Source organism: Oncorhynchus clarkii, chromosome 15 (assembly GCF_045791955.1).
Source record: "Oncorhynchus clarkii lewisi isolate Uvic-CL-2024 chromosome 15, UVic_Ocla_1.0, whole genome shotgun sequence".
NCBI lineage: Eukaryota > Metazoa > Chordata > Actinopteri > Salmoniformes > Salmonidae > Oncorhynchus > Oncorhynchus clarkii.
Window position 1 is genome coordinate 20,300,730 of NC_092161.1, and position 513,812 is coordinate 20,814,541.

Below are 513,812 nucleotides of genomic sequence, written 5' to 3' on the forward strand. Positions count from 1 at the left end.
GGTGAGAGCAGCGGTCGAGTCCAGGGAGCCATCGGTCCCACAGCTGAGGGTGAGAGCAGCGGTCGAGTTCAGGGAGCCATCGGTCCCACAGCTGAGGGTGAGAGCATCGGTCGAGTCCAGGGAGCCATCGGTCCCACAGCTGAGGGTGAGAGCAGCGGTCGAGTTCAGGGAGCCATCGGTCCCACAGCTGAGGGTGAGAGCAGCGGTCGAGTCCAGGGAGCCATCGGTCCCACAGCTGAGGGTGAGAGCAGCGGTCGAGTCCAGGGAGCCATCGGTCCCACAGCTGAGGGTGAGAGCAGCGGTCGAGTCCAGGGAGCCATCGGTCCCACAGCTGAGGGTGAGAGCAGCGGTCGAGTCCAGGGAGCCATCGGTCCCACAGCTGAGGGTGAGAGCAGCGGTTGAGTCCAGGGAGCCATCGGTCCCACAGCTGAGGGTGAGAGCAGCGGTCGAGTCCAGGGAGCCATCGGTCCCACAGCTGAGGGTGAGAGCAGCGGTCGAGTCCAGGGAGCCATCGGTCCCACAGCTGAGGGTGAGAGCAGCGGTCGAGTCCAGGGAGCCATCGGTCCTACAGCTGAGGGTGAGAGCAGCGGTCCAGTCCAGGGAGCCATCGGTCCTACAGCTGAGGGGAAGAGCAGCGGTCGAGTCCAGGGAGCCATCGGTCCCACAGCTGAGGGTGAGAGCAGCGGTCGAGTCCAGGGATAAAAGGTTCGTACCTTTCTAGTCTTAGGTAGGTTAATTCCCGGGCTCTCTATAGTCTCAGAGCCTCTGCGGAAGTTGATCAAGAAGGACACAACATTCTACTTCGGACCGGAACAGAAGACGGTGTTTCAGACATTAAAAGAGAAACCTAGGAGCTGTGCTTGTGCAAGAACAACACAGAGCAATGGTTCCAGTCTGTTATGTGAGCAGGAGTCTGACAGAGTGGGAACGCAGATATTCACAGATTGAGCGTGAGGCCCTTGCATTGGTTTGGACTTGTGAAAAGCTACACCCGTATGTATACGGCAGGGAATTTGATTCAGTGACTGATCACAAGGCGTTAAAAGCTATTTACAGTCTTCACTCAAAGCCATGCACTCGCATAGAACAGTGGGTGCTGAGGCTCCAACCTTATGACTTTTGTGTTGTCCACATACCAGGGAAAAGCAACATCGCTGACCCTCGTCTACTCGGAGTGACTGCAGTGAAAGAATCACACACACATGGAGCAGAGGAGTATGTGAGATTTATAGCTGTGAACGCAACTCCAAGTGCAATGACCACAATGGAAGTGGAAGTGGAGGAAGCATTGGCTACAGATGAAGCACTAAGAGGGGCGAGAAATGCTATTCAGACTGGGTGTTAGGAGACATGCCACGCAAATGCACCTATAGCAAATGAACTGTGTGTAATTGGACAGTTAGTCCTAAGGGGAAAAAACATTGTTTTGCCCCATGTAGCCTTAGCTCACGAGGGACATTAGGGCATTGTAAGTACAAAACTTCTCAGGAGTAAAGTAGCGTGGCTGGGCAGGGACAAGGCCGCAGAGAGACATGTCAAGTCATGTCATGGTTGCCAGATTGTAGCACGACCAGACGTGCCAGAACCCGTGAGACCCACAGCGCTACCTGACGGGCCGTGCCAGGACGTCGCCACTGACCTATTGGGTCCACTACCAACAGGACACAGGTTTCTGTACAGCTAAGAATAAGTGTTGTGTATGTCAGGTTGACTGAAGTTTATATCGAATTGCAACGGGTGGGTCTAATCCTGGACGCTGATTGGTTAAAACCAACAATATATCATCCAAACACAGGCTTCTCAGCATTATCACTGAAGTAAAGGGGGGGGGGGGGGGGGTTGTTGTGTATTGATGTGACGTACTGATATGACGTCACCATGTCCGTATACAATGCAGAGTTCTTGTTACACCGACAGTCTTGAAGTAAAGACATGTTGAAGTTTACCTCTGAGTCCGGTTGATTCAATTCAGAGAAATAACCTAATTTAGCACGTTGCAAGTGTTGGATTAGACACAGTGCACTTTCACCACCCTGTGCCGTTCATTAGGAAAAACGAGAATGTATGTAGCAACCTTAGAATAACTGCTCAAACTCCCAGTTTTACTTCTATACGCGTTTGTTTAATGTCGAACGAACAAATAATCTGTAAGGCATTTATAAAACTGTACTGTTTGTGTTTCCATCACAGGTGTTGTGATTTTTTTATAGTATGACTTTAGAAATAAAACTGTGGGCAGGATTGTTTTGCCATATTAGATCCATTCCTTTTGATCTCCCCAAGTACCTAGAGCAGGAATGGGAAACAACCTTTTGTAGGCCCGCGGACCAATAAAAAATACCAAATACCATACACTACCCTTCAAAGGTTTGGGGTCACTTAGAAATGTCCTTGTTTTTGAAAGAAAATCCCATATTTTGTCCATTGAATAACATCAAATTGATCAGAAATACAGTGTAGACATTGTTAATGTTGTAAATGACTTGTAGCTGGAAACGGACAATTTTTTATGGAATATCTACATAGGCGTACAGAGGCCCATTATCAGAAACCATCACTCCTGTGTTCCAATGGTACGTTGTGTTAGCTAATCCAAATTTATAATTTTAAAAAGCTAATTGATCATTAGAAAACCCTTTTGTAATTAAAGTTAGTACAGCTGAAAAATGTTGTCCTGATTAAAGAAGCAATAAAACTGACCTTCTTCAGACTAGTTGAGTATCTGGAGCATCAGCATTTGTGGGTTCGATTACAGGCCCAAATTGTCTAGAAACAAAGAACTTTCTTCTGAATTCGTCAGTCTATTCTTGTTATGAGAAAAGAAGGCAATTCCATGCGAGAAATTGCCAAGAAACTGAAGATCTCGTACAAAGCTGCGGACAACTCTTTGCAGAACAGTGCAAACTTGCTCTAACCAGAATAGAAAGAGGAGTGGGAGGCCCGAATTATCTTTGAAAGACAGGGACCTGAAAAAGGGACGTTTCTTTTTTTGCTGAGTTCATTTAATGAAACTGCCAGTTGAGGATTTGTGGGGCATCTTGTGACGGCCCTGAATTATTTTGAGCCGTCTCAGTGCTTCTCCTTCCAATAGGGTGCTTGCCCTTTAATTCCCAATTAAATAGCCAGCATCAGCTGCGCAAAAGTGGCGTTTTGTGATGGAGACGTGACTGAGGATGTGTTCCCGAAGCTTCTCTATTCCGGTTGTTTTGTTGCTGTTAAACGTGTGTTTTGTAGCCTGAGAGTTTACCCAGGATCGGATCCACTCTTTGCGTCCGTGGACTACTCCTCTCTATTCTTCGTGGCCTTTCTCCGCTGGAGATCTGTTGGCGGATTGGATTGTCTGACTGACCGACTGACTACCACCTTTTTTGTATACGGTATTTCATTTGTTTTGATATGATGTATACGGTGATGATTTATGTAGTTAGATGTAGTTGAGGAATTAGTAAGAGCAGATACGCTTTAAAGTTCTGTGGTAAAATGGTTATATTGATTGTATGATTTAATGCTGGGTTTACGCTACACGGAATGAACGGACCAACATTGCGTGACCAAAGTCACTTGAGTTCACTGAACTCCTTTACCGGGCGGGACTCTTTTTAGGCCCGAGGTACAGGACATTTCTGGAGGAACCAGAACTCATTGTGTTATATTATTATGTGTGTGTAATCCATTGATGTTGCTAATACAACCCACGCAAAAGAATAGTTGTTTTTGAAGTTCTTTCAATGTTTTAAGGGTTTATGAAAAGTTGATTTCCCTTCTGACGTTTACATAAGTCCTTTGTATGGTGTAGACTTGACGGACCAGATGGGACTCATTCCCTCCCAAACTAAAAGGAGAGACCAATGTTTTCTCTGGTAGGCACAACCTACCTGGCACCCCTATAAAAAAAATAACCTCAAGTCAAAACCGTTACTCTCAAATGGCACCCCAGATGGGACAGCACAACATTGAGAACTAACCAAAGCAAATCTTTTGTGTGGAATTAAAACAATGGATTCACCCCAAGATAATGTGCTCATCCATGTCATACCTGTCAATGGGAATATACAGGGCCATTCTGACCATCAAGCTGACAATACAAATCATAATGTGAATGGAGATACTGGAGTTGATTTGGGCCAGAGCCCTGGGAATCTGAATGCTCGGTCTGAACCACAGGCCACAGGAGGTCTAACCAGTTACTCACTTATTGACATGGATCTGTGTGGAAGTACTGAGCTAGCCCTCCCTCTGACACCCAACCTTCTTCCATTATCTGGTTTATCTCCAGAGGTGGGAGTCTTACAACTTCAAGGTGACATCCTTGATATTCGTCGGACTCAACAACATCTCCAAACTCTTATCCACTATAAATTCAAATGTCTGAGGGAAGAGCAACAACAGAGTGCCATGGAATTCAGAAACTCACTGAGCACTCTAACCCACACGCTGACAGAGCTCAGTGAGAGTGGAAGACGGGAAATTACTGGTGCCATGGACAGGCAGTTTGACTACCAACGAAACCAACTCACTGCCACTCTCCAATGGCGCCTGCAACATCATCACACTGAGGTCCTCAAGGACGTTAATTCTGTTTTTTCTCCCATGGTTAACACTGTAGACCACTTGCAAACAGAGCTCTCTAATTGTGTTAAAATGTTGGATGACGTGTCTGTGGACATGGCCTCCATTAGGCACAACTCCTTACACAGAGTTTCTCTAGTGTCCACTTCTGTTCAGACCACTGAGGGCCAAGCTGGCACCTCTGAAGAGCCAAGACAAGGCCATGCTACAGCCACCCCTTGCAGGATGCAATCCACCATGCATCCTGGTGTTCATTTTCATTGTCCGATAACGCCCTCCCCCTCTACTTCCTCAATCCCTCCTAGCTCGTTTGTTCATGGTGAATTGAGTAGACGTCATGTGGGGGCGATGCCCATTAAATTGCAATTTCCCACCTTTGGGAAAAAAGATGACAGTCCGGATCCGCTAATGTACCTAGAAAGATGTCGTGACTTTCTTGCCCTCAATCCCCTGGCTGACGAAGAACTCCTTGCCACATTGAGGAATGTGTTGCATGGGACAGCTCGAGACTGGTGGGATGTGGCACGTCTCACCACTACCTCCTGGGCTGACTTTGAGGCCAAGTTTTCCTCTGCATTTCTGTCTGAGGACTACACAGATGAGCTGGCAGACAGAGTCAGGAATCGAGTGCAAAGAGAGAAAGAGAGTATCCGTGACTTTGCATACGGTTACCACTCCCTGTGCAGAAGGTGGAAACCTGGCATTGAGGAGGAAGAGGTCATTAAATTGATTTTGAAGAACATCAACCCACTACTAGCCAGTCAACTCCGAGAACGAGTCACCACTGTCGATGGACTGGTTCGCTTGGGACAGCAGTTTGAGAGGGACAGAGAATGCCAACAGCAATATGACCAAAGAAAGAAACAGACACCCAAACAGTTACCCAAGACAGACCATCAACAACAGCCAGAGTCTCAAGCCATGACCCCTCTCATGTTCTGTTGGAGATGTAGCCAAAAGGGACATTCTTCAGCTACATGTCCAAGACCGTATCAAGAAAACCCTTCCAGAAACCACAAATCACAACAGGCCAACACACCTAACTCTCTTCGCAGGAATGACCATCCTTCTCTGGGTGCTTTAACCAGAGCTGAAATCCCAAGAGTCACTGCCTACGCCCCCCCATCGACATCCCCTTCCTTTCAGTTCATACCGCACCAACTGGTGTTACCCCTGTCCATAGGCCCATGGACAGGAAGAGCCATCCTGGACACCGGGTCATCCTACACACTGCTCAATGAGAAACTGTGGAAGGAGGTTAAAGGTCCGCAATACAACTTGAAGCCGTGGACAGAAGGTCCACTCTATCTGGCGGATGGTGAGGCTAAACGACCCCTTGGATGGAGTGAGGTAGAGTTCCGCCTGTGTAACCGCTCCTATATGATTCCTTCGGTGATCCTACAAACCAAGAACCTTGCTTTTCCTGTCGTGTTGGGAATTGATTTCATGTACTTCAGTGGTGTCCAGATTGATATCGCACACAATTGCTACTGGTTTCCATACAATCCGAGCAAGAAGCATTTCTTCCAATCAGAAGCTACGAAGTTACATGATTGGGGTTCAAATGTGGCAGTCTTCTCTGCCGTTGCTCCGTTACCACTAACCCTTGATAATCCTTCTGACGATCTCCTTTTACAGGCTGTAAGAAGAGCTCAGCTGGAACATCCAGAGGAGTTAAGGCTGTTGGAACAGCTGCAGAATAATGCTGATGTATGTACTTCAAGGCTAGGACGCACCGGGCTCCTGAAGCACAAAATATTCCTTACACAGGAAATGCCGATCAAGCAAAAGCCATATCGTTTGTCCCCAGCGAAGCTAATCATCCAAAAGGGACTCATTAATGATATGTTAACACAAGATATAATAGAACGTTCCTCCTCTCCTTGGGCTGCTCCTGTTGTCCTCATCCCAAAAAAAGACTGGTGGTCTTAGATTTTGTGTGGACTATAGGAAGACCAACAATGTTTCCCAGACTGATGCCTATCCTCTTCCTACCATCCACGAGATCCTGGAGTCATTGTCTGGCGCTGTTGTGTTCACTACCCTTGACCTCAATAGTGGTTATTGGCAAGTTGAGATGGACCAGGAAAGCAAGGACAAGACTGCTTTTGTCTGTGCTGAGGGCTTGTTTTCCTTTAAGGTGATGCCTTTTGGATTAAAGAATGCACCTGCCACTTTCCAAAGACTGATGGAGATTGCGTTAGGTGAGCTCAAAGGGAAGATCTGTTTTGTCTACCTGGACGATATAATTATCTACTCCCAGAACAGAGAACAACACTTTCAAGATCTTCAAGCAGTGTTGGACAAGCTAAGAGAAGCTGGTCTGACCGTGAATATGAAGAAGAGCAACTTCTGCCAAACTTCCCTGAAGTTCCTTGGCCATATTGTGTCTTTCGACGGAATTCATGTGGATCCTGAAAAGACCAAGGCGGTACAAGATTTTCCTGTGCCAACCACACTCAAGGCCCTTCAACGGTTCCTTGGGATGGCTGGATGGTACCATCGGTTTGTGTCGAACTTCTCCCAGGTGGCAGAACCCCTCAACGCGTTGAAGCGAAAAGGAGTGAAATTCCTATGGACGGCAGAGTGCCAGACATCCTTTGAAACCCTGAAACGACACCTCGTCACACCTCCCATTTTAGGTCATCCCAACTTTGATTCCCCTTTTGTTGTTTACACTGATGCAAGTGATGTTGGACTTGGTGCTGTCCTAGTCCAACAGACTGGACTTGGCACTGAAGAAGTGCTAGCGTTCGCCAGTCGGACATTGAATGGAGCAGAACGGAACTACTCCACAACCGAGCAAGAGTGCCTTGCAGTTGTCTGGGCTTTGGAAAAGTGGAGGTACTACCTGGAGGGAAGACACTTCACTGTGGTCACTGACCATTCCTCCCTTGTGTGGGTGTTCAAGACCAACAAACCAAGCACCAGACTCATAAGATGGGCTCTACGGTTGCAAGAGTTCACCTTTGCAGTAGAATACCGGAAAGGAAAATACAACACTGTTCCAGATGCCTTATCCAGAGCTCCTGCTTGTGGCAACGGTGGCCCGCATCTTACATGTGCTACTGTCCTGTCAAGCAGTCGAGACTCGCCCAAAGCAGACTTTCCCATCTCTGATGAGACCATATGGAAAGCCCAACAGGATGATCCAGAAGTACAGGCTTTGTACCAGACTATCCTGGAAGATGGAGAAAAGATGGTCAATCCTACCACAAAGCTGACCATCCTGGAAGACAAAGTCTACCGTGTTGTACAACTACCACACAGAACCCTCTACCAATTGTACATACCTGAAACTCTACGCCTACAACTGCTTCAACATTTCCATGAAGACCCATTAGCTGGTCATTTGGGCAGGTTCAAAACCTACAAGCGGTTGCAAGCGTTACTGTACTGGCCACATCTGAGCATGGATGTGAAGTCACACATCCGAAACTGTCAGGTTTGTCAAATGTACAAACCAGAAGGTAGAAAGCCTGCTGGCAAGTTGCAGCAAACGGTGGTTACCCGACCTTGGGAAATGCTAGGAGTGGATTTGATGGGTCCATTTCCTAGAAGCTCCAATCAGAATGTGTACATGCTTGTGTTTGTTGATTATTATTCAAAGTGGGTGGAACTCTTTTCCCTGCGTCAGGCCACAGCAAGGACCGTCTCTAACATCCTTACGAAAGAGATCCTGACTCGCTGGGGAGTGCCTGATTACATCCTGTCTGATCGAGGTTCCCAATTTGTCTCTGATCTCTTTGAGGAGACCTGCCAAAGATGGAACCTGAGACAGAAGTTGACCACGGCCTATCACCCACAGACCAATCTCACTGAGAGAGTAAATCGAACCTTGAAGACAATGATTGCTTCCTATGTAGGAACCCAGCACAAACACTGGGACAAGCACCTTCACGAGTTTCGATTTGCCCTGAATTCTGCTGTGCAAGAGTCCACTGGAGTCACACCTGCAGAGCTGAACCTAAGTCGTCCCCTCCGAGGACCCTTGGATATGGTGCTACAGCCCCAGCAGATTACTCCAGACGCTGCTTGCTATGACCAGGTAGTCCATCTCCATGACTTGAGAGCTCTTGTCTCAAAGAACATGACCCAGGCTCGACTCAAGCAGAAGAGAAATTATGATAAGAACAGACGAGACATGCAGTTTCAGCTTCGTGATCGGGTGTGGCTTCGCTCTCATCCTTACTCGAAAGCTGAACAATTCTTCTCTGCCAAGCTCGCTCCTAAATGGCAAGGACCATATAGGATTGTGGAGCAGATGGGCCCTTTGAACTACCGAGTGGTGAAAGAGGACACAGGTGAAGATATGCGCGTTGTCCATGTCTCACGCCTTAAGGCCTGTTACCCCTCGGCTGAGGAATTGGAGGCGATTGAGCGCCGCAAGATCTTGGATATCTTTGAAGAGGAAAGTGAGGAGACTTTTCTCGGATTCCCAGACCCAGAAGTCTCACACCTTAAGGCCTGTGACCCCTCAGCTGAGGAGCGTGAGCTCCAAAAAGTAATGAGAATTTTTGTAGAGGAAAGTGATGAGGAGACCTTTCTCGGTTTCCCCGAACAAGATGTGCCTTCCAGGGCAATGGTCGGCTTTTTCCAGGGGAGGGGGTGTGTGACGGCCCTGAATTATTTTGAGCCGTCTCAGTGCTTCTCCTTCCAATAGGGTGCTTGCCCTTTAATTCCCAATTAAATAGCCAGCATCAGCTGCGCAAAAGTGGCGTTTTGTGATGGAGACGTGACTGAGGATGTGTTCCCGAAGCTTCTCTATTCCGGTTGTTTTGTTGCTGTTAAACGTGTGTTTTGTAGCCTGAGAGTTTACCCAGGATCGGATCCACTCTTTGCGTCCGTGGACTACTCCTCTCTATTCTTCGTGGCCTTTCTCCGCTGGAGATCTGTTGGCGGATTGGATTGTCTGACTGACCGACTGACTACCACCTTTTTTGTATACGGTATTTCATTTGTTTTGATATGATGTATACGGTGATGATTTATGTAGTTAGATGTAGTTGAGGAATTAGTAAGAGCAGATACGCTTTAAAGTTCTGTGGTAAAATGGTTATATTGATTGTATGATTTAATGCTGGGTTTACGCTACACGGAATGAACGGACCAACATTGCGTGACCAAAGTCACTTGAGTTCACTGAACTCCTTTACCGGGCGGGACTCTTTTTAGGCCCGAGGTACAGGACATTTCTGGAGGAACCAGAACTCATTGTGTTATATTATTATGTGTGTGTAATCCATTGATGTTGCTAATACAACCCACGCAAAAGAATAGTTGTTTTTGAAGTTCTTTCAATGTTTTAAGGGTTTATGAAAAGTTGATTTCCCTTCTGACGTTTACATAAGTCCTTTGTATGGTGTAGACTTGACGGACCAGATGGGACTCATTCCCTCCCAAACTAAAAGGAGAGACCAATGTTTTCTCTGGTAGGCACAACCTACCTGGCACCCCTATAAAAAAAATAACCTCAAGTCAAAACCGTTACAATCTGTTTCTCAAACTAGACACTAATATATTTGTCCTCTTGCTCAGTTGTACACAGTTAGAGACAGTTTGCACTGTTCTGTGAAGGGAGTAGTACATAGCGTTGTACAAGATCTTCAGTTCCTTGTCAATTTCTCACATGGAATAGCCTTCATTTCTCATAACAAGAATAGACTGACGAGTTCAGAAGAAAGTTCTGTTTGTAGACATTTTGAGCCTGTAATCGAACCCACATATGCTGATGCTCCAGATACTCAACGTAGGACAGTTTTATTGCTTCTTTAAATCAGGACAACAGTTTTCAGCTGTGCTAACGTAATTGCAAAAGGGTTTTCTAATGATCAATTAGCCTTTTAAAATGATAAACTTGGATTAGCTAACACAACGCGCCATTGGAACACATGAGTGATGGTTGCTGATAATAGGCCTCTGTACGCCTATGTAGATATTCCGTTAAAAATCGTCTGTTTCCAGCTACAATAGTAATTTACAACATTAACAATGACTACACTGTATTTCTGATCAATTTGGTGTTATTTTAATTTTAAAATTCTTTCAAAAACAAGGACATTTCTAAGTGACCCCGAACTTTTGAACGGTAGTGAATATATCATTTTTTTTGCGGGGGGTTGGGGTTGTTTCTGGACAAGCCTTTGTCTCCGACAATGAAATTCATGTATTCTATGGAGGAAAGAACAGCTAGAAGTGTATTGTGAATCCTATAATTAGAAACCATCTCCAACTGGCAAATAGAGTGGAATATAATGAGTAGTAGATCTCTCGTGGACACATATTATTCCAACCCACCAGGTTTCCATTTCTCCTTGGTAACGTTAATTATCACGCCCCCCCCCTTCTGAGAGCTGGCGTGAGTGAATGTGTGGAGCAGTGATGGCACATCCCTGACTGAGTGGCAACATCAGCCTTTTGACAGGTTCTGAGGTAGAGGAGCCAACTGGAAGTAGAATACTGAACCCCTTATCTCTGGTAAGGGAAAATATATATCATATACTATATGAATTATTTAATGTATCAAAACACCTTCGTGTGTATTCTGCTAATTTGTATAAAGCACATTTTGAGAAATAAGAAAATCAAACTCTAGTGAAACAATATGCTGATTTAATGATTACAATCAAAAAACAGAATCAACATTCACTAGACTAGCAAATTAATGCTGGCCAACTATAGTGGCCATAATAATAACATTTTAAGAAATACAATATACAAACTTTTCGAGGGGCAGGGAGGTCAGGTAGAAAAGAGATTACAGGCTTTAAATGAGGCTAGATATTTCACCACATTTGGTTTCTCAGAAAAAGGGGAAGTCGGGGGGAGCAAGACGGGTGTACCCTAAGCTAGGATCGATTGTTACTCTTAATGTCGAAGTCTTCGTCTGTCCTTCTGGAAATGAAAAAAGAAATGTAGAAAAGAAAAAGACAGATGTTTCTCGAGGGAGGAAAACAGGCAGTTAGCCACTTCAAGTAGAGGGATTTCCCAGTGTCCAGTGCTGTGGTTGGGGACGGTGTTCGAGGGCCTGGGGGGCCAGGGAAAAGGAGGGTTACATCAGGGAGCAGGATGTCCTGCCCTGGGGGGCTCCCCCCTCCATCTTCTCCGCCTCCAGGATGGTCCTCTTGAACACCTCCACCGCTGTCTGACTCACACAGAAAACAGGAAGTCAGAGGGAGGAAATGTCATATCACAACAGGGTTGTGCAGACGGGTTTTTTTCTGCTCTGTGCTTGCAAATGCTACAATCTAGTGTAAACCAAATTGATAGATTCATTGTTATTGCTAGGATATAAAGAAAGTAGGAAATCCAAACATTCTAGATGACGAGAGGAATATTTGATACAAACACTATTTTGATATCATCAACACAGTAGCATTGATCAATGGATCCAACATGCCTCTTGTGGTACAATAGGGAAATAGCAACAATTCTGTTGAATGATGCATTGATGCGTCCAGGCCATGTTGGCAACAAATGTTCCTTCCTTTAGATTATTCTTCCAATTTAAATTCAAACTAGACTGTAATTGCCTTGGAACATTCTGTGCCAAGATGGCACCCATTACAATACTAGATGTCAAAACAGAGTTGGCAAACTATATATCTATCTGGGAGTGGCTGGTGTCATCATCATCATCACCTGGTTCTCTTTAGCGGAGGACTCCATGAATGCTGCGTTCCATGAGTCAGCCAGCGCTTTTCCTTCTTCACAACTGATTACACTGAGGAGAGGGAAAAACATCACATTGACTACATTTAGCTTGTAACAGCAGCACAGCCTATAACCACAGTTCCTGGTTGTACTGAGGGGAACCCAATATCACAGTGAACACCATTTGCTTGTAACACAACAGTCTATAACCACATGTGGGAGCATTAGCTATAGGCACTAATGGAGAAACTGATCTGTGGTCACTCTCCCTATACTGTCCCAGGCATTCACTACACCATCTCTCCTCCATGTCTTTTTACACTAGCCTGATCCAAGATCAGTTTGTCCTGTATAGTCAACTCCTATGGTCGCAGCCCAAACAGACCTGGGACCAGGTTAGATAGTATTGCGATGCTAAGATACCACCCCCCCCCGGCGGATTTTAACTGCATCGCATGAGTCTTTTTCAGCCGAGCCAAAATCTATAGGCTTTATAGCCTAGTGGCGTATCTGCTGACTGGTGTAACTGTACTACAGCACTCTGCATCCCTAACATTCACTCCTGGGATTTAATAGCCTGGAGTTATTGATTCATCCTAAGGTTCAGCCGGTTCCTCACTTCGCCCTGGCGCAAACCTTTCCCAGCCCTTGTTTAATGAGATCTGTCGGCGCACACACACACACACACACACACACACACACAAGATAATGCAGTTAGAAGATAAAGGGCGATATACTGTATGTACTGTTAAGCAGTAAACAATACAAACAATACAATGTATGTTACATTGTATATATCTAGTCTCTAGTCTATTTCAGGGTGGAATGATAGTTTGGGAGGTATGTGTTACTACGGAGAAGTCATTAGGAGAGACAGAGAAAGAGATACATTGAAAGAAAAAGAGTGAGAGAGAGAGAGAGAGAGAGAGAGAGAGAGAGAGAAAGGGAAAGAGAGAGAAAGAGAGAGAGGAAGTGATCAGTAATGCCTTGATTACTTTAGTTGGCTAATAGAATTCTAGCCGGCCCCAGGGCTACTATGCTCCTGTGTGTCTGTGTTTGTACTCACTCCACACTGAGAAGCATATGAATCCCTTCAACACTCCTTACAGCGTGCACATCATCATAATGGGGCCAGAGTGTGTGCATGCGTGGGTTGATGTGTGCATGTGTATGTGTGTGTGTGGAAGGGATGTCAGAGTAGCTGTCACTACTTCCCACTATGAGATGGCTGTGCTACATTTCCTGTTTATTCTGGGAATGATAGAGAAGGCAGGAGGAAGGATGGATGAAAAAAAAAGGAGGGAGGAGGAACGAGGGAGGGCTATGAGTGAGTGACCCATTTTCAGAAGTGTGTTGAGCAAGCAGAGTGCACTGTTCAGGCCTGGTAAGAAATGACACACACAGGGGAAGTGGATCATGTCAGTTAGCAAGCTAACAATGTGCATGATATCTTAACAAGCTGAAAAAAAAAAATTCTGGATTTTTTTAAATGTTTTAATTAAAATCGGACTTTCTCAAATCATCCAGTTCAGAAATTAGCTTGCTATACAAGGTCGGAAAGAGCACATTCTAAGGTTTCTAAAGTAAACAAACTAAAAAAATAAGGACACGGTCTCTGTTTAAAAATACCACTTTTTGAAGAATAACAGAGGTTCCACACATTCCTCGGATACTCAAATTGTTTGGGAAAAATATGTATATTTTATTCTGTTATATTCCATTACATTCTTAGTATAACATATTTACATTTGTTTTTTTTTAAAATGTAACCTTTATTTAACTAGGCAAGTCAGTTAAAGAACAAATTCTTATTTTCAATGACGGCCTTTCCAGGACAACGCTGGGCCAATTGTGCACTGCCCTATGGGACTCCCACAGCCGGTTGTGATACAGCCTGGAACCGAACCAGAGTCTGTAGTGATATATTTGTGTTGAATGTGATCAGGGCAGGGGAATGTAAGTTTGTCTAGTCTGTTTAACCCCCTAGAGTCTATGTCCACACCCATGCGGACATCTAATTAACATAATCATAAAAAATCCCCAACAAAATCTGTCTGTTTATAAGCTATATATATATATTTTTTGCATGGGCTGTGTCTGCATCTGCGCTGGAAGGTGGCTGAGCTACAGCGGTGTTTGCCAGACTATGAGACATCCTGAGAACCAGTCTTCTCACAAAAACATCTGTAGCGTCCAAACGGTTTGGCCTAGAAACTATGACCAATCTATGGAAAGATGAGACTCTAACGAACACGTACAGTACATGTCGGTTGTTGCTCTAGGACATCCAAGAGGTCTCACAAGAGGTCTGAAGATGGTGGAAGTACATATGGATGTAGTTTAGTGCCTAACATTTTTTTTGTATGGATAAAAAAACCATAATATTTTCCTGATCTTTTTGATCTCTCTCAGATTTAGGACAGACACTTAAAAACAAACTTCCTTTTGATTTCTTTTTGACCATCGGTTTTTCCATGTATAAATCTATTATCCAATGTTTTTCTATGGGCTAATAGCAGTAAGGCCAAATTCAATGTTTCATCAAATATTTGTATACATTTTTGGGGGGTAACACTTTACTTGACGCCCAGTGTAATAACACATAATGACAGTCATTACCATGTCATAATGGCATAACAGCTTATATAACTTGTGTTATGACATAATATGGTCATAACACTGTCATATTATTTACTACATATATTGACTGGAACGAATTGCAAAAAAATCACTGAAGCTGGAGACTCATATCTCCCTTACTAACGTCAAGCACCAGCTGTCAGAGCAGCTCACAGATCACTGCACCTATACATAGCTCATCTGTAAATAGCCCATCCAACTACCTCATCCCCATACCGTTATTTATTTTTGCTCCTTTGCACCCCAGTATCTCTACTTGCACATTCATCTAATGCACATCTATCACTCCAGTGTTTAATTGCTACATTGTAATTATTTCGCCACTATGGCCTATTTATTGCCTAACCTCCCTTATCTTACCTCATTTGCACACACAGTATATAGACTTTTTTTCAATTGTGTTATTGACTGTATGTTTGTTTACTCCATGTGTAACTCTGTGTTGTTGTTTGTGTTGCACTGCTTTGCTTTATCTTGGCCAGGTCGCAGTTGTAAATGAGAACTTGTTCTCAACTAGCCTACCTGGTTAAATAAAGGTGAAATAATAAATAAATAAATAAATATTGCATTATTTTATGGCTGGTTATGACACCTACATAACAGTGTCAAAACCCACATTTATTCAAATTAGTTTTTTTTCCCCCCTGCCAAGAAGTTTCCTTTCATTGGAACGTTTGTTTCTTAAATCCATTGTTGTTGTACTGAATTATTTACAGTCATGTGTCACTTTATTTGGACAACAAAAATACACTTCATGTCATTGTCAAGTATTATGACCATCGTGATCATATAAGCCACTTAGGCCTGTCACATAAATGCCCTTACGTCAGTCATCAGTCACAAAGAGGGTGTCTTGTACTGCTCCTGAAATCTGCTGCTGCATTCATCCCAGTCATCAGACACAGAGCATTGGGGTATGTAGGTGCATGTCTGACACCAATGACATCAATCATTTACAATTATAATTTAATACCTCTTCCCCCTGTTTCCTCTCTGTACCCCACTGATGTGACATTTGAAAACCCCTTGGTTAACATAGAGATTCTGGGAACATCAGAAGGTGGGGGGAAATTAACTATATTCTGGTTATCCGACCAATTGAACATATGCGGTGGTACTTAATGAATATGATGTCAGTTCGGTTGTCATCTGGGAAATTCTCAATCAATGATAGGAAGACAAACTCTACAGTGGAAAGTCTGCACATTGTAGTTATCGGAGTAACATGGAATTGTTGTTTAATTTAAATGTTTGAACATAAAATTATTGGTGAAGAGATTAAATGTAATTTTAGCTTCCAAATGAGAGATTTGGGTTTTCATAAGGTTAGGGCTCTGCTTAATCAGTGGCCCGCCCCTGTGAAGGGACATGGGTTATAAAACTTTTCAAATACGCCCTCCTCTCCCTTCCTATATAAAGCCTTGACGAAAATGTAACCTCCTGTTCCAAGTACGTGAGGTCTGCAGCCTCTGCGTTAAAAGGACTAACATGTCAACTACAGAACTAAGCCAACCTCAGCGTGAGCTTTGGTTGCGAATGGTATGAACTTTGAACTCTTATTCACTACAGAACTGATATCTCCTAGCCGTTGAGTTAGCCAGAGCAGCTGCAAACGCGGGCTAGGAAAGAACAGACAGAGTATCCAGCTACCACACAACAACGTTACTACAACGTATCCAATTGACCACCAGAGACATTCTCCAAAGGACAAAGGACTCGGTTTGGCAACACGGCCTTCCATCTACCACCAACCTACCGAAGCGCAGCTCAGAATAAATATTTATTGCATTTTCCTTTTCCAAATGGGAGGTAATTTAGAATGCATAAGATACTGTATTTACGATAGCACAGCTTCTCCCTTTGTCCCTCAGTCTTCCTGCTCTTTCACTCAAACCCAGCCCCTTTTCTTTTGTGTAACCAGCTGTCATATCTGTTTCGCCCACTAGGGACGTTTTCCTTTATGACGTAATTTATAATCAAGGTATGATTAATTCTGTGTGATTAGTTAGGTATTTAGTAAATAAATAATTAAACCCAATTTTGTATTGCTGATTCTACTTGTTAGCCAGGGTTCGTGAAGATAACCAAGAATTTACAACTTTCAGATGAGACTGAATTAAGGTGATGATGAATATTGACTGCTATTGATGTAAAATATTACTAGGTCTTTAAGAGTTTATTCGGAAGATAACAGCTCTATAAATATTATTTCGTGGTGCCCCGACTCTCTAGTTAATTACATTTACATGATTAGCTCAATCAGGTAATATTAATTACGGAGAAAGGATTTTATAGAATAGCATGTCATATCACTTAATCCGGCATAGCCAAAGACACGACACTATGATGTAATGAAATGTTTTGCCTTGTGTGGTAGGTTTTGACACCCTAATGTAGGTGTCATAACCAGCCATAAAATAACTACTGTGGTATGTTTGGTCGATTTTTACACTCCTATGTAGGTGTCATAACCAGCTATACAATATATGTGTCATGACAGTATTATGATTGTATTATAACAGGTTCTGACAAGTTATGTCTGCTGTTATGACATGGTTATGACCGTGTCACAACGTGTTATGATGCTAAACGGGTCCTAAAATTCAAAATCAAATAGTTGAATTATCCTTGATATGGAACCCCCCTATTGATTTCATTTGCTTGGCGTAGCCATGTAGCCTATAGGCCGCACAGACCAGTAACATAATTGTATATTCAATGGATACATTTTTTTTTAAAGACGCCCAACCAAATCTGCACACCCCTCCTCCCACCCGTCACCAGTGCTGGCTGCACAACAGGATGCAAGGCATGCAGTATGCCGGTAAAAATGTGGTCATATAAACATTGCCCGATTTATTATTTTTTATACCGTAAATTCTGTCCGAAATAGGTATAACTAACGTCACGCTGACCCAAACACACAGCAGACCGACCTGATCCTGCAGTCTTTAAAACAGAGTCAGAGCCAAAGACAGCTGAGAGCAGACCGGTCCAGTTTCCCAGGCTAGCGTCAAGGTCTAAAACAGGCCAGTAGTCTAGTCTAAAAGAGACAGGACAGCCAGGGAAATGGCATATACATTTCCCCTCCCTGCCAAATATGGCAAGATGTGGGGATTTTATGACAAGGCCTATAAAACTCCAGCAGATCAAGTCCTAAAGGTTTATTCCAGCCCCCCACCCTCTGCTGAAGCAATATACTTTCTCTCCATTTGGTCCTGTCTGTGAACTAAATGTCTTTGAACAGGTCTCCACGGACTCATACAAACATAACGACAGACAGTAAGAACATTAAATCCCAGTTAAATCTCATTTAAAGCTGAAAATGGAATAAACTGTCTGGTTCCTCTGGGAAGACTATCGGTGTGTGTGTGTTTGTGTGTGTGGCATACAGTACCGTTCCATGTGTAGATCTTTCTTGTTTCCGACCAACATGATGGGTACTCTGCAGAAGACAAAAGTCCTGTTAGTCATATTAATCAGGTATTAATCAGATTGAAATGTTTACAGACAGGAGAATAAGGTACTTACTGTACTTTACCAACCATATCCAATAATTTTTCGTGGATAACTTTTATTACTTCAAAACTGCAGCAGAAAACAAAAAAAGGTAATTCAAACCTTTATTTAACAGCCAAAGTAACAAGTGAAAACATTCAACAAAGTCCTAGTGTACTGTAGACAAGACGAGTATCAACACAACAATCAATTCTCTGAAGAAATCTTCCAAAGGTAAAAACTTAGAAGACTTGAAGACTCTCTCTCGTGCTTAAATGCATCCTTTATGGGAGAAAAGGTTGACGTTGACAAATTTAGTGTGGTCCGACGTAGACAATAATCCATGTCAAATGGCTGCATTCTCCTATCCCGGCCGCTCCGTGTGTGTGTGTGTTGAGTACATTAACGAACGTTGCCTAACAAAGATGGTTGCGGTTGACCCATTGCTTGAATCTGTATGATAGGCTACTAAGCATATCAAATCTTTCCCGAGAAGAACCATCAATCTGTGCCATAGGTTGTAATGTAGAGGCCCACTGTATATAATACAGACAGGCCTGATGCATGGTTTGAGACGCAATTTAAATAATGAATGTTGAGCCCCGGGCTGGTCAGTAGAAATGCATAAAGCAATGGAGACATTAAGTCAACTTGACAGCATTAACTGGCCAGTGGAAAGTAGAGAGACGTGATGGGATGTGGTTAGGAACAGCTTTCTCCAGGGAAAGTCTCCCTAGGCCCGCTCCCATGGCAACTACCATAGGACCCAGGGGGATTTAGGATTAAACACACTCTCTAGCCTAGACTACAGTATGATGGTCTTACACAGGACAATGAGTTTGACACAGTATGAATCCTGTTGTCATTTAAGATGTCTGATGTCTGGAGGCATTACAGGAGAGAAAGTGCAGCTTTGATGCACTTCAGTATTTAAAAGAGGAATAACGGGACATTTCGAAACATCTCGGATTCGTTCAGGGATAGCGAGGTCAAGCTAGCGTGAGAGCTAAGTTACAGGGTTATAACAGCCCCCCCACTCACTGTAGCGCTAGATAGAACTTTGTGGAATAACGCACATCTACAAAAAATATAAACATTCTGTCACAGCTAAAATACAACAGTCGGGCAGTCCAATCGATTGTGAGATATAGCATATACATTTTGTGATAAATGTGGGTCACGGGTTCACAACTGTACCTTCTCTGGGATCTCTGCCAAGCAAAGAATTTTGGAATATATAAATTGCGCAATAGGCTATAAGGCTTTTACAAGGTGGGAGTTCATCCTGGTTCAAGTCCCGTGCACGAAACACATCTAACGAGCTGGAGAAATGTACAGTGCATTCGGAAACTATTCAGACCCCTTCCCCTTTTCCACATTTTGTTACCTTACAGCCTTATTCTAAAATATATTTATATATATTTTCCAACGACCTTAAGCACACAGCTAAGGCAACGCAGGAGTCGCTTCGGGACAAGTCTCTGAATGTCCTTGAGTGGCCCAGCCAGAGCCCGGACTTGAACGAACATCTCTGGAGGGACCTGAAAATAGCTGCGCAGCGACGTTCACCACCCAACCTGACAGAGCTTCATAGGATCTGCAGAAACTCCCCAAATACAGATGTTCCAAGCTTGTAGCATCATACCCAAGAAGACGCAAGGCTGTTGTCGCTGACAAAGGTGCTTCAACAAAGTACTGAGTAAAGGGCCTGAATACTTATGTTAATGTGGTATTTCCGTTTGTATTTTTAATACATTTGCAAAAATGTCTAGAAACCTGTTTTGCTTTGTCATTATGGGGTATTGTGTGTAGAATGACAAGGGAAAAAAACAATGTAATCAATTTTAGAATATGTCTGTAACGTAACAAAATGTGGAAAAAGTAAAGGGGTCTGAATACTTTCTGAATGTATATTACGGCCGTTGTTGAATGAGTGAGACCAAAGCGCAGCGTGGAAAGTGTTCATCGTACTTTATTAAATGAGCACCAAAAAAACAACAAAATATAAATGAAACGTAAAGCTCTGTAGTGCTAAACAGCAACTATACAAAGACAAGATCGCACAAACTCAGGTGGAAAACAGGCTGCATAAGTATGGTTCTCAATCAGAGACAACGATAGACAGCTGCCTCTGATTGGGAACCCTACCCGGCCAACAAAGAAATAGAAAACTAGAATGCCCACCCAAAATCACACCCTGACCTAACCAATAGAGAAATAAAAAGGCTCTCTAAGGTCAGGGCGTGACAATGTACTGTATACCGAAGCAAAGTTTCACCCACATTTCAGATAAGAATATCCGCCTACCTTTGTCATGTCAACCATCCATCCAATTAAAATAATTCCAGGTGTCTGCCTTTTGTCTTTAGAAACTTTCACATGGTCTGTTCCATGGTATGGGGTAATCCAATGAGCAACTCTGTAGCTGTTGATTGCAGTGATCATAATTCATCACGTATGCTATATATAATCAATACATTACTTTTCAAGGAGTAGGGTATTTGATGCAAACATCGGCTGTAAGAACACTTTTCCATTTGATCAAATTCTGCCTACATTATAACATTCTCTTGCAAGTCCCCTGTATAATTGAGTAAATGATTGTCATTCTTCTGCAGATTTGAACATGTAAATGTTAGTTAATAATACTTTGACAGTGAGCATATATCACATTTCAATAGACGCACGCATCAGTGTCTAGGCTGTCTATTATATCTGCAGCCAAAAGGATTTCACAACGATATGTTTGCTGTCAGCTGGCTACTGTAGGAAAGTTACAATCTAACTACACATTTGCATACATTTGCCTTATAACCCATATATGTCATCCTATGAAATTCACATTACGTTGCACACTCCCTAGTCTTTCCCTCTCATTTTAGTAGATACTGTATATTTTGCCATAATGATCTGATTACACCATGCAACGAGGGATGTAGCCTACAGTCAGAGAGGGAAGATGGACAATGTTGATTGGCAGATGAAATTATGTCCAATGAGGTTGCAATGTAAAAGTGGGAGGCGGGATTAGGTTGGCTCCTTTCCTCCTAGCTTGGTTGAGATCTCAGAAACGGTCATATTGTGAACCCGCGACCCAAATTGATCACATATAATGGGCATGTCACATCTCACAATCGATTGGACTTCCCGAATGTAGTGCTTTTGCTGTGACAGAACGTTGAGATTATTTGTAGATTTGAGTTATTCCACAAAGTTCTATGTAGAACTACAGTTAGTGGTGGGGGGCGGGCTGTATAACCCTGTGAAGTAGCTCACGCTCTAGCAGCTCTCGCTCTACCTCACCCTCCCTAAGTGAGAAAGGTACACACTTTGACAAGACAGTCCAGGAGTTAGGAACATAGACACATTTTCACAATGTGCCGTTATTCCCCTTTAAATCTGTCCAAATCCGTTCAGATTTCTACTGCTGCGCCCAGGAGAACTTTTCCACTTTTTCATTCTCATATTAACAGAGAGAGAGAGAGGGAAAGAGAGAGAGGGAGAGAAAAGGAACAAGGGAGTAATTGAGTGATGGATGGAGTGAGGCGAGAGAGTTGGATGGAGAGAAATGCCCGGTGCGAGGAAGAGAGAATAAATGGTGTGGTTAAGAGAGAGGAGAGAGATAGATGGAGTCATTTTATTTAAATCTCCAGCTGATATGGAGGCAAGTTAGCACACACACGCCTGCATGCGCAAACCCACAGCTAGAAATGACCATCTCTGATTCACATCCACGCTACATCTATTTTAGCTACGCAGGAATGAATACCTGTTCTGTACTACAACATACAGGAGCCCTGTTCTATAGAATAGCATACAGACAGACATATAATGCACAGATCAATAATAGTGTCAATGGTTGATTCATGCCTTTTACTAGAGAGATAAACACTAGATCGATTCAGAGAAAACTTGAGCGGCTCGCTCTCTCAGGGATGAATCCACATGGGTTGATTTTGCAGTAACAATGCTTTAGCAGCAGTGTAAAGGAAGGAGAGGGCGAGCGGAGTTACCTACCTTTTATTGGAAGTGACAGAATACACCAAAATGTATCCGTTGATGTCTATGGAGTAGGTCTGTGGGAAAATGGAGTATTCATCCTGCCGAGAGTGGAACATCACAAATATAAAGTAGATGTAAAAAATACAAGACAGTGTAATAATTCCATGGAAGCGTTCAGAAATAAACAAATTCATGGGACCAGCGCTGTTGCGAACTACTAGCGCCGCTGCTAACTACTAGCGCCGCTGCTAACTACTAGCGCCGCTGCTAACTACTAGCGCCGCTGCTAACTACTTGCGCCGCTGCTAACTAGCAATCCCGTTGTCTTAACCTTGTAGTCTTCAACCTAGGTAAAAAACATTTGGAAATCTAATCTACACCTGGTATTAAAAATAACTTTTCTGCCAATTACATTAGAGCTCACATAATATAGTGGCCCACTGGCAGTCTGACCACAACATTCTGATATGCGAGTGAACCCTCTACTGGTAAGAAGGACTCACCTGTCCGGCTGTGTCCACCAACTGCAGGAGGTACTCCTGACCATTCACTGTGATCATCTTTGTAAATGCTGAGGAAAGAGAAAGGTAGATAACTAAAGTACTGCACTTGGGAGTTCCCAAATCATCCTACCCATCTACAGTCCTGTCAATAGACTGTGAAAAACATAGCCTAGAGCACAGTAGCTCATTCATTATCATGATCTTACACACATTTACATTACAACTCGGTTGGGATATAGAATGACTCTTTGGTACTCATGCCAGACAACTACAGGGTGGAGAACAAGTATTTGTTACACTGCCGATTTTGCAGGTTTTCCTACTTACAAAGCATGTAGAGGTCTGTAATATTTTATCATATAGGTACACTTCAACTGTGAGAGACGGAATCTAAAACAAAAATCCAGAAAATCACATTGTATGATTTAAGTAATTAATTTGCATTTTATTGCAAGACATAAGTATTTGATACATCATAAAAGCAGAACTTAATATTTGTTTGCAATTACATAGATCATACGTTTCCTGTAGTTCTTGACCAGGTTTGCACACACTGCAGCAGGGATTTTGGCCCACTCCTCCATACAGACCTTCTCCAGATCCTTCAGGTTTCGGGGCTGTCGCTGGGCAATACAGACTTTCAGCTCCCTCCAAAGATTTTCTATTGGGTTCAGGTCTGGAGACTGGCTAGGCCACTCCAGGACCTTGAGATGCTTCTTACGGAGCCACTCCTTAGTTGCCCTGGCTGTGTGTTTCGGGTCGTTGTCATACAGGAAGACCCAGCCACCACCCATCTTCAATGCTCTTACTGAGGGAAGGAGGTTGTTGGCCAAGATCTCGCGATACATGGCCCCATCCATCCTCCCCTCAATACGGTGCAGTCATCCTGTCCCCTTTGCAGAAAAGCATCCCCAAAGAATGATGTTTCCACCTCCATGCTTCACGGCTGGGATGGTGTTCTTGGGGTTGTACTCATCCTTCTTCTTCCTCCAAACATGGCGAGTGGAGTGTAGACCAAAAAGCTCTATTTTTGCCACATCAGACCACATGACCTTCTCCCATTCCTCCTCTGGATCATCCAGATGGTCATGGGCAAACTTCAGACGGGCCTGGACATGCACTGGCTTGAGCAGGATTTTAATCCATGACGGCGTAGTGTGCTACTAATGGTTGTCTTTGAGACTGTGGTCCCAGCTCTCTTCAGGTCATTGACCAGGTCCTGCCGTGTAGTTCTGGGCTGATCCCTCACCTTCCCCTCATGATCATTGATGCCCCACAGGGTGAGATCTTGCATGGAGCCCCAGACCGAGGGTGACCCCACATAGCCTGGTTCCTCTCTAGGTTTCTTCCTAGGTTTTGGCCTTTCTAAGGAGTTTTTCCTAGCCACCGTGCTTCTACACCTGCATTGCTTGCTGTTTGGGGTTTTAGGCTGGGTTTCTGTGCAGCACTTTGAGATATCAGCTGATGTACGAAGGGCTATATAAATCAATTTGATTTTATTTTGATTTGATTGACCGTCATCTTGAACTTCTTCCATTTTCTAATAATTGCGCCAACAGTTGCTGCCTTCTCACCAAGCTGCTTGCCTATTGTCCTGTATCCCATCCCAGCCTTGTGCAGGTCTACAATTTTATCCCTGATGTCCTTACACAGCTCTCTGGTCTTGGCCATTGTGGAGAGGTTGGAGTCCGTTTGATTGAGTGTGTGGACAGGTGTCTTTTATACAGGTAACGAGTGCAGTTAATACAGGTAATGAGTGGAGAATAGGAGGGCTTCTTAAAGAAAAACTCACAGGTCTGTGAGAGCCAGAACTCTTGCTTGTTTGTAGGTGACCAAATACTTATTTTAACCATAATTTGCAAATAAATTTATTAAAAATCCTACAATGTGATTTTCTGGATTTTGTTTCTCATTTTGTCTTTCATAGTTGAAGTGTACCTATGATGAAAATTACAGGCCTCTCTCATCTTTTTAAGTGGGAGAACTTGCACAATTGGTGGCTGACTAAATACTTTTTTGCCCCACTGTATTAGGACATCACTCATTTTTGAGACTTGAGCTAGAATTAGGAGACAATTAGCAACAAAGAACACCTCCTTCATCACAATTAAGGAGGCCATTTCTCTACGTCGCTTTGAGTGAGAACACCACAAGTCAGTTAGTGAAGCAGAGAGAGACAAGTGGGGCAACATTTCATGTGGCGCTGAGATGTCAGAACACAGGAAAGTGATGTATGTAATCAACTAGAATAGGCAGGACTGGGACTGAGACAGATTCTGATTGGGCTGTTACTTTGGGTGACAGTGGAGCTGTGCGTGTGTTTGTGTGGCAGGTGGGCTGGGGCCTCAAATTAACTGAGGGGGTCTTGCTGCAGTTGCTTATTTAAGCACCACACACACACACACACACACACACACAAACAAAAGGAAAGCCAGCCAAATCCACATCGCTACTGTAGTATAGTAGAATCATGTTTGTAGCACAATTTATTATGGTAATCGTTCTACGTTCTTGGGCTTAGAGAATGCAGCAGAGGCAGATCAAGCTTTTCATTCAGAAAAAAATAAGCCCTGGCAGGCTAAAAATAACTGAACGTTCCCTTCACCGGGGGCTGCATGGATGGAAGCTTCCCGAGCCATAGGCACTGTAGATACAGTAGGCAGGTACACACACACACATACACAAATGTAACCTAGGACTTTGTGAAGCTACAGTACCATACAATCAATTGTGTTCTCCGTGCTAACAAAGGGAGCAATGCCATACCAAAAACGTGTATCATGATTAGGGCTGTGGCGGTCACGAAATTTCGTCAGCCGGTGATTGTCAAGCAAATAACTGTCGGTCTCACTGTGATTGACTGTTAATTAAAATAAACACATTTAGCATCTCCAGGCTTCCACACATAGCCTACAAGCCATTTTAAAGTCTAATAAATCCTACACCTTCACAATAAATCCATTTCTTATTTTAGACAGGTCTAAAGAAGGATGATATGAAGAAAATGTAGTCTATTTCAGAAGAACAGAATAGCATACTCTGAGTTATCCTTATGTTAGTGTACGGGTGTTTAACTGGCGGCAGAGAAGTCAACATTTATGTTCTGGAGAAGGTATAAAAGATCGGTGAAGAATCCAGCTACGAACCGGTCCGTTTGGTACAATTTTGTGAAACTCATGGGAGACAATACGGCCACATTACCATAACGTTGTTTATATACAGTGGGGCAAAAAAAAGTATTTAGTCAGCCACCAATTGTGCAAGTTCTTTTTGCCCACCGTTCTTGTGATCATTTTGACCCCACAGGGTGAGATCTTGCGTGGAGCTCCAGATCGAGGGAGATTTTCAGTGGTCTTGTATGTCTTCCATTTCCTAATAATTGCTCCCACAGTCGATTTCTTCAAACCAAGCTGCTTACCTATTGCAGATTCAGTCTTCCCAGCCTGGTGCAGGTCTACAATTTTGTTTCTGGTGTCCTTTGACAGCTCTTTGGTCTTGGCCATAGTGGAGTTTGGAGTGTGACTGTTTGAGGTTGTGGACAGGTGTCTTTTATACTGATAACAAGTTCAAACAGGTGCCATTAATACAGGTAACGAGTGGAGGACAGAGGAGCCTCTTCAAGAAGAAGTTACAGGTCTGTGAGAGCCAGAAATCTTGCTTGTTTGTAGGTGACCAAATAATTATTTTCCACCATAATTTGCAAATTAATTCATTAAAAATCCTACAATGTGATTTTCTGGATTTTATTCTCTCATTTTGTCTGTCATAGTTGAAGTGTACCTATGATGAAAATTACAGGCCTCTCATCTTTTTAAGTGGGAGAACTTGCACAATTGGTGGCTGACTAAATACTTTTTTGCCCCACTGTAATAGCCCCAGATATGAGGTTTACATCTAATTGTTCTATAGGATGAATGAGTGAGGATGATACTGTTTGTAAAAATGTGTAATGGGATTTTGAACTGTTTAATGAAGGGAACTCCAATTCCCCTTTGAGTTTAACTAAATCAGAGGACCGCCCAGGAGCACAGTTAGGACCTGGTATAGCTTTTTCTGCAATTCCGAATAAAACCCACACTTTGAGAAGTTCTCAACAGACCATGTTGCTCTCAATTACGAGAGGACAAAGGTTTGAGACCAGACTGCTGAATCTTTTAACCATCCCACGTGGTTAAACTCTTAGACTATCGATACCGACAGAATAAGAACAAGTCTTTGATATGAATTACTAGTCTGCAGCTAGGAATTCGGTATCATTGAACGGGAAGACCGACAACCGCCGAAACATCTATTCTATAACGACATGAATGAATGTCACTCTGAACTATCTATTCTAACCACGTAAGAGAGAGAGAGAGAGAGAGAGAGAGAGAGAGAGAGAGAGAGAGGACGGACACTCTCCAACAGAAACTAACTTTTCAACAGAGATCCCAACGACACACAGAGCGTAAATATATATATTGTTTGCAATTGTTCCCGAATGAGTGAGCATTCATGTGCAAATGATTAGCATTTCAATTGTTAGAATTCTGTAGTGACTCCCACTCACTCCCCTTTTGTACACCAACCTGCCATGCCGGTTTAGCCCACTAGGGCACATTCCCCTATCATTTCTTGTAACCATATTTACTTTGTTTGTTTGTGTGTGCACTTCTGTGATTGTTTAGTTAGTTAATAAATACATTATTTAAGGCAATTGATGTATGGATGACTCATAGTGAAGACTGGGTTTGTGCAGATAACCAACAATTTACGACGTTTGGAATGAGACTAACGTGAGGTAAAATAAATAATTAATTCATTAAGAAGACTAATTGATCAGATATTAAAATATCTGAAAAGTTGTATTAGGAAAATTATGACTTTGTAATCTGAATATTTTCCTTGGTGCCCCGACTTCCTCATTAATTACATTTGCCTGATTAGTTCATCACGAAATGCTAAATTACAGAGAATCTTTGATAAAACTAAAAGTCTTCATTTAATGATGGTAAAGACACGACATCAGCCAACAAGATGAGTAGGCCTCACAAACAGCAAAAGCACTAGCCTATGTCAATCTACTATCACCCATAGTACAAAAGTCGACCTATTCTATTCTGTGTGATAAATAAATATTCCAAACCATCTGAGAAAGTTGTGGGATGAGATAGATCCCAAATTAATACAACAACTAGCATAAAAAAATATTTTTTAAGCAATGTGGCTGATGCAACAGATCAGAACCTTTAGCTTAAAATGTTGATAAACTGTTAGGCTATTTCTTCACATTAGTCAGGTGAAGAAGCCGGATGTGGAGGTTCTGGGCTGGCATGGTTACACATGGTCTGCGGTTGTGAGGCCGGTTGGATGTACTACCAAATTCTCTAAAACAATTCTCTGGCAACAGCTCTGGTGGACATTTCTGCAGTCAGCATGCCAATTACACGCTCCCTCAAAACTTGAAACATCTCGGCATTTTGTTGTGTGACAAAACTGCACATTTTAGAGTGGCCTTTTATTGTCCACAGCATAAGGTGCACCTGTGTAAGGATCATACTATTTAAAATCAGCTTCTTGATATACCACACCTATCAGGTGGATGGATTATCTTGGCAATTGAAAAATGCTCACTAACAGGGATGTAAACAAAATTTGTGAAGAAAATTAGAGAGACATTCTTGTGCTTATGGAGAATTTCTGGAATCTTTGATTTCAGCACATGAAACATGGGACCAACACTTTACATGCTTTATACAGTATTTCTATTTTTATAAATAAAAAAAGGACTCTAAGTTTGTAAGTGCTAAAGTGTTCTATCAACTGTAAAATGTGAGCGCAACAGAGCAAGTTACAACTAAAGTATCTGATCATCAATAGATTAGAGACAAAGACAGTTGTTTAACACAGTGCCAAATATCATCAGGTGGGTCCTGATGAAGCCTATGACATGTTGTAGATGTAGAAATTATGATTTTTTTTTTTACCTTTATTTACCTTGGCCAGTCAGTTATGAATAAATTCTTTACTATGGCGGCCTACCCCGGCCAAACACTAAAGACGCTGGGCCAATGGTGCGCCGCTCTATGGGACTCCTAATCATGAGTGGTTGTGACACAGCCTGGAATCGAACCAGAGTCTGTAGTGACGCCTCTAGTACGGAGATGCAGTGCCTTAGACCGCTGCACCACTCGGGAGCCCAAGCTTCTTACGATAGCCTACTTCCAAAATCAATAGGTACAGTCACAAAGGCAGATTAAATTATATTTTTTAAACAAATAAATTCTGGAGCGAATTCAGAGAGGCAGTTTTTTTAGCGGAGCTGGAGGAAAGGGCGTTGAGTGCCGGAGCGCTACGTGAGCAATGAGAGGCTGTGTAAGGGCTATTTGATCAAAAATTTGAGTGATGGAGTCCGGCATCAGATGACTTGGCCTTCACAATCCCACAACAAACAAATTGAGATGCTTTGGGATGAGTTGGACAACTGCTCAGCATATGTGGGAACTCCTTCAAGGTTGGACAACTGCTCAGCATATGTGGGAACTCCTTCAAGACCGTTGGAAAACATTCCTCATGGTTGAGAGAATGCCAAGAGTGTGCAAAGCTGTCATCAAGGCAAAGGGTGGCTACTTTGAAGAATCTCAAATATAAAATATACTTTGATTTGTTTAACACTTTTTTGGTTATTACATGATTCCATGTGTTATTTCATAGTTTTGATGTCTTCACTATTCTACAATGTAGAAAATAGTAAATATAAAGAAAAACCCTTGAATGAGCAGGTGTGTCCAAACTCTTGACTGGTACTGTATGGGTGTGTGTGTGTAGTGTGAGCTTCACCATGAATGAGGAGTGTAGATAAATGCACCTGGCTGTGGTCCAGCAGAACTCAGAGACCTGGGTGGGTGGCTAGCCCTACCAACACAGGCCAGCAGCAGGGGAGAGGGAATGAGATCACACACACAAACACACACACACACACACACATACTTACTGTTTTCTATAGTTGGGTCATATGAGTCGACAAACTGGCCTTCCACAAACTGTATAGTCAAGGAAGATTTCCCTGTAAAGGAGATAGACACTTGTGAGCTTCAGTGTGTTTAATTAAGAATCCTTGCTGATCGATCACAATGAATTGTTCTTTGATTCACAAGTGGTATCATTCATCAGCTTCTTAGGAAAAAGCCAAATACTCTGCCTGCCTTGAGTGAACAGAGTGGGTTTGTTCATATTTTGCTAAATGTCAAACACTGCCTTGTCTAGAGCTGTAGAAAACACAATGCATGCCATTTCCAAATCACATTATGCTCCCTTCCAAAATGGGCAATATTCAAGAGACGGAGCATAGCTCAAATGCTGTTAAAATTGGTATGTGGTAAACGACTATTTCTGGCCTTTTACAAACAATTCCATGATATCGACGTACGTCAGAATAGCAGCTTACTAATATTAACGCATTTGAGCAATTATCTAGGGTGGAAAAAAGCTAGCCCAGTGGCCTTTATTCAATCAAATGTAACTCTTCAAATACATATCAAGAAGACTAGGCTAGTCAATATAAGGATTTCTTGCTGCATTCGTAAGTCAGTGTTTAACATCTAGAAGTAGCTTAACACAGGCAGGATATTACAATGGTATACTATCATTAGCCTAGATATCCCCACGGGGCACTATTACTACAGATGCCTTTTTTTAATTATCTAAACACTCCTATACAGTACTCCAGCAGCCTGTTGCTATAACAACCGAGAGTGGAGCGTGGCCATCCACGTTTGGAGACGTGAAGTCTCTCGCTAGCGGGGTAAAACCCGGAGGACGAGAGAGCAGCTCGCTCCCATTTTCAATGCTCCAATAGTCTCTCATCAATTCTGAATGCTCACCTCCCAGTCCAAACGAACTATCTTGTCTTCCTGGGTGGCGAAACTCCAGGGACACACACCGCGGAACATTTTTAGATCGATATAAATACCTGAATAAAAAGGCTACACGTGGAGTATGTTGGGGTCTTTCAGACAGTTAGTTACACAATGTGTAGGAAATGCATATCATTCAAACCCGGTTTTAGATTAGGTTTGAGGAATATACATTGGAAATGAAAATGCATGTACAATGCACATCATTCCAAACCAGTTTCAACCCTGTTTTCAGTTTGCTTTGTTGAGGATGCATTGGAAGTGCAAGCCAATTGTAAATCATTCTAACTCCAATTCATACCAGGTTACAGTTTGAGTACACTAGCTTCGGCGGTATTCCGTCTACTTTTGAAGTACCGACAGTATGATTTCCAATACCACCCCCCCCAAAAGAAAGAAAATATATTTTAAACAAATGTGTTCACAAAAAAGCATGTGGCGCAAACATGAAGATCCACTGTTGAGCAAGCAGCATAAGAGGTGAGTGATCAAGTTCCGCTTGAAATGTAAAAATAACTTGAAATAGTTATTACTGAAAACCATATATTAGTCTTAGTTTAATGTCGCATGTAGTGAAATGTCAAGTACAGTGAAATGCTTTTCTTGAAAGTAATACTGTGTAATACTAAAAATAACATAAGGTAGAACAAAAACATGAGAAATAAAAATAAGAACATGACAAACAAAGTAAGTAATCATACTACACTGAACAAATATATAAAACGCAACATGCAGCAATTTCACAACCGTTCCCAACTTTGACATCAGCAAACTGCTCGCCCACATGACACCATACACGCTGCTCTGTCTGCCATCTGCCCAGTACAGTTGAAACCAGGATTCATCTGTGAAAAGCATGTTTTTACCTTGCTTCAAAGTAGCCGAGCCAAAATCAGATGATATCCGTGGAGGCAATTATTTTAAATCAACTTCTTTCATTGTCCAGTAGCCAAAGGCACAATCCTAGTCATATTAGCAAAAGGTAAAAATCTGTCGTTCTTCCCCTGAACAAGGCAGTTAACCCACTGTTCCTAGGCCGTCATTGAAAATACGAATTTGTTCTTTAACTGACTTGCCTAGTTAAATAAAGGTCAAATAAATAAAAAATAAAAAAACATGCTAGTTTTTGCATATTAGATCTCCCCTCTTTCAACATTTCTAAGGGATATTTTCATCTCGGTCACATGAAACTGCTCACATGTGCACTGCGTTTTTGACAACTGTGTTTTCCCACTACTTGCATTATTGAACGAACATTTGCACGTAGCTTACTGCATTGTGCATTGCTGCGCTTATAATGCTGAAGAAATAATACTTTATCAACATTTGAAGTTAAAAGGTTCTGATCTGTTGCATCAGACTCATTGTTTTTATTTTGTTATAATTATGTAGCCCGAGCCTACTAGTTGTATGAATTTGGGATCTAGCGTCCCACACTGTCCCAAGGTCTGTTCGGAATCGGCTATTTCTTGTCGATAAGCGGACCAATAGAATGGGCAAACTTTTCTTCTACAGGGGATAGTAAATAGTAGGCTAGTCATTTGGCTGTTCGCTACTCATCTTGTTGCCTGAGAAAAGTACATGTGGACAGTTGTTCTAACATATTCAAAGTGCGCATCAGAATTCGGTAAGAAGGACCGCACATCGTTGCATCCTGGACTTGCATGTTCTGTTTATATGAATTACCATAATCCAAATGGGTGATTCTCGTGAAACCAGTTTTAAAATGTCTGTAGCAAATTGAGTTACAAAACCATGATGCATCTGCAAAAATAAACCATCATTCCGAGGACTAAGATGTCTAGTTTTTCAAGAAAGTGTCTTATTTTAAATACATTTTCACGTGAATTTGGTACATTTTCACCCCAAATTCTCATTACCGAAATGTGTCCGGATTAAATTCTCGGGTCATTTTATTTAAACAAATTTTTTTATTTGAATAAAACACAAAATATTTTGGTGTAGTTTGTCCATAAATCATACAAATTGTATACTAGTTGAAGTTTACATGAAACTAGAATATTTATTACATGCAAGCAGTGTCTGTGGACATACTGAGCACAGTGTCTGTGGCCATACTGAGCACAGTGTCTGTGGACATACTGAGCACAGTGTCTGTGGACATACTGAGCACAGTGTCTGTGGAAATACTGAGAAGTGTCTGTGGACATACCGAGCCGAGCACAGTGTCTGTGGTCATACCGAGCCGAGCACAGTATCTGTGGACATACCGAGCCGAGCACAGTGTCTGTGGACATACCGAGCCGAGCACAGTGTCTGTGGACATACCGAGCCGAGCACAGTGTCTGTGGACATACCGAGCCGAGCACAGTGTCTGTGGACATACCGAGCACAGTGTCTGTGGACATACTGTAAACCTTTTTTCAAGTTCCTCTAAAAACTCCAATCTGTTTTTAAATAATGGAGGGCCACATTAGAATGTATTTTCGCCATCGCGGGACAGAATTATATTACAAGATTATACATCATGTGTATGACTGTGTTGACAGAGATATCGACTGTAAATCACATCCAGATATGCTACATTTTTTACTTTTTTAACATTCACAGAAATAAACCACATCCATGATCTCCTTTTGGTAGGTATTTTCATTATCAAACATGCAATGAACTACACAGAGGGAAAAGTACTGTGCATTCAGCACCACGGACAGAACTCTTGTTAGCGGGTATACACAAAAACACAAGAAAGAGATTGAGCTCAACATTACATTTAAAACACTTAATAAGTGTGAGAAGTGAAGTCCCTAATGGGCATTGACTGGAGCAGTGAAGTCAGGTATAGTTTCTGAAGTCGCTATGCGCAGGATTGCTGAGTCAGTAAGAGATGATCTATGCCTTGACTTATTATATTTCATCACTGAAAATGTCTGATCACATAAATAGGTTGACCCAAACATCTTCTGAGCATGACTCCTAATCTTTGAAAAGTGTTGTTCATCGAGAGATGCATAGAACTTCAGTGACATTGTTTTGAATAGTTCTCCAATCACTGCATCAGACTGAAGATCGATAAGCTCAAGTTGCAGGTCAGTGGGAGTATTATCCACATTGAAGGTGAAAGGAGAGGAAACCAACAGCATGTCATTTTCCAACACTTTGAAATCCTCAAAACGACCAGAACTCACTGTTCAAAGCACGCAGCAGCGATGTATACTTCTCCCGCTGGTCATCTGATAGGAAACAGACTAGTAGTGTCGGAAGGTGGGTGAGATTGTTGGCTTCTACTTGGCGGGTCAGGAGGAGTAATATTCCCTTGTAGTTTGGAATTCAGGTCATTCATGAGGGCCATAATGTTCACGGTGATGGTAAAATCAGCCAACTATTCTTTATCTTGCAGTTGAGGGAAATCCACATATTTTCCTTTCATTTGCAAAAACTCAGCAATCTCCGACTTCAGGTCCCACACCCTTTTAAGCACCTTCCCCAAACTCAGCCATGTCACATTTATGTGGTAGGGGAGATCTACATGACCCGACTCTGTCTCTTCCAACAGTGAGACAAACTGCCTGTGGGTTTAAAGATTTTGCTCTTATGAATTTCACCACTTTAGTGACTGTATCCACAACATGGCTCATTTTCAGAAAACATTTACAGAGCACCTCCTGACGAACAATGTAATGCAGGAAAATGACTTCAGTTCAGCCATTTGAACTTGTATCCTTTTCAAACGGCCAACATGTTTTCCTGTCAAGTTAGGGAACCCATCAGTGGTCACACTGGATAACTTTTCAAAACTCAGTCCACAGCTTTGCCCCACACTTATTAACCTCCTCCAATAAATCTTTCCCTGTGGTTGTGCTCTTCATTGAAGCAAGCTCTTCTGTAATTTCAAAGTCTGGGGTTATGCCTCGTAAGAATATCAACAACTGCACCATGTCACGTGCATCACTGCTCTCATCCAGGGCCAAGGAGAAATAGGTGAAATCCTTTAAATCAAATCAAATTTATTTCTCACATACACATGGTTAGCAGATGTTAATGTGAGTGTAGCGAAATGCTTGTGCTTCTAGTTCCGACAATGAAGTTTTACATTGTCTTTCAACTGTTGTTCCCTATTCTCTGTGATGTCCTCAACACGGCGTGTCACTGTTCATCTTGACAGGGAAACATTTTCAAACAGCTCTTCTTGTTGGGGCAAAGTATCAATGCAGAGTCAATGAAACATTCTTTAATGAATTCACCCTCAGCGAATGGCTTGCTATGTTTAGCAATTTTGTGGGACAGTACATAGCTAGCTCTCGCATTTCAGTCGTTTGCTGAACGCAGTTTTGTGAAAAGTCCTTGCTGCTTTTGCAACTGAGAAAGCAACTCTATCGATGCACTTGCCCTCTGCTCAGAATACATATTCCTATATTTCTCTGCATGCTTCGTCTGGAAGTGTAGTGACAAGTTGTAGTCTTTCTAGACAGCGATGCTCTCTTTGATACCTCAATAAATAAATATTTTGACTCTCGCTGGAACATGTGTGCCAGCCTGTCAGTCACTGTCTGTCCTCGTGCAGTTGTTATTTATATGTGCCTTCAAAATAAATGTCCCCCATGCGGTGGGAGCTAAATCATTACACAAAGGTGAGTATTCATTGGGTTATTCATTTGAATAACAAATACGTTTTTCAAAACTTTACTATCAAAAATTCTTTATGTGATCTGAGTATGATTCCACCGGCTGTATTGAATCAGGTCGCGGGCCGGATACGGCCCCCAGGCTGGCCTCTGCCCTGGCCTGATCTAGAGGAGTAGTCCTTAGATGAGCGCAAATTCAGAATGAAGTTCTTATTTTCAAACACCCCCTTTCCCCCACTTGGCCTTTTCATTACCGAAATGGCTAAAGAGATTAAATTAGGAAAGAGTCAGATTAAAATGTTATAATATTTGTAGAATTTCATTTGAAATATTTAGATTTTTAGTGATAAACTCTGGCATTGTCATTTGAGGAGCAATGTTCAAAAATATTTGTTTATAACTTGTTTGGACTTTGTAAACTGCAGAGAATTTGGTGAAAATGTTGGTAAAAATGCATATTATCTGATCAAAAACATAATAATAAAAATAATGAAATAGATAAGTACAGATCCTAATCTCAGTGATTAAAGAGGAAATTTAATTATTATATATATATATATATATATATATTTTTTTTAGTTTTGTGAGAATGACCTAAATGGAATTTATGTAATTCTGAGCACCGTGGGTGGACACCCTAATCAGGTTACGCACCTAATGCATATGGGTCCCGTAAATCTCTAAAATGTCCGGTAAATTAAAATGCTGCTGGTGAAATGTCCGATGCCACATTTTGCTAATGGAAACCCAGGGCGGTAGTCATTGTGTCATGAAGCCTTAGAGTTATTGGGAACAGGAATGACGGTGGTAATTGTAAAACGTGGGGATTACAGACGGGGACAAGGAGAGGTTGAAAATAACAGTGAATATTCCTGCCAGCTGTTCTACGCATGCTTTGAGAATGTGCCCTGGAATACCATCAGGCCTCTCAGCCTTGCAAGTGTTGCAAGTGTTGCCCTGATTAACTCAGTCCTTTGGTGACGCCCCTCACACGATGTTGTTATTGTTGAAGCGTGCATAAAACGCATTGACTTCGCCTGGGAGAGGGGCATCGTTTGACGCATCATGGCGGTAATGGAATGTAGCCCCTGCCACATGAGGCGGGCATCGGAGCATGTGCAATATGATTCCACCTTATTCCTATATTGTCCTTTTGCTCGTTTGATGACTCTGCGGAGGTCACAGAGGGACTTGTTCCCGTACTCAGCCGTAGCCTCAGAGTTGTCTGCGATAGTTTAGGATTGTCCTTTAGTTTAGCGCCAACCTCTGTGTTAATCCAGGGCTTTTGATTGGGGAAGGAGCAAACCTTCACTGTGGGGACAACGTTGCTGATGCATTTCCTAATGAAGCCAGTAACGGAGGTGGTCAGCTCATTGATGTTATCGGTGGAGTCTCAAAACATTTTCCAATTAGCGCTAGCTAAGCAGTCCTGTAGCATAATCTCTGATTCTGGTGGCCATTCTCAACGGAGCGAGTCACGGGTATTTCCTGTTTGAGCTTCTGCTTGTAAACAGGAAGCAGGAGTACGGAGTCATGATCTGATTTTCCAAATGGCGGATGAGGGAGGGCCTTGCATAATTGCGTGTGGGTAAAATAATAGTGGTCTAGGACTTTATTGCCACAAGTGGCGAAGGAGACATGTTGATGGAAGTTGGGCATCACTTGTCTTAATGACGCCGGCAACCAGAAAAGCAGTCTGTGGATGTATGTTTTCCTGCTTGTTTATAGTCTTGTACAGTTTGTTAAGTGCCAGCCTATTATTTTTCTTATCCTGAGTTGGAATGTATACAACAATCAAGAATACAGCTAAAATGCCCTAGGGAGGTAGAAGGGTCAGCATTTGACCATCAGGTATCCCAACACGGGTAAACAATGGTCCAACACTTCCACCGTGCTCAAATCAGCACATCAGTTGTTGCTGATGAAGATGCAAACCACCCCCCCTCCTCTCAATTTTCCTGACTCCACAGCTATAATGTTAGGTGGCTAGCTTGCAATATCCAACTTATTAGTTACAGCAAAGACAATCAATCCCATTCTGGATCAAGTGCGAGTAGCCTTTTGAGATAGTTGTATAACTTGTCTGGTGGGTTGTCTGTCCTTGCATTTAGTTTAGGCTATGTTCGCTTGAGCTTGTTAGCATTAGGATGGCATCTGCTATGGGAATTCACTAGTACTTTGTTAACATTTGGAAAGAAATAGCACCCCTTGTATACACTGCTGGTAATACAGTATACCCCGGTATGGTACAGGAACGGAATGAAGCTATGGAAATTTGGATATACCACCCAACCCTAGTTTACACATTGAGAATGTATTGACCTGATCCAATGGGTGGAGAAACAGGAAGGAGTAGTGTATTCCATGGCACTGTGCAAACTGGTTTCCTCCTCAATGCATTGGCTTTAATGAGGCACGAGCCAAAGCGCATGACCACAGGACATTTTTAAAGATTTAGCACGACTCCACTACAAAGACGGGAGACATGCCAATTTACAGCTTTGCTATCTAGGAGTCCTCTGTTTCGCACAGCAGGAGCCCTTTGGTCCCTTAGTATACAGTACAAAAAAATATGTATATTATAGTACGTAGCCTGACAAAACACACACACATTTGTTTTTATTAATAGCTTGAGTACAATATCTTACTAGGACTCTAGGATGGCAAAAAAACGTTTTATGAGGACATGAAGACAGAGAAATGGGGACATCTTCAATTGTTTTACAGCCTATCTGTTGAATGTATTTGAACACTGGAATTGACTAGTAGCAGGCTGTAGGCTACATTTAATCCATGTCCTGTCGTAGTCTATTGTCTTGATTTTCTTGTGAATGAACCAAATTTATGGAAAGGCCTTGGCCAATAGTACCAATGTTGTTTGTTTTCTCCCCAATTCCGTGGTTTCCAATTGGTAGTTAGTCTTGTCTCATCGCTGCAACTCCCCTACGGACTCGGAAGAGGCGAAGGTTGAGAGCCGTGCGTCCTCTGAAACACAACCCAACCAAGCCGCACTGCTTCTTGACACAATACCCATTTAACCCGGAAGCGAGCCGCACCAATGTGTCGGAGGAAACACCGTACACCTGGCGACCGTGTCAGCGTGCACTGCGCCCGGCCTGCCACAGGAGTTGCTAGTGCCAGCCCTGCCGGCCAAACCCTCCCCTAACCCGGACGACGCTGGGCCAATTGTGCGCCGCCCCCATGGGTCTCCCGATTGCGGCCAGCTGCGACAGAGCCTGGACTCGAACCCAGAATCTCTAGTGGCAACGCTCTTAGACCCCTGAGCCACTCGGCAGGCACTGGTACCAACATTGTTAATTGTCTTTGTGAACCAAACTGCGAGGTTTGTTTAAAAAAGGCGGTGACATCTAGGTCCAATCCCTGACAGTAATACCCAAATTATGTGTAGCCTCAAAATCTCTTGCATGGAAAATTTCCACAGCATATCCACTGCTCTTTGTGGACACAGGTCTGAAGACAGCTTGGAGACAATCATGTTAGGGGCTCAACTTCTGACATTGACTGCAATACCAAGGTGGCGTGTCTAAGCCTAGGCTAAATTCCACTCACATTGGGATTCAACTAACGTCGGGTGGTGGTGTGGAAAGCCAGGATGTCCAGTATGACTGCATGGAGGAGAAAACAACAGCTTTCACGTTCCACAGTCCCAGCTCCCAAGAGTCCAATCGAGGCTAAGTCAAGTGTGATGTGATGCGATGTTCGCACGCTTGCCCCCAGCAACCTTTGCACTAACTGTGTGTGTGTCATCCCAGTCCATACACAATGGCTCATGACATACAAATAAGCCTGTCCATGTACGATATCAGTGTGTCCATAGTAATATCAGCCATATTAATTTTGGTTGAAATGACATTGAGACAACCGATAAGATTCAATTCTGTGACATCATAGGTTAGCCTAATTCTGAATCTACAGGTTTGGCTAAATCAGCACGCTTCAGATCGGTCGAACCGATCGGTTGAACGCATACTCCCTTAAACAAGAAGAGAGCGGCAATAGTACTGTTTGTCCATTTTGAGACGCCATAGGCACATCTTCAAAATAGTCCGAAAATAACTAAAGAAATCTGTCATTAATTTTGCTACTAAAGACTACATTTAAAACGGATTAGTTGCATCTAAAATAATCATGTCTTCAACTGCACAGTCACAAGGCCATAATTTTCTTGTTTAGACACAGGCCTTTGAACAAGTCTCCTGGTAATTCCTACCTGCAGCACTGGCTTTAGAAGTGCCTAGGCTCTAAGTGGATGATCTTTCAATGTTAGTGTCCATTCACATCGCACAAAATAAGTCAATGAATTAGATCAGCATGCAATTATTGGTTTAAAACTTACAGGGCTGTCACTTCACTAGCATATGGAATGTAATTTGAGGTAAATGGATAAATCCTCCCTTAAAAAGCTGCCACATGGACATTAATGCTTCTACTTTCGTGAGTCGTGACGTATTAATTTACGTCCCAGCATCAGGACCGCTGTCCTCAACTGCTGTGGCATCAACTGTGTAACCACTCAATGTTTAACAAACATTGACTTAACAAAATAAATTACTGTGTGCATAACACAATTAACTATTGACTGCCATTTAAGTTATTCAATTACTATTGATGAGGATAATGCATCACGTGCCACTGACTGCATATTTTATTCAACGAAACGTGAAAATGTAGCTACCAGGGGTACATGCTGCTGTAGCTAGTAGTGCTTCACAACATCTCTAGAGTCGTGAGTTTCCAGTCGAGTGACATTCAACTGACTGGCTGATTTAACAATCAATGACCTGGCAGCAGTAGCTATGTGCATGCCGTTTAGGCTACATATTTGCTAGTAGTATGTGTAGTCATCGTCAATGAACTTGCCTACACAGAAAGCGCACAAAATACCTCCCTATCACCGAAAACGACTAAATTGCGCCCACTTACCCACGGATCTGTATCCCAGGACGGCGATTTTTCGGGATTTCGGTTGAGGCATCTTTTAACGACACTACATCAATATCGACATACAGAAGCCTACACAACCGATCAAAAACTGGAACAAATGTCAAATGCTATGTCGAACACGATAAGGAGCAGAAATTACGCGTGGAATTAAAACAATTTAAACGGGGGGAAAGTAGTCGAGCATCTGTATCCTTCGCGCCACTCCCCAAAGCAATACTATCTGAATTATTAATGACTGCCCGCGGTTGGTTGGTTGTGCATAGGCAGAAAGGAGGGTCTCTGTCCTCTTCTTCGGCTGCGGTTGGATAAGGTATATTCACTGTTTTCACAAGCACGAAATTCATTGGCTGTCATATATGACGACTGGATCATTTACTATCAATTTCGTTGTGATGGCACTCTGACAGCAATTTTTCTCATCTAAAAATGATTCATGCTGAATAGAATGAAGGAATGTGAAGAATTGTAACTCGCGCATGGTGTACAATGAGTGTCACACACGTATATACAACTAGAGAGGTTTGCCTGTGTAAAGTTGAACATGTGCAGATAGTTATGTGGGTACACATTCATATTGGCCAATTATTTGTAGAAATATATGGGTACCATATTTGACATTCATTTGCATTCAAAACGAGGTGAGAGGGTCTGACAAAACAGCTCCAATCAGAAAGTCAGCAGCAGACAAGAGCCATTGGGTTCATAAAGGCTTGGGCGCTGGTCTCTGCTGCCATCTTGTGGTGACTTGCGGTGTCTCCACTTAACATCAGCAGCATTCTCCTTACCTCACTGTAACACAGAATCCTATGCCATGTTACATTTAGAGGCTAAAGCCACCGGGGGCCTTGTATTGCCCATCGTCACACTATCAAATAACAAATGCATCGTCATATAGTAGTTCATGTAGACAGACCTATAACATGATACACCTCTGCCCCTCTCTATGTCAACTCCTGTAGAATAATTATCAAGGTAACTCACAAGTTCATATATGCTAAAAGGCACACTGGAACTAATGAAGTTAACCATTCAAATGTTGCACACTCAGTATATGGATAGTGTCCACAATTGTCCAGTGTAGATGAAGGGGAGGAGACAGGAAAAAATGAATTTTAAACCTTGAGACAACTGAGACATTGTGTATGTGTGCCATTTGAACGGGGTATGGTAGTAGGTGCCAGGTTTGAGTGTGTCATGAACTGCAACGTTGCTGTGTTTTGTCACGCTCAACAGTTTCCTGTGTGTATCAAGAATGGTCCACCACCCAAAGGACATCCAGCCAACTTGACACAACTGTGGGAACCATTGGAGTCAACATGGGTCAGCATCCATGTGGAACACTTTCGACACCTTGTAGAGTCCATGTCCCGACGAATTGAGACTGTTCTGAGAGAAAAAGGGGTGCAACTCAATATTAGGACAGATTCCTAATGTTTTGTACACGTAGTGTATTTCTGCCATTGAACAAAGGGTATGCTCTTCACTACTACTGGTATTCCTGAAATTAATTCAATGCAACTTTATCATGATCATTAAATGTTTTTTTTTCAAAAAGTTGTGGCTAAAATTCAAATCAGACCAACTGTTAACATACAGTATCTCATGGCATGCCTTCCTTAAAAAACTCAACCTTGAAGTACAAGGTATTTTATAACAATATTGGATTATTCCTTACCCTGAAAGTAGTCTATGAGCCAGGAGAAACTGTATTCCACAGCTCAGATTTCTATTGGGCGGCAGGGTAGCCTAGTGGTTAGAGGACTAGTAACCGAAAGGTTGCAAGTTCAAATCCCCGAGCTATAAATCTGTCATTCTGCCCCTGAACAGGCAGTTAACCCACAGTTCCTAGACCAGTTAACCCACAGTTCCTAGACCAGTTAACCCACGGTTCCTAGACCAGTTAACCCACGGTTCCTAGACCAGTTAACCCACGGTTCCTAGACCAGTTAACCCACGGTTCCTAGACCAGTTAACCCACGGTTCCTAGACCAGTTAACCCACGGTTCCTAGACCAGTTAACCCACGGTTCCTAGACCAGTTAACCCACAGTTCCTAGACCAGTTAACCCACGGTTCCTAGACCAGTTAACCCACGGTTCCTAGACCAGTTAACCCACGGTTCCTAGACCAGTTAACCCACGGTTCCTAGACCAGTTAACCCACGGTTCCTAGACCAGTTAACCCACGGTTCCTAGACCAGTTAACCCACGGTTCCTAGACCAGTTAACCCACGGTTCCTAGACCAGTTAACCCACGGTTCCTAGACCAGTTAACCCACGGTTCCTAGACCAGTTAACCCACGGTTCCTAGACCAGTTAACCCACGGTTCCTAGACCAGTTAACCCACGGTTCCTAGACCAGTTAACCCACGGTTCCTAGACCAGTTAACCCACGGTTCCTAGACCAGTTAACCCACGGTTCCTAGACCAGTTAACCCACGGTTCCTAGACCAGTTAACCCACGGTTCCTAGACCAGTTAACCCACGGTTCCTAGACCAGTTAACCCACGGTTCCTAGACCAGTTAACCCACGGTTCCTAGACCAGTTAACCCACGGTTCCTAGACCGTCATTGAAAATAAGAAAATAATCTGCACAACACGCAAAAAACACACGTATATCAGTAGATATGTATGTATTTGTAAGTTTGGGTTGTTTTTTTCCATACAAGATAAATAAAAGGCTTACAATACATCTGGTCAACATTATGCAGAGTTCGAGAAAAGAAAAAAAATATGACCCCCCCCCCCCCCCCCAAAAAAAAATCATGATTGTCACTCAATGTGCTTCACAAAAAACTCTCAATGAATAAATAGTCTGTCCAACTTCATAATATTTACAATATTAACAATAATGACCACAATGAATGAAGCTTTGGATCTGCTGACGTGATGAAAAGCTTGAGTGTGGATGGTACCGGAGTGCGTTTTTCTTCTCCTCCTCCAGCCAATGCGACCGAAGCAATGGCAGCATACACATTTAAGATTTTGCTTTCTTTCATAATGCATAACTTTACAACTATACATGTCAAACAGCTTCATCATATTAACAAACACTGTTAAAAAAAAATGATCAATGGAAATTAAAAACAAGGATAAAAAACAACATATCATCAACATTACACTTATATCGCATTCCCCACAAAAATGGAAATGACATTGATCATCCGATGAGGATTAAAAAGGCAATAAACAGGATTCACTGGCAAGAGGAGAGCTTTTTTGTTGAAAAAATAAACTTAAAAAAATACTAGGTTTGGGGTGGGGGGGTGGGAGGGGGTGACATAGGGGCAGTAGAATACATCAGTGTGAACTCCTGTTCAGTGATCAGGTGCTGTTCTGAGGGACAGGGGAGGACGAGGGTAAATACTAACACAGTCTAGTAGAAAGAGGAGAGAGGGGTGGGGGGGGGGGGTGTCAGGGATGAGACAGAGTAAAGTTAATCAAGTTCAGGGACATTTTATCGTAGAATGGGGGCGGGGGGGCAGTGCAAAAGCGTCCGGTTCCAAACCACCTTCTTTCCTCCCCTCGGCCTAAATCCGTAGAGGTGCGATGGGATGACCCTGTTCAGCAGTTCAGTTCTATCCTCCAGTAACCAACATTCACTCAAGTTGAAGAGACTCAGTCCAGGTAAGCTGTGAGGGCTGTGGTGCGGGGGTTAGGGGGGGGTATCTTTCAGCCCAGCTAACCAGAATTCAAGTACTCCAGTGCCACCTCATAGCAGAACTTGTATTGATCCTGTGGATGAATGGGAAGAAGAGTACATCATTATTGACGATGACTGGACTAGACATGGCTGCATTGACTTTGCCTTTAATTCATTATAATGGCTAAGTTATTCACAGTGCTATTTTCTCCTTATTGTAAACGTCAACAGACATTTCAATCACTTAATAATTCTGGACTCAAGTTGAATAGACTTTGGCAACCCGACTTGTCCCAGAAGTACCCAACTGTAGGCTTCGTAGTGAGGACCAGTAAACCACTCTAAGGGTTAGCAGTGCCCCCCCCCCCACCGATCCATGTAATGTCATTCCTTATGATCTAAAAGAGAAAACTGATCCTAGATCAGGACCGGTTCTTACCAGTAAGTCGACCATGTTGGGTTTGTTGTTCCTCAGTGTTTTGACTGCGTGGAACACGTCAACCGAACGCTGATGACGCAGCATCTCGCACACGATGCTGATCGCACAGAACGTCCCGCTGCGTCCTCCACCATTCCTGAGAGAGAGAGAGAGAAAGAAAGAAAGAAAGGAGAAAGAATGGGATAGATAATAGACCAAGACATAATATGATATATATAATATATATATAATATAATGATTATACATATATACATCTACCTATAACACACAAAAAAAACTGTCAGAATTGCTAAGCGTTAGCACCCCTGACTTAAAATTATCTTAACTTTTTATACAAGTTAAAAAACGTTCTACCTGCAGGCTTGATACTTCCAACTAATTGTAAGCTTCATGAATGAATAACATTATCAGTGATGTATGGTGGTTGATTCATGACATGTTCTGCCCCTGAGCAAGGCACTTAACCCACTGTTCTCCCCCCGCGCCAAAGACGTGGATGTCGATTATGCCAGCCCCCCTACACCTCTCGGATTCAGAGGGGTTGGGTTAAATGCCGAAGACACATTTCAGTTGAAGGCATTTAGTTGTACAACTGACTCGGTATCCCCCCTTTCCATTTCCTTTCATAGAGCTTGACTAAACTTATCAGCGTCTCTTCCTGTGCTTGCTGTTCTTGATTTTGCCCTCTAGATGGCGCCACACTACTGTCAATCCACCATTGCACACTATTGGCTACCCACTGACACTAAAGTGTGGAACATAGGATATTGCTGGCACTCTAAGTAGTTCGTAAACTCCTCATGAAAAGCTGCTCTTTCTCAGAACCGTTTCCAGATGTGCAACTTCACTGTCTTTACAGCACTGTCTTGAAAGCCAAAGAGCTTTTAAGAGTTGCAAGAGGAGAGCGTCACAAAGTGAGCAGTTTGAGTTCAGTGGATGTATACTCTCTCAACTCCCTCAGCAGTTTGAGTTCAGTGGATGTATACTCTCTCAACTCCCTCAGCAGTTTGAGTTCAGTGGATGCATACTCTCTCAACTCCCTCAGCAGTTTGAGTTCAGTGGATGTATACTCTCTCAACTCCCTCAGCAGTTGACCTCTGTCAATCTCCACATGCCTTACGCATGTTTCAAGAATGTTCCGGTGAAACGGGCTATGTCCAAAATGGCATACTATTGCCCCTATAGAGCCCTGGTCAAAAGGAGTGCACTATATAGGGAAAAGGGTGTAGCTCAAGATACGTTGAGACGGTTGCAATGGCTGTCATAGCCCAGATTGTTTGGACATAAGGATGCAGGGAGGGAGCTCTGTGATTGAGACTAAACTAGCAGTCTAAACATTTACTGGAGGGTGGGGGGGGGGGGGGGGGGGGGGTGGGGGGGGCAGTGTTGTCTTTCTGACGTTTGTTTAGCGGCAGACCCTGCTGGCTTCGTTCAGTGTGTGTATTGTGCTGATTGTCTCTGGTTTAAAGTGTGTGTGTGCTGCTCTGGTCGGGGGCGATTGGAATCTCTTCGGAGACTCTAATGAGAGTCATGTATCTGGGTGATTATTTTGGACTCTCTGGCTTACAGACCAGGCCAGTAACCCTGTTAAACAGCACCAGCCACAGATTACATCAACAATGACCCTGTCGTCCACACATACACTCCTCCGTTCCCATCATCCCTCCCTCCCCCCGTTTTCCGATTTGATTTCCCACCCAACTAGGGCCTCAGGAAACGAGGGAGACTCTCACGGCTTCCCTCTCTCCTCTCCTCCCCTCCATTCCATCTATCCGAGTAAAGTGGGGCTGCTGGAGATAAGGAAGGGCAGATTGAGCTGAGACAGAGACCCACCCAGAGGCCTCTCCCACCGGAGCATTACGATCTAGATCTGGGCAGCATCGGGAACTACAAGCTCATTTGATTTGATTATCTCCCTCTGGTAAATTCAGCAGCCTCTCTCCTCTATTTCTCCTATTTAGTAAGTGGAGATCACCTGGGTCGGATTGCACATTCAAATTCATACTGTGATATCACACTGATTTATCCAGTTAAATAGTATACTTGGGCCAGACTAATGTGTCAAATAATTGAGATACAGAGATTGCGATTGTCAACCGTTTTTTTTAAATTATTTTGAATTAATGATATAGTCTTGAAGAATATGTCCAGCCCCATTCCTGAGATTTATAGCAAACCAAGTGGCAGGGCTGCTATTTCGTTGTTTTTCGAATTACGAAGTGGAACTTTAAATGGCTTTGTGCTTGAATGGTTCATTTTGATGACAGCCAGTGTTTGTACGAGCATTGAGCGCTTTCTGGTGGGCCTTCAAAATGTCAGTTTCCAGAAGGCTGTCAGAAGGCAGGATGGTGTGCTGTGAGGACTGCATCCCCATGGAAAGTGTATGTGATCACCATCAGAGGAGGACAGTGACATTTCTCACTGTCCCATCGGAGTGGTCCAGTGTCACTGTGACCCCGGTGGCATTTTGGGCGGCTATGTTGGATCGAATTAGAGGGGTGGTTTTGGGGGGTTACATCAAATACCTAAGAACCCCCTACTCTTTCCACCCATTTGGGAAGTCCAGAGCTAGTAAAGGTTTACTGTGCAGTACTAGGTGTAGGTTGAGACATGACTGCTAGGTACTTACAGACAGTGTACGACGGTGCGTCCCTCCCCTCCGTCATATTCCTCCTGCCACTTGTCCACCTGGCGGATGAGCTTGAGGAAGGAGCGCTTGGACACAGGTGTGTCCCGGTACATAGGCCAGCCCAGGAACTGGAACTGTTGCACCATGCGATACCCGTCCTGTGGCTGGAGAGAGAGAAATGGACGTGTTAGCATTACCGTGTGTGTGTCTATGTCTGCTATAGTAGCTGTAGGAGCAAGAGTGTGTGTGTGTCTATGTCTGCTATAGTAGCTGTAGGAACAGGGGTGTGTGTGTGTGTGTGTGTGTGTGTGTGTGTGTGCTATAGTAGCTGTAGGAACAGGAGTGTGTGTGTGTGTGTATGTCTGCTATAGTAGCTGTAGGAACAGGAGTGTGTGTGTGTGTGTGTGTGTGTGTATGTCTGCTATAGTAGCTGTAGGAACAGGAGTGTGTGTGTGTGTGTATGTTTGCTATAGTAGCTGTAGGAACAGGAGTGTGTGTGTGTGTGTGTGTGTGTATGTCTGCTATAGTAGCTGTAGGAACAGGAGTGTGTGTGTGTGTGTATGTTTGCTATAGTAGCTGCAGGAACAGGAGTGTGTGTGTGTGTCTATGTCTGCTATAGTAGCTGTAGGAACAGGAGTGTGTGTGTCTGCTATAGTCGCTGTAGGAACAGGAGTGTGTGTGTGTGTGTGTGTTATAGTAGCTGTAGGAACAGGAGTTTGTGTGTGTGTGTGTGTGTCTGCTATAGTAGCTGTAGGAACAGGAGTGTGTCTGTATGTCTGCTATAGTAGCTGTAGGAACAGGAGTGTGTGTGTGTGTGTCTCTATGTCTGCTATAGTAGCTGTAGGAACAGGAGTGTGTGTGTGTGTGTGTGTGTCTATGTCTGCTATAGTAGCTGTAGGAACAGGAGTGTGTGTGTGTGTGTGTGTCTCTATGTCTGCTATAGTAGCTGTAGGAACAGGAGCGTGTGTGTGTCTGCTATAGTAGCTGTAGGAACAGGAGTGTGTGTGTCTATGTCTGCTATAGTAGCTGTAGGAACAGGAGCGTGTGTGTCTCTATGTCTGCTATAGTAGCTGTAGGAACAGGAGTGTGTGTCGATGTCTGCTATAGTAGCTGTATGAACAGGAGTGTGTGTGTGGTGTTCTGTCTCGTACCCGTGCAGCGTTGTAGATGCGGAATATCCTGCTGATGATGTCCTCCTCCAGGTCAGCTGACACAAACTCCACCTGGATGGGCCCGTGGCGGTGCACGCCGTTCTCCGGCCAGTACTGGGGACACAGCTGCACACACACACACACACACACACACACACACACACACACACACACATCAAATGAGACATTGAATGAGAGCCTATTGATTGCATTGGCATTCACATTCACCCTCTTTTGATAACTGCAATTCTCTCATTGTCTTTCAAGGTCATGCCTTCAAACACACAAAAACATCTACAATTTAACAGTTCAGGAGAGTGAAACACCGCCTGACTATCCTGTTCTATTGAGCTGCCTCCTCAACAGCAGATGAAAGAAAACACAATGACATCAACTAGGCATTCCAACATACATACACATCTATATAGGAATGCCTAGTTAATGTCATTGTGTGTGTATATATATATATCATATATTATATATATATATATCATATATTATATATATATATATATATATATATATATATATATATATATATATATATATAATATATGATATATATATATATATATAATATATATAAATATATAATATATATAAATATATATAATATATATAAATATATATAATATATATAAATATATATAATATATATAAATATATATATATATAAATATATATATATATATATATATATATATATATATATATATATATATATATATATATATATATATATATATATATATATATATTGCTATAGCTGTGGTACTTGTTGCCGGGCTACAGTCAGAATAGGGAATGAGAGGATAGTGTAGCCACCCAGCTGGGTGGTGTTGCTAGGAAATGCTGCCACCTGCTATTCTTTGAACATTTTGACAGACAGGGCCCCAAGGCCATTTGAGGCAGACTCCTTCCCCTCCTCTTTCAAACCTACTGGTAGCGATCTGTCTATGATCATGTACTAATGACTAGTCTATAACGGAGACTGGAATGTCTGATAGTATGATAAAGGATTGCATGGCGTCACATGGTTTGGAGTGACTTGATTGGCCTCTCGTGTGTGTGTGTGTGTGTGTGTATGTTAGTCTTACCTGTGCTGGGTCTACGTCGTTGAGCATCACTATAGAGGTGCAGTGGTAGTCCAGCACCAGCCTCCAGAAGTCTTTGACCGTGTTGGGCAAGGGGTGCTGGGTAACGATGAACGCAGATGGCTGCTTGTAGCTCTGTGGAGGAGGAAAACGACGAGGAAGAGAAAGTCAGCAACCCCAAAATGAACAGAAAGACAGTATTTACATCACTAAGATCAAGGACATGTCATCAGGCCTTTAGTCATAATGCAGGGAATTCTCACAATCAAGTTCAGGTTACTATGTGAGGTTGTATGTATCTGAGGTCTGCGGGTTTTTGAGGAATCATGTACAGGGAACGTATTTATTTCCAGATATTCATGACCGTTCTGAAGGAATTTGACTATCAACACTAAGACCACATACTATATCCTTATTGTATATACCAAATATGCATGAGTATAATTGGTGGCACATTATTTCCATAAAGCCAATCCAAACTGAGTCATACTGCTGCGTTCGACAAAAAACACATTGCAATTATGAATGTCCATTTCCATGACGATGGGACAAATCCATCCAAAGCCATCTGTTTTTTAAATCATTTTCGATGAGGATGTAATTGTTGGTGGAAGCACAGAAAAAGCACTAGCCATTCATCAACATGATACACTGTCCCCCTACTGTTTAGGTTTGGCTGGGAAATGGCTGGCTAAGTAACATGGGGTGATTATTATAGAGATGGATGGGCTATTTACACACCAGCTATTTAACCACAGGACGCCCCAGGACTGCTGAGTCGCCCGCTGTCCCTTGCGAGCTCTCTCTGTTTCCTTCTTCCCCTTTCCTTCTCCCTCTACACTATTCCCCAACTCCGTCCCCGTTTCTCCCTCTATGTCTGTCTCTCCCACTCCCTCCCTCTCTCCTTTCTCCATAATAAAGAAGTTGTAACAGACAGCCAATATGCCACTAATCTACCACTAATAAAGTTTGCTCTTCATTCAAAGCGCCAAATCTGCCCTTTATGTAGATGGGTGATTGAACAGTGACCTATCCACATCATCATATCTCAGCACAATGATTAAAAAAGAACAGTTCCACTATTGACTCAGCACTTTTCCAGCAGTACATTTACATCCAATGACTTGCACACGGACTGACACTGCAAGTCATTTAAAAAGGTTACGAGTGAGCGTGCCTAAGTCTGAGTGTGTGTGAGAATGAGTGTGTGTGTGTGTGTGAGACGTACGTCCATGAGAGCGGCGTTGATGTAGTTGGAACTCTCTCCGTCGATGGTGATGAGGAAGGGCAGACAGCGGTCTGGAGGGAGGACGTCCATGCAGCGGTTCTTCTCGTGGTTCCTGGGGAGCAGGGCGATGCTGCAGTCCTCCACACGCAACGTAGGAGTCACCATGTTCAGGGTCTGGAGGGAGGAAGGGATATGAGCCTGGTAGACACCTTCAATTGTGCCTTGGAGTGAAGAGCATTTATGTACACCAATATACGTATGCATGTGTGATGAACAACGCATGCTCACACACACACACACACACACACACAGTACCCTGAACTCCTCTTTGATCTGGCTGGAGTTAGTCTGGGGGTCCAGGCGGTTCATGTCATAGTAGACCGATCGTAGCTGGTTGGCTGGGATGGTGGTGTCCCCGCACAGACACGCCTCCAAGATGGCGTCGTGGATGAACACGTACTGCTCCTGTAGGACGGAGCAGGCCATAGGATATCGTGAGGGACAGAAAGCCATGCAACGCCTAGACACACACCAGGAAGAGCTCACACTGAGAACAAAGCAACAATACTTACCTCCACATTGAGGTAACACAGAAACATGACCAAACCAAAGTGATGATTGACTCAAGTCAAGTCATGGTTCCAAAAGCCATTTTTGGTGAGATATCAAATCAAATCCTAATCCAATCCTCGGTTTTCCAATTGGTCTTGAGAAATACAGAATCCTGGATGGTAGACATTGGGGCTGGGTATTCTCTCATGTTGTTTAAACCCTTCTATGTTTGCTAAGACTGTGGCTGAGCCAACGGGTACCCTATGGACTTCCTTTCTCCGGGTAAGTAGTTCACTATATAAGGGAATAGGGTGCTATAACAGCCTGTCACCTCCACAGTGACCATTCCCATTGACCTTTCCTCTGTCAATACTACTACTCTCTCCCTTTCCTCTGTCAATACTACCACTCTCTCTCTTTCCTCTGTCAATACTACTACTCTCTCTCACTCTTTCCTCTGTCAATACTACCACTCTCTCTCTTTCCTCTGTCAATACTACCACTCTCTCTTTCCTCTGTCAATACTACTACCCTCTCTCTCTTTCCTCTGTCAATACTACCACTCTCTCTCTTTCCTCTGTCAATACTACTACTCGCTCTCACTCTTTCCTCTGTCAATACTACCACTCTCTCTTTCCTCTGTCAATACTACCACTCTCTCTCTTTCCTCTGTCAATACTACTACTCTCTCTCACTCTTTCCTGTCAATACTACCACTCTCTCTCTTTCCTCTGTCAATACTACCACTCTCTCTCTTTCCTCTGTCAATACTACTACTCTCTATTTCCTCTGTCAATACTACCACTCTCTCTCTTTCCTCTGTCAATACTACTACTCTCCCTCACTCTTTCCTCTGTCAATACTACAACTCTTTCTCACTCTTTCCTCTGTCAATACTACCACTCTCTCTTTCCTCTGTCAATACTACCACTCTCTCTCTTTCCTCTGCCAATACTACTACTCTCTCTCTTTCCTCTGTCAATACTACTACTCTCTCTCACTCTTTCCTGTCAATACTACTACTCTCTCTCTTTCCTCTGTCAATACTACTACTCTCTCTCTCTCTCTCTTTCCTCTGTCAATACTACTACTCTCTCTCTTTCCTCTGTCAATACTACTACTCTCTCTCACTCTTTCCTGTCAATACTACCACTCTCTCTCTTTCCTCTGTCAATACTACCACTCTCTCTTTCCTCTGCCAATACTACCACTCTCTCTCTTTCCTCTGTCAATACTACCACTCTCTCCCTCTTTCAATACTACCACTCTCTCCCTCTTTCAATACTACCACTCTTTCCTCTGTCAATACTACCACTCTCTCTCTCTCTTTCCTCTGTCAATACTACTACTCTCTCTTTCCTCTGTCAATACTACCACTCTCTCTCTCTCTTTCCTCTGTCAATACTACTACTCTCCCTATCTCTCTTTCCTCTGTCAATACTACTACTCTCTCTCTCTCTCTTTCCTCTGTCAATACTACCACTCTCTCTCTTTCCTCTGTCAATACTACCACTCTCTCTTTCCTCTGCCAATACTACCACTCTCTCTCTTTCCTCTCAATACTACCACTCTCTCTTTCCTCTCAATACTACCACTCTCACTCTTTCCTCTGTCAATACTACCACTCTCTCTCTTTCCTCTGTCAATACTACCACTCTCTCTCTTTCCTCTGTCAATACTACTACCCTCTCTCTCTTTCATCTGTCAATACTACCACTCTCTCTCTTTCCTCTGTCAATACTACTACTCTCTCCCACTCTTTCCTCTGTCAATACTACCACTCTCTCTCTTTCCTCTGTCAATACTACCACTCTCTCTCTTTCCTCTGTCAATACTACTACTCTCTCTTTCCTCTGTCAATACTACCACTCTCTCTCTTTCCTCTGTCAATACTACTACTCTCCCTCACTCTTTCCTCTGTCAATACTACAACTCTCTCTCACTCTTTCCTCTGTCAATACTACCACTCTCTCTCTTTCCTCTGTCAATGCTACCACTCTCTCTCTTTCCTCTGCCAATACTACTACTCTCTCTCACTCTTTCCTGTCAATACTACCACTCTCTCTCTTTCCTCTGTCAATACTACCACTCTCTCTTTCCTCTGCCAATACTACCACTCTCTCTCTTTCCTCTGTCAATACTACCACTCTCTCCCTCTTTCAATACTACCACTCTTTCCTCTGTCAATACTACCACTCTCTCTCTCTCTTTCCTCTGTCAATACTACTACTCTCTCTCTCTCTTTCCTCTGTCAATACTACTACTCTCTCTTTCCTCTGTCAATACTACCACTCTCTCTCTCTCTCTCTTTCCTCTGTCAATACTACTACTCTCTCTCTCTCTCTTCTTTACTACTCCTCTGTCAATACTACTACTCTCTCTCTTTCCTCTGTCAATACTACTACTCTCTCTCTCTTTCCTCTCAATACTACTACTTCTCTCTCTCTGTCAATACTACTACTCTCTCTCTCTTTCCTCTGTCAATACTACTACTCTCTCTCTTTCCTCTGTCAATACTACTACTCTCTCTCTCTCTGTCAATACTACCACTCTCTCTTTCCTCTGTCAATACTACTACTCTCTCTCTCTCTTTCCTCTGTCAATACTACTACTCTCTCTCTTTCCTCTGTCAATACTACTACTCTCCCTCTCTCTTTCCTCTGTCAATACTACCACTCTCTCTTTCCTCTCAATACTACCACTCTCTCTTTCCTCTCAATACTACCACTCTCTCTCTTTCCTCTGTCAATACTACTACTCTCTCTCTCTCTCTCTCTTTCCTCTGTCAATACTACTACTCTCTCTCTTTCCTCTGTCAATACTACTACTCTCTCTCTCTCTCTCTTTCCTCTGTCAATACTACTACTCTCTCTCTTTCCTCTGTCAATACTACTACTCTCTCTCTCTTTCCTCTGTCAATACTACTACTCTCTCTCTTTCCTCTGTCAATACTACTACCACTCTCTCTCTTTCCTCTGTCAATACTACCACTCTCTCTTTCCTCTGTCAATACTACCACTCTCTCTCTCTCTTTCCTCTGTCAATACTACTACTCTCTCTCTCTCTTTCCTCTGTCAATACTACTACTCTCTCTTTCCTCTGTCAATACTACCACTCTCTCTCTCTCTCTTTCCTCTGTCAATACTACTACTCTCTCTTTCCTCTGTCAATACTACTACTCTCCCTCTCTCTTTCCTCTGTCAATACTACTACTCTCCCTCTCTCTTTCCTCTGTCAATACTACCACTCTCTCTTTCCTCTGTCAATACTACCACTCTCTCTTTCCTCTGTCAATACTACCACTCTCTCTCTCTCTTTCCTCTGTCAATACTACTACTCTCTCTCTCTCTTTCCTCTGTCAATACTACTACTCTCTCTTTCCTCTGTCAATACTACCACTCTCTCTCTCTCTTTCCTCTGTCAATACTACTACTCTCTCTCTTTCCTCTGTCAATACTACTACTCTCCCTCTCTCTTTCCTCTGTCAATACTACCACTCTCTCTTTCCTCTCAATACTACCACTCTCTCTTTCCTCTCAATACTACCACTCTCTCTCTTTCCTCTGTCAATACTACTACTCTCTCTCTCTTTCCTCTGTCAATACTACTACTCTCTCTCTTTCCTCTGTCAATACTACTACTCTCTCTCTCTTTCCTCTGTCAATACTACTACTCTCTCTCTTTCCTCTGTCAATACTACTACCACTCTCTCTCTTTCCTCTGTCAATACTACCACTCTCTCTTTCCTCTGCCAATACTACCACTCTCTCTTTCCTCTGTCAATACTACCACTCTCTCCCTCTTTCAATACTACCACTCTCTCCCTCTTTCAATACTACCACTCTTTCCTCTGTCAATACTACCACTCTCTCTTTCCTCTCAATACTACCACTCTCTCTCTTTCCTCTGTCAATACTACTACTCTCTCTCTCTCTCTCTTTCCTCTGTCAATACTACTACTCTCTCTCTTTCCTCTGTCAATACTACTACCCTCTCTCTCTTTCCTCTGTCAATACTACTACTCTCTCTCACTCTTTCCTGTCAATACTACCACTCTCTCTCTTTCCTCTGTCAATACTACCACTCTCTCTTTCCTCTGCCAATACTACCACTCTCTCTATCCTCTGTCAATACTACCACTCTCTCCCTCTTTCAATACTACCACTCTCTCCCTCTTTCAACACTACCACTCTTTCCTCTGTCAATACTACCACTCTCTCTCTCTCTTTCCTCTGTCAATACTACTACTCTCTCTCTCTCTTTCCTCTGTCAATACTACTACTCTCTCTTTCCTCTGTCAATACTACCACTCTCTCTCTCTCTCTCTTTCCTCTGTCAATACTACTACTCTCTCTCTCTCTTTCCTCTGTCAATACTACCACTCTCTCTCTTTCCTCTGTCAATACTACTACTCTCTCTCACTCTTTCCTGTCAATACTACCACTCTCTCTCTTTCCTCTGTCAATACTACCACTCTCTCTCTTTCCTCTGTCAATACTACTACTCTCCCTCACTCTTTCCTCTGTCAATACTACACCTCTCTATCACTCTTTCCTCTGTCAATACTACCACTCTCTCTCTTTCCTCTGTCAATACTACTCTCTCTCTTTCCTCAGCCAATACTACTACTCTCTCTCTCTCTTTCCTCTGTCAATACTACTACTCTCTCTCTCTCTTTCCTCTGTCAATACTACCACTCTCTCTCTTTCCTCCGTCAATACTACTACTCTCTCTCACTCTTTCCTGTCAATACTACCACTCTCTCTCTTTCCTCTGTCAATACTACCACTCTCTCTCTTTCCTCTGTCAATACTACTACTCTCCCTCACTCTTTCCTCTGTCAATACTACACCTCTCTATCACTCTTTCCTCTGTCAATACTACCACTCTCTCTCTTTCCTCTGTCAATACTACTCTCTCTCTTTCCTCAGCCAATACTACTACTCTCTCTATCTCTTTCCTCTGTCAATACTACCACTCTCTCTCTTTCCTCTGTCAATACTACTACCCTCTCTCTCTTTCCTCTGGCAATACTACTACTCTCTCTCACTCTTTCCTGTCAATACTACCACTCTCTCTCTTTCCTCTGTCAATACTACCACTCTCTCTCTTTCCTCTGTCAATACTACCACTCTCTCTTTCCTCTGCCAATACTACCACTCTCTCTCTTTCCTCTGTCAATACTACCACTCTCTCCCTCTTTCAATACTACCACTCTCTCCCTCTTTCAAAACTACCACTCTCTCTCTCTCTTTCCTCTGTCAATACTACTACTCTCTATCTCTCTCTCTTTCCTCTGTCAATACTACTACTCTCTCTTTCCTCTGTCAATACTACCACTCTCTCTCTCTCTCTCTCCTCTGTCAATACTACTACTCTCTCTCTCTCACTCTTTCCTGTCAATACTACCACTCTCTCTCTTTCCTCTGTCAATACTACCACTCTCTCTTTCCTCTGCCAATACTACCACTCTCTCTATCCTCTGTCAATACTACCACTCTCTCCCTCTTTCAATACTACCACTCTCTCCCTCTTTCAACACTACCACTCTTTCCTCTGTCAATACTACCACTCTCTCTCTCTCTTTCCTCTGTCAATACTACTACTCTCTCTCTCTCTTTCCTCTGTCAATACTACTACTCTCTCTTTCCTCTGTCAATACTACCACTCTCTCTCTCTCTCTCTTTCCTCTGTCAATACTACTACTCTCTCTCTCTCTTTCCTCTGTCAATACTACCACTCTCTCTCTTTCCTCTGTCAATACTACTACTCTCTCTCACTCTTTCCTGTCAATACTACCACTCTCTCTCTTTCCTCTGTCAATACTACCACTCTCTCTCTTTCCTCTGTCAATACTACTACTCTCCCTCACTCTTTCCTCTGTCAATACTACACCTCTCTATCACTCTTTCCTCTGTCAATACTACCACTCTCTCTCTTTCCTCTGTCAATACTACTCTCTCTCTTTCCTCAGCCAATACTACTACTCTCTCTATCTCTTTCCTCTGTCAATACTACCACTCTCTCTCTTTCCTCTGTCAATACTACTACCCTCTCTCTCTTTCCTCTGGCAATACTACTACTCTCTCTCACTCTTTCCTGTCAATACTACCACTCTCTCTCTTTCCTCTGTCAATACTACCACTCTCTCTCTTTCCTCTGTCAATACTACCACTCTCTCTTTCCTCTGCCAATACTACCACTCTCTCTCTTTCCTCTGTCAATACTACCACTCTCTCCCTCTTTCAATACTACCACTCTCTCCCTCTTTCAAAACTACCACTCTCTCTCTCTCTTTCCTCTGTCAATACTACTACTCTCTCTCTCTCTCTTTCCTCTGTCAATACTACTACTCTCTCTTTCCTCTGTCAATACTACCACTCTCTCTCTCTCTCTCTCTCTCCTCTGTCAATACTACTACTCTCTCTCTCTCTCTTTCCTCTGTCAATACTACTACTCTCTCTCTTTCCTCTGTCAATACTACTACTTTCCCTCTCTCTCTTTCCTCTGTCAATACTACTGCTCTCTCTCTCTTTCCTCTGTCAATACTACCACTCTCTCTTTCCTCTCAATACTACCACTCTCTCTTTCCTCTCAATACTACCACTCTCTCTCTTTCCTCTGTCAATACTACTACTCTCTCTCTCTCTCTCTTTCCTCTGTCAATACTACTACTCTCTCTCTTTCTTCTGTCAATACTACTACTCTCTCTCTCCTCTGTCAATACTACTACTCTCTCTTTCCTCTGTCAATACTACTACTCTCTCTTTCCTCTGTCAATACCACCACTCTCTCTCTCCCTTTCCTCTGTCAATACTACCACTCTCTCTCTCCCTTTCCTCTGTCAATACTACCTCTCTCTTTCCTCTGTCAATACTACCACTCTCTCTTTCCTCTGTCAATACTACTACTCTCTCTTTCCTCTGTCAATACTACCACTCTCTCTCTCCCTTTCCTCTGTCAATACTACTCTCTCTCTTTCCTCTGTCAATACTACTACTCTCTCTCTCTCTCTCTTTCCTCTGTCAATACTACTACCCTCTCTCTCTTTCCTCTGTCAATACTACTACTCTCTCTCTTTCCTCTGTCAATACTACTACTCTCTCTCACTCTTTCCTGTCAATACTACCACTCTCTCTCTTTCCTCTGTCAATACTACCACTCTCTCTTTCCTCTGCCAATACTACCACTCTCTCTTTCCTCTGTCAATACTACCACTCTCTCCCTCTTTCAATACTACCACTCTCTCCCTCTTTCAACACTACCACTCTTTCCTCTGTCAATACTACCACTCTCTCTCTCTCTTTCCTCTGTCAATACTACTACTCTCTCTCTCTCTTTCCTCTGTCAATACTACTACTCTCTCTTTCCTCTGTCAATACTACCACTCTCTCTCTCTCTCTCTTTCCTCTGTCAATACTACCACTCTCTCTCTTTCCTCTGTCAATACTACTACTCTCTCTCACTCTTTCCTGTCAATACTACCACTCTCTCTCTTTCCTCTGTCAATACTACCACTCTCTCTCTTTCCTCTGTCAATACTACTACTCTCCCTCACTCTTTCCTCTGTCAATACTACACCTCTCTCTCACTCTTTCCTCTGTCAATACTACCACTCTCTCTCTTTCCTCTGTCAATACTACTCTCTCTCTTTCCTCAGCCAATACTACTACTCTCTCTATCTCTTTCCTCTGTCAATACTACCACTCTCTCTCTTTCCTCTGGCAATACTACTACTCTCTCTATCTCTTTCCTCTGTCAATACTACCACTCTCTCTCTTTCCTCTGTCAATACTACCACGCTCTCTTTCCTCTGCCAATACTACCACTCTCTCTCTTTCCTCTGTCAATACTACCACTCTCTCCCTCTTTCAATACTACCACTCACTCCCTCTTTCAATACTACCACTCTCTCTCTCTCTTTCCTCTGTCAATACTACTACTCTCTCTCTCTCTCTTTCCTCTGTCAATACTACTACTCTCTCTTTCCTCTGTCAATACTACCACTCTCTCTCTCTCTCTCTCTCTCCTCTGTCAATACTACTACTCTCTCTCTCTCTTTCCTCTGTCAATACTACTACTCTCTCTCTTTCCTCTGTCAATACTACTACTTTCCCTCTCTCTCTTTCCTCTGTCAATACTACTGCTCTCTCTCTCTTTCCTCTGTCAATACTACCACTCTCTCTTTCCTCTCAATACTACCACTCTCTCTTTCCTCTCAATACTACCACTCTCTCTCTTTCCTCTGTCAATACTACTACTCTCTCTCTCTCTCTCTTTCCTCTGTCAATACTACTACTCTCTCTCTTTCTTCTGTCAATACTACTACTCTCTCTCTCCTCTGTCAATACTACTACTCTCTCTTTCCTCTGTCAATACTACTACTCTCTCTTTCCTCTGTCAATACCACCACTCACTCTCTCCCTTTCCTCTGTCAATACTACCACTCTCTCTCTCCCTTTCCTCTGTCAATACTACCTCTCTCTTTCCTCTGTCAATACTACCACTCTCTCTTTCCTCTGTCAATACTACTACTCTCTCTTTCCTCTGTCAATACTACCACTCTCTCTCTCCCTTTCCTCTGTCAATACTACCACTCTCTCTCTCCCTTTCCTCTGTCAATACTACCTCTCTCTTTCCTCTGTCAATACTACTACTCTCTCTCTCCCTTTCCTCTGTCAATACTACCACTCTCTCTCTTTCCTCTGTCAATACTACCACTCTCTCTCTCTCTCTTTCCTCTGTCAATACTACCACTCTCTCTCTCTCTTTCCTCTGTCAATACTACCACTCTCTCTCTCTCTTTCCTCTGTCAATACTACCACTCTCTCTCTTTCCTCTGTCAATACTACCACTCTCTCTCTCTCTTTCCTCTGTCAATACTACCACCCTCTCTCTTTCCTCTGTCAAGACTACCACTCTCCTTTTCCTCTGTCAATACTAAAACTCTCTCTTTCCTCTGTCAATACTACCACTCTCCCTCTTTCAATACTGCCACTCTCTCCCTCTTTCCTGTCAATACTACCACTCTCTCTTTCCTCTGTCAATACTACTACTCTCCCTCTCTCTCTTTCCTCTGTCAATACTACCACTCTCCCTCTCTTCTGTCAATACTACCACTCCCTCTCTCTTTCCTCTGCCAATACTACTACTCTCCCTCTCTCTCTTTTCTCTGTCAATATTACTACTCTCTCTCTCTTTCCTCTGTCAATAATACTACTCTCTCTCTCTCTCTCTCTCTCTCCTCTGTCAATACTACTACTCTCTCTTTCCTCTGTCAATACTACCATTCTCTCTCTTTCCTGTCAATACTACTACCACTCTCTCTCTTTCCTCTGTCAATACTACTACCACTCTCTCTTTCCTCTGTCAATACTACTACTCTCTCTCTTTCCTCTGTCAATACTACCACTCTCGCTCTCCTTCCTCTGTCAATACTACCACTCTCTCTCTCCTCTGTCAATACTACTAGTCTCTCTCTCTTTCCTCTGTCAATACTACTACCCTCTCTCTCTCTTTCCTCTGTCAATACTACTACTCTCTCTTTCCTCTGTCAATACTACTACTCTCTCTTTCCTCTGTCAATACTACAACTCTCTCTCTCTTTCGTCTGTCAATACTACTACTCTCTCTTTCCTCTGTCAAGACTACTACCCTCTCTCTCTTTCCTCTGCCAATACTACCACTCTCTCTCTTTCCTCTGACAATACTACCTCTCTCTCTCTTTCCTCTGCCAATACTACCTCTCTCTCTCTTTCCTCTGCCAATACTACCACTCCCTCTCTCTTCTCCCCCTATTCCTCTCCTTCTCTCAGGAAAAAGGCCCCGGGCTTGACGTAAATCATTTATGAAGTGACATTTCAGAAACGTCTCGACTTGTCACTTCTGACAAAATCCTTGGGAGCTGAGGGTCAGTGGTTTTCAGGTTAGGCTACTGTGATGTCAGACTCCTGTCCTTGGATATGGAGTTGGAGGTGAAATGGATTTGCAGCCTACCCGGTTGTCATCAGAATATTACGAAATATCACGACAAGACACGAACTGGCTTTTTTTGTGCAACGGGAAAATGTCATTTATAAGTAAACTTTGAATAGTTTTTGAGCTATGAATTTGTCAGTTCACATCAATTAAAAGTATATGTCATGGGAATCAAACAAAGTAAAGCTTGCATACAGCACGACATTAGACACTTGTTTATTGTGCATTAATATAGTATGGTCAGGGAGTTAGGAGTTGGAACTTTAGCATGTTTATGCAATCTAACTCATCAGCTATTAACTATCTTTAAAAGCAAACACTAGTCTGTTGCATTTTTACTCAGAGCTGAATAATATTTGCACAGGGCTAATGAGTTGGCTCATGTTCATTGTCAAGTATCATTGTGTCACATTGTCTGTTTGGCCAGATGTTTGGGATTGGTTGTGCCAGTGGAATTTTAGATACAAAAGAAGAGTCAAGAAATTGTAGACACTACAAGTCTGTCACATTGTGTTGGAGAATACACACCCTGTCCTGTATGGTCCATGGTTTCATGTGTATCATGTATTGACAGAATGAAATGTGCCTGTTTGGGGAATGTGTGTGTGAGTGTGGATGTGTTTAACTACACTTGTGGGTTTTAGGGTTAAGGTTAGAATTAGTGTTAGGGTTCGTTTTGGGGTTAGGTGCTAGGTGTAGGTGCTTGGGTTAGGTTTTCGGGTTAAGGTTAGGTTTAGGAAAAATAGGATTTTGAATAAGATTGAACTGTGTGTCCACACAAGGTTAGTTATACAAGACTGTGTATGCGCGAGTGCGTGTGGTGTGTTTGGGATTGTGTACAGTGGAAGCGAGTAGAGACACTTGGAGCAGGGTCGTGTAGTGGTGTGTGTGTGTCTGTTTGTGTATGTGTACGTCTCTGTGTGCATGTTTCTCTCTCTCTCTCTCTCTCTCTCTCTCTGTATTTGGGTTCGAGCAGGGACAGGGTCATTCTTACCTCTGTCTGGACCATATTAACCCTTCGTGAGCGTAACTCTCTCACACAGTTGTAGATGTCGACCACACCCTCTCTCTCAGCCATGTCCAGCATGATGTCAATCACAATGAAACAGCCGGTCCTGCCCGCCCCCGCACTGATGACGCAAGCACACACACACGCACATACAGCGTGAGAACCAGAGCACAACACACACTCTAAATAGAAAAGCACCGGTTGACAAATTATCTGGGACTATTTGGATTGGAAACATCAGTACAGATTGTACATGACAGTCTAAACAGTTGGAGGTGTGGCTGACAATAGCAGATCCACTTTATTTAGTGTGGCTGATCTTGGGAGTGAGATGACTTTTCTAATATCCATTAGGAACTTCTTTCTGAGTCATACCGGATGAAGAGAGTCAGAGAGAGAGAGAGAAAATAGAGCGAGAGGGAGGCGAGAGAAAGAGATGGAAAGAGAGATGAGAGATGGAAAGAGAGAAAGGTAGAGATGTATACAGACAGCCAGAAGCCACAGAGAGTGTGTCTGACCTGCAGTGGACTACCATGGGCCCGGCGTTGGCAGGGGTCTTGGACTTGACCCTGCGTACGAAGCCAAGCAGGCCGGTGGCGTGGTAGGGCACCCCGTGGTCCGGCCAGCCCGTGAAGTGGAACTGACGGATCTCCCGGATCTCATGGGCTCCCCTCTAGAGAGAGAAGACCGAAAGATACACAGTTGATTACTTCATTTGGATTCACAAGTACCAAGGACACAAACATTAGAGGTCATACAGATGCCTGGACTTCTGACACACGCACATGTATATGCACGCACCCACACACGCACACCCAAACAGACCCAGAGCTTTTAACTTTGAGCAGCAGCTCCCTCTCCTCTCCTCTCCTCTCCCTCTCTCTCTCCCACTGTACCTCCCTATAAGCACTTTAAAGTTAGCTGTTTTCATGATCAAAGTTGTGTTTTGATCTTGGGGGGAGGGACTAAAGTAGATAAAGCAGGGATGACAAAGCCCATCTCTGGGGGGATGGAAGAGGAGAAAAACAGCTGGAGGAGAGTGGTGATTCACACACACAGCAAGCAGGCTGGATACAGACGGCAGGGCGGACACCCGTCTGAGCCTTGAGCGAGCGAGCACGCACGCACGCACACGCACGCACGCACACACGCACACACGCACGCACACACACACACACACACACACACACACACACACGCACGCACGCACACACACGCACGCACACACGCACACACGCACACACACACACACACACGCACACACACACACACATACGGCAGGGGAAATATTCACAGCTTAAAAGCCCATGGGGATAGAAGAAGTGGAAAAGTGGAGAGGCCTGGTAACAGCTCTGAGTACAATAGGATGAGAAACAAAATGGCTACGATACAGACAGACAGGCATTCTGAAAGACAGATGGACCTATTATAAAGGAAGTATCTAAGAACCTTCAGTAAAGTAGTGGTGAGTACATGAAGCTCTGTCCATTTATTTGCCTCATGCAGCATCACATCTCCTTCACATAGAGTTGATCAGACTGTTGATTGTGGCCTGTGGAATGTTGTCCCACTCCTCTTTAATGGCTGTACGAAGTTTCTGGATGTTGTCGGGAACTAGAAAACGCTGTCGAACACGTCGATCCAGAGCATCCCACACATGCTCAATGGGTGACATGTCTGGTGAGTGTGCAGGCCATGGAAGAACTGGGACATTTTCAGCTTCCAATTGTGTACAGATCCTTGTGACATGGGGCCCGTGCATTATCATGCTGAAACATGAGGTGATGGCGGCTGATGAATGGCAGGACAATGGGCATCAGGATCTTGTCAAGGTACCTCTGTGCATTCAAATTTCCACCGATTAAATGCAATTGTGTTCGTTGTCGATTGCTTATTCCTGCCCATAGCATAAACCCACCACCACGGGGCACTTTGTTCACAACATTGACATCAACAAATCGCTCGCCCACACGACACCATGCATCTGCCCAATACAACTGAAGCCGGGATAAATCTGGGAAGCGCACATTTCTCCAGTCTGCTAGTGGCCATCAAAGGTGAGAAATTGACCACTGAAGTCGGTTACGACGCCAAACTGCAGTCGGGTCAAGACCCTGGTGAGGACGAGGTGCACGCATATGAGCTTCCCTGAGACGGTTTCTGACAGTATATGCAGCAATTCTTTGGTTGTGCAAACCCACAGTTTCATTAGTGACAGTCCGGTTGGCTGGTCTCAGATGATCCCGCAGGTGAAGAAGTCGAATGTGGAGGTCCTGGGCTGGCGTGGTTATATGTGGTCTGCGGTTGAGAGGCCGTTTGGACATACTGCCAAATTCTCAAAAACAATATTTAGGGTAGAGAAATTAACATTAAATTATCTGGCAACAGCTCTGGTGAACATTCCTGCAGTCAGCATGCCAATTGCACGCTCCCTCACAACTTGAGACATCTGTGGCATTGTTTTGTGTGACAACACTCAGAGTGGTATTTTATTGTCCCCAGCACAAGATGCACCTGTTTAATGATCATGCTGTTTAATCATCTTCTTGATATGCCACATCTGTCAGGTGGATGGATTATCTTGGCAAATGCTCAGTAACAGGGATGCAAACAAATTTGTGCAGAAAATGCTAGAGAAATTAGCTTTTTATGCATATAGAACATTTCTGGGATCTTTTATTTCAGCTCATGAAACATGGGACCAACACTTTACATGTTGCCTTTATATATAATACATACAATGGAAAACAATACACTACAATTAATAACTTCCAATATCATGATCACTTAGAGTGTCCGTACCTTTTCCACGGCGAAGGTCCTGATGACGTACTCTGACAGCAGCTGGGTCTCGATGAGGGTCACCTTCATGTCCCTGTAGATCTCAGTGTCATCAGGCCAGTACTTACAGCACTTCACCTGAGGGGACAGAGGGGACACAGCGTGTAATGGGATGACCTGACCGCAGTTTAGTTGCTTGAAATATATTTTCTGTTCGTTCAAGGTGAAAACCTGACAGACATTTTTGCCTAGTTTGGAACTTAATGTACTTACTTCTGTGTGGTGAGTTTGGGAGCTTTGGGACGAGAATGTGTGCATGTTACTGAAGGTAGTCTATTGTGTAAGGTGTTGTTGGACAACAGTTAATTTGTGAGTCAACTCAAAAAGTTTTTTCCCATTAAAGTTCTGTAAATATTATTCTGCTCTCAGTGAATTGTGATGAAAAAGCATTGTTGCCACGAGGAGTAATGTTGACATTACAGGTTCACCTCAATCACAGAACACACAGACAGACCACTCCTTTAACATCACAACCACTACAGTCCAGTTTGACCACTATCACACACTTTATGATCACTTTAAACTGGGCATCAACCATCCAACAGTGTGACGTATGACTCTCAATGGACAAGACGAAAGGTCTGAGAAGGTCATGTCAGCTTGTGAAATTGTTGTGTCTGAAATGGCACCCTATTCCCTGTATAGCGCACTACTTTGGCAAACTATTTCCTGTATATAGCACTACTTTGGCACCCTATTTCCTGTATATAGCACTACTTTGGCACACTATTTCCTGTATATAGCACTACTTTGGCACACTATTTCCTGTATATAGCACTACTTTGGCACACTATTTCCTGTATATAGCACTACTTTGGCACACTATTTCCTGTATATAGCACTACTTTGGCACACTATTTCCTGTATATAGCACTACTTTGGAACCCTAGAGTGCCATTTGAGACGCAGCCAGTGAGTGACATCTTGGTGCTGTCCCATATAGCGACAGGCAGGTGGCCCTCCTCTTTGTTAGAGCAGATGCTCAATGTCCCAGCTCTAATTACCCATACTGCACCACTGGGCTCTTTCCTCATTAAGAGGTTGTGAACCCTGGGGTCACCAGAAGTCGCACAGCGCAGGTTCTATGATGATACCACTTCACTTATCTGGCCCCTCCCCCACAGTAAGAGGTGTAAGAGCATATAGGCCTATTTCGTACACAGTGGAAATTACTTCCCTAATTTGGCAACTGAACAATCAATGAAATTCAACAAAAGTTTGAGCCTCTTCTTCACAGTCTCTGTTTTAGTTTTTTCAGTCTTGGATTTTCTGACGGTATCCTCTCTCTCCCGCTCTCTCTCTGCTCCCTCCCTCCGTCCTCTTCTCTGTCACTCACACCAGCCTTATCTTCCCTCCGGGTCATCCTTATCTTCCTCTCCATTTCTCCATCTGTCTGTCCTCTTTTCCCTCCCTACCGTCCTCCTCTTCCTCCACCCTTCCTCTCCCCTCCCCTGCTGTCTCCTTTGTGATAGTGTAATTAGGGAGGGGGGGCAATCTAATTGGTGATATAATTGTGTTTTAATGGCCAAGTACATTATTCTCCCGCAGCTCCGCCTTAGTCACGCTAGCTGTCAGCACTGGAAGCAATTATAGTTGCTTCTCTGGAGAGGACCGGAAAACATTGTTTAACTGCGATAGGAATCTCTGTTTTCTTAAATGATATTCCTATCTGTCTTCTGTGACAGTGTTGATCATGGAGAGACCAATATAGAATAATAATATGAGTGTTTCCAAGAGGCAGGGTTTCCCTGGTGGCTTCCTTGGTATAAAAAAAGACACAGCTATACCTTATCAAAGTATTTAGTATTCAACTGGTCATAATGAACAAATCGTCAATTAGTAGCAGCGGTCTGACTGTAACAGAAATAACTGGAAATGATTTGATATTGAGATAAAAACAGTTGCATTGGAATTGGACCTTTCAGCAAGAATATAAAGAGATGTTAGAGAGACCCTACTTCCATTCACACACACATTAGTGAGTTACTCTTGCATGTAAACAGTATGATGGAAGTACCATTGTGACAAACCATTTCGTGGTTTGATTTGATTATCTGTCGAGCATTTTTTATTTGTATTGAACCTATATTTAACTAGGCCAGTCAATTAAGAACAAATTATAATTTACAATGACGGCCTACCTCGGCCAAACCCTATCCCGGGAGACGCTGGGTCAATTGTGCGCCGCCCTATGGGACTCCCAATCACAGCCGGTTGTGGTAAAGCCTGGAATCGAACCAGGGTCTGTAGTGACGCCTCTAGCACTGAGATGCACTGCCTTAGACCGCTGCGCCACCCGGGAGCATGATCCATTTTAATACATGGTTTATGATGGTGAACTGTAGTTTTGTATTTCATGTCTTTACAGTACTGAACCGCTCAATTACATGTAATTGGTACATTCAGATCTTGGAAGCCATATTCTAAAGTAGGTTGCATGAATATGCTTCCTTATGCCCTAATCTCCTACTAGGCCCTGTTTCCTGATATAGCCTTTAAGAGGAATCTCAATGTCGTTGGAGAAGATTTTAAGATGATCCCATAAGGTTTCTATTGAAGGACACATAACTAGTAGCCTAAAGAATTTCAGATCGCTGTGTCCCATGTGCTTTCCTTCTTGTGGGAAGCCCAGACAAGAGCTTATTAAATGTTTTGGGCGACCCGACCAAACTCATACAGCAATTTGAGTTATTGATCTTTCATTGTCATTGAAAGCAAGTTTAAGAAGCTGTAAATATGTTCTACGTGCACTATTTCTATGCTTCATGTTCTTAAGTTTAGTTTTTTCCTCTTTTACTTTCGGTTTTGTACACCAGCTTCAAACAGCTGAAAATACTATATTTTTGGTTGTGAAAAATATATTTCACAGCGGTTTAGATGGCACAATAATTCTCTACATAATGACTGCTTGTTTTGTCACAAACTGAAATTAGGCGAACTATTAGAATTTTACCAAGCAGGAAATGGTAAAGCGATTCCTGCATTGTGGATCTTTAAAGAATGCCAATCTAGGACAGCTATCTGGAACAACTAGTTCTCTTATACCTACCACCACAGAGACTAATACGGCTTTGTCAAACTAGTGCCACTTCCATTCTCTCTGGTGTTGTGTGCCACACTGGTTAAGCATGTAAGGACAGCAGGCGACGGTTCTGAGAGGATCTTGGATGGAGTACATGATCCGTGATAGGAAGAGAGGTTTAACAATACAAAGCACTCCTACTGGTCACAGAGTGTAGTGTAGCCTTAAAACATAAATACACTCACACAAAATAAAACATTGGGAGGATGATTTGGGCTAATACGATTAGCTATCCATTGGAATCTTACTAGGTACCTCATCACCATCTGACAGGATAAATAAAGTGTACAGGGTCACTGTGGAGCTGACTGGAGTTTCAGCCCTGATCATCAGTGAAAGGAAGTTAGGTATCCAGTGACACGATCATAAACTGTATGGAGCTCAAGTCAAGACGCTCCAGATCCTCCAGCCTCTCAGATCCCCCTGATACTTCAGCTAGCTTATCCCTGAAGAGCATCCTATAGATGAAGTCTTGGCAGAAATATCCTATTAATCCCAACTGTGTCTGACAGCTACGATGAAGATGATCAGCCAGCGATATGCTTTGGGTGGCTGCCTGCGCCACTCACTAACACATTATCTGGGGTAGTGTTATTCTCCACGTCTAGTTGTGCCTTGTGCTCCCTCCACCTGCGGTCCAGAAGGGATGTAGAAACAGGAGCGAAGCTATATCGAAAACAAACAAAACTGCTTGGCATGAACGCGAAAAGCGACAGAAGCCTGGGAGAAGGGATTTTCCAAAGTTCATCAGTGGTGAAGCGGCCTAGCAGACAATGGCTGTGGAGTGAGTGGTTTTTATTATTATGGTGGAAAAGAATGCCGCTGTGCCTTCCTGCCTGCCGACCCTGGCCTGCCTGCAGCCCACTGAAAGGGCCTGGAGATTGGAGACTCAACAGGGGGCAAGATGGGACAGCCAGGGCTGAGTGGTTAAAACAATAGCACCAGGTGGTGGGAGGATTCACCCGCTTGGCTAGCGCTTTGTGGCCGTGCATCACTCGGTTCCCTTTTGTTGATTTGATATGGTGCCAGCGGGAGTTGGGGCCCTTCCTTAAATGAGCCACTGACAGGTTAGGCATGCCTTCTCTGTCGTTGTGTGTATGAGTGTGTGCGTGAGAGTGTGTATGATTGTGTGTGTGTGTGCGCGTGCGTGCGTATTGTTATGGGTTTGACCGTTTCAGAGAGCTTATTCGACTAACCGGTCAGATCACTCTCTGATCACGCCTCTCAAGGCTTTAACCAATGGTTGATTGGCTTGAACAAGGTCTGTACCCACACGGGACATTACACCCCAGTAGATTGACATTGTCTAGCGTTGCTTTCCAGAAAACACTCAAATGTTGGGCCCCTGGTTTCTGTATGCCAGGCCTGGAAAATGTCCACCTTTTAGTTTACTTTATTTATTGGTTGAATCAATAAAATGTACCAGAACTGAGTTTGTCTTTAGTGTGTGTAATGTGTGACTGTGTGTGTGTTTGTTTGTGTGTGTCTGTGGTCTCGTGGTACTCACCCTGCCCACCTCCACCAGGTTGGTCACCATGACGATGGTTGCAGTGTTCTCATGCCACACCATCCTCCAGAAATCATAGACTGTCTCTTGCATGGGCCCTGAGGAGAGACAGAGGGACAGAGAGAGAGAGCGAGCGAGGGAGAGAGAGAGGGAAAGAAGAGAAAGGGTGTGAGTGTGTGTATGCGAAGCTCTTTGTGACCATACGGACATGTTATGAATCACGTTATGAATGACACCAACATGTGATTTTCCAATATAAAAAGTGTGTGTATTGTCCAAATATTGTCAGGATTGTCAGATCCTCTACTTATACCAGGTTATTCTCATACTAATTCAATGCTCATCACATCCTTGTTAGCGTTTTTTCACATTTGTCGATTACTTGCTTGTTTTCTGAGCAATGAAAAGTGCACAGGTTCAGCTGGTTAACACCTTGTTTTTCCCAGTTGAACTTTATCAACACAGGACACTGGGGCTGTGTGCCTGTACATTCTGATCACTGTTGACAGGGCAATCAGCTAATGCTTGGATCTAAGTCAACACACACGCGGTGAATGACAAGAAGCTTAACGCCAGGAAGGGGGACAGAAATCTGTGCACACACTCTCAATTAACTCCTACACACTTTAATGTGGGCCGTGTTTAAGATTGCACCGAGCAATAAAGGATCCCTGGAAGGAATTAAGAATTACTAATTTAATTAATTCAAATTAGCATTGTTTTTTAATCAACTGGCAAATGCAAAAAAAATACTTTGGACGAGCTAATTAGCTCATGCAAATCCGTGTGTGTGTGTCCTCGAGAGCTGTGGCGTGTGTACCGCCAGCCACAGCAAATTGCTTCCAACAGCTAAAACATACACATGCGTGAGCACACACACACGTGCGCATACACACACGAAGCTCCCTGCAGATGTTCCATATTCATGCTCACACAAACAGCCGCATTACCAAAAACACTGGTGTCGCATTTTAAAATGCTTGAGAATTCGCCGGATGACAATTCCAGGTGCCTTTACCTCTAGTGCGAGCGAGCCGGTTTTCACATGCTCTCCTGGTATTCATAACCATCTCTCCAAGGAACAAGAGCCTATTCACTCCCTGATCTCCCTTGGCCCCCTTCACTCCTCCTAACAGCAACCCTCACCATTCTAGACGTATTATTTTCTTTCTAAATTAAAGGCAGATTCAGTTCAATCAGAACAGTGTATGTCCTACAGTTACTCATCCACCCAGGGATAGGAAGGTTTTTTTCTCTGGAGGAAGTGATGGTGTTATGTAGATGATATGAAAAAAGGACTGCACTCGGGATGAATGGAGGTTTGATCTCCCAACTATTTCCTTCTAAGAGCTCTATACAAGTACCTCCCCCCTTCCCTTCCTCCCTCCTTTCCCCTCCTTATGAACACACTTCGTGAACCTGTGAGACGTTTGCCAACTAAACCAGTCATCTGTGTTGACACAGTGTTAACAGTGGGTATGTACAACTGTGTAGAGAAAGAAAGTCTCGGCGGAGGAGAGGCGCGAAGCGCGGCTGGTGTCGTCGTCTGGGAGAAGAAAATGTGACACGACGCATCATCGTTGAGCAGCTGCGGTAAATGGCCTAGTGCGGCAGAGGGTAAAGCCAAGTCATGCAACTCCAATTAGTTGTGGAGAAGAGATTCTCCCATGGCGCACTGGGGAAATAGGACAAGGAAGTAGGAGAAAAAAGCTAAACAAAATCTTCACAGACGGCTGGAGTGGACAGGCTGTCAGAGGAGAGGCTCTGTCGTCGCAATGCTTTTCACCCTGGCACCCCGCCAGCCACAGATACAGACACACAAATTGCTGGGATTCTTCAGGAGGGAAGGAGACTAGGATATTTCTTTGCACTTTTTTTCCCCTAGAAAGAGAAACATGCCAGCCAGCCAGCGATTGTGTGAGGTCCGAGTTAATAAAGAAAGGTTGTATGTATTTTAATAAATGATATTGTATTAAAAAGGCTATACAGACCTTTAGCTTCTGGGGGTGCTCTTGAGAGAAAAGGGGTGAATGGACAAAATGCACCTCCCCACACCCATGAGTAAAAACATACACTGAGTGTACAAAACATTAGGAACCCCTTCTTAATATTGAGTTGCACCCCCTTTTGCCCTCAAAAAATTCTCAATTTGTAAGGGCAGGGACTCTGTGTCGAAAGTGTCAATGTGTCGAAAGCGTTCCACAGGGATACTGGCCCATGTTGACTCCAGTGCTTCTCACAGTTGTGTTAAGTTGGCTGGATGTCCTTTGGGTGGTGGACCATTCATGATAGACACGGGAAACTGTTGAGCGTGAAAAACCCAGCAGCATTGCAGTTCTCGACACATTCCAACCGGTGTGCCTGACACCTACCACCATACCACGTTCAAAGACACGTCAATGTTTTGTCTTACACATTCACATTCTCAATGGCACTCCTACACAATCCATGTCTCTATTGTTTCAAGGCTTAAAAATACTTCTTTAACATCTCCTCTGCTTCATCTAGACTGATTGAAGTGGATATAACAAGTGACATAAATAAGGGATCATATATTTCACCTGGTCAGTCTATGTCATGGAACGAGCCGGTGTTCTTAATGTTTTGTACACTCAGTGTATATTGTTTGGGATCCCATGCTGAATGTCCGTGACTGACAAGCGCCCGATTGGCCTGAAGCACATCTGCCTTTGATCTGTGCAAGATCTCTGCTTATTACGATTTTCCTCTCTCTCCACCCAAAAAAAAAATTCTCTTTGAAAGCTGCCCTCTAATTGCAAACGCCGGCATAACATTGAAAAAAACTAAACATGGAGAGTCCGCTGCCAACTCTGTCTGAGACTGGTGTGCTCTATTATTTTCTCTCCTATTCAACGTATAGTATGACTGTGTATAGTAAATATTGTATAGTCTCATCATAAAATAGGATGGAGGTCAACCCTCTCCTAGTCTCATTCACCAGCCGGCACTCTCTCTGTTGGAAGCAATTCACCTGGGGGTTAAGACACACTATCGGGGACTAGGTATGTGTGTCCACTTGACTGTTAGCGCAGCCTGCGTTTCACTCAGTGTCATTCGTCACAGAACAGGTGTAGTTCTTCTGAGGAGACAGAGAACGGCAAGGCGGACGGCCTGGGAGGCCAGCACTCCAATAAACAGGTCATTATGCAACTTCCAGACCCACAGGACACCAGACTATCTACTAGGTCATTATGCAGCTCCTAGACCACCAGACTGTCTACTAGGTCATTATGCAGCTCCCAGACCCACCAGACTGTCTACTAGGTCATTATGCAGCTCCTAGACCACCAGACTGTTTACTGGGTCGTTATGCAGCTCCCAGACCCATTAGACCACCAGACTGTTTACTGGGTCGTTATGCAGCTCCCAGACCCAGTAGACCACCAGACTGTCTACTAGGTCATTATGCAGCTCCCAGACCCATTAGACCACCAGACTGTCTACTAGGTCATTATGCAGCTCCCAGACCCATTAGACCACCAGACTGTCTACTAGGTCATTATGCAGCTCCCAGACCCAGTAGACCACCAGACTGTCTACTAGGTCATTATGCAGCTCCCAGACCCACTAGACCACCAGACTGTCTACTAGGTCATTATGCAGCTCCCAGACCCACTAGACTGTCTACTAGGTCATTATGCAGCTCCCAGACCCAGTAGACCACCAGACTGTCTACTAGGTCATTATGCAGCTCCCAGACCCACTAGACCACCAGACTGTCTACTAGGTCATTATGCAGCTCCCAGACCCACTAGACTGTCTACTAGGTCATTATGCAGCTCCCAGACCCAGTAGACCACCAGACTGTCTACTAGGTCATTATGCAGCTCCCAGACCCAGTAGACCACCAGACTGTCTACTAGGTCATTATGCCGCTCCCAGACCCAGTAGACCACCAGACTGTCTACTAGATCATTATGCAGCTCCCAGACCCACCAGACTGTCTACTAGGTCATTATGCAGCTCCCAGACCCAGTAGACCACCAGACTGTCTACTAGGTCATTATGCAGCTCCCAGACCCAGTAGACCACCAGACTGTCTACTAGGTCATTATGCAGCTCCCAGACCCAGTAGACCACCAGACTGTCTACTAGGTCATTATGCAGCTCCCAGACCCAGTAGACCACCAGACTGTCTACTAGGTCATTATGCAGCTCCCAGACCCACTAGATGACCACACTGTCTACTTGGTCTTACTGTGCTGGATTGGCTGTCTCTACTCGGAGTGAGCGTGGAATGGAATTACCTTCGCGCGGCTGGCCGAGAAAACATTGCCTCCAAGAATTCAACAACAATTAACGATCAATCAGAGCTCACCTCCAGCGGGATTGTGGGAAAAGCGTATGCCTGCCAGATTAATGCAGTAATACAACACACACGTTTAGACATTCATGTGCATGTACACACACCACGCCAGTACACATGAACTTATCCATTTATTTATTACTGCAATCCTCACCCCTCCCCTTTTGCTCACACAACTGATTAATTGTTCTAAGACGCTACTTCAGCACAACAAGGCTTGGACAGGCTGAAGGGAATAAAGGAGGGGGGAGAGGTTGGTTAGAGAGGGAGAGAGAGGGGAGTCCCACAGCTTTTTACAGATCTCTTGTATATCTGTGTTGACAGCTCTGGTGAGGCTGTCATACTGAACAGCAGACTAAAGACTTGCAGATCCAACAACAATACTGAGATATTCAGACAAGATCAAGTTTGTCGTGTGTTTCTGTTCTTACCTTGGGTAGCAATGTAGTGATTTGGCCTGTGGTAGCCCTGAAATCCGAAAGAGAAACAAATTAAAATTTTCAGCACACAGATGTCAGTATTGAATAAACTGAAGAATACAGTACAATGGGCATATTTGTTTACTTGAGTCAAGAAGTGAAACATGCTGCGGTGAAAACACATTTCAAAACATATTTTTTGTCTTAAATTACTAATTAATTCAAACCAAGTAGAAAGAAAATGTTTATTTGGATTCCATTTGAAAATACGTGCAAAAGCTTGTCTTCTAAAATAATGACAACAACATGACAGCAACCACTCTAACATCCCGGGGATGTCAGCAGCATTTCTCTTTCTCAAAGAATTCCTGCGGTCGGTTCACTTAAAGTGCACTGACAGCATATTTTCGATGGATAATACAGTCTGTGAACACGCACACGGCTGAGTTATTCTTCTGCTGTGTGGCTCTTATCTTCGGAATAGGCTCAATCTCAGAGGGATTACTCTAATCCCCTCAAATTTCATTTGGCGAGCATCTTGTATCCTAGCGAGGCCTACTGTACACGGTGGGAAGCTAAATGTTGGAATAAAGAGCCGTTCTCACCCACCACAAAGTCTGACCTATTGTCTTCATCTGGTCCAGCTCTTATCCACGCCATCTGGTCCAGCTCTTATCCACGCCATATTCCCTTTACCTCAACTATAATTAACATGGAATATAATTGGACTGAATCAAACAGGGACACCTCATCCCTCTTCTCTGATATTCTGGGCTCTCCGTCTCTCTGGGCTCTGATAGGCTGGGCTCCCTGAGACTTGTTTATCCTCTTGCTCTACATACTATCGAGGAGTTCCCACTGTGGGAGCACACGTGGCGATGAATATCAACTATGGCTATAGAGTTAGTTAGCGAGAGGCTATTAGGAGAAGGGTTCATTGGCTGGTCACGTATTCTATGTGATCATCATGTTGGAAGAAAGGTTTAGACTTCTGTTCTGACCTTCTGAAATTCCACTTAATTGGGACCTGTTAGGTCTGTGCCTGGGAGACGAGCAGCACTCACACAGATGCTGCCGAGTTCACTGACTGAATGCACCACACACACAGCCAACTGCTATGGTCGTTGTCATGCCAATGACCAAAGGAGTTGGTGAGACAGCACTACAGAAACAGGCTAGAGAAACACTGGGAGGGAACAGAAACCCAGACAGACAGTCTGCAGGGAGAGGAGAGGGCAGGTGCAGCGGAGGGAGGTAGTGTACAGATGTCTTCATGTCCGTGTCACCACGAGTCCTCTGGGGTCAAGCTGTAATTAGCTACATAGGTGACCTTGCAGAGCAGTAAGACGCGGAATGCTAATTCAACACATACGACTGGACACACGAGTGTGCTGCCAAACACGCGCGCACACACACAAACACAGTCAAATTGTATTCATGGAATGTTTTAATGAGTACTGTAAGGTTGATGCTTATGATTCTCTGTGAGAGGAACATTGCATTATCATAGGAGGCTTCTTGCAACAAGATAACAATTCCTCGTTTTGAAACGCAAAACATCTACAAAGTCAATGGGCAAATTCTCACCTCTCATATAATATCCTCCAGAATCACCTTGTTGCTATCAAGAACAATGCGAACAGTGAAACAAAGCCAGATGAAACCATATCCACTTAGACTGCTGTCTAACGCGTACCAACTCCGGTCTTGACAACGAGAGCGGACGCTTTCAGAATTATCTCTTTATCAATCTGTGAGCACCTGAACACAATGTCTCCGACATGAAGACGCCATGTGGGCGTGTGGAAATTATTTACAGGCCCTTTCATTTCGAGAGATAGCGACTTGTTCCACCTACGCTGCAAATTTACCCTAATTTACACTGGCCTTTGAAGACGAGAGAGCTAAGTGTGCTAATGTGGCTAATGACATGTGAAAGCAAAGCTTGGCGTGGAGGTAGAGGGGGAGATGAGGAGTGAGGCGAGGAGGAGACAAGGGAGGTAAGTATACGCAGGGGGAGGTTGGTTGGCATTGGTGGCACCATGCCAGCTGGTTGATGGGAGAGGAAAATAACATTGACTGTCAACAGCAATAGCCAGGGGGGTAAACAAGGAGTGGGCTTCTAGTGTTAAACGGTCACCCGGGAAACAAACTAATGGCCCTACAGTATGTACTGGCTGTGGACAGACTGTATCCAGAACATAGAGATGGACAGTGTTCTAGTTCTAATTCCATAGTCCGGACTGGATATACAGGACACATGGTGGTCAAAGGCAGCTCTGTTTACGCCACAGCATAGATGGACATTTGGCTCACATTTGTGATGAATGTGTGTGTGTGCGTGCATGTGAGAGACAGTTGTGGAAATCTCCAGAGTGTGTCACTGACTATCTCTTCTTTCTTCTCTCGTTATCTCTGCTGTGTCTCTCAGGTTCAACAAAAAAGATGACTCCATTTTGTTTTACTTCTACATAAATCTATGTTGTACAATCAGCATCCACACAACAGCCTCTTGCATGGCCACCGGATGGTTCACAATCACAGTTGGTACAGAAGCTTATCGTTTTTTGGACACAATGACAGATTCATTGAAGTATCACAAAGGCTTTTTCTCAATTTCACACACCCGGCGTGATAGCGGCAGGGGGACTGCTGACCTGTGGCACAAGCAGGGCTTGTGGTGTGTGTGTGTGTGTGTTTACCGGGACCCTGCTGTTTGTCAGTCCATGACCCAAAGTGTGGGCTCTGTTTACATCTGAGGCTCAAAACAAATCTTTCAAAACTTTCTGACGGGCCATCTGGATCAATGCCCCATCTCTCTCGCTCTCAAAAATATGAAACGCAACATGCAACAATTTCAAAGATTTTACCGAGTTACAGGTCATATAAGGAAATCTGTCAAATTAAATAATCTCTAATCTCTGGACTTCACATGACTAGGAATACAGATATGCATCTGTTGGTTACAGATACCTTAAAAAAGATAGGGTGTGGATCAGAAAACCAGTCAGTATAAGGTGTGACCACCATTTGCTTCATGCAGCGCGACACAACTCACATAGAGTTGATCAGGCTGTTGATTGTGACCTGTGGAATGTTGTCCCACTCTTCTTCAATGGCTGTGCAAAGTTGCTGGATATTGTCAGGAACTGGAACACGCTGTCTTACATGTTGATCCAGAGCATCCCAAACATGCTCAATGGGTGACATGTCTGTTGAGTATGCAGGCCATGGAAAAACTGGGACATTCTCACCCTCCAGGAATTGTGTACAGATCCATGCAACATCCTGAAACATGAGGTGATGGTGGCAGATGAATGGCACGACAATGCAATTGTGCTTGCTGTGTGTAGCTTATGCCTGCCCATGCCATAACCCCACCGCCACCATGGGGCACTCTGTTCACAACATTGACATCAGCAAACCGCTCGCCCACACAACATCACACACGGTCTGTCATCTGCCCGGTACAGTTGAACCAGCATTCATCCGTGAAGAACGCACTTCTCCAGTGTGCCAGTGGCCAACAAAGGTGAGCTTTTGCCCACTGAAGTCGGTTACGACGTCGAACTGCAGTCAAGTCAAGACCTGGTGAGGAAAACGAGCACGCAGATGAGCTTACCTGAGACAGTTTGTGCAGAAATTATATGGCTGTGCAAACCCACAGTTTCATCAGCTGTCCATGTGGCTAGTCTAAAATGATTCCGCAGGTGAAGAAGCCGGATATGGAGGTCCTGGGCTGGAATGGTTACACGTGGACCAGGATGTCTTGCTATCAGGCAGACTAAATAACTTTTTTGCCCGCTTTGAGGACAATACAGTGCCACTGACACGGCCCGCAACCAAAACATGCGGACTCTCCTTCACTGCAGCCGAGGTGAGTAAAACATTTAAACGTGTTAACCCTCGCAAGGCTGCAGGCCCAGACGGCATCCCCAGCCGCGCCCTCAGAGCATGCGCAGATCAGCTGGCTGGTGTGTTTACGGACATATTCAATCAATCCCTATCCCAGTCTGCTGTTCCCACATGCTTCAAGAGGGCCACCATTGTTCCTGTTCCCAAGAAAGCTAAGGTAGCTGAGTTAAATGACTACCGCCCCGTAGCGCTCACTTCCGTCATCATGAAGTGGTTTGAGAGACTAGTCAAGGACCATATCACCTCCACCCTACCTGACACCCTAGACCCACTCCAATTTGCTTACCGCCCAAATAGGTCCACAGACGATGCAATCTCAACCACACTGCACACTGCCCTAACCCATCTGGACAAGAGGAATACCTATGTGAGAATGCTGTTCATCGACTACAGCTTAGCATTTAACACCATAGTACTCTCCAAACTCGTCATCAAGCTCGAGACCCTGGGTCTCGACCCCGTCCTGTGCAAATGGGTACTGGATTTCTTGACGGGCCGCCCCCAGGTGATGAGGGTAGGTAACAACATCTCCACCCCACTGATCCTCAACACTGGGGCCCCACAAGGGTGAGTTCTGAGCCCTCTCCTGTACTCCCTGTTCACCCACGACTGCGTGGCCATGCACGCCTCCAACTCAATCATCACGTTTGCGGACGACACTACAGTGGTAGGCTTGATTACCAACAACGAGACGGCCTTACAGGGAGGAGGTGAGGGCCCTCGGAGTGTGGTGTCAGGAAAATAACCTCACACTCAACATCAACAAAACAAAGGAGATGATTGTGGACTTCAGGAAACAGCAGAGGGAGCACCCCCCTATCCACATCGACGGGACAGTAGTGGAGAGGGTAGTAAGTTTTAAGTTCCTCGGCGTACACATCACAGACAAACTGAATTGGTCTACCCACACAGACAGCGTGGTGAAGAAGGCGCAGCAGCGTCTCTTCAACCTCATGAGGCTGAAGAAATTCGGCTTGTCACCAAAAGCACTCACAAACTTCTACAGATGCACAATCGAGAGCATCCTGTCGGGCTGTATTACCGCCTGGTACGGCAACTGCTCCGCCCACAACCGTAAGGCTCTCCAGAGGGTAGTGAGGTCTGCACAACGCATCACTGGGGGCAAACTACCTGCCCTCCAGGACACCTACACCACCTGATGTCACAGGAAGGCCATAAAGATCATCAAGGACAACAACCACCCGAGCCACTGCCTGTTCACCCCGCTATCATCCAGAAGGCGAGGTCAGTACAGGTGAATCAAAGCAGGGGCCGAGAGACTGAAAAACAGCTTCTATCTCAAGGCCATCAGACTGTTAAACAGCTACCACTAACATTGAGTGGCTGCTGCCAACATACTGACTCAACTCCAGCCACTTTAATAATGGAAATGTATGTAAAAATATATCACTAGCCACTTTAAACAATGCTACTTAATATACTGTTTACATACCCTACATTACTCATCTCATATGTATATGTATATACTGTACTCTATATAATCTACTGCATATTTATGTAATACATGTATCACTAGCCACTTTAAACTATGCCACTTTGTTTACATACCTTACATAACTCATCTCATATGTATATACTGTACTGTATACCATCTACTCCATCTTGCCTATGCCGTTCTGTACCATCACTCATTCATATATATTTGTGTACATATTCTTTATCCCTTTACACTTGTGTGTATAAGGTAGTAGTTTTATAATTGTTAGGTTAGATTACTCGTTGGTTATTACTGCATTGTCGGAACTAGAAGCACAAGCATTTCGCTACACTCACATTAACATCTGCTAACCATGTGTATGTGACAAATACATTTTATTTGATTTGATTTATTATTAGTATTGGATAGACAAAAAACTGAAGTTTCTAAAACTGTTTGAATGATATCTGTGAGTATAACAGAACTCATATGGCAGGCGAAAACCTGAGAAAGATCCAACCAGGAAGTGGGAAATCTAAGGTTTGTAGTTTTTCAACTCAGCCCCCATTGAAGATACAGGGTGATGTTAGTTATTTTTCACTTCCCAAGGCTTCCACTAGATGTCAACAGTATTTAGAACCTGTTTTGAGGATTCTACTCTAAAGGAGGGGCTCATAAGGGCTCTTTGAGTGAGTGGTATGGCAGAGTGCCACAGCCTCGGTCTGGCGCGCTCACGTGAAAGGTAGCTTCGTTCCACTTAATTTGTACAGACAATTGAATTGTCCGGTTGGAACATTAATGAAGTTTTATGTTAAAAACATCCTAAAGATTGATTCCATACTTACGTTGGCATGTTTCTACGGGCTGTAACAGAACTTTTTGAACTTTTTGTCCGAAGTTCGGCGCGACCTGAATGCGCTTTTGGATTTGTTTACCAAACACCATAACAAAAGAAGATATTTGGACATAACTGATGGACATTATCGAACAAATCAAAACATTTATGGTGGAACTGGGATTCCTGGGAGTGCATTCTGATGAAGATCAAAGGTAAGTGAATATTTAAAATGCTATTTCTGAGCAATGTTGACTACCCAATATGGCAGGTATCTTTTTGGCTGCTTTGTTGTCTAAAGGCTGTACTCAGATTATTGCATGGTTTGCTTTCTCCGTAAAGTTTTTTAAATCTGACACAGCGGTTGCATTAAGGAGATGTTTATCTAAAGTTCCATGTATTATCAATGTTTATTATGAGTATTTCTGTAAATTGATGTGGCAATATCACCGCATGTTTTAGAACTACTGAACGTAACGCGCCAATGTAAACAGATTTTTTAATATAAATATGAACTTTATCAAACAAAACATACATGTATTGTGTAACAAAGTCCTATGAGTGTCATCTGATGAAGATCATCAAAGGTTAGTGATGAATTTTATCTCTATTTCTGCTTTTTGTGACTTTTTGTTTTTCTGTGGCTTGGTGGTGACCTAACAATTGTTTGTAGTGCTCTCGCTGTAAATCATTTTTGTGGCTGGATTAATGAGAATTTTAGCTTTAAAATGGTGTGAAATATTTGTATGCTTGAGGAATTTTAATTATGAGATTTTTGTTGTTTTGAATTTGGCGCCCTGCACTTTCACTGGCTGTTGCGGGGAGTCCTAGACAGGTTCAAAAACAAATGATAGTCCCACTAAGCACTAACCAGATGGGATGGGATGGCATATAGCTGCAGAAAGCTGTGGTAGCCATGCTGGTTAAGTGTGCTTTGAATTCTGAATAAATCACAGAAAGTGTCACCAGTAAAGCACTATCACACCACCTCCATGCTTCACGGTGGGAAACACACATGCGGAGATCATCCTTTCACCTGCTCTGCGTCTCACAAAGACACAGCAGTTGGAACCATAAAGCTCAAATTTGGACTCATCAGACCAAAGGACAGATTTCCAGTGGTCTAATGTCCATTGCTCGTGTTTCTTTGCCCAAGCAAGTCTCTTCTTACTATTGGTGTCCTTTAGTAATGGTTTCTTTGCAACAATTCAACCATGAAATGTGTGATTCACACAGTCACCTCTGAACAGTTGATGTTGAGATGTGTCTATTACTTGAACTCTGTGAAGCATTTATTTGCATTTATCTGCAATTTCTGAGGCTGGTAACTCTAATGAACTTATCCTCTGCTGTAGAGGTAACTCTAGGTCTTCCTTTCCTGTGGCGGTCCTCATGAGAGCCAGTTTCATCACAGCGCTTGATGGTTTTTGTGCACTTGAAGAAACTTTCAAAGTTCTCTTTGCTTACTTGAGCTGTTCTTGCCATAATACCGACTTGGTCTTTTACCAAATAGGGCTGTCTTCTGTATACCACACCTACCTTGTCACAACACAACTGATTTGCTCAAACACATTAAAGCACACAACTTAACAAGGCACACCTTGAATTGAATAGCATTCCAGGTGAAGATGGTTGAGAGAATGCCATGAGTGTTCAATGCTGTAATCAAGGCAAAGGGTGGCTACTTTGAAGAATCTTGTTTTGTTTCAAACTTTTTTGGTTACTACATGATTCCATATGTGTTATTTCATAGTTTTGATGTCTTCACTATTATTCTGCAATGAAGAAAACAGTAAAAATAAAGATAAATCCCGGAATGAGTAGGTGTGTCTAAACTTCTGAATGGTGTGCGGGAAGAGGAGGAGAGTGGGTAGGAGGATTGTGGGTTTAAGCAGGAGCCTGATCATCATCTCATTCCATCTGAGAGCTATGCGTGTGCACAGACACACGCTGGCTGACCTTTATGTCTAAGCCCAGGCTGGTGTTGTACTTACATCCACGTAATTTGCATTAATGTAATCGGAGCTCTGCTCTCCCTCGATAGCCTGCAGCCGGACGCGGGAGTGATCATCTGGATAAAGACAGGACAGAGAGAAAGAAAAACAAGAGAGAGGACGAGAAAACAAGGCCCCATTAGTAATATTGATGAGACAGAGAGGAAAACACTGGTTGGCTATCCCTGTGGAGGAGAGTGTCCACCGAGTTTAAGGTCATCAACTCCTGCACATACTGCAAAACTACCTAGCCACTGTGCTGATGTCTAACATATGCCCTCTAGAACAAAGTCTTTCCTGGGTTAATAAGTTGATTTAGTCCCTATTCATTTGGATACCAGTCAACAATTATTTGTAAGATAACTATGCTGTTCAGTTGTTCAGTTACAGTTTTCAGTTATTGTTTCACCTTAGTTGTTGGGATTCAAAGTGATGGATCTGGGCACAGTAAGAGCCCGTATCACCAGTTAGGTGCAGATAAGTTTGGGCAGTCAACTACTGTGATGTGTGACTCTACTTAATCAAATTCATCACATGACAGAGCTCGGTTGGGAAACAAGTGTCTCTCCATTAGTCATAACAATTCATTATGACTGATAGGAGAACAATCTTCTCTGATCTCCTTCTTTCTCTCCCATTGCACAGAGGAGATGCTAACGTACTCTGAATGATTTATTCACTAATTATTATAACCGACAGAAAACTGTCAGTCCCCCCTAATGTGCCCGCCAGCTCATTGGTTGTCGCGCCATGTACAGCACTGCGATTGGTCAGTTGCTCATTTGCAGGGACAGGAAGTGTCAGGAATCTTATTGACATGGAAATAACTGGGGCGGTCACCTCATTACTGATGGGGTTGTGTGTGTGTGTGTGTGTGTGTGTGTGTGTGTGTGTGTGTGTGTGTGTGTGTGTGTGTGTGTGTGTGTATCGGAGTAGGCCGATGTGGAAAAAATAAATGTGTGAAATGGTTCTGTAGAGAAAGATGGAACCCTAGGCCATGTCAAGGCTCATTTTCATAATTGCCAAGTCAATTAGGACCGCCTGTGTTGTATCCACATGCACATTCAACGTGGTTTGGAATGAGGATCACAGCTTCAAGACACATTTTTCATATGATCCTATCTTTATGTTGCTTTACAATAACAGACAATATATCAATGACATTTTTCACAATAATGTTCACAAATCCATATCTAACCATTAGGGGATTGAATGACAACAACAAATACTGGTGACATATCATTTGTACCCACATGCAATGATGTTTCCGTATCGGTTCTTCATCCTGTTCTCGTCTTTCTTGGCAGAGTCCCATGGTGCAGACTGACCTTCAAAGAAGCTCTGTGGAGAAAAAAAGAGAGAGAGAGAGAGATTGTAAATACAACCTATATTTATGTTTATTTATTTTCCCTTTCATACTTCAACTATTTGCACATCATTACAATACTGTATATAGACATATGACATTTGAAATGTCTATTTAAAAAAACACTTTTGTGAGTGTTTACTGTTCATTTCAATTGTTGTCCTTTTGTTTATTATCTACTTCACTTGCTTTGGCAATGTAAACATGTGTGTTCCCATGCCAATAAAGCCCATTAAATTGGGAGAGAGAAAGAAAGAGAGGACATGAAAGGTCCAAAGGGTTAGGAGGTCAGCTCTTTAAATGACAACCCAGCGGCAGATCCTGTCGGGTCAAAAGAGGAGACACATTATTAAAAATAGAGATATATATCTATCCACATCATTATTAGACATGAAAGGAGGCAGGAATATAGCCTTCTGGGAACCTTTTCAGAAAAGGTGCCCATTACGCTGGTGCTGTAAGCCAATCAGAATCGTCCTCACCGAGGTATAACACCAGTCCAGCACAAACTGTACCAACATACTCCTCTAAAGGACTAGTTCCCCCCAAAAATAACATGAGATTAAATAGAATAAAAACAACCACATACAGACACAGGGCTGATAAAACCCTACTCTGCCCGAGCAGAGCACCTCATGAAAAATGTATCGTATTAGTTTTTTGCCATTCTGATCTCGCACCGGGACATGCAATTAGGACTAATTATTAAAATAAACATCAGCACTGGAGTGGTGCTGGTGAGGCAGCTGCCTGCTGCCTCTTCCCCCGTAAGTTAATGTCTCCTCCAGCTCCCTCTTCCCCTGTAAGTTAATGTTTCCTCCAGCTCCCTCTTCCCCTGTAAGTTAATGTCTCCTCCAGCTCCATCTTCCCCTGTAAGTTAATGTCTCCTCCAGCTCCCTCTTCCCCTGTAAGTTAATGTCTCCTCCAGCTCCCTCTTCCCCTGCAAGTTAATGTCTCATCCAGCTCCCTCTTCCCCTGTAAGTTAATGTCTCCTCCAGCTCCCTCTTCCCCTGTAAGTTAATGTCTCCTCCAGCCCTCTCTTCCCCTGTAAGTTAATGTCTCCTCCAGCTGCCTGCTGCCTCTTCCCCTATAAGTTAATGCCTCCTCCAGCTGCCTCTTCCACCTGTAAGTTCATGTCTCCTCCAGCTGCCTCTTCCCCTGTAAGTTCATGTCTCCTCCAGCTGCCTCTTCCCCCTGTAAGTTAATGTTTCTTCCAGCTGCCTACTGCCTCTTCCCCTGTAAGTTAATGTCTCCTCCAGCTCCCTCTTCCCCTGTAAGTTAATGTCTCCTCCAGCTGCCTGCTGCCTCTTCCCCTGTAAGTTAATGTCTCCTCCAGCTGCCTCTTCCCCTGTAAGTTAATGTCTCCTCCAGCTGCCTCTTCCTCCTGTACGTTAATGTCTCCTCCAGCTGCCTGCTGCCTCTTCCCCTGTAAGTTAATGTCTCCTCCAGCTGCCTGCTGCCTCTCCAACGAGTTTCAAGAATGTATAAATAGATCATAATGATGCATTGTCATTTTAGCTGTATCCATCCAACGTTCCTTCCGATACCTCTCTCTCAGCCCCATCAGACAACTGATCTGATTAGCTCTGATTGCCTGCAGTGGAGCCTCTTTTGGCCAAGAAAGCCGCTTGCTCCCCCCATATCTCTCCCTCTCACGCTTGTTCCCCTCAATGATAAAATGACACAGAACTCGTTCAGAGGACAAGAAGCCTTGATCAGTGCTCCAAGGGGATAATGGCAAGCAGCCTGGTCCCCATGGCGAGGAGCCCCACTCTCACGGATGTCGTCGTCGTCCCCCTCCCTGCCCGCCCACACCACCGAGTGCCAGACGTAATGAGAGAAATGGCACTTCCACTCGATATCAAATAACAAAATTTACATTTGTGGTATTTTATGTGACTGCCTAAGGTGGGAAAATATGCCATTTCTTAACAGTCATCAATGACAGAAATCAGTCTTTGGCAAGGCTTACATGGCTGCTTCAGTAAATGAGGAATGAGGGAGAAATCAGAGAGGAGGAATCAAGTTTTTATTTTCCTGAAGACGTCTTTGAACAAGGGAATCAGGTATACACGCTGTGACGTCACCTTGAAACGAGCGTAAAAGACTAGCATTATCACATGACCTTTTACCGGCCACATTGGGTATGGGGAGAAACTTGCCGTCGCAGGCCTTGTAAACCGCCACTACAAGTGAGACTTTGAAGGGCAGGCCGTATTTGAATGCAGATTGCTTTTTCTCTCTTTGAATGTCTCAGAACTGGATGCAGTAAAGAGACATTAAACACAGTTTAACACATATTGACGACATTGAGGCACTTAGTCTTCCTCTGTTTTCTCTCCATTTCTCCTCTCTAGATTTTGAGTTTCAAAGTGGCGCTGTTTTGTTATTCATCGCTGCCATGTATCTTTCAAGACAGCTGTCTTTTCATGTGCAGGAAGTGACACAGAGCAGCCATGGCGAGCGAGGCAACCCGGGGAGGAGAGGAGTGATAGAATGACTGACGAGCACCTTTCTTTACGCTCAGCTTCCTCTCTCTCTCTCCCCCCGGGGAGGAGAGGAGTGATAGAATGACTGACGAGCACCTTTCTTTACGCTCATCTCTCTCCCTCTCGCTCTCTCTCCCTCCCGCTCTTTCTCAACTGTGTTATAATGAGATCCGTGGTCCAACACTGGCCCGCGGTGGGGGGAGGGGTGGGAGAAGAACGTTGCCGCAAACTACTTTAGACACGTGTCAAACTTCAGGGGTGAGCGGTGTCAGAGGAAAAAAAAGAGCTTCAAGAATAAATCATTTCACATTGTCAAAATAGTTTGGGGAGAGTTAGAGAACACAAAAAAATTATTAAGTGACGTGAAATGCACCAATGCTGGCAGGTGTTCAACTATTCATATTTTTTCATGTTCAGGTGTAATATTGGATCTCTAGTTTAGAGAAATAATAGATTTTGCAACAATGTCTACTGTGTTTGTAAGACTTCTATGCTAATGTAGAGATCAAGGGAAAACCCAAAACTGGGTTTCAAGAAATGTTAAGAGTCTATAACATGCTTTTCTGAGCCTGATAATCACCCAAACATTGGCTGCTAATGAAAAAAGGTCTAGTTAAATATAAAAGGTATAATATTGAATTATTAACATCCATAGCAGCCTTGCTGCAAGATGTGGGGGAATTACAAGTCAAATAGTTAGGAGGCAGCCCCAGGCTTCATCTAACCCCATTGGCAGTATCATACTAATTCTCCATTGGCCAGGTTTTCCCACCACCTGCCAGTAAGCCTTAACGTGATTGGTGGAAAACAAGTAATGAATTCAAAGCCCTGCATACTTTTCCATCTCAAACTTTTTCAAAGCATCACACAGGTGATTTTCAATGAAGTAGACCAACTGAGATGAGATCTATGGTCCACTCTCACGGGCCCGAATCCAAACAAAAGTGCTCTCTTATCCCAAATCTTATCCTAAACAAGCGAGTGAACAAACAGTGTGGAAGCCATTGTTCCCGCGGCTCAAAGGAGCTTCTGAATGGCTGTTGATGTTCAGTCTCTTACTCAGGTGCGACACCAACCCCTTTTGATTCTAAAACCCCCTTGTGATTTCACCCTCAACGCTACTGACTACAGGGCCACAGAGACTCTGAAAACACTCCTCAGAGGCACCAAACGTGGTAGGGTCTTAGACAAAGCTTCAGCAGCAAAACAGATCCACTGTGTTTTTACCCCACACAACGCTTCTCAAGTGTTTACCAGTAGGCAGCAAAATCTGGCATAAATACAAAGGCACATTTCGGCAATTAACATAATGCTTGGAAGATGCTGCCCGTATGAAGCCAATCTGAGGAGAGAAACAGTGTGTTATGATGACATGAAAGGTAAACCGAGTTGGATGTTGAACAGTGTGTTACAGAGTAAGATGGTGTAGTGGTTAGGGAGGTGCATATGAGGGAGGAAAAGTAAGGGCCATTCATGAATAACGATCACAGCAAAATCTGCATATTTATGGCTGATTTAGGTACAAAGTAGGTTGATCTCAGGAACTCAATTGGTTTCAACTAAATATGATCTGCAAGTCTTAATATTTTGGTTGTTGAATGCAACATACCATACCAAGAGGGCAAGCTGGAGCAGTTACAGCCTTTCATGAGTAAACATTTCAAATGGCTTCTGACTGCATTATCATCAAAACAAATCAAATGTGTTTTTTGCCTTTGAAGAAGAGGCAGGCCTGAACTGGAGCAGGCCCATTTACTGTGTGTCTGGGATGAATGCGGAGTGTGTTTTGTCTACAAACACTTCCATTAGGATGGGACCTCTGGCACGTGCTGTTGTGTCGACGGAACGACACTCATTTTACTGCTCTTGTTTTTCTAGTATTTTATGATTTGTAGGCCCACTTAAATGCATGTTTTTGGACACAGACAATCAAATCAAATGTTATTTGTCACATGCGCCGAATACAACAGGTGTGGACCTTACCGTGAAATGCTTACTTACATGCCCTTAACCAACAATGCAGTTTTCAGAAAAACAAGAGTTAAGAAAATATTGACTAAATAAACTAAAGAAAAAAATGAAAGAGCAACAGTAAAATACAAGTAGCGAAGCTATATACAGGGGGTTCCGGTATCGAGTCAATGTGAGGGGGTACAGGTTAGTCGAGATAATTGAGGTAATATGTACATGTAGGTAGGAGTAAAGTGACTATACATTGATAATAGATCATAAACAGTATTTAAAAATGAGGGGATGGGGGGGGGTCAATGCAAATAGTCCGGGTAGCCATCAGAACAGCAGGTATAAAAGAAAGAATTATGATCAATATCATAGGAACCAACTCTACAAGATAGGAGCTATAGGTTGTATGCTGGCTGCATCTAGAATTCTACGACAAAGCAACGATATAAAAACAGATTTCACAATCAAACCAAAAAGGGGACACGCTTACCTGGTTTATCTTTCCCATAGACAAAGTTATGGAATAACAAGAAGCATGGAATCAGGGGAGAGATTAGAATTGATCAGTTTAGTTTGGTGCTCGGCTCGTCATGTCTAGACCATTTACACCTAAGACAGTGGTAGCAGGAAAAGAAAAGAGAACGACGTCTCTAACTTTTAGAGGCGTTGCAAATAGAAAGATAGAAAATGTTTTTTTTAAAACAGTGAAGTGAAGCACTATCAGATGGAGGGGTGGAAGGGGGCATAAATTATTCCACACTATTTTTTCCCCGACTGGCAATACTGTATTATTGCACTAGTAGCCTAAGCCTTCCATCCATATCCATAATGAATTGAGCCCTGAGGGTAGCACCAAACCACAGGGCCCGGGTATTGGAGCTTGAATTATTGATTTGATTCCTGTGTCGTTTATTGTGTAAGTAGTGGGTATAGCAAAGTAAAGGATAAGATGGGAGGGGGGTTGGTGGATAGTTCATTACAGGTAAATACCCTCCGTTGAAAAAGGTAGAAACTCCCTTGTGATGGGTTGGAAGGTGAGCGAGGTAGCTTGTGTATACTGTATGTACACACACAAACAAATATGTGCATTCAAGCACACTCCCACACACAAACGTAACACCACAATCACACACTATGTGCTGAGTGGTGAGGGAATAAGACACTGCTGTGACATTCGTTAGGTCTGTCATCAGCTTCTGGAGAGCAGCGCTGTTCTCATCTAGTTCGTTCACGATACAGACTCTAGGCATCGCTGGCAGCTCGCAATGGTCTCAGCCATTAACACAAAGTCACAGTCTCAGAAATCCCCCTTACGTGTGTGTGTTTATTGAATGTGCGTGTGTGTGTGTTTATTGAGTGTGTATGTGTGTGCGTGGTGTAGGATTTTCAAGATTTAGAAGGCACATTTTCAAACCATGGCGGTTTAGTGTTGCTAGACTAAATGGATGGTGTCCACGAGGCAGTAAGATCTAAGCAGTGTGGCGTGTAGTCAACAAACTGCAGGAGCCCAAACACTAAGCCAGAGAAATTCAGTGGTGACACAAACATTGGAACGGGAGGAGTGCGTGGACACAGAACTAGTGCATTTTGTGCACTAATTGCTCATGACAAGTTCATTCACAAAGACCAAAAGTGCAACTCTATGCAGAAACATCTAACAAACAAGGAATCTAAACACTAAAGAAAAGAGAAGGAAAGCAACAAACCAAGAAAGAAGGCAGGCATTAAAAGCAACAAACCAGGAAAGAAGGCAAGCATTAAAAGCAACAAACCAGGAAAGAAGGCAAGTATTAAAAGCAACAAACCAGGAAAGAAGGCAAGCATTAAAAGCAACAAACCAGGAAAGAAGGCAAGCATTAAAAGCAACAAACCAGGAAAGAAGGCAAGCATTAAAAGCAACAAAGAAACACAAAAAGGAAGGAAAACCAAAATAAAATAAAGACAAACAGGGACCTGTGTGCTTGGTTTGTTTCAGAGTGAGGGAGCCTACAAAGACAGGCAGACAGACAGACAGACAGACAGACAGACAGACAGACAGACAGACAGACAGGTGACGTGGAATATGTGTATACTGGACATGGTGGTTTGTGGGGACACTGTGGTATGTGGGGACACTGTGTGCCATGTGAGAGAGGACAGAGGGGACACTACACTAGTCAGACAGGCAGGTAGTTGGGGCTCTCACCTCATACTCCTCCTTAAAGCCGTAGCCCTCGGCACACTTCATCTGGGTGATGTGCTGGAGCAGGTCGGCCACGCGGATGGCCGGGTGGAGCTGACCGGTCTGGTAGGGAGGAACATCCGCCACCTCCCTCTTCTTCTTATAGGAGTGGCTGTGGGACTGGACCAGACTACTGGTGTCACTGGTCATGGTGTGGTTCTCATCTGGAAACACAGAGGAAGGACAAGGACACACAAACACACACACTGGTCAGAACTGGAGTGCTGCACAACCCCACAGACAGAGGAAAGGAAACACTGTTGACATTATAATGGATGAATACAAGGTCACAATATAAAGTTATTCAATGACAAAACATGAAATGAAAAGGAGTTACTTATAAACTATGTCATGCTAGACTAGTTATTTCAGTGCTGTAAAACGTGGTGAAGACAACATAATGGATATTGTATTATAACACTGTTTCAATAGATGGTGCCCAGTATCTCTATTTACATCTATTTTCTATGAGGGGAAAGAGCTGGCTTTATTTCTATTGACGCTAGAATAGCCCTCAGTTCTGATAACGCTAGCTTGTGGCTATTCTCAATAAAATCCTTTCTATCCTCTGAATTTGACCAATGGCAAAATAAGGTTGCACAAATGATGGAATGGTGGCGGTGAATGGATGACGTGGGTGCACGATCAAATGAAGTGGCTACCTTGGTCGGTAACTACGTCTAACGGGAAAATCGTAACACAAAATGTCAGAGGCGTGAGACCCCCCATTCAACAAAGGGGGGGGGGGGGGGGTGTATGTCACAGTCCACATATGCATGAGGCAACACTGTCCACGGGTGGAGTCAGACCGCCATGCTAGCTAATAGCTTCACAGGAGGAAGGGGGGCGTGAGATGCGCTAACACAAGTGCATGCGTGGCAACAAGATGGGAGAGCAGCCCCCAAGGCAAGCCCCTTTTCAATAGCATGAGGCACACACACATCTCCTCACCCCAGAGAAAACAGGGCAGACTGGCAACTTACCATTAATGGGCACTTTATTAGAGGACATAACAGGTTAAATGTGAAGAAGAAAAGAAGAGAAAGGAAACAGGGTATAAGCAACAATATAAAGTTTAGGCATGAGCACCTGCACAGTTTTAATTTTCTCTAGCTGTTTCTAGGCACCAACATTTTTTTGCCATTCCGGGAGTCCTGATCAAAGCAACTATTCAGTTCAATTGGACACCTCTCAGAAAGCTAGATTTGGGACACTTTAGTTGGGGTTGTGTTAATTTGGTTGGAATCACCTAGAATTGGCCATTTCAATGTAATCAATGCTGATAATTACATGATAAAGAACCAAAACATTTTGTTCACTTAATAACATTTTCATTTGACATTTGCCAAATCAGTTTAACTAACTTGACCTATATTGTCAAAGCCAGAATAACTTTATGAACTTTTAGTCCATAATGTTGCTTGATCTGGCCAAAAGTAGGCTACATGAAAAGTGCAATACTCTTAATATAGTGTGGGTTTGTTAGTGTGGGTTTTTAGTGAATTTATATAAATTTATGAAAATTCTCAGCAACAAAAGAGTGATCAAATTAAGATCCTACATCTGTGGTAAATCATCTCCTGATCACGTTTGAAAACAAGTGAAACCACTAGCTTGCCCTTTTCCTAGGTACTGTAAACGGTGAATGTGAACTATTGGGACTTGCCTGGGGAAACATCTAGAATATCACCCATGCCATGCTTGCTTGAGACACTGTTGTGCTTTTTAGCTCTGTCTACTACCCTTAAGTGTGTAAAGCTGGTTAAAAGAAAATACATTTTAGTGTATGTTAATATTTTAAATGTCTACAGGTGGTGTGCGTATGTTATCTAATGTACCTGGCTGCACAACAAACAATCTACCAAGACAAAGTTATTGAAACTGCAAGTTTCTCTAAATGAAAGGGTTGGAACTGACAATTATTGTTCTGAAGGAGTTGACAAGGGTCGGCTAGGCAATAATTACATTGGCAAAAGTGGATAATTCCTTAGCTTTTCCCGAGAGCTTTCCAATGTTTGCCACTTCTCTATATGGTCATTGCTATGGCGATGGGAACTTCTTTCTGCTATGGCAATGGGAACTACTTTCTGCTATGGGGATGGGAACTACTATCTGCTATGGGGATGGGAACTACTTTCTGCTCTGGCGATGGGAACTACTTTCTGCTCTGGCGATGGGAACTACTTTCTGCTCTGGCGATGGGAACTACTTTCTGCTCTGGCGATGGGAACTACTTTCTGCTATGGGGATGGGAACTGCTTTCTGCTATGGGGATGGGAACTACTTTCTGCTATGGCGATGGGAACTACTTTTTGCTATGGCGATGGGAACTACTTTTTGCTATGGGGATGGGAACTACTTTCTGCTACGGCGATGGGAACTACTTTCTGCTACGGGGATGGGAACTACTTTCTGCTATGGCGATGGGAACTACTTTCTGCTATGGCGATGGGAACTACTTCTGCTATGGGGATGGCAACTTCTTTCTGCTATGGCGATGGGAACTACTTTCTGCTCTGGCGATTGGAACTACTTTCTTCTCTGGCGATTGGAACTACTTTCTGCTCTGGCGATTGGAACTACTTTCTGCTCTGGCGATTGGAACTACTTTCTGATCTGGCGATTGGAACTACTTTCTGCTCTGGCGATTGGAACTACTTTCTGCTATGGAGATGGGAACTACTTTCTGCTATGGCGATGGGAACAACTTTCTGCTATGGCGTTGGGAACTACTTTCTGCTCTGGCGATGGGAACTACTTTCTGTTATGGCGATGGGAACTTCTTTCTGCTATGGCGATGGAAACTTCTTTCTGCTATGGCGATGGGAACTACTTTCTGCAATGGGGATGGGAACTTCTTTCTGCTATGGCGATGGGAACTTCTTTCTGCTATGGCGATGGGAACTTCTTTCTGTTATGGCGATGGTAACTTATTTCTGCTATGGCGATGGGAACTTCTTTCTGCTATGGCGTTGGGAACAACTTTCTGCTATGGCGATGGGAACTTCTTTCTGCTATGGCGATGGGAACTTCTTTCTGCTATGGCGATGGGAACTTCTTTCTGCTATGGCGATGGGAACTTCTTTCTGCTATGGCGATGGGAACTTCTTTCTGCTATGGCGATGGGAACTTCTTTCTGCTATGGCGATGGGAACTTCTTTCTGCTATGGCGATGGGAACTTCTTTCTGCTATGGCGATGGGAACTTCTTTCTGCTATGGCGATGGGAACTTCTTTCTGCTATGGCGATGGGAACTTCTTTCTGCTATGGCGATGGGAACTTCTTTCTGCTATGGCGATGGGAACTACTTTCTGCTATGGCGATGGGAACTACTTTCTGCTCTGGCGATGGGAACTACTTTCTACTATGGCGTTGGGAACAACTTTCTGCTATGGCGTTGGGAACAACTTTCTGCTATGGCGATGGGAACTACTTTCTGCTATGGCGATGGGAACTTCTTTCTGCTATGGCGATGGGAACTTCTTTCTGCTATGGCGATGGGAACTTCTTTCTGCTATGGCGATGGGAACTTCTTTCTGCTATGGCGATGGGAACTTCTTTCTGCTATGGCGATGGGAACTTCTTTCTGCTATGGCGATGGGAACTTCTTTCTGCTATGGCGATGGGAACTTCTTTCTGCTATGGCGATGGGAACTTCTTTCTGCTATGGCGATGGGAACTTCTTTCTGCTATGGCGATGGGAACTACTTTCTGCTATGGAGATGGGAACAACTTTCTGCTATGACGTTGGGAACAACTTTCTGCTATGGCGATGGGAACTACTTTCTGCTATGGCGATGGGAACTACTTTCTGCTATGGCGATGGGAACTACTTTCTGCTATGGCGATGGGAACTTCTTTCTGCTATGGCGATGGGAACTTCTTTCTGCTATGGCGATGGGAACTACTTTCTGCTATGGCGATGGGAACTACTTTCTGCTATGGCGATGGGAACTTCTTTCTGCTATGGCGATGGGAACTTCTTTCTGCTATGGCGATGGGAACTACTTTCTGCTATGGCGATGGGAACTTCTTTCTGCTATGGCGATGGGAACTTCTTTCTGCTATGGCGATGGGAACTTATTTCTGCTATGGCGATGGGAACTACTTTCTGCTATGGCGATGGGAACTTCTTTCTGCTATGGCGATGGGAACTTCTTTCTGCTATGGCGATGGGAACTACTTTCTGCTATGGAGATGGGAACAACTTTCTGCTATGGCGATGGGAACTTCTTTCTGCTATGGCGATGGGAACTTCTTTCTGCTATGGCGATGGGAACTTCTTTCTGCTATGGCGATGGGAACAACTTTCTGCTATGGCGATGGGAACTACTTTCTGCTATGGCGATGGGAACTTCTTTCTGCTATGGCGATGGGAACTACTTTCTGCTATGGGAACTTCATTCTGCCATGGCGTTGGGAACAACTTTCTGCTATGGCGTTGGGAACAACTTTCTGCTATGGCGATGGGAACTTCTATCTGCTATGGCGATGCAAACTTCTTTCTGCTATGGCGATGGGAAATTCTGTCTGCTATGGCGATGGGAACTACTTTCTGCTATGGCGATGGGAACTACTTTCTACTATGGCGATGGGAACTTCTTTCTGCTATGGCGATGGGAACTTCTTTCTGCTATGGCGATGGGAACTTCTTTCTGCTATGGCGATGGGAACTACTTTCTGCTATGGCGATGGGAACTACTTTCTGCTATGGCGATGGGAACTACTTTGTCTGATTGTATGCATGTTTTCAGTTTGTTTGCTGTGCCACTCCCCCTCATCCAGTCCACATTGTCTGTCCATGCATATGAGAGGTCATAGACATACGTGACGTCACACGCACGACACGGAATGCGGATGGGATGGAGTGAATTAGCCAACCTCAGCTTGATTAGAAAGAAACAAAACCTTCTGGTCTGACATAAAGAAGAAAAGCAGGCAGGTATGAATGTGTGAAAGCCATTATCAGGAAGAAAAAAAACAGTCCAAATTACTCTGACTCTCTCTCTCTCTCTCTTCTCTCCCCCTCCCCTTCCCTCAAATGCACAGCACCTGGTCTATTTTAGAGTAGGCTGTCTCTTAGTTGGTCTGTAAGCATAAGAAATGTATTGTAGGAAAAAAATAAAGAATGTTTTCTCACCCAAGATAGCGGTTGGCACAAAGGGATCTGCCCACACCCCAAAACCAGTGCAGAGTAGGGGGTTAACAAAGAAGAGAGAATATAGCAGTGAATAGGGTGACGTGCTCTCCCCTCAGGTGAGACAGCAACATTATAGCAGAGCAGTAAATTGTTATTACAGTCAACAAGAGAGGCAAAGAACCCCCCCCCCCCACCCCCCATGGAAGAACAGCATAAATAGCTCATAAGTAACAATATGAGAGATTATAACTAAGTCAGTTTAATATCATGTCCAACAAAATCCATTGAATTTCATTATTACTTCAAATCGATCTACCAATATGGCTAAATATGGTTCTCCCAAGTAGGGGCCGGAAATAGAATGCTGAAGTGCAAACGCTATAGAGCAATTAAAACTGCAGGCAAAAAGAGAACAGGCATCATTACAGTGTTTTGCAGGCCACCGTTAAATCAAGCAGAACGTTTACCAAACAAAGGCGCCTGGATCGGCATTGGCCATTCATTAAAAGGTCAAACTCGGAGATCAAGGGTCATAAGAGGTCAAAGAAGGTGCTATTAGTGTTAAAAGGAGTTTGAAGAGGTAGTTTACCTGGGTAGTAGGAGGTGGGTACAGACGTGCTGAGTGTGTTAGTCTTCATGGTGAATGACGAGGGCGAGGAAACGGCTTTTAGCAAGAAAGAGAGCAGTCAAACAGAATGGTCAATATAACCTTTAGTGAAGGAAGAAGTAATAGTACACAGTTGAAGTCGGAAGCTTACATACACCTTAGCCAAATACATTTAAACTCTGTTTTTCACAATTCCTGACATTTAATCCTAGTAAAAATTCCCTGTCTTAGGTCAGTTAAGATCACCACTTTATTGTAAGAATGTGAAATGTCAGAATAATAATAGAGAGAATGATTTATTTCAGCTTTTATTTATTTCATCATATTCCCAGTGGGTCAGAAGTTACCATACAATCAATTAGTATTTGGTAGCATTGCCTTTAAATTGCTTCACTTGGGTCAAACGTTTCGGGTAGCCTTCCACAAGCTTCCCACAATAAGTTGGGGGAATTTTGGCCCATTCCTCCTGACAGAGCTGGTGTAACTGAGTCAGGTTTTCGCACACGCTTTTTCAGTTCTACCCACAAATGTTCAATAGGATTGAGGTCAGGGCTTTGTGATGGCCACACCAATACCTTGACTTTGTTGTCCTTATACCATCTTCCCAACTTTGGAAGTATGCTTGGGGTCATTGTTCATCTGGAAGACCCATTTGCAACCAAACTTTAACCTCCTGACTGATGTCTTGAGATGTTGCTTCAATATATCCACATAATTTTCCTTTCTCATGATGCCATCTATTTTGTGAAGTGCACCAGTCACTCCTGCAGCAAAGCACCCCCACAACATGATGCTGCCAGCCCGTGCTTCACGGTTAGGATGGTGATCTTCGGCTTGCAAGCCTTCCCCTTTTTCCTCCAAACATAATGATGGTCATTATGGCCAAACAGTTATATTTTTGTTTCATCAGACCAGAGGACATTTCTCCAAAAAGTACGATCTTTGTCCCCATGTGCAGTTGCAAACCGTAGTCTGGCTTTTTTTGGCGGTTTTGGAGCAGTGGCTTCTTCCTTGCTGAGCGGCCTTTCAGGTTATGTCAATATAGGACTCATTTAACTGTGGATATAGACACTTTTGTACTTGTTTCCTCCAGCATCGTCACAAGGTCCTTTGCTGTTGTTCTGGGATTGATTTGCACTTTTCGCACCAAAGTACATTCATCTCTAAGAGACAGAACGCGTCTCCATCCTAAGCGGTATGACGGCCCCATGGTCCCATGGTGTTTATACTTGCGCACTATTGTTTGTACAGATGAACGTGGTACCTTCAGGCATTTGGAAATTGCTCCCAAGGATGAACCAGACATGTGGAGGTCTACAATTTTTTTCTGAATTCTTGGCTGATTTCTTTTGATTTTCCAATGATGTCAAGCAAAGAGGCACTGAGTTTGAAGGTAAGCCTTGAAATACATCCACAGGTACACCTCCAATTGACATTAATGATGTCAAATAGCCTATCAGAAGCTTCTAAAGCCATGACAGTTTTCTGGAATTTTCCAAGCTGTTTAAAGGCACAGTCAACTTAGTGTTGGTAAACTTCTGACCCACTGGAATTGTGATACAGTGAATTATAAGTGAAATAATCTGTCTGTAAACAATTGTTGGAAAAATTACTTGTGTCATACACAAAGTAGATGTCCTAACCGACTTGCCAAAACTATAGTTTGTTAACAAGACATTTGTGGAGTGGTTGAAAAACAAGTTTTAATGACTCCAACCTAAGTGTATGTAAACTTCTGACTTGAAAATCTGAAGGAATCAAACAATGCAGCCTGTTCCCTGACAGAGTAAATTTAACAAGTGGACTAATGTCAAAAACCTGAGACGTCTGCTAAATTACTAAAATGTAAATGTAAAATGTACAGTTCTGGTTAACCTGTTGAGTGTAGGGGGCAGTATTTTGATGTTTGGATGAAAAATATACCTAAATTAACCTGCCTATTTCTCAGGCTCAGAAGCTAGAATAAGCATATAATTGTCAGATTAGGATAGAAAACACTAAAGTTTCCAAAACTGTCAAAATATTGTCTGTGATTATAACAGAACAGGTATTGCAGGCGAAAACCTGAAGAAAATCCAACTAGGAAGTGCCTCTTATTTTGAAATCTCCCTGTTTCATTGCATGCCTTCCCTCAATTTAAAGGGATATCAAACAGTTTCCTTTCCCTATGGCTTCCACATGGTGTGAACAGTCTTTAGACATAGTTTCAGCCTTTTATTCTGAAAAATGAGCGAGAACGAGTTTTGCATGCGCAACAGCTTAGAGCAGACATTTTCTCTCTCTCTCCTATTGAAAAAGCTACGGTCCAGTTGAAATATTATCGATTATTTATTGTGAAAACAACCTGAGGATTGATTATAAAAAACGTTTGACATGTTTCTACAAACTTTACGGATACTATTTGGAATTTTCTTCTGCCCCGTCGTGACGCCCGAGCCTGTCGATTTCAAAACAAAACGTGCCAACCAAATGGAGGTTTTTAGATATAAAAATAATCTTTATCGAACAAAACAAACATTTATTGTGTAACTGGGAGTCTCATGAGTGCAAACATCCGAAATCATCAAAGGTAAGCGATTCATTTTATTGCTTTTCTGACATTCGTGACCAATCTACTTTGCTGCTAGCTGTTTGTAATGTTTTGTCTGCTGAGAGAGATGTCCTTACATAAACCCTTGGTTTGCTTTAGCTGTACAGCTTTTCTGAAATCTGACACACCAGGTGGATTAACAAGCTAAGCTGTGTTTTGCTATATTGCACTTGTGATTTCATGAAAATTAAATATTTTTAATAATTACATTTTAATTTGGCGCTCTGCAATTCAGCGGATGTTGATGAAAATGATCCCACTAACGGGATGGGTGCGCCAAGATGTTAAGTTTATGGATACAAACACGCTAATGTTTTTTTAGTGACAGTATTTTGGTTTGTGTAAGACAACGCGCTGTGTTCATACAACATATTTCAGCCGAATCAATAACGTTCAGCCGGTTCGTTGATAAAGCCGGCGGAGTATGCTGAGCTTTGGTCGCCGTGTTTGTCGGTCGCCATTCGACAGCTGCCTTGATAAGTTGGGGACAGTGACCTAGCTGTCAGTCAAGGATATTGTGATAGACAGCAGGATAAGGTCACGGATGAATGGCCCTGTCGTTCAATGAGAGCATGTTTACTTATTAATATCCAACAATTCCTGGGCCCATCCACTCTGCCCGGCGACACGCCAGACGGCCCTTTCAGGCAGAAATGGCGTTTCACTCCTGCAATATTAAAAGCACGCGAAACGATCAAAGACATGTTTGCAGTCACATTCTTGCTCCAGTCCCCTTTTTCTTTGACAGACAGAGGAGAGGAACACATGGCGGTGAGGGGAGAGAAACATAGCTAGTGACCCTGGCACCTCCTAGCCTTCAGAGTTTAAAGAAAGACAGAAAACTCTGTCTTCACAGTTTGTGACTTACTTAGTCTACAGTCTCCAGAAACAGAGATACAAGGTCTAAGAAATATCATCATAATAAGGGGTGCCTTAATGTCTTAAGGGATGGGAGGGATGGGGCATGTGGATGCGGAGGGGGGTAAAAGGGGAATATCATACGGTGATGAGACCTGCTGACCCAGCATGCAAAGCTGTAGGTGCTGACTTGGTCTGGGCCTGGGGATCACTGTTGGTGGGGGGGATTAGGGGATTGTATCCCAGCCAGGGCCAGCTGTCCCTGGGGTAAGAAGCAAGGCCAGCTGGGGTGGATCTACTGAGCCCATTGGGGTTAGTGCTGTTTGGGGTACACAGGGGACAGGACCTGTAGGACCTAGAGCCAGTGTCCATGTGTCAACACAGGATCTCCATAGAGGCAATAGGAGGGAAATAAAAGGCTAGAAAGAGATGGATCATTAGGTAAGCAGGGTTTAGGAAGGCTCAGGATCAGAAACAAAGATTAAGAGCATTTGGACAGCTTTGGAAATTTACCGCATTAAGATCTGAGACCGACAATCCTTATTTAAACGCTGTATCTGCAAATTGAGGTTGAGCTCAGTAGTGTGAAAAGCCCTCTAGACTCCCCAGCCACCCACCAACCAACCCACAATGCCTTGGTGTTGGACACTCACTTCTCCCGTTGAGTGTGTGGCTGTGGGTGTCCATGAAGGAGATGGCCTCATCACAGTTGGTGCCCTGCTCCGTGTAGCTCTTGTCCATGGAGTTCACCATCACGGTCATCTCCTGCCGCGTGCTGCTCATAGTCTCCTTGCGCTTCTTGGCCAGTTTCCTGGTTTCATACCAAACACAATAAAAAGAAGAGACGAGAAGGTCAGGTTACTGGAGATGACCACAAAGGGAAAACACCGGAAGGTTATGGGCGACACAGTTTGCGATACACTCAGTACATACAGTAATCAGCCTCATATTGAAAAGTTCCACTTCTCACATCATTAATTTATTTATTTAGCATTTTTTAACCTTTATTTAACTAGGCAAGTCAGTTAAGAACAAATTCTTATTTCCAATGACGGCCTAGGAACAGTGGGTTAACTTCCTTGTCCGGGGGCAGAACAACATATTTTTACCTTGTCAGCTCAGAGTCGATCTTGCAACCTTTCAGTTACTAGTCCAACGCTCTAACCACTAGGCTACCTGCCGCCCATACCTTCATATCCATTTACAACTAACATTTGTTTTACTTGAAATACTTTAATGGATTTGATTGAGCCTGCTATTTAAACCCAGGTCTGCTCTGGTCTTTCTTAACTTTAGGCTAGCCATCCAGAAAAACTCATGAAACCGAGATAGACCGCAGAGATAAAATTTTGTCTGCATACAAACAGTATGACACCTGCATAATGCCAAGTCAAGAAAACTCATTTTCTCATTCAAGACAGAGGCCACACTGCATACTTGGCTGTCATAATCCATCTTGTCCACAACATGGACACAGACTCCCACGTAAACACAGGCCGAGATCTCAGTCCCGGGCGTTGATGTGGTGAACTGAGAGAGATTCTAGGAGACAAGGACACCCTTAAATACCTGCTGGCCCGCTCCTTCACTCCCTGCTAATGCCATCTCCTGGGGCTCCATGTCAGCAGCAAGGGCAACACACACACACACACACACACACACACGAGAGAGAGGGAATATGCTGATGAACCACCAGAAAATTTCCCAGGCACGGCTTTTGCCTGCAGCGAACAGACGATTCCAGGGTGGCGCCCCAGAGAGTTGCCCGACTGTCTGCTGTATGCCTGGATGGGATACTTAAAGCCTGGCCAGTTCAGCTTCAGTCCTCCATTGCAGAGGGAGACTGTAGAGTAGACATTAATTGCGGTTGTCAGAAAGGGGGGACTGTTGTGTTTTCTTGCGGGGGCGACACAGGGGCCAAGGGAGGTTCAAGCATTGAGGGTTGTCATCCTACAAAACAGTGCTGTGGTGCGGATTCAGAATGCTGCGAGATAAAGATAATTGAGAGTGGAGCTGGTTCATAGAAATACAATATGGCGCGCAAATACTCACATTCAGACTCATACATACATGCTGTCCCTCTCTCCCCTTACCTTCGTTGGCCTCTATTTTTGACATTTGTCAGAGAAAATGACAATTTTCGTGGTATTGCTTTGTGCACTGACTTTACTGAACTCGGGAGAAAACGAACATTGTCGCTGAGTGAGTACATCTGACAATGTGCTCTCCCATCCATTAGACATTTTGTCTGCAGGAACTCACTCTTTTTCCACTCGGTCCACTCGTCCAAGTGCCAATGTATTTGTGGCATGATGTGAACAGTACGAATGTGTCACTACCAAAGTCTAATGGTTTTAAATGACTGTTTTGTATTGTCTGGAAACTCACTTGTAGAATTCGCTTGCAGTAGGTCTCTTAAAAAAGAGAAGCGGTACAAGGTTATTAAACAGAGGCGCCTAGTTATTCTTCTTTTGTTGATATCAGGTAACGTGCAACCTAACCCTGGCCCTGATATGCAATGTCTCCAAACCCACTCTGATTTTAAATCAAGATCTGGTTTTGGTATTTTTCATTTAAATGTACTGTTGTCAAATATTGATGGGGTTAGGATTTGGGCTAAATCAACTGATGCAATTGTATTTTCTGAAACCTGGCTCAGCAAGTCTGTTTTTGATAAGGATATTTGTATAAGTGTTTACAATGAAAGGTAGGGCTGTGGCTATATATGTAAAAATGAAATTCCCTGTAAGTGTGGCAAAGTCTGAAACTATTTGTAAACAGTTGGAATTTCTTGCTTTGAATATTGAGGTTTCAAAGGGTTTCTCTCTAAAACTGTGATTGGCTGTTATAGACCCCCCTCTGCTCTCGGTGATACATTTTCTTCTTTGATGCACCTTATGTCTAAATTTCTTTACAGTGAAATGATCTTGATTGGTGATCTCAACTCGTGTTGGTTAAAGCCAGTGTCTGATGATTTAAAAATGTTTTGTAATTCTATGAATCTTATCCAGTTGATTAGCTCACCCATCCGCCCAAATCTTAAATGCCCAGATATATCTACCCTGATTGATTTGATATTGACAAATGTTCCACACAGATATTCTGCGGTTGGTGTTTTTTGTAATGATTTAAGTGACCACTGTGCTGTTAGAAATACTAAAAGGTTCCTAAGACAAACCCACCTTTGATTCGTAAGAGAAATTTAAAGTGTTTTAATGAGCAGGCTTTCTTTCATGATTTGTTTTATTTTGACTGGAGAAAGATTGAGCTTATCCCTGATGTGGAAACTACCTGGAAATTCTTTCATGATGGTTTTTTCCACATAATAAACAAACATGCCCCATTCCAACAAACATGCCCCATTCCGCGGGTTCAGGGTTCTTCTGAGCTGTCTTGTACTATTCATGACCGTAATCTAGCCTGGGCTAAAGCAAGGAAATCATGTTCTGATGCTGATTGGCTTATTTTTAGGCATTTACGAAACAAGTGTCCTTTTCTTCTCAGGAAGGCCAAGTCTGAATATTTTATGTCTGTTACCACTGATAACCTGAAAGACCCTAGAAAGTTTTGGAAGGCTATTAAGTCTGTCTGGTAACAGTAAAGTTAATGAATTACCGTCATGTGTTTTGAAGGACTGTTGCTGTATATGACAAAACTGAAATGCTGAATTGTTTCAATGAGCACTTTGTATCATCTGGTAGGCTGTTTGATTCAGTGCCCCCCGTCTCTGTTCAACCCTGTGTGGATGAACCAGTGAGAGCTGGTCAAACTTTTAGCTTTTTGCCATTCTCAGTGCAGGTGGTACATAAAGCCCTGAAATCCTTAGATCAGAGGAAGCCTGCAGGTTCTGATCTTTTGGATCCCTGCTATTTAAATCTGGCAGCTGATTTCATAGCTGAACCACTTACATATCTGTTCAATCTAACCCTGGAATGTAATGAAATTCCAAAAATCTGGAAATCAGCATTTGTCCTACCACTTTTAAAAAATCCAACTCTTTTAAATAATTATAGGCCAATCTCAAAGCTGTCACCCCTGGTGAAAATACTTGAAACCCTTGTGAGTGAACAGCTAAAATAGTTTTTATTTACTAACTCTATTTTATCAATCAGGCTTCAGGAAGAAGCATAGCACAATTACAGCAGCTATGAAGGTTTTAAATGATATCACTGAAGCCCTTGGCAAAAAACAGCACCGTCTCACCTTTTATTGATCTCTCTAAGGCTTTTGATACAGTTAATCATGCTGTACAAAGGCAGAGCTTGTCGAGTGTAGGTCTTTCAGAGAATGCAGTTGCATGGTTTGCTAACTATCTGTCTGATAGAACTCAGTGCACTCGATTTGATGGGCTTATGTCTGTTAAATTGTCTGTCTTTAACGGTGTGCCCCAAGGCTCTGTACTTGGTCCTCTCTTATTCACTATTTATATAAATGATTTAGACAACAATGTCCAAAATGCGCAACTTCATTTTTATGCTGATGATACTATTATTTACTGTTGTGCCTCGTCTCTTACAAAAGCTTTCCAGAACTTGCAAACTGCTTTTTATACTGTTCAACATACCTTGTGTCAATTGAAGCTTATCCTCAATACTGACAAAACTAAACTAATGGTGTTTTCTAAAGCAATAAATAGACCTCTGAACCTTTCACCTATTACTACCTGTCAGGGCAAGGAGATTGAGGTTCTAACCTCATATAAATATGTTGGAATTTTAATTGATGACAGCCTCTCTTTTAAATTTCATATTCAACAACTTGCAAAAAAAAACAGAAGCTGAAATTGGGATTTTATTTTAGGAATAAGGCCTGTTTTTCTTTTGAAGCCAGAAGGAGGCTAGTATCAGCTACATTTATGCCTTTACTAGACTATGGGGATATTTTATATATGAATGCTTCCGCTCAGTGTTTGAGATCAATTGACACCCTTTCCCATGGCACTTTGAGATTTATTTTAAACTGCAAAACCCTTACTGCACTTTGTATACCAGGGTTGGCTGGCCTTCTCTAGTCACTCGTAGGCTCAGGCACTGGTATACTTGTATTTACAAAGCCATTTTGGGTTTACTACCTTTTTATTTGGGCATTTTTATTGTTCCGAAATGTGGTCTCTTCGTTCGCTGGACTTTATCCTGATAACTGTTCCAAATGTCCGAACTGAATTTGGTAAAAGGGCTTTTATGTACTCTGCGCCATCATCTTGGAACACCTTACAAAATACTTTTAAACTGGAAGAACTTGTCCCGATTGGTATTTTTAAATCACTGATGAATGATCTTGAGACTGATTCCATGACCTGTCAATGTTTTTAATTTGCTGTTTTTTTATTTTTATTTAATTTTTAAATTTGACCCCATTTTCGTGGTATCCAAATGTTAGTAATTACTATCTTGTCTCATCGCTACAACTCCCGTACGGGCTCGGGAGAGACGAAAGTCGAAAGCCATGCGTCCTCCGAAACACAACCCAACAAAGCCGCACTGCTTTTTAACACAGTTCGCCTCCAACCCGGAAGGCAGCCGCACCAATGTGTCGGAGGAAACACCGTGCACCTGGCTACCTTGGTTAGGGCGCACTGCGCCCAGCCCGCCACAGGAGTCGCTGGTGCGCGATGAGACAAGGATATCCCTACCGGCCAAACCCTTCCTAACCCAGACGACGCTAGGCCAATTGTGCGAACCCAGAGTCTCTGGTGGCACAGCCACAGCAGCGATGCAGTGCCCTAGTCCACTGCGAGGCCTGCTGTTTTTGATTTTGTTATACTCTTGTGAATTCTATGGTTTTTACGAGATTACTTAGTTTTTCATGTTGTTTGTCTGTAATTTTTTTAATGACTTGGTGCTGCCTATCTTGGCCAGGACGCTCTTGAAAAAGAGATATTTTAAATCTCAATGAGCCCTTCCTGGTTAAATAAAGGTAAAAAAAAAAAAAATTAAATGGCATCAGCCACTCTAGTATTACATGCATCTCTATGGGGTGATGACTCACTGTTGAGAATCGCAAACTGGCCGATGAGGCAGATGACCAATAAGAACTGCTTTTCCAGCGACCTTTCCCTTTCCTCTTGAGCTGAAAGCTTCCATTGACTTCATAGAAGTCCTAAGTAAAAACATTGGGTTTACAAATGGGATCCATTTGCTACTTTGCTCTTTTTCCTCTACAAGCTTAATCAGGCAAAAACGTAGCGTTTCAGAGCTGTCTCGCTCCCTCACTAATGCTCCTTTTCCGCAGCGCTCCAGCTGTATGGGTCGACAAAGAGTGTGTGTGTGAACGATGCTTTGCGAGCGCCCAGCTGGCAGTAACAGAGAGACCTTGGTGAAGCCTTCACTAGGGGCTATCCACTCCCAACAGCGCCCATCAGTCTCCCTCTGTGTTGTGATCACTGGGCTTTATGGGGGGCTGCGAGGGTGCAGCGTATGTCCCGTTTGCTATGCCAGGGTGATCAGTGGGGGTGCCAAGCATTTTGCCAGCCTTGAGATGGCGCTGTGATACCGGGATCTGCGAGGCTGGCATTGGCCCCTGCGGTCTTTGGCGAGAGCTATCTTTCCACCAAAACACAGAAACAATACCAACTTTTCCTGACTATTCCTCACTAACAACTCCTGAGTGAAAATGCCCCAGCCTCCTCACCAACTATCAGCAGCAGATAACACAAATCTAAGGGGACGCTGCCCAGGGAACCTGTTACTGAGAATGAGAATTTCTCATTTGCAGGTGGGTAGTAATTGCTTCGGAATCCCATCAGCCTCTGTAGTTCCAGTAGCCTAGGTCCATTAGAATGCAGCCAGAGGTATTAGAATGCCATCTGACTCCCCCTCTCTCCCCTTGAGGGTTTTGGAGGGGGGACAGAGGGGGCCAGGAGATGGCCTTCTCTAATGGAGACACCGCATGCCACCCCCCCCCCCCCCCCCCCCCCCCCCCAGAGGCGTTAAGTGGTCTAAAACGAGGTCCGACCTGATATTTCAGTCAGAGCATTAAACATAAATAAATGAAAGTCATCTCTCTCTCGGCCGCCCATCTCTTTAGACGCTCAAGGTCAGTCGATCCAGCTTTTATACGAATGGAAAAAAGAGAAAAGCTCTCTATTTTGCTCTCACTATTTCGCCGGAGGGCCTTTACCAATGCACACGGCACATGAGTACTGCAAATGTTCTTTCTCCAACTTTCAGGCTGCGCTAAACTTCTGAGAAGTATCAACAAGCAGCTCTATTTTGAATTGTCAAATGTACTTTAATGCTCTCCCTTGGTATCTAAACGTCTAAAAACTCTTTGCCCCACAAGTACTGTATCCGCCTTGGATACACACCACCTTCCCTATATAGCACCTAGCGCTCTCCATGCTTCAGGCTGAACTCTACAGCATTTCCTGTCCAGTTGGATTTCATCAGCCTGCCATACAGTACTGCTGACTGGACTAGAGAGAGGCTGAGACAGGATGACACAGGCATTCTCTACAGGTGAAGACAGTCTACATGACTAGCACTGTACGTGGACGAGGCTTTCAGCTCAATGCCTCCGAGTGTGAGCGTTGCTGACCTTGTCATTACCCATATACTGTAAGAGCTGACGATATGATGTGACACAAACACAATCTCAAGAGACAGGTATTCTAAATAAGGCTATTTCTATAATGAGTTTGTACAAATCTCCCCAGGCCCTAGTGCTCATGCCTTCTCTTTGAGAGCCAATTCAACAGAGATCAGATTTATAAACTCCGCTAGCGAGAAGTCCCTGCATCCACTTCATTGTTGTAATTTCAAGAGATTTATTAGAAAAATTAAACCGACATAGATAAATCCCACAATATCCAATTGGATGCAAATACTCGGTGGACAAGCCAATATTGGAACTGGTTGGAGTCCTAAACGAGCTGGTATTTTAAGTGAATGCAAATTTATATCCGCAATTAATACAAATCTGATTTACTACAAGGACATTTCTGATGGTAATAACACTGAAGAGTGCAATATCCCTCGCTTTAACCGCAGGAGCCTAAATCTTAGACGTTGTGGCACTTTGCAAATACCAGCTTTGGAATTTACTGCCCCTTGTCATCATCTAAATCAGTATTTGTCTCAATTGCGAGGCGAGCCTCCGAGGCAGAGATTTGTCACTGAGTGGTCGCTCTTCTCTCTCCCTCTCTGCACTTAAGGAACTAATTAAAGTGTCTGGGAAGAGCCTTTTGAAATTAGAGGGAGCCGGTAATCAGAGAGTCTAGTGAGCTCATTTAGCGTATTCATGTTGCCGAGCGGGAGACAACTCATACCCTGTTGCTTTTAAATTGGAGGCAAAACTCCAGCACACAAACACTTCATGATTCACCAGCTAGATACAAGATAAAAAAGGTCTCAGAAAAAGACAAAAAAAACATCACAAAAGAGAGAAAACAATGGGAAATGGTCAGGCCATTTAATTTGTGAAGGGACAGACAATGTCGGCTTATTATATGGGCCCATCTTCTTTGTCGTGGTAGGGAGGATTCCTTTGTGTTTGGTGAGGCGGAATGTGATTTTCTCAAGGCGGTTAATAGCTTGAGTGCTCAGCCTCCACTTAATGGTGTTCTACCTGCCTGGGGGGATGGGCGGGGGGACCGTGGAAGGGTATAATTGTCTCTCCCTTCATCTTACATATGGTAAACACCGCCGCTCAGAGCTAAGGCGGAGTGTGACCCCTAGAACTTGCCGGAGAGAAGAGCTAGTCGTTAATGGACAGCTAAGAGCTAATGAAGCTCTCCCGCCGACGCCACTGAATCAATCTGCTTGGATTCAATTTCGCAGCCAGCTCGCTGGCGGTGCCTGACTCCCTGCTGTTACCAAACATCTATTTGAAGGAAGCTAATAGTTTTAACTGTTCCTCCAAATTTGTTTGCCATGAAAAGTGCAGTTAGCGTGTTTTCACTTAATTCATTTGTCTCTTTTTTCTCATTCTCTTGCTTGGTTTTTAATAAAGAGAGTTAATTTGAGGGTGTCAAAGTTAATGATGTGGAAAAGAGCAATCCAGATATGAATGCTTGGGAGATGTTTCATTCAGTGGGGTGGGTTACTTCTCGTTGTGTGGGCTGTTCCATAGGAAGTGCTGCAATGTAAGCCTCAATACAACAAACTACAAATGATTTGACATTGGCTCAATATTAAAGGCTGGTAGGAATCACCGAACTACTATCTACCGGACAGCATACTTTGTAGCTTTAATTGCATCTCCTGACAGAGTATAAAACCAATACAAAGTAGTAGGAGATATATTGCATGCATGCATCTTTTCTTCCATTCTGTTGCTTTCCATGGTGTCAGCAGATTTGCTCAAGGCCTATTTAGAGGAGAAACTGTGCTATGGCAAACAAAACAGTGGGACAAACCTCATAACCTGCATACTGGAGAGTCCTCGTTGAGACAAGCATTCACAGCCCAAGGTTTCCCCATCAAATAGTTCCTGCATCTGCATGGAGTCAGGGGACTACAGTGTTACCGCGCCAACAACAGCAGCAGTGACAGACTGGACAAGAATAACAAAGTGCTTTCTTCACCTTGAGATAGACAAGTTCACTGTGAAATGAAATGAACCGTTGCGTTTTAGAGAGACATGCATAGTCGTAAGGGCAATTCCATGGTAACGGAATTACGCTGAGATTTTTCACTTTAAAATGTATACCATTTCAAAGTTGAACAAACCAGACTACTACTAACAATTTCCAAAAACATATTTACAGGAAGAACTGTGCATATACAAAGTTTGGTAAAATAATAAAGCTATAAAGCTATAAAATTATGTTACCAAAACACATTTTTTTATGTACTGTGTCAATTGTTCAAAGTAGTAATTGTGTATAGAGTTATATGGTTTGTTAAACTTTTAAATGAACGGTTTATGTTTGGCATACATTGTAAAGTAAAACATATGAGACAGGGTAATTCCGTTACTTTGGAATTGTCCATAACTAGGCCTACTTCAAAGATGGAGAGGCATACCGCTGCTTGTCGACATTGTTGATCCTTCACTCACCACTCCAAGAGACTCAACGTACACGAGGCATTGAGAATACATTCAAAATAAAAAAAAGACTGTCTACCGGTATTATTTTTCAAAAGAGTTTAAAACTTGCAATGCAAAATGACATTTCCTTTCACTGACACTTGTCTCTATGTTCAAATCCAATTCTTGCTTGGGGACTTCGGCAAAGAGGCTTCCATCTCCCTTTTCATTTGAGATGCTCAGAGCCTTTCTGAAAGTATCTGTGTTTCATGTACCCACCTGGGAGAGGGGGTAATTGAAACCCTTCCCCAAACAGCGGCGGGGATTTGACAAAGCGCGGTGGCACAGCCCATTTCCCTGCAAATGTCAGGACTCGATCTGTCTCGGGGAGCGGCGGTGGAGAGCGAGCACAAAGGAAATGGAAAATAAAATGTGAAAGTGCTCCTCAGTCTCTCCAATCAGGGAAAAATGTCACGGAGGTAGAAGGACTGAGGGAGGTAGAGGGACTGGTGTTGGATCGATGGGTCTTCTTTGGCCAGAGGAGCACAGTGAAGAGACAGGGTTGGAGGTCTGGAAATGCTTTGAGAGGTTCAGGTGAGCATAGGAGGGGGGCATTATGATTTTTTGTCCAAAATTACAAGTAAACAGAGCTTTTATTGAATGGTCTCACTTCAGAATACCAAAAAGTTGCACCAAGTAAATTCCACAGGACTTTTTTGTTCTGCTAAGCGCTCGCAGGCAGAACCTTTCAGTCTCGACCCCAAAAAAATTATCTGGTGGAAAATGTTCAACAAAAAATGAAAAAAAAAGAGTGCATGAAAGAAAGAATGGTAGCCATCTTGGCTCAGCGAGGCACTGCTGGGGTGAGGGATAACAAACGACAGATTGTCTCCACTTTGTGACAGTGTGGCGGCTGTCATCAATCCCGCAGAGGAAGCGGTGGCGTGCTGCGCTGCTGAAGGGGCCGGGGGATGAGTGACACCGGGGGAGGGAAACGCAGAGCTTCACATGAGAGATTCCCTTTGATGGGCACGTTTGTTGGCAAAGTAGGCTGGCACACACACAGGCGGGTAGAGACCCTGCTGGGGTACAGTAAGGAAGTGGCAAAGGCGGCATCGCAAAAAGGCCTTGCCTCGCTAAATGCTAATATTTTCGGCTGCTAGTGCACAGGCTACAAAAAAAATTATGCATTGGGGACATTGGTGGAAGAGTTGCATCATTTTGTTGTACAAAATATACTGAACAAATAAATAAACACAACAATTTATACGATTTTACTGAGTTACAGTTCATAAGGAAAATCTGTCAATTTAAATAAATTCAGTAGGCTCTAATCTATGGATTTCACATGACTGGGAATACAGATAAGCATCAATTGGTCACAGATACCTTTAAAAAAGGTAGGGGCGTGGATGTGGAATATTGTCCCATTCCTCTTTAATGGCTGTGCGATGTTGCTGGATATTGGCGGGAACTAGAACACGCTGTCGAACATGTTAGTCCAGAGCATCCCAAACATGCTCGATTGGTGAAGTATGCAGGCTATGGAAGCATTGGGAAATTTTCAGCTTCCAGGAATGGTGTACAGATCTTTGCGACATGTGGCATTATCATGTTGAAGCATGAGGTGATGGCGGCAAATTAATGGGCCTCAGGATCTTGTCATGGTATCTCTGTGCATTCAAATTGCCATTGATAAAATGCAATTGTGTTCATTGTCTGTAGATCATGCCTGCCCATACCATTAACCCCAACACAACCATGGGGCACTCTGTTCACAAGGTTCACATCAGCAAACCGCTTGCCCACACAACGCCATAAACATGGTCTGCGTTTGTGAGGCCGGTTGGACGTACTGCCAAATTCTCTAAAACGACAAAAAAAATGTACATGAATTTATCTGGCAATGGCTCTGGTGGACATTCCTGCAGTCAGCACCCCAAATGCATGCTCCCTCAAACCTTGAGACATCTGTGACAAAACTGCACATTTTTGAGTGGCCTTTTATTGTCTCCAGCACAAGGTGCATCTGTGTAATGATCATGCTGTTTAATCAGCTTCTTGATATGCCACACCTGTCAGGTGGATGGATTATCTTGGCAAAGGAGCAATGCTCAATAACAGGGATGTAAACAAATGTGTGCACAACATGAGAGAAATACGCTTTCTGTGTATATATAACATATCTGGGATCTTTAATTTCACCTCATGAAACATGGACCAAAAATGTACATGTTACGTTCATATTTTTGTTCAGTATAAACAACCTGATTCAACAGAATTAATTCAGACAGGACAAATGTAAAGTGAGGAACAGTGAGAGATACAGTCCGAGCTATGGTTGTTTACCCACTCCTTCCCTCCATCCCACCCCCCCTCTCTCCCTTCCCTTCCCTCGCAAACAGAGCAGAAACGGGAAGGACAACTTTGGAAACACGAGAGCTCACTACCATCCCTGCTGTACCATCCCTGCTGTGCCCCCCCCAGCGCATCATCCATCCATGGCCCCCATGAATACCTAATGCCACGCCTGGTCACAACACTACCCAAGGACTCCTCCGATCGCTAACGCTACACTAGATCATTTTTTTTATTCCTTTCTATTCCGGTTCTTTGCATAAGCACAGGCATTTAGAGTTGTTTAAAGTTTAACCTGAAAAATAGCAAATGGAATCAGACAGCGAGAGAACGCAAATAGAAAAAAAGAGGACAGGCTTTTAAAGAGAGAGAAGAAAAAGTTTATCTTTGCGCACAAACATATAAATAAAAGCACAAAAGCTCTTGTGGTGTTGGCCCCTCTGATGGGGTGGGGGACTGATGGCCCCTAGGCCTCAGGAGAGCGAGAGAGGAAGAGGAGGAAGGTACCCTACCCTGGAGTGAGGCACTCTGTCCACGGCAGCAGGCAAAGACAGCACTGCATAAAACCCATTCTAGTTGTCTTTCTGCAGAGATAAATCTTGATGTTTGGAAGTGGGAGCTCTGGGACTCCAGCGGTGGGGCCCGCGGCGATGGTTGCGGACAGACACAGAGATAGAGGCCTGTTGGAGCCTGTGACGTGATGTCTCTTCATTAGTAGAGATTGTCATAAAACCACGGACGGAGCTGTGTGTGACCTGCCAGGCTAACGTCCACTAAATGCTCTTACACTATATATACACAAAAGTATGTGGACACACCTTCAAATCAGATATTTCAGCCACTCCCGTTGCTGACAGGTGTATAAAATCGAGCACACAGCCATGCAATCTCCATAGACAAACATTGGCAGTACAATGGCCTTACTGAACAGCTCAGTGACTTTCAACATGGCACCGTCATAGGATGCCACCTTTCCAACAAGTCAGTTCGTCAAATTTCTGCCCTGCTAGAGCTGCCCCGGTCAACTGTAAGTGCTGTGATTGTGAAGTGGAAACGTCTAGGAGCAACAACGAACTGGTAGGCCACACAAGCTCACAGAACGGGACCACCGAGTGCTGAAGCACGTAAAAAACGTCTGTCCTCGGATGCAACACTCACTACTCAATTACTGGCTTTGAGCTTCTTCTCAGTAGCATCGTTTTTAAATCTAATATAGTATTGGTGTCATTATGTACCAAGTTTCAAATCACATCTCTTTTGATTAATTATAAATGTTTCAATTAGCTTGTGGAAGTATTTATTTCTGTTTTATGAGTAAAAAGTAAGAGATGTTTAATTTTACATTAGTGAGACAACCCACTCTGTTTATCATATATGCTTAGTCACACTCTTACTTCTACCCCCTCCTTTTTCGAACATTCTGTTAAAAATCGCGCAACTTTTCAGCGTCCTGCTACTCATGCCAGGAATATAGTATATGCATATGATTAGTATGTGTGGATAGAAAACACTCTGAAGTTTCTAAAACAGGTTAAATCACGGCTGTGACTATAACAGATCGTGTGTTTCATTGAAAAACGCAAGAAAAACTGCTCTCTGAAAGCTAAAAATAATTTCCATAAGTCACTTTCATGGGTTGTTAAAAGAGGACAAAATTTAATATCGACCTGCATGCAATTCATACAAATTCCACACGATGTCGCCATTGTCATCATTTTCAATTGAATTTTTTGTTGGAAAATCCAAGTATCTGGCATCCGTTTCTTCCAGTCTCCACCAGGACGCTGTAAATGTGGACAATGGCAGCCATTGATTTGCAGACGAGGAGCTATTGAATATACATCGCCCTGTAATCATTTTGATAGATTATAAACGTTTACTAATACCTAAAGTTGGATTACAAAAGGATTTCGAAGTGTTTTGTGAAAGTTTATCGTCGACTTTTTTAATTTAAAAAAATGATGCAGCGTTAAAAAACAATGTTTTTTTCTGAATGACACAGCTTCCATAGAAAGCTATTTTGGGTATATATGGACCGATTTAAACGAAAAAAAGACCCAATAGTGATGTTTATGGGGCATATAGGAGTGCCAAGAAAGAAGCTCGTCAAAGGTAATGAATGTTTTATATTTTATTTCTGCGTTTTGTGCTGCGTCGGATAAGCAGAGTCTTTGTTTACGTCGCATTCAGGCATTTTGAGGTGGTGCATGCTATCAGATAATACCTTCTCATGCTTTCGCCGAAAAGCATTTTAAAAATCTGACTTGTTGGCTAGGTTCACAACGAGTGTAGCTTAATTCAATACCCTGCTTGTGAATTTTGATCAAGGTTTGAGTTTTAACGAGTACATTTAGCATTTAGCGTAGCGCATTTGCATTTCCAGGTGCCTACTTGAGACATATGCGTCTCAAGTAGAATCAAGAAGTTAACTATACATTCATGTACCTACTACCTCAATTAGGCCAATTGGGCTCCATTTCATAAGTGTCAAAGGCTTTTATTGACAATTACATGAAGTTGATGCAAAGAGTCAATATTTGCAGTGTTGATCCTTCTTTTTCAAGACCTCTGCAATCCGCCCTGGCATGCTGTCAATTAAATTCTGGGCCACATCCTGACTGATGGCAGCCCATTCTTGCATAATCAATGCTTGGAGTTTGTCAAACTTTGAGTTTTTGTTTGTCCACCCGCCTCTTGAGGATTGACCACAAGTTCTCAATGGGATTAAGGACTGGGGAATTTCCTTGCCATGGACCCAAAATATTGATGTTTTGTTCCCCGAGCCACTTAGTTATCACTTTTGCCATATGGCAAGGTGCTCCATCATGCTGGAAAAGGCATTGTTCGTCACCAAACTGTTCCTGGATGGTTGGGAGAAGTTGCTCTTGGAGGATGTGTTGGTACCATTCTTTATTCATGGCTGTGTTCTTAGGCAAATTTGTGAGTGAGCCTCACACATGAATGGTCTCAGGATGCTTTACTGTTGGCATGACACAGGACTGATGGTAGCGCTCACCTTGTCTTCTCCGGACAAGCTTTTTTCCAGATGCCCCAAACAATCGGAAAGGGGATTCATCAGAGAAAACAACTTTTCCCCAGGCCTCAGCAGTCCAATCCCTGTACCTTTAGCAGAATATCAGTCTGTCCCTGATGTTTTTCCTGGAGAGAAGTGGCTTCTTTGCTGCCCTTTTTGACACCAGGCCATCCTCCAAAAGTCTTCGCCTCACTGCGTGCAGATGCACTCACACCTGCCTCCTGCCATTCCTGAGCAAGAACTGTACTGGTGGTGCCCCAGCAATATCCTTGCCTGTGAAGCCCTTCTTGTGCAAAGCAATGATGACGGCACGCGTTTCCTTGCAGGTAACGATGGATGACAGAGGAAGAACAATGATTCCAAGCACCACCCACCTTTTGAAGCTTCCAGTCTGTTATTTGAACTCAATCAGCATGACAGAGTGATCTCCAGCCTTGTCCTCGTCAACACTCACACCTGTGTTAACGAGAGAATCACTGACTTGATGTCAGCTGGTCCTTTTGTGGCAGGGCTGAAATGCAGTGGAAATGTTTTTATGGGATTCAGTTCATTTGCATGGCAAAGAGGGACTTTGCAATTAATTGCAATTCATCTGATCACTCTTCATAACATTCTGGAGTATATGCAAATTGCCATCATACAAACTGAGGCAGCAGACTTTGTGAAAATTGATATTTGTGTCATACTCAAAACTTTTGGCCACGACTGTATGTAGCCTGTCTTTTTTGCTGTTGTTTTATTTCCTTACTTACCTATTATTCACCTAATACCTTTTTTTGTACTATTGGTTAGAGCCTGTAAGTAAGCATTTCACTGTAAGATCTACACCTGCTGTATTCAGCTCACGTGGCAAATAAACTTTGATTTGATTTAATATGTAGCTGTCTGTAAAATAGAAACATACATATCTGTTGGTCATCCTTCAAAGCAGACTTGATGGAACCAACCATGCTTTATGGGATGTGTGCAAGCAGCTTGAAATATTCATGACCAACATCGGATGATTCTACTTGAAGGAAAGGCAAAGAGTCTTCTGAGTCCCTGGTCAAACGTCATTACGTTTAATGCTACTTTTAGCATTACTTAAAAAAAAACTTGTGGCACAGGAGTGTACACGAATATGGTTGTTGATTCAGTTCTATTGAGCTGCCTGGTATTAACATTGTTGTTTAGAGCCCTGGGGTGTCAACAGCTAATACCCACACCAGCCTGTCTGTTTATACAATGAACTCCACTAACTGCCTCGTGTCTACAGTATGTAGGATTTGTTTAGAATTGCTTGTCACGGTTTGACTCAATCTTCAAATGGTTTAATATCGAACCAAAGTGTAAAAAAAGCCATCTCTAATCTGTACATGTTTTGTCACATTGGTGCAGGGAAACAATGTGGCCGTCAATGAATTAGTCTTCACCGAGGTACAGTAGCTAGGTTACCCTCGTCTCGGTCCTCATCTGTGTGCGTGTGTGCCACTCCTCCTAGCATCACCTGCAACACTGTCAATAAAATCTCATAGTGAAATATCTTAAAGATGCACTCTCAAACGCTTGTATAATTTCAGCCAGTAGTTTCGAAAATGATGCTCATGAGCCAAAAGTGGACCCCGCTATTTGTGTACTATTATTCGGCATCCAATTGTGTACTATGTCATCCATTTCATGTGATATGTTAGGAATTCAACTCGTGCAATATGTTACAAAGTTGGATCCAGGAGTAAATCCTTAGTATTTCCCCTCTCGCTCCAGCACCGTCCCTCCCCTAACGCACCAACAGACTTTTGGTTATTTAGTCATATATAAAGACATTAAAATTGCCTCAGTCAAAGCCTTTAGCCTTTAGAGGTCAAAGAAGGCTACACTACATACCAGAGGTGTGGACTCGAGTCACATTACAAGGACTCGAATCAGACTCGAGTCACAAATATGATGACTTGCAACTCGACTTTAACTTTAATGACTAGGCCTGACTTGATACCCTCCCCAAGCCCAAATATTAAAAGTGATGCTATTAAATAGTGAGCAGCGCATCAACTCTTCATTTAACGGATTACAGTTTGAATCGGACAGCAGCCAATCAAATTGTGCCAGCTGAGAAAAAGTTGTGCGTGGCAGTGCAGAGGAACGTCGGCAGGGTGAATTCAGATGGAGCCCTTGGAAAGATGATACCTCAAATTATTTATTTTGGATATAAAGATGACGCTGTATCAACAAAAAACGGATTGTAACTTGCAAAACATGCAGGAAGAAAATTACAGACGAAGGTGCAAGAATTTCCAACTTTGTTCGACATTTGAAGCTGCGCAAAGAACGGTAAGTCGTGGATAATATAGCCGACAGAGATATATTTTATTACTTTACTCGTGTATCATGTAGGCTAACGTAACGTTAAATCAATGAGCCTCCACACAGTCAGTCAGTGCAGGAACGTGATCATTCCACCCTAGATTGAGCTACAACTGGGTAGGCAGTTGGTAGCCTAAATCCTGCTTGATGTTACTGCTGTTCCTAAAACCATTGACAAACAGTATATCACAAAAGTGAGTTCACCCCTCACATTTTTGTAAATATGAGTATATCTTTTCATGTGACAACACTGAAGAAATGACACTTTGCTACAATGCAAAGTAGTGAGTGTACAGCTTGTATAACAGTGTAAATTTGCTGTCCCCTCAAAATAACTCAACACACAGCCATTAATGTCTAAACAGCTGGCAACAAAAGTGAGTACACCCCTAAGTGAAAATGTCCAAATTGGGCCCAATTAGCCATTTTCCCTCCCCGGTGTCATGTGACTCGTTAGTGTTACAAGGTCTCAGGTGTGAATGAGGAGCAGGTGTGTTAAATTTAGTGTCATCGCTCTCACACTCCCTCATACTGACTGGTCACTGGAAGTTCAACATGGCACCTCATGGCAAAGAACTCTCTGAGGATCTGAAAAAAATAATTGTTGCTCTACATAAAGATGGCCTGGGCTATAAGAATATTGCCAAGACCCGGAAACTGAGCTGCAGCACGGTGGCCAAGACCATACAGCGGTTTAACTGGACAGGTTCCACTCAGAACAGGCCTCGCCATGGTCGACCAAAGAAGTTGAGTGCACGTGCTCAGCGTCATATCCAGAGGTTGTCTTTGGGAAATAGACGTATGAGTGCTGCCAGCATTGCTGCAGAGGTTGAAGGGGTGGGGGGGTCAGCCTGTCAGTGCTCAGACCATATGGCGTACACTGCATCAAATTGGTCTGCATGGCTGTCGTCCCAGAAGAAAGCCTCTTCTAAATATGATGCACAAGAAAGCCCGCAAACAGTTTGCTGAAGGCGAGCAGACTAAGGACATGGATTACTGGAACCATGTCCTGTGGTCTGATGAGACCAAGATAAACTTATTTGGTTCAGATGGTGTCAAGCGTGTGTGGCGGCAACCAGGTGAGGAGTACAAAGACAAGTGTGTCTTGCCTACAGTCAAGCATGGTGGTGGGAGTGTCATGGTCTGGGGCTGCATGAGTGCTGCCGGCACTGGGGAGCTACAGTTCATTGAGGGAACCATGAATGCCAACATGTACTGTGACAGAGCATGATCATTGAAAGTCAATATATTGAAAGTCAATATATATAAAAAAATATTTAAAAAAATAAAGAGTTCTTAACAGGGCGTGTTTTTTTTTTACCCTCGCAGGTGTCGTCTCCTTCAGACATGAGCTCGTCGTCAGAGCAGATGTTGAGCACGTTAAGCATGATCCCATCCCTTCGGAGACTGGGCCGCAGGGCAGTATTCCAACATGATAACGACCCCAAACACACCTCCAAGACGACCACTGGACTGGCCAAGCATGTCTCCAGACCTAAACCCTATTGAGCATCTGTGGGGCATCCTCAAACGGAAGGTTTGTGTGGAGTGTAAGGTCTCTAACATCCACCAGCTCCGTGATGTCGTCAGGAACGTCGAGAGCTACTGAGCTCACTACTGAGTTCCAAACAGCCTCTGGAAGAAACATCAGCACAAGAACTGTTCGTCTGTAGTTTCATGAAATGGGTTTCCATGGCCGAGGAGCCTCACACAAGCCTAAGATTACCATACGCAATGCCAAGCGTCGGCTGGAGTGGTGTAAAGCTCACCGCCATTGGACTCTGGAGCAGTGGAAATGCGTTCTCTGGAGTGATGAATCATGCTTCAAAATCTGGCAATAAAATTGACAAATCTGGGTTTGGCGGATGCCATGAGGACGCTACCTGCCAACTATAAAGTTTGGTGGAGGAGGAATAATGGTCTGGGTCTGTTTTTTTCAACATCTTATTACAAAATCAGGGGATTAATATGGAGTTGATAATCCCTTTGCTGCAATAACAGCCTTCACTCTTCTGGGAAGGCTTTCCACTAGATGTTGGAACATTGATGTGGAGACTTGCTTCCATTCAACCACAAAAGCATTAGTGAGGTCAGGCACTTATATGGGGCGATTAGGCCTGGCTCGCAGTCAACGTTCCAATTCATCCCAAAGGTGTTCAATGGGGTTCAGGTCATGGCTCTGTACAGGCAAGTCAAGTTCTTTTCACATCAACAGTAGCTAAGATGGGGAGAAGTCTGTCCATAATAAAGGAGAGAGGGAGAGGGGAGAGAGAGGAGAAAAAAAACACTAAATTGAAAGAACTTCTCACCCTGCGGTGGTCTAACACACAACGTTAATTGGAAACATAGTCGCTGAATAAAAGTCTGTGTTCATGGTGGGAGCAGTAATTTCTTATTTGTACTTGGATCTGCACTTTGACCCCAACGTACAATGGCGGCATCAGACAAGAGGCTGATCCAGTAACACTCTTGACCCTGTTGCAGACAAAAATAAAATATATTTTGGGCCAAATAAGCCAAATAAATCTAGTCTGAATTGACACTGGAGGCAGAGGTGAAATAAACCGGGTGCGCTTAGAAATGGTATGATCTCCCACAACACTGTTTACCGGTGTCTAAACGCAGAGGGTCACCCGTGTTTGCAGCGCATCCTTTATACCCAAGAGAAAGAGCACCCGTGTGACATCGGGCTTTCAGCACACCTTTCATTAGACCCGGAGCCGCCATATAAAAGAATGCTCCAAACGACTCCCGACCCCTGACACAGTGGCATAGATACACTGGGTGTTGTTGGTTGGGTGTAATAACTGGCTGCTGAAACCATCAAACTGGAAACAGTCTACATTCACCCAGTTCATTAAGACTGCTGGAAAACAGTCACTTTTACAGGAAATCAACTGGAATATGTTTGATCGTGTCCCCGTTTTACATCTAACCGTGTAACTGGAGTTGCCCTTTGTTGTGTCAGTCAGTGGATCATATAATGGTTCTATTGAGAACCTCTAGGGACTCCTGAACACAGTACAGTACTTAGATCCTATGATATAATCACGTTACTCACTCTAATGGGCTCCTTACGAGGTTTGGCAACACCACTTACTACGCAGTTCGTGAGACACCTGCACTTTAGGGGTTATGTATGCTAATCGAATGAGAAGCGGATGAGTGCCATTAATGCTAATGCATCTCAGGGTGGCGCGCTAGGTGTGTGTGTCTGTGTTACTGTGTGTGATTGCGTTCACGTCAGACACACCTTTATAGGGCTGTGGCATGTAAGTTCAGCTACCTCTCGTGTAACAAGGATCTGATAGGATGGCTGATTCCATTTAGCATGGCTGGTTGGGCGCTAACAGCTAAAGTTAGGCTAACGGCCTGTAAATTCCCCACAATGCGCTCTAGTGCGTTCCCTTTTAATTACGCCAACAAGTTTGTTTGATGCTCGGGAAAGCTTACCAAGTGAACACTTCAATAGTAGCATTTCAGGGGAAAGTGTGGCATCTAATATCCAGCCTTGTAGCCAGAGTCATGTTCATTAGTGGACACAGCAGCAAAACATTGAATAACGGAACACAACATTGAACGTTTGTCTAGGTAGATCATCCCTGTTCCAATCAGTTTTTTCCATTTGGTGTCTAATGAATACAACCCTCGTTTATCTCGTTGCAGTGACACAGGAAGGGGGTCAGAGAAAACTGGAGTGTCGACTCAGGTGGCCTGGGAATGACCTGTCACCTTAATGACAAAGGGCGTTAAAGGACAACCCTGTCGAGTCCCACAACAGACGAGCAAAATGGTCTCATCTTCCCTCTTTTACCGCCTCCTTCTCCAACTTCCCTGCTCTCCTTCGGAATGACAGTGCCTATCAGCCAGACAAATGTGCATCCCCTTGTTGCAATTCATTTGATTATTTTTCTGTGTGAGCCCTTCCTTGTAGGATTTAATTAAGGCTTTTTCATGCGCCGGGCTGGGCCCCACTCGGCTGCTGAAAGGCCACAGTTAAATGTGCCTGTCTCCATGGGTTCTCTCTCTTTCTTTGTGTGTGTGTGTACACATGAAAGAAAGAGGGGGAAAAATGATCGTCGGGGAGAGAAGATGGAGAGGAAGCGTCCCGCTCAGCTCATCACTCATCCCAAGCAGTTATTCCGCTCTTGTTTTATCAAGATGTCTTATGCTGCCTTTTACCATCCTCACAGAAAAAGGCATCCAGGGAAACGATAGAGGCATCTTGGCGGTTCTGCATCTTTCACACAGACAGTTTGCGTCCCAAATGGCACCCTATCCACTATTTAGCACACTGCATTTGACCAAAAGTAGTGCACTATATAGGGGATAGGGTGCCATTTGGGATGCATCCCCAGTCTATCTGCATAAGGAGGGAACAAGCCCAGTACCAGCTTCAGCATTTGGTAGAGGGCTGTATGAGACAGAAGTGCTCTTTACATTATAGCCCTGACTCAATATAATACAACACTTCTACTGTAAAGCAGCGAGTCCATTTGAACACAGGATCATACACTGTACCATTTACTACCTGATCTCTTCCACTTCAATGTATCCCAATGGAGCAATGGTATCATTAGTAAATCAAATGTAAAAATCTGGACAGACCTCTCCCCGGAGACCTCTCTTCCTCTCTCCCTTGCCTCCACCTGTTCTGCTCTCTCTACTGTAGTGTGCGTCGGATCAAAGGCAAACTGCATTCAATATTTCATTAGAGCGACGGGTGCGCGTGACGGCTCAATCTGAGGCGAGTGGCAAGCGACGCGCTGTTAAACATGAGCTCACGGCTCGGCGGCCCTGACGTGAACTGAGAGGCATAATCTTGCACCGTTTACCATATTACTCCTACTTAAACGGCCAAGAAGTGAGAGAGGGGGAGAAGGAGAAGGAAGGGAAGAGCATGAAGGACAGAAGACTAGGGAAGCAGAAAGGGGGAGAGGAAGAGGAAGGTAGAGAGACAAAAGGAGGCAGGGGAAGAGCATGAAGGAGAGAGAATATGAGGGAGAGAAAGAGAAAAGGAGAGAGGGGAGCGAGAGAAAGGAGAGAAAGGAGAGAGGGGAGTGAGAGAAAGGAGAGAAAGGAGAGAGGAGAGCGAGAGAAAGGAGAGAAAGAAGAGGGGAGAGAGAAAGGAGAGAAGAGAGAGAAAGGAGAGAAAGGAGAGAAGAGAGAGAAAGGAGAGAAAGGAGAGGGGAGAGAGAAAGGAGAGAAAGGAGAGAGAGAAAGGAGAGAAAGGAGAGGGGAGAGAGAAAGGAGAGAAGAGAGAAAGGAGAGGAGAGAAGAGAGAGAAAGGAGAGGGGAGAGAGAAAGGAGAGAAAGGAGAGGGTGAGAGAGAAAGGAGAGAAAGGAGAGGGGAGAGAGAAAGGAGAGAAAGGAGAGGGGAGAGAGAAAGGAGAGAAAAGAGTGAGAAAGGAGAGAAGAGAGTGAAAAAGGAGAGAGAGAGAGAGAGAGTGTGAAAAAGGAGAGAGAGAGAGAGAGAGAGAAAGGAGAGAAGAGTGAAAAACGAGAGAGAGAGAGAGAGAGAGCGAGAGAGAGGGAGAGAGAGAGAGAGAAAGAGGGGAGAGAGAAAGGAGAGAAAGAGAGAGAGAGAGAAAGGAGAGAGAGAGAGAGAAAGAGAAAGAGGGGAGAGAGAAAGGAGAGAAAGGAGAGAGAGAAAGGAGAGGGGAGAGAAAGGAGAGGGGAGAGAAAGGAGAGGGGAGAGAGAAAGGAGAGAAAAGAGAGGGAAAGGAGAGAAAGGAGAGGGTGAGAGAGAAAGGAGAGAAAGGAGAGGGGAGAGAGAAAGGAGAGAAAGGAGAGGGGAGAGAGAATGGAAAGAAAGGAGACGGGAGAGAGAAAGGAGAGAAAATAGTGAGAAAGGAGAGAGAGAGTGAAAAAGGAGAGAGAGTGAAAAAGGAGAGAGAGAAAGGAGAGAAGAGTGAAAAAAGAGAGAGAGAAAGGAGAGAAGTGTGAAAAAAGAGAGAGAGAGAAAGAGGGGAGAGAGAGCGATGGGAGAGAGCGAGAGAGCGATGGGAGAGAGCGAGAGAGCGACGGGAGAGAGCGAGAGAGCGACGGGAGAGAGCAAGAGAACGATGGGAGAGAGCAAGAGAACGATGGGAGAGAGCGAGAGAGCGATGGGAGAGAGCGAGCGAGCGATGGGAGAGAAAGGAGAGGGGAGAGAAAGGAGAGGGGAGAGAAAGGAGAGGGGAGAGAGAAAGGAGAGAAAAGAGAGGGAAAGGAGAGAAAGGAGAGGGTGAGAGAGAAAGGAGAGAAAGGAGAGGGGAGAGAGAAAGGAGAGAAAGGAGAGGGGAGAGAGAATGGAAAGAAAGGAGAGGGGAGAGAGAAAGGAGAGAAAATAGTGAGAAAGGAGAGAGAGAGTGAAAAAGGAGAGAGAGAAAGGAGAGAAGAGTGAAAAAAGAGAGAGAGAAAGGAGAGAAGTGTGAAAAACGAGAGAGAGAAAGAGGGGAGAGAGAGCGATGGGAGAGAGCGAGAGAGCGATGGGAGAGAGCGAGAGAGCGATGGGAGAGAGCGAGAGAGCGACGGGAGAGAGCGAGAGAGCGACGGGAGAGAGCGAGAGAGCGACGGGAGAGAGCGAGAGAGCGACGGGAGAGAGCGAGAGAGCGACGGGAGAGAGCAAGAGAACGATGGGAGAGAGCAAGAGAACGATGGGAGAGAGCGAGAGAGCGATGGGAGAGAGCGAGCGAGCGATGGGAGAGAGCGAGAGAGAGAGAGAGAGAAAGAAAGAAAGGGGGGAGAGAGAAAGAAAGGAGAGAGGTGAGAGAGAAAATAGAGAGGGGAGAGAAAGAGAATGAAGAGAAAGAGAGAAATGGAGAGAGAGCGAGAGAAAGAGAGAAAGGGGAGAGAGATAAAGGGGAGAGAGATAAAGGGGAGAGAGATAAAGGGGAGAGAGATAAAGGGGAGAGAGATAAAAGGGAGAGTGAGAAAGGAGAGAGAGAGAAAGGAGAGAGAGAGAAAGGAGAGAGAGAGAAAGGAGAGAGAGAGAAAGGAGAGAGAGAGGAGAGAGGGGATGGAGAGAGAGAGGAGAGAGGAGAGAGAGAGAGGAGACAGGGGAGGGAGCGAGAGAGAGAAAGGAGAGAGAGAGGAGAGAGGGGAGGGAGCGAGAGAGCGAACGGAGAGAGAAATAGAGAGGGGAGAGAAAGAGAATGAAGAGAAAGAGAGAGAGCGAGAGAAGAGAAAGGAGAGAGAGGGGAGAGAGAGAAAGGCGAGAGGGGAGAGGGGAGAGAGAGAAAGGAGTGGCAGGAGAGAGAGAAAGGAGAGGGGAGAAAGAGAGAAAGAGAGAAAGGAGAGGAAAGAGAGAGAAAGGAGAGGGGAGAGAATGGAGAGAGTGGAGAGAGTGAGAAGAGAATGAAGAGATAAATAGAGAGGGGAGAGAGAGAGAGAGAGAGAGAGAGAGAGAGAGAGAGAGAGGGAGAGAGAGAGAGAGAGAGAGAGAGAGAGAGAGAGAGAGGGGGAGAGAGGAGAGAGAGGGGAGAGAGAAAGGAGAGAGGGGAGAGAGAGAAATGAGAGGGAAGAGAGAGAAAGGAGAGAGGGGAGAGAGAGAAAGGAGAGAGGGAAGAGAGAGAAAGGAGAGAGGGAAGAGAGAGAAAGGAGAGAGAGAAAGAAAGGAGAGAGGGGAGAGATAAAGGAGAAAGAGAGAAAGAGGAGAGAGAGAAAGGATAGAGAGAGAAAGGAGAGAGGAGAGAGAGAGAAAGGAGAGGGGAGAGAGCGAGAAAGAATGAAGAGAAATAGAGGGGAGAGAAAGAAAATTAAGAGAGAGAAATAGAGAGAGAGAAAGAGGTCTAGATGGAGAAAGAGAAAAGCTGGACCGCATCTCCCACTTAAAAAATCCCTCTCTTCTTCCCATGGAACACTAAACTGGGTATACCAATCCAAAAGCATGTTTTGGAAGTCACTGAGAAGATTTAGACAAGGAGCTCTCAATACAGAGAGGAAGGGGTATATAGCTAGAATATAAATAGATAAAATGTCTTCATATCTGGGATTTATCTGTTCTTCTGTTCTTCCCCCTATGGACATTCAGCAGAGTCTTATTCAAATCCTAGCCAGAGGGGTCTTCTCCTCTGTGGCGCTTCTCTGAGCTGCTCACGCCCCTACTGAAAACAAGTTGGCACACACGGAAGCCAGCTCACATTCCTGCATGAATGCCATTGTCTCTGTCCCAAAAAGAACAATTTATTTCTGAATATATGTACAGATGTTCTGATTGACTGCGTATTTAACAAGTACCTGCAATTAATAATGAAATAACTGCCTTTTTTTTAAATCACAGCAAATCAACTTGGAAATCGCAAACCAATGACACATTTAACCCAAGAAATCTCAGAAGATATTCTTACTCTAGGACTCTGATATACAGTACGAGTCAAGTTTGGACACACCTAGACATCTTTGTTTGTACTATTTTCTACATTGTAGAATAATAGTGAAGACTTCAAAACTATGAAACAACACATATGGAATCATGTAGTAACCAAAAAAGTGTTAAACATATCAGAATCTATTTTATATTTGAGATTCTTCAAAGTAGCCACCCTTTGCCTTGATGGCAGCTTTGTAAACTCTTGGCATTCTCTCAACCAGTTTCACCTGGAATGTTTTTCCAACAGTCTTGAAGGAGTATCCACATATGCTGAGCACTTGTTGGCTGCTTTTCCTTCACTCTGCAGTCCAACTCATTCCAAACCATCTCGAGTCGGTTGAGGTCAGGGGATTGTGGAAGCCAGGTCATCTGATGCAGCACTCCATCACTCTCCTTCTTGGTCAAATAGCCCTTACACAGCCTTGAGGTGTATTGGGTCATTGTTCTGTTGAAAAACAAATGATAGTCCCACTAAACGCAAACCAGATGGGATGGCGTATCGCTGCAGAATGCTGTGGTAGCCATGCTGGTTAAGTGTGCCTTGAAGGGTAAACAAAATCACTGACAGTGTCACTAACAAAGCACACTCACACCCTCACACCTCCTCCTCCATGCTTCACGGTGGGAACCACACATGCGAAGATCATCCGTTCACATACTCTGCATCTCAAAGACACAGCGGTTGAAACAAAAAATCTCAAATATGGACTCATCAGACCAAAGGACAGATTTCCACTAGTCTAATGTCCATTGCTTGTGTTTCTTGGACCAGGCAAGTCTTCTTCTTACCGGTGTCCTTTAGTAGTGGTTTCTTTGCAGCAATTCAACCATGAAGGCCTGATTCACACCTCTGAACAGTTGATGTTGAGATGAGTCTGTTACTTGAACTCTGAAGCATTTATTAGGGCTGCAATTTCTGAGGCTGAAAACTCTAATGAACTTATCCTCTGCTGCAGAGATAACTCTGGGTCTTCCATTCCTGTGGTGGTCCTCATGAGAGTCAGTTTCATTATAGCGCTTGATGGTTTCTGCGACGGCACTTGAAGAAACTTTCAAAGTTCTTGACATTTTCCCGCATTGACTGACCATGTCGTAAAGTAATGATGGACTGTCGTTTCGCTTTGCTTATTTGAGCTGTTCTTGACATAATATGGACTTGGTCTTTTACCAAATAGGGCTATCTTATGTATAGCCCCCACCTTGTCACAAGAAAATTGATTGGCCCAAACGCATTAAGGAAAGAAACTTTTAACAAGGCACACCTGTTAATTGAATTTAATTCCAGTTGACTACTCATGAAGCTGGTTGAGAGAATGCCAAGCGTGTGAAACACTTTCATCAAGGTAAAGGGTGACTTTGAAGAATCTCAAATACAAAATATGTTTAACAATTTTTTGGTTACTACATGATTCCATGTGTGTTATTTCATAGTTTTGATGTCTTCACTATTCTACAATGTAGAAAATAGTCAAAATAAAGAAAAACCCTGGAATGAGTAGGTGTGTCCAAACTTTTGACTGGTACTGTATATTAGTACATGTTAAATAATCCATAGCTCTAATACACGACGCTGGCTACAATACTTCTTTGCTCATTTGCTATACACAGAGTACATAGAATCAAACTCGGAGCTATCGTCACCATCACAGTAGACTTTTAGCACTATTGTACCGGGACACTGATGAGAATTTCACATACTGTCAACAGAGCCATGCACAAACCACTGATCTAAAACATGGAGGAAAATGAACAAAACATTTAAAAGATGTGCTGAAATGAGAACGGACAGAGAGAATCATGGGAGTTGGCGGGTTTAGGTGGATCCTGGGACAGGGTTAGGCCGAGAGGCATCAGACACAAAACCGACCCCCTCTCGTTGTCTCATGCTCGCACAGCTATTCTGAAATGGGTCGGCTGGGTTAGTTGGTCATTCCAATGGAGCAATGCTACTTGGGTTACAGAGAAGACAGTTTCCCTCTTAGTCAATAAAGCACAATATACTCTAGAAAGCACAATGCAAGGGGAAAACTGAGATGTCTATTTTTTTCGATGTGTATTTAGAAATATAGTATCTATGTCTATGGGTTTTCTAACTGGTTTAGAATAGTAGCGACTGATCCAGGTCCCTTTTCAAACTAAAGCATTGGTTGGAGTGTCGTCACAATTTAAAAACAGAGTATTTTGTCTCATTTGAGCGTCAGTTTTTCCAATTGATTTAGATTAATTATCTTCTATCTGTTATCCACTCTTGTAAACATGTTTGCAATAGCACTTTGCAATTGGACTTCAAATTGGACCTTGAGGTGTAGAATAGACTTTAGCTGCTAAGCGTTAGCTGCTAAGCCAGTGTTAGACAGCTCAAGCCTTGGCTGTCAGTTTGAAAGGAGAGGAAGGAAGGTCACCAAGAGGTTTCATGCATGGTAGATCAAGGCGGTGGTCGCAGATAGAGAAAGCATGGCACTAAGCGTTTTCAGTCACAAAGTGGGTTACTTACAGGTAATAAGTGTAGGAGTGATAGGTTCTTCTGCCGAGTGGGGTGGTGGTAGGATAAAAGCAGTGGTGGGGAGCGGAGGGGAAATGGAATGGAAGGAAAGGAAAGAAAAAGTAAAAATATTAATGTACTGGAGAAAAATATATAGAAATGAAACAAAAAAACACGATATGGCGGCATACAGTGACGATTTACGGTACGACTGAGGATAGGTGGTTGCTAGGTGGTTGCTGGGGACGACAACTCATGCGTGGGGTGTAGAGGGGATAGGTGGGACCTGCTGATTGGCAGGCTAGGTCAGGTGTGCAGGTTCTGCAGGAGAGAATTGTGGGTAGCGTAGTGTCTTAGTGAAGGTGATGGGCTGTCATTGAGAGGAGAGGATAGTGTTATTAAAGAGTGAGAGAGTGCAGGAAGAGGACAGAGGAAGCTCAATGGAGCCGTGTTAGAGAGCAAGTTAAGCTGTAACTCTGGCTGGAATAAAATGTTTTTACAACAGCAGTGACTAATTATTTTCACAATTGTATGACTACTATTTTTTACACATATACTGCTTGACAATCCCGGAAATTGCACTCATCCAAAACATTGGGAAGTAATGATCGCGTGTGTATGCAATAACACACAATATTGACACTTATTAGAAACAAGCCTCAACTTTTTCTTACACATACACTATGTGACCCTCAGTGGTGTAAAATACTTAAGAAAAAATACTTTAAAGTACTACTTAAGTAGTTTTTTTGGTATCTGTTCCTTTACTTATTCTCCATTACATTGCTAAATAAAATTAAATGTACTTTCTACTCAATACATTTTCCCTGACACCAAAAAGTCCTCGTTACATTTTGAATGCTTAGCAGGGCAGGAAAATGGTCCAATTCACACACTAATCTGGCGGACTCACTAAACACAAATGCTTTTTATTTTTGATACTTAACTATATTCTAGCAATTACAGTTACTTTTGATATTTAAGTATATTTAAAACCAAATACTTTTACACTTTTACTCAAGTAGTATTTTACTGGGTGACTTTCACTTTTACTTGAGTCCTTTTCTATTAAGGTTTCTTTACTTTTACTCAATTATGATAATTGGGTACTTTTCCCACCACTGGTGACTCTAAAAGACAACAAAAAATTGCTCATGTGGTTTGGTCCCTGATTCACGATTAGAATCGTTGAAATAAAAAAGATTTCAGGCTAGTAAAACATTCCTGAGGTCATCATGAATTCAGTAAATAGTCATTGGATTGAAATACAGAACAATAGCTATACTGACAACCACACAGTATGTATCCACGATCTATCCTCTAGATATTGAGTGCAGGGTGGAGATAGTCTAGCATCACTGGTATTTACCAGCACATACCCCCAGAGAAATCTGCTTAAATTCCCCATCGTGCTATGTGTGTGTTTCAGTGGAGGCTGCTGAGGGGAGGACGGCTCATAATAATGGCTGGAATGGCGCAAATGGAATGGCATCAAACACATGGACGCCATGGAAACCATGTGTTTGATGTATTTGATACCATTCCACTTATTCCGCTCCAGCCAATACCACAAGCCTGTCCTCCCCAATTAAGGTGCCACCAACCTCCTGTGGTGTGTGTGTGTGTGTGTGTGTGTGTGTGTGTGGAGGCAGTTTGGCTATTTGCTCGGCGCTAGTTCCTGGGGATGCTGTGTAGCATAGATACTCCCTCTCTCCCTTTGGCATTGGACAAGGGCTAATGTAAACTAGCCTGCAGCAACACAGCCGCAGGCATCTCTGGCTCTTTGAAAAAAAATAATAATAATGAAGCGCTTTCATAAATGATTCCCTTTTATCTTTGCTAGTTTTTCCCGCCACAAGACAAGCTCCAAATATTTTCCTATTCCCATTGCCGGGGTCATTAATACAGTGACATTTGTTTGACTGGAGGGCGGTATCGGCGTGGAGGGGGGAAGGGGGGAATATTAATATTTCAATGCACACCATATACCAGTGCCATAAACAGTTTAATGGCGCTTATCAGTGTCATCAAATCAATTATTTAGCCTTGACGTTGACGATGCAGAGGATTTTGAAGGTGAAAGGACAATCAGAGGGAATTAATTTGATTTGGGCTATCATGTAATTACACTAAGCACACAACTCCTCCAAAGCCACAGCTTAAAGGGATACTTCAGGATTTTGGCAATGATTTTGGCCTTTTATCTACTTCCCCAGAGTCAGATGAACTTGTGTTATGCTAGCTGTTTCCATAGATTTCCAGTCATTGCACTAACGCTAGTTAGCAATTGAGCTAACACTTCAAACTGTACGTAGATACATAAAAATGGTATCCACAAGTTAATCTGACTGGGGAAGTAGATAAAGGGCCTCACTGAGCTATCCCTTTAATGCTAGATCCCAGGGGCCAGCTATGAGGGAATGGAAACCTTCAAACGGTCATTCTATACAGTCAATGTATTTATTGAGTGGACCTTGGTAGTCTCTTACCTTTTCTTCATGACCAGCACCACACCGAGGAAGATGATGACGAAGAGCAAGACACCGGCGATGACTCCAGCGATCTTTACCGTGTGATCTGTCTGCTTCTCCGGCTCCACCGCGTCAGGCTTCCTGGTCGCAGTTCCTGGTGGTCAAAGAGTATGGGCAACAACGGTCACCAGGTGGCCATTTTGGATCCATGTCATCATTATCATCATGGTTGTCATATCATTTACCATACACTTTATTCTCATCAAGAACATAAGACCACACCCGTTGCCAGTGGAGCGTTGCTATGTTAGACTACAGGGAAAGGCTTGAAACGAGAACAATTTGAATTCATACATTGTTGTTATACTTCATTATGACAACACTGTCTTCAAGTCTACTGGGTGGTCCAACTCTGGTCCAACTCTGGTCTAACTATGCGGTTAGGTGTTGGAATACTCCAGCAACAACCCTTTTTCCAGAAAATGTGTTCACTACTGACGCTTTACTGTATTAGACTTCATAACATGCTGAGCTGGGCTCTTTCCATGTTAAATGTATTGTCATGTAACGTAGAAAGTGTTTTTAGAGTGACGACAGTGACATTTACACAGCTCTCCTATTGCAGGGCCTGTATGTGGCTGCATCTTCTCTCAGGCTTCCACAGCTGCTCTACACATCAACCGTGCACTCCCTATCTGTCCTCCAGCCTCCCTCCTGGGATGACTTGCTTATGCACTACCTTATTTCCCTCCATCCCTCCATCCTCCCCGCCCTTCCATTCCTAAATGAAGCAGTCATTTGCCCTGCACCTGAGAGTGCCTGATGAACTCATTAACTGTGCCTTTTTACACACCTATTGTCTTTGGGCGACACAATATGCACGTTGCCTCTCTTGCATTTGGATATTCAAATCGGAGTCGTCTACTGTGGTAAGGTGAGTGGTGGTGCACAGACAAGAAAAGGGAGAGGGGGACTACTTCCTAGGAAGAAATTTATTCCCAAAGTAGGAAGTGACGGGTGATCACACCGATGGCCAGGGCATTTAATATCTGCTCCAATCCGATAACCAGGCCTCTCGCAGCAGAGCCACTGTGTAACACTAGTACTGGGGCCTTCTCCTCCTCTAAAAGAGGGAGCGAGAGGAGGAGAGGAACCACAGAGAGACAGAAAGAGAGAGAAGAGAGAGGGACAGAGCTAGAGAGAGGAGAGTGAGGGGAGAGAAAGAGATGGAGGGAGACAGAAAGATAGAAGGAGCCTCCTGCTCTCCTGTTTACTGTATAATGTGATGGAACGTCAACCCGAGGCCCGATGAAATATCCATTTCCCCGCGCTAAATGAGTTCGGGATGAAAAATAGTCGGGACACGCCGTTCCAATTCGCCCCGGCCCCCGAATCTATTCCTCCCTGCCAGCGCCACTTTTTCAATCAAAGGGTGACAACATCCATCACTCGCAGCTCGTGCGGCTATCGTTGTTACCGCAGTGACGGATAGGGAGGCCGGCAAGCGGGGGGCTCATTCCGCAGTGGGAATTTGTGTTTTACTCCAAAGGGTGAGTCTGGGTGAAGTGAGGGGAGAGAGGAGAGGGCGGTTCCTGGAGGACAGAGGGCCTAGGAGAGAGAGGAGAGGGCGGGCCTGGAGGACAGAGGGCCTAGGAGAGAGGAGGTGACCATTCAGCGGTCTGTGAGAGTTTGTGTAACATACAGATCACTCTCTTGAGAAGGGGGTGTCAAACTCATTCCACGGAGGGCCGAGTGTCTGCAGGTTTTTGTTTTGCCTTTCAATTAAGACCAGCAGGGGAGGGGAGTTCCTTACTGATCAGTGACCTTAATTCCTCAATCAAGTACAAGGGAGGAGCGACAACCCAGACACTCCGCCCTTCGTGGTATGAGTTTGACACGTGCTCTGGAGGCCTAAGGTTAGCCGCCCTCGAGGTTCTACACCTAGGTGGACTTGACCATCACCTTGAATGAGATGTTGAGTCCAGAGGGGGACAGACAGTCATGAGCATTCACATACCAGGCAGCCAGTCTCTTAGAATGCAAATGTATGCTACCAATTCATCCGTTATTCCATATACTGTGAATACCACTAGATAACACCGAAGATGCCTTTTTAGCTGGATAACCAGAGATCTACTGAAGGATTTAGGTGGTGAGGGAAAAACCTTTAAGGAAAGCAATAAGGTGGACTTCTGACTCTGTTATACACTGACAAAACATAAGGAACACCTTCCTAATATGGAGCTGCACCCCGCCTTTGCCCTCAAAACAGTCTCAATTTGTCAGGGCATGGACTCTACAAGGTGTGGAAAGCGTTTCACAGGGTTGCTGGCCCATGTTGACTCCAATGTTTCCCACAGTTTTGTCTTGTGGCTGGATGTCCTTTGGGTGGTGGACCATTCTTCATTTTTGTTTTTTTATTCATTTATTTTAATTTAACTAGGTAAGTCAGTTAAGAACAAATTCTTATTTACAATACACACAGGAAACTGTTGAGCATGAAAAACCGAGCAGCGTATCAGCTCTTGATACACTCAAACCGGTGTGCCTGGCACCTACTACCATACCCTGTTCAAAGGCAATTCAATATTGTGTCTTGCCCATTCACCCTCTGGAATGCCACACATACACAATCCATGTCTCAATTGTCTCAAGGCTTAAAAATCCTTATTTAACCTGTCTCCTCCTCTTCATCTACACTGATTGAAGTGGATTTAACAAGTCACATCAATAAGGGATCATAGCTTTCACCTGGACTCATCTGGTCAGTCTGTCATGAAAAGAGTAGGTGTTCCTAATGTTTTGTACACTCACTTTAAGGTAGACCTTGTGTGTGCAAAAGTATAGAAAACAGTCGTTTACATGAGAACATAGTTTTTAAATAAGTAAAGACAGAACAGTCAAGGCCATCTTGCCATCTCCAGTTTGTGTTCGGGAAACGTAAAAACATCTCCAGCTGTGTTGGACTTTTCAACTATTAACTTTCACTCCAAACTTTTCTACTTCTTTTCTAAATTCTCTCCTTGACATCTGTTTATGGGTCATTAGAAAACTGAATGCCTAGAGAGGCAGAAAACACTGGTTCTTTTTAAGTTTAAAACTTTAAACGGCAGATATCTCCAGCTTTGAAGAAAGGAGCAGGGCTGTGGGGCTTTCAGCGTGACTGTTTCATGTCAAACTCAAACTAAGCGAGGTGCTTTGGGGGATAGTGTGGTCTCGGTAGCTCTGTGTAGGAGGGAACGTCAACATCAGTGCCTGAAACATCGCAACAGCTGGTTAACAACACACAGCGGCCTCCACTGCTTTCAGCTCAACAAGTCCCCAGGACACTGTAAATAAAACAAATTATAGTCAACGACCCCCGCCAGGTCACTGCTATCTAGAGACAAAACCGATGTTGTTGATTTTGCTGTCCATCCAGCCTGTACTGAAATGAGCTGTATCTGACTCATGCTTTAATAAGTCATTATAAATACCATAGGGTTGTCACGATAACAGTATCGTCCTAGTGTTGGAAACGACCAGCCTTATATTGCCACCCAGAGCTATAGCACACAATATTTTACACACAGTAGGTTTTTAAAGTTCAGTCTGCTTTGTGTTGATACCCAGGAAAACCAGGTATTATAGTTTTGCGATTCTGGCACCATGACAACCCTAATACATGTTAACTGCAGTTGTTGGTGTCGTAACTTTGGTGGAAACTGAAAATTGTAAGTGTCAAACGGTGTTGCATATTAACAATAACAATTTGTCTTTTCCATCAGTACTTTTGACATTGTGTCCTCCGAATATTCCCATTTCTGCCCCTCAAAAGTCCTGTTCATTCCCTGTGACGCTTCACAAGCCAAAAACATCCCATGGTTAAATATTTTACAGGAAACCATTTTGCATTTCACAGTGTCTGACTGTGTGACTGGGGAGAATCGTATGTCTTCTTGTATAAACAGAAGGCGGAAAGTTTTCATCTTTCCTTTGATGCTGCAGCTGCCTGGTAAATATTGAAATGTAATTTTCTGACAGCAGGTTAAACAGGACGGCTTTGTCGTGCCAGTGTGCAGCTTCTCTGCTTATTGCTCGCTTCCCGAGGCCCATATTGATATTTTTTCCCCCTCGCTCAACTCGTACATCACCCTTGAATGAAAATGTAATTCTATGTTTTTGCAACACAACCAGGTGTTCCAGGTACTCCTTGTAACACTCTCTGTAGGATATGAATACGATGAATACTGACGAAGGGCGGGTGTGAATATTAAGTCAACTCTATGGTGGAAATCAAGATATCTGGTAACCTAGTTAACCACTGACGGTCTCCCAAACAACATGTCACTGCACATCCTGTTTTTTAACACTTAAACAGACACGCGCTACACAATGTAACACAAACATATATAGCGGCTATAAAGAGTTATAAAGCACAAACAAAAGACACTATAAATCGAACACAAAAAGTAATGGATGCTCACACACACACACACACACACACACACACACACACACACACACACACACACACACACACACACACACACACACACACACACACACACACACACACACACACACACACACACACACACACACACACACACACACACACACACACACACACACACACACACACACACACACACACACGAGAGGAGAGAGCTGGGCAGTAGTAGAGGCGGTCTGACCTGTTAGTTGGTTGTCGCCAGCCGCGGGGGCGATGCGTATGTAGGGAGTGGTGAGCTGAGTCACGATTATGGCAGCTAAGGCAAAAGAAGAAGTTGTTCCAGGCCAACATGCAGGAAGAGAGAGAAGAAGAAGAGGACAGGGCTGAAGCCAAGAGACTCAGAGAGAGAGAGCGACCTCTCACAGGGAGGAACAGAAAATGACATACTGTATCGTTCACAAACTTGGCATTTGTTATGTAACGGTTATGTTTCTATACATTAGTAATCATCGCAGAAGCTTGGTTGATGACTTGTTTGTGTTGTGTGCTTGTGAACACCTTGAGGGAACTAACACAGGCATTTCATACAAACCTGAGGGAGCTATGAGCCGCTAATCGCCTCAATATTTAGTTCACTGTCATGCTTATGGCCATCTGTACGGGCAGTTAGTCCCGCACCAAAAAAAACCTTGGGGTATCTGATTGGCTGCCACCACTATGACTGGCAGGTACCCCAAGAGTCAGAGAACCTATTAGCTGATGCTCCTCTTAAAGTGACAATGCTCAGGTCCAATAAAAACAAATTAAAAATTAAGCGCCATAAACGATAGCAAAGAAAAAAAAGTTTCAAAACAGTCCTTTCTATGATGTGAAAAAGGGGGATTCAAACTTAAACTTGTTTAGCGTCCACGGCTAAAAAGTGTTGGAAACAACACAGGAGATAGCGCTCATTAGCATATAGCATTATAGCCCAGTCTTGGCACCGTGAGAGAGAGAGATGGCATGGAGTAAGGCAAATAGATTATCTACCATCTGTACACAATTACATTGCAGAGCAGTGGCGCACCAACGCCTGGCTAGTGGTAGAGAATGGATGGTGCGGCTTGCTAAGTAGCACCACTGAAATCTAATATGCTAATGTTTCAGGGTGGGGGGGGTGGTCAGAAAATAGGGGGGCAATGAGAACTCTGACCATCTGCCGCCAATATACACTACCGGTCAAAAGTTTGTAGAATAGTGAAGACATCAAAACTATGAAATATCACATATGGAATCATGTAGTAACCAAAAAAAGTGTTAAACAAATCTAAATATATTTACTATTTGAGATTCTTCAAAGTAGCTATCCTTTGCCTTGATGACAGCTTTGCACACTCTTGGCATTCTCTCAACCAGCTTCATGAGGTAGTCACCTGAAATGTGACAGGTGTGTCTTGTTAAACATTTATTTGTGGAATTGATTTCCTTCTTAATGCATTTGAGCCAATCAGTTGTGTTGTAAATAGGTAGGGGGGTATACAGGCTATTTGAAGAATCTGAAATATAACATTTATTTTTTATTTGTTTAACACTTTTTTTGGTTACTACATGATTCCATTTGTGTTATTTCATAGTTTTGAGGTCTTCACTATTATTCTACAATGTAGAAAATAGTCAAAATAAAGAAAAACCCTTGAAAGAGTAGGTGTTCTAAAACTTTTGACAGGTAGTGTAAATGTTTCCCCTTTCCTACGATTGGTACACATCTCCCATGATGGGGAGGCGGTTTGTGAAAGTTTGGGCACATGCCTTTTGGCTAGCAAAGCTCAGTCCTGTGGGGTATGTATACTACCACGGATGAAACCCTGTCTTTGTCTAATGATAAGGAGGAGTGGGGTATGTATACTACCACGGATGAAACCCTGTCTTTGTCTAATGATAAGGAGGAGTGGGGTATGTATACTACCACGGATGAAACCCTGTCTTTGTCTAATGATAAGGAGGAGTGGGAGTGCGGTGTGTATACTACCACGGATGAAACCCTGTCTTTGTCTAATGATAAGGAGGAGTGGGGTATGTATGCTACCATGGATGAAACCCTGTCTTTGTCTAATGCAGTTGTATTGACCCTCTGGGAAGAATAAACTTTTGTTTGAGCTTTCATAATGTCCGTTGAGTTTGTACTCTGAGAATTAGAACCTAACAACACTTTACACAAGTACACTATCAAATTGAGTGAGAGGAAGCAAGGTGAGTGACCAAACATTAGTCTCTGAAAAGCATGAGTAGCCGATAAGAAGAAAAGCTGCGAACAGCATTACAGTCCTGTGGTCGCACCAAAATAAACCTTGGCAACGTTCAGGTGTGTGTGTGTGATAGAGGGGAAACACATTTCAATCAACGGTGGGTAGATTACTTTCATGCAATGGGGCCAGTCCTACCTTTAGTGGCCACTCGTACACAATCGATTTTGGTCTCCTGCGAGGGGAGAAAAAAAAGAAAGAAAGAGAGGGACAAAAATGGGAAAAGGCATCAGTTCTCAGCCACAACAAATTGCAACATATGTAGCTGTCAGGGCTGTGTAGGGCCTGCTGCCTCAGTCAGGCTGTGCTCGTTCCAATCTGCTGAGACAGACTGGGGTGTAAAACAAAGGGGAGGGAGAGAGAGGGAGAGAGAGGCTGTGGATCAGCACCTCCGCTTGGCATCTAGCAGCCAGCTGTCAGAGACAAGTCTGCAACTACACCATGCCTGTGTGTTCTCTACAGTTTATAGCCAGAGTCAAGCACGACCTTCAGGCTCCATACACACGTGTTCACATACAAGTGGGCACATACAGTATGTACACAGAGATATTCACAGGAACTTATGCACATACAGTATACATTAGACGTGGGTGTGCACACCTCAAATGTCCATAGTGGAGCTAGCTATACTGTAAATCACCCTGTGATGGTGGACAGAGTACGTCTGTGACTGGGAACCTAATAACTGTTGAACCACGCTCACCCACCCCGGTTTTGCTTTCGCTCGTCTTACAAACGTGGAAGCAACAAACACAGAAAAGCAACGACGCATGAATATTCAAGCGGTTGAGGAAAGTGACTTGGGGCTTATGCTTAAATCCCCCCGTGTTTTATGACAGCAAAATGCTCTTGTGTGGCTTGTTGCATTATTGAGGAGACGACAAATTAAACTGTGGAGTGTGCTGAATAATTAAAACAACCAGGAGGATGGTGTGAGTGTGGGACTCAGGTGGGGAGTGGAGAAAGCTCTGGAGCAACAAGGGGACGAAAAGAAGAGACTTGTCTACTAGGGCTGCTTGATGACATTGGAGCCAGATCCTGCCATATGGCAAATGACACCAGCACTTAATGAGATACTAGCATGTAAATGGAATAGCTGGCTGTAATTTAGTTAGAATGATTCGGATCACTTAGAATCTAGGATTAGAACACCTGGCTTAAACTAACAAAATGTGAACATCTCCATTTTCAGTTAGGTCTTACAGCTAAATTCAGTATTAAATGCCATTTTCCCTCCAATATGCCAGTCTGCCTCATGGAGGCTGGTGTCCTTTCTCTGATCTGAACTGAGGCCAAAAGGCTGAGGGGAAGGGAAATGTTGTTGTTTTCAGTCTCTCTCCCTCCCTCCCCTCCTCTCTCTCTACTCAGAAGAGAGACCCAGGACCTACTGATCTACTCTCTAGCCTCCCCAGCAATTTGTGGGGAAACTGTCTCCTGTTTAAAATGTCAGCAGAGGCTTCTACTGTAATGTGTGTGTATTATCAGAGACTCACATACACACACAGAGGATTCAACTGTAATGTGTGTGTATTATCAGAGACTCACATACACACAAAGGATTCAACTGTAATGTGTGTGTATTATCAGAGACTCACAGTCACGCCCTGACCGTAGAGAGCTTTTTGTGCCTCTATTTTTGGTTTGGTCAGGGTGTGATTTGGGTGGGCATCCTATGTTATTTTTCTATGTGTTTGTATTTCTTTGTTTTGGCCGAGTATGGTTCTCAATCAGGGACAGCTGTCGATCGTTGTCTCTGATTGAGAACCATACTTATGGAGCTTTTCCCCACAGGGTTTTTGTGGGTAGTTGTTTTCTGTTTTGTGTCTTTCTGAATCAGACAGAACTGTTTCGGTGTTCGTTCATTCTCTTTGTTATGTTTGTTAATCAGTGTTCAGCTCAATAAATAAAGATGAACTCGTACGACGCTGCACCTTGGTCCTCCACTCCTTCCAACAGCCGTTACAGAACTACCCCCCCACCAAAGGACCAAGCAGCGTGGTGAAAGGGACTCCTGGACAGGTGAGCACTGCTATTTGGACTATGAGACAACCTGGGAGGAGGTAGAGAGGTGGTCGGTCAACTCAGGGAGAGTGCCGGAGCCCGCCTGGGATTCTCTGGAACAGTGCGAGGAGGGATACCGGAGAATAGAGTTGGCAACACGAACACGGCTGGCAAGGAAGCCCGAGAGGCAGCCCCAAAAAATGTTTTGGGGGGGGCACACGGGGAGTGTGGCAGAGTCAGGTTGGAGACCTGAGCCCACTCCCCGTGCTTACCGTGGCGATCATGGGATTGGTCAGGCCCCGTGCTATGGGGTGATGCGCACTCTGTCTCGGCCGAGTATTCACAGGCCGGTGTGCTCGGTGCCAGCGTCCTACATTTGCCGGGTGGAAGCTGGCATCCAGCCAGAACGGGTGGGGCCAACTCTGCGCTCGAGACCGCCAGTGCGCCTCCACGGCCCAGTGTGTCCGGTGCCTCAGCCAAGGAGGAGGCCGCCTGTATGTCTCCCCAGCCTGGTGAGTCCTGTGCCTGTTCCCAGAACCAGGTCTCCTGTGTGTCTCCCCAGCCTGGTGAGTCCAGTCTGGTGGCGCCCTCCGTCCCGGTGGCGCCCTCCAGTCCGGGGCTCTCTACGAGGGCCTTCAGTCCGGGGTCGGCGGTGAGGGTCCCCGTTCTAGAGGCGTTACCTAAGTGGGCCGAGCCAGAGGTGGAGCGGGGTCCACGTCCCTCACCAGAGCCGCCACCGCGGAGTAATGCCCACCCAGACCCTCCCCTGGGGAGTCTGCACCTTTTTGGGGGGGGTACTATCACGCCCTGACCGTAGAGATCTTTTATGTCTCTATTTTTGGGTTGGTCAGGGTGTGATTTGGGTGGGCATTCTATGTGTTTGTATTTCTTTGTTTTGGCCGGGTATGGTTCTCAATCAGGGACAGCTGTCGATCGTTGTCTCTGATTGAGAACCATACTTAGGTAGCTTTTCCCCACAGGGTTTTTGTGGGTAGTTGTTTTCGGTTTTGTGTCTTTCTGCATCAGACAGAACTGTTTCGGTTTTCGTTCATTCTCTTTGTTATGTTTGTTAATCAGTGTTCAGTTCAATAAATAAAGATGAACTCGTACGACGCTGCACCTTGGTCCTCCACTCCTTCCAACAGAAGATTCAACTGTAATGTGTGTGTTTTATCAGAGACTCACATACACACACAGAAGATTCAACTGTAATGTGTGTGTATTATCAGAGACTCACATACACACACAGAGGATTCAACTGTAATGTGTGTGTATTATCAGAGACTCACATACACACACAGAAGATTCAACTGTAATGTGTGTGTATTATCAGACACTCACATACACACACAGAGGATTCAACTGTAATGTGTGCGTATTATCAGAGACACACACAGAGCTGTACCGCTAGCTGCTGCCCCACAGCACCCTATTAGCAATTGTAGGAGTCAGACGGCGTAACATCACACTCCTCTCCCAGACCTCCATTAGGGGGTTAGTGTGTATCCCTGCTCCCCCCACCAGAAGGTGAGACCAGAGCACCGAGACGAGACAAGCCTGGTCTCACCCACCCAACCCCCCCTGGATAGTCTTTCTCCAATTAGAGGCAGTGAATTATCTAATGGCCCGAGTTTGAGAGCAGAAGAAAGGAGGAAAGTGGAGGAGAGGAGGAAAGCGGAGGAGAGGAAGAGAGCAGAGGAAGAGAGCGGAGGAGAGGAAGAGAGCAGAGGAGAGAAAGAGAGCAGAGGAGAAGAAGAGAGCAGAGGAGAGGAAGAGAGCGGAGGAGAGGAAGAGAGCAGAGGAGAGAAAGAGAGCAGAGGAGAGGAGGAAAGCGGAGGAGAGGAGGAAAGCGGAGGAGAGGAGGAAAGCGGAGGAGAGGAAGAGAGCAGAGGAAGAGAGCGGAGGAGAGGAGGAAAGCGGAGGAGAGGAGGAAAGCGGAGGAGAGGAGGAAAGCGGAGGAGAGGAAGAGAGCAGAGGAAGAGAGCGGAGGAGAGGAAGAGAGCAGAGGAGAGGAGGAAAGCGGAGGAGAGGAGGAAAGCGGAGGAGAGGAGGAAAGCGGAGGAGAGGAAGAGAGCAGAGGAAGAGAGCGGAGGAGAGGAAGAGAGCAGAGGAGAGGAAGAGAGCAGAGGAGAGGAGGAAAAAGGATGGGCTTTTCATTAGGACTAATTTATTAGCATTTAAAAGGGGATATGGTGGATAGTTACATTTTTTCCAATTAGGCCAAAGTGTCCAATGCATTTGTGAATGGCCGTACTTGAATTTTTTACTATCTGAGCAGCAGGTCATTGATAAAAGGGTTGTCTGGCCTCTGGCTGTGCTTGCCTGTACTACCACACAGACAGTGCACTATAGCGGTTAGGAGGGGGGGGTATAATCGGGTTGGTTGGAATACTGGGTTATTGACCATTATGATGCAGGATTGGTTGTCAAATAGGCCTTGAAGGAGAGTCTTGTTGTGCCTGTTCATTGATCTTCATTTTCCGCACTCGTACAGTTTGCTCTGCTGTCTGTTTTAGACCGGTGTTTTCACAGTGGCTGTGAATGGGGAAGTGATGGAACTTTAGTGGTGGGTTGAACTGTATGTAGTTTTTTTTTGGCAATGTTGTCTCCTACAGTAGTAGGTGACAGCAGATGAGAGTGGTCATGTTAACCCTGGCTGTGAGGGCGTGGGACAAAATGTAGATGACCAAGAAAGAACGCACTTAAAAATAGCAATCCATCAGACGGTTCCATAATGTCACATTGATGTGAACATCCTATTTCTACTTGGTGCTTTTAAATAAGAGGCCATTTTCTTTTCAAAATGAAGACTATTTAGGTTAAGGGGTTCAATATCAGATATTAACAATAAGTACAAATTAATTCAAAATGGGCTTTTGTAAAGCTGTTAAAAGCATCAGTTTCACATCCAACCTTGTTGTGGGGCGTGAACGAGCTATGACTGACATGTCAAGCCAACCAATCGATAAGCAGCCTCTGGGACATATCCCAGCAGCCAATCCCCACCCCAACATCTCCCCAAGCACTCACCCCATTGGCTGTGCTGACAGCCTGGTAGTAGATGCTGTAGCTCTTGTGGGGGAGGAGGGGGGCGTTCCAGTAGCCGTTGTAGGTGCGGTTGTCTCCGATGCAGAAGGGTACGGGGGTTTTGATGTCGCCCATGGGCAGCTCGGCCGTGAAGTAATACTGTGAGTTGAGCACGGTGGCGTTCTGGAAGTGGATGGGCACCGGGTAGCAGCGCAGAATCTCTGCCACCCTTCGTGCCCGCCGGGGGCGCTCTTCCTCCACAACCACCTGGTACTTACTGCCGGGGAAAGGGAGAAAAAGATCAATCAATTAAATGTACGTATTTAGCCCTTTTAACAACAACATTGAAGTGCATCCCAGTAATCCACCCCCCCCCAACAACATCAAAATAACACTTGGAATCTATGTAAAATAAGGACTACATTTCACAGGTAACATAACGTAGCAGGTGAAAAAGTATTGCCTGAAAATTATCCCTGACATACTGGTCTTGATGAGAAGAATAATACTGTTGGGGGAGGTTCTCTTCTGCACTGTTCAACCAATCCAGTAAATGTGGAGGAGCAGTTAAGATGGAGTGTCACCAGAGAGGAAGATAACTGGGCCCAAAACCTCTTCTCCAGCAGGTTGAGTTTTTATGTTTATTTCGCTCACCAAGCAAGGAGTTTTTGTATGGAGGTCAATGAGTGTCGAATTTGGTTCATATATTTTTTTGTATGGCTTATTTGCTATGTGTGGCTTATTTGTTCGAATAGAAGTTTCGTAATGATTTGGTTGTTACGAGTGTACTGATACAAGCAGAACACACAACATCCTGGCAACTTTGAGAAATAAAACCTGTCGGAGTTGTGCCTGGTCGTCACTAGTTACCACAGCCACAAAGTCATAATCCCCAACTATTTCTACAATTACTCTTCTTAAAATGTGATTTTAAACCTAACCACACTGCTAACCTTATGCCTAACCCTAAATTATGATCAAAAAGCAAAATGTTTGCTTTCATAAATTTTTACGATATAGCCCATTAGCTCATGACTTTGTGGCTGTGGTAACTAGCGTATCTGCCCTCATTGGCTCGAATGGTCCCACCTGATCTTGCCTCTTCCCAATTGCCTTCCATTTTTGAAGCCATTTTTCATTGTTAGAGCGGAGTATCTGGTCTATATAATGGATAGTATGTGGTGTTGCCTTGTTAACGTCCAAGAGTGGAAGTCGCAGGACAGGCTCACTTCCCATTTCCCTTGAAGAACAGAAGATTTGATTGTTGTGGACTCGGCAGAGGTCAATTTACAGGTAAATGCCAAGATAAAGAAAACGCCAACATAAAGAGTCTTAATAGGGCATTGGGCCACCATGAGCCAGAACAGCTTCAATGCACCTTGGCACCTTGGATTCTACCATTCTTCCACAAAACATTCCCTAATGTGGTGTTTTGTTGATGGTGGTTGAAAACGCCGTCTCAGGCACCGCTCCAGAATCCAGGCACCGCTCCAGAAGTGTTCAATTGGGTTGAGATCTGGTGACTGAGATGGCCACGGCATATGGTTTACATCATTTTCATGCTCATCAAACCATTCAGTGACCACTCCTGCCCTGTCATCCTATGACATAGCCACGGTAGCCAAAATAATGGCCAAAATAATAGTGTGCCTAGAATTTTTATAAAGGATCGTAAGGGCTTAATTAACTCAGCAACCACAAGACACGACACCTGTTTGGAAGCACATGCAATCTACTTTGTAACCCTCATTACTCAAGTGTATTCCATTACTTTGGCAGTTACCTGAATGTTAACTCCACAGTTTCATTTGTGTCTTTATTTGGTTACTGGCCCATCATTATATACTGTATGTCAAGGCCACATCTTTTCAAACCTGAAAGGATCAAAGAAATCTCTGCCTGCTAGGTTTCGATTTTCCTTGGTTGTATCTTTAATCCATTATTGTGTATTAATGAAATTGCCAAACTGAACCAGATTGAGAAAAATACAGAACACGTTAATTAACGATGACAGAATCCCATTTCCACTAGTTCAAAGGGCATAGTTTACATGAGCTGCAGTTTGTGTTTCTCCACTGAAAACACTTTCACGAGCAACCTCAAGTCCTGCAGTCTACCCTTTTATTAGAAAACATATGCAAATGTTAAAAGTAAAACGACAAAGCATGACTCCTCAGTGACTTTCAACGTGGCACTGCCATAGCATGCCACATTTCCAACAAGTTAGTTTGCCAAATTTCTGCCCTGCTTGTGCTGCCCCAGTCAACTGTAAGTGCTGTTATTGTGAAGTGGAACATCTAGGAGCAACAACGGCTCAGCCACAAAGTGGTAGGCCACACAAGCTCACAGAACAGAACCGCTGTTGTATGTAGAACCGCTGTTGCGCGTAGCACATACATAATCGTCTGTCCACGGTTGCAACACTCACTACTGAGTTCTGAACAGTCTCTGGAAGCAACGTCAGCACAAGAACTGTTTGTCGATAGCTTCATGAAATGGGATCACCATGAGCAATGCCACGTGTCAGCTTGAGTGGTGTAACTGTGTGTGCCAACTGGACTCTGGAGCAGTGGAAACGCATTCTCTGGAGTGATGAATCATGCCATCTGGCAGTCCGATGAACAAATCTGGGTTTGGCGGATACCAGGACAACGCCACCTGCCTGAATGCATACGGCCAACTGTAAAGTTTGGTGGAGGAGGAATAATGGTCTGGGGCTGTTTTTCATGGTTCGGGCTAGGCCCCTTAGTTCCAGTGAAGGGAAATCTTAACACTACAGCATTCAATGACATTCTAGACAATTCTGTGCTTCAACATTCTGGCAACAGTTTGGGGAAGGCCTTTTCCTGTTTCAGTATGACAAATCAAATGAAAGTTTATTTGTCAGGTGCGCCGAATACAACAGGTACAGTGAAATGCTTACTTACACAAGCTCTAACCAATAGTGCAAAAAATGTATTAGGTGAACAATAGGTAGGTAAAGAAATAAAACAGTTAAAAGACAGGCTATATACAGTAGCGAGGCTATAAAAGTAGCGAGGCTACATACAGACACCGGTTAGTCAGGCTGATTCGTGCCCCCCGTACGCAAAGCAAGTTCTATACAGAAATAGTTTGTGGAGATTGGTGTGGAAGAATTTGACTGGCCTGCACAGAGCCATGACCTCAACCCCATCGAACACCTTTGGGATGAATTGAAACGCCGACTGCGAGCCAGGCCTAATCGCCCAACATCAGTGCCCGACCTCACTAATGCTCTTGTAGCTGAATGGAAGCAAGTCCCTGCAGCAATGTTCCAACATCTAGTGGAAAGCCTTCCCAGAAGAGTGGAGACTGTTATAGCATCAAAGGGGGGGGGGCAAACTCCATATTAATGCCCATGATTTTGGAATGAGATGTTCGACATGCAGGTGTCCATGTACTTTTGATCATGTAGTGTTTAGCCTTGCAATGAGCGCTTTTGTATTCTATACAATACATGCTCCATAGGTTTCCATAATATACTGTAATGAATAGAAGCAAAAATCTGTTAGCATTGGGATGAGAGAGACTCTCGCACTTGGGGTTGGCGGAGGTGGTGACACGCTTTAGTATTGGCAAGGGGGTCTCTCCCTCTTCCTCTCTCTCTGACTTAGCGAACACAGCCCAGCTTTAATTAACTCAGTAAAGCCTGCAGCCTAGCAACCCAGAGAAATAGACCGCCATCTCATTTACAGTGCGCTATAGCGATAGCAGTCGGGCGGGCAATATCCCATCTATGTGGAGGGATTTAAATGGCATAAAATAAAAGGGGGAACTGTGCAAGCGTTCCCAGCTTGCTCTCTGCCAGGATATTTGACGACTGAACCCCTGACACTGGCTGGGGATGAGCGCGCGGCTGTAAGTGTGTACCAAATAATAATGATATGAAAAAGGTTCCTACTAGCGCACCAGCCCCCTATTCCGTGTCAGGCCTGGAATTAAGTTTATTATAAGAAGAGAGATCAACATCCATGATCCAACCCTGAACCAGGCTTTCTGGTGAGAAATTAGAGCAGGGTAGAAAGCCGTGGGAAGCGGCAGAGGCAATAGGCAATATTAATAGGAACTGGATAAGGATTGGGTGGGAGACAAAGTACTTTTTCAGTATGCGGGTGAAGGATCAAGTAAGCCCAAGTCCAAAGCCTTTTTCCAGTGCAATAGATTGGGATATTGGCAGGGAGGGAGGGAAGGAACAAATGAACATGGAGGTGAAATGACAAGTAGGCCCAGGCAGGCAGGGAGGGAGCCAGGTGGGTCTCTATTAGTCCAATGTGTGTGAGTTAGTCCACGAACACAGTGGAGCGCAATACAGCAGAACAGAAGCAGCTAAATAAGAGGGAACGATTCAGCCTCTCTTTTCTCCCTCCTAAAGAGCAGCACCAAGACAAATGAGCTCGAAAGTACCCTGGCCTCCACTATTTGTCCTTTAAATAATTCAAACACCTAAAAGGTCAAAACACTCTTCTCACTCACTTCTCCTTTATCAAAGTCTGGTTGTAGACAGAGTAGAGAGGGAGAGAGGAGTTTGCATTGCATTGAGGCAAATGGACCAAGAGTCACTGGTAATGAGGTTAAGGTGTGTGAGCAGATATACAATCAGTACTCTGATAATTCAAGAGCAGATACTACCTTCCATAATAAGTTAACAGAAAACAAGTATGAACATTGAATATGAGTATGAACACGGAATATGAGTTTGAACATTGAATATGAACATTGAATATGAGTATGAACACTGAATACAGTGGGGCAAAAAGTACTTAGTCAGCCACCAATTGTGCAAGTTCTCCCACTTAAAAAGATGAGGCCTGTAATTTTCATCATAGGTACACTTCAACTATGAAAGACAAAATGAGAGAAAGAAAATCCAGAAAATCACATTGTAGGATTTTGAATGAATTTATTTGCAAATGATGGTGGAAAATAAGTATTTGGTCAATAACAAAAGTTTCTCAATACTTTGTTATATACCCTTTGTTGGCAATGACAGAGGCCAAATGTTTTTCTGTAAGTCTTCACAAGGTTTTCACACACTGTTGCTGGTATTTTGGCCCATTCCTCCATGCAGATCTCCTCTAGAGCAGTGATGTTTCTTTCGGGGCTGTTGCTGGGCAACACAGACTTTCAACTCCCTCCAAAGATTTTCTATGGGGTTGAAATCTGGAGACTGGCTAGGCCACTCCAGGACCTTGAAATGCTTCTTACGAAGCCACTCCTTCGTTGCCCGGGCGGTGTGTTTGGGATCATTGTCATGCTGAAAGACCCAGCCACGTTTCATCTTCAATGCCCTTGCTGATGGAAGGAGGTTTTCACTCAAAATCGCACGATACATGGCTCCTTTCATTCTTTCCTTTACACGGAACAGTCGTCCTGGTCCCTTTGCAGAAAAACAGCCCCAAAGCATGATGTTTCCACCCCCATGCTTCACAGTAGGTATGGTGTTCTTTGGATGCAACTCAGCATTCTTTGTCCTCCAAACACGACGAGTTGAGTTTTTACCAAAAAGTTATATTTTGGTTTCATCTGACAATATGACATTCTCCCAATCTTTTTCTGGATCATCCAAATGCTCTCTAGCAAACTTCAGACGGGCCTGGACATGTACTGGCTTAAGCAGGGGGACACGTCTGGCACTGCAGGATTTGAGTCCCTGGCGGCGTAGTGTGTTACTGATGGTAGGCTTTGTTACTTTGGTCCCAGCTCTCTGTAGGTCATTCACTAGGTCCCCCCATGTGGTTCTGGGATTTTTGCTCACCGTTCTTGTGATCATTTTGACCCCAAAGGGTGAGATCTTGCGTGGAGAGTGGGAGATTATCAGTGGTCTTGTATGTCTTCCATTTCCTAATAATTGCTCCCACAGTTGATTTCTTCAAACCAAGCTGCTTACCTATTGCAGATTCAGTCTTCCCAGCCTGGTGCAGGTCTACAATTTTGTTTCTGGTGTCCTTTGACAGCTCTTTGGTCTTGGCCATAGTGGAGTTTGGAGTGTGACTGTTTGAAGTTGTGGACAGGTGTCTTTTATACTGATAACAAGTTTAAACAGGTGCCATTAATACAGGTAACGAGTGGAGGACAGAGGAGCATCTTAAAGAAGAAGCTACAGGTCTGTGAGAGCCAGAAATCTTGCTTGTTTGTAGGTAACCAAATACTTATTTTCCACCATAATTTGCAAATAAATTCATTAAAAATCCTACAATGTGATTTTCTGGATTTTTTTTCTCATTTCGTCTGTCATAGTTGAAGTGTACCTATGATGAAAATTACAGGCCTCTATCATCTTGTTAAGTGGGAGAACGTGCACAATTGGTGGCTGACTAAATACTTTTTGCCCCACTGTATGAGTTTGAACATTGAATATGAACACTGAATATGAGTATGAACACTGAATATGAGTTGAGTTTGAACATTGAATATGAGTTTGAACACTGAATATGAGTTTGAACACTGAATATGAGTTTGAACACTGAATATGAGTTTGAACATTGAATATGAGTTTGAACATTGAATATGAGTATGAACATTGAATATGAACATTGAATATGAGCATGAACACGGAATATGAGTATGAACATTGAATATGAGTTTGAACATTGAATATGAACATTGAATATGAGTTTGAACATTGAATATGAGTTTGAACATTGAATATGAGTTTGAACATTGAATATGAGTTTGAACATTGAATATGAGTATGAACATTGAATATGAGTATGAACATTGAGTATGCACATTGAATATGAGTATGAACATTGAGTATGAACATTGAATATGAGTATGCACATTGAATATGAGTATGAACATTGAATATGAGTTTGAACATTGAATATGAGTTTGAACATTGAATATGAGTTTGAACATTGAATATGAGTTTGAACATTGAATATGAGTATGAACATTGAATATGAGTATGAACATTGAGTATGAACATTGAATATGAGTTTGAACATTGAAAATGAGTTTGAACATTGAATATGAATATGAACATTGAATATGAGTATGCACATTGAATATGAGTATGAACATTGAATATGAGTTTGTACATTGAATATGAGTATGAACATTGAGTATGAACATTGAATATGAACATTGAATATGAGTATGAACATTGAAAATGAACATTGAATATGAGTATGAACATTGAATATGAGTATGAACATTGAATATGACTATGAACATTGAATATGAGTTTGAACATTGAGTACGAACATTGAATATGAGTTTGAACATTGAAAATGAGTTTGAACATTGAATATGAATATTGAATATGAACATTGAAAATGAGTTTGAACATTGAAAATGAACATTGAATATGAGTATGCACATTGAATATGAGTATGAACATTGAATATGAGTATGAACATTGAATATGAGTTTGAACATTGAATACGAGTATGAACATTGAGTATGAACATTGAATATGAACATTGAATATGAGTATGAACATTGAATATGAACATTGAATATGAGTTTGAACATTGAGTATGAACATTGAATATGAGTATGCACATTGAATATGAGTATGAACATTGAATATGAGTTTGAACATTGAATATGAGTTTGAACATTGAATATGAGTATGAACATTGAATATGAGTATGAACATTGAATATGAGTATGAACATTGAGTATGAACATTGAATATGAGTTTGAACATTGAAAATGAGTTTGAACATTGAATATGAATATGAACATTGAATATGAGTATGCACATTGAATATGAGTATGAACATTGAATATGAGTTTGTACATTGAATATGAGTATGAACATTGAGTATGAACATTGAATATGAACATTGAATATGAGTATGAACATTGAGTATGAACATTGAATATGACTATGAACATTGAATAGGAGTTTGAATATTGCTGATTTGATCCCTGTCCTCTTTGTGACACTCCAACATTAGAACTATAATTGCTGTAATTAGCTCAAAATAATCCTTTAGTTAATTGAGATGGTAATGCAACCCAAAAAGGTTCATGTGAAAAAATATATAATTTAATCAAATGTTATGGCTAATCAGGATATCTGAAGCCATCAGCCCACAAATCATAATTAAAAGCAAATCAACAATCATAACTCATCTCATTTTGTCAATCCTTATAACTAACCATGATGTTTTATAATATAACATAATGGAATATTTGTGCAGCTTGTACCGGGTGGCTCTAGCGTACAGCACAGCATCTGCTGTTTTCGTCACTTTTAAATGGAGCATAACGTCAAGCTGACCTAACTTCAAGGCTGTTTATCGCGAGTGTTACTCATGCACAGTCAAGTGGAACTGAAAGGGGAGTGAGGTGCAAAGACAACGTACAACAAATTCAGCTGATCTCTGACCTTTCCAGGAAGTAACCATCTGCTTTCACCCGAGCAGAATCTCTAGAAGAAAATACTTGCAAACAAGAGCCGAGTCCTGACTCCACTTGCCACAATCATAATTCCCGACGGCCCACACCTGTGTAAAGACCCGAAACAACGTTTGTCTTGGAAATAACACAGTTTGTTGGGTTGAGTGCTCTCCAAACTGGAGGCTGCATTATAAATAGTTGGGCCTATTCAATAATTACATTTCCCCCTGGCTTAGTCCACATCCATTGGAGAGTAGATCGGTCATAAACTGCTTGAGAATATTGGGGCAGGTCCCCGTGAATATGCTAGTCGCCTCTGCTCTTTGAACTGTATAGCTCATTACAGACAAGAAGAGCTTCCCCAGCATCAATAAGTTCCCTTCTGACTTTCTCCGGAGCCCCCCGAACCCTCTTGGCGCAGCGCTATTTAACGATAAAATCGTTGTAATAAAATATGAATTACGATGAAGAGGCAGGCGAGAAATAAGAGGGCTAATTACGAACCCTGCACAGAACCAAAGGCAGGGCAGAGATGAAGGGAGGGAGGGAGGGAAAAGAAGCGGAGTGAAGAGAGTGGAGGATGAGTATGATGAAGTGGAAGAAGAGAGAAAAGAGGAGGGCAACTAGGTGGGAGAGAGGGAGAAGAGGAGGAGCTGAGGAAAACATTAAGTCACAGATTTAGGGCCTCCTTAAAGGCCAGCTATTACTTTAAGAGGTTGTCACCGAAGTGATTTATCCCTCCCTCCCTCCACCAGGTATACCAGGTGACTGTGCCTCTGGGACAGATGCCTCCCATTGTTCTTACCTATTATAGTTCTAACCAAGAGATCCTCCTGTGAAGGTACAGTACATTAAAGTCTGGCTAAACCAGAGTGAACTCAATGCGGTGAGTGTTGCATTCAGTCTGGTTAAACCAGGCTAAAAGTATTGGAACTAATTGAGCCCTCCAGGAGAAAATCCAGACTAAGAAATAGCAACTGAAATGTTGAAATTTTGTATTATTATGCCAATGAGGGAAATAATGCCTATATGTCTGAATAGAACAAGCAGCATAAACCGATAAACAGCAGTTGCAGTAAAAGCCTATTTATGATAATGCTATGATGAAGCACTATTCTTTTTACCGCCAGACAACAGGTCAAAAGTTGATATTTTCTCTGCAAATTACCGGGGTGAAAAATGTGTCTGCTTTCTGGGCACAGCCAGTGTAGAGAGAAAAACATAAGCTCGGGGGCTGGAACCGGAGAAGAACGATGCATCTTCAATAAATAATACAAAACCCAGCACAAATGGCTGCTCCAAGGCTACCTGCAACGTCTAGATATCATTTTGAGAAAAACAACTCCCACTTAATTAAATATTTCTCTCTCCCGGTGCCCCCAGGGCACTAGTAAATGTCCTGAGAATTGGAAGAAAATCAAGAGAAATGTGCATCAATACAGGACAAAATGGCTGCCACTCATCTATCCCTTCTTCCCAGCTAAAATATCACTTTATTGGACAACCATCAGGATTATCATAGTGAAAAATACATATTGGTGTGCTGTATACTTAAAAGCAATGCGTTGGCAGATTATGAGTATAATCATTTATTTTTCCTTCAGGAGAGTTGGAAAGTGCTGATGGCAAAACTGTCTCCATGATCTCACTGCGGGCTTAATATCGGCAACAATCTCCTCTGGCCTTAGCTTTACCGCGAGCAATGGAACTGCTGAGACACCAACTGAAAACTAAGCAAAAAAGTTTGTACAGATCACATCGTGGCCAGACTACTGTTGTTATTTCTTTGACTTTTGTAGTTCTAGTACTATTTAGTGTTCAATTAACTATCCTTCATTCAATCAACAACAATCAATGAGGATACTTAGAGAGAGAAAGAAGTGGGGCTATTAACTGGCCACTTTGTAGCTACCCAGGGAAAAGAGAGAAACCTTTGAGAGGAATTCAAATGAGGTTGGGCTGGGAGACAATCTTTAGTGGCTGACACTGGTCTAGGAGAGGCAGGGAGGTTTGGAGGAGAGGTTGGGAGGATTGTCTCCCCCAAGGTGGTGTAAATCACCCCCTCTACATGGCCCTAGAGACCCAACAGTCATATATTGCAGTCAGCCAGGAGCATACACCTATGGAGAACTAGTTCTACTTAGCCAGGAACCGATTGGAGCAGAACACAGCAGAGAGAGAGCTAAGAGACTGTAAACATGGTCATAGTCATTATAAAAGCAGGGAGCGAAGTGGGACTGTGTGCTTTGAGAGAGACAAAAGGTGAGAAAACATTCCACAGCCAACGACTCAGACCACCCACCTGGTGAGTGAGTGACAGAGAGAGAGAGGAGGCAGCGAGAGAGAGAGGGAAAAAAGGGAGGTAGACTGACAGGGAGAGAAGGTAGAGAGAGAGAGAGAGAGAGAGAGGCAACAAAGCTAAACACTGTTTCAGTCGTGCAACCTCAGCTGACACCAATTAGGGCTCCTTGTGCCGCGCTGCCAGCGCCGTTTCAGTGTGGCGCCCCATGTGACGCTAGACCAATTACACACAGCCTCCACGTTGGCATGGACTCAATGGTGACCCGGGACTTTGAGAGGAGGGGATGAACAGAATAAAAAACAGAATGAGGAGAGAAGTGAGGGAGGAGGCTAGTGAGGTCTAATTAACTTTGCATAATGTTTTCCCTTGCTAGTCTCAACTCAGCGATACTACCCCTATTGATCCTCCCAAACTATCCTTTCAGTTATCTCAAACTCTTCCCTCAGGCGGTGGTCCAGTACTGCCCCCTCCACTCTGTGACTGATTTAGGGATAAAGGGACTGCATGGCCCCATCTCCTGAGGCCAGCATCGACAGCACACCTCCCCCTGTAGCCTCCACCTGTCTCCCTGCTCCCTTATTTATCACCTCCCCCATAAAATAGGAGCAGGTCTACACAAATGAGGCCAAGCTGCACAGATTAAATGTCACTTAAATCTCAGGGAAACTTGCTGAGGAGGCTCCCACTGTGGATGGAGCCTGGACCCGGGAGGTATGACAGAGTTATAGGAAAGGGCAGGAAGAGAGGGTTGGAGATGAGCAGATAAGGGGATATAGGCATATACGTTCCCTATCTAGTGATAACCTGTGGCCCCCTGATGCAAACACATTCAGCTCAGCAAGAACAGGAGCACTTAGGAGGGAGGATAGGGGAAGGGGAGACTGGGAGACTGAGCAACCAACTCCCCCTGAAACAACAGTCTTGTTTTCAAAGGCCGAGGCCCTTGAGTTCTCACCGGGGCCCAGCCCTCGTGTATCACTCTCCAGGGTCACACCACACCAGTCATTATGCCTGATAGGCTGACACAGAGATTTCTGTGGGGACACAAGGGTGTGGAGGCCCCTGCCTGCCATTGTCACAATGTAACCTCATCACAACGTTTCCGCGTAGACAGGAATCACCAGGAGAGCAGGAAACGTTTTTTTGTCACAACACCGCGCCACACAAAACGCTAGGAGGACAACAATAACCTCTTCCTCTGGGAATGAATATAAAAAAGGGGTTACCCTCATGAGAGAGGACAGGTACTAATGTGATACCTCCCGTGGGGGGATGGATAAAACAGGACAGGTACTAATGTGATACCTCCCGTGGGGGGATGGATAAAACAGGACAGGTACTAATGTGATACCTCCCGTGGGGGGATAGATAAAACAGGACAGGTACTAATGTGATACCTCCCGTGGGGGGATGGATAAAACAGGACAGGTACTAATGTGATACCTCCCGTGGGGGGATGGATAAAACAGGACAGGTACTAATGTGATACCTCCCGTGGGGGGATGGATAAAACAGGACAGGTACTAATGTGATACCTCCCGTGGGGGGATGGATAAAACAGGACAGGTACTAATGTGATACCTCCCGTGGGGGGATGGATAAAAAAGGACAGGTACTAATGTGATACCTCCCGTGGGGGGATGGATAAAACAGGACAGGTACTAATGTGATACCTCCCGTGGGGGGATAGATAAAACAGGACAGGTACTAATGTGATACCTCCCGTGGGGGGATAGATAAAACGGGACAGGTACTAATGTGATACCTCCCGTGGGGGGATAGATAAAACAGGACAGGTACTAATGTGATACCTCCCGTGGGGGGATAGATAAAACAGGACAGGTACTAATGTGATACCTCCCGTGGGGGGATGGATAAAACAGGACAGGTACTAATGTGATACCTCCCGTGGGGGGATGGATAAAACAGGACAGGTACTAATGTGATACCTCCCGTGGGGGGATGGATAAAACAGGACAGGTACTAATGTGATACCTCCCGTGGGGGGATGGATAAAACAGGACAGGTACTAATGTGATACCTCCCGTGGGGGGATGGATAAAACAGGACAAGTGGTAATGTGATACCTCCCCTGGGGGGATGGATAAAACAGGACAAGTGGTAATGTGATACCTCCCCTGGGGGGATGGATAAAACAGGACAAGTGGTAATGTGATATCTCTCCTGGGGTAGTGGATAAAACAGGACAAGTGGTAATGTGATATCTCCCCTGGGGTAGTGGATAAAACAGGACAAGTGGTAATGTGATACCTCCCCTGGGGGGATGGATAAAACAGGACAAGTGGTAATGTGATATCTCCCCTGCGGGGATGGATAAAACAGGACAAGTGGTAATGTGATACCTCCCCTGCGGGGATGGATAAAACAGGACAAGTGGTAATGTGTTACCTCACCTGGGGGGATGGATAAAACAGGACAAGTGGTAATGTGTTACCTCCCCTGGGGTAGTGGATAAAACAGGACAAGTGGTAATGTGTTACCTCCCCTGGGGGGGTGGATAAAACAGGACAAGTGGTAATGTGATATCTCCCCTGCGGGGATGGATAAAACAGGACAAGTGGTAATGTGATATCTCCCCTGGGGGGATGGATAAAACAGGACAAGTGGTAATGTGATACCTCCCCTGGGCTAGTGGATAAAACAGGACAAGTGGTAATGTGATACCTCCCCTGGGCTAGTGGATAAAACAGGACAAGTGGTAATGTGTTACCTCCCCTGGGGTAGTGGATAAAACAGAACAAGTGGAAATGTGTTACCTCCCCTGCGGGGATGGATAAAACAGGACAAGTGGTAATGTGATACCTCCCCTGGGGTAGTGGATAAAACAGGACAAGTGGAAATGTGTTACCTCCCCTGCGGGGATGGATAAAACAGGACAAGTGGAAATGTGATACCTCCCCTGGGGTAGTGGATAAAACAGGACAAGTGGTAATGTGTTACCTCCCCTGGGGTAGTGGATAAAACAGGACAAGTGGTAATGTGATACCTCCCCTGGGGTAGTGGATAAAACAGGAAAAGTGGTATGTGATACCTCCCCTGGGGGGATGGATAAAACAGGACAAGTGGTAATGTGATACCTCCCCTGGGGGGATGGATAAAACAGGACAAGTGGTAAGTGTTACCTCCCCTGGGGTAGTGGATAAAACAGGACAAGTGGTAATGTGATACCTCCCCTGGGGGGATGGATAAAACAGGACAAGTGGTAATGTGATACCTCCCCTGGGCTAGTGGATAAAACAGGACAAGTGGTAAGTGTTACCTCCCCTGGGGTAGTGGATAAAACAGGACAAGTGGTAATGTGATACCTCCCCTGGGGTAGTGGATAAAACAGGACAAGTGGTAATGTGATACCTCCCCTGGGGGGATGGATAAAACAGGACAAGTGGTAAGTGTTACCTCCCCTGGGGTAGTGGATAAAACAGGACAAGTGGTAATGTGATACCTCCCCTGGGGGGATGGATAAAACAGGACAAGTGGTCATGTGATACCTCCCCTGGGCTAGTGGATAAAACAGGACAAGTGGTAAGTGTTACCTCCCCTGGGGTAGTGGATAAAACAGGACAAGTGGTAATGTGATACCTCCCCTGGGGTAGTGGATAAAACAGGACAAGTGGTAATGTGATACCTCCCCTGGGGGGATGGATAAAACAGGACAAGTGGTAATGTGATACCTCCCCTGGGGTAGTGGGTAAAACAGGACAAGTGGAAATGTGTTACCTCCCCTGGGAGGATGGATAAAACAGGACAAGTGGAAATGTGTTACCTCCCCTGGGGGGATGGATAAAACAGGACAAGTGGTAATGTGATACCTCCCCTGGGGTAGTGGATAAAACAGGACAAGTGGAAATGTGATAGAGCAGATCACAAAATTAGAGAAACAAGGGATCTTGTCCCCTCCCTCTCTCTTAAATTCAAAAGGCTTTATTGGCATGGAAAGTGTAACCACATACATTGCCAAAGCAAGCATATAGGAACATATTAAATCAATGATGACAGAAAGGGACTCTCTTTCCCTCTCCCTCCACGTCCCTCTCCCTCCACGTCCCTCTCCCTCCACATCTCTCTCACCCCCCCTTCTCTCAATTTAAGGGGCTTTATTGGCATGGGAAACATATATTTACATTGCCACAGCAAGTTGAATAGATCATAAAAAATGTACAGTAAACATTACACTCAAAAGTTCCAAAAGCATAGAGACATTTCAAATGTCATATTATGTCTATATACAGTGTTGTAATGATGTGCAAATAGTTAGGGAAAATAAATTAACATAAATATACGTTGTATTTACAATGGTGTTTTTTTTCCATTTGGTTTCCCTTTTCACAAGTCACAAATCTTGCTGCTGTGATTGCACACTGTGGTATTTACCCCATTGTTATAGGAGTTTATCCAAATTGTATTTGTTTTCAAATTCTTTGTGGGTCTGTGTAATCTGAGGGAAATATGTGTCTCTAATATTGGGAAGGAGGTTAGGAAGTGTAGCTCAGTTTCCACCTCATTTTGTGGGCCATGTGCACATAGCCCGTCTTCTCTTGAGAGCCAGGTCTGCCTTCGGTGGCCTCTCTCAATAGCAAGGCTATGCTCATAGTCTGTACATAGTCAAAGACTTCCTTCATTTTGGGTTAGTCACAGTGGTCAGGTATTCTGCCACTGTGTACTCTCTGTTTAGGGCCAAATAGCATTATAGTTTGCTCAGTTTGTGTGTAAATTATTTCCAATGTGTCAAGTCAAATTTGTATGTTTCCTCATGATTTGGTTGGGTCCAATTGTGTTGTTATCCTGGGGCTCTGTGGGGTGTGTTTGTGAACAGAGCCCCAGGACCAGCTTTCTTAGGGGGCTCTTCGCAAGGTTAATTTCTCTGTAGGTGATGGCTTTATTATCGATGGTTTGGGAATTGCTTCCTTTTAGGGGCTTGTAGAACTCAATGTCTCTTTTCTGGATTTTGATCATTAACGAGTATCGGCCTAATTCTGCTCTGCATGCATTATTTGGTGTTTTACGTTGTACACAGAGGATATTTTGGCAGAATTCTGAATGCAGTCTCAATTTGGTGTTTGTCCCATTTTGTGAATTCTTGGTTGTCCCATTTTGTTATCTTAGCCAGGTCCTAAATTAGTATGTCGAATTTTGTGTTCCTTTTGAAGGCTACTTGCCTTGTCTCTCAGATCGTTCACAGCTTTGTAGAAGTTATCTGTGGCGCTGATGTTTAGGCCGAACTATGTATAGTTTTGTTGTGTGCTCTAGGGCAACAGTGTCTAGATGGAATTTGTATTTGTGGTCCTGGCAACTGGACCTTTTTAAGAACATCATTATTTTGGGCTTAATGAGATTTACTGTCAGGGCCCAGGTCTGACAATCTGTGCAGAAGATCTAGGTGCTGCTGTAGGTGCTCCTTGGTTGGGGACAGAAGCACCAGATCATCAGCAAACAGTAGACATTTGACTTCAGATTCTAGTAGGGTGAGGCCAGGTGCTGCAGACTGTTCTAGTGCCCTTGCCAATTCGTTGATATATACGTTGAAGAGGGTGGGGCTTAAGCTGCATCCCTGTCTCACCCCCCCGGCCCTGTGGAAAGAAATGTGTATTTTTTCAATTTTAACCTCACACTTGTTGTTTGTGTACATGGATTTTATAATGTCCTATGATTTTCCCCCAACACCACTTTCCATCAATTTGTATAGCAGACCCTCATGCCAAATTGAGACAAGTTTTTCTGAAATCAACAAAGCACAAGAAGACTTTGCCTTTGTTCTGTTTTTTTGTTTGTCAATTAGGGTATGCAGGGTGAATATGTGGTCTGTCGTACAGTAATTTGGTCAAAAAACTATTTACAGTGCCTTGCGAAAGTATTCGGTCCCCTTGAACTTTGCGACCTTTTGCCACATTTCAGGCTTCAAACATAAAGATATAAAACTGTATTTTTTTGTGAAGAATCAACAACAAGTGGGACACAATCATGAAGTGGAACGACATTTATTGGATATTTCAAACTTTTTTAACAAATCAAAAACTGAAAAATTGGGCGTGCAAAATTATTCAGCCCCCTTAAGTTAATACTTTGTAGCGCCACCTTTTGCTGCGATTACAGCTGTAAGTCGCTTGGGGTATGTCTCTATCAGTTTTGCACATCGAGAGACTGAACATTTTTCCCATTCCTCCTTGCAAAACAGCTCGAGCTCAGTGAGGTTGGATGGAGAGCATTTGTGAACAGCAGTTTTCAGTTCTTTCCACAGATTCTCGATTGGATTCAGGTCTGGACTTTGACTTGGCCATTCTAACACCTGGATATGTTTATTTTTGAACCATTCCATTGTAGATTTTGCTTTATGTTTTGGATCATTGTCTTGTTGGAAGACAAATCTCCGTCCCAGTCTCAGGTCTTTTGCAGACTCCATCAGGTTTTCTTCCAGAATGGTCCTGTATTTGGCTCCATCCATCTTCCCATCAATTTTAACCATCTTCCCTGTCCCTGCTGAAGAAAAGCAGGCCCAAACCATGATGCTGCCACCACCATGTTTGACAGTGGGGATGGTGTGTTCAGCTGTGTTGCTTTTACGCCAAACATAACGTTTTGCATTGTTGCCAAAAAGTTCAATTTTGGTTTCATCTGACCAGAGCACCTTCTTCCACATGTTTGGTGTGTCTCCCAGGTGGCTTGTGGCAAACTTTAAACAACACTTTTTATGGATATCTTTAAGAAATGGCTTTCTTCTTGCCACTCTTCCATGAAGGCCAGATTTGTGCAATATACGATTGATTGTTGTCCTATGGACAGAGTCTCCCACCTCAGCTGTAGATCTCTGCAGTTCATCCAGAGTGATAATGGGCCTCTTGGCTGCATCTCTGATCAGTCTTCTCCTTGTATGAGCTGAAAGTTTAGAGGGACGGCCAGGTCTTGGTAGATTTGCAGTGGTCTGATACTCCTTCCATTTCAATATTATCGCTTGCACAGTGCTCCTTGGGATGTTTAAAGCTTGGGAAATATTTTTGTATCCAAATCCGGCTTTAAACTTCTTCACAACAGTATCTCGGACCTGCCTGGTGTGTTCCTTGTTCTTCATGATGCTCTCTGCGCTTTTAACGGACCTCTGAGACTATCACAGTGCAGGTGCATTTATACGGAGACTTGATTACACACAGGTGGATTGTATTTATCATCATTAGTCATTTAGGTCAACATTGGATCATTCAGAGATCCTCACTGAACTTCTGGAGAGAGTTTGCTGCACTGAAAGTAAAGGGGCTGAATAATTTTGCACGCCCAATTTTTCAGTTTTTGATTTGTTAAAAAAGTTTGAAATATCCAATAAATGTCGTTCCACTTCATGATTGTGTCCCACTTGTTGTTGATTCTTCACAAAAAAATACAGTTTTATATCTTTATGTTTGAAGCCTGAAATGTGGCAAAAGGTCGCAAAGTTCAAGGGGGCCGAATACTTTCGCAAGGCACTGTAACATTTACTCAGTACATTGTTTTCGCTGAGGAACTATACGAGTCTGCTGGCCCCACAGGCTTTTTTGAGTTGGAGGGTTTATATTTTGTCCTGTAGTTATTTCAATGTAATTGGAGAATGCAGTGGGTTATGGTAGTCTTTAATAGTTGATTCTAAGATTTGTATTTGATCATGTACATGTTTTTGCTGCTTGTTCTTTGTTATAGAGCCAAAAAGATTAGAGAAGTGGTTTATCCATACATCTCCGTTTTGGATAGGTAACTCTTCATGTTGTTGTTTGTTTAGAGTTTTCCTATTCCTCAGAAGTGGTTTGATTCTATGGATTCTTCAATTACATTGAGCTGATTCCTGACGTGCTGTTCCTTCTTTTTCCGTAGTGTATTTCTGTATTGTTTTAGTGATTTACCATAGGCTCAGGTTTTCTTGGTCTCTATGTTTTTGGTTGGATAGGTTCCTCAATTTCTTTCTTAGGTTTTTGGATTCTTCATCAAACCATTTGTCATTGTTGTTAATTTTCTTAGGTTGTCTGCTTGACATTTTTTGATTTGATAGGGAAGCTGAGAGGTCAAATACTGTTTAGGTTTTTGACTGCCAAGTTTACACTATCACTATTACAGTGAAACCTTTTGTCCAGGAAATTGTCTAGAACGGCTTGAATTTGTTGTTGCCTAAATGTTTTTTGGTAGATTTCCACACTATTTTCCTTCCAGCTACAGCATTTCTTAATATTATTCAGTTTCTTTGGCTTTGATGCCTCATGATTGAGCATAGCTCTGTTCAAGTAGAGTGCAATTTTGCTGTGATCTGATAGAACGTTCACAGTCAGTACACTGACACCCCTAAGAGACTCTGGGTTGAGGTCAGTGATAAAGTAGTACAGTACTACTGCCAAGAGATGAGCTATAGGTTTACCTACCATAGGAGTGTCCTCGAAGTCTACCATTGACTATGTACATAGCCAGCATACAACAGAGATGCAAGAGTTGTGACCCGTTTTTGTTGGTTATGTTGCGTAGTTGTGTCTAGGGGGGCATATGGGGGAGGGAATGCTGTCCTGTTTGACCCCCTGTGTGCTGGGGGTGTCGGGTTCTTATCCAATTCTGGCATTTAGTTTGCGACAGACTAGCACATGTCCCTGAGCCTGTAAATTGTTGATCTCCCCCTCTGGGATGGAGAAGCTGTCATCGTTAAAGTATGGGGATTCTATTGGGGGAATATAGGTAGCACACAAGGACATTTCTCTCTGTTGAGATCATTTCCTTATTCATTTCTAGCCAGATGTAAAATGTTCCTGTTTTGACTAGGTCTGCTCTATACCAAATTAGCATACCCCGAGTCTCTTCTCTGTTTCATACCTGGTAGTTTGGTGGATGGGACTACCAGTTCTCTCTAAACTAGAGGGCAACCAGTGGGTCCGTCTCCTTTATATAATGTTTCTTCTTGGATGACAATGTCTGTATGCTCTTTAGGCCAAAGGCAGATGACTCCAGTCCTTGTATATTCCAGAATAAGATAGTAAAAGCTTTGTGTTCCATAGTGTTTAGTGTTGTTTTTGTGTGGTTTAGGCCCAGAATGTCAAAGTAGGTGTGAGCAGAGCATGTTGAGCATCTGATAAATACATCTTAGGTCACAGGATGGTGCTTGGGCAGGTGTAATAGTAGGGGTTGGGCCTGTTACTCTGCTAAAGGCCTGGGCATATGTCCTGCTGTCATGTTGAGGTCCTTGCCGCAGGGGCATGGGGTGGGCAGAAGAGGCATAGGTCTGACATGGTGGGGCCTATATAGGGTGTGGCCAGGGTTTGCTTGGGGTGGTCTTAGCTGGTTGGGGTGTGGTTGGTGATGGTGTGGTCTGGGTGTAGGTCCTCTTGGTGTGGATTCTCTAGGTGCAGGTCCTTTGGGAGGGGTTTAGCCACCAGCATTTAGCCACTTTGTGTTAGGGAAAAAGCTTATCCTCTTGAATGTATTTGCCATTTGAGTCAATGAGGAGCACAATCTTTGACTTTTGTGTGTCCTCAGTGGATGTGTGGGGGGGGGGATTGTCAGGAGGGCTATCGAGGGAGCTGACAGGAAGGATGTTATGAGGGGGTGGGGTCTGTTGGGTTGGTGGGTCCTGTGTTGTGTGTCCCATTGTGGTGTTGAGGTTGTGGTGCGGGTCTGAGGTGGGCTCTTCTCTCTCCCTCCCCCTCTCTCTCACTCCCCCTCTCTCAGGAGTGTTTCTGGCTGTCCTCAGAGAAACAGATGACAGAGAGAAAGTGGTTTGACTCCGTAGCTGGGGCGATGCTGGGTTTAGGAGGCGTTACAAATCTTTTTCCACAGCGCTGGGTAAACGCTTGTCTTGGCACAGGGGGTGAGGAGGTTTGTGTGTGTGTCTATATGCGTGTGTGTGCGCTCGTCTGAGCAAGTGTGAGTGCAGGGTGGTGTGTGTCCTAGCCCTGGTGCGGCAGATTCGACACATTAGCGCGAGAGCGAACCTGACTGACAGTAATCCATTTAAAGGAGTAACTTGCCCCTGGTTAGGCTGCCATTGTAGCACCCCACATATGTAACGCTGCCAGACAGACCGCCCTTCAAACACCAGCCTGTCAATGATCCAGTCCCTCACACGGCATTATGCCCCAAATGCGACATGACAGACAGAGGTATTTTTGTGTGCGTCCCGACTCTTTGCTTTTACTAAACATTTACAGTCAGTTTGAAGGGTTGCAGTCTTAACGAACTGTATCACGGAAAAACATCTGGTATTTCACATAAAAATCTGTCTGGCTCAATCCCATCGCCAGGGAGGACTCTCATTATGGCAAATAAGTATGCATGTTCTTACATAGTATGTGGTGTATTCGTTTTGATCTCTTTGAGCTTGACAGGGTAACCAACATGTTATGAACAACATCAATTCCAATGCTACCGAGTCCATGTTAAAACAAAGTGACAAAAATATCTCCAAAAGAAGAGCGGTGTCATATGATAATGAATTGCTCAAAAGCTCACATGGTTTCTCTTAATTCACTCCACTTTGTAGCAACAGAGGATTACCTCTTCAGCCACAGTCTGTGCTATGACAGTCTGTTCTATGACAGTCTGTGCTATGACAGTCTGTGCTATGACAGTCTGTGCTATGACAGTCTGTGTGGTATGAATCTTTCTCTCCGTCTGACTCTTTCTGACTAACTCTCTCTTTCTCTCCGTCTGACTCTTTCTGACTAACTCTTTCTCTTCGTCTGATTCTTTCTGACTAACTCTCTCTTTCTCTCCGTCTGACTCTTTCTGACTAACTCTCTCTTTCTCTCCATCTGACTCTTTCTGACTAACTCTCTCTCCGTCTGACTCTTTCTGACTAACTCTCTCTCCGTCTGACTCTTTCTGACTAACTCTCTCTCCGTCTGACTCTTTCTGACTAACTCTCTCTCCGTCTGACTCTTTCTGACTAACTCTCTCCGTCTGACTCTTTCTGACTAACTCTTTCTCTTTCTCTCCGTCTGACTCTTTCTGACTAACTCTCTTTCTCTCCGTCTGACTCTTTCTGACTAACTCTCTTTCTCTCCGTCTGACTCTTTCTGACTAACTCTCTCTCCGTCTGACTCTTTCTGACTAACTCTTTCTCTTTCTCTCCGTCTGACTCTTTCTGACTAACTCTCTCTCCGTCTGACTCTTTCTGACTAACTCTCTCTCCGTCTGACTCTTTCTGACTAACTCTCTCTCCGTCTGACTCTTTCTGACTAATTCTTTCTCTTCGTCTGACTCTTTCTGACTAACTCTCTCTACTGTGTAGTTCTCCACTGTCATTCTGTCATAATATGCTGGAGGGAGTAAAAGAGGAGACTCCTTCAAATCCTGTTTTTCATCAACATCCTCCTTTTTTATCTCCTGCCCTCTATTTTCTCCTTGACTTTCAACTTAGTTTCTTGTCTCCTCAGCCCACCCGCATCTTCTTTTGAAGGGATATGGAGCTCCTGACTAAGTGTGTTTGTCACCTTTCTTCTCAACAGACTGCTACATATGTAACAAGTGAGTAGCTGGCAAGCATGCACGCACACTTTGATTCAGAGTGCTGAGATCACCTTCCTACAAATCATGGTGGTAGCTGGAAACACAAAAGTTACACTTTGAAGGAGACCCTTCTTAATGTCATGGACCTTTGAAAAACACACGTTAATGAGCATAATCGCCTATTGAATGAAAATGCACACTGCGTTGTCAAGCCAGAACACTGCTGTGACCAAGGCCTAGGAATCTCAAAGAAACGTCAAAGGCATAGAAATTGGGAATCATATTTAATCATGATTATTGCTATAGGCAGTAGTACTACATATTAGGTTACTTAATTGACAGTTGATAATGCTCTTCAATATACAATATCAGAATTTTTCAAATATGTCACGAAATGACAAATAATTCCAAATTAATCATATATCGCTCCAATTTACAGCCTTTGGTTTTCTTAATTTTCCTGGTGAGACATTGTGCTGGGATTATAAGGAGTTATACAAACCAGCGAACATTTTAGCTGGCAAATCCCCTCTTTAATCTTTTAGTGAATCCTTACCAGTCAACAAAAGACAGCCTCAATGCGCTAATTAGCGAATCCTGTGATTTCATTAAGACCCGTTAACTGTAATTAAGATGGCAACGACGGGCCCATGTGACAGTCGTTGAAAGGTCATCAGGGAGAAAAAAAAGTGTACCTGATTTGGATTGGAGGATTGGAGCAGGGCTGACAGTTTTCTTCACATTTTTGGTGTTAATCTTAACGTACAGTAGTGGTATTTTTATTTATTTATTTGGGGGGGGGGGGGGGGGGTGATACCTGTCACTGGTGACACTATTGTTAAATTGTTAAATTAAAAGGATTATGTTTGACGGAGAGTGAATTCCAGTGCCCTACTTTTTATGGATACCTTGCGGGTGTTTGGCTCAGTCTACCTTATCTAAATAATAACAATATGCCACTTATGACACACTTTTATACAAAGCAACTTCCAGTACACTCAGGGCATTCCTTTACAGAATGTGATCGGCAGGTGAAAAAGGCTAATATCACTACCGTCCATCTGTGTAACTTAGGCTCTATTCATGTGAGGTGGAGAGAGAGGCCTCTCTGTGTTTCTCTCAGTGTCTTTTGTCACTTTGCTCAAACGGCCATTAAAGTGGCTTCAGACAGGAGTGGATAGTAAATACTTCATGATGGGCCACCAGGTGCTAAAGCACACGCTCATTTATTTATACCGGCTGGTTTCTTCATACTAAAATACTTTTATCCTTCCTTTTGATAACAGAGACAGGTTGTCCTCTGTGTGTGTGTGTGTGTGTGTGGGCCCGTAGATAAACTGGTTATCTCCTCAGTCTGAAACATTAAAACATGTAATCACTCTAGCTGCTGGCCAGCCCCTGTGTGTGTGTGTCCGTCGTCTCTGTGTGGGTCTATGAATGATTAAAAGAGCACAGAACTTGTGATAATGTTGCCTTAATGCAGTGCAAGGACTTCATGACTAAAGAGCAAACTACAGTAACGACAGTAGTAGGATATCCTGTCTGTGTGTGAAGGACAACCTCAGCCCAACCGGCTAGCATATCTGCAGTCCGCACACGCACACACACACACACACACACACACACACACACACACACACACACACACACACACACAAATGACAGACATAGGTTTTGTGGAGAACTCATCGGCAGCACTAGCAGTAGTGGCCAATGAAGGAAGGATAACATAGCTGGGGTGTGGGAATCTGCCAGCACTGTTATTGATTTCTCTCTCAACCAAGAGAAAAATAAAGGCCCAAACCACCGTTTATGCTCCCAGGCAAGCGTATTGCATATTTCTGTTTATTTTCAGCGGTGTGCAAATCATAGGAGAGACACCCTTGACCACAATCTTTGCTTCCAGAAGAAGGAAGAATTGAGAAGTAGAGAGAGAAAGAGGAGGAGATTGAGATTGCTCATCTTTGGAGTCTGAGAGAACAGCTTTATTCTTATCTTTAAAAAGGGGAAAAAAGTGCTGCTTGCTCAGATCAAATGCCCACATTAATACATGCTGATAATGTTAAAAAACGAAATATGTTGTTGTGGATAATACCACCAGCCTCCCAAGCCAATTACAATCAATTAGAGGGCCGTTTGTGAGGCCCGTTTGTGAGGGCCGTTTGTGAGGGCCGTTTGTGAGGGCCGTTTGCGCGGTGAAAGAAATTGTGGGAGCGAGAGGAGGAGAGGACGACAGTGGCTGGAGTGAGGGCAGGGTGTTTATCACTGTGTGTGTGTGACGTGAGTGTGTGTGTAGGGCTGTTTGATGTGTGAATGGGTCTACCTGACAGGGGCTCCTCTGCTCTGGGCAGGCTTCAGCAGGACAGTGACCGTGCTGTCTGTCTGGTTCAGGGGAGTCTCCTGGTCATAGCCTGGCATCAACGGAGCTGGAGGGGGGGACACATGAGCACAGGAGACGGTGATTTGACTGACAAATAAAGACAGACTGAGACCCGGAGACAGGAGACAGAGACAGACAGAGAACAGCAAGTACACACAAACGCAGACAAACGCTACACCCAGGAACAATGAACACAGCTATATATTACTGGGGATCTCCTGGAAGATTTAGGGCTCTACAGTAGGTTGTCCAGGATTATTGGTTACTTGGTCCTCGTCAAAGTTTCTCATACCTGAGATCTTGGTGGTGAACTGGGTGATGACGGGAGGTCCAAAGCCCTTGACGGTGCTGGCCCGGATGGTGAAGGAGTATGTGGAGCCGGGGTAGAGACCCACAAACATGTGGGACGTCTCGTTGCTGAACTTAAACACCTTGCCGCTCTGGTTGGTCAGGTCAAACTCCGTGTCGAAGGAGCTCAAGGCCTTGTAGGAGATCTGTGGATTGACACACAACCTAGATTAGATGATTGGATATGACAAGTTTATATCAAAGTTTCAAATCTAGCGTCAGGCTTGCTACAGTCATAGCTATGGTTAGTTTTGGTGTATGGTAAAGATAATGGCATACATCTATAAAACTACAATGTACTACAATACTGAAAGAGTTAGTACACAAAGTTAGAGTTTGCACCCAGAGCCCTTGATAGTGAAACTAGGCCTGAACTTTCCATAGAAGGTTCCTTCAAGTCAACGTTGAAAAGGGAGGAACTTGTGGGCAAAAAAAACAGCAGACAGAAATGCTCAGCTCCCATGTAATTTCTGTGATGGATTGAATGAGCGAGAGTTTGGGCAGGGGGGGGGCACTTGTTTTATTCTAAACCCCCCACCCCATCGAGCAGGAGATTGGAGGCCCCGGGAATTTCTTTCTGAAAGGGAGTGCAGCGGAGCGACGAATACACCCCTCGTCCCTCCCCTCATTCATATAACTTTATCAGTTCTCCCTCTCTCTCAGTAAGCTTCATTTAAATAAATCATTCGGTCTCCCCTAATGGAAAGCTCCATTATTATTCTGTTCTGATTCCCAATTAAGAAGCACAATGGGGAGTGTTGGAGTGCGGTGGCGGCCATTTGTATCCATCAGGTGTGAAATGCTGCTGCTCAGGGCTCTGGTGGGACATTAGTCTTCATCAGGCAGGGCGGGAGGGAGGCAGGGAGAGAGGAACGCATCTGGATCATTTCAAAAGGCTAGATAGCTAGCATTGAGCAATATTATCACACACAAGACTGATTGGTGGGGTGAGGGATTTTCAGTTGGGAAAGGAGGATTCGATAGGGTTCAGTTAGGAGCAGGGGAAGTCGCCATGGTGACTGTGGTCATGTTTTGGTCAGTGACACACACACTTTGGCAAACTTGAAGAATGCAATGAACAGACATAGAAACAATTTCCTAGGGAACAACTCCTACGTAGTACTAAATACAGAGCTATTGAAGTACTTAATGACTTATGACAATTAATCAACACACAAAAGTTTTCTTGTATCACCCGTCATAGTAGAACAGCCCTGAATTCGTCTCAACGCAAAGGCCCAGCTGTACATCTTCAAAGCAAAGCCCCAAAGAACGAGCCCATACTACAACTGCCGAACTGAGACAAAGCACAGTAAAGATGTGCCAACCCTGAACAAAATGCTGTTCTGGAGTGAGAGATGCATGGCTCACAGTCAAATACTGAAGAGCATATGAGGCAAGCTGAATGTCAACCAATGATAATGGGGTTGACTTTATCAGAGTCTAATGAGGCAGAAAAAAACCTTTTGATTTGTCCAACTTGATCACAATAGCAGCTCAGAGTTACAGGGGGTGGAGGTGACAGAATATTATTTCATTATGTGCATACCTGACAGCTTAATTGGAGAATTTCAGCATAAATTGGGTTCTGGTACAATGGCTCTTTTGAACTCACTAAAAAGCCTCTAACATCGCATTGTGTGGAGAGTGGAAGTGCATGTCAAACGCAAGGCAAACGCTGCGATGGAAGAAACATGTAGTACTACAGTAGCCTATTCACATGAACAGTGCTTTACAATTATGTTTTATGTATTAATGTGGATTATAGGAAACCACACTGCTATAAGACTCAAACCGGTATTAAGTTGTGAAAGTTATTTTAAGGTTGTGAAGGTTCTTTTGAGGTTGCGTAAATGTTGAAGAGGGCCAGATGTTTCCGTCTTGACGCCACAGTGTTGTTGAAGGGTATTTTAAAGGCAGCAATCTTTATAAATACTGGATGATGTCAGACAGATTAAGTGCAGCATGTTTTACCCTGTCTAAGGTATGCCCCACGCTCCTGTCAAATTAAAGTCCTATGACAACCAGGCTCAAGTACTGTATGCCTCCGGTTTCAATTCCAGCAGATTGATGATTAACTTTTTCAACTGCCTATTTTAACAGTGTTCGCTACAATAATACATGCTTGGTCCCTTCAATCTTTGAAGATCACACTGTATATTCTCTGACTCACGATTGATTTACGAGAACATATCACAAGAGCAAGAGCTACTTCAATAATTTTCAATAAAAGAGGCATCTACAGTCGTGGCCAAAAGTTTTGAGAATGACACAAATATTAATTTTCACAATGTCTGCTGCCTCAGTTTGTATGATGGCAATTTGCATATACTCCAGAATGTTATGAAGAGTGATCAGATGAATTGCAATTAATTGCAAAGTCCCTCTTTGCCAGGCAAATGAACTGAATCTCCCAAAAAACATTTCCACTACATTTCAGCCCTGCCACAAAAGGACCAGCTGACATCATGTCAGTGATTCTCTCGTTAACACAGGTGTGAGTGTTGACCAGGACAAGGCTGGAGATCACTCTGTCATGCTGATTGAGTTTGAATAACAGACTGGAAGATTCAAAAGGGGGGTGGTGCTTGGAATCATTGTTCTTCCTCTGTCATCCATGGTTACCTGCAAGGAAACACGTGCCGTCATTATTGCTTTGCACAAAAAGGGCTTCACAGGCCAGGATATTGCTGCCAGTAAGATTGCACCTAAATCAACCATTTATCGGATCATCAGGAACTTCAAGCAGAGCGGTGCAATTGTTGTGAAGAAGGCTTCAAAGCGCCCAAGAAATTCCAGCAAGCGCCAGGACCATCTCCTAAAGTTGATTCAGCTGCGGGATCGTGGCACCACCAGTACAGAGCTTGCTCAGGAAGGTGTGAGTGCATCTACACGCACAGTGAGGCGAAGACTTTTGGAGGATGGCCTGATGTCAAGAAGGGCAGCAAAGAAGCTGCCATCAGTCCTATGTCATTCTGCAAAAGGTACAGGGATTGGACTGCTGAGGACTGGGGAAAAGTCGTTTTCTCTGATGAATCCCCTTTCCGATTGCTTGGGGCATCCGGAAAAAAGCTTGTCCGGAGAAGACACCATCAGCGCTACCATCAGTCCTGTGTCATGCCAACAGTAAAGCATCCTGAGACCATTCATGTGTGGGGTTTCTTCTCAGCCAAGGGAGTGGGCTCACTCACAATTTTGCCTAAGAACACAGCCATGAATAAAGAATGGTACCAACACCTCCTCCGAGAGCAACTTCTCCCAAACAACCAATATCAACACTGCAAATATTGACTCTGTATCAACTTCATGTAATTGTCAATAAAATACTTTGACACTTATGAAATGCTAGTAATTATACTTCAGTATTTCATTATAATATCTGACAAAAATATCTAAAGACACTGAATCGGCAGACTTTGTGAAAATTTATATTTGTGTCATTCCCAAAACTTTTGGCTACGACTGTAGTTCTAACGCTGACGTTGTACTGTTGAGGGCACCAATCCACATGTGCATACTCACAAACTCAGGGAAACAATTACACTTTTGACTTATGCCCAAAACTTGGTATACGGGGGTCTGATTGAACAAGGTCCCAAGTTGTAACTTTAATTTCCTCCCTGGTTGTTGGGGAACTCGTTTAATTCCTTGTCAGTTGTATTAGGAGCTCCACTCTGGGGCACAGGGCTGGGCTGGTGTTGGGAGTGCTGTCGGAGGGGTTTCAGTGGGTAATAGATTGTGTTAACAAGCCTCAGTGCATGCAGGCCTTAAGGTTATTAGGTTGGATTTATTAGATAATTAAGGGCCCGGAGTGAATGAAAGATGGAAGCCGCCCAGCTCCTGCCAGGCACAAGATGGATGTGTGTTAGAGAGAGAGAGCGGGAGACCGAGAAAGACCGAGAGCGAGAGATATCGAGAGGAAAAAGACAAAGACATATAGAGAGAGACACAGAGACAGATGGACAGAGGGAGAGAAAGAGACAGAAAAGAGAGAGCAGAAACCAACCAGAAAACAATTAGCCAACAACAAATTCCATCCCTCTTAGACAACTTCCTGGACAAAATGTTTCACTGCAAAAGTGAAGGGGTAAACTTGGCAGAAGAAAGCCTAAAAAGTACATTTGACCTCTCAGCTTCCATCAACTCTAAACATTTCAAACAGACAGTCTTAGAACATTAACAACAATGACAAATGGTTTGATGAAGAATGTAAAAACCTAAGAAAGGAATTGAGGAACCGATCCAACCAAAAACACAGCGACAAACCTGAGCCTACAACTTCATTATAAAGCCCCACAGTGGTGGTATAATACCCATAAAACATAGCAGTCAAACAGGGAAAAGGTTCCAATTGTTTTTCCACCCTTCAATTATCCCATAAGGATAAGAGCTGCGCTTCGTGTAGGATTACCTTGCATTTCCTTTTGATAACCATGTAAATCTCTCTCGGACAAGCTGATTTTTATCAATATATTTGGCTCTATTTACTCTCAGATTCGAAAATGCTGATTAGCACCAAAGTGGACATCAAGAAAATCTACAAATCCCTGCAAGCTTCTGCATGTCATCTCTGGCTGACACCTTTGCTAACAGGTATGGTCTTTTTATAACTTGCACAATACAGTTCACAGAATTGTCCATTTAAATATAATTTGCCAATTTATTTATTACATTATTTAGCTAACATTAGATAGTTAATCCAGAGATTCTTACTTTTGCCTCGATTCGGCAGTCTCATCCACATCATCATGGCATTTGTAGTTCTTTATAATAGCCACATTAGCAGCTTATTTGCATTTAAATGCAGGCGAATATATTGATAAACGTCACGCGGCTATCAATGCGTCACGCAAGGGTAAGCCTACACGAAACACAGTCCTACACGAAACACAGTCCTACACGAAACACAGTCCTTATTTGATGTGTTTCTAAAATCCCCTATGGGAAAAACAAATTGTGGAAAAAAAATTGGAACCATTCCCTTGTTTGACACTAGTTTTATGGGTATTATGACTCATACTGTGGTACTCTATGTTGAAACACTCAAACAGTGCAAAAATACACAATGAACAGCACGTCAGAAATCAGCTCAATGTAATTGAAGAATCTATTGAATTGAACCAGTTCTGGGAAAATTGGAACACGCTAAAAACAACAAGAAGAGCTATCTATCCAAAATGGAGATGGATAAACCACTTCTCCAATATTTTTGGCCCTATAACAAAGAACAAACAGCAAAAACATATACATGATCAATTACACATTTTAGAGTCAGCTATTAAAAAGACTACCAGAACCCACTGGACTCTCCAATTTCATTGAAAGAACTACAGGAAAAAATACAAACCACAGGCCTGTGGTGTTGACGGTATCCTATATTAAATGATCAAACATACAAACCACACATTTTAATTGGCTTTACCTAAACATCATCCTCAGCTCAGGCATCTTCCCCAATACTTGGAACCAAGGACTGATCACCCCAATCCACAAAAGTGGAGACCAAATTTGACCCCAATAACTACTGTAGGATATGAGTCAACAGCAACCTTGGGAAAATCCTCTGCATAATCATTAATAGCAGACTCCTACATTTCCTCAGTAAAAACAATGTCCTGAGCAAATGTCAAGCAACACAATTAGAAACAACCAAATCATGAGAAAACAAAAAGATAATTACTTGGCACATTGAGAGAAAAAAACCAAGAAAAGCAGAGCAAACTAGAATGCTATTTGGCTCTAAATAGAGGGAGTGCACCGTAGCAGAATATCTGACCACAGTGACTGACCCAAATTTAAGAAAATCCTTGACTATGTTCAGAGTCAGTGAGCATTGCCTTGCTATTGAAAGAGGCTGCCCAGGAAGCGAGAGAGAGAGAGAGAGAGAGAGAGAGAGGGGGAAGAAAGCGAGAGAGAGAGGGGGGAGGAAGCGAGAGAGGGGAGAGAGAGAGAGAGAGGGGGGAGGAAGCGAGAGAGGGGAGAGAGAGAGAGGGGGGAGGAAGCGAGAGAGGGGGAGGGAGCGACAGAGAGGGGGGGGAAGCGACAGAGAGGGGGGAGGAAGCGACAGAGAGAGGGGGGGGAGCGACAGAGAGGGGGGGGGGAGCGACAGAGAGAGGGGGGGAGGAAGCGACAGAGAGAGGGGGGGAGGAAGCGACAGAGAGAGGGGGGAGGAAGCGAGAGAGAGGGGGGGGGGGGGGGCGAGAGAGAAGGAGAGCTGGGCCTGGGTGGGCAAATGGGCTAGGGAGTTTCTCAGATCTTACCTCATACTGCTTAATGATACCGTAGGTCTGGACAGGCTCGCGCCATCGCAGGGCGATCTTCTCTTCGTACGTGCTCCCCTGGATGGACTCGAGTGGCACAGCGCCAGGCACTATGGAGGAGAGGGACGAGGGGGAAATAAATTCAGAGCAAATTAAATATCGACCATTTTCGATATTGAGCCACTTCAACATCCTAACACCATCATAAATCGACATTGTGATTCCCATAGATTGGGCGGTTGGTTGGCGGCAAACTTTCTCCAGACCAAGCTTGAATGATTTGGTGAAAAGGATCAACTGAGGTCTCATGGGGGCGCAGGGCGGTCATGGTTCTGCCGTTGTCTCTTTCAACTACTTCAATAAGGCACATTAGATGGAACCTCCTAAAAGCTGTTGTGAGAGCACAGCATGGTTTGTTTTATTTTATTGACTTTACAGCATGGCTGTAGGTACACTACAGTAAACTGATACAGAGGCTTTACAGCATGGCTGTAGGTACACTACAGTAAACTGATACAGAGGCTTTACAGCATGGCTGTAGGTACACTACAGTAAACTGATACAGAGGCTTTACAGCATGGCTGTAGGTACACTACAGTAAACTGATACAGAGGCTTTACAGCATGGCTGTAGGTACACTACAGTAAACTGATACAGAGGCTTTACAGCATGGCTGTAGGTACACTACAGTAAACTGATACAGAGGCTTTACAGCATGGCTGTAGGCACACTACAGTAAACTGATACAGAGCTCTGGGTCCTCGCATTGTATATTGAATCGGAAGCAAAACAAACTAGCATTAGGGTCAAGGACAGCTAGAAAATGTAGACTCACTGGCAAAAAAGTTAAATGAAAGGAAAGCAAACCATTCCATTTTCTTCCTCATAACAGGGTCAAAGGTTTCTAGTTTCTACATTTCTTTTTGAAAAGCAGTGCAACTTAAATGCACCTCCTATACTCATTTGGAAAAGTTAAACTTGTTATCATGCAGATAATTCCATTAGAGGTCCTTTGAACGTTTGATATCAATTTGAATAACCTCCAAAGGGCTATTGAGGAGCAGAGTGAGATTGTAATCTTCAAATGGCCTTGAGTGCCAAAGGAGGAAAAAAACAAATGAAGCATCACAGAAGTAGATGTACGTATCAAAAGAAGGTAATGTAAGTGTTTTCAAATAACTATCTTTCCCTTATTGAAACACAAGCCCTCATGCTTTTGTGCTCTCTTAGACCCCAATGATGACCTTGAAAGGCTGAATGTTGGAAGTGTTGGCAGAGTTGGGATCAACTCTATTTCAATTGTTAGAAGCTTTCTCTATTTTTCCCTTTCCCGTTCCCTCCCCCATCTCCTTCCCTCTCTCTCTCCCCCAGACCTCTGCCCCATCCTCTCTCGCACGCTCTCTCTATCTCCCCACCCCCCACTCGCTCGCTCGCTCTCCCCCCCCACCTGCTCGCTCTCCCCACCCACCACGCTCCCCCCACCCACCATGCTACCCCCCCACCCACCATGCTCCCCCCCACCCACTCTCTTTCCCCCCCACCCATCTCCCTCTTTTGGAGCACCCACCATCCTCATCGGTCAGCACGCCTACATTCGTGCTCTGCTTGATGCCCTCTGGGTTCCTCAGCACCAGCTTGACACTGACATTGGTGTAGGGTGACAGGTTCCGGATGGTGTGCTGCGGAGCCACACTCAGCGTGTCGTAGCACACCTCCTCCCGGGTCTCCTCCTTGCCGCCGGCCCGGTAGCGGTACTGAACAGTCAGGTTGTAGCTGTGGCAGCGGGTCACGTTGTAGCCGAAGGGCTCCCAGCGCACTGTGATCTGCTTGGACTTGATGTCCACCACCTCCAGTCTTCGGGGACCGTGCATGGGGTCTTTAAAGAAGGGGACAGGAGGGGAAAAGTTAGTCAATCATAAAGATAACATCAACACTAATTTATTGCAGCCTGTGTCAAACATGGAGATTATTAAACGTATTTAAAAGATTTTTACCATTATTTTAATATAGCTTTTTGTTATCTAAAAGCTAGGAATGTTGGCAAGCATCAAAAACAACATCCCAATCCTCCTACCTACTCATCCTTTACCTGCTGTGGCACTGTGTAACCACCTAGTCTCCCCGCTCTGACTGGGAATGGTAATGGTCCCACCACTGATCCTTGGGGTACCCCACTCTGACAGGAAATAGGACATGTTCCCAACACTTCTGTCCAGACAGCCACCCCAGGCCCTCTAGAACCCATCAGGTCTAATAAGAGAGCCATGGTTCCTGCTCTATCTGATCTCTACTCTCTCCCATGTTAAGTGAAGGCAGCCACACACAGCACTGTAATAGGATACATTTCCATCCTGGGTTCAATTGGCAGTCCATCTCTGTGGAATTTAGCGCTCTAACACTTAAGAGTTACATGAGCCATGCTGCTCTCGGACCACGGGAGCCACCAGATAGGCAATTTGGCAAGCCCGGGTGGACTCTGATAAGGAGACCAAGTTCCAATTGAAGCTGGATGGAAACCATGAGTGGGCAAAACCCATTCAATTGTACTTGTATAATCCTCTCCATGTCCACCGACTCTGTGACAAAGATTAGGTCAGAGACAAAACCTGTGTGGTTTAATGCCATGGCAACAAAGACAGAAAAGGAGATGCCAAGTGGTTTAACATTGTTCATTTCTCTTTCTGCTGACATTGAGAGGACATCTTGAAAAAACATGCAGCTCATGGACAGGACTCTATTTTGTCCTGGGTTTATATGAATATCCAAGTATCTAAGTATCTAAGTATAGAGTCCATTTTTTAAATTTGTATTTCTATTCGGAGCACGAGGGAGCCGAGATTAAAATAAAGGGGCTGGGAGCACCTTTTAATCAGCAGTCTTGTAATAAAGTTCTCAGGGAAGGCGTTTTACAGGCAGAAATCAGATTCTGACAAGCCAGTCACTCGCACTCCTTAGATTTATGGCATTAATCACTAAAATCAGAACCTTCCGCACTTCCAGAAAGGTCTCTGAAGTCATCAACTTTTAACTTCAGCTGAATTGAGAAGTGCAGCCAACTACATGCATCACAGAGATGATCAGACAAAAGAGATGGATGAAAGGATATCTAACAGCACTCTTACTCTATTTTTACACTTCCTTTTGCAGTTTTGCGCAACATCCCAAAGGAGTAAGACCTTTCTGATTACGACAGACTAATCCACTAATCTCCTATCGTCTGTTATGTAGATTTTGATCAATCAAATATTGTCCAAGGCTTAGATTCCACCATAGTAATCCCACATTTGGCTGGATATTTTCATTTATCTTCAATCATGTCCCGTTTCCACTAAACAAAAGTAGGATATAGGGAGGATGAGGAGTATTTTCCAAGAATACAGACATAAGCTAGCAGATAACCTCTCTATTCAATTTCCTAAACACAGGATCAGAGCGCTGTGTTGTGGAAATGTGTGAAGGTGATATACCGTGAGAGGAAAGCAAGGTCACACTCACTGTTATGGGGAGAAAGAAGACTATGGCTGACCTCCCACCTAGAGCCACTCCAAATGAGGAATGTCAAGAGAAGAAGGGGAGAAACGCTATACCACCGGCTTAGTAGTGCAAGCGTGTGTGAGGAGGACACGTGTGCAAGTCAGAATCAAACCCTGCGTTCATCTTTCGTGTTGTTCAACATTAGCTTGTGGGCCAAAGCGTGCTCATTACAACGCAATACTAAGTGTAAGATTAAAGCACAAATCAATGCTTCATTGAAATACCTCTTAATATCACTGAGTACCCTGCAAGGCTCAACCCTTTGTTCTACGAAATCAAAGATGTAGATTTCAAGAGGACAGGGATGTCTTTGTATTCGAGAGCAGCATTGTGGGAGAAAAAAGGAGAAGGGGGGGCGAAAATTGCCACACAAAAGACACATCCTCTCTTCTTTCCTCGACTGTTGATGCGATTGAGAGAGCTTGAGAGCTTCTGTGGGCTGAACTAAAAGCTTCTTTGGCGCGTGGCTGCATCTATCACACAACAAACTCCCGGTGCTGAAAAAAATGGGGGACAGTTGCGGTGCAGGTGTGGGACTTGAAAATGCCAACAGTGTATTTTCTGTTCCCTCTAGTCTTTGATGCATATCCAAAGGGCCTGTGAGTGGTCTCGGAAGAGCAGGCTAGCATGTCTCTGGTGATGACAGTCGGGTTACATTGGTCTGTGGCTCTTTGGTTTAGGTACTGTTGAGTACAGGCAGCCAGCCTGATAATGCAAGGACAGAGATGGACACTGTTGGCCATTCATAACTCCCCTCAGTTGATCAGGAAGACAATTGTCCTCCAATATACTCAAAATATATATTAATAGGAAGTGCTGGTGGAATTGTGCCAGATATCTCCATTTCACCTCATAAGCACAATAGTTTCAATGCACTATTCAGTTGACATCACATGAACATAGCTGATGACAAAGCACCATCTATCATCTGTGATTCCATGGTCTACTCACCTACACAGCATTCACTCACCTAACCCCACTTGGCTCTTAAAAGCTAGGATTGAGGATAGGTACCTCTCGCTAAACCACAGTTTTCAAGTCTCCAGTGCACTTTCCCATTGTACTCGTACGACTGTGCAATCCAGAGCCCATTGTGTGTAACATTGTCACCGTTCTACACGGTAATCACTGGCTTAACTGACAGGGAGCTCAGCTGGATAGTAGGCCTGAGGAGTCTTCCACTGCACATCTAGTCTTCTTCACTTTTCAGGAGCTGCAGCTTAAGTGTCCGCCGATGCTGCGAGACATTCAAAGTAATCCAGAGGAGGGGAGAGCACAATGGCAATCGCAGAAGAGTGCTTACTGTTTCCTTTATGTGTTGATTGCGAATAGAAAAACATAACTTTGAATACTTGAAAGCATAATTGGAGCACTTCGGCATAATTCCACTGAAAATGTCCCAATGGAAAGCCGGAGAGCAAAAACATTTTTGGGGTCAAAAGTTCCTTTTCAAAAGGATAATAATAATGAATAATGATGAATTAGATAAGGGTAAAAACCCTGGTGACAGAGGTGTAGGATGAAACCTACATCAGAACAACAATTCCAATCAGGAAACAGAAGAGGAGACAAAAATGTTTCTCTCTCTCCACAGCCCATGAAATGTTACCGCTGTGAATGAGGCATGAGTATGTGAGAGGCAGAGGGAAAGAAAAGGGGCGAGAGAGAGAGAGAACTACACTACATGACCAAAAGTATGTGGACACCTACTCATCGAACATCTCATTCCAAAATCATGAGTTGGTCCCCCCTCATTAACACAGAGTTGGTCCCCCCTTTGCTGCTATAACACCCACCACTCTTCTGGGAAGGCTTTCCACTAGATGTTGGAACATTGATGCGGGGACTTGCTTCCATTCAGCCACAAGAGCATTAGTGAGATCGGGCACCGACGTTAGGCGATTAGGCCTGTAGCTCACAGTCGGCATTCCAATTCATCCCAAAGGTTTCCGATGGGGTAGAGGTCAGGGCTCTGTGCAGGCCAGTCAAGTTATTCCACACCGATCTCGACAAACCATTTCTGTATGGACCTCGTTTTGTGCACGGGGCATTGTCATGCTGAAACAGGAAAGGGGCTTCCCCAACCTGTTGCCACAAAATTTGAAGCACAGAATTCTCTAGAATGCCATTGTATGCTGTAGCATTAATATACTCAGCAAAAAAAAGAAAGGTCCCTTTTCAGGACCCTGTCTTCAAAGATAATTAGTAAAAATCCAAATAACTTAACAGACCTTCATTGTAAAGGGTTTAAACACTGTTTCCCATGCTTGTTCAATGAACCATAAACAATTAATGAACAAGCACCTGTGGAACGGTCGTTAAGACACTAACAGCTCAATTGCCTACCTTCTGTAAGGTCACAGTTATGAAAAAACTTAAGAAACTAAAAGAGGCCTTTCTACTGCCCAGGGTCCCTGCTCATGTGCGTGAATGTGCCTTAGGCATGCTGCAAGGAGGCATGAGGACTGCAGATGTGGCCAGGGCAATAAATTGCAATGTCCGTACTGTGAGACGCTACAGGGAGATGGGACGGACAGCTAATCGTCCTTGCAGTGGCAGACCACGTGTAACAACACCTGCACAGGAACGGTACAGCCGAACATCACACCTGCGGGACAGGTACAGGATGGCAACAACAACTGCCCGAGGTACTCCAGGAACGCACAATCCCTCCATCAGTGCTTAGAATGTCCGCTGAGAGAGGCTGGACTGAGGGCTTGTAGGCCTGTTGTAAGGCAGGTCCTCACCAGACATCACAGGCAACAACGTTGCCTATGGGCACAAACCCATCGTCGCTGGACCACAGGACTGGCAAAAAGTGCTCTTCACTGACGAGTCGCAGTTTTGTCTCACCAGGGTTGATGGTTGGATTCGCGTTTATCGTCGAAGGGCTTCGCATTTATCGTCGAAGGAATGAGCGTTACACCGAGGCCTGTACACTGGAGCGGGATCAATTTGGAGGTGGAGGGTCCGTCATGGTCTGGGGCGGTGTGTCACAGCATCTTCGGACTAAGCTTGTTGTCTTTGCAGGCAATCTCAACGCTGTGCGTTACAGGGAAGACATCCTCCTCCCTCATGTGGTACCCTTCCTGCAGGCTCATTCTGACATGACCATCCAGCATGGCAATGCCACCAGCCATACTGCTCATTCTGTGCGGGATTTCCTGCAAGACAGTAATGCCAGTGTTCTGCCATGGCCATCGAAGAGCCCGGATCTCAATCCCATTGAGGACGTCTGGGACCTGTTGGATCGGAGGGTGAAGGCTAGGGCCATTCCCCCCAGAAATGTCAGGGAACTTGCAGATTTCTTGGTAGAAGAGTGGGGTAACATATCGCAGCAAGAACTGGCACATCTGGTGCAGTATATGAGGAGGAGATGCACGGCAGTACTTAATGCAGCTGGTGGCCACACCAGATACTGACTGTTACTTTTTGTTCAGGGACACATTATTCAATTTCTGTTAGTCACATGTCTGTGGAACTTGTTCAGTTTATGTCTCAGTTGTTGAATCTTATGTTCATACAAATAATTACACATGTCCCTTCACTGGAACTAAGGGGTCTAGCCCAAACCATTATTCCTCCTCCACCAAACTTTACAGTTAGCACTGCATTGGGGCAGGTAGTGTTCTCCTGGCATCCGCCAAACCCAGATTCGTTCGTCGGACTGCCAGATGATGAAGTGTGAATCATCACTCCAGAGAACACGTTTCCACTGCTCCACAGTCCAATAGTGGCCAGCTTTATACCACTCCAGCCGACGCTTGGCATTGCGCATGGTGATCTTAGGCTTGTGTGCGGCTGCTCGGCCATCGAAACCCAGCTCCCGAACAAACAGTTCTTGTGCTGACGTTGCTTCCAGAGGCAGTTTGGAACTCGGTAGTGAGTGTTGCAACTGAGGACAGGCGATTTTTTACGTGCAACGCACAACAGCAGTCCTATTCTGTGAGCTTGTGTGGCCTACCACTTCACTGCTGAGCAATTGTTGCTCCTAGACGTTTCCACTTCACAATAACAGCACTTACAGTTGACCGGGGCAGCTCTGGCAGGGCAGAAATTTGACAAACTGACTTGTTGGAAAGTTAGCATCCTATGACGGTGCCATGTTGAAAGTCACTGAGCTATTCAGTATGGGCCATTCTCCTGGCAATGTTTGTCTATGGTGATTGCATGGCTGTGTGCTCAATTTTATAAACCAGTCATCAACGGGTGTGGCTGAAATAGCTGAATCCACTCATTTGAAGGGGTGTCCACATACTTTTGTATATATAGTGTACCTTCAACAGGAGTTAGGGAAGTCTGGGGCCTTTTATAAAGAAAACACAGCCATCTAATCTGTGAGCAACCTTTTCAAAACCCTGGGGAGTGCTCAAAAACTGACAGCAGATCAAAGGGGGGAGTGATGGGGAGTGTTTAGAGGAGCAGTGCAATTACTGGATGGCTATCAACAGGAGCCCATTCACAGCTGATGTACAAATACTGTACAGTTCAGTCATGGCCAAAAGTTTTGAGAATGACACAAATATTAATTTTCACAAAGTCTGCTGCCTCCGTTTGTATGATGGCAATTTGCATATACTCCAGAATGTTATGAAGAGTGATCAGATGAATTGCAAAGTCCCTCTTTGCCATGCAAATGAACTGAATCCCACTCAAAAAAATTCCACTACATTTCAGCCCTGCCACAAAAGGACCAGCTGACGACATGTCAGTGATTCTCTCAACACAGGTGTGAGTGTTGACGAGGACAAGGCTGGAGATCACTCTGTCATGCTGACTGAGTTTGAATAACAGACTGGAAGCTTCAAAAGGAGGGTGGCGCTTGGATTCATTGTTCTTCTTCTGTCAACCATGGTTACCTGCAAGGAAACACGTGCAGTCATCATTGCTTTGCACAAAAAGGACTTCACAGGCAAGAATATTGCTGCCAGTAAGATTGCACCTAAATCAACCATTTATCGGATCATCAAGAACTTCAAAGAGAGTGGTTCAATTGTTGTGAAGAAGGCTTCAGGGCGCCAAGAAAGTCCAGCAAGTGCCAGGAACGTCTCCTAAAGTTGATTCAGCTGTGGGATGGGGGCACCACCAGTACAGAGCTTGCTCAGGAATGGCAGCAGGCAGGTGTGAGTGCATCTGCACGCACAGTGAGGCGAAGACTTTTGGAGGATGGCCTGGTGTCAAGAAGGGCAGCAAAGAAGCCACTTCTCTCCAGGAAAAACATCAGGGACAGACTGATATTCTGCAAAAGGTACAGGGATTGGACTGCTGAAGACTGGGGTAAAGTCATTTTCTCTGATGAATCCCCTTTCCGATTGTTTGGGGCATCCGGAAAAAAGCTTGTCCGGAGAAGACAAGGTGAGCGCTACCATCAGTCCTGTGTCATGCCAACAGTAAAGCATCCTGAGACCATTCATGTGTGGGGTTTCTTCTCAGCCAAGGGAATGGGCTCACTCACAATTTTGCCTAAGAACACAGCCATGAATAAAGAATGGTACCAACACATCCTCCAAGAGCAACTTCTTCCAACCATACAGGAACAGTTTGGTGACGAACAATGCCTTTTCCAGCATGATGGAGCACCTTGCCATAAGACAAAAGTGATAACTAGGTGGCTCGGGGAACAAAACATTGATATTTTGGGTCCATGGCCAGGAAACTCCCCAGACCTGAATCCCATTGAGAACTTGTGGTCAATCCTCAAGAGGCAAGTAGACAAACAAAAACCCACACATTCTGACAAACTCCAAGCATTGATTATACAAGAATGGGCTGCCATCAGTCAGGATGTGGCCCAGAAGTTAATTGACAGCAAGCCAGGGCGGATTGCAGAGGTCTGGAAAAAGAAGGGTCAACACTGCAAATATTGACTATTTGCATCAACTTCATGTAATTCTCAATAAAAGCCTTTGACACTTATGAAATGCTTGTAATTATACTTCAGTGTTCCATAGTAACATCTGACAAAAATATCTAAAGACACTGCGGCAGCAGACTTTGTGAAAATGTATATTTGTCTCATTCTCAAAACGACTGTATATGCTATACCATAACCGTACCACTGAATCCTACTCAAAGAGCAAGGAGGGAGAATGAGAGAGAGAGAGAGAGAGAGAGAGAGAGAGAGTGTGTGTAGGTAAAAAGAGAGCGAATTTGAGAGAAAAGAGAGCAGAAGAAGTATTGAAAGAGCCAAGAGGAAGAAAGAGTGAGAAAAAGAGCGTGATAGAAAGACAGATAAATATAGAGTTTGCCAAGAAAGAGAAAGAGAGATAGATAGGCGAGCAAGGGAGTTGTGACAGTAAACAGCCCACAGGGCCTCTTACCCCTTTCCACCCATCAATCAATAACTCCAGCATTCCAGATACCTGGGAATTCATTCCCAGTCAAAGGGAGCGGTGTTGTGTACACTTCACTTATGTCCTGACCACAGCAGTAATTCCGTCCCTTTCCAATTCCCCGAGCATCGAACAGACAGCGGTAAAACAATAATTAATGAATGCCCTATAGGATGACTCCTGACCCCAGCATGGAGGAGGAAGAGAAAGAGAGCGTCTCTATTAAAACCCAGAAAAGAGGGGGTCTATAATTGGCCATTTAGAGTGAGGTCAACATCTCAACCACACAGAGGAGACACTGGCGGCTGCACACAGTAGCTCCTATCAGGCAGTGTACAAAGCAGTAGGGTCTGCATGGCCTAACTTAACTTGGATATGCTATCAGCAGAAAATGACTTCAAAACTAAGCATGTCACACCTTGCTATGACAAATATGAGGACAGAGATGACTGAATTAATATATACACCTCTATCTATTCTATTGGGACAACCCACACACACACACGCACCATCTCAGTCAGAAGGAGCGCCTGCCACTGTGTGGGTGACAGCCCAAATCAGCTGACCTTCTGTTTACGATCCCTCTTTCCCTCCCTCCACCATATCATCTCCTCTTCAGAGTGTCCCTCTTCCCCCCCAAGGAGCCATTTGCCCTTCAGACTTCACAAGCACCTTCCTTTGCACAATGCACCCACCCGTCTGTCTGGCTGGATATCTGGAATACATTTTGAACACATTGATTTTCCCTCTTCCCACTACCTTGTAATTGATAGTGAGACAGTCAAAAGACTTAACAATCTTATCGATTAACCCGCGTTGCAGAAAAAAAACTCCCACCAGACAAATCACGGTTTATTTACGCAGGTAATCAGCTGCTGGAAGTAATGTGTGTGTGTGTGTGTGTGTGTGTGTGTGTGTGTGTAGAGGAGAAAGCAAAGAGATTATCAGGTCTAGGAGTGTATTGTGAGTTGCTGATAAAGCCGAGAGACAGTATAAAGTAGGGCTCATGCTGCTATGCGGTTGTTGGTGGGTAAACAAATAGCCCAGTGACCAGACTGCAGGCAGGGAGATAAGGGCTAAAACTCCATGGCCACCAATGAAATACGGAGACTGAGATCAAAGTCAAACAAACACGCACACAAACATGCGGACTCGCACCTGTTGTCACAAACTTTCATGAAGGAAGACACACATTGAAACGGACCAATACATGAAAGCATGTACTGGTCCACACAGGCAACCCCACACACCATCTGACCACTAGCGATAACTCTCTCTCGCTGTCGCTGTGTATATTGAACTACAGGCTCTTTTCTTCTTCAAGTCGCCTTCCATCGCAGTGAGAATGGTCCGGCTCAGTGTTATCAAGGCCAGACTTCAAATGATTAAAGTGAGGAACACGTGGCAGGGCCCACTGTAAATCCTCCAGATATGGCGTATGATAAAACCTGTGCTCGCTCAGGGAAACAGAAACTGATCAAAAGAAGTGAGAAATACATCCTTCCTGTGAAAAAAAAGCTGGCGCAATTTCCACAAAACAAATGCTATCTTCGGTCCTTCAAAGATGCACCCCGTTAAAAGGAAACAAAACTCAGAAACGAGTCAAAAAAAATCTCACGTCACCTCCTTGTCAAACGACTTCCACACATATCGCTCTCAGACAACAGGCCTAGGTCCTCCTTCCCTCCCTACCACCCCTCCCTCCTCTCTCCCCCCTACCATCTCCTGCTCTCCGCTGTCTCCTCCCCCCTCTATTTGTGGGGAGAACTATTGAGGTTGGGCTCGGTTGGTGAATACGTTTCTGGTTCGCTGAAAGTGTGGAGGAATTGCCGGCTGACCAGGCAGAAAAATCTAATTAGCCGGGTAGTGACATGCGTTCGCTACATTGGAAATTCACACCAGCCGTGCTGGAGGAGCGTGAGGAGAGGGGGGGGGGTCAGTTTCTCTGGTAGAGGGGAAATGTCATGACTGAGAGAGTGAGATCGAGAGAAATTAGGGTGAAATAGGGGAGGGGGAGAAGAGAGGGTCAGTGCGAGAATGGCTTGACATCTGTTGGGACATGAGTCTCCCTCTGGGGTAATTGAGACTGCTGGCAATGGCCGTGGAAAACGGGGATTCGAGTCTGCCTTAAACACGCAGACACACACTGCATCACACATGCAGGTTTACAGTAAGACAGGAGGTTATGGGAGAAAAACAAGTGGCAAGGAAGGGTGGTGGGAGAGTATTGAAGTGCAAACCGCTCTCAATGGATATTAAGTTACAAAGTTGTGTGCACATTTTTTCTTGAACACACCAACTTTTCCCTCAAAAATTCAATAACTGTATGCTTGAGTATGGCGGAAAGTGTGCCTGTGTGTGAGCGCATGCACATGTCTGTGTGTCTGAATAGGATTGGAGGTTTAAAGAACATCCATCCATCTCTTTCCCAGAGGGTACCAAGGTCCTCTTAACCATCCTCTCCAATCACCAGAGAACCAATCCATGCTCTCCTGCTCACGTAATAGCCAAATAGCTTGGAGAGCCCGAACACGACGAGCCTTCTTTGACACACCTGTCATAGAATTATACAAAATGGCGGGTCAGGGGCCAAGGTTGCTCGTCGGAGGAGAAGATGGATGAAGCCTATTACCCCGGCCTTAAACCTCCAGGTAGGGACATCTCTGAATGGCAGAGGGAGGGATGGATGGGGAGAGGAATGATGCTGCCAGAGGATTGATATTCATCGCATTTCAGGGTCGACAGGGGTGGGATTTTCGGCCTTACCCCCCACTTGTACCAGTATAATCAAATCATTTCAAAAGGTGCAATATGCAGAAATCACTCCACCATTTCCTGGTTGCTAAAATTCAAGTAGTTCGCCTAATTTCAGTTTATATGACAAAACAGAGCAAGTATAGTGTGGAGAATAATTGTCCCATATAAACCGCTGTGAAATATATTTACCATAACCAACAAAATAGTATTTTCAGCTGTTTGAAGCTGGTGTACAAATCCGAAAGCATTACAATTATTCAATTTTATAACAACAGTAAGGAATGTATAAAGTGTGTAAGCCAGAGAAAAACGTCTGTAGCGCAGCTGTAGCATAGCACAGAGTTAGCATGATGTAGCTAGCATAGTGTAGTGTAGCGTGGTGCATCGTTCTACCTAAGCTCCCTTCTGCTGTGGGCAGTGTTACGGAGCAGCAGCAGGCCTCTTGTGATGCACTAAGTGCTCTGGGAGGGAGAATAAAGGTATTAGTCCCGGATGAGAGGAAACAAATTGGCCGTGTCTGTGGCAGCCACGCTCCTACCCCGACACAGGGGTGTGTGTGGCTTAGTGTGTGTGAGCGAGCAAGAAAGGCAGCCAGTTCATCCTGCATGCAGACTCCAAAGCCTTGCATTAAATGACAGCCTCAATTCTCAGGCTCATCCTGGATTTTGCGTTAGAAGAACAATAGATAGAACGATAGAGTTGGTCCCACCTCCACTCTTCTGGGATGGCTTTCCACTAGATGTTGGAACATTGTTGCAGGGACTTACTTCCATTCAGCCACAAGAGCATTAGTGAGGTCGGGCACTGATGATGGGCGATTAGGTCTGGCTCGCAGTCGGCGTTCTAATTCATCACAAAGGTGTTCGATGGGATTGAGGTCGGGGCTCTGTGCAGGCCAGTCAAATTTTTACACACCAATCTCGACAAACTATATCTGTATTGAACTCGCTTAGTGCACGGGGGCATTGTCATGGTGAAACAGGAAAGGGCAAACTGTTGCTACAATGTTGAAAGCACAGAATCGTCTAGAATGTCATTGTATGCCACTTCACAGTTGGCAATATGCATTGGGGCAGGTAGCGTTCTCCTGGCATCCGCCAAACCCAGATTCGTCCGTCGGACTGCCAGATGGTGAAGCATGATTCATCACGCCAGAAAATGCGTTTCCACTGCTCCAGAGTCCAATGGCAGCGACCTTTACACCATTCCAGCCGACACTTGACATTGCGCATGGTGATCTTAGCCTTGTGTGCGGCTGCTCGGCCATCGAAACCCAGCTCCCGACAAACAGTTATTGTGCTGACGTCGCTTCCAGAGGCAGTTTGGAACTTGGCATTGAGTGTTACATTCAAGAACAGGATTTTTATTTTTTAGGAGCAACTCGGCGGCCCTATTCTGTGAGCTTGTGTGGCCTACCACTTTGCGGCTGAGCAGTTGTTGCTTCCACTTCACAATAACAGCACTTACAGTTGACTGGGCAGCTCTAGCAGGGCAGAAATTTGATGAACTGACTGACTTGTTGGAAAGGTGGCATCCTATAACGGTGCCACGTTGAAAGTCATTGAGCTCTTCAGTAAGGCCATTCTACTGCCAATGCTTGTCTACGGAGATTACATAGCTGTGTGCTCGATGTTATACACCTGTCAGCAATGGGTGTGGCTGAAATAGCTGAATCCACTCATTTGAAGGGGTGTCCACATACTTTTGTATATATAGTGTAGATCGATAGATAACTTGTAAACTTGTCTGGTTCTCCCCTTAGGAGGTCTTCATAGCTGTTCTGGTCCAGCACAGGGAGAGACAACACTGTTTGACTGACAGCCGTCCTCTTTTTCACACCCGGCGAGATGTGTGATACGCTGTCAGACCCCTGCACAGCCTAGCAGCACAGATTCTCACGGGTGCGTTCGAGCGTTCCGGAGACTAAACTCCGGCGCAGGCGAGCGGAGAGGGAGATGGCGAGATGTCACTGATTCTTCCCAGGGATACCAGAGACACAGAGGAACAGCTGTTGTCACTGAGACCAGTTGTCTGTGTGTGGTTGCGTGTGAGTGTGTACGGACTGCTTTAAAAAAAATAAAGGAGTTTAGTATCGACGACAACAACAGGAAGAGTGTTGTTCCGCTTGGAAGTGCGTTTCATGTTGGTGTACCTCCGTCCTGATCTCACTGTCACTCATCTCTACTACTGTGCTATTCACTTCAGAGTAGCTCGGCACACACACACACACACACATTTATTGTTTTTTGAAAACCCTTGTAAAAAGAGCGAGAGACAGAATGATTTCAACAGTATCAACACAGCCATCTGGGTAATGGCATCCGGCTTTCATCCTTATCAAAGCCCCGCTTCAGATCAGGTGGAAGCAGCCAATAATGACGGCTTTTTGACAACCGACAATCAAAACTCAATTACTCTCCGTGAGTGCTCTCCTGTATACCACTATCCATCCCCTCTTCTCCTCTCCCCCTGATCTTCCCCTATTCATAACGGTAGGAGGACACAGAGGCACATCTGCTACTAAAACCACCAATCCCATTTTGTACATACACCCCATGGTTTAGAGGTTCTATAACCGATATTGGTGGTTGTATTGAGGAGTGTGTGTGTGTGTGTGTGTGTGTGTGTGTGTGTGTGTGTGTGTGTGTGTGTGTGTGTGTGTGTGTGTGTGTGTGTGTGTGTGCATGGCTCCTCATCCATTGTAGTGAATGGCTTTATAGCGTCACCCTTGATGAAGTCAGAGTCACCATTACATTGGTGGTAAGCGCGAGAGCCTGGACGTGACACCTGCAGCTCATTAAAAGATGCAGACTGGGAGCCGAGGGAGGGGAAGTTTACAAATTACCAGATGAATATGTTGTGGAACACATCCTCTTCTTCCATCATTCCACTAGGGTCTGTCAGTGTAAGTCCATTTATTATTCATGTTATTACATGACATATTAACAACACCTCAATTAAGGAGACATCTCTCACCATCACACCGTGTCATCGCTAAAACAAGTTAAGACTTAGAAGGATTCAGCGCGTGTTATTGTTGAAATAAATGGCTTGTCCGAGTCTGTCAAATAAGGCAAAGCACACACCAGCTTCCAGACGTTTTCTGTCTTTCTGAATTAAGTGCCGCGACCACAGTGATGTGACGATGGTCTGACCACACACATGTAGAGACTGACGGGATGGAAGGATGGATGAATAGATGGCGGGAGGAGAAGTGTCAGCTCCATTCATCCTCTCTCCCTGACACGGCTCTGCAGAGCGAGACGAGACATGTTTCAAATCTGTTCTCATCAGGAAGAGGCCATGTTTCCTCTAAAGGTCAGACCCCTGGACTGGCAGAGCTGTGTGTGTGCGTGCCTTCATGTGCAACAACCTCTCCCTGAACGTCAGCAAGACAAAGGAGCTGATCGTGGACTACAGGAAACGGAGGCCCCCATCCACATGGATGGGGATGTAGGTCGAGAGTTTAAAGTTCCTCGGTGTCCACATCACTAAGGAATTATCATGGTCCACACACGTGAAGAGGGCATGACTACACCTCTTCCCCCTCAGGAGGCTGAAAAGATTTGGCATGGGTCCGCAGATCCACAAAAAGATCTACAGCTGCACCATTGAGGGCATCTTGACTGGCTGTATAGCCGCTTGGTATAGCAACTGCTTGGCATCCGACCACAAGGTGCTTCAGAAAGTAGTGTATACGGTCCAGTAAATCACTGGGGCCGGGCTACCTGCCATACAGGACCATTAAACCAGGCGGTGTCAGAGTTAGGCCCTTAAAATTGTCAAATAAAATTGTTGTACTTTTTAACTGCATTGTTGGGAACGGGTTCACTTGTTGTATTCGGCGCATTTGACAAATAACATTTGATTTGATATGATGCTGTTACTGTTTATTATCTATTCCGTTGCTTAGTCACTTTATCCCTACCTATTTGTGCAGTTGAAGTCGGATGTTTACATACATTTAGGTTGGAGTCATTAACACTCATTCTTCAACCACTCCACAAATTTCTTGTTAACAAACTATAGTTTTGGCAAGTCGGTTAGGACATCTACTTTGTGCATGACACAATTAATTTTTCCAACAACTGTTTACAGACAGATTATTTAACCTATAATTCACTGAATCACAATTCCAGTGGGTCAGAAGTTTACATACACTAAGTTGACTGTGCCTTTAACTTCTTTGGGACTGGGGGGCAGTATTGAGTAGCTTAGATGAATAAGGTGCCCAGAGTAAACTGCCTGCTACTCAGGCCCAGTTGCTAATATATGCATATTATTAGTAGTATTGGATAGAAAACTCTGAAGTTTCTAAAACTGTTTGAATGATGTCTGTGAGTATAACAGTACTCAATATGGCAGGCAAAAACCTGAGAAAAAATCCAACCAGAAAGTGGGAAATCTGAGGTTTGTAGTTTTTCAAGTCATTGCCTATAAAATATACAGTGTGTCTATGGGGTCATATTGCACTTCCTAAGGCTTCCACTAGATGTCAACAGTATATAGAAAGTTGTTTGAAGGAGGGGGGAATGAGAGCTGATTGAGTCAGGGGTCTGGCAGAGTGCCATGAGCTGACCACACGCGCTCACGTGAGAGGTAGACAAAGAAATTCTCCGGTTTAAACATTATTGAAGATTTATAATAAAAACATCCTAAAGATTGATTCTATACTTTGTTTGACATGTTTCTACACTTTGTTTGACATGTTACTACAAACTGTAATATTACTTTTCCTCTGAACTTTCGCCTGGACTTGCCCGCGCCTCGTGAGTTTGGATTGTGTACTAAACGCGCGAACAAAAAGGAGGTATTTGGACATAAATGATGAACAAAACAAACATTTATTGTGGAACTGGAATTCCTGGGAGTGCATTCTGATGAAGAGCATCAAAGGTAAGTGAATATTTATAATGCTTTTTCTGACTTCTGTTGACTCCACAACATGGCGGGTATCTGTTTGGGTTGTTTGTTGTCTGAGCGCTGTAGTCAGATTATTGCATGGTGTGCTTTTTCCGTAAAGTTTTTAAAAAATCTGACACAGCGGTTGCATTAAGGAGAAGTGGATCTAAAATTTCATTCATAACAGTTGTATCTTTTATCAATATTTATTATGAGTATTTCTGTAAATTGATGTGGCTCTCTGCAAAATCACTGGATGTTTTGGAACTACTGAACATAACACGCCAATGTAAACTGAGATTTTTGGATATAAACATGAAGTTTATCGAACAAAACATACATCTATTGTGTAACATGAAGTCCTACGAGTGTCATCTGATAAAGATCATCAAAGGTTAGTGATTAATTTTATCTCTATTTCTGCTTTTTTTCTTTGGCTGGAAAAATGGCTGTGTTTTTCTGTGACTAGGTACTGACCTAACATAATCGTTTGGTGTGCTTTTGTCGTAAAGCCTTTTTGAAATCGGACACTGTAGCTGGATTTACAACAAGTTTATCTTTAAAATGGTATAAAATACTTGTATATGTTTGAGGAATTTAAATTATGGGATTTCTGTTGTTTTGAATTTGGCACCCTGCAATTTCACTGGCTGTTGGTGAGGTGGGACGCTACCGTCCCACATATCCCAGAGAGGTTAAACAGCTGGGAAAATTCCAGAAAATGATGTCATGACTTTATAAGGCTAATTGACATCATTTGAGTCAATTGTAGGTGTACCTGTGGATGAATGTCAAGGCCTACCTTCAAACTCCGTGCCTCTTTGCTTGACATCATGGGAAAATCAAAAGAAATCAGCCAAGACCTCAGAAAGAATTGTAGACCTCCACAAGTCTGGTTCATCCTTGAGAGCAATTTCCAAATGCCTGAAGGTACCACGTTCATCTGTACAAACAATAGTTTGCAAGTATAAACACCATGGGACCACACAGCCACCATACCGCTCAGGAAGGAGACGCATTCTGTCTCCTAGAGACTAACGTACTTTGGTGAGAAAGGTGCGAATCAGTCCCAGAACAACAGCAAAAGGACCTTGTGAAGATGCTGGAGGAAAAGGGTATAAAAGTATCTATATCCATAGTAAAACGAGTCCTATATCGACATAAGCTGAAAGGCCGCTCAGCAAGGAAGAAGCCTCTGCTCATAAACCGCCATAAAACAGCCAGACTACGGTTTGCAACTGCACAAAGATTGTACTTTTGGAGAAATGTCCTCTGGTCTGATGAAACAAAAATATAACTGTTTGGCCATAATGTTCATCATTATGTTTGGAGGAAAAAGGGGGAGGCTTGCAAGCCGAAGAACACCATCCCAACCGTGAAGCATGGGGTGGCAGCATCATATTGTGGGGGTGCTTTGCTGCAGGAGGGACTGGTGCACTTCACAAAATAAATGGCATCATGAGAAAATAAAATTCTGTGGATATATTGAAGCAACATCTCAAGACATCAGTCAGGAGGTTAAAGCTTGGTCACAAATGGGTCTTCCAAATGGACAGTGACCCCAAGCATACTTCCAAAGTTGTGGCAAAATGGCTAAAGGACAACAAAGTCAAGGTATTGGAGTGGCCATCACAAAGCCTTCAATCCTATAGAAAATGTGTGGGCAGAACTGAAAAAGAGTGTGCGAGCAAGGAGGCCTACAAACCTGACTCAGTTACACCAGCTCTGTCAGGAGGGATGGGCCAAATGGGAAACATTTGACCAAGTTAAACTATTTAAAGGCAATGCTACCAAATACTAATTGATTGTATGTAAACTTCTGACCCACTGGGAATGTGATGAAAGAAATAAAAGCTGAAATAATTCTCTCTACTATTACTCTGACATTTCCTAAGACCTAAGACAGGGAACCTTTACTAGGATTAAATGTCAGGTATTGTGAAAAACTGAGTTTAAATGTATTTGGGTAAGGTGTATGTAAACTTCCGACTTCAACGGGACATATCTACCTCAATTACCTCGTACCTCTGCACATCGACTCATTACTGGTACCCCGTTTATATCGCAAAGTTATCGGTACTCATTGTGTATTTATTACTCGTGTTATTATTTTTCTATGATAAAAAAATTCTCTGCATTTTTGGAAAGGGCCACGACCACACACACCCCTCATTCCTACCAATCCTCCAGTTTTCTAAATGGGCTGTTTGTGATGTAATGGATGGCGTGGCCAAGGACCACCATCAGGGTTACAGCTCTATTGTTAAACACAACTACTGTGTGGAGTCACACACAACTTGGTGTGTCTTCCTGCTGGCCAGTGATTAATGGTGGTGCCAAGTAATGGGGAAATGGCTGTGTGTTAGGGGGAAGTAGGGGGCCTGCAGGGAAGGAGAAGTGGGCAGTAGGGATTGTGAGGGGGGCAGTAGAGAAGGAGAGGTGGACAGTGGGGAAGGAGAAGGGGGCAGTAGAGGGCCTGCAGGGAAGTTGAGGTGGGCAGGGTCCCTGAGAAGAGGTCTTATCTGGTCCCTCTGTGGCTGGGAGCCAGAGAGCTCCTCAAAGACCTTAGCCCTGCTCTGGAGTCCCCTCGGGGAATCTTCACTTTTACACACACACACACACACACACACACACACACACACACAGTCTCACGCGTGCACACAAGAATACAAATATTTAACTCTTTCCCAAGCCCATATAAAATGTCTCTCTTTCTCCCACACACTACGCAAACAAACACATTGAACAGACACCAAAGCCAAAGGAAAGAGTCCTACTGATTTAAAATCATTCAACAGGGTTTCTAGGATTTTTTATTTAACAAAGGCTTCTTTTGAAAAACAAGGTTTCTCTGAAGTGCAAGAAAAAACATCACTGAGTGAGAAATGTCCCATTCAAATACAGGAAACGTCAGAGTATCCATTTGAAGTACTGTGTGGAAACAATATTCTATCATCTAATTTTTAAGGGTGGCAATAGAAAGAGTCAATAAAGACCTCCCCATTATGTTAGAACCCAACTGGACTCATACACTTACTTACCATTCACTCTAGAGGTTAGAGTTTAAACCTTTTAGGGTAAGTAGTGTGAAATAACAGTCTATTTTCTAATGATCGCAGAGGAGGCTAAACACACCCTAAATTGAGAGAAGTGAGGAGCGTTCTCCACACCAATTACCTCGCTCTACTCTCGCAGTGGTTTGCCTGGGGCGATTAGGCTGTTTGCGGTGTACATGTGCGTGTTGGGGTAATGGCCTCCTTCACCGATAAAAGGCAGGTTTGGTTCATTTACCGCTCCCGACAACGATCAGACAGCCTACAGGGAAGAGGTCAGTGACCTGGCACAGTGGTGCCAACAACCTCTCCCTCAACGTCAGCAAGACAAAGGAGTTGATCGTGGACTACAGGAAACGGAGGGTCGAGCACGCCCCCATTCACATTTATGAGGCTGTAGTGGAACCGGTCGAGAGCTTCGAGTTCCTCTATGTCCACAACACTAAGGTACTATCATGGTCCACACACATCAACACAGTCGTGAAGAGGCCACGACAATGCCTCTTCCCCCTCAGGAGGCTGGGAAAAGTCAGCACGGGCCCTCATTCTCAAAAAGTTCTACAGTTGCACCATTGAGAGCATCTTGGTATGGCAACTGTTTGGCACCTGTTTGGCAACTGTTTGGCAAGGCGCTACAGAGGGTTGTGCGTACTGCCCAGTACATCACTGGGGCCTCTATACCTGCCATCCAGGACCTCTATACCAGGTGGTGTCAGAGAAAGGCCCTAAAAATTGTCAATGACTCCAGCCACCCAAGTCAGACTGTTCTCTCTCTTATCGCACTCCAAACGGTACCGATGCTCCAAGAGTGTGCAAAGCTGTCATCAAGGCAAAGGGTGGCTACTTAGAAGAATCTCAAATATAAACTATATTTTGATTTGTTATGGTGTGTCCAAACCTTTGAATGGTACTGTATATACATTTATACCTCAACTTGCTACTGGTACCACATGTATACAGCCAAGTTATCGTTACTCATCGTGTATTTATTCCTCGTGTTATTATTTTTTATTGTTTTCTACTATTTCTTTTTTTTTCTGCATTGTTGGGAAGGGTAAGCATTTCACTCTTAGTCTATACCTGTTGTTTACGAAGCATGCATTAAATACAATTCGATTTGAATTCATACTTACAGTCTGGAAATTCTCTTGTCAAGGTGTCAGTTAATATTGCCCCAGTCAACGGCCGGCCTTAGTATTAAAGAAGACGATGGAAACATTAACAGGGAATAGGGTCCAAATAGGGTTAGTGTGTAGATTCACCTGCTATGCTGCTAGAGTGCTATATGTGCGGTATACCAAAGGTTAAGTCATTACAGAGGCCCTTTAATTGAAGATGAGAGTTGAACAATATGGCTGTTCCCCCATCCTCCTCAGAGCTTTTCTATCTTTCCCTTGATTCCATTTGGATATAACTCGATAAACCAGGCAGAACGGATGAAACCAGCTTGGCTTGCGCCCTCCCAAAGATGACCTGGGGTGGATGAATAATGCTCCACAGAGCATTGGGGTGGGTTTTAGCGTCACTGAGAGGTGAATAACGAGGTTAAACAGTGACAAACCATCTACAGCGATGTAGGCGGAACTGAAATGAGAGCGGCGGAGAAATGCCTGTGGGTCTGTTCCATTTTCTTTCTCTCCCCCCATTTTCCTTACTGTCTCTACTTAGACCTATCTGAGGCTTGCTTTGTCAAGACCGATAACAGCGTGACGTTCCTTGGGCGAAAGTTCAGAACAAGAGTTGGTCAGCTTTCATTTGGGCGCTGAGTCTAACAGCCGCTGTCACACACATACGAGAGGAAGAGGGAGAGACAAGGGGAGAAAGAGTAGGAAATTGCATTGCCTGTTCAATAGGCCAATAAGAGAACAGAAAGAGAGAGAGAGAGAAATAAAGTGAGACAGAATAACCATAGAAATTACGTTTCAAGCAGAAAATGACGGAGGTCCCGCTCAGAACCCAAACTCTGATTGTGTTCAGGGCGGATAAAAGAAAACTGCTGTGAAAAGAACAATAAAACCATATTTTCTTGTTCCATGAATGAAATGCATAGCTTAAAAAACCCATCTACTGTAGAGCCGTGTGGACCATTGCCGTTGGAAAAACTGGTTTCTCATTTTGCCACAGTAAAATGAGACACCGGTCCACTTCCTGGTTCAGGTGAGTTATGGTGGAACACATACTGACAGATACAGGTGGATTGTCATCCCCCCAGGGGTATGATAGAACAGGAGATGGTGTATTATAATTTTTGGTTTCTTGTAACAGTCTCTGCCTACAGAATCTGGTGAGAATGCTCATATTTCCACACTGCTGCAACAGATACCATCAGTCCCCTATGGAGTCACACCGCTAACCATTAAAGTCCATGTCACACTAGTCACTGATTCCATTTGATATGAGAAAAGCAATCTTGGGAAGCCATTAACACATTCCCGATTGATTGGAGACAGTCTGTAAGGAGTAAGGACCTGGTTGGTGTACGTCCACGCGTCAGCTTTTTCCCCTCAATCCAATACGTTTTTTTCTCCTAGGTGGGCTAGAGCAGACTAATAAACAGTGGGAGGAAGCGCTAATAGCTAAGATGTAAACAGTTAGCTGACTTGTGGATATTGTGTCTGCCAAGGGGACACAATGAGTGGTGCAGCTGCCAATGTTATCAGTGGCCGGATTACTGTGTTTGCAGCAGAGTGGGGATGGGAGATCGGTTGGTACAGTAATAGAGATGTCACATTGCTTTATAATCCAATAATGGAGGGAGGCTCGCACTAACAACAATCTGTTTGGTCTGGGCTTATCTTGCAGAAGAATAAATAAAAAGGTGGTGGTACATGGGTGTGTGTGTGTGTGTGTGTGTGTGTGTGTGTGTGTGTGTGTGTGTGTGTGTGTGTGTTCCAGTGGATGTGTGTGGGATTCTTCCTTCACCATCAGCAAATAAACCTGGGGGCTGAAAAAAATACAGTGTGCCTAAGGATCAATGTGTGTTGTGTGTTGTTTTGTTGTCTTCTCATCTGAACAGGGCCGGGGAACGGCTGCAGACCAGCAGAATGCAATCTATACATCTTCCTCAACGAAGGGAAGCTACTTCCAGCAGTCTGATCCAATAGCCTGGGCCCCACTGTAATCTCAGGCTCCATACACAGGTATTAAATGAAATGGGGAGAGGCATAGGGGGGCCTGAGGTAGCAAGGGGACCCGTGTGTGCATTGCTGCATATATATGCATGTGTGTGTGTGTGTTCTATAGGGTTGTGCGGTGAGTAGCAATTTGTCATGTGTCAGCCTGGTTGTGCTATCTGTCAGTGCTGGACTGGTCCCTCAGGTGGTGATTGGGGTCAGTGTAGCGTGGTGGGGAGGGATGTGCACTCTGCGACACACACACACACACACACACACACAAAGACACACTTCTCACTCTGTGCTCTGTCTCCGTCCCTTCAGCTGGCAGCTGTTCCGGTCCCGTAAAGAAGAAAAATAAATTCATTGAGAGGAGACAATCTGTTTTTTCTCAGTGGGGGTAATGGGGGGAGGAGGGAAAAAAACATGATGCGTGAAACCTCACCGAACCCCTCGGAGGAAAATGTGACGGAGAGTGACAGGCAGGCCCCGGTTTGCCTTTATCTTCTTCTCTTCCTGGTGCTTTCTTTCTCTGTTTGTCCTCTCCCCTCCCTTCATCCACCCCCTTCCTGTTCAAAGTAGCAATTGGGTAACAGTGCATGTGAAGGAGAGTGTAATTGCGCAATGTTGACAGTGTACGGAATGGCTGCTCTTCTCTGGTGGATCACCAGGCCTGACATGTAGCTTCTGATGAGCGTTTGGCACTTTTCCCCCTTTTTGTCTACTCTCCAAAGTGTGTGTGTGACAGGACAGTTGTGGGTGTCTGTCTTCAGGCTCTGATACATACATATGTAACAGTATAGCTTCCGTCCCTCTCTTCGCCCCTACCTGGGCTTGAACCAGGGACCCTCTGCACACATCTACAACTGCCTTCCACGAAGCATCGTTACCCATCGCTCCACAAAAGCCGCAGCCCTTGCAAAGCAAGTGGAACAACTGCCACTGGCCGACACACAATATCCTACAATATCCCATAATGTCAAAGTGGGAGGTCTTTGTGTCTCCCATCTACCATCTATTGGTTTATGGGTAAACAAAGAAGCAGAGATTGAATATCCCTTTGAACATGGTGAAGTTATTAATTACACTTTGGATGGTGTATCAATACACCCAGTCACTACAAAGATACAGGCGTCCTTCCTAACTCTGTTGCCGGAGAGGAAGGAAACCGCTCAGGTGTTTCACTATGAGGCCAATGGTGACATTTAAACAGTTACAGAGTTTAATGGCTGTAATAGGACAAAACTGAGGATAGATCAACAACATTGTAGTTACTCCACAATACTAGTGAAAAGAAGTAAGCCTGTAGAGAATAAAAATATTCCGAAAACATGCATCATGTTTGCAACAATGCACTAAAGCAATAATGCAAAAAATGTGGCAAAGAAATTCACATTTTGTCCAATACAAATCCAATACATCACTGAATACCGCTCTCCATATTTTTCTCCATATTTTCAAGCATAGTGGTCGCTGCATCATGTTATGGATATGGTTGTAATTGTTAAGGACTGTCGAGTTTTTCAGGATAAAAAATAAACAGAATGGAGCTATGCACTGGCAAAATCCTAGAGAAACCTGATTCAGTCTGCTTTCCACCATACACTGGGAGATTAATTCCTCTTTCAGCAGGACAAAAACCTAAAACACAAGCCAAATCTACACTGGAGTTGCTTACCAAGAAGACAGTGAATGTACCCGAGTGGCCGAGTTACAGTTTTAACTGATATCTTCTCGAAAATCTATGGCAAGACTGGAAAATGGTTGTCTAATGGTTGTCTAGTAATGATCAACAACCAATTTGACAGAGCTTGAAGAATTTTGAAAATAATAAAAGGGGCAAATATTGTACAATCCAGGTGTGCAAAGCTTTTACAGACTTACCCAGAAAGACTCACAGCTGTAATCGCTGCCAAAGTGCTAAAATCATGTTTTCACTTTGTCATTATGGGGTATTCCAAATCCAATGTTATTGGTAACATACACTTGGTTAGCAGATGTTAATGCGAGTGTAGTGAAAAGCTTGTGCTTCTGGTTCGGACAGTGCAGTAATATCTAACAAGTAATCAAAAAATTCCCCAACAACTACCTAATACACACAAATCTAAAAAGGGGTGAATGAGAATATGTATGTATGGGTGAGCGATGGCCAAGCGTGTTAACCCTCGCTGTGATACAGCCGGACAGGATGCTCTCGATTGTGGATCTATAGAAGTTAGTCAGGGTTTTCGGTGACAAGCCAATTTTCTTCAGCTTCCTGAGGTTGAAGAGGTGCTGTTGCGCCTTCTTCACCACGCTGTCTGTGTGCGTGGACCATTTCAGTTTGTTGGTGATATGTACACTGAAGAACTTAACTTTCCACCTTCTCCACTGCTGTCCCATCAATGTGGATAGGGGGATGCTCCTTCTGTGGTTCCTGAAGTCCACGATCATCTCCTTTGTTTTGTTAACGTTGAGTGAGAGGATGTTTTCCTGACATCACACTTCAAGTGCCTTCACCTCCTCCCTGTAGGATGACTCGTCGTTGTTGGTAATCAAGCTCACTACTGTTGTGTCGTCTGCAAACTTGATGATTGAGTTGGAGGTGTGCAATGGCCACTCAGTCATGGGTGAACAGGGAGTACAGGAGGGGGCTGAGCACACTCTCTTGTGCGGCCCCTGCGTTGAGGTTCAACGAGGTGGAAATGTCCAAGACCCAATTGCACAGGGTGTGGTTGAGGCCCAGGGCCTCCAGCTTGATGAGCTTGGAGGGTACTATGGTATTGAATGCTGGGCTGTAGTCAATGAACAGCATTCTTACATAGGTATTCCTCTTGTCCAGATGGGATAGTGCAGCATGCAGTGTAATGGCGATTGCCTGTTAGGGCGGTATGCAAACTGCAGTGGGTCTAGGGTGGCCAGTAAGTGGAGGTGATATGATCCTTGACTAGTCTCTCAAAGCACTTCATGATGACAGAAGTGAGTGCTACAGGGCAGTAGTCATTTAGTTCAGTCTTTGCATTCTTGGGTACAGGAACAATGGTGGCCATCTTGAAGCATGTGGGGACAGCAGACTGGGATAGGGAGCGATTGAATATGTCCGGAAACACACCAGTCAGCTGGTCTGCGCATGCTCCGAGGAAGCGGCTAGGGATGCTGTCTGGGCCAGCAGCCTTGCGAGGGTTAACACGTTTAAATGTTTTACTCACGTCGGCAATGGAAGAGGGTGCAGTTCTTGTTAGCGGGCCGCGACGATGGCACTGTATTATCCTCAAAGCAGGCAAAGAAGGTGTTTAGTTTGTCTGGAAGCGTGACGGTGTCGGTGACGTGGCCGGTTCTCTTTTTGTAGTCTGTGATTTCCTGTAGACCCTGCCACATACGTCTCACTTCTGAGACGTTGAATTGCGACTCCACTTTGTCCCTGTACTGGTATTTTGCTTGTTTGATTGCCTTGCGGAGGGAATAACTACACTGTTTATATTCAGCCATATTCCCAGAACTCTTTCCATGGTTAAATGCCGTGGTTCTCGCTTTCAGTTTTGCGCGAATTCCACCATCCATCCACGTTGTCTGGTTAGGATAGGTTTTAGACACAGTGGGTACAACATCTCCAATGCACTTCCTTATAAATTCACTCACTGAGTCAGCGTATAGATCGATGTTGTTATCAGAGGCTAACCGGAACATATCCCAGTCCGCGTGATCAAAACAATCTTGAAGCGTGGATTCCGATTGGTCAGAGCAACGTTGAATGGTTCTAGTCACTGGCACATCCTGTTTGAGTTTCTGCCTATAAGACGGTAGGAGCACGATGGCGTCGTAGCAGTGGAGTAGCAGCGGTCTAGTGTATTACCCCCGTGCGTAGTGCAATCAATATGATGATAGAATTTAAGTAGCCTTGTTCTCAAATTTGCTTTGTTAAAATCCCCAGCAACAATAAATACAGTCTCAGGATATATGGTTTCCCGTTTACATAGAGTCCAGTTAAGTTCCTTTAGGGACATATTGGTTTCTGCTTGAGGGGTAATGTACACAGCTATGACAATAACTGAAGAGAATTCTCTTGGAAGGTAATATGGACGGCATTTGATCGTGAGGAATTCTAGGTCGGGTGAGCAGAAGGACTTGAGTTCCTGTATGTTGTTATGATTACACCATGAGTCATTAATCATGAAGAATACAACCCCGTCATTCCACTTCCCAGAGGTGTTTATCTCTGAACGTGAAATGCATGGAGAAGCCCGGTGGCTGAACCGATTCCGACAAACATATCCCGAGAGCCACGTTTCCGTTAATGTAACATTCTCTGGATATACAATCTCTGATGTCTCTCTGGAAGGCAACTCTTGCTCGAATTTAGTCTACGTTGTTGTCAAGAGACTGGACATTGACAAGTCGTATGCAAGGGAGCGGTGGGCGATGTGCACGTCTACAGAGCCTGACCAGGAGGCCGCTCCGTCTGCCCCTTCTGCGGTGCCGTTGTCTTGGGTCGGCTACTGGGATTAGATCCATTTTCCTGTGTGGTGGTCTAAACAGAGGATCCGCTTCGAGAAAGTTGTATTCCTGGTCGTAATGTTGGTAAGTTGACGTCGCTCTTATATCCAATAGTTCTTCTTGGCTGTATGTAATAAGACTTAAGATTTCCTGGGGTAACAACATAAGAAATAATACATTTAAAAAAACAAAATACTGCATAGTTTCCTAAGGACCCGAAGCGAGGCAACCATCTCTGTCGGTGCCATCTTTTGTTGTTGTTGTTGTTGTTGTTGTTGTGTGTGTGTGTAGATGGGTGAGAAAAATAGCATTAATCCATTTTGAATTCCGTCTAACAAAATGTGGAATAAGTCAAGGGGTATGAATACTTTATAAAGGCACTGTACGCACACGCTCACACATTTCCTAGTGTCCTCTTCTCAGCATCCTCACTGTAAACAGGTCTTAAAACTAGTACAGTGCACACATGCACGTGGGCACACACACAACTTCAACACCCAAAACGCATCTCAAAAACACACTCACCTATACTTTTAAACCTATTTTTTTTGGAGCACTTCAGGTAAAGGCGCTTCCTTGGTACTGTAGATATCCATAGTGGAGGAACTGATAAGAGTGTGAGCTCTCGCGCAGTGGGGATTTAAAAGATGGAGGCGCGCGATACCTCCCCTCTGTATTTCTTTACTTTGATCATTTTTCTCCCAGGGAACAGATGTCATTGGTGAAGGTGACTTTCAAGAGCGTGTTTCTACCCCAGTCAGGGAGGCAGGCAGGGAAGAAGGCAGGGAGGCATATAAGAGATTTACTATTTCATTTCCAGCGGGATCATCATATTTAATTTGCCTACTGGGAGGAATGAAGTTCGGAGGAGAGAGAGGAGAGGAGGAAGAAAGGAGGAGAGGAGTGTGGTGCCTGAGGGGAGAGAGAGAGCGCCTTGTTGGGAGAGCTCAGAGGACGTCCTGGCTTTCAACTCTCCTCTCTCCCCCCACCAGTCATCACAACAGTGCCACCCTAAACCCCATACACGCACACAGGAGGGCCTGTACACACACACAAATAAACCATACACACATTTGCACCTGCACACAGATAAACACACACACACACACACACACTTAATAGCAGATACATAACATACGTATTATCCATTACAGTAGTTTCATGGGCCACAATGCAAGACCCTATATTGGAACGACGGTGGCATCTTGGCAAAAGGCAACGGCAGACAGACGAGTCCGAGCCAAAACCCTTCCCCAACAAGCCCGGTAGACTTTAAATGTGGCCCTGAGACATGCTTAAGTGTCGTCTCGTCTGACAAAAATAAAATAACAACAAAAAAAAACGACAGGAGAACATGCATTAAAAGCTGGCCAGCGCTCTTCTTTGAAATGTGTTTTTCATGTCCGTGGGGCTTTCTAATACCCACTCATAAATGTACGCAATTGTATCTCCTCTCCCTCGGCTGGCTCTCTCACCATTTATTTATTTGGCATCACTCTTTCCAGTTCCTCCACCATTTCCTCTCTCTCTCCACTTGTGTCCTCTTCCCTTTTGCACATCAGATTTTCACGCTCTGGTCCCCTGAAACCATCTCACCCCCCCTTCCTCCCTCCCTCAGTTTGCTTCACTGTCCCCTCTCTGCTTCCTTCTGGGAAATAAAGTACATTTAAAACCATAGCCAAACTTCCCATTGGTCCTTCGTAGACCTCTACTCACACAGCATGGCCCAGTATTTTAAGACCTGCTGAAACTACATGAATCATTGTGTTACGGGTGTTGTACATTCCCACTGCTTCAAAGGCACCGCTTCATTTTACAATGGGTTTTGTGTGTGTGTTCTCATTAGTTGCATCCTGCCCGGTGCAGACCCAGTTTGTGGTAGTAAATGGGAGTGTCAGTACTTGCCTGGTGCTAGGCAGCCAAGCTGTTTAGCAGTCAGAGGGCTAGGGCACACAGAAGAGTCCAATTGACTAGGATTAGGTGGAACAATGAGACGACAGCCTCTCTCCACGCAAACACACACACACACACACACACACACACACACACACACACACACACACACACACACACACACACACACACACACACACACACACACACACACACACACACACACACACACACACACACACACACACAGTAGGGTTGTGAAATGAGACTGAAAATTGCACCTTTGAAGCGGTCAGAAAATAGATGAAAAGAGCCATTAAGCCAGTGTATTATCTGAGCCAGTGACGTACTAAAAGACACCCCACACTGAGCCTCAATTTGTGTATGAGGGCCATTCGCATATCTATAATTCAACATGTTTCTGTGATAATAAAAAAAAGACATAAGGCACGTGATAAATAATTAATGGTATTAAATAAATCAACAAAAAAAGAAAACTGGAAAAAAAAAAGAAACATACTGGAAAAGTGTCATTGTCTGATTAAAAAGATCCAATTTGCATGGTTGATGTTCTCTAGTTTGTCAGATTACACAGAGTAGTGTTTCAAGAATGCCTAACAATCTTGTGGATTAAATGCAGAGACAGACTCGCAGCAAGTTAGAAAATATTTTAAATATTCTAAATTAATCTCCTTTGGTTATTTTCTGTTTATCACATCGAAAACTTGTCCAAACACTAATACACACACACACAACTTCCGAAGTTCTTTCACTAATATCTGTTTTGTGTCCCTGAAATATCACACAATAAACTAATCTCCTTCCAAGTTCTACACTATGGTAAACACCACTCTCCCCACCCCCTCAAAACCTCCCCCATAACATTCCTCCAACCCAAACAGAATTTTCGCAAAGGCTGACAGGGGGCTCAACGCAAAGAAGAAAACCTTGCTAATTCAAATAGCCATTATTGGCCATTACACTGCCTTCAGAAAGTATTCATATCCTTAGACCTATTCCACATTTTGCTGTGTTACAGACGGAATTCAAAATGTATACATTTGAAAAAATCTCCATCTACACACAATACCCCATAATGACAAAGTGAAATCATGTTTATTTTTTTGTACATTTATTGAAAATTAAATAGAGAAATATCTAATTTACATAAGTATTCACACCCCTGAGTCAATACATTGTCGAAGCACCTTTGGCAGAGATTACAAACGTGAGTCTTTCTGGGTAAGTCTCTACGAGCTTTCCACACCTGGATTGTACAACATTTGCCCATTATGTTTTTCAAAATTCTTGCGTACAGTGTTTTATAAAGTATTCATAACCCTTGATTTATTCCACATTGTTGTCACAACCGGAATTTAAAATGAATTAATATTTTTTTCCCCTCACCCATCTACACACAATACCCCATAATGACAAATTGAAAACATGATTTTAGCACTTTGGTAGCGATTACGGCTGTGAGTCTTTCTGGGTAAGTCTGTAAAAGCTTTGTACACTTAAATTGTACAATATTTACCTATTATTTTCAAAATGTCGAATTGGTTGATCATTGCTAGATAACCATCTAAGTCTTGCCATTGATTTTCAAGTAGATTTAAGTCAAAACTAACTTGGACACTCAGGAACATTCACTGTCTTCTTGGTAAGCAAATGAGTGTAGATTTGGCCTTGTGTTTTAGGTTATTGTCCTGCTGAAAGGTGAATTCATCTCCCAGTGTCTGGTGGAAAGCAGACTGAACCAGGTTTTCCTCTGGGAATTTGCCCATGCTTAGTGCCATTCTGTTTATTTTTTATCCTGAAAAACTCCCCAATCCTTAACAATTGCAAGCATACCCATAATGTGATGCAGCCACCACCATGATTGAAAATATGAAGAGTGGTACTCAGTGATGTATTGTTGGATTTACCCCAAACATAACGCCTTTTTATTCAGGAAATAAAGTTAATTTCTTTGCCACATTTGTTGCAGTTTTAGTTTAGTGGTTTATTGCAAACGGTATGCATGTTTTGGAATATGTTTATTCTGTACAGACTTTCTTTTCACTCTGTCATTTAGGTTAGTATTGTGGAGTAACTACAAATATTTTTGATCCACCCTCAGTTTCTCCTATCACAGCCATTAAACTCTGTACATTTTTTAAAGTCACCATTGGCCTCATCCTTGAGCGGTTTCCTTACTCTCCGGCAACAGAGTTAGGAAGGATGCTTGTATATTTGTAGAGACTGGGTGTATTGATATATCATCCAAAGTGTAATTAATAACTTCATCCTGCTCAAACAAAGGGATTTTTTTTTACCCATCTACCAATGGGTGCCCTTCTTTGCGAGGCATTGGAAAACCTCCCTGGTCTTTGTGGTTGAATCTGTGTTTGAAATTCACTGCTCGAAGGAGGGACCTTACAGATAATTGCATGTGTGGGGTACAGAGATGAGGTAGTGTTAAACACTATTTATTGCTTACAGAGTGACTCCGTGCAACATATTATGTGACTGTTAAGCAAATCTTTACTCCTGAACTTATTTAGGGCTGCCTCATAAAGGGGTTGAATACTTAAGCTGAAATATCTTGAATTTTTTTCATTTTTCATTAATTTATAAAAATGTCCAAAAATATAAATTCCACATCAACTTTATGGGGTATTGTGTGTAGGCCAGTGACGATCTCAATTTAATAAATGTTTAATTCAGGCTGTAAAACACCAAAATGTGGGAAAAGTAAAGGGGTGTGAATACTTTCTGAAGGCACTGTATGTTGAAGCATCAGGGGAAGCTGATGGAAAACATTGGGTTCTACTGAGGAGCTAGTAGTTACCTGTCATTGGTGACAAAGGATATGGTACTTAGCCTGGAGCACTACAAAGGCCTGTCAGGGTCATCACTCACACTGACTATAACAATAAATAGGAAGCCATCTTGAGGGCTATTTTCCTTAGTGGTGATGTAAACCCCAAGCATCCACCTGTTTTTGACCTTGGATTGTCGGTAAAAAGCGTGTGGAAACAGTATGTGTGTGGGTGTGTTTGCATATGTGTCAGTGCCTTTTGGATCAAAGGTCCGTGTGGTATAGATGGCAGGTGCACAAATGGCAGGTGATGGCCAAGAGAGTGATCTAAAATCAGGGGTTCCCAACCTTTTCTGTACCGGGGACCACCAAATCAAAGTCAAAAGCTCTTGAGGAACAGCATTTTGTTGTTGAAATTGATCTTGGTGGTCAAATTTGATAAATGTTTTCAGTGAATGTAAGAGATTAAAAGTCTATTATTATTAACAATTTGCATTCTGAATAGTAAAGTAATAATATAATACTCCCAGCTGTTATTATATTTGGAGAAATAAATCAATAAAAACATCTAAATAATCAACCACAGGTTGAAAACCACTGATCTAAATCTAAGCTGTAATCAACATGTCAAATGAGACCTGTTCGAGGAATCCTCTCCAGCATTTTACAACCAAAATAACCTTGAGGTTGTTCATTGGGTTTTACAGCATGTACAGTGCCTTCAGAAAGTATTACAACTCCTTGACTGTTTAAAAATGCATTTAAATTGATTAAATTTAGTTTCTTTTGTCACTGGCCTACACACAATACCCCAAAACATCAACGTGGAATTATGGTTTTAGACCTTTTTACAAATTAATAAAAAATGACAAGCTGAAATGCCTTGAGTAATTCACCCCTTTGTTACAGCAAGCCTAAAATTCAGGAATAAAAATTAGCTTAACAAGTCACATTCTAAGGTACATGGCCTTCATTTAGCAAATCTGACAATAACTCTATCCTCTTGATTCCTGCATACAATCAAAAACTCAAACAGGAAGTCCCAGTGATGCGCGCAATATGAAAGTGATCCAATGAAGCGGATGCTAAGCAACAGGACTGTTTCACTAGCAAAGACTGGAATATGTTCTGGGATTCATCTGATAACATTGAGGAGTTTACCACATCAGTCACCGGCTTCATTAATAAGTGCATTGAAGACATCGATGTGACCGTACGTACATATCCTAACCAGAAGCCATGGATTACAGGCAACAACTGCACTGAGATCAAGGCTTGGGCTGCCGCTTCAAGGTGCAGGACACTAATCCGGACGCTTATAAGAAATCCCACTACGCCCTACGACAAACCATCAAACAGGTAACCCGCCATTAGAGGACTAAGGTCGAATCCTGCTACACTGGCTTTAACTTCTTCATGACAGGGGGTAGTATTTTCACGTCCGGATGAAATGCATGCCCAAATTCAACTGCCTGCTACTCATCCCCAGACGATAAGATATACATATTATGCAGGAGGACCATTTGTGATGTTTATGGGACATATTGGAGTGCCAACAGAAGAAGCTCGTCAAAGGTAAGGCATGATTTATATTTTTATTTCTGCGTTTTGTGTCGCGCCTGCAGGGTTGAAATATGTTTTCTCTTTTTTGTTTACGGAGGTGCTATCCTCAGATAATAGCATCGTTTGCTTTCGTCGAAAAGCCTTTTTGAAATCTGAGATGTTGGCTGGATTCACAACACGTGTAGCTTTAATTTGGTATCTTACATGTGTGATTTCATGAAAGTTAGATTTTTATAGTAATTTATTTGAATTTAGCGTTCTGCATTTTCTCTGGCTTTTGGCCAGGTGGGACGCATATCACAGAGAAGTTAAAAAATAAAATAATTATTAGCAAAGATTGGCCTATGTTTGCATCTTTACAGAAAATGTGTTGTGATTGGAGCTCTGGATTTGCTATGCTGCATTCTTTAAAGAGAAATAGCAGGGATGTGTTGTAGATTAAATATGACGATGTTTGCTTTCCCGTAACTTGTAGCCTACACCTGAATATATTGCAAATGTATGCTCAGTTCTGTCACCTTCATGTGAAGAAGCACAATGATTTGTTGCGCCTGAACAGATAAAATATTTTGGGTGCTGGACATTGATCACGAGTAGGATTTAACCCATTTTCGATCAGACATGAGGATGAATATTACACATCATGTAAGGATATCTTTTGATATTATGCATTTTTTGAGAAATACGTATACATAAATGATCAGGTAATGACTGATACATGATACATTTCTGAAAGTATGTGGATTCGTTCATTCCTAAGTATAGGCTGGACACATGACATTTTTAACAATACTTTTTTTTCTGATAAAAACTAGAGCCCAGTTTCATAATGTTATTATTATATTAATATTATATTATATTAATAATATTAATATTATGTCCCAGCTGCTTGCTGTAGTTTTGAAGTAATCATGAAAAAGCAGGCCTTATTTTAGGGTATTTTTCACCCTGCCTGCTCCTATTAGTTCTATTGAGCAACGTGGCACCAACTCGCCTTCCGAATGTTCTATTCCCAGTTCATTGTTCTACGTCACAATGCCTGCTTTCCTATTGTTGGCAATGAGACCTGCCCACGTTGTTTGTAGTTCTAATGTAAACAAAAAACGGCTCATGGAACTCTGATGTCGTCCCATCGTTTACTATAGGGTAACACAGGTATGTCTGTCTATTTTGCCAAATATCTCGCAATGTGTATATTTAGATTTTTTTTCGAATTGGACAGCATTTTAAACATTATAATCTCCTCTTTCTAATTATGTAAGGCAGGGCAGTGTACTCCGTTGTCATCAAACGCTAGCCCAGAAATACCTTTTGGCGAAATGGAATTCTAAGCGTCACTCAAGTCAAAACAGGCTCTGCAAACATTCGACTCCATTCATTTGCTATGGGCTCACGCTAGTTTACCAGCTTAGCCAATGTTATTTTACCATTTTCAGCCTTGGGTGAATTTTGACACGTTCTATTGTCCAGCCTACAAAGTATAAAGGATTAGATATGTCAGCATGTTGACACATAACCTTTCCGGAGTTAAAATATTCTATAAATATGTAAGCGGGAGCACTCACATCAGAAGCGTATCTTGAAGGGATCTCACCCCGATATCTCCCTGGACTCATACAGTAGCAGGGAGATTTCTGAAGTCCGGACTGGATGCATGTAGAAACTGTCCCATTATTGAGAATATCCTAGCTCAATATATGAAATTAAGGACATGCGTATCTGGAGCACATCAACTCCTTATTTCCAATAAAATGTCATAAATATGTCCCCTGATATTGACCCTTTTCACCCAGTGCATCTTCTCCTTAAAAATAACTGTCCAATGAAAATGTCACTTTTAAAAGTTTATATTCTGTTAACTCGTCGCCACATGTTGTTGACTCATATTATACTCGCATTTTCTGACCAATGCATCAATTGAAGAAAAAAAATGAAAAAAAACAACTACTCAAACTTGTATCTAAAACAGCCAGTTGAAATAATGCTTGCCATTTCCTTACAGGATGATGTCATGCTGCTGAGGAGGATGAGCTGGCCAATCAGCGGTCTACTTGCATGACTATCTTTAGCAACCGGTATAAGCCTGTTGGGGTACGCCCACACCATTCCAACACAGAAAGGCTACTTTTTAACATAATTAAAACATTTTGGAAGGAAAACTATTTCACTTACATTGTAATTAATTATAGGTGATATTTCATAGAAATATAGCAACACTGGACAGTTACTTTAAAAGTGCTCCACTTATCTTCCCTCACTCACCTCACATACCTCCGTCACCCTCACTTCCCCCACGCACTTCCCTCGTTCCATCCCAAGTTCTCCTCCTTTGTCCCCACATCTAGCTTATCTTCTCCCCGTTCTACATCCTATTGAAGTTTAACTCCCTTCCTCGCTCTCCTTCTCCCCCATTTGAGATTTAATCACTCCTAACTGTCCATAAAGATGAAATTACTAAAGCACAGTAGATCGTTAAGGTCAAATTCATGTTAGGATGGTTCGGCTTTTCCTGTCTGTCTTGTAGCTCTGAGCACTAAGAGATCTCCTCTTTGCTAACGACTAACTGGACAAAACACAAGCTGCCTTTCTGAGATGGATTCACTTCCGAGGAGGTTGTTGACAAACAACCCCTCCCAAACGAACCCCCTCGTGCCTGTCTTTTCTAATCTTCTATCACTGAGGTGGGGGCTGTGTTCCTAAAAGAGACAAGTTGAATAAATAATGAAATGCTGATTTACCTAAATACAATTGAGCAATTCCATTCTCATGAAGACTTGCGGCTAGCCTCTCTAGCCCATAGGCTGTAGAGAGTGGAGTGTCAAATTAAATACAATTTTATTGGTCACATACACATATTTAGCAGATGTTATTGCAGGTGTAGTAAAAATATGCTTGTGTTCCTAGCTCCAACAGTGCAGTAATATCTAACAATTCACAACAATACACACAAATCTAAAAGTAAAATAACAGAATTAAGATATATTAAGACGTGCAATGTGGAGTGGTATTGACTAAAATACAGTAGAATAGAGTACAGTATATGCATATGAAATTAGTAAAGCAGTATGTAAACAAACATTAAAGAGAATAGTGTTCCATTATTAAAGTGAACAGTGATTCCATGTCTATGTATATAGGGAAGTTGCCGTACCAGGCGGTGATATAGCCCGACAGGAAGCTCTCAATTGTGCATCTGTAAAATTTTGTGAGGGTCTTAGGGGCCAATGCAAGTTTCTTCAGCCTCCTGAGGTTGAAGAGGCGCTGTTGCACCTTCTTCACCACTCTGTGTGTGTGGGTGGACCATTTCAGATCATCAGTGATGTGTACGCTGAGGAACTTGAAGCTTTCCACCTTCTCCACTGTGGTCCCGTCAATGTGGGTAGGGGCATGCTCCCTCTGCACAGCGCACTAATGAATTTAGCATTAGCCACCTAATGAGCTAGCAGCTAATGTAGCAGTACCTCCAGTTAAAAGCAGTTAGCTGTGAGACTCCTCAGAAAACACCAGAGGTGTGTATCTACCTTAGATCCTAATGATTAATTAGAGTGGTGTTTGACTGGAATTTAATAACAAAATATAGTAGTGCTGCGTGATTAACCAATTTAATTGACCGATGTCAGTTCAATTACTTGAATTCCATTTACAGTACCAGTGAAAAGTTTGGACACACCTACTCACTCAAGGGTTTTTCTTCATTTCTATTATTTTCTACATTGTAGAATAATAGTGAAGACATCAAAACTATGAAATAACACATGGAATCATGTAGTTACCAAAAAAGTGTCTAAATATATTTTATATTTGAGATTCTTCAAAGTAGCCACCCTTTGCCTTGATGACAGCTTTGCACTGTCATCCTCTCAGCCAGCTTCATGAGGTGGTCACCTGGAATACATTTCAATTAACAGGTGTGCCTTGTTAAAAGTTCATTTGTGGAATGTCTTTCCTTCTTAATGCATTTGAGCCAATCAGTTGTGTTGTGACAAGGTAGGGGTGGTATACAGAAGATAGCCCTATTTGGTAAAAGACCAAGTCCATATTATGGCAAGAACAGCTCAAATAAGCAAGGAGAAACGACAGTCCATCATTACTTTCAGACATGGTCAGTCAATCCGGAAAATGTCAAGAACTTTGATAGTTTCTTCCATTGCAGTCGCAAAAACCATCAAGCGCTATGGTGAAACTGGCTCTCATGAGAACCGCCACAGGAAAGGAAGACCCAGAGTTACCTCTGCTGCAGCCCAAATAAATGCTTCACAGAGTTCAAGTAAGACATCTCAACATTAACTGTTCAGAGGAGACTGCATGAAATCAGGCCTTCGTGGTTGAATTGCTGCAAAGAAACCACTACTAAAGGACACTAAGAAGAAGAAAAAACTTGCTTGGGCCAAGAAACACGAGCAATGGACATTAGAGCGGTGGAAATCTGTCCTTTGGTCTGATGAGTCCAAATTTGAGATTTTTGGGTCCAACTGCAGTGTCTTTGTGAGATGCAGAGTAGGTGAACGGATGATCTCTGCATGTGTGGTTCCCACCGTGAAGCATGGAGGTGGTGGTGGTGTGGGGGTGCTTTGCTGGTGATACTGTCAATGATTTATTTAGAATTCAAGGCACACTTAACCAGCATGACTACCACAGCATTCCGAGGGGATACGCCATCCCATCTGGGTTGCGCTTAGTGGGACTATAATTTGTTTTTCAACAGGACAATGACCCAACACACCTCCAGGCTGTGTAAGGGCTATTTGACCAAGAAGGAGAGTGATGGAGTGATGCATCAGATGACGTGGCCTCCACAATCACCTGACCGCAACACCATTTGAGATGGTTTGTGATGCGTTGGACCGCAAAGTGAAAGAAAAACACCCCATATATTCCGCATATATTGTAACTGGTTCAAGACTGTTGGAAAAGCATTCCAGGTGAAGCTGGTTGAGAGAATTGTCCCAGAGTTGACCGGGTTAGGGGAGGGTTTGGCTGGGGTAGGCCGTCATTGTACAATAAGAATTTGTTATTAATCAACTTGCTTAGTTAAATAAAGGTTAAATAAAATAAAAGAATGCCAAGAGTGTGCAAATATGTCATCAAGGCAAAGGGTGGCTACTTTGAAGAATCTAAAATATATGTTGATTTGTTTAACACTTTTTTGGTTACTACATGATTCCATATGTGTTATTTCATAGTTTTGATATCTTTACTACTAATCTACAACGTAGGAAATAGTAAAAATAAAGAAAAATCTTTGAATGAGTAGGTGTGTAACTTTGACTGGTACTGTTGTTCGGGGGGGGGGGGGGGACATGCGAGCCCAACAGGCTGTTTCACTAGAGAGAAATAAAATAATTCACTAGAAAAATCAAGTCAAGAACTATGTACTATTGGTTGTATATTTCTGTTTTTTTGTAATTGTCGTGTTCATAATAAAAAAAAAGATTTAAAAATAATAATAAAAAACGATGGAACGCTGGGCCGAAGGGAGTAGTAGTTTTCATTGAGCAAATATTCAACATAGTCCAGTATGGAAATATGGTAATTAACTACAATGACCATTATCCATTGCACCTGTTCTTTTCCAGCTTGGATACACTTTTATGCATTCTACGTTAGGTTAGATAAACACAGACCACATACACTGCCGCATGAGAGAGGAATGCAGAAAACACAATGACAAGAAAGAGGGATAGAGAGTTCATGAAAGTATGCCTCATCTACTTTGAAGAACAGGTAAAATGATTGTCAGACAGCTCTGAAGCATACTTAGGCAGGCTAGCCTAGCTTAATAGGATGACTAAAGACAGTACAGTATGGGTAGAACATAGATAATGTTAGATGGCTGTCTGTGCTGTTTGATACTGCCTGAGCAGAGATGAGATGCTGACTTTAAGGAATAAAAAATTATAAAGTCATAAAACTAAGTAATATACACAACTGAAATATTTGATCATTTATTGAAATGTCCTATTTCTATGTGTAGACCTGACAGAAACAACTGAATTGGTAATTGAATTTTCAATATGTTTGGCTTTGGCATTTCCATTAAAAAGCCCTAATAATTTGAATGTCATTATTTAATATATTTAAAAAACGAAATATCGAAACCAAAATCCGTGATAATTTTTTATAGTCGAACCGAAACAACCTCAAAAAGCACTAATCGCTCAGCTCTACTAAATAGGACTACCATTTGTCCCTTTTGGGTAGGACACTATCTGAAACTCTGATTTTTTTTGTATGAAAATCTATAATTAATAGTGAGTGATATGCCTAATGGGTATTGGTCAGGGGGTGTGGAGTGAGAAGAATCAAATCATAATTCCTCTAATGAAATGTGTCATTGATTAAAATTTGATTTGATTGAAATTGAACGGCTTTGTGAGAGCGACTTTGGCTCAATTAAAAACTGTTGAACTGCTCTGAAAATAGTGGTTATATGGGCAAGGGAACATTCCTCCTCGGAAACCTTTAGCAGCTCAGAGACAGTCAGGGAAATCAGATATAAAAACGTTTCATCCTCCACAGAGAGGAAGCGCTTTTAAGACAAGACATGTAGTAGGGCCATCCATCACCCTTGTGTCATTCCTGGGTCAGTCAGCCTCCCCTCTGCAACCACCTCCATCACAAAAGAGAGGAAACAATATATCCTCTTCCAAATCCAAAAAGAGCTGTGGATGGTCCGTTCTCCCGCCTGACACTGAAAACGTGATATCTTGTCAAACTGTCACCAAACCACAGAGAGATAATACGACTTCAATCACGTATACTACCGAGCCTCACATACCAAGCCCTGATCATATCCAGCACCACACTTATGTTCATGGTAGTCCAGAAGTATAATAGACAATCTAATGTATGCTTGCATATCATGCTGATAGATGTTGTACATCCCTTTGGGATGGAATGTTAAAAACCTTCTGACTTAAGCCAGAAGGTATGCTTTACTGTGAAGGAGGCACTGGCCACCCAGACCTCCTGCTACAGGGAAAGTGAAGACAGGAGATTCCGCTCTTCTCCTGCAGTCAGACGCTCTCACATTCCTCACATCCCATCAGCCCCTGTGGTCACCTAGACAGACCCAGACCCAGGGGGAAATTAAGCTGTGTGTGTGGGTGGAGAGTGAACGGCCAGACACTGCAAGCCCCTAAGGGCTGAAACTGAGATCCATCCATGAAAATGTAACTCAGACATTCCCATGGTTCACGTAGAGTATTGACGTCTGCCCCATGAAACAGGTAGTTTAGAATGTTGAGTATGAGTGCATGGTTTTTGTCAGTAAGTTTACTGAATTTGTAGAATGTGAGAATCTAAAGTATTCTTCAGATGTGTAATTGCATAACAAGTTAAGTATATAGTGCCCGGGCTATTCATTTCATGACGGTGTCACTTTATCAAAGGGCCTCACTGCAACTGACTGTACATTGCGTGTAGCTAAAGTGGTGTATGTATTGCCCCACTTGCCACTCCCACTGAAGTAAATGTCAATGAACAGCCGTAAGTAAGCACCACCGTATAGCGACAGGGTCCAACTGTATAATGTATGACTGTGCTGAAAATAGTGTCATTACACAAAGTACTGTATAACTGCTACTATGTAACTGTACACCATAATGTATTACTCTAATTGTGTGTGTGTGTGTGTGTGTGTCTGTGTGTGTGCGCGCGCGTCTTTGCATTGGACTCACCAGCACACTTGGTCTTGGCCCTCAGGGGGGGTCCGGGGGCCCCAGTTCCTCCGTCCAGGGGCCGGGTGAGCAGCACGCTGATCTCGTACTCCGTGTCGGGGTCCAGGTGGCCGATTTTGTGTGTGGTCTTGTCCACAGGCTGGTTGTCGATGAGGCTGCCTGCCACCGTGCGGTACTCAACCTCCCGCTCCACGATGGGCCCGTCACCGTTGATGGAGTTGGCGTTGAGCTGGATCCACAGGTAGGTTGCACCCACGGCGGTAAGCTGGGGCGGAGCGATGGGCACCGGGGGCTCTGGGGGTCAAAGAGGAAGAGATTAGGGTTAGATGAGGAGTCTTAAATGGTCATTTCAAATTGGTAGATAAATACTGTTTATCTACCAAGGTTAAAGTAACTGTCCAGTGAAAATCTCACTTTTAAAAGTTTATATTCTGTTAACTCATACCCAAATGATGTTGTTGACTGATCCTATACTCGTATGTGACCAAAGCATAAATATATATTTTTTTTTTTTTAAAACCCCACCTCGAACTTGTATCTCAAACAGACCGTTTCAAAAATGCTTGCTACTTCCTTATAGAGGATGTTGACATGGAAAAAAAACTATTTCACTCATATTGCCATTAATTACAGGTAATATTTAACAGAAAATTGGTAAAAACAGGCCAGTTATTTTAATACTTTATAATATATTAATTATTTTATCCCCAGAGACACTATATATACTGTATTTACTCTCTAGGGGCTTTCAATCATATGGTTCCAGGAACTGATAATACATTGCAAAATGTGTTCTGTTTCTTGATGATTCACCTTGACTCTGCTATACAAGGGAGATGGCAAATAGCACCCTGCGCTAAACCTGCAGTGAGCGTAGCTAAACACACTAAAACTATGCAAATACCACCGGTTTACTCTGCAAAAAGAACAGAATAGAGCGCAACATTCTCAATTACATACAACTTGAGTCTGTAGAGAAATAGAAAACATGTTAGCATGATATCGGAAGCTTAAATCTTAAGTAAGAGCAATTAAGTGATTGTAGTGGCGGTGCCTCACACAAAGCCGGGAGTAACGGGCTGAAGCGGAGAGCACGATGAAACGGAGAGAGATCAAAAGCGAGGTAATGAGTTAAACCAATTAATTTCCTGACCTTCGCCGATAGAACAGCCAACCTGAATCCCATTACTCATCACTCCCACCGGTCCTGCTCCATTTCTCCCGTGACCCATTTCAATAATCTCCCTCTCCTCTCCTCCACCCATCTCTCTTTTCTCTTTGTCTCCCCGAAGAGACCTCTGAGAAGGATTCATTTTGCCAAAGCCAGTCTATCGTGTTCAATCGTCAACGATAAGACAATGAGACAATTCCTGTCCATTGTGAGGGTGAATGTTTTTTCACCGTTTCTTTGGTCTGTTGTTCTATGACTAATGGTCAGGGTTTTTTTCTTTGTCTGGTCTAGGGAGTGACAGGCTCGACTTCCATGGACGTGTGACGCTGTCCTACAGCTATGACTAGTAACTACATGTCAGCATCAGCATGTTCGGTCTAAACACAGCCCAGTGTTGGCCTTTGAAGTTTGATATGGCCCCTCTCCTCTCCCTCTTTTCTTGCGTGATGAGTGTCTCACACGAATGGGACTGTCAATCCTTGTGTCACACACATACACAGCGAGTGACTTGCCCTGTAATTAGTCTTTGCCCTGATGATAGCCTGTCCGACAGGCCAGTCAGGTGTCCTGGTGACTGTATGACTAAGTCTGAAAACTCCGGTGCATTTATTAGCCCTAACGTAACTAAATAGATAAGACTTGGATATCAGTCTGAGTGACTCATGTCCCTGTGAGGATTTTATCTTAGAAAAGTCCAGTTGAGTTCTCCAGGTTCTTTCCAATAACGCAGTTTTTTTTTTATAGAAGGTGCATATGAGGACATTCCCTAAATATAGTATATTCAATTACAGATGTAGGATCTTAATTTGACCTATATTGTCACAGCAAAATAATCCTGCAGCAACAGGATTTGAACATTGAGTCCATAATGTTGCTTGATAGCTGGCTAAAGGTAGGCTACATGAAAAGTGCAATACTGTTAATTTAACCGTGTGTGAGTGTGGGTTTTCCGTGAATTTATGTAAATCGCAAAGCTCATCTGCATTTCCTGTGGCGTAGGACAATTCTCAGCAACAAAAGAGTGATCAAATTAAGATCCTACATCTGTATTTAACAGTCATCTTATTCCCATACAGTATTGAGCCATCAAGACTTGTAAAAAAATAGGACCTCAGAGTATTTCGTCGCCACTGGAGGTGTGTGTAGTTCACACAGACACACGATGTCCAGGGCCGCTGATATCGATTGGAACCAGGGAGAACCCCAATTACCAGTGAAGTAATGGCTCATCTGTCTTCCTGGCTGGGGCAGGTGCAAGCCTGGCCTCATAACGTGTCACCTTTCTATGTCTGTCTCTGTCTGCCCAGGGGCCGTATGTCTCACAGTAGCAGCGCTGATCTAGGACCATTTGTGACTTTTAGATTACAATGAATGAGATGGACAGGTAGGACCTGATCCTAGATCAGCACTCACTTTGTGAATTACAGCTCTAGACCACTGTCTGTAATGTGTCCACTGGGGGGTGAAGCCTGACTCAATTGTGATTTACACGCATCAGGATATTGTACATCCTGGAGTCCATGAAAGTCTCACACACACACACACCCACCCACCCACCCACGGGTCGTCTTTTCAGTTCGCTGCAGCTAGCGACTGGAACGAGCTGCAACAAACACTCAAACTGAACAGTTTTATCTCAATCTATTCAAAGACTCAATCACGGACACTCTTACTGACAGTTGTGGCTGCTTCGCATGATGTATTGTTGTCTCTACCTTCTTGCCCTTTGTGCTGTTGTCTATGCCAAATAATGTTTGTCCCATGTTGTGTTGCTACCATGTTGTTATCATGTTGTGTTGTCATGTGTTGCTGCCTACCTTTTGCCTTTTTGGTAGGCCGTCATTGTAAATAAGAATTTGTTCTTAACTGGCTTGCCTAGTTAAATAAATAAATAAAAATGTTAAAATCACACACACACGTCATGGCTGCCCACCTGTTGACCTTCCCTGCATTTCACACCTCTTCCTCTGTCTTGTTCACACCATTCTATACACATCAGACCTGGGTTTACACTGAGTGTTAATGTCAGCTGGGTTTGCACGTTTAGGTACTATTCTATTGGTCGCATTGCACCTGACAAGCTTATACTCAATTCTATTAATTCCATTTCTATGATAGAGATAGTCTTTCTTTGGAAATGTTAGAGCCAGCCGTCCTGATCATAGTCGAGCCAGCCGTCCTGATCATAGTCGAGCCAGCCGTCCTGATCATAGTCGAGCCAGCCGTCCTGATCATAGTCGAGCCAGCCGTCGTGCTCATAGTCGAGCCAGCCGTCGTGCTCATAGTCGAGCCAGCCGTCCTGATCATAGTCGAGCCAGCCGTCCTGATCATAGTTGAGCCAGCCGCCCTGATCCCTGGGTTACTGACTGATCTATTCTCAGACAGCAAACAGGTGTAGACACTCACACACCCAATTAGTAAACGTTTATTGTCTCCAGAAGCAGCGAGAGAGAGACAAAGGAAAAAGTGAGAGAGCGAAAGAGAGAATGAGAGACAGCGAGAAATAGAGGGCGAGAGAGAGAGCGATGCTGCCTCAGATTTACTTTGAGATGGTGACAGTTCAATCTGGCTGTGGGGCGGATTTAGACAGCATGGCTTGTAAGGTGTTCTAGCGGGTGCTCGGGTGGCGAGACGAGTCAACATCTCCGGTCAGTCGATACCACATTTGTCATTTTGTTTGGGTTGGGGGGGTGAAAGAAAAAGAAATAAGGCATCAGCTCCTTCAGCATCGGGAGGGCCCGGCAATCGATCCGCCACGGCCACTGACGCGTAGCAGAATGGGAAAACAAAAGGTTGGAGCCACATCGCACTGATGGGTACCTTGTAATACCCTGTGATGTGTCAGGCCTCACTCCCTGTCCACTCTGTGTGGGTATCGACCATCAGTAATAACTAAACAGCATCAAAGTGCTGGGGCTGGAGTGGGTGACATTACAGGCGTCAACAATCTGTATGGTAAAGAGTGCTTGTTTTCTTTCAAACACAGAGCACTTGATAAGAGTCTGCCGAAAGTGCCAGAGGGGCATGGTTTGCATTTTTGGGACTATCCTGCTGGTTCCAGGAAAATGTAATCAATTCCACCTGGAGTATAAACAAAACAAAAAGGAGTCCAAAGAGCTTCATATGTACAGTTGAACTACAAGTCCCACTTTACAGTTGAACTAAAAGTCCCACTTTTACAACAACCCAGAGATCATAGAAGACTGCCCTTGTTCAAAGAGTCAGCTTGCAGCAGCCAGCGACCATGTGGCTCGGAGACTATAAGCTAAATGCTGCTGTGCCTCTAGCTAGCACCTGCTGCCAGCCCCCCCCCCCCCCCCCCCCAGTGGCCACAAGGCCCTACCCTAAACAGGATATCTATATATCTATATATCTATATATATATATATATATATATATATATATATATATATATATATATATATATATATATATATATATAGAGTGTTACTGGCAGCTCGGTCACCGTGCAACCTAACCCCTTAGCCCGCATGGTTCCCCAGATGACTTTGAACTGGTCCCTGTCCAATGGGATGTGTATGCTCATGTAAACTCCCCTTCTGGGTCCCATTATGGTGAAGTGATTATGGTTCAATATTTGGAAAGGGGTTAGAAACAGGGTCAGAGAGATGTTGGATGTTCTGTGAGTTGTTGTTGCTAGTGTGCCAGTGCTAGCCATCCACAATTCAGAGGGAGTGAATGAGTAGGGAGGAGGACAGGGTAAACTAAGCCTGTTGCTAGCCTAGGTAAGGACTTGAAGACACTATTACTGTGTGATTCACATGCAGTAGTTATAAAATAACCCCAGGCAGTGATGGTGAAACTGGATGGTGCAATTTGGAGGTCAGGTCTGTTCAGAAAGACAGCTTTTGTTAATTCTAGGGGTGCAGTGAATGCCTAAGCTACTGATCCATACCGAAGCCTAATATATTGACATATATTGATTGACCTTCATGTCTTAAAGTAATGATGGACTATCGTTTCGCTTTGCTTATTTGAGCTGTTCTTGCCATAATATGGACTTGGTCTTTTACCAAATAGTGCTATCTTCTGTATACCACCACTACCTTGTCACAACACAAATGATTGGTTCAAATGCATTACGGAAAGAAATTCCACAAATTAACAAGTCACACCTGTTAATTGAAATGCATGCTGGTTGAGAGAATGCCAAGAGTGTGCAAAGCTGTCATCAAGGCAACGGGTGGCTACTTTGAGGAATCTCAAATCAAATATATTTAGATTTGTTTAACACTTTTTTGGTTACTACATGATTCCATGTGTTATTTCATAGTTTATGTCTTCATTATTATTCTACAATGTAGAAAATAGTAAAAATAAAGAAAAACACTTGAATGAGTAGGTGTGTCCAAAGTTTTGGCTGGTGCTGTATGTAAATACAGTTTAAATTCCGCTGCATATATGTACATTTATTATACATGAGTTTCCTGTATGTGATTAGGGTATGGTTAAGGAACTGTTCTGAGCTGGATGCTAAGCCAATCCCTCCCTTGTGATCTGGCCACACTCTGCCCAAGCGGTCCACCTGAAGAGGCTGCAGTCAACCCCATGAACTACAACCAAAGTCTCAACCCCATGAACTACAACCAAAGTCTCAACCCCATGAACTACAACCAAAGTCTCAACCCCATGAACTACAACCAAAGTGACATTCACTGCAAACTAAACTAAAATAATCAATGTATCAACATCCAAAACCAAAGGTGCAGATCTAAACCAGTATCTAAAGGGTTTACATATACCTGTGCAGTAGGTATGATACCAGGTGGATAATATAACCTGTTAGATCATATACTGGCTAACTGGCAGTAGGTATGATACCAGGTGGATAATATAGCCTGCCAGATCATATACTGGCTAACTGGCAGTAGGTATGATACCAGGTGGATAATATAACCTGTTAGATCATATACTGGCTAACTGGCAGTAGGTATGATACCAGGTGGATAATATAGCCTGCCAGATCATATACTGGCTAACTGGCAGTAGGTATGATAACAGGTGGATAATATAGCCTGTCAGATCATATACTGGCTAACTGGCAGTAGGTATGATAACAGGTGGATCATATAACCTGTCAGATCATATACTGGCTAACTGGTAGTAGGTATGATACCAGGTGGATCATATAGCCTGTCAGATCATATACTGGCTAACTGGCAGTAGGTATGATACCAGGTGGATCATATAACCTGTCAGATCATATACTGGCCTCTAACTGGCAGTAGGTATGATACCAGGTGGATCATATAGCCTGTCAGATCATATACTGGCTAACTGGCAGTAGGTATGATACCAGGTGGATCATATAACCTGTCAGATCATATACTGGCTAACTGGCAGTAGGTATGATACCAGGTGGATAATATAGCCTGTCAGATCATATACTGGCTAACTGGCAGTAGGTATGATACCAGGTGGATCATATAGCCTGTCAGATCATATACTGGCTAACTGGCAGTAGGTATGATACCAGGTGGATCATATAACCTGTCAGATCATATACTGGCTAACTGGCAGTAGGTATGATACCAGGTGGATCATATAACCTGTCAGATCATATACTGGCTAACTGGCAGTAGGTATGATACCAGGTGGATCATATAGCCTGTCAGATCATATACTGGCTAACTGGCAGTAGGTATGATACCAGGTGGATCATATAGCCTGTTAGATCATACACTGGCCTCTAACTGGCAGTAGGTATGATAACAGGTGGATCATATAACCTGTCAGATCATATACTGGCTAACTGGCAGTAGGTATGATAACAGGTGGATCATATAGCCCGTCAGATCATATACTGGCTAACTGGCAGTAGGTATGATAACAGGTGGATCATATAACCTGTCAGATCAAATACTGGCTAACTGGCAGTAGGTATGATAACAGGTGGATCATATAACCTGTCAGATCATATACTGGCTAACTGGCAGTAGGTATGATAACAGGTGGATCATATAACCTGTCAGATCATATACTGGCTAACTGGCAGTAGGTATGATAACAGGTGGATCATATAACCTGTCAGATCATATACTGGCTAACTGGCAGTAGTTATGATAACAGGTGGATCATATAACCTGTCAGATCATATACTGGCTAACAGGCAGTAGGTATGATAACAGGTGGATCATATAACCTGTCAGATCATATACTGGCTAACTGGCAGTAGGTATGATAACAGGTGGATCATATAACCTGTCAGATCATATACTGGCTAACTGGCAGTAGGTATGATACCATGTGGATAATATAACCTGTTAGATCATATACTGGCTAACTGGCAGTAGGTATGATACCAGGTGGATAATATAGCCTGCCAGATCATATACTGGCTAACTGGCAGTAGGTATGATACCAGGTGGATAATATAACCTGTTAGATCATATACTGGCTAACTGGCAGTAGGTATGATACCTGGTGGATAACATAGCCTGTCAGATCATATACTGGCTAACTGGCAGTAGGTATGATACCAGGTGGATCATATAGCCTGTCAGATCATATACTGGCTAACTGGCAGTAGGTATGATACCAGGTGGATCATATAACCTGTCAGATCATATACTGGCTAACTGGCAGTAGGTATGATAACAGGTGGATCATATAGCCCGTCAGATCATATACTGGCTAACTGGCAGTAGGTATGATAACAGGTGGATCATATAACCTGTCAGATCAAATACTGGCTAACTGGCAGTAGGTATGATAACAGGTGGATCATATAACCTGTCAGATCATATACTGGCTAACTGGCAGTAGGTATGATACCAGGTGGATAATATAGCCTGCCAGATCATATACTGGCTAACTGGCAGTAGGTATGATACCAGGTGGATCATATAGCCTGTCAGATCATATACTGGCTAACTGGCAGTAGGTATGATACCAGGTGGATCATTTAACCTGTCAGATCATATACTGGCTAACTGGCAGTAGGTATGATACCAGGTGGATCATATAACCTGTCAGATCATATACTGGCTAACTGGCAGTAGGTATGATACCAGGTGGATCATATAGCCTGTCAGATCATATACTGGCTAACTGGCAGTAGGTATGATACCAGGTGGATCATATAGCCTGTTAGATCATACACTGGCCTCTAACTGGCAGTAGGTATGATAACAGGTGGATCATATAACCTGTCAGATCATATACTGGCTAACTGGCAGTAGGTATGATAACAGGTGGATCATATAGCCCGTCAGATCATATACTGGCTAACTGGCAGTAGGTATGATAACAGGTGGATCATATAACCTGTCAGATCAAATACTGGCTAACTGGCAGTAGGTATGATAACAGGTGGATCATATAACCTGTCAGATCATATACTGGCTAACTGGCAGTAGGTATGATAACAGGTGGATCATATAACCTGTCAGATCATATACTGGCTAACTGGCAGTAGGTATGATAACAGGTGGATCATATAACCTGTCAGATCATATACTGGCTAACTGGCAGTAGTTATGATAACAGGTGGATCATATAACCTGTCAGATCATATACTGGCTAACAGGCAGTAGGTATGATAACAGGTGGATCATATAACCTGTCAGATCATATACTGGCTAACTGGCAGTAGGTATGATAACAGGTGGATCATATAACCTGTCAGATCATATACTGGCTAACTGGCAGTAGGTATGATACCATGTGGATAATATAACCTGTTAGATCATATACTGGCTAACTGGCAGTAGGTATGATACCAGGTGGATAATATAGCCTGCCAGATCATATACTGGCTAACTGGCAGTAGGTATGATACCAGGTGGATAATATAACCTGTTAGATCATATACTGGCTAACTGGCAGTAGGTATGATACCTGGTGGATAACATAGCCTGTCAGATCATATACTGGCTAACTGGCAGTAGGTATGATACCAGGTGGATCATATAGCCTGTCAGATCATATACTGGCTAACTGGCAGTAGGTATGATACCAGGTGGATCATATAACCTGTCAGATCATATACTGGCTAACTGGCAGTAGGTATGATAACAGGTGGATCATATAGCCCGTCAGATCATATACTGGCTAACTGGCAGTAGGTATGATAACAGGTGGATCATATAACCTGTCAGATCAAATACTGGCTAACTGGCAGTAGGTATGATAACAGGTGGATCATATAACCTGTCAGATCATATACTGGCTAACTGGCAGTAGGTATGATACCAGGTGGATAATATAGCCTGCCAGATCATATACTGGCTAACTGGCAGTAGGTATGATACCAGGTGGATCATATAGCCTGTCAGATCATATACTGGCTAACTGGCAGTAGGTATGATACCAGGTGGATCATATAACCTGTCAGATCATATACTGGCTAACTGGCAGTAGGTATGATACCAGGTGGATCATATAACCTGTCAGATCATATACTGGCTAACTGGCAGTAGGTATGATACCAGGTGGATCATATAGCCTGTCAGATCATATACTGGCTAACTGGCAGTAGGTATGATACCAGGTGGATCATATAGCCTGTTAGATCATACACTGGCCTCTAACTGGCAGTAGGTATGATAACAGGTGGATCATATAACCTGTCAGATCATATACTGGCTAACTGGCAGTAGGTATGATAACAGGTGGATCATATAGCCCGTCAGATCATATACTGGCTAACTGGCAGTAGGTATGATAACAGGTGGATCATATAACCTGTCAGATCAAATACTGGCTAACTGGCAGTAGGTATGATAACAGGTGGATCATATAACCTGTCAGATCATATACTGGCTAACTGGCAGTAGGTATGATAACAGGTGGATCATATAACCTGTCAGATCATATACTGGCTAACTGGCAGTAGGTATGATAACAGGTGGATCATATAACCTGTCAGATCATATACTGGCTAACTGGCAGTAGTTATGATAACAGGTGGATCATATAACCTGTCAGATCATATACTGGCTAACAGGCAGTAGGTATGATAACAGGTGGATCATATAACCTGTCAGATCATATACTGGCTAACTGGCAGTAGGTATGATAACAGGTGGATCATATAACCTGTCAGATCATATACTGGCTAACTGGCAGTAGGTATGATACCATGTGGATAATATAACCTGTTAGATCATATACTGGCTAACTGGCAGTAGGTATGATACCAGGTGGATAATATAGCCTGCCAGATCATATACTGGCTAACTGGCAGTAGGTATGATACCAGGTGGATAATATAACCTGTTAGATCATATACTGGCTAACTGGCAGTAGGTATGATACCTGGTGGATAACATAGCCTGTCAGATCATATACTGGCTAACTGGCAGTAGGTATGATACCAGGTGGATCATATAGCCTGTCAGATCATATACTGGCTAACTGGCAGTAGGTATGATACCAGGTGGATCATATAACCTGTCAGATCATATACTGGCTAACTGGCAGTAGGTATGATAACAGGTGGATCATATAGCCCGTCAGATCATATACTGGCTAACTGGCAGTAGGTATGATAACAGGTGGATCATATAACCTGTCAGATCATATACTGGCTAACTGGCAGTAGGTATGATACCAGGTGGATAATATAACCTGTTAGATCATATACTGGCTAACTGGCAGTAGGTATGATACCAGGTGGATAATATAGCCTGCCAGATCATATACTGGCTAACTGGCAGTAGGTATGATACCAGGTGGATAATATAACCTGTTAGATCATATACTGGCTAACTGGCAGTAGGTATGATACCAGGTGGATAATATAGCCTGCCAGATCATATACTGGCTAACTGGCAGTAGGTATGATAACAGGTGGATAATATAGCCTGTCAGATCATATACTGGCTAACTGGCAGTAGGTATGATAACAGGTGGATCATATAACCTGTCAGATCATATACTGGCTAACTGGCAGTAGGTATGATACCAGGTGGATCATATAGCCTGTCAGATCATATACTGGCTAACTGGCAGTAGGTATGATACCAGGTGGATCATATAACCTGTCAGATCATATACTGGCCTCTAACTGGCAGTAGGTATGATACCAGGTGGATCATATAGCCTGTCAGATCATATACTGGCTAACTGGCAGTAGGTATGATACCTGGTGGATAACATTGCCTGTCAGATCATATACTGGCTAACTGGCAGTAGGTATGATACCAGGTGGATCATATAGCCTGTCAGATCATATACTGGCTAACTGGCAGTAGGTATGATACCAGGTGGATCATATAACCTGTCAGATCATATACTGGCTAACTGGCAGTAGGTATGATACCAGGTGGATAATATAGCCTGTCAGATCATATACTGGCTAACTGGCAGTAGGTATGATACCAGGTGGATCATATAGCCTGTCAGATCATATACTGGCTAACTGGCAGTAGGTATGATACCAGGTGGATCATATAACCTGTCAGATCATATACTGGCTAACTGGCAGTAGGTATGATACCAGGTGGATCATATAACCTGTCAGATCATATAATGGCTAACTGGCAGTAGGTATGATACCAGGTGGATCATATAGCCTGTCAGATCATATACTTGCTAACTGGCAGTAGGTATGATACCAGGTGGATCATATAGCCTGTCGGATCATATACTGGCCTCTAACTGGCAGTAGGTATGATACCAGGTGGATCATATAACCTGTCAGATCATATACTGGCTAACTGGCAGTAGGTATGATACCAGGTGGATCATATAACCTGTCAGATCATATACTGGCTAACTGGCAGTAGGTATGATAACAGGTGGATCATATAACCTGTCAGATCATATACTGGCTAACTGGCAGTAGGTATGATAACAGGTGGATCATATAACCTGTCAGATCATATACTGGCTAACTGGCAGTAGGTATGATAACAGGTGGATCATATAACCTGTCAGATCATATACTGGCTAACTGGCAGTAGGTATGATAACAGGTGGATCATATAACCTGTAGGATCATATACTGGCTAACTGGCAGTAGGTATGATACCAGGTGGATCATATAGCCTGTCAGATCATATACTGGCTAACTGGCAGTAGGTATGATACCAGGTGGATAATATAGCCTGTCAGATCATATACTGGCTAACTGGCAGTAGGTATGATACCAGGTGGATCATATAACCTGTTAGATCATACACTGGCCTCTAACTGGCAGTAGGTATGATACCAGGTGGATCATATAGCCTGTCAGATCATATACTGGCTAACTGGCAGTAGGTATAATACCAGATGGATAATATAGCCTGTCAGATCATATACTGGCCTCTAACTTGCAGTAGGTATGATACCAGGTGGATCACATAGCCTGTCAGATCATATACTGGCTAACTGGCAGTAGGTATAATACCAGGTGGATAATATAGCCTGTCAGATCATATACTGGCTAACTGGCAGTAGGTATGATACCAGGTGGATAATATAGCCTGTCAGATCATATACTGGCTAACTGGCAGTAGGTATGATACCTGATGGATAATATAGCCTGTCAGATCATATACTGGCTAACTGGCAGTAGGTATGATACCTGGTGGATAACATAGCCTGTCAGATCATATACTGGCTAACTGGCAGTAGGTATGATACCAGGTGGATAATATAGCCTGTCAGATCATATACTGGCTAACTGGCAGTAGGTATGATACCAGGTGGATCATATAGCCTGTCGGATCATATACTGGCTCATTCATCCCCCTTCTCTCCCCTGTAACTACTCCCCAGGTCATTGCTGTAAATAAGAATGTGTTCTCAGTCAACTTACCTGGTAAAATAAAATTAATACAATGGCCTCTAACTGGCAGTAGTGGTAGAGTAATGGTTCCCCCTGGGACCTGGAAGGCCCCAGTACAATGTTAATGATTTACAACCCCAGCCCTCCACAGTCCCAAGGTCAGCCTTGTTAACCCGCAGGCTCAGTCCTGTAAGCCCAGAGCAGGGTTGAAGACTGTTCCTGGGTCCTCGGCTAGATCAGGGCCCGTATTCAAGAAGCGTCTCAGAGTAGGAGGGCTGATCTAGGATCAGGCCCTCCTCTCCGTATAATCTTATTCATTATGATCTAAAAAACTGATCCGAGATCAGCACTCTTACTCTGAGACTGTGTGAATACGGGCCCATGGCGGTAAGGTCACTAACTCCAACTCTGAGATAGAGCAGAGCTGGGTAGCGCTCCCCTGACACAGCCTACACAAGTCTTCGCTAGACAAAACACCAGTAATTGGATGAAAAAAAACGGGTGAGGAAAAAGGACCCTGGAGCGAGTCGGCGATGGCAAATGCATAAAAATGTACAATTTCACTGATCTAATATTTCATTTAGGAGAGGGGGACAAACTGCTGGGTTGAAAAATGTTGACGACTCAATTTAAACTAATAAAGGGAATAAGAGGGAATTGGTTGTAGCTGTTCTAATACATCCCAATTAGGTAAGAAGGATGGGCGTCTTTGGTAATGGCGTTTAAATGATGATGCATAATTTGACATGGTGAAAGAGGCAGCCATCATGCATCGTTCCTCCACACAACCTAGTGGAGGGAGATTTACTATGGCACACTCCAACACGCCAGGCCTCATCTGCATTGACAGGTCTGATATATAACCATTTTACAGTAGTACACGTATATGCACACACACACACACACACACACACACACACACAGCTGTGAGCTATACACTTCTCCTCTGAGACCGTCAGGGAGTCTGCTGCCGTGGCAACGTGCTGATGGACAAACACAGAGGCTATTTGAGAGTGATTGACAGGTCTCCATCTAGCCAGTCAGGATTAGAGGAAATCATCACAGAGAGAGAGAGAAATTTCATTTAACTCTTTGGCTATCATCTTAAATTGGGGTGAATTTTGAAGAAACATAACCAGTCTTTTGCGAGGTACAAACAGAACGTGACTTACGTTTGACCGTCAGGTCGGCGTAACTGGACACGCCCACGCCCTTGTCTGAGTGGACGATGCAGCGGTAGCGGCCCGAGTCTCCCTTGGTGGTGTTCTCCACGTCGAACGTGGCGATGTAGCGGCGGGAGTTCACCGGCCTGGTCTCTCTCATCGGGGCCTGTCTCCCTCCGATACCCTGGTAGGAAAATATACAGCAAACAAACCGGTACATCACTAGTGTTGTGACACCCCCACATCTAAACTGGTTCCCCTCTGTGACAAATATTGTGTCTCTCTGCAATGCCCTGGTTGGGAAATATACAGTGACACATGTGTAAATACACATTAGGAATGATGTGTCAAAAACATCACCCATCCAAAATGGTTCCCCTCATTTGACGGATGACAAAATGTGTCTTCTGCAGTGACTCTTGTCAAACTTTGTTTAGGAACTCAACACTGCCAGCATGGTGTCGACTAGAGTACAATAGATTGTACTGTAGATTGTAGTGATTTCAAATCTCCACACACGGCATACTGTAAACACTAGTGCTGAGGCCGAGTGAAGAGCGCCTGCGGGCAACGGGGTCTAACACCACTGCTGCCATTCTCCCTGTGCTAACCAGCAGGTTTCCATACAGCTGGTGTGTTTATGTATGGGAGAAGTGTACGAAGCTGCCTGGCAGGCAACGCTAGTCTAGTCCTACTGGGTTAAGGGGAACGCATCGTTGCAGACGGTCAGAGAGATCAAACTGAACTGTTAACGGTCAAAGAATTCAGATGGGAGAGGAACACCGACAAAACAGAGCACTGGGTCTTCATGTGAAGAGGAGATATCCTCCTATTGTTTTCATGTGACGCATGAAACTGGAAGGGGGGGGTCAAACACAGCTTAGGGCAATGCCACAAGTGGTGTGTGTGTGTGTGTGTGTGTGTGTGTGTGTGTGTGTGTGTGTGTGTGTGTGTTCATGTTCGTCTCCTGGTCTGTTTGGAGAGAGAGGGACAGAGGATCCTGTCAGCGAGAGCTGATCTGTTTGTTCTTCTCTCTGCACACACACAGCCCCGGATCCCCCACAGCTGTCACCACACACACACGGACAGCACCCACACACACGCCAGATTGGGGCCATTTGTTTTCAGGAATATTTCTTCATTAATGTCACCCGGGGGATTTCACTTAATGCTAGTGTTTCATCTCCTCCGTTAACGAGGATTAAAAGGCATTCGGTAAGAGGAACGACTAACTCACACACCGTCAACCTCTGTACAACACACTGATATGCAGATGACAGGGAGTCCGGTAACGGCAGTTCCATGTAGCCTTCATGTGACTGCAACATGGTGACACTTAGGATCTAAAAGGACCACAACTGGACTGTTTAACACTTGAACCTCCATGATGGTCATTCTGACCGTTTTCATCTCAATTTAAACCTTGAACCAACTTGAGCCTGACTTTTCCTAAATACTGTAAGTGTATTTTAGCAGTACTTTGAGATAATTATCACAAGACAAACACGTTCTGAGCATTTCATCCTCAAAGTTCCATGACAGTCAAAATGACCATATGCATATTTAACAGTAGACTAGCCGGGCCTCAACGATTACCAATAACCACCAGTCTTAATAAATCATTTTAAGCCTGGCCTCGTTGGACACCCCTTTGTGCCCAAGTCATTTGGTTGTGTTTATGATTGTAAGATTAGAATACAAAATGTAAATATTTGAACAAAACATTTATTCGTTTATTTTACTGTAGGCTTATAGCCCTGTGTAAAAACTAAAAACCACTAAAACACAGAATTTCAAGAGTAAAATACATTTTATTTGTGGAGTGCCTTTGTTACAAACTATGAAACAAAAACCATGTGTGTTGGAATGCAGTAAAAGCGTATTTTTATAAAGACAAAACAAATCAAAATGATCCAAACCAACAAGACGTGCCGTGCCGGTCAATGAAGAAAATATCAGTAGCCTAAACATCATTATAAACTGGGTGGTTCAAGCCCTGAATTCTGATTGGCTGAAAGCCATGGTATATCAGACCGTATACCATGCGTATGACAAAACATTTAATTTTCCAGTTTTCCAGTATTTACGTAACCAGTTTACAATAGCAATAAGGATTGTGATATATGGCCAATATACCAAGGCTAAGGGCTGTGTCCAGGCAGCGTTGCGTCGTGCCTAAGAACAGCCCTTAGCTGTGGTATATTGGCCATATACCACACCTCCTCAGGCCTTATTGCTTAAGTATAAGTGTCAAGCATTCTTGTGAATAGTGAAAATCAGCTCAAAATACACAATGGCATTATGATGAATATAAGTGTCGATATGACACCGGTCAAAAATAGTCTATTGTCAGTTATTGGACACATTTGTGGCCTCGCTCGTGCTTACAATATGGTGTGCGACTTCAAGCAGCGGTTGGATCCAATTTAGCAGGTATAGCTTGTCCTAACAGTCACCAAAAATATTTGACACCTTCACTTGCTTTCAACACGATGCACAAATAAGTCACTTGTAGCTGAAACTGGAGTTCTAGGTTTTGTTGCAAGTGCATCTGCCCCCCTGGCAGTTTCTCCTTGCCGGGAGCTGTGCACAATTTGGCTCGAGTGGAACCTTTGCTGCGGCCTTGGCACTCATGTTTCTCACGTAACCGGAGTGCCAGACTCATTATGAAGTTTGTCCTGCTCATGGTGTTGTTCATACACGACTTGAACAACATGTGTATGTTGATAGCAGCCAAGTCAAGCATGTTGTAGAACACAGCAACAGGCCAGCGGAGAGTTCCTCCTTTCACAGAGTACAGCCGTGCCGTCCACGCCGACCTATGGAATAGAACAGGTTAGGATTATATTTCCATAGGAAAAACAAACGTGTGATACAGAACAGCATTGCAGAAGTTTATATACGGCGATGCATAGTATGTAATGTTGACATACCTATGTCCGGTTGTAGTGCGTAATAGTCGCCGGTTCTCTCTTTGTTGTGTCCCCGTTGATGCAGCATGGTCACATTTCTCCCCTTGCCAATCTAAGGTTCCACAAGCCTCATCACTACATTATCCGAGCATCGCTCACCTGCTGCCCGATATGGATCCCTTCCCAGATATGGAAGGTCGATCAGCATGAACCAGAATAATAATCAGCGATGTCATGATCCATTTTCCGCTGTCATCTGAGTCGCTTTCACTCCAATCTTGTAGCAACGCAATGCAGCATGTGCATCCATTCGTCTTGCTCTTGCCATTGTAAATTATGCACGCTCACACTACTCCAAGTAGGCCTAGAGTAGACTAATAAGACTGCTTGGATTCACTGGACTGATATAGGCATTCACCGTTTTGAGATTATAATAAGAATAGATGAATACAATAGAAAGGTCCGTCCTGTTCTTCATTCACAATTGGTGATCACATATACTGAACAAAAAAATAAAAACGCAACATGCAACAATTTCATCAAGTTTGCAGACGACACCTCTCCCTTGACGTCAACAAAACAAAGGAGCTGATCGTGGACTTCAGAAAACAGCAGAGGGAGCACGCCCCTATCCACATCGACGGGACAGTAGTGGAGATGGTGGAAAGCTTAAAGTTCCTCGGCGTACACATCACTGACGATCTGAAATGGTACACCGATACAGACAGTGTGGTGAAGAAGGTGCAACAGCGCCTCTTCAACCTCGGGATGCTGAAGAAATTTGGCTTGGCCCCAAGACCCTCAGAAGCTTTTACAGGTGCACAATTGAGAGCATCCTGTCGGGGTGTATCACCGCCTGGTACAGCAACTGCACCGCCCGCAATCACAGGGCACTCCAGAGGGTGGTGCGGTCTGCCCAACGCATGCCTGCCCTCCCGGACACCTACGGCACCAGATGTCACAGGAAGGCCAAAAACATCAAAGATATCAACCACCGAGCCACGGCCTGTTCATCCCGCTATCATCCAGAAGGCGATGTCAGTACAGGTGCATCAAAGCTGGGACAGAGAGACTGAAAAACAGTTTTTATCTCAAGGCCTTCAGACTGTTAAATAGCCATCACTAGCCGGCTACCACCCGGTTACTCAACCTTGCACCTTAGAGGCTGCTGCCCTATATACATAGACATGGAATCATTGGCCACTAGTAATGGAAGACTAGTCACTTTAATAATGTTTACATACTGCTTTACTCATTTCATATGTATATACTATATTCTATTGCACTTTTCAGAGTGGCCTTTTACTGTCCCCTGCACAAAGTACACAGGTGTAATGAAAATGCTGTTTAATCAGCTTCTTGATTTGCCACACCCGTCAGGTGGATGGATTATCTTGACAAAGGCTAAAATGCTCACTAACATGGATGTAAAATGTGTGCACAACATTTCTGGGATATTTTATTTCAGCTCATGAAACATGGGACCACTTTACATGTTGCATTCATATTTGAGTTCAGTGTAATTATACATTGTTCACTTCCCCTCGCTCATCAACTCACCCATTCTCCCCATCATACTATACTTCATTTATTTAATCTGTTATACGTGTGAAATTAATGTTGATATAGTTTAGGTTCAGTTTCGAGGCAATTATCAGAGTGACCATCAACTGGGAATGGTACCTAACTAATCGGGAGAAGGAGCGGAGCAGGCCCTACTGTCGGGAGGAGGGGTAATGGGGAAAACCATTCAAAAAACAGCTCTTTCCATGACAGACTGACCAGGTGATTCCAGGTGAAAGCTATTGATGTCACTGTAGATGAAGGGGAGGAGACAGGGGGACAATGATTAAGCCTTGAGACATTTTTATTTTATTTAACTAGGAAAGTCAGTTAAGAACAATGACGGCCTAACCCGGCCAAACCCGGACGACGCTGGGCCAATTGTGCGCCACCCTATGGGACTCCCAATCACAGGCGGATATGATACAGCCTGGGTTGCATCTCAATATCAGGAAGGTGTTCCTAATGTTTGGTAGACTCAGTGTATAGACTTTAGGAAAAGTCAAGGACAGGGGGACATTTCTTTAAAATTGCAGCGTTTTTTGTCAATATGCCTTCTAGTGTTAATTTATACAATCACAAAGAAATCCATTCATATTTTGTTTAGGAAGATCATAAAATACATGATTAAATACAATTTATTTCAAAAGAACAGAATAGCCTGTTTTGAGTTTTATTTATCTGTGCTTAGTAGCCAAGGCTATCTATGGCTGGGCCATGCAGTCACATCACAGGCCCTGCTCTACCACAGTCAACACACTTATTTTACAGTAAGAATATAACAGAAGAAAATAAAGGATATTTTCCACAAATGGCTATTGCTGATTGTCACCAGTAGCCAGTAGGAAAGTGCACAGAGCCACTTCTAGGAAAAAGTTTGAAACAATAATTAATTAGAAACCTTGGAATCTGCTCTTTCTGGTAGGGTATAGCTCATTGACGTCACCAGCTTTCGCCTAAAATGATTTTACTTTTGGTAACGTTAGCTCAATTGGCTAGCTATTTGTTATAAAAACCAAGTTGGATAGCGGAGTTAACATTTTTTCCAATTTAACAGAAGATGTACATACGGAATTTCTTCTTGAGAAAGAGGGCGAGAGATGCAGCTCAGCAAACACAGAGACAGTTGTATTTGCAGGAAAAAGTTAATGGATTTTGTGTGTGTTTACACCACAATTATTTAACATCTAACTACATAGATGGGTTGGCTGACGTGCACACTTCCATGGGGCAGAAGTCAGCCTGTTGTGATTTTGGATGGCCAAATTGCCAGCAAGAATGACACTGCCATGGGGAATCGGAAGTGGCTTGTTTCAGCATGTGTTGTTTTGAGGTGTTTTGACTGATTTAATGTCAATGCAAATAGGGCTAGAATTTGCTTGCTAGCTAGCTAGCTAACCAACCAACAAATAACGATGGATAGCGGAGTTATACATTTGTTGTGCAAATGTGTTTATTTTCAATAAACATTGGAGACGAAATATAGCTTACATGTTGTCAACAATTGTCCTACCGCATCTGTTTTGCCCCATGGTTGCACGCATGTCGATTTTGTTGCTAAAGCGACAGAGAGAACGCAGGTATTGGGGTTAGTGAAGGGTAAGACAGTTGAATGTTAAATCAGGTTTACGATTGAGTGAACTGCTAATATCATTAAGGAACAGAAATTCTCCCAGACTTGACATTTAGCTCAATTCAGGTAAACATTATTTGCCTGTTGTTCATTGTGTGCGCGCGCGTTCATTGCTTTTGTGTGCCTTTGTCTGTTCATTTCATATTGCTACGGTACTGATATTATAGCATCTCTGTAATAATATAGGAGATCCAGGAAAGCAGAAATTCAGACAGTAAGGGAGAGATGGGAGCAAGAGAGGAGCAGACAGGACAGTGAGAGAACACAGGAGAACAGAGAGAGGGGAGGCCCACACAAGAAAAACATGGCATATTCCTGCTAAACATGACCTCTTTAAAAAAGGAAAGACGCCACTTCTGACATGTCCTGTGTGTATAAACTATTAGACCCTAATATGTTCCCATCACTGAAGGCAATCAAATCATACAGGCGGCGCTGACCATCCCAGTTAGCAGCTGTGAGAGATCTTTCCACTCGTGCATTAAGATGTCTACACACCTGGCTTAGGAGCCCAATGACCCAAGATAGAATGCATCATGACAATTGACAAAGATATACATACTAACACTCTGGGGAAAGAGAAGTCGGACAGGTTTGCACCTACAGTTTTATTTTGTTTCATTTCTAATCGTTATGGATGGACTAACATCCTAGTACTGTGTAATAAAACTCGCAAACACTGTGAATATTTAGTTAGAGAAAGGATTGTATGCTGGTCTGTACATGTGTGTAAGATTGTGAAGTGTTGTTCCTACAGGGGTGTTGGAGCGGGTGTATTTGTTTTGGTGTAATTAATTAGGTAGACAGATGGTCCTGTAGCTAATTGACCTTGGAATCTGTGATTTATTACCACAAATATTATGAAATCATGATTTTCAAGCGTGTTTGATGTCAGCGTTAGTACATATTTTCTGTAAAAGTTGTCCCCCCCACTCTAGAGTTATAATACAAGCCGACTACTGCGAGTTTACGCAGTTCCAACATAATCCAAAAGGATGGTAGCCTAAAATCCCAATCCTGCTATATTGCACCTAACTACAACATTATTTCATGTAAAACATTAATTTGTGGTTTAGGCTGCCACCATTAGGATTATTTTGGATCTGCACAGTACGTGCAGTATAACTAGCTCACATTAGTTAGCAGTAATGTGACCGACATCAACATGAGGATGTTTTTTTATATATTGCCAAACAATATAGGACATAGTTTATGAAAACATTGCAACAAAATTATACAAATACTTTTCAACAATTTGTCTTAATGGAAAATTACAATACAGTTGCACAGTAATTTGTACTTGCCACCCCCCCAATCAAAATGTCTGGCCTGCCTGGAGCTCTGTAGGATATGGAAAAAGTGCCATTTGGTAAGCTCCATTCCTTTGTCAATGCACCCTGTGCTGGACTTCAGTCTCTTCATGCTCTATTACATAATATTGTCACCCATCAGACCATTGTCAATTTAATCTAGTCTTTAGGCCACATCTATTATTATCATTATGTGTGTGAAATTAGTTTCAATATAGTTTAGGTGTAGTTTGTATGGGTCAGCTGGGCAGGCAACTGTTGTCTAATAGTCAGAAAATACACTGTAGTCTTATTTTAATATTAACACTCTATGCAATGTTAAGGTCAAAATGGACTCACCTGTAACCAGAGGTTATGGCTGTCTTGTGGTCGACCGTTAACGGTGCACTGGAACGTGGCAGTCTGCCTGGCGTTGACCTCCACACCTTTGATATGGAGAAAGTGGGGGGTGCTCACTAAAAGAGAGGAAGAGAGAGAGAGAGATGTATACAATAACCAAAACCATATTAAGCATGCTAAATACAGTACTTGCATGTATTGTAGTCTCATCCACTTTCAGTTGAATTTCCTTTGAGTCTAACGGGTTCATTCTTATTGAGATTAATGGGAAATTGTGGAGGTTGTTTTTCTCCCGAATTCCCCATTTCTCAATTTTTCCAGTAAACTGAGCACGTATACGGAATCTGCCTCAACTCATACTAATACGGCCAATTATCTTTCAATCCTACCAAAAACAAATCACATTTATTCTCCATTGGCGTTGGCCTAACCTTGGTCTGATCTCTTGAGCCACTCGGGGGAGAAATCTGCCGAGATCCAATCACAAAATGGATCCTTACACTTTTTCTTTTTACCTTCTTCCCAGGAGGAGTGTCGGGGACAGCGTTTTCAATTAGGATATTACAGAGGTGAAAGGTCAGGAGGCAAGCTGTGGTGAAAATATTTTAGCCGGGGAAAGTATAAACCTTTCGACTCTCTAGAGTTCAAGGATATTGGAAGAAAGTTTTCACCAACGCAGCAATAACAGGGATAAAGCAAAAAGGGGAGGAGGGGAGGAAAAGGGTTTAGGGGTCAGGTTGCAAATCAAAACAGAGCCATAAACTATTTTTTCTGGCCCCTGTTCAGTGTTCAGAGCTCCCTGCATTTTGACCACTATCAAAAACACACTTCTATGTAAACTTGTTGATATGGTGTGTGCATAGGGTGGGTTGTCTCCTTACTCCTTAATAGTTTGCCGGTTGAACTAACAACAAATCTGACTTGGCTGGGGAATCTGGGTCAATCTAAATACATAATGGTAGGTGGGATCACTACCTCACTAACGCACGGATGAAAGTCCATGCTAATGAAATTATGGAAATTCGTTTTTAATTAGTTCCCCCTTGTCTCTGTGTTCGAGGCACGCGGGCCGTGGTGGGCGACGACCTTGATTCTGATATCTGAGACGGGGTACACTAGAGTGCGCGCCGTGTAACTCTGCGGTAGGCAATTAAAACAACTCTTGTGAAGTAACGCGGTGGCCCTGATATCTCCCAGCTCAGCACTCCCCCAGTCTTTGGAGTTGAGGGCTAATGGTATTGCCTTGCTTCACCTGGAAAATAAATGTGGACCGAGGCCAAACTTTGAAGAGCCTAAGTCCCCCTCTTTGTTGACACTTAATCTGTCGAGAGCCGTTGGAAAGTCACACACACACGAGTCTAGGCTAGTGACGTTGTTAGTAAAACGACTAAACAGAAGTGAAATGTGACGACGAAAAATGTGAGTGGTTCATGCGTGTTTATACCTTTAGTCAACATAATGTGTGTGCTGTACTACGCACTTGCAATCATCACACATTCTTTGTGGAGTGGTGTTCCTCCATGCCTGGCTACATGGCGAAGCAGATTTGTCCGTTCTATCCGAGGCAATTAGCCTAGCTTCCTCATGGAATTTCACAAATCTGGGGGAGGATTGTGGAACCGGAGTCTTTCCTGGAGAGGAGGGCAAGGACACAAGAAGCTCGCCACCATCTAGTCCTTTTGCCTTTGATTCAAAGGACATATTTAATATGAAGGCTTGTGTAGTATATTGTAGCTTAGTTCGTGTCACAGGACTGTAAATATGTTGCCCAGGAATATACTGTATATTGAGTTCGCTATGTAGCACAGACATGGGTCGGTAGGTGACAGCAATAACATGTGAGAAGAGGGAGATGTGGGGGCCTGAAGAGTGACAACCCAGTGGTAGTGGGTGACTTATGAGCACATTCACTGTGTGTGTGTGTGGGGGGGGGGGGAGACTTACTGCACTGATGGCCTTGCAGTGTGACATCCTTGATGGCCAGTAGACCTCTTTGTCCTGTGCTCACCGCCTCAAAGACAATCTGCAGAGGGGAGGAAAGGAGAGAAAGAGAAGTGGGTAAAGAGGTTGGCAGTTGGCACAAACATAAACAGAATGTGTTCCAATGCTCTGTGTCTGCGCCCCTCCTCTATTTCTATGGGAACAAGCACTGTTCATGACAAACTGTTCACACCACTCTTGTTGGTGGAGAGTAAATTTAACAGGTTTAAAGCTCGTTGCCGTTTTAAAGCACATTTTCTTGCAATTCTACACATGTAGTAGACCTGTCGAATGTGTAATCATGGGATATTTTAGTGACTCAAACATGACAACAAAATCTATGGTCTTAAAAACGTTATAAATAGCTCTAAGGTATGCAATAACTGACATGACAAGAGGAAAACTACCCAATTTTGAAATTGTATGTGCACTTGTCTTGAACACTCACTGATTTAAAACCAGCAAAATGGCGTAAGCATCGGTTGGAGGGAGTTTTCACCATTGCTAATAAATCCATGTCAGGGAATGTGCAAGCGCACTTCAGGAGAAGAGTAGAGAATGGGAATGCAGGCATAGACAACGCTCCTGTGCTCCCATTCCTTGTACGTCTAGTTAGAGGAGGGAGAAGCTGGCAGCTGCTACAGTTTAAGGGGCCCGGGCCCACGCGTTCAGGCTTCAAACATGGGGCATGAGGCAGGGAGGCGGACGGGGGAAAAGGATTGGGTTACATGGACCCTTTCCATTTCAAACAATGGGGCCTGGGTCTATGATGACTGGGTTCATTTATATCCCTGAATCATCATGGCTTCCAGAGAGCATGCTTTAGCTAAGAGGCATATGATATGGGTTGGATTCCCAGCCCACTTCCCCTTCTTCATCAGTGCTGTTACAGTCTGTGAGTGGAATTGAGCCGAGAAAACTGTTTTAGGGTACACATCTCGTAAAGATCGACCTAATCATTTAAATGTTTAAAACAATGATGTTTTCTTGTACAGAGTCTCATCCTCCAATTCCCAAGGGGAGGAGGGAGGGGAATGATAGAGAGTCTGTCTGGACTCTGGAGTCATGGTTTCTATGACAGGGTGTCTGTATCATGTGTTCTTTTTTTAACGGCTGCACCTGCGAGGGACGCTCTGTTGCATTACCACAGTGACAAATAGAGCAGCACGAATCATGTTCTCACACTTCTGACCTCGCGGTCCACTTCAGAGGAGTGGCCCCACGGAGACCACATTCCATGGCCCTTATCGCTCAGGAAACAACTGGTTAAAGACGGAGGGGCTGCCTTCCTGTTCATGCAGAGGTTCTGGCAACACGCCCAACCCACTTGGATTACAGAGCTTTTCTATAGGTCCGAAAACGGGCCAATGGGACCTCGCTTTCTGGAGATCCTCCTTCATTCCCAGTTCCCAGTTATTTCATTCCATAAAGTCGTTCCCTGTGCACTAGTCCCCTTGTCCTTGTTCACTCACCTTCATGGATTTGGGACAACTGGGCAGCTGTAAACAATGCTGAGCCACCATATTGTTTTCAACTATCCAGTACCAAAAATTCTGATCAGTGATGGGAGCAAGGGATGAAGGGAAGGGAACAACGTTCTGGTATGAAACACACGCCCTCTGTAATGGTTGTGAGTGAACCCTGAATATCTCACTTGACTCGGTAACTGATGACAGAAACGGTCCGTTGGCGGTCGAGGGCAAGAGGACAGATACGATCAAGGACGAAAAGTGCAGCGTTCAAAGTTTCTGAACAACAAAAACAAACACTTAAGATAATAGAACTATGTGGGGCCCAGATATCAGGTTTGTAGACGCAAAAATAGCAAACCAAAACAAATGTCCGGGGAGACTACAATATCCACATGTCCGGGGAGACTACAATACCCAAGGACACAAATCAACTTTGAGGAGATAGCAACACTGCGCTACGCATTACTTCCTACAAGAAAACACTGCTACAATTCTAGCCATGATTCTGTTCAAACTCCTTCAATACAGCAGATCCTATGAATGGAAGGCTTCATACCAAATGGCACCCTTTTCCCTATATAGGACCTTTTTCAAAAGTAGTGCACTATATAGGGAATAGGGTGCCATTTGGGACACAACCCTAGGCCTCATAGATGTGCGCATGCGTACCTCATACCAAGCTGACATATGGAGCCCAGAATTATTTGTATTTATTTTTTTATTTAAACTTTATGTAATTAGGCAAGTAGGTTGAGAACAAATTATTATTTACAATGACGGCCTAGGAACAGTGGGTTAACTGCCTTGTTCAGGGGCAGAACGACAGATTTTTACCTTGTCAGCTTAGAGATTTGATCATGCAACCTTTCGGTTACTAGTCCAACGCTCTAACCACTAGGCTACCTGCCACCCCAATTATTAATGGATCTACTGTCTATTCTCGTGGCTCCCCTCATCATGCCTACCACATCATCTGCTGTAGGATGTATTGTTGTGGGACCATACCTACTACAATGGAACCTATTTAAATATGGCCTTTGTTTGTTACAAGGGAATGCCAACCGCACCAGTCCCAATGCCCAGTGAACAAATAGAAAATGAGTCATTAGCCATGAAATAACATTGTTGAGCTGAGGCCAAACGAGATGCCTTAAATAAAATCATTCAGATGGGTTTTAATAGATTTGTGTCCCTTTCCTCCCCTCTCTCTTGCTTTTGAGCGACGGCAGAAGCCTTGGCCGCTAATTACGACTTTAACGAGGGCCTAATTTGCAAAAAGGAAATAAAAACGCGAACGCCAGCGTGCATAATGTCACGACGTGCCGCCTGGGGTGATTAAAACCAAGGTTGTTAATGTTTGTCGCCGTGGTGATGCTAAGCAACCTGCTCGACCCCGGCGGACCCCCCAACCCCCTCTCCTCCATGTGTTTTTAGGTTTATCTTCTTTAGCTGCACCTGGTGAATGAGCTCAATTAGCCATGATAACGTTCATGTGGCTTGTGGGGGCTAGAGAAGTAGGTTTGCTTTTAATGCATAAGCGAATGGGAGTAGTGCTCCTCCGACGTGTGTGTGTGTGTGTGTGTATTGCTTTACTTCATGGCGTCCTTAGTGCCACTTCAGGTTCACCACATCTTTTACAAAAAGTATTGTCAGTAAGTTGTTGAAACTTCCTAAGAACAAAAGGCTGACCTCTCATGCATACATAATAGCAGACGGGGAAGAAATGACCCTTCCTCCCTCTCACACTGTTCATTAAATACTGATGCGATGTCACCCCAATGTTCCTTTACAGATCACCTGGTAATTGTGATTGTGTCTAAAAATGGAATTGGAATAACAGAGCAGGTGGAGATGAACAACGCAAAATGGCAGGATCAAGATCAGAGTGTGCCGGGCTGGGGAAGACAATAACCATATTTGAAATGCACGGCGTGATTAATTAAAAGTTTCTCAAAATGCGGCCCAACCATTGCAATGTAATTAGACCTGTGCTGATAGACTTGCATTGTAAACTGAGGGGAGCGAAAACCATACGCTGTAATTACAAAATAAGAGACAAAGTAATTTCTGAATACCAGGTGGTTTTCATTTTGACAAACACTTAAAGATACTGTGCAATTACAGAAACACCATAATTACTTGCTACATTGCTAATTGGGTATAGAGCTTTGAAGATGCCGCCTTTCCATTGTTAATCTGAAAGAGTAATAGGAAGTCACAGAGAGATGCTCCTTCTGCACGGTGCCTCTGTCAAACAACAGATGGCGGTGATTTCTCTTGGGAAACGTGGAGATGTATTTATCACTCTTTACTGTCGGTCTCGCTAGGGAAAACCTCACAGGCACGTGTGTGAAAAAAACATGTCTAACAGCCAACACTGTATGTTAGTGGGAGAAGGAGGGCTCGATGGCGTGACCCACCAACTTTCCACACACACACACACACACCATCAGCCTTCAATCTGAGGGTCATCCGTGGAGCAGATGACATACTGACGGGCTTACATGCTGGGTCACTCAGTACACACTGACCCTGTGAGCGAGTGTGTGTGTGTTTGACCTCATGTGGGAGTAAACCAAACATTTGGCGTGAGCGGTAATTGCCTCGGCTGGAAATTCACAGCGCTGCTGCCTAACGGCACGATGCTACACACAAAATGAGTTTAATTTTCAGAGAGGAGAAATATTGGGGAGGTGATGATAGAAAGTGGTTTGACCTCCAGAGACCTTGGAGAATGTGTTTATTGTACTGCCATGGACCCGCACTGAGAAAACATGGACTCTGTCAGAGTTCAATATTATTCCCTGCTAATGGGCAGTGTTTAAATATGGCTCTGGGGCTGGGAAAATGTCCCGATCTGATGGGTTCTTATCTCCACCAATATTACCACTTCATCGGTCAACGTACAACCCACAGAGGATAATAACACAATGTCTAACGTTTCCTAACTGCCCACAGTACAACAGGACTTTGACAAAACCTTACATTTGATGAACAGTAGGACCCTCACTGACAACCCTACCCCTTGTTCTATGTGCCACTTTTATAGACACAGCCCATCACCATCTTCTTTATCCCATCTCACCTGGTAGAAGTTGGGCCAGAAGGTGCTGACAGCCAGTTCCACCTGGCGCCAGGTGGGGTAGGCGGGCCCTGAGGCGTTCCACACAGGGATGCCCAGCGGACTGTTGTTCTCCTTGACATAGACGTTAAGCTGGCCCGGGTTGGCACCCTCGCGCTGTCCCGCTACGTAGTACTGGAAGATGAGGCAGTGGGTGTCGTTCTCCTTGAGCTGGGGCATGAGCAACTGGGCCTTCTGGCCCGAGAAACGTCCGCTGGTGTTGACCATCATGAAGGCAGAGTCTGGGGGGGGGGGGGGGGGGGGGGGGGGGGGGGGGGGGGGGGGGGGTAGCGAGAGAAGAGCAGGGTTAGTCATGAGATGTCACGCTGTGGCCCTCTACTGAAATTACTACAAAGAATATCTGCAAATGGCATGAATAAACTTGACTGGATTTCACACTTATTTAAAGCGGGAATCAGCAGTTGAAACAACAACGCTTTCTCCCATGCTCTTGTTTCGGGTAAAAAGCTTAAGGATGGGGCTGGAGAAATGTAACCACTCAAAATTCAAGGACCAACTATCCATGATATCAAAATGACAGTTTTAATCATGTTTTGAGGCGATAGTGTTTTGTTTACATTTACTTTGTTTACAAACTCGCTATTCGAATGGCCACTCCTGGCTAACGTCTCTGTCCCGAAGCAAGAACCAATTAGCCTGGAGCTAGCCTTGCTAGGCCCATCTGCTAGGCACATCTCCCGGCTAGCCAAAGAGGTCCATCAGCCACTTGGGCTACAATACCTATTTTGCCAACTGGCCTGGACCCCCGCCGACCCATCACGACTGGACCACCGACGTGATTCGCCCGATGGGGTTTTCTCAACTGGCTCCGCCGTCACGTCGTCCCCTGAATGCCCATCCGCTAGCCTGCTATCCGCGGCCCGCTAGCTTTCCAGAGCACATCGGACTGTTAGCTTAAGAGGCCCACCAGACAAATTATTTGGCAACTGTACCTATTTTGCCATTTGGCCTGGTTTACCACACGGAGCCCTGCTGATCTGTGTGCCAACGTAATAGCACGAGGGGGCCACAACAGACTTTCTTCCGTCGCAACATCCCTCCAAAGCCCTTCTGAAGCCACTCACTGGACTCCTATGATCACTCAGCTATGCATGCCTCTCGCTAACGTCAATATGCCTTGTCCATTGGCGTTTTGGTTAGTAATTATTGCCTTATTTCACTGTAGAGCATCTAGCCCTGCTCAATACTCCTTATTTAACACTTTAGTTCCACCTACCAAACATGCAGTGACATCACCTGGTTTAAATGATATTTCTAGAGACAATATATCTTTCATCGTCACTCTATGCGCAGGTTTACCTCCACTGTATTCAGATCCTACCATACCTTTGTCTGTACATTATGCCATGAATCTATTCTACCGTGCCCAGAAACCTGCTCCTTTTACTCTCTGTTCCGAACGCACTAGACGACCAGTTATTTTAGCCTTTAGCCATACTCTTATCCTACTCCTCCTCTGTTCCTCTGGTGATGTAGAGGTTAATCCAGGCCCTGCAGACCCCAGCATCACTCCCATTGCCCAGGCGCTCTCATTTGTTGACTTCTGTAACCATAAGAGCCTTGGTTTCATGCATGTTAATATTAGAAGCCTCCTCCCTACGTTTGTTTTATTCACTTCCCTAGCACACTCTGCCAACCTGGATGCCCTAGCCGTGTCTGAATCCTGGCTCAGGAAGACCACCAAAAACCCTGAAATTTCCATCCCTACCTATAACATTTTCTGACAAGATAGAACTGCCAAAGAGGGTGGTGTTGCAATCTACTGCACAGATTGCCTGCAGAGCTACAGTGGGGCAAAAAAGTATTTAGTCAGCCACCAATTGTGCAAGTTCTCCTACTTAAAAAGATGAGAGAGGCCTGTAATTTTCATCATAGGTACACTTCAACTATGACAGACCTAATTAGAAGAAAAAAATCCAGAAAATCACATTGTAGGATTTTTAATTAAATGTATTTGCAAATTATGGTGAAAAATAAGTATTTGGTCAATAACCAAAGTTTATCTCAATACTTTGTTATATACCCTTTGTTGGCAATGACAGAGGTCAAACGTTTTCTGTAAGTCTTCTCAAGGTTTTCACACACTGTTGCTGGTATTTTGGCCCATTCCTCCATGCAGATCTCCTCTAGAGCAGTGATGTTTCGGGGCTGTTGCTGGGCAACACAGACTTTCAACTCCCTCCAAAGATTTTCTATAGGGTTGAGATCTGGAGACTGGCTAGGCCACTCCAGGACCTTGAAATGCTTCTTACGAAGCCACTCCTTCGTTGCCCGGGCGGTGTGTTTTGGATCATTGTCATGCTGAAAGACCCAGCCACGTTTCATCTTCAATGCCCTTGCTGATGGAAGGAGGTTTTCACTCAAAATCTCCCGATACATGGCCCCATTCATTCTTTCCTTTACACGGACCAGTCGTCCTGGTCCCTTTGCAGAAAAACAGCCCCAAAGCATGATGTTTCCACCCCCATGCAACTCAGCATTCTTTGTCCTCCAAACACGACGGGTTGAGTTTTTACCAAAAAGTTATATTTTGGTTTCATCTGACCATATGACATTCTCCCAATCTTCTTCTGGATAATCCAAATGGTCTCCAGCGAAAACGTCAGACGGGCCTGGACATGTACTGGTTTAAGCAGGGGCACATGTCTGGCACTGCAGGATTTGAGTCCCTGGCGGCGTAGTGTGTTACTGATGGTAGGCTTTGTTACTTTGGTCCCAGCTCTCTGCAGGTCATTCACTAGGTCCCCCCGTGTGGTTCTGGGTGAGATCTTGCGTGGAGCCCCAGATCGAGGGAGATTATCAGTGGTCTTGTATGTCTTCCATTTCCTAATAATTGCTCCCACAGTTGATTTCTTCAAACCAAGCTGCTTACCTATTGCAGATTCAGTCTTCCCAGCCTGGTGCAGGTCTACAATTTTGTTTCTGGTGTCCTTTGACAGCTCTTTGGTCTTGGCCATAGCGGAGTTTGGAGTGTGACTGTTTGTGGTTGTGGACAGGTGTCTTTTATACTGATAACAAGTTCAAACAGGTGCCATTAATACAGGTAACGAGTGGAGGACAGAGGAGCCTCTTAAAGAAGAAGTTACAGGTCTGTGAGAGCCAGAAATCTTGCTTGTTTGTAGGTGACCAAATACTTATTTTCCACCATCATTTGCAAATAAATTCATTAAAAATCCTACAATGTGATTTTCTGGATATATTTTTTTTCTGTCATAGTTGAAGTGTACCTATGATGAAAATTACAGGCCTCTCTCATCTTTTTAAGTGGGAGAACTTGCACAATTGGTGGCTGACTAAATACTTTTTTGCCCCACTGTATCTCTGTAGGTCTGTACCCAAACAGGTCTGTACCCAAACAATTTGAGCTTCTACTTTTAAAAATCTACCTTTCCAGAAACAATTCTCTCACCATTGCCGCTCTCACCCTCTGCCCCCAGCTGTGCCCTGGACACCATATGTGAACTGATTGCCCCCCATCTATCTTCAGAGCTCGTGCTGCTAGATGACCTAAACTGGGAGATGCTTAACACACCAGCCATCCTACAATATAAGCTTGATGCCCTCAATCTCACACAAATGATCAATGAACCCACCATGTACAACCCCAAATCTGTAAACATGGGCACCCTCATAGATATCATCGTAACCAACTTGCCCTCCAAATATATCTCTGCTGTTTTCAACCAAGGTCTCAGCGATCACTGCCTCATTGCCTGCATCCATAATGGGTCTGCGGTCAAACGACAACCCCCCATCACTGTCAAAACGCTCCCTAAAAAAACACTTCAGCAAGCAGGCCTTTCTAATCGACCTGGCCCGGGTATCCTGGAAGGATATTGACATCCAGTCAGTAGATGATGCCTGGTCATTTTTTTTTAAAGTGCCTTCCTCACCATCTTAAAAAAGCATGCCCCTTTCAAAAAATGTAGAACCAGAAACATATATAGCCCTTGTTTCTCTCCAGACCTGACTGCCCTTGACCAGCACAAAAACATCCTGTGGCGTTCTGCATTAGCATCGAATAGCCCAAATGTTATGCAACTTTTCAGGGAAGTTAGGAACCAATATACACAGGCATTTAGGAAAGCTAAGGTTAGCTTTTTTAAGCAGAAATTTGCATCCTGTAACACAAACTCAAAAAGGTTCTGGGACACTGTAAAGTCCATGGAGAATAAGAGCACCTCCTCCCAGCTGCCCACTGCACTGAGGCTAGGAAACACTCACCACCGAAAAATCCACTATAATTGAGAATTTCAACAAGCGTTTTTCTACGGCTGGCCATGCTTTCCACCTGGCTACCCCTACCCACAGCCCTGCACTCCGCACAGCAACTTGCCCAAGCCTCCCCTTTTCCCCTTCACCCAAATCCAGATAGCTGATGTTCTGAAAGAGCAGCAAAATCTGGACCCCTACAAATCAACCGGGCTAGACAATCTAATCTGGACCCTCTCTTTATAAAATGATCTGCCGAAATTGTTGCAACCCCTATTACTAGCCTGTTCAACCTCTTTCGTATAGTCTGAGATTCCCAAAAATTGGAAAGCTGCCGCAGTCATCCCCCTCTTCAAAAGGGGGAGACACTCTAGACCCTAACTGCTACAGACCTATATCTATCCTACCCTGCCTTTCTAAGGTCTTCGAAAGCCAAACAGATTACCGACCATTTCAAATCCCACCGTACCTTCTCCGATATGCAATCTGGTTTCCGAGCTGGTCATGGATGCACCTTAGCGACGCTCAAGGTCCTAAACTATATCATAACCGCCATCGATAAGAGAAATTACTGTGCAGCCGTATTCATTGACCTGGCCAAGGCTTTTGACTCGGTCAATCACCACATTCTTATCTGCAGACTCAATAGCCTTGGTTTGTCAAATGACTGCCTCGCCTGGTTCACCAACTACTTCTCTGATAAAGTTCAGTGTGTCAAATCGAAGGGCCTGTTGTCCGGACCTCTGGCAGTCTCTATGGAGGTGACACAGGGTTCAATTTCCGGGCCGACTCTTCTCTGTATATATCAATGATGTCGCAGACAACACCATTCTGTATACTTCTGGCCCTTCTTTGGACACCGTGTTAACCAACCTCCAGACGAGCTTCAATGCCATACAACCCTTCTTCCGTGGCCTCCAACTGCTCTTAAATGCAAGTAAAACGAAATGCATGCTCTTCAACCGATCACTGCCCGCCTGTCCAGCATCACTACTCTGGACAGTTCTGACTTAGAATATGTGGACAACTACAAATACCTAGATGTCTGGCTAGACTGTAAACTCTCCTTCCAGACTCACATTAAGCATCTCCAATCCAAAATTAAATCTAGAATCGGCTTCCTATTTCGCAACAATGCATCCTTTACTCATGCTGTCAAACATACCCTCGTAAAACTGACCACCCTACCGATCCTTGACTTCGGCGATGTCATTTATAAAATAGCCTCCAATACGCTACTCAACAAATTGGATGCAGTCTATCACAATGCCACCCGTTTTGTCACCAAAGCCCCATATACTACCCACCACTGCGACCTGTATGGTCTCGATGGCTGGCCCTCGCTTCATACTCGTCGCCAAACACACTGGCTCCAGGTCATCTACAAGTCTCTGCTAGGTAAAGCCCTGCCTTATCTCAGCTCACTGGTCACCATGGCAGCACCCACCCGTAGCAAGCGCTCCAGCAGCTATATCTCACTGGTCATCCCCAAAGCCAATTCCTCATTGGCCGCCTTTCCTTCCAGTGCTCTGCTGCCAATGACTGAAATGAACTGCAAAAATCACTGAAGCTGGAGACTCATATCTCCCTCACTAGCTTTAAGCACCAGCTGTCAGAGCAGCTCACAGATCACTGCACCTGTACATAGCCCATCTGTAAACAGCCCATCCAACTACCTCATCCCCATACTGTATATTTTTATCTTGCTCCTTTGCACCCCAGTATCTCTACTTGCACATTCATCTTCTGCACATCTACCGTTCCAATGTTAAATTGCTATATTGTAATTACTTCGCCAACATGGCCTATTTATTGCCTTACCTCCCTTATCTTACCTTATTTGCACTCACTGTATATAGACTTTTCTCTACTGTATTATTGACTGTATGTTTGTTTATCCATGTGTAACTGTTGTTGTATGTGTTGAAGTGCTGTGCTTTATCTTGGCCAGGTCGCAGTTGTAAATGAGAACTTGTTCTCAACTAGCCTACCTGGTTAAATAAAGGTGAAATAAAATAAAGGAAGCTTATATTTTGGGTTCTGATGGGGTACGACAGTTGAACAAAGCTCATGAGGAAGTTATATTCTTCAAGAATCAAAATGGGTACATTTAATTTAATCATTAATTTATAAGTCCAAAAATGAATGCTGCAACTTCAGGTTGCCCCTTTAAGATAAGAGCGTCACATGTTTTCAATGAGCATGAGTTACACTCACACGTTCAATTATGACAGTTTATGTTCAAAATATTAATTAGACAGGGCAAGTCATTAGGTGAGGACATCCAATACCCAGTTTCTGAATGGGCATGTCATGAACAAACACATATTTGACAGCCAGTGGTAGGTACAGAACAATAGGTGCTGCTTTCAACGTGGCATAATCAGCAGGCTACGTGTTTGTAGAAGATAACTTGACCTGCTGGATTCAGAAACAGGAAACAGAGAACACGGCACATACTGTATTTTTATAACCGTATCCAAGTCTACCACTTAAGTTGATGACAAAGGACGGCTTGGCATTATGACAAGACTAAATCATGGCTAATAAGTGAATACAGTTTCAATCCAAGAGCACAAAGGTGTGAACTGTTAACTACAGACATTCTTTATTACAAGACCACAACACAAAAGGAAACAGGCGTGAAGAGATGATGTCTGCCTCAATCAGTAGAACAGTTAATAAATAACCCTGATGTGACATTAAGAGAACCTCGCCCATCCTGGCAACCCATCCTGACTATTGACTCTGGGTCCTCTGTGGACAGAGCCTTGAAAGGGCCCGGCGCACTCTCAGCTCATTTAAAAAGAGCCTTTTCAACACTTTTTTTTTAATGGGCAAAAAGTGGAGCGTGGAGTTTGTTTTACTGCAAAAAGCCCTTGGCCGTTGTTCTGGCTCCTGTACGAGGTGTTCATTATCTACACAGACTGGTATTCTGGAGCCGAGGCGCAAGTTTATATTTCACTCTAAAGTACTGTACTGCATGTATGCCTGTAGCGTTTTTCTAAAATAAGAGTGACATAAACAAACTAATATTTACATAGGGGCATACATAGTGTGGAATGTACGGCCTGCCAACAATGAATTAGAATTCTCAAATAAGTTCTCCTTACTAAGTGCAGTATGCCCAAACAGCACTGTGGAAAATCTAAAAAAGTCTCAAGTGTCACTAATGTATACAGCTCCATTTCTAGCTTTTTCAGAAACCTGCTTTTCCCTACTGAGGGCTCAGTCTCTAATGTCCCCGTCATGCACTAAAAGCCTAGATGATGGGGATAGTGAAGGATGGAGGGGGGGGACCCTGAGTGGCGAAGAGAACAGGGAAGAGGTCACTTCGTCCCTGGCCTTCAATCCCCACTTCCATTAAAACCTGGAGAATGCGCTGTGCCATGGCAACGTTGAAGTGCTCAGCCCATGGGGCTGCAGCGTCTCATCGGCAACCCTCTCATTAGTACATCTGTGCTCAGGCGTTGGCCTTCCGGGCCTAGAGTGGAGAGCGGGAGGAGGAGTGGGAGGAATCGATACAGTCTGGAGGTAGTCTAGGGTACACAGGGGACAAATCCAGTAGGGACCGATGGGCGCCCTTGACACACACCGCTTTTTGGGTTGAGGGCCGTTATTGAAAAAGCTCTCCAATTTTCTCATTTTAATTACCAAGGCAGTAGCTTAGACAGTGAAAGGATTGGCGAAACGAGAAGAGTTTGCATTGAATGGATCTCTGACGTTATTCAAGGCCAGTCGTGTTTTCTCGATGATTGGTGTACTACGTTGGGACAAACCCTCATTTAGGTGTATTTAGTTCACTGTAAACAGAGCTGTGGTTTTAAACATGAAACCTCTCCATACTGTTTGCAATACTCTGAAGGATCCGAGGCATTCAACCTAAAAAGGTAAAATTATTTTCAACAAGAGTCATCTACTCAGGTGGTGAACAAGAGAGATGTTCAAGAGCTCTATACATGCAACCAGAGTTAGTGCTAACAAGCAGATGTGCTGCTGTCCACAAGTTGTACTGCAGTTGTAGCTCCAACTTGTAGTACAGGAGGAATAATCAGTCATCCAAGGTGAGTCAGTCCCTAGCGACAGTGTCATCAGCACTGTAGGTTGGCACATGCACAGACTCACTTCCTCTATATAATTAGACAGAAAACTACAATCCAATGAGTTAACCTCTCTGTCCCGGTAGTATTAATAAGACAGAGGATCCCCTCCAGTGACATGTCCAGTCTTGTGCATTAAAGTGTGCCTTTTCCCACTTAATTCAGATTAAAACGTAGAGCACCCACCCTACCCTCTCATTTCCCAGGCAACTCCATTGTTGATCGCCTCTGGCCTGCGGCACCGAGGGGGGTGAATTGATCACTCGTAATAATAATGGCATTGTGTTAAGGAGCCCAAACAGTCTCCGGGATTGTGTTTTAGGTTGATAGGAACTTTAGTCTGGTGCGGTAATCCTTTTTAGAATTGGTGGTTCCCCCACTCTGTTTAACCTGTTTGGGATAGGGGGCAGCATTTTCACAAAAAGCGTACCCAGAGTAAACTTCCTGCTACTCAGGCCCAGAAGCTATATATGCATATTATTAGTAGTATTGGATAGAAAACTCTGAAGTTTCTAAAACTGTTTGATTGATGTCTGAGTATAACAGAACTCATATGGCAGGCGAAAACCTGAGAGAAATCCAACCAGGAAGTGGGAAATCTGAGGTTTGTAGTTTTTCCAACTCATTGCCTATCAAATATAGTGTCTAAGGGGTCATATTGCACTTCCTAATGCTTCCTCTAGATGTCAACAGTCTTTAGAACGTTGTTTGAGGCTTCTACTGTGAAGTGGGTATGAATGAGAGCTGATTCAACCAGAGGTCTGCCATAGTGGCATGAGCTGATCACGCGCGCATGTGAGAGTGACCTGCGTTCCATTGCAATTCTAAAGACAAAAGCAATTCTCCGGTTGGAACATTTTTGAAGATTTATGTTAAAAACGTCCTAAAGATTGATTCTATACACCGTTTGACATGTTTCTACGAACTGTAATATAATTTTTTTAACTTTTCGTCTGAACTTTCACCTGGACTGGCCCGCGCCTCGTGAGTTTGGATTTGTTTACCAAACGCGCTAACAAAAGGAGATATTTGGACACAAATGGACTTTATCGAACAAAAACAAACATTTACTGTGGAACTGGGATTCCTGGGAGTGCATTCTGATGAAGATCATCAAAGTTAATATTTCTAACGCTATTTCTGACTTTTACTGACTCCACAACATGGCGGGTATCTGCATGGCATGTTTTTGTGTCTGAGCGCCGTACTCAGATTATTGCATGGTTTGCTTTTCCGTAAAGCTTTTTTGAAATCTGACACAGTGGTTGCATTAACCTCTTGAAACTAGGGGGCACTATTTTTATTTTTGCAAAAATAACGTTCCCAAAATAAACCGCCAATTTCTCAGGACCAGATGCTAGACTATGCATATAATTGACAGCTTAGGATAGAAAACTCTAAAGTGTCAAAATATTGTCTGTGAGTACAACTGAACTGATATTGTAGGCGAAACCCTGAGGAAAATCCAATCAGGAAGTGCCTCTTATTTTGAAACCGTTGTCTTCCTATGCACCCCTATTGGCCATTGAAAGGGATATCAACCAGATTAATTTTTCTATGTATTCCCTAAGGTGTCTACAGCATTTTGACGTAGTTTCACACCTTTATGTTGAAGAATGAGCGTAAACAACTACATTGCGTAAGTGGCCAGCTGAGGGCTCTCAGAGTGATTCTTGCGTAAAAGACAGGTAGTCATTTTTCCTCTCGCTCCTACTGAAAAGCCAATTGCCCTGGTTGATATATTATTGAATAGATATTTGAAAAACACCTTGTGAATGTATGAAAGTTACATATTTCTAAAAAATATTTTTGAATTTTGCGAATTCCGCTAGCGGAACCCCTAGCCGTAAGAAGTTTTAAGAGTTTTTAAAACAACTGGGCTCATAGTTGGTATCAACAGCTGTTTATTCATTTCATGGGTACAAGTCCTCAGTGCTCACCAAAATACCATTGTAAAACAGTTCAGCTGACGGTTCCTCCTCCCGAGGTGGCAACTATCTTCCATGTTGCTTTTACTTGACACAGAAAAGTGTGATATCTTCTGATGACAGATACACCCAGAACACAACCAAATCTGTTCCCAACCTCATGTTATACTATCGACCTCCAAAGCTCAGATGACCCCTCTATGTCCCTACATAGATACCAGTACATCTGGCGATGATCACGACCAAGCTCCAGACAGAGCACAGGTTCCCACAGCCACCAAGTCCCCGGCATCAGCCATTTCTCTCAATTAATTTCATATTCCAAAATTTGAGAGAAATAATCTCTTTGTGCATATTTTTCTGGCATCTTTATTTCAGCTCATGAAACATGGGACCAACACTTTACATGCTGCGTTAATATTTTTGTTCAGTATATTAACAGTCTAGGAGACAGTGTTGCAGAGCACTATTTTCTTGGGCAGCCTTATCAGAAAAATGCTGCTTCCACAGGGGAGTGTGTCTTTCATGACTCATTAGTTAACTTCTAACTCCATCCTTCACATGATATCTAAACTAGGCCTTTTAATAAACGAGTCCTCTCTAATGTGCCTCAGAGCATAGTGTTCAGCTGCACGTTGGGATTGAGACAACAGGTGTATATGCCTGTCACTAGAATAACTCATTTTGCCGTGATCAGAAGAACACTTACCTTTCTTTCCAACTCGCTATGTACATTTGAGAGAGAGGGACACCTTTTATAAGTGGAGGCCTACTATCTACTTGCATTGAAACGACTACTAGAAACACCAGAATACTTTCAAGGGACTCTTCGCCTCTTATTTTCAGAGCTGTCATATTCCAGGAGGAAAAGATACAGACGAGACAAGGAGGCACTGTTACGCCATTTTAATTTCAGACAGTTTGTGTGTGTGTGTGTGTGTGTGTGTGTGTGTGTGTGTGTGTGTGTGTGTGTGTGTGTGTGTGTGTGTGTGTGTGTGTGTGTGTGTGTGTGTCATTAAAAATCCTACAATGTGATTTTCTGGATTTTTTTTCTCATTTTGTCTGTCATAGTTGATGTGTACCTATGATGAAAATTACAGGCCTCTCATCTTTTTAAGTGGAAGAACTTGCACAATTGGTGGCTGATTAAATACTTTTTTGCCCCATTGTAAGTCTATTGTCCAGCTACCTGCTAATAGCCATAATGGCGCTGTACAACGTGACCGTGTGTGTTTGAAATAATATTTTCCAGTAAGCAACAATTTGTTTACCTTCATTAGACAACGTTGTTCCTGTAATTCTGTGATATTTATTCCCATAGTAATTCGATATGGATCCATAACTAATTAAACATTGGCATTTTGAAAGAGTATTTTTATTATTATTTTATTTAGGAAAGCATAAAGATGCCATTACTAGTTACATTATTTTAGTTTAAACATGCAGACTGGCACTAAGAACAACAGGAACGTTTCCCTAGTCAGCGCCATTATTAGTGCAATGCCCCTTAAAGTGTTGCTCTGTGCTACCCAATGTGGCGGGGTGGGAGTCCACCCCTCCTCCCTTCCCCATGGGCTAGGTCCTTCTTCTGTGTGCAGCTCTGCGGTCTATCCTGTGCCCTCTGCCCTCATGCCGTGAACCTCGTGCACTTTCAGTGAATACAGCTGGAGAACTGCAAGGCTATCCCATTGTGTGCCACTCAGGAGCCATGAACAATTTGACCAATATATATTGTCCTGCTAATAACAGGGTTAATAATATATCTGTGAGAATATGCAACGGGCTTTTATATAATTCTAAAATAATAATAATCGCTTTGTTTAAAAAATTATATTTTGAAGATGATTTTGTTTTCAAATAACGTAAAATGAGCAAGAAAAAGGACATTATTGAACATGGTGTCTCACCCCATCATTCATTTTAAAATAAAGCAAGGTTATTTACAATTATTTATTTCTGGTTTTAGGGAGAGACACCAAAAACCTACAGTCATCTCATGGGTCTCCCAGTCGAGGCCGGCACGGGTATTGAACTAGCATCTGTAGCAACACAGCTTGTACTGCTATGCAGTGTCTTAGACCGTTGCACCACTCAAGCGCTGTACAATGCGACTGGTCGGGAGTGGCCTACAGTACTACAGGAAGAGCAAAATAATGAAAAACTTAGCGTAACAGTTTTAGTAAGTAATACTGACGTTGTACACAATTATCAGTTACTATTTAGGTTTATGTCGCCCACACATTGTCAGATAGAGACACAGTAGCACCCAAAAGCATAATCAGTGCTGTAATTCCCCCTTGCGCTGGTCTGGAGCAATGAAGTGGTGACGCAGGGTACCATACTAAACCACAAATTACCTCTAAGTCCCGCAGCACAATCGCAAAACTTTTAGTGGAGCAACCACTGTAGTTATGATAGCAGGTGTCAGCCTCCTCTAGTGCAAGGTGGTCTGGACCTGAATCCAGTTGCTAAGCTCTCCGATACACTTGAGAGCCTTTAGTGGAGCCAAACATGTAAGAAATGTGAAAAAACCTTGGCTTTCTGAAAAGGCAATTACGCCTGCATTCTAACTAATGGACTTGGCTTGGGAAGAACATTACACACCTGGCATGTTCTGTTCCTGTCCCCCCATTAGACTAACAAAACATTTTTTTTACCCTTGAAAATAAAGGAGGCAATCTGTTGTCGATTTGTCTGCTACAAGTATTCTGTCACCAAATCAGCACCTCTGCTGGCATCATTTGTGGTGTTGCACTCGAGGATGACACTCGCTAACCGACGCAGCTGAGTTTACCCTTGGCGCTGAAGGGCTGCCGGAGAGACGGGTCTTATTTATCATGAGATACACCGCAGCAGGTAGAGACCTTGGGCTCTTGGCTTCTGAGTGTTCGCCATGGGTGAAATCACCAGCATGGTAAGAGAGGGAGGAATCTCTTGTAGGTGCACTACTTGAACACCTGTCCATTACATTATATCGGTATCCTCGCCATGTCACCTGACAGAAAAATTAGCATACTATTTACACTAAGGTCGAGAGGATCAAACTGAACCAGTTAAGTTGGGAACCTAAGAGCCAAAAGCCAAGACCACACGTTTCAGTTTCTTCTGAGTTTTGAAAACATGACATAAATAGAAAAAAGCATTAACTAATGCAGGAATTCACACAGCGAGTCTCACTTTGAATTTAAATACACCTCACACAGCTGTGAGACACATGACCCTTGCAACTCATACCAGTGGTGAAAAACCCCATTAGCTAGCCTAGATTTTCTCTATCTCCATAGCTTAGCAGTTATTTAACGTATCCCTCTCCACCTTTTACTTAATGTGACCACGCAATGAAGGCTCTGCTTACACTGCGTAATTTACTAACTATATTAGAGGCACATTAGGGTCAGAAAGTTAATGGATTGAGAGAAACAGAGTGGAAGGAGAGAGAGAAGAAAAAGGAGAGAGAGGAGAAAGAGAGGAGAGACCGGAGAGGAGAGAAAAAATTAAAAAATGAATAAAATACAAAAAAAATGAATAAAAACGTTTGCCATTTCCAGCTCCCATTATGAGCGGATATCGACCTTGTCAGTTGATGATGTTCATGTACTCTATTTTTCCTCATTGAGCTTTTGACATGGGAGAGAGAAGAATGACTCATGCATTTTAAAATGGTCAAACACAGATTGCCCGAATCCAATTTTTCATAGGCCCACAAATGATCATGCATCAATCATTTTCTGGTGGGATGACATGCAACAAAAGGAGAGAACAACTTTTTCCATCCCTCCCTCTCCCTCCCTCCCTCTCTGCCTCCTCTCTTTGAGGGATGAATTCTCAACAATGAATTTCTCTGCTGAATTGATTTTGGGCTAAGTGCAATAGGTCCTTCTCGGTGGAAAGAAGGCATAGGAACAAGTGGAATAGTGGCCTTCATTTCAGGTTAAATGGAACAAGCACTGTTCCAGCGCATGTTTAAAAGAGGCATTATGCACCAAAAAAAGAGTGGAGAGAGAGCGCTGTTGGCCATCAAGCCGCATTCACCCGAGCACTTAAATATTTCAGCACAATTTAAGAGATGAAACGTGAGAGAGAGTGAATCAGTGCGGGGGGGGGGGGGGGGGGTCTAAGGCAGCGGGGGAGAGGTGCGAGGAGACAATATTGTCAGTGCAATTGTCTTGTTGGTTCCACTCCAGCAGAATTGTTAAGGCATGTAAACAGCTCCTCGCGAGCCAGCAAGACTGGTAATGAGATTTTTCTACATGGGAGGAGACATCATTTCTCACTTAGAGCATGGATCAATGCCCTTCGACTGGGAAAAGGATTAGAAAATGTGTATTTTAATCATTATCGTTTGGCCGTGCGCTGTTATTGGAGGCGCCATGCAATTGCATAAAAAAGTGGGGCGGGGACTGGGAGTAGAGTTTATTCTAATAAAGAGAGGGATCTTGGGACTTGGAGACAGAATGTGACAGCTAAACAACCATCTCCCAACTTTAGGAGCTGAGGGAGAGCAAACTTTCTACGCCGTTTTTCTTTTTTCCATCCACATTTTAAAGTATGATCCAGAGTACGCTGGAAAATACATCTAGATGAGCACCTAGAAAATACATTTCACTGAAAGGATTAAAAACATCATTTCGAATCAACTCTAGCGTCACTACTTGACTTGCCGAAACAAATCTGAGCATACCAGCCACCCTTCAGCCAGATGTCTAGGTATGAAAGGCCCACGTCCTACAAGGCAGACTGATTCAAGGTCTACATTATCTATTATAACGCACAACTTTAATCTCTACACTTCACTGACTTTTAGAAGTACACAAATCAATAACAATTCATGTTTTCAAATGATACTCTGCCATGGCAAACAAACGCTGCTATAACCTTGCATGCACTCATGCACGCCTGCGCGCACACACACGCCTGCACACACACACACACACACACACACACACACACACACACACGGTTCATTCCCCATGGGATTCCGTTGATGAGCATATTTGTTTAGAATCAGATAAGTTGTTCTCTTTTGCTGTGCAGACTAATGAATGATTGAGGCTGAGGCTAAGCAGCAGAAGCAGGTGCTGCTCTTGTAACAAGGATGTGCTGTCTCTCCACTTATTGATTAACCTTCACATGCAAAGTACTTTGTAAATTGAAGTTGGGCTTATTGGAAATGGGATATGTATAAGACCCGGTGATGAATAGCCAGAGAGTGTGGCGGAGGGGGGGGGGGGGGGTTGAAATGTCTCCTCAAATGGTTCGTATTGAAATGGCTCCTCATTTCAATACGAACCCCAGTGTAAATACTTTCAAGGAACGCGGACATTTCCCATTGAAAGGCCCTCATGAGGAAAAGTTGACTTGAACTTCACGATCCTAATGACCTTTACCAGGAGGTCACCGGAAATAGGGAGCAACAATGATGCATGTAGAAACTTAGTATGGAATCATCCCGTTCATGAGCTATTCATGCTGAACGAAGGATAGACAACACTGTCCAACCCTTCTTGAATGTAATAACCGTTCCAGCACAATGTGCATTTTAAAAATGCAATTAGGAACACGGCAATAACATTATTTGCTTTGCTCTTAAATGGGTTCAATGAAATTGTAAAAAATTAAAATAATAATAATTACTTTAGCAGGAAATGTATAACAAGGGCCTTTCTACAATTGTTAAGGTAATTGGAGACACACTCAACAGCAATACATAATGAGCATGCGAAACTACCTGCTTAAGTTCATGAAGTAACCAACACAGTGAAAAGGAGACCCAGCAGCTCCAAGCCAGATGATTAGGCAGCATCCTCCCTTCTCTCACTCCCTCTTAAGAGAGAGGCCCTGTGGAACTCTGGGAAGGTTGGCTCCCCAGACTGGCAGGTGTCCATGACTTCAGGGCCGCACCTGTGGCGTTGGCTAGGTAAGGAGCCTGCCACTGGCACCACCAAACATCCAACCTCACAGGTGCCAACCTCTCCCTTAATGTGCCAGGTTTACAGCCGCTATCCTTTACAGCCAGGGTTAGACTATTTGTGACATAGAAAGTCATCCACCTGCTTTTTTCCCGTAACTAAACACTTTGTAAACTTTTCTTTCGGTTCTTCCTGAAACACCATTTACATAACGAGCATGGGTAGCTCCTTTGGACTACATTAGCAGTTTTAATAGGGAAGAGGACCTTGAGATGGCTAGTGAGTGACTCCGCTGCCTATGTGAGCCTACAACCCCATCTAATGAACACAATCACACAGTGACTAGGGATAGCGAAGCCTTTTGAAAAGAGGCTTTGGTCGACAGAAGGAAGTATGATCGAGAGCGCTGCATTGATCGTACACAATCGCTCCCAGATGTTGTCTCACAGATTTCCTTCATGTGTCTGCTGGAAAGGAAAAGGAAGTTGGTTTCAATGGGGCCCTGATAACACAAGACTATGGTAAAAGGGGGATTTAAACAATAATCATGTAAAATGCCAGTGGCACAAGGACATTGTCTCAGTGCAGTCGTGGATCCTTCTAGGTGCAACTACTTATACTCTCTGAAACCTAACTTGCATAACAATCAAAGAAGATTCAGTGTCTCACAGCAGAAGACACTAATCAATGTGGTACAGACTGTGTTGCATGAACAATTGATTATTTGGCTCATTTATGGGTCTGGAGCCTCTGAGCATTAGAGCAAACATATTTCAGATGATATTTTTGTGAAATTGATCTTAAACTGATATGTATTACCTATCCTGTTGCCTAGTCACTTTATCCCTACCTACAGTGCGTTCGGAAAGTATTCAGACCCCTTGACATTTTCCACATTTTGTTACAGCCTTATTCTAAAATGGTTTAAATTAGGTTTTTTCTTCATCAACCTACACACATTTTCATCTATTTTAGAATAAGGCTGTAACGTAACTAAATGTGGGAAAAAAGTTAAGGGGTCTGAATACTTTCCGAATACACTGTAAATGTACATATCTACCTCAATTACCTTGTACCCCTGCACATGAACTCGGTACTGGTATCCCGTGTATATCAAAGTTAGTTACTCATTATGTATTCATTCCTTGTGTTATTATTTTTCTATTATTTTCTCTGCATTGTTGGGAAGGGCCTATAAGTAAGCATTTCCCTGTTAGTCTACACCTGTGTAGTACAGGGAGGATGTTTGTTATTCCCCAAACACTTGGAGCTTGATAGAAAATAGGCCTAAACCTTGAGGATGTGTAATGGAGTAATGGCATTATCATATTTCATTGTATCCCACAAACTGGAGGAGCCAAAACTAATCCATTCACTTAGACGACGGTATCGTTTCTAATTACGCAGTCAAAGTATGGAAGACTGTCCATAACTTGCCTTCTCCATATTTCATAATCACCAGCCCGACCGGCCCAAATGTCTCCATTTCCTGCTGGAAGGCTTTACCTTTTTACCATGTCTAAATGGCTTCATCTATTCCACTAAATACTGCATCCCCGGTATCAACTCATTTAGCTCACAGGGAGTCTAGAGTGAGTGCTAATCAAAAGAGCAGAGGTTGGAGGTATTATATTTTTTCAATGAGCTTTTTTCAGTAAACGACGGAGGGACCGGCCGCCCAGTGCGGCATGCTGGATGTAATTTGTTGGAATTACTGCGACCCTCATTATGGCCAAACGCTGTCAGGTCCTGAACTTGTAGATCATTACTGTGGTTCGATTTCATCCGGAGAGAACCACTCTTCACACCTCCTGTTCTCCCTCCACCTAGCCCTCCCAAACCCTCCTCCGTCCACCTCGAGCACTCAACTCCGTCCGCTAATATGATTCACTCAGAGGTCGCTCAGAGCGGGGCGAACAAACAACGTTTTCCAAATGGGCGATGTGGAGGCCGTGGTGGCGAGCTCTCTCGCCACTACAGGATTTGTGCCTCTAATCCCTTCCACATTTTAACGAGGAGGAGTTTCAGCAGGTGCTGTTGCACCTTGAGGTTAGCCAGTCTTAGCTGAGAACCCACTCCCAGAGAGTCTGTGCTGAGCACCTTGAGGTTAGCCAGAGTCTTAGCTGAGAACCCACTCCCAGAGAGTCTGTGCTGAGCACCTTGAGGTTAGTCAGAGTCTTAGCTGAGAACCCACTCCCAGAGAGTCTGTGCTGAGCACCTTGAGGTTAGCCAGAGTCTTAGCTGAGAACCCACTCCCAGAGAGTCTGTGCTGAGCACCTTGAGGTTAGCCAGAGTCTTAGCTGAGAACCCACTCCCAGAGAGTCTGTGCTGAGCACCTTGAGGTTAGCCAGAGTCTTAGCTGAGAACCCACTCCCAGAGAGTCTGTGCTGAGCACCTTGAGGTTAGCCAGAGTCTTAGCTGAGAACCCACTCCCAGAGAGTCTGTGCTGAGCACCTTGAGGTTAGCCAGAGTCTTCGCTGAGAACCCACTCCCAGAGAGTCTGTGCTGAGCACCTTGAGGTTAGCCAGAGTCTTAGCTGAGAACCCACTCCCAGAGAGTCTGTGCTGAGCACCTTGAGGTTAGCCAGAGTCTTCGCTGAGAACCCACTCCCAGAGAGTCTGTGCTGAGCACCTTGAGGTTAGCCAGAGTCTTCGCTGAGAACCCACTCCCAGAGAGTCTGTGCTGAGCACCTTGAGGTTAGCCAGAGTCTTAGCTGAGAACCCACTCCCAGAGAGTCTGTGCTGAGCACCTTGAGGTTAGCCAGAGTCTTCGCTGAGAACCCACTCCCAGAGAGTCTGTGCTGAGCACCTTGAGGTTAGCCAGAGTCTTAGCTGAGAACCCAGTCCCAGAGAGTCTGTGCTGAGCACCTTGAGGTTAGCCAGAGTCTTAGCTGAGAACCCAGTCCCAGAGAGTCTGTGCTGAGCATGCACTTTCGAGCCACAATGTCAAATCAACCCCGACGGAGAACAAAGAAGAAAAAAAAAGAAAAAAAGTCCAAAAGTGGAGACTTGACAGAAAAGCCTAAATCCTCAACAAGATCCCACTGATTGCTGTGTATTATCAAAACATAGCAAGACTTTTCTGAATCCCCATCTCAAGTCTGTATGTTGGCTATGGTCTCTAAGGATTCAGCCTTTGACACAAAAGTAATTAGTCACCACAAACAACACCCAACGTGCCTACAACTTAAGTTGCAGCAAAAACAACGTGGCACCTGCACTGCCAAGTCAGTGACCAAGTCAAGGTGACAAATGACACACATTAGCTCCATTGACCAGTAGTTGTTAATCAGAGTCCATTGTGTACAGGTCGTTTCTTCTCAAGTTGGTCAAGGCTGGTCTTTTAAATGGTGTGCGTCTCTTTACCCAGGTCTCCAGTAACCCTGGTGGTTGCTTGTCTCACACACACACATTAGAAACTAATAAAGTCTCACACCACGTCAACAGCTTTCGTGGATTGTGTGAACGCTCCCCCTCCAATGTTTCTGCCATGTTTACCATCTGTTTCCTTAGAAACCAACAGATACTGTAGTTCTAGTCAAAATAACAAGGGGGGCATAGGGGTTTGGAAGACTGACACAGAAAAGTCAATTGTGTTCTGATCAGATATGCATTTGCGTCGTAAGTGCTCTATTGCCTGGCCTCGATGTTCACCCCTTCCCTCCTCTGCCATGGTACAGAGGGGATATTTGCAGATATGTGGGAGGTCTTTGTGATAGCAAAGAGCCTGTATCTTTGTGATCTATAAGAGGTATGCAGCCTTCGCTTGAGGGAACAACAATATCAAGTCAAACCAGTCGACTATTTACGGCTTATTTCCGAAGAGAAGAAACGAGAAGAGGAGTAAGTGTCTTTCCTTTAGCACCTCAGTTTTCTTGTCTTGAGGCTGTGTGTTTGAAACTTGCAGCTGCTGGTGTGAATTATATAGGTTGTCAACGTTTGATTGTGTTATACATAGGTAGAATCAATAATTCTACATCACATTGATCTCACGGGTCTTAATTTTATGATTCAGATTATCAGTAGGTGAATAATGCATGAAGGTTGTGCCCTTTTTATTGATAGGGCTTCATGTAGAATCCCACTGATTATGGAAATTATTATAAAGTGACTTTGTCCAACATGGCACCCAAAGCTATTTCCTTTCCTCCTTCATGGTGTGAAAGGTGGTCTTTCTCACCTCTTGCTGCTCTCAGGTAGCACAGAGCTAAAGCACACACTGGGCTCAGTACCACATTCCCAAACTCGTGTTTCCTGTACGACCGGTCCTCGTCTCTCGTATCCTATCCAACTACTATGACAGGGTAAGTGGATCACTCCTGCGGTCGTCTTCCTGAGCTTCAGAGAAGCTTGATTTGACACATTCCTCCTCTAGCCTCTCCAACAAACATACATGCACACACACAGGCGCACACACCTGATCCTGATGCCTAAGCATCCAGGTGGGAGGGATGGGGTGGTGGGGGTGTTTTAGAGTTGAAGATAAATGGAAGCCCTGTTTCTTTCATCATTTGGGAATTCTTTGATTTGTTCAATTTAGCCAGGAAATAATGAGCTGTTTTTCCACGGCTGCGGGACAGTCACAGAACGGTCCCTCCTTTTGACAAATGAAAAGAGCTGAAGTACTCCCCCCTCCCTCAGTACTCGCTTTCAAGTGCCCGTCTTCGATCAGTCATTGCCTTATTAAATTGCTAAACTGAAGATAATGGCTGATAATTGTATCCCGGTACCTGGGACTCTCCATCTGTGATTCCCGGAGGCCATACGGAGTGCAGGAGACGTCTGAGGCTGCGTCTCATTACCGTAGTGCTGCGATGAAAGGGACTACTTTCCCTGAGTACACTTATTACCATTAAAACAAAATCACTTCACTCACTCGAGCTCTCCTCCTCAGAACCCCGTCAGGTAGACTTTCCTGGTTGAAGAGAAGTGACGAAAGGAAGTAGACCCCAGGAAATGGGGTCATTTTTAATTTTCGCAGTCATATTGGTGACTTTTCTCAGCAGGTTATGAGAATTAGGTTATGCTTAGGAAGGTTAGGGTAGCTGAAATGCTCTCCTAACCTGCTACGAAAAGTGTTTTCAGGGAGTCTCTTCATATTGCACTACAGTCTACCAGTGCCAGTACTCATAGACACAAGCTGATGCAGACGTGCATACTAACACAGTCTCAAACCACACACTCTCCTATTAAAGGAGTCAAGGCTGTGATGTGCAGAAGGCTCCGGGGAGGGGGTAAAAAGTAGAGTGATTTACTGGGACTTTTTTCAATTTGTAAAACACTAACCTCGGGCTGCGGCTGTAGCTAGTTCCTTCTCTGTTGCTAGACACTGTTGCTGACTGTGACTGTGGGGAGCACGGGTTTATGGGACGTGACCCTGCAACAAATCATGTTCCAAAGCAGAGGCAATGGCGGGCGGCACACCCCTGTGCCACCGAGAAGCGCCTCGCTCCTTTACCCCCATCACCGGCCCGTCCAATTTAAGGAGGCGCCATCTCAAGCAGAGAAGTCCACTTGGAAATTACACCGTCCCGAAAATGAGACTCGCTCCACGAGCTACTGGGCTGGTGTGGCTCTGGTTATGAAGCCAAGGTGACAGAGATAGCGGAGAAATAAGCCATAAATTGATACAGGGCATAAATTGATATTTTAATTAATACAGAGAGGAGATAGTCCAGCATCACCTGATTCAGAGAATTTCATTCTCCTCCAGTCCTCGTTATTTCAGGCCATAATTCTCTTTGCGGCATGGCCAGCCATCGAAATTGAACAGCCCCACTGCTAGCAAGCTCCATTTAACCAGCCGACAGTGGCTCGACTGGACTCACAAACTGGAAAATCAGACAAATATAATGCTGCTCACAATCCCCAATAACAAGACAGGGTACATGGAGGGTCAATCCCCAATAACAAGACAGGGTACATGGAGGGACAATCCCCAATACCAAGACAGGGTACATGGAGGGACAATCCCCAATACCAAGACAGGGTACATGGAGGGACAATCCCCAATAACAAGACAGGGTACATGGAGGGACAATCCCCAATAACAAGACAGGGTACATGGAGGGACAATCCCCAATAACAAGACAGGGTACATGGAGGGACAAGCTGAAGTAGACTGGAGAGTTCATTAATTACCAGGTCTTGTTTCAGACTGAACATTTTTTTTTTTCCCCAGGTGACAGAATTTTAAAATATAAAACATTTTAAGACAAAAAAAATAATAATTGCTCTTCCACATAAGAATGACATTTTTGGAAAGTGGGACAGAAATACAACACGGGTCAGAAATCTTTATTACGATAGATTCCATTACAATTGTGCCTTAACATCCTACGAAGTGGATCTTCACAATGTTTAAAAGGTGACACTGCCTGTCAATCTCAGACGGCAGCAGAATGAGAGATAGCAGGTCTGGATCAGTAGGGTAAACAGACATGGGAGAAAGGTGTGCGGTAAGGGAAAGGATGGCCTCGTCCTCTCTGCCAGCCAGACCACAGACTCATTACCATGCTTGTGGAGTTAGGATGGGAGTCAGGGTTGCGCTGCCTCTGTTCTAGTCGGTCAATGATAGAGAACATTCTATTGGAATTTCCCTTTTGAAAAATACTGAACCCTAAAAGGAAGAACACCTCTTCCTTTCCCTGGTGTGACAGAAATGAATCACCATATTCACATACCAATCTCACTACTGGCCAAAATAAAATAATTAATCAGGCGATTGCATGGCAAGGGTTACAGAACGTGAACATCTACCCCTAGCCCACTGGCGCTCATGCTTCTATTGCACTCCGTGCCCACTCCCCTTTTCCCTGACACAGCCCAACCTCAAGGTCCAGATCAAATCAAGACAGACCCCCCCCAATCCCACATTACAGGACCTATGCTGACAGAGAGAGGTTTCCTGTCGGGGTGAGGGGCTGGGACTAGCAGCTGATGGGACATTGGCTGCTCAGTGCAATTGTGTAGAAGAGGGCTCTGTAGTTTATTCGTGAGGGTTGGGGTGGTGGTGTGTGTGTATGTGTGTGTGTGTGTGTGTGTGTGTGTGTGTGTGTGTGTAGGATTTGTCTAAAGCGTTGACATAGAGGTCTAGTCTGAGAGCCTGTCGTACAACACAAACTCAAAAAGCCTTTGGAAAGTACAGAAAAAAAGTGGAAGGCCAATGTGAGTGTGAGAGAGAGAGACTTCCTGACTTTGACAAAAATGTGTCTGCCACAGCGGCACAGTTTGCAACTGGCAGCCAAGAGAGAAAGAGTGTCATAATGAACTTGTACACGATATGCAGTGATGCGCGACAAGGGGAGGGCAGGGAGGGGGGAGAGATGGTCCCGGTTGGGTCCTCGTAGGCATTATCTGTGTTTGTTTGCGTGGAATTAGTGGGCTAGGTTTTAATTACAGCCATGTGTGCACTGATAGGTGGCTTTGTAATCACAGTCGGTCCCCATGGCAGCAGTGTGAAATAAGCTAGACACACACCCCCACCCCCCAGTGACTGACTGACTGGCGGAGGGGTCGTGTTCAAAGGCCTGACATGATTGGCTGCTCTCACTCATGTGGCCAACACCGATAAGCCTCTAACACGGAAATTAACCCGCCGGTTCAGAAGCATCCAGTGTAGCGATGCTCCATTTTTTTATAAATGATACTCGGTTGTTCAGCTGCCAAACGAGATGCCTGGTTCCAGAAACTGACAGATGCTCATCAAAGAAACCTCAGACGGATGGTCTGGCAGCGCGTCTTCAAAGGAAACATTCAAAACCTGGCCGTCCTCAGTCTGTTCAAAAACACAGATCGGCGCTTCTGCAAACGAGCTCACCGATTCCTTAATTGAGTCAATCAATCTCTTCTCCCTTCAATTAAACAACAATCCAATTGAGTTGAGTGAATGGATGAGCCACATTGTTGACCAGTCCTAAGACCTGTCTTCAGATGAATTTTGGGATGAAGGCCATGATGACCCATGAGATGATCTGAGCCTTGTTGGCTGGATATCGAATCATGCCTCGGTAGGTAAGGCAGCCTGTGGTGATGACATCAACAAAAGGGGGCCTTGCTCTGGATCCAGCTTTGCCATGCAGGGAGGCACAATGGAGGCACTGGAGCATGTGCCCATCATGCACCGCAGCCCGGCTCCAACCAATCACCTCAATGAGCCGAGGGTAGCAATCAGAACCAGGCCATAGGGATGAACAAGGGCAATCCGTAACCTTGCTATGCTAACCTCCACATAACAATTAAGCACAAAGCTTTTAAACAAACATGTCTTTATATACATGTGTAAACAATGACATTGGTTAGGTAACAGTTCCTCTCCCAATGGTATTAGATTGTGCTATACCAGTTTAAGCCATCAAGCTAGCCTACCCTATTTAAACCATGCTGAAACTAAAGTTTGAGCTAAAACTATGAAGGAACTTGCTTAAGTCAAGTCACATACTCTACTTCCACTGTGGCTTCTTGCAACAGCACCCGCTGTATGAAGTACTCAGCCTCAGGTACAAATTGATGAGACAGATGGGGAAACAAATAGAATCCGTCGCCTCTGCGTTGGATCAAAATAACAAGGTCATTAGGATTCAACTGGTTATACTAGGCCTGACCAGAACAAAACAGGGGGGGGGGGGGGGGGGGGGGCAGTATGTTTTCCTGCCATTTTCCTCCCCTACCCCCCAAATTAGAGTGATAAAGGGGACATAAGCATGACAGCTGCCTGAAATTTGTTTCGAGCCGTCGGCATGGCGATCAGTGTTAATCACAGAGAGGGGAAGATAAACCGATAAACAACCCAGTGTGTGTGTGTGTGTGTGTGTGTGTGTGTGTGTGTGTGTGTACACGGAGCGTGAGCAGGCAGCTCTATCTGAACGCCAGGCAAGGACTGTGCTGTGTGCCTTGACCCGTCTGTAATGTAATAAAGTTGTCTTTATTCACTCGCTGGTCCCAATTACTCCCCCTCGCCCCCGCCATGGGGATCATGTCACCTCCCCAGGGGATGCGCCGGTCCCCCTCTACCCCCTCTCCTCCCACTGCTCTGCATAATGCAGCACTGAAACCTTGCCAAGGGACACGATACCCGTCGTCTCTGCAAACATTGTCTGAGCAATTAGCCGCTGATCCCGGTGCGTCAGGGGGTTAGCGAGACTGCTGGGAATTCATTTGGGCTGGCAGGGAGGGCAGTAACTGGTAACAAGCCTTTTAGAACAGTCAGACAGATCACTGTGATAGAGTTCAGAGGTCAGGCTAACCGTGACACACAGCAGCAGGTAGTGAAGTCATGCTGTAGCCCACAGTTGTGGATCGTTTAACCGTCTGAACAAACTTCAGACAAACCTGAAAATCAGGAGTGACGTGTACAGTACCATGATTGGATTGGATATCCAAGGCCTTTAAATGCAGCAATGCACTGGTTTAATTTCAGCCCTGTAGCAAAAGGCTAGGCGCAATATGTTGCATCTACCCTGGTGAGTAGCTGTCCAATGAATGATCCCACAGACAGATTGCAGCTCCAAAACATTGGCGGTCAGCACTGACATGAAGGAGGCTGGAGTCCAGCGTTTCCTTCCAAAGACAGACTTTGTTTATTAGCCACCATTTGATTCAAATCCTAACATCCAGGGTGGTGGATACAAACAAGGGCTCTAGTTTCAGTTTCAGAGCAAAGAGGCGGCGGACGCTTCAGACTGTCTTACAGAGTCTGGGCCTTGCATATACAGTACAGAAGAGAGATTGCGCAAGCAACAGAATCAGCCATTCTCAGAGGTAGGCAGCCATATTATTTCAGTCACCGCTTTTGAAGGTGTACTGCTGTGTCTGATATACGCTTACAATACTGCATGGAAGGAATGTGGTTGTGAGGTCGCTTTGACGCGTAACAACTTGAATTGTCGGTCACATGAAAGCAAGTCTCTGTGCATAGATGAACTGGGAGCAGCTGTGTCTGCCCTGATAACAAACAAGCCATATTTAAAATATTAATAACAGGAGCACTACGCAGACTCCGGTCGCCCCCCTCGAATAATAACGATTCATAAATCATGTCTACTGGCCAGGCAGTGTGCATTTAAAACTGTCTCACTGTCGCCTTTCACCCTCTACTGTAATTAAGGGACAGTTCTGGTTGGAGCCGATCAATCTGTGGTGCGAGCCAGGATACTCTGCCGTGGTCGCCTTGGCAGCTCCCATTTCTGCAGCAAGTGTGACTGATAAGGGTCGTATCCCGCAGGCCTCGGATGGTGGAACACAAAGCAGATCATTGTGTATATAGCAGTAAACACATTTTCATAGCTTTTCTCTGTCCCTCTTTACATGTGTTGATGCCAGTGTGATGCAGAGTTGAGTGCAGCGAATGCTATTTATATGGGTTAACATTGAAGGTCGAACCATCACAGTGGTGAAAGGAAAAGGACTCATCTGAATATGTTAAACTAAATCCATATAAGGCCATGTGTGGTATTAAAATAGAGTTAACCGAGATTACCGTGGAAAATCATTATTAAAAGAGACTGTGTCTGTTTTAGCACTAAGTGAAAATACTCAAGCCACATCAGAAAAGTACAGTACTTGTTTCTGATGTGACTATAAGCCTAAGAGCATCAACCAAAAAATAATAACACAAAAAGCCTGGAAAGAATGGCAACTATTCTTTTCCACATTTAATTTGAGGTAGTGTGTTTATTGACAGTCCGCCCACAGTCAGAGCCAGTAATACCCTGCCAAAGCCCAGGCCTCTTTTCTGCTGAAAGGAGTGGTTCTTTTCACTGTCGCAGCGCAGGAAAAAGGTATTAAACACAGATTATTGTTTTTCATGGGCTTAGCCGGGGAAACATGCTCCCTGCAATTAAATTGTCGTAGTAGCAAAATTCGGGAGTTGTGTAGCGAGGGTAAAAAACAAAAACAAAAAAACAATAGCTTCTTAGCTCTGTCACTGCCAACCAATCACAGAGCGAGTCTCGACAGACTCAGATTGGATATTTGCTGACCTGGACAGTTCATATCAGGTCATGAACATGGAGAGCAGAGAGGCAGGATTGGGTCTAGAATGAGAAACATTAAAACATTTATCAATCGAAACCTTGCCCAGGTCAATATACATCTGGATTTGATTTATATATTATAAAGTCCTGTTGGAGCTGGCTGTAATAATAACAACAGTTCAAATAGGCCTACATACCATACGGCCTAGGTAAAAGCAGTACATTTCAAAACACAAAAGGGGAGTTGTTTAGAAATACACTGAACGAAACTAAAATGCAACATGCAACAATTTCAAAGAATTTACTGAGTTACAGTTCATAAAGGAAATCAGTCAGTTGGAATAAATTCATTTGACTGGGAATACAGATATGCACCTGTTGGTCACAGATACCTTAAAAAAAAGCTAGGGGAGTGGATCAGAACCAGAATAGGGGAGTGGATCAGAAGCAGAATAGGGGAGTGGATCAGAAGCAGAATAGGGGAGTGGATCAGAACCAGAATAGGGGAGTGGATCAGAAGCAGAATAGGGGAGTGGATCAGAACCAGAATAGGGGAGTGGATCAGAACCAGAATAGGGGAGTGGATCAGAACCAGGCATTGGGTGTTTCTCAATATGCATACTACCATGCTCCAAACTCATGCTCCAAGTGCATTCTCCGAGGACGTTCTCTTGAGTACGTTCTTGTGAGTACAAGAGTGTGGAGAACGCATAAAACATTATATTTGAGAAGCACTCACACTCCCCCTACTGTATTACCTCACGCTGAATCTCCCATTCCCATTCACTCCCTTCCAGCCAGAACAATGGTAACAATAGAGACTAAACAAGACATACACAAAGCAAACATTTTACTTCATAATTATCAGCTAGATATATGGGATGACAATTATTCATGGTTAGCTAGCTAGCCAGCCAGTTAAGACTATTGACTTACTCATTCACTGATCCTTCCTTCTTCTAGCCAGGACAATTGCAATAGACGAAACAAGATATACACAAAGCAAATGTTAATGTTAATCATAATAATGTAGCTAACCAGATAGTATAATAGGCAACAATGGTCTAAAATCAATGTTATCCAAGGTAGATGTCAATTCTTTGTGGGTAGCTAACTAACAATTATTTCTGGCCAAGTTAAGCTAACCAGTTAATAAATACATGCTGTGTTAATTAAGGTATCAAACTAAAATATTGTAGTCAGGCAACATATGAGATGTGAATAGGCAACACTTAATTCTGAAGTCGGAGTATATTTTCTCTCGCTTCAGTCTTTGACTAAGAAAATGTGAGTCATTTTTTACGTAGTTGCATCATGTTCCTTTGAATACTTTCCGTTGAAGCTTGCGTCGATGCGTGCTTCAAAATAAATTATGCATACAAACTGAGTACGCATTCAAGTGCCCTCCCTGCGCCATTTCACATACTTTGAGTCGGACTCATACGCCGACCCTGCCGTGCTCCAATTTGCGTGCTCGGAGCACGGTAGTATCCAGTTTGTGAAACACCCAGTATCAGGTGTGACCACATTTGCCTCATGCAGCACGACATATCTCCTTCATATTGAGTTGATCAGGCTGCTGATTGTGGCCAGTGGAATGTTGTCCCACTCCTCATCAATGGCTGTGCAAAGTTCCTGGATATTGGCAGGAACTGGAACACGCGGTTGTACGCGTTGATTCAGAGCATCCCAAACATGTTCAATGTCTGGTGAGTATGCAGGCCATGAAAGAACTGAGACATTTTCAGCTTCCAGGAATTGTGTACAGATACTTGGGACATGGGGTCTTGCATTATCATGTTGAAACATGAGGTGACGGTGGCGGACGAATAGCACGGCAATGGGCCTCAGGATCTCATTACGGTAACTCTGTGCATTCAAATTGCCATTGATAAAATGCAATTGTATTTGTTGTCCATAGCTTATGCCTGCCCATACCTTAACCCCACCGCCACAATGGGGCACTGTTCGCAATGTTGACATCAGCAAACGCTCGCCCACACAACACCATCTGCCCGGTACAGTTGAAAACAGGATTCATCCGTGAAGAGCACACTTCTCCAGCATGCCAGTGTCCATCGAAGGTGAGCATTTGCCCACTGAAGTCAATTACGATGCCGAACTGCAGTCAGGTCAAGACCATGGTGAGGATGACGAGCATGCAGATGAGCTTTCCTGAAACGTTTTTTTTTTACCGTTTGTGCAAACCCCCAGTTTCAGCAACTGTCCGGGTGGCTGGTCTCAGAAGATCCCACGGGTGAAGAAGCCGGATGTGGAGGTCCCAGTCTGGCGTGGTTACACGTGGTCTGCGGTTGTGAGGCCAGTTGAACGTACTGCCAAATTATTTTTAAAAAAATGGCAGGCGGCTTATGGTAGAGAAATTAACTTTAAATTCTCAGGCAACAGCTCTGGTGGACATTCCTGCATTTCCACATGTCAACTGCACAATCCCTCAAAACTTGAGACATCTGTGGCTTGAGCTGCACCTGTGTTATGATCAGCTTCTTGACCTGCAACACCTGTCAGGTGGACAGATTATCTAGGCAAAGGAGAAATTCTCACTCACAGGCATGTGGGCACAACATTTATGAGAAAGAAGCCTTTTGTGTGTAGTGACAAATTCTGTCATCTTTCACCTTACATGTTGCGTTTATATTGTTGTTCAGTATATAGAGTAGGGAGCATTACCATGACTCTTTCAGAGTTCCTGTACAAGGACCCACTGACACCGTCTGTGGATAGACCAGCTGTGTATGATGACAAAATTACATGATGAAATTTACCAGTTAGAATGCTCCACTGGAGTGTGTAAATCTAGTCTATGTACCCTAGGTCAACCGCTAAAAAAGTAGTATGACACTTTTACTATTTTAAAACACAATATTATTGACATTCATCTCAGAACCAAAAAGTTAACAATACTTGAGCTGTGCGAGGAAATAGTTTAAATTCACACAGTACTGAGGCAATTACCTTATTTGTGCAAACTAGGAACGTTATCTGGGTTTCGAAAGAGGGGAGGGAGAGAGCAAGAGTAGAGCGAAAGAAAGGAAAAAAAACATCACATCAACATCACATGCTCCCCGCTCCCACACCCTGAAGGAAGAAGTAGCTCAGTACAGTAAACCCAGATCTGATAGGCCAGCTAGGTCAGCAGTTACATGGGTCATTCACTTTTAACCTCCTTTCCACGGTGGCGCTCGCATTACACAAAGCTGGAATAACACGCTAGTCACAGCAGTAAGATAGGATTCTTTCATTAGAGCAGAACAGCACGGTCATCTGACTTAGCCCTACTGCACTCTCACAGGTTATTAACGTTTCCACAGAACAGACAACTTCACTGGGGGTTTGGATACACCGGGAGTCTGTTTACTGACAGTGAGATCTCTCTGCGTTCGACTGTTGATGGATGAGGCGAGTTGTGGCGTGCAATAATCCCATTTCAGAATGAGTTCCCTCCGTCACGCTGCAAAGCGATACTTATCGGTGTAATGCATGATGGGACTGTTACGGAAGGGATGTGTGAACGTCTGTGTTTTGCCGACTCATGGTTTGCCTCTCACCCAGACAGAGACCCTATTATTCACCAGCTTATGTTTCCCTAGATATGGGGGGCTGTACCTGAATATGGGGCCATCTTTTACACGTCATCTAAAAAGGCACGCCGGCAAATGTAGAGGTGGTTTGTCCATTAGTGAAGCCCCTTTCCTCCCCTTTGGTCTTAAATGTATTTATTTTTTAATAGGGCTGGTAGTCTTTGTGGACACCAAGGAACATTTGTTTCGATTTTACAGACATGATTACAACGTGACCATCAGAAGGTTAAATGAGGAGAAAACTTAACGGTATCTCGCCACTTCTGTTCTCCATCTGAAACAAACAGTAACGTTCTGCCGAAGATGAATTGCCAACAGTGACGTAATGGGTTCTGAATTGCGTTATCTACACGGGAGACAAAGTCGGACACTTTCCAGGGCTACTTGACCACATTACAACCTTGTATTGAAGAGCTCTGAGTCAATTCCATCTCCATCCTTTTGGTAATGGAGGAAGTCCGAAGTCGAGCATTTGGAATTACCACGCCATTAGCGCTGGTTGGATCTCAGAGAGATGCAGCTAAGTGGGACTGTTCAAAGGTTGGACTGGTGGCTTTACACCTGTTATGGCAGTAGATGGGGAATGATTTCAAGCCTCAGAAAGACAGCAATTCTGGTAACCAGATACAGCCAACAGACTGGGAGACCGTGAGGTCCAGTCAGCGAGTTCTGAGACTGACTGACGGCCAGCCTCATCCAAGGAACCGTGCTGTGTTGATGGGTTTGAGCTCTTATTGGGCACTCTTCAAACACCTAAAAGCCATAGGTCAGGATGATTGAGATACTAACATGGCATGTATAACCTCTGTTCTATTGTGTCCAGTATGTGTGTCCCTCTGACATGTGATAAGACACCCTAGGGTGTAGCTACACCCACTTACATCCCTCCCCCTACACCTCAGCAGGTGGCTATGGTGGGCCATCAGGGTCAGAGGTCATTCAGACCTAGGTTTCATGTCAGGCCAGTGGCCATTGTGTCCTCTTGCCCTCAAGTGCCTTTCCCCAGACCTCGCCGTGCTTGGCCCACTTCCTCAAACAGGGGTCATAAGACTTCTTATGGCTCTTAATTAGCACTCTAACTCCCAGAGCAGAGAACACAGCCACCCTCCTGTCCTCTCCTGGATGGAAGGCAGACACGATAGAAATAGAATTGCTTCTATGAGCAACACATAACGCAATGTGGCCTGGTGGAAACATTTGGATATAGAACTTAGCTGTAAGACGAGAGAGGGAATATATAGTCCTACTATTACGACAGGCCACTCCTTAATCATACACGGATATGTAATACTGACTGGCACAGGCTCAACTGATGTAACCTGTTATACATAGAGAGCGATATAAATATCAACAGTTGTCAGTTGCGCTCAAATTAGCTTTGAGCATTTACTATACCAAAAAACATTCACACGTTCGCATGACATCGCCCTAACTGGCCGCTGACAGCGCAGCGTGAGGGGTGAGTAATTTTTTTTTTTTAAGGTAGAAGCTTGATTTATTGCTCTCCGCAGCACCTATATACTCCGGTGTATGAATCACGGCAAAGGATATTGAGAGAAGGCAATAACGGGGGGGAAGGGGGGGGGGGGGGGGGGGCAGCTGCAATCAGAGAGAAGCAGCTTCACATCCCAATAGGGATGCTCCTTAGAGAAAACAATATGATGCTAATGCGGCGGCCTCTGGACCGCCACAACCAGAGTTCTGTCGCGGGCATCAATTAAAAAAGGTGTATGTGTATGTCACAGCCCTCTGTCGAGCCACGCTTTAAACTTCCGCCGCCTCCCCATTGTAGCCACATAAATCACCCTTCCAATGGCAAAGTAAACACCTTCCCGTCTTCCCTGGCTATGTCAGGTCATTTCTCAGACAGAGAGGGCATTGGACGATGGACGTGGAGTAGGTGGGAAAGCAATGAAATTAGCAAATGTCCAGGTAATTCATTCTAGCCTGGCTGTCAGTTGGCAAGCTGGATGAGAGCAGAGACAGTGAGAGCGAAGAGAAGCGGCTTTCATGTGAATTGGGCCTCTGATTTATCAGATTAAAGAGGGAAAACAGGGGTCCATTTGTCCAAAGGCGTCACCTTTGTTATCGAGTGACTGAATGGCCTCCTCTTCATCCTCAGTCAATTATCAAAGGGTGCTAGTCGATTCCCTTTGTGGCAATTACTCTTCCGTTTGAAATTGAGGAAGCGATCAATGCTGTGAGCTCATTGTACAGCAAATGAAAGAGGCATTGAACATTTCTTAAATGTTTTTCAATGTCATTGTGGAGAATCAATTTATGTGAAATAATTGAAGAGCATCTGACAAGCGGTCCTTGTTTTTTTAAACAGAAATGGCAACTAAAACATGATATGAAAGAGCATTTTAATTATATTTTATCTATGAAATAGGCTCTGACAATAGCCCTACAAAATCAAACATTAAATTGTTGGCGTTTCAAGCCACAGCTACCAAGGGACAAACTGCACAACAAAAACTGTGTTCATGAAATTCATCAGATTAAAAAGAAAGCAGTTTGTTAACCCCGTATATTAAAAATATATATAAATAATTAGCCCGGACATCATTAATCTCTAGTTAGCTAAATCTTCCTCTGGCAACTATTGGGCTAGATTTTAATCAATAACCAGCACTAACCGGCCTACAGAGGCATTGTAAACACATCATTCCTCCATGAATACCGTAGATGAATCCACACTGGCTGTGCCGTCGGAGACTATAGACCGTTTCATCCTGTGCTCATTCTATCCACAGAAACCTCTGCTCACACAGAAGAGCCACTGTCTTGTAGACCTCATTAGAAAGGTCAAAGCGGGTGCCATCACTAAGCTATTTCTCAACGTTGGCACAACATTTCACTGCGACTATTGCTGCCCCATCGGAGTGAGGTGATGAGTTGCAGGCCTAACAAAGGGAGAGTAATGACGTGGAATACAGCCCAATGCTGAGCAGAGCGTAAATCTGCCACGTTTCCTTTAAGAGAGTAAACATTCAAAAGGAACCACCTTATCTGTAGAAGAGATCACGGTCATACCCAGTGGGGGGATTTTCTCTTTGGGAGACGTTCCCTTGATAATACAATAAGAGAAAATGCTTAGTGCTGAGTGAGTGGGTCATTGGGTTGAATGGGTTATCTGTTTTTCAGGGGCTTTCTGTTTGGGTGGGGAGGGGGAGAGGTGAGAAAGAGGAAGAAGACTGACCCGTGGGCATCCAGGGGTTGGGCGACGGCCTCTCCATGGTGTTAGCCTGCTCCCATTCAAAGTCATCGTCCTTACCCTGGCTGTAGCCGCATGCCGTGTAGGGCACCTCAAAGTCACAGTCACCTGAGGAATACAACAAAATAGGATTTAGAACCAGTGCTGGAGTAACACAACACATTCAATAAGGCATACTGTGTAGTTCCTGTAAGAGTGGGACAGAGGGAGAGAAATAGAAAAAAAATGACACTGGCTGAAAGAGAGAAAATATAAGGAAGCAAATTACAGAATAGAACTCCTGTAGCTTTGTCTGCAGTAATACATACACTATACATCTAAACATATGTGGACACCCCTTCAAATTAGCGGATTCGACTATTTCAGACGTTGGCATTAGAATGGTCTTACTGGAAGGGCTCAGTGACTTTCAACGTGGCACCGTCATAGGATGCCACCTTTCCAACAAGTCAGTTCATCAAATTTCTGCCTTGCTCGAGCTTCCCCGGTCAAATGTAAGTGCTGTTATTGTGAAGTGGAAATGTCTAGGAGCAACAACGGCTCAGCCGTGAAGTGGTAGGCCACAGAAGCTCACAGAATTGGACTGCCGAGTGCTGAAGTGCGGAGCGTGTAAAAATAGTCCTCGGTTTCAACACTCACTACAGAGATCCAAAATGCCTTTGGAAGCAACGTCAGCACAATAACTTAAAATTGGGAGCTTCATGAAATGGGTTTTCATGGTCGTGCAGCCACACACAAGCCTAAGATCGCCAAGCGTCAGCTGTAGTGGTGTAAAGCGCCCTGCCATAGAACTCTCGAGCAGTGGAAACGCGTTCTCTAGAGTGATGAATCCCGCTTCACCATCTGGCAGTCTGATGGACTAATCTGGGTTTGGCGGATGCCAGGAGAACGCTACCTGCCCGAATGCATAGTACCAAGTTTGGTGGAGGAGGAATACTTGTCTGGGGCTGTTTTTCATGGTTCGGCCTAGGCCCCCCTTAGTTCCAGTGAAGGGACATTTTAACACTACAGCATACAATGACATTCTAGAAGATTCTGTGCTTCCAACAGTTTGGGCAAGGACCTTTCCTGTTTCAGCATGACAATGCCCCTGCATAGAGCCCTGACCTCAACCCCATCAAACAACTTTGAGATGAATTGGAACGCCGACTGCGAGCCAGGCCTAATCGCCCAACATCAGTGCCCAACCTCACTATTGCTCTTGTAGCTGAATGAAAGCAAGTCCCCGCAGCAATGTTCCAACATCTAGTGCTCTATCGCAGTGTTAGCTGTGCCACTAGAGATTCTGGGTTAGAGTCCAGGCTCTGTCGCAGCCGGCCACGCAATTCCTGCACAATTGGCCCAGCGTCGTCCAGGTTAAAGGAGGGTTTGGCCAGCAGGGATGTCCTTGTCCCATCACGCACTAGCGACTCCTGTGGTGGGCCGGGTACAGTGCACGCTGACACGGTCGCCAGTTGTACGGTGTTTCCTCCCACACATTGGTGCGGCTGGCTTCCGGGTTAAGAGAGCATTGTGTCAAGAAGCAGTGCGGCTTGCCAGGGTTGTGTTTCGGAGGACGCACGGCTCTCGACCTTCGCCTCTCCCGAGTCCAGGAGTTGCAGCGATGGGACAAGACTAACTATCAATTTGGATATCACGAAAATGAGGAGAAAAAAAGGGTAATAAAATTACATTACTATTACATTTTTTTTTTTTTTTTTTATCTAGCGGAAAGCCTTCCAAGAAGAGTGGAGGCTGTTATAGCAGCAAAGGGTGGACCAACTCCATATTAAATGGCCAAGATTTTGGAATGAGATGTTCGACGAGCAGGTGTCCACATACTCTTGGTTATCTAGTGTTGTACAGTAGCATAGGCTTTCCAATGTCATCACAGCCACTACAGGTCATGCTACCATCGGAACTCTACCACTATGAGGCTGTCAAAAAGCTCACCACAGCCACACAAACACCTTACTGTAACAGGCAATCCCGACATTATGACAACCACAGACAGAGGAACACCACCACTTCAGCTTCTACCACAACTTGACAACCGTCCTGAGAACACTTTCAGATTTTCCTGTCACAACTGCTTCTAACTGACATCTGTATACCTGCCAGTGGCCATGGAGAGAAGCTGGCTTTGACTGGATTCAACTTCCACTTACATGAATATAACAGGTCAGTAGAATATAAATACGCTGCCATGTGCAATGTCCTCTGTGCATAAACAAGTTCTGAGGTGATTGAACAAAGGCCTGCCTTTGTAATACATTTTTAAAAAGTACGGCTGAGAGCGTCGCTCACACATTGTTCAGAACCCAGTGTGACATTCGGTGAATTGAGAGGATTTGCAATTTCTTTTTTTTTTCTTATTTTTTAAAAATCAACCATATATCGTGGAAGGAGGACATAAAACAAGGCAAAAAGCTCAGTATTGCCTTATTCACAGAGGACGTGAGTAAATCCCCGCCTTTCCATGTGCTTACCCTTAAGCAGTGTTTCTTTGGATGCACGGGTGTGATTCAATTCCTTGAAAAGACGGCGGATAAATATATTTTAGCGACACCATGGGCTTTGACGTCTTGTCAAGGTTTAGATGTAATGACTCTGAGATGCATGTAATTTAAGCGCTTGTTGTGTACTGTGCGGGGGGAAAAACTGATCGCCTACCAGCCAGCAACAACACCGACCAAAAACATTTTTCTGAGCTGCTTTGCTCTGATTTTGACAGAAGCGTGTATTTTCTCTGCATTCTGATGCCATTTCATTTCTACATGAACAACTAGTCATTTGGGCTTTCAGAGACAGGATGAAGTGATAAGCTTGTCGTCTTTGGTGCTGAGAGAAACGTATTGTCATGTCTACTGTACACAACATATCCTAGAGCAGAGATTCAAAGGGTAACATCAGAAACTATCAAAAAGATTTCCAACAGGATCATAAGCTTCGATTTAAACACGGTCAACAATTCGGTGCCTTGTAGCACACTGCAACTAGACTACTAGGTCAATGACCAAGCAGGCAATGCTAATCAGTTAGTGTACCATGTCACACCTACATGTTGGTAATATGAAATGACACTGAGAACATTCAACTGATACATTACAGGGACCATGGCACACAAAACACAGATCGGTAGTCAGGAAGAGAGACGTTTAGGCCTATTCTGCTGTTTACACTGCTGCATCTGCAGCGCACACACACAAAAAAACACACACACAGCTCCATATCAAAGGGAGAGAAAAGAAATAGCCAGTGAATGTGAGGTTGTGTTCTCTATTGAAATAACTGGAAGCAGCGTGGTGCTAGTGGAGTCAGCGAGCGGGGAGAGTGACTTGCAGGCGATAGCTCTTTCATTCATCGCCACTGGTGGCTCGCCACTGTGTTCTTACCCCACGATGGTAGAATCAATTTACTTGGACCCGCGTCGAGCCATTAAATCCACACGCACAGAATGCAGAGAGAGATGGAAACATTCAGCAACAAAGATATTTAGCCCATTCTATTCACCCCTCTGAATAAAAGCTGCTCTTCCCTTCCCCGTGGGGAAACTGGATAGTGCTATTTTAAAAATGACTCAGCGGTGAGGAGCAACAGTTTTTAAAATCTGGCTCCCCCCGTTATCGGCAGACGCAGACGGCGGGTCGCAGGGCTTTTTCCCCGGAACACGCTGTTTCGGGGGTTAAGATTACAGCGCTGTGATTATATTTTGACGAGGGGGAGGTAAACACACATTTACTATTTGGCGGTGTGGGCAGTTCGCCGGTTTAATTATGACCCGCTGATATGAGGCGGACAGAGAGACTACAAACTGAAAGGCAATGTTCTCGTAGCTGCTTAAGTTTGATATCCTACCTGTGGCAGGGTAGTCTCTGATTGATCTATGAGAATTTTAAGGGTCATTTTGCGCTACTGTGTTTTTAAACCTTTTCTATTCAATGCTGTCTGCTATTGATACTGGTCATGTAATGTAATTCAATAGGGCCATGCGCTCTGGTCACTCTTCTGGCAACAACTCAGGTCTGCTCTAATGTAAGAGGGATGGTACTGCATGTGTCCAAGGCCCTGCTTTGAATGGGCTGGACAAAGACCAGACATCCCTGGTGGATTGTTCTTGGGTTCCTGCAATTTGCTTTGACACCATGACCTTAAAATTATGTCAAGAGGCATACCATGTTTTATTTGAAGGCGACCAATGAATTGTGTCACACGCACCAAACACAACAGGTGTAGTAGACCTTACCGCGAAATGCTTACTTTCAAGCCCTTAACCAACAATGCAGTTCAAGAAAATATTTGCTAAATGAACTAAAGTTTTAAAAAAATTATAAAAACAATAAGATTATATAACAATGACGAGGCTAAATACTGGGGTTATCGGTACCGAGTCAATGTGCGGGGGTACAGGACAGTTGAGGTAATTTGTACCTGTAGGTAGGGGTAAAGTGAGTATGCATAGATAATAAACAGCGAGGAGCAGCAGTGTAAAAACAAAGGGAAGGGGTCAATAGTCCAGGTGGCCATTTGATTAGTTGTTCAGAAGTCTTATGGCTTGGGGGTAGAAGCTGTTAAGGAGCCTTTTGGTCCTAGACTTGCCGCTCCGGTACCACTTGCCATGCGGTAGCAGACAGAACAGTCTATGACTTGGGTGACTGGAATCTGACAATTTTTGTGGTCTCCCTCTGACACCGCCTAGAATATAGGTCCTGGATGGCATGAACCTTGGCCCCAATGATGTATTGGGCCATACGCACTACCCTTTGTAGCACTTTACGGTTGGATGCTGAGCAGTTACCATACCAGGCGGTGATGCAACCGGTCAGGATGCTCTCGATGGTGCAGCTGTTGAACTATTTGAGGATCTGGGGACACATGCCAAGTCTCCTGAGGAGGAAAAGGAGTTGTCGTGCCCTCTTCACGACTGTCTTCGTGTGTTTTCACAATGATAGTTTGTTGGTGATGTGGAAATCAAGGAACTTGAACCTCTCGACCTGCTCCACTACAGCCTCGTCGATGTAATGGGGGTGTGTTAAGCCCTCCTTTTCCTGTAGTCCACAATCATCTCCTTTGTCCTGCTCACATTGAGGGAGAGGTGACCTAACACCACACTGCCAGGTCACTGACCTCCCACCACACTGCCAGGTCACTGACCTCCCAATAGGCTGTCTCGTTGGTGATCAGGCCTTCCACTGTTGTCGTCAGCAAACTTAATGATGGTGTTGGAGTCGTGCTTGGCCACACAGTCGTAGGTGAACAGGGAGTACAGGAGGGGACTAAGCGTGCACCCGAGGGGCCCCTGTCTTGAGGATCAGTGTGGCAGATGTGTTGTTGCCCACCCTTACCACATGGGGCGTCCCATCAGGAAGTCCAGGACCAGTTGCAGAGGGAGGTGTTTATTCCCAGACTGTTGTTCTTGGCATTGTACTGCGAATAGCAATTTAACTCAACTTCACTCCATCACCTCCCATTTTGTTTGGTGTAGCAAGACAAAGATGACAAGACAACAATAGATCTTTAGAACACAGCGTCTTCAGAAAGTATTCACACACCTTGACTTTTTCCACATTTTGTTACGTTACAAGGTGGAATTCAAGTCAAAACTGTAACTAGGCCATTCAGGAACATTCAATGTTTAGGTAAGCTCCTCGTGTATATTTGGCCTTGTGTTTTAGTTTATTGTCCTGCTGAATGGTGAATGTGTCTCCCAGTGTCTGTTGGAAAGCAGACTGAACCAGGTCTTTCTCTACAGAGCTAAACAAAATCCTAGAGAAAGACCTGGTTCAGTCTGCTTTCCAACAGACACTGGGAGACACATTCACCATTCAGCAGGACAATAAACTAAAACACAAGGCCAAATATACACGAGGAGCTTACCTAAACATTGAATGTTCCTGAATGGCCTAGTTACAGTTTTGACTTGAATTCCACCTTGTAACGTAACAAAATGTGGAAAAAGTGAAGGTGTGTGAATACTTTCTGAAGACGCTGTGTTCTAAAGATCTATTGTTGTCTGGCGCACAATTGGCCCAGCGTCGTCTGGGTTAGGGGAAGGTTTGGCTGGAGGGGTATTTACTTGGGTCATCCCACTCTAGTGACTCCTTGTGGCGGGTCGGGCGCCTGCAGGCCGACTTCGGTCGTCCGTTGAACAGTGTTTCCTCCGACATATTGGTGCAGCTGGCTTCCGGATTAAGTGGGCGGGTGTTAATTAAGAAGCGCGGTTTGGCGGGTCATGTTTCGGAGGACGCATGACTCGACAATCGCCTCTCCCGAGCCAGTTGGGGAGTTTCAGAGTTGAGACAAGATCGTAATTTGATTGAATTTGGGGAGAAAAGGGGAGTCAAATAAATAAAAATAATAATAAAAATGTTAAATAACAATCTTAATTTGCAAAATGTCTCTCGTTCACATTCGCTAGCTCCTACCTACAGGTATATATGTATAACTTTATGAGCTGTGTTGCCAGTCTTTGCAAGTTGTTTATTTTCATTTGCACTTGATGGCATATTCAGCTAGCAGCCTCCATTCGCTATTACTTGTGCAAATTATATTAGCACTCTGGGCTTTTTAGCATTTTTTTGTGGCACCCTTTGTGTACTAAACCGGTAATACCATAAATCCCAGGATGAGAGAAGGACGGTATGACTATATGAACATCTGGATTCCGCCCAACCCTACTCTCCAGAGCCAGTCTGGCAAACAGTAAATGTAAACAGTGTGGACAGCCAGTTGAATTGATCCCTCTGCAAATGAGTGAGCAATACTTTAGCGAGACGTTGGGGTGTACATGAAAGGGTCTGACGGGGCCTCAAAGGACCCAATCTCCCTCCATCCTCCCCGATCAATAACGCTTCTTCCCGGTCATCTTCTCTGCCTTTCAAGAAAAAAAATAAAACAAGCAAACAGACCAAAGCTACACTAAAGCCGGTACAAGATTTATGTGGTAAATATTTCAGATTTCTATGTGAGAGGCGCTCCACTGGCCTTTATAGTCTGATATGTTGTGCATTTTTAAAACTCCATCAGTCTTTTCATGGCTTTGAGCCACCGGCCACAATCAATAATCCTCCTCCTCATGATGGAACCCATTCCTCCCCAAAGTTTTTCCTTAAAAGGGCTTTTATTGTTGGACCCGGTACCAATACAGTAGTTATTCTTGAACAGAGGATATGTGGTTCACTTTGTTATTTTTTATCATTCTGGAAAGTTTGTGCATTTGTGTCTGACTAAAACTGCCACTTTTGTTGCCTGATAAATATATGACACACCAACAGTATTCAGAAAAACTTCCTAAACAAGCAAACTATAAATGTGATGTCCATCACCACAAAAAAAAGGATAAGGAGTCATACCCATAAGCCTACCTGCTTGTGTCCTGATACATTCAACAATGCAAGCCCTGAGCGGATGTGGTTCGTACCCATCCTCTATCCTAGCAGCGCCTGTTCCACCAGTAACAGCTTCCTATATAACAGGTAATTCCACACAGAGATGGTAGAAATAATACCATCCTCCTACCCCATCCCAGCTGGGCAATTACATGGCCTCCAACACCCGGTCCTCTCTGGTGAGGGAAACCCCCGAGTGTGCATTTGGGCTCGGCGGTCCCTTGTGGCCTGTTCCTGGCTTTATGAGCATCTTGTCTTCCCCTCAGCCCCCAGAGGACACCAAGCACAAAAGCAATCTCAGGTAATTTAAAACCTGATGCCTGCTATCTCTCCACTCGCTCTCCCCGGCTGTGCCACCGATACAGCCTGAGCCCTGAGAATCCCGCTGCTAAACCCGTTTGGGACAAATGGGCCCATTGCGGCCTTATTTTTTTTGTTGCTTTTGTTTATCTGAGGGAGCTAGCCAGGTGTCGAGGACCCTTCTTAGCTCTGTCAGAATGGGCTGTCTGAAGAGAATGCCGCGTAGTTTGGGAGGCCTTTAGAAAGGCTTTTAAAATGCGGTCAATTTACATGTCATCATCAGTTGCAGAATAATTCTCTCTCGCTTTCTCCCAGTGTCATCTCTCCTTCTAGAGTAAAACCAATAAGGAGGTAGGGAGATTTCTCTGATTAACGTCTTCCATTGGGGAGGAGAGATGCTGGTCAGGCCGTGTATTGCTCCAGACCCAGATAGCAGCCTGGTCCCAGAAATAAAAAAAAGAGAGAGTCGGGGGGAATTAGATGCATCAATATCTGCATCGATGCGTTTATGACTCCTGAGCAACCGCGATAAACTGTCTCTTGCGCGTCGCCGCAGCAACTCAGCCTAACAAAGTTATAACTCTCTGGGAAGACTAGACAAAAACAAGACAAGAGCTGTACTTCTCACCACACGTTTTCCCTTAACACCTAGCAATTATGTGCTCTGGTGTGTGGAATCAGTGTGTTACAAACAGTATACGGGCCCCTGGGGCACTGAATTGCAATGGGCCCTGTGGTACGGCCAGGTTGTGAGCTAAAGTCTAAAATATTTGCAGCGGCTCTGTTCAAAGGGAGGAAATCACAGATCAACAACAGGGGCATGTCACATGCTGCAATCTACAGTACCTTCATCAGCAGAGAGAGCTCAAACAGCCAGACCGGTAGGCCCTCACAGTTTCGGGCCTCAACTCAAGTACAACAGACCGCCTCCAGGTCAGAGAGATTAGGATAATCCCAAAATAATTTGGGAGAACAACAAGGGAGCGGGATCCCAGGGGGATAAAGGAATGGCTCCGAGTCAACCTCATTCCACTGGCCATACAGGCAGGGGTGTAAAGTACTTTAAGTAAAAATACTTTAAAGTACTACTTAGTAAAGTACAGATACAAAAATACTATTTTTATTTGACAACGTCTACATTTACTTCACTACATTCCTAAAGAAAATGTACATTTACCCTGTCACCCATTTACCCTGTCACCTAGCAAGACATTTACTTTTACTCAAGTATGACAATTGGATACTTTTTCCACCACTGCATACAGGACACTACAAGGTCAAATCTGTCGTTCTGCCCTTGAGCAAGGAAGTTAACCCACTGTTCCCCGGACGCCGAAGACGTGGATGTCGATTAAGGCAGCCCCCCGCACCTCTGATTCAGAAGGGTTGGGTTAAACACGGAAGACACATTTCAGTTGAAGGCGTTCAGTTGTACAATTGACAACTATCCCCGTTTCCCTTTCCTATCATGTCCATATCAGTAGATGAAGACCATTCTCTTCCTTACAGTTTGAGGGGGAAAGTTTGTCAGTTGCATCAACCCCTCTTTAAATGTGTTTAATTAGAGAACATTGTAACAGGTGTGTATTTCTGAAGTTATGGCACTCTCAGTCACTTCCAATGTCATCAACTGACAGGCTATTTTGAAAAGGTGTCATTTTCTGTAAACCTTGGGAGACTACCTCTCAGACCATAGAATCGTTGAAACGTTGACGGGAGCGTTTGGCTTTTCATGACTTCATTATTTCTCTATCAATAAGGGTGAGAATCTAAAATGCATTAGGCTGAGAGGTGACCTGCGGTTTAAACGCAGGCCCATTGACCCGAACAGCAGAAGTAATTAATCATATTATGCTCATATCGAGCTTCTCGCAAACTCTGGCAGCCCATCACCAACCATTCACTTTATGCACCAGGAGGCCACTCGCTCGATACTACTACCCCCCCCTTCTACCCCACCTCCCAGCTGGGAGATACACTTGATCAGCCGAGCGGACATCCTACTAATGGAAACGTAGCAGCGGTGTACACGACCCAGCAGAGATGGGACAGAGTCCGAGGAACGGGGAGAAGAAGAATCCCATTTCTCCACAGGTGGATAGGAGACATTGCAAATAGCAGTCTGGTTTTAGCAGCCTCAGCACGCCGTCAATGGCTTTACCCTCTTCCAATGCCTTTTTTGGCCATCCCCAGCCAACGTCCATCCATCCACAGGGAGGGAGAAAACCAATTTAGCAGGCTCCATCTTACCATCATTTCAGCAGTCCCCAGTGATTACCTGGGTCCTCTCGGATCAAAGTGGCCATATAATTCATTAGCTGGGTTCAAAGGGGCTAAATCACTTGTCGTTACTTTCCTCCAAGGCCATGGGGCAAAACCCAGAAATGTGGAAATCTAGATGGGCCATGTACCCCGGGAGGGCCAAAAGAGTACGGCTTAAATACAATGAACCAATCAACGTAGGACTAGCAATAGAAGAAGCTAAGTGTTTGACATATAGACTGTACCATTTGCTGCAACACGCGTAAAAGCGGTCATTGAAACAGATTCAAGGGGGTGAAACCAGGCATCCCTGTTGTTACAGAGCAACTTCCTCTTCGTCTCAACGAAGCGATTAAACACAGCGGCCGTGTGATAGCAGAAGGATGAAGGAAGACGTGAATAGCGTAGCGCCAGGTAAGGGGGGTGTGAAATCAGATGGAACGGCCTCCTGAGCGGGCCGCTAAGGAGACGTGAGGGATGGCAGGCAGTCTCCGTCCTCTCACTGCCGCCAAATGATGATGGATGAGACGTCCGAGCGACGGGGAGATTCACCACTACAAGATACGCCGCTTCCTCGTTCACCGTCTTCCAAGCTCCGTCATAAACTAACTCACTTCCACGCCATAATTATACTACATCCGTCTGTCTTTACGGCCACAACAGCGCTCAATTAGGACGAGTCTAAACTCGTAAGCTTCACTGAGACAACGATGATTGCAGACAGTGAGACGAGGGAGGTGGTATTGAGAGTATGTACTGTAGCACTGTGACAGAGTAACTAATTTTGTCACATAACACAGCTGTGCACTGCTGACCAAGCGTACTGACAGTGAATGATTGAGCTATGCAGTGAAACATATTCTAAGCATGTTGTAAATTGGGGGAGCGTGGCGTGCAGCTGTGATCAGGCTTTGCACGGACAAGGGACAATATATCCAAGGTCCCGTTGCACTAAACGTTTATATGACATAAATTAATTGAGACTGATCATTCATGCAAGCATGTAGACAATCACCATGATCCTGCTTTTACATTTCGCACTGTGCTGCAAAACTGTGCGTTCAACATCTGTTTAAGGAATCGACCCTACACCTCCTGCCAATAGATGCGACACACCCAGTAACTTTTTTGTGAGCTGACAAAAATAAGGGATGCCAGTCAGTTGCTTCCCTTACATTGGGGGTAATTAGAGCTTGTGATTTAAATGTGGCTTGTGATTTTACTACTGTGGTGGTACAGCAGAGAGAGGGGAGGGTGGCTAGTAGCCTACATTTATAGCCTGGCCTGTGGAACCTCAGAGAGTGAATGAAAACCATCTGGAGCCTCCGTTTGAGCCATAAAAACCATGCCAAGAGCCAAATGTGATCTTTTGCACTCACTGCACTATTCCATGCGAGTGGGTGAACGAGAACAAGAGTGATCGACATAGATATTTTGACAATGCAGTTTGTCTGTGTAGGTGATGAACAGCTGAAGGAGGTTCAGGGAAGCTAGACCTTACATCTGTTTAACTGAATAAGGGAGAAAGCGTGATACTTTTCAAAGTTCCAGTGTGACTCAGGACCTACACCCTCTGTATTTCAGGGTACTAGACAGAGAAGTCCAAGTCTTTACTAGTTATGTTGGAGAGTCAGAATGTTTGGTCTCCGCATAGCAACTCGTAGGTCAAACGGGGACCACTTGGATGCAGCCCAGTTAGATAGGGCTCACACGCCTTACTTGGTGCGTGTTGGCGAGGCCCTGCGTAGCTCTGCAGATAGAAATACACAGACAGGGCAGGCTCCATAGAGCTGTTTTTATGCTCGGCTACTGGCATAAAAAGAGAGCGTAGGAAACAAGAGAAAAATATACAATTCTATCAAACACAGACTTGTGATGTGAAAGTATCTCTTGAAAGGGTGGGTGGGTCTGACTCACATGGAAAAGGAGACTAATTATCACATTTTTTTATTTTTATGAAAACAATAAATCCTGTTCCTAGCCATGGCTCATTCATCCCAGACTTCCTGCAGATAAAAAAAAAGTTTCTCTCAGCTCCCCCCTCACATTCTGCCAAACCAACGCAAGTGGTGCCAGTTCAACGACCTCTGGAAATTGACAGATTCCTCAGCACAAGAGTGCAGTGTGCTGAACTTGAGTTCTCTACTTGCTGAACCCCTCGGTATTTGTACGGAGACTCGAAAGGGAGAGAAGCACAAATCCCACATGGTTCTCTTTATTCCACGTCACCCGATAGAAAAGGAATGCACAGCAAACAACATCTCTGCATTCCTGACAGATGCACTGTACAGAGCAATCATTAAAAAACGCTCAGACGCATATTTTCAAGATGACAAGGGGATTTGATCATTCTGTGCAAATGAAAGCCAAAAGAGGAAATTAGATATGCGTTTAGTCTCTATTTGGGCCCAAACATGTTTCCCAATTATACTGTCCGGTGGCAAGTAGCCTAGCGGTTAAGAGTGTTGGGGAAGTAACTGAAAGGTTGGTCAAATCTGCCGTTCTGCCCTTGAACAACTGCAAGAACAACATGTATGTCGATTAAGGCGTTGGGTTAAAATGCACTAGACACATTTCAGTTGAATGCATTCCCATTTCCCTTTGCATTGTTTTCTGTGAGTTGCTATGGTTTCAGGACTCTCTCTCCAAAGGGTTGAACGACTTTGTAATAGTATGTCAAATAAGATATTTTCAGGAAAATATTTTTTACTTTAAAAAGTATCCTAAACAAAAAACATTTGTTGCAAAGTTGAACAAAACCATACAACTCTAAGCACAAGGACAAGTTTTACAATTTCCACTGAACATTTTACAAGAAGAACTGAGGGAGATTTTATCATAAATCTTTAACCAAACATTGGATCTGCACAGTTTTTCCAGTAAATGTACTTTTTGGGGGGTGCAAATTGATAAATGTAGTCATTGAGCATAGAGTTGTAAGGTTAGTGTGGTCAATGTTTTTTCTTTTAGCATACATTTTAAAAGGGAAAAGTCTGAGTCTCGGTGTAATTCTATTACTGTGGAATTGCACTTCACCAAACCGTGGGGGTCAAAGCAATTAGGTTCCTGTAGCAACTCCATTCACTTGGAGCATTAAAGTTATTTTTCTATTAAAGAACATTTCTTAAGATACGATCTCATTCTGACCATTCCTTAACCCATAGCCTTCAAATAAAATAACTCTGGCTTTTTCAAAGAAAGACCTATAATTTACATTCTAAGCATATTCAAAAGGGACATATGTAGGCTACAAAAATCTATAAGAAATACAACCATTCATGTCAACGCTACAGGGTAGAGTTTTGAATTGGATACATATTGGCACAATACAGGTTTCATTATTGATTTGATTCAGCTGCTACAAAGCAAAATATATTTCCACAAATTAATCATTCTAGTGGAGCGCACAGAGTCAACTTGCCTTTTGTCCACGATTTTACTAAAAAAGGTACTGTAGGCTGCGTTTATAGACCCAGCTGAGGCCTCTAATAAAAACCCAACAACAAAAGGGGAAAACAGCAAATCAGCAGCCGACCCACAACTACAAAACCGCAGGCTGAACAAGACCTTGGGAGATGCATCCACTGCACAGTTGTGTTCCAGATGCTTTGTCTGTTGCACTTATCCGAGGTCCAGGGGCCCTTTCTCACTCTCGCTCCCTCTCGTTGTTTCTCGGCCACAAACGGGGCACAAAAAAAATCAACACGTACCACCAACGCTGCCCTGCTTCCCCATAGCTCTGACAGCGAGAGACATGATGGATGTTTATTTTTGTCTCAACTGATTCACTACGCCACCACGGCTCAATATCGCAGAGGCTTGAAAGATGATTTATTCCTAGACCCGTTACCATTCGATTAGCCTGCGGGCGGCCAGACAGGGTCACACCGTTCTGAATGAAAGGAGAGCCTCTCCGTGTGATGTAGATGGAGGGGTGGGGGGGGGGTTGGGACAGCACCTCACTGACTCCACTCTTCAGCTTCCTGTTTTACAGAAAACTCAGCAGCAGACCCTCGCCAGCTCCGGCAGGCCAAACAAGGTTTTTTTAGTCAACAACCTAGTATAAAGCAAACCAGAGAGAGAGCGAGGGCCTCTCACTGAAGCCACATTAAGACATGGCTCCATCTGCCTCGCCGCAGGTTCCAGAGGCCTAATTTGTCCAAACCTGGGAGGTTATCGTGCCAACAATTACTCCCAGGAATATGCCTCTCCAGAAGGGAAGAATTGTGTTTGATCTCCCAATCAGGGACGTAAACAACATTAAAAAGGGCTTTGTTGTTGGGTTTGGAGAGACAACATTTTATGTAAGAGACTGAGAATACTTCAAGGTTGAGTACATATGGAGACCTGCTGTTGAGCCAGATAGTAGTAAATGGCCCAAAGTACTGTCATAACATCCTGCAAATGGAAAAAACCTGGGTTCAGTTTGACACAGCACATTTTCTCATTGAACACTGAAAAAAGTCCAAAGACAGGAATGTACTCAACATTTTCTTAGGAGGCCTCTGAGATTTCACTGGGGGTCTTTCACACAGTCAGATTTAGAAAGTAAAAATAAAAATAAAATGACAAAAAAAAATCAGTCAATACTAAGACGAGCCCAGGGAACCCTCCATGTAGTGAGACCAATAGTATAAGAGAGGCATGATATGAATGGCTAGAGGCATTTTGGCCATACCACACACACACACTAACCTCCATTTTCTACCAATGTTTTCACAAGGCAACCTTCAAAGGCCTAATTCCTATTCACCAAGTCAAAAATAGAAGGGAGAAGATCAAGAGATACTTTTAGTTGGATGCATGGACAGCTGTTGTCAGAGAGAGTCGGAGGTGAAATATTTCTGGGGTTCTAGTCAGATCGGAGCGCCACGGCCAAAACAGCTCCTCTTGGTCAGGGTCCATGAGGCTTGGCTGGGCCTGTCCTCTGTGTGTAGAGATCTGCACGCAGTCCTGGCCCTGTAGCTGCCTTCCAAACATGGACTCCATTAAAGCACTGGCAGATCGCCTGGGTGTGGTCAGGCTTTTTCTCTCCCTCCCTTCCCCTCTCCATTCACATGAATGAGCAGGAAAGCAATGCACACAAAAAGGAAAAAGCCACCCATACATTCAGTACATAAACAGTTTCTGGGGTTTAGCGACATCAGCTGTAGCACTAAATAGTGGAAATCCCTCATATCCGTCATAATCCTAGCTGTGTGTTGAATTGGCAATATCTGTCACCTAGGCAGCCCGCTCTGCAGCTTGAGGAATCTGTCAAACCTGAGCTCGAGTCATCGGTGGCATTAATTAATTGCCATGTAGGAAGTTTGGAAGAAAAACAGTGGTATGGGGATTCATACGCTGCACATCCACATAGCACAGATGACATAATGCAAACAGAACAGCGCATCTGCTCGCCAATTTACACCTCAAGACTCATTTAGCGTGTAAAGCTGTTGCTAGGAGTGCTGTGTTCTGCTCTAAGCCAATTTAAATAGGAATTGCTTGTTATCTGGGAGATGGCTAACTCCTTCAGAGTCAACCCATTTTCCTCTGATGAGACTGAGTGATGTGCTAACAAACCGTATTTTATTCTTAAAAGACAACGGTGAGTAGCAGTCTAGTTTTACCCACTTCTGCATGTTAATAGATTCTCCCTGCGCTCAATCAGAGAGCTAAAGCTCAGGGCAACATCTTGCCTATCCAGGGGGATTATATAGACGGATTTATGAAGGGAAAAGCAGCTTTCGGTAGAAATATCATTATGGCTTCGAGAGTCGTCTTGTAAATTGATAGATTGGTGAAGTTAAATGTCAGTCAGGCCGAGTCAGTCGTAGCGTTTTTTATCCCGATGAAAATACCAACACAACTCATTCTAGTGAGTAATCCTTTTTAGGAGAGTCATGTTGGTCTTACATATAGTATATTTTACACAGATTGGTTTAATGTACACCGCATCGTTTTCATACTGGTCTCATACACAGATTCATCTTCATTAAACCATTACAAAGCGCCAAATAGAATACGCGAGGCTTTGCCAGTGTTTATTATTATCATCATCGCACCTGTTATTAATGGGACTTGTATAATACTGAATTTAGGTTTATGATATGAATAAAGTAATAGGAGCAATTTTGTAGCTTTGAAAGATGGTTTCATCAAATCAAATGTTATTAGTCATATGCATCGAAAACAACAGTGAAATGCTTACTTACGAGCCCCTAACCAACAATGCAGTTTTTTTTTAAATACAGATGAGAATAAGAAATAAGAAACAAGTAATTAAAGAGCAGCAGTAAAATAACAATAGCGAGACTATATACGGTGGGCTACCAGTACAGAGTCAATGTGCGGGGGCACCGGTTAGTTGAGGTAATATGTACATGTAGGTAGAGTTAGGCCTCTCGGACCTAGACTTGGCGCTCCAGTACCGCTTGCTGTGCGGTAGCAGAGAGAACAGTCGATGACTAGGGTGGCTGGAGTCTGACAATTTTTAGGGCCTTTCTCTGACACCACCTGGTATCGAGGTCCTAGATGGCAGGAAGCTCGGACCAAGTGATGTACTGGGCCGTTCGACTTTCGACTTTTGGTCGGAGGCCGACCAGTTGCCATACCAGGCAGTGATGCAACCAGTCAGGATGCTCTCGATGGTGCAGCTGTAGAACCTTTTGAGGATCTGAGGACCCATGCCAAATCTTTTCAGTCTCCTGAGGGGGAATAGGTTTTGTCGTGCCCTCTTCATGACTGTCTTAGTGTGCTTGGACCATGTTAGTTTGTTTGTGATGTGGACACCAAGGAACTTGAAGCTCTCAACCTGCTCCACTGCAGCCCCGTCGATGAAAATGGGGGTCTGCTCGGTCCTGTTTTTTATGTAGTCCACAATCTTAGTCTTTATGGGGAATAACTCATGTATTCTGTAGGGTTGCAGTTTAACACTTGTGTGGGGGTCAGGGTTACAAGTAGGGTTGCACAGCAGGGAGTAGGTCACGCACAGTTTATGTCTGCTATCCGAGCCATGAGGGAAGGACGCCAGAACATTCCGGAGTCACTCTACAAGGCACACACACACAGTAACTATAAACATTTACACAAAACTTAACACGGGCTAATGTTGCATTGTGACCATGTATTTGGGATACAGCTGTAAGGTCAGTAGGTTGAGTAACTTGAAGAACGATCAGTCTTGACTCTGCTGTGCTGCTTCACAACTTAAAGAGTAGGCCTGTTTTCTACATCAAGATATGCATTAACATAACATTCTTCTCTTTGTTCATAACCAGAGACTGTGAATAACCATTTTAATACCCATCTAATAATCTAACATTAGCATAAGCTATGCAATCATTTATATGTGCAGAGGGCCAGAGGCCCATTAAAACAGTCTCCCACTGTCTCAGAGCAGTCTCTTCAATCAGCCTTTCTTTGTTCTTCCAATCTCTCTGAAGTCACTCCAGCTGTTACACACACACACACACACACACACACACACACACACACACACACACACACACACACACACACACACACACACACACACACACACACACACACACACACACACACACACACACACACACACACACACACACACACACACACACACACACACACACACACACACACACACACACACACGGTGCCCTAACCCCAGGCAAGAGTCCTAAAGCCAGTCTACAGTTGGTCTGACGTACACTGTCCAACCCCAACAGACACCCCAGTCCCCCTTCCTGAATGTCCCGGCTCCAATTGTACCCTACCTCCCAGTGACGGCCTGGGGATTCCTGAGGGTTATCCAGCCCTGTGGGAGTTCGACCCTACAAATGCTGGCCCCATAAATCGTGCCGGGTGGGGGCCCCTGGCGGGAGGCTGCCTTTGGGCTTTTGGCAATGGCATGCCTGGGTGATTACTGGAAGGGCTGGGGGGAGAAGCTGCACAGCAGGCTGTCTGTCTGGGTGGGAAGCATCACGTTCCCTCCATTTCCCCGGTCCCCTGGCCAAACTAATGACAGCTTCTGCCATATTGTCTCTTAACACTCGTCAATTAACAGCTAGCTCATAAACCAAAGTCAAGATGTGTGTGTGTGTGTGGGGGGGGGGGGGGTTCGATCCAGCAACCTTCCGGTTACTGGCCCAACACTAACCACTGGGCTACCTGCCGATGATGATGAGGGACAACACTATTTTAATTTTTTTATTTAACCTTTATTTAACCAGGTAGGCTAGTTGAGAACAAGTTATCATTTACAACTGTGACCTGGCCAAGATAAATCAAAGCAGTGCGACAAACAACAGAGTTACATATGGAATAAACAAACATACAGTCAATAACACAATAAAGAAAAAGTATATATACAGTGTGTGCAAATGAGGTAAGATAAGGGAGGTAAGGCAATAAATAGGCCATAGTGATGAAATAATTACAATATAGCAATTAAACACTGGAGTGATATGTGCAAAAGATGAATGTGCAAGTATAGATACTGGGGTGCAAAGGAGCAGAAAAATAAATAACAGTATGGGGATGAGGTAGTTAGATGGGCTATTTACAGATGGGCTATGTACAGGTGCAGTGATCTGTGAGCTGCCCTGACAGCTGGTGCTTAAAGTTAGTGAGGGAGATATGAGTCTCTAGCTTCAGTGATTTTCGCAATTCGTTCCAGTCATTGGCAGCAGAGAACTGGAAGGAAAGGCGGCCAAATGAGGAACAGGCTTTGGGGGTGACCAGTGAAATATACCTGCTGAAGCGCGTGTTACGGGTGGGTGCTGCTATGATGACCAGTGAGCTGAGATAAGGTGGGGCTTTACCTAGAAAATACTTATAGATGACCTGGAGCCAGTGGGTTTGGCGACGAATATGAAGCGAGGGCCAGCCAACGAGAGCATACAGGTCGCAGTGGTGGGTAGTATATGGGGCTTTGCTGACAAAACGGATGGCACTGTGATAAACTGCATCATATTTGCTGAGTAGAGTTGGAGGCTATTTTATAAATGACATTGCCGAAGTCAAGGATCGGCAGGATAGTCCATTTTACAAGGGTATGTTTGGCAGCATGATTGAAGCATGCTTTGTTGTGAAATAGGAAGCCAATTCTAGATTTCATTTTACAGTCTAACCAGACACCTAGGTATTTGTAGTTGTCCACATATTCTAAGTCAGAACATTTCAGAGTAGTGATGCTGGACAGGCGGGCAGGTGCGGGCAGCGATCGGTTGAAGAGCATGCATTTTGTTTTACTTGCATTTAAGAACAGTTGGAGGCCACGGAAGGAGAGTTGTATGGCATTGAAGCTTGTCTAGAGGTTGGTTAGCACAGTGTCCAAAGAAAGGCCAGAAGTATACAGAATGGTGTCGTCTGCATAGAGGTGGATCAGAGATTCACCAGCAGCAAGAGCGACATCATTGATGTGTACAGAGAAGAGAGTCTGCCCGAGAATTGAACCCCGTGGCACCCCCATAGAGACTGCCAGAGGTCCGGACAACAGGCCCTCCGATTTGACAAACTGAACTCTATCAGAGAAGCAGTTGGTGAACCAGGCGAGGCAGTCATTTGAGAAACCAATAAGAATGTGGTGATTGACCTTGGCCAGGTTGATAAATACAGCTACACAGTATTGTCTCTTATTGATGGCGGTTATGATACAGTGCCTTGCGAAAGTATTTGGCCCCCTTGAGGTTTGCGACCTTTTGCCACATTTCAGGCTTCAAACATAAAGATATAAAACTGTATTTTTTTGTGAAGAATCAACAACAAGTGGGACACAATCATGAAGTGAAACGACATTTATTGGATATTTCAAACTTTTTTAACAAATCAAAAACTGAAAAATCAAGCGTGCAAAATTATTCAGCCCCTTTACTTTCAGTGCAGCAAACTCTCTCCAGAAGTTCAGTGAGGATCTCTGAATGATCCAATGTTGACCTAAATGACTAATGATGATAAATACAATCCACCTGTGTGTAATCAAGTCTCCGTAGAAATGCACCTGCACTGTGATAGTCTCAGAGGTCCGTTAAAAGCGCAGAGAGCATCATGAAGAACAAGGAACACACCAGGCAGGTCCGAGATACTGTTGTGAAGAAGTTTAAAGCCGGATTTGGATACAAAAAGATTTCCCAAGCTTTAAACATCCCAAGGAGCACTGTGCAAGCGATAATATTGAAATGGAAGGAGTATCAGACCACTGCAAATCTACCAAGACCTGGCCGTCCCTCTAAACTTTCAGCTCATACAAGGAGAAGACTGATCAGAGATGCAGCCAAGAGGCCCATGATCACGCTGGATGAACTGCAGAGATCTACAGCTGAGGTGAGAGACTCTGTCCATAGGACAACAATCAGTCGTGTATTGCACAAATCTGGCCTTTATGGAAGAGTGGCAAGAAGAAAGCCATTTCTTAAAGATATCCATAAAAAGTGTCGTTTAAAGTTTGCCACAAGCCACCTGGGAGACACACCAAACATGTGGAAGAAGGTGCTCTGGTCAGATGAAACCAAAATTGAACTTTTTGGCAACAATGCAAAACGTTATGTTTGGCGTAAAAGCAACACAGCTGAATACACCATCCCCACTGTCAAACATGGTGGTGGCAGCATCATGGTTTGGGCCTGCTTTTCTTCAGCAGGGACAGGGAAGATGGTTAAAATTGATGGGAAGATGGATGGAGCCAAATACAGGACCATTCTGGAAGAAAACCTGATGGAGTCTGCAAAAGACCTGAGACTGGGACGGAGATTTGTCTTCCAACAAGACAATGATCCAAAACATAAAGCAAAATCTACAATGGAATGGTTCAAAAATAAACATATCCATGTGTTAGAATGGCCAAGTCAAAGTCCAGACCTGAATCCAATCGAGAATCTGTGGAAAGAACTGAAAACTGCTGTTCACAAATGCTCTCCATCCAACCTCACTGAGCTCGAGCTGTTTTGCAAGGAGGAATGGGAAAAAATGTCAGTCTCTCGATTTGCAAAACTGATAGAGACATACCCCAAGCGACTTACAGCTGTAATCGCAGCAAAAGGTGGCGCTACAAAGTATTAACTTAAGGGGGCTGAATAATTTTGCACGCCCAATTTTTCAGTTTTTGATTTGTTAAAAAAGTTTGAAATATCCAATAAATGTCGTTCCACTTCATGATTGTGTCCCACTTGTTGTTGATTCTTCACAAAAAAATACAGTTTTATATCTTTATGTTTGAAGCCTGAAATGTGGCAAAAGGTCGCAAAGTTCAAGGGGGCCGAATACTTTCGCAAGGCACTGTATCATTAAGGACCTTGAGCGTGGCTGAGGTCCACCCATGACCAGCTCGGGAAACCAGATTGCATAGCGGAGAAGGTACGGTGGGATTCGAAATGTTCGGTGATCTGTTTGTTAACTTGGCTTTCGAAGACCTTAGAAAGGCAGGGTAGGATAGATATTGGTCTGTAGCAGTTGGGGTCTAGAGTGTCTCCCCCTTTGAAGAGGGGGATGACCGCGGCAGCTTTCCAATCTTTGGGGATCTCAGACGATACGAAAGAGGTTGAACAGACTAATAATAGGGGTTGCAACAATTTCAGCTGATAATTTTACAAAGAGGGTACAGATTGTCTAGCCTAGATTTTTTTCTAGATTTTGCAGCTCTTTCAGAACATCAGCTATCTGGATTTGGGTGAAGGAGAAATGGGGGAGGCTTGGGCAAGTTGCTGTGGGGGGTGCAGGGGTGGTGACCAGGGTAGGGGTGGCCAAGTGGAAAGTAAGGCCAGCCGTAGAAAAATGCCATTGAAATTCTCAATTATTGTAGATTTATCGGTGGGTGACAATGTTTCCTAGCCTCAGAGCAGTGGGCAGCTGGGAGGAGGTGCTCTTATTCTCCATGGACTTTACAGTGTCCCAGAACATTTTGGAGTTTGTGCTTCAGGATGCAAATTTCTGTTTGAAAAAGCTAGCCTTTGCTTTCCTAACCAAGGAAGACTGTAACACAAAACCCTAAAGATAACATTACGGACTCGCTAAAACTTTGATGAAATTGCTGAATCAAATGATAAAGCTGTCTTCGTGTCACGATAGACCTGCAGCTTAACCAGTGAAAGAAACCGCAGTCACCAGATATACAAGGATTCAAGCCCTGTACATTCAACTGTGTCAATAACATGAAAAGGTAGAAAATCTAAATAGGAGGGTATTTTCTGTCTCGTAAAGAAGCCTACCAGTCAGACTCTCTTTTAAATGTAAATGGACAAAAGGTTCTTTGTTGCGTTACCATGCACTTTATTCTCCTCTTGTTCCCTCAGATGCGCTGAAGATGCTGCATTGTTTTCATTTAAGGCATCTAGGAGGTAGGATCTGTAAAGATGCTTAGCAATAAATAAAAAATGTAAAGTGTTGGGCCACACAAAGGAGCCACTGTTCCGTTGAGTCATCCAGGCCTACATCACCATGGCTTTCTGAGATTAAAGGAGACACGCACAAAGAGAGAGAACATCTCTGTGTAGATTTCCATAAAGATCTTCAAATAGTCTGTCTGGAAGAGAAAACAAGGTCTCATCATAAGCATGGTGCATCAAGGCCTTCCAATTCAGTTGTTTTCTCTGGTTTCCGTGGTTTCAGATTGATGAAGTGTTTACACACCCATTGGACCAGGGGAGGGATACGAAGTGTGTTTCTGTTTCGTGTCTCCCACAGTTGGTTAAGCACTGATAGACTGGGGCTATGCAGCTAGAGGAACATCCAGATCTCTACCCACACTCCCACAAATGTCTCAACCCAACCACACCCGCCCTCCTCCTCTGGATCTGGGCCGGCTGCTACAAGTGTCAGGAGTCAAAGATTTCTCCCTTGGATTTCACACAAACTGACACATACACTTACTGATAACTATTACACAACTAGGGCTGCAAAATACCAGAAATGTTCCCAACATTTTTTCATAAACCCCAGTTGGAGGATTGGTGGATTCTCTCCCCCTGGTGAATTTCCTCCCCCTGAAAAAAACCTGGGAACTTTGTAAAAGTTTCTGGAATTTGAAACCCTTCAGAGAACTCTTCACACACTAGTATACACATGCTATTGTGCTCTAGAGTCTCCCTATTCACACAGACATCATTAAGGCATCCCAGAGTCAACTGAACACCACAGGGGCCTCTCACTGTGCATATAACCAGATGGGGCCCTGCTGCAGCGTAACACTAGCTTCCTTGAACCGCTTTCCTCAGATTGCCTCCCCAAACATGCATGCTAGTCATTAGGTCATTTCTGGTCTTTATTCCTGATGTTCCCTTAGGGACTGAAACCTCCCTTCCTTCTGCATCCCTCCTTTCCATGCCTGCTTTCTGTTTCCTGGTGATACTGGGCTGGGGAAGAGCGGGAATGAAGGGAGAGAGGAAAGGGAGGAGCGGAAATCTGTGGGCTTGACAAAAAGGGGCCACGTCAGGAGTGTTTATCTACCAAACTAGACAGGGAGGGAGCCAGCAAAAGTCCAACGCTTATTAACACAAAATAAAACAGTTTCATAGTAAAATACTGATGAGTCAAGCTGGGTTGGGGCTAAGGATTTGTACAATATCGGTCTATAATTTATGATGCATTAACAACCTCAATAAAAAACGAATATTGAATTACAAAACAATTTTTTTTTAAACACTGATGGTCACTAAATCATACGCTACTGCTGGGAAGCAAAAGGTCAATAAAACCTACAGACAAATTATGAAGATGTGATATCAACTGTAAATCATTGTAAACAGGACAAAGAGCCAATGCTATTACTTGAAGAATCCAAAAGACAGTAGACCTGGGTAGCCTATGAAGCGGAAATAATAAATTGAAGATATTCACAGCGGGGAGTACGGGGGACACTTAAAAACATCTGACAAGGAAGCGAGCCAGGAGATGAATATGTACGAGGCATGTTTCCTGATTAAACGAGGCTCCGGCAGAAGTCATCGACTCAGGATTAAATGTACCCTAATCCCGATGATCTTTAAGGAAAAGCATCAATTTGACTTGAAGATTTGTGTTTTCATTTGCGGGCCCATCTGTGGCGCCAGCCTGTTTAGAGTCACAGGAGGTCGCTCTGTAAAAAAAAGCCATTTATCTGCAACCATTAAACTATAAATCTGGGTATTTACTTCAAATCTTCATTATTACGATATTCCCTTTACAAGACAATCTCTTCGTCGCAGGTCGTCTAGACCCTGGAGGCACAACAAGCAACGGAAGGAAAACAGTGTTTCCTGAAGCAAACCAAAACAGGCATACACAGATATGTACACAGCACAGACTCACTCCACAACAGGGTCATTACGTGCTAGCTCAACCTCGATATCTTCTCTCCCTTGCCCATTTATTCCCTCTCTTGATTTGTTGACACTCCAAGTGTAATGCTACACAGTGACCAATTACAGTGGACCGCTCAAATCACTATTAGCTCATTTCTACGGCATGAGATCACCCACCTCATGTCGGAAAGCATTTTTTCCAGCGGAGGAGCGGCTCATGAGCCCAAGAGGGTGCTTACCACCTCCACTAACTCATCTCCATAAGCATAGCACCAGTGAGATATAATTGCATTATTTCTGGAGGAGCAGGCATCAACAACAAGAGGCCCTTTTTGTAATTAGCCGAGGTCATGTAGGCGCGGCGCTAGCCGAGTGTCGACCAGCGCTGACAGCTGATTGACTTTGACACGGCAATGGCCCCATGACACGCGTGCCCACCGGCAGTGAGCGAGTCCTGGGGGAGTTGGCTGCAAGGCGAGAGAGAGAGAGCGAGCGAGCGAGACACAGAGAGAGCAGGAGGGAGGGAGAGCTGCAGGAGGCGGAGAGAGTGGATTGGAAGTGACAGTGAACGAGGGGGCAGAAGTGACAGTGAACGAGGGGGCAGAAGTGACGGACAGCCACATGCTCTTACAGTCACTTTCAGAAGGAGATGGACAGACAGTCAGACGTTTGCCAAGCCTTCAGACTTTTCCCTGGCATTTAGCTGGTGTCTGTCAGAAAGCCTCACTGACAATGAGTGGAGGTAAGAGTGAGGAGGGAAGACAGAAAAGTCAAATTCACTTAGTGGAAATGCCTCAGTCCCTGACCTACAGCCCCATGCTATGAGAAAGGAGGAGGCTCTGCATTGAAAGCAGCAGACACACATCAGTATTGACTGACAGGGCCAGTCTCCAGAGCCATAGTATGCCTCAGCCCTTCATCTCAGCCCTCCTCTCTTCCCCCAATGTGACAGTCCGTCAGCTGGTCACTCCTGTCCCCCCCTCTCGTTCCTCTTCCCCTCCTGCCCCCCCTCTCTCTTTCTCCCTCATGTCCTCTCGCTCTCTCTCCCCTGCACAAAGCCACACTCTGTACCCCAGTCACACAATCAGTCAGGAAGTCAAGACGAGTGAGACTTGGCTGCCACTCTCAGTTTCTCTTCAGGCCAGTGGATGCATTCACTATTTTTTCAGCACAAAAAGGCGTTATCAGTAGGGAGTGAAATGGTAGTAGGGGAGGGTGAGTTATTCAAACCATTTCATGCAGAGCTTTTTATAGTCCCGTCTGTGTATTGTGACACACATAGGACTGCCCACATACCCAACTCTCTCCGCCCTTTTTTTTCTCCACAGCTTTCACCAGACTCGTGTCCCTGCCAGCCGACACAGCTGAGAGGTAGAGTATGCAGGCAGGGGGTTCATGTTTCACTGTGTAATGAATGTGGACTGAAAACTAGTCTGATCCAAGTTGGAACAGCCCTCCCCCACCCACTCCTCTCTCCTAGCCCACGGCCCAGCCACCCTCCACATTGATTTCTAGAAATGGAACATTGATTGTGTAGGAGGTTCAGGAAATAGGGACAGAACTCCACCCAGCCCAACTCACACAGGAAGATACTCTATCCCCCCGATCCGAGTCTCAACACAGCTTGCTGTGTGTGTGTGTGTGTATATGTGTCACAATCTATCCACAACCCTACCTGTAGTCTGAGCTCTCAAAATGAGCCACTTCAACAGCGGCCCAGTCTGTGCACTACAGTATAAGTGAGGGGGTGGGGGGTTGCATCTGTCTCTGTGTGTCTCTGTGTATCTCTGTGTGTGTGTGTGTGTGTGTGTGTGTGTGTGTGTGTGTGTGTGTGTGTATGTTACTGGTGACCCCCAGATTGCCAGGCCCCTGGGACAACCCATCCAAGTCCACTAAACCTGGGCCCAGGTCAGCTGACAGTGTGAGTCTTCCTGGAGGGATAGGAGTCCTCAACCCCCACTCTCTCCTAGCTCCCCTCCACCACACAGACTAGGCTCCTATTTACCAAGGAATGATCACAGCTTTAGAAATAAAGAGAAGAAAGTCTCAGATACGCCTGATGAAGACTTCAATCAAATACACACAGGGAAGACATGCTATGATATGGAGCAACCCCCCCCCAACACACACACACCATTTCCAACCAACCCCCTTCCTACATCTCTCTGATCCCTTTTGCTTTCAAGGGCAAGAGAGAAAAGACAAGACAAAGTTCACTTGGCAGTTTCTTTTTCCCCTCCTTTGGTATGAGTTGAAGGGGAGAAACATGATCACCATAAATACACACTAATTGGTGGCTAATTTTGTTAGTTCTTGCCTGGCTGATTCACTGCCTCCGGGCAACTATGAATAATGTATTACAGTGGCATGCAACTGAATGTGGCAACTGGGGAGAGAGAGCTAGCTAGCTACCAGGAACTGGATTCATTCTGCTCTCATGCCAACCCAGTCATTTCTGACTGGTATTAGAATAATATGCAAATGACCTATTTTGCCTAAACTCCATGTCCTTTCTCTTCTTCCTCCCCTTTTCTCCATTTTCCTTTGGGTTTGGCAGGCGCTACCCTGCTCTAGTTGGCAATGATGAGACGGGACAGGGAGATGGGAGGGATGAAAGGAGTAAAGGAGGACAGGAGGCCTCAGAAGGCCGGTTGACATTTCACTGATACTTGTGTGAAGGAGATTAGGGAGGGAGTGCTCAGTGGAGCTGGTGGCTGGATGGTGGCTGGCTGGCTCAGACAGACTGTGATCTCCCTCACAGGAGGGATTCACAGTGTGTTCTGTGCCATTGAGGAGACCCTCAGTGTAGAGTACGGAGATTCAGAGTATACGCCCTGCCATGGGCCACAATTTAGACTCTACAGCACCCAAAGACTAATTCATACTAAAGAACTTAGTAAGAGTTGAGAATGTCTTATGCTGCTTTTTAAATAATGACAGTGATTTCAGAAATTATTCAGACCCCTTGACTTTTTCCACATTTTGTGACATTACAGACTTATTCTAAAATGGATTAAATTGTTGCGCGCGCGCGCCCCCCCCCCCCCCCCAAATCTACACACAATACACCATAATGACAAAGCAATAACAGGTTTACATTTTTTGATAAAACAAAATTAAACTGAAATACCACATTTATATAAGTATTCAGACCCTTTACTCAGTACTTTGTTGAAGCACTTTTGGCAGCGATTACAGCCTATATTCTTCTTAGGCATGATGCTACAAGCTTGGCACATCTGTATTTGGGGAGTTTCCCCCATTCTTCTCTGCAGATCCTCTCAAGCTTTGTCAAGTTGGATGGGGAGTATCGCTGCACAGCTTTTTTCAGGTCTCTCCAGATATGTTCGATCGGGTTCAAGTCTAGGCTTGAGCTGGGCCACTCAAGGACATTGAGAGACTTGGTCGCAAATCCACTCCTGCGTGGTCTTGGCAGTGTGCTTAGGGTAGTTGTCCTGTTGGAAGGTGAACCCTCACCCCAGTCTGAGGTCCTGAGCAGGTTTTCATCAAGGATCTCTCAAAACGTTGCTCCGTTAATCTTTCCCTCGATCCTGACTAATCTCCCAGTCGCTGTAAAACATCCCCATAGCATGATGCAGCCACCACTAAGCTTCACTGTAGGGATGGTGCCAGAGAATCTTGTTTCTCATGGTCTGAGAGACCTTTAGGTGCCTTTTCGCCAAGGGGGCGATCATGTGCCTTTTACTGAAGAGTGGCTTCCATCTGGCCACTACCATAAAGGCCTAATTGGTGGAGTGCTGCAGAGATGGGAGAACCTTCCAAAGGACAACCATCTCCACAGAGAAACTCTGGAGCTCTGTCAGAGTGACCATCAGTTTCTTGGTCACCTCCCTGACCAAGGCTCTTATCCCCCCCGATTGCTCAGTTTGGCCGGGCGGCCGGCTCTAGAGACTTGGTGGTTCCAAACTTCTTCCATTTAAGGATGGAGGCCACGGACAATTCCTTCGACATCATGGCTTGGTTTTTGCTCTTACATGCACTGTCAACTGTGGGACCTAATATAGACAGGTGTGTGCCATTTTTTAAAAAATGTTTAACTTACACTTCTAAACACGATATCCCATAATGACAAAGTGGAAACATGTTTTTAGAAATCTTTGCACATTTATTGAAAATGAAATACAGAAATCTCTCATTTACATAAGTATTCACACCCCTGAGCCAATACTTTGTAGAAGCTCCTTTGGCAGTGATTACATCTGAGTTTTTTTTACTCTTCAAACTCTGTAAATTGGTTGTTGATCATTGCTAGATGATGATTTCTCAGGTTTTGCCATATATTATCAAGCATATTTAAAACTAACTTGGCTACTCAGGAACAGTCCCTGTCTTCTTGGTAAGCAATTCCAGTGTAGATTTGGCTTAAAAGATGAATTCATCCCCCAGTGTCAGTTGGAAAGCAGACTGAACCAGGTTTCCTCTAGGATTTCTTTTGCCAGTGCTTAGCGCCATTGTTTCTTTTTTATCCTGAAAAACTCCCCAGTCCTTAACGATTACAAGCATACCCATAACATGATGCATAACCATAACTTATGTGACTTGTTAAGCACATTTTTACTTCTGATCATATTTAGGCATGCCATACCAAATGGGATGAATACATTGACTCAAGACATTTCTGCTTTTCATTTTTAATTAATTTGTAAAATGTCAAAAATACATAATTCCACTGACATTATTGGGTATTGTGTGTAGGCCAGTGACAAGCACTCAATTTAATCCAATTTTCAATTCAGGCTGTAACAACAAAATGTGGAAAAAGTCAAATGGTGTGAATACTTTCTGATGGCACTGTATTTCCACACAGAGGTTGAAATAATAGTGAAATAGTGGAAATTATAATGCACTTTTAATGTAAAAGACTGTTTGGTGGGATAGAGTTTTGGCCTGCCTGGTGACATCACTAGATGTTAAATTAGTTAATAGACCAATAAGAGAGTTCCAAATCTCTCTGCCAATAACAACTCATTATTCCGTTTTCCCCTCCCCACTCAGACAGTCCTAGCAAAATTCTTGCTTGAAAAAATTTTCTTCGCTGAGAAGCTATTCGTTTCATTTTTACAATTTATATTTAAAACAATCTCAGTAAGGTACCTAATTGTTACCCAGAAATGATTTGATATAGAGACAAAAACAGCTACATTGGACCTTTAATATCTTATTCCGTCTGGCTGTGCCATATGCTCCTATATTTATGTATGCCATGTTTGTCCTAAGCCGTTTATTAGAGCAGAAAATGGGTGGTTTTGAATTTGGGCAGTTAAGTGGTGCTCGCTGCGGTTTGGTACCAACACGGCCGTCATGATGAAAACTGGCCGCAGACCGGTCCTACCTCCCTTCATGTACCCTGTCAGGAGGACCTGGGCGGATGAGGAAGGGCGGGAGAGAAAGAGCAATGGATGAGGAGGCCGTTAAAAGGCGGGAGAATGCAGTTAAATGGCAGTGAGCACCGCCCCGGTCAAGGTGTTTCTGCCGCCGTGTGGCGCTTGTCTCTCTTGATCGGTCAGTGTGGGCCGAGACGTGGCACCTTCGGGAAGACACCAGCGGCGTGGTTGTTGGTCCTCCTCAACCCCGCATTAGGCAACAGACCCCTGGGCCATGCGGTCTGTCCTCACCCATCAGCTCCGCTCCTCCACACACACTCACTCACTCTTCTGCTGCGCTTATCGCACAGTATCGCTGAAAGAACAGGAGAAGGAGGGAGAGAGGAAGGGTGGATTGGTGGCCTTATGCCTGCCCTGCCCTGGCTGTTGCCTGGAGACAGAACCATCACAGAGAAACAGAATCCCTCCATCTGACAGGCCCCAGCCTGGTTTGGGGTGTTTTGGGTCATCAGAGTCCCATATCGTTTTTTCCTTAACTGGGGCCTTTTTGTGTTTGACGATTTAGAAGCACCACTGGTGCTGACACAGAAAGGTGTTGAGAAGATGCCAGGGTAGATGTTACATCTGTTTATTAGACGGATTTGTTTAAATCGCCTGTCTTGACAAAGAAAAATTGTTGGCAGAATGTGTAGGATGAATCAATTAGTGTGTGTGCGCGTCTGTTTTAACCATATATATACACATATACACACACACACAAGTTTTGGTCACTTAGAAATGTCCTTGTTTTTTTAAAGAAAGCAACTTTTTTGTACATTAAAATACCATCAAATTGATCAGAAACAGTGTAGACACAGTTAATGTTGTAAATGCCTATTGTAGCTGGAAACGGCTGACTTTTACTGGAATATCTACATCGGAGGAGAATCAGCAACCATCACTCCTGTGTTCCAATGGCACCTTGTGTTAGCTAATCCAAGTTGATCATTTTAAAAAGGTTAATTGATCATTAGAAAACCCTTTGTGTTTGTGCAATTATGTTAGCACAGCTGAAAACAGTTGTGCTGATTAAAGAAGCAATAAAACTGGCCTTCTTTAGACTAGTTGAGTATCTGGAGCATCAGCATTTGTGGGTTCGATTACAGGCTCAAAATAGCCAGAAACAAAGACCTTTCTTCTGAAATTCGTCAAGTCTATTCTTGTTCTGAGAAATGAAGGCTTTTCCATGTGAGAAATTACCAAGAAACTGAAGAACTCGTACTACGCTGTGTACTACTCCCTTCACAGAACAGTGCAAACTGGCTCTAACCAGAATAGAAAGAGGAGTGGGAGGCCCTGGTGCACAACTGAGCAAGAGGACAAGTACATTAGTGTCTAGTTTGAGAAACAGACGCCGCACAAGTCCTCAAATGGCAGATTCCTTAAATAGTACCCTCAAAACACCAGTCTCAACATCAACAGGGAAGAGGCAACCCGGGATGCCACATCTCAGACTGGCCAATAAAAATAAAAGATTAAGATGGGCAAAAGAACAGACACTGGACAGAGATATGGCTTTTTCTTTGCAGTCATCTTGGCACTTCTCCACTATAAAAAAAGATTTTGGAAACTATAGAAATGCATGTATTAATGTCTACATTCATTTTTGTCAAGTATATTATATTAGACACTTTAATGCAGGTAATAAAAATAAGTATATACATTTTTAAAGAGTACTAATGTAACTGTCCCCACTACAACAAATAAATGCAATTCGGTCCTTGAAACCGTTTATTGAAATAGTGTAGAATTCCATATGGCGGACTGCTCCTTCTAGGGAGTACCAAAATGGTGGCACATGGCTTCAAAGCCTCTCATTAGCCATTACATAGCATCAGCAATGCAGGGTTGATATACACACAGTTGAAGTCGGAAGTTTGCATACACCGTCACCAAATACATTTAAACTCAGTTTTTCACAATTCCTGACATTTAATCCTAGTAAATATTCCCCGTCTTAGGTCAGTTAGGATCACCACTTAATTTTAACAATGTGAAATGTCAGAATAATAATAGAATGATTAATTTGAGCTTGTATTTATTTCACCACATTCCCAGTGGGTCAGAAGATTACATACAATATATTAGTATTTGGTAGCATTGCCTTTAAATTGTTTAACCTGGGTCAAAAGCTTTGGGTAGCCTTCCACAAGCTTCCCACAATAAGTTGGGTGAATTTTGTCCCATTCCTCCTGACAGAGCTGGTGTAACTGAGTCAGGTTTGTAGGCCACCTTGCTCGCACACGCTTTTTCAGTTCTGCACAAAACTGATCTATAGGACTGAGGTCAGGGCTTTGTGATGGCCACTCCAATACCTTGACTTTGTTGTCCTTAAGCCATTTTGCCACAACTTTGGAAGTATGCTTGGGGTCATTGTCCATTTGGAAGACCCATTTGTGACCAAGCTTTAACTTCCTGACTGATGTCTTGAGATGTTGCTTCAATATATCCACATAATATTCCTACCTCATGATGCCATCTATTTTGTGAAGTGCACCAGGCCCTCCTGCAGCAAAGCACCCCCACAACATGATGTTGCCACCCCCGTGCTTCACGGTTGGGATGGTGTTCTTTGGCTTGCAAGCCTCCCTCTTTTTCCTCCAAACATAACGATGGTCATTATGGCCAAACAGTTATATTTTTGTTTCATCAGACCAGAGGACATTTCTCCAAAAAGTACAATCTTTGTCCCCATGTGCAGTTGCAAACCATAGTCTGGCTGTTTTATGGTGGTTTTGGAGCAGTGGCTTCTTCCTTGCTGAGCTGCATTTCAGGTTATGTCGATATAGGACTCATTTTACTGTGGATCTAGATACTTTTGTACCTGTTTCATCCAGCATCTTCACAAGGTCCTTTGCTGTTGTTCTGGGATTGATTTGCACTTTTTTGCACCAAAGTACGTTCATCTCTAGGAGACAGAATACGTCTCCTTCCTGAGCGGTATGGCTGCTGCGTGGTCCCATGGTGTTTATACTTGCATACTATTGTTTGTACAGATGAATGTGGTACCTTCAGGCATTGTAGAGCAATTTCCAAAGATGAACCAGACTTGTGGATGTCTACAATTTATTTTCTGAGGTCTTGGCTGACTTCTTTTGATTTCCCCATGATGTCAAGCAAAGAGACACTGAGTTTGAAGGTAGGCCTTGAAATACATCCACATGTACACCTCCAATTGACTCAAATGATGTCAATTAGCCTATCAAAAGCTTCTAAAGCCATGACATCATTTTCTTGAATTTTCCAAGCCGTTTAAAGGCACAGTCAACTTAGTGTATGTAAACTTCTGACCGACTGGAATTGTGATAGATTATTTCACTTATAACTCACTATCTGTAAACAATTGTTGGAAAAATTACTTGTGTCATGCACACAGTAGATGTTCTAAACAACTTGCCAAAACTATAGTTTGTTAACAAGAAATTTTGTGGAGTGGTTGAAAAACGAGTTTTAATGATTCCAACCATTATAGTGTATGTAATCTTCTGACTTCAACTGTATCATTGGTTAACTCTTCACAACTGCAAATTTTAAAAAATCACAACATTCTAAAAGTAAACCCAAGAGCTCAGACAAATTGGCAAAATAAAGCAAAACACTAACATAAAGTGTATTAATAGGGCGTTGGGCCACCACGAGCCAGGACAGCTTCAATGCACCTTGGCATTGATTCTACAAGTGTCTGGAGCTCTATTGGAGGGATGTGACACCATTCAACATAAATTACAGGACTGGGGAGGTAGAATTAGAGTTAGAGTGTAATGTCAGCTCTTTCCTGTAAGAGGATCAGGCCATGTGGCGGGCTATTGTTGCGGGGCTCCTCTGAGCCTGTCTTAAAGGGAGATAAGGAGGCGAGGGGCCTCCCATGTGTTTTTCACTTTAATCTCTCCAAACTAAAGGTGGACCACCCCTTTAAGAATATTTATGATAAACTTTAAATCTGGACCGGGCTTCTTAAGAATATCGAGATTAAGAGAGTTTCTGAAAATTGCCCCCCCCCCCCCCATCTCTGTTGATAGGAGATAATACTTGGGCGAAGCAGACTAAAATCTAGAGGGTTTAATCCTGACCTGCTTTGTGAATGGGCTTTATGCTACACACCCAGAAGGATCAAAGGAAAATAGCTTCTCATGAATAGCGAACAATATTAAAAATATATTTTAAATACACACCCATTCCCCGGGGGGGGGGATTCTTAATCTTGACGCTTCCAAAGATTTGGGAAGACATGATGGCATGGAAATGTTAGTAACGAGAAAGATACAAAAAAAATGTTTTATATTACAGCTGGCCAGTCAACCTAGAGACGGATGTGATTGTTTTTTTTTCCCATACCTCACACACACCTCTCATTGGAGAACGGTGGGTGGATTAAAAAGCACTATTCAGTTTATAGGGAGCAGTCTGCTGGGACCATCTGACTCATTGGCCTACTTTGTCATAAACGCCTGGGGAACCTCCTCCCACGGGGAGATGTTCCCACCCCCTCTCTGCACGTACCAAGCACTAGGTCCCTGCAGCTTCAAGTACACTAGCGGCCTGGCGAGGGTTAATCAATACAACAAACAGATGAAGCCGAAGCTCCATAATTGACTCCATTGCGTTCATTCATTATTTAAAGCCTTTTGTGAAAGAAAATAAACTCAATTAAAACAACTGAGCCTTGGACAGCGTTAAGCCCCTTTTGGTTTAATGGTCTGCAGCAAATCTTGCCGTGGGATGGAGGGAGACTGTGGTTTTAAAAGGGATTTCATGAATACGTTCATACAAGATGGAATAGTCATGCTCTCTCCCTCTTGAAATAGTGTTGTTTCTCTAAATGTTTCCTCTGCACATTCTTCACTGGTCAAACTGCCCTCTTCGCCATTCAGCCATCTTGGGGGAGGGGGGGGGGGGGCGGGTAGAAAGAGAATAAGAGAGAATGGGGAGAAGAACTTGAGTGAGAAAGACAAAACAAGAGACAGGAAGAGACTCTCTCTCTCCTGGCTCCTCTAAAGTCTTGAACTGCAGCAGCAGCACAGCACTAAATCATCATAAATCCCGGATTTTACCAGCTGAGGACTGTGGCAGGTCCTAATCGATATGAAATAAGATTCAGTGGGACTTGGGTGTCATGTTTTAGTGCCTCACTAGATTGTCAGTAAATCTCCCCACAGCCTTTCCTTGAAAGCTTTTTTCCCCTTCTGTCTCTCGCTCTCTTCTTCTCAAGTTCAGCAGTGCTTCACCGAATTAAGGTCACAAAGCAGAAAAATGTACAGTCACATAAAACAAGAGGTTTCAATATTTCTGTTGTAAGGAGGTATTGCACATATAAAACATCAAACTCCCAGCAGGCATTGCACAGTGGTGACTGACAGTAGCGACGGACACCAATAAAACATTAAAAGTTGAACTAGTCTTACAGTCTAAATTCTAGTGCGCCTCTATGAATAGTCAATGTTGTCATTCTATCAAATGGAATAGCAGATATAAAACAATAGGGAAATGTTTACGTCTGGGAGTGGAATCAGAACACCAAATGTGATTGTTAACCCCTCTGCTCTCCCACCCGGTGAGCTCATGGGCTGATGTGATCTCCGTTGCGGTTTGCCCTGACTTTGTTTCCTTTGGCCCGGCTTCCTGTGTCTCTCCCTGCCCTGGCCATGCCCTCAACCAGATCACACTGATCTCACCAGGGAACGCAGGATGGGCCAATCAGCGGGTGCACCTGTCCTCTCTCCCTGCTACTTCCTGTGTGGCTGAAAACTATGACAAGAGCAGCCAGAGATGTCACAGACACTGTCTCACACGAACACACACATATCCCCCTTCCCGCAGGAGGAAAGTATTTTAGTCTAGCCACGCAGAAGCAGCGACTGCTGTAAAATGGGTCTAACAAGCTGTGCTTCAATAGTCATGTACATATTCACAACACTCAACAGGGGAATGTTGGCTGACTGAATGTGTCACATGCGTGGCGCGTCAATACATATCCACTGTGACGCCAGAGGATGGATCTGAATGCCCCCGCTCTAAAGATCAAAAGGTGTGTGTGTGTATGTAGGGCATCTGACCCTGCCAGGCACACACCAGGTGGGAAAGCATTACGTGAATGTGCACACACACACACACACACACAGTCCAGAAAAGGTCATGGCTGACACCTCTGACTCCCCTGATGAAGACCGGGGTGCGGTGTGGAGTCTACAATCTCCCGCTTTGTTTGGAGGGGGAGAAAGCAGTGATATTCCCCTGCTGTAGCAGCTAGGAGAAGGTCATCACTAGCCTCCAGCAGGCAGAGGGAATGGGGGGAGGGAAACAGACGCACTAAAGACCTCTACCCTGGCAGCACCGCAGCCCAAAGGTCTCCTCCCCCGTGGATCCACTGAGAACACGCCTGGTCGTGAATATCGTTGGAACGGGGTTGGCCGGGGGTAAACAATGTTGTCGGACGACAGAGGCCCGTGTTGTGACAACCTATGGGTCTTACGGGAAATAAGGAAAGAGGGGGAAAGGAAAGAGACAGAGAGGAGTAAAAAGGTTGGTACTCTTTGTGCCAGGGAAGAAAGGTTAAAGATATATAGAAGGAAAGAGCGCGGGAGGAGTGGTTGTGAAGTCAGAGTCGCTGGGGGGGCACCTGTATGACCGCACTTGCTCAAGCAGATAGGTAGAACAGAACAGCATCAGTTTCCGGCCTCAATAGTCCTCATAATCTTCTAGTGTTGCAGCACTTCATACTGCGACAGGAATAACAGACCTGTCCATTATTATATTCCCACAAACGGAAGGGCAAAATTAACTCTCAAAACACTGCTCTTCTCGTCAGAGCCCTTTCTTTCTTCTGTGTGCAGCGGGCAGCATAAGTGCCATACTGTCATTCTCTCGATGCCACGCGTCCCCTTGGCAATTTATGTGTCAGGAAGACATGGTGGCCTGCAAAAATGTCTTCCACTGTGACTCAGAGATGGAGAGGGCGGGGCTGGGGGCGCGGGCAACAGCGGGCACAGGCCCCGTGAAAAAGCGGGTCCTGTGCCTTAGGCAGCCTCTCGTCGACCTGCCCCTGCCATCCCACACAGAGCTCCATAAAGGGGGACAATTAGAGATGACGGGGTGTGGGGACTCAGGAAGTGGCAGTGCCATTGTCTGCTGCCACTCTATGTGGCATGGTGACAGCCTCTCCCAGGGTACCCGCCGGCCCCCTGGCAGCAATTAGTCGTGGCACAGTTTCATTAAGGCGTCAGCGTATTCTCCCCGAAGACTCGCGCATCTGTTTTAAAAGCTACAGTCAGTGTAGTATATAATAGGAAAGCTCTGTGGTTGGGAGATCTGAGTGGGAGAAGGAGTGTTCAGCTGCCTGCATCTAGACAGACATGGAGGAAAAGTTAAGGAAACTAACCAAAGTGATTGCATTTTCTGAGACGCAGACAGCATATCAGTGGCTTTTCAAGAGGTTATTTCAGGATACACAGATTCAGGGACGACATGATTACCAATTGCTCACCATCTACTTGTATGCCCAACAAGCTTATAAAATCATATATAATGTCTGTCTACCACCATAAACATTTATTATATAATCCTTCAAATTCTCTGAAGTGGTATTTCAAGAATTATTTTCCCTCATACTCAACATTCCACAAAGTGTCAGGAGAGTGGGAAGATTACTACATTTACACTGGAAAAGTGAGACATCAAGAAACATCCATAGTCCTAATGCCACTGGGATCACATCAAGCCTAAGGTCTGTAGGAAAACACGCCCAGCTCCCTGTGAGAAGGGGGAGGGGTTCTAAGGTCTGTAGGAAAACACGCCCATCTCCCTGTGAGAAGCGGGAGGGATTCTAAGGTCTGTAGGAAAACACGCCCATCTCCCTGTGAGAAGGGGGAGGGGTTCTAAGGTCTCATGACATTCGGGTGAAAGAGAGAGCAGGCCGCCTGGGCTTTTTCCCCCCACCACCCGGGAGCTTAAGAGCAGGATTTAGATGGAGGGGAAATGAAAGGCAAAAGGAGAAGAAAGAGGATTTTGATTCCTCCTCTCCTTTACTAGAGCGGGAAGAAAGAGCCAGGTGTCTAGGTCTTTGCACCTTGCTAAGAGCTTTAAAGCTGAAATACTGGATGTAACTTTTTGAGCAACCCGACCAAACGCACAGAAAAGTGACTTGAAAACAAGTCTAAGAAGCAGTAGTTATGTTCTATGTGCGCTATTTCTACTCTACGTTTTGCAGCATTTTGCTTTCAGTTTTGTACACCAGCTTCAAACAGCTGAAAATACAATACTTTTGGTTATGGAAAATATATTTCCCAGTGGTTCAGATGGTACAATGATTCTCTACACTCGTTTGGTTGTTTTGTCACAAACTGAAATTAGCCGAACTATTCGAATTTTAGCAAACAGGGCCCAGTTTCCCGATGTAAGACTAAATTCTTACAAGTGTTTTAACAATGCGTCTTTCCTACAACGACCAAAGATGTAACACGTGTTTCCCAAAACATTACGCAGAAACAACAGTTGCCAAGTGTATCGTTGGAGCATGTGTCGATACTGACAGGATCGAAAGAGAGTGAGTGCTGCTCTCAAATCAGCTTTCTCAACAGCTTTCCTTAACACTAGAAATATTTTACAATACTGAACGGATCAGCTCCTAGAGATTAATAGCACCTACGGCTGCACATGTTGAGGGGCTTATTCTAATGCTTACCCAATAAAAATGCACTAAATCACAGATTTGCGCACGTTAGGCTACACATGAAATATATTGAGACAAATTACAGACAGTAGCCTACAAGTAGCAAAACAAAACTCGATTGAACATGACTCATTCCAATATGATTGAAAGAGGCCTATGGCCGACTGTTTATATTGTAATGCAGTCATCTCGGGTTTCATTTGAAGCATATTTTTATACATTGGCAATTTTGTATTTGTCGTCAACTTTGTTTTCAAGTTGGGCCTCCTGAGTGGCGCAGCGATCTAAGGCACTGCATTGCATTGGTACGGCTGGCTTCCGGGTTAAGCGAGCAGTGTGTCCAGAAGCAGTGCGGTTTGGCAGGGTCGTGTTTTGGAGGACGCACAGCTCTCGACCTTCGCCTCTCCCGAGTCCGTACGGGAGTTGCAGCGATGAGACAAGACTAACTACCAATTGAATATCACAAAAAAAGGGGTACATTTTTTTTTACAATTAGTTATCGGCGGTCACAGAGACAGAATACCACACACACACACACATACAATTCCACTGGAGGTAGCGGGCCTGCAGGTGGATGGAGGGGCACACAGGGTTATGGGGGAGTAAATGGTCCCAGGGAGATGTGGGGGGGTGGGGGTTGAGCTGGGTGGAATGTGTTGTACTGCTGTATCCTGGTGCGAGAGGGGTGGGGGTGAGAATGAGGATTGAGGGGGCGGGGGGGTTAGAGCAGAAGGTGGTTGAAATGTTTGTCACATTCCACCAGAGGCCCCTGAATAATTTATGGGGCAGATTGTGTTTGAGTGTGCAGTGCATCGATATGTGCCTGCGTGTGTTTATTTTAAGTGTTAATATGTACTGGTTTGTCTGTTGGCGCATTTCCATTCAGGATTTACCTCAGTGTCTTACCCAAAAAAATCAAAAGTTTCTGGGGCGGCAGGTAGCCTAGTGGTTAGAGCGTTGGGTCAGTAACCGAAAGGTTCTGGGGCGGCAGGTAGCCTAGTGGTTAGAGCGTTGGGTCAGTAACCGAAAGGTTCAAATCAAATCAAAATAAAATAAAATTGTATTTGTCACATACACATGGTTAGCAGATGTTAATTAGTTTTGTCCCATGGAATAAATGTTGTGGATCTTAATGTTTTTCCTCATAATCCTGGACTATCGGACCACCATTTTATTACGTTTGCAATTGCAACAAATAATCTGCTCAGACCCCAACCAAGGAACATCAAAAGTCGTGCTATAAATTCACAGACAACACAAAGATTCCTTGATGTCCTTCCAGATTCCCTCTGTCTACCCAAGGACGCCAGAGGACAAAAATCAGTTAACCACCTAACTGAGGAACTCAATTTAACCTTGCGCAATACCCTAGATGCAGTTGCACCCCTAAAAACTAAAAACATTTATCATAAGAAACTAGCTCCCTGGAACACAGAAAATACCCGAGCTCTGAAGCAAGCTTCCAGAAAATTGGAACGAAAATGGCGCCACACCAAACTGGAAGTCTTCCGACTAGCTTGGAAAGACAGTACCGTGCAGTACCGAAGAGCCCTTACTGCTGCTCGATCATCCTATTTTTCTAACTTAATTGAGGAAAATATATTTTGGGCAACAATCCGAAATTCCTTTTTGATACTGTCGCAAAGCTAACTGCTAAAAAGCAGCATTCCCCATTTTAGAGAGGATGGCTTTCACTTTAGCAGTGATAAATTCATGAACTTCTTTGAGGAAAAGATCATGATTATTAGAAAGCAAATTACGGACTCCTCTTTAAATCTGCGTATTCCTTCAAAGCTCAGTTGTCCTGAGTCTGCACAACTCTGCCAAGACCTAGGATCAAGAGAGACACTCAAGTGTTTTAGTACTATATCTCTTGACACAATGATGAAAATAATCATGGCCTCTAAACCTTCAAGCTGCATACTGGACCCTATTCCAACTAAACTACTGAAAGAGCTGCTTCCTGTGCTTGGCCCTCCTATGTTGAACATAATAAACGGCTCTCTATCCACCGGATGTGTACCAAACTCACTAAAAGTGGCAGTAATAAAGCCTCTCTTGAAAAAGCCAAACCTTGACCCAGAAAATATAAAAAACTAATCGGCCTATATCGAATCTTCCATTCCTCTCAAAATTTTTAGAAAAGGCTGTTGCGCAGCAACTCACTGCCTTCCTGAAGACAAACAATGTATACGAAATGCTTCAGTCTGGTTTTAGACCCCATCATAGCACTGAGACTGCACTTGTGAACGTGGTAAATTACCTTTTAATGGCATCAGACCGAGGCTCTGCATCTGTCCTCGAGCTCCTAGACCTTAGTGCTGCTTTTGATACCATCGATCACCACATTCTTTTGGAGAGATTGGAAACCCAAATTGGTCTACACGGACAAGTTCTGGCCTGGTTTAGATCTTATCTGTCGGAAAGATATCAGTTTGTCTCTGTGAATGGTTTGTCCTCTGACAAATCAACTGTAAATTTCGGTGTTCCTCAAGGTTCCGTTTTAGGACCACTATTGTTTTCACTATATATTTTACCTCTTGGGGATATAATTCGAAAACATAATGTTAACTTTCACTGCTATGCGGATGACACACAGCTGTACATTTCAATGAAACATGGTGAAGCCCCAAAATTGCCCTCGCTAGAAGCATGTGTTTCAGACATAAGGAAGTGGATGGCTGCAAACTTTCTACTTTTAAACTCGGACAAAACAGAGATGCTTGTTCTAGGTCCCAAGAAACAAAGAGATCTTCTGTTGAATCTGACAATTAATCTTAATGGTTGTACAGTCGTCTCAAATAAAACTGAAGGACCTCTGCGTTACTCTGGACCCTGATCTCTCTTTTAAAGAACATATCAAGACCATTTCAAGGACAGCTTTTTTCCATCTACGTAACATTGCAAAAATCAGAAACTTTGTCCAAAAATGATGCAGAAAAATTTATCCATGCTTTTGTCACTTCTAGGTTAGACTACTGCAATGCTCTACTTTCCGGCTACCCGGATAAAGCACTAAATAAACTTCAGTTAGTGCTAAATACGGTTGCTAGAATCCTGACTAGAACCAAATAATTTTATCATATTAGTCCAGTGCTAGCCTCCCTACACTAGCTTCCTGTCAAAACAAGGGCTGATTTCAAGGTTTTACTGCTAACCTACAAAGCATTACATGGGCTTGCTCCTACCTATCTCTCTGATTTGGTCCTGCCGTACATACCTACACGTACCCTACGATCACAAGACGCAGGCCTCCTAATTGTCCCTAGAATTTCTAAGCAAACAGCTGGAGGCAGGGCTTTCTCCTATAGAGCTCCATTTTTATGGAACGGTCTGCCTACCCATGTCAGAGACGCAAACTCGGTCTCAACCTTTAAACCAGTTATGCATTAGGGGGCGCTATTAAAATTTTGTGATGAAAAACTTTCCCGTTTTAAACAAGATATTTTGTCACGAAAAGATGGTTGACTATGCATATAATTGACAGCTTTGGAAAGAAAACACCCTGACGTTTCCAAATCTGCAAAGATAGTATCTGTGAGTGCCACAGAACTGATGCTACAGGCGAAACCAAGATGAAATTTCAAACAGGAAATGCCCCAGATTTTGAATGCGCTTTGTTCCAATGTCTCCTTATATGGCTGTGAATGCGAAAGGAATGGGCCTACACTTTCTGTCGTTTCCCCAAGGTGTCTGCAGCATTGTGACGTATTTGTAGGCATATCATTGGAAGATTGACCATAAGAGACTACATTTACCAGGTGTCCGCTTGGTGTCCCCCGTCGAAATTATTGCGTAATCTCCAGCTGCATGCATTTTCCCATGTGGTTTAGAGGAGAAACCAAACTTCCACGAATGATATATCATCGAATAGATATGTGAAAAACACCTTGAGGATTGATTCTAAACAACGTTTGCCATGTTTCTGTCGATATTATGGAGTTAATTTGGAAAAAAGTTCAACGTTATAATGACTGAATTTTCGGGGGTTTTTCTTAGCCAAACGTGATGAACAAAACGGAGCGGTTTCTCCTACACAAATAATATTTTGGGAAAAACTGAACATTTGCTATCTAACTGAGAGTCTCCTCACTGAAAACATCTGAAGTTCTTCAAAGGGAAATTATTTTTATTTGAATGCTTTTCTTGTTTTTGTGAAAATGTTGCCTGCTGAATGCTAGGCTTAATGCTATGCTAGCTATCAATACTCTTACACAAATGCTTGTTTAGCTATGGTTGAAAAGCATATTTTGAAAATCTGAGATGACAGTGTTGTTAACTAAAGGCTAAGCTTGAGAGCCAATATATTTATTTCATTTGCGATTTTCATGAATAGTTAACGTTGCGTTATGCTAATGAGCTTGAGGCTATCCTGAAGATCCCGGATACGCGATTGCTCGACGCTAGAGGTTAAGTCCTTACTGAAGACTCATCTCTTCAGTGGGTCATATGATTGAGTGTAGTCTGGCCCAGGAGTGGGAAGGTGAACGGAAAGGCTCTGGAGCAACAAACCGCCCTTGCTGTCTCTGCCTGGCCGGTTCCCCTCTTTCCACTGGGATTCTCTGCCTCTAACCCTATTACATAGTCACTGGCTTACTGGGGCTCTCTCATACCGTCCCTGGAAGGGGTGCGTCACCTGAGTGGGTTGATTCACTGATGTGGTCATCCTGTTTGGGTTGGCGCCCCCCTTGGGTTGTGCCGTGGCGGAGATCTTTGTGGGCTATACTCAGCCTTGTCTCTGGATGGTAAGTTGGTGGTTGAAGATATCCCTCTAGTGGTGTGGGGGCTGTGCTTTGGCAAAGTGGGTGGGGTTACATCCTTCCTGTTTGGCCCTGTCCGGGGGTGTCCTCGGATGGGGCCACAGTGTCTCCTGACCCCTCCTGTCTCAGCCTCCAGTATTTATAATGCAGTAGTTTATGTGTCGGGGGGCTAGGGTCAGTTTGTTATATCTGGAGTACTTCTCCTGTCCTATTCGGTGTCCTGTGTGAATTTAAGTGTGCTCTCTCGAATTCTCTCTCTCTTTCTTTCTCTCTCTCGGAAGACCTGAGCCCTAGGACCATGCCCCAGGACTACCTGACATGATGACTCCTTGCTGTCCCCAGTCCACCTGGCCGTGCTGCTGCTCCAGTTTCAACTGTTCTGCCTTATTATTATTCGACCATGCTGGTCATTTATGAACATTTGAACATCTTGGCCATGTTCTGTTATAATCTCCACCCGGCACAGCCAGAAGAGGACTGGCCACCCCACATAGCCTGGTTCCTCTCTAGGTTTCTTCCTAGGTTTTGGCCTTTCTAGGGAGTTTTTCCTAGCCACCGTGCTTCTACACCTGCATTGCTTGCTGTTTGGGGTTGTAGGCTGGGTTTCTGTACAGCACTTTGAGATATCAGCTGATGTACGAAGGGCTATATAAATAAATTTGATTTGATTTGATGTTAATGCGAGTGTAGCGAAATGCTTGTGCTTCTAGTTCCGACAATGCAGTAATAACCAACGAGTAATCTAACCTAACAATTCCACAACTACTACCTTATACACACAAGTGTAAAGGAATAAAGAATATGTACATAAAGATATATGAATGAGTGATGGTACAGAACGGCATAGGCAAGATGCAGTAGATGGTATCGAGTACAGTATATACATATGAGATGAGTAATGTAGGGTATGTAAACATTATATTAAGTGGTATTGTTTAAAGTGGCTAGTGATACATTTTTTACAGCAATATCCATTATTAAAGTGGCTGGAGTTGAGTCAGTATGTTGGCAGCAGCCACTCAATGTTAGTGGTGGCTGTTTAACAGTCTGATGGCTTTGAGATAGAAGCTGTTTTTCAGTCTCTCGGTCCCAGCTTTGATGCACCTGTACTGACCTCGCCTTCTGGATGATAGCGGGATGAACAGGCAGTGGCTCGGGTGGTTGTTGTCCTTGATGATCTTTATGGCCTTCCTGTGACATTGGGTGGTGTATGTGTCCTGGAGGGCAGGTAGTTTGCCCCCAGTGATGCGTTGTGCAGACCTCACTACCCTCTGGAGAGCCTTGCGGTTGTGGGCGAAGCAGTTGCCGTACCAGGCGGTGATACAGCCTGACAGGAAGCTCTCGATTATGCATCTGTAGAAGTTTGTGAGTGCTTTTGGTGACAAGCCAAATTTCTTCAGCCTCCTGAGGTTGAAGAGGCACTGCTGCGCCTTCTTCACAACACGGTCTGTGTGGGTGGACCAATTCAGTTTGTCCGTGATGTGTAAGCCGAGGAACTTTAAAAAACGTACTACCCTCTCCACTACTGTCCCGTCGATGTGGATAGGGGGGTGCTCCCTCTGCTGTTTCCTGAAGTCCACAATCATCTCCTTTGTTTTGTTGACGTTGAGTGTGAGGTTATTTTCCTGACACCACACTCCGAGGGCCCTCACCTCCTCCCTGTAGGCCGTCTCGTCGTTGTTGGCAATCAAGCCTACCACTGTAGTGTTATCCGCAAACTTGATTGAGTTGGAGGCGTGCATGGCCACGCAGTCGTGGGTGAACAGGGAGTACAGGAGAAGGCTCAGAACGCACCCTTGTGGGGCCCCAGTTTTGAGGATCAGCGGGGTGGAGATGTTGTTACCTACCCTCACCACCTGGGGGAGGCCCGTCAGGAAGTCCAGTACCCAGTTGCACAGGGCGGGGTCGAGACCCAGGGTCTCGAGCTTGATGACGAGTTTGGAGGGTACTATGGTGTTAAATGCTGAGCTGTAGTCGATGAACAGCATTCTCCCATAGGTATTGCTCTTGTCCAGATGGGTTAGGGCAGTGTGCAGTGTGGTTGCGATTGCGTCGTCTGTGGACCTACTTGGGCTGTAAGCAAATTGGAGTGGGTCTAGGGTGTCAGGTAGGGTGGATGTGATATTGTCCTTGACTAGTCTCTCAAAGCACTTCGTGATGACGGAAGTGAGTGCTACGGGGCGGTAGTCGTTTAGCTCAGTTAACTTAGCTTTCTTGGGAACAGGAACAATGGTGGCCCTCTTGAAAGATGTGGGAACAGCCGACTGGGATAAGGATTGATTGAATATGTCCGTAAACACACCAGCCAGCTGGTCTGCGCATGCTCTGAGGATGCGGCTGGGGATGCCGTTTGGGCCTGCAGCTTTGAGAGGGTTAGCACGTTTAAATGTTTTACTCACATCGGCTGCAGTGAAGGAGAGTCCGTAGGTTTTGGTAGCAGGCCATGTCAGTGGCACTATATTGTCCTCAAAGAGAGCAAAAAAGTTATTTAGTCTGTCTGGGAGCAATACATCCTGGTCCGTGACGGGGCTGGTTTTCTTTTTGTAATCCGTGATTGACTGTAGACCCTGCCCCATACCTCTTGTGTCTGAGCCGTTGAATTGCAACTCTACTTTGTCTCTATACTGACGCTTAGCTTGTTTGATTGCCTTGCGGAGGGAATAGCTACACTGTTTGTATTCGGTCATGTTTCCGGTCACCTTGCCCTGGTTAAAAGCAGTGGTTCAAGCCACGGTTTCTGGTTTGGGAATGTTTTAATCGTTGCTGTTGTTGTGGGCATAACATCGCCGATGCACTTTCTAATGAACTCGCTCACCGAATCAGCGTATTCGTCAACGTTGTTGGACGCAATGCGGAACATATCCCAATCCACGTGATCGAAGCAGTCTTGAAGCGTGGAATCAGATTGGTCGGACCAGAGTTGAACAGACCTGGGTGCGGGAGCTTCTTGTTTTAGTCTCTGTCTGTAGGCTGGAAGCAACAAAATGGAGTCGTGGTCAGCTTTTCTGAAAGGAGGGCGGGGGAGGGCCTTATATGCGTCACTGAAGTTAGAATAACAATGATCCAGGGTTTTACCAGCCCTGGTTACGCAATTGATATGCTGATAGAATTTAGGGAGTCTTGTTTTCAGATTAGCCTTGTTAAAATCCCCAGCTACAATGAATGCAGCCTCAGGATATGTGGTTTCCAGTTTACATAGAGTCAAATAAAGTTTGTTCAGGGCCATCGATGTGTCTGCTTGGGGGGGAATATATACGGCTGTGATTATAATCAAAGATAATTCCCTTGGTAGATAATGCGGTCGACATTAGTTTGTGAGGAATTCCAAGTAAGGTGAACAGAAGGACTTGAGTTCCTGTATGTTGTTATGATCACACCACGTCTCGCTAATCATAAGGCATACCCCCCCGCCCCTCTTCTTACGAGAAAGATGCTTGTTTCTGTCGGCGCGATGCATGAAGAAACCAGCTGGCTGCACAGACTCCGAGTGAGCCATGTTTCGGTGAAGCAAAGAACGTTACAGTCTCTGATGTCTCTCTGGAATGCTACCCTTGCTCGGATTTCATCAAACTTGTTGTCAAGAGACTGGATATTGGCGAGTAGTATGCTAGGGAGTGGTACGCGATGTGCCCGTCTCCGGAGCCTGACCAGAAGACCACTTCGTTTGCCCCTTTTACGGCGTCGTTGTTTTGGGTCGCCTGCTAGGATCCGATCGTCCGGTCGTCCCATTGTCCTGGGTGGAAGGCAAAACACAGAATCCGCATCGGGAAAGTCATATTCCTGGTCGTAATGATGGTGAGTTGACATTGCTCTTATATTCAGTAGTTCCTCCCGACTGTATGTAACAAAACCTAAGATTACCTGGGGTACCAATGTAAGAAATAACAGGTAAAAAAAAAAAATACTGCATAGTTCCTTAGGAACGCGAAGCGAGGCGGCCATCTCTGTCGGCGCCTGAAGTCTTCGGTTGCTAGATTGAATCTGGCGTTCTACCCCTGAACAAGGCGTTAACCAACTGTTCCTAGGCCGTCATTGTAAAGAAGAATTTGTTCTTAACTGACATGCCTGGTTAAATAAAATAAAAATACGCAGGCTGGCACCCGTTTCTCGCCGGGCCATGGCTCCAGCGAACCATCTCTCACTTGGGGCCAAAGCCAGGCCACAGGTACTTTCAGATGGCATTTACATAACAATGGCCAACTGTGAACTTTAACGCCTTCTCACAAAGCAACTTTTGATTATGCAGAGGTTGTTGATTCTGCTCTTCACAAGTGGGCCAGTGGCTGTCATGAAATTTTGCCAGCCGGTAAATGTCATGCAAATAACTGCTGGTCTCACGGTAATTGACTTAATTAACATGCACGTTTATTATCTCCAGGCTTCCACGCATAGCCTAAAAGCCACTGATACCTTTGAAACATCTACATTTTAAAATGTCTAATAAATCCATTAACTTTAGCCTACATCCTCACAATAAATCCATAATTTATTTTAGGCAGGTCTAAAGAAACTTTATGATATTAAAAAAACGTTGACTATTTCAGAAGAACAGAAAAGCATATTCAGAGTCATCCTTGTGTTAGAATGCATGTGTTGCCACCCGTTGCACTACTCATAAAGCAAATTTAGAACTTGTGTTATTCAAAACATAAAATACCGTTAAAAAAAAAGGAAAAATAGCGTGATATGATATTTTGGCCATGTCGCCCAGCATTAGCTACTCACAAGTTATTTGGCTACTTCAGTTGTGATGCAAACCTTTTCAAAACATATAGGCCTATGGGCTTGGCTACAGTACATGATGTATGCGACTATGATTTGAAAAAGCTGCATGCACCGTTTCTTGCCTTAGACTGCACACGCTGGGCATCGTTCACCAGTGATAATATTCTCACTCAGACTATTCTCAATGTAATCTTGTTTTTACATATACTAAATAATGTGTGTGAAATTTGGATTTAGAATGGGCCCTTATTATGCACCTGTGGGGCAGGGGGAAAAGACATCCGTTTGCACTTGAATAGCGAATGGAGGGCGCTTTTCCCACGGTTCATTGTCATGCCAGCCAGGTAGGCTACTCCGGTTGTAAAGGAAAGCAATGTCTTTAATATTAAGAAATCAATATAGTACTCCTAGCCTATTGAAAGCTGATAGGATCCTCTTTTTAATAGAGGCCATGAAAACACTGTTCTCTCACGCAATTGCATTGCCTATAGAAATGTTGCGCAACATGGGCTTATAGGAACACTTTTCATTCAATGCATCAACCAGCTATGAGCAGCTGGCTCTCGTCTCCGTAACAGCACTATTCACAAGTCCTCACTGTCAGACATAGCTATGGAAGCAATGTCCCTAGTATAACATACGGGTTGTATACACTAGTGTAACACTGGTGTTCCAGTTGAAAAGTAGCATATGTGTGCAATGCTTGGCGGAGCTCGGGAGCTTATACAGTATGAGGCGATTCCTGCTGTTTGATGTTGCCTCTCCTCTGGTGACTAAAGAGGGCTATAATGGCTGCCGGGGCAGGGGGACGAAAACTCAGTCTCTGGACTATTAGGCATGAAAGACCCCCCTATTCAGGCCCGGCACACTAAAACCCTCCGCGGGGGCCAGTGTGTGTGTGTGTGTGTGTGTGTGTGTGTGTGTGTGTGGAGGGGCTTCATACTTGAAGGCAACTTAAGAAATCTGACAACAAGCTCTCCGTTCGCACTAATCCATCTCCCTGGGTGAAGGGAATTATAGGTAAACACATGCCTTCATTATTTGCCTTGCTGCATCTCAACACTCGGCAGCACTCACTTCCACACACAATATTCCCCCATGCTAAAGGATTACGCCCAATCACCTCTGGATTGCTGCGCACTTAGCTCCGTAAAATGGTTAGAGAGGAGTTGTGGGGAAGAGAGGAGAGAGAGAGGGCTTATTAGGTCGCAGTGGTTTTAGTGAGTTAGCAAAAGCTAGCAACAACAAATCCTCAGTCGGTCCCCCTCATGCCCCCCCGTCTGGAAAGGCTGGGTTGGGAGCTGTCTTGGTTTAGATGGGCATCGGGTGAGGATGAGAGAGTTCACTGCCTGCTGGGTTCTCTTTGGGGGCTGCGGTGTCAACACTTCAGGCAAGGGGATGGTGGGGTGGGTGGGGTCAATGACCCAGTTTATGCACTTTATTACCAAGCCAGTGAAACATACCTACCCCTGGAGTAGAGACAAGACATTGTCTCTGATACAGAATGTTGTTAATGCAGAACTCTGCTGGCTCTAAACTCTAAACAGATTCAGCTGTTGACACGCCAGGTTGCAAATCAGACCACTAGACCAACGCAACCCCCCCCCCCCCCCCCCCGATGACAAATACACTGAAAGGTGTGAAAGCACAGTACCACATCTCTACCAAGACATCCATGAGAGGGGCTCCATGCTGGAGAGCTCACCCCAGATGAGTTGACGTGTCACATACTTGGCAGGGCTGGGTGTGAGGGGGTTAAGAACTGGAGGAGCAATAGTAGTTCTGAGATGGAACCCACCCCCCTACCAGCTCTGTCCCTGTTAATGCAGTGCCTCTGGAAAGGCCCGGGGCTCCATGGTTCTGTCTCCTGCCACCAGCCCTGCCTGCCTATCTCTGCCTCCTACCCTATTCCCCTCGCTGACTGTCTATTGGCCTGCCTGCCTCCCCATCTGCCAATCTCAATTGCAAAGCAGTCCATATAACCATCTAAGACCCCTCTGTCTCCCTGTCTGCGTACAAGGCTGTGCTACCCCGCCAGCCAGCCAGCCTCCAATCTCCCAGTTTGGCAGTAAAGAGTCAACCTACAATATGAACAGTTGTCGGTCTTAGTGAATCATCAGAGAGCATCCATCTCCTCTGATATTACTGCATAAAAAGGCCAGAGAAAAACTTTCACAAGCTGTGTTTTTTCTGTCTGGGTATAGATGATTTGTTTTTCTGTTTAGTGTGAGGATTAGGGGGATTAGAAAGCAAAACTTGAGGAAGATTAAGAAAACAAAACAAGACTTTGGTATATCAGCCAAGCAATGCCACACAGTGTGTTTTTAGACCGATCTGAAAACCAAGCAGCAAGGATTTGGCCAAATTGGATTCAATTGGATTTTGGCCATTTGAGATTTGCCTCGTTTATCTTGTTTTGGGGGGGCTTATTTCGTGCTTCCGAGCTTTCTCAGTGAACCTCGTGGAGCTACCTTTCTCAGTGAACCTCGTGGAGCTACCAGCGAGGTAATGCACTGGTGGCGGAGCTGGGTTGGTTATCATGGAGGCATAAACTTCTATTGGGGAAATCTGCTGGAAGAACAATGCTTTGTTGGGACTAGGTTGCCATCAATTTGTTGGGTCTAAGAAGGGAACATCCAGAATCTTAAAATGTAAAACCCTTCCACAGGGTACTTTGTGTATCCCACTAGAAGTTCTCCTATCCATCATTCTTTGTTTTCCTTGAGGGTGTACAGCTGGAACCCATATGGATATTTGGAAAAGCATTTTCATGCTAAAGTCTGCAGCTAGAGCACTGCTCCAATCCTGATTAGTAAGTGAAGTGTCTAAAAACACTAAAGCAAAAGTAAAGATCCCTTTTCAGGAAGATTGCCCATAGAGTGTCCATCAATCAATAAGAAGTTACAGCCTACCTTCCCATTTGCAACAGAAAATACATGCCATCTCTTCAAGAAACCTGGTCTGCTTTGGTTGTGCTCTTTGCCCAACTTCATAACTAGTTTAGCCCCTATAAGGCTCACACTGCTCTAATTTTAAGCGTTCTGTTAACCTCACTTAACATTGCACAACCCACTGGGGGCTTGTCGGACTCGGATGTTTCTTGAAAAATGTGCCCCTCACTTTCTCCCCCATCTAAACGGATGACATACATATAGAACCTCATCAATCAGCCTGGATGAAATATGGGGAGGTAAAGAAGGTGCTGCCGTCACCCCGGGGTAACCACTTCATTATTTCCAGAAATACTTACAGCTACAAGTGGAGGACAGGAGCAGGGCAGACACTGACCCAAAAACTCACCACACTCATAAACAGGCTCAGAAATGACTCCAACGACAACACCAAATCTCCACTGCATGTAAATAAATACACGCAGGGAGATGGGCCCCAAACCCACAGTCACAAGATCGATGTCACTTTAGTGACTTCATTTCATACTCCATTTCCTTAAAGTTAATGTTAGATATGTATTGAGTCTAACTCCACATTTTACGTATTACCCACTTATGAATATTTACAGTTGCAATATAGGTTAAGTACCTTTCCCGGGGATAAAGAGAGCAGTTCTGTCCCCTTCGGGCAGCGTGCTGCTGTTCACATATCCAATTCCCTAACCACTTCTCCCCATTAATGCCTGTGGTGTTTAATGGCTTTCTGTTTCATCTCCCTCACTTTAACTCACACAGATATTATAATAAAGCACAGCAGCACTCGTGGACAAGCTCCAAGGACAGCTGTTATGATAATTATGATAAAGATGGAATTATAATACCCCAATAAAATATTTACATTCCACTCCTTTGAAAACACATTTCAAGATTTTAGAGAATTTCCAGAGGCCTTCCTACACTGTGTGGAATCCACTCAACTTGGAGTGAGGAAAGTACATACCGCTGAGAAATCTAAAGTGATATGTGCATATTTCAGCGTGTTCCAGTAAAATGTTAAATCTGCATCTTAAACACAATGCTAATTCATCACAATCCTTCAGTGAGGCTACAGTTGAAAAGTTGTTGTTGGAGCCCCCCCTCCTTTGGGAGATTATAATTTAGATGACCCCATAATTCCTCTGACCTGTGGAGAGAGGTCTGTCTGATTGCCGGGTATATTCTTAAGCCGTATCATTTTCCCTTGGCTTATTGTTTTGTGCTGGCCTGGATTTAATATTGGCCTGTTTTAATATCTGTCCACCATGTGTTGAGACAGGGCTGGCGGCTATAGGATTAGGACGGTTTGTGTGCGACTGAAAGACAACATTATTTAATACAGCGAGCCGGTGACCCTCATATCGATTAATCCCTCTAAGATTGTACTTGCACATTCAGCAAGCTCTTACCTCAATGTTCCCCTTGTGGCGTCTGTTCGCAGAACGCCTCTCCCCTATCGTGCTAGGCTTTTTAAGCCTCCTCTAAATCTGATTTGTAGAAGTTCTCCGACCACTTGAAGACATGCGGGCCCCTCCAGTGGCTTGGTGCGACTTTAAGATCAACCGTAAAACGCATCACAACTAGTAGCAGAGCTTTGACTGCTTTTCATAGGAGACGTTTCTTCTTTAAATCCTTTCATTATCTATATTTGGGGAAGATTTTGCTGCTGTCGCAGGGTTGGTGGAAAAAATAATTAGGGTGACGGCTAAGACCGAGAACAGAGAGCGTCTAGTCCTGGATTCTAATAAACTGTGTTTAACAACGCCTCGTGTTAATATAGTCGGAGGTCTGGCACAGCTGCATGCTCAATAAAAAAAAGGTTGTTCGCCGGGGGGGGGGGGGGGGGGGGTTGGTTTACACGCATTAAAGCTGGTTATTTAAATTGCTAAAACCTCAAGTAAAGACCTAACAGTCTAACGCGACATCAACAAGCTTCTACTACAAGAGCTGTTTTTGCCTGCTTTTGGTTTCACAGCTTTTTTTTCTCCCCCTGTTGGTGTTTCCAGTGGGCCCCTGAGAGCTGACAGTGTCAATGTGACCACATGCTGATGGGACCATTAATACCATTAAAAATGTTCCTCCTTGAGCCAGTCTCACCCTGCTCAGGGCCGTGGCACTCAGCCCAACACAGCGTAAACCTAAATTGGCTTAAGACGAAGGCCTTGAGACCAGGCTGTGAGCTATTAAAGTCATATGATTTGGGTTTGACACTAGGACAGAGGTCAAACACTTTTTGCTGCTCTGTGGCAAAAAGGAATGGAGATTTTCAAACTTAATATGGAGCAGCATTTTTATTTATTTTTCAAAAAAATGTCTGAGAGAAAAAAGCTGGGAGATCTAGGGTAAACCATAAAGGCCACACACAGCTTGGCTATTTAGTTCCATCTTGTAATTTTCCATCAGTCTCACTCTAATCGGTGTCTCTTTACCATTGACAAGATGGCTGATTAAGTCTTTCAGACATGGAGAGAACCCAGGACAAATGGGATGATGAATGTGACAAACTTCTGCTAATGGGGTGGAATTCAGTTTGAAAAGCAACGCTAAGCTGCAAATTTCAGCAGTCAACATCCAAACAGTTCATCACGCTGCAGAGCTAAAGACCAGCCGGTACGCAATGCTGCCCCTTTTAACGTCCCCAATTAAAATGACTAACAAAGATTTATTTGTATTTTTTAAAATTCCCTTCTGCTTGCTTTGCAATAAATACCCACAGAGTAAGTGAAAAGTAAGGAAAATAATTAAAACATAAAAAAGAAAAAAAAAGTATAAGTTGTCACTACATGGTCCTTGCGTTCTGAGCAAATATTTATACCTTCCCCATTTAGCAGAGACAGAAATAAATGATGGGGATTAGTGCTGGGCATCAGGGTTTGGCAACTATTAAAAATATCAATACAGGGGAATAAAAATGACTTATCCAAGAAACAAATTTTCTGGGGAGGGTTCAGGGGGCTCCAATGATTCCACAGTAGTATAGAAACTGATGATGATGCCCTAGACTGCGAATCATTCCCTGATGTTGTCGTTTTCACTGCAGCTCTATGAAAGGCCACGCTAAAGCCGACGTGGGCCTCCTTTCCTTCAGAAAACTCCTGGCCCGGGAAGGTCGGAAAGGGAGGTTGTTTCTCAAACTTCCTTTAGGAGCAACAATGACTTTTGGTCACAAATTAGAGCAGGGGGAGGGGGAACACAGAGGAGAAGAACATGACTGAGAAGAACACCGTGGCCCCAAACTGTTAATGACCCATAATGACGACTCCACAGAGTGCCACAGATGCAGGATGACAGTAATGGAGAGATTTGCCTGTGGTCATATTCTCATATATGCAAGGCATGGACACAGAGAAGAAGAGCTGCGACAGTGTACTAACCTGCCACCCTTCCTGTAACCTGGTTCCAGAAAAATAACATGCAAGGAAGCAGGAAAAAAACTAAACACAAAAACACACACTCCTGAGGACAGCCTATACCCAGCCTACAGTACGTAACAACATCCTAGTAATAGTAGAAGTCCTATGCTGTTGGCATGGAAGTGGGGCAGGGGTGGTCCTTGGTGAATTAATTAGTTGTTTTCCTGAGTGCTTAGACTGACACAGTCACCTAGAAAGGCCTCTAGCGAGATTCGGTAAACACCTTTATCCATCGGAATAATGAATATGTAATCATAAGAGAGCTTCTTTTAGTCTCAGCGGTTTGTTAAACCTGACAGTGGTGTACAGCGCAAGATGCTGACTGGACCACCTGGTCACCCTATTGCCCTCACTGTATGGCGGTGCTGGCTGATTCAGGAGTTATCCAGCCTTTCCCTGTGTCCCCCTCTCTCTGACTCCAGAAGAGCTGAGTTTAATTAGAGGGGGCCCTGTTTGCTCAACATCTCTTCTAACGGGTAATTATACTGTCTGTACCTGTGCACTTTAAACCACAACACTGGCTGGTCCAGGCCTTCCTGGGCAATGTCCTGCAAATAGACTCCTCTAGCCAGGTAGTGTTCATTAGGCACAAAAATTGAAGAAAACAGAATTAAATGAGAAAGCTCTAGCTGAACTTAACCAAAACAGGCATGTTTTTATTGTTCTGCAGTGTGCCCTAATGAACACAACCCACAGGGCTCGACATTAAGGCTTGTCTGGGGAAAATATATATATATATGTATGTATGTATGTATGTATGTATGTATGTATGCATGTGTATGTGTGTATGTATGTATGTATGTATGTATGTATTAGTAAAAAGTATAGTAAGAAGTAAAAAGAAAAGAAAATGACACAAATCACAATATCAAAGCAGGGCAGTGCATAGCTGACTGAGTAAATTGTCTATATTCCTATTTGATATAGCATATTTCAGGGTTCCCCCAACTGGCTGCTCACGGGTAGTTTTATTTGGCCCCCCAAGTTTTCTGAGCAAAATTAAATTAAATTGTTATTTAACATTTTCATTTTTGGACATAAAAAGAGACTAAAAACACCAGGAAATCAGCTTCAAGTCATTTTAATTTGGGAAATCAGTTCTCAAGTATCCTCACGCATAATAGAGACACGTGATCATATACAAATGTAAGCAAGGATTGAAATTATTATGTTTTTGCCAAATATTAAATCCGTTTGGGCTTCTTGCGGTCAATTTGAAGTCTACAAATGATTTGTAATTATGTTCCGGCCCCCTGACCATCCACTCAAGCAAACAATTATTTTAAATAAATTAAAAAATGGCCCGTGGCTGAATCTAGTTGATGATACCTGGCCTATTACTAATATATATATATATATATATATATATATATATATATATATATATATATATATATATATATATATATATATATATATATATATATATATATATATATATATATATATATATATATATATATAAAAAACACACACACAGCAAAATAACAATGTAGACAGAGCTAAGAGTCTAAGAAAATATCTGGTCAGAATAGTATTATTTTTTTTTGTTCTCTCCCTCAAATGATCTGGGCCTATAGCCAAAGGCTACTTTCATAGCAGGCACTCCGGTGACTTATTGTTATAGAAGCCTAAATGTTAGTTTCTCTACATTTCATATGAATATGACTTGGCCGATTAAGCCACTTTCAAGTTAATACATGCTAGAGTTCTCCTGATGTACTATTTCACGATCAAAAGTTTAAGGTGTTTTTGAATAACCCAAAACATGGGAGGCTTAAGGTAAAAATAAGAGCGATAGAAAAAACAATAGCAAAATATAAAAATCTATTGCGAAATTTGAAAAAAACCTTAGTTGAGCAAAGCATTAAGTGAATTGATACATGCATGCAAGCGAGGCAAAAAATTGTATAATATTCCATCCTTGCAAACCAAATAACCAAAAAGCCTAATCCTACTGATTGAAATATCAAAAAAGCATTAAAAGACAAATTAAAGTTGAGTATTTTCCAAACTACTCAAAAAAATAAGTGTTTAAAAAAGTCCACAAGTTGAAGCTTTTAAAATGGGAATAATATTGAAATTCAGAGTCTATGCTATTCTCAATCACATATTTATTTTGAATGACAAGAAGTGAAATTGAGCAACCTATACCAAGATGGAAAAATCAAAATGTCAAATATATATATATTTTTTTAATTTAGGAGACATGAGGAAATCTTAGGAAAAGATGCATAGTTCGCATAGGCCCATTTCCATATTAATCTAGCAATGTGCAACCTACAGTTGAAGTGGGAAGTTTACATACACCTTAGCCAAACACATTTAAACTAAGTTTCTCATAATTCCAGACATTTAATCCTAGTAATTCCCTGTCTTAGGTCAGTTAGGATCACCACTTTATTGTAAGAATGTGAAATGTCAGAATAATAGTAGAGAGATTTTTTTTATTTATCCATTATTTGATTTCAGCTTTTATTTATTTCATCACATTCCCAGTGGGTCAGAAGTTGACATGCACTCAATGAGTATTTGGTAGCATTGCCTTTAAATTGTTTAACTTGGGTCAAACGTTTCTGGTAGCCTTCCACAAGCTTCCCACAATAAGTTGGGTGAATTTTGGCCCATTCCTCATGACAGAGCTGGTGTAACTGAGTCAGGTTTGTAGGCCACCTTGCTCGCACACGCTTTTTCAGTTCTGCACACATATTTTCTATAGGATTGAAGTCAGGGCTTTGGGATGGCCACTCCAATACCTTGACTTTGTTGTACTTAAGCCATTATGCCACAACTTTGGAAATATGCTTGGGGTCATTGTCCATTTGGAAGACCCATTTGCGACCAAGCTTTAACTTCCTGACTGATGTCTTGAGATGTTGCTTCAATATATCCACATCATGATGCCATCTATTTTGAGAAGTGCACCAGTCCCTCGTGCAGCAAAGCACCCCCACAACATGATGCTGCCACCCAGGTACTTCACGGTTGGGATGGTGTTCTTTGGCTTGCAAGCCTCCCCCATTTTTCCTCCAAACATAACGATGGTCATCATGGCCAAACAGTTATATTTTTGTTTCATCAGACCAGAAGACATGTCTACAAAAGTATTATCTTTGTCCCCATGTGCAGTTGCAAACTGTAGTCTGGCTTTTTTATGATGGTTTTGGAGCAGTGGCTTCTTCCTTGCTGAGCAGCCTTTCAGGTTATGTTGATATAGGACTCGTTTTACTGTGGATCTAGATACTTTTGTACCTCTTTCCTCCAGCATCTTCACAAGGTCCTTTGCTGTTGTTCTGGGATTGATTTGCACTTTTTGTACGTTCATCTCTAGGAGACAGAATGCGTCTCCTTCCTGAGCGATATGACGGCTGCGTGGTCCCATGGTGTTTATACTTGCGTACTATTGTTTTTACAGAGGAACGTGGTACCTTCAGGCATTTGGAAATTGATCTCAAGGATGAACCAGACTTGTGGAGGTCTACAATTTATTTTCGGAGGTCTTGGCTGATTTCTGTTGATTTTCCCATGATGTCAAGCAAAGAGGCACTGAATTTGAAGGTAGGCCTTGAAATACATCCACAGGTACACCTCCAATTGACTCAAATGATGTCAATTAGCCTATCAGAAGCTTCTAAAGCCATTACATAATTTTCTGGAATTTTCCAAGCTGTTTAAAGGCACAGTCAACTTAGTGTATGTAAACTTCTGACCCACTGGAATTGTGATAGTGAGTTACAAGTGAAATAATCTGTAAACAATTGTTGGAAGAATTACTTGTGTCATGCACAAAGTAGATGTTCTAACTGACTTGCCAAAAGTATAGTTTGTTAACAAGACATTTGTGGAGTGGTTGAAAAACAAGTTTTAAATGACTCCAACCTAAGTGTATGTAAACTTCCAACTTCAACTGTACCTACAACACATAGTAGCCTAGGCCTAATAAGAGAGGAGGATGAGACAAACTTGCCAATCAGTTTACAATTATCCAGTTTTGAGGAGAGCAGAGTGGCTCTGCAGCCCATGATGATTTACTACCCATCACAAGACATGAGGCACGTTGACTGTCACTCTCTCCTTCTGCGTGCTTCAGCACACACAGACAGTGTAGTAGCCTAGGCCTGTCTTTTGTGCCAGAGCTCCACCAGAGTGGAATAGGCCATTCAACATTTTTTGGCTCAGCTAAACATATTTTGTCATATCATGATTCCTCTCATCCCTCCCATAGCATGTGAGCGAAATTACAGTCTACGGGCAAGCACAGAAAATCAGTCACCCTTTTGGAATATGGTTTTACAAACCTTTTTTATTGTTTGGACAAGTGACATCAGCTTTCGGAAAGTTTAAAAAAAAAATAATAATAATAAAATCAGAAGGACTGATTAAAAAAGTTAATATCAAGCCCTGACCGAGCTACCAGGATTATCAGCACAGCTAGTTCCGAGTGGGTGGTGGACTGGGGAGAAAAAAAACAGAGCACGCAGAGTCGGAGAATGCTAGAAATGTTTGCCGTGCATAGCCACAACAAATACAGCGAGGCAGACTGGAATTCATCACTAGGCCTTCAGCAAGTATCAGAAAGATGCTAAAAAAAAAGCACAAAAGCCGAGTAGCTTGAAGGCAAAATGGTTTGGGGTGGTGGGGGGGCAATTTCATGGAAGACTTTCTTTGTGTCAAGCTAGCTAGGTGTGTATGACTGAAACGCAATAGTGGACATTAATAATCCCAGTTAATTATTGACGGTGTGTTCATTATTAGGGCAACTCTTCCATCTTGGGATGAGGGTGGAGATTTTAATTTAATTCTCCACTGGTGCAGATATCCCAGCAAAGCTCCATCAGTCTGGGTTGTATGTGGCGACATGAAGAACCAGTAACTCTACAGTTTCTATAGCAAGCTATTTGACTGGTTATACTTTGTGTGCTGGGAGTCAGTCTTAAAAGACAAGGCAAATCATTTGAAAGTGGATTGTTGAAAGAGGCACAGCAACAGTCCACAGAAAGGCTGTGTGGCCGAGTCCAAGCAAGAAGAACAATGTGCATTATGCAGCATGTACCAAAGGTCTGCAGCTCGACAAAAATATATTTATAGCAGTGAATGGACGGAAGAAACAGCGCAGGGGTATCCATCCATCTGGGAGCGCCAGGGGATATCCTGGGTAAATTGGTCACACAAGACACAATGTCCATTACAGAAAACTTACTCCAGCCAGGCCCTGTGCAGTGTCCAAACACACAAAGCTCAGCCAAGGGCACAAACTATCATATTAATCTAACAATTTAACCCTACTTCCAGCAAAGCAAGAGAATAACCATTCAGGCTTCACTTCAAGAAACATATTTTGATGATATAGTGTTTGTCTTGACAGCTTGAACTGACTGCCAAACTGAACATTGAACCATCTGTGTCTACTGTGTATCACTCAGTGCATGTCTGTGGGCTTCTACAAAAGTGACGTGTGGTATGTCTAAGTTTTCATGGATAACTAACTGACGCAAGCAGGGAATGGAACCGCCTTAAACCAATAACAGTGCTAGGATCAGGAATAAATGTGGGGAATGTGATTGCAATTACTGAACGTTTTGGGAGAACAACAACTATTACGTACATTTAAAAAAAAAAAATAAGTCTCACTTAATTTGCATTTGTAATTCCACCGCTGGTTTTGTACTCCCTGATTGGCAAGTAAACAAAATGGTTATTTACATTCCATTATAAAATCATTCTTTGTTTAACAAATATTTGACTGTTTGTGCTTTTTAATATGGATGGCGGTGGAAAAAGTTATTTGATGAGGTTGCGGACCAAATCCTGAATCTCAAGAGAGCCATTCTGTGGCGGTATGTACAATGCTGCCACCACCAGGCATTACACGTAAAGGCATTGAGAGGCTGTGATAGTGTTATGCGTCCCAGATCTAATCAAGAAACTAGTAGGAAGGCTACTTACATGCATAACATCAGAAAAAGCTCTGATTACTGATGTAGTTCACTAGCATGGACGCACTGTCTAATAGTGGATTTATCCATTTTTATTACATGGAATTCAAAATATTGTGCCGGGCAAACGGAAGCCTTTACAAAAATAGATATTTGGCTGGCTCAATCAATTAGATACAAATGTGAGTGAGAAAACTTACTCCAATTGCCCATAAGGGGATATATAAAGTTGTGTTGTATTTAAATTAGATTTGAATAAATACGCCTGTTAGTTTGCCTACCACATTAGGGCAAAAAACAAAAATACCTTTCATTACATTGAACAAAACAACTATCATCCTCCGATGCATAACTAAAAACAACATACCAATGGCATTAAGCCTAATTATTACATATACTGTAAGAAAAGCATGGCCAACTGTAGCTTGACTGAGGAAAAACAGATGTGTTTGCTTGCCTGCTGTATGCATAGTTGCATGCCTACTATGAAGCGCAGATGAGCCACAGTTCAAACGTGCGAAATGCAGCTCTCTACCATTCAAAACACAGGCATTCTAGATCATGTCAAAGCACCTGTATAACAATCCATGTGTAGATGTAGCGCTCCACACACATTTGCCCAGCCCTTCACTTTGGAATGTTGCCAATATGCAATGACACTTCTGACACTACATTAATATAGATATTATATGCTAAATTAATTAGTCTATTTCAATAAGCAGGAATAGGAAGTTAGATTATTAGACGTCCCTTGCTTAAAATAGATTAGCATCTATAAAAAGTAACTGCTTGCTTTGATAAGCTTAGGCTTTCAAAGGATCTCAAAACTTTTCAGACAAGTCTGTGTCAGTCTGACAGTCACCCTTAGTGTAGATTAGTAAATGTTCCATTCAATAAACATATGGTATACCAACTTGAAACGGACGTGAAATCAATAGCATCAGCATTGGACAAAATGAATAACCAAGTAGCGCACAGAACATTTCCCTCTCCAAAACAATCTGCCAAGGGGTACCTAACAGCTATTCAACAACTATTGTGGTTATGAATCATGTAAATAATTAACATTTTGCCAGAGTACAGCCATAATCCAAAATGGAAGAACAATTCGACATTATGCTACAGTGTATTTGGTGAAATAGCGTACCACAGCGCTGACTACATTATAAAAGTTTCCAATGCGCTGGGATGGGGCACGTCGGTCTGTTTACACTAGAGCTATTTACTGATCAAAGGGACATCAAACCACCCTATTCGAACTAGCCATACACGAATTTCTCTGTCGAACAATAAATGCGTAGGAAGTAACATTATAACGTTACAGGCTTTTCGTCAGAAAACTTGGATGTTGTACTGCTAGAGGCACTGGACTGCCTTCAAGACAACGAACTTCGGAATGCGTTCTTCGACGGAAAGCGCGACAGACCCGTTATCATAGGCTACTTCAAATTCCTGGGCTTTTTGCAATACAAACAAACAAACAAAATACACTACACAAGAAATTATGAGTCTTACCTTTGAATACTTCTCCTCGAACTGTAAGCAATACGCTGCCCGCAGCAATTAGACAAGTTAAAAGTCTATCCATTGCGGTAGAGTATCGCGAACGTTACCCCCAGCTCCGGGGTAAGATCAATTCTACTCTTCCGCTGTAATAGAGGAAAATATTCCGTTTTACAGTTAACGTGCCCGGTACCTACTGGGAGTGTTCCCCTGTCTGTCTTTTCCTACTGGGTTACTTGTGTATCTTTCAAGAGCCTCCACTCGAATAGTGACTTCGCTTGCTGCCAGGAGGTAACTGACGTCACTAAGCTCGGAGAAAAGCTCGAGACAGTGCGCGCTCCAATAGAGGCGTCATTATGAGCTCCATTTCAGTATCCAGATGGAGTGATTGGTTCTTTCATACTTTCCCTCAATTTGCTAGAATTCTTGCTGGAAATACTTACCCACCGATAGATTCTATTTTAGCCTAGCCTACACGTTTTTAAACTGTGGAGTCAAAGTTTCACTTTCAGATACTTAAACCTGGTTTCAAGCACAACTGTGGTTGATAAGTTGTAACGAGGGAGTGGCGCCCCATTTCACACCAATGAAGATTCCTTAGGATCCTAATAGGAGAATCCTTGCATCTTGTATATCTTATTGCTTCGAATTTATTTGAGTATCATATGATATACAACTACGTCATAATTAGCATGACTTTAAGTCTAATTTTGATTAGGTTTGTAAGGGGTAGTTTGATAATGTTGTTATGTTAAACAAGCTAGCTAACTTAGTGAAGAATTGTTCCGACCAAAAAGCACATTAATTAAACGTAGTCCTATTTCTGACATCATAGGTAGGAAATAGGAAGCTTCGATGAGCACGTGAACGCAGCAATGGGAAGGCAAGACAGAACTGCATTTTTTGGCTCTATGCAAATAAACAAACTAAACTAAAATATCTCTGAACACCCTATTATTATGTTATAATTCTAGGCTATGGCACATTTTACCTCCTTTGTCCAATTGTATGACATCAAATGGGAGTCATGCCACTTTCAAGACAACTCGGAAACAGACATTTCCGACTTGGAAACTCTTTGTAGAAAGATAAGTTCTGAGTGGTCTGCCTTGAACGTGGCATCAGTCACTGCTATGTTGACAGTGGCTCCGTTGTAGAGCAATGTTAACCATGACGCCACACATGGTCAAATCAGCACTATAATAAATGGAGAATATCAACAACAAAAAAATACACAAAAATATATTAGAAAAAATGAATGGAGAAAAGCAAGACCCCCCCCATCTCCAGCACCACTTATTATTTCAAACCATGCACCGCTTGACTGACTGAAGTTGAGCCTTATTTTCCAATTGGAGAGAAGGTCTGCTCCTCCCTTCTTTGGTTCAAGCTGCACATCATTTGTCCCAGAATTATGCAAGATTTACGAAGCAGAATGAAATGTGTCAAAACCGACAGATTTTAATGAGGAGTCACTATCTGTGAGAATTTTACATTTGGATCTATAGCTTTTCAAATGATTGAGGGTAAAGGCCTTTTAGACTGTCTCTTGATGGCAGAATGTTAGCCTTCTTGTTAGTTGTGTGTTTCATCACATTCATCAGAAAATGACAGAGCATACAATATGTCACACAATTAAGAAATTGGATTGCTAATCAAGTGTGTGTGATTTATACTGAACTGAGAATTTATTTGCAAACTTCGCTGTGTAGGATGGCCTATAATATGTCAAACAAAGACCTAAGAATGGTCCAGCCGGCATTTAAAGATGCCCATCTGGCCTAAAAAGTTACATCCTACACGATGTTGGGGAGTAGTGAACTGCATGTAGTTAAACTAGTATTTTAAGTACATTTTGTAGTAGCTTGGTGGTGGTTGAACTAAATTTAAATCTTGGTAGTGTTTTCAGTAGTTAATTACCTTTTTGACATGTAGCAGTGTAGTTAACTAGTGGAACTACACAGCTTTTTTTAGTTAAAATAAAATATGGGTAAAGTAGGCAATCATTTCCTGGCATCAGACATGCCTAATTCTCACTTGAAACATATTTGTTGTGTTTAATAGGATAAATTACACATTCTGTTAACAGTGATCTGTTTTTGCAATTTCTAGTCTGTAACACTTCAGATTTACATATGATAATTCTTTACTTAGTTTGAATGTAGTGAACAAATTTTTCAAAGTAACTTTAGTTAATTAAAGTATATATATTTTTAAATGTGCCCCAAAAAAAACAATTTACCATGATTTCTGTGTTAATATGGAATGATAAATAATCTCCCTTTTGTATACTAGTGGTGCGGCGCTAAGATGAAAATGTTTACTTGATAGTGCACTTTGTGATAGAAGCACCACATTTGGCACAGAGGTACAGTGGGGCAAAAAAGTATTTAGTCAGCCACCAATTGTGCAAGTTCTCCCACTTAAAAAGATGAGAGAGGCCTGTAATTTTCATCATAGGTACACTTCGACTATGACAGACAAAATGAGAAAAAAAATATATCCAGAAAATCACATTGTAGGATTTGTAATGAATTTATTTGCAAATTATGGTGGAAAATAAGTATTTGGTCACCTACAAACAAGCAAGATTTCTGGCTCTCACATACCTGTAACTTATTCTTTAACATGCTCCTCTGTCCTCCACTCGTTACCTGTATTAATGGCACCTGTTTGAACTTGTTATCAGTATAAAAGAAACCTGTCCACAACCTCAAACAGTCACACTCCAAACTCCACTATGGCCAAGACCAAAGAGCTGTCAAAGGACACCAGACACAAAATTGTAGACCTGCACCAGGCTGGGAAGACTGAATCTGCAATAGGTAAGCAGCTTGGTTCGAAGAAATCAATTGTGGGAGCAATTATTAGGAAATGGAAGACATACAAGACCACTGATAACCTCCCTCGATCTGGGGCTCCACGCAAGATCTCACCCCGTGGGGTCAAAATTATCACAAGAACGGTGAGCAAAAATCCCAGAACCACACGGGGGGAATTAGTGAATGACCTGCAGAGAGCTGGGACCAAAGTAACAAAGCCTACCATCAGTAACACACTACGCCGCCAGGGACTCAAATCCTGCAGTGCCAGACGTGTCCCCCTGCTTAAGCCAGTACATGTCCAGGCCCATCTGAAGTTTGCTAGAGTGCATTTGGATGATCCAGAAGAAGATTGGGAGAATGTCATATGGTCAGATGAAACCAAAATATAACTTTTTGGCAAAAACTCAACTCGTTGTGTTTGGAGGACAAAGAATGCTGAGTTGCATCCAAAGAACACCATACCTACTGTGAAGAATGGGGGTGGAAACATCATGCTTTGGGGCTGTTTTTCTACAAAGGGACCAGGACGACTGATCCGTGTAAAGGAAAGAATGAAAGGAGCCATGTATCGTGAGATTTTGAGTGAAAACCTCCTTCCATCGGCAAGGGTATTGAAGATGAAACGTGGCTGGGTCTTTCAGCATGACAATGATCCCAAACACACTGCCCGGGCAACGAAGGAGTGGCTTCGTAAGAAGCATTTCAAGGTCCTGGAGTGGCCTAGCCAGTCTCCAAATCTCAACCCCATAGGAAATCTTTGGAGGGAGTTGAAAGTCTGTGTTGCCCAGCAACAGCCCCAAAACATCACTGCTCTAGAGGAGATCTGCATGGAGGAATGGGCAAAAATACCAGTAACAGTGTGTGAAAACCTTGTGAAGACTTACAGAAAACTTTTGACCTCTGTCATTGCCAACAAAGGGTATATAACAAAGTATTGAGATAAACTTTTGTTATTGGTAGCTACTGTAACAAAATAAAGTAGAAAAAATATACATACAAATTTAGCTTCCAGTCAATTTCTCTATGCCATATTGAGAATTATTGTTAAGATGCAATTGGAACTGAGTTTATAGCCAATAGTGTTTCGAAGTTAGAGCTAAATGTCTCATGGCATCGTCCATATCGGTTATAATTTTTGGTCTTACCAGTATGTCACGTTAGCTCAATCACCAATTTCTCAGCCTCTGATTATCACAGAAATACAATACTTTGAATAAATAACAGAAAAATGTCAGAACTTATTGCCACTCAACTCCATTATATTGTGGAGTTGAGAGTTCTCAGCGAGGCCATGTGCAGGTAATGCCTGCAAAATGCATGTGCCATAGGCCTTTTCAGACTACCAGTGCTTAATTTGAGCCGGATCCTGCCGGCACCTATATGCCTGGATCCAGTACTTCTCACGGCATGATTTATTAATTGTTTCACTGTTCGCACTTTGGACATTCTAATAAGAGCGATCAGCATTAAATCAAGTTGCCTCCTCGTTATTTCTCATGCTCCCCAGAAAGACCATCATGTAAAAGCACAGTGATCCTGTTGTGTGATCATCCTATCCTGCCATACTGATTTCAGGCCTGCTCTCTTATTTGTACATAGAGGTTATGGGGAGGGCCGGTGGGGTAAGTAACTGATCTTGACACAGGTCTTGGTTGTGGTGGTCAGCTACTGAAGAGGTCCCTACGTAATCAAATCAAATCACATTTTATTTGTCACATGCGCCAAATACAAAAGGTACCTTACAGTGAACTGCTTACTTACAAGCCCTTAACCAACAATGCAGTTTTAAGAAAATACCTAAAAATAGTCTGGGTAGCCATTTGATTAGATCAGGAGTCTTATGGCTTGGGGGTAGAAGCTGTTTAGAAGCCTCTTGGACCTAGACTTGGCGCTCCGGTACTGCTTCCCGTGCGGTAGCAGAGAGAACAGTCTATGACTAAGGTGGCTGGAGTCTTTGACAATTTTTTGGGCCTTCCCCTGACACCGCCTGGTATAGAGATCCTGGATGGCAGGAAGCTTGGCCCCGGTGATGTACTGGGCCGTACGCACTACCCTCTGTAGTGACTTCCGGTCAGAGGCCGAGCAGTTGCCATACCAGACAGTGATGCAACTCTCAGGAGTTAAATGGACTTGACATGGGGATAGTCATTGTGGGAGGTTTTGAAAACTAAGGTAGGGCACTTTTTTTCCTTTACCTACTTGTTCGGTACTGTGAAGGTAATCTGAATATGTGCTTCATATTATCACATAGGCAGGAAGCCTATATATTGTCATATGTGTGTTCTGCTGTTGCCTACATTGATTTTTAAAAAAAAAGTTATATTCCGATATTGTGATATTTGTTCTACTGCTACATTGATGTCTTGAAAGTAATAAAGTTATCTAATCGCCAATCATCCAAGTAACATTATGCAAGTAATAAAGTTATCTAATCGCCAATCATCCAAGTAACATTATGCAAGTAATAAAGTTATCTACTTTTCTAAACAATTCAAAAGTAAGCCGCAACACAGGAGCCATGTGACCAAATAGTTATAAGAGCAGGCTACTAGGAAGTGTGATGTAAAAATAGATACTCAACTGTGCCAGTGAATTGTTCTAATAGCTTTGCCAGGAGATTCCTTGAGACCACTGTTGCCCTTTTATTTAGCTCTACAAGCAAAGGGCAGTCAGATTTACGTGTCCCATAAAATCACAGCACCTAGACACATAATATGGAAAATAAGCATGGGCTTGGCTCAAGCACGTCCTAGGATTGAAAAAATGCATGTTCTACAGAATTCCCAAAGTGCTCCATTCAGCTCAGGCTGCTTGCTCCCTGGACCCACTGCATGTGGTGGTGGTTTTGGGTATTGCATCTTACTCCTTCAGAAGGACCCCAACCCTATACAGTACATCTATATCTGTCATTCACAGAGTTGTAGAGTAATGCAAAATGAACAGATTTTCTTGTGTAGCTACTAACTCCACTGATTTGGAGAGATACCGTTTCTTTGTTCATGACATACTATGTGAACTCATAAGGCCAGGGACTGTGTGCTAAAGAAGGAGCAGAGACAGATTAAACTGACACCATCTCAAACAAGGACCCAAGAAAAGACAACTCTGACTTTGTTTTATGGAGGCCCACATTTTTATGAGAGCTGTTGACTCAGGCTGATGTGTAGTTAGACATCATACAGAGATAGGCTCTCAGTCATAAAAACACTACTGTGAATGGCAGCTTGTTGACATTCTGCTGGGGAATTGATGCACTATTCAGGCTGAATGAGTCAGGAATTGTTCATGCAACAGAGTCCTGGGGCCCCCCGGGTGCACATTTTGTTTTGTGCCCTACCACTACACAGCTGATTCAAATGACCAACTCATCATCAAGCAGGACAAAGTCAAAGTCAAAGGTCAAAGTCATTCCACGAAGGGCCAAGTGTCGGTGGGTTTTCGCTTCACCCTTGTACTTGATTGATGAATTAAGGTCACTAATTATACCGAACAAATATATAAACGCAACAATTTCAACAATTTTACTGTTACTGTTCATATAAGGACATCAGTCAATTTAATTAAATTCACTAGGCCCTTATCTATGGATTTCACATGACTGGGCAGGGGGGCAGCCACCTAGGCCCAACCACTGGGGAGCCAGGCCCAGCCAATCAGAATTAGTTTTTTCCCACAAAAGGGCTTTATTGCAGACAGACATACTCCTCAGTTGCATCAGCAGTCCGGGTGGCTTGTCTCAGACGATCCCACAGGTAAGAAGCCGGATGTGGAGGTCCTGGGCTGGTCTGCAGTTGTGAGGCCGGTTGGACGTACTGCCAAATTCTCTAGAACAACATTGGAGGTGGCTTATGGTAGAGAAATGAACATTACAGTTCTGGTGGACATTCCTGCCAATTGCACGCTCCCTCAAAACTTGAGACATCTGTGGCATTGTGTTGTGTGACAGAACTGCACATTTTAGAGTGGACTGTTAATGTCCCCAGCACAAGGTGCACCTGTGTAATGATCATGCTGTTTAATAAGCTTCTTGATAGGCCAAAACCTGTCAGGTGGATGTATTATCTTGGCAAAGGAGAAATGCTCAGTAACAGGGACGTAAACAAATTTGTGCACAAAATTTGAGAGAAATAAGCTTTTTGTACGTATGGAACATTTCTGGGATCTTTTATTTCAGCTCATGAAACATGGGACCAACACTTTACATGTTGTGTTTATATTTTTGTTCAGTATAGTAAGGAACTCCTCTCACCTGATTGTTTAGGTCTTAATTGAAAGGAAAAAACAAAAACCTGCAGACACATTTCAGTGGAATGAGTTTGACACCCCTGCTGTAGAGCAACTGAAGAACCCTGTTTGAGTCCCTTCTGAATGCATCCTTAGATCTGGAAAAAACAGGGTTTCCACCCCGTTGCTTTCCCCTATTTTACAGTGTCAGATCAGAGATCAGAGATTTCTTCATTGAAAGAAGGAACGGTGCATTTGAAAGGGATTAGAACAGGGCCACGGTCTCATCCTGTACATTTTTAACTGCTCAGTGATGCAGTTTTGTCCTTGAGTTCGTTTTCGGGCCAGGCAGGCAGGAAGGAAGGCAGAGACTGATTAGCAGACCTGCTCTACCTCACCTTATCTCAGCTTAAACCCTAGTCATCCCAGTCGCCTGCTTCACAATTGTTCAGGGGCATAAAGCCGTGACATTTTCATATGTAATTACGTACTCTGCATGAGGAAATCAATACTAAAATGTCCTCCTGATAAAAGTGAGGGATAATGAGATTGAGCTCAGGACATACACAACATGAAATTGTTAATGACAATGACGAGCAAAAAGGTGAGGCAATTTTCAGACAATTTCATCACTATGGATTCCTACACTGCTATCTGTAAAATGTATGGATACAGTGGATAACTAACTGTCAAGGTACAATATCTGAATGTCAAGGTGACAAAACAGTGCTTCCTTATCATGTAAAACCACAGTGAGACAAACTATGTTGTTCATGGTGATAATCTCAGGACCTATACAGTGCTGTTAGCCTTCCAGATTCTTTGAGGTCTTGTTCAGCAGGTGGGAGATTTTTTTTCCAACTGAGTGAAAAGGGGAGTTATCACCCGATCTTGCCCAATAAGAACACAGATTTAAAATAATTTTGCAAAACATTTTGTTCCTGTATGCGATACTGAACACGACCCTGGATCGTCTTCATTAGGGCATGCAACATAAAATGTTTTTAAACATGGTAGGTAGTCCCTCCCTCCTGTTTCAGTCCGTTTTCTCCCATTTGGTGCATAATGAACCCAATGTTAGTGCTGATGTTGGTGCTGTCACCTGACTGTACTGTGAAATCCTCAGCCCCTGCCACTGACATTTTCTTGCTCTCTTTTGTATCCCACCATCATCTGACTATCTAACACATAGGATTCACAGCCCATCTTGTGCAACCAAACCCAAATAAGTGATGAATTTCCTGCTAAGTGAATTGCTCACAGTGGCATAGTTTTTCCCAGACATGTTATACATTGTTATACATTGACCAAAGAAAATGTCAGGGTGTCCAGCCAGCTGAATGTGAGTTCCAGAAAAAACTGATACAATTCCTGAAAGAGATATCATCCCACTAGGATTAGTGTCTGTTTTGCTTATACTCTTTCCATGCAAGTTAGTGTGTACATTTTTTTAACCTTATTTTACCAGGTAAGTTGACTGAGAACACATTCTCATTTACAGCAACAACCTGAGGAATAGTTACAGGAGAGATGAAAGAGACAATTGTAAGCTGGGGATGATTAGGTGGCCGTGATGGTACAGTATAAAGACCAGACTGGGAATTTAGCCAGGACACCAGGGTTAACACCCCTACTCTTACAATAAGTGCCATGGGATCTTTAGTGACCACAGAGAGTCAGATCACTCGTTTAACATCCCATCCAAAAGGGACACACCCTACACAAAGCAATGTTTCCAAACACTGCCCTGGGGAATTGGGATATTTTTTTTTAGACCAGAGGGAAGGGTGCCTCCTACTGGCCCTCAAGCACCACTTCCAGCAGCATCTGGTCTCCCATCCAGAGACTGACCAGGACCAACCCTGCTCAGCTTGCCAGCAGTGGGATGCAGATATATGCAGACAAGACAAAATAAATAAATTTGACTCTCGTCATAGCAGAAAGATTACAACATGTCTTGATGATTGAAAACTTCTGAAAGGAGATACTGTACATGGACATGATTAAGTTGTTATAGACACATCGACATGTGTTTGTGTGAACTGATAATGGCTCCAATATTTCAGGGGATGGACAAGGGTGCTGATTTGTTAGGGCAACGTTTGAAATGTTCTAGGTTCTCCATGGCAACCTAATTGAGGAAATTTTGGAGGGTGGCAGCGTAGCCTAGTGGTTAGAGCGTTGGACTATTAACCAAAAGGTTGCAAGTTCAAATTCCTGAGCTGACAAGGTACAAATCTGTTTTTCTGCCCCTGAACAGGCAGTTAACCCACTATTCCTGGCAGTCATTGAAAATAAGATTTTTTTCTTATCTGACTTTCCTAGTTAAATAAAGGTCAAATAAAATGTTGTCCATTTGAAACTACCACAGGGGTGCGTAGTTCTCACATTTTGTGTCACTTAGTCTGCTGTGATGGGATTAATTTATATGCAAGACACATAGCCAGCTAAAGTAAAGGATGAGAGGGATACCCTTTAATGAGATATCTTGACAAGAAAATATGTTTCCAATGATTTGGAATTGTCTCCAGCAAATTAAAAACTTGCTGAGATGCCGTATCAAGGAAAACGTGGATAAATAAATGAAGGTATACATCACAAAATTCAATTAACACTGAGTGTTGAAGCGTTTATGTTCTGCCATTTTGATTCCCCAAACCAGACATTAAACCAACTCAAGCATGCAGTCTCTCTACTGCATAGTAACGTTAGACTAATAGTCCTAAATGGAATAACAAATGGGTGCTGGCATGGCATTAGAACTGGACACAAAGCATGGAATGAGCCGGAAGAAAGAGAGAGTGAAAGAAGGACGAGAGGAGAGGTTACCTCAACACTAAACAGGTCTGCTCCTTCAGGACAATGGAACACAGGGTGACCAAGATAAAGTGGTTTAATCAGCGGCCTTAGAGAACAGGAGAAAGGAAACAAGGAAGAGAGATGGACGAAAGATAGCGGGCCAGGAGCATCTTTCTCTCTTCACCCAGGGAGAGAACACAGATAACTGCCCCCCTGCTCCCCCCTCTCTCACCCCTCAACCCCACCCCTCTTCCTGGAAACAACATGAGCCACATCCCAGGGGAAAAGCTAGGACACAGATGCAGGCTACCGAGGAGGGAGCAGGACAAAGCGTGCTGCCCTACAAGAAGGACTTTGAGTGTGCTGCAATCACCCGGGCTGGGATGGGACTGTCCATTTAACCTTGCGAAAAGCCCCTAGATAAGAGCCGGAACACAATGGAACCCATTCATTATTCGCTCAGAGGCTGGATGACACAAGGCCTGAGGAGGAGGAGAGGAGGAGACAGAGAGGAATGTGCATTTGTCCGAGCTTGTACCACACACTGTCTAATTCACTCTTTGCTTTTCTTTAGAGAGCAGAGAGGGTGTCGGAAAGGTGTTTGGAGGTTGTGAGAGTTTTCATCCAACACATCCCATGGCATGAAGATCATCCAGTGCAGTACACTAGCGGATGTGTTTGGACTTGTCTCCAATGTTTGATACTGTAGCTGTATGTGTAACAGTGGCAACAAGGGTGGTGAAGGCCACAGATTGTCCAGACAGATATTATTGACTAAAGACAGAGGGGATTATGGGAAAAAATTGTTTTAGGAGGAAAGTTTCATGGACTAATATCTAACACAGATGAAGTTGTCTTTCCAGCAAGAAAACAACACAGACACAATACCTGCTAACACACAAACACACGCACGCGCACGCACACACATGCACTTCATTCTGCTGCTGGACCATTCATCCATGGTTACCAGTGAAAGGTATTTCTGTCATTTGGCGGCCAAACCCTACGTGTGGGTGCCTATATTTGTTTTCAATGTTGTGTGTGTGAGCATTTGTCTGAGAGGGATAGCGAGAGAGTCTGCCAGGTCTAGTCTGCTGTAAAAGTATGTGTTTTTAGTACCAGAAAAACCACACAGGTCGAGCCCATTCCAACAGGAGACCCCACTCCTGTAGGTCTTGGCAAAACACAGTGCTCATCAATCACTCATTACCTCAACCTGAAGACTTCCCTGTTTTTGGCAGAAGCGTGTGTATATGGTAATTGAGAGGTTTGGGTCTCGTTTGCAGAGGACGCAACAGGCTCTGGGTTGGCCAAGTCTGTTTTACTAGTCAAATGGAACACTGGAACTCAGCGTTTGAGTGAAGGTGGTTAGCATTAAAACTTAGACAAACTTTTCTTTCTATCTGTGTGCAATTGAGATTAATGGCCACTGCTCGATGAAGATTAGCTTTTAATGTTTGATAAGTGTTGTAGAGGTGTCATTCGGGTTGACAGAAAATCCTTACTCGTGTCCAAATCTAAATTGCATTCAAAACAAACAACCGCACAAGACGAGCCATGTCAGCAGAGGTCACTGTAACTCAATGTACCACCCTGGAGCAATCATAGTGGCTCACCTCAATGCCCAAGCCCCATAGTCGTTTTGAATAGTAAATCTCAGGGAACGGACTTTTACAAGCTTGCCTATGACATTCTTTATATGTATCAGAATGTTAATGTGTATATCACACAAGTTACAATTTACTGCAAGTGACAAATACACTGTGTGATGTCTATATGGATTGTCTGAGATGTAGTCACGAATAGTACAGGTTGAATGTCTATGATGTTGATACAAAGTTTCTAAAACACACATTCACTTTTACATAAACCAGTTTGTGTTGTGTGAGATTTCTGAGTTCACAGAAATATTTGAGGCAAAGTGTTTTGGGAATAAATATCTAGTGTTTATTTACACCTCAGTTTATATAAGAACAGGTAGATAAAATAGTAATTTGCCGCTCAAACCACACTAAAAGACAATCCTACGCAATAAGACTACATTTTAAAATAGCTTCCTTTACAGTCAGGCAGCAAATAACACATAATTGGGTTGGTTTTGTAAATGCTACATTCAGATGCAATGAGGTGCTACATTAAACAACGTAAATGCTACTCCAATCCAGATGTCAATCCAATAGCCATGATAAGACTGTAGTTCCATTGACTGTGCGCAGTATAGCATGTGATCCTTCAAGCTGGCTGGGGTTGGAGCCTGGCAACAGCATTTTGCTTGTAGCTCTTAAACGACGTGGTCGGTAACTACAGCAGCAAACACGGCTGGGCTCTAGGCTGACCTTTTTGTTGATGTAATGGAAGCATCCCAATCTTAATCCTGGAAGGATAGTTTAGATAGCTAAACGAGAAGCTGGGGGAGTAGAGTTCAACCGGGATCAACAAGTTGTATGCAGCAGGTCAGAGAAACGACCAGGCTCGCTCCCCCAACAGCAAGACAAAACAAATGAGGGAGAAATCCAATGCTTGTTAAGAACAAACAGCCCCTGGCTTTGTTAGGTGTTCTCACTCGGGACCTGAAACATGGCCTCTTCCCGTCTCGGGACTCCTCTGGTAGAGAGTGTGAAGAATCTGACGTCTGAGCTCCGCTACACGTTAAGCTATTTCCTCTAACCCGGCCTCCCAACAGTCCAAGTCTATTTCAATACAATGTGTTTAGCCCCACTGAGCCTTTCACTCACTTGTAAGTTGCTTTAAGGAGTTTATAAGGATAACATGTCCCAATTTATGCAAATAGAGTTGCTAGGAAGAACTCTACATAAGCACCCTTAGAATCAGGACCACAGTCATTTAATTAGTAGCCTAATCATTTTAGCATAATCACAGTTGCAGAGTCTTTTGCATCGTCTCGTTATCTACAGAAAGTTAAAATATAGTAATCTAAGCTTTTTCTCCTCATTTTCTCATGCATGTTGAGGACCACTCCAAAATCTTATCCTACTCATGAGCAACAAAAATGGAAGTACATTAGTTCTCTTATGGAGACCAAAAGGAGACCAGGAGTTTTCCCTCTTTCTGTGGAACAGTCTCAATAAAATTCGAGATAATTAAACAGGGTGGTGAGGTCTCCTTCCAGCACTTCTTTTATTTGCTCCTGCAAGGGGTTTTGCATGATGTGGAGCCCCTTATCCAAGGGGTGGCAGGCCAGCTTCTCCAGCCTGCTGAGCTGGTGCATCCCCTGGGGCACGTTCTGGATGTCGCTGAAGTCCACGTTGAGAAGCTCCAGGCTGCGTCAGGCAGCAGATCATCTTAGGAAGCGAGTGGATCTCGTTCCCCTCCACGATGAGGATCTTGAGCTCCACCAGCGCCGCGATGCTATCGGCGATGCACTCCAGCCTGTTGCAGGCCAGGTGGAGGAACACCAGACTCTTCATGGTGTAGGTGCAGCCGGGGATGTGAACAATTTTGTTGTGGCTGAGGTTGAGTTTGCGCAAGCAAGTCAGGCTGGTGAAGGAAGCGGGGAGGCCAGATATCTTGTTGTTGGTCAGGCTAAGGACCTCCAGCCTAGTGCAGTTTCCCAGCTCCTCTGGGACTTCAGTCAGCTGGTTGCTGTAGCAGAACAGGACACGGAGGTGCCTGAGTTGGCCGATCTCCGGGGGTAGGCTGGTCAGCTGGTTCCTTGAAAATAAAAGAGAGCCGCACACTCCAGGAGCTCAGATGCAAAAATGTAATTACCAACGTTTCGACAGCCGAGCTGTCTTCATCAGGGTATAATTACAAACACTGCGGGATTACTTGTTTATATAGTGTCAAAAGACACAGGTGTCTGTAATCATGGCCAAGAGTGGCCTAATATCATTGGTTAATTCTCAAATATTAAAATGGCAAAGAACAGCATACAACCAAAAAATGGATAGCATATGATCATAGATTCATTTTAGACTACACAAGCTTACAAACAATTACAATGGCAACGTAACAATAATCACAAGAATGGCTTCAGATCAAAGTCTACGTTGAGACCGAAGGGAGCAAGGGTCTTTAAGTTAAAGATCCAGGCAGCCTCTCGTTTTAACAATAAATGATCAAGGTCACCCCCTGTCCTAGGGGGGGTGACATGTTCGATGCCAATATAACGCAGAGACGAAATCGAGTGGCCTGCCTCCAAAAAGTGGGCCGCAACTGGATAAGTAAAGTTTTTGCACCTAATGGTGCTACGATGCTCTGAGATACGTACTTTTAATTCACGCTTTGTTTTACCCACATCATTTTTACCTCAAGGACAAGTTATAAGATAAATAACTGCCTTAGTGGAGCACATAACACCTTTGATTGGGATTGATTTCCCTATTTTGTGGGTGTTTGAAGGATCTGGTCAGCTGGTTCCCCCACAGGTTGAGGACCACCAGGTTGCTGAGGATGCCAAGGGCGGGGGGCAGAGCCCGTAGACAGTTCAACGACAGATTGAGCTCCTCAAGCTTCGTCACATCCCACAGTTCCTCTGGGGGTTCCTTGAGGCTGAGGCGGGCCAGGCTCAGCCTGCTGTAGCCCCACTGTTTGTATGTGTGGTTTGGGATCCGCTCCACTGACGTCAAGCTGTCCTCACGCCCAGCACTCTTCCTCACCTGTCTCTTCATCTCCTCCTCCTTGGACTGCTTGGCTCCCATTGATGCTTCTTCAGCAGGATTCCCAATGTCGAGTCAACAAGATGTCCAAGAGCATTACCCGGAAGCCTTAGCTACAGAACCACCTAGACCAGTAGGTTTGGCAGCTAAGCAGCTTTGGGCAGAGCTGACAGTCAGCATAGACTGTGGACATTCTCACTTTTGGATAATAAATGTCGCTGGATATCCACTTTGTAAGTGCTGGCCAAGTGTCGTGGTGTGTGTTTGTCCAGGGGACAGCTCTGAGGATCTGTGCTAACAAGAGGAGAAGGAGCAGGTGGCTGAAACCAACCGCTAGCCCACCCTGACTGGGCAGCACCACCACAGCCACACTTACTAAGTTTCATCCTCCTGCTGAGGGGGTGGGCCCCCCGCTGAGGGGGTGTCCAGTACCCCAACAGGGTTGGAGACGGTAGGGGACTTTCTTTGTAGACATTCATTTTCTTTTAAAGATTTTGGGAATGTAGCAATAGTAGACTAATAAAATAAAATACCAAAAATACCAATACCAATTTCCTTTGGCTCCCGAGTGGCACAGTGGTCAAAGGCACAGAGGCGTTACTACAGTCCCTGGTTCAAATCCAGGCTGTATCACATCTGGCCGTGTTTGGGAGTCCCGTAGGGCAGCGCACAATTGACCCAGCGTTGTCCGGGTTTGGCCAGGGGTTGGTCGTCATTGTAAATAAGAATTTGTTCTTAACTGACTTGTCTAGTTAAATAAAGGTTAAATAAATATTAACACACTTGTTTGGCACCAATAATTACATTTCCATTGGCTTTTTCAATGCTAATTTCATTTGCACATTTGTGATGGGTCTGTAGAATTGAACATAGGCAGTCTTGGATCTAACACATGTTGGAGTCACATATGAGTCACATTCTAATCCACTGGATAGTTGGGGTTAGTTTATCCTTCAACCCTAAGCACACATAGAACTAGGAGTAGGACATTATCAAAGTCAAAAGTCACCCTCTTTGCAGGAGGTATGGAGAGACATGCACTGAGTTACAAATGGGGCTCTGGTATTTGGCTCAGAACCAAGAGCATTAGTCTAAATCTCAGAGTGTGTCCTGCTGTCATTGAAGTTATTAATTATCTCAAATGCCATTGGAGACCTGTAAGACACTTGAAACCGCATTACTGTACTATTCAGCGTTCTACAGGCCTACACAATGCATGTTTAAATCAAACTTATTTTCATGAGCTAACTGTGTGTGTCAAAGCTCAAAGGACCCCGGGTACCGGCGTTAGTGGAATTCCTCGGGAAATGCAACTCACTTGACAATTTGACCCACAAACTGAGTGCCTCATTCATTCAGCCTTAAATATACTCCCTTAGCCCCCCACTCCCACCTCCTCCCCCTCAAACCAAAACAGAGAAGTAAAATAAACATATTTGACTTGAAGACTTTTTAACGCTACAGTTGAACAAGGCAGTTCACTGTCTGAATATCTGAACCAATAAAGCAGGGTGTCAAGGCTAAGGTGACTACAGTTGAAGTTGGAAGTTTACATACACTTAGGATGGAGTCAGTAAAACTTGTTTTTCAACCACTCCACAAATTTCTCGTTAACAAACTATAGTTTTGGCAAGTCGGTTAGGACATCTACTTTGTGCATGACACAAGTAATTCTTCCAATAATTGTTTACAGACAGATTATTTCACTTATAATTCACTGCATCACAATTCCAGTGGGTCAGAACTTTACATACACTAAGTTGACTGTGCCTTTAAACAGCTTGGAAAATTCCAGAAAATTATGTCAGGGCTTTAGAAGCTTCTGATAGGCTAATTGACATCATTTGAGTCAATTTGAGGTGTACCTGTGGATGTATTTCAAGGCCTACCTTCAAACTCAGTGCCTCTGCTTGACATCATGGGAAAATCAATAGAAATCAGCCAAGACCTCAGAAAAGAAATTGTAGACCTCCACAAGTCTGGTTCATCCTTGGAAGCAATTTCCGAACGCCTGAAGGTACCACACAAGTATAAATACGATGGGACCACGCAGCCATCATACCGCTCAGGAAGGAGATGAATTCTGTCTCCTAGAGATGAAGTACTTTGGTGAGAAAAGTGCAAATCAATCCCCGAACAACGGCAAAGGACCTTGTGAAGATGCTGGAGAAAAGAGGTACAAAAGTGTCTAGATCCACAGTAAAACGAGTCCTATATCGACATAACCTGAAAGGCTGCTCAGCAAGGAAGAAGCCACTGCTCCAAAACCGCCATAAAAAAGCCAGACTACGGTTTGCAACTGCACATGGGGACAAAGATCGTACTTTTTTGAGAAATGTCTTCTGGTCTGATGAAACAAAAATGAAACTGTTTCGCCATAATGACCATGTTTGGAGAGAAAAGGGGGAGGCTTGCAAGCCGAAGAACACCATCCCAACCGTGAAGCACCTGGGTGGCAGCATCATGTTGTGGGGGTGCTTTGCTACAGGAGGGACTGGTGCACTTCACAAAATAGATGACATCATGAGGAAAGAAAATTATGTGGATATATTGAAGCAACATCTCAAGACATCAGTCAGGAAGTTAAAGCTTGGTCGCAAATGGGTCTTCCAAATGGACAATGAACCCAAGCATACTTTCAAAGTTGTCGCAAAATGTCTTAATGACAACAAAGTCAAGGTATTGGAGTGGCCATCACAAAGCCCTGACCTCAAATTTATAGAACATTTGTGGGCAGAACAGAAAAAGCGTGTGCGAGCAAGGAGACCTACATACCTGACTCAGTTACACCAACTCTATCAGGAGGAATGGGCCAAAATTCACCCAACTTATTGTGGGAAGTTTGTGGAAGGCTACCCGAAACGTTTGACCCAAGTGAAGAAATGTAAAGGCAATGCTACCAAATACTAATTGAGTGTATGTAAACTTCTGACCCACTGGGAATGTGATGAAATAAATAATATATGAAATAAATCATTCTGTGTCACGACTTCCGCCGAAGTCGGTCCCTCTCCTTGTTTGGGAAGAGTTCGGCGGTCGATGTCACCGACCTTCTAGCCATCGCCGATCCACTTTTCATTTTCCATTTGTTTTGTCTTTGTTTTATACACCTGGTTTCAATTCCCCAATTACTTGTTCATTATGTAACCCTCTGTTTTCCCCATGGTTTTTGTGCATGATTGTTTTATGTATGTTCGGTCCGTTATTGTGGGCTCGGTGTTACGACATGTTATTGGAATATTTGAGTAAAGTTACTTGTGTTACTCATCTCTGCTGTCCTGCACCTGACTCCTCTGCACCAGCTACACCCAGACCACTACATTATCTCTACTATTATTCTGACATTTCACATTCTTAAACTAAAGTGGTGATCCTAACTGACCTAAAACAGGAACTTTTTACCAGGATTAAATGTCAGGAATTGTGAAAAACTGAGTTTAAATGTATTTGGCTAAGGTGTATGTAAACTTCTGACAACTGTGTATATGGACTACACACATTAATATATATATATATAGGTCATGTTCATCAATTAATATCTAATCCAGTGAGCACAGTTTTGAGAAACATAAAATTATCAAAATAATCGCATCTCTACTGTTGTTATTCCTGCATGAGAAGACAGTGGATGCCTGTTCCAGATTTAATTTCACCATCCTCACTTTTTCAATAATTTATCAATCATGAGATCAACATAAAAAGATTGCACTGCGCTGTAAACGCAACATTACTGGTGCATTGTATATCCAAAGATCTGTCTTTCTGGTTTATGCCATATACTGAAAGCACTAGCAGTCTGCAGGTAGGGTGCTGGTATTGATGCAGAATGACAGAGAGAGACAGGAATCTTATCACTCAGGCCTTTTGGCTATCATTGAGCATGGTGCCACTGATAAGCCCAGGATGCCCCCTCTCCGAGGGAAAAAAAAGCAGGAAGGATTATTCCTGGCCCTGGGGAATCCCAGAATCCTGTAATCAGAGCCAGATCATTGTTTTCCCTAGGGGAAGATTTTGGAAGAAGCAGCACCCAATTCCCTGGCTACTGTCTCTGATCGTATGGACTGAAATAAACGTACTGTCTCTGATTGGATGGACTGAAATAAACTAAGAGTCAGCAGACGAGAGATGGGTCTCTTTGAAAGTATTGTTCATGCATGGTTTGTGTTGGTGTCGTACCTGCCGGGATCAGATTAGCTATCACCACCGGCGGCTGATCACAAACCGCCTCGTTCCGCCGTGTTTATCCCGGGAAATAGATTCAAGACAGGGAAGAGTGTCTGGTAGCTGATTATGTGCTACCAGCTAGTTATTCTGGTGTTGTCGGAAATTATGAATGCCAATTATCCACGTGCAGTGTCTTGACTGAGGACCTCATTTGCATAGCTTTCCTTGCCAAGTTTTGGGGAAAGTTTGATAGGGGTTTGTGTTTGTGTTTGTTGGGATTTGGAGATTGGTCACGCATTCACAAGCAGGCAGAGTTGGCTACTGATACGTTTTATGTTTGAACCCTATGGCTTGCCTTCTCGTGAAACACAGACCTGATGAGGAACACAAATGAGTCTGAAGAAGACATCAGGACATCATATATTATAGCAATCTGTCAGTCGAGGACACAGTCGATGACTTGGCATGCAACCATTGGTTGATGCATGCAACGTCTGAGCAGGGGAACTTGACCAGTGTCAAGGCCAAATGGTAAGAAGATTAGTCATGCAAGCAAACTGTTGAGGTTGCCCTAGTCGACCACTCAACACAAGTCTATAGCAAGGAAATTCAATGAAGCATGACGAAGATGAAATATTTCCATTAAATATTTCCATTTATGGTAATTGTGTACCTTTCTTTTTCTCTCTCCAATCAGTTTATTTTGGCTTTAGTAGAAAATTGTCAGGTTACACTGTGAGTAAATGTTTCGTGGGGGATTTAACCATAAATAACTATGAAATAACTAGCCGTACTACACCACCTTTTTTATAGATGAGGTGAAGTCCTCGGGACTAATCTAAAATACACAGGTTCTTTACATCAGGGGGTGGAGTATGAGCATGATCAGGCCAGAAATATTCAAAAATATATGTTTTATTCATAATCTCAATTACTCAATGAAAGCTTCTCATGGACACCATCTTCAGCGCCTAACGCTCTGTACAATCAATTCTGACGCTGCTGGACACAAGCACAACAGGTTAAATCATCCTCTGTTTCAATATTACGTAGACATTCAATTAATGTATTAAGTTTTCATCGATATTCTTATTTCTGGCCAACGAAGGCGCACCATGAGAAAAGGGGAACAGGTACCAGTGGCTACGGGCAACCTTGCCATAAACATGCCTGTATCACCTTATCAGAAGCACGTAATCAATGACGTCCAAATTGTCACTTCATCGAACAACCACCTGAGGTTGAAGAGGCACTGTTGCACCTTCTTCATCACACTGTCTGTGTGGCTGGACCATTTCAGGTTGTCAGTGATGTGCACGTCAAGGAACTTGAAGCTTTTCAACCTCTCCACTGCAGCCACGTCGATGAGGATGGGGGCGTGCTCAGGCCTGCCACTCTTGTGTCATCTGCAAACTTGATAATGGTGTTGGAGTCGGGCTTGGCCATGCAGTCATGGTTTGACAGGGATTGCAGGAGAGGGCTAAGCACACACCTTGGTGGGGCCCCTGTTTTCAGGATCAGCATGGCGGAGATGTTGTTGCCCGACCTGGGGTCGGGCTGTCAGGAAGTCTAGAAGTCCAGTTCCACAGGGCGGGGTTCAGAACCAGGGCCCCGAGCTTAGTGATGAGCTTGAATGTCACTATGATATTGAAGGCTGAGCTGTGGTCGATGAACAGCATTCTTACATAGGTATTCCTCTAGTCCAGATGGGATAGGGTAGTGTGCAGTGCGATGGCGATTGTGTCATCCGTGGATCTGTTGGGGAGGTATGCAAATTGTAGTGGGTAAGGAGGAGGTGATGTGATCCTTAACTAGACTCTCGAAGCACTTCATGATGACAGAAGTGAGTGCTACAGGGCGATAATTCAATTACTTTTGTTTTCTTGGATACAGGAAGAATGGTGGACATTTTGAAGCAAGGGGGGACAACAGACTGGTATAAGGAGAGATTGAATATGTCCGTAAACACTCTAGTCAGCTGGTCTGCACATGCTCTGAGGACCATCAAAAGCTGGGACCGAGAGACTGAAAAACAGAAACAGAATCTCCAGGCCATCAGACTTAAATAGTCATCACTAACCGGCTTCTGCCCAGTACCCTACCCTGAACTTAGTCACTGTTACTAGCTGGTACCCCAACCTGCACCTTAGAGACTGCTGCCTTATTTACAAAGTCATTGAACACTTAAATAATGTTTAAATACTGTTTTACTCAATTCATATGTGTATATACTGTATTCCAGTCATGGCTCATCCTATATAACTACTGCTGTACACACCTTTCCTAGTCATATACTGTCCACACTGTCTATACACACCGTTTTATACAAACATATATAATATAAAGTTGTTTTCCGAAGAGGGGGTGTGGGGCAGGCCTAAAATACAAATAAATACTTTCAAACCCAATAGACAAGCCTAATGAAACTACAACGAACTCTTATCGACTATGGATTTTTTTTTAAATACATAACAACTCAAAATATGACTGAGACATACAATACTCAACAGTGTAGTCCAGAACTGGCACACCTTACTATACCTAACAATACAAAACAATACACTAAAATGAAGAAATATCAGAATAAGCAATGTCAGAGTCTGGAATATGTATATATATTTATGGTGTATTCTTTTGTATTGTTAGGTATACTGCTCTGTTGGAGCTAGAAACATAAGCATAACATTGGACAAATATGTGTACGTGACCAAGAAGGCTACACTGCACACGTACTAGGGCGTGTGGGGCCTGATCTAGAATAATTTGGCTGCTCTAAATTATTTTGAAGATCAGGTTGATCATAGCCTCGAGTAATTAACCTATTTTCGACACAATTGGCTGGAAAGCCCCAATGCTTTGGGAAGCTTCGTTTCCCCATCACTACTTTGGTTTAGGCCACGGTCACCACACCCATTCTCCCCAGGCTCGCCAGCCTGCACAGTAAGGGGATCCCCTGAATGGATCAAACAGACAAGTATCTATACCTTAGGCCACAGTTGTGCCAATTCCTCTTAGTTCCTGTAATGGTTCAGAGTCTCCCGGTGCACTGATTCTATTAGCTATGAAATATTTTCAATTTCCCACATTCTCCCGCGACTTAAACCATATTTTCCATTTTTATTCATCCCTATATTCAGCAGGGGACTATTTAATATCTGAAGTGTAATTTCTTAATCTAGCTCTGCAGCCATAACAAGAGGCAAATAGAATAAAAATAATGTGCAGATAGAGTGGTATGATGAATAGAAAGGAGGATATCAGCCCCACAGGCTATGACACAACATAAAGATGCCATTTGTAATGTTCCCTGAGAGGTGGTGGGGGAAAGTGACGTATGACCACAGTATACGGTTAATGCAGTTACAAAGTACCCAAATCGGGTTTGGCCTGTTGAAACAGCATCTGAGGATAAAAAACAATTGTTCTTCTGACAGGCGCTCGCCATGATGATGAAGTACTGCTGTGCAGCCTAACTAGGCCCCACCTGGGGAGACACACACATTACAAACACAGTCGAGCATGGAGCCTCACCGGAGAGGGAAGGTAGATAGATATGCTGTGTTTTACCTCTGTTCATTATATTAATCTGTTACTCTGTCTGTCTGTCGGACTTCACATGACTTCAACCATCTTAATGACATCACCTGACAGACACTAGTATCCTCAGATGAGTCAATGAGCCAGCTCCCGGAGTTCCACTTCAGCGTCTGATTGATGTGATTGAGGTACCTGGGCTCTTTCTGCATACACACATGTCCTGCCCTGGTGCCATTAGCAGTGGAGGACCAGCTGGAAAAAGCGGCCACTACCCATGGGCACCCAAATTGGTAGAGCGGCCGTTCGGTGCCAGTGCCAGGCAGGACTTGCAGAGCGGGATAATGGTGCCAACGGTGAGGATCTGCAAATGGGCTTCAGCTGCTGCTTCCATGGCTAATGAAGAGCAGCCTCCAAGCCTCAGCCTGACTCATTATGACTCTCTGATTCTCCCCAGACAGAGAAAGACGTAGAGTAGGGACAGATGTGATTACACTTCCTTGAAAAGACGAGAGAGAGAGAGAGAAAGAAATGGAGAAAAAGGAGGAAAGAGGTAGAGACAGCACTTGACACAGGTCAAGTTTGAGTATTTCTACAGTCTAGGAATGTTGTTAGATGACTCTGAAGTACTACTGATGATGACAGTGAATGTGTACGACTAATCCCAAATCACCACAAGATGGCGCAGCAGATCAGAGTGCAGATTGCTCTTGTCCAGTATGGTGTACTGCTCCACCTTTTCCCTCAAACCAAGACATTTATCCTCTAACCAAGAAATTAGGTTTCACCATGCCCTAGCCCTGTCCAACCCAGTCCTAATCTGCAAAGGAAGGCATAGTGACACCTCAGCGGTTGTGACCACTGTGTGGCTCCTTGAGAGTATCATGGCACAAGGTGAGACCCAGATGCAGACACAGGAGGCAGATGATTGGAGTCTTACAATGTTTAATCATCCAAAGTGGTCGGCAAGAGAATGGTCGTGGACAGGCAAAAGGTCAAAACATATATTGCATTGGTCACAATAAATACATAACAATAAATACATTGCAAGTCACAGGGGATATTATGTCGGTAACCCATTGGTGCAGAACTACGCTACTACATTGCTATACTAATATCAGAATAATACTGTGTCTTTGGGACTGTGCTTTCATGCCTCTATCCATCTCCTCTGTATGACAAATAAGGCGTATCCAGACCAGACACTGACCTTCTGGGCCCTGTTTATAAACTCGCTGTCCCATTCTCTTGCAGATAATTAAGCCATGAAGTCATAACATAGATCCCTCTTCTGAACGGAGCAATGATAGTGTACCTGATTTAACCCCTTGTCACCTTATCAATAGAACCATGTCTGTCTGTCTGTCTGTCTGTCTGTCTGTCTGTCTGTCTGTCTGTCTGTCTGTCTGTCTGTCTGTCTGTCTGTCTGTCTGTCTGTCTGTCTGTCTATACCTATGGTGGTTATGTTCAATGTCCCTTATATTTATACAAACACCCACCAACCTCTTTCCTCAGTCCGGCCTAATATGTTCCTCCCTGATAGAAGCTGCTGTAGATACAGATACAGACTAAACATCCTGGTTAAAACATGCATCACTCAGTGTCGATTTTAGCATGTAAATCTTGGTGGGGCAAACTAAATTGTTAAGATGCATGCCAGCAAAGCCACTACACAACACAACACAACACTAAACAATACATTAGTTGCACTATAACGGTGACAATCGGTGCACACAAACGTTTAGGGCCTACATAAAGCTGTCCCAACAGTAGAGCTTTCTTTTCAGCACCATGGAGTGAATCCTTACCTCCGCTATACCTGGCTATCAGCGGACCGTTGTCTGGCAGCGAAACAGTTCATTCAGCCTCATTTAGCTGATATAGCTGACTTGCTTAAACAAATGTGGTTTCTACTGACAATTGAGATGTACAAACTATGGCATAAGAGAAAGACAAATGGATGAGGCAATCCGTAATTTCGATTGAGACTTTAATGAGCTCGCAAGGATGGACGCACAGTAGTCAATATAACTATTTGTTCAGCACTTTTAAAATGTACAGCAACACAATTCAGAACATGAGTCATTCTTACAGTATTCTCCCTGTACACCAAGTCAGAACCGTAGGATAAGTAAAAGGGGCATATAATTTTTATTGAACTAGGCAAGTCAGTTAAGAACAAATTCTTATTTACAATGACGGCCTACCCTGGCCAAACCCGGACAACGCTGTGCCAATTGTGCGCCGCCCTATGTGACTCCCAATCATGGCCGGATATGATACAGCCTGGAATTGAACCAGGGACTGTAGTGACACCTCTTGTACTGATATGCAGTGCCTTCGACCCCTGCATCACTCAGAAGCAGATAAAGAAAGCTCTTACAATATTCAATGATTACATTTCTCTAAAACAGGCTATAGGCTACATGTGCACCTCCAAGTCAGAACGGTAGGCTAAGTTATGAGGGGAAAGGGACCAAATTATTAGGGTGACGCACATGGGCTACTAACAGCTTACTTCACAACACACACTTAATATTATTTTACTAGCTATAGTATACATTTTTTCCTTGCATATTATATAATTTATGCAGCAGCATACAAGACATTTTAGGACTCACCTTGTTGTGCTTGAATGGGAAGTTGGTGCGGCAGTCCTTCTTGTGAGCAAATTTTTTAATCAAACTTTGTCATCCAGTCTGGAATTCTCTAGATTTATGGTGCTTTCAAGACAACTCTGAAAAAAACAAGGTCGAATCATGACGTCAGGGATCTTCAGGTCGGAGCTCTAGAAGATGCCGAGTTCGTGACTTGGAATTCCGAGTTGGATGACCATGTAAAATGTTTTTTCCCAGTCGGAGCTCGTTTTTTTCGAGGTTCACAGTTGTCTTGAACTCACTGAAGTCTGAGATTTCCCAGTTCCGAGTTTCTAGTTGTTTTGAAAGCGGCAGAAGTCATGTTACATTGACAGCATGGCCAATGTATTCAACTTTTTCTGGTCCATGGTGTTGTATGTGAATGTTCATCCTTTTAAGCTTGGAAACCCAGACTTGGATCACACACACACTCGTGTGTGATTGCTTTGCAACGCTTGTAGTTAGCCACTGACTCCTTCCAAACCACTCATTATTGAATTTGTGATTTCCAACTTGTTGTGTAATGTTTATGTCCAATGGTCGATGAACACCGATACATTTTATCTATAATTTCAAATAAAATGACAAAGATTGAAAAGGATTGGCCTGTAGATTTTCGAATTGATTCATGACGATGACTGCTTGTCTAGCTTGCTAGCTAAGATTTTGAAAGTATGATGTTGACATGATCAGTCCAATCAAAGGTATGGTAGATATAAGGTGATTTGACATCATTTTATCTGTGGCCAATGACCTTTAGCCTTCTTGGATGGGCACTTCTAATGTAAATCTATATTAGCATCCAAGGGGCTTGAATTTTCAAGCTCTCCCTATAGATTTTGCTGTGACGTAGTGTCCCCATGAGTGACAGAACACTGAGCCAATCACGGCGCAACCAGAGAACATTACCAACCCCTACGCTCCGTATTTTCCACTGGATGCCCCACCACCACAGAAAGCACTGAGCTAGGCTGAAACACCTGCATTTTGGAGCAGCCTTACTCAAGAAAGCAAAAAAGAGACCTTGTTTGTATGCGGCTTTATTAACTCAAAGATATATATTTTTTATTACTAGCAAACTGATTTGTGACACATATTAATGCCAAAATAACAGGCAAAACAGGCAACAAAAAATGTATATATACAATATGAAATAACACATATAGAATTGTAGTAACCAAAAAAGTGTTAAACAAAATGTATTTTATATTCTTCAATGTAGCCACCCTTTGCCTTGTTGACAGCTTTGCACACTCTTGGCATTCTCTCAACCAGCTTCACCTGGAATGCTTTTCCAAAAGTCTTGAAGGAGTTCCCACATATGCTGAGCACTTGTTGACTGTTTTTCCTTCACTTTGCGGTCCAACTCATCCCAAACCATCTCAATTGGGTTTAGGTCGGGTGATTGTGGAGGCCAGGTCATGTGATGCAGCACCATCACTCTCATTCTTGGTCAAATAGCACTTACACAGCGTGGAGGTGTGTTTTGGATTATTGTCCTGTTGAAAATAAATGATAGTCCCACTAAGCGCAAACCAGATGGGATGGCGTATCGCTGCAGAATGCTGTAGTAGTCATGCTGGTTAAGTGTGTTTTCAATTCTAAATAAATCATTGACAGTGTCACAAGCAAAGCACCCCCACACCATCGCACCTCCTCCTCCATGATTCCACTCATGCAGAGATCATCCGTTCACCTACTCTGCGTCTCACAAAAACCAACTGAAACCAAAAACCTTAAATTTGGACTCATTAGTGTTATTTCATACTATATATATATATATATATATATATATATATATATATATATGTTGCCTGTTTTGCATGCTATTTTGGCATTAATACATGTCACATCTCAGTTTGCAAACAATAATTTAAAAAACAATTTTATTTAATAAAGCCGCATATGAACCGTATCTCTTTTTTGCTTTCTTGAGTAAGGCAGCTCCAAAATGTAGGTATTTCAGCCTAGCTCAGTGCTTTCTGTGGTGGTGGGGCAGCCAATGGAAAATATGGCAAAGGGTGGCTACTTCTCAAAACATAAAATATATATTTTTTAATACTTTTTTGGTTACTACATGATTCCATATGTGTTATTTCCTAGTTTTGATGTCTTCACTATTATTCTGCAATGTAGAAAATAGTAAAAATAAACAAAAACCCTTGTATGAGTAGCTGTGCCCAAACTTTTGACTGTTGGTTCAATGTAATTTAAATGAAATTACATGCAAACAATGTTGATTCAACCAGTGTGTGCCCGGTGGGATCACCTTCCTGTACCCATATCTCTATTAGTGTTGACTGCTACTGTCCTGATCTATACACACCTAACCCATTATCATTTCCAGGAATCGGTGTTAGCATAGGAATAGCATGCTAGCAGAAACCCATAGAGTTTCCAGTCATTGTGCAAATGCTAGTTAGCATTGGCTCGCGAAACTACTTCTAACTTCCTTCATACTGGACACAGAGTCATAAAAATGCTATTCACGAGTTCATCTGACTCTGGGGAAGTAGATACAGGGCCATTGTCAAAATAGGTCATGTTTGTGCTTTACAGGCTCATTAGACGGGGATGGTGACAGCAATCATTTCTCTACTCACTGTCCATAAACAGAGAGAAAAGAGGACATTGTCACATATGTGATTATCTGTATGATGAAAAATCATGTCTGTTATGTCTCTGTCATCCGGTGTTATCATGCACAATGGCATGGCATTGGCATTTATCAATAAGTCACTGAAGTCATTCATTCTACAAAAAGGGTGAGGTGTGAGGACATTGTCACATAAAACATTGCAGAGATACTTTCTATAAAATCCTGCCCCCCTTTTGCCCTCAGAACAGCCTCAATTCACTAGGGCATGGACTCCAATACTTCCCACCATTGTGTTAAGTTGGCTGGATGTTATTTGGGTGGTGGGCCCAGCAGCATTGCAGTTCTTGACACACTAAAACCGGTGTGCCTGGCACCTACTACCATACCCTATTCAAAGGCACTTAAATTTTTTGTCATCCTAATGTTATGTGCACTCAGTCTAGGTTCCTATGTCAACAACAGCATGTTTCAACTGCCCCAGATACTTTATTGTATGAATAGATACGAAGCATAAACGTAGTTGTGGAACAATTTTAGTAGTGGAGATAAGAGGTGAGTTCTGCCCCCACACAATATGAAATGCTTCAAGCTGAAGAAAAGCCCTATAGAAACACAAATCATCATCATAAAATCTGTAGCTCTTAGTGATACGTCATGTAGACCCTAACACTCCTGTCTATTCACCCTGCTGTTCTCTCGTATTACTGCAGTAGTGTTGGCCCTATTATCATTCCCATATATATTCATTGTGTCCACATGAGGGCAGTAATACACACACCCTGACCCAAAAATGAGGCCCTCTAGGAATTATATCATAATTGGTAAAGTAGCTAAATGGATCAAACTTTCATTTCGCTAACAGTTTTTAATATCCAGAATTATAAATTGCTTAGTTTTGTTTCTCTTTGTTGATAACATTATGCAATTAATCTGGAAGACATGTTTGATACAAACAGAAGCCTTTATTACATATACTTTGTACAGTTGATTGTGGTTATTGAATGCCCTAAATAATGGTGACTCACTGATGCTTTCCATTCCAGTTTCATTATCATGCTTCAATATTTACATGGGCTATAGTTCATGGTTGCAGAATTCTACCACCTGGTACTGTATACTAAAGGCCTGCTTCTATGTAGTTGACCCAGTGTTTCCTTCGGCTTGTATAGAGGTTAAAAGGGCTACTCTTTTAAAGTTGTGCAATTTGGTCACACCCCTCTGCTCCTCACCAAATGGTGCGGTCCAGCCAGCGACTTTGTAGCGGGACAGAATGAAAAAGTTGAGACAGAAGTTAGCTGAATGAATGAGAGGAGAGATAAAAAGACAAAAAGACAACAGCTTTAGTCTATAATTTCCTGTAAACATTAGAAAATATATTCCTAACGTATTATTGGAGATATTTATTAGAACCCAACCCAAATGTGTTGAGAAAGATGAAGCTCTTCTTCTGTGCAATTGTGCTGCTATGGGCATCCTCCGCGGACTGCCAGCAAAGAGGTGAGCTGGAAATAATCATTTTCCAATTGACTGCATTTTGACTGAATGTTCATTCAGCACGAGGTCTCAGTGCATCCGAGGCAAAGCATTTTGTAATTATTTATGCAATGTAATGAATATGCACTTTAATTAATGCAAAGCATAAGTGGAGGATTAGAAATAGTAACGTTATACTTTGTTTTATTGATGGCTATAATACACTTGGAGTAGGCCTAATTACTCTTTTACTGTTATTTACATTTACCAGAATAAATCGTATGTATTGCATAAATGGAGTGAAAAGTAATAGGCCTAACCATGGGGTGTTGGTGTTGAAATTGGACACTTGTGGCATAATAATTCAGCCATTAAGTTTGTAATTTACAAACAGGAGTTTTCTAAGTAATTAGAAAGTCGGCTACCCATTTTAATATACAACATGTTGCATCACCAGTAAACTAATATCACTGGCCAATCTACGTGATAGTTACTTTGTTAAACCGTTAACATTATTAGTTTTCTCACCTACTCTCCTTTCATTCCTAACGGTCTTTGCTCAAGAGGTTCACATGCCAGAAATTCCAGGCCATTGTCATTGAAATGTATGACAATGGCTGACGCCTCTTTCTCCAAAGCATAGTCATGCTAACATGCTCGGGTCGCCCTCAAGCCCGAATTCAATGCCTCTAATTGCAATAATAATCATGTCATCAGTAGAAAATGTTTGAGGTGCAGTTTTGTGGGTTCAAATAGACCAGCTTTCATTACATGCCCTCTTGGTTTGTCTTTTTTGTGTGTATATTTTTGTGTTACTTGAAATGAAAATCAGATTTTGATGCACTGTTAAACTTTTCGCCATTCTAGTAAACACATATAAGAAACACACTTTTAATTGATATGCATGAATACTTGAGAACTTGAGTAATTGCTTGCCTGTAGAAGAATTCTGGGCAATTCCATGGTAAAGGAATTATGATGACTTTAAAATGTATACCAAACCAAAACCATTGACTTCAAAGTTTAACAAACCATATAACTCTATGCACAAACATTTGACAAAAACCTATTTACAGGAGAAACTGTGCAGATACAAAGTTCAGTAACAGAATAAAACTGAGGGACGTTTTACCATTATTCTTGGTGATGGTGGAAAATGTATACATATCGGGATATCATTTGTTATGATATATCGTTTCGTATCATTTTGACAGTATCATAATATTATTTTTACGCTAGTTTGCTGTGCATGCACCAAAACTGCAGTATTTTCCTTCATAGCTTGTTCTCCATCTTATTTTTAAATAGGGACCCAATTTGTTTTCAGCCCTTTTATTTCCATGACTGGTAAACACTTGTTTGCTCATGGTTCTCTCTTGTCCCTCTGCAGCAGACATATGGTGAGCAATATGTTTGGAACATTGAATCGCAATAAAATCACAGTATGGAATCGCAATACATATAGAATCATAAGAATCGTGAGAATCGCAATACATATTGTATTCTCGCCTAAGTATCGTGAAAATATCGTATCGTGGGGTCTATTCTCAGCCCTAATTATTCTGTTACCAAACTTTGCATCTGCACAGATTTTCCAGTAAATGTTTTCTTTGTATTATTTACTGTGTAAATTGTTCAATGTTGTAATTGGGCATAGAGTTGTATGGTTTGTTACACTTTGAAATCAGTGGTTTTTATTTGGCCTACATTTTAAAGTGAAAAACTTTGAGTAATTCCAGTAACTGTGGCATTTCCTTTCTCCAAAGCCATTGGAGAAGCTTGTACCTACTTGTTGGCCTTACCATGTTGGGGATCTCCAAATGCAACAAATATATCTATTATATTTATTTAACACGTCAAACAAATTCAAAGCAAAGGTGTCAATCCCATTTGCTCCCAGCATGAAGAGTGAAATCTCATTAGAGCTCATAACATTAGGTGGTGTAACACTCTGGTACAATAATATGCAAGGGTTCCCAAATGGAATCCAAACCAGCTTTACCATACCAATAGGATTTCTCACCTGAGATTTTTATGTGACAATGTGAAAGACAGAGACCCAGTGAAGAGGTCAACAGAATGGGTCATATTCATTAATACACCAAATAGAAGAAAATGGACTGAAACAGGGATGGACTACCTGAACTTGTCCAATAAGAAACACTTTTTTTTTGCTACAGTGTGATCTAATGAATGATACCTTGAGTTGAGCTGTGCTACATAACACTGTTCTCTCTGGGAAATGATCAACCGTTTTGGTAGCTGAAAACGGTGTCAGGGGGTCCATTTAGCATAATTATTACCCTGCACCCGAGAGAAAGAATTGATTTACACTCATTTTGACTGTAGCTAAAGCCTCATTTTAAGACAGTGACTTTTACACCTCCAAAGTGAACTCATCATTATATAGAGCCAGGTGTGTCTGGATCCAGCTATAGTATCTGTGTCTGGACCACAGTAGGGCGTGGTGGATGGGTTGGCACTATAGTAATGACAGAGCTCTCTCTTTAGGATGCCCTCTGGCTATAGGTCTACCATCACACTGAAGGGGGGAAGTTGGAGGAGGACAGTTGTAAAAATGATAACTAGAGGATTTGTAGTGCACCCGGGAATTAGTACTGTAAGCATGCATACGATTAAAAGTTACCAAGAGTGGCGTACTGAAGTTTTTTAGGCACATTTAAGAACATGCCGACTTAAATTCTGAGACATGTTATTTGTGTGGACACATTCAGGCGTGTAGTTTGTTCATGCCCCTCTATTTCCATTTTGTAACAGTACTTGGGTTATTTTCTTTCCTGAAATACCATTTTGTAACAGTACTTGGGTTATTTTCTTTCCTGAAATACCATTTTGTAACAGTACTTGGGTTATTTTTTCCTGAAATATCATTTTGTAACAGTACTTGGGTTATTTTTTTCCTGAAATTGCATTTTGTAACAGTACTTGGGTTATTTTTTTCCTGAAATAGCATTTTGTAACAGTACTTGGGTTATTTTTTTCCTGAAATAGCATTTTGTAACAGTACTTGGGTTATTTTTTTCCTGAAATAGCATTTTGTAACAGTACTTGGGTTATTTTTTTCCTGAAATAGCATTTTGTAACAGTACTTGGGTTATTTTTTTCCTGAAATAGCATTTTGTAGCAGTACTTGGGTTATTTTTTTCCTGAAATACCATTTTGTAACAGTACTTGGGTTATTTTTTTCCTGAAATACCACCGAAATGCCACTTGATTTGATATCAATTACTTGCTATCTATCTTTGTACAAATAAGATTCAAGCTACAACCAGCAGCTATATATCTTATATTACAAAGCTGCTCCGTATCTCTACATTTATTATTACACCTCTACTCTCCAATACAGAGATTAGTCATCTGAGTCACACTGCGACTGCATATCTTATCAGTCAACCGCATTGTTGAAACTCCATTGTTCTGATTGTGTCACCTTCTTTAGTTGCTATCAGTCCACCCTCCCATCTGATTACGTTTAGTAGGGGCCTATTAGGATTCAAGGTGGTTTGAGGAAGCACTGCAAATAATGAGAGATGCTGAAGATAGAGAGTTTTTGTGATTATCTTCTCACCTTTGAGTGGCTCTGAGTAGCTGGAATGGAGTGAGTGACTTGTTGGTTCCACTCAGTTGCCTACCTCCTGGTTTAGTGTCAGAGGTACTGGGTGTTATAACATTAGTACATACACTTTGATAATGGTTCATAAGACAATACGCTTACATTGTGTCCTCAGCTGAGTGTGTGTGTGTGCGTGTGTGTGTCGTAGCTCATAAAAAGGTTAGATATTAGTGTGGAAAAAGCCACGGGGGGTTGGAAATCAACATCACCAACCTCTCCTGATCTAGAAAGGAATCACGTTCATGACCTGTGGTTAATTATTAAAGGGAAAGTTTGACTTATAAACTTTTAACAAAGTCACAAGCAGATTTGGTAATGCAGACAGGCATTTTAACCCTACTGGGGTGGAAGGCAATGTAGTAAGGTGTTTTCAAATGGTTATTGAAGTACTTAGTATGATTGTGTGCCATCCTCCAACCTTTTTCTCCAAACTTTCGAGCATTGATTCTAACTGAAGGGCTTTTGAAGGCTATTTTGAAGGGCTTTTGAAGGCTAGCATAAGCTGAATCCCATTGACTGTCGGGGGGAGGGTTACTCGAAATAGTACAAACAAGAACATTCCAACCAAACTCTCTGCAGATGAACCAAAAACCCTCTAACAGACACTTTTACTAATATATGTGCCACACAGAGAATGCATCGATCAGTTAAACTACTTTTACTGTTCAATCAATTCACAATCACTCTCATCCTATTTACACAACATTCTCTGCATAACCCGAGTCCGCTAAGCGCTGAGTAATGGTACCTGAACTGCTAAACGGTAGTTGGCTAATAGGCTTGGGCTGTATCCAGATTTTTATATCGTCATACTGTCCTTCTCTCATCCCGGGATTTACGTCATTACTGGCATAGCACACAAGGGGGCGCTAGAAACACAATAAAAGCTAATTTTTGCCTCTATTACCAGAATGCTAACAAAATTAGCACAAACTAATAGCAAAATCACATAGATTATGTTGGCTAAATGCTAAAACGACCATAAACTAATTGTAAAGATAGGCAAATTCATCTAATTAAATTATACAAGCCTAACTAGTAGCTACCGAATGTCATTTTTGGTGAGTGTGGACATTTAGAAGAGAAAGTGAACGAGAGAAATTGTACATAATATGAACAAAGTTGTGATGCATGCTTTTCTAAAGGAAGAGCAGCATGTGTACATGGAGCAGAGGGGAGAAGAACGGAGTATAAATCATTTCTTGTAGGAATGACAGGGGAAAAAACTAATCCAGAGCTCTTTGACTTTCAAACACAGCAGAAAGCCGTTATAAGATATCTGATGGCAAACATTTAGTAATGAATTGCATACGTGTAACTTCATCACCTCATGTGAACAATGGACTCACCAGCTCCCTCTTTCTCCCGTTGTGCTATATACAAACAAAAGCATGACTGGCTCAACTGTTCTGGGGAACTACGGTAAGCTTCATAATGTAAGATAATGTGACAAGTGAAATGGAGAACGTAATCTGCTTTGTCTTCTAACATATTGCACAAGTTGACAGCAGGTATTAACTTAAAAAGTAGCTATAAATATTCACATTTGTTGAAAAACTTCAAAGAACTCGTTTTGACTGTATTGAAAAACCATCCTGTCTTTTTCCAAAAACCCTGGTATACAGTATATATATTTCTTATTGTATTATTATTTTTTTAACCTTTATTTAACTAGGCAAGTCAGTTAAGAACAAATTCTATTTACAATGACTGCCTACTCTGGCCAAACCCGGGCGACGCTGGGCCAATTGTGCGCCGCCCTATCAGACTCCTAATCACGGCTGCTTGTGGTACAGTCTGGAATTGAACCAGTGTCTGTCGTGACTCCTCTAGTGTTGAGATGCAGTGCCTTAGACCGCTGCGCCATTCAGGAGCCTCCAAATATACCACCAAAGTATATTGGCTAACATCTTCAGCCATGTCCAGCATTTTTACCTTATTGACCCAGATGGTATCTATCAGTGATTGAGCTGTTGAAACGTTAGTCTTTTGTGTTCAGTGACAGTGGCATTCCAAAGATGTTTGCAGTTTAGCAGAATTAGCCCCCTGGTAATCCTGGGTAAAGCTATAGAGACAGATAGAGGACTCTAGTGCCAAAAAGTCAATTTTAGCATGAGCAGCGCCATTGAGGACTTTCATGTTGAAATAGTCAACTAGGTGGGACTTCCTAATTCCATCCAGGTCACCAGGAGGGATCAGCCAATGAATTATACTTGTGAGGAAACATTCCATAACTGCAGGTAATATCGGCAACCTTGGTTTTATAACTGATCAAACAACACACTCTAGGTGGCTGTGTGCACCGTCATAGAAGTAGTAGAAGACTACTTCAGGGTGGACATGGCCTCAATGGCACAGCCCATGCTCTCACTGACGCCATAATGGGACAGTTACAAAGTCTATGTGTAAGGCTGATATGATGACCTCTGACTTTTGGGGAGCTGCCCAGGTCCAGGCCAGTCAATCACAGGACTTTGTTGTCCAAACATTGGCCAGGCCTCACTGACTGACTGATGTCCTTTTCACTCTACTGAGCCGAGCCTAGCTGTATCACGCTGGCCTGGTTATGCACCCACCATAGTTGCTGGAACTGGTGCTGGAAAGGACGATGTATGATGTATATACTGTATAAATTGAATGGTTATTTGGCTGATGCTTTTATCCAAAGCAACACAGTCAGTAATGTGGGGATCAAACCTCACACCTCTGATGTTGAGAGCACATTGGTCAAACCAACAGACCAATCAGATCCAATGTATGCCCAATTTTAGTTTACATCACATGATATCAAGCAGTAGAGTCCAAAACTGTAATTTAACAAGCAAAGCTGTCTCATATGTTATGTCAGATAAGCTGATTAAGAGGCTAATATTTTTTGTAAATGTATTTATAAAGCCAATCAAATGTATTTATAAAGCCCTTTTTACATCAGCCAATGTCACAAAGTGCTATACAGAAACCCAGCCTAAAACCGCAAACAGCAAGCAATGCAGATGTACAAGCACGGTAGCTAGGAAAAACTCCCTAGAAAGGCAGGAACCTAGGAAGAAACCTAGAGTGGAACCAGGCTCTGAGGGGTGACCAGTCCTCTCCTGGCTGTGCCGGGTTGAGATTATATCAGAACATGGCCAAGATGTTCAAATTTTCATAGATGACCAGCAGGGTCAAATAATAATAATCACAGTGGTTGTAGAGGGTGCAACATGTCAGCACCTCAGGAGTAAATGTCAGTTGGATTTTCATAGTCAAGCATTCAGAGTGAGAGACAGCAGGTGCGGTAGAGAGAGAGAGTCGAAAAAACAGAAGGTCTGGGACATGTAGCACGTCCGGTGTACAGGTCAAGGTTCCATAGCCGCAGGCAGAACAGTTGAAACTGGAGCAGCAGCATGACCAGGTGGACTGGGGACAGCAAGTAGTCATCAAGCCAGGAAGTCCTGAGGCAAATTCCCAGGGCTCAGGTCCTCCGGGAGGGGAGGGAGAGAGAGAGAATTAGAGGGAGCATACTTAAATTCCCACTAGACACCAGATAAGACAGGAGAAATACTCCAGATATAACAGACTGACCCTAACCCCCCGACACATAAACTATTGCAGCATAAATACTGGAGGCTGAGACAGGAGAGGTCGGAAGACACTGTGACCCCGTCCGACGATACCCCTGGACAGGGCCAACCAGGCAGGATATAATAAGACACCCAGTACGTGATCAACAGTTCAAAAGAGGATTAAAGCCCATAATTATAGAAAAATAAACACAAGTAGGACAAGGACGCTAGCTTGGCTTTGATTTCATTTTCCACAATATGGCAACGTTCATTATGGAGCCAAGATTACGCAGACAGATGACTAAAGCATCCCCAATACAAAGGAGCCCCAGCTAATAGACTTAACAATCCTGAAATTACCACAAATTACCACATCTATGTGTGACAGCATTGCCTGACTATGTGTCAGTCAGCTTAGTAGCACTGATTAGCAGGGACAGGCAGTGTGCCGTTACATCACGACTAGGTGGTGATTTATTGATGAAATGCCAGGACCTGACTGACTGTCCCTGTCCACAACCAGTTGCTGTGTGTCAATAACATACCACCCATGTGGTGTGTTGATTCAGCTGACCAGGGCTGTCACTGTGTCACTTGCCTTCACACAGCTATCGGCACCTGGTTTGATCAAAGCTTGTCAAAGCTAGGTACTGTTAAATAGCCCTCTTGGGATTGGGTCTACCCTGAGCCAAAATAATAAATATTGTGTTTCACTTTCACAGGATCAAATCCATTGAGATTTAAGATTTGGCTTTGAGGATGACTAAAATCAATAGACATAATTGATTTCCAAACTATGAAAACATTGTGAGTTTGGTAGTCAGAGAACATGGTTGAGGTTTCTTTCTATCCCAGGATAGTTTCTAAGATTAAATCAAGTTATTTTTTTAAGGCAAGCTGTGGTAAAAGCATTATAACAACCTAATGAATAGTAGTCATGAACTGGATAATTGCTTGCCAATCCGTTCTCCCTGGGTGTCCCCTTTCCAGCCCACAGAGCACAGGGGTCAAGCCTCTCTGTCAATGAAAAATCAGCAGCCACCGAGCGACCAACAGATAGACAAACAGACAAACAGACAGTCTGTCAGTCAATTATACCGGTTTCACACTATCTTGCAGAGCCGAACCGTACGGTACCGGCTCATATGCTGAAAATGGATTGATCCCAATGGTCACTACTGATAAGTGGGTCTGACTCCAAGACATGCTACCACTGGTCTGGTCAGATGTCTCATTGCTGCTATGTCATTAGGCTAACGACTTCATCCCCCAGCTTCCTTATCTCTTGAGCCTCTGAAGTGCTCATCAGTGTTCTCGTCAGTGTTCTCAGGAATGCTTTGGGGCCATTCAATTCAATAGGATTAAGTCATAGGCCAAGCTAACAAGGTTCTCCTCGGAATCTTACATATCTTTTAGATCAGGTATGGCGACTTTGATGGGGGTGGGGGCCACAAAAAAATCTAAACTCATCATGAGGGTCTGCTGTGGCTCGCGGGTCTGCGTACCCACACCCATAACCACACATGCGGTCAGCGCCATCTCTATCTTATTGGTGGCCCTAAGTTGAAATTTTGTTTGATGTGACACTTGATTTGACTTCTTTGAGGATCTGCTCAGAAACATCTAGTTTATTAACTATTAATAAACAGTGTAAGCATAATTTGTTAATATATTTATTAGCATTAGTAAACACATGTATAAACCATTTATAAATCATGACCAGCAGGCCTTTAATTTTTATACCAAAGGTTAACAAATTATAAAATGACAAGCATCTTATAAGCACACCGTCAAAAACATTTCTTTTTTCATTTTTATTCAGTGTAGAATTTCATCTGTTAGCATAAGCCTCCTGAAGTCTCTGTTAGGAGACAGAGATGGAGAGATGCTTTGGGACAAAGGCCTTGAAGCCCAGAGGGCATTGGGGTAATTATAACAGCAGCCCACAGCTGCCCACACCACCCATCAATAGACTCCAGTCTTTGTCAATTTCCTCGACCTGACCATTCTACCTTTCAATGGTCCATGTAAACATGTGGGTGGAGAGTGGGGGGATGGGGGGATAGGGGTGTGTTTGGAAGGGGGGGGTGCTCCTCAAAGACATGCCTTGCAGATACACAGAGGAGAAATCATGAGGATGGGTGTAGATTGGGGGTGGGAAATAGGGAGGGGTTGGAAGGGAGAGATACAACTGCTCTTTTTGGGGGGGGGGTAATGTGAAGGTGTGTGTGTGTGCTTATCTAAGTGGCTCTGGATAAGACTGTCTACTAAATTAAATTAAATAATGTGTAAGTATGAAGGAGTGCTTTCTAGTGTGTGCATGCTTATGTGAATAGACAGACCATGTACTCTGTCATACCCTATCTCTGTGTGCAGATAGATGCATGTCATGGTCTGAAACCCCATCTCTATCTCTTCCAGGTCTCTTCCCTGCCATCCTCAACCTGGCCAGTAATGCAGAGATCACCACCAACGCCACCTGTGGAGAGTCTGAGCCAGAGATGTACTGTAAGCTGGTGGAACACGTACCAGGACGACGCATCCGCAACTCCCAGTGTCGAACCTGTAATGCCCAGAGTCAAAACCCCAAAGGTATGGGAGTCGAGAGCCTCTAAGTATGCATAGGGGAGGGCTGGGGAGGAGAGTCTGGGGTTTTACTGTTATGCCTGCTGGCAAGTGCTCCAGACAGTTTGACTTTCCACAGTCTCACTGTCGTTGAGTCATCTGTCTGAAGTACAGTGCTCCAGATGTGGATTCGTGGTATTTATGTTCTTGCTATTCTCTTGATATTATGCAGAGCAACATCCAATCACCAATGCTATTGACGGCACCAATGGGTGGTGGCAGAGCCCAAGCATAAAAAATGGCCGCCAGTTCCACTTGGTGACCATCACTCTGGATTTACGACAGGTAGGAATTCTGAGGACTGCTATGTTGCTGCTTTTACACTGCACCTCTTTCTTTAGCTACATGGTGAGAACACACACACTCTAAATTGTGCCTTCCTGTATTATACTTAGGCTAGAATATGTATTCCATTCTACTGAGCCATTTACTTTATGTTCGTATCCTAATCTTGTATTATTTCTTATTGTTGTTGCGTTGTCGAGAAGGAACCTGCAAGTAAGAATGTCGTTGGACGGTGTTTACCATGTGTATCCTATACATACGACTAATAAAACGTGGGTGCTGCTGATAAACAAATGTTGGGGGGAGGGGGCTATGTCTGGATGGCCTCTTTTTTTTAATGCCTCTTTTTTCTCACATTCTCTCTCTCTCTCTCTCTCTCTCTCTCTCTCTCTCTCTCTCTCCCAAAGGGGGAGGGGGGGGGGGGACTGAGCTGAGCCAGCTACTTAAAAAAATCCTGTTTCAACAGGCACTCGAAACAAGACCCTCTTTCATCGAGCCACCACACACACACCATAGTAGTCGGCTGTGATGGTGCTGTCTTTTAACCAACCTGTTTCAGAGGTGCATACTATATAATGCTAAGATGTGGACCCTCCCCACTTCCTCTTGGGAATTCCAGCAACTTATATTGACCTTGGGAATGCACATGTGGAACTAATTTGGATGTAGACATCCCAGTAATTGCTTTCATGTGAAAATACAATCTTCAAAGTGTGCGTGTGTGTAGCCATTCACCGACCTTTCAACGCTCTGTCTGCCTAGATTACACGTCATGCTCCATCTAGATTTAGCCTCAATTTTGATACGAGGGCTGGGAATTGCCAGGGACCTGACGATATAATATTATCACATATTGCTCACCATATGTTCCCTGCGGAGGGACAAAAGAGAGCCATGAGGAAATGAGTTTTGATCAGTTATGTGAATATAAGTGCTGGCGTAAATATAAGTGCTGAAATGGTCTCCCTATTTAAATAGAAGATGGAGAACACGATATGAAGGGAAAAGACTGGAGTTTTGGTGCAGGTACAGCCGGGTAGCGCAAGAAATAATACAGAAATCTCGTCAAAAATAGTATCCCGATATGTAACTGTATCGATTTTTTCCCCCACCACTATAGGCTACCTCAACAGGCTTAACATTTGAGATGTGATGTTTATCTACTGCTTAGCAATGGAGGAGAAGAAAATGGAATACACAGGTTCCCGTCCACCCATCAATATTTGTTTAACATTTTTGCCAGTGGTGATGAGAATACAGCTCGGAGCCAGTCACTTTAATCTAGCGTGTTAGATTCAAAATGAGCGTTTGGGACTACTCCGCAGTAAACGTACACTTATCTCCGCATTTCATTTGCAACCGCAGAAGATTCCATTTCCTTCCCCTCGAGAGTTATCGGGGGAAAATTGTGAAGACACATGCAGAAACAGGGAAAATCAAAGGCTGAGAGAAGTTGGGATTACAGGTCGATATTTCATTAACATTCCCAGTGTGATTCCTGACGTGTGATAACTTTGATATGGTAATGTAATTATACAGTATGTTCTATCGTTGCTACCAAAGAGAGTTGTCAAGACACTGAGATATGGTAGTAGTGAGTGATGGAAATGTATCTGGTGCTGAATACACAGTATAGGCCAAATAATTCAAGATGTTACATTATCATACAACAATAATTGAATATTATCACACTAGATCAAACAAACATTTGTATTAAGTTAATAAAAGCAAAACCAAGCGTGTCATGACAATAAACCGACATTATAAATAGCAGACGTCAAAAAGAGCATAATATCCCAACTCGTAAACCAACTGAAAATGACTCAGACTTCTCAAAACCTGAGCAAAGATAAACATCTACATGGAAAATATTAGCTTGTCAATGGGAGCTTTGTTTGACTGATTCATTATATCTCTAAAAACCTCAAGATTTAGCCTAGCTAGCCCTCTCCTCTGAGGAGCTGAGATAATTTGTCTCCAACTAACTGCTATATCGCAATACCGAAGTATTCACGTGAGAGAACACTAATTCTCATAACTGATGCCCTAAGAAATAATAGCATTATATCTAGGCTATATCTTCCTTTATTAAATTCTCTGTTCGAAAGAGGGTTTAAATTAAGTTTACAGTGCCACGATATAAATGTATTCTTATATAAGCTATAGTATGTTGCACATATGTTCTATGTTAAGTGAAATGTCTGTATTTTCACTTATTTGATGATGTGTTTTTGGTTCGGTAACAGTGGCATCCATCTTGATTAAAACCCTCAGTGTGGTGCCTGGCAGACAGTACTTGTATTGACCAGTATCCACAGGAGTCCAAACCTGACAGGAAACAGTGTCAAAGTGTCAGGATTTAGATTGGCTAATCTGCCTGTGGATGCCATTCCAGCACATCACATACTAGCACATGCACGCACGCACGCACGCACACACGCACACACACACACACACACACACACACACACACACACACACACACACACACACACACACACACTCACACTCACACAACCAAGCTCTTTATCCAATTAACAGGCCCCAGTCAAACAAACAGAGGGGAAACCATTTGGAGCTCTCATCCTGTGGGCCCCCCAGGAGAGAGAGGGAGAGGGGCAAATGCAGACGCTGCTGTCCAAACAGCCCCCGTTCCCACTGCCCAGCTGTGTTGGCCCACATTGTCACTTTACGGCGACAATGCCGCCACCGTCCACCACAATAGCCATCGTAATGACCCTCTGACAAAATATAACCTGCAAGGTCCGTCGCTATGTCAACATGTTAACTTACTTTTTATAGATACACTTCATGTAAACAATGTGGGAAGGTAGTATGTTGATGGGTTGTGATTGGTGAGAAGGGACCATCCATAACACTTGATGGGATAAGTTAATTCAGTTCAAATTCACATTCAAATGTGAATTGAACAAATCCTGAATTGGGGGGATCATTGAAGCCAATGGCCAATTTCCAATTATTTTCCAATATGGAATTGACCCCAACCCCAACCTCAAAAGAATGCCTCTCTATGATATGATTCAAAACTTACAATAAGTGTTTCTGGTGAAAGAGCCTTGGCTGTGGCTGGTTTCCTACACTGGCTCATACTGGCTGATATCCACACTGTCCTGTCCGGTGTGTGGCTGGGCCTCTCTGAGTGCATGTCCTGTCGTGTACGGGGCTCTCCGGCCCCCATCGCCCTTCCCCCATCTCCCATCTCCCACCAACACAAAAGACTTACTCATCTCCACCCTCTAGGCCTGTGGCCAAACGCCAGCCTCTTTTATGTGGTCGGAACCCACAGCCATGACTTCCACTGCTATTGTCTGGATTCCTACTTTACTGCCACCACAGCATATCTTAAATGTTAAAACTGCTGGAAGTTGGTCTTGACCAGGCCTGAGAATATACAGCTTTTCAGTATTCTGCTGGTTTCTATTCAGTGTCAGAGACACAAAAAAGAGGGGAGCCAAAGGACATCCTGTTTCTGTCTGAATATTTATTAAATACTCATGTAATCTACCTGACAATTTTACATATTCAAAATCAACTTTGTCTAACTTTGTGTCTAACATATTGTCACACACAGACAGTTTGGTCTGTATTGTAACAAGCCAGAGATTAGGTCTTTATAGCATGTTGGCGATTAGTAGCAAGAAGGACATAGCTCTGCTCAGTGTCAGTGGTGGCCATATTTCTTTACTTTTGGTTTAGGCTTCTCCCTCCAGTGAGGGGACTTAGCTCCGCTTTCTGAGCCCCACAGCCCCGGCCCCGCCAAGGGCGAAGCTCAACTGGTGATCTGGGCCCCTTTGACGGCTTAGGGGCTGATGGGTAATCCTCCTGTCTATCCCTGCAGCCTGGTTCTGCTCGTTCCCACTGGCTGGGTCCCCATGACTGTCTTCTCCCCCCTTGTTATCTTTCCATCCTCTCTCCCGTCGGCCAAACTGGCACAGAGGCTAGTCCGGCTACCGGTTGGGAAGCACATTTCTATTACTTAATGTTTCTCCAATTGGAAAAGTGTTAGTAAGTGTATGTGTTTTCGTTTTGTCTCGGTAGGTCACAGTTTACCCTTTGATTACCCCACGATTCATTCTTCTAACACACTGGTCAGACTGTTTCACTTATCCTTTGAGACAATCCCCACCAACCCCCCCCCCCACCTGATCCAAAATGGCAGCTAATTACAAAAATAATCCTCTGCTGCTTCCCGCGGCTACTTGCAGCCAGGTCTTGCTAGCTCACATCAAAGTCCGCCAGCCAGTCACAGTGACTAGGCAGATTAGCCGAGGCACGCCATTACACAGGGCTTTGGGTCCTACTGGGCGGAATGGGATTTAGTGGTAATGACTGGGTGGCTAAAGAGACACAGTGGGAACAACTTTGCGCTTAGCATCTAGTAATGACTAACACTGTATTCTAGCAGTCACAGTAACTAGCCACATCAAAACATATTGCTGAAATGTGGCACTCAGATCACAATTTCAGTAAACTATCTACTACTGAAATCTGTTTCTTTGTTCTTATTATTATAATTTTTTTACCCCTTTTTTCTCCCCAATTTCGTGGTATCCAATTGGTAGTTACAGTCTTATCCCATCGCTGCAACTCCCGTACGGACTCGGGAGAGGCGAAGGTCGAGCCATGTGTCCTCCGAAACACGACCCTACCAAGCCGCACTGATTCTTGACACTCTGCTCGCTTAACCTGGAAGCCAGACGCACCGATGTCACGGAGGAAACAAAGTACAACTGGTGACCGTGTCAGCGTGCATGCGCCCGGCCCGGCACAGGAGTCGCTCGAGTTTTACATTTGAAATAACTGAGATCTGGTGATGTTAACTAACTTGTATCCTCTAAACGGAGTGTTCTAGTAATTGGTTAGTTAAGTTGAGGCACAAAGGCAGCTAGTCCACAATAGTTCAGGTCTGCATCCATTTAGTGGAGTCCACACGGATCAGGATTAGGTCACGATTCAATAACTAACCCAGTCCATTCACAGCATCTGTTTGCCTTGAGAACACTAAGCTCCTTTGAGGGAGGTCGCTGACACACACGCGCACACGCACACACACACACACAGTCACACACACACACACACACACACACACACACACACACACACACACACACACACACACACACACACACACACACACACACAGTCACGCACACACACACACACACACAGTCACACGCACGCACATGCAAAGTATTGTACAGCTAACCTTGTGGGGACACACAATTCAGTCCCATTCAAAATCCTATTTTCCCTAACCCATACTTTTTTCCCAACCCTAACCTTAACACTAACCTTAACCCAAAAACCTAACCCTAAAACATAGCTCCTAACCCTAAACCTAATTCTAACCCTAACACTAATTCTAACCTTAACCCTAAACCCCCCAAAAATAGCATTTGACCTTGTGGGGACCAACAAAATGTCCCCAGTTGGCAAATTTTTGTTTGTCTACTATTCTTGTGGGGACTTCTGGTCCACACACACACACACACACACACACACACACACACACACACACACACACACACACACACACACACACACGACACACACACACACACACACACACACACACACACACACTCTGGACTAGACTGGGCCAGTGACCAAAGAACCAAAGAAAGCTCTGGTGACCAAGCTTCCTTGATGAGAATAAAGATGCTTCCTGTCAAAAGGATTCTACAGATTGAAGTCTCAGAGAGAGAAAGCTGCTGCTGGGACAGGAATGTTAACCTCACTGATCACATTACCTTTTTTCCTGTTCCATCCATCTATCTAGTCATCTCAAGGACATGGGAAGATATCAGAATCTGGCAACCCAAACATTCCCATATTGACTAAAGGCCTGCACAGACTGTACAATTTCATCCAGCTTATGCCACAATTTTGCCATCATGGGCAAATTGTCTGGTCGTAAATGATTGTCGATCAGTGTGACAGCTTCTAGGTCAGCCGATTAAGTACCACCAAGTGCGGTCGTAGGCTTCGACCAGAGTTCTGTCTGTGTCTGAACTTTAGAGCCTTTATCGTGTAGTTTGGCTGGTGTTACGAGCAGATCCCGGTGACCAACCAATAGGCACTGAGTATGCACACACAAAAATAGGATTATTGTGAATAGTCAGATTAATATAGTAGTTTGATTTAAACATTTACATGCTTTGCAAGGCGAACGATTTCCCTAATAATCTTGTTTACATGACACATCTGAAATCAGGCTTCCTGATGGGATTTTAATAAATGCAAAAAAATCATTAAAACTAAAATCTTATTTTGGGACAAGTTTGTATGTGAAGACTATTTCTAGGATGAATACTTTTTCCAAACTCACTTCAGTCACGTATGAGCATAGAGGGAGGCTTCCTGGCAAATGTGCAGATCAAATACACCTCTGCAGTTGGCTAACGTAGCCATGCAAGCCAATAGCAGAATGTGACGACAAAACAAGCAAATCGTACAATCTGGCCAGGTTGATATCCAGAGTTGTATTTGGTTACATCGCACAGTGTGACATACAATAAATGTAAAAGACTGAATCCGACATTCAGTGTGGGAAGGCCTTAAGGCATTTAGCTAAAGATGTTTTATAGCCATTGGAGGCCCATACAGGTGAATCATTCACGGCTGTAGAGAGGATTTCCCATGGTTTCTATACAGACTAAGGCATTTAGCCAAAGATGTTTGAACCGAATGTCTTGTCTAGCTTTCAGATTCCCATACGGGCAAATCATTCTGTAACTTAAGGTTCAGACATAACCTGAGGGAAGTCAACCGGCTCTCTGTTTCATATGATCCATCTCAGCCCTGAGGCGGGATTGACATTTAGATGCACTGGAACGACTCGGTGTGGCTTGGCAACGATACCCGCTAACGCTCGCGTTCCCTCGCCGTTGAGGAAGTTATGAATCAGCTGTGAATCAGCTGGGACACGCCAGTAGGTGTGCCTCCTGTCCGGAAGGTAGACTTACAGCCTCGTGCCGCTGCCTGGAACCTTTAGGGAGGATTTAACGGAGGGGGGGGGGGGGGGGGGGTTCCACTCAGCCCCTGGGGAAACGCACCATTGACAAGCCAATTTGAGAAGCCGATAACGGCTAGCTCAGGTTCTATGTGCGTTTATGTGAAGCAGGCTAGACTGTTATTAGTCTCACTGAGAGGGTCATAGAGAGGTGAAAGAGAGGGAATTGCAATGGCAGTCTAGTAGTGCCCTGTGATTGTGTAAGGCCCATAGTGGAGTGTTGAGGAGACAGTGAGAGAGTGGAGGCAAGGTCTAACAGTGGGGTTCAGGGGAGCTGTAACCCCACCCCACAATTTAGCTTGGTAGCCTATCGTATGACTGTGTATGGGGTCATAGGGGTCATACGGTGCACTGTTAGGGCCAGATGCACTAAGACTGGAATTCAATCAAACATGCAATTAACATTGTGACATCACATGAAAGAGGGTTACAGAGAGCTTGCGGTAACTGAGTGGTTAAATGTGTCAGTACACTGTTATTATGTCAAAACAGATCTGTTGCATATGTGCTCCTTGTCAATCAAATACTTAATTGTGCTCTTGTGAATGAAAAGCCTTGAATTTAAGGTGCACAGCCTGAGCTTCCAGTCATGCACAACAAAATGGAGATCCAGACATAAAATATTATGGGTGGGAGAATAACTCTGTGTGTCTGTGTGTGCATGAGTGCATGAGTGTGTGTGTGTGTGTCCTTTGTACTCTCACTGTTAAATATGAATATTAAAATCTGTCTGTCTGTGTGTGTCTACAGATTTTCCAGGTGGCCTACATCATAATCAAGGCAGCCAACTCCCCTCGTCCCGGTAACTGGGTGCTGGAGCGTTCAATGGACGGTGTGGAGTACACACCGTGGCAGTACTACGCCATCAGCGACACAGAATGTCTGACCCGCTACAACATCACACCCCGCTTCGGACCCCCCACCTACAAACGAGACGACGAGGTCATCTGTACCTCTTACTACTCACGTCTCGTACCCCTGGAGCACGGAGAGGTAGTTATCTATTTATTTAAACTTTACATTACAGGCTGGGAGTTTGAGACCACTGCTTTATTAGGTCTGGTTCAAGGCAGAGAATTAGATGAGAATGGGCTCTGTGTGCCCCCCTCTAGCACATGTAGTCCAGACAGTGGGATGACTCAACCGTCCTTCCGATAATGAAAGCCTGCTTTCCCAGAGTTCTAGACGCCAGCCTGCTGGGCTAATGTAACTCTAGCCGAGGCAGAGCCGTAATGAACGTCTGTGGTTAGGATACTCTGTGGTTACTCACAGCTCCTGAGAGTGCATCTCAGTAGTTTAACAAGGTTAGGGAGACAAGGAGATGAAGCCACTTCAGACTATTGAGACGCACCCCAAAGCCCACAGTGAGATCCTTGATCGTGTCTTATATTGTTTAGCCCTGTGTTATGTCATTTGCCGGTGGTCTGACAGGCAAGTGATATCGGAGAAAAAATTACGGTAATGATGTATTTCAGTCAATATGTATGCGTGTTGTTAATTTTTGCCACTAGTCTTTCCATTTTTTTCTGTCCTATTCAGATCCACACGTCTTTGATCAACGGGCGGCCCAGTGCTGACCAACTGACCCCAGAGCTGCTAGACTTCACCTCAGCCCGCTACATCCGGCTGCGCCTGCAGAGGATCCGCACGCTCAACGCCGACCTCATGACCCTCAGCTACCGTGACCCTAAGGAAGTGGACCCCATCGTCACCAGACGGGTATGGCTAAAGCACTAGCACTAGCTCTCACTAACTGTTCTGTTTTCTGTTTAAATGCTATGTTAAACCAAATTGGTCGTTCATTCAAAATATGTGGTTTGTGCGTTTTGAAAAACAATTAAAAAAAATGTATATTGCATTTTTATGGTTTTAACAAACATTAAATTACGAGATATTTGCATCAGAATGTCTGAAGTATAAGTTTAGACATCAGTTGTCATCTCTCCAGGCAGATTTGAGTGTTCTAACGTAATTGGTTTTGTATTTTGTTTCTGTCTTGTCATTCTAACTTGATTGGCATTGTGTTTCCTTCTGCAGTACTACTATTCCATCAAGGACATCTCAGTGGGCGGGATGTGCATCTGTTACGGCCACGCCCAGAGCTGCCCCTGGGACCCCGTTGCCAAGGTAACTCCAGGCCGTCTTCAGTTTTGCCCGTTCAGACTCACACGGTGGCTGTCATTCAGCTTTTGTTTAGTGTAAAACTTGTTTACTGCCTTTCACATATTGTGTGAGATGTTAAACATGTCACATTTTGACTCAATTAAGCTCCTCTTATCGGGATCAACATCGGTTCATTGCTAATTTGTTGTAACTATTCTAAAGAGTACTTTTATATCAATTTGATGCAAAGTATGGTAGTAATACTTCTTTAAGAGAAATATATTTGTCAAACAAATTGTTTTTATAAGTGAATTTAGTATTCTCAGCTCCCCCTATAGTCCCTGAAGGAATGGTACAGCCCAACACTTGCTCAGTTGAATTGGTTGCTTTCCTCATTAAGGGGGAATGTCACCTTAACAAGAGGATGAGAAAGCAAGCACTAATCCTGTGACCCTTCAACTTGCCACTTGGAAATGCACTCATATATTTCACACCAACGTACAGATGTAGGATCTTAATTTGACCTGCAATGCAGGACATGCAGGAAATGTAAAACTTGAAGTATATTTGAAGTTTTAAAAGGCTTTCAAATTTCAGCTTGATTTTATTAACCCCTACAAAAATGTAAATTAATCATAATCCACATAATAATTCACATTTCCTGTTGCTGTTGGATTATTTTCCTGCTGTAGCAAACTGGCTCAAATTAAGATCCTACATCTGTAACACACAAACATCATGACATGATAACCATACAACACACAAGTGTCACTTCACACCTTGTATAGAACCAGCTATTTGTTTGACAATGAAAAATGTGAAAATAATGTGTGTGTGTGTGTGTCCCACTCCCAGCTGGCAAAAGGACTAGAGCATAAGCATTCAATCGGTCACTTCCTGTGGCTCCTCCTCACCCCTCTCTCTCTTTTGTCCTCTCAGAAGTTGCAGTGTGTGTGTGAGCACAATACGTGTGGGGAGAGCTGTAATGAGTGTTGCCCCGGCTACCACCAGGAACCGTGGCAACCGGGAACCCTCTCCAACGGCAACACATGCGAGAGTAAGCTGCACTTGGTCTTTTTGGGCCTAAGGGGAAATAAGTTTAAACCTTATCTTAAGTAGAAGACCATACTGTGCATGTTGCCCTTGGTTTGTCACTTGGTAAATAAAGACATGGGAATTACATGCTGGATTTAGACTTGATTTAAAGTGTGCCAGATAAAATAACTTTCGCGCTTTTCAATTAAATCCACTTGCATGTCTCACTTATTCATTGACCCACATGAAAGAGGTTTTTGTTTTCCATCCCTATGATGAATTCCATGAGACACTTTTGAAGTAATTCAAACATTTGAATATCAATAGATGTGAAGCAGAGTTAGCTACTGTATGGGGTTTTACAAGCTTTTTATGTTAATGTCCTATTTTATATCATCATATCTGAGCTGTTTCAGCACCTTAATGAAATTGCACATAAGTTGTATTTACTCAAGAGTACAGAATAAAATCAAAACCTGTTTGAACATGCATACACTGAGTGTACATAACATTAGGAACACCTGCTCTTTCCATGCCACAGACTGACCAGGTGAATCCAGGTGAAAGCTATGATTCCTTATTGATGTCACTTGTTCAATCCACTTCAATCAGTGTAGATGAAGGGGTGAGACAGGTTAAATAAGGATGTTTAAGCCTTGAGACAGTTGAGACATGGATTGTGTATGTGTGGCATTCAGAGGGTGAATGGGAAAGACAAAAAAATGTATGTGTCTTTGAGCAGAGTATGGTGCCAGGTTTGAGTATGTCAAGAACTGCAACACTGCTGTTTTTCACAACCCAACAGTTTCCTGTGTGTATCAAGAATGGTCCACCACCCAAAGGACATTTTATTTTTTACATTTAACTAGGCAAGTCAGTTAAGAACAAATTCTTATTTACAAAGACGGCCCCTTGTTCAGCTCGGGGATTTGATCCTGTAATCGTTTGATTGCTAGCCCAATGCTCTAACCACTAGGCTACCTGCCACCCCATCTAGCTGACTGTGGGACGCATTGGAGTCAACATGGGCCAGCATCCCTGTGGAATGCTTTCGACACCTTGTAGTCCATGCCCCAACGAATTGAGTCTGTCCTGAGGGCTAAAGGGGGTCAACTCAATATTAGGAAGGTGTTCCTAATGTATTGTACACTCAGTGTATATTCTTAATATAAACTAACCTTTCACTACTCTTACATTGAAGGTAGACTCAGCGATATGACATTGGTGCACAAAGTAAACAGCATAGTGGGTCAATTTCCGCAACAACGAGGAGCGGTGAAGCGCGAAGCTAAACTTGTCAGCTGTTTTGGTCCCGTACCTACCAGGCTCTAACAGTGTGAAGCGAACCCATGCACATGTGCAGAGACAGGGTGTGAGAGCGAAGTCTGCATCTCCCTTATCGCAATATCTGAGTCTACCTATGAGATACATTAGTTGTTATCTGACCTATTTAATATTCTCCTCCACTAGAATGTAACTGCCACAACAAGGCCGAGGACTGCTATTACAACCAAACTATGGACGACCACAAGATGAGCATGAACTCGCATGGACACTTCCATGGCGGGGGTGTGTGTATCGATTGTACCCAGAACACGGCCGGTGTCAACTGTGAGACCTGTGCAGATGGCTTCTACAGACCCCACGAGGTACTGTCTCCTCACTGTCCCATAATCCGATGCCCTCTTTGTGTCCCTATGGTCCCTGTAATCCAATCCATCAAAATGGTGCCCATTTCCTGAGGACCGCCCTGGTCTTCCTTTGTGTCCCTATGGTACCTGTTACCTGAGGACCCCCCTGGTCTTCCTTTGTGTCCCTATGGTCCCCGTTACCTGAGGACCCCCCTGGTCTTCCTTTGTGTCCCTATGTTCCCCGTTACCTGAGGACCCCCCTGGTCTTCCTTTGTGTCCCTATGGTCCCTGTTACCTGAGGACCCCCCTGGTCTTCCTTTGTGTCCCTATGATCCTCGTTACCTGAAGACCCCCCTGGTCTTCCTTTGTGTCCCTATGGTCCCCGTTTACTGAGGACCCCCCTGGTCTTCCTTTGTGTCCCTATGGTCCCCGTTTCCTGAGGACCCCCTTGGTCTTCCTTTGTGTCCCTATGGTCCTCGTTACCTGAGGACCCCCCTGGTCTTCCCTTTGTGTCCCTATGGTCCCCGTTTCCTGAGGACCCCCATGGTCTTCCTTTGTGTCCCTATGGTCCCCGTTTACTGAGGACCCCCCTGGTCTTCCTTTGTGTCCCCATGGTCCCCGTTTCCTGAGGACCCCCCTGGTCTTCCTTTGTGTCCCCATGGTCCCCGTTTCCTGAGGACCCCCCTGGTCTTTCTTTGTGTCCCCATGGTCCCCGTTTCCTGAGGACCCCCCTGGTCTTCCTTTGTGTCCCTATGGTCCTCGTTACCTGAGGACCCCCCTGGTCTTCCTTTGTGTCCCTATGGTCCTCGTTACCTGAGGACCCCCCTGGTCTTCCTTTGTGTCCCTATGGTCCTCGTTACCTGAGGACCCCCCTGGTCTTCCTTTGTGTCCCTATGGTCCCCGTTACTTTTAATTTCAGTGTGTACCTTGTGTGGAATGTGAATGGTCATTGTGTATTTGTTTCCTCCTGGGTGTGCGTGTATATATGTGTGTGTGTGTCTGTGTGTGTAGGTGTCGCCCTACAGTGAGAACCCATGTGTGGAGTGTGGCTGTGACATGAGGGGGTCTTTGACTCCTGCCTGCATCAGAGATGACAACCACGCCAAGCTGGAGAAAGGTACAAACACGGAACTGTACTGATTTGATTGTACTGTGACTGTGCCAACTGGACTATGCTAACTGTGTTGTATTGACTGTGCTAACTGGACTATGCTAACTGTGTTGTATTGACTGTGCTAACAGGACTATGCTAACTGTGTTGTATTGACTGTGCTAACTGGACTATGCTAACTGTGCTGTATTGACTGTGCTAACTGGACTATGCTAACTGTGTTGTATTGACTGTGCTAACTGGACTATGCTAACTGTGTTGTATTGACTGTGCTAACTGGACTATGCTAACTTTGTTGTATTGACTGTGCTAACTAGACTATGCCAACTGTGCTGTATTGACTGTGCTAACTGGACTATGCTAACTGTGTTGTATTGACTGTGCCAACTGGACTATGCTAACTGTGCTGTATTGACGGTGCTAACTAGACTATGCTAACTGTGTTGTATTGACTGTGCCAACTGGACTATGCTAACTGTGCTGTATTGACTGTGCTAACTGGACTATGCTAACTGTGTTGTATTGACTGTGCCAACTGGACTATGCTAACTGTGTTGTATTGACTGTGCTAACTGGACTATTCTAACTGTGTTGTATTGACTGTGCCAACTGGACTATGCTAACTGTGTTGTATTGACTGTGCTAACTGGACTATGCTAACTGTGCTGTATTGACTGTGCTAACTAGACTATGCCAACTGTGCTGTATTGACTGTGCTAACTAGACTATGCTAACTGTGCTGTATTGACTGTGCTAACTAGACTACACTAACTGTGCCGTATTGACTGTGCTAATTGGTCAATGCTAACTGTGCTGTATTGACTGTGCTGTGCAGGTCTGAACCCAGGGCAGTGTCTGTGTAAAGAGGGCTTTGTGGGTGAGCGCTGTGAGCGCTGTGCCTTTGGCTACAGGGACTTCCCCCTGTGTTCACGCTGTGAGTGCAGTCTGGAAGGCAGCCTCAACATCGACCCCTGCACAGAGTGCATCTGCAAGGTAACACTGGGGTAATATAGGGTAACACTTGCATGATGAGTAACCTTGCCTGAAGACCTGAAGACTTGCGTTAGCTCCCTGAGCTAATGCCTAGGTTTTAGCTCAACAGGCTAAGACAGTCTTGTGCTCATTGTCCCTGAATGTTCCTACCAAACTAATCCCCTTAAACTGATCTTCTCCACTGTGTGTGTGACTTAGGAGAACGTGATGGGGGCCAACTGTGACCTGTGTAAGCAGGGTTTCTACAACCTGGAGGACCGTAACCCTGAGGGATGCACAGAGTGTTTCTGCTTCGGTGTGTCTGACGTGTGTGAGAGTTCACCCTGGTCTTTGTTTCAGGTAACACACCGCAACTCCCACATCCAAATACACTCTCGTCCACACATCAATTTAATTACTTAGTTGTTCCTTTGGACAAGAATATCCACAATATGCAGCAAACAACTCCAATGGTTCCACATCGTTTTGTTGGGAGCCGTTAAACTCTTTGATACTGTAGAACTCAATAACACATAACCGGTAAATTGGATCAGCCTGTGATGTTCTCATGACAAATTCCTCCTGGCCCATAGACTGTTGACTCCAATGGATGGCTCCTTCCTACCCAAAGCGTCTCCATCTACACGGCACCCCTCACTGATGACGACAACAACCTCATTGTCCCCAGCATCACCATGATCCAGTCGTATCGTTTTGTGTCTACCTGGGCCGCTCCGGAGGGCTTCCTGGGGAACAGGGTAAGCGTTTTCCTTCCTGGGGAACAGGGTAAGCGTTTTGCTTCCTGGGGAACAGGGTAAGCGTTTTGCTTCCTGGGGAACAGGGTTAGCGTTTTGCTTCCTGGGGAACAGGGTAAGCGTTTTGCTTCCTGGGGAACAGGGTAAGCGTTTTGCTTCCTGGTGAACAGGGTTAGCGTTTTGCTTCCTGGGGAACAGGGTAAGCGTTTTGCTTCCTGGGGAACAGGGTTAGCGTTTTGCTTCCTGGGGAACAGGGTAAGCGTTTTGCTTCCTGGGGAACAGGGTTAGCGTTTTGCTTCCTGGGGAACAGGGTTAGCGTTTTGCTTCCTGGGGAACAGGGTAAGCGTTGTGCTTCCTGGGGAACAGGGTAAGCGTTTTGCTTCCTGGGGAACAGGGTAAGCGTTTTGCTTCCTGGGAAACAGGGTAAGCGTTTTGCTTCCTGGGGAACAGGGTAAGCATTTTGCTGACATACAGTATATTGCACCTATGCTACCAATGCTAAACTCTCACCTATGGAGTTCCTGTATTCCTTCTGAACTCAAAGTTGTCCGTCACAATGAGATGTTTAGCTAGCTAATGACCTGCATGTATTAGCTTGGGACAAATTGATTTCACAATCCCCACAGGAGGGAGGAAATAGGCCTCTGTTCTCCCTATAGATTAATCTCTCTCTGTCTCTCTTGCTACTGTATTTCTCTCTTTTTCACTCTCCTCTCTCTCTTCTCTTACTCCCCCTACCTCTCTCTTTTTCACTCTCCTCTCTCTCTTCTCTTACTCCCCCTACCTCTCTCTTTTTCACTCTCCTCTCTCTCTTCTCTTACTCCCCCTACCAATATCTTTTTCACTCTCCTCTCTCTCTTCTCTTACTCCCCCTACCTCTCTCTTTTTCACTCTCCTCTCTCTCTTCTCTTACTCCCCCTACCTCTCTCTTTTTCCACTAGTCATTTGTAGTCATCCTTCTTTCCTCCCACTGTGTGTTAATACAGGGTGCCCTGTAATTATAGTCAAGTAGGGCCGGGCACTTTATTAATTGCCAAATTAATGAGGTTCCATTCATTAGAACCCTGTCATGTGTGTTCTACTGTACCCATTAGCCCCTCCAGTGATTAGAATTAATAAATTAAAATTAGACATTATTTCTGGAATGGCCTTAATATCTGGAGGGAGGGAGAGAAAGATCGAGGCAGCAATTATCCCCGTGGGCCTGATTTTACTTCAATATTTAGTGTAACAAATTTCGACGATTGCATATTTGCTGTAGGTAATGTTTTCTTGAGTCTAACACTTTATTTTTACAATTTTCCCCTTTTCGTTTTTTCCCATTGCTTTGTGAAGCTGACATCATATGGAGGGCTTTTAAACTACACTGTGGCCTATGATGTTTCTGTGGACAATGTGGACAATTCTCTGCCATCACAGTTTGATTTGATTATTGAGGTAAGTTAATATTGTGCTAACTGGATATGTATTCAACCTGGCTATGATATTAGCTGTGGAATGCACGATTGTGAACCTAGTTTACAGTAAAATAAACTTCTAGACCATTATAGATTTGATTATTATTATTATTATTATTTACCATTATGGAATCACCCGAATCACCCCTAAATCTAGAACCATTCCTAAGGATTGAGTATACCAACCCCCGTTAATATAAATCAACATTTGTTGCTAAATGCCTTGTCTGGATGTGTCCCCAGGGGAACGGGAGAACCCTGCGTCAGACGCCCCCCAAGCAGCTCTTCCTGACTCCCCTGCGGGAGCAGCTTGTTTCCGTGGAGCTCCTACCGCAGGGCTTCGTAGACCTACACACAGGCCAGAGGGTTGACAGGGACGAGCTGATGACCGTATTGGCGGACTTGGCCGGACTGAGGATCAGAGGCCACCTCAATGCCAGCGCAGAGGGGGCACTCAGGTTGAGCACCGTATCTCTGGACATGGCAGACATCAGGGCTGCTAACCCAGTCCAGGCCCGGGACGTGGAGCAGTGTGAGTGCCCCTGGGGCTACTTGGGCACATCCTGTGAGGTAAACACCCATGTCATGTGACGGTGGCCGGGTTGATACTGTTTCCTACTGTATGTGTCTAGTCTAGTTAATGACTTGAGCTGTGTCAGCATCCATTGTAAAAGCAAAGCGCATTATGCATTATGCATAGCTAGAGTTAGAAGAGCAACAGTGTTGTGGGTTCAATTCTCAGATAATCCATATATTTTCAATACATGTGTTTACTATAGATCACTTCAGATAAACACAATTTCTAAATCATGTTATACACTGAGTGTACAAAACATTAGGAACACCTTCCTAATATTGAGTTTCACTCCCCCATTTTGCCCTTAGAACAGCCACATGGACTTTACAAGGTGTCAAATGTGTTCCACAGGGATGCTGGCCCATGTTGACTCCAATGCTTCCAACAGTAAAATTGGCTGTATGTCCTTTGGGTGGTGGACCATTCTTGATACAAATCGGTGTGCCTGGCACCTATTACCATACCCCTTTCAAACGCACTAAATATATTTTGTCTTGCCCATTCACCCTCTGAATGGCACACATTCCCAATCCATGTCTCAATTGTCTCAGGCCTTAAATCCTTCTTTAACCTGTCTCCTCTCCTGATTGAAGTGGATTTAATAAGTGACATCAATAAGGGATCATAGCTTTCACCTGGATTCACCTGGTCAGTCTATGTCGTGGAAAGTTGTGCCACATAGTCTGAATACCCGTTCTTATTTTATGTGACTTTGGGTAAAAGTGACCGCAAAATGATGATGTTTCTCTCTGTGTTTGTAGTTCTGTTCATCTGGATTCTATCGCGTCGGCGGGATCCTGTTCGGAGGTAACTGTCTCCAGTGTGAGTGTAACGACCACGCTACAGAATGTGACATCAACGGAGTCTGTCTGGTGAGTCTCACCTATCTGTCCCACGTCATGTTTAGACAGCAGGGGGCCAGAGACGTAGACATATGAGAAGTAGACATACCATAAATATATTCCATACATCTGTCAATGGAGTCTGTCCGGCGAGTCACCTTTCTGTCTAACGTCATGTTTAGACAGGGGCCAGAGACGTAGGAATATGACCCATAGATATCAGTGGAGGCTGCTGAGGGGAGGACGGCTCATAATAATGGCTGGAACGGAGCAAATGGAAACCATGTGTGTGATGTGTTTGATACCATTCCACCTTGTCCGCTCCAGCCATTAAGACGAGCACGTTCTCCCCAATTAAGGTAACACCAACCTCCTGTGATAGGTATACCATACATCTATGGCTTGTTTGTGGGATCTAAGTGTGATCGCATCTACTTCCACCACCATCTTTGTAAAATAAGGACATGGTCACTTCCAGCCGTTTATCTGACCCTAACATCTGCACTAGCTAACCTCTAAACTAGTTAGAGCTTCACTTCACAGCTAGAGGCTAAACCAATGAACAAACCCTCAGTATGAAGCTTCCTGGATTGAGCTGTGTTTGTTGACAGCCATATAATGGGTCACTGTTCTGGCTGGGTCTAAAATGGCTTCCTTATTTCCTATATAGCGTACGACTTTTGGCTAGAGCCGACCATCCTATTCCCTATACAGTGCATGGCTTTATAGGGAACAGTGTGCGCAGTTTGGGCTCAAATGAATTCGGGTTTGGGTTTCAAATGAATTCCTCCCTCTATTGGATGACAAGTTAATCCTGAGTAATGCTGTGTTAGGTGTTTAAATGGCGTGTGACAAAGCAATGATTATCCAATGGCTACTGCCAGGCATTCATTCTGTCAATATACAATGTGAATCAAAAGGCATGCTAAACCTAGCAGCTACTACGTTCAATTGAATAAGTGAAGATGATTCACTTTGATTCGGTTAGGTTTAGCAGGTTGGTGCACTTAAAGGGATAGTTCACATTTCAAAGTTTTATCTTACTTACCTAGGGTGGTCATCCAAACAGTTTTTTTAAGTTGGGAAAAAAAGCGAACTATCCCTTTAACATGGCAGTGGAGGTTTTATCCCAAGAGATTGTGGTTGCTATGGAGTGTATGGCAGTGTAAGGGCATGTGTGTCAGAGCAGGAAGAAGTTTAATTGGGACACTGTTGCCTTAAATCATTCCCCAGGACTGTACTCACAATACCACTGGGCCCCACTGTAACCAATGCCTTCCCGGTTACTATGGCGACACCTCAGAGGGCACCCCAGAGGACTGCCAGAGATGTGCCTGCCCGCTGATAGTGGCGACGAACAAGTGAGTGACTGTGCCAACTCTGTGCCAATGTACCATTCATTCAGATTCTAGAAACCCTCTCCATGGCGATAGATAGGTCACATGTGCGTGGGCGCTGGGTGGTGGAGAGTTTGGCCGTTACACACTGAGTGCACAAAACATTAGGAACATCTTTCTAATATTGAGTTGCAGCCCATTTTGCCCTCAGAACAGACTCAATTTGTTAGACTCTACTAGGTGTCGAAAGCGTTCCACAGGGATGCTGACCCATGTTACCTCCAATGATTCCCACAGTTGTGTCAAGTTGGCTGGATGTCCTTTGGGTGGTGGACCATTCTTTATTTTTCATTTTATTTAACCTTTATTTAACCAGGAAGGGCTCATTGAGATTTAAAATATATTTTTCAAGAGCGTCCTGGCCAAGATAGGCAGCACCAAGTCATTACAAAAATGACAGACAAACAACATGAAAAACTAAGTAATCTAGTAAAAACCATAGAATTCACAAGAGTATAACAAAATCAAAAACAGCAAATTAAAAACATTGACAGGTCAGGGAATCAGTCTCAAGATCATTCGTCAGTGATTTAAAAATACCAATCGGGACAAGTTTTTCCAGTTTAAATGTCACGACTTCCACCAAAGTTGGCTCCTCTCCTTGTTCGGGTGGCGTTCGGCGATCGACGTCACCTGCTTTCTAGCCATCACCTCTCCATTTTTCATATGTCCATTTGTCTTGTCTTGTTTTCATACACACCTGGTTCTCATTTCCCCAATCAATCTACTTGTATTTAACCCTCTGTTTCGTGTGTAATTGTTTTCATGTCAAGCGGTGTTCTTTAGCTCTTTCCGTTATTGCTCCGTTTTTTGGAGTGCGTTTGTTTTGTTGTGCTCCCGGTTTGGAACTATAATAAAGTGCACTTTATTTATCATACTCTGCTCTCCTGCACCTGACTTCGCCTTTAAACACACCTTGACATTAAAAGTATGTTATACAAACTGTTGAGCATGAAAAACCCAGAAGTGTTGCAGTTCTTAACAAATGGCACAAATACACAATCCATGTCTCAATTGTCTCAAAGTGTATTTAACAGGTGACATCAATAAGGGATCAAAGCTTTCACCTGGATTCACCTGGTCAGTCCATGGCATGGAAAGAGCAGGTGTTCCTAATGTTATGTGCACTCAGTCTAGGTTCTTATGTCAACAACAGAATGTTTCAACTGCCCCAGATACTTTATTGTGTGAATAGATACGAAGCATAAACGTAGTTGTGGAACAATTTTAGTAGTGGAGATAAGAGGTGAGTTCTGCCCCCATACAATATGAAATGCTTCAAGTTGAAGAAAAGCCCTATAGAAACACAAATCATCATCATAAAATCTGTAGCTCTTAGTGATACGTCACGTAGACCCTAACACTCCTGTCTATTCACCCTGCTGGTCTCTTCTTCAGTTTCAGCCCCACCTGTCTCCTGGAGGGCCCTGGACAGGTGACATGTGACCAGTGCCAGCAGGGCTACACTGGGACTAAGTGTGAGAGGTCTGTAGACCAAATGTTCTTAAACCTAATCTTGTCTGTTTGACCCTGTCTTCACTTCTTAGACCTATACTATATAATCAGACATGTTTCACTTGTTGCTAAGTACATATTAGTAATTACACTCAAAAATATGTATTATAAGTGAAACTCAGTTACAGTATACACCAATTCTAGTCTCAACCATTTCATGAATCGTATGATTAAGTTGATTATATTATGTGTTAATCTTCGAACTTTGACTTCTCCAGGTGCGCTAATGGTTACCATGGCGACCCGACTGTGGCAGGCAAGGAGTGTGTGCTGTGTGAGTGTAACGGAAACGTGGACCCTTGGGACCCGGGCCACTGTGACACCAGCAGCGGTGTGTGTCTGAAGTGTCACAGCCACACCAGCGGAGACGACTGTGAGAGATGTGAGGACGGATACTATGGTGACGCCATCACTGCCAAGAACTGCCAGGGTAAGAGAGCTGTGATGATGATGTTTTTTGTCCTTATAGAGGATTCTTCCACAGATCCCCTCACAGATACAAATTTACTACAAGAAACATCCTTCACCTAGATGTGCAGTGCATCTATAATATGTACCAAATCAGGTCACAGATTACACAGTGAAAATAGACAGGAAATAGACACTTTTGCTTGTTTCTGAGTAGCATTTAGTCAGTCAGTGGAATGCTGAGTGAAGGACATGGCCAACCATTCACAGATTAAGTCTCAACTTTGACCTAGTTCTGCGTCGTCACGTGTCTGACCTGTTCCTAACAATAAGGTCTGTTATGGGTCAGGGACCGTATTCACAAAGTGTCTCGGAATAGAGGTGTGCTGATCTGGGATCAGGTCCTCCCTGACCATGTAATCTCATTCATTATGATCTAAAATGCTAAACGGATCCTAGATCAGCAATCCTATTCTGAGACGCTTCGTGAATACAGACTCAGCCATGTTACCTTAGGCACTGGGAGGCTAAAGTTTAGGCTCAATCCCTGCTGGGATACGAACAATGATGTGTATAAACCCTAGATTGCTAATGCTATGTATTTGCCAACGAGAGGCTTTGAAGCCACTGATCGTCCATTTTGGTACTCCCCAGTAGGAGCAGTCCTCCATAGGAATGAATGGAATTCTACAGCATTTCAATTAAATGGGACAAAGGACAAAATTGCATATATTTTTTATTGTAGTGGGGACAGTAACAGTAGTTTCAAATAATATACCTTTAGGAAAATGTTAATGTTTAGTTGACATAATCTAATTTAAAAGTATGCATTAAGGTGTCTGTAATATAATAAACGTGTCAAAAACAAATGTAGACAACAAATACATTTCTATAGCTTCCAAAATATTTTTTTACAATATTTTTTACGGAGAGTTAAACAGCGCCCCCTGTCAGTCTAGTGTTACATAAATAATTGGTTAAGATATGGTATGGGACCTGCCCTCTCAAGGCAGCTCATGAACAGTTTATGAAGTCTTATAAGAATTATGGTAATTATGCATCATTCCCAGACCTGGTTTTGTGACAATGTCAGCATACCACAACAATGAAAATCTGTAGATGTTATTAGAATAGGAAGTTAATGTTCATAGTGAGATATGTGATGCTGGTAATGGATTCAGTCAACACCTAGAATGGCGTTCATTTCACCATCAAACATGGTCAAATATATTGTGATAGATGTGCAATTTTACTTCAAATGTGTGTATTTCCTTCTTATGAAAGGCAACTGTAGAAGAGCTCTTTATAATGGATAGAGTGACATCTAGGGGAATATCGTAATACTGCAAGTCAGCCTCCTTGCAGTAACCTTTCTACAATCTTTTCCATGTCTGTGTAATGTCTATACTACATGAAAAAAAACTGTATTTTATCATCAAAATGGCACTTTGAGAATTGTTTGATTATTTTAGGATATATCTCTCCACTTACCGATATTATTTTCAACATTAAATTGGAGCAAGTGTCCTGGTGTTATAAACATGTACGTTAACAACTGTTTTACTCCTATTTCTCCCCTGTGTGTAGCTTGCAGTTGCCATGGAAATGGGTCATACTCGGCCATGTGTGACCTGCTCACTGGACAGTGTACCTGCAAACCCAACGTAGTGGGAGAGAAGTGTGACCAGTGTCAGGTATGTAGACTGTATATCTTCATCTGTTTCATAATATATTCACAACTTCAAACTCACATACCATAGGGCCAAGAGTTTTTCTTACCAGAAAAAAACTATTGTCCAGGCCCTTCCTTCCACCCTCCATTTTCTGTGTAATTCCACCCTATTCCCATACCTCTCCTTGTAATTAGTATCTGGAATTTGGAAAGGCATGCTAAGTTTCCAGCCCAGTCCATTGGAACGCTTAGTTCTCAGAGGGTGTCCAAGGTCTCCTGCTTCTTTCCTCCCTGCGCCCTGCTTCCCACACCCGCCTTCCAATAAAGACCAGCTGGTCAAAATGCAGTCCAATGTTTTGGATATATTCATTAGCACGATCAGATTGTCTGTCTGCTCACACCCTGGCAAAGAGAGATAGGGAAGAGAGAGGTAGCGAGGGAATATGGGAAGGAGGGAGGGAGAGAGGGAGAGAGAGAGAGAGAGACAAACAGAGGGATAATATTTTGTTGCTTATTTAGAGCAGAGTTGGTTTGTTTGGTTGGGGAGGGGTCTTTGGCTGGGCAAGGACTGTTCAAATGGAACCAAAATGACTGTTCTAATGGAACCAAAAGGACTGTTCTAATGGAACCAAAAGGACTGTTCAAAATGACTGTTCAAATGGAACCAAAAGGACTGTTCTAATGGAACCAAAAGGACTGTTCTAATGGAACCAAAAGGACTGTTCAAATGGAACCAAAAGGACTGTTCTAATGGAACCAAAATGACTGTTCTAATGGAACCAAAATGACTGTTCAAATGGAACCAAAGGGACTGTTCTAATGGAACCAAAAGGACTGTTCAAATGGAACCAAAAGGACTGTTCTAATGGAACCAAAAGGACTGTTCTAATGGAACCAAAAGGACTGTTCAAAAGGACTGTTCAAATGGAACCAAAAGGACTGTTCAAATGGAACCAAAAGGACTGTTCTAATGGAACCAAAAGGACTGTTTAAATGGAACCAAAATGACTGTTCTAATGGAACCAAAAGGACTGTTCAAAAGGACTGTTCAAATGGAACCAAAAGGACTGTTCAAATGGAACCAAAAGGACTGTTCAAATGGAACCAAAAGGACTGTTCTAATGGAACCAAAAGGACTGTTCTAATGGAACCAAAAGGATTGTTCTAATGGAACCAAAAGGACTGTTCAAATGGAACCAAAAGGACTGTTCTAATGGAACCAAAAGGACTGTTCTAATGGAACCAAAAGGACTGTTCTAATGGAACCAAAAGGACTGTTCTAATGGAACCAAAAGGACTGTTCAAATGGAACCAAAAGGACTGTTCAAATGGAACCAAAAGGACTGTTCTAATGGAACCAAGAGGACTGTTCTAATGGAACCAAAAGGACTGTTCTAATGGAACCAAAAGGACTGTTCAAAATGACTGTTCAAATGGAACCAAAAGGACTGTTCTAATGGAACCAAAAGGACTGTTCTAATGGAACCAAAAGGACTGTTCAAATGGAACCAAAAGGACTGTTCTAATGGAACCAAAATGACTGTTCTAATGGAACCAAAATGACTGTTCAAATGGAACCAAAGGGACTGTTCTAATGGAACCAAAAGGACTGTTCAAATGGAACCAAAAGGACTGTTCTAATGGAACCAAAAGGACTGTTCTAATGGAACCAAAAGGACTGTTCAAAAGGACTGTTCAAATGGAACCAAAAGGACTGTTCAAATGGAACCAAAAGGACTGTTCTAATGGAACCAAAAGGACTGTTTAAATGGAACCAAAATGACTGTTCTAATGGAACCAAAAGGACTGTTCAAAAGGACTGTTCAAATGGAACCAAAAGGACTGTTCAAATGGAACCAAAAGGACTGTTCAAATGGAACCAAAAGGACTGTTCTAATGGAACCAAAAGGACTGTTCTAATGGAACCAAAAGGATTGTTCTAATGGAACCAAAAGGACTGTTCAAATGGAACCAAAAGGACTGTTCTAATGGAACCAAAAGGACTGTTCTAATGGAACCAAAAGGACTGTTCTAATGGAACCAAAAGGACTGTTCTAATGGAACCAAAAGGACTGTTCAAATGGAACCAAAAGGACTGTTCAAATGGAACCAAAAGGACTGTTCTAATGGAACCAAGAGGACTGTTCTAATGGAACCAAAAGGACTGTTCTAATGGAACCAAAATGATTGTTCAAAAGGACTGTTCAAATGGAACCAAAAGGACTGTTCTAATGGAACCAAGAGGACTGTTCTAATGGAACCAAAAGGACTGTTCAAAAGGACTGTTCAAATGGAACCAAAAGGACTGTTCTAATGGAACCAAAAGGACTGTTCAAAAGGACTGTTCAAATGGAACCAAAAGGACTGTTCTAATGGAACCAAAAGGACTGTTCTAATGGAACCAAAAGGACTGTTCAAATGGAACCAAAAGGACTGTTCTAATGGAACCATGAGGACTGTTCTAATGGAACCAAAAGGACTGTTCAAAAGGACTGTTCAAATGGAACCAAAAGGACTGTTCAAATGGAACCAAAAGGACTGTTCAAAAGGACTGTTCAAATGGAACCAAAAGGACTGTTCAAATGGAACCAAAAGGACTGTTCTAATGGAACCAAAATGACTGTTCAAATGGAACCAAAAGGACTGTTCTAATGGAACCATGAGGACTGTTCTAATGGAACCAAAAGGACTGTTCAAAAGGACTGTTCAAATGGAACCAAAAGGACTGTTCAAATGGAACCAAAAGGACTGTTCAAAAGGACTGTTCAAATGGAACCAAAAGGACTGTTCAAATGGAACCAAAAGGACTGTTCTAATGGAACCAAAATGACTGTTCTAATGGAACCAAAAGGACTGTTCAAAAGGACTGTTCTAATGGAACCAAAAGGACTGTTCAAATGGAACCAAAAGGACTGTTCTAATGGAACCAAAATGACTGTTCTAATGGAACCAAAAGGACTGTTCTAATGGAACCAAAAGGACTGTTCAAAAGGACTGTTCAAATGGAACCAAAAGGACTGTTCTAATGGAACCAAAAGGACTGTTCTAATGGAACCAAAAGGACTGTTCTAATGGAACCAAAAGGACTGTTCAAAAGGACTGTTCAAATGGAACCAAAAGGACTGTTCTAATGGAACCAAAAGGACTGTTCAAATGGAACCAAAAGGACTGTTCTAATGGAACCAAAATGACTGTTCTAACGGAACCAAAATGACTGTTCTAATGGAACCAAAAGGACTGTTCAAATGGAACCAAAGGGACTGTTCTAATGGAACCAAAAGGACTGTTCAAATGGAACCAAAATGACTGTTCTAATGGAACCAAAAGGACTGTTCAAATGGAACCAAAAGGACTGTTCTAATGGAACCAAAAGGACTGTTCTAATGGAACCAAAAGGACTGTTCTAATGGAACCAAAAGGACTGTTCTAATGGAACCAAAATGACTATTCAAATGGAGCCAAAATGACTGTTCAAATGGAACCAAAAGGACTGTTCTAATGGAACCAAAAGGACTGTTCTAATGGAACCAAAAGGACTGTTCAAATGGAACCAAAATGACTGTTCAAAAGGAACCAAAAGGACTGTTCAAATGGAACCAAAAGGACTGTTCAAATGGAACCAAAAGGACTGTTCAAATGGAACCAAAAGGACTGTTCAAATGGAACCAAAAGGACTGTTCAAATGGAACCAAAAGGACTGTTCTAATGGAACCAAAAGGACTGTTCTAATGGAACCAAAACGACTGTTCAAATGGAGCCAAAATGACTGTTCAAATAAAACCCAAAAGCTCATGAATTTAGATCATATTTATCTAGGGAGAACAGCGAGCAATCTTGGGCTTCTCTCTCTTTCAGTATGTTTTATTCATGTTTAACCCAATTGGGGATGTAGATATAGAGAGATGGGGGGGGGGAAGTTGGGGCAGCCTCTCTAATCCCAGAATCAGATGCTATGGCTGGTGTAAATTTTGACCCATGTCCTGGCCTGGCTGTCTGGTTCCTGGTTCTCCGTTGGGTCCAATGTGGACTGAGAGTTGACAGTTTTGGCAGAGAGGACTGATAGAGACAGATGAAGCCCTCCGCCAGTAATATTAGAGGAGATGGGATATACTTCCTGCCTGTTCATGTTAGATGGTAACTGTGAGGTGATTGGTGACAGTGAGACCCTCTGCTGATAGTGATGATGTCATTGGACATGGAGAAGTATTACTTCTAGTGTCTCTTGGCATCCTGCTACATGCTCTCTACCAAGGATACAGATAGAGTAATACGCATATTTTTACAGATGTAGGATCTTAATTTGAGCCAGTTTGTTACAGCAGGAAAATAATCCTGCAGCAACAGGAAATGTGAATTATTATGTGGAATATAAATCATGGATGTTTTTGTAGGGGTTGTTACATTTTTTGTCAGGGAAAATCAAGTCTGAAGATCCTACATCTGTATGTCTGGATATATTTGAGGGAAAATCAAGAAGATTCAGATGGTTAGCTGATGGAAGTTAGTAACAATTGGTATTTTCTTCTGTGTGTTTTCCAGATGGGCTTCCACAGTCTTCTCAGTGGACAGGGGTGCAGAGACTGTAACTGTAGCCAATCAGGATCTGTGTCCACAGCATGTGAGGAGGAGGGGCGGTGCCAATGCATCCCAGGGGTGGCGGGGGACAAATGTGACCGCTGTTACCATGGTTACTTCAACTACCAGGACAGAGGGTGTACACGTAAGGCCACAAACTTTACCCAAACTTTAACTAACATTCATTTGAGTTTCACTCTGATCTGATCTTCATTCTCTCTATCCCCCATATCTATCTATCTATCTATCTATCTATCTATCTATCTATCTATCTATCTATCTATCTATCTATCTATCTCTCTGTCTGTCTGTCTGTCTGTCTGTCTGTCTGTCTGTCTGTCTGTCTGTCTGTCTGTCTGTCTGTCTGTCTGTCTGTCTGTCTGTCTGTCTGTCTGTCTGTCTGTCTGTCTGTCTGTCTGTCTGTGTATCTTTCTCTCTCTTTCTCTATCTCTCTTTCTCTTTCTTTCTCTTTCTCTCTCTTTCTCTCTTTCTCTTTCTCTCTTTCTCTCTCTGTATCTCTTTCTCTCTTTCTATCTCTCTCTCTTTCTCTCTCTCTTTCTCTCTCTCTTTCTCTGTCTCTCTTTCTCTCTTTCTCTCTCTTTCTCTCTATGTATCTCTTTCTCTCTTTCTCTCTTTCATCTCTCTCTCGCTCACTCTCTCTGTACCTTTCTCTCTCTCGCTCTCTCTCTCTGTATCTTTCTCTCTCTCTGTATATTTCTCTCTCTCTCTCGCTCTCTCTCTCTGTTATTTTTCTCTCTTCTCCATCAGAGTGTGAGTGTGCCCACACCCACGGAAACTGTAATGCGACGACAGGCAAGTGTATCTGCCCTCCCCACACCATAGGAGAGAAGTGTGAGTTGTGTGAGGAAGGTCACTGGGGTCACGACACTGTGGCAGGTTGTAAGGTAAAACACCTCTATAAACACAACTGTATAAGCTTTATAAGCCTTTATAATGCCTACAAATGCCTATGTATGTTCTTTTAAGGCCGACATAGATGCTTCATAAATTATTAATAAGCACATTCATATCATAATAGGTGTTCATAAAATATAATCTTTGCCCCCCTTAGTCATGTGATTGCAGTGAGGCGGGCAGTTCTGCCACCCAGTGTGACCTCACCAATGGGCAGTGCCTGTGCCGCCCGGATTTTGCCAGGCAGAAATGTGACCAGTGCACCATGGGCTACAGGGGCTACCCAGAATGCACGGCGTGCAACTGCAACATCAACGGCACCAGAGAGGAGTTCTGTGATAAGGAACTGGGCCTGTGCAGCTGTGAGGCCCCAGGGAACTGTGTGTGCAAGGTACTGCAACCTCTGGTAAAACTGGTTTTACAAACAAGCCGTGAACCCACATGGGGGAATATCATATCCGTTATGGTCTGCAATAGTGTTTTGTTTTATTGTGTCCGTTCGAATGTATGTTGTCTGTTTTAATTCATTGTTCTTTGGTTGCCAGGACAATGTGGGCGGAGGAGGCTGTGATGAGTGTAAGAAGGGATCCTTCGGCCTATCTGGTCCTAACCCGGACGGCTGCAGCCCCTGTTTCTGTTTCGGAGTCTCCTCAGACTGCGAGGAGCTCGGTGGGATGGTCCGTGTACCGGTGAGTAAAGTCTATCAAAACTCAACTTTGGGTCTGTCCAGTGAGGTAAACGTTATAGAAGGTTCAGATAGAAATGAATAATGTAGAACAGATATTCTGGTCTGTCGGATAGAAAAGTGAATCTTGTCAGCTCTATTCATTATTTTTCTATATGCAACGTTCTGAACATTTCTGGTCCCTGAACACAGCCCAGGATTCCTGTTTTAGTCCCGCCCATCTGCTTCCTCTACAGATGGGTGGCTATGCTAACAGGATAGAGAAACCGTCCGTCATTGTCTGAAGGGGTTGAGCAGCCTTCACTCCTCCACCTCTATATGAAATTACGGCACATTTTTCAAACAAAATACTTGTTCTTTCTTTTCTCCGTTTGGGATGGTAATACCTTTGTTTGGTAAATCCTCTTATATTTTTCAAATAACAAACATTAATATAACAACTTGGCTCAAAATCGTCTTCTCTGGCTTGTTTATAACCTTGTAGCCAATTAACCAACGGCATAAGTCAAATCTAAAGATTCATGCTTGGAGCCTGGTGTTTTTCCTGATAATGTGTCATGACCAGGAAGTTATCATCTACGAGTTATTTGGAAGTTCTAAGCTATTTGGTCAGGTCATCCAGGCGATGTCTCGGTCCCTGCTCACAGTAACTAGTCAGCTGTATTCTGTCTCTACTCTTCTCATCTGTGTCTGGATGAAGAAAAGTGTCTGTATCCTCATTATTCTTGAGTGAACTGAATGCTCCTAATTAGCTTCATTTTAATTGGGCACAATGAAGAGGAAATGAAATGCCCAGACAGATGCCTAAACAGGATGCCCATCTGTTGTGGGCCGGCTGCTTAGTGATGCCACGTACGGTGCCTGCTGCTCGCAGCCTGGTGTGCCCGCTGGGTGCCCGGCTCAAGGACGCACGTGCTCTGTGTACCATTTAGCGTGGGCACACAGAGGTGGCAGCCCCCCCCCCCCCCCCCCCCCCTCCCGGGCCACCCAGGCAGAGGAATCTGAAAGGACCCCAGATGTAGCTAGCCGGGTCTATTTATTTCCTGGTACTAATTAGTGATAAGAGATGGCACAGCTGAGCTGGCGGTAGACCTACTTGTGGGGGTGTGAGGAAAGAGAGTGGTTCTTCACTGATTGGGAAAAGTTAGCAATAAACTGAATGACACGATAGTGAGATCTCTTGATATGAAGAACTGTAGGAGAAGCAAATATGTGCGCCTGCATCTTTGTGTGTGTGTGTGTGTGTGTGTGTGTGTGTGTGTGTGTGTGTGTGTGTGTGTGTGTGTGTGTGTGTGTGTGTGTGTGTGTGTGTGTGTGGGCATGTGTGGGCATGTCTATGCACATGCTCATGCATTTGTGTATATTTACCATACAGATCACACTGGGGTCTGACCCAGAGCTGCTGCATGTGGTCAGTCAGCGTGACCCCCAGGGCAGTGTGGAAGGGGTCTACTACCAGGCCTCAGACATGCTGCTGGACACCAGGGAGAAAGAAAACATCACACTGCCTGGACCCTACTACTGGAGGCTTCCCAAACACTACCAGGGAAATAAGGTGTGTATCTCAGACCTCTGTTACTTGTGTCTGTGAGAGAGCGATGCTGAATCATAAACATACACATCTTATTCTCTGGTTAGTTGTTGTCGTATGGAGGGAAGCTGTCCTACATGGTGGCGTTCTATGCTCTGGACGGGGCCGGCCTGGCCAACTACGAGCCTCAGGTCCTGATGAGGGGGGGTCATCTGGGAAAGAAGGTCATCTACATCGATATGCCTGCCCCTGACAACAGGGTCAAAACACGTCAGGACGTCCCACTGACGGAGGTAAGGAGGACACCAGAAACAATACCTAAAGCTGGACTAGTTGGACTACCATGGGTTCAAACCCATTATGTCCTGCATGCTACAAGACTGTGTTATCCGGCTGAGCTAAAGCCTACAAATCCTACTAATGAATTAATATAATTAAATCTGCTTTGATTTCTCTTGATCAGCACAAGTGGAAGTATTTCAACTCTGTGTCAGAGAAAGCTGTGAGTCACTCCGATTTCTTGGCGGTCCTGAGCAACATCGAGTACATCACCATCAAGGCCTCGTATGGTACAGGGTTGCAGCAGAGCAGGTTAGTACACACACACACACGCACACACACATACACGCGCACACACACTTATTTTTGTGTCGACGCTATAAAGCGACTATGATATCAATATTGTGTTTGTCTTTCACTAGAATCTCCAATATCACCATGGATACGGCCCTAGAGGCAGAGGAGGGGTCAGAGGGTTTGGAGGTGGCATGTCTGATAGAGACCTGCGAGTGTCCAGCTGGCTACGCTGGACTGTCCTGCCAGGTCAGACAGATTTTCACACCAAAAACAACACCATTTATTATGTACTACTACTTACTACTGTGTTTTGAGTCTATTATTTAACTTTGTCTCAGTCATCGGTGTGCGTTTGTGGTGTGTGTAGGAGTGTGCCCCCGGCTACTACCGCCAACCAGTGACTGATCTGAACCTGCGGGGGAAGAGACCCCTGATCCAGCCCTGTGTGCCCTGCCAGTGTAACAACCACAGCCAGGCCTGTGACCTGGACACAGGAGAATGTCTGGGCTGCCAGCACAACACAGCAGGCGAGCACTGTAACGTGTGCGGCTCTGGGTACTATGGGAACGTGAAAGGCTCCGTCAGTGACTGCTCTCTGTGTGCCTGCCCCCTCAAAGAGAACAGGTACCTGTCTCACTCTCCCCCTGTCAGTCGCATGTTCTGATGAGTGACGTGTTGAATTTGGAGTTGAAACGATAATATCTCATTCCACACATAGTATGTCTTTTGAAGAGATAGTCCAACTACTGATTTCACACTAGCACATATTCAATCTCATAAGACATTTTATTTTCTTAGAATGCTGAAGCTGCTTGGCAATATTCTAGTTCAAGGGGGATTTAGTGAATGGGTATCCTCTGGTAATACAGACCTTTTCCCAGCAGGGGGCAGTGAGGAGATATAGTTGTGTGTATAGCACTGTTTGACAGTTTGTGTGTGTTGTGGTTTAGCTTCAGTCCTACCTGTGCAATGGAGGGAGTGATGGGAGACTTCCGCTGTAACGCCTGCAAGCCTGGTTATGAGGGACGCTACTGTGAGAGGTAAGAGAGAGTACTACACAGCTACTGTGAGAGGTAAGAGAGAGTACTACACAGCTACTGTGGAGGTAAGAGAGAGTACTACACAGCTACTGTGAGAGGTAAGAAAGAGTACTACACAGCTACTGTGAGAGGTAAGAGAGAGTACTACACAGCTACTGTGAGAGGTAAGAGAGAGTACTACACAGCTACTGTGGAGGTAAGAGAGAGTACTACACAGCTACTGTGGAGGTAAGAGAGAGTACTACACAGCTACTGTGGAGGTAAGAGAGAGTACTACACAGCTACTGTGTAGGTAAGAGAGAGTACTACACAGCTACTGTGGAGGTAAGAGAGAGTACTACACAGCTACTGTGGAGGTAAGAGAGAGTACTATCCAGCTACTGTGGAGGTGCGAGAGAGTACTACACAGCTACTGTGGGGGTAAGAGAGAGTACTATTCAGCTACTGTGGAGGTAAGAGAGAGTACTACACAGCTACTGTGGAGGTAAGAGAGAGTACTATTCAGCTACTGTGGAGGTAAGAGAGAGTACTATTCAGCTACTGTGGAGGTAAGAGATACTACTATTCAGCTACTGTGGAGGTAAGAGAGAGTACTACACAGCTACTGTGGTGGTAAGAGAGAGTACTACACAGCTACTGTGGAGGTAAGAGAGAGTACTACACAGCTACTGTGGGGGTAAGAGAGAGTACTACACAACAAGTGTGGAGGTAAGAGAGAGTACTATTCAGCTACTGTGGAGGTAAGAGAGAGTACTACACAGCTACTGAGAGAGTACTACACAGCTACTGTGGATGTAAGAGAGAGTACTATTCAGCTACTGTGGGGGTAAGAGAGAGTACTACACAGCTACTGTGGAGGTAAGAGAGAGTACTACACAGCTACTGTGGATGTAAGAGAGAGTACTATTCAGCTACTGTGGAGGTAAGAGAGAGTACTATCCAGCTACTGTGGAAGTAAGAGAGAGTACTATCCAGCTACTGTGGAGGTAAGAGAGAGTACTATCCAGCTACTGTGGAGGTAAGAGAGAGTCCTATCCAGCTACTGTGGAGGTAAGAGAGAGTACTACACAGCTACTGTGGAGGTAAGAGAGAGTACTACACAGCTACTGTGGAGGTAAGAGAGAGTACTACACAGCTACTGTGGAGGTAAGAGAGTACTAGTCAGCTACTGTGGAGGTAAGAGAGAGTACTATTCAGCTACTGTGGAGGTAAGAGAGAGTACTACACAGCTACTGTGGAGGTAAGAGAGAGTACTACACAGCTACTGTGGAGGTAAGAGAGAGTACTATTCAGCTACTGTGGAGGTAAGAGAGAGTACTACACAGCTACTGTGGAGGTAAGAGAGAGTACTACACAGCTACTGTGGAGGTAAGAGAGAGTACTATTCAGCTACTGTGGAGGTAAGAGAGAGTACTACACAGCTACTGTGGAGGTAAGAGAGAGTACTACACAGCTACTGTGGAGGTAAGAGAGAGTACTACACAGCTACTGTGTGACTTGTTGGATCAAAGTCAGTGTCTCTGTCACTAGAAGCCATCGCTACACCTCAGACTGAGACAAACGTTATATTTTCATTTTCTATTACATTATTTCTCCCTCTCACTGTTTCTTTGCCATCCCCCCGCCTCTCTCTCCCCCCTCCCTTTCTCAGGTGTTCAGTGGGTTACTATGGGAACCCGTCTGGTCCAGGAGGGAAGTGTGAGGCGTGTCAGTGTAGTACTGCAGGTTCTCTCCATCTGGTGTGTGACTCTCTGAAGGGCCAGTGTGAATGTAAGGCCGGTGTCAGGGGGCATTTGTGTGACCAGTGCGAGGCGAGACACGTCCTGGACGGGGACCAGTGTGTCTGTGAGTACCAACCCACCCTCACACACACACACATACAGTGCCTTGCGAAAGTATTCGGCCCCCTTGAACTTTGCGACCTTTTGCCACATTTCAGGCTTCAAACATAAAGATATAAAACTGTATTTTTTTGTGAAGAATCAACAACAAGTGGGAAACAATCATGAAGTGGACATTTATTGGATATTTCAAACTTTTTTAACAAATCAAAAACTGAAAAATTGGGCGTGCAAAATTATTCAGCCCCTTTACTTTCAGTGCAGCAAACTCTCTCCAGAAGTTCAGTGAGGATCTCTGAATGATCCAAGGTTGACCTAAATGACTAATGATGATAAATACAATCCACCTGTGTGTAATCAAGTCTCCGTATAAATGCACTTGCACTGTGATAGTCTCAGAGGTCCGTTAAAAGCGCAGATAGCATCATGAAGAACAAGGAACACACCAGGCAGGTCCGAGATACTATTGTGACAAAGTTTAAAGCCGGATTTGGATACAAAAAGATTTCCCAAGCTTTAAACATCCCAAGGAGCACTGTGCAAGCGATAATATTGAAATGGAAGGAGTATCAGACCACTGCAAATCTACCAAGACCTGGCCGTCCCTCTAAACTTTCAGCTCATACAAGGAGAAGACTGATCAGAGATGCAGCCAAGAGGCACACCATGATCACTCTGGATGAACTGCAGAGATCTACAGCTGAGGTGGGAGACTCTGTCCATAGGACAACAATCAGTCGTATATTGCACAAATCTGGCCTTTATGGAAGAGTGGCAAGAAGAAAGCCATTTCTTAAAGATATCCATAAAAAGTGTCGTTTAAAGTTTGCCACAAGCCACCTGGGAGACACACCAAACATGTGGAAGAAGGTGCTCTGGTCAGATGAAACCAAAATTGAACTTTTTGGCAACAATGCAAAACGTTATGTTTGGCGTAAAAGCAACACAGCTCATCACCCTGAACACACCATCCCCACTGTCAAACATGGTGGTGGCAGCATCATGGTTTGGGCCTGCTTGTCTTCAGCAGGGACAGGGAAGATGGTTAAAATTGATGGGAAGATGGATGGAGCCAAATACAGGACCATTCTGGAAGAAAACCTGATGGAGTCTGCAAAAGACCTGAGACTGGGACGAAGATTTGTCTTCCAACAAGACAATGATCCAAAACATAAAGCAAAATCTACAATGGAATGGTTCAAAAGTAAACATATCCAGGTGTTAGAATGGCCAAGTCAAAGTCCAGACCTGAATCCAATCGAGAATCTGTGGAAAGAACTGAAAACTGCTGTTCACAAATGCTCTCCATCCAACCTCACTGAGCTCGAGCTGTTTTGCAAGGAGGAATGGGAAAAAAATTCAGTCTCTCGATGTGCAAAACTGATAGAGACATACCCCAAGCGACTTACAGCTGTAATTGCAGCAAAAGGTGGCGCTACAAAGTATTAACTTAAGGGGGCTGAATAATTTTGCACGCCCAATTTTTCAGTTTTTGATTTGTTAAAAAAGTTTGAAATATCCAATAAATGTCGTTCCACTTCATGATTGTGTCCCACTTGTTGTTGATTCTTCACAAAAAAATACAGTTTTATATCTTTATGTTTGAAGCCTGAAATGTGGCAAAAGGTCGCAAAGTTCAAGGGGGCCGAATACTTTCGCAAGGCACTGTACATACACACACACATACATACACATACACACACACACACACACACACACACACACACACACACACACACACACACACACACACACACGTTAAATACTTTATTTGAATCCACTAATCAAATTTACAAAAAAAGGATGCCTGTATGCATGGTACTCAAGGGTACATAAAGCACCTCCTTCTCCAAACAGCTAGGCGGCCCATGACAGCTGAAACAGAGCAGAGCTTAGCCAATTGCTTTGCCCTAGTTTTTATCAGGCCCGCAATCTGGAGGCCACCCACTGCAAGCCTGTGTACGTGGCCGAGACCACAAACAACAACATCTGGTGTATTTAACACACAGGAAAACACATCAACATCAAACCACATCCTCTTACACAAGAATGTTTATGTTTGTGTGCTGTTGTTGAGACGACTTGTCTCACCTTGCTGGCTATCAGGTCAACAAGGCGGTCATGTCTAGCAATGTACACATCCTCATATGAACAGCAGCCATTCACAACATGGGCAATGGACTCCATTACATTTGACTTATGTAGAATACAAAATGGGTTCATGGTTTGAAGCGTACCAGAGTGCTAGATTATATTTTGTTGGTAGAACTTGCAGCCTCACCTTAACAGTAAAGATGAGAATGTCCTCTCCAACGGAAGCATTCTGATACATGGAATGGGAGACAGAGTGGTCAGCACAGTCCAGTGTTGCAGTAGCTGCATCCGTCTGAAACCAAGGAGTGTCGTCCTGGATGTAGGATGAGATGTTCCATCATGGGTGACAGAAGCCTCCACAACAACACCACAATCTGCCACAACTGTATCAGAGGCAGTCACTGGCTCTGTTTCCATATCAGTCCATGTCCACCTGAGCTCCACTCCAGTCGGGTTGCACAGGTCATTGAGGTCCGGCCAGGCTGACCAGACACCAACGCAGCCCGAGTGTCCAGTTTTCCACTGGCCTTCCTACTGAAGCCCAGGAAGTTGTCCTCCGTGTCCCTGGTATGTGGAACCTTCCGCCTCTTTAGGTCCCGAAGGAGGGAAGCTCTTGCTAACTCCTTAACTGTCACATCGTCACAGTTGAGCATGTTCAACAGGTGAGTTAGTCTGGTAGCAGTGTAAATCCACTCAATATTCATGACACCTAAACCCTCCTCTCTTTGACTCAGGAAGACAACGTCACATGTGGCGTGTGTGTTGAAGCATAGCCACTTTGTCATCACTTGAACAGTTCTGTTATTCATTTTCCTCAGAACCTTCTGTGGAAGAGGCACTTTCGCAAGCAAATCTTTACCAGGGCCACCTGTCTCACAGCTTCTAGCTCCTCCACTTGTTCCCCCCCACTCGCCAGCAACATTAAACTCATGTCCAAAATAACTACTGTTGAAGTCGGAAGTTTACATACACCTTAGCCAAATACATTTAAACTCAGTTTCTTACAATTCCTGACATTTAATCCTAGAAAAAATCCCTGTCTTAGGTCAGTTAGGATCACCACTTTATATTAAGAATGTGAAATGTCAAAATAATAGTAGAGAGAATGATTTATTTCAGCTTTTATTTCTTTCATCACATTCCTAGTGGGTCAGAAGTTTACATACACTCAATTAGTATTTGGTAGCATTGCCTTTAAACTTTGTAACTTGGGTCAAATGTTTTGGGTAGCCTTCCACAAGCTTCCCACAATAAGTTGGGTGAATTTTGGCCCATTCCTCCTGACAGAGCTGGTGTAACTGAGTCGGGTTTGTGTAGGCCTCCTTGCTCGCACACTCTTTTTCAGTTCTGCCCACAAATTGTCTATAGGATTGCGGTCAGGGCTTTGTGATGGCCACTCCAATACCTTGACTTTTTTTTCTTAAGCCATTTTGCCACAATTTTGGAAGTATGCTTGGGGTCATTGTCCATTTGGAAGACCCATTTGCGACCAAGCTTTAACTTCCTGGCTGATGTCTTGAGATGTTGCTTCAATATATCCACATAATTTTCTTTCCTCGTGATACATCTATTTTGTGAAGTGCACCAGTCCCTCCTGCAGCAAAGCACCCCCACAACATGATGCTGCCACCCCCGTGCTTCACGGTTGTGATGGTGTTCTTCGGCTTGCAAGCCTCCCGTTTCCTCCAAACATAACAATGGTCATTATGGCCAAACAGTTCTATTTTTGTTTCATCAGACCAGAGGATATTTTTCCAAAAAGTACGATCTTTGTCTCCATGTGCAGTTTTTAATGGTGGTTTTGGAGAAGTGGCTTCTTCCTTGCTGAGCGGCCTTTCAGCTTATGTCGATATAGGACTCGTTTTACTATGGATCTAGACACTTTTGTACCTGTTTCCTCCAGCATCTTCATAGGGTCCTTTACTGTTGTTCTGGGATTGATTTGCACTTTTTGCATCAAAGTACGTTCATCTCTAGGAGACAGAATCCGTTTCCTTCCTGAGCGGTATGACGGCTGCATGGTCCCATGGTGTTTATACTTGCGTACTGTTGTTTGTAGGGATGAACGTCGTACCTTCAGGCGTTTGGAAATTGCTCCCAAGGATGAACCAGACTTGCGGAGGTCTACAATTTATTTTCTGAGGTCTTGGCTGATTTCTTTAGATTTTCCCATGATGTCAAGCAAAGAGACACTGAGTTTGAAGGTAGGCCTTGAAATACATTCACAGGTACACCTCCAATTGACTCAAATGATGTCAATTAGCCTATCAGAAGCTTCTAAAGCCATGACATAATTTTCTTGAATTTTCCAAGCTGTTTAAAGGCACAGTCAACTTAGTATATGTAAACTTCTGACCCACTGGAATTGTGATGCAGTGAATTATAAGTGAAATAATCTGTCTGTAAACAATTGTTGGAAAAATTATTTGTGTCATGCACAAAGTAGATGTCCTAACCAATTTACCACAACTATAGTTTGTTAACAAGAAATTTGTGGAGTGGTTGAAAAACGAGTTTTAATGACTCCAACCTAAGTGTATGTAAACTTCCCACTTCAACTGTATATGTTTCGTGACAAGAGTAGACTTTGATTGGTGTATTCATTAGTGTAAATGTTGGGGGCATATCAGTTTTAGACTTGTACCAGCGGTTACCTCTGCTGCGTCTTTCATACACACACACACACACACACACACACACACACACACACACACACACACACACACACACACACACACACACACACACACACACACAACTGCAGTAATGTCCTAATTGAAATCTGATATCCTGAACTCCTTCCTCTCCCTCCCTCCCTCTCCCCTCAGCATGTGATGATGAGTGTACGGGAGTCCTCCTGGATGACCTGGATGCATTAGAGAGCTCCTTCCTGTCTGTCAACCTGACCGGGGTCATCCTGTCCCCCTACAGCACACTGGTCAGCCTGGAGAACGACACACAAGAGGTCAAGGTAAAAGAGGGCTCATGTTATACCTCTCTGTCTAGGAGGTCAGGAAGTCACCTTTTGAACCCCCTGTCTTAAGTTCAGAAGTACTCAATACACATTCAATGTCTCTCCTAGAATCTGATGTCTTGGGAAAGTAGCCCAGCATATCACCTGAACAGGGTGGAGGAGGACTTGACAAATCTCACCCAGGACATAGACGGACTGCTACGGCAGGCTACAGGGCTGTCTGCTGATGGAGAGGAAGTGGCTCAGTCCACAGAGAACAGCGTTACCCAGGGGGCCAAGTTTCTGGAGTACATCATCACCATTCACACTGCCATACAAGGTACAGCAAATAGCAACCGCACAACATGCATTGCTATGTTTTTATATTCCATCTTAGGTTTCCATAGGAAATGTGTAACTTCAAAGTATGCCCATTTAGTGAACAATTTAATCTTTTGTGATATTGAACAATATTTGTGATATCTCCTGGTTGAGTAAAAGTTAAATATTTTTGTTCATAAGACAAATGGTTATCATCAAAGCCCCTCCCTCTCTGTGATTGACTCAGTCCTGGCGGAGGAAGCTGCCGGTCTGAACAGGACAGAAAACGTGGAGAAGGACGAGGCTAACAGCACACGTCTATGGGAGCAGGTGGCGGCTATGTTGGAAACCATCAAATTAGTCAACCTATCCCAGGCCAACGCCAGCGTCTCTACAGAACTCAGGTCAGTTAATGTTAGTAATACTGTTTCTAGTCATACTGGGGTGATTGACTCTAGGCCTACTGTGTAACACTGTTATGAGCTGTAATGGTGTTTAGTAAAGCTGTATTAAAGTTGAGTTACTACACTATAGTACATTAATACTATGGTGTATTAATGTACTCACCGTGGACTGGAAGAAACCTTTTCCTTTAACAAGTCCAATGAGAAGTATATACTGCTTTCACTGGAACAGGCTCAGATCCCTGTAATTTGCTTGAAGAAAAGACTCCATCTCAAACGCTCCCGACTCCACTTTGTCCATGACTGTTGGCTGTCATGGACAAAGTGGAGTCGGGAGCGTTTTAAATGAGTTTTGATGGCCGAGCAGCCGCACACAAACCTAAGATCACCATGCGCAATGCCAAGCGTCGGCTGGAGTGGTGTCAAGCTTGCCGCCATTGCACTCTGGAGGAGTGGAAACGCGTTCTCTGGAGTGATGAATCACGCTTCACCAAATCAAATCAAAAAATCAAATCAAACGTTATTTGCCACATGCACCGAATACAAGAAGTGTATTCGTGAAATGCTTACTTACAAGCCCTAAACCAAGAGCGCAGTTCAAGAAGAAGAAAATATTTACCAAGTAGACTAAAATAAAAAGTAATAATGAAAAGTAACACAATAAGAATAACAATAATGAGGCTATATACAGGGGGCACCTGATGTCATCATACGACATCCCTTCTTACATGTGTCTCTTAAGGTCAATCTTCAATGAGTTTAAGTTTTATTTTTGTAATAAAACGTTGCTTCCAGAGCCCGTTTGGAACTCGGTAGAGAACAGATGATTTTTACGCGCTACACACTTCAGCACTCGGCGGTCCTGTTCTGTGAGCTTGTATGGCCTACCACTTTGCGGCTGAGCTGTTGTTGCTCCTTCACAATAACAGCACTTACAGTTGACCGGGGCAGCTCTAGCAGGGCAGAAATTTGACAAACTGACTTGTTGGAAAGTTAGCATCCTATGACGGTGCCATGTTGAAAGTCACTGAGCTATTCAGTATGGGCCATTCTCCTGGCAATGTTTGTCTATGGTGATTGCATGGCTGTGTGCTCAATTTTATACACCTGCCAACAACAGGTGTGGCTGAAATAGCCGAATCCACTCATTTGAAGAGGTGTCAACAAACACTGCATGCCCCCCTCCCTTTTGTACACTGCTGCTACTCAATGTTTCTTATCTATGCATAGTCACTTCACCCCTACTGACAGTACTTGTACAAATTACCTCAACTAACCTGTACTCTCGCACACTGACTCGGTACCGGTACCCCCTGTATATAGCCTCGTTATTGTTATTGTGTTGCTTTTTATGATTATTTTTTACTTTAGTCTATTTGGTAAATACTTTCTTAACTCTTCTTGAACTGCACTGTTGGTTAAGGGCTTGTAAGTAAGCATTTCACGGTAAGGTCTACAATTGTTGTATTCGGCGCATGTGACAAATAAAGTTTTATTTGATTTTGATTTGATTAATTCATTTTGAAGTGACTAATCCACCTGTACCACAGTGCTACCGAGGCTCTCCTCCAGAGGGTGCTGGAGGACCTTCTGGAGCCCCAGGGGGCGATAGAGTCCCAGACCCTCAACATCTCTAACACCCTGACTGAACACCACCAACAGCTAGAGGATGCCCATGCCCTACTGATGACTGCCAGGGAGAACAACAACCACACACACACCCTGCTGGGGAGCATCCACACCAACCTGCCAGAGTACCAGGTGAGTACACTTACTATAATCACTGTACTCACACTTACTATAATAACTGTATTCAGTACTCAAATATTAATTTGTTCCTTGTGCTGTTGGACTACTAAATGCAAAGTAAATTGTATCAGAATATGTACTTATCTATCTAGTGCAGTTGGGACAGTGGTCGGTTGTGAGTGAATGTATTAATGTCCTCTATGTTGTTAGTGTGTGCATCATGATGGACTGAGTGGTTTAAATGTGCCTGATATGAGAATGTGTGTATATGTGTATCCTGGATGGACAAAGTTTTATTCTATTACATGTATTCTATTATATTCGACTATAATCTGTACTCAGTATTCACACTTACTATATACTCACTATACTCAAGTACTTTAACGTAACATAAATTACATGTAGTCGAGTTTGCCAATATTGTTGATCTGTGCCAAATCATATCAGGTCACTTTTATTCAAATGTAGGAATATACACGTACAATGTAGTCAAATGTACTTTGCGAAGTGATTTGGACTTTTGGTCATCTTCAAACATCGTAACTGTAGAAGGTCTATACATTTCTCCTGTAGTTGTATTTAGACTGTGTTGTCTCTGTGTGCGTAGGGTCTGAAGCAGAATGTGAGCCGGCTGAACCAGACAGCAGAAACCCAACTAGAGGAGACTCAGGACATCCTGGCTGATGCTGTCAATCTAGCAGAGGACATGAGCAACGTCACCTCTGTAAGTCACACCATAACACCACATTACCACCATATCCATATCAAACAAAGGGGATATACTGTATAACTGCAATAAAGTAGCATCCCCCTATTGTGTGAATGTGTTGATTTAAACTTTATTTAAGCAGGAGGTCACTTTACATTAAAATTAAAATTGTTCTATGTTTTAAAAAGACTGTATTGCTAGTAGAGTCTGTGTTTTAAAAATACTGTATTGCTAGTAGAGTCTGTGTTTTAAAAAGACTGTATTGCTAGTAGTCTGTGTTTTAAAAAGACTGTATTGCTAGTAGAGTCTGTGTTTTAAAAAGACTGTATTGCTAGTAGAGTCTGTGTTTTAAAAAGACTGTATTGCTAGTAGAGTCTGTGTTTTAAAAAGACTGTATTGCTAGTAGAGTCTGTGTTTTAAAAAGACTGTATTGCTAGTAGAGTCTGTGTTTTAAAAAGACTGTATTGCTAGTAGTCTGTGTTTTAAAAAGACTGTATTGCTAGTAGAGTCTGTGTTTTAAAAAGACTGTATTGCTAGTAGAGTCTGTGTTTTAAAAAGACTGTATTGCTAGTAGAGTCTGTGTTTTAAAAAGACTGTATTGCTAGTAGAGTCTGTGTTTTAAAAAGACTGTATTGCTAGTAGAGTCTGTGTTTTAAAAAGACTGTATTGCTAGTAGAGTCTGTGTTTTAAAAAGACTGTATTGCTAGTAGTCTGTGTTTTAAAAAGACTGTATTGCTAGTAGAGTCTGTGTTTTAAAAAGACTGTATTGCTAGTAGAGTCTGTGTTTTAAAAAGACTGTATTGCTAGTAGAGTCTGTGTTTTAAAAATACTGTATTGCTAGTAGAGTCTGTGTTTTAAAAAGACTGTATTGCTAGTAGAGTCTGTGTTTTAAAAAAGACTGTATTGCTAGTAGTCTGTGTTTTAAAAAGACTGTATTGCTAGTAGAGTCTGTGTTTTAAAAAGACTGTATTGCTAGTAGAGTCTGTGTTTTAAAAAGACTGTATTGCTAGTAGAGTCTGTGTTTTAAAAATACTGTATTGTTAGTAGTCTGTGTTTTAAAAAGACTGTATTGCTAGTAGAGTCTGTGTTTTAAAAAGACTGTATTGCTAGTAGTCTGTGTTTTAAAAAGACTGTATTGCTAGTAGAGTCTGTGTTTTAAAAAGACTGTATTGCTAGTAGAGTCTGTGTTTTAAAAAGGCTGTATTGCTAGTAGAGTCTGTGTTTTAAAAAGGCTGTATTGCTAGTAGAGTCTGTGTTTTAAAAAGACTGTATTGCTAGTAGAGTCTGTGTTTTAAAAAGACTGTATTGCTAGTAGAGTCTGTGTTTTAAAAAGACTGTATTGCTAGTAGTCTGTGTTTTAAAAAGACTGTATTGCTAGTAGAGTCTGTGTTTGAACTGGTTTCTCTGGTTGTGTGTGTGTGTGTGTGTGTGTGTGTGTGTGTGTGTGTGTGTGTGTGTGTGTGTGTGTGTGTGTGTGTGTGTGTGTGTGTGTGTGTGTGTGTGTGTGTGTGTGTGTGTGTGTGTGTGTGTGACCTGTACAGCAGCTGGAGGGGGCCAAGGACCAGCTGGAGCAGTGGAACCCCATGTTGAGAAAGCATGTGGACACTCTGGTGATGGAGCTGAGGAAGAAAGATGCTCTGGAGCTGGTCTACAAGGCTGAGGACCACGCCCGGGAACTCAGCAAGAAGGCCCAGGGTCTGCAGAGGTATGTGTGTGTGCTGGTGGTCAGGCCAGTGTGTGTACGTGAACTTCAACATATGTATCTTTGTCTATGCATTTCAACATGCCTCATCATCACAAACATTAGGCCATAGAAAAAAGACTAAATAGATATAATAGCGATGTCGTACATACATGTACAGTACATCAGCCTAACTTCCTCTTCCTATGTGTAGCTCTCTAGTGGAGGTGATGAATACCACTCTGAACGCCACCAGCGCAGAGCATGGCGACTCTAACATCAGAGCTAACGTCCAGCCTGCAGAGGAGATGGCTAACCTAGCCAACCTGACCGCTACTATGGCCCTCAATATGGTGAGTCAACACTCATTTAGTGGACATCAGTATCAACATCAAATAATAGAATAACTGGTCCCAAATCTGTTTGTGCTGTCTATGGTCATCGTCATGCCAAACACCATAGGATTTTGCAAGACAGCACAAAACAGATCTGGGACCAGGCTATAGAATAACCACTGCTACGTTGGATATGAAGTGTGTTGTGGGTCAGAAACCTGCTAGCTATAGGAGTATCGTAAATAACTGTGTTTGTTGACTGTAGATTGTCCAGCCAGAGGAGTCTTTCACTGATCTGGGATCTGAGGCTGTGCAGCGTAGTGAGAAGATTCTGGCCGAGAGTCTAACCCTGAGAAACAGCACTGAGGGTGAGTTGGAGTACACACACACACACACATACACACACACACGCACACGGTGCCTTATGGTAGTAAATTATATATGTGTGTGTCCTCCCTAGGTCTCCTGGCTAACATCAGTGATGTGACAGATAGAATGGCCTTGCTGAAAGAGAAACTCTGTAACACCAGCCGTCTCATCCCAGAGCAAGGCGCCCTGCTCCACAGCCTGCCCAACGGTGAATGGCACTGCCATCTGCTGCCCTGTCAACTCAACTGTCCTTTTATATATCCTTTCTGCTTTACCATACTGTAGACAGTGGGAAACAGTTTGTGTGACGTTGCCTGTGCTGCCCCCTGTAGGCACCAGAGAGCAGGTGCTGGACGCCAAGGAGCAGGCTGCCTTGGCCAACACTTCCCTACAGAGGGCGCTGGAGCGCCTGGAGGAGCTCCGGGTCAGACTGGAGAAGTCCAGCACGGCTGTGGCCCAGGCCAGAACCAGCATCTCCAACACCAACCAGCTGTTCTCCGACTCACAATCCACTGGTGAGACTAACACATCATTCAGACATCCAACTATGGTTCTAGCTAGATTATAGCCAGCAACTTTGTAATGGAAGCGGTTTTCATCTTTGCTTCCATCTTTTCCACATTAAACGACAACACATTTAAAGCCAATTAGTGCCCCAAATATCACTTTAGAGGCAAATTTCTAGAAATATTATGTGACTAACAGGAATGAGTAAGATGACGTAAGTATCATGAACCTGTCCTGTCTGTTGTCCCTCTCAGCCAGTACAGCTGAGTCTAAGCTGAAGGAGGCAGAGAGTCGTACAGAGAGACTGTATGACCGTCTCAAACCCCTCAAGACCCTGGGGGAGAACCTGAGCAGAAACCTGTCTGAGATCAGAGAGATGATCAACCAGGCCCGCAAACAGGCTGCCTCTGTTAGTCACTTCTACACACACACACTCTCTCTCTCTCACTCACTCACTCACTCACTCACTCACTCACTCACTCACTCACTCACTCACTCACTCACTCACACACTCACACACTCACACACTCACTCACTCACTCACTCACTCACTCACTCACTCACACACTCACTCACTCACTCACTCACTCACTCACTCACACACACTCTGCTTTCAATTGTAATACTGTTTATGTCCTGCTCTCTCCTGTATAGATCAAGGTGGCAGTGCTGGCAGACAAAAACTGTGTGAGGGCCTACACACCTGAGGTATCCTCCAGTAACTTCAACACTCTTACCATGACCGTCAAGACCAGCGAGCCTGACAACCTGCTCTTCTACATGGGCAGCAGCTCCAGCGTAAGTCACACACTGACACGTACTGAATATCCCATGACGTACCTAATCATGATTACCCATAAGTCAGTTTTAAACTTAAGTCTACGGTATATAATCTACATCCAACCAGAAGGTTGATTTATAACTATCTATAAACTACCCTTCACAGACATTTTATCATGTCAATGTAAGGTGTAACCACTATAACCAAATGGCTCTCTGACATGTGTAAAGTAAATGTATAATTTTATGCTGAATATCAGGTGGACTTCATGGCGGTGGAGATGCAGCATGGCAAGGTGGCGTATCTGTGGGACGCGGGTTCAGGCCACGCCAAGCTGGAGTACCCTGACGTCCAGATCAACAACAACAAGTGGCACCACATCAACGCCACGCGCTTTGGGAGGCACGGCACACTGTCAGTCCACCAGCTGGAGTCAGAACCCCTGCCCGCGGTCAAGACCACCTCACCAGGCTCCGCTACGATCCTGGAAGTCAACAATTCCACCCTGATATTCGTTGGTGGCCTGGGAAGCCAGATCAAGGTACAGTATTAAGATATGTCTTGGTGTTTTTCACTCAGCCATGGTTCTAGCCAGCACCTTGGGTCCTTGAGAACTTGAACTCATTCAATTCAAGTTGAGTCAACATCTTTCATGATGTTTCCTCCACTAATAAAACAGTGTAATCTATTACAACTGATTCAATCTAGTTTGTGTCTACAGTCCTCTGTGGTGAAAATGACCCAGTTTAAGGGCTGTATGGGGGAGGCATCGTTCAACGAGAAGAACATTGGGCTGTGGAACTACGCTGAGAGGGAGGGCCAGTGTCGCGGCTGCTTCATGAGTCCGCAGACAGAGGAGACGTCCTTCCACTTTGATGGCAGTGGCTACTCAGTGGTAGAGAAACCCCTCCGCTCCACCTCCACCTCCATCGTCATGCTGTTCAAGACCCTCTCCCCCAACGGCCTGCTGCTCTACCTGGCCTCCAATGGCACGGTACGCCCCCTGCTGGCCCACACACACACACACTACAACCACACTGAACAGTCTGTATTTATAGCCTAGTTAGCATATAGTGGTCAGCTATTATCATCTGATGTAACTAAATTCCCCTATGGGGACAATAAAGATTGATTGATAGATTGATGTGTATATTTGTCATTCCAGAGGGACTTCCTGTCCATTGAGCTGGTGGAGGGCCAAGTGCGTCTGACCTTTGAACTGGGCTCTGGCCCTCTGACCCTCACCTCCAACAAAGCCTACAACACCGGCAGCTGGTACAAGATCACCCTGCAGAGGAACAAACGCAAAGGTGGGTCAAAGGTCATAGGCTCATATTTATAGGGTAGAGTTGACAACTAAACAATGTTGGGGTCACATATTCTTCTTCTCATTTCTCCCTTGCACTTTATGGACACACTATTCATACCCCTATTGTGTTCTAGTTAACCTGGTATAATATCTATGTCATGTAAAGTATTGTATCTCTCCCCTCCTAGTTTATATGGCGGTGATGGCGGCAGACAACTCATCAGAGAAAGAGATCATGGAGGCGGAGTCTCCTGGGACCGCCTCCGACCTCAACCGCTCCGACCTGGACCCAATCTACATCGGGGGACTGCCCATGTCTCGCCCTATCAGGTACTGGAACTACTTTGGCGCATACTTCACCTACCTGCAAGATATTCCTAGTTGATATGCATTTGTATTGCGCTCATTAATATATTTTTGGTGGAGCTCCTACTGCATTATGTAAATATTGAGCATGGTGTGTGAATTGGTGTATTTTTGTATTTTTTTTGTTTTTTTTCTACATTAAGTAAAATAAACGAGGTAAATTGTGAATTTAATTATTTTTGTAGGAGACAAGTAGTAGCACGGTCCTATGTGGGCTGCATCAAAAACATGGAGATCGCCCGCTCCAACTTTGACCTGCTCCGAGACTCCTATGGTGTCAAGAAAGGCTGTGTGTTAGAGGTAAGAAAGGCTGTGTGTTAGTGGTAAGAAAGGCTGTGTGTTAGTGGTAAGAAAGGCTGTGTGTTAGTGGTAAGAAAGGCTGTGTGTTAGTGGTAAGAAAGGCTGTGTGTTAGTGGGAAGAAAGGCTGTGTGTTAGTGGTAAGAAAGGCTGTGTGTTAGAGGTAAGAAAGGCTGTGTGTTAGTGGGAAGAAAGGCTGTGTGTTAGTGGTAAGAAAGGTTGTGTGTTAGTGGTAAGAAAGATTGTGTGTTAGTGGTAAGAAAGGCTGTGTGTTAGTGGTAAGAAAGGCTGTGTGTTAGTGGTAAGAAAGGCTGTGTGTTAGTGGGAAGAAAGGCTGTGTGTTAGTGATAAGAAAGGCTGTGTGTTAGAGGTAAGAAAGGCTGTGTGTTAGTGGGAAGAAAGGCTGTGTGTTAGTGGTAAGAAAGGTGGTGTGTTAGTGGTAAGAAAGATTGTGTGTTAGTGGTAAGAAAGGCTGTGTGTTAGTGGTAAGAAAGGCTGTGTGTTAGTGGGAAGAAAGGCTGTGTGTTAGTGGTAAGAAAGGCTGTGTGTTAGTGGTAAGAAAGGCTGTGTGTTAGTGGTAAGAAAGGCTGTGTGTTAGTGGTAAGAAAGGCTGTGTGTTAGTGGGAAGAAAGGCTGTGTGTTAGTGGTAAGAAAGGCTGTGTGTTAGTGGGAAGAAAGGCTGTGTGTTAGTGGTAAGAAAGGCTGTGTGTTAGTGGTAAGAAAGGCTGAAAGTAAAGAACCTTTCTTCAGGGGCCTTCTTCCTCTCTAGACATACTCATCAATATTGGGAAGAGTGAATAGTGACAGTGACAGTCTTGGCATTTGAATTTTGCTGTTGTCGATTTCTGTAAAGAGGAAGATGCCCAGCCGTACATGATAATGGCATATTGTTGAGTCATCTTACACTGAATGCAAAAAGACTTTCCATATTCCCTATGAGTAACTTGTGTGTGTGTGTGTTCCAGCCCATCCGCAGTGTGTCTGTACTGAGAGAGGGCTATGTGGAGTTGCCGTCTGTGTCTCTCGACCCCCAGGGGGAGCTGTTGGCCTCCTTCTCTACCCGCAATGACACTGGCATAATCCTGGCAGGCTTCAGCAAGGCAGGCACCCGCAAAAGCAGACAGGCTCGCCAGGTAAGGCCACAGATATACTGTGATAAACAATTAGACATTATAAGAGCTCATACATGTTCATTAGTAATAAATCTTTATAATGTTGCCAAAATGACTTATGGTTCAACCGCATATTGACCATGTTTTCTGTGTGTTTGTGTCCAGCCCTTCCTGGCAGTCATGCTGATTTCGGGGCGCTTGGAGGTTCATGTCAACATGGCAGAGGGCGGGAGCGTCCACAAGGTTGTGGTCAAATCACGCTCCGGGAGTTTCAGTGACGGGCAGGAGCACTCGGTCATCTTGCAGAGGAACAGGAAGTGAGTCGCACCATGAAGAGGGACAGATTAACCTGTAACATCTGTCATGATTTCATGCTGATGGATGGCTCAGTCATTATAAATGATGTCATTTGAAATTATACTTCCGCACACAAAATTATCTCTGCCTTTGTCGTGTTGTCTGTGACCTTATTCAAGAACTTTCTATGCTGATGTTATACATAGGATGGATATATATAACAGCTGCCATGGGATTAAATCAACTTTGAAATGGCCATTGAACAGCAGTAAATATTGCAGATTGTATCTTTTAATAATCATGTTGTCCAGTATGGAATAATATACAAGAGTTCTATTCTAAGATGAATAGCACTGCGTTGTTATTATTGACACGTAGTAACTTACCACTGTGTGTGTCATCCATCCAGGATGCTAGTTGTACTAGTGGATGAGGACCACCAGGAGATGGTACGTCTGTCCTCTGAGAAGGCCTCTCTGACCCTCACCTCTCTGTACATGGGCGGAGTCCCACCAGGAGAGGGCGCCGGGCTGCTCCGAACCACCTCCTCCTTCTACGGCTGCATCAGGAACCTGGCCCTGGACTCCAAGTGAGTCACACACCCAATACACAACGATACTTCATTTGTCACACTGTGCTGGAGTAATTGATGTTTTTAATCGAGGATGCCATAAGTACGTTTGCAAGGCTAAGCATTATCTCAAGGAATATTTTTGGGGGTCGCTGGTAACAAGGAGTATGGCATCCTTCCTCAATTGGGGCCTTCATGGTTACTCTTTGGTCTGACCCATGTTGTGCTGTTTCCCTATAGGTTGTTGGACCTGTCAGCTGCTGTGAGGTACCACAACGTGGACATGGACAGCTGTCTATTGGAGGAGAGGCCTAAAAGGGTCCTCCTACCTGATGACACTGACCTAGATGCCGAGCCCACTCCGGACCCTGCCAGAACCCCTTCACCACCCCCCGGCCAGCTCAGCGCGCTCACCCCCGGCACACTCACGGTACAGCAGACACACACACACCTCTTATCTGTTGGGATTTACTGTGCTGCAGCTCTTCAAACAGGTCACCATGTTGTCACAGATAGTTCCTCGTGTTGTCCGTCATTGTTCTGTGTTCCCTCTGTTTGTCTCCAGTGTGCATCGATGGACAACACCTCATCCATCCCAGAAGCCCAGCAGTTTGGCATCTCCAGACACAGTCACATGGTCCTCAGCATCAACCCCAACACAGTGAGGAGGAGGTCAGTACTGACAGCTGGCTCGTTGAACTACCCTCTCCAAAACATGTCAGATGGCACAGCATGGTTTTTATCATAGAGATTATATTCTATGTCATTTCTATGATTGTCACAATTCTATATTCATTTCTTTAGGGATTCTCACTTCATAGTGTTGTATCTAATTTGAGTCATGTTAGCCTTGATATCAGTTGGCCCATAGCTAGTTGTGTAAAACCGGTTCAAGCCAGCATTCCAGTACATTGAAATGGCGTAGGAAGGTGTTCTAGCTGCTTAGCTAATACTTTGCCTTGGTGTGCTCTACAAACATCATACTAAGTACTCTTCCTGTAATGGAGAGCATAGGCCTATACTTTTGGCCATGCAGTGTATGTGGACACCCCTTCAAATAAGTGGATTCGGCTATTTCAGCCGTATAAAATTGAGCACACAGCCATGCAATCACCATAGACAAACATTGCCAGGAGAATGGCCCGTACTGAATAGCTCAGTGACTTTCAACATGGCACCGTCATAGGATGCCAAGTCAGTTTGTCAAATTTCCACCCTAGAGCTGCCCCAGTCAACTGTAAGTGCTGTTATTGTGAAGGAGCAACAACAGCTCAGCCGCAAAGTGGTAGGCCATACAAGCTCACAGAACAGGACCGCCGTGTGCTGAAGTGTGTAGCGCGTAAAAATCATCTGTTCTCTACCGAGTTCCAAACGGGCTCTGGAAGCAACGTTTTATTACAAAAATAAAACTTAAACTCATTGAAGATTGACCCTAAGAGACACATGGAAGAAGGGATGTATTATGATGAGCCTCTGTTGGCTGTCATGGACAAAGTGGAGTCGGGAGCGTTTGAAATGAGTTTTGATGGCCGAGCAGCCGCACACAAACCTAAGATCACCATGCGCAATGCCAAGCGTCGGCTGGAGTGGTGTCAAGCTTGCCGCCATTGGACTCTGGAGGAGTGGAAACGCGTTCTGTGGAGTGATGAATCACGCCTCACCATCTGCCAGTCCGACGGACAAATCTGGGTTTGGCGGATGCCAGGAGAACACTACCAATGCATAGTGCCAACTGTACAGTTTGGTGGAGGAGGAATAATTCTCTGGGGCTGTTTTTCTTGGTTCGGCTAGGTCCCTTAGTTCCAAAGCGAGGTCCATACAGAAATGCTTTGTCAAGATTGGTGTGGAAGAACTTGACTGGCCTGCACAGAACCCTGACCTCAACCCCATCGAACACCTTTGGGATGAATTGAAACGCCGACTGCGAGCCAGGCCTAATCGCCCAACATCAGTGCCCTACCTCACTAATGCTCTTGTAGCTGAATGGAAGCAAGTCCCTGCAGCAATGTTCCAACATCTAGTGGGAAACCATCCCAGAAGAGTGGAGGCTGTTATAGCAGCAAAGGGGGGACCGACTCCATATTAATGCCCATGATTTAGGAATGAGATGTTCGATGAGCAAGTGTCCACATACTTTTGGCCATGTCGTGTAACATACAGGATAGTGAATTGCAAAAAACCCTCAAGGCCATCATCGTTGATTGCTTTTCTCTGAGCATGAGTGCATATCTCTTCATTAAAGAGAAGAATTATAATAGCCTCCCCAAGGTCTACCTAATTTCCTGTCTCGGCTGTGGCCCATTCTCTTTGTTTAAATATTTATTATTCACCAGGCACTCCGGCACTGCTTGGAAACGAGCAGGGCTAATGTTACACATTCCCATTGACTTAGCTAGAACTCTTCTCAAGTGTTTCACTGTAGCCTACATTGTTTGTGATTGAGAGGAAGGCACAGTTCAATTAGCCTGATCCCAGATCTGCTTATGCTCTTGCCAACTCCTATTGTCACTGTCATTCCAAACATGTTGTGAGACATGTTTTTGGTTGGTGGATGCATTCATCAATATTTGATTATTATGAGATTGGTTGGTACTCATAAACAAATGTCCACTTCAATTGTGTATTATTGACAATTATCCACAAATTGTCATATCCATTCAATGCCTATTTATAGGTCTACCAAACCATTAACAAAAGTCTTTATCTTACAGTAAATCATAGCTAACTCAAAATATAGCTTTGTCAGTAGCTTAAATACTTCATGTCTCTTCTCGCTTCTCTTCCTGACAGTTTCTCTCTGGAGCTGTCGGTGCGTACCTATACCCAGAGTGGTTTGATCTACTACATGGCCCACGCCAACCAGATGGACTACGCCACTCTGCAGCTGCTGGGAGGACATCTGTTCTTCACCTGTGACAAGGGCAGCGGCCCCGCCACCGCCACCTTCCCTGTGCCCGTCAACGACGGCCAGTGGCACACAGTTAGTGACTATACCCTTCTGGGCCAAGAGCGATAGTAGATTGCAGTGATTGTTGTCGATTCAGGGGACGCATAACAATAGCATTAATGAATACAAAAGCCCAAGTCACAATTCAAGTTCGTTTCAGATCATAACTGAAAGCAGTGATATTACCATGCAGGTTGTCATGACTCTCCCCAACCCTGTCGTGTATCTGTGGGTGTCCAGGTGAAGACAGACTTCAATAAGAAGAGTGTGGTTCTCAGTGTCGACGGCCAGCCGTCAACTCCAGTGCCGGCTAAAGGAAACACTCTGGATGTGGAGAACAAGCTGTATCTGGGTGGACTTCCCCAGACCTACACCGCCAAGAAGATAGGCAATGTAAGTTCAACTACAACACACAACGTGCACTGATTGTACAAAACATTAAGAACACGTGCTCTTTCCATGACAGATTGACCAGATGAATCCAGGTGAAAGCTATGATCCCTTATTGATATCACTTGTTAAATCCACTTCAAATCAGTGTAGATGAAGGGGAGGAGACAGGTTAAAGGATTTTATAAACATTGAGACATGGATTGTGTATGTGTGCCATTCAGAGGGTGAATGGGCAAGACACAATATTGAATTGCCTTTGAACAGGGTATGGTAGTAGGTGCCAGGCCCACCGGTTTGTGTCAAGAACTGCAACGCTGCTGAGTTTTTCACACTCAACAGTTTCCCGTGTGTATCAAGAATGGTCCAGCACCCAAAGGACATCCAGCCAACATGGGCAAGCATTGGAGCCAAAATGGGCCAGCAACCCTGTGACAAGCTTTCGACACCTTGTAGAGTCGTGGCCAAACGTTTTGACACAAATATAAATTGTCACAAAGTTTGCTGCCACAGTGTGTTTAGATATTTTTGTCAGATATTACTATGGAATACTGAAGTATAATTACAAGCATCTCATAAGTGTCAAAGGCTTTTTATTGACAATTACATGAAGCTGATGCAAAGAGTCAATATTTGCAGTATTGACCCTTCTTTTTCAAGACCTCTGCAATCCGCCCTGGCATGCTGTCAATTAACTTCTGGGCCACATCCTGACTGATGGCAGCCCATTCTTGTATAATCAATGCTTGGAGTTTGTCAGAATTTGTGGGGTTTTGTTTGTCCACCCGCCTCTTGAGGATTGACCAAAAGTTCTCAATGGGAGTTAGGCCTGGGGAGTTTCCTGGCCATTGACCCAAAATATCAATGTTTTGTTCCCCGGGCCACTTAGTTATCACTTTTGTCTTATGGCAAGGTGCTCCATCATGCGGGAAAAGGCATTGATCGTCACCAAACTGTTCCTGGATGGTAGGGAGAAGTTGCTCTCTGAGGATGTGTTGGTACCATTCTTTATTCATGGCTGTGTTCTTAGGCAAAATTGTGAGTGAGCCCACACCCTTGGCTGAGAAGCAACCCCACACATGAATGGTCTCAGGATGCTTTATTGTTGGCATGACACAGGACTGATGGTAGCTCTCACCTTGTCTTCTCCAGACAAGCTTTTTTCCAGATGCCCCAAACAATCGGAAAGGGGATTCATCGGAGAAAATTACTTTACCCCAGTCCTCAGCAGTCCAATCCCTGTACCTTTTGCAGAATATCAGTCTGTCCCTGATGTTTTTCCTGGAGAGAAGTGGCTTCTTTTCTGCCCTTCTTGACACCAGGCCATCCTCCAAAAGTCTTCGCCTCACTGTGCGTGCAGATGCACTCACACCTGCCTGCTGCCATTCCTGAGCAAGCTCTGTACTGGTGGTGCCCCGATCCTGCAGCTGAATCAACTTTAGGAGACAGTCCTGGCGCTTGTTGGACTTTCTTGGACGCCCTGAAGTCTTCTTCACAACAATTGAACCGCTCTCCTTGAAGTTCTTGATGATCCGATAAATGGTTGATTTAGGTGCAATCTTACTGGCAGCAATATCCTTGCCTGTGAAGACCTTTTTGTGCAAAGCAATGATGACGGCACGCGTTTCCTTGCAGGTAACCATGGTTGACAGAAGAAGAAAAATGATTCCAACCACCACCCTCCTTTTGAAGCTTTCAACTCAATCAGCATGACAGAGTGATCTCCAGCCTTGTCCTCGTCAACGCTCACACCTGTGTTAACGAGAGAATCACTAACATGATGTCAGCTGGTCCTTTTGTGGCAGGGTTTAAATGCAGCGGAAATGTTTTTGGGAGATTCAGTTCATTTGCATGGCAGAGAGGGACTTTGCAATTAATTGCAATTAATCTGATCACTCTTCATAACATTCTGGAGTATATGCAAATTGCCATCATACAAACTGAGGCAGCAGACTTTGTGAAAATTAATATTTGTGTCAAACTTTTGGCCATGACTGTACAGTCCATGCCCCAACAAATTGAGGCTGTTCTGAGGGCTAAGGGGTTGCAACTCAATATTAGCAAGGTATTCCTAATGTTTGGTATAGTCAGTGTACTTGCTATTCATGCTGAAATATAGTTTTTATATAATTGTTTGTGTTGAAAGCAGGTGGTACATTTTCTGCTGAGTAAATGTTTATCCACAACCCCAAATGTTAATATTTATATTCCCTCATGCAGGTGACCCATAGTTTGGCAGGCTGCATCCAGAAGGTGTTGCTGAACAGTGTTAAGTTGAACACCCAGAGTCCAGTGTCTGAACAATCCACTGCGCACTGCTTCACCGCAGCCCAGGATGGGACCTTCTTCAATGGGAGCGGATACGCTGCTCTGAGTGAGTACTAACGCCCATAAACTCCATACTTCAAGTCTTTGTGAAGCGAAAAACACAAAAAAAGCCATTTAAATTTTTCTGCCAACTATATTTAAAAAGTCTACATTTCCACATCCTTTCTGATAGATTTTCAACCGGAATAATGCTTAGGATGAGATCATTTTAACAAGCTCAATGCATAGCTACATTTAACTGTTTTAAAACATGAATGGGAGTGCCTTAATGTGTCGCCCTTGACTGTGTGACATAGTGATGTAAACTGGTTCGTTATGGTTTGTCCCCTGCAGTAAAGAATGGGTACAAAGTGGGCTCAGATATGGAGGTGTCTCTGGAGTTCCGCAGCACAGTGTCAGATGGAGTCCTCCTTGGGGTCAGCAGCGCCAAGGTGGACGCCATCGGGCTGGAGCTAGCCAACGGACAGGCGGTGTTCCACGTGAACAACGGTGCCGGGCGGGTGTCGGCCACTTCGCGGCTTGGCTGGTGGCTGTGTGACGGTCTCTGGCACACCCTGCTGGCAAAGAAGACCAAGAACGCTCTGAGTCTGACCGTGGACGGAGTCACGGTGCTCACCGACAACCCCCACCCCCAGTCCACCTCGGCTGAGACCAAGGACCCGGTCTACGTGGGAGGCTTCCCTGGTACGTTCCCCCTCTATAAAACCTTCAGTCTCTTTCCACAAACAGCCCCTATACCCTAAATGCAAGACACTTCACTGGACTGGGCCTTTGTCACCCCTTTGCTTTGATGTTGATCAATTCCAGTATCAAGTAAATGAATTTGTTAGCACCCATGTATTGACCTCTCTCTCTCTTTTTGTTTACAGTCGGCGTGAAACAGAACTGCCTGACATCCAGAATGCCGTTCCGTGGTTGTATGCGTAACATCCGCTTGATCAAGGGTCACATGACCAACATCCTGGACTTCAGTACTGCCTTCACCCTCCAAGGAGTGTCACCCCACTCCTGCCCTAGCACCGCCACATAACCTTGCCACAACCATACCACAACCATACCAGAACTTTACCAGCCATACCAAACCATTCCATATCTAACGCTATGACCCTGTGATTTGACCATTGAAATTTGACCTTTGAAATGACTTCCATTTGTAATGTTTTGTAAAGAAAGATTGAAGTAATGTTTGGTCAATGTGAAAATGTTTTTTTTTTATCAACTCATTTTCTGTGTTGGTGTTCATGTTCTTTTGTGCATTTTGACTCCCCCAAATTAATTGGACAATAGAATGTCTTAGTTTTTTTATGCAATGTTCTAGAAAATTAATATTTGCTAATAAAATACTTTTAAAAATATCAATATCATAGTATATCAAAGTCATAGTTGATCTGTAGGCTCTATTACTATAGGCCTGCCCACATATTATGCAGTGCATAACACACTTGTCAAAGCTGCTTCCAAAGCTGTCATCCTTCTGATGTTATCCGTTCTATACCATGTCTGTTTGTCTTTCTGCATAGTTTCCCAGGAGTACCTGCAGAATAATGTTCTGAATTTAGTGTTCGTGCTATTTTGGGGGAGAAACTGAGCTGATTTTTTTCCTAACATATTTCACAACACAGTTCTGGCAAGAGAGAAAGACAAGTCCATTTTTAACTTGACGTTATGTTCAGTTGTTACTGTGTCAGATACATTGTGCCACTTGGCCAAAACTGTCAACAGTGGTCAAATAATATTCATAAAATAAATGCAAATAAAAAAATGCTAAATCAGTATTCTATATACAGAAAATACACACATAGTAAGAGTATATGGTGCAGTCATTTACAAAAAATGTTTACACACTGGCTTTGGAAGGATAAATAATTTTAAAAAGTCCTGCGCAAAGTCAAATCAACATTACGACCTTTGTCTTGTTGACACAATTGCTACAGGTTCATTTGGAAGCACAGAATACTTAAACAACAAAAACCACAGGCTGACAACCAAGGCACAGGCAAACATTGAACTACTAAGACCACAGAGTAAAATAAAGTGGAGAGAGGTTGATTGGGCTAAAACATACACGCCCTGCAAGTAAACATTATTCACAAGTTCATAAGCAAGCGAGGGCTAGCCTGGTTAAACCAGACTGAACACTGCTCTTACCATCGTTTGGAAAGAAACCATGGTGAAATGTAATAATCAGTTTGGAAGCCAGGCTAACACTGCTATGAAGGGCCTTTTTTTATGGCCACTCTATGCCTTTTCTCCTTTCCTTCATTAAAGTATTGTAAGCACTCTCCAGGCATGCAAAGTCAGTTTAGTTCATTAGTAATGCATGTCTCTTATGTAGACTGGACATACAGGATTGGTTGAAAGAGTTGTTAAGTCCTAGTGTAGTGTGTACATTGTTTTCTACAAGTCACAGGTACAACATTCACAGTCCATTGGGGTGGGGAGATGTGTCAGGAGGGAGATGTTTGAGTTCTGGACCTTTTTATATTAGTGCTCAACATGCAAATCCAAAAAGCAAAGAAGGTGGGCTGAACAATGGCCTGAATCGATGGTCACAGTTCCGATGTGGGCCTGCGTCTCAGTACTCTGAAACCGCTTCCTCTCCTTATCTCATGTCCTCGATGACCACTAGCAGGTGAAAGGACTGGATAGGTTTCCACTATGTTGTTTTCACCTGCCTTGTCCTGATCAGTTCTAGACACCAATCAGCGGTCAGCAGGACAGGAAACCATGAAACAAAGTTTCAGACAGAGCCAATGTCTGTATTCAGTATCAGGTCTCTCCCATCTCCACTTGTCCCTCACCATCATGAACTCAACAACCCAAACTGCTAGTCTTCTGAATCTCCTCACTTCCAATAGTTTTGCAATCAACATTCTGCTCTTATAAATGATAAAAAAGTTATATGGAGAATGTGTAATAATACAATAAGCAGGATAAATGTGTGGTATAAATATAGCAAGTAAATGTTAACTGGGTCTTGCATGAAGTGGTACACATTGTCTGTTATTGTGTCCATGGCCTCTGTAGGAGGGTCGTTCCACGAAGAGTTCCTTTTGCATCCTTTTCATATTTTTTGTAGAAATTGTGCAACAATATTGAATTTTAAAACCCTGTTTTATTAAATGAAGTGCCCTTTGATATAGACCACATGGAAAATTCAATAAATCAGATGTTTTATATAAATAAAGACTGGCTAGTGTCCCTCCTTGCACCCTCTGATTTTCAGAAGATTTTAAGCAACTTAACCCCAACTTTTCACCATCCTTGTAAAACCGTGCTATTTTGTTGCTTTGACAAAGTCATTTCTGAAGATTATTATTTAATGTGATTAGTCTGTCCCTCATTTTAAGGTCAATCCTGTTACGTAAACTGAACACTCGTTTTAATGTGGTGAGACTATTCCTTTTAAAAAACATTTTTCAAAAAGAAACATTGAACATCTAATAGTGAAATGGTAGTGTAAAATAAGTTACTGTCCTCAAAAGGCACTGAATTGGTGGAACGACCCAGGAGGTGAATATCTGGCACAAAAAAATTCAAATGGCAAGCAATGGGATGTCGTCAGTCACGTATGTGGGGCATGTCTTCACAAAGCTGTCCCACCTCCAAATACTTCCATCCAGAACCCAGCTAGTCAGAGTATAGTGCTTCTGTCCTATTTAGTAGTTTGTTATAAGGTTCAATCCCACAAACATGGCCTATGTTGAGTCCTTCCTTCAGGAGGAGAATGTCTCTCTCCATAGTTCCTCTTCCAGCTCTCGCTCTTTTTAGTGGTCCATAGTTTGGGATAAAACCTTAACTGAACCTACAGTCAACAAGGCCTCCATGCATGCTCAGTTCACCAAGACGGCCACAAGAGGGCAGTGGTTCAGTTTGCTGACTGTGTTGAGTGAGTGAGTCCTCAGTTCTCATGTGGTCGTGGGTTTTAAAAGCCATTCACAGTGCGGATTCACATGGTACACGTCTAGTAGGTGAGTCTCAGGGTCCAAGCAGCGCTCGCCTAGAGATAAAAGTTATTGTTTTAGTTCGATTAAAGAAGACAGAAATTACAATAATCTGATTGAAAATAATTTGATGTAATCATACATACCTATGTTTCCTCCGACCTCAAACAAATACTGTACTGGCCTCTGGCTAGTGCTTCTGGTGCCACGACTGCGAGATAAAAAAAAAGATAATGATTTTAATAAACCCAGACATCCCTATAGTATACATTACCAACATCAACAGAGGCATTGAAGAAATAAGTAATCATCACTTTTCCTCCACTGACCCGTTCTCATAATCGAAGCGCGCCATCACATCTTTGGCCTTGGTCTCGTTGTCCAACTGGATCGCCATGGAGATCTTAGCTTGTAGTGGGGCGTGAACCCTGATGACCCCTTCTCGGAGGTCAGTCAACTGTGGACAAAGAAAAGACCCAACTTCAATTCAAGTCCCATTACATGAGAAACCTCATGCTGAAAGGTACTGGCGACCACATCCAATTAGGTACTGTCTGGAGCAAGCATACACCCAATAGCCTATGATATTGTTGTCAAGTCAAACTAACATTGAGAATAAATCTAATTGACCATTTCAAGTTGGGGTTAAAGTAGTTTAGAGTCCATAAAGTCAGTAATCATTACCTCGCTCCTTTCAGTCTTCTCAGCGTTCCTCTTCCTCATCATTAGCAGCTTCCTTTTGGTCTTCTCTGAGCTGGGCGGCTTCTTGCTAGCCTCATTCAACTTCCTCACGTGGGAGATGAGAAAGCAGGGCACCTGAGGAGAGAACAATACACCTATTAATCTCTCTATCCTCCCTCTCTCTCTTCACTTTCTCCCCGTCTGCCCGGGGGCTTGGTGATTTGGGCTGTAGTGGCATTACATTCTATGCATTGTACTATGCATTGCATTCTAATAGGTCAGGCAGCAGTCCCCAGATGTGGGTCAAGCTGCTCTTTGTCTCTTTGCGTTTTTCATACAACGTGCCTGGATCACTTCCCTCATGGGTTTTCGTCATAAAAACTTTTCCCCCCAGTAAAACAATGGTGAGCTCAGCTTTCAGTCTTGTTTAACCAGGCTCAAGGTCTACATAAAAAATGAATTGTCTTGAATTACTGAAAGTGAGGTTTTTGTTAAGCAAAATTACAGAAGTTGTATTGGAAGTCTTAAAATTGCAGATGCTATGCTGGAGCAGTATAGACGTAATCTTTCAACCACCAATTTGGGAAATTGCAGTCCTACTGTAGTTGAATAGCACCCTGGTCTGTCCTGATGAGGCCAGATGACTGTTGATGAGATATGCTTGGGGGTAGTGAATGTGTCGTGTGTGAACGTATCCAATCTCTATGTGTTCAAGGAACGTGTGTACGCGTGTGTTGCAAACTCACGGTCCAGAGCAGTTCTTGGTATGTGATGAGTAGCCGTACGAGGTGGGCCGCCCCAGCTGCCGCCTGCATCTCCTCCTGCTTGGCGTTCTTGCCCCGGTAGGTGAAGAGGTTGGGAGCCACGATCATGGACACGTTCCACAGACTCATCCTGTTCTTCTCTTCATAGGCTACCACCTTCCTCAGGAACTCCAACAGGGCCTAGAGGGGCACAGAGGGGTTAGACTGGGTCTGTGTGTGTGTGTGTGTGTGTGTGTGTGTGTGTGTGTGTGTGCTCTTCGGATTTATTCCTTCAAGAAAACAGGTTCAACCTTTGCACTGGCACAATCACTGGGTAACTCTGGCCTACTGATCCAAAATGTGTGTGAAACACATTCTCATATCTTATCCTACACACGTCATTTTATATACTGTCCACTCAGGAAGCGAGGACGTCAGAGGATTGTCACCCGTTTTCCCTTCACACCTTCAAAAACCTCTTATCTAAACTTCATACAATAACCCATTCATGGGACGATACTTAAACATAGTTGTTACTCTTCAAGTTCACTTCAAGTGTGCCAAGTTAAGTCATCATATTATGCCTTGACTGAGGCTTGAGCAACACTTCATGGTTGTTTACATGTTACGAAGGCAACCGCCCCTTAGAATGGAATGTTAGTCACTCATGGTTGTGACTATTGGCTTATGAGTCGTAGGAATGCATAGTTGGACACAGTTGCCCAATTGAAAATAAACTCTTAGCCCCTGCACTTATTTGAGCTATTTTAGGACTGGATATGTGGGATAGGTGTGTGTTTGTGTATAGGGTTGTGAGGTCACAGTTGAAAGTGTAGTCTCTCAGTCCATGATCATGAGTCTTGGGATAGCTACAAAGGATGTGAACCCTGATCTTTAGGGGCATTAGTCAAAGATCATGCTCACCTTGAGTGTGTCTCTATTGGGCTCAGGGAGCAGCATGATGAGGAGGTGCAGGGCCTGGATCTGGTGTCTGGGAGAGGAGACACCTGAGGAGGGACAGAGGGGAAAATACACTGATATCTCTGCAAACACACTCACTTTACCAACTGGTGGAAGTGTTGTTGACTGTTATTGACATAGTTAAGAGTACATTTAAGAGAAAAATTGGAAATGAATCATAAATGACAAGCAACATATACAAAAGTATATGGACACCCCTTCAAATTAGTGGATTTGGCTATTTCAGCCACAAGCGACAGGTGTATAAAATCAAGCACACCGCCATGCAATCTCCATAGGGACTCACTGGCAGTAGAACGGCCTTACTGAAGAGCTCAGTGACTTTCAACGTGGCAGCATCATAGGATGCCACCTTTACAAGTCAGTTTGTCAAATGTCTGCCCTGCTAGAGCTGCCCCTGTCAAATGTAAGTGCTGTTATTGTGAAGTGGAAATGTCTAGGAGCAACAACGGCTCATCTGCAAAGTGGTAAGCCACACAAGCTCACAGAATGGGACCGGCAAGTGTTGAAGAGCGTAAAAATTGTCTGTCCTCGCTTGCAACACTCACTAAGAAGTTCCAATCTGCCTCTGGAAGCAACGTCAGCATAATCATTATTCGTCGGGAGCTTCATGAAATAGGTTTCCATGGTCGAGCAGCCACACACAAGCCTAAAATCACCATGCACAATGCCAAGCATCAGCTGGAGTGGTGTAAAGCTCGCAGCCATTGGACTCTGGAGCAGTGGAAACCAGTTCTCTGGAGTGATAAATCATGCTTCACCATCTGACAGTCCGGCAGACTAATATGGGTTTGGCGGATGCCAGTAGAACGCTACCTGTCTGAATGCATAGTGCCAACTCAAAGGTTTGGTGGAGGAGGAATAATGGTCTAGGGCTGTTTGGGCTTGGTCCCTTAGTTCCAATGAAGTGAAATCTTAACGCTATAGCATACAATAACATTCTAGACAATTCTGTAATTTCAACTTTATGGCAACAGTTTGGGGAAGGCCCTTTCCTGTTTCAGCATGACAATGCCCCTTAGTTCCAAAGCGAGGTCCATACAGAAATGGTTTGTCGAGATGAGTGTGGAAGAACTTGACTGGCCTGCACAGAGCCCTGATCTCAACCCCATCGGACACCTTTGGGATGAATTGGAATGCTGACTGCGAGCCAGGCCTAATCGCCCAACATCACTGCCTGACCTCACTAATACTCTTGTAGCTGAATGGAAGCAAGTGCCCGCAGCAATGTTCCAACATCTAGTGGAAAGACTTGCTGCTGTTATAGCAGCAAAGGCGGGACCAAATCCATATTAATGCCCATGATTTTGGAATGTTCGACGAGTAAGTGTCCACATATTTTTGGTCATGTAGTGCATTTTACATGTGCTGTAAACAATGCTAGCGATGGTGATATATAGTATGAAGGACTGAATAATTAGTCTCTGCTTACAGGTCAGTAGAGATAAGGGTGTCAGAGAGCTATTTTAATATATGTACAGTGCATTCAGAAAGTATTCAGACCCCTTCGCATTTTCCACATTTTGTTACGTTACAGCCTTATTCTAAAATGGATTAAATAAAACATGTTCCTCATCAATCTACACACAATAACCCATAATGACAAAGCAAAAACAGGTTTTTAGAAATGTTTGCTAATGTATTAAAAACATAAATACCTTATTTCCATAAGTATTAAGACCCTTTACTATGAGACTCAAAATTGAGCTCAGGTGCATCCTGTTTCCATTCATCATCCTTGAGATGTTTCTACAATTTGATTGGAGTCCACCTGTGGTAAATTCAATTGATTGGACATGATTTGGAAAGGCAAACACCAGTCTATATAAGGTCCCACAAAAACCAAGCCATTAGGTCAAAGGATTCGTCTGTAGAGGTCTGAGACAGGATTGTGTCAAGGCCCAGATCTGGGGAAGGGTACCAAAACATTTCTGCAGCATTGAAGGTCCCCAAGAACACAGTGGCCTCCATACTTCTTAGATGGAAGAAGTTTGGAACCACCAAGACTCTTCCTAGAGCTGGCTGCCTGGCCAAACTGAGCAATCGGGGGAGAAGGGCCTTGGTCAGAGAGGTGACCAAGAACCTGATGGTCACTTTGACAGAGCTCCAGAGTTCCTCTGTGGAGATGGGAGAACCTTCCAGAAGTCCAACCTTCTCTGCAGCACTCTACCAATCAGGCCTTTATGGTAGAGTGGCCAGATGGAAGCCACTCCTCAGTAAAAGGCAAATGACAGCCCGGTTAGTTTGCCAAAAGGCACCTAGAAAGTCTGACCATGAGAAACAAGATTATCTTGTCTGATGAAACCAAGACTGAACTCTTTGGCCTGAAATTGTAGTCTGGAGGAAACCTGGCAAAATCCCTACAGTGAAGCAGCATCATGCTGTGGGGATGTTTTTCAGCAGCAGGGACTGGGAGACTAGTCAGGATCGAGGGAAAGATGAACGGAGCAAAGTACAGAGAGATCCTTGATGAAAACCTGCTCCAGAGCACTCAAGACCTCAGACTGGGGCGAAGGTTCCCCTTCCAACAGGACAACGACCCTAAGCACACAGCCAAGAAAACGCAGGAGTGGCTTCGGGACAAGTCTCTGAATGTTCTTGAGTGGGCCAGCCAGAGCCCGGACTTGAACCCGTTCAAACATCTCTGGAGAGATCTGAAAATAGCTGTGCAGCGACACTCCCCATCCAACCTGGCAGAGCTTGAGAGGATCTGCAGAGAAGAATGGGAGCAACTCCCCAAATACAGGTGTGCCAAGATGGTAGCATCATACCAAAGAAGACTTGAGGCTGTAATCGCTGCCAAAGGTGCTTCAACAAAGCACTGAGTAAAGGGTCTGAATACTTATGTAAATGTGAAATATCAACCAAAAATGTATATTAATTTGCTAACACTTCAAAAACCTGTTTTTGCTTTGTCATTACGGGGTATTGTGTGTAGATTGAAGAGGACAAAAAACAATTTCATCAATTTTAGAATAAAGCTGTAATGTAACAGAACGTGGAAAAAGTCAAGGGGTCTGAATACTTTCCAAATGCACTGTATTACGTATCCACTTAACGGTAAGCGTGCAGGCCTACATGTGTGCACTCACTCTGTGCAGCGGCGAAGGCCGGTAAGTGCTGGAGCGTGAGCAGAGGATAAGGCAGCTCTCTGATGAACATCTTCAGCAGACCCGCTGCGTCATTGTGCCTCACCTGCTCCCAGTCAAACCGCTCCTCATAGAACTTCTGCTCCAGCTCCTGGCGCAGATGCTGCAAATACCAACACCAAAACAAAAATATACACATTATCTCCACAATGGTTCCTCCTGTGGTTAATCTCAACTCCACGGTCACCTTTGACCCCTCCATAAAAACAAATCACATCTCTAACCATCACCATGTGTGTTTGGGGAACCTAAATACCCACTAGCTTCCTCTAGTTGAGATGTCAAGTGTGTGTAGAGGAGTGACCTGCCATGGTACCTAACAAATCAAAATGGAGGGGAGTGGGGGGGTACATCCCCTCTTCAGTCTGCTTGATCTAATGATGAAAAGGAGGGTACCCAGTAGGATAATATAAGATGGGATCAAGTACAGCAATAAATCAAAGAACAAACATATCTTTCCCTTCAGTGAAATGTTTTTACAGTGGTAGACATAAGCTAGAGTTACACAGAACAAGATAGCTCTATGATTTGTGATTGACAGCTAAAGTATGAAAAGCTCCAGTTTTATTAGTGGAAAGGGGAGAGGGGCTTACCTTTACTCTGGATGCAGACCCTGGTACTCTGAGAATCCCCTCTGTTTGTAGTCCTGTCTGCTCCAGCTTGGACAAGAGCTGCAAACACAAGCATACACATTTTATAAACCACAAGTTTAACAAACCAAGAGGGATGTGAACTCGACTCTCACCTGAAAACAAAATCAACCAAATCTGACTGCATTCGTTTCCTCTTCCTGGTTTTCACAGACAGGGAAGTCCTTTTTGTGCAAACTTTTTTTTTTTTTTTACAAGGAGCTCTTCAAACCACTAACAAAACAGCATTCAATTCATATTTACAACTAGAGATAAAAGCGCCCACAGATTCGGTTGCTGGGCCTTGATGTTTGTTCTCCACCGCCAAACTTGTTTTGCTCTATTGAACATGATTCACACCTGGACTGGAGACTTCAGTCATCTCGTCTCTACAGAAAGATGTCAGCAACCTGAGGTTAACGCTATCAGACCCGCCATCTCACACACACCTGGTCCACTCCAGAAGAAAGACACAACCCTCCTGTTTCCTGCCTCTTAGTGACGACTGATCAATTTCCCTTGAAAGGTACCAACACTTGATCATTTTTGCAATATGACAGATATGAGAGAGTAAGGCAACCCAACAATTGTATTTTATGACAAGCTTTGGATCCCAAAGGCTAACTATCTGTTTACTAGACCACACAAAATCTGCATTCTGAAGCAATGGTTTGACCTTGTTCATCAAGTCCTCCTCCAGAAACCACTTTCCAGGTCTGCAAAAGATAAACCAACACTGATATATCAGTGAACAATTGTTTCAAAGAAAAGTCCTATAATTCCCTTCCAGAAGCCACTCATCTACCAAATCCATAAAACATCACCTTGATACCCAATACTCTGGTCATTTACTATACGTGGCCTGTAATTGTAGTCAGCCTAGACAGTCAATGTGACTTATTTTAGGCAAATTCTGCATAGACTGGAATTTGACTGCTGGTAACAGGGTTATTTGTGCCTTAATCCTCAGCTATGCCAAGGTTAGGTCCGTGCCACTGGCTGACTGACTGGCAGCTGCTGGGACTCTAAACAGTCAGATGTTATTTTCAGTACAGCTCCTTATATACAGTCCCAGATATATTTCTAACATATGTGAGCTATAATAGCTAACATATTCTATTACATCTAAGACATTTCAGCTTATCATTTCTTATTAAATTTGTAAACATTTCTAAAAACATAATTCAAATTTGACATTATGGGGCATTGTGTGTAGGCCAGTGACAATCTCAACTTAATCAATTTTAAATTCAGGCTGTAACACAACAAAATATGGAAAAAGTCAAGGGGTGTGAATACTTTCTGAAGTCACTGCATATAACATCCCAGGCATATTTCATATCAGAGATAACATATTCTATGATAGAAATGGACAATAACTAACATCCATCCCTAGCTGACATGACAACACAAATGAAAATAACAGTATATATAGCTTATAGTTCATCACTTGACTCTCCTCCCTCCCCTCTCCTCTCCTACTCAGTAGGTTTAAAAGGAGTATATGGTGGATGTCTGACATTTAGTCTCTTCGGAATGTCTTTGTGAGGATGTGTGAAAGCAACACTTAACAAGGCTGACTCTAGTACTGATAGTGAAACAGGAGAGGCTCTTGGAGGGAGCATTCTGTGTGTGGGCATCCCCTGACACATATTACGTTAACACAAAGCAGTGATGGCCAGCTGAGGAGGAGGAGTCAGGGAGTGATGTGATGGGTCCTGGGAAAGGGTTGCTTCAGTAGGAAAAGCATGATGGAAGGGATGAGGGTCAGTATACTACGGGTTAGAGGGGGAGAGTAGAGCTGGGACGATAAACCAAAAATGTATATCGATACGACAATATGGGGCGGCAGGGTAGCCTAGTGGTTAGAGCGTTGGACTAGTAACCGGAAGGTTGCGAGTTCAAACCCCCGAGCTGACAAGGTACAAATCTGTCGTTCTGCCCCTGAACAGGCAGTTAACCCACTGTTCCCAGGCCGTCATTGAAAATAAGAATTTGTTCTTAACTGACTTCCCTGGTTAAATAAAGGTAAAAAAAAAAATAAAAATAAAAAATAAATAAAAAAAATAAAAAAAAATATTGACCACGTACTCTGGACGTTTTCTGATATTGTTCATTACGATAAATAACCTATTGGGCCCTACTAGAGAAATGTGAAGTTTTAAATTAAATAAGTTTGTAATATGGGTGATTGTTAATAGGAAAACTGATAGGTACAACATTCAAAGTGTTAGTAGAAGTTTTAAGGGTAATATTTAATAGAAGTATAGGAGAACTGGCAACGCACAATAACCCCATATAATTTTCCATTGGGGAATAAGCAGGGATTTCCCCCCAGTATAATTTCTATAACTATATTCCTATAACCAGAGGGGAGAAACACTTGTGGTTTCAAAGTAGAAGTAAGGGGGGCTTTACCAATACAAATAGAACCAATCAGGTACAGTACCTTTCTGAAGACGAGAGGAACCTTGGACCCGGGGAATTTCTTCTGGTCGTTCTCCAGTAGAGTGGTCAGGGGAACTCCAAATATACCACTTTCTGTGGAGGGGAGGGAAAAAAGAGAGAGTTCAAAACCCCAATGACGTGTCTATGTAAAAATAGGATGTGAAACACCAAGGTTGTGTTCATTAGGGCACGCAACTGAAAATGTCTTAAAACATCTTGCAACATAAAACAAAATGGTTTATTTTCCAGGTAGTCCCGCCCTGTTTATGTGGGGTTTCTTTCGTTTGTTGCCTCATGAACATGACCCAGTTAAACACCCACCTCTGGCCTTGCTGCGTGCTGCTCGGTTGCGTTTGAGCTCAATGCCCAGGCAGTCGTAGAACGTGGTCAGTTCAATCAGAGAGATGTAGCCGATCTTCTTCATGTCCGCACAAGACAGATCTTGGATGTGGGTGAGGCCTAGTTTAGGCCTAGGCAGCTGAAATGTCTATACAAGACAGAAGACAAGACCATGGTCATGCATAAGAAAAAGTCTCGATCATCAACACATTTGATATATTCAAACAAGTTGCCAGAGGTCGGCCATTGGTTAACATGGATGCCTCCAGACCAGACCACACACAGCCACCTACAGCTGGGGTTCAAATCCCCGCTCTGACACTTTTTGTCCTGTACAATCCCTTCCATATGTCTGTCGCTCTCTCATTTTCTACTGCATTAATTTGTTTTTAAACGCCTTTTGGAGTTCCAAAAGGTCAGAGGTGAAACTCACTGGCAGGTCGGGGTCATCTCTGCGGATGCGTTGGCAGTCCTGGCAGTCCCCCTGGCGGTCCCTGCGGTGGGCAGTGACGCCCTCGGAGTAAGGCACTTCGAAAGACAGGGTGTCAGAGGTATCCTGAGAGGGAGGGCACTCTGAAACACGTCTCTCCACCGGGGAGAAGCTGGGAAAAGCAGGCCGCACTGGAACATACACACAGTCAGAATGATGGGCACATCACCAGTATATTCCCCTATGCAAAGACATCAGTCCAACCAACCAGATGGAAATTATCTATGTTGACAACTTGGTCACAGTCCAATGTGTTTTCCAATCACGCTGACACAATTAGGTTGAAATAGCATGGAAACAACATTGATTCAACCCACTGGAGTGGTAGCCTCACAGTCGGTTGCGTCAGCCGACCAAATCTAACCAAACTAATAGGGGACATTAAATGGTGGTAACATATTGAGAGACTATAGACTCACCTCTTGAAGACGTCCGGTGGATGCATCTGGAAGCCATATGTCCATTGGGTGACTTGGGGGACACAGGCGGTATGGGATCAACCAACTAAAAGGATAGGGGACATACATGATCATCATTTATGCTCATTTCGGTGTGTGTGGAGTTTGTTTCACAAAGTAAATATTATCAACAACTAAACATTAGCTTTTGAAGTGGGACGCATGAAAATATGAATCCTGCTTCAGCATTTGACAATGGTGAAATGAGTCAATTTTCTTTTAAACGATACCAGGCATTGCAGTGAACTGAATTAACACTATCATTGTGTTCAGCTGACCATCTCATCAGTCACAGATGTGTGAACAGCAATGAGGGATATGGCTGTTTCGTTCCAATGCACTTACTACCATATGGCTCTGCAGTACATTTGCTGACATTGGGGAGAGAGGAGAGTGGGTATCAATGGAACGCTCAACAGAGACAGCTGTTTTGTTTTGTTGTACACCTCCTAGTCAGCGAAAAGAGCATGGACCAAACCCCAGTCAGCAGCACTAGGATATAGAAATGTTGCCTTTATACTGTTTCATGTACATAAAATTGCATTTCACAAGTCTGAGAAAGAGCTTGAGTTCATAGTCACCAAAATACTAACATTTGCCTAAATACATTACGTATGAATTCAAATGGTAAGCAATTAAAATAACTACATTAGCTGTAATATTACACTCCACCAACCAAACACAAAAAGAGACGCCACCATCTTCCACTATCAGATTCCCGACAAAACTGGCCATGGTCTTTAATCCATCCTCATTTAGACTGAATGGCCTGTTAATGGATCCAGACTCCATGTCCTTGGGGCCTAAATCCATTTCCTTAATCATACAAAAAAATAAAAAATCAACTGTGGTCTGTGAAGCCTGCCAGTAAGACAGTATTCTAGCTGGAGTAGGGTGAAGGCTTTCTCTGTGCCCTGGAATCAGCTGTCATCCTAGCTGGAACTGAGGGGTGCGTATGACTCAGAATCCTGTGCCCCCTGCCAGATCTGTGACTCATCCTTGAGACTACTGCCACCGCCACACAGCAGTGCTGACAGGGGCACTTGTGGCACTCTTCGGCGTGGGCGCTTTATTAGTTACACCCCTCCCCATTCATTCATGCTGTAAATATCTTAATCTCGATCAAGACTTCATAGCCACAAAACAGCCTTTAATAGCCATAGCAGCTAGCTACTCAGGGTGGAGTCTGGATATTTGTTCCAAATTCCCATGACAACTCTGTGGGCTTGCTACCTGGTATACCACCAACCCTTCTATAGAACATTTTACAATGCTGCTATGCTATTTGATGTCCTTGGATCTAAAGCAGTGCATGCGGTACGCTGCTATCTGAAAACAGTATGGGACTTCCCCGTCACTCTTCTCTTGCCTGTTGCTCATCCAGATTGCAGCTAACAGTCAGTCAGGGGTCCAGTTCTATTTCCGAGAAAGAGGCAGCTATCTGCCGAGAGCTGCTTTATAGGGTTGGGCAAGCATGAGAACATTGTGTTTCCACTGTCCACCCCCTCTCATCTGATAATGGTTCTGGCCCATACCAACTGGGTTGGTGTTTAAATACTGGTTGGTAACACACCTGAGTGTCTGAAGCACGTCTACTGAAGCACGTCTCCTTACTCTAGCCAACTGGACAACTGGTGGCCCCCTTTGAAGGGCCTTGGATCCATCCCCCCCAAATAAAATGATATACAGTACCAGTCAAAAGTTTGGACACACCTACTCATTCAGGGCTTTTTTTATTTTTTACAATTTTCTACATTGTAGAATAATAGTGAAGACATCAAAACTATGAAAAAACACATATGGAATCATGTAGTAACCAAAAAAGTGTTTACAGTAGCAAGCCTTTGCCTTGACAGCTTTGCACAATCTTGGTATTCTCTCAACCAGCTTCACCTGGAATGCTTTTCCAACAGTCTTGAAGGAGTTCCCACATATGCTGAGCACTTGTTGTCTGCTTTTTCTTCACGCTGCAGTCCAAATCATCCCACACCATCTCAATTGGGTTGAGGTTGGGTGAATGTGGAGGCCAGTCAAGTTCTTCCACAATGACCTCGACAAACCATTTCATTTTATGCTGTAGTGTTAAGATTTCCCTTCACTGGAACTAAGGGGCCTAGCCCAAACCATGAAGAACAGCCCCAGACCATTATTCCTCCTCCAGTAAACTTTAAAGTTGGCACTATGCATTCGGGCAGGTAGCGTTCTCCTGGCATCCGCCAAACCCAGATTCGTCCGTCGGACTGCCAGATGGTGAAGCATAATTCATTAAGCTCCCGACGAACAGTTGTTGTGCTGACGTTGCTTCCAGAGACCGTTTGGAACTCGGTAGTGAGTGTTGCAACCGAGGACAGGCGATTTTTACACGCTACGCGCTTCAGCACTTGGCGGTCCCGTTCTGTGAGCTTGTGTGGCCTAGCACTTCACGGCTGAGCTGATGTTGCTCTTAGTTTCACTTCACAATAACAGCACTTACAGTTGACCGGGTCAGCTCTAGCCGGGCAGAAATTTGACAAACTGACTTGTTGGAAAGGCGGTATCCTATGACGGTGTCACGTTGAAAGTCACTGAGCTCTTCAGTAAGGCCAACCTACTGCCAATGTTTGTATATGGACATTGTATGGCTGTGTGCTCAAGTGGGCACATTTGCTTGACAGTTTTTGTGACAAAACCATCAGTCGAGTTGAAAATGCAATGGAAACCCATTTAACTTGCATTAGGCCTCAGTTATTTCTATGTGTACTACGTCATCACGTAAAGCCTTTTGTCCACAAAAAGTCAGTTTGATGGAAACACTCTGTTGGAAAATGTGCATATTGTTTTACGCAGATTCTTGAATTTTCACATGAAAATCTGTCGCAAATTGGATGGATACCTAGCTACTGATAGTCAGTCAATTAACCAAGTCAGCTAAAAAAAATGTATGTGGGTACGCTGACCCGCAAGTAACTGCGGCCCCTCATGATGAGATCAGATTTTTTTGTGGCCCGACCCCCATCCCTGACACACAGGATTTGGATATGTACTGAGGTTACAGAGGCTTGTCTGGCTCTGCCAGAGGATCAGTAGCACAAGTGAGATTACCAAAGTTTCTATATCTAATTGAATTTAGGCCATAGGGGCACCAAGGGGCAGAAGCACCAGTCATAGCCTATCAAGGGCCAGACATAAGACAGACTTCATGTCAACATGTTTCCTGTTAGGATTTCAAATCAGAAATATAGAGACCAACTCCATAAACACAACTACTGAGTGCTTAACTCAAAGCACCCTTGCTGTAAACCCAAAGCACCCACCAATGTATCTGGCGTGGAGAAGACGTCTTGGACGTGTCTGGCCGGTTGCTTGTTCCTCTTCCTCATGGTCAGGGTGTAGTTGTCCACACGCTTCTTCACCATGGCTGCCTGCGAGCGCGTCAGCGTGGAGAGCAGCGCCTCTGCAGGCCCCTCCCCCAACTCCCCCGACACCAATGTGGACAGCCCCGCCTCCTGCAGCCACGCCTCCTCAAGCTCAGCCTCTGGAATGTGGAGGAAGAATAATTTAGACAAATTAGTATATAGTATCGATCAAAATCTACCTCTATGGTTTTTCTGTTGCATGCCTGAATGAATACAACCCTGGTTGGTACAGACCATCCATGCTGCCCCTCTCCAGCAGGTCCTCGTGGCCCTGCTCGCCATCCTCCTCGATGTTCTTGACCTCGCTCCAGTAGTCCTCCATGGAGTCCTGTGACACCGGGCGCTCCAGCGAGCTGGGGGGAGAAGAGGGCCTAGCACCTCTGGAACTCATCCTGCCCAGTAGGCCTATCTCCTGGTACTGCACCTTCCTGGGGTGGGGAGGGAGATGAGGGGGAGGTCAGTTAGTCAATAGGCTGGTATTGGTGACCCATTTATACGGAACAAAGATATAAAATGCAACATACAACAATTTCAACGATTTTACTCAGTTATAGTTCATATAAGGAAATCAGTCAATTAAAATAAATTCATTAGGCCCTAATCTATGGATTTCACATGACTGGGCAGGGGCGCAGCCATGGGTGGGCCTGGGAGGGCATAGGCCCACCCACTTAGGAGCCAGGCACACCCACTGGGGAGCCAGACACACCCACTCGGGAGCCTGGCCCGCCAATCAGAATGAGTTTTTCCCCACAAAAGGGCTTTATTACAGACAGAAATACTCCTCAGTTTCATCAGCTGTACGGGTGGCTGGTCTCAGATTATACCACAGGTGAAGAAGCTGGATGTGGAGGTTCTGGGCTGGTGTGGTTACACGTGGTCTGCGGATGTGAGGCCGGTTGGAGGTACTGCCAAATTTTCTGAAAGGATGGCTTATGGTAGAGAAATTAACATTCAATACCCTGGCAACAGCTCTGCCCCCATCCTTGCCTTGTACAGCTGCTGCCTTGGCTAATGGGGATCCATAATAAATACAAATACAAACACAAGGTGCACCTGTGTAATGATCATGGTGTTTAATCAGCTTCTTGATATGCCACACCTGCCAGGTGGATGGATTATCTTGGCAAAGGAGAAATGCTCACTAGAACGAATGTAAACAAATTAGTTCCCAACACTTTAGAGATTAAATTGTGAATAAATTATTTTTTTATCCAGCGGTCTTTCACAGTTAAGCCAACTCTAAATAAAGGATGAATATGAATATGAACAAATAAATGTATGATTATGTCACACAGTTATGACATGTATGAATGCTTTATGAAGCCTTCCTAAGATGCACTTCAAACAAAGCGGTACCTACACCATCTTATAAGCACACTTGTCACAATGATCAATTATTTATTGTTTTTAATTGAACCTTTATTTAACTAGGCAAGTCAGTTCTTATTCTTATTTACAATGACGGCCGAGGAACAGTGGGTTAACTGCCTTGTTCAGGGGCAGAACGACAGATTGTTTACCTTGTTAGCTCGGGGATTCGATCCACCAACCTTTCAGTTACTGGCCCAAAGCTCTAACCACTAGGCTACCTGCCGTACAAGTCACTTGTCACAAGTCACAAGTCACTATCAAAATCAAAAGGAGAAATGCAAGTTGCGGATGGCGTTCCTATAGCCTGTGTATGAACACAAAACAGGGTGCCTGCATGTACGAGCATGCAGGCTGTGTGTGCACACGTGTGATCACTCCTTGACATAAACATCATATGGAATCCATTCGCAGGTCTGTCTGCTTCTAGTCACAGTCTGGTTCTCATTACAACCCCCTAATTATAGCATGGTCACATCACAGACCCTTTCATTTCAGAGGCAGAGTTATGAGTGGTCAGGAGAGCAGCACCTTGATGTGGCCTGTCGGCCCTGTTACCCGGAATAGCTGGTCCCCTGTCTGGTGGGGTCTGATCTGATGAGCCAGGACAATGCTGGGATAGGGGGTTCCTGGTCCAAATAATAATTGGGAAATGACTGTAGAAGAGTACTGAGGGCAGTGTCACACAGACAGCCAGTCAAACACACACGCACACACCCTTATCTCCACCTCCACAACTGGAGGAGGGACATGAATAGGAGGCGAGGAGGTTCAAGGGGTCTTCCCCAGGGCTCTCAGTTGTTTCCTACTATCTAGTCAGCATGGAAAACCTTCCCAATTTCATTAAAATATGTAAATTATATTTGTTACTTTGCTGCACAATGGACAATGTTGTTTGCAAGAACACAAGGGGCCACAAATACATCAGTGTTCAGGGAAAACTACCCATGCTTGTTTTGTACTCAAATATTGTGCGTGTGCGTGTGTTTGAGTGCGCCAGAAAGCTGGCCCTGGCCTCACTTAGGAAGATATTATTGATTAGAGTGGTGCTTGCTGGGGGTCCGGATGGAGCTTTCAGAGAGGAACTTTGTTTTAATGGGCTTTTGTTCCCCTGGGTGCCCCTTTACCTCACACACATGATGTTATCACATGAGATTTCAAGGAATAGCAAACACTGCTCGTTGAACATCTCATACTAAAATCATGGCCAATAATATGGAGTTGGTCCCCCCTTTGCTGTTAAAACAGCCTCCACTCTTCTGGGAAGACTTTCCACTAGATGTTGGAATATTGCTGCGGGGATTTGCTTCCATTCAGCCACAAGAGCTTTAGTGAAGTCGGGCACTGATTTCCGAAAGTGTTCGATGGGGTTGAAGTCAGGGCTCTGTGCAGGCCAGGCAAGTTCTTCCACACTGATCTCGACAAACCATTTCTGTATGGACCTTGCTTTGTGCATGAGGGAATTGTCATGCTGAAACAGGAAAAGGGTCTTCCCCATACTGTTGCCACAAAGTTGGAAGCACGGAATTGTCTAGAACGTCATTGTATGCTGGAGCATTAAGCCCAAACTATGAAAAACAGCCTCAGACCATTATTCGACCTCCATCAAACTTCACAGTTGGCACTATGCATTGGGACAGGTAGCGTTTTCCTGGCATCTGCCAAATCCAGATTCGTCTGTCAGACTGACAGATGTTGAAGTATGATACATCACTCCAGCGAACGCATTGCCACTGCTCCAGAGTCCAATTGGCCCGAGCTTTACACCACTTCAGCTGACGCTTGACTTTGTGCATGGTGAACTTAGGCTTGTGTGCGGCTGCTCAGCCATGGAAACCCATTTCATGAAGCTCCCGACGAACAATTCTTGTGCTGACGTTGCGTCGAGAGGCAGTGAGTGTTTCAACCAAAGGAAAGCACTCGGCGGTCCCGTTCTGTGAGCTTGTGTGGCCTACTACTTTGTAGCTGTACAAGCAGGGAAGAAATTTGACGGACTGACTTGATGGAAAGGTGGCATCCTATGACGTTGCCATGTTGAAAGTCACTGAACTCTTCAGTGGGCCATTCTACTGGCAATGTTTGTCTATGGAGATTGCATGGCTGTGTGCTCGGTTTTATACGGCTGAAATAGCCGAATCCACTCATTTGAAGGGGTGTCCACATACACTGCATGGCCAAAAGTATAGGCCTATGCTCTCCATTACAGGAAGAGTACTTAGTATGATGGTTGTAGAGCACACCAAGGCAAAGTATTAGCTAAGCAGCTAGAACACTGAGCCTCTATCACTACTGATATATTGTAGGCCTAATGACAGAGGTGTCCTCACGCAGATATCATACACATTTTAAAGAACACACACACAAACCATTTTGCTAGGATTCCATGTGAGCAGAATGAAATAAAATGCATTGGGAGTGTCAGGTGTAGGGCTGGTCTATTGACATGTAGAAATATGCTGTAGAAATATGTAGAAATATGCTGTAGAAATATGCTGTACTTGTTGAAGAGCAGGTTCAGATGCTATACCTCATCTGCACACTTTCCCCCCAATCAATGGGACGTGTGTGTGTGTGTGTGTATATATATATATATATATATATATATATATATATATGTGTGTGTGTGTGACTGAGTGTTCCTTGTTCATCCCTCATTTCAAAACAAGATCTATTCTTGATAAGCATCTGGCTTTATGAGGCACAGCCATACAGGCTGAAGGAAGGATTCAGATCTGTGATTGGCATCTACACAAGGCCTCTGTTCACCCTCCAATGCCTTCTGATGGCGAGCCATTTACACCCATCAGTGGACGGCACCACAACAAATCTTCACCCTACACTGCCTGTGAACATCAGGGTATTTTATCTAGCTAGATCACCTGCTATGATGCTGGCAAGTAAGGTAATATAAAAAGGTCAGGACCTGTCTCAGAGTAGCAGTGTTGATCTAGGATAAGGGCCTCTGACTCCTCTCTGTCCATTAATCTTATGAGCTTAAAGATAAAAAAAATAATTAAAAAACTGATTCTAGATCAGCACTCATACTCTGAGACACTTTGTGAATATAGGGCCATGTTATTTTTCTAGAACAGAATGATTATTTGAGTACTCAATTTTCAACACTTATGCCTTGAGGGGGAAAATCTAAAGTCAATAGTAGACACACTACAAAGTCACATTGGTTGATCCACAGAGTGGTTCATCTCCAGTCTTCAAAACATCAATAAACACATCTGGTTAAAGCCCATAATTAAAGAAGCCTTATAATGCACAAATAGAGAAGTGTGAGATCAGTAAAGGTATGTATGACAGAGACACACAGTTCTTGGCAGCCATTTCCCTTTAGGTCATGTGAAGGAGGTTTTGTAAAGAAATTCAAGTTCAAGTAACCTAAAGAAATTCAAGTTCATGAGTAAGAGTTTTGGACAGAGATATTCCTAACTAAGGTGCAAGTAATGTACTGTAGGGAGAGGATGACTGGGTGGTAGCCTAGTAGTTAAGCGATTGGGCCAGTAACCTAAAGGTTGCTGGTTCGAATCCCTGAGCTGACTAAGTGAAATATGTCCATGCCTTGAGCAAGGCACTTAACTCTAATTGCTCTGGATAAGAGCATCTGCTAAAATGACTGAACAATGTGGCTACAGTTCCACTACTGTCAATTCAGAGACATTGAATTTAGAACAACCCCTTCAGGTGGGAAGATATAATAAATAAATAAAAATTGCTCTGAAATATCTCTGCCCCTGACAAAAATCAAACATTCATACAAATACCAAAACGCAAGATAAGAAGTCGTAATCTAAAACCACTGGTTATAAACCAAAGTAACGAATGTTCAATGGAAATACCTTAGTGAATACAATAAGTAACCATTAACACCTCATACAGTCCATGTTAATGTTCCACTTCACAACAATTAATAGAACACACACACACACACACACAACGAGTGTATTTCAGAGGAGGAAAGGGCAGATTACCTTTCAGTTCTTCATCCAGCTGAAGAGAAGAGCGAGTGAACTCTAGAGATGTGAGAGAGAGGTGCCTGCATCTTGTATATAAACACAGCTGTTTGAAGCCAGTCAGAGAGAGAGAGACACACAACTCAATCTCAGAATATCCTCCAATGGACTGAGAGTCTTTGTGGAACACAAGCTCATCTCTTTCTCGCCCTCCAGCCGTCACACTCCCCCTCTGCGGGAGGCACAAGTTCAGTGTCCAGCCTTCTCCCCTCCTCCTCCTCCAGTCTCTTTCTAATCCTCCTCCTCTTTTTCACCCTTTCCCTTCTCCCTTCCCCCTGTACTGCTCCCTTTCGACACATTCACTGGTTACCATTCCTCTTCTCTGCTTTCATCTTTATAGGTCATTACATGTCCACCGTGTTAACACCTCTCCCTCTCTTTTTGATGAGAGAGAGAGCAAGAGAAAATGGCAGTTGTGCTACATTTAAGAAAACCTAACCCAAAATGAGTCTAATTAGGAATAGCACTCACAATACTACTGTCATTTATTTATAAGATCCCTATAAATACACTAATTAGTTTGTACAGTTTGACTACTCATACTACAAATGCAGAGCACACTTAAATGAGAAAAATCAGGGAAAACCAAAAACTTCAATTACATTAACATTGTTACACTCAGATGTCTTTTCATAAGTAAATAACTTGCAAAAAGCTCTGCTCTAAACAATAATTTCATTTAAATATCTTCAAAATGTTTTGAAAAACATCCCTCTGGGATGAGTTTCTGTAGAGAAATGTGGTTCAGAAATACTGACGCTACAAAGTCATTCAAATCAGAGAGAATATTTCTTTAACGACCAAAGCGGAAATTTCAGCTCCAGGAAATCATATTGGAGCATATGCCCCCCAACATTATATGTAGGTCAACGGTGACGAAAAGACTAAACTGGAAACATGTGGAGCTGGTCTGGGCTTGACGGAGAGAAAGCAGAGAGTAGAGAGCAGACAGAAAGAGAGAGAGAGGGCACGAAGGTCTGTAATCGGAGTAGAAAGCTCAGGGACCCTCCAATCATCACCTAATTCCTCAAAGAATGTTAACACCAGGGCCAAAGAGCCAAGTCTGCATTCCAACAACAATACCCCCAAAAAGCAAAACCATGTACATGTGTTTGGCCTCACTCACTGCAGATTTAAACATGTCAGACCAACAACACTGCTCTCCTGCCTAGCCAATGTCCTTGTCCCACTGCTGAAAGGTGAAGTATTGGAAGTGTGCCATCAAAATCTGCCAGAGCTACTTTGGAGTCTCCCTCTCTCTTCTTCCTAAATTGATAATCAGCTAAAACCTTTTTCCATCTCCCTTATTGATTAAATTGTCCATACACTTTTAGGATAGATGAAATCAAAAGCACGTGCGTGCCAAATTGCTGACGTTAGGTCATGTGTCTAAAATGTAGACTGATTGTTTATTTCCTCTTAACTTTAAAGCTGTGCAAATAACATCAACACGTGTTGGTCTTAAATCAGTTTAGAGGTTGAAACTAAAAGCCTACTTTTCCTTAATTAGTCCTCTGGCTGCTAGGGGCTAAAACATCTGGCTTTCTAGAAATAAACTCATAGGTCTGGTACACATGGTCCAACTCAGCTTATCCTACATCTACCAGTTTTGTAGGATAACGCTTAAACCCAACCAACAACAACTGCTATCAATAATTTACTCAACCAGCTATAGGCCTTCTCTGTCTATTTTTTCAACAGTCCCTTTGGTGACATAAAGACACAGGGACTGTCCATTTCCAACACACCTGGTCAGAGTGGGGCGCCCCCACCTCAGCAGCAGATGCAAACAAGAGGCCCTTGTTACTGGCTAGTGAAGAGCAAGAGCCTTAGGGCCAATTCTTCTACTGCCGGACACACAGCAAGTCTAGTCTAGCGCCGCAGGCCAGGAGCCACTCTATTTAGTCTGCAGACCCTCTCGAACCTCTCTCAGATCCCACAGATCTGCATGTGGACATTATGGTTATGATGGCCTTAAAATAAGCAACACACACACACACACACACACACACACAAAAGATGGGCTGTGTCAGCACATAGAGCGCTCCTCTTCAGTAAAGGGCTGGTTTAAAAGCAGGGGCATTAACAGCATGCAACATCCTCAAACAACAGATCAATAGGAACAAGGCTGTAATGGCTGCCTCTCACTGATTAATACACTTGATTGGGAATGTATAGGTTCCTTGAGTGGTGTGTGTGGGCGGGTGGGAGTTTGTATGTGTGAGTGAGGAGCGGAAGATAACCAGTCACATCAGTAATGTTTTAGAAGTTATAGGGGAATGTTTTGGGTCTCTAAGGGTCATTAGTTAGATAATGGATCTGAACTCAGGGCCTGGTCAGTGCTCAAATGCTGTTCATGACATAAGCGATCGTCATCATAAGTCAGGCTGATTAACAGTGGCTGCCCATGACTAATGTCTACTCTATGGCTCTTCTTAATGGTAATTCATCATCTTGTGTTGTGTCCACTTTTGTCCAAATCGTGTTGGCCGGTAGGGAAATCCTTGTCTCATCGCACACCAGCGACTCCTGTGGCAGGCCGGGCGCAGTGCGCGCTAACCAAGGTTGCCAGGCGCACGGTGTTTCCTCCGACACATTGGTGCGGTATCGGAGGACGCATGACTTTCAACCTTCGTCTCTCCCGAGCCCGTACGGGAGTTGTAGCGATGAGACAAGATAGTAGCTACTAAAAAACAATTGGATACCACAAATTTGGGGAGAAAAAGGAGTAAAATAAAAAATAAATTAAAAGAAAGGTTTAAAAAAACTATTCGGTAATACTTTACTATTCTTTAATACTTTACTTGACACCCAGTGTCATAACAGCTGACAACCTGTGGTTATAACCCATATATTTCCACCTGTTGTGACATTATATTGTGTTATTTTATGTCTGGTTATGACACCTACACATTTATTCAAATTAAGTTTCCCTTCGTTTGAAGGTTTGTTTCTGAAATTGTTGATGTAATGAATTCTTTACTTTTCATCATATATTTCAAATCAATTGTTTAAAATACACTATGACACTCATGAAACATTATTACAATCCTGTGTCACTTTACTTGGACTAAGAAAAATACACTTTATGACACTGTCAAGAAGTATTATGACCATATTAATCATATAAGCCACTTAGGCCTGTCACATACATGCCCTTATGTCAGTCATCAGTCACAAAGAGGGTGTCTTGTCCTGCTCCTGAAATCTGCTCCTGCATTTATCAGCAACAGAGTATTGGGTGGGTCTCTATGTGTGACATCAATTTGTGTGTAATTACACTGATAATTTAACATCGTCCATTTTTTTTAAATAAATAATATTTAAAAAACACACACAAATTACCTCGACTAACCTGTACCCCCACTCATTGACTTGATACCGGTACACCCTGTATATAGCCTCGTCATTTTATTGTGTTACTTTTCATTTTATTTTTTACTTTAGTTTATTAAGTAAATGTTTTTCTTAACTCTAATACTTGAAATGCATTGTTGGTTATGGGCTTGTAAGTAAGCATTTCACTGTCAGGTCTACACCTGCTGCATGTGACAAATACAATTTGATTTGATTTAAAAAGGGCTTAAACCACCAAAAACTTGCTCTGTCTCTAAGCCTACCTACGCTGTCACGTTCTCTTGAATAATTCAACAAGTGTGTCAAGAGAAGGATAACCATCCGACTAAAACATCAAAATGCTTGGCTCCAAATAAACCTTAACATTCAGACTTTATACTGTTTGTGAGATCAGACATAATATCACTATAATCCGAGTGTTCATTTTCGGTAGTTGCCTTCATTACAGCACATATACAGTGCCTTGCGAAAGTATTCGGCCCCCTTGAACTTTGCGACCTTTTGCCACATTTCAGGCTTCAAACATAAAGATATAAAACTGTATTTTTTTGTGAAGAATCAACAACAAGTGGGACACAATCATGAAGTGGAACTACATTTATTGGATATTTCAAACTTTTTTAACAAATCAAAAACTGAAACATTGGGCGTACAAAATTATTCAGCCCCCTTAAGTTAATTCTTTGTAGCGCCACCTTTTGCTGCGATTACAGCTGTAAGTCGCTTGGGGTATGTCTCTATCAGTTTTGCACATCGAGAGACTGACATTTTTTCTCATTCCTCCTTGCAAAACAGCTCGAGCTCAGTGAGGTTGGATGGAGAGCATTTGTGAACAGCAGTTTTCAGTTCTTTCCACAGATTCTCGATTGGATTCAGGTCTGGATTTTGACTTGGCCATTCTAACACCTGGATATGTTTATTTTTGAACCATTCCATTGTAGATTTTGCTTTATGTTTTGGATCATTGTCTTGTTGGAAGACAAATCTTCGTCCCAGTCTCAGGTCTTTTGCAGACTCCATCAGGTTTTCTTCCAGAATGGTCCTGTATTTGGCTCCATCCATCTTCCCATCAATTTTAACCATCTTCCCTGTCCCTGCTGAAGAAAAGCAGGCCCAAACCATGATGCTGCCACCACCATGTTTGACAGTGTGTTCAGGGTGTGTTCAGGGTGATGAGCTGTGTTGCTTTTACGCCAAACATAACGTTTTGCATTGTTGCCAAAAAGTTCAATTTTGGTTTCATCTGACCAGAGCACCTTCTTCCACATGTTTGGTGTGTCTCCCAGGTGGCTTGTGGCAAACTTTAAACAACACTTTTTATGGATATCTTTAAGAAATGGCTTTCTTCTTGCCACTCTGATTGTTGTCCTATGGACAGAGTCTCCCACCTCAGCTGTAGATCTCTGCAGTTCATCCAGAGTGATCATGGGCCTCTTGGCTGCATCTCTGATCAGTCTTCTCCTTGTATGAGCTGAAAGTTTAGAAGGACGGCCAGGTCTTGGTAGATTTGCAGTGGTCTGATACTTCTTCCATTTCAATATTATCGCTTGCACAGTGCTCCTTGGGATGTTTAAAGCTTGGGAAATATTTTTGTATCCAAATCCGGCTTTAAACTTCTTCACAACAGTATCTCGGACCTGCCTGGTGTGTTCCTTGTTCTTCATGATGCTCTCTGCGCTTTTGACGGACCTCTGAGACTATCACAGTGCAGGTGCATTTATATGGAGACTTGATTACACACAGGTGGATTGTATTTATCATCATTAGTCATTTACGTCAACATTGGATCATTCAGAGATCCTCACTGAACTTCTGGAGAGAGTTTGCTGCACTGAAAGTAAAGGGGCTGAATAATTTTGCACGCCCAATTTTTCAGTTTTTGATTTGTTAAAAAAGTTTGAAATATCCAATAAATGTCGTTCCACTTCATGATTGTGTCCCACTTGTTGTTGATTCTTCACAAAAAAATACAGTTTTATATATTTATGTTTGAAGCCTGAAATGTGGCAAAAGGTCGCAAAGTTCAAGGGGGCCGAATACTTTCGCAAGGCACTGTAATTTGTAAACATTTTAAATGTACAAATATTAACACCCTTAAAAATAAAGTTACTGCATCTTTCTTCTCTTTTTTGTGATGTAACTGTCGAGATGGTGTGTTAAATCCCAGACGAAGCTTTAGGGTTATTATAGATGCAACGGAAAGCCAATGTATTCAATTGAGTCCATTTCAATCATTACCAGAGTGTGATTGACAGGTTCCGCGATCGTTACGTTAACGGGAAAAAAACGACTGGTACAAACAAGAGTGGGAAAGAGCAAAATGAAAGCAATCAACCCAGCGAGATTTAAGTGACAAGTGGATTTTGCTCCGGTCAAAACAGGAAATAGATGGCTGAAAAGGAGAGATCCTCAGGTGGGTGGGGAATGTGCGTTGCTAATCAAATGACCTTTTCCTCTATTGTCAAAGCTGTTAGTTACATTACAAACACAGCCTGTAACATCTCAAGATTAATTAAATTAATTGGAAGGGAAAGCAGCAAATTTTGTGTGTGTTATTATTCATGGAATTCAGGTCCATTGTGAGAAACAGGCTACTCTTGATAATGTTTCAGGGGGAACTTGACTGCAGCAGCAGATACATCCTGTTTGGCCTGTAAAGATAGCCGTAGTATGGTATGTGTAATCATTACCAAATGGTCTAAGTGTTACCTAATACCGCTTGTAGAAAACATATCTATCTAGACTAGAGATGTAGTGGTATTGGACTGTAAACTCCTGCCCTGTTGACAAAACAAAACAAAAATGGTGAATGAAAATAAAAAGGGAAGTCTTTGAGAAACCACTGAAATGTGCCCATAATACAATGAACCATAGACTAAAAAACTAAGTAAAAAACAACCTTAAGAGAACATTTCCCTAATTACAGTGCCTTCAGAAAGTATTTATACCCATGACTTATCATATTTTGTTGTGTTACAGCCTGAATTCAAAATGTATCAAATATAATTTTTTGCCCCTCACCCATCTACACACCATACCCCGTTGGTTGTTGACCACTGCTAGACAGCCATTTTTAAGTCTTACATTAGTTTTATTATTTAAAATCGTCTTGAAAATCTAACACGGTATACCATTCCATTCTTGTGGGCCAGCAAAGGAGTATTGGTGTTTCTGAGGGGACTTTGGCCTGGTTTGCTAACTATCTCAAATAGTGCAGTGTATAAAGTCAGAAAATCTGCTGTCTCAGCCACTGCCAGTAACCAAGGGAGTACCCCAAGGCTCAACCCTAGGACCCACACTCTTCTCAATTTACATCAACAACATAGCTCAGGCAGTAGGAAGCTCTCTCATCCATGTACTGTATATGTAGATGATACAGTCTTATACTCAGCTGGCCCCTCCACGGATTTTGTGTTAAATGCTCTACAACAAAGCATTCTTAGTGTCCAACAAGCTCTCTACCCTTAACCTTGTTCTGAACACCTCCAAAACAAAGGTCATGTGGTTTGGTAAGAAGAATGCCCCTCTCCCCACAGGTGTGATTACTACCTCTGAGGGTTTAGAGCTTGAGGTAGTCACCTCATACAAGTATTTGGGAGTATGGCTAGACGGCCCACTGTCCTCCTCTCAGCGCTTATAAAAGCTGCAGGCTAAAGTTAAATCTAGACTTCTATCGTAATCGCTCCTCTTTCACCCCAGCTGCCAAACTAACCCTGATTCAGATGACCATCCTATCCATGCTAGATTACGGAGACATACTTTATAGATCGTCAGGTAAGGGTGCTCTCGAGCGGCTAGATGTTCTTTGCCATTCGGTCATCAGATTTGCCACCAATGCTCCTTATAGGACACATCACTGCACTCTATACTCCTCTGTAAACTGGTCATCTCTGTATACCCGTCACAAGACCCACTGGTTGATGCTTATTTATAAAACTCTCTTAGGCCTCAGACCCCCCTATCTAAGATATCTACTGCAGCCCACATCCTCCATATTCAACACCCGTTCTGCCAGTCACAAAGGTCCCGAAAGCACACACCTCCCTGGATCACTCCTCTTTTCAGTTCGCTGCAGCTAGCGACTGGAATGAGCTGCAACAAACACTCAAACTGGACAGTTTTATCTCAATCTCTTCATTCAAAGACTCAGTCATGGACACTCTTACTGACAGCTGTGGCTGCTTTGCGTGATGTATTGTTGTCTCTACCTTCTTGCCCTTTGTGCTGTTGTCTGTGCCTAATAATGTTTGTACCGTGTTTTGTGCTGCTAACATGTTGTGTTGCTTCCATGCTGTGTTGTTATGTGTTGCTGCCATGCTATGTTGTTGTCTTAGGTCTCTCTTTATGTAGTGTTGCGTTGTCTCTCCTGTCATGATGTGTGTTTTGTCACAAAAGGCCTCCTGTCCCCGCAGGAGACCTTTTGGTAGGACGTCATTGTAAATAAGAATTTGTTCTTATCTGAATTTCCAAGTTAATAAAAGGTTAAATAAATACATTTGTGGGGTACAGAGATGAGTTATTCATAAAAAATGTTTTTAAACACTTCTATTGCACACAGAGTGAGTCCATGCAACTTATTAAGCACATGTTTTACTCCTGAACGTATTTAAGGTATCCCCAAAAAAGGTGTTGAATTCTTATTGACTCAAGACATTTAAGCTTTTAATTTCTAATTCATAAAAAAAAATAGAAAGTTAAAACATTACCCCATAATGTGCAGGCCAATGACACAAAATCACAATTAAACCATTTCAAATTCAAGCTCGAACACAACAAAATGTGGAAAAAGTCAAGGGGTGTGAATACTTTCTGAAGGCACTGTAAGGGGTAAAATAAAACCTGGAATGACATTGCACTCCAGGTTTTGGAGTATTTTATGGTGATGCTTCTCCATTGTTACAACATTCCTAGTTTTAAGAAGATTCAGCTGTTTGCTGGGGGGCACAGGTGACAATCTGTAACCCAAAACAGATTCAGAACATCAAATTAGGTTTGAGAGGCACTTTTGTAGTCTCTTTAACATAAATGCACTTTCACCATGAGAGCTGTCTGCTGTTTTGGTCAGCCTTGCATGTCCATCCCGATCTCTTACAGAGTGCACTGCACAACATAATGCTGACTAAATCTAGGCAACATGCAGTAACAGATTACAGTGTGTGTGTGTGTGCGTGAGAGTCTGCTATCATCAACTGCATAGTGATTATTTCCCTTCCAAATTCACACCTCCTGCCGTATAATGCAAAGCAGTTCTTGTGGGAAGAGGCAGTGCAACAAGGGCGAAACTGTCACACACACACACACACACACACACACATACACACACACAACAGCAGTATCCTTTCCTACTTTAGAGAAATAATAAAATCAAGAGATATGATCCAAAGTACTCTTGTGATTGAAAGATCGTCTCCACATTGAGACTGTTGTCAAGAGAAATCTTATGACTTCAGGGGCTGTTTACAGCCAAACAGGTCAGAGCTACAGTAAAAACACAACTCTCCATTTAGAAATGAGTCTAGGTACAAAGTATCCTTTAATCTCACAAAATCACAGTTTACTTATTCTTCTTTTTTAACATGTATAAGACATTCCTGTCATACTGTAACATAAGTCTTTTAACTCATCCTTTTAAAAACAACAAGTTTCTGAATACAGACATGGGAGGAAGGATTGCATAGTCTGTCATTTACGTGCTGAATATAAATTGTTAAACAATAAATCCACCTTAGCAAATAAACAATTCTTCACCTGATAAATCAACCACTCACCCTCAACTGTTTACAACAGAGTCGCTGTTAAGTGTCCACAACGTCTTCCCCTTATCATAGACACTGTTGATATCATACAGTAGCCGTGTACGTTACAGGGGAACATGAGTGTGTGTTTACTGTTCAAAATCCCTCTGGTGTAGAGATAAAGCAATTGAGAGGATCAGAATCTTTCTGCAGTCCAGTCTAAGACTGCTCAGGTACAGAAATAGTCTAAAGTCAGCTGTTACGATCTGGATAGCTCAGTCCACTAGCTCCGGAAGTTGATGACTGCCTGAAACTCAGCCAGAATGCACAGGTATACTCTGTATATGGCTCAGTCCTACCTGAGAATAGAGTAGTGGAATGTGGACAGGCAACATTGGCAAAAGTGCAACGGAGGAAGTCACTCTTCCTGTCAGTCGCCTTAGTCATTTCATTTTGGTGAAGTAATCGTTGTCCTATTTCATGTGTATTAAGGCTGCTATTTCTGTCCGACGTCTTCACTGTAGGTAGGTAGTTTCAATTCCACTATGTCAACACTGAGTGAGTCAGTTTGAGAAGTACTTGAATAGTGTACTTTGTTCAGTGTCCACACACAATTCAGTTCATTCACGCGTATCCACATTCTTGTTTCCGATAATCCCTTTGTGCACATGTTGAACTATAGACCCTTTTTTCCATGATTGTTTTCTTGAAACCCGTCACTGAAGGCTACATCCTGCAAGTTATGAGTGCCTTGAGGGGATGTGTTCACTCACTAGGTAATAAAGCACTGAGCGGAATGATGTCAGAAACAATGCGCCACACTTGACTTTGCTATTCACAGACTTTAACCAGTCAATCAAAGTGCATGTCCATTTACCATGACATTTTTTTCATTTCTACAAAGCATGCACTTCTAATTCATTTCAATCACTGGGGCATGTGAGAAATTATGAAATGTGCAGATAGTAATAGCAATTGATAGAAACTCTCATTGGGTTTTGCTGATCCATTTAGTCAGGCAGAAGAACAACTTCCTCAGGCTTATCACTGTAGTTCCACGTCACGTTGCCTGAATTAAAAACACGCCGTAAAACACAACAGGTCATTTCCATGTTAAATGATCTATGAGCACCAACATGAAGTTTATAGGAGCATATCGAATGTCATATGAAAACTAAGAGTCTTTTTGGGATATTAAGGAACTCCGTATAGAACAAGAAGGCCCACATACTGCAGTGAATTGGGAGCTTTAACAGTGTGCAAGCCTTCATGTTCTATACTAGTGTTCTTTATTAGTCCAGCACCTATGTTTTTAAGGATGGGCGTATGACCAAACTTTTCTATAAATGAAGGAACTCAACCATCCTAAAATGGGGCTAAGTAAAGGCTTAGATTTCTGGTCACATACATGGAAAATGGGGCTTAAACATCTACTAGAAAAAGTCTTATGGTATTAAAAATATTTGAAGACAATTATGTTGAAGGCCCTTGACAAATAATATCAACATGTATATTTAGTTCTGCAGAAATGATTTGCCTTCTGTAAGAAGTCTCGTCTTGTTATTCTACTACCAAAACCGCACATTTTGTATTTTTTTTAATTTTATTTCTCTCCCTAATGAGGGTCAGATTATGAAAGTTCACGTAATTAACAAGTAAATGTAGACCTACCAATTAGTTACTAGTTACTGATAACAATTTTGTTTATGTTGGCTTCGGAAAGAGGGAAGTAAGAATGTCTATACTATGTAGTTCTATAAATCTTTATGACTTGCAAACCTGCTGTAAAATGAATAAGAGTTCTGGCCAAATTAGGAGAGGAGGAGGTCATAATTATTTATTGTTTGCCAGTATATATGGGGATGATTTCTGTACTTTGGAAGTTACATATCTTAACTTAGATTGTTGACAAGCAAAACATTTTCGGACCATGTCAACAATGGACTAATGAAATAAATACAAAAATATAATTTTGGGAGGAGTTTTCCTTTAAGATCTAATGGTGGTTATTGGAGATGGACTCTGAGGGATTGGGACAGGGGAGCTGGGAGCGCATCAGACAATTCCCTGAAGTACACTACATGACTGCTCGTCAAACAAAGCATGAGCTGGCGAACACCCAGAGAAAATTATTTAGTGTAGAGGTTCTGACTAACAGTGAATAAACTGTAAGCTATAAAAATACAGAGTCACACACCTGCTCGTCGAACACCTCATTCCAAAATCATGGGCATTAATATGCAGTTGGTCCCCCCTTTGCTGCTATAACAGCCTCCACTCTTCTGGGAAGGCTTTCCACTAGATGTTAGAACATTGATGCGGGTACTTGCTTCCATTCAGCCACAAGAGCATTGGTGAGGTCTGGATGCTGATGTTGGGCGATTTGGCCTGGCTTGCAGTCAGCGTTTCAATTCATCCTAAAGGTGAAACGGGTTGAGGCCAGGGCTATGTGCAGGCCAGTCAAGTTCTTAAGCACTGACATCGACAAACCATTTCTGTATGAACCTTGCTTTGTGCACGGGGCATTGTCATGCAAGACAATCTGGGCTAGACATTCTGGACCCTTGCTTTCTAAAATTATCAGCCGAAATTGTTGTAACCCCTATTACTGGCCTGTTCAACGAGAGCATACACGTTGCTGTGGTGGGTGGTATATGGGGCTTTGGTGACAAAACGGATGGCACTGTGATAGACTGCATCCAATTTCCTGAGTAGAGTGTTGGAGGCTATCTTGTAAATGACATCGCCGAAGTTGAGGATCGGTAGGAAGTCAGTTGTACGAGGGTATGTTTGGCAGTGTGAGTGAAGGAGGCTTAGTTGCGAAAAAGGAAGCTTATTCCAGATTTAATTTTGGATTGGAGATGTTCAATATGAGTCTGGCAGGAGAGCCCACAGTCTAGCCAAACCCCTAGGTATTTGTAGTTGTCCACACATTCTAAGTCAGAATCGTCCAGAGCAGCGATGTTTAGAGGTTTGTTAACACAATGTCCAAAGAAGGGCCAGATGCATACAGAATGGTGTTGTCTGCGTAGAGGTGGATCAGGGAATCACCCGCAGCAAGAGCGACTTCGTTGATATGTACAGAGAAAAGAGTCGGCCCGAGAATTGAACCCTGTGGCACCCCCATAGAGACTGCCAGAGCTCTGGACAACAGGCCCTCCGATTTGACACACTGAACTCTGTCTGAGAAGTAGTTGGTGAACTAGGCGAGGCAGTCACCCGAGAAACCAAGGCTGTTGAGTCTGCATACGGTGATTGACAGAGTCGAAATCCTTGGCTGCACAGTACTGTCTTTTATCGATGGCAGTTATGATATCGTTTAGTAACTTGTGCGTGGCTGAGGTGCACTCGTGACTGGCTCGGAAACCGGATTGCACAGCGGAGAAGGTACAGGGAGATTAGAAATGGTCAGTGATCTGTTTGTTAACTTGGCTTTCGAAGACCTTTAGAAAGGCAGGGCAGGATGGATATAGGTCTGTAACAGTTTGGGTCTAGAGTGTCACCCCCTTTGAAGAGGGGGATGACCGTGGCAGCTTTCCAATCTTTAGGGATCTCGGACGATACAAAAGAGAGGTTGAACAGACTGGTAATAGGGGTTGCAACAATTTCCGCGGATAATTTTAGAAAGAGAGGGTCCAGATTGTCTAGCCTAGCCGATTTGTACGGGTCCAGGTTTTGCAGCTCTTTCAGAACATCTGCTATCTGGATTTGGGTGAAAGAGAAGCTGAGGAGGCTTGGGCAAGTAGCTGCGGGGGGTGCAGAGCGGTTGGCCGGGGTTGGGGTAGCCAGGAGGAAAGCATGGCCAGCAGTAGAGAAATGCTTTTTGAAATTCTCAATTATCGTGGATTTATTGGTGGTGACAGTGGTTCCTCGCCTCAGTGCAGTGGGCAGCTGGAAGGAGGTGCTCTTGTTCTCCGTGGACTTTAGTGTCCCAAATCTTTTTGGAATTAGTGCTACAGGATGCAAATTTCTGTTTGAAAAAGCTAACCTTTGCTTTCCTAACTGCCTGTGTATTTCTGTTCCTATCTTCCCTTAAAAGTTGCATATTGCAGGGACAATCTGATGCTAGTGCAGTCCGCCACAGGATGTTTTTGTGCTGATCGAGGGCAGTCAGGTCTGGAGTGAACCAAGGGCTATATCTGTTCTTAGTTCTACGTTTTTTGAATGGGTCATGCTTATTTAACCTCTCTGGGATATTCGTGACGGTAGCGTCCCACCCGGCAACAGCCAGTGAAAGTGCAGGGCGACAAATTTTTTAAAACAACAAAAATCTTATAATTAAAATTCCTCAAGCATATAATTATTTTACACCATTTTAAAGATACAATTCTCATTAATCCAGCCACAGTGTCTGATTTCAAAAAGGCTTTACAGCGAAAGCACCACAAACGATTATATCAGGTCACCACCAAGTCACAGAAAAACCCAGCCATTTTTCCAGCCAAAGAGAGGAGTCACAAAAAGCAGAAATATAGATAAAATTAATCACTAACCTTTGATGATCTTCATCAGATGACACTCATAGGACTTCATGTTACATAATACATGTATGTTCGATAAAGTGCATATTTATATCCAAAAATCTCATTGTACATTGGCGTGTTATGTTCAGTAGTTCCAAAACATGCGGTGATTTTGAAGAGCCACATCAATTTATAGAAATACTCATAATAAAACATTGATAAAAGATACAACTATTATACATGGAACTTTAGATAAACATCTATTTAATGCAACCGCTGTGTCAGATTTCAAAAAACTTTACGGAAAAAGCATACCATGCAATAATCTGAGTACGGCGCTCAGAGACCAAACAAGCCAAAAAGATATCCGCCATATTGTCAGAAGTCAGAAATAACATTATAAATATTCACTTACCTTTGATGATCTTCATCAGAATGCTCTCCTAGGAATCCCAGTTCCACAATAAATGTTTGATTTGTTCGATAAAGTTCATCATTTATGTCCAAATAGCTCCTTTTGTTAGGGCGTTTGGTATAAAACAAACAAACACGCGTGCAAGTCCAGCCGAAAAGTCCAAAAAGTTATATTACAGGTTGTAGAAACATGTCAAACAAAGTATAGAATCAATCTTTAGGATGTTTTTATCATAAATCTTCAATAATGTTCCAACCGGAGAATTCCATTGTCTGTAGAAAAGCAATGGAACGCAAGCTAACTTTCATATGACCGCGCGTCACGAGCTCGTGGCAATCTGCCAGACACCTGACTCAAACAGCCCTTATGAGCCCCCACTTCACAGTAGAAGCATCAAACAAGGTTCTAAAGACTGTTGACATCTAGTGGAAGCCTTAGGAAGTGCAACATGACCAATATCCCACTGTATCTTCGATAGGCTAGGAGTTGAAAAATGCCTGCCATATGAGTTCTGTTATACTCACAGACATCATTCAAACAGTTGTAGAAACTTCAGAGTGTTTTCTATACAAATATACTAATTATATGCATATTCTAGCTTTTATGGCTGAGTAGCAGGCAGTTTACTCTGGGCACCTTATTTATCCAAGCTACTCAATACTGCCCCCCAGTCAACAAGAAGTTAACCTCCACATTACCCGAGGAACAGGAGGAGGAGGAGTAGGATGAGGGTACGGCTAAGGGCTATCAAAACTGGCCGTCTAGTGCGTTGGGGACAGAGAATAAATGGAGCAGATATCTGGACGTGGTAGGATAGATTCAGGGGATAATGTACAGAGAGGGGTATGGTAGGGTGTGGGTACAGTGGAGGTAAACCTAAGCATTGAGTGACGATAAGAGATGTTACAACTTTGGACACACTAGTTATGCTGGGTGAGGTCACCGCATGTGTGGGAGGTGGGACAAAATAGGTATCTGAGGCATGTTGAGTGGCACTAGGGCGCTCTGCAGTGAACTAAAACAATGATAACTATCCTAAACAACAGTATACAAGGCATATTGACATTAGAGACATAAAGCGAGGCATAAAGCAATCACAGGTGTTGATTGGGAGAGCTAGCTAAGACAACAAAGGGTAAGACAACAACAGCTAATCAGCTAAGACAACAACAACAGGTAAAATGGTGATGAATGGGCAGAGAGGGTCAGTTAACTACACACAGGGCATGAGCTTGAGGCTGGTGTCTGCTCCGACGTCCGGCAAAGGCCGGTTGAGGGCACAACGGATGGAATTGCATCGGCAGACCAGTCGTGATGGAACGGCGGGGCTCCGCGTCAAAGAGTCCAGGCCAGTTTGCAAAAGAGGTATTGTAGTTGGAGTAATTCCGTTTGCTAGCCGGGAGACGCGCCTGGCTCGCAGCTAACTGGTGCTAGCTTCGGGACAAGGGCGTTAGCCACTATAGCCACTCGGTAGCAGCTAGCTAGCAGCAATGATCCGCTGCAAAGGTCCAGAGTTTACGGCAAGAATCCGGTGGTGTAGTGGATTCTGGTCATGTTAGTGAAGACTCCGGGAGGCATGAGCTGTATAGCCGAGTGATCATAGGGTCCACTGAGCAGGCCAGGAGATGGTCCTGGCTAAAGGCTAGCTTCAGGGCTGGGCCGCTAGCGGTGGCTAACAATGACTAAATAGTTAGTAGCTAATTAACTGTTTAGGTTCTGATGGCTAGCTTCTGATGGAGGTTCTGGCTATAAGGTCTAAAAATAGCAGATCCGTATCACATTGAGTGAGGCGGGTTGCCGGTAGATTTATTGTAAAGATTTAAAAAGAGCTTGAATATATATTGAAATGTATACAAAAAAGACGAAAAATACAAAATGTACACAGCAGAACGACCAACAACGTCTGCACTGCTACGCCATCTTGGTGAGTCATATGAATTAACATATTAATGACCAACTGTTTAGGTTCTGATGGCTAGCTTCTGATGGAGGTTCTGGCTATAAGGTCTAAAAATAGCAGATCCGTATCACATTGAGTGAGGCGGGTTAAAAAGAGCTTGAATATATATTGAAATGTATACAAAAAAGACAAAAAATACATATATGTTAATGTGTTTATTATAATTCAGTCTATGATTTGACAGAGCAGTGTGACTGAGCGGTGGTAGGTGGCAGCAGGCTCGTAAGCATTCATTCAAACTTTACTGCATTCGCCAACAGATCTTAGCAATGTTTGCTTCACAGCGCTGTTTATGACTTCAAGCCTATCAACTCCTGAGATTAGGCTGGCAATACTATAGTGCCTAGTCAACGCGTCATAATTCCTATAATAACTACAACCTAAAACTTCTTAACTGGGAATATTGAACAACCAGCTTTCATATGTTCTTTTGTTCTGAGCAAGGAACTTAAACGTTAACTTTTTTACATGGCACATATTAAACTTACTTTCTTTCTTACTTTCTTCTCCAACACTATGTTTTTGCATTATTTAAACCAAATTAAGCATGTTTCATTATTTATTTCAGACTAAATAGATGTTATTTATGTATTATATTAAGTCAAAATAAAAGGGTTCATTGTTCATTCAGTATTATTGTAATTGTCATCATTACAAATATATAAAAATAAAAAAAACTTGGCAGATTAATCGGTATTGGCTTTTTTTTGGTCCTCCAATAATCAGGATCGGTGTTGAAAAATCATCTAGTTGTCACCTACCCTTACCACCTGGAGGCGGCCCATCAGGAAGTCCAGGATCCAGTTTGAGAGGGAGGCGTTTAGTCCCAGGGTCCTTAGCTTATTGATGAGCTTTGAGGGCACTATGGTGTTGAACGCTGAGCTGTACACAAGTATTTAAGTGGCAGTCTTCCTCCAATGTATTTACAATGACATAATCCACAGATTCTTGGTACAGGAGGTTAAAAAACCCTAAAAAAGGCATAATGCCTCAAAGTACAAAGAAGTACTTGCTTTATGTTATTTGTGTGTTTTCTGTTAAATGTTTGCTCAGGCTACATGTTCACACATTTTAAATACGTAATGTATACAACAACTAAGTATTTATACTATTTCTCTTCCATATCCATGGGGTGTCCGCCGCCCTCATATGGTATGTCTGCTAAAAAATAAATAAATGACAGATGGAACAGACAAGGTTAACTTTAACTGTATAGAATTGAAGGCCAACAAATGTATTATATGGAATGTGCATGGGCTTCATGATGGAAAAAATAAGCATAAGGTTCTTGAACATTTAAAGATATTGTCAGCAGACGTTTTTTCTGCAAGAGCTACATTTAAAACAATTAGAAATATTTAAAGAGGAGCTGGGTTGGAAGGCCTAAGCTGCAACTTGCTGTAGTAACAGCAGATGTGTAAGCATCCTGATAAATAAGAATACACCATTTTCACTTATTCCCAGCATATGGACCAAGGAGGATGTTTTCTCATTTTGAATTGTACCTTACACATTGATTTGATGTTTTAAATTGAATTATAGCTATAGTCGATCAGACCCAGACAGGAACTATTATTATTACCTCACAGCCCTCAGAAAATGAATACATGCCAAACCAGTTATAATTTTAAAAAGATAGGGATACAAATGCTTTAACTAGAAACAACACTATTAATAACACATTTCAAAGCTTCTACGGAAATCTATATAAATCACAATGAAATAACAGTTGGACTGGTCCAGCAGCCTTCTTAGACTCAATAACACTGAAACAACTATCAGCAGATAAAAAATAAATCACGAAAAATGGAAATCACTAAAAAACAATAGACACTGTTAAAACATCCACATGGAGAAAAGCACCAGGGATGGACAGCTTTCCCATAGAATTTTATTTCATATTCTGGGACAAAGTAGCACCCCTATTTATTCAAATGACAACACATCACTCAATTCAGTGCTTCAGAGTTCCATGTATCAAACAGTTATTTCAGTTATATTAAAATCTGGGGAAAATTCCGCTGCAGATTACAGACCCATAAATATAATATATTGTGACAATAAAATAATAACAAAACTCATAAGCAACAGAATGGCAAAAGTACTTGCTACATATTAATCACAAGGTTTATTAAAAATAGGCACTTACAAACAAATACAAGAACAGGTTTTGGTATAATATAACATGCTAAACAACAATGTTGATTTATCAATAATGGCTGCTGATGCCAAAAAGGCCTTTTCTATTCAAAACTTTGGAAGCATTCAACTTTACAGCTGAAATAATACAAATATTGTTTAAAATATCCTAAAGCAAAAATATACACAAATAATATATTATCTGATTAATTTTCTTTAGAAAAGAACACGAGACAGGGATGTCCTCTCTCCCCACCTCCTGTTAGCACTGGCAATTGAACCGCTTGCAGAAAAAAATTAGACTGGACCCAAACGTAACATGTATCAGTAAAGACGAATAAAAACTAAACTTATTTGCAGACGATCTCCTGATATACCTGACCAATATTGAAAACTCAATGTCCCCTTTACTAAAAATGTTTTCAGAATATTCAAAAATCTCAGGATATAAAGTTAACATTGAAAAAACAGAAAACAAAAAAATAATAATTAATGATCTACAGCCATCACTGCTGTTGAGACTTTAGTTTTTTATATTACTACAAAGCTGCATTCTATAAAAGTGACAACAAACAACAAAAACATAAAGCAGTGGAGGCTGCTGAAGGGAGGACAGCTCACAATAATAGCTTGAACGACGCAAATGGAAAAGCATCAAACACATAGAAACCATCCATTCCACTAATTCCGCTCCAACCATTACCACAAGCCTGTCTTCCCCAATTAAGGTGCCACCAACCTCCTGTGATATAAAGATAACTTTATCCCATTAGTCAACATGAAAGCATTTCTAATTAAATGGAATAATCTTCCCAGAAATCTTACAGGTAGAATAAACTTCTATAGAATGCTTGGCTCCCAAAGTTTTATATTTAATTTCGGTAATACAAATTACCCCACCGAAGAAATTCCTTAGAAAAAGTATACTCGGCCATAACAGACTTCATCTGAGCAAATAAACTCATAAAATAAATAGTAAAGTTTCCCAAAATGAGGGGGGTTTAACCTTCCAGATTTGGAATTGTGTCAACTTGCCACCCAAAGATTTTACTTGCGACATATTGTTAAACGCACTAAAGAGGAACAATGGGTACGGTACATATTGAAGATGCGCATGCTCATCCCCAGAATCTTAACGTATTTGATTTCAAAAGGATGGCGCTAAGAACATTAATATCTCATAGTTAAGAACACTATAACATGGAAGAAAATTAAACAGATTCTATAAGAACAAATACCACTCCCTAAAAACACACCCCTATGGATCAATCCTTGGATAGCTTTTCAGAATTCACCAATTATTTCCATGAAATAATTAAAAATCCATTTTGGACTGACCAATGTAGATATTTTCAAATCTATGCAACTTAAATGTTTTATATCACAAAATGTCAACTTGAAAACTTTTGGACATCAGAGCAATGTTGAGGGAATCCTATTTGAGTCAGAAAAAGCTAGGTTAGATATACAAAGTCTTGCAGAGAGCATGTCCAACTGACAACCTCTTAGAAAAAAAATACACTATTGGAACCAAGAGTAAAAATAACTGATATTGGCGCAACATGGAGTGTTGGAACATAACGAACAAAATTACAGTTAACAAAAATGTACGCTTAATCCAGTATAATGTATAGAATGTATTCTACAAGATAAATCAATTCACAAATTCTACAGGAGAGTCATGTCTTACAGTGGTTCCTCCTTTAAACGTTGCGTCATTCTGCAGCACACCTTAAGTGCTGCCGCAGCATTCTGTGGCACGTCATTTAATTCTCAGCCATTTTTTCTGTTACCTCAAGTTATTGCTAGTTTGACCACCAGAGGGCATCTTTGAAAAGCATTTAATAGTAGTCCGTATTGGCATTATCAGAGAAGTTAAAACCTTTTTAGTAATAACATAGTATATGGGATTGATTTTAAATAAATATATTAATTTGATTAATATTATGGTGTTTCTATTCAGAGAAAAACAAAACACCCAGGGTTTACGTTAGGATGGAATGGAAAATATGGCGATGTACAACATGACGGTTGGGAGTAGGCTACAGGACTAGCGGATTCTAAATTGTTGGCCTTCATTAGACAACTTTGTTCCAATATTTCTCTAAATGAGTGATATTTATTTCCATAGAAATTCATTATGGATCCATAACAATCAACATCTGCATTTTGAAAGAGTCCCATGTTAACTACAGTATGTATTGTAGACTGCACGGTAGCCTAATAAACAAATAAACACATTTTGTTAATAAAATAATGATTAAAAAAAGTCTAATTCCTTACATAAGGGACAACTTTATTCCAATATTTCTGTAAATCAGTGATATTGATCCCCATAGTAATTAGTTATAGATCCATAAGTAAATCAACATCTGTATTTTGAAAGAGTATTTTCTATCATTATTTTATTAACAAAATGTGTTTATTAGGCTACTGTGCAGTCTACAATACATAATGTAGTTAACATGGGAAAGTGCCTAATTCCTTACATAAGGGAGAGCAGGCCATGTCTGTACTACAGAATGTGGGGCACAAGGGAGACCGGGGTTCAAATCCCTGTTGGGGAGGAAGGAGTAGGCTGTAAAAAGTAGGCTGTAAATAGTAGGTTGTAATTAGGATTTTTTTTTAACTGATTCCATATGTGTTATTTCATAGAGGTGATGTCTTCACTATTAGAAAATAGTAATAAAAAATGTAAAAAATCCTGGAATGAGTAGGTGTGTCCAAACTTTTGACTGGTACTTGCTGGAACAGAAAATGTCAGTCGGCAGTACAGTACTGGGCTATTTACAAGGAATGAGTAGGCTGTCCTTGTAAATAAGAATTTGTTCATAACTGACTTGCCTAGTTAAATAAAGGTTACACTAAGAGCATACATTTCTGCACCCTAATTTTCTTATTCTTGTCTAAATGGAGATTAAGTGAAATATAAACATCCACATTTGAATGTCCTTTTTTTGTTATTTTATTAACGAAAGCATAAATATGTTGATGAATAATTACTGTACTGCCATTTTGAGTTAGAAATGTAACAATTTAGAGTACTTTAGCATCGAATACAACGCAACAGTAGCCTGGTATTAAAAAGTCTATTGTCCTGCTAATAGGACACATTTGCATGATGGGCTACACCTGCTACAGTTGTAATGTCTCACTATTATTCTACAATGTAGAAAACAGTAAAAATATAGAAATATACTTGAGTAGGTATGTAGAATGAGTAGGTATGTCCAAACTTTTGACTGGTACTTGCTTAATTAATTAGATTAATATGATGGTGTACCTATCCCATGAAAAAACGAAAAACTGGGTTTCTGTTAGGATGGAACGGAATGTTTGGCGCTGTACAACGTGATATCCGGCAGTACAGTACTGGGCTAATTAGTTAAAGAATCCCTGTGTCGTACTTGTCTCAGAGCAGCATGAAACAGTGCTAAAATAGTTGTAGGCTTTTGCTTTTATATAAGTAAGACCTATACAACCTACACCATTTTTAACAGTATATCTAAAAATATATTTTTAAATGATGTGACTCTCCGCCAATAATTACATTTAGGGGATTGGATGACTATATTAATATCTAAAAGGGGCATTTTCTAAGGGGATTTTATATAATTAATAATAATAATATAATTATAATATATATATATATAATTATTATAATAATAATAATACATAATAATAATCGCTTTGTTTAAAAAGTAAGGACATTTTGGAGATTTAGTTTTCATTTAACCTAGAGTGAGCGACAAAAAGGCAATTTTTGAACATGGGGTGAGATATTCTCACTAATTTGTAAATAAAGTTATTAGCCAGTTATTAGAATAATTTATTTCTGGAGAAATCTAACTTGATTATTTAGCAGACATCACTTGCTTATATTCAGTCAAGACATATCTTAAGAATATCATGGAATATTTGAACATTTTAGTTTCTCCATGCTTGTCTCAGAGCAGAGCGAAAACGGTGCTGAAATAGACGGCCACAGCGGGAAGGCTATGTATTCTGTGCCCACTCGTGGTATCTCTCTTCGGTTATACATCCTTGGAATAGCAAAACAGCATAACGGTCTGGATGGCCCTTGCTGTGCCCTATGAGCAGTTGGTCGAATTCTGTTGTCAGAAGAGGAATGGAAATGTCAGCGTGAACCAAAAACCTGACGAACCCACCACATACTATATGTTAACTCTGCTTGTCGGAGGTGGAGTTCCAGAGCTCAAAGGTGTGCCTGGCATGGATTGTGATGCCATCTCTTCACTTTTCAACGTGCGAGTGAGTCAATGACTATTCAAGCCATTGACTCACTGATGAATGAAGATGATGAGTGACCAGCAAAGGCAATCTGTAATCTGCAGGCATCACGGCTCGGTAAGATTTTTAAAATGTATTTATATATATTATTTAAAAAACATTCTCAGAACATTAACCATGTGTGTTCGCTTGTTTTGTATTGTTCTGTAGTTGACCCAATCATTTGTCTCACAAACAAAGAACGTTGTGTCCTGCAGGCCCAGGTATGGATCAAAGCTGCCAAGACATTCAATAACATCATCTTCACAGACTAATCAGCCGTTGCCCTTGAGCAATTTGCTCAAAATTGCTACAGAAAAAAAGGAAGAAGATCAAGAAGATTTAACGAAAGCATAAAGATGTTGATGAATAAATGCTGTTTTGAGTTAGAAATGTAACACTTTAGAGTACTTTAGCATCGCAAGTTGAGGGATTTTCACAACAGTAGCAGGGCTATAAAAAGTCTATTGTCCTGCTCATAGGAATCATTTGCATGATGGGCTACGTTCTTTATTGTAACCACAATGTCATACATAATTTGTATCTACCTTTCCAATTACTTTTAGAGTTTGGGAATTACAAATGAGCGCTTTCTTTTTAGTTACATTGTTTTAGTTCGAATGTGCAGACTTTTTTTCTTTAAATTATTGTTTTATGTAGGATGCTACATTTTTGACCAGTTGCAATTATAAGTAGGCCTAATAAAAAAAATCATACTTCTATTAGGCTGATAAGTGGCTGAGGTAAGCTAAGTTATTTAAAAAGAAAGTCTAGGCTCCAAAGAAATAGACTCCAATTAAGCCATCTTGTGGTTTGCAAAGTCAAATTCAAAAGTCAAAAAGCACTCGCACATCTGAGCTATCTTTTTTGCAGGTGCATGGCAACAGCCGGATAAGATGAGGAAAAAGAGGAAGGAACCCGCACACTGCTCTTGATCGTATCACTGATCTTTAATAAGCTTTACGTATCATCCTCACGGCATTCGTCAGAGCTTTTGACAAACATCAGAGTAATCTGAAATAAGGGCATAATTCATTTTCAAATTTACAACATATCGAAAAACATTCTGGCTGATTTTCTTTTGTGGCTGGCAGTTGGCATGGACCAATTTATCTCGTAATAAAACATGCCAGTATAAATAGTCTACTGTTCAGCTCATAGCCCATCTTGAGATGCTTGTGAAAAACGAATAATATTACTTTTTCCCCTTTCCACGTTAAAGATTCCAGCTTCATGAAATAGTACCCGCAGAACACCAGTCTCAATGTCAACAGTGAAGAGGCGACTCCAGGATGCTGACCTTGAAGGTAGAGTTGCAAAGAAAAAGCCATATCTCAGACTGGTCAATAAAAAGAAAGGATTAAGATGGGAAAAAGTACACAGACACAGGACAGAGGAACTCTGTCTAGAAGGCCAGCATCCCGGAGTCGCCTCTTCACTGTTGACGTTGAGACTGGTGTTTTGCAGGTATATTTAATGAAGCTGCCAGTTGAGGACTTGTGAGGCGTCTGTTTCTCAAACTAGACACTAATGTACTTGTCCTCTTGCTCAGTTGTGCACTGAGGTCTCCCACTCATTCTATTCTGGTTAGAGCCAGTTTGCGCTGTTCTGTTCAATTTCTCACATGGAATAGCCTTCATTTCGCAGAACAAGAGTAGATTGACGAGTCTCAGAAGAAAGTGCTTTGTTTCTGGACATTTTGAGCCTGAACCCACAAAGGCTGATGCTCCTTATACTCAACTAGTCTAAGGAAGGCCAGTTTTATTGCTTCTTTAAATCAGCACAACAGTTTTCAGCTGTGCTAACATAATTGCAAAAGGATTTTCTCATGACAGGAGACAAGGACACCCCTACCGACCAAGCCCTCCCTAACCCGGGCAACGCTAGGCCAATTGTGCGTCGCCTCACGGACCTCCCGGTCGCGGCCGGTTACGACAGAGCCTGGGCGCGAACCCAGGGACTCTGGGACAGCTGGCGCTGCACTTTGCACTTTTCACGCCCTTAACCACTGCGCCACCCGGGAAGCCAGGAATCCTAATTCAGAATAGACATTTAACATTATTTTTGAAAACATGGTCACAAACTAAGGGAGATTTGACTGTCATTCTGTTACTAAACTTAACAGCTGCACTGTTCCTCAAGTGTGTTTTAGTCAAATTATGTGGCAATTGTTAAAAGTAGACTTCTGCATATGGGTGTATAGTTTGTTAAACTTAGCAATCAAAGATTTTGTTTGGCATACATTTTAAAGTGAAACAAGTTCATCTCAACATCACTCTGTCACCGTGGAATTTCCCTACATTGAAATGGGAAGTGTTTTACAGAAAAGCTACCATCGACAACTGACACGTTTGTTGAAGTATAGGACATACAGTTGAAGTTGGAAGTTTACATAAAGAGTTTAAATGTATTTGCCTAAGGTGTTTCACAATTCCTGACATTTAATCCTAGTAAAAATTCCCTGTCTTAGGTTAGTTAGGATCACCACTCTATTTTAAGAATGTGAAATGTCAGAATAATAGTAGAGAGAATGATTTATTTCAGCTTTTATTTCTTTCAGAAGTTTACATATACTCAATTAGTATTTGGTAGCATTGCCTTTAAATTGTTTAACTTGGCTCAAATGTTTTGGGTAGCCTTCCACAAGCTTCCCACAATAGGTTGGGTGAATTTTGTCCCATTCCTCCTGACAGAGCTGGTGTAACTGAGGCAGGTTTGTAGGCCTCCTTGCTCGCACATGCTTTTTCAGTTCTGCCCACAAATGTTCAATAGGATTGAGGTCAGGATGTTGTGATGGCCACTCCAATACCTTGACTCTGTTGTCCTTAAGCCATTTTGCCACAATTTTGGAAGTATGCTTGGGGTCATTATCCATTTGGAAGACCCATTTGCGACTAAGCTTTAACTTCCTGACTGATGTCTTGAGATGTTGCTTTAATATATCCACATAATTTTCTATCCTCATGATAACATCTATTTTGTGAAGTGCACCAGTCCATCCTGCAGCAAAGCACAACCACAACATGATGCTGCCACCCCCATGCTTCACGGTTGGGATGGTGTTCTTCGGCTTGCAAGCATCCCCTTTTTTCTCCAAACATAACGATGGTCATTATGGCCAAACAGTTCTATTTTTGTTTCATCAGACCAGAGGACATTTCTCCAAAAAGTACGATCTTTGTCCCCATGTGCAGTTGCAAATCGTAGTCTGGCTATTTTATGGCGGTTTTGGAGCAGGTGCTTCTTCTTTGCTGAGCTGGATATAGATACTTTTGTACCTGTTTCCTCTAGCATCTTAACAAGGTCCTTTGCTGTTGTTCTGGGATTGATTTGCACTTTTCACACCAAAGTACGTTCATCTCTAAGAGACAGAACGCGTCTCCTTCCTGAGCGGTATGACGGCTGCGTGATCCCATGGTGTTTATACTTCCATACTGTTGTTTGTACAGATGAACGTGGTACCTTCAGGCATTTGGAAATTGCTCCCATGGGGGTCTACAACTGTTTTCGGAGGTCTTGGCTGATTTCTTTTGATTTTCCCATTTTGTCAAGCAAAGAGGCACTGAGTTTGAAGGTAGGCCTTGAAATACATCCACACCTCCAATTGACTCAAATGATGTCAATTAGCCTATCAGAAGCTTCTAAAGCCATGACACCATGTTGTGAAACTTTCCACGCTGTTTAAAGGCACAGTCAACTTAGTGTATGCAAACTTCTGGAATTTTGATACAGTGAATTAAGTGAAATAATCTGTCTGTAAACAATTGTTGGAAAAATTACTTGTGTCATGCACAAAGTAGATGTCCTAACTGACTTGCCAAAACTATAGTTGGTTAACAAGAAATGTGAGGAGTGGTTGAAAAACAAGTTTTAATGAATCCAACCTAAGTGTATGTAAACTTCTGACTTCAACTGTAAATAGATTGGCGCCAGGATGGCTTTTCGATTAAAGAGTTTATTGACAAAGTCAGTCATTGAATGTGCATAACCCAAAAATAGGAAAGTCATCCAAAAAGCTAAATACAGTCATCTAAACGTTATCCAAACCTAAAATAGTCATCCAAATACAGTCATCTAAAACCAAAACACAGTCGTTCAAAAGGCCAAAACAGTCACCCCCCCCCCCCCAAAAAAAGTAATCAAAACACCAAAAATAGCCACCCAATTTGGATGTCCACAGATGTCAGTAGTGTGTGTGTGTGAGAAAACAGCTCTGTAGTCCCAACAGCACACCCTGCAGCCATCAATACCACTAATTATCACAAAGGCGGTTGAGAGCGGAGAGCTTGTCTTTCACCGGCTACAATAGGCACATTCATAGGGAGACACCCGAGTACCAGAGGTTACCATTGTGTGTCACACACAACTCTATGGGAATAAGCTTTGAAAGTAATCCTGCCGGTGACCCAAATGCCCCTACCCACGTGCCGGTGCTGAAACGAACGTCAGCACACACATCAAAAAGGTACACAGACCCACACACACAAACATCTCCAGCCTTTAGCATGTGGGAATTATGTTACCTGGAAGTGAGACACACAATCTCAGTGTATAGCAGCTGTTTTATCTGATCCAATGAGTCAAAAAAATTGTGCCACTTTTCTATTTTATCACATCATCAGTCGTGGTGGTATGACCATCTGTGTCCTTTACAATAAATAGCCTTTGATTTACGTGGCCAACAATCGTTACCTTCTGTGCCACTTCAGACAGTGTTAGATAGGGAGATTAATTTGAGACTATAAATCAAATGGTTCATGAAGTGGGCCAATAAAGCAGTCAAGAGTGAAAGCTGAGCTCTCCTAAAAATAGACTAACCCCCTCCCAAAAGCACTGGCTTCAGTGGCCTGGATGAAATACAACTATAACAGCTAAAGCAGTGAGTGTCAATGATGTTTTGATGAATTGTCCTGGTGTAATATGGCAAACTTGATTCCAGACAGACTTCTGTTCTTAGACAGACTCTCCTTGCTTAAAAGTTATTTCTCAAATCTTGAGATGAATAGTAATCCAATTTTAATGGCATGACTATAATGGCATGATGATAATGGCATAAGAGTGGTTGCATACCAGGACAACTATTTTTTTATTATTCACTACATTTTATCCATAGAATGGTCCTTTGAAGGTTTATTGACATTTGCATCTAAAAGCCTAATTGAGAAATACTGAATCAAAGTTGGCATATTTATGACATTTTGGCCTTTCCCAGGCCTTTTTAAGACTCCATAATGTTTCATTTGTAGGTGCTACATCTCTCCATCTCTCAAAAGTATGTGGACACCTGCTGGTTGAAAATCTCATACCAAGATCATTAATATGGAGTTGGTCCCCACTTTGCTGCTATAACAGCCTCCCCTCTTCAGCGAAGGCTTTCCACTAGATGTTGGAACATTGCTGTGGGGACTTGCTTCCAATCAGCCACAAGATCATTAGTGAGGTCGGGCACAGATGTTGTGCGATTTGGACTGGCTCGCAGTCAGCGTTCCAATTAATCCCAAAGGTGTTTGATGGGGTTGAGGTCAGGGCTCTGTGCAGACCAGTCAAGTTCTTCCACACCGATCTCGACAAACCATTTCTGTATTGACCTCGCTTTGTGCACGTGGGCATTGTCATGCTGTAACGGGAAAGGGCCTTCCCTAAACTGTTGCCACAAAGTTGGAAGCACAGAATCGTCTAGAATGTGATTGTATGCTGGAACTAAGGGGCCGAGCCCGAACCATGAAAAACAGCCACACACCATTATTCCTCCTCCACCAAACTTTACAGTTGACACTTTGCATTGGGTCAGGTAGCGTTCTCCTGGCATCCTCCAGACCCAGATTCGTTAGTCGGACTGCCAGTTGGTGAAGTGTGATTCATCACTCCAGAGAACACATCTCCACTGCTCCAGAGTTCTATGTCAGGGAGCTTTACACCATTCCAGCCGACACTTGGCATTGCGCATGGTGATCTTAGCCTTGTGTGCAGCTGCTCGGCCATGAAAAGCCATAGAAATAGCCAAATCCATTAATTTGAAATTGTGTCCACATACTTGTGTGTGTGTGTGTGTGTGTGTGTGTGTGTGTATATATATATTTTTTTTTTTTAAGAATTAATGAAAAAATATTTTATTTAAAAATTATTATTATATATATTATATATATATATATATATATAGAGAGAACATAATATACATAACATAATATACTCTACAGCCATGTAAAAGTTCCAGAGTGGGATATTTGCTAGTTTTAAAATGATGACCCATTTTATACAGAGAAATTGGCACAATAGGCTATGTAACCCATCACAGCCCACCTTTTACTTGTATCATGCCACATTTAGCAAATCACCAACAGAGGGCGAACATTTTGAATCTATTTTCCCATTCACTCTGTTGGTAATGTGTACAAATTGGATCAAAACTTTAAAAAGTAGCAGAGATACTTATTTTTTTGTCCTGGTTTCATACGGAATCACTCATAATGACTAATGGTTGTCGTAAAAAATTATTCCTCTGATAGTTGCTTCAGTACATACAGTAGATACATACAAAATGAACATAAGAGATTGCCTACTGTCTGTTCTGATACAGTTGTATAAACAGCAGAGAGACAGAGAACCACCATGCCCTTAATATTTATCTAACCTTGTACTGGTAGCCAAAGCATAGTTCCATGTGAAAACAGGTAGCAGTTTTTGTCTTATCAACACACAACCGCCATCAGATATGATCACCCCAAAATATTGTGACAATTTCCGCCATAATACCCACAGAAAAACAGATAATCTTTCACACCAAAAAAGCATAAATTAATTCAAGAGCAAGACCGATTTGACATATCTAAGGACCTCAAAATATCTAAGGGTAAACACCAAATGTGTCTCGGATAATGTAAATATTTTCAGACCTAATGGATGTGGGTGCGCCAACTTTTTGGCATGCCACACAAGACGAGGCTGGCTCCTTTATCGGTGCCTGACCCTGGGTAGCTCGGGGCTGACATCACTATCATCACCCCCGGATGACACACAGGCACACATGCGCACGCACACTGGGGACAAGTGGCCAAACAAAGCAAGCATCTGGGCAAACTGGCCATACTGGGAGATTAGATGTTCTTGAGTTGTTCAGGTGGGGCAGCAAATGGAACATACTGTCAGCACAGACATCATGTATTGTACCCACCACCGTACAAGTCAACAGCTCTCACACAGATCCTTGGAAATAGAGTGAATTCTAAAGAAAGTGTTCAAATAACAGAACATCTAGTCAATGATGTGCGCGAGTTCATTTTTCTGGCTCATGGTCTGATTTAGGTTCAATAAAATGTATATAAGTACAAGTCATATTTAATCTTCCTTCTTTTGGTCTAATATTCACACACACACACACGCATACGCACACACGCACGCACACACACACAGTTGATGTAATTAATTCATAGTTAGAATGGGGAAAGAGCCAGAGAGACCATGAAAGTTGTCTGAAGACTACATTTACAGTACAGTGGTTACTTTCCAACTCCAAACACCATAACAGACACAGAGCACTCCATCAATAAATATTCCAGTTCAATGCCAAATGAATGTAGCTCTGCCAATGACGTAAAATACAGCCAACTTTAACATACACACAGCTAGGTTAAGTCAGTTTGCAGTCCAAACAATCCACGGTCGTATTCATTAGGCAACAAACAGAAGAAAATGGATTGAAACAGGGAGTGAAACTACGGTGTGCCCGAATGAATAAGCTGCTCCACAGCAATCATAAAATATTGGCGTGTTAAATCCACCACTGAAACCTGAACAATTTGCTATTCCTTTTATTTATGTGTGTCTATGAAAATGGCTAGTTGTAATGATTTAATACACATAATTACAGTTGTTATGTTCAATGGTCGTACTCAGACATAAGCGTTTTTAAATGCCACCTTGTGCTCTGTGGGGCTACAGCCAAGTGACTGTCTGCAAAGTGAGTGTCTTGTTGGACTGACCTGAAAGTGAGGTATACTCCCCCCCCTTCCATCTAAACAATGTTGTCAGTCTCCTTTGATTAAATATTCAGGATACATAATTATACAGGATTTTTAATGGTATGTTGTACAGCCTTCCTTTTTTGTAAAGTTATTGAATTGCAGACTATGTAGATGGAAGTTTCAACAATTAGTCAAGTCTCTAAATACCCCCGAGGCACCAAATCAAGGGAAGGACGGAACAGTTTGAGATATCCTGCTGTTCAAATTGTTGATTTGAGGTCAGGTAACCATACCCAAATCCTGGCCTATACCCATCAGAACCTACAATGTAAAACTGACTTCAAAAATCAGTGCCAGCAAGTGCCTGCATGTGTCTTCTTATTGCATCCAATAGCATGTCTTCCTATTGCATCCAATAGCATATATTCTTATTGCATCCAATAGTGTGTCTTCTTATTGCATCCAATAGCGTGTCTTCTTATTGCATCCAATAGCGTGTCTTCTTATTGCATCCAATAGCGTGTCTTTTTATTGCATCCAATAGCGTGTCTTCTTATTGCATCCAATAGCGTGTCTTCTTATTGCATCCAATAGCACGTCATCTTATTGCATCCAATAGTGTCTTCTTATTGCATCCAATAGTGTCTTCTTATTGCATCCAATAGAGTGTAATTTTATTGCATCCAATAGAGTGTCATCTTATTGCATCCAATAGAGTGTCATCTTATTGCATCCAATAGTGTGTCATCTTATTGCATCCAATAGTGTGTCTTCATATTGCAATCCCATATATATATGGTGGTTGTATACAGAAACCATCAAGACATTTCAGTAGAAACCAATGCAACAATTCCATAAATGCATTAACATCTTTAAAGCTTTTTGGATAGATCTAGGCTAGGCTACTCATCATCACTGCAAGTAGAGAGGCAGTAAACTGACTGCAGAGACCCAATTTTTTTCCCACGCACACAGAGCACCTTACCCAGTCCTGTTTAAAAGCTACATCAAAGAATATGGATACTAACACCATGGTAGTTGTTAAACAGTTCATATACATCTTGTTAATTTCTCTTGTAGTTTTTTTTCAACAACAAAGATTAGTTGGCGTGCCAGTTACCTGCAAGGAGAGTGTCTTGGAGACAGCGGAGTCGCACAGCCCTCATCCACCAAATGTATCCTGGACGGTGCGTATGAATGGTAAGCTGTTAAAATCACACTGCCCGTGTCTATGATTTCCATCGCTGACCGCCAAAGTATCATACCAAAGTAGGCGCCTGGCTATTGTAACCGGCGGGGTTTAGTGTACTTCGCATTGGGCAGTCGCTACGCTACTCTTTACAGAAAATAAATAAAGCGATCCACCGCTGCCACTCTCTCGCCTGCTCACGGTGAAATCCGACACCACTGGGTCGAGCGTAAGGCGCTATCATGCCGCACGTCCAATCAGCTTATTTGCATAAAACGTTTCGCTTCCATATGTAAATGAGATAAGCCTATGGGCAAATGTCAACATTAGTACACGTGTTTATTTTAGCTCGTGCTTCAACCTCTTGTGTATTGTTCTAGATACTTTCCATATAGCTGAATAAATATATAATTCATTAAGTGAAAGGATTTGAAAGGTCAGTGGAGATTTTGTACGCCCCTAGGTATCTTTCGGACCCCTTTTCATAAATGTTTTACATGTGCAGTTGCTTTGTTGACATTCAGTCAGTTGAGAGATTATAGAACCACCACCTCATCTGTCATTGTGCTGCTATGGTCTCCCCTGAGTTCACATAGTGGGAAAGGTATGTACCATCCCATACAAGTTGAATAATAAATGGTGTGATGACAGAAGAGAGGTCCACGTGAGGTGTTTCCCCCTTATTCAGCAAGCTCTCACACAAGTTACCTGATAGGTAGTGACTCTCCTTATGCCAATGGTATTGAACCAATAGCCTAACAAATTAACAACTATTGAAGAAAAAAAATACAAAGAGTTTTGATTGGCTTTATTAAGACATCCTCTATATCAAATTTCAGCCAGATCGACCAGCCTGCCCAAGCCGCCTGCACTCTAGACCCCCACCAGACTAGTCAATAACTCAACTCTCTCCCAACACAATTTCCTTCGCAGTTCACACCTTTGATTTTGAATTTTTTTTTTATACAAAATACAAAAAATAACCACATACATCTTAAATATACATTTACACACAGAAACAGCAAATCCTCCATATAATTAATCTCATAGGACTAATAGTACTTTAGAGCTCTTTTTTACTTGCACACAAAAGAGCTGGGCCGCCCCATCCTGTCCCTATGGGTCCACCACACTGCTGCGCCCCAAACCAACACACCGCACTCAGCTTTAGAATCTTATTGGTGTCGGGTGTGTTAGGTCAAGGCGAGAGAGACACCCCACATGACAGCAGACCCCCAGGGCCAAGACTGAGCAGCCCAGCAGCTAGGGATTGCCTAAATGGCTATATCCCCTAACTTGGGCATGTTTTCAATACATACTCCTTTATTCGGACTGTATTCCATATAGTATAGCCTTAATCTTGTAATAAATCAAATCTAGTGATACATAACTTGACATAGGGGGAGGATAACCAAGCTTCAAATTAATGGTAATGCATTTCTTAGCTGCAATGAATGCTTAGTTACACAGTTTCTTCAGATAACAGTCTCCAGTATCAACATTTCTAAGCAAACAAAAAGAGGGAGAAGGGAGAATCGGTAGACATGCTGCGATAAAATAACAAAATAACTCTTTGCCAGAATTCAGACAGCTTTCACAAGACCATAACATATGCAAATATGGCCCCTTTTGTGTTTTACACCTCCAGTGTAACCGATGTGAAATGGCTAGCTAGTTAGCGGTGGTGCACCACAATAGCATTTCAATCGGTGACGTCACTTGCTCTGAGACTTTGAAGTAGTGGTTCCCCTTGCTCTGCAAGGGCCATGGCTTTTGTGGAGCGATGGGTAACGATGCTTCGTGGGTGTCAGTTGTTGATGTGTGCAGAGGGTCCCTGGTTCAAGCCAAGGTAGGGGCGAGGGGAGGGACGGAAGCTATACTGTTACACCAGCAGAGGAAGGAAATTTCTGAGTGCATGTAATTCAGTTTCACTGGCATATAGTAAGTTTTATGGATGGTCTTAAACTGCAGTAATTTATGTCTGAGATGATACGAACAAGACTGGGCATTCAAACACATCTGTATCCATTCATTATCATCAATAGCTTCACCAGGTCTTCCTCACATTTTTGTTTTACATGTTTTGTGTCATCGGGAAAAACCTCTATCAACCCTTGATGCAGTTTGGAAATCAAGTTTGGAGGTTTGACAGACTGCCGTAAAATAGCATCTGGCTTGTCCAGTGTTTGCTAGACAGAGAGGATAAAGTGTTGTATCTGCAAAAATTCACATCACCTCCTCAAAGACTAGTCTTCCCTGGCTGCCTGACCCTGCTGAGACCCCTGTCACCATCTGATCCTCCTAAAATTAGGCATAATTACCTTGGTGTACATTATATTATCCAATAATAGAATCATTGGTTCAATAAGTGTAATTACCGTTTGTCCATGAACCCAGATTGTAGCTTTAAGATTAAACTGCTGTCCTGTAGCTACTGTAGGTCTAGCCATCAATTCAAGATGGAACTTTTTGTATAATTCACTGATATTGTTAATATACGGCAGAATTCACCTGAGCTTCATAGACTGGTCATCCCTGGCTGTCTGACCCTGCTGGGACCCCTGTCACCTTCTGATCCTGCTAAGACCTGATGAGCATAAGATCCTGCTAAGATCCTGATGATCTGATGAGCATAGTGTTGTGTACTGACTACACTAGAGGGCTGCATTCCTGCAGGATGCCTAAGGAGATCAGTGTGGTTGGAGGGAGTTGCCGGTCAGACAGACGACTTTGGGATGAATAATTTTTTTTGTTCCACAGATTATTTGGAAACATTCCTCTTTCAGCTTTGTATGCGTTAGCCTACCTATTATATTAAAATCACATATTTTTCACATTATTCACACACTCAGAATTCACTGCTAGTTAGGCGTGAGAGTTCAAGTGTGCCTAGTATGTGCAGTCTCATTGAAATAGAGTAGGCTGTCTACATGGGCGGAGAATCACGTGGCAGTTAACTTGAGTATGAAATTAACTTAAGCATGATTAGACCGTAGTATACTACAGTGTCTGTAAATAAATATTGATAATGGAAAGAAGTGGAGGGCGCTCAACCAACGTGAGTCGAAGTGCAAAAAAAAAATGGGTAATCAATGCTAATTGAAAAGGAAAAGGCACAACGTCTTTTCATTTTCAATGAGTTTTGAATACCCATTTATTTGTCTCTGCCTAAAAATACTCCTCCTTAAATGTAGGCTATATCCTATAGGCCTATGCAAAATGTAGCAAGTGTCGCTGTCATAATTCCTTCTGCTTCCAGTTCAGTATCCTTACCTGCGAGATCAGGTGCGATTGTGGTCTCCATTAAATAGAGTAGGCTAATAGCCTATGCATGGGTGGAGAGGCATAGGGCAGTTATATTTCCGAGGGAATATACTTCCTAAATAAGCCTTTGATAAGGCTATAGTTTACTACATAGCCTAAATATTGATCACCCTTATTTCTCCGTCTGAAAATCTTCCCACTCCTAAAAGGTAGGCTATAAAAATAGCTCAAGAGAAAGTGCAAGTCTCTCCAACTCTGCTCTCTTCAAACTACATCTAGCATATTGGCTGATATAGCCCTGTAATACAATGTAAGGGCCATGTGGGAATCTCTGTTAATTTAACCTATTTCTTGAGTTATTTTTGTGCATTTGTTATTGCCTATAGGGTGCAACATTGCTAAGACCATGGCTGGCAAGTGAGCTGCATCACATACGCCTAAAATAACATTGCGTGACTGCCGGTGAGAGTTGCTGGGGGGATCGGTCCCCCTAGACCTCTACTGTGCACCATGACAGTGAAGCCTGTAATTTTAGAGATGCTTATTATCTTGTCATTGTGAAAAGTAGGGAATAAGCTAGGGAAACAGACAGATTGCTAATGTAACGTTGCCATACTCTCACGTCTACTCCCGCTCCTCCCCGCCGGTATACTAACCACCGGTCCTGGGATCTATCATTTCCGCACACCTGGCATCAATCATTAGGCGCACCTGCATGTCATCATGAGGCACACTTGGACTCCATTACCTCACTTATTACCTCCCCTATATCTGGCACTCCTTTAGGTTCTTTCCCCAGTCAGTATTGTTCCTGTGTTAATGCGTAGACGCTACTGTTAAGTTGTCTCGTTCCATGTTTGTTGTTTTATTAAACGTTGCACCTGCTTCTCAACTCTCAACATATTCGTTATACATACTGACTAATAAACTCACATTGCACTGAAAAAAATGTCAGAATCAAATCAAATCAAAGTGTATTTGTCACGTGCGCCAAATACAACAGGTGTAGACCTTACAGTGAAATGCTTACTTACAGACTCTAACCAATAGTGCGAAAAAAATGTATGTGTGTGTGTGTGCAGGTAAGTAAAGAAATAAAACAACAGTAAAAATACATTTTAAAATAAGAGTAGTAAGGCTATATACAGACACCGGTTAGTCAGGCTTATTGAGGTTGTATGTACATGTAGGTATGGTTAAAGTGACTATGCATATATGATGAACAGAGAGTAGCAGCTGCGTAAAAGAGGGGTTGAGGGGGGGCACACAATGCAAATAGTCCGGGTAACTATTGGTTACCTGTTCAGAAGTCTTATGGCTTGGGGGTAAAAACTGTTGAGAAGCCTTTTTTGTCCTAGACTTGACACTCCGGTACCACTTGCCATGCGGTAGTAGAGAGAACAGTCTGTGGCTCGTGTACATTTTTAGGGCCTTCCTCTGACACTGGTGTAGAGGTCCTGGATGGCAGGCAGCTTTGCCCCAATGATGTATTGAGCCCTACCCACTACCCTCTGCACTACCCTCTGAAGAGGCCTGAGCAATTGCCGTACCAGGCAGTGATGCAACCGGTCAGGATGCTCTCGATGTTGCAGCTGTAGAACCTTTTGAGGATCTCAGGACCCATGCCAAATCTTTTTAGTTTTCTGAGGGGGAATATGCTTTGTCGTGCCCTCTTCACGACTGTCTTGGTGTGTTTGGCCCAATCTAGTTTTTTGTTGATGTGGACACCAAGGAATTTGAAGCTCTCAACCTGCTCCACTACATCCCCGTCGATGAGAATGGGAACGTGCTCGGTGCTCCTTTTCCTGTAGTCCACAATCATCTCCTTAGTCTTAGTTATGTTGAGGGATAGATAGTTATTCTGGCACCACCCGGCCAGGCCTCTGACCTCCTCTCTATAGGCTGCCTCATCGTTGTCGGTGATCAGGCCTACAACTGTTGTGTCATCTGCAAACTTAATGATGGTGTTGGACTTGTGCCTGTCCATGCAGTCGTTGGTGAACAGGGAGTACAGGAGGGGACTGAGCACGCACCCCTGGGGAGCTCTAGTGTTGAGGATCAGTGTGGCAGATGTGTTGCTACCTACCCTCACCACCTGGGGGCGACCCGTCGGGAAGTCCAGGATCCAGTTGCAGAGGGAGGTGTTTAGTCCCAGGTTCCTTAGCTTAGTGATGAGCTTTGAGGGTACTATGTTGTTGAACGCTGAGCTGTAGTCAATGAATAGCATTCTCACATAGGTGTTCCTTTTGTCCAGGTGGGAAAGGACAGTGTGGAGTGCAATAGAGATTGCATCATCTGTGGATCTGTTTGGGCGGTATGCAAATTGGAGTGGGTCTAGGGTTTCTGGGATAATGGTGTTGATGTGAGCCATTACCAGCCTTTCAAAGCACTTCATGGCTACAGATGTGAGTGCTACGGGTCTGTAGTCATTTAAATAAACTTACATTTTAGTTCTGACAATGCAGTAATAACCAACGAGTAATCTAACCTAACAATTTCACAACAACTACCTTATACACACAAGTGTAAAGGGATGAAGAATATGTACATAAAGATATATGAATGAGTGATGGTACAGAACGACATAGGCAAGATGCAGTAGATGGTATATACATGAGTACAGTATATACATATGAGATGAGTAATGTAGGGTATGTAAACATATAAAAGTGGCATTGTTTAATGTGGCTAGTGATACATGTATTACATAAAGATGGCAAGATGCAGTAGATGGTATAGAGTACAGTATATACATATGAGATGAGGAATGTAGGGTATGTAAACATTATATTAAGTGGCATTGTTTAAAGTGGAGTGATACATTTTATACAGGATGCCTTTGTGTTCTTGGGCACAGGGTCTATGGTGGTCTGCTTGAAACATGTTGGTATTACAGACTCAATCAGGGATATGTTGAAAATGTCCCTGATGCCCGGAGCACACGTCCTGATAATCCGTCTGGCCTCGCAGCCTTGTGTATGTTGACCTGTTTAAACGTCTTACTCACGTCGGCTACGGAGAGCGTGATCACAGTCGTCCGGAACAGCTGATGCTCTCATGCATGCCTCAGTGTTGCTCTCCTCGAAGCGAGAATATAAGTGATTTAGCTCGTCTGGTAGGCTCGTGCCACTGGGCAGCTCGCGGCTGTGCTTCCCTTTGTAGTCTGTAATAGTTTGCAAGCACTGCCACATCCGACGAGCATCGGAGCCGGTGTAGCATGATTCAATCTTAGCCCTGTATTGACGCTTTGCCTGTTTGATGATTCGTCGCAGGGCATAGCAGGATTTCTTGTAAGCTTCCTTTAGTTTTCTGAGGGGGAATATGCTTTGTCGTGCCCTCTTCACGACTGTCTTGGTGTGTTTGGCCCAATCTAGTTTTTTGTTGATGTGGACACCAAGGAATTTGAAGCTCTCAACCTGCTCCACTACATCCCCGTCGATGAGAATGGGAACGTGCTCGGTGCTCCTTTTCCTGTAGTCCACAATCATCTCCTTAGTCTTAGTTATGTTGAGGGATAGATAGTTATTCTGGCACCACCCGGCCAGGCCTCTGACCTCCTCTCTATAGGCTGCCTCATCGTTGTCGGTGATCAGGCCTACAACTGTTGTGTCATCTGCAAACTTAATGATGGTGTTGGACTTGTGCCTGTCCATGCAGTCGTTGGTGAACAGGGAGTACAGGAGGGGACTGAGCACGCACCCCTGGGGAGCTCTAGTGTTGAGGATCAGTGTGGCAGATGTGTTGCTACCTACCCTCACCACCTGGGGGCGACCCGTCGGGAAGTCCAGGATCCAGTTGCAGAGGGAGGTGTTTAGTCCCAGGTTCCTTAGCTTAGTGATGAGCTTTGAGGGTACTATGTTGTTGAACGCTGAGCTGTAGTCAATGAATAGCATTCTCACATAGGTGTTCCTTTTGTCCAGGTGGGAAAGGACAGTGTGGAGTGCAATAGAGATTGCATCATCTGTGGATCTGTTTGGGCGGTATGCAAATTGGAGTGGGTCTAGGGTTTCTGGGATAATGGTGTTGATGTGAGCCATTACCAGCCTTTCAAAGCACTTCATGGCTACAGATGTGAGTGCTACGGGTCTGTAGTCATTTAAATAAACTTACATTTTAGTTCTGACAATGCAGTAATAACCAACGAGTAATCTAACCTAACAATTTCACAACAACTACCTTATACACACAAGTGTAAAGGGATGAAGAATATGTACATAAAGATATATGAATGAGTGATGGTACAGAACGACATAGGCAAGATGCAGTAGATGGTATATACATGAGTACAGTATATACATATGAGATGAGTAATGTAGGGTATGTAAACATATAAAAGTGGCATTGTTTAATGTGGCTAGTGATACATGTATTACATAAAGATGGCAAGATGCAGTAGATGGTATAGAGTACAGTATATACATATGAGATGAGGAATGTAGGGTATGTAAACATTATATTAAGTGGCATTGTTTAAAGTGGAGTGATACATTTTATACAGGATGCCTTTGTGTTCTTGGGCACAGGGTCTATGGTGGTCTGCTTGAAACATGTTGGTATTACAGACTCAATCAGGGATATGTTGAAAATGTCCCTGATGCCCGGAGCACACGTCCTGATAATCCGTCTGGCCTCGCAGCCTTGTGTATGTTGACCTGTTTAAACGTCTTACTCACGTCGGCTACGGAGAGCGTGATCACAGTCGTCCGGAACAGCTGATGCTCTCATGCATGCCTCAGTGTTGCTCTCCTCGAAGCGAGAATATAAGTGATTTAGCTCGTCTGGTAGGCTCGTGCCACTGGGCAGCTCGCGGCTGTGCTTCCCTTTGTAGTCTGTAATAGTTTGCAAGCACTGCCACATCCGACGAGCATCGGAGCCGGTGTAGCATGATTCAATCTTAGCCCTGTATTGACGCTTTGCCTGTTTGATGATTCGTCGCAGGGCATAGCAGGATTTCTTGTAAGCTTCCGGGTTAGAGTCCCATTTTTCTTTATTTTTTACTTTTTTTAACATTGTAGAATAATAGTAAAGACATCAACAGTATGAAATAACTCATATGGAATTATGTAGTAACCCAAAAAGTGTTAATCAAAATATATTTTAGATTCTTAAAAGTAGCCACCCTTTGACCTTGACAGCTTTGCACACTCTTGGCATTCTCTCAATAAGCTTTATGAGGAATGCTTTTCCAACAGCCTTGAAAGAGTTCCCACATATGCTGAGCACTTGTTGGCTGCTTTTCCTCAAATTTGGACTCATCAGACCAAAGGACAGATTTCCACCGGTCTAATGTCAATTGCTTCTGTTTCTTGGCCTAAGCAAGTCTCTTTAAGTTCCTCGGCGTACACATCACAGACAAACTGAATTGGTCCAACCACACAGACAGCATCATGAAGAAGGCGCAGCAGCGCCTCTTCAACCTCAGGAGGCTGAAGAAATTCGGCTTGTCACCAAAAGCACTCACAAACTTCTACAGATGCACAATCGAGAGCATCCTGTCGGGCTGAATCACCGCCTGGTACGGCAACTGCTCCGCACCCAAACCGTAAGGCTCTCCAGAGGGTAGTGAGGTCTGCACAACGCATCACTGGGGGCAAACTACCTGCCCTCCAGGACACTTACACCACCCGATGTCACAGGAAGGCCATAAAGATCATCAAGGACAACAACCACCCGAGCCACTGCCTGTTCACCCCGCTATCATCCAGAAGGCGAGGTCAGTACAGGTGCATCAAAGCTGGGACCGAGAGACTGAAAAACAGCTTCTATCTCAAGGCCATCAGACTGTTAAACAGCCACCACTAACATTGAGTGGCTGCTGCCAACACACTGACTCAACTCCAGCCACTTTAATAATGGGAATTGATGGGAAATGATGTAAAATATATCACTAGCCACTTTAAACAATGCTACCTAATATAATGCTTACATACCCTACATTATTCATCTCATATGTATGTATACCTATATACTGTACTCTATATCATCTACTGCATCTTTATGTAATACATGTATCATTAGCCACTTTAACTATGCCACTTTGTTTACATACTCATCTCATATGTACAGTGCCTTGCGAAAGTATTCGGCCCCCTTGAACTTTGCGACCTTTTGCCACATTTCAGGCTTCAAACATAAAGATATAAAACTGTATTTTTTTGTGAAGAATCAACAACAAGTGGGACACAATCATGAAGGGGAACGACATTTCTTGGATATTTCAAACTTTTTTAACAAATCAAAAACTGAAAAATTGGGCGTGCAAAATTATTCAGCCCCTTTACTTTCAGTGCAGCAAACTCTCTCCAGAAGTTCAGTGAGGATCTCTGAATGATCCAATGTTGACCTAAATGACTAATGATGATAAATACAATCCACCTGTGTGTAATCAAGTCTCCGTATGAATGCACCTGCACTGTGATAGTCTCAGAGGTCCGTTAAAAGCGCAGAGAGCATCATGAAGAACAAGGAACACACCAGGCAGGTCCGAGATACTATTGTGAAGAAGTTTAAAGCCGGATTTGGATACAAAAAGATTTCCCAAGCTTTAAACATCCCAAGGAGCACTGTGCAAGCGATAATATTGAAATGGAAGGAGTATCAGACCACTGCAAATCTACCAAGACCTGGCCGTCCCTCTAAACTTTCAGCTCATACAAGGAGAAGACTGATCAGAGATGCAGCCAAGAGGCCCATGATCACTCTGGATGAACTGCAGAGATCTACAGCTGAGGTGGGAGACTCTGTCCATAGGACAACAATCAGTCGTATATTACACAAATCTGGCCTTTATGGAAGAGTGGCAAGAAGAAAGCCATTTTTTAAAGATATACATAAAAAGTGTTGTTTAAAGTTTACCACAAGCCACCTGGGAGACACACCAAACATGTGGAAGAAGGTGCTCTGGTCAGATGAAATCAAAATTGAACTTTTTGGCAACAATGCAAAACGTTATGTTTGGCGTAAAAGCAACACAGCTCATCACCCTGAACACACCATCCCCACTGTCAAACATGGTGGTGGCAGCATCATGGTTTGGGCCTGCTTTTCTTCAGCAGGGACAGGGAAGATGGTTAAAATTGATGGGAAGATGGATGGAGCCAAATACAGGACCATTCTGGAAGAAAACCTGATGGAGTCTGCAAAAGACCTGAGACTGGGACGGAGATTTGTCTTCCAACAAGACAATGATCCAAAACATAAAGCAAAATCTACAATGGAATGGTTAAAAAATAAACATATCCAGGTGTTAGAATGGCCAAGTCAAAGTCCAGACTTGAATCCAATCGAGAGTCTGTAGAAAGAACTGAAAACTGAAAAGTTTGAAATATCCAATAAATGTCGTTCCACTTCATGATTGTGTCCCACTTGTTGTTGATTCTTCACAAAAAAATACAGTTTTATATCTTTATGTTTGAAGCCTGAAATGTGGCAAAAGGTCGCAAAGTTCAAGGGGGCCGAATACTTTCGCAAGGCACTGTATATACTGCACTCAATACCATCTACTGTATCTTGCCTATGCCTTTCTGTACCATCACTCATTCATATATCTTTATGTACATATTCTTTATCCCCTTACACTTGTGTCTATAGGGTAGTAGTTTTGGAATTGTTAGCTAGATTACTTGTTGGTTATTACTGCATTGTCGGAACTAGAAGCACAAGCATTTCGCTACACTCGCATTAACATCTGCTAACCATGTGTATGTGACAAATAAAATTTGATTTGGTTTGATTCTTCTTATTGGTGTCCTTTAGTAGTGTTTTTTTTGTTGCAGCAATTCGACCATGGAAGCCTGATTCGTGCAGTTTCCTCTGAAGTTGACGTTGAGATGTGTCTGTTACTTGAACTCTGAAGGCTGCAATTTCTGAGGCTGGTAACTCTAATGAACTTATCCTCTGCATCAGAGGTAACTTTGGGTCTTCCATTCCTGTGGTGGTCCTTATGAGAGCCAGTTTCATCATAGCAGTTGATGGTTTTTGCGACTGCACTTGAAGAAACTTTCAAGGTTCTTGAAATTATCCGCATTGACTGACCTTCATGTCTTAAAGTAATGATGGACTGTCGTTTCTCTTTGCTTATTTGAGCTGTTCTTGCCATAATTTGGACTTGGTCTTTTACCAAATAGGGCTATATTCTGTATACCACCCCAACCTTGTCATAACACATTAAGCATTAAGCATTAAGAAGGAAAGAAATTCCACAAATTAACTTTTAACAAGGCACACCTGCTAATTTAAATGCATTCCAGGTGACTTCTTAATGAAACTGGTTGAGAGAATGCCAAGAGTGTGCAAAGCTGTCATCAAGGCAAAGAGTGGCTACTTTGAAGAGTCTGAAATATAAAATATATTTTGATTTGTTTAACACTTTTTGGGTTACTACATGATTCCATATGTGTTATTTCATAGTGTTGATGTCTTCACTATTATTCTACAGTGTATAAAATAGTAAAAAATAAATGAAAACCGTGGAATGAGTAGGTGTGTCCCAACTTTTGACTTGTACTGTATGTTCATCCCAACTGAGTAATGCTGGAGCTTTGCCATGTTTTAAATACTCCACGTTTACTACAGTACATTCAACTCCCAATTAGGCCAGATCTTCTTCATCACCTAACAAGCAGTACAGCCAGGGGTTTGACTAACAAACACAAATCCTGTAGCCCGGTGACCTACATAACTAAGGCACTGCACTCAGAGGAATTCTTGGAACTGGGAGGAATGTCCCACGAGGCCCAGCTCGTAGGTACAGTTATTTATTCACCTAAATGCCCTCATCGTTGCTTCTCTTTGTGAGGAAGACATTCACTGTAGTCTATGAATGAATGTGCTATTTGCAGGCCTACGCAACTGGATAATGTTTTTCAGTCATTGGACTGCGTGCCAATAACAAATGGAAGTTATAGTGTCTTGAGGGTCCATAATGTACAAAGGAATGCTGCTACAAACGGCAATACCTTAAATGGATCAATGTTTTCTCTGACACTGTCGATTGAGATGCGTTGTAACTGTCAGCCACACTGACCTCCACAACAAACTCTTGGAATCCCTGTTGAAATCTTAATGTGAACTCATTTAGGTGGAAAGATAGTCCTTCTATCCGAGCACTTGGCAGGACTCCCAGTTGATGTAACTGGAAAATAAGTAGCCTTGGTGTTTGTTTCCCAGCTCCCATCATATTTCCTAAGACATTGTTCTTGTCTTCCTGTTGAAGTCAAAGGTCGTGGGCTTTAAACACTGCTGTCTATCTTGTTGACTTATTGGGGATAGTGAGAAGATCAAGTGTAATATAATTTCAATGTTTCTCAGTGTATGTATGGCAGGGAGAGAGTCCTTTATATCCCGGGTATTTAATCGCTGCTATCCCACGGGTAACAGGATAGGACAACATTTGAAGGCACTGAAAGCCATACGAGGACGAGGAACAGTCAGAAAATACATTTTCTGCAGAGTAAAGATGCTATCTGGCGTTTTGTGGTAAGTAACCGGTTCTAGTCTCAAGGTGTAACCTTAGCTTCCGGACCATTTTGTTTACCTCAAATCCTCCACCTTTTTATCCCAGCAGGTGAAGAGGAGCCTCACTGATCTCCCCTTCATTAAATCAAAACATTTCCTTTCGGTGCTAAGAAACGCCTCACTAAAAACATCTCCATTGATGTGCGAGCCCTGCCCTGTATGAGGCAGTGGTTTGTGGGTAATGATAGGGTGGCGCAAGTCGAGGACAGCTGGAGACAAACAATCTGCTAACTGTGTGAGAGGTACTTGTGTGTGTGTGTGTGTGTGTGTGTTTGTGTGGGGGGTGGGGGGGGGGAGCTTCTGAAAACAGTACCACAGAGAAGGGGGTCATCTTTTTCACAGCAGACCTTTGTCTGTCCTTAACAATTAGCCTCTTCAGTGTGCTGAAATGTCCAACGTGTGTGTGCGTAGATGTGTGTGTGTGTTTGTATGTGTGGAAGGGTGTGTGTATGGAAGGGTGTTGAGAGAACCAGGAGTATAGAAAAGCTAACATAAGCCCCAGACATGATAAATGGTTGAGACAGTAGTCCTTGGTCAGATTACTGTCTTCCATCATAGACAAATACGACACCAGGGTAAAGTACCAACAAGTGACTTTTCAAATAATGTGGGGGAAAACGTTACTTTACGACACATGAGGAAATGTACAACCCAAGTTATGTTTTTAAGCCAGCTACGTTTATTTCTTAGCTCTTGAGATTTATTCAATCAGGCAACTTAAAATGTGAAATGTTTAGAGTGGAGAGAATATTCATGTCTTTGTTGACAAGTAAAGCCAGCAGTGCCCGGCAAATAAATGATTCAGATGAATGGTTTTGATTGCAATTAATCCCCAGCCCATCTGACATACTCCGGCTGGGAGTCATCTACATTTGTCCTTGTCAATAGGGTCCAGAGAGAACTCTGTTTTTTTCTTCACGAAAATGTATATGTGTGATGAATGTAATGGGAAATGCAGTTTGTCATTATATTTAGTGTCCCAAAGCTGAGGGGGTATCCTGTTCTAAGTAGCATCTGTCTGCAAATTACACACATGCACGCGTGTGCACACACACACACACAAGACACACACACACTTGCCATCTTGTCAGCCCCACCCCGATCCATCTTTCATGTCCAACCTTGCCCCTTGCTAACTAAAAAATAGAAAAAGATTCCCGGTGTTATCATTCCATAGACATCCCCTCACACAGCACTGGTGTGTTGTATATACTGTATCTGTATCACACAACACCAGTGTGTTGTATATATCTGTATCACACAACACCAGTGTGGTGTATATATCTGTATCACACAACACCAGTATCTGATACATTCTATTAGAAGGAGCCATGGGTGAAACATGTAGCCATCTGCAGCAGCCACATCCAAGCAGACATCCCCCTCCATGCATATTAAAAGTGAAAAATGGTTACACTGGTTCATCAGTTGGTTTGGGACAATCCACTATCAGTGGGTGCAGTGGCATGATGACACAGCCATGAGATAGCACTGCATACCTTGTAACTCGTCGCTGGAAACTAGGCGAATGAAAGGAGCTGGAAACTAGGCGAATGAAAGGAGCTGGAAACTAGGCGAATGAAAGGAGCTGGAAACTAGGCGAATGAAAGGAGCTGGAAACTAGGCGAATGAAAGGAGCTGGAAACTCGAGCTGACCGTGCAAACCGGGCCGACCCAGAAGGTTTTTTGCTTAGCAGGGCAACCTTACAGGCACTGAGGCACTCAATCCAGTGTATCCACGGTCGACCATGGCAGGATTGCTATGCCTGCTTCCTTTAAAGGTCGAGGGAACCAGACCTTTACTTTCCTTTCTGACAATCCTTCCACTCAGAAAACACAGTAGTGGCATAGCTAGACCACATAAACACGGAACAACTCAGAGTTGAAAGCTTGTTTCGATGGGAATTTTTTATTTTTTTCTTGATTCTTGATTTTTAAGTGGGAAAACAGTCAAATGTCGAGACAAGAAAAACTTCAAGGCAATACTTTGTGTACATAAAAGGCAGTTCAGATGTTATCCTTTTCTAAATACTTAGAGTATGTCTTGCGTACGGTATCTATGAAAACAAAATAATTTCCCAAAGATGCAGTGAATTTGATGGCCACATACAGTATGCAGTATAGATGTGAATTAATGTGTGGCTGTGCTGGCTGTGCTGTCTCTTGTCCCTAGTGACACAGAGTGGCAGTTGTTGAAGAGGGGACAGCAGCTGGTGGCACAGTTGGAAGGGGGACGGGGTGTTGACGGGGGGGAGGGAGGGGGTGATGAGAGAGGGAAGTAGAGAGGGGAGGGGTGTCAGAGGGTCGGCAGGGTGTGGAGACTCCTTGATGTGAGACTCCCTTTTTTCCACTTGAATGTTCAGACTTTCCAACGCTCTCTATATGGACCACGGAGGTAAAATAAGAACCAATGAAGTATAATAAGAACCAATGAGGTATAATAAGAACCAATGAGGTATAATAAGAACCAATGAGGTATAATAAGAACCAATGAGGTATAATAAGAACCAATGAGGTATAATAAGAACCAATGAGGTATAATAAGAACCAATGAGGTATAATAAGAACCAATGAGGTATAATAAGAACCACTGACGTATAGCTCTGGACTCTGACCCCTCATTCAATGGACAGACACTCCCAGATAAGGAGTTCACTGTACACTGACAAAACAATTAGCAATTACAGTACAATGTTTATTTAAAAACAAAAAAATACGTAAATTGCAAAGTAGCCATTACTCTTCTCTCACCTTCACATTGTTTTTATCTGAAGTACTTTTTTTTTATAAACAAATGAAATTGGAGCCATATCTCAGGGCTGTTTGCTTGGACTTTCATCAGCTCCCTGTCAAGCCTCTGCATTCTACTGTTATTCTAACTGATTGATCTCTTGTTGGAGGGACCCTATCTTGTGATTTGTTAGGGTCCTAGTGAGTTCAAAGTTTCACCTGTCCTTACAAATCCCCAGACTTTAACCTCCAAGCTCGGGGATAGGAAAGTTACTCCTTAGTCCTTATGACTTTAATGTACTTGCCACCCACCAAACGCAGAGTTCCAGTTTCTAACAGACCAATGTAAACAAGCCAAGCAGGATTTCCATTGTCATAGGATGACATCTCTGATTGCACAGTGCTTTAAAAGAGTCTAGATTTCAGGGCTTGTTTTTCTTTTTAATGCTTTACTAGCTATACAATGCTCTACATGGTAAAAACAAACACTGCAAGCAGAATCAGGTTTTACCTCAAAGTTCATTCTGTCATCCAATGATTGACCAACATGAGGTTCAATGAAAGAAAATATGTCAGGATTCAGGACCACAAAACCTGTACTTGGAATTTGGAATTTCTTTTAATAAGCATGGTGTATTTTTAAAAATGTATTCTGCTATGTTTAATTTCCTGTTTGATTAACGGAACAGTTTGTTTGAGCGCGCTCAGTATCATATTTGCTTACGATCTGTCTGTGTGTCTAAAGTGGAATTATTCACTGTTTCGGTAAACACGGTCATGCATTTATCAGAAATCTTCCACAGACGCACATCTTCCTCAAAATCAATAGCCAGAAGGTCAATGGAATATTTCTGCTTACAGCTATACTTAAGTACTCAACAACAATGTGACACATGTACTATTTCTTCCAATACTCTCATATGGTGGCCAATGCTGGCCATGTCTTTCAGATAATCAGTATCGGAAAATGTTATGTTATTTCACTGACAGAAATATGTCCACATTGCAGAGTGATTTGCTTTCCCTAACCTGAGCAGTGGCAGCTCAGCTCACGTCTCAACAACCTACTATTTTCAGAGACGATGGCAGCTCTATTTATCACTGTCTACCTCTATCACTTCAGGCATGGTTCTCCTTGTTATGAAAGAAAACTCCTCTAATACGAATGCTGAGTGTTTACTTTGATGGGAGAGGGATTTTCCATGTCTGTGCTGTGGTCACAGTTGCGTCATCCGGTTTGTGTTTGGATATTATTCTTATTCATCTGCCATTCTGTAATAGTTTCATCCCCATCCAACTTTTTTCTCCGTTTCTCAGAGTAGAAGTGATTATGAGACACATTGTCAAGTACATCCTAAATTGGACGTGTCTGTCAAATAGGCTTATGTTTCTGTTTCTTGTCTAGCAAACACTGTCTTGTCTGAGCATCCCAATCATTTAACCTATCATGACCAGAGACACTCATTGCATGGATTATCTAAGGTAATAAAAACAGGATTGTGTGCTTGATCTTTTATTTCAAGAACTGACTACAAGAACAAATAAAATGTGTTAGCTCAGTCAGTGTTGACACACATCCTGTGATCTGTCTGATGAACAATATATGATGGCGCTCTCTCTCTTGGTAACCCTTCACTAGCCAGAAAGTATAACGCTTGTATGAGCCTATATAACATGTTATGATAAGGCCTCAATAATGTTATGTATCTCTATAGCACATTTCAAATAATTCAAAATGGCTGGTCATTATGAGATGATAAGGGGATCATAAATGCTTATGGCATGGCATTATGGCATTATATTATTATTATAAGCACATTATAATACATAATATCTGGACAGATTTGAGTAAAGTGTTACAGATGAGTGAAAATGATTTACAGTGAAAAAAGTCACTTGACTTCTGGAGGGTTTCTGACGGCAACCAGATCTCCTGTAACATTACTGTCAATCCACCCAACATATTATCCTTACAGCTACAATTACGGCTATACGCTAGGTAATACTAGGGCAGAAGTAGTACTGTGCCACAGTCTACAAGGTGGTGTATGAGCGAAACTCTTGAGGTTTTTTTTACATGACACCCCTGTTATTGTGTGTGGGCTGAATCAGGGTCCTGTTCAATTAGGGAGAAAATGGTTTGAAAGGGTAAGACACTACCTGAACCTGACCAATAAGAACACCGTTTTTTGTTTTCTGTTGTAACATCTTTTGCCACGGCGTGACTTACTGAACACATGTGGGGGTGTAGATGATGTAGGGGTGTAGATTAGGGGGGAGTCATTTCCACCTTTTCTACCATGACTCATGCTGTGGTATCAAGAGATAGGGCAGTGTCCTCACAACATGTTAGGAAAGGAGCAGCTCCTTATAGTGTGGCATAGTCTGTTAAATGTTGTACATTGTGCTGAAAGACCATTATTTTACATTCCAAGATGGTTAGATTAAGATTGAAGAAGCTGAAGATTTCACTTGTCTACAGTGCAGTGGTCTTATAATTGGCAAAGCCTCCTGGAAAGGATTGTTTGGTATGCAGTTGCTTTTGGCATGGAAAGTGAGGAGCAACATCCTCTGTGGAGAGACAAGGATAATCTCCACAGTCCAACCAGCACAGAGAGGACCTTTAAACATTTCTCTTTTCCACTGGTCTGCTTGCTCTTTGAACCATTTGAAGACTAGACAAAACAAATGAATTCTAAAAGTTAAACAAGCGCAGGGTATTTTGTTTAATTTGAAAACAGCATTGTGAAAGTATAGTAGAGTTATGATCATGATAGTCAAGTTTATTTTAATGTTCATTTATAGGCTTGTTCAATAAGTAAGTTGAGTGCTATTATCACGTCTATCCCCCAGTTCACCTCTGTAGAATACATTAGTAATTTAACATGGGCAGATATCTGATCAAGCTCTTAATTGGATAGACTGAGATCATGAACGGGTTTGAAAGGAGCACTGACACTAAAATGAGATTCACAATGTTTTTGTCCTGTAAAACTACAGAGAAAGGCCCCCATTGGTTTTGTTAGTCTCACTCAGATATCATATTAACATGGCATAAGTAATTGCAAAATGTGTAGAATTACAGGAAATTAGCTTTAAAACAGCAAAACTGTCTCTCCACTCCATGGAAAAATGGATAGAACTGCAGGAAATAAGCATTAAAACTGCTAAAATATTCTCCATGCCCTGTGGCAAATTGCATGAAATTTGTTTTAAAAATTCTGAATTTTCTGTCCACCTTTTGGCAAAATGTGTAGAATTGCAGGAAATTAAGTTTAAAACTTTTACATTTTGTCTTACAATTGAAACCCGTTTTGAAAGCGGAAGTGAAAATTCAAGAGTTCGGGACTATGAGGTTATTTTTTGTCAAAATGTAGTTATTGACATAGCCTTGTTCTGTTCAATGTTCTCTACCTATATGGTACTCTAAATACCCCAATTCATGTTGTTAAGTTTAAAAGAATACAAGATTAAAATTGCTGTCACCATTCAAACCAATGAAGGTTTAAGGTTTGGAAATTTAAAGCCAAATATCTCAATTATCTTTTTGCAGATAGAACCTTATAGTCCTGTTAGGATCGTCGTAGTGAGGAGACCAAAGCACAGCATGGTGTGAATACATACTTTTAATGAAAGACGAAAAAACACGAAGTACACTAAACAAAACTAACGTGACCGCTATCAACACTGATTGCAACATCACATAGACAATAACCCACCAACCACAATACAAAACAGGCTACCTAAATATGGTTCCCAATCAGAGACAACGACAAACACCTGCCACTGATTGAGAACCATATCAGGCCAAAACACATAGAAACAGACTAACTAGACATGCAACATAGAATGCCCACTCATATCACACCCTGACCAAACAAAACATAGAAACAAACAACGCAAATAATGGTCAGTGTGACAAGTCCCAAGCTCTCAAACTGATACCTAGTCAGTTGTACAACTGAATGGATTCAACTGAAATGTGTCTTCCACATTTAACCCAACATCTCTGAATCAGAGAGGTGCGGGGGTCTGCCTTAATTGACTTCCACGTCATCGGCGCCCAGGGATCAGTTGGTTAACTGGCTTGCTCAGGGGCAGAACGATAGATTTTTACCTTGTCAGATCTGGGATTCGATCCAGCAACCTTTCAGTTACTGGCCCAACACTCTTACCCGCCAGAAATGGATTGTGTCAGTCAGAGGCTATTAAAGCTATGGCAGATGCCCAACAGCATAACTAGTCTGACCTACTTTTGTCACCTAGAAAATGTAAGGCAATTCTTGTCCCAAAGCAATGGCACGGTCATAAAAGCACCAGAAAGACTCATGGACCATTTAACATCCTCACAGGCTAGGCTGTTTTTGCTGGCCCGCTAAATCTTAGCAGCAAGGTAATATTTGGCTGTCAGTCTAATGTTTCAGGTTGAATGAATATGTTTCTGGGGCACTTGTTTTGAATGTTTGAGGAACAATAGTTTTTGAGGAAAGAATTCCTGACAATCATATGAACAGCAAAAAATGCATTGTTTTCTGTATTGTATTTTCTATCAATACTCAAAGAAATAATTTATAGTTTACCTCATGATTTGATGGATAGATGTTTTTAAAAGTTTTTAAAAATGTTTTTCAACGAAAAAGGCACTGACTTCATTCTCCACATATACTGTACAATCTGAATAATTCATTTGTAACGCATTTAAAAGTAATTTTAACAAGCACATACAAAGGAAAACAATTCCCTTTTTATTGAAATACCATTTCAAATTGAGTCAATTACTCAATATATGGTGTAAAATGTCATTGTTCAGTGTTTATTTTTTATTGTTTTGTGTTTGTCTCGTGTCATCACGTTTGGTGTTTGCTTGGTTGATCACCAAAGACCCTTCATCTGTGATTGGACAGCCACACCAGTGGAGGCTGGTAGAGGGGAAATTAGGAGGACGGGATCATTTTAATGGACGATTGGAATAAAATGGAATTAAACAAACACATGCAAATAAAAGTTAATAAATTATCGTTATGCTGCCTGTAACAATAAGGGCCTGTATTTGAATTGACGCAAACCACCTTCAGACGAGTATCATGGTGAATATTACCAGTGTACCAAGTGCCATCTGCTGGTGATCAGTAATCCTTAGTAGGCTTTCTAACACTGGGTTGTCCATCATTGGCTATCCATGATCTTGTCATAGTGAAATAGGTGTTACAGGTTTTGTGAAATAAAGGTTTTGTTTTTGTTTATTATATACAGTATTCATTATTTGACACATAATTTTTCAGATTGTATATGAAGTAAGCTTGTTGTCATGATCAGATCCTCTAAATATGCATCATCTGATGCAAAATTATTTGTTTAAATCCCAAGATTCCATTGAAATGAATTATTAAAACGAATGATACTTCCTGTGTTGTCATTTGCTTGCATTCATCAACCTTTTGTTGTCGAGTGGCACAGCGGTCTAAGGCACTGCATCTCAGTGCTAGAGGCGTCACTACAGACCCTCATTCGATTCCAGGCTGTATCACAACCAGCCGTGATTGGAAGTCCCATAGGGCGGCGCACAATTGGCCCAGCAACGGGTTAGGGTTCAGCCGGGGTAGGCCGTCATTGTAAATAAGAATTTGTTCTTAACTGACTTGCTGAGTTAAATAAAGGTTAAATAAATAAATACTGTAAGCACAGCCATGATCTTTCTCCCGTCTGAGCAAGCTATCAACCAGAGCAGAGACATGCATCTCATACAGCATAATTATTCTGCTAAGAGCGTTATTGGCGCACCAACCAGTGGTCAAAAGGGGTTCCAGCAGTGCTAGTCATTCGCCAGGCCTCTAGGCCCTCCTGTATGTCATTTTACAAGATTCCCAGAGGACATATTTCACTTGATTTTTTATAGTCCCCAGACACAGGTAGGCTCGAGACATGTGCAGAAGGTCAAATGTATTTTGTCACTGTTGCTTTAGTAGTCCATTGTTGGCTTTTCTGTTTGAAAAGAGTTGAAGTCATCGTGCTTCGAAGGACAGGGAAGGTGATCTCTGTAGCATAAGACCAGGAAGTATGTATTGTGAGTATTAAGGATGCCAGACATACATTTCATAGGGGGTAATCTTGCTGTTGGCGACATGCCTCGCCTTTTACTCAAGGTCAAGGTAAACATATTTGTCGAGGTACAGTCCCAGTCAACAGTTTGGACACAGCTACTCATTCAAATTTTTTCGGTATTTGACTATTTTCTGCATTGTAGAATAATAGTGAAGACATCAAAACTATGAAATAACACATATGGAATCATGTAGTCCAAAAAACACGTCCAAAACGTGTTAAACAAATTCTTCAAAGTAGCCACCCTTTGCCTTAATGACAGCTTTGCACACTCTTGAATGAGTAGGTGTATCCAAACTTTTGACTGGTGCTGTATATTAAAAAAATAATTTTTACAATAACATTAATAAATGTTTACCCCATATACACATACATTATTTTCACGTGTTTTCCTATCTGCCATGATCACATACTTATATTTAAACCAAGGATCATTATTGCTAAGTGCTGTGTATTGCTGAAGTGGCTTCACTATTTAGTACAATGTGTCCCTGTCACTATCACAGTTGTGTCACTACACACACACACACACACACACACACACACACACACACACACACACACACACACACACACACACACACACACACACACACACACACACACTCCATCTATTGTATATTGTCACCTAGTACAGAGAAGGCAAAATCACGTTTGACAGACCAAAGGGCGTCAATCTGCAATCTCTTGGCAGAGAACAAACAGTGTGTGTTTTGAGAACAAACAGAGTGTGTTTTGAGCTGACAGACAGTGACAGAGAACCCAACACTCTACCTTCATTGCATTAACACTTTAACAAAGGGACCCAGGTGTATAGTTTGCGGAGGCTTGTGCTTGAGGTAATTAAATTCAATGACCAAAAAGAAATTAGAGACATGACAGGTGATGAAAATACACTCCTGTTTGACTGGTAAGGATCCACAGCAGGGGATGAAAGTGCTGTTGTTACTATGCAATACAATACTATACAATACAATAACATACAGAGCCCTATGACAACATGTTACTCCAGGCAGTTCGCCTGAAAATGAGACATCTGAACAGGTAAAAAAAAACATCTGAAAACTTCAGTAGGCCTACATGTTCTGTGTTTGTCGCCAAATGAGGGTATAGCAATGGTGGAATGTCCGGCGTGATGTTCCACAACTCTCCCCAGTCAAAAGCAATATCAGAAGCATGATGAAATCAATGCTGTTTATTTCAAACTAAATCAATCAGACAGGAATGGTGGCATTTTCAGTACCTTATCATAACATTAAAAAAACATACTCGTCACATTTAACTTACAATTTAGAACGTCCCAATAGCTTCCGTAACTAGTCACATTTGTTTATAAAGAATAATTTCAGGAACATTCATATTCACATTGCCTCTAGTAGCATAGGCCTACAGATGCATATTCAATCATTAATTTATGTAAATGGTTCAAATTTGAGTGGGCATTGGCACAAGGGCAGATGTTGTTGCTCAACTCTCCCCAATGACACGTCTTCATTGCTCTATTACAGGCGGCTGATGAACCATCAAAAGGACTTGAGGAACAGACGGCACCGATTCTAAGCAGGCGCGGGATATGTCATAGCCCGTCATTGATTGTGATGGATGAGGCCGGAGCATCATAATGTTATGTAACCGATATCTCTTGTTGTTCATTTAGATCTAAAAGCCTGGTGCGGAGCCAGAGAGCATCCAATCAAATTTTTCTAAAACATTTGAGAATGTTTCATGTGAAGTACATCACAGTCCATCGACCGAAAGAGAATCTGAAGGCTCAATTCAATCAGTTCATCATTGCAGTACATGAAAACGTTTTTCTGTTTACTCTCTTCACAGATAGATGCTTCCCTGTTTTCAATTTGTAAACATAAACATAATGCACAACATTGCTATTGCAGGTACTAAAGAATTCCATCCTTAGTCTCCGTGCAGTGTCTATGAAGTCATGGAAACAGGTAGACATCGCTGTAGCCAAGCATCCAACAGTCTTTCCCCTGAGAGGTTGGAGGTAGAAGAGCCTGGTGACAACTTAAGCCCTTCATAAGGGATATTGTGTACACGCTCTATGCCACCTGTCTATGAGATTGGGATGTTTGCCAGCACAGGAAAGTGCAGGTCCTGTATCCACAAAGCGTCTCAGAGGATCGCTGATCTGGGGGCGGCAGGGTAGCCTAGTGGTTAGAGCGTTGGACTAGTAACCGGAAGGTTGCGAGTTCAAACCCCCGAGCTGACAAGGTACAAATCTGTCGTTCTGCCCCTGAACAGGCAGTTAACCCACTGTTCCCAGGCCGTCATTGAAAATAAGAATTTGTTCTTAACTGACTTGCCTGGTTAAATAAAGGTAAAATAAATAAAAATAAATAAAATCTAGCATCACTTTTTCCTTTTAGATCATAATGAATAAGGCTGTATGGACAGATCCTAGATCAGCAGTCCTACTCTTGAATGCTTTGTGGATACAGGCCTAGGGCTCAGACCTAGAGTTCCAAGTAAATGTAACTGCACCAAACACAAAACCCTTCCTCAAATAAGCTAGGCCTAAGGCTGCCATAGCCGAGCCAGTCTCTCCCTACGGACTGGACACTTCCTCTAACCGCCATCTGTCTCCTTCAAGCCTCCCTGAACATCTTTTAAGTTTCAATTTTGTTGCAGCCTGTCTGGGGGGAATCCTCGACATGTATCTATTCATTTTATCCATTACTAGTGTGAACTGTACTGAGTTGGGCTGTGTCAAAACCCTTGGGAAAACAACATCCTTATGGAATGCTTGGTTCTTTGAGAGGAGTGGATCGAATGTTTGTTGTATGTAGATACTGCAATCGATGTGTATCGTTTAGGTCAGTCGTCCGATATTCTGACCTATACAAGATAAGAAGACTTGTTGATCTCCAAGCCTAATGTTGCTTGGCAGTAGTTGTTTGGTCTAGGGTTGAACACCACTATGTGTCTGTTCAATGATAAGCAAGGCCAAGTGGGCTGAGTGGGCTGCTTTTCTCCATAAACCCCAGAGGGAGCATGGCCTTACTCACCCCTGACATTGGAGACGATTTGCGATGAGTATGGTGCAAAATGTATGTTTAGTGGATTTCACTGGGCTTTGTACTCATCCCTCAAGTGAGCTCAAGAGAGGACAAACTGCCTTAAATCTATCCAACGGTGTTGACTAGGGAACTCCTATATATGATCTGGATTTCTCTCATTTGAAATATTCCTGGAACTCTGGTTGAAGATGAGGCAATGATGTGATCAGCAGGGGGGTATGAAAGAGTTGACAACATAAAACATATAATGAGCCTACTAGAATGGACATTGCTGTATCCTGTGGGTCTCTTCTAGTAATAATATTTGTATGGTTATATCAACCCCACTGGAAGGAAAGGAAAAGGCCTCACATAAGAGCTCCAGTGGCCTAAGATTGGACTTAATTGGAACAGTCAATCATTTGATAGATAATGATGATGTGTGTGTTGTTCAGATTAGCATTGACGATTCAGAACCAGAAGCTGCAATAGAGAATTACATAAGACACATGTCCAATTTCATTATTTATCTGATGTACTTTAATGTGATATTTTATTCAGGCTTCTACATTGCTGCAGCCAATATCATCAGGGCAACACTTCCTTTAGGAACAGAACAACAATGAGACCGATATTAATTTCTTATACCACCTGGCAGAAATACATCAGGGAGGTTGTTTGGGTATTTGTAAAGGGCTAGAAAAAGCACACAAATCTGATTCATACTAACTGCATTAGTCTTAGTATGCAGGTGAATGATCTTATAATATATTTAGTTGACATTATGTTACATACTGTAACAGGGATCTGTCTACGCACAGGTCATCATGTGGAAATGTGTTGTTTTAACATGGAAATAAGGTTGATTCAAGTCATTCCTTCACTTAGAAAAAAGGGGGGCTACCTAGTTCTTCAGCTGTCCCTTAGGGTTCTTTGAGGGTTTTTCATTTGATGAAAAAGTGGAACAATCAAAAATGTTTGACCTGGAAACAACAACAAAAAAATGTTTCTGGGTATGAGCTCATTCTTTCTACCTTTCTTCCTGTCTCCTTCTATCTTTGTTTCCAGGAATAGATTCCATCTTCCAAATTTGAATTGGGAAAAAAGAGGAAGCTAAAGAGAAAGCTGGATTTAAATTTGAGTCACAGGAATTCCTCACCATTTTACTGGAAACATAGGGGAATTGAGTTCATTATAATTAACTTAATTCCCCTATGTTTCCAGTAAAATTGTGAGGAATTTCTATGACTCAAATTTAAATCCGGCTTTCTCTTTTGCTTCCTCTTTTTTTCCAATTCTAATTTGGAAGATGGAATGGGGCTGTCTTAAGAGGGTGTGGGTGTAGACAAAGGAGAGCTCTCCAGTAGGTACCAAAACATTCAAAGGCACTTTTCTCAAAAGTGAGTTTACAAGTTTTTCAACTTTCAA

At 43.3% G+C, this 513,812-nt stretch overlaps 4 protein-coding genes, 1 non-coding gene and 1 pseudogene across 19 annotated transcripts; 2 read left to right on the plus strand and 4 right to left on the minus strand.

The window, feature by feature from the left end:
• Nucleotides 1-11,164: 11,164 nt before the first annotated feature.
• LOC139366731 (GTP-binding protein Rheb-like) lies at nucleotides 11,165-40,523 on the minus strand. 3 transcript variants are annotated; one of them, XM_071104421.1, is made up of 8 exons: nucleotides 40,291-40,523; nucleotides 29,839-29,910; nucleotides 22,866-22,933; nucleotides 22,378-22,460; nucleotides 18,394-18,450; nucleotides 18,260-18,307; nucleotides 12,211-12,292; nucleotides 11,165-11,713 (listed from the first exon to the last, which is right to left on the minus strand). In XM_071104421.1, exons 1-8 carry the CDS (start codon nucleotides 40,340-40,342, stop codon nucleotides 11,621-11,623), a joined length of 555 nt encoding a protein of 184 aa, XP_070960522.1. In that variant the 5' UTR covers nucleotides 40,343-40,523; the 3' UTR covers nucleotides 11,165-11,620. The 3 variants fall into 3 exon arrangements, with proteins under 3 accessions (XP_070960522.1, XP_070960524.1, XP_070960523.1); XM_071104423.1 differs by lacking the exon at nucleotides 29,839-29,910 and having other exon boundaries at nucleotides 11,409-11,713; nucleotides 40,291-40,456; XM_071104422.1 differs by lacking the exon at nucleotides 18,394-18,450 and having other exon boundaries at nucleotides 11,409-11,713; nucleotides 40,291-40,456.
• A 2,405-nt stretch (nucleotides 40,524-42,928) lies between these two features.
• On the minus strand, nucleotides 42,929-339,741 carry LOC139367028 (receptor-type tyrosine-protein phosphatase mu-like). 12 transcript variants are annotated; one of them, XM_071104918.1, is made up of 34 exons: nucleotides 339,455-339,739; nucleotides 277,949-278,071; nucleotides 243,970-244,247; nucleotides 239,377-239,455; nucleotides 237,433-237,548; nucleotides 229,685-229,859; nucleotides 215,605-215,898; nucleotides 175,070-175,378; nucleotides 173,503-173,612; nucleotides 167,187-167,388; nucleotides 166,838-166,940; nucleotides 142,380-142,653; nucleotides 137,487-137,523; nucleotides 135,308-135,382; nucleotides 130,650-130,785; nucleotides 128,173-128,202; nucleotides 100,278-100,435; nucleotides 96,159-96,233; nucleotides 95,570-95,596; nucleotides 90,394-90,593; nucleotides 83,645-83,732; nucleotides 82,392-82,468; nucleotides 74,222-74,258; nucleotides 69,464-69,561; nucleotides 64,836-64,952; nucleotides 62,552-62,706; nucleotides 62,019-62,154; nucleotides 50,810-50,959; nucleotides 50,495-50,668; nucleotides 49,270-49,401; nucleotides 48,173-48,298; nucleotides 47,022-47,185; nucleotides 44,393-44,528; nucleotides 42,929-44,045 (listed from the first exon to the last, which is right to left on the minus strand). In XM_071104918.1, exons 1-34 carry the CDS (start codon nucleotides 339,525-339,527, stop codon nucleotides 43,992-43,994), a joined length of 4,518 nt encoding a protein of 1,505 aa, XP_070961019.1. In that variant the 5' UTR covers nucleotides 339,528-339,739; the 3' UTR covers nucleotides 42,929-43,991. The 12 variants fall into 12 exon arrangements, with proteins under 12 accessions (XP_070961019.1, XP_070961023.1, XP_070961021.1 ...); XM_071104922.1 differs by lacking the exon at nucleotides 135,308-135,382; XM_071104920.1 differs by lacking the exon at nucleotides 128,173-128,202.
• Nucleotides 339,742-352,372: 12,631 nt separating this feature from the next.
• Nucleotides 352,373-353,951, minus strand: LOC139366813 (leucine-rich repeat-containing protein 30-like; annotated as a pseudogene).
• Nucleotides 353,952-368,258: 14,307 nt separating this feature from the next.
• LOC139367029 (laminin subunit alpha-1-like) lies at nucleotides 368,259-434,812 on the plus strand. Its single transcript, XM_071104932.1, has 57 exons — nucleotides 368,259-368,339; nucleotides 377,916-378,086; nucleotides 378,292-378,404; nucleotides 386,188-386,430; nucleotides 386,977-387,156; nucleotides 387,475-387,564; nucleotides 388,480-388,597; nucleotides 390,046-390,224; nucleotides 391,218-391,323; nucleotides 392,153-392,310; nucleotides 392,509-392,649; nucleotides 392,883-393,047; nucleotides 394,380-394,481; nucleotides 394,745-395,071; nucleotides 395,840-395,950; nucleotides 397,154-397,281; nucleotides 398,716-398,802; nucleotides 399,051-399,262; nucleotides 400,828-400,934; nucleotides 405,452-405,632; nucleotides 406,256-406,392; nucleotides 406,560-406,793; nucleotides 406,948-407,091; nucleotides 408,463-408,642; nucleotides 408,726-408,911; nucleotides 409,082-409,209; nucleotides 409,320-409,440; nucleotides 409,562-409,818; nucleotides 410,145-410,234; nucleotides 411,886-412,079; nucleotides 416,998-417,140; nucleotides 417,252-417,462; nucleotides 417,691-417,847; nucleotides 419,398-419,608; nucleotides 420,204-420,320; nucleotides 421,847-422,010; nucleotides 422,201-422,339; nucleotides 422,587-422,689; nucleotides 422,782-422,898; nucleotides 423,023-423,205; nucleotides 423,452-423,606; nucleotides 423,852-423,995; nucleotides 424,238-424,519; nucleotides 424,700-424,972; nucleotides 425,144-425,288; nucleotides 425,476-425,617; nucleotides 425,839-425,953; nucleotides 426,917-427,084; nucleotides 427,229-427,380; nucleotides 427,770-427,949; nucleotides 428,172-428,361; nucleotides 428,497-428,603; nucleotides 430,722-430,911; nucleotides 431,119-431,271; nucleotides 433,489-433,642; nucleotides 433,930-434,280; nucleotides 434,466-434,812. The coding sequence occupies exons 1-57, from the start codon at nucleotides 368,276-368,278 to the stop codon at nucleotides 434,624-434,626; spliced, it is 9,261 nt and encodes a 3,086-aa protein (XP_070961033.1). The 5' UTR covers nucleotides 368,259-368,275; the 3' UTR covers nucleotides 434,627-434,812.
• Nucleotides 407,286-407,428, plus strand: LOC139367266 (small nucleolar RNA SNORA29). Its single transcript, XR_011626861.1, has one exon. It is a non-coding gene; the product is annotated as a small nucleolar RNA SNORA29 (small nucleolar RNA).
• Nucleotides 434,813-434,882: 70 nt separating the features above from the next.
• Nucleotides 434,883-487,959, minus strand: LOC139367030 (rho GTPase-activating protein 18-like). 2 transcript variants are annotated; one of them, XM_071104933.1, is made up of 15 exons: nucleotides 487,687-487,959; nucleotides 451,088-451,281; nucleotides 450,752-450,972; nucleotides 447,420-447,504; nucleotides 446,944-447,131; nucleotides 446,493-446,658; nucleotides 446,173-446,264; nucleotides 443,688-443,765; nucleotides 443,038-443,197; nucleotides 439,889-439,971; nucleotides 438,968-439,165; nucleotides 438,225-438,356; nucleotides 437,870-437,997; nucleotides 437,687-437,751; nucleotides 434,883-437,596 (listed from the first exon to the last, which is right to left on the minus strand). In XM_071104933.1, exons 1-15 carry the CDS (start codon nucleotides 487,827-487,829, stop codon nucleotides 437,505-437,507), a joined length of 2,025 nt encoding a protein of 674 aa, XP_070961034.1. In that variant the 5' UTR covers nucleotides 487,830-487,959; the 3' UTR covers nucleotides 434,883-437,504. The 2 variants fall into 2 exon arrangements, with proteins under 2 accessions (XP_070961034.1, XP_070961035.1); XM_071104934.1 differs by lacking the exon at nucleotides 487,687-487,959 and adding an exon at nucleotides 456,205-456,414.
• Nucleotides 487,960-513,812: the final 25,853 nt, after the last annotated feature.

What these genes read in the sequence shown, in the direction of transcription:
- LOC139366731 (XM_071104421.1), bottom strand. Translation starts at nt 40,342, where the DNA reads ATGCCTCAACCGAAATCCCGAAAAATCGCCGTCCTGGGATACAGATCC. An exon ending in CCTGGGATACAGATCCGTGG is followed by an intron (nt 29,911 to 40,290) that starts GTAAGTGGGCGC and finishes TCTCCTTTACAG; the next exon opens with GGAAATCTTCCTTGACTATA. An exon ending in TGACCCAACTATAGAAAACA is followed by an intron (nt 22,934 to 29,838) that starts GTAAGTATGTGT and finishes CTCTTTCCTCAG; the next exon opens with CATTTACAAAGATGATCACA.
- LOC139367029 (XM_071104932.1), top strand. Translation starts at nt 368,276, where the DNA reads ATGAAGCTCTTCTTCTGTGCAATTGTGCTGCTATGGGCATCCTCCGCG. An exon ending in ACTGGGACTAAGTGTGAGAG is followed by an intron (nt 398,803 to 399,050) that starts GTCTGTAGACCA and finishes TGACTTCTCCAG; the next exon opens with GTGCGCTAATGGTTACCATG. An exon ending in CTCCGACTCACAATCCACTG is followed by an intron (nt 423,206 to 423,451) that starts GTGAGACTAACA and finishes TGTCCCTCTCAG; the next exon opens with CCAGTACAGCTGAGTCTAAG.
- LOC139367028 (XM_071104918.1), bottom strand. Translation starts at nt 339,527, where the DNA reads ATGGATAGACTTTTAACTTGTCTAATTGCTGCGGGCAGCGTATTGCTT. An exon ending in ACCCACCTCCTACTACCCAG is followed by an intron (nt 95,597 to 96,158) that starts GTAAACTACCTC and finishes GGGTGTGGGCAG; the next exon opens with ATCCCTTTGTGCCAACCGCT. An exon ending in ACCTGGTGGAGGTGGGCAGG is followed by an intron (nt 64,953 to 69,463) that starts GTGAGTACCACG and finishes CTGTCCCCTCAG; the next exon opens with GTGAAGTGCTGTAAGTACTG.
- LOC139367030 (XM_071104933.1), bottom strand. Translation starts at nt 487,829, where the DNA reads ATGATACTTTGGCGGTCAGCGATGGAAATCATAGACACGGGCAGTGTG. An exon ending in CCACCGGACGTCTTCAAGAG is followed by an intron (nt 447,132 to 447,419) that starts GTGAGTCTATAG and finishes TGTATGTTCCAG; the next exon opens with TGCGGCCTGCTTTTCCCAGC. An exon ending in AGAAGACTGAAAGGAGCGAG is followed by an intron (nt 437,998 to 438,224) that starts GTAATGATTACT and finishes CTTTGTCCACAG; the next exon opens with TTGACTGACCTCCGAGAAGG.